We start from the raw sequence: 562346 nt of genomic DNA, 5'->3' as shown, positions 1-562346 counted from the left end.
TTGCAGAGTTGGGCAGCAGCTGACTAGTGGTTTTTAGTATCTACATTTTGGATCTCTGTCCCTAAGGTAGTCATTAGACAGCTGAGCTCATCTACAGCAGAGAGCAGGCAGCTGATTTGGCATCAAATGTGGAGCCATGCAGTCTAGCTGTGCTGTTTCTCGGCCTCAAACAGTATGCCAGCACAGTACACCACACCAGGTGAATTTACTGGCTGAGGCTGACCATAGCTCTGCACCTTGTCTCTGTGCAAAATTGTAGCATGTAGATAAGCTCCAAATTCCCATCTGTGTTGTACTTAAGTTCCCCTGCAAGTCTACAAGGGCTACTGAAGTTGTTTGTATCCTACAGGAGGAGGATCAGGTTCAAAAAAGGCATTTACTTATTAAGAACTTGTCATATGATACTACATATATCAGTTGCTACAGCTGATCTTTGTATTTTCTTTGAGTAGATGCTTGTGGGAAAGGAAGGATTAAAGAAGTAAAGCTGGTGAAGAACATCAGAATGTATTTCTAGATTCCAGTATCTATTTCTAGAGTCTTTTTCTCATCATCTACATCCTTCTATAAATGCTAAGAATTATTAAGAACACAGGCTTGAGAATGAAGTAATCTTTCCCTCTATTTAAAGTCTAGATTGTTGAGTGGAAATGAAATAGAAAACACAGCTAGCCATTCAGATCTGTCATTGCAGCTTCTGTGGTGAATTCTGTTGGGTGAACAGCTGACCAAAGTGCTTTGGAGAGTTGTTTTTTCCCTTTGCCCAGGTCTTGTGAAAGAGCAGAGTATAATTTGACCTCCTGTGGTGATATGCTGCCACATAAATTGTTACAGCACTCTGCTGGTATATTCCCCACTGCTAATAAAGTGCTAACAACATGCAAACAAAGCAGATTATATTGGTCACAAAGTCTTACCAGTTCACAATAATAAACACTTTAAAAGCGTGCAGACTAAGTAAGTACTGCTAGAGGTGTAGCTAAAAGACTAAGCATTCCACTATATGACAAAGAGGATTTTTTAAACACGTATAACATATGCTATATGAGAAATGGGGCTGTCATCATTTCTTTTCTGAAAAACGCAATTACATTGCTTCACATGTATATAGTCAGTAGGCAAAGCAGGAATATTTTGTGGCTGCGCAAGGTCTTAAAGGAGCCTGTGTGGCTGCAGACATTATAATGCAGGTGGTAACGTAATGATAGTTGTTTAGGGACAATCTAGCTCTGGAGATGCAATTTCTGGACTACTGCACAAGAAGGCTTTGGCAGCAAGGTAGTCCATGGAAGAGTAGGAACACGGCCAGGTCCTGCTGTTAAGAGCTGCTGGCATACATTTCTTGCAGGGAGTGAAGCTTCAGACCAAGAAGTGCCAATGAAGCTGTGAAGGGATACCCCATACCAGTGCTGCCCAGTCTGTGAGGCAGAGGGATTCCACACTCTTCACCTCTCCACCTAGCACCTCAGCACAAAGGAAAGTCTAAGGGGAATTGGCCTAGCAGTGAGGTTTTGGCTGTATACACTTCTGGAGGCAAAGCAGATGTCTATAATGGCTTGGCAAACTCAACAGCTCCTTAAAGCTCAGTAAATGTGTTTAGTTTATACAAATAAATCTTTCTTGAGAGATGGGGGAAAAAAAACTACAGGCTGGCCACATCTGGAGAGAGGAAAATGAAAGTCATGTTTCTTACATTCTGCCACCTCTTGCCTGTAGTTTCCAAGTGATCAATTCTCAGCTGGGCAGCTGCAGTCTCTCAACTCACAATGACCGTCATCACTCAGAATGGTGCAAAATAAAACGACCACTTGTCCTGCATTCACCTGAAACTTTTGGTTCACAGTTCTTCCAAATCATTCTTTCAGTGCTGTACTTTGCCCTTTGCCATGCTACCCCTGCCAGAAACAAAATGAAAACTAGCTGCTTTTACTTTTAATTGCCATTCCCCTTTCCCATTCATGAACTACTCGTTTCTGGTTTTTAGACTGCTTTATAATCTATTCCAGCAACATTGTAAAAAAAGAAGATAGGGTGACAGATTTTCCTCTGTGTGGAAATGACAGACTTATAACAAACACCTTTCCAGGACCAGGATCAGACACATGCCCACCTGAACCTCTGATAGGGGAGTAGCAACAGTCACAAGGTGAGAGAACACATTGAATGCTGAACCTTCAGTCCAGTTTGTCTGGCCAGGTTGTGGTACAGCAGTGTGAGTGACAAGGAAAGAATGGTAAAGATGGAGCAGTTAAAAGCATGATGCCATATCCAGCTCACAGGCAAAAGATTCACCACCCCTGCCTTAAGGATTATGCTTATTTTTTCCTACCTCCGGAAATTAAAAAACTTATCTCTTTCTTACAGTTTTGTGTCATCCCCCCCTCACTTTCATGATAATATCTTATAATGAATCTCTAAATTTTCAGATGCTACAAGGCATATAGTAATTTTGTATTGGGAAGATTTCTGATTGTAGCTTTCATTACTCTATTATTATTATTCAATCCTTTGTGTGCAAGCATCCTTATGTTCAGTAGAGCTTATTGCCCTGCCAATAGCTCTGCTTGTTTCTCAGTTACACATGCCAAAAGCTCCATCTTTCCATGCAAGCCCTTCAAAATTACATTGCTACTTCTGCACACAACTTGCATTGTGATTAAAGCAGCACCAGGGATTGCCCTAAGAATTTCACTCTTACAAGTCAGGTTGCCAAACAAAGTTTATTTTACAGTCATGAGCACCTCAAGAATCTAAACTATATTTCAATTTCCTGAGATTTACCTTCTGTTTCTAAGACTTTAGGATGCATTTCAGTTACATTTCCTATCTTCTCATATCCATGAGAACTAGGAATTTGCTTAAAGAAAGCAACCCGTGTGTCTGCCATAATCACATGATGCCAGGAATAGGGTGCTTATAAGATATGACTGCTTCCCACATGATTTTTGCCCAGTCCTTCTATGGATGGGAAGCTCTCAGCCCAACGGATGTTCATAGGACAATGTCCTTGCAGGGTGCTTTCCAAAATACTGGCACAGTTGCAGAAGGTTCAAAGAAGACAACTATACAGACAACCCTAAATAATATGTATCACAGGGAAAATCTAATCCCTTAGGAATAATTAAGAGAACAGGGCTGATTCTAAGACAGGAATGACCAGATGAATTAACACTGCACCACATATATCTGTATCATCTTGTACTGTGCAGTAGTATGTCCCTGTTAGCTGACTATTTTTTCCAGTATTTGTACTGTCTCTTTGCTTGTCTTCTTTTCTTTCACTACATGTCTACCAGACAGGAGCACATTTAATGCTTTCATTAGGTCAGCAAAACCAAAACCAAAACCAAACTGAAGACTGTCAGGAAGAATAAATATATCAGCCCCTGTCATTCCAATGCTACTGTACCTGGACTGTTGAAAGAACATATGCTGAACTAGTTTTCACTTCATTTTGTTTACATCAAACACAACCAATGCAAACTGGCTCTGCAGAATGCACAGCAAGGAGGATAAATTATCTAACATGCAAGAAGTGAGCACAAAAAAGCTCTCAGAAGTAGCTGCCTGTATATTCTCTCTGCCTGTGCTTTTATTAGAATCATAGCGAATATCCGCTAGGAAATATGTGGCTTGAAAAGTAATCAGTCTTCAGTCTAGTAGGGAGGATACAGAAAGAGGAAAGATATGACAAGTGGGTAAGAAAATAGTGTCACACTGATCAGGTGTGTGACCTTTATTTTCCCTGCCTCCTGTCCACTACCTATGCACTCATCTGAAATGTAATCCACCCATGACTGAGGGCTTACTCTGTGATCTTGCAGTTACTAATCAACCCGATTTAGATCTCTCTGGGCCTATCCAAAAAGCATGCGCTACTATCTGTCACAGTCCACAACAGCTATTCTCTATCTGTCCCACTCCATTCTAGTTGCACTGCAGCCAATACTCTCAGTTTTGTCTGTGTGAATTTGTTCATCTCGAGATAACAACGCCTTGATATCTAAGTTTTTCATTTTACCAGATTTCTGAGCTCTCTCTGAGCTTTTTCTTGCTTTATGAACAATTCCTGTCCATCTTTTTTTAGCTGATGTCAGCTTATAAACCAGAGCAAAGGAATATTCTATTTGAAGTAACAATTACAGAGGAAATGAGTGGAAAATGCATTTGAATTTTTTAATGGAGAAGCTAAAGAAGCAACAAAGTCAAAGCAATAAATAAGCAAATCTTTCCATAAACTTAACAATATGCCTGACTATGATAGCTGCATAAGAGAGTTAGATAAAACAAGACTATCCCAAGACCAAAAATAAAAGGTTAAAAACAGGGCAAAACAGAATCAAATTAATTCAATCTTGTTTGGCCTGATATGGAGCTCAAGGACAACTATGAACCTGTTAATGGCCTTTCTAATGGGGATTGGTGCTAAGCCTAAAGACATCATAACAGGAAACAGAGGCATTTATGCTTTCACAAAAACATCTTCTAGCTCTCCTTTTTCATTTTAATGTAAGTCAAATATGTACAAAAAATATTTTAAAACAAATTCATCTAAGCTACACCAAGTTACAAAGCAAAATGATACTTTTAATGTAATGTAATGATACTTGTAATGTAACATAAAAGCAAGATCTTTATTTGGATGTTCCTGGTTGACAAGATTCTTGAAATATTATCAACAAAAAGGAAGATTTTTGCCTGCAAGTTTGTCTACTGAAGAATAGCTGCAGTGACGCACAGTCATCTTGCAGTAATAGCAGCTATGACTGGTAGAAAAGCCTCCAGTATAAGGAATAATAAAATTCCAAGTTCCACAGATTCAGGAAAAGTGAAACTTCAGCTAATATACTGTTGTGAACACTTCATTGTTAGCCCATGCTTTTGACATGCAAAATAGCAGGACAAAATGTTTCATAAGTATATACAAGTATATACATAAGTATATATAAGTTTCATAAGAAATACATCATAAGATTCTGGAAAAAAATAGTACAGTAGCTGCAAAAGAGACTTTAAACTCAAAATTAGAGCAATTGTATTAGGGGAAGAGGAACTTTCTCTTCATGACAAGTCCCTTTTCTTAGTGAATTCACTAAAGGACTGTCTATGGGCTGTAGTATAAGTCTCTACTTAACACTTACAGTGGCTCAGCACGGTTATTTAATTACTCTCCTTCCACATTTCCTTTCCCTTCTGAATTAAATAATTTGCTATTTTTGGTGTTTCCAATTTCCAATGCAATTGTCAATAGTATAAATTATAAAGATCAGAATGAACCAGAAATAAATGTTCTTTAGACCCAGCAAGGAGTCACTGAGATGGATTCTTCTCAGCAAGGCCTGCTCCTGCATTCCTATTCCTTCTGCACACCCGCATTAAGTTTGCATGCACAAAGGATAACAAATGGGATCAAAGTCAGTTCTAGTAGCTCATAAGAGCCACTAGTCAGGAAAGCTGTGTAGTTCAGTCCTGAGAACTGAGTCCTGGATAAAGTTGTTATATCTAGACCACTTCTGTGGCATTTTTCTAGAAAATGCTGATTCCAGATCTCTTCACAAGGCACTGCACTAGCAAAAAGGACTTTTTCCAAGTTAGAACTTTCTCCACTTTATCTCACATTCCCACTGACATCATCTGTGGAACCAGACAACTTCTGACTTTGCTTATAAGGCAAAACACTGGTTAACTTCCATTCTGGTCCTATACCAAACAACTTCTAACTTTGCTGCTAGGCAGCAATAACAGATTTATTTCTCCTATTGCTTTAATCTCCACAGCCACATTTCACATCTGGGCAGTTCCTCAAATCAGCATGTCCTGTCCTGAAGGAAAGACCTCTATATTGATATACTGCACAAAGTACAATCACTCATGTTAGTGAACACAATTGAACCATAAAGCATAAAAGCTCCAATAACAATAACAAAGCTTTCATTGATTTCTTGATCCATTACAAAACAGAATCTCACTTGAGCTGAAGATCTCCCCCAACAAATCTCATAATGAAACAGTCAAGGATTTTGTTAGGTGACCCAACTGAGCTTAAGGTTGCAAACAGGACTGATCCCACATGGTCTGCAGAGGTTTGGAGAGCTTTAAACTGCTGCAAGGAGAGAGTACAATGAGGAGGATAGGACAATGAGAAGCTTGCTCCTCTGTTGCTAAGAGCACGCTGTATGGCTGTAACAATGTAACTGCCTATTTTGCAACTAGATAAAATTACAGAATAGAATGTTTATCCAGGAACATCATTTTAAACACCAGGGGTGAGCAAGGTGATGCCTTTGAAATATTCAATTGCTGATGACATTTCACACACAAACCCGTCTTTTAAAACACCATGCTATCAAGCTTGCAGACGGCTTGGGACCTATCTTACATGATATAAACAAGCTCTTTGGGTGAAGTCTTGTTCACTTTACTGGAGCTGGTTGGATTTCTGCCTCTAGGCATTTCCCCCCAGGCCTCCTGTCCTTGCTTACTCCTGGGGGATTCTTCTGGGCACATCTGTGCAGCAGTGCAGAAACATTCTGCTCTTTCTCATATACCACAGGAATACCAGTATAAACAAATACTACAGGCACACGGTTTGAAACCAGGTCATCACCCTTCCTCCTACAAAGCATGAACTTCTACAGGACTGAAAAATCCTTTTCTGAGGATTCAGTCTAATCAAGCCATACGAGTTGGCAGTACAAAGAGGACACCAGAGTAATGGTAGCAAGCCTATAACAAATTGTGTACAATTGCAGTCAGGATAGACATACAGTTTCTCTACAGTACACTGAAGAAGTGATGTGGTTGATTTTCCTCCATCCATAGTTTTAGCCTTGTCATCAGCCCAGATGCTGAAAATACACTGAATTTTGATGAAAGTTAACTCAAAACTATAGTTTTTGGTTATACTCAATCCAAGGTACATTCTTATATGATGGTTTAAAACAGGTATCTCAAAAGCCTAAAAGCCTGCAGTAGTTGGCCTAGTTTGTTTACTGACCCATTCCCTATCCTCAAAATCTTACTAAAGCAATATATTTTATAGCAATATTCAAAAGTGGTAGTTCAAAACAATGGCTTTGGGTCACACTATAATCACATGGAGAAAGGAAAAAGGTCTTTCTAGATGTCAAATCAAAAGAGCAGATATCAGAATGGCCACATGAGATCACCTAGGAACTATGTCTCATACAATGAGAAAAAAGTAGCTACTTATCTTCTTTTTCGCACTGGCCTTTTGATTGTGTACCTAGAGACCCAGAGCACAGAGCAGACAGTGCTACAGGCACAAAACTAGTTCTAGTATAATTTGGTACCCATAAATTACCATACTGTATCAATATCTTACAATACTGGCAAATATTCATCCTCCCAATCCATTTGTGATGTGGCTGATAGCAACTACTCCTCTTTTGTAAAAGATAAAGGTATTCAGGTAAGGCCATCAGGAATTACATGTCTAAGTAGCACTGAGAGCCTGTGCCTAAATGATTTTTTCAAAGTCATTCAGGATTGTCTACAGTAGAGCAAGGAACTGAATTAGGAGCATTACCTTCTAGTCCAATGCCTTAACCATAGTGCCCTTGAATGTCCAGATTATTTTACTCTTTTTATGAAAGACACACTAAATCAGAATGAAAAGCAGAAGCCAGTACCAGTAAGATAAACTGAAAGCTGACCATAATCCTATGCATGCACATAGCGTACACTCTATATTTGTTTTCTGGGATCACGAAAACTATGAGTAGCATCAGCTGGTATGCAAAGTACTTGAGATGAGAGTTCCTTAAACCATCAAGTATGGTGGAGAAATGTCAAGCAACACAGTTAATAAAAAGATTTTTGGTCTACATGATAAATCAGTGAAGAGCTTTGCCATGATCCCCAAGTACATATGTCAGTTCAGTGTTTGCCAGCAGGTTCAAAATTCCTGAATAGCCAATTGAAGTTGAAAAGTGCATGAGAGGAATAACTGTGAAATAATTAAAGAGGGCAACTGCGGTTAACTTGACTTTATGTCTCCCCATTTCCTAAATATCCAATTCTCCTTTCCAAAGGAAGCTAAGAATTATACTGCCTCACCAACAAGAAAACTGAAGTGCAAGGCACTGACACTAGCAAAGCAGAGCTAAAATCCAGTGATTTCTTCTTCATTAACTATTTTATGGTTGTTTATCATACACATTCACTCTCCTTGACTTTATAGCATTTTTCTCCATAGAGTCATTCAGGGGAACAATTTACATGCTTTGACATCATCTCATTTTAACTTCCCACATCCAACACAGGTTGGTTTGCCCAGAATATTTTCTACGACAAGCTGGTCCGTTATGTCTCAGGCGATCCCTAGAACAACAGCGACTGAGAGATTATGATTGCAAACACCAAAAAAATTTCTCTTCAGGCAGGGGAAAAAGGACAATATGAAGGTAAATGAAAAGCGATCCTTCACTCCCAAGCATATCAAATCCACAAAACACAAAAGCCGCTCTTATTCTTCAACAGCAATCAGAGACCATCAACTGCCTTTTAAATCAGTATCTCCAGGCTAGATTACAGTGAAGGACTGTAGAGCAGCATTTGACATTTACATGCTCTACACCAAATGCTGTTTTAAAATTTTAGCAAAGACTTTAATATTGCTTAGTGCTCCAGAAAGTAAGAGAAAGTTCCATCCATGCATTCTGCTCCACAATACTTTTGCTTTCTTTGTCAGCCTTAATTTCTCTCTCATATCAGACAACTTAACAGGGGTTTAACTGCATGTTTTAAAAGATGCATTGGGCCAATTTCATCCATTGTGTAAATTGACTGAGTCCCAACAAGTCTAACACTAGAGATAAACTGGGTCTATTCAAGGTAGAATAATAATTAGACAATATAGAAATTTATTATATTATAATTTGCATTTATTATATTTATTATATTTAATATTTTTAATTTATATAATAATATCATAATATAACATTATATTATTATATTTATTATTATAATGTATTCACATCATCATCAGTGGTCATTTTATCTCAATTTAAATTCTCATTAGACCTGCCCCTGCCTTTTCTTTGAATCTCCTTCTCATTGTGTCTCCTCTGTATTTGCCTGCACATACAATGGTAGACATCCTCTTCTGTGGTAGCTGGACTAGCCAAAAAATGCTACCGTTCTCATTGCTTAATACAATCCAACATCTTGTCTACTGGCATTAAAACTATGAAAGTGTCCAGTAATCCCCTTAAAGTAAAGTCATACAGGCTAGGTCACCTTTATCATCTGCTTAAAGTGGGTAGTATTTCACTCTTACTGTGCAACAAGTCATATCTGTGCAATGGAAATGAGGCCCTTTATCAAACTAAGCACTTTAGCCTCCCCATTGATCTTGATGCTATGAAAAGTTTTTGTGCCACACCCACCTGATTCATTTCTTTCCTTATCTCCCTATTTTAAGGCAGGCTGTTAATTTTGTTCATGGTTTGGGAATTCAGACAGGATATTCTCCAAGACTTCTATAATTCTCATCCATATACTGAGCACTTTATGCCTTATTATCTTAAAAAAAAATTAAAAAGAAACATAGGCAGACAAGCTTTCCTGCAAAGTCTGCTCAGCAGCAGAACATACATCACTGAAACAGTCCACAGAAAAATGTCTGGATGATACACCCAAGATAGAAGGTCTCGGCGTCACTACACCTCTGTGACATAAACTAACATGGCATAATACCAAAGAAGGTTTTGAGCTGAATTCTGAGGCAGCATTTGATCAGTGACAGCAAATGGTCTATAGTGGGCCTTTTTGTTGTTTTTATGTCTTCAGCAGGAAGGTTTGGTATGACTGAGTAAGAGATATAGTTTCTGACAGTATGATATTAGATTTTGCCTAAAGATTAATATTTTTCAATAGAACTGCAACTTCTTCAAATGGCATGTCCTTGAATAGAAGATTACAAGAGCTATACCTCCAGCAGATACATATAAGACAAGCTTAAATTCTGGTTTGTTAAATATTTTGGTTGAACACTTTCACAAGGAATTCCCCAGTGCTCCCAAATGTATCAAATGCTAGCACTTGCTGATGATTACATGGTTTGCAAAAAATCCTCACATAGTGTGGTCTATGGGACAATGGGACAAGCAGCCACTTTACAAAACATTTAACTTTCCAGTACTTTCTCTTTACTTGGTTAAGCATTAGAGCCTGAACTTCATAAAGAACACATACTTGATTTGTACCGTTCAAAAATATTGCTTTTAATACTCTACAAACAGCCATCTCCTTTTTTAATTTTTATATTAGAAAGCCAGATAATTATAATTCTCCATTTTTCCACAGTATGTTCTAGCAATGACTTTCTTAAAACAAGCCTTCCCAAGTGTCCTTAGTGGTGTACTTCTTGAGTGACCTGGGAGAAAAGCCATTTCCACATCAGAGTGGAATTAAACCTGAAACTAAACCATTTACGCTTAGCATCATGAAAAAGATTATACACCATCCAAATGAAAATTGAACACTAAGCATGGATATTTTATTATTTTGGCAGCCAGTCAGAAATGTCTTTATATGGCTACAAAAAAAGAACAGCGTAGTTTCTCAACAGATGTATTTATTTACATCCCTACCTATCTGAGAATGCTAAAATCAAGGTTCTGATTTCTACTCTGGACATTTGTGTTACTAATATATTTGGACAGATTTTGTCTGTACCAAATTCCATTGAATCAATACCACCCCTTCTTAAAGGATCTGAAATTCACAGAACTGATCAAGCACATCTTTGCTTACAATGTGAGGTTAGGAACAATACAACAAGAGGGTATGACAATACTGTATAAATAAAAACATGAATCCTACCAGCATAAAAATGTTACTTTCTGCAATAGGAGTCCTTGATTAGCATAACTTGGTTTCTACTTTTACAGTGTATTTCCAATGGATAATTCTACTAGTCATACTTCTGGAAGGCTTTGTTGTGGATTCTTAAATATAGGAACAGCCTCATTCAGATTTTTACCATGTGATTACAATAGATGTATATACGTGTTTAAAATTATATGTTTTCATTAATGTTCTATTGATTCAGGGCCTATGGGATGTCTGAATGAGGCCCTGAATCAGTTCAGTAACTAGAAAGATGATGTTTTGATGAGCAAGCATCATTGTAGACAGACAGTATTATTCTACCTACATGTAGAAATGGATGATGCCATGAATGCATAGAGAGAAGACTCTTCCCTGGTAAATGGTAGCAGAAACGATAGGTGCTACCTCAGATCAACCAGTCAAAAGCTAGCAATTTCAAAGGACAGTGAATCTCAACATTTTAATATTGTACATTGCCTTTCAACTTTTCTCTTTATCCACAGGGGAAGTAATTAAGTAATTTAATTAACAGAAACTGCTTAAAAGAACAATAAATTTCAGGATCCATTTAGTTTTGTTGGAATGTTGAATGGTAAACTGGTTTTCTATTATGTTCTGCTGTCAATGAAAAAAAAAGGACAGGAGAGAAAATGTGATGCTTCCTGGGAAAAGAGTCTGATTGACAACAGTTGAGTTGATAGTACTTACTTTTGTGGCAGTGATCAATTAATTTCATTGGTGCACACTCATCTGTGAATCACTCCATTGGCAAAGTTCATTTGTGTCCTAACTGTATGTAAATGCTTGGAATTATACGAGTCAAATATATGCTGATTGGCATTTACTTTCCTGCAGTCCTACGGGTAGACACTGTGGAAATCCCTCACTTCCTTAGATTTACATAAAATTTACTTTCAATAAATGTATCATCTCTTTTGCAAATACAAACAAAGCAGGAGAAGTAAAACAAACACTGGTGAAAACTGAAGAACTCATCATATAAAGTTTTTTAAAAGGAGAGGTCTTGATGAAGGTCTCAAAAAATATATATGCTGATCGAACTTAAGTGGATAGTTTACACAGTTTGAGAGGACAAACACTGGGCCTATGAGAGGAACTGCTCTTTCAAGTCCAGACAGAAGGTAGATGTTTTGCCAATAACAAGCATGTTTGTAATGGAATTAATTACATGCTGTTTCCTATTCTGAGTGCTCATAGTCAGTAAACCATTTAGAAGTTCCAGAATGATTGACCACAAAGCTCCAAATCAATTTCTCTGGCTTTCAATCATTTCTTTTCCAGTAATAACACAATCAGTTAAGGCAGTACTTCTGTAGCAACTTCACCTCAAGGATCTCACTTGGACTTAGCTGTTAATCATTAAAAATAACCGGATTGGATCCTCTGCTGCACCAATATACTTTTCAGTACAACCAAAAAGGAACTCTACTCTAGATTTAATTTAACCAATAACGGTCCCAGGAAACCAAGGTGGTGATTTCCAGAGCACAATATACTCTGGATACATATCCTTCAGCACCCACATAATCTTGCAAACAGAAAGGATCAGGTAAAAGTTCGTTATACCAGCTCTGGTCTGCTCAGGCTGGAGGACTGCTAATTTTGCTACACCACACTAATGTATTAGTCCACTAATTAGTCTCCTAATGTGGACTAATAATTGACTGTAACTTTGGCAGCATTTTCTGAACCATTTCTGATATTCTGAACAGTAGATTGATATTAGCAGATCTAACCAAGAGAGAGTCTGTCTAAGCAAACTGAATTACTCCTTGTCCACAAACATAAATGTAAATTAAAATTTGGAATCTTCCTATGCTGAAAATCCTAGTTTAACTTTCAGAATTTTGTATTATTTGCAGAGACCTCAGTAAACTGGAAATTTAATTTCTGGAGAAGCCAATCTTATATCTGTACTACTGGATTTTTCCTTTCATTATGAATCTTTCCTAATGAATACATGAAGATATTTTGATGAACTGTACTTCTTTAATTTTCTGACTTTGCAGGAATTCATTTTTCCTCAGCATGAGAATGAATGCCTAAATAGACAATGCTGATGTGGAAATTAAATCTACACATAGACTTGATTTATTCTTGACGTAAGCTTTTCTATCAACACAGTCTGGTAACAAAAGGATCAGGAGTTAGCAGGTTCTGACTTTTGTTTACTGTAAAGTTAATCTGGACAGATCCTAGAAAGAGCTCTACATGCCTTAACTTGATGGCTAAAACAAAGTATTTACTCATATTGCTAAAAATAAGTATGTGTGAAGATCTCTAAGGGCCCCAAGTTTAGAATAACTCTCCAGGACATAGATCATCACTGATAAGCTCTTTGTACAACACTTGATTAACAGCTGGACCCTGCCACTGACCAAATTATGGGGAAAACAAGAACTAAATAAACTAGAATCTATCTTCAAGCTGAGAAGATGGTCCTCAATTCATTGTTTAGTACTGTATACTTAGACATGAATCAAATTTGCCTACTCCCACCTATGCTGCAAGTACCCAAAGCATACTATGAAAATATGGGAAAGGTACGTGCAATTATCTCATGGGAGGAAATAACAAACTACTCCGTGTGTGGAGGCAAATATAACAGCTTACTACTAAAAACAAAGAAACTGTTTTCATGGAATTTTTTTCAGCACAATGGAAAATGGAGGCTTTGGTGTATTTTTCTACCTTTTCTCTGAAAAGGGAGGAAAAATAGATCCTGGAGAATGTTGAAAACACAACTAAATCAAAGCAGCTCTAATGAGTCTGCATTAAATATTCCTGCAAGTCTACACTCTGACACCCTTTGCTTTCCCTTGATTTTAATTGGAAGATGAAAATGGCATGTTATTTCAAGAGTAATTTCATAAAAATCTGCTAACATGATGTCTGTGTGCCTTTGGTTTCAATTTATGAGAAAAGAACTGATAAAGCATCTGCTCAGTATATGGTGTTTGTGGAGCCAAGCAAATCTTTCAAGTAAACTTGTGAATATAGTTGGAAAAAACAGATAGCCTTAGGGTCCCAGTTAAGGCTCATGTGCCCCAAAGCTTGTCTATTTCTTCTTATTCCATCAGTTATTCTAACAAAACATTTCATATTGCTCCATAAACCTTGTACCATTTCTATCCTCCGACCATCACAACTACAAACATATAACAGCTGCTTAGTTTGTATAACTACACTGGCACCTTCATGTTATAAGTATGTCTTGGAAATAAAAAAATAGATGGCAAGAGCTCAAAATAATGCTACAGCTGTTTAACAGTATATTCCTGAATGGAAAGGCTAATATAATCCCAACAACATACACATTTCAGTATTTTTGCAGAGCAGAAAGTGGTCCGTAGCACTAAGGATGACTGCGTTTAAATAAACACACTCTCTCCCTTAAGGAATATTCTCCTTTTAACTGATCCTACTGCTCAAACCCTGCTGGTTCATGACAGCCTGTTGCTATGGATTGGTAATGATGTCACATATTCTGCCTTGTGTCTGAACCAGAAAATAAATGTGAATGGTTTTCTTAATGACTAGTGAGTTGCTTAAAATTCCCTGGAAGGCCTGAAATGAATCAGGAGTAAGAATGAATAAGAAAACAAGATGCCGTATTGACTCTACCTGCACTATATATTTTATGTCAGTGAAGTGACCCAGTAAAACTCCAGTGCAAATGCTCTGCATTACCTTCAAAACGAGGCTGTGTTAGTGCAATTTACCTTGTTATCTGACAGATTTCAGTGGGCTGGAGATCAGCAGGTGGCTAATGTGCTGACAGCTGAACACGGCTACCTTGGAAGCTATATAAGTGTTTGTCCTTCCAAAGTTTTAATGCTTGTGACCCTCCCTCAGTCAAGATCCCTGATAAGGGATACTTTGTCAGGAAAAAGTTACTGAACAGGGTACAGCCAGTACTGCATCATGCAGCCATTGCCATGCTACTGTCTTCTCTCACACCGTCATTCAAATTAGGCTAGATCTCTTCCTTTCAGGTCAGGATCTGGAAGGCAAAGAACATGAGGAAATCTCTTTTAAATAAAGACAACAACAAAAATGGCATGAGAGCACCAGAACTGTTAATGTCCCTCCAGAGTTGGCTTCTGCTCCCCCTGCTCCTCAAGGCGAGCAATATTTAGCATAAGGAAGCTTTTGTCCTTCTGAAGTGAGAAAATCTGAGAGTTTCAAAACTGCCTAAGCTCTCTGGATACCCCACTCCCGATAGTTTTCTAACGGTTACCCCAAAGGCCTTTCTAAAAAGGCAGCCTTCTCAAGTGCTGCCCCACGCATACCTAGGAGCATAGGGCTTAGGCACCTCTCCCCCCGCTCGCCCCCAAAGACATACACAGACCTGGCGCGCGGGCGCTGAGGCGGCACCGCTGGGGCGCGCTGAGGCGGCACCGCTGGGGCGCGTTGAGGCGGCACCGCTGGGGCTGGTGGCGCGCGGGCGCTGAGGCGGCACCGCTGGGGCGCTGAGGCGGCACCGCTGGGGCTGGTGGCGCGCGGGCGCTGAGGCGGCACCGCTGGGGCGCGTTGAGGCGGGGCGCCTCTCCCGGGCGGAGCGGAGCGGGGCGGAGCGGGGCTGGGCTGGGCTGGGCTGGGCTGCCGGGGCAGCGGCCCCGCGAGCGCGGGCGGCAGGTGGCCGCGGGCGGCAGTATGAAGGTTAACTTAAGCGTCCTCTCCCTGTTCGTTGCCCTGGTGGGAGTTTCAAGCTTCATCTTCCTCGTGGTGGCCATCGGGACGGACTTTTGGTACATCATCGATGCCTCGAGACTGGAGACGTCCCGCAACGGCACGGACGCGCTGAGCTCGCACTCGGGACTCTGGCGGACCTGCCGGCGTGAGTTGCGCGGGGGCGGCGGGTCTCGCGCGGCCGCGGCAGCCGGGGTCAGCGCGCAGGGAGCCGCCCGCCCGCCCGGGCAGCGCTGCTGCTGCTGCTGCTGCTGCTGCTGCTGCTGCTGCTGCTGCTGCTGCTGCTGCTGCTGCTGCTTGGGGGACGCTTTTTTTCCTTTGCTGAAAACTAACGGCGAGCTGAAAACGAACTTCTAGTCTGCCTGGCTGTAGGAGGGTTCAACATTTGGTATGCTTTGTAGTAAATACTGAACAAACTAACTGCAGCAGGCAGTTACAATAATATTTTTTAGCTTCAATTGTTCAAAAAAACAATCCAGCCTCCTTTCTGACTTCTTTATCCATCAGCATTTTTTCCCAGTGGATGTCAGATTTCTAAATCTTATTGCTTGTCAAAGGAGACATGCGTACAGCAAATTTTCTGCTACTGTAAACTCATTTTCCATTAACTTTTAATTCAAACTAATTTAATAAACGTTAAACATTTAGAAGGAAAGAGATGTCTTTTTGTTTGACTGAAGAGGGAATTAAGTTAAGGGGCAAAATTTTTGTGTTAAACCAGTTACAAGTATAAGTAATATTCTATGCTATATATTATATAGTATGTAATTTTATATCTACAAGTAATATAATAATATAAAAATATTAATATAATGATATAATATAATGTGCATCAGACAGAGGCAAGAAAGACTTGCTTTCAGTGGAGGACAGGTGAAGGAGTAGGTTAAAGGAATGCTCCTGTTCCCTGTAACTTGGGCCCCATCGAAATCAGATGTTTCCCTGTTGACTTCAGTGGTTAGGGCTTTGCCCAATGGGAGCAGAAGTTGGCCAGTGCTGAGTACTGAAAATCCCCTTCTTTCCTTCCCTGTCTGCGAAGGACTGTTATTAAAGGAGATAATATTAAAGTAATTATTATATGTACATGCAAAAAAAAGAGGATATATTGCAATAAGTTATTTTAGCATTTTTTAATTGTTTTTTTTTTCTCCTGTATCAGTTAGGAGCAAATGTTACCCTTTGATAAACCCCTTCTGGCATGAGAGTATAAACATCACTGCTTCACACAGACAGCTTTTATGTGAGTAACTTTTATATTTTTTCTATACTTCCATCCATCTCTCCCTCCCTCCTTGGCCACTTTCAAGGTTCCATTTCTGATTCAGAGGGGGAGACTGTCTGAGATAGATAGTGTTTTAACTCTCTTTCTGTACAGTATCTGTCACTACGTGTGGTCTTTGTGTGTGATTACAGTTGAGATAATTTGATATCAAGTTCAGGCAATTTCTTCCACAGCATCCAGATGTTTTTGCCCAGTATGGCTCAGGAAAGTACATGATTGTTAAAAATACGGGCAAGAATGTTCAGAATTCCCCCAGAGAGTTTAATCCCTTAAATGCTTAAGCATATGCTTAAACTCATCTGTAAGGTAGCTAGGCATGTATTTATCTACCCTTTCAGTGGGATTCCTTGCCCTGAAAAAGTCTTATGTATTCAGGAAATTAAGAAAATAAATAAATAATTAAAAAATAGCATTCAAAGTCTTTGAAGAACATCAAGTTCAAAAAGATTATTTAAAGTATTTAACTGCATAGATTAGTATTCATTTCTTTTTCTTTAGATTCACTTGTGGCTATGTCAGAATCTTTTCAGAAAGTCTAAACCAAACATTTTCAAATATTATTACACTTCTAATAAAAGATGATTTAGCTCCTTCATTTCATACTTTGCTCATACAATAGCTTGTATTTGGGCATCTTTTTTTATTTGCCTCTCCTCTCTGATTCTAGTTGTTTTCCCCTTGCAGACAGAATATATGCTTTTGTCGTGTGCCTTAAAATGGTATTCTTTCCCTCAAAAACAGCTGTTTCTCCAAGCAAGCCTTTAGCATTTCTTTAGGCCTTTGGAGCAACATCTCAAGATATATCTAAAAATGCAGCAAACATGACAAAATAAGCCTTGGGACACTGATGCTAATATAGTTTTGTTGCAGCAGGAACTGGAACATGTTAGTAGGAATAAGATCCTAACAAGCAACTGAAACAGGAGTACAAACGTATTGACAGACTCAAGACTGCTGACACATTCTTTCTCTGTGCTTTCAAATTCAAAGGTGCAATTTCTTTAATCTTTCTTGCCTAAGACAGAGAGTTGTTGCTATTTGATGTTGCTGGAAATAGTGAGGATAAGTCAAAATGATTGTTTGCTGGATTGCTTAATCCTTTGAGGGTTCACAGTTAACATTTCATTGAACCTAACCAGCTATGAGTATCAACTATTATGTTAGGAATAGTCTAAATTTTGAGACAAAAGTATTAGCATTTGAAAAGCTGTGTTCATATCTGCAAAAGCTACATCTGTAATTTTTCTCAGGGAAGGAGATTTTAGATTACAACTCTTCAGCTAATGCTGAATTCTGCCAAAACATAATCAGAGACTACACAGAGCTCTTTTTGTTTCCAAGCCAGCACCATTGTAATAACAAAAGACAGCTCTTCAGTTGTCATGAAATGGTAAAGAAATAGTGACTGTGAATACAAACTCTATGAATACAAATCTCTTTCTTTCTCACATCAAATACTACTTCTAAGCTCCTGGGCAAAGACTTCAGGCCTGCAAAAACACTTGCATATTTTATTAGAAGCAGCGATAACCTGCCCCAAAATAACAAGATAAAAAGTCAGAGGTAGTTTCATTAAAAGAATCTATTAAATTTGGTTAAAATGCCCCACAGACTGAACTTTTGGGGCTTTTTTTGGATGTGCAGTTTCAGTTCAGTGAGGGTGCAGACCCACAGCAATAGCAGCTGAACATAGGAAATGTCTTGTTGGTACTTTTTACTTCTAGAAATTATAGATGATTTCTAAGTGTCATCTAGATTTGTCAAGTACAGAGATATTAACATCTGCTTCAGCCTTATACTTCTTTCTTAAGTAGTTTCTGACTATAATCACTGAATCATATTTGCACAGATCAGGGCAAACTTAGACCTTCATCTACCACACATTTTAACTAGAATTTTAGAGGACAATTCTGGGATCCTGAATTCCAGTGTAATTACAATCATTTCTTCATGTGTAGCCATCTGGGGCAAGCAAACCAATCGCACAGCTTTAATCAAAGTTACTTCAAAGAAGTATATTTCATGTGTGTGTGTGTGTACATGTGCGTGTGTGTATACATGTGCATGTGTGTGTGAGACACATTCACATGGAATTAATCTCATTCTGTCTCCTTGTATGTCCGTATTTCTCACTGTTTCATTGGCAGACTGAATTTTGGGAGTTCTGGCAACACCAAGTGTGTTTCTTGCCCGTTATTCCTAATATGAAGGTTTAGAAGGGCTGTCTCCTAATGCAGGCACTTAAGTCACACATCAGGAATCCCATCACTCATTTTTCAGTGTTCCAATACTCTTCTTGGCATGTCTTAGCTAGACAAAAGTGTCAAAAAGACAGGAGAAAATCTATACCTGAGTGCAAAGAGCTGGGTCTAAGTGGAAACAGAAGTGCTGGTCACTGCCAGAAGACAAACCCTTTATTAGAGAATGAAAAGCCTTCACGTTCCGTCCTTCCACATTTCCAATCTCTCTCCTGTTCATCCCCAGCAGTTTCCTTTTGGGCTTATTGTGTACTTCAAATAGAGCTCCTGACAAATTGGAAAAGTCAGGTGTACAAGTTAAAGTTCTGGGCCAGCAGCAGCATTACTCAGGCAATCGAGCTAAGTCTTGTTAACCTTGATAGTATGATGTATTTTCACATCACTAGAATACTCTTGAGCAATTTCTCAAATGGATTAGACACAAGCATGCCTTCTCCTGTACATTAGGCTTCCATTTCTTTTCCCTCCACTCTCTTCAGCTGAACACAGGATGTTCACACTACATGATGTATCACACTATAGAATACATTATGGGAGGATTATATGCAGTATTCTTTTAAAATATCAGCCGCTGTCTGAAGAAAGATGCCAGTAGACTACTACCACTAGCTTTTCTTCATTTAAAAAAATACTGTTTACTGGAGATGGAAATGGGGCAGAGAAAAATGTATAAGATTTTATGAACTACCATGAAAAGATGCGTTTCTCAATGGAAATCCCTCTAAGGACATAAAATGACCATTATTTCCTTTTTGTGCATCTGTTCTGTTAATTTAACATAGTGGCAGCCTGTCAGTTTCATGCAGAAACTAAAAAGCCAGTTGCATTTCTGGGCACTTCTTTACAAATGTGCTTTACCAACAGCAGCACGTTTTGCTTTGCTTTTCAGATCTGAAAGATCTGAAATATTCTTGTGTTTAGCAAAACAGCTTGAATCTATCTAATACTTTCCTTCTCCAAATGATGTTTTAACCCAGATAACTGATTTACCTAGCCACAGATGTTAGAGGGAAACCATTCAACCAAACCTGAAAAAAGTCAAACCTACTTCTGTTATCTTCTGGAGCAGCAGGGACAGTTCAGATACATAATAGAAGACAGTGGCATAAGTGTAAGCAGGCGAGATGTTCCCATTTTCTTTTGTACATCTGCTGTAGACTTTTTCCTCCAAGGAGCCTTAATTTCTCCACAGGCAGTGCAACATCTTCTACCATGCTAGTCAAAAATAGATTCAGCAGAGTCATCTGATCAAACACTCAACACACAGTTTCTGGATGTTGCTTCTACTTACGCTACTGCAAAAGGGACAGGATTAAAATGAAAGTGCCAATTTTCACAATTCAGACAGTGATTAGGGTATTTTGGTGACCATTAGGGTTAAAGATAATCCATTAAAAGTCACCTTTAAAACTGAAATCTGTCAGCAAAGGCACAGAATAGATCTTGTCCTACCATGTGTTCACCTGTGCCAGCTGAGGGAGGCAAGAGAAAATGTTTTCATGATGAGCCCATTCCAGCTCTTGCTAAATGGAAATAGAAAGATGTCATGATGACTTCAAAGGAAATGGCATCAGGAGTTCTAAGCAGCTTTGCCATTTTCCAGGACAAGAAAAAAAAACATTAAAAATCAGATCTAAAATGCAAAGGATCAGATACAGAGAGAAGTCCGTCCATGCATGGAAGGAATACTAGTATGGATTTAGTTAAAGACCACCAGTGTAATATGCCACAAAATGGACAATTTTGTAAATGTTTCTAATCTGAATCAGTTTGTACTCTGGACTTGGTTCAAGCACTTGCTTCTTGCAGGACCGACTAGTTGTTAGAAGAAAAAAAAGTAATGCCTCAGCTGGTTACTAATGTTCCCTTTCACAAAGGCTTCTATGAACTTGACTTTGGGAACTCAAGAGACCTGTTCCTATGTGTCTCAGTTATGGCTGGAGCGTGACCCCTGCCTGATAACATAAAAATCACTTCCACCTATGTTATTCTGTCTCCATTCTTAGCTGTGTTTAAGGTTATTTTTTGCAAAGCATCCTGGAATTTGTTAAGCTGCAGAGACTTTTTTTTGTAGCTTCCCCTCTTCCCTCCACACTTTTTGCCTAAAACCAAATGGCCACAAAGCTTTTTTCTTTTCTTTTGTCACATCAAAGGAACATTTGTAATCTGTTATTTGACCAATATGCAAGAGGCCTTTTTGATCCAAAGATGCAAAAACAGATGCAAAATTACAAAACAGATCGTTTCGTTTGGCTCTTATCTTTGTACCCCAAACTAGTCTGGGAGTCCATCTACACTGCCGAACTGGGGCCAGTGCTAAAAACAGTTACATGAAAGAAAATACTGTTATTTCTTAATGACTGCCTTAATCAGCTTGCTCCAAATACACAAAACAAGCTACATTAGGTACCTACAAGGCATGATTAAATCCCTGAAAATCCTGATTTTTTTTATTGTTGACATGAGCATCATGGCCAGTGGTTGATTTCCTGATACACATCACTTCTTAGCACCCTCATTTATTCCTGAGCCATCCAGTGATGATCAGTTAATGGCTGTGGTTTCCACTTACAAAGGACTGGAAGAAAATGTTTTTTCTTTTATGAAACCAAGACTGTGTGCTGCTGACCATGCATGACTGCTTAAATTATTCTCCTCACACTATTCTCTTTTCAACATCAATATACTTGGAACTGTAATGCTGCAGGGAGGTTAGTGCTTTCTGCAGGGAAACAGTCTTTGCAGTAGCAACAATTACCAACACCTCAGGTATTATAATGCAACAGCTGCTTCAGTTTCCTCCTCAACAAAATTAGTTTAACGCCACTGGTTTTTCTCACAGGATGCGGACCCTGTAACAATCACGAGCCAACTGTTTTAACTCCTCTCCTCGCTTTGTACAGGCCTGCTTCATTTTTAATGAGTGATATGTTTATACTCCTGCCCCTGTCCCAGAATGCCTTGTTCTCAGACTGCTGTTACTTTTGACCTGAGGAATTTACAGTTCCTCACAATTTCTCCTTTTGGTTTGAAGTTATCAGAAGTGAACAGCTAGAGCTGGAAGACCTGGCAAAAGCCAGTTCAGAGGCCAAGTGAAATGTACCCCAGATGATGTACATAGAAATTCTAGCTTAATTCATATGGTAAGTATATAAACAAACAGATTCGCTTTCTGAGCAACAGTGGAGTGATGCTCCAAAGAGGTTGCAGTGAGCATCTACCTCAGTGTTTATAGGAGATACTGTAGTACATACATACAGAAATCTGAGATAATTGTAGCATCACTGCAACTGAGCCCTAATGACTGACAACTTTTGGTGAATGTTCTCATTTGAAAATAGCATAATAGCAATAGAACAGGATCCATACTGCATTGCTGACGTGGATCATTCCACCTAGTATCAGAGGTTTCTATCAGTGCCCGCCTTTTCTGAGTCTAGCATCATTATATTTTTACTTTCTGCAATTTGACTTTCAGTTTAGCTCAGAGACTTGTGACTGGAGAAGAGTAGAAAACTGAAACATGTAACCTGAAGTCCAGAACTCAGCTAAGTATCTGGGGGCACCCCGATCCTGTGAGCTCTCCTTGGCTATCATCATTTCTCTACTGAGTGGGAGGCAATCCAGGCCTTTGCATCCCTGCGATTCTAGCTCAGAAACCTTGCATTTAGCCACAGACAGCTGTTGCTCACGGTTTCTCTGGGTTGTTTCCTTCCTTCCCAGCAGGTCAGGCTTTCTGAGTGCACTGTTTCTTCCTAGCCCTGCCAAGTCTTTCCAGAGCAGCCCCACTAGCTTTCACCTCCTGCCTGCATTCTGTTTGAGCTACAGGCTTTTGTGCAGCTCTTTGTGCAGCTCTTTGGCTGTTTAGTTACAGCTGGGAAAGATACACAGGTCCTTAATTAAGCTCTTCTGAGCTGCTTCCATTTGGATTACTTCTGATGAGGTGACTATTACAGATTTCTAGAGACTATTTCCTATAATAAGGTGTGCAAACAAATCTGAAGTTAGTTTAAAACAATGAAGCTACAGCATGTTCTTAACAGGAGATTAACAAGACTGCTAGATCTGCAGTTGATTAGTTTTGATAGCATCCAGTTTTCTAGTTCATTCCACAATTTTCTGTTACAAGCTACTTCTCATCAAGCAAGTACTATCTTGGATGGTGATTTAGAAATACCTACCAGATTCACAAAAGATCTAAATGCACACTACAGATGTCATTCCTATAGACAGTTGGTCAGAGCTCTAGTAAAACAGCCTTAGCTAGCTGATGTAAAACTTCATGAACTCAAATCAAGCAAAGTATTCTTTGCTACAAAAAAATGGAGCGTTTTTTAAATGTTTGTCAGCTTGTTTCAGTATTTTCAAAGATAAGCTCTATTAGCTCTTTTGGACTAGACTGACAGCAAAGTCAGGTATTATTCAGAAATAGATGTGGGAAACTGGAATTCTGTTTTATGAGAAAGTGCATATACCTTTCCTTGTGCAAAATGCTTGGTGTTTTTCAATACTAGATTTGTCATCAGAATGAAGACAGTTGTATGATATACATAAATACATACTTCAACCCAGCCTTAAAAAAAAAACAAAAATGTTTGACAGCAAAATTTATGTTTGGATTTCTCTCACAGTTGATTATTGAAGACAGAAGTACAGCAATGATATTTTAAGTCATGTCCTTCCATAAACTAATTCTGGCCTTCTAATCAAGGAGTGTAATGGCATAATATCATATGCCAGATGGCATGAATTCAGATTCCTGAGTGGTTTCCATGGCAGCGTTTTAGAATAAGTTTCCCAGGCAGTTGCAGATTGCACAGAAGAGGCACAAATAGGTATTAAGTATTGAACTAGAACAGTGAAAGTGGTAAAAGTGCTTTTTAACCAAATACAATATAATTAAATATTTCATGTCAAAAGACCTGTGGGGGACTCATGAGAAATATGATTTCAGCTGTATGTAGGAAAATCTGTCACAATGGCATTTGTGGGTTTTACCTGAGATATCCCTGAAATTTATTTTCAGTGGAGAGGGAACAAAAATCAGAGTCATTCTGACGTTGCATGCAACTGTCACAGATGTGACATAGATTGATGTAATCTGTGACACTGTCCACTGGAAATGCGAAGGCCTCTGTCACTCTGCTAACCCACCTGGAAACAGAAGAATAATCTGGTAGGGATTTGTGTTCCCCTTGGTACGAAGGAAAAGGTTACACTCAGAGCCTCATCTTCTTTACCTGCACTTGTCCTAGCTAAGGTGACAGTCCTAGGAGCATTAGCTGAAGTCAAGCCACAAAAAGGAAAGTCAAAGAAACAGCAACTGTTAGCGCTACTCTCCTGAGGTATAGTTTGTTAGCAGCAACTTTGCCTGACTAGTGAGGGACATCTAGGAAATCACAAAGCACAGGCCCAGCCGTGAGCTCGTTTATATGGTTGCCTCCCAGAAAAATCAGGTCTGAGGACAGAGGTGCACCATTCTTGCATTCTTACTCTTTTAATGTCAATTGTTGGACTTTATCCCCAAAAGGTCTGTTCACTTCCTACATGTAAGACCAAATCTAAGAGGATATCAAAATGGAAAGGGTTCAAAATCAGGCCTAATACTATTAGGAAGCACAAATGGGGCTGAAGAGCAGCTTGTTCTTGCCACTTCTGAAGAAAATGGGTACTAAATTGTGTGCCAAATCTCTGTTCTGTCACATCATGCCACATCATATCCCTGACAACCCCTTCTAACTATATAAAACTCCAGAACTAAGTTCCATGACTATCTCTCCTTTTGGTATTCAACTAAGATTTGCAAACAGTTGTGACATATTGGTTTATGCATAGTAAGCTGAAGATTGATTTGACTGTTAGTGTCTGAGAACTCCTAGCAGGCTGAATTTCTTAGCCAACAACAGGAGCCATGGCTAATTATGTTGAAGGAAAACTCAGAGAGTATCCTCAGACTTAGAAGCAAGGAGAGAAAGTGCTCCCTCTACTGCAGAATGCTGCATTCCTGCTTTCTGTGCATCTGCTGTCACTGACGGTGAAGTATGTGGGACTCATTTACTGTGAGAATATAGTCTTTTATAGGTTTTGTTAGCTCACTGGGAATATTTGAAAGGATTCCTCCACCATTAAGAAATACATATGTAAGCCCTTGACACACTACAAGGCCCTGCAAGACCACCAAGATGACTCTAATTGCAAAATTGTTTTAGAACTGAACCAAGATAAGTTGCATTTTTTTTATTAGCCTTAGAGCAGATTCCCTTTTAATTTACACCAGCCTTCTTCAACTCACTTCAGTGGATTTACAGTAGTACTGTACCAGTGAGGAATATGAGGAAGAAGTAAGTTACTTTCATGCATTAATTGCTTTCTCCAAGAAAGAGGAAAACTGAAGATCAATTTGCAGATTCTTCTTCTTTGTATAGAAAGTAACAGGGGAATAATCCTTACCTTTTTTAACAAGGTAATAATCAATCCTTACCTAATTAACAAAGTCAAGCTGGTGTTGCAGAGCAGTACTTAACAAATCACAGCTCCAAAGAAAGAGAGTAAATTAAACTAATTGATCCAAAAGAGCAAAGCACAGAGGCAGCACAAGTTGATCTACAGTTCTGTTACATCTTTATCATGATATTGAAGAGGATAAGCTAGATCCTTAGCTAGCGGAAGGTGGTGTACCTTCACTTCTCTGAGGAGTTATAGTAATTTAAAAAAATTGATCATCTGATCACACACAAACTCTGATCTCATAAATTACTCCTTTTTCTTGGGGACTAGCTAATGTTGTGTTGTTGTTCCTCTGTGAGATTAAATGAGAGGTTGGAGCCCAAAACTCCTCAGAAAATGGAATTTAAATTTTCCTTTCTCAGTAACTCTGCTCTTGATTCTGGTATGAAATAAATGGAAGCTGGAATTACTATATATTTTTTTCTTATTATTCTATGAAAGCATTGTGAATAGATGACTTTTGATTGCATGAGAGAGAACAGTGAGACAAAGACGGTTTATGATGGAAATAACAGCATGACAGAAAAAAATACATAGCAACCTACTGTTTGCACAGCTATTAAAATGTTACAGAGATCAATAAAGACGAATGTAAAACATTCAGCATGGGAGGAAGCAACCAGGATAAGTTAATGTACTTAGTGAAACTGCTATATAGAACAATAACAGACACAGATAGTCAGAGCTGGATGGGAAAATTTTCTTCTAATGTTAACCTGTTGTTCAGCTACAACAAAGGAAGAGGTCAGCAATTTGTTAACTCAATTCAGCAGAGAACACATGAGAGAAAAGAAATGGTTTAACCAAAGCATCTGCTGGATATCACCACCCAAACAGGACAGTGCCACTCACTGTGATACGTATTGTTCAGATAACCAGGGTTACATTACTTTTGATTAAGGTTGCCAATGGCTACCTGATACGCAATGCACCACCTGTTATCTAGTTAGGCTTAATATTTGAGAGCAATTTAATTGCTTAAACATGTCCATGTAGACATATCCTTTATCTTTCTGGTCTCTATTTGAAACGCTGTGATCCTGTGAGAGGCTCACTCTGTATGATACCTTTTTCTCCATATATTATTTGTTCTGCCTATTTAAACTGAAAACCCCAGAGATTGTCCACTCCTTATTTTGTGCAGCACCTGGCAGAATAAGACTGATCCTGATTAGGGGCTATGCATTCAATAGCGATACATCCAATGACACCATAACAAGATATTAACATTCTTCATTTTTCTTCAGACATGCACGGGACATTTGTCATCCTGATGCCCCTCAGCCTGATATTGATGATTCTTGGAGGAATGACTGGATTCATCAGTATTCTTGCCAGGGCCTACCTACTGCTTCTAATGACGGGGCTGCTTTTTCTTTTTGGAGGTACTATATCAAACTCCTGGCTTAATCATTTTAGATATTAAGAGATTACATCTGGGAAACATTACTTTGCCTTCTAGGGAAAAGAGCTAAGCAAGAGTCTGCTTTCAGAATAATGCCAGTGTTCATTCACTTGGTGCCTAACTCAGCTCCTAATGGGTTTCTGGAACAGAAAGCTACCACTTACAGCCAAGAAAGGCGAATGATCAGACACAGCCATATGCCTTTGTGGAGTTAGGCACACTTTGAACACAATGTGTTTGTTGTATCCATTAACACAAAAGCTTAAAAACCTTCTTAGTGCAATGCCCAACTCTTCACAGGCAGGGTTTTAAATCTGAAGTAATGGAGAAGTACCTTTGGAAGTAGTAAAACCTAGGGTTCAATAGCCTTGCACTGATCTTACAATTACTAAAATACATGAAATTTTTTCAAAGGCATTTGCATTGAGTTCCTGAAAAGGGTCTTGTTAGGGATTCTTGGGTTAGCTTTATTGTTAGGTTTGAACTAGAGTATTGTCCCCAAACTCTGTGGGGTCACAAAGGCCTTCAGCTCATTGCACCACCCCAGCACAGCCTACCACAGACAGCTTCAGGTCACAGCAGCAGGTTCTAGGACTTCAGTGATTTGTAAGAAGGCCAAACACTGTACAGGGAAGAAGTTGAAGATTACTTGACCACTGTGTTCAAGTGTAACACTGATTAAAGAGGTTTGTACTCTAATAAGAAGGTTGATTTTGGGAGTAAGTCATAGGAAGTTTTCTGATTTTTCACAAATGCCAGTTGCACAGGATGTTCTTTGACAAATATGATGAACTTTTATACATTTAATATAGGTTATGGGCCTCAGCCCATAATAGTCTAACAAGAATCCTGAACTCACTGCTCTGTAAAGTCACCCTAGGCATAAAACCCTTCCTCTTTTTCTGTCATTAGCTGGACTAAGAATAGCAGCACTGTTCACATGGAAGATGAGTGCAGTTACTGCACTCCACCCAAAATCCACTAAAATCCACCCACATGTTGCTATCTCAGCTACCTGTTACCTGCCAATTCCTGACCCTTCTGTCTTCATTTGATAGTGACACTGTTACCAGCCTTTTCATAACCAACCTTTTGCTGGGGATGGAAATTCCGTTTTGCTCTTATTTTTATTGTTCCTATTCAGATTAGTAAAATTAAATTTAATGTTTTGAAATTCTCACAAAAGAAAACCCCAAAGAGTTATTTTAGTTGAAGTGTAACATTTCATTTTGAAACAAGTGAAACACTTAAATTTGGGGGGGTTGTTATCATTTTTGCTGTAACTAAGAACTCTGTGTTTTAGAAAGCCATTTATGAATTAAAAATAAAAACGTTCCATCAAGATAGGATAACTGGACTTAAATCTGTCTCCGTTTTTCCCCCCAAATAGAGTTTCAGTACTGTTTCACAATGCAGCTTGAAATAGAAATTTTCTCCAACAGAAAATGGAGCCCTCAGTATTGGTCCTTATCACCTGATCATACAGTCCTGTTTCTAAGAAGAGAATGACAAGAGATTGCAGGAAGCTAATGTGCAGCTGTCTCAAAGTCTTGACTGACCTTTGCAGTCTGAAATGCTTTTACAAAGACCAACCATCCCCCATTATGCTTTTCCTTTGTGAGAAATATAAGTTCTGTTTCCTTAGTACATCAAAAAGCTATATTCACTAAAAAGGTGTATTTAGGCCATTTGGAAACTGATGTAAATAGGAAGTGAAAGATGAAAAGCTGTGAAGTATAGAGCATGATTATCCCGCCGAAGCGTGGAGTACCATGCCTTTCTAAGACCCTTGGGTTTGCAAAGAGGGAAGAGAAACACAGAGACAGGATTAGGAGTGGTGTTAGAATTTGTTCTGAAGATGCAACTAGTGCTGTTTCCCAGGACAGCATGGACAGACTGGAGGGTGGCCTTTGATGTGAGACCAGATCGTCCTCCTGCTTAAGCAGTATGGTCTGGCTGTTTCAGCTGCACTGAGGCTTGATACATGTAACAGATAAGCACAGTTCTATAGGATTTTCCAGTTCACGAAGTTTGGTATTGATTGGATAATGCTGTCCCAGCAGAAAAATATCTTATGGTGCAATTCCAGAAACTGAGTTTTGGGGTTTTTTTGGAAAATACCAGAATGGATATGTTTCACATTCCGGGACATTCTACTTCCCCATTTCCTAAATGTAGCCATATTTGAGAAGGATCACAGAACCCAACAAACCTTGCTGAAAACTTCAACAAAACAGTCATTTCCATTTCTGCTGGCAAAAAGTATAGAGAAGTGATGTTGGCCCCTTGCAGAGGTCTAGAATAAGACACAGGCATAATAGCATGGTTAAAATTGGGAATGTGAATATGGATTTTGACTCTTGGATGATCCAATACTTTTCTCTTCCCTCTACTTAAATTTGTCTTCCTGCCAAAAACACATATGCACCTTGACTTACACTTTGATTTAACATAAAGCCAGATCAGAGTCTTATCAGATAAAGCACTATCTTATCCTAAAAGTGTTCCAGTATCTCCTACTTTCCCTGGGCCATAGTCCTCTAACTCAGTGTTTTCCTATCTCCTCTTTCCTGCCCATGATCCAGTAGAGGTGTGGGTTAGTCCATATTCTTTGACTGCCGTAGATGCCAGGCCCAAGATCTAGCACCTACCTTTCTTAAATGTGCCATTCCCTGCGTTTGCCAGTTTCTGTACAGTCCTTTCATTCTGAAAACAACTGGCTTTTTGTTTGAGTGCCTTCAATAATTTATTTCTAATCTCCAGCTATGTCTTTGGATCAATTATTCACAAGTGCTGAACAGCCAGGACCTCACAACACTGGGTGGCACCTGACAGTAAGGACCAACGTGTTTACACTGAACACTCAAAACTTAGGATGCCCTAAATTAGAAACCAGCCTAAATTCAAGTCACTAGAACGTTTTTCTCCATGGGATTTCTCACATAAAAGTAGACAACTGTACATGGTGCACAGCAGTGAGAAATTAGGATGCATTATAATACAGTATTGAAAACAGATATGTACATGCATTAGATATCTGTAAAAGACATGACTAGATTTATAGGCTTACTGTTATACATTTTGAGTTAGTATTTAACAATTAGAACACATTAAATCAAATGAACAGAACTAACCCTCCGTTTACTTCCTTTCCTCTTACTTTCCCAGAAAAAAAGCCTCAACTAGATTTGAAAGGTAAACAGAGGCTAATCAGGAATCCTGCCTGGGTAGATACAAAGGAATAGCAAAGGAATGCTAAGAGGTGTCAGACTAAGTAGTTTTAATTTCTGCGGGGGATCCTAACTAGCTGAATGTGTTTTTCTTTCCCAGCTCTTGTTACACTTACTGGGATCAGCGTCTATATTGCATATTCAGCTGCTGCCTTCAAAGAAGCGGTTTGCCTCCTGAGGAGTAAGGATCTCTTGGTAGAAATCGACATCAGGTTTGGCTGGTCTTTGGCATTAGTGTGGATCTCCTTTGTTGCAGAAGTGCTCACTGGGGCTGTATTTCTTCTGGCAGCAAGAGTTGTGGGCCTGAAACGGCGACGTGAACAGGCATTGTGAACAACAGGTATCAGTGCAACAACAGAATTCTACAGAGCCTAAAAATGTGGATTACTTGGTCTGTCTGGTCCATAGGGATAATAAAGTGGTTAGGTTGTGACTGAGAGAGTCTTGCCAGCTGCCATAAACTCTTCTCCTCACATGTAGCTACAGAACACAAAGATTCTGATAAAGCTGTAAAACATTTCAAATATTCTTTCCCTTTGTGACTGTACAAGAAAGTACATTGCACTGTTAGTGTTTCCAAAATAATTTCAGCTGACAACTCGAGACATCTCCATTCATTGCTTAGAACAAGACAGATCTCTCGCTCTCTTCTCCTTTCTACTGTCCCAGCAAAGTGCCTCGGAGTACCTTGCAGGCCAGTCTGCACAGTCCAGTTAGCCTTTGGTTTCTTTTCTGAGTCTCCTAGTAAGTATCACAGTCATGTTGACAGCCTCTGTCCATCAGAGATACTCTGAAATTGTTAACTTTGTGGTAGACTGTGTGTCCTTCCTGCTGCCTTTGGAGGCCCATAGAGGTATATAATATATATACACTGGAACCCAAGGAGAGAGTGTTGCAGTAAATATCCTCAATTAATAATTCACACCTTAATGCAGTTTTGTTATACCAAATAAGATTGGAGGTAAAGATACAGAATAGGAAATACTTCAGAATATTTGAAGGAGAACTCTAGCCAGAATCCCCAGCACTAGGGCATGGCTAGGAAATCTAGTGAGGTGAGTATTAATTTTTACTCTGGTGTTACTCATTTTCCTTAATTGCGGGATCTTTCTTTTTGCTCATGTGTCTCCAGAGAGGTCCTCTCTTCTCCACCACAGTCACACTCTTTTTTGTGACAAGAAATGAGTCAGTTTCTAAAATGAGCTTTGGTGCTATGATAAAACGAAGGGGTATGAAGTCTAGATGCTGTGAATGTCTTGATATTAGTTATTCTGCAGACAGTAGTGACTATGGTCACTAGTGACTATGGTGAAGTTCTTCTGAAGTGCAGTGTAATGGTGAGTCTACTTCAAGAGAAAGCTACAGCTGCTTTTCAGATGTTTTAACTAACTACTGCAGCCAGTCCCAACCTATCAGATGTTCGGGTACAGGAAGCCCATACTTACCTCTTTCAACTTATTACTAGCTCCTTTTTCCATTATGTCATGCAGTAAACCTATGTGATAGATTTTCCATTTTTTACTTAGCAATTTTGATGATGCTTCCTTATCATGAAATCAATAACATGCTTTATGCTAGAATATGTTTAACTTGTGCTAAAAACAGCTGAGTGAAACTGGACATACAGGACACCTGAATTTCATCTTAAATGCGAAGAAATCTAGGGTTTTTTTATTAATTTTTTCTCTGGCTAATAGTGTTTAAGATAGTTTATTTCAGGTCCCACTGATGTTAATGAAGAAATTTTCTCCCAGCTGCTGTGGCCTGGGATGACCTGAAGGAATTAATAGCTCCACTACGTTTCTACTAGATCATGTATTTCTGGAGGGCTTCTGCATATTCCAGTTCAAGACTGTGTTTCAGGAGCCCAAATTCTGTTCTGAACTGTGTCAGCAAGGCACACTGCGCCACTGGGCCAGTCCCTCACTATTTCTACTGTAGTAGAAATGTTTTTCCTCCAGTAGTGCAAAAGGCATAATTTACCTAACTCTGTTAAATAGCAAAACAATTTTATCATTGTTTCTCGTGCTAAAAATTGCATGTTTACTCATAAGGAAGTATCTACTGAGCTCAGCTCTGATCTTAGTCCCAACGTACCAAGTGTTTTAGAAAAAATGGTGAGAGAGAGCTTCCGAGAGCTTCCAAGAGCTTGCAGTCTTTGCTGATATAAGGAAATACTATTACTACCGTGCTGTGAATGGAGACCTGAGGCAGAAAAGGATTGAACTGCCCAAGGTCATATAGAACCAGAGTTTCTGAATCCCAGTCTAAGGCTTTAGCTGGGGGACCTTTCTTGTCATGAGGATGAAGTTAGAAATTCTGAGGTTAGGTGACTGAGCGGTATAAGTTCTGTGAACAGCCAGCACAATTTGTACTTTTCAGTAGCTCTCACATTAATTTTCACATATTTTCCATGTTGCCTTACATTGGGACTGTACAGCTGAGTTGTTTTACAAGTTAAAGCATACCAAATCAGCTCTATCAGGAAAGCAGGAAAAAATCCTTTGTAGCCAAAATTCCATGTACTTAAGTCAATTATTTTACATGTCTTATGTAAAATGTAAATTCTGTGTTTTAGTTGCTGGTGAAGCTATTTAACATTATCAAACCATTTGTATGATATTACTCAGACATTACTGTAAGCTGTTATAGTAAGGTACCATTCGAGTTATTTTTTAATGTTTACTATAGATATTCTTTTACAGTGGTTTTGAATGGTGAAAAATTAAATAAAATGATACCTCAGAGCTGGAAATTATTTACAAAAGTATGGAAGATCTAAAATACCTATTTTTCTTTAACTTTTTTTCTGCAGATCTATTCTACAGTTAATGTGATGCTTTTGAAGTGCCTGTGTCACATGTGGTAGGTATTTATCAGATATGTATGCAACTGCAATAAAAAATACTCAGATGATCAGAAAGATTGCAAAGAACCAATGAATTTGTCATTGAATTAGAGTAATTCTCATTTCTATGGCTTTCCTAAATTTCTCATTCTGGCTTTCTGCAATATGTGGCACAACAGTAATAAAGAGTATTTCCTGCCCCTGTAGATTTGTATAACCCCTGAATTTCTCTTAAATTCCTTCAGAATACCAAAAAAAAAAAAAAAAAGATTGCTTGGAATAGTCAACTAAGTTTTAAACATTTTGAAGAGTTATGCTAGAAAGGGAAAACATTCTGGAAAGGACTTCATCTGATTTGATATAAGTGACCTTATCAATTTCTTAATCATACTGAAACTGATGGTTATTGAATACCCAGTTCTTTGCTGTATTTTCCCAAAAATGCATTAATGAGATGAGGAGACTGACTGCTCCCCATACCTTCTGGTGTATTATAAACTTACAGGTAACTGGCCACATTTAAAGTGAAGAAAAATAGACATTATTATATTGAGTAGAGCAGAGCAAAGTTGTTTGAACTGGTAGAGTGCGCAGAGATATTGGCCAATACTACTCACTAATTGAGAGGCTACTTACTTCAAGGGATGGCAGAGGAGGATAGGAGAGGTCAAAGGAATCCTTGGGGGCTAGAAAACTTCAGATGTACAAGACATTCAGAAGAGATACTGATGAATATAACACAGAGATAGGCAACCACAAGAAGTCAGTATGAGTCTGTGTTGCACCTGTGCTGACTCCTGTAGTGCAGCTTGGATGTCTCTGCACTCCATTCCCTGATGACCAAGGGAAGATTATTGGTTATAGCTCTATGCATTTGTTGATCACTGGTCCAAAGCCAATAGACCTGACTGATTGAAGCTGACGCTATGCAGACACATTTGATTCACAATTTCCTCCTTCCAAATAGCAAAGAATGGCAGGTTGGAGACAAATGGGACATGTTCTGTCCATGCCTTGCTGGTCAGCAGCCAGAATCTGCCTAGAACTGCTCCACTGAGATGATCGTAGCACAGGCATGCAGTGCCTGCCCACTTCCTCAGGCATGGGCTCACGTAGCCTTCCTACAGCTATGAAGAGAGCTTATTACTTTCTGTCAAAGTCGACTGAAGCTGTTAAGGAAAACTGGAATTTACCCATCAGATCCCAAAGACTTAGATTTTCCAAAGCTTTATTTGCACCTTGGGGATCTCTAGTAATCTTGGCCTCCAAATAACCTTGTTTTGCTTAGTTCTGCAAATGAAATCTGCTGGTCTTAACTGATTAAAACAGTGCAAATCTGAATCTGAAGAAATCTGAGCCTACTTCATAAATACAGATTTCCTTTCCTCTGGTTCAGTTTAAAAATTCCTTAGAGCAAACCAATTCATATTTAGCCAAGATATCTCAGTAAAAACACATCCCTTGGCCTCCTGACTATCATTTTCATCTTAACAGACTAAATTGTCCCAGCTCAGGACCGAAAAGATTAGACAGAATGCTCTGACTTTGTGCTACAGAATTGAACTGTCCCTAGAATCAGCATAACCATACTCAAGAGGGTCTTCTCTGTGCCTCAGTACTCCCAATTTGACTCAATGGACATGGTTGTCAGCCCAGCAACTGAAAGCACGCAGTGGTTCGGCCAAACATTTTTGGAGGCCAGAAAATGCTGCCTTGAAGGCCAGGTGCAACCTACAGGTTTCTACCCTAAGTAGGCCCTCAAACTTCTCTTTCCCTCTTTCTGCCAGTACTTTTAGCAGTCATGTTACTGTCACCTGCCACTGTTGGAAAGTATAGTGGTGGCAGATGCTACTATTAGCAGTGGCAGTCTCCACTGCTGGACTATATCCCACTTCGGTGAAGCATATGTATTGCTAGTAATCATAGTTTGAATGCCCTGACTATAGAGACTTTTTTTTTGTATTTTATTGGTTTGCACAGAAACAGCAGTCTCTGCTGACATCTTGTGGCAACACTGAGCAGTTGACTGTATTTGGAAAGAAACCATTTTTATACATAATATTTTCTGTATGGTTTGAAGAACAGAGACTACTATGCTCACTGGACCCTAGCTCTCATATTTTATAGTGCACAGAATCTCATCTAGCAACTGCTGAATGCAAGCCAGTAACTTGCTGCTTTAGGATACATCTCCCAGCATCTGTCTGTCTTAAATTGTCAGGTGATGGGATATTGTTAACCTTTCCTGTTTTTAAAAAGTATCACAAGACATTCTTAAAGTTTTTTACTTTATTCTTTAGCAATAGTTGCTACAGCCATTTTGCAGACAATTAAGTTTTTATTAGATCAAACAGTATGGGTTTTAGTCTACATTTCTGGCATAAACGTCAAAACGATCAAATTGAAATGCATCTGAGGCTTCAAATGGTGAGGGAAAAATAAATAGCTTTATATCTTAGCCTATTTCTTGAATATGACAGGCTGTCTAAGAATTGAACAACTGAGCTGAACAGACTTCAGGATTAGTCTAGAAAATGTGAGTGGAGTTCTGCAGGAAATAGCATGGTACTGTTTTCTATGGCTCTTTAGTTCTTTACCCTCTTGCAATAAAAAAGTTTTATTTTTTTCCAAAAAAGTCAGGAAGTTTTGCTCTCAGCTTGAGCTGAGCAACTTCAGTGAAGTTCACCAAGACTTCATTGAATTTTGAATGCAACAATGGTCAAAATAGAAGAGACCACCCCTAATGTCTTGCATTTACTAGAGTCAGTCTGCCTTTCTTGGGGGCTGTGGCAGCATTGTCCACTCCTGGTCTACTGATATACCTCTGCATAGTATGCTCAGACATGTCTGTCATGCTTCAAAGCCAAAATATTAGAGTAGAGCATCTCCTGTAGATATATATTCTTAGCTGTGGTGCAGGATCAGGTTGTTAGACTTGTGTGTTGCACAGACAGTATTTGGGGATACCCCCATTCCTGAACTACAGTCCTCAAACAGATGAACAGCAGTTGGTTAACAGTCCCCAGGTAAGTGGAATCAAGTATTAGAAGAAAAGGAAGAGGAATGCAATGTCATATCCCAAAGTAACTGAAGCAGTATTGACAGATTGAAATCCCTTGTGATGCATGACCTAGTTTCTCAGACTATCACCTAAAAGAAGCCAGGTTCCATTGCTATGAGAACAAGGCACTAAAGTTAATACTTGCAAAAATGTCAGAAAAGAAGGGATATGGGACTTTTTAATCTTGCAAGTTATCATCAGTTAATGAGCTATGGCTAACTAGCCAAGCTGTCACAATTGAATGTATGTATTCTTTCAAGTCATCTCCCATTGCTCTTGAGATTAAAAAGTTTATTCAGTGCACCACCTCTGCAGCCTGGTCCCATGCCCATGGTGGTTTAAACTAATGGATTTAACATTTCAACTGGAGCAGACCAGAGCTGATGAACAGTGAAGTGTTTAAAAGTGGCACCTCAGTCCTTGTAATAATCTTTTTATACCACTCATTTCAGAGCTAGCTGGAAGACTCCTTGGTTGGGGGTTGAGGGATGGCGGGTAGTTCCCTGAAGAGTTTTTGGCTGTTTATTTTACTGTTTTCATTTTTGCCAAGGACAAGGCAAACACTTGTCATGGACTTTCTCTGTGTAATGCTCCCTAGGTGTTAAAATGAATTTGTCTGCCAATGGCTGAACAGCATTTGCTAGTGGCTTTCGCTTCTGGACAACACATCTGGTTGCCGAAGGAGCTAACATATTTCTCCATCCAACCTAGCCTCCTCACATATTTATAAGCTAGTGTTGTCTGTAATGCCTGCAGCGTGCAGAGAGACTGAATGTGGAGGAGTCTTTTCCACAGCCTTTTGGAGTTGGCTGCATCAGCATTGTGAAAACCCTTTGGCATCATAAACCTGTTATTGTCACAGCTCCCATTTGCCTAGTATTAAACAGTGAAGCATTTAATTATGCAAAAAAACCCACATAAAGTAATTTTATAACTATCAGGCAAAAACCCATAGAAGCAACAAAATTTGTAGCACTTACAAAACCAAGTATTTCAAGTTCTGTTATGTTCCTTTCTCTTTGGAAACGCAATACATTACAGGTATGGCAACTTCTGTAGCCAGCAAACTTGGAAGCTGTATCTCCTTCCTGTTTGTGGCAAAATACCCATTCAGTATGACAGGACCTTGATTTGGTCCAAGGTAGTTCTGAGAAAATGGAAAAATTCTACATAGGAAGAAACAGAAAAGACCAGGTCTGTTTCATTCAGAGATGTTACAAATAAGAGACATGTTTAATGTAGTGAACAATATAAAAATATAAATAAGATATTTCTTTCTCAAAACTCAGGTATATGGCATTGTTTAATGAAACCAAAGGAAGAAAGAAATGACCACAGGATGCTTTCTCAGCCAACAGAAATCAAGGCATTCACAAGCCTCTCTTTTAGCTTCAATCTTCACCCACAGAATTACTTCATGCTCAGTTCCTCATTGTCTAAGCTTCTGCTGTAGTTTTTGCAAACACCTAAGTGACAGGACATGCTACTGTGAGTTGCATTTTGCTGAACAAGTGACAAAAAAAAATGCCCTACTTGAATCCTTCACCCTCCTGATCATATCCAAGGCATTGGTGTCAGCCTTGAGATACTCAGCACACAGTAGTAACAGGGTTTTGAACCAACTTTCACTGACTGTCCTGTAGGCATCACTGAAATAACAAATGCAGACAGGTAGAAGAGACAACATCGTCAGTGGCCCTGTCTTATAGGGAACTGTGCTGTTTGACTTGTGGCTTGCCACAGATGAAACTGTAAGTGGAAGTTGGTATTAATAATCCAGCTGAATACCAACAGCTTTGCGGAATGGGCTAATTAACAAAATGGCAGAATACAGTCTTTACTGTCTGACTGTAGTGCACGCTTCCTTGTCAAATTAGCATTCAGAGACACATGATTGTAAGTCTGTAGCAGGAGCCTTGCTGGGTTGGCTTCCTCTTGCAAGTAAGACCTGTTATTCCCCCACAGGGGGTCTCTGATTCACATCGCGATTAGCCATAAGGCACTTACATCAGCAATGTAAATGATAAAAAAGTCTGCTTCCTGTACATCTAACCAATATAAAAATCAAGCCCCTGCTCCCCCACCCTTCCTAGGCCCAGATGTGCCTCTCAGAGTTTGTCCTGGGCTCACCTTCCAGCTCTCCTGTTCACCAGAAACTCCTTTTACTCCTCCTTCTTGGCAATAACAGCAATGCAAAGGGACCCTCACAGTACAGCTCTGTCACCATAACAACTGGGATATCTGTCCTATATTTCAAACTGCCCTCTCTAACTCCAACGGCCTCTTCCTACACACAATCTAGAGCTCATCAATCCTACCCTGAGCAATCCCGCATTCTTTATTGAGGTAGTAACTCCCACATCCACTCTTTCTAAAGCTGCCTCTCTGCCATTTTATTTCTAAAAGCCTGATTAACTGTGTACTCACCCATTTGGGAAGAGGATTGAATTTGATACAGGTAAGCCTGCATCTTTTCAAAGACAGCTAACCCTGTGATTAACCCCATTGTCTTGGGTAAGCCTGTGAGAACGGATGCCTCGAGGAGTTCAGAAAGTAATCCCACAGAGGGCAAACTGATTGCATAACAAATCCCCCTGTAACTCCTAATTCCTTTGGAATTTAGACAGCATGACAAGCATTAAAATACTGAAGGCTCTCAGAAAGCAGCATGCCCCTCCAAAGTGACAAATGCATCCCCAAAATCCTATTTAGCCACAGATTAACTTTGTGACCTTGGGCTAACCGATATCCATGGCCATAGTTCACCTTCTCTGATGGGAATGTTCCTACTCAGTTGCCTCAAGTTGTATAAATGATTTTACTAAACCTCCCCAATGACGCATTTAGAGATTGAATCATTTTCATCAGATTTTCTTTCATTATGCTCAGAGGTTTCAGCTTGCCCTATCAGTTGCAACCCACACAAGCACTGCTAGTCAATACAAATATTTTCTGCTAACTTGGAAATCAGGTTACAATGTGGTTACCCTCTAAATAGCACTGTTGCATGAGAAAGGAGGATGCAGTGTAAATTAATGCTTGAGCTGGGTTTTGTAATGCATGTAATTATAACTTGGTATTTTACCAAACTCATTTATTAACCATTATCACTAGATGGCCACCCAACTAACTGATAGCCTTATGTATTAATGTAATTGTACTGTACAGTAACAGTCCGTGTGATACAGCATTTCCAGTTCTACACTGCTGTGCTTTACTTGAGTAGCCACTACATGTCACTGTTGTTCCATACAGAAAAGAGCACTCATTTATGTGAACAGGTAGAAGGCTCAAACAGTCTCTTTGCCTTTTCAGTTAGGGAAAGAAACTGTGCTACAGACCAAGGGATGGAGCTGACTGAAGTCAAGGGGAATTTTTCCCAGGACTGAATGGAGACCATACCTGTGCTCTTTTGCTTTTTCATTTACCTGTGCAGAAAGTCTTTTTCCATCTCTTTGTTTTAAAGATGTAAAAAGAGAGTGGTCCAGTCATTAGCCAGGGCCAAAGACATTAGTCTGGTGCAATTGCTTTCTCTTCCATAGGCCCTATATGACTTTGGACAAATCACGAAACCTCTTGGTGTTTAAGTTTTGCAGCAATGACACAGCACCCTGCCTCACTGGGGTACTGTGAGGATAGAAATTAAAGTTATAAGATGATCAGATATGATTGCAAAAGCAATGTATACCCACTAAGATTTGGGGCATTTCCTCCTTTTCAAGTGAAGGCGAAATTCTGGAGGATTATGTTGTAATTTTAGAAATAAAAAGCTTGAGAATTCGTCATGATTGTTAAGCCTTAAAAGGCAGCTGCAACCAGGGGTGTGAATGATGTTGTTCTAGAGGGCACAAAGTTCCTAAGAAAGCTTTATGATCATCTATGTCCAGTCACATAAGCCAACTAGCACTAAGCTCCTCCTTCCATTCCTTGCCATTAAAAACCCAGAAATATTCCCAGGAAGGGCAAAATCAAGCCAAAGTTCATCACATCTGACTTTTTTCAGGCTTTCAGTAACTGCCATGTTGTCTGAGTGCAACAAGTAGGCTTAATTCCTTTTTCAATAAAGTTTCATACAAAACAATTTGGAAGAGGAATGGAACTGCCAATAAAGACAATTCCTGTAGTGGGTACAAAGGAGAGGCTGAAGGATAAAATAGAAAAATAAAAAAAGAGATGATGTTGATGGGAAATCTGCCATTAAAAATAGAAGAGATATATAACCTTAACTGCAAATGGTTTAGCAAGTAGGATCTTTGATGACCCTCAACACACTCATATTCAAGGCTTAAAAGCAATTGTTCCCCCTTTGTGGGCTCCCATACTGCCCCAACCCGTCAGTGATAGCTCTGGCTACCAGAAGCAACTATTACAGCCCAAGGTGGCAACAAGAGTAAAGTAAGATGCTGCCACTGGCATATTAATTCCTCAAAAGGCTGGCAGTCCTTGTATCTGGGACAGTAGGGAGGAAACCACACTGCAACAGGAGGTGACACTGAGGTGCCATGTAGACATACTCAAGCCAGGTTTTTTACTCTGTCTAGCTTCAGTTTCAACAACAATGCTGAGGGATGAATTTTAGTGTGGACTCACCATATTCCTGTCAGGCTTCTGTGCCCCATGATGAATCCCATGCCATTGCATTTTTCCTGATATCATCCTGATTTGTCATGATTACAGTTACTTCACAAATACTTTCCCACTTCTCCTGTCTGCAGCATAGGTACAACTTGAGGAAAACATTCTTGTTTTCCTCCTTAGCGCCTTACTCAAGTTAACAAGAATCCGATGCCAACTTCCCTAGGCCCCTTTGAAAGGCTGATCCCTGGCATTTACCATACTGGGAATGCTTGCACAGGCACAGAAATATGTGCATCTCTCTGGCTGTGTGAAGAGGTAAGCCTCTGCATGCTGGATTTGAGTGCTGCTGTAGATCCCCTGTCATGGAAAGGTAGAAAATTCCCCAAAGAAATTATCCTGGAACCTCCAGCCATGATCTTAATCCTTTGAGATACCTAAAATCAGGCCAGCATTCTTCATGCAGCACAAGAACAAGAAGGTTTTGTTTTTGAAGTTACTAAACCAATGTTTATTTCATAAGCCCAGATCCACAAACATGAGAGGAGAAGAGATCTTACTGCCAGAGGGAAGGAAACCCTTTCCTGAAGCAAATGACTGGGCTGTAATGCTGCATCCTACTGAAACAGAGATGATTTATAAAAGAGAAAACATACACAGCCTGGTGATCAAAACAGTTGCCTCAAGATTGCCAAACTGAGTGAAGAAGTGAAGGGAAATAGAAGTGAATCAAAGTCTAGAATCCAGGACAGAGGACTGAGAATACCTGTCTGTTTTCAAACTTTGTGAGAAAATAACCTTTGCCTGCAACTCCTATTCTCCATTTTGTGCGTTGCTCCTGTGCTGCTAAGGGATGTGTAATTTCAGATGTCTAAGCCTCTACCTTAGGATAGTACGCATCAGTCAAGGTGATTCCTGCCACTGTACTGCCCTAAGTACACTTGACCTGCAGCTGTTTTCTTCCTTACAAGTAACAGATGAAAGAAATCTGCCAAAAGCAATGGGCCAGATTCTCTTCTCAACTAGAAGTCTTGGCAAAGAAAGTGGGGCCTTGGAGAGTCACAGCTGCTGTGTAATAGTGTCCTGGTGCCTGCTAGCTCTTGTGCCTAAGTGGTCATAAGTTGACTCCCCAGGTAGGGCTGAAGCAGAGCAGAGCTATGCTTTGCTTTGTCCGTTAGCTGGGCTCAGAGAATTATCGTCTAAACCAGTAATATCAGATCTTTACCAGACAAAAATTTTAACAAATATTTTGCTGGTGCAGTTTTTAGCAAGGCAGCTCTGAACAGATTCAAGTTTTTTGTATGACTAATGTGCTGCAGAATGACTGGAGCCAGGGAAGCTGAGTCTGGCTCTGACCTAATACCATAAATTGTTGTTGTCTGTTTAATTGCAAGATTTGCTTTTGTTTTGTTTGCTACATGAGCCCAAATGGAAGCTTGAGGACCTATTTGCAGACCCAGCTATCTAAAGCTCTTCAGCATACATGCTTGTAGGTCCAGCTTTGTATTATTTAGAGCTTTTGCTTGTTGTTTTAGGTTTAATGTGTTTGTTCTCTTGATGGCTCCGTCAATATACATTCTATTCTGAAAAAGTTAAATGTCAATATATAAAAAAAAGATAGGGCCAAAAATAACCATTCAGAGTTTGAAGATGGAAGGCAAATTGCAGGTTTGTCAATAGTGTGTTTGGAAGCATTTTAAGTAGTGAATCACTTGATGCTAGCTATTGTAAATATTGGTTTAAAAGTGCTATAAAATAGATGATGCACAGTTAAACCTTCCTCTGAATCCTGATCTATATATGCTGCCCCACTTAGTGTTTGATCCAAAGACCGCTGAAGGTAATAGAAGTCTTTACCAAGTCCTTAACAAGCACAATGTAGTTTCAGCATATGCACATAGTCTTGCAGTAGAAGTATGGTACATTTTCTTATAGTTTTTTTGAAATGAGGCATATGATACTCCAAAATGTGCCATTTTTGTTTAATGTAGTGACAGCAGAGAAAAATGGCGTAGAGTGACTATTCAAATAAGAGTATCACTCTACACCTTATCTGCACAACTATTGTTGACACAAGGTTTGACAATGAAAATGATATTCAGCTTCCATTACAAATCATAGTGTGGGACATGGTGACTCAGGTTTGAACTCTGGCCAGACCTGGACTGACTATTATTCCGAGTAGCAATCAGGTGAGGTTTGCTGGTTTTGCAGGGTCCTTCATTAAATTCTGGATTCAATCAGAGCAAAACGTATGAGCTGTGATGCCAAAACGGTGAACCTAAAAAACAATTAATGTAACTTCTGCACAGTCTAGCCCTCACATTGTGAAATTTGAAGGAGTTCATTATCACATTGGCCCTAGTCTCTACAAAATCTTTTCTTGTTTCATCTCCTCAGCAACATGTAATTGTCCCAATATCCTTAGATTAGATTAAGTCCTGTTACAGAACCAAAGGATTACTACGGAGAGCTAGCTTCCTCAAAAGGCTTAACATTGCTAGCACAGCCAAATTTTCCAAGGGTTTGTATGTTGGATGTCTGTCTAGCACTGTCCTAAGACTGGCTACTGTTTTTTATTTTTCTTTCCATGTAGATGCCTAAATGGGAGAAAAGGCTGTACAGATGGTGAGCACCTGAAAGTCTGGCTGAAGGAATTCCTAATGAATAGATGTGAATTCAAGCTCCACTAAGGTAAACCAGAGCTAATGACCTGAAACTAGCATAGGTAGGTTTGGAGAGCTTTGGATGAAAATCCATTCCTCAGTATTACAGAGACAATACTTAGTTCAGCCCAAACCTTATGATACCATGATTGTTGCCTGGAATATTAGTATGCCTGACCCCCACATGGAGAAATGAGTTACTGAGAAAGAAAATAAAACAGGAGAGACATTCATGTTCTTTTGCATGTGGTGTAGTTGTCTATTGTAGTACATCTGCATATTTGCCTTTGTCTTCCTGTTTTCCTGCCATCCTTTTCTCATGGAATAAAGTGAAAAGAGTTCTGCTGTGGGCAAGTCTGGAACCTGTCTGGTTCTTCACCCGTGGTTTCCATCACAAAGAAAATTGTGATTAAGGGTGACAGGGCCCTTAGGAGACTGGAAGGTGAGGTGGCAGCTGGAGAAGAAAATGACAGGCCTCTAGAATTATTTGTTCCCATAGAACAGGTGTCGGCAATCACAGATAAGGGAATGCCTGAAAGTTTCAGTGCTCCAGGCAGCACTGAGAGGGGAAGATGTATTTGCAAAAGGGCATGCTCACTCAGTTACAGAGTGCATGTGTTGTGCTAAGTGTCCTTAAATCCCTCTGGTAATGCAGCCGTCTGTAACAATAAATAGCAAATAACTATTGTCTCCTCTGGGACTACAGCTAGCTCCCAAACAGGAGTCATCCTGCTCTGTGTTGAGGTGTAAGAGACCATACATTTATTATGGGTTCTAGGGAAAGACACTTACACACACATAATTTAACCTGAAATCTTAGATTACTTGTATTTACACAGGCTTGTATAAAATCAATAATAACACTTAAAAAATCCCAAGCAATTTCCCCCTCCCAATTATTCCAGGTTTAAAAACACTTGATAAGTAAAATGTTATTATTTGTCTGACTTTCCACTGCACCTTCTGGCCCCTTGTTTCTGGGGACATTCTCATTTTAAACCTTCTCCAAAGTATAGATTCAATTAAAAATTGCTCTGTGTGCAATTTTTTTGATTGGTGGGAGTTTAAGAATATGGACAGATCAACTGAGAAGTGAAAAACCGAGGAGTTTATTTATGTACATACATTATCTTTTAAAGTTGAGTAGCAGTCTGCCTACTTCGTCTGTTTAAAAATATATATGCATATTTCTGGAAATAAGGATAACAGAACATCTAATAACAGCAAAGGGATCCATAAGCCAAGCTAAGACAGTGTCTTGAAAGTATTTTACAAACATGAACATAATATTCTTCATGACTCACCTTTAAGGTAGCTATCATTATGTCTGTTGTTCAGATGGGGAAAATGGCATCCAGGGAGACTGAGAAACTCAAATAAATAGCACAAGTTAACAGATTGGCTTGGATTAAAACCAAAAAATGACTAGTATATGACTTAGTTACTTCAGCTCACTGCCTGAAATTATCTGAATATGAACACACAACAAAAATCTAGAACTGAAATTCACCCCAAAATACACACAACAAGAACATCCCAAAGAAAGACACAAGTAATTCAGAAGCTATGAAAGAAGAACACTGCCCTTTTTTGAACAGATCATGAATCTCAAACTAGTCTCAAACCATAATAAAACGTTTAGGAACCCTCCAAAAGCTAACATTCTCCCCCATCAAAATACCCATTCCTAGTTATTTGCCTGTTTCTTTCATATGTAAATCAATATTTCTCTCCCATATCTAGGAACAGATTTCAGAAGTTTAGACACCTGCTACCTGCTTGCTTTCTCCCAAATAGGTGTTTAAACCCCCAAAGGTTTGCAGTGGTTCAAAGTCTGAATCAGAACATACTTATTTCCATGGTTTTGAAGCAGTATTTTAAAAAAGCAAAGCCTTTTAGATAATTCCTAGTAAAGAATATATTACTGATCACTAAGCTATGGTATACTATGAAAGGTTCAAAAGAAGTCTGTCATACACAGCAGGAGGTGCTGAGCTGAGTTAAAAGCTGAATTTTACAGTGGGTTTGGTAAAGGACAAAACTGTGCTTGTCTTCCTAGAAGCTGCTATAACCTTCTAAGGTTACACATGAGGCCTCAGACAAAGCCACTCATCTGCATCCTTCTCCAAAAGAATGGTTGTTTCCTCTTAGAGACTTGAGCTCTAAAATCACATAGAGTCCTAGATAACAGTCACAAACTCTGTGGAGTGGGATTTAGAACTGCTGGGCATTTCATCAATGTAATGTTTCAAATCTGCAATTCTAGAACAAGATTTAGCAGCTCATAGGTAGAAAAATCAAGGCCTACCTAATCCCTTTTCCCTTGCCTCTATAAAAGAAGTAAGAAATGGTTTCCTTCTAGCTAGAACTCTGGAGCACTGTCATGTTCATCTCACACAGCCACATAACCCGTAACTGTTTGCTCTCCATGGCACTCCAAAGAGGATATCCTTTCTACCAAGTCTGCCACCAGGACTGAATGTCCTACGTGGCAGCTTCACCTCATATGCAAGGGCTTCTGTCTGTAGTTGTACGGAAGCACTGAGCATTTTTTTCTTCATCATAACTTCTAATGGCTTGTGAACAGGCAGCATATCCACCTTGTGCCGAAAGCCAGTCACAGAATTGTTCCATTCCAGAGAGCATAGCCAAAAGCTCCTTTTCTATCCACCACCTTTTTGTATATGTCAAGGCACTTGTAGCAAATGCTCTGGGCTCCTGATCTCCTAGTCTTCTTCTGGACGTATCGTGTTGCATCTGTAACTGCTCAGCACTTCTAAATCAGCAGTAAGCTGCTGCATTGCCACTTTACTGCATTCATTAGTTCACCATTCACAGTAATGCTCTAAGAATGACTTACTGCATTCTGATGGTTTCATGTGGTGACCGTTTCTAATTTCAGCTTGTCCTCTAGCTCTTCACCTTCTTCGAAGAAATCTTGCTGTACTGGTAGAAAATATCCTAGTCTATATGATGCTTGATGCCCAAATTGACTTTCTCCTTCTTCACCCTGAAGAAATGCTTGTGCTCTACTAACATCAGTCAAGCTTACCTGTCCACGCTTTTTAGCAGTGAACAATGTTCCTATGTGTCTAGTACTCTAAACTGCCAACAATAATGTCTCTTCCTTTTCGTGGCTACTGACTGATAGCTGTGTTTATGCACTGGCCTTGGCATTGTTCTGTACCTTTCCGGCGTCTGGTTACATTCCTCCAGCCCAACACTGCTATTTATCCCTGCTGCTTGGATTTTCTAGAGCTGCAATTGAACTGGTCATTGGCTTATTGGCACAGCTGAAAATACGGCAGTGGAGTGGCTGACAGCCTTCTTCTGTAGTATGCATATGCTGAGAATCTTCAGATTTGCTAGTAACAGTATAGACATCCTCCTGTAACTAGAAGTTACCTCAGACATCTTACATTGCTGTTGGCTTCTTCCTGGCAGAGCTACAGCATGAAGTGGTTTCATTTCCCACACCATCATTGTTCTTGCCACCTTTCCATTTTGTGTTCAACAGCATACCTGCTAGAGCAGAAGCACCTGGTTCCAGCAAGTCTGTCCTCCCTAATTCTTGATCTGTTACTGTTTTGATCCTTCTCCTCATAAGACTGATATTGCTATTCAGAGGAATTTCTCTATTGCTAGATCTGGTACTCTTGGCCAGCCACCTTGTATGTTGAAATTATCAGCCCCAAATGACCCTGAAATTAACTTGGGAATGTTTGATGTCCCCAAAGTTAAGTCCACATGCCACAGTGCTCATGCATGTAATTTTACTATCTATTCATCCTTCTGCTTCTTGGTTTCTGCCAACCCCCTCTCTCCCACTGTAACCATCACCACCACGGTTAAAACCCTTTTTCATAACGATCCCTTTCTCTGCTGGCTCACAGCTTTCAATTAGTTTGAACAACTTTTCCACTATTTCAGGCAGAACTTCTGATATCAGCATCTTCCTTCTTGTCTCTGTAAATATTGGTTTATTTTACTTTTTCATCTTTAATTGCCATGTTCATTTCCATATGCAGATTCAATACTTCTTTCAACTGCTTTCGTGCTTGCACTCAGTTTTTGTCTGGAAGATCAGTGTTTCCTATGGTGGGGTCCCCCTGGTCTGGATCCACAGTCCACTTTTTCTCTCTTCAGACTTCTTGCTTCCTCTTAAGCTTGCTATCTCCTTCCTGTAGGTGACATTAGATGGCTCCTGTCAATTTTAGTTACATATACTGCATGCCAGGTAGTAACAGGAGAGGACCCCATATTTCTCAGAGCAAACTGTCTCTCTTTTAAGAAAACTATTTGCTCAAAGGTCACCAATGCACTCATATGTGCCAACAGACCAGCATTCTTATGATTCTTTCAGGCTCTTCCCTTCTGCTGTTTATTCTCCTTTCTTAAATTTCTTCACAGGTCCCTTCGCCTAGGTCTACTGAAAAAGCTTTTGAGCAGGACCGTGCTTTCTTGTAAGACTCAGGGAGCACCAGGAGGCAGAGAGAGGCCGCAGACTACACCCAGTTTTTTGTTTGTTTTTTTTTTGGACCACATAGGCAGTCGACTCAGTCTGATTCTTTTCAGGCTTCTGAAAACATCTCATTTACAAGGGGCGTGCTGAGAGGCTTAGCAGAGGTATTAGCACAGTCAGTTCCATTACAAGAACATGACATCTGTCTTTCCCTCCCAGGTCCTCCTTGTCTTTCTGCTGATCACTCTTAAATGCTGCAGAATCGCTTTCTATTTTCAGCTTTTTCCATTACTTTTGCACATGCATTCCACCTTTTGCCCTGTTCCCATCTCAGCCCCTTCTCAGTGGCATCTTCCTCCTCTCCCTTTCATTGTTACATCTCAGTGTTTATCTGATTGTTTTTAATTTGTCCTTATATCAGTTTTTTTAAATTCTCTCAGTGCTTTGTTTTTGGCACTTTTATTATTAATCAGGTTTTGAGCTACATAGGTCTTAAAAATCTTACAAAAGGGATTAAATTATATCCATACTATGATTAAACTGAGATGGAAAATAAATATTGTAATGTTTGAATGTAAATGGGTTGACAATGGTATTAAAGAGATCAACTGTATCTTAAAATACTTTAATCGGTGCCACAGTTCTGCATTAGGAGAGTAATCATGTAAAAAGATTCAGAGGTGTGTGTGTATACATATAAACACACATATATATATGTACAAACACACTCACAAATAAAATATATGAAGATGTAACTGAGTCAACTGTTAAACCAATATGTGCAAGACACTTTCCCATAGGTTAAAGTACATTAAAATATTCACACAAACAACTATGCACCTCTATATGCTGGCTGAAAGCTGCACTTCTATTATGTGGGTCTGTGTAAGCAAAGGGTCTGTTCTGTGCAAGACAGGAGACAAGCCTTGGTGAATTTTTTTTCTAGATATGCTCTTCAGAGTTATTTCCTTTAAAAATAGGGCAATTTGCAAGCTTTCAGAATGTCATAGCCTGTTTTAGAACCTTAACAGGCCTGAATTTCCGGTTAGCTGCAATTACTGGAAAAGGGACTGTATAAGCCAGGCAGGTTGCCTCAGAAAACCAACTCTGGTTCTTCTGTTCTCCGGCAGAGGCATATAATTCTTCACAGGAAGAATTAGATGTGCTAAGGCAAGTGCTCAAACCCTAACATCAGTGAAATAGGGAAAAACACAAGCGTTATTTAATGTCTCATTTTAATGAGCAAGAACTGTTTCTGTCCTTCAAAACACAGGGTCAACCACCCATTTTCCTTTCACTATGCACTGAACAGTTGTTTTATTATAGTCTGCAGGGAGGATATCTTACTATGTCCACAGTGAGTGGTCAGATGTTTGCAGTATTCATGTATCTAAGAAGTCAAGCAAGGTGTTTAGTTTAACACTTTATTCATTTTTATTTCTCTGTCTCTCACACATAGCTCTGAAAATCCCCATTTTCTTCTAATTCACCTTGTTTAAGATCAAAAACAAAGAGAAACATCCAATCTAACTTCGTAAGGCTTCCAAAGCATTCAGACCGTCAGCGTTCAGGGATTAAATGTGTCCAGAGAGCAATTCATTAGTCAGGTACAAAAAGTAAAAGGCAAAAGTAAACCCCACGGCTCATTGTTTACTTTGGCCAGATGCTGGTTTCCAGAATCAGTGCTGAGACATAACAAGTCAAGATTCTCCCATATTTTGCCTCAAAGAGCTTTTCCAAATATTTCCTGTTGATTTCCCCTTTTGCATAAGCAGTAATACAGTTGACTTGCCTAATGTCTATATTAATTTTGGTACATTTTTAATTAACAGATAGCTAATTAACGTAGTATAAGGTTATCTTGTTAAATGTTAATTGGATATGTAAACATTCTTTACAAGTTAATATTCGGAGGGAAAAAATGTAATATGCATTTGTTGCCTGTGCCATTCTGAATTAATTACATGACAGTCAGATTTATCCCTTCCCAACTTGAGAACCTTCAATAAGTACTCTTTTAAGAATCAATTGATACTTAATTAATATGTACTGGCTGTCCTATTTAATTTAAATTAGTTCTTTCAGCAAGTTACAGTGTTGCTGAAAGACACAGCACTCACTCCCCCTGTGACACAGAGCATTTTCTGCTGAGAGCACACGAGGGTGCTGTAAGAAAAGGCTCGGTGCCTTGGGCCCATATTTCATGACTGGGCACACAGCCTCCTCCTTTCTTCTTATGAAAAACAAAAACTACCCACACGGAAATCTTTATGAAAGTTGCATGTACTGTGCTGTATCTCATTCCAAGGGGCTTCATATTGCTCAGGGCTCTGTGATAGCTGCTACCTTGGTGGTGTTTATTACATTAGATGATGAGGTCAGTAACCTTCTCCCCCGATCAGGTAGGGAGCAAGGTCCACATTCCTTCACTCCCATTTTATGTTATCTTCATAACATCCACTGATGAGATACACGTAGATTTAGCTCATTGTTTCAGTGCATTGATATTCCTAGCTACAGAAGAACAGCATGATTGAGTCCCTGAGGGGCTGAATTCTGGAATGGATGCATGGCAACAATGTTCACGTATAATTTATTATGTGTATGAAATCCTTAACATCAGCAAAATGGTCGCAGAGTTTGCCTTTCCTTTCATCACACAATAAGGCTGTTAATGAATACGAAACATCTCTGCATGCTGCAGTTTAACACATTCCACACCCAAGCAATGACAATGGGGATCTGAACAGCTTTTCTGTCTGCCCAGCCACAGAATCTGTATTCTGTACATTTGCTGCAAACAATTGTGCTTTTAATTTCTGGAGGATTATTTCTCTGGCGAAAAGCGCTTTAGAAATGACAATTAAGTATCACCACGCTTGGGTGATATAAGTATTTCAGGCAGGTTAACTGAAACACAGAGGTGAAGCCTTTTGCCCAAAGCCACGATGTGATATAGTAGCAGCTCCCAAGAGTTCTGACTCTCAGTTTCTCCCTCAAAACAGAAGATACCATTTTCTTTCACAGGTAGCTGCACTAACTGGCCTCTCTCTGGCCAGGTGATCTGTCATGACAGGAAAAATAAAACCCCTTCAATTCAGGCTGGACCTTGTAAGTGAGGGACTCATCTGACTCCCTGAGGTCAATAAGAAGGACCTCTTTGACCCTTCCATGGTATCAGAATGACAAATGAAGAAAATTAAGAGCATGATTTTCATAGGTGCTTAGATCCTGGGCCTGCCACTACTTCAGGAGCAGTTTTGAGTGCTCAGCCTTTCTAAAACCACATCTGAAGGCTTGCCAAAGGTCATACAGGAAGCCTTTTGCAGAGCCATGGCAGTAGTAAATTTGCCCAATTGCCTTGTCTCTGAGATTGCTGGTGTTACTAAATTTTCCTCTAAGGAGGTTTGCCCCGTTTGTTGCAACTGAGAAAGCTGTTCTTTCAGCTTGAAGCAGCTGAAAGAATCTGAATACATTGTATTGTAATCACTAAATACCAGTTTTCTACTGGATATAAGCAGCACACCTATTTTTAGTTAAAAAGCTGCTGTTAGGTTACACAATATCTTTTATGGTTGAAGTAATGCAGCAAGCCAGCACAAACCAAACGGTACTTGACTGTTTGCAAATTGAACATCAACACAAACCGCAGGTGGTCACTCATCTCCAGACTTTCATGCAGATCATCATAATAATAGCTATAATGTAATACTAAATAAATAACACTCAGCAATCTATGTATTTTTTTCATGGGGGTTTTGAATACTGAAGATCCACTTTTACGATTCATGCTCAGACAATTATTACCTCCAGCTTTATTTTTATCTTCACTCTCTCCATTTTGTTATTGTTGAAAGTTACAGTATTGCCAATAATGTTCTAATTTTACCTACAATGGATTAATATCCCCACATCCCTGTAGCGAAGACCTAAAATAGACCTTGGATCAAATACTTACCTGGAGCTGTTGCTCCCTGCATCTCTATTGTACATGACTACTGTACCAAATTTTTTCTAGAGTGAATTTTTTAGAGTCATGAACCCTGAAAATAGGAACACATGACCCACTTTAAAACTTCTAGGAATCCTAACTAAAAATTTCTATAATAGGTATGTATGACAGCAGTACTCTTACTGCATTTCTGGTAGCTTTACTAAATATTATCTGATCTAGTCAGCCGATAAGAGTTTCACTATGTCCGTCACTCTAGGAGAAGAATGGAATATTCTCTCACTTTGGAGCAATTTACCACACTGTGTCTGTGAAGAATTCAAATTATCATGTAGCAATCAGGAATTTTGAACTATAAATCAAAGGTTAGGCTAAGAAAGTCTCTTGGAGTCCACAGTTGCTGAAAACTTGCAGATCTCCATCACTAATGGCCTATCTTTTTTATTATTATTTTTCTGTGTGTATTTAACCTACAGCTAAACTGCTATTCCTTCTCCCCACTAAAGAGCACCAGTGACTACCTGACTACTTGTAGAGGAAGGTGATAATCAAAACAGAGATGGCCCAGCCTGGCCCTGAATCAGGCTGAAAGCAGTTTTCATAGCTCTTACCATTAAGCACTTGATTATGTAAAATGTCTGCTGGTATATTTACTGTGGGGAGAGTTGCCTCTACAGTCATTTATTTTAACAGGACACTGGGAGCATATCAGTTACAGATCAGCAGACACTGGTCCTTATGTGACAGTTCCCATGTGCTTGTCAGGCTCCTGTCCTAGCTGATGTTGATATGCACTAACACAGCCCAGTACAGGAGGATCCAACAATGTAGCAGCATTAACTGCTTGGTTAAGTCCGCCCATGTGGTGAGGATGACACTGGTGCAGATGAAAGGTCTCAGATAAATGGCAGCTCAGATGTAGAAGGAATAAAAAAAGCTGATTAAAGGGAAATTCTAAAAGGATCTTCATGGGTCTTGGGAAACCAAACTACATGAAAATGAAACCAACAGAGGCTTTATCTCAACAAAATTTAGTTTTATGTGTACAGTAGCATTTATTTTGTGCATAAAAGCCCTCCCAGGGGTACTACAAAGCATACCCTAGAGTAATGCAACACATAATTATCACTATTAGAAAACAATGAAAGACAACATTAATGCTGAACATATAAAGCAGATACAAAATTTAATTTTTAATCATATTCAGTGCATTCCCATGAAATTTCAGATCCCTCAGCTCCAGCGGCAAGCAGCACGCAAATACAGCCTTACAAGGGTAACACAGTTGTTTTCTGCTGCTAGAAATAGGCTAGCACTTCACCTGAATATTCTGTTTGGCCCTGACAGTAATTCTAGTAGACCTATGACTATATATGAATTCATGTCAAATATTTTTTGCTAAATAAAAGAGAGAGAAAAGACTATGTTAAAGGGTTCCAATTTTGTTTTAATTGTTTGAAACTAAATTTTCCCAACACACTGAAAATTAGAAACAATGCAAAACAGGTTAATATGTGATTTCAGGTCTGCAGCCCTGAAGTAAGAACAATCTGAAATGAAGTGGTGCCAAGGTTCCAGAGAACACACGCGGGTCATATCCTCATGTGCCAGAACTGCTCTTTTACACCTGCCTGCTTGGCATCGTCAGCACTTGGCACCAATGAAAACTAGCCATTATAAAGCAGCAAAAGTATGAAAAAGATTTACCAACCTCTCTTGAAAGAAGATGCCACCTGATTTTGGATTACCAACAGGCCAGGTTGAAAAAGAAGCAGGCATTGTACTTTTACCTGTGTCATATACAGTGAGATTACAGAAACTGTTCTTAAAGAACTGCAATTCCCAGAATTGACAACCCCAAAGATCATACAAATACTTAAAGTGAAGCATTAAACAGGGTCTTGTCTGCTGAGTGGCATGTCTGTTAAACCTTCAAAAGCAACACAATCAACTACTGTCAGAAAATTCAGATTCATATTTTTTCAACATTTGTGGTCTCCAGTGTCAGCTGAGATATCCTTTTCTATGCTTGTCTCCTGAAATGATTAGTAGACCTTGGGAGACTGAAAGCTATTTTTGTGAGCATCTGCTTCTGATGTTGTAAAATGAATCCACTCTGCATTCCTGTGAAATCTGGTGACAAGTGGGATTTTAATCAAACATAGCTGGCATTTCATGGAGAAGGAAAAAAAGCAGGGACTTCCACAAAAAAAGCTGCAATTTTCAAAGGTGATTTAATCTCTGTGGCAGAGATGGATCCACGATACCCACATAAAACCCTTATTCGAGTTCAGTAGTTTGCTGCAGGTGGTGGGAGTTCTGTCACTTGCTCTGCGTTGTTGCATTTGGCCCCTGCCTCCAGAAGAGGATAACGTGGAGGTGGGTTAGCACAGGGATTGCTCTGGAGGTGTGCAAATGTCTGGGTATGCAAAGCTGAGGCAGCAGATTTGGTGAGGCTGACTCTGCTGACCCACCACCGCATAGTCAACAGGATCTCCACAGCACAGTGCCAGCGCAGGGACACTTCCAGAATTAAAGCAGACAGAGGGCTAGGCGTGAGCTAGGCCCAGGCAGGACCTGGCTGTCCGCACCAGAAGAGATGCAGCCCTTGTTTTGCAAGGGAGGCTCTGTGGCCACGTGAGTGCGTCACATCTGTGGCTGCCCGGCTGATGTTAATGAGAGAAGAGCCATGCTCCCTGTGCCTGCTTTACTGGCTGTGACAACACAGAAGGTCTTGAAGTGGGATTAAAGGCCCTTCCTACCCTTAATGTACATGAGAATGAAATGAGTTTCTTGAGAAAGACACTCTGATTTTGTGAAACTTTAAAGTTCAAACTCCCTCTTTCTTTGAGAATAACCCAGTTTGAGTATTATAATATTAATAAATGCATTAGATATATTTTAAAGTAAGCAAAGACTGAATGATAGTCATCCAAATTAATGAAGGGTATGAACTTAAAATTGATTATGTAAACCACAGTAAATCCTTGCGCAGATTTAATGATTTAAATTCAAATTTAATTTAGATTTAACTCAAATACTAACTTGAATTAAAGCCATTTTAATTCTGAATGAGAGTGCCCACAATGGACTTTAGTATGGGTTAACAAATTTGCTCTATGCAAAGATTTTCTTAAACAGCAGTATTTTTTCTTAATGCCATTAAATCAGTAGTAAATGGATTGAGTACTCCAGGCTCTGAAAGAAAGCCTGCATTTGCATGTAGAGGATGACTCACCAAAACACATAAACACCCCCAGCTATAAGCATAGGAGAAAACTCACTGATATTTTTTAGGCTAATTAAATGCCTCAATGTGGACCTAGCCTTGCACCATTCAAATCAAGGGAAATTCCCCTCTCTGATGTGAACAAGAGCAGGCTGGGGCCCTGAATCTTCCCCTATTGTCAGTATGCTTCCCCTTTTCCCTAAAAGCAGAGCTGAAAGGCAAGAAAGTTCCTAGGTTATTTATTCTCTTTTTTGGAGTCCACAAAAAAAAATGCTACCAAAGAAAACCTTGACTGGTGCAAAGGAGGCAGAAACTCCAGATTTTTCTCTGTTGCAAGAAGTTTCCTTATTTAAATCTCTTCATATTTTTTTCTAACAAACGTATCATACAGGCTTTTATTTTAATGACTTCAGGGAAAATCATTAGTGTATTTCAAATGAGTCCTCCACTGAGTGCAGACTGGTAGAGCAGTAAAAGGTACAAAAGAGCTGTATCTTTTGATCTTCTCTTGAATTTACTTTTTACGTTCCACTTCTCCTGTTGTAATTATCAATCTGAATTTAGTTCCAGTCTGTTCCATTTTGCAAAGGTAGTATATACTGGGCCGGATCTTGGCTAGATGAGTATAAGTTTGAAGGAATGTTGTGAAAGCTACTGTTGTTCAAGGACAGTTTAAAATTTCTTTTGTCGCCCTAGGAGTATGCATGTGCACGCACACACACACGTGCACACACACACACACACACACACACCCGTTTTGTAACACAGAAATTGGACAGTGCTCTGACCAACATCTCCTAGAAGATCTTCCTGAGGCAAGAAGAGGGTTTATTAGCTGTTCATCCTGCCTTTCTGCTAGGGACCACCAAGCCCAGGTGGGTGCTCCCTGCCTCTGTTCAAGCACCACGAAACTGGCATCCACCAGCTAAGTCTAATCAAAATCGGAATGGGAACAAGGGATGGAAAGGATCCATCACAAATTCACTCCTCCCAGGCAACCAGGGAAGTGACAGCTTCTCCTCTTTAATGGGAGGATTTTATTTCAGCAAGGACTCCAGATTCCGGGGCCAGAGCACAAGCTGGGTAGGGTGCTTTTGCAAACTGTCTAACCTGGGCAGGCTGGGTTTCCCTTTAAGAGAGCACAAGTATACTGTAGCTTAATGGTACGTGTTAAACAGGAACATCTGCTTATGAAGAGATAGATATGCTGAAACATTTACTGATGTTTTGCTTCCTCCCCTTGTGTCACCTGAAATCTATCATCTCCCTGTGGTATCCCAGTGCAGTCCTGCTTGCAAATCTAGGGAAGGAGGGCAGTGGTGCACAGCTTTTAGAAAATGATTAGTGATCTGTCAGGATAACGTCTAAACATGGGCACTGACTCAGATGTGTTACCTATAAATCTGTTCATCAGCAGCTGAGGAACATATGTGCCTCTTCTTCCTTAAACATAAAAACATTAATTACATTATATTGTACCACAGTAATGGGCAATGTGGTGACAGAAGCTTGCCAAAACTTTAATTTTAACCATAAATCTGGAGGGTCTGAAATGGCAATTCAAGCTGCTTTAAAAGATGAAGATAAAGCTGAAGTCGGCAAGTAGGAGCAGGAGTTGATGGAGGAGAAAGGCATGCAGAATTAGCACAGACTGGCCAGAACACTAGAGGCTAAGATCGTAAAACTACATTCTTCCCTGGGCAAGGGACGGGAGAGAACAAATCACAATTCAGTAACAGCTCCTCTTCCGGCTTCCTTCACTTGTCCTGGGGGGAAAAGGTTTCTAGTCTCCTACTATCGGGCCTGCTTTTGCTCCTGTATCCCCAAGCAGAAACTCCAGCCAGGTTTCTGCCAAGTCCTGCTTTTCTCTTCCCCTGTGTAACCATGTAATCACAGAGGGAATACTGAACGAGCAGCCCTTGGTGTTCTCCCCCAGCTGGATTTTCATTTTGAACAGAACCAACCAGGAGAAAAGCTGAGGCTCAGCATGTAACATGTGCTGTCCTGTGTACCTGGCTAAAGGCAACGAGAAGGGGCATCCAGATTATTTATAAACAGGAGCATGATGGATATGGGAGTCTGTGAGTACCATTAAATACGAAAGGCACCGGGAACTGGTTCTCCTGTTGTGTTGTATTGAACCATTGATTGTTCAAATGAGTTATCAGATGAAGCAGTCCTGCTGATTTGGGCAAGACAGACAAGGCAGCAGCTGTTTGGGCCCCGTACCCACTGCTTTTCTCTCATGTGCTCCTCCCAGAACTGGCCCAATCCTGCCTGGCTGTTACTCTGAACCAGCTGATGCCCCAGTCCTGAAATCAGTGTAAAGATGAACCCTTTGCCAGACTGAGCTCTCTGCTGCAATTGCCCCAATTTTGCCCCATTATGCCACAGGCAAAAGTGCAATAATTTCTCTTTCTGAAATTATGTAGATTCCCTCTGACCTCTCTGCCTCCATTTTAAGCATTTGCCTGCAGTGTTTCAGATCCATGTGGCCATGCTCTGGTGACAAATCTAAAACATTACAGCAGCCTGCATTAGACTGGGGGCCAGTTTTGGTACTAGGTCTTTAAAACCTTGTCTCTCCCGGTCACTAGTGTCTGCTCTTTAGGGAGAGGGTAGAGAATATCCTGGAGATGGGACTCTACTGAAGGGAAACCTACAACTTTCTGTTCTCATGTAGTTATTCCCTATTTTTCATCACTCTTCTCTTTACACCAAATTCTGCTCCACAAGAGGGATGAAGATGATGCCACTTGTCTGCATAAGAAAACAGGCACAATTAAAGCTGTTCAGAATAATGCCTCTTGTGGGCATGATTCCAAAAGGATATCTTCCCTTTGGAAAGGCAGCCATGGTTCAGAAGCTGTGTAGCCACTATTATGCTACAGTCCTGTTCCACTTTACTATACCTTTGCTGGTGAGTTTCCTTGGGTAAAAAGCCCTGAAGTAATTTACTTTTTCAGCAGTTTGCAAAAAGGAAGTCACTATTCCAAGTAGACCATCATGTGTTTTTAAAACAACACAGAAGTATAGACAGCTTATATTCTACTCACAGCCTGTTTCCCTGCTCTTGGCTCCAGGATATATCTCTTAAAGGTAGGGAAGTTTCTTCCATCTTCTGTAAGTAGTAACTCAGCCCTTTCCAAGCTGCTGCTTCCTTCTGACTTGAAAAACCTTTGAACTACAGACACACTGTGCTTGACTGAGCAGTGCTTTAATCCATCTTGGTCCAGCTTCAACTGGTAATGTTATAGAGGTCTTAAACAGGCAAAAAATGGAGTACAGCATACAAATAAGCCAGGCCTAAACTGCAGAAGTCCCAGATAAGGGCATATTTTTGTTTAGAAGTCCTGTAAGGTCCTTTGCTTGTTTGTTTGTTTGTTTTCCCAAAGCAGGAGCCAAAACATGGAAAATATTTCTCTTTGCCTCTTGGCTAAAGTACTTAACTGGCTGCCAAGTGTGTTAGCCTAAAGAAGAGCATACAACAGCAGAAGATAGCAACCCCTTTGGTACAAAGTACAGGGAGGGGTGCAGGGCAGAGTTTGCAGCTGGTGTGCAGGCTGTTTCTCCCCTGTCAGATCAACATTGGATGTATCTATCATGAAGCAGAACACAGAATATTCACTGTGCACTGGACAGCAATATTTCATTTCATGCATCATTAAGAACCTGCATTGATTCCAGCTAGTCATATAACCTCATGCTGCACTCACTTTAAAGCAACAGCAAAAAAAAAAAAAAAAGGCAGCCTTCTCTCTCCCTAGTCACCAGATAACTCTAAAACTCGGGTGCTTGAAGAAACAGGCTTTCTTAGCCTCATCTCTCTTGGGGACCAAAATGCCATATATAGCGCTGTATGACTTGGAAAATGGCAAAGACTCAGTGAGGGTCTTTGTTTTAGTGTAACAAAGCTAGGTTTGTTCTTTAGCACATATCCACTTCAAGGTGAAGCATTTGAAGGAGGTCTTATCTGCCCTGTCAGTGCTGGAGTCAGTTTGATTTGGAATAAAGCTCGGTTCAAATCACAATGAAAAGGGAGGAAAAAAATCACAAGAAAATAAACTGGCAGGATCACTAACATGGGTCTCTCCTACCAGCTGAGCTGGCTGTGAAACATGCTACTGAGCAGTGTACTTTGGTGCTCCTCTTTAGTACAATGCTGAGAACAACAGTAAGAAAACAGTATCAGCTTAAAAAGTAACATCTTTGTCCATATTTCAGTTTGAGGGAGTTCAGTGGGTTTAGCTCAATCTGCCACATATGTCCAGAGCTACATGTGGATTTCGGGTCTGGATCTGGTCTAGATCAAGAATAATCTGAAAATTCAGCGGTACTAAGGCTGGGTGGTCTCCTTCAAGGACGCTAACGTTTCCATGCTTGAGAAGGCAAAGTGCCCTTGTGCTAGATATGTGGCAAGGTTACAGAACGCCACCTCTCCTTCCAGTCTGCAGGAGAGCGGTTGGACCATGCACAGTGGGCTCCCGAACGTCTTGTCTGGGCTATGAAGGTGCTGTTGAGCCCATTATGAACTCAGCTGGTGGTGAAAAGGTGCCAAGCAGTGTGATCTGGGAAGATGGTTGGCCAAAAACAACTCTTATCATCTCTCATGAGGCAGCAATGTGCCCTTGTGGCCAAGAAGGCCAATGGTATCCTGGGGTGCATGAGGAAGAGTGTTGCCAGCAGGTGGAGGGAGGTGATTCTCCCCCTCTACTCAGCCCTGGTGAGGCCACATCTGGAGTACTGCGTCCAGTTCTGGGCTCCCCAGTACAAGAGGGATGTGGCACTACTGGAGCAAGTCCAGCGAAGGGCTACTGAGATGATTAGGGGACTGGAGCATCTCTCTTATGAGGAAAGGCTGAGAGAGCTGGGCCTGTTTAGCTTGGAGAAGAGAAGGCTGAGAGGAGATCTTATCAACGTGTACAAGTATCTGAAGGGAGGGTGTCGAGAGGATGGGACCAGACTCTTTTCAGTGGTGCCCAGTGACAGGACGCGAGGCAATGGGCACAAACTGAAACGCAGACACTTCCATCTGAACATGAGGAAAAACTTTTTCACTGTGAGGGTGACAGAGCACTGGAACAGGTTGCCCAGAGAGGTGGTGGAGTCTCCTTCTCTGGAGATATTCAAAACACACCTGGATGCAATCCTGTGCAACGTGCTCTAGGTGACCCTGCTTGAGCAGGGGGGTTGGACTAGATGATCTCCAGAGGTCCCTTCCAACCTCAGCCATTCTGTGATTCTGTGATTCTTTTCTATGCCGCTCACTCATTTCTCACCATGATCTTTGGCATGCTACTGAAATGTCTAGTTTAATTTTCCCAGAATCACATGCACCGATCATTCTCAAAGGGGATCTGCATATGTTAAACAGTTGAAGAAGTGAGCTCTGAAGACAAAAATTCTGTACGCACTTGCTAAATTCATGTTATCTAACAGGAATGTTACTGCTCGTTTACACGAGCAGTCCCTCCTCCTCAACTAAAGAAAAGAAATGGGGAAAAAAGATGAAAGTTTTGCCAGCATCATTACCAATCACTTTTACTCTGGCATCCATCTTCCCAACAACAATGCACTACAACAAATAGTATCGCTTTAATATACACTTTGCTGGTTGAATGAGACACAACATCTTCATAAGAAATGTGGCAAAGGCTGTCAGCAGTGCTTCCTCTCTGTGAATGGTCTGGTTTTCTTGTAAATGACATTGTCCAGGGTAGAATAAGAGTCTTGCATTCATTTCTGACCATAATTTCACAACAAAACTTGCCTTCTCCTTGTATTTTACTCTCTCATTGCTACTATTCAGCTTTTTTTTCCCCTCTGTCTTCAGGTCCCACAGCATCTGCTGGCAAATCAAACATGGGAAAATGTTGTTTTTGAGCTTAATAATATTTTCCAAGTCATTTATTTACCAAATGTTCTTGGTGGAAGTGTTTTGTTCTGTATGCTAACAGGTGGTGCACACTCAATCTGAATGTATGGGTAATCAAATCACAGCAATACACAAATCTCTCAGGGTTTTATGTTGAAGTTGGGCAAGTCCTCAAAAGTTCAGAGACTGTATATTTTGACTATCAGCCTCCTGGCCACTCCTGCTCCCAGACATGGGCATGGATTTTGCAATTACATTACTTTAACTGTTATGGCTTTTCTTTTCTGTGCCTGCTTTATTTATATTGAAGAGCCCAGAAGCCTCCAGAAACAGGTTTCTACACTGATAGAGGAGCAGCAAGAATGGGGAGTGACCCCCCATGAGGAGGAATAGCAAATGGTCTTAATATAAAACTTTAGCTAAAAATTAATCTAGGCTGGTTCTCCTCTCTTCTCCTCTTTCTTCAATAGATCCAAGCCTTTTCACTCTGTGCTGTCTCTTTGGAAAGCCAAGCATATTTTCACTGCTCATCAGATGTGTCTCACTCTTCAGAGGGCTTCTTTCCTGGTCTCCCATCTCAGTGGTTGCAGATCTCAAAGAGAACAGAATTAGCAACACAAATGTATAATTGCTGCTCTATCAGTTGCCTTTGGGTCAGACCACACCTCAATTTGAGATTAGTCATCTAATTTCTATAGGACAAATAAAATGAATACAGGAACAATTACAAACAGAATGCCTTTTTCCTTTGGAAAGCCACATCTTTCTTTCAGGGAATGATAACTTTTATCTGGTTTCATATTCTTAGGGCACCAGCAGAAATTTGGAGTTACCCATTATAACTTCTGTGACACCAAAACCTAATGGGACCTTTGCAATGTTTTACTGTTTATAAAACACACTAAAAATATTGTACATCCCTGTTATCAACCAAAAGAGAAATTCATTAAAATGGTATCAGACGGCACTGTCTAAAGTCACTCCATGACACTTCTAACTTCAGAACTGTATAAATTTGAACTGTAAGCTTAGACATGGAGGGTTTTTTTCTTCTATTCACCAAAGAACAGAAGCAGATGCAGATTATTTTTTGGATAAGACATCTCTCTTTTGGAATGATTTCACATGCTAACTTTGCTTGGGAACTGCTTCTGTTGGTCACCATGTGTTCAGCACATCTGCTTTGGCTTGTTGTTTTCTCTGAGACTGACAATATTGTGGCAAGACGTCAGAGTGAATTCAGGTGAAGAAAAAGGAAAAGGAAAATTAACATGAAAGAGATGCATTGCAAATCCAAATGAACCCTGAGAGACTTTCCATCCCTTGATCCTCTATGTGTATATTAGGGTGTGTGTAGAGGGGTTTGAAAGGGTGGGAGGAATTGACAGGCTTGAAGTAATATCTGGGCTTGTCTTGTCACAGTCAAAAACTCAGCTACAGCAGACATGCTGGGAGGACATTTCTGATTTCTAGCCCAGGGGAGAGGCTGCCTTCTAAAAGTTGGGAAAATCCTGCCAATGACTCATCAAGACTAGTTTCACTGTTCACTGCATAATGCACTCATTCATCAAACTGAAGGGGTTTCAATCAATATTGTCAAGCTAAAAAGTTATGTATTATATACACACGCACAAACAAACACTCACTAATGCATAACATATGTGATGGCCATCATCAAATAAATTACAGAGCTGGGTGCCGAACTGAATATACCAAAAATCACTGATCTCTACCCATCCTTTATTTGCACTGAGATTCCCAGATACAATTCAGTATTTTTCATCTGTTTCAAACAATCATCAATTGAACTGAAAAATAAAACAAAGAAATCAGGAACTTTTTTTTCTTCATATGATGGTTCCTTCAGCAAAATCATACTTCTGGGAGATGGCTAAGAAACAACGTTGAGTCCCACCATAGAGCAAGTCTGAAGTCTGAAGTCCAGCCAACAGAAGCCTAGTTTGGATAACACTGTGGTACTTTGTGTAAGATGGATCTATTTTTACAGAAAGCAAGGCTAGCTCTAACCCAGAAATCATTTCAGAAGGCGTCCAACAGTAGGCTTGGATATAACATTATTGCATCTTTATTTATGGAAATGTGGATACATGTGTGGATGAGTGGCGTGGCTGGGGAGATTCAGACACCCTGGATTCTGTTCCTAAATCAGTCTCTAACTTGATGTCTGCAAAGAGGGAACTGATGAGAATAATTATTGATTCTATTAACACTTCTTTCCTTTGGGCTATAGATAAAACTGATTGGAGAGAGAGAAAAAGAGACAAAATAAGGATTCTCTGTGGCCATTGACTCATTCGATAACATTTAAACAGCACGTGAAAATAATCTGATTTTTCAAAATACAGGCTGAAGTTATAGATCCCTGCCTTCTTTCCTAACCCCTCAGCAGTTCTGCTCCATAGCAACATGCCTAGGACTTGAGAGCCTGGAGACCTTGTTTTCCCCATTTGTGGCTCCTCAGACTCCTGCGGGCCAGGTCCTGAGGGCACTAATGACTGTAGTAGCCCTGAGCAGCTGCACCTGGGGCATCCACCCACCCCTTGGCCCATGGGCCTATAAGTCCCAGTTAAACCCTAGTCCTGGTCCTTAGTCCTGGCCTGAACTAAGCTGTAGGAGTTCCTGTCTCCAGGCAGGCCCCATGTCCTGCTGTTCTGGACTCCCTGGATGGACTTTGGATATGGCTCATCACTTTGTCTGTCTGGGACTGTTCATGGGTCCTGTTATCAGTGCTCTGCCTGCTGCATTCAGGTACTGTGGGACTGTGCCCTGTTGGTCACCCTTGACTCCTGGTTCAGCCACTTCAAGGAGTAGCCCTGTTCTTGCTGCTTCCTGACACAGGATTTGTGATTTGATACAGCCAGGTAGGCTGTTATTCAAGTTTTCATTCAAGAATTTTGAAGCTTGGGGTTTAAACTATGATTTGAATCAAGCTTTGGTATATTGCTGTTTGTCCTTCATGAAAAGGAATTGCTCCTCAGAGCTCTGCTTGAGTTATAGGGCCTGCCTCCCCTCTGTTGGAGGCTTGGAGCAGCTTACTGGGCAGGGCAACAGAACAAGCTAAGCATCTCTGTGCTGCAAGAGATCAGTGTCCACCCAACTACTGTTCTCTGAACTAATCAAGCATCAGGCAAACATGCTTCTAAATACCAGTGTGTCTTCCCTTTTAATTATCATGTAATGGTGAAAGAATGCAAGAGCTGGCCAGCTAAAAAGCAAACTCCTCTAACCTGATCCCAGCTGAGTTCTGGCCATACAACAACTCCCAAAGCTTTGAATGGGCCAGGAGCTCATTGCTGACCTCTCCCAGTGTCAGTCAGTAGCTCCTGCTGTGTGGACACGTGCCATGCAGTCATCTCCATGTGGTGCTGCTCTTCTGTTGCCTCTGCAGGAGAGCTCTCCTGCAGGAGAGCGGGCTAATGGCTGGCTCTTAAGTGAGGCTGCTGTTGATACAGACAAGGACTGCGTAGAGAATTTGCCTCTCAGGCTGAAATCTCGCTCACATGAAAAATTTTATATGGGGATCTCAAGGCATCTTATAAAATGTATGTATAAAAAGACATGAGAATTGGAGGAGTTTTTTTTAAAAGTGCCCAAAATAGAGCAATAAATCATGTAGTACAAATTGATTTGACGTGGGATGTGCACCCTGGTGCTCAGTCTAGAACAGCACTTATGTACAGACTTTAAATTTAAGCATATGACTAGGCTCACTGGAGTTAACATTAAGCCAGTGCATAGGAACTTTATTGGTTTTGGGCTGGGTGCACCAAGCATCCTTCAAGAAAAATACACTCCATTTGCCTATGGCCTTAGAATGAGTGAGGCAGGCTAATGTGTACTGCTTTGTAGTGTTTTCTATGGAGGATGCTGCTCTAATGTTAATATCTGCAGACTTCTAAATCGCTAATCCAGGCATCTGAACCTGTAGCAGTGAGAACCAGCATCACCAAAGGAGTGGCAGAGTATTACCATGTGCCATGTGAAATTAGAATCAGGCAGGGCACAATTTGATTGCGAACTGCCTTCAGTTATGGTCAACATAGAATGAACACTGTTTCAGTTGTGTAATTATTTTAACTGTTCTCATTAAATGTAGGGAAGAAGAGTCCCTCCCTCCTGCTGCTCTGACCTCACCTTCTGTTTTATTAATTCAGGCCTCCTTTTAGGAACAACTTCTCTCTCCTCCTACCCTATGGCTCTTCTGCCTTTTCAAAGCTTGTTGCCTGTCTCCATTCATTTTGTTTTTCTGCAGATCCTGACCCCTCTCTGTTTTCACCTTTGTGCTCTGCTTCTGCATGTGTCAGGCTCCTCTTGAATCCATGCATCCCTCCCCACCGGAGGGAAGCTGTGTGCCTGCTGCCCCAGGGTGAAGCAGGGCAAGCAACCCTCACCCCATCAAGGCTGGGGTCCCAAGGGTGACCAGCAGGGAGGGGGCAATCAGATGTAATCTTAGCACAGTTATAGCTCTATAATTAATGTATTAACTACTACATAAGTGAACAGCATGATCTGCTCTTCTCCTACTGCCTAGGCATGAAGCGGGCGCTTGTTGCTCTGTGTTGTAGCTTACCTCTGCGCGATGAACGTGGATGGATCCAGAGGCTGGATTCTGAGCTGTGGTGGCTGCACCGTGACAATTCCAAGCCCTCCTTCCAAGCCTGGGAAGAAGTCCATTACCTTTCTCTTTGTTAAATACAGGCCTCCCTTCATGAAGGGCTGTGTATTTCAGAGTCAGACTCTTGAGCGTTGTTAGCAACATTTCTCTGTGTCCTTCAATGCGTCCAGTATCAACAAAAGGAGACCATGCTGTATCTTATGAAGAATATCTTCCAGTCTTCCCTTAGCTCAAGACAATGATACAATAATTGTGTACCAAATACTGAGACAGTGTTTTCTAAATCATAACCTAAGCAAGCTGGTAGCTCTTTAGCTAAAATAGAGTGCATTACCACCTACAGGCTTTGGAAGTCAAACTTTCTGAAGCATCTGATTACTAAAAAGACTAATCCTAGCCTGCTTGTTCTATGTTTGAGACAGAGTCAGCAAATTTCCTGCTAAATGGATTGAGTGCTTGTAATGTCAAAACATTCATGCCAGGGACGGCCTTACTGTGACTGGAGTTCCCTCCTCAGAGAACTCTGAAGAGCTGTATCGGCTGGCACGGATGGGAGAAGCTTATTGCAGGTATAGGAACCCCTATGATGAACTTCAGAGCTAGGTGAGGTACTTTATATAGCCCTTGTCTTTGCCTCATGTGTCTTGTGCCTATTAATTCATCCCCGGGAGGTCTATTTTAATGTTTCAGGCACCTAAATTTTTCAAGCAGTTTTCACTTTAAACAAAACCAAAAAACTTAGACAACTGATTTTTTTTCTGGTGTCCAGAACTTGTAATTTCTTGCCTAAAATTCCTCATTCTTAAGAGAGAAGGCAGGATCCTGTATCTGACCAGTAGCAAAATTTTATGTTAAAAATGCAAGCATGGAAAAGGGAAGTCTGTTGTATTGGAGGAGAAGAAAAGTACCAGTTTCCTGTTGGGAATGAGCACTTGGTTTTAATCCCAGAAATGCCTGGAACAGTCTGTTTTTAAACCAGTTTATTTCTAGGTATTAGAAACCTTTAGATAACTTTTTTCTTTGAGCCTCACTCAGACGCAGATAATGAAATTATCTGGAAGAGGAATAGGAAAATACACTTAGGGAAGCATCAATGCCAAAAACATTGCTAAATGACAGTTTAAGTAGGGAGGTTGTTGGCAGATGCCTAACACCTGAAGAATTTTAAAGCTTTATTGTCATAGCATGGGTTTAACTTCCTCCTAGTACAACTCTACACATTAAAGTTTGAAACTGAGCAGTACTGTTTTCCTGTCTTTCGTTAAATGCTTAAGAAAACAAAAACACACGTTAAAATTAGTGATAGAGGCTTGGGCAAAATATTGAGAGCTTTACTGACTCAGTCAGATCACTCCTTGAGCATCAAGAAATTGGGCAGTGGACTGTTACCCCCCTGGGAAGAAAGACACCAGACAGCTTTCAATTCATTATTTTAGGATGTAGGCAAAACACAAACCGTCTCCCCTCAGAATGGCTGCGCTGCAGGCCAGAGCCTGTGAGAGCCATAAAGTGGTGATGATTTTCCAGTGATATCAGTGGAACTTTGTTGGCTTATAACAGCTGAGGATATGACCTACTTGCTTATTTTTTGCTTAAACCTTGGTGTGATAAAGTATTTTAGCGCATGATGGATTTTGGGTATCTGGGTAGTTCCAGAAAAATAATGAGATTGACTGCTTAGGTTAACTCTGAAGCATTTGAGTCTTCATCCAGTGAACACATAACACTTCTGACCAAACAAGCTGTGTATTTAATGCCTTTTCCTTTGAGCTGGAGAAAATAGTTTGCAATAGTTACCCTGTATCTATTACCTCAGTCTTTTGTATTTTTGTATCATTTCATGCATGAATCTTGTAAATACGTGTGAAAACCGAGTCAAGAAGAAATATTCATTCTACATAACATTGCACATGTATCGCAAGTTCACATAATGCAAATCTATTTATGACAAGCTTCCCAAGATGTGATTTTTCAAAGCTCTCTTGCCTCGCAATGTCATTCAACCTCTCCCTTCCTCGTAGCCAGGCCAATTACTAGGATATTTCAAAAGTTTCTGTCACAGCTCAAGCAGCTTCTGAAAACAAGTGGGGGAAAGAAAAATAGATGGAGGAAACCAGAAAAGCTACAGGGATATAGCTGGAGGGGGAAAAGGGAGGGAAAGTCAGTCTTCTACTTCCAAAGCAATTGTGGATATAGATTGCATGGAAGCCTTCTCATCAGCAGGGAGGCTGACAGGTCTATCAGGGGAGAGTTCATCTACTTCTATAATAGCAGTTATTTGAACAACTAGATATCAATATGGTTTCTAGGGGAGATACTGCTATTTATTGGGAAATAAGAGAGAAACATTGGTGAAAGTTTCCTTTCTGTTTCTACAGTAACTGCTGTAAGAACTGTCTACATGTTTACTCTAGCTGGAGTTCACATTTAGTGGTTTAAAACTGCACAGCTACCGAGCAAAAGCAGTCTATGAATGTCATGCAGGAAGCCCTGCTTTCTTTGCTTTGAACCTTTCAAAGCTTAAAGTGCTCATACTGAGGCCGTTAAGGTGATGAGTTAGCACTGGATGCAGAACAGTTCTGAATTTGCACCTGCCCCTGGCCAACAGAGGTGTTTGGGTTGGGGTCCAGGCCTGAAAGGGATTCTTGCAGTCCTTCCTGATCACAGGTTTTCTGTGAATAGCTGTGTGCTCAGAAGGCAGTGTTACAAGGCCAGGTAATACACAGTCCTGAAGTTCAGAAGCTTATTTGTGTGGAGAAAGCAGAAAAATTCTGGTAGCTTGTGGGGGGAAGAAGCTTGGATTTTTAGCTCAACTTCCTCAAGGAAGGGGCTGTATTTTATTCATCACATGTAAAAGGTTTCATTTGGAGTGACAAACACAAAGTTAAGACATTAATTCAAATCTATCACTTTTTTCTTAGGAGAAAAAAAAAAAAAAAGTCATATGCCAAAGCAAATCCCACTGCCAGGGTAAAAACTTCAGGAGCTATAGTCCCCCAGCAAAAAAGGCAGAGCATCATCACGAAGCTCAGCTGGACACCACACAGATATCTGCACACACCATTTTATCTAATGTAGTGAAAGTAAAAAGGAACTCTGTAACAAGAACATGGCCTCAGACTACTTAAAGTATTTTCATCTGGTGCTTCACAATGTTGCTATCCTAGTCTTTTTTTTTTTTTTTTTTTTTTTAATTAATGTCAGGTACACATTTATAAAGAGAACTAAGGGAGTTTATATTCGCTTCCCACACTCGTATGCTGGCTTCAGTCTTAGCTTTGGCACCTAGATCAAGGATTTTTCAGTGTATGGGGCTCAGTTTAACTTGCTGTGGCTGTGAAGCCTGTGAAGTGTCTCCACAGCAAGCAGCATGTTTCCCTTGAACTCAGAGTCCTGCTGCAAGGCCGGGACGCCCTCAGATTAGGGGCAGCGTGAGGCACTGGTGCTCTTACAGAAAAGTCTTTCTACAAGTACCGAGCACAGAAAAACAATGCACTGAGGATCTGGGCACTCAAAAACTAGGATCTGGTTAAGTAATGGTTAGAGAGATAATAAATACTACTGCACAGTGCATCGTTGCAGGCAGGAATACTTCTACTCTTTTAGCAAATAAACCTGCAATATCTTTACCTTAAATGAGCTACAAAGTTGCCTGCTGCTCCTCCACTGTTTACTTTGCGTTACCATTTTGTGCGCATGCTGCAGTATTTTGCTTCTTAAGAGGTGTCTGTGATAAGCTCATGAATAACAAATGAGGATTTATGTTTGTGGATTGTGAAATAATATTAATGTGACTATTACTTTTAATCTTGGTTTTGAATGATGTCTTGAGCTGCAGGTAATCCCAGACGGATATTATTAGGGGCTGGGTATTGGAAATGTCGTCTTTTGTCTTTGCTGCTATTAAGTGTGGAATTGAATGCAGAAAAGTGAAAAAAGCAGGACAAACACAGGCTCTCTGATTTAATGTCTTGTTTCATAGCATAAGAGCCCCACCAGGTGTATAATCTGAGAGGGAGGAAAGGGGAAAGAAGGATGAGAAAATCTGAACACTAGTTATGTGTTTTGAGAGAAATGATGAATGTCTCTCCACACTAAATCTTCAACTCCAATAACAAACACTGAAATAATTTAGCTATTTCCAAGAAATTTTCATCCATTTAAAAACCCATATCTTCCTTATGATTTGAAAATGAGCAAATTCATTTCCTTTCCTTTGCAGCTTCTGAGTACCAGAACTGGAAGCTGGACTGAATTTTGCAGCCCAATATTGGAAATAATATTAAAAAATATGAAGTTCTTGCAATTTTTTGGGGAACAGAATTGAACAAACCATCTCTTAAAATTTACCCTTTACCTAACTGTGACAATGTTATTTCTTTAAGAGGACGGATATCTGAAAACACTCTTCAGGACTGTAAATATGAGAGGAAAAAGATGATATCTGGGATGGTATCATGCTAATAAATTTCCTCATTACGTATTTGTAAGTAAGCAGAAAGTCTTGCCTCATCTGTAAATCTACTGTCCATTTAATGACATCAAACAAATATAGATCTTTATCTTTGCATATTGGTAATACTGCTATTAACTTCATCATTAGTACAATATTGTTGCATCATTGTTGGTGGAGCTGCCTGGATGAAAGAGGAAATTTGGGAGCGAAAGGAGAAATACCTGATAATTCTATTTTCATTCCTCATTCAATCAGCACTTCTACTGAACATCCTTCCAGACTATTGATCAAAACAACGCAAGCCAACCTGCAGGGGTGATTCAAGCTTCCTAACTCCAGGAATTGGCTCTAGGCTTTGTACCAGGCCACAAGCCACCTTCTGCAGGCAGTAGCGGTGCTGAGCGTGCGTTTGTGCATCTGCCCTGGGGAGCAAGGCTGCTTCCAGAGAAGAAGAGGGTGCAGGGTGGCTGCTGTGCCTATGCGTGGCCAGACGCAGGGCTTGGGAGAGCAAGCGGGAGGGTGCAGGCAGAGCAGGAGGTACCGGTGCACTTCAGGTACTCAGGACATCCAAACTCTCTCTTCCAGAGATGGCTGCTATCCCTCATCTTTGTCATAGCATCAGTCTGTGGGCAGGAGGAAGATGCTTAACTGTCAGGACAAGTTTCTCTGATTCAGTACTGGATCATCTTTGGGGGAAAAGCTGGTGGGCTGCAGGGAAGTTTCCTACAGGTTGGATCTGACTGCTGGGCCACCAAGCCACAGTGCATTGGTTTCAGCTTCCCAACAGATCTTGCATCACCTGCTTTTAAACCTGCTAATGACAAATTCAGAGAACTCCCAATATACATGCACAACTTCAGCTGTCAGGTCTTTGCACCTGTTGTATTGCAAAATCAGCCTAACATTGCTGAAAAGGAGAGCATGGACTCCTGCCTCCCCTTCCTGAGGTATCTTCCATGCCAAAATCTTCTAGGTGGCTCAGTTGAAAGCAATGCAGGTTTGCAAAAACTGAATGAAAAGCCTATAACACTTCAGAAGCTTGAAGTGTGGGGGAATTTGAATGTCATCCCTGTTGTAGACTAGGGACACATCAAAACTGAAGAAAGTTGTCGTGAAAGGCTGACTGGGAAGGGGCAGTGTCCATTTTTCAGGAGCAAGGTGGCTGTAGGTCTGCAGCGCTTCTGTACTGAAGACTCCGAAGCCAGTTAAGAATGATGGGTGCATAAGGGATATAAGATTAGGTCCCTTCACCCTTTCTAGTTTTGCTTTGGGAAACATTGTTTAAATTTCAGTGGGAGTTATTATTGTTAAAGATAAGACAGTCCTGTCCTTGAAAGCTGATAGACCTAATTATGAGAGGCTTATAGGGGTGGTTGAAAAGATCATCGTTGCTTCTTGAGTTAATCTTGATATATAATGTATGGCAAATATTGTCTTGTTGCTTTTAAAAAACAACAGTGAAGGGAAATTCCAGAGATAGGAAATGCAATCTTTCAAAGGATTAAGAGAGAACTAACATGAATCAGATCATTAGCTTTGTATTTTCTGTTCCACCTTCTGATGCCCATATTTCACTCATGAGGATGAGCTGGAATGACTCCAAAAACTAAGTGGAAATTAATTTCTCAAAGGCTGATCTGGAAGTTAAGATGCATTTCAAAATCACTTGCTGTACAGATCCCATCCATTTGCCCTGAAGAAAGAAAAATAATGCTTTATGTAGCAACACGAAGTACAAGTTATAATGAATATGGGTGAGCCACTACAGGAGGCTCAGTGGGGGAAGAGATAGTCTTCCAGCACTGCTGTGAAATGTTACATCAGCCATTTTGAGGACACATTTAACATGTTTAAAATAGATCCTTAAAACAGAGGGTTTTTTTTAAGGAAGTTGGGAGTAGTGTACAAGGAGGTTTGTACGCACTGATTTCACAGACTTTAAAGTATCAGAATTCTTTAGGAAGAGACCCGCTACATTATGAAAACCTATATTACAGAAAAATCAGGAAAAAGTCGAAGGCTTTATTTCACATTCAATGTTGTGTTCTCTAATATAGACTGAAGTTATTTTCAAAATGACTGAAACACTGATAAAATGTTGAAGCCCTTTCCTTCCACTAAAGCATAATTTTTATAATATATACATAATTTTTCTAAAATGTCAAACTTATGGAAAACGTAATTACTGATAGAACCATATTTTTTGACTGAAAACTTTTGCAGATCTTTTTTAGAATGAGTTGTAATATAAGGAATCTCAACTGCAAGCAGAAAGAGTAGTAATTCTTCATTATGAGCAGGATTCTCTTCTCCAGATACACAGCAGAATTACAGAAAAGTAGAGCTGTTAGAAGTGAGTTCAGATTCTAGGCCCAGCCCCAGCAATGTGTCTAATTTTGAGGCTGAGAAGTAAAAAGTAAAATACTGGTGCTTTGACTTGTGAATATGCTTAAGGTTTTTGCTGAGCTGTGGTATGAGATTAATGGTGATAAATATTGTAACAGTGATTAAAGCATGATTATATAAAAGAATCATTAATATTAGCTAATTAAGCTACTTTCATTCTTTTTAGCTATGCTTACGGATAGTTAAGAGGAATCATAGGGAAACTGATGCCTTCATTCTCAGAAGTCCTGAAAAATTCCCTTCTGCCACTATCTTCTGTGTGCACACCAATGACATTTGGCACCTCTGGACAAATTCACTGGGCAGTTGAGTGCAAACATAAGTCATTTGGTTTCATATCTAACCTGCAGATCATTTTAGATCTCTGATGTCATAGGGCAGGGAAGAAAGGATCAAATACTGCAAATAGAGTACAGATCATTTCATCCCTAGACTTTGTACCTGGAATCAAATGGCAAGTGAAAGCATGCCATGGAGTAAATAAAATACTGACTCTGCAAAAGCAAGTGTCAAAATTTGTGGAATTTAATAGCACTGGATGCTACCACTGACACTTCAGTGTGACAGGCTTGTGAGATGAGTTAGCAGGTGCCAGTCTAATTCAGAAAAACACCCACTAAATAAGAGCTAAAGACTGAATGGGATCCAAGAGTGACTTGTTCCTTCCTGCTCTGGCGAAACACCAGCAGGAGCAAGAAGGTAAGCTGGCAGAGCATTATGGAGAAATTCTTTGCATTAATGCAGAACTGAGGTTTCCAAAGCTGCTGATGAAACATCTTTCTTAGGGTTTAAATTTGTTTAAAACAGAAAATGCAGTACTTGTGGAAAAGCTTCCCTTTGTTCCAATCTTAAAATGTGCCTTTTCATCCTGTTGAACCGATTTGCACTGGCTTAAAGCAGTAATTGCTAATGATTCCTTTGGTTCAATGTTATCCTGGACAAATTATGGCAATTATCTAGATCACAAATACAGGTAACAGTCTCTGATACTTTCTTTAATTGTGCTTCAAGTTCAAATGCTTGATGTCTTTAATATGGTCTCTTCCATTAAAGGTTGTCCCAAACAAAGTCAAGTGACCTGAATGACAAGGGTTCATACTCCTAGACATGGTTCATCCTACTGCAGAGGAAGACTTTGTTATCTTTTGATTCACTAGATGGTAGCAGTGTACAAACTGGAGTTTTTTCATACAAATCAGGCTCATATTCAGAACCTTTCTTTATTTCCCGGTCCATCTTGTCTGAGTCTTATGCTGGGGTTTTGAGGGGAAAGAAGACAAAAGGTTTTAAACATCCTTCTGAAAAGATGCTGGTTTGTGCCATCCTCCAGATGTTTTCTTCTGACAGAAATCAGACTGCATCAGAAGAGTGCAGCTACTGATGGTCAGGGAATGATATCCGCCTCTAGGGCTGAGTTTAGACTCTTTCACTTAGTGAACATATACAAAAAGAAAGAGACATTACATCTCCATCAGTTTGTTTCCCTTCAACCATTTTCTTACTGACTTATTTGCCATGTATCAGGCAGCATGATTAAATTAATGTCTGTTTATGATAGTAGTTTGTCCTGCGGAAGGCACTGTGTTTAGCAAGGGACAATCTAGCTGATAACTGGCAAGAGGGCCTTGGGCTCCCAAATTCCTAATCTGGAGTAGGGTTGTTGCTGAGTGTAACCTGTTATTGTCAACAGATGTGCAAATAAACATGAGATGATCATTTGAAACATGATGCTGTTTCACATACTTTTGTCCTATGTAATACACTGCATGTGTTGCGTTTAACCTCCTGATCTACATTGCATGATTTGCTACATGAGCATTAATCAGTTCTGGGGAGACAGGAAGGGTAAATCCTAAAATATTGACAGAAACAAAAAACTGTTTCCAGAGAAGATGATATATATATAGCCTTTGGCATTCTATTTTTATCGCTAGCATACCCTAGGCTTTTGATGACCACAGCCAGCCCTGCGTGGTGCTCCTGGAGATCACCTTGGCCATATGTGCCTCTAAAAGTGCTGCTTCCTGCCAAAGTGCTTCTCGCTATCTCTCCAAAGTGGCTGTGTTCCTCTGGTTTCTAATCTACTATTCCTCATCTCTTCTCTCATTCCTGTTCCACCGTTTGGAATCATCCGATGTGTGCAGTTTATTGCTATTATCCCAGTGCTAGAGTTTAGCCAAAAATTAATTCCAGAGAAGACATAGTGCTGTTATTAAGCATCTCTAGTTTTGATATTCATCCCTATCAGCCGCACAGGTGTCTCCTCTCCAGGGTTGCCTATCCCTTACACTGTCTTAAGCAACCACAGTCAAGCAAGCTAATTGCCTTGGCTAGTGTAGCAACTTGAAATTAGCTCAGTCTATTTTTAAATATGCTGCACTCATAACTCTAATGTTCATTCCTAATATTAGTTCTGCTACAATGTTTGAAACATGAACTTTGGAAATTTGAAGCGGTCTGTCAGAGATTTTCAGCCTACAAATACCTGACGCTAAAAGAAGATACCATGTACTGACAGATAATGGCCAAAACCAGCAGAGACATAACTAATGTAACCCTCCAGTGAGTAGCTAGAACTGACTGTAGGTAGCCAATATCTGAACCTAGTGGGATGCAGATAAGATCCTTATCACTAACTAAAACCAATGTGCTCCCGACTGAATCAGACAAGGCTTACTTTGCAGAAGTTGCTCTATATAAAGCTTGCAGCAAACGTTATTTTCTAGTGGAACAATGAAATAAATCCAGGGGACGTTTGCAGGAGAGTTTTCAGAAATCCTTCAGGCAACAATTGTGGAAGAGTGACTGTAATATAAGTACAATTTTGCTTTGTGCAAAGCAGAATGAGATGGGTAGAATTAACATTGATTTGAGAAAGCACATTCAGTTTCCCTGAAAATATTTGAATATCTGAATGCTATTTTGCCAGTTTGAATGGCTGAGGGGAAGGAGTAAATACTGGTTCTTAGACTTTATTTTTGGTGGATTCAATTAAGTGAGATAATAAACTTTAAAATGCAGATCCACAGAAAGATCACAGTAAGTGGATATCAAACCTTAAGGGCTTGTCCACTTTCTAAGTTTTTGTATAATACCATGGATAATTTTCTACTATTTAAATAAATTCCTAAAATTCCTATTTAAATATATTTCCTAATCAGGGCTCCACAAATCATCCTAAAATATATGACAGAGATTATAAGAAAACCAGACAGTCAAGATCAGCTTTCCATTTTCTTTTGGTTCTCATTATTTCATAATTAGTAACAAAACCTTCAAGATAGGGGTCCTAAGCTAAAATTTCAGCAAGGAAATCAATCCTACCTAGAAAACAGGCTACTAAAAAATAGCAAATAAAATATAGCAGTCCATATTGCATGTACATCAGTGAGAGGTAAGCAAGGTATATGCTGATTCTGTGTCATCCTAATTCTGCAACTATCACTTAGGAATTAATGGAACATATAGCATGACTCTCTTGCAGCTGTATTCCTGCTGGCTGCTGCTGTGGTGATACATTGCAATAATATGCCAGTGATGATATTCCAGTAATAAATGATGGTAATATACCATCAGACCGTCATCACTCCAGTGATGTACTAGTGCAATACATCATCAGGCAATGGAGTTAAAGCATTAGTGGAAGAGACAAACTTCGATATACATACGCTGAACATGATGTACAACATAATACGCTGTATGCACTACATATGTCTGTATGGCAATAGCTATAGATGAAATGCATACTGCATATACAGATTTTTCTTACTCATCTGAATACTTAAAATCCAAAGGAAATATAAATGTTTAAACAGTATAATAGTAAATGTAAAGGTGCGTGCTGCAGATTTTATGCAATGTGTTTGGATGCATGCACTGGGACATACACAGACATCCTCATACTCAGTGCAGCTTCAGAGACACTGTTGCCTTTGCTAACAGCAAAATAAAGTAGGAAAATTTTTAATCTACACTTGTGTAGATTAGGATCCTATAAACTGTTTGGGGCAGAAGCCTTGTCTTGACACTGATAATTTTCCTGGGTATATGCTGTTGGCACATGTAAATAATATTTAGATACAGATTTTCATCTGAGAACACTAAAGGGCTTTACAAACATGGGAAAACAATCATCACATCCAACAGAGACAGGCAGAAACAAGGAAACATGCTCCACACTGCAGAAAGGCAGAGATGGAGCTGCTGTGGAATCAGACCTCCAGATTTTCACCATCCTGTTTTAACTGAGCATTGCAATGTGAGTTTGATTGCTTCTTTTAGTACTTACACATCAAAATAATATGCAGAGCCTTGGCATGCTGGATCAGGGTCAGCAGGTTTTTGATTTAATTTGCAACTGCTTCTCAGCTTGTTCCTAAGACAGTGATTACTGCCAAAGGGCTCTCAAACTATCTTTTTTTTAAGAACCAACTGACTCTTCTGCAATAATGGTGTGATACTAGACCTGATAAACATGCAGATGGACCAAGTAATTGGAGGAAAAAAAACTGAAGGTATTTCTCATGCCTTGTTCCTTATTTCTTTTATTTGGCAGCTCTCTTCACTGGAAACCTATACAAGTGTAAGGCATAACAGCAGTGACTCTTCCCTGAAATCTTCTCATATAAGATAATAGACATGTTTCCAGTGAAGCTTCCTGGAGCATCCTAGCTCCCTAAAAGTGATGTGAATTTGGGGAGTTGCGCTGAGCAGTTTACAAGTAGGTTTAAAATTAGGTGGAGATTTACCTTGGAAGCCAAAATGACAACACCAAGACAGCACAGTCAAAGGAGGAGGCTCTTTTTTAGTTAAAGTGCAGTTTCAGAGGGTCAGTTCTGATGACAATAGAAGAGAGAATGAAGCTATGCACTTTAAAGATTTTTGTTAGCCTCTCTGATGCTGAATTTCTCCAGTCAGCTATGTGATCAATAAATACGCTACTGATAGAAAGTGAGGGAAGGACTTAGAATCATTAAAGGTTAGTTGATTTGTCCCTATAGCTCATCTGCTCAGCAGCTGTTTACTACTTAAGAGTCACAGACTAAGACTGAGAAATTCAGCTGGGAAAGAAGTTTGATTTTTGTATGGCTGACTGAAATTTGTATCTCCTAATGTGGAAGAACATTAATTTCCAGGAGCTGGTGTGAGGAGCTTCTGCATGAGCAATCAAATTAATCACTTCTACTGTTCTTTGATGTAAAACAAGTGAGATATAGTTCTATCTAGGTGCAAATAAAAAAGCCCCAAGCCAAATAAACTGTTATTTACAAAGCTAGGAACACTGTAGTTTCACCAGGTTGCCTGTGACACCCAAAATGCTGCTGCTACTACAAATTTGGTTCACTGACAGAGATTTTACATCTTTTAGAACATTATAATTCAGCTTTTTAGGATACTTTTGAGAGAGTCAAGGCCACATGCTGTTGTAAAAAGCAGTTAGAAAAGCTAGTTAGGGAAAGTGAGGATCTCCAAGCGTAATGTGCATGTTGTAACCCAACAGAGAATCCAGAGCCACAGGGGCAAACTGCAATTCCTGCTGGGCTTGAAACATTTTGTCTGCTTTATTAACTTCCAGTAGCAATAGCGGAACCATAGCCTCAGTTAGAAAAAAAATATCCACCTTTAATATAAAAATTTGTTTTGTTGAAAACTATCATAACCATCATTAAATTGGTCCTCTCCTCAGTAAGCTTCACTGTTAACAACTTGAAATAGATATCTGGAATGTATATGATTTGGGTTGCTTCAGGTTCAAGCACTTTGGGTGCTACTATAGATATCTCTGTTCAGCAAAGATGTTCCTACTTCAGGTGTATTTTCCCTCTCCAGTTACTTACAAGGTAACTTGATCAGAATATTTCTCCTGTTAGACCTTTTAGCCCACCTATGGATTTTTTTATCATTTTAGTTTCATAGTTTTATTTCGTGTCATGTCTAGAGAAATGTTTTACTGAAGTCTAAATATATTTATTAAATGCTCTTCCTTCACCAGCCAGGCTTATAATCTCATTAGGAATATTAGTTACTCTGAGAAGATTTCTTTTCCATAAAGACTTTGACCAGCATTAACTATAGGATGCACCTCTAAGTCTCTGTTAATTGAATTAAATAGGATCTTTTCCACTGTCTTTCTCATATTGATGTCAGCCTGACAACTTCTGTTTTCTCAACCATCTTTCCTAAACCTTTTAAAGAACTAACAAGGAACTAGCGTTCTTTCAGCTTTTTGGACTTCTACCCTATCCACGGGTTACTGAAAGATCAACACTAGCTGCCAAGAAAGCTCCTCAGCCAGCTGCTTTAAAATTCCTCAGTGCAAATTACCCAGAACTTCTGATTTAAGTATGTCTAACCACAGTAGTTGTTGATTAATATCCTCTTTAGTTACAGTAGGAATAGAAAGTATATTACCTTGATCATATGACAAATGCATCATCTTCCCCCCAGTACAGAACAGATCTTTATTGAAGTCTCCTGCATTTCCATTGGGGAATAGAGCTATCGGTCTCTTTCTGGGTTCTTTCACTTCAGAAATGTTTTTCTAGAACTCCTTCCTTATTAATGCGTTGACCATACATTTTAGCTTTTCTTGTCAATTTTCTACAGTTCCTATTCTCTTTTACTATCAATCAATCAGCTTTGTCTTTCTCCTCCTTGTCTATAAGACTTACTTTTATGGCTTCATTGACTTCCTTCCTACCTCAGAGGTTTTCAATTTATTATGCTGAGGTTATTCTGTTTTGTTTCTACACAGATACAATCTTCTTATACTAAAATAACATTCTTAAACAGTTCTAACAAAGCTCTCATATTCTGCTTAATTTCATGACAGTTTTTGGCTTTACAAAGCCAACCTTCTTAAGGCATTGCTATATACTATACTGGTTCAGGCTTCAATTTGCTTACATATAGAAACATTAATTGAATTATTACCACCTGTCTGTCAGTACTCAAGCTAACCTGGTCCTTGATACAAGAATTTCCCTTTAGCCAAGAGCACTACAAAGACGAACAAAAATCACTCAAAACTGATGCGTTCACTCTCGACACTGAAGCCTTCCTTTTCAGTAAAGGATCCTCATCTTTCCCACAGGAAAGATCTGGCTGCTAAGTTCAACCAGGAAAAGTGCCAGCCTCACCAGAGGAGTTCTGCAGCTCCCTGGGGGACATGGCAGCTCACTCCAGCTGGGCCCAGGCACAAATCCCCCCTCCCTCCCTCCTTCCCCCAATGGCAGGGTTCCCGGGCAAACCTTGAAATGAGGACAGGCAGCTGCAAGATGTCCTCTGCCAAGGGGAAGAGCATTAACCCTCTTATCACACATCTGGTGGGTTCTGTAGGACCTGCGGAGGAATCATTCAGACCCTGTGGGCTCTGATCCAAAGCTGCCTGGCGTCAAGGGGACACCTTCCCCACTGATTCTGCGCTGGGTTGACTTCAGGCCTGTGATAACTCTGGAGATGAAAGATCAGAGCTTGGCTTCTTATCAGGTTGTGCTCTGCAGGTTTCTTTGGACACTTTTGCTTGGGCCCTACAGGCTGAGAAAACACGATGCTTTAAGTATTTGTGTATACATGAGCAGGTTTGGACTGCTCACTGTTTCAGCCAAGGAAGAGAAAGGGCTGATACTCCCCACTACTGCCTCTCTTCAAAGCCCAGTGTTATGCTTTGCAAACAGTACCCCTATTTAATTTGCTTCCCTGGACTAAAATGTCTGCACACTGTTTTCTCACTTGCATTTGTGTTTGAGTCTTTTCTCACAGACATTTTAATTGAAAATGGTTAACATGTAGTGGTTTCACTAAGTGGTTAGCAGAAACAATTAGGGCTGAGCTCAGTATCTGTTATGCAGCTTACAGGGGACCAAAACTGGCTCACATCTTGAAATCTGAATACGGAAAAAAACTTTTTCAGTAGCTTCTTCCCAGTGCAGCTCCTCTGCCCTTGAAAGTGCTTGGGTTTATGTGCACATCTTTACCAACAGTGTACACCAGCAAAATAGCCAGCAATGGCAAAGTGTCCTTGCAAGGAGAAGGCTCTGTAACTCTGCAGCAGGCTGTCGAGTCACGCAGTCTGCCACAAAGTCACCTTTCTGGGGTCGTATTGCCACCTCTTTCCTGGACCGTGCTGGGTTTATCGAAGAGGCGCTGTGGGATGGTGAGTTGTGACTCCAGCCCTCTCTGCAACTGCCTGCCAGCCACGTCGTGGCCCCGCTCGGCGAGTCCCTGCCATGCGGCGTGACCGTGGGTGTCACAGCTGGAACAGGCACCAGAGGAGAGGGCCTTTTCCTGCTCACTTCTCACAGGTGAAGTTTCCCCTCTCAAGTACAGTCTATGTCAAGCTATACATCCAAATATGACTGATGGCATGGTAGGTCAAACAAGTTACTGAAGTCCCTTTAGAGCTGCTCTTCCTGCTCTTCATCCAAAGCAGGAACAAAAAATTCTTTCCATTTTGAAGCTTTAGACTGTAAGCTTAAATTCTCTCTCTCTCTCTCTCTCTCTCTCTCTCTCTCTCAACCTTCAACATGCAGTGCTGTATTTTGTAAAGCCATGGCAAACAAAATATATTGAAGGTGTGCCAAATTCTTCCTCCTCAGTCCTGCTCCTCTCACTAGGCACCTATTACAGAGCTGGGAATATTCCCTCCTGATATCTAGGTTTTGATGATAGTTTGCTTTCATGATGGCAAGTGAGCCATAAAAGAAGAAAGAAAAGTTGCAGCAAATTAATAACTCTTCTCTGCTGAATATGTTATTTCTATTAAAATTTTAAAAGGGTTTGAAGTGACAGTAAAGTGTGGTCTTTTTTTAGAATGGTTTCCATAACACTACACAAGAGTTGCCAATAGCACTTATGCCTTTTCACACACACACAGAGCTATTTAGCTGACAACAGTGTTTAAGCCATTAAACAAGATAATATTGCAACTGTTATGCAATGGTAAAGCTCTCCCCTAAAAGAAGTATTTGGTGTTTTAAGCTGAAAGCTGACATTTGTTCCATATTCATTTATATTTTCTTTATTAGAAATGTATAATTTAATGTAATATTCAAGGCCCTTAGGATATACACTGTTACCTATAAAACATTCATGCACATTGAACACTTTTTTTGGTGCCAGTTCTTGGCTTTGTACATCTGCTATACAATGCTGAGTATTCTAACTAACAACATGCCTTAATTGAGTTTAGGTGTTTGAGTCATTTATTTAAATTTGGTAGTGTGAATAATTTATTTCAATTTACATTTTAATTATTTTACCCACTTTTTTGGGAGTAACCTCATTTTCTAGCTTCTGAAAAAATTATCGGCATATGTTTACTGCAGCGGCATTCACACTTACTAAATTCTCTGAGAAGTTTACTTCCAAACTGAGAAATACTAATGAATTATTCATATATCAGGCATTAGTGGGAATTAAATTAGGATGCCCAAACCTAAAAGAAACCTGACCTTCTAATACCCAACAGTCCCTAGAACTCCCTCAGGATCTTTCATCTGCCATGGCAGGTTGGATTAACCTCTGTTTAAGAATGACCAAATATGAATACTTCTGCAGTCAATGAGGGCTTCTATATAATTATTATCTGTAGTTGAACAGCATGTTGCCACATCATGTATGGCATGGACTTTCCTGTGGTGGGGTCTCTCTTTTCTGGGAGTGTTTCTAACCCAAAAGAAAAAAATGTTTTATGTTTTCTTAGTCTACTTTGTGCCAATGGACTAAGCCAGGCATTTCTTTTCCACATAATTAATAGAAAGTGAAGGGCTAAAATATGCATTTGATTTCCAACCTGTGCTCATTTTGTTTAGGGGCTTCACAAGTGAGGAAATAGAAACACAGACCATCTAGGAAAAGCATCTAATTTGTGATACACTCAAAAGGTGGCAAACATGCCCTGAGTGCAGCTGGAAGTGCACATGCTGCACAGTGTGATGAATTGGTAGTGTGTTTCCTGGGATAATCTCAAGGAAGTCCTAGCCCAAGGGATTTACGGCCTCAGAAGAGAATGGGGATTTTGGTGGGAAACCAGCAATAATTTGAAGTGTTATTTATTTATTTACTGATCAGCAAAAGCTAATTGCTCATTTTCTGAACAATGAAGTTCCTTTAAAGGTGGGTCTGAGAAACAGAGGTACCCCAAAATGGGGAAAAAAGTGCTAAATTAATTAAACTCTCAAAGTTTTAATCAGTTTTAGTGCTAAGCCAGTAGTGTTGACTGCACAGCCAAGGGGCTCGCTGAAGTACAAAAGTTTCATGGTCTTCTGCCCTTTCTGAGTTGCCCAGCTGCAAGGAGAGCACAGATGGTCTGCCTACCTAGAGCCAGTGTCGTTTCCTTACATGGGGTGGAAAACTCAGATGCTTTCAAAAAACAGAGTAACATCCATAGGAAAGCAGCTAACTTATTTACAGAATATTTAACGTTTTAAAGGATTCTGTTCGTATCTGACGTATAAGCCCTGAGCAGTTAATATCAGTGAGTTTACCCAGTTCTTGTGCCGTTTCCTGGGCATTAGTCACAAGCTTTGCTCCTGCCACTGCATGTGTCAGTAGCTTAACCCCCTTCACTGGACCTGCTCAGGTGCATACTCAGTTGCCTGACTGCAGTCCTCAGGGCTCATCAACTTAACCCCGAAGTGCTGCTGCTGTTTTAACAAGTGGTTCTCTGCCGCAGACAGCGCTAAATCGCAGTTGCTCATTCACAGCACAGTTTAGTAATTTGTTCACCAAAAGCATCTGTAACCGCTCTCGCCAGCTCTTTATGGGGTTACTTGTGCATTCAGCCTCAGGGTCTAGCTGAGTCTTAATGTTAAGACATACAGTATGATCTGATTTTAGAAGAGCTTAGTATCTAAGAAAATTATCTGAAGTCTGAATGCAGCTATTACAGAGCATCTCTCCCCATGACAGCTGCCTCTGCAGATTTCAAAATGTTACCAGGAGAAGCACTGGCCCCATTTTACAGATGCCTGTTAGTGACTGAGATGGCTAAAGTACTTTCACAAGCAAAAAAAGATGTGTTCAACAAAGGGCAATAAAACTGCTCAGCATTAAGTATGTAAAGATTTTTCTTTAGCAGTAAAGTCAATTTGTGACATTTTGCTATCAGTCTTGAATGCAGGCATGCCTAAACACATACACCTGTGTCTCTTTAGTCATCACTTGTTATTTTTTTATAGTCTTTTCTAAGTACCATGTAACTATAAGCAAAAATGTATGCATTATTTTCAGCATTAGCATCTTTGTTCCATGGATTTCTGTTTGTGTGTGCGTGTGTGTGTGTGTACATATATATATATATATATATATATATATATTATTCAGCACTTTCTTTTTTTATTCATGCATACCTTTTCACACATGCAAGTGCACCCTGAGATGTTATGATCTCCCTGGTCTATCAATCTATAGCTACATAAATGTTTCTTTAAGTAAATAAATTTCACCCCATTTTACTTTAAAATGTAATTTTTTTCAAATTCACTTTTACTGCTAAATATAGCACATAGCAACCTATCCATAAATGAACACCTTGAGAATGGAAAATGGTAAGCCAGAGATATTATTAGTAATAAAAAACCTTCATCCTTTAGCTGCAACAAACTCCATGCATATCTTTGTTTTGAATGTCAGTTGAGACCCTGTCCCAAGCAGGCCTCTTTTTCAGCTGTAGTAAAATACCTAACGGAGCAGAAGTTGGGTACAGGAGCGGTCCTCCGACAAGCAGCGATCCAGCGAGTTTTCGTGCGGTGCAGGGACAATCGTCCCAGTTGAAACCATGAACTGTGGCTTTCCAGGACTAAAAGTCCGCTCTGCAACATGAGCGACAGGAGCAGGCGCTGCTGCCGGGAGCTGCGTTTTGGGTGCTCCCCACCAACCAGCCGCAGAGGCAGCCGCCCCGAAGCTTCACAAAATTCTTTCTGAGGTTGGCAGGTTCTTTGCCTGAGAAAGGTTTGATCTGGCTTGTTATGGGGTGCAATGAAAGATCGGTTTGCTTTTCACTGCAGCAATTCCAGCAAAGGAACTGATGAGCTCGGCAGATGGCTAAATGCCTTGTTGAACCAGAGCCATATCAGATCCCCGCACATGGGGAAATAACTCGGAGAATGATGACGAAAAGCCCAAGGATGCAGACTTCTGAAAAGCGAAGTGGTAGATCTGCACGGCAAGCAGCAGAGCAGGGATGTAGTGAGTGGCATCACCCCACCAAGTGAGTGGTAGGGACCAGCCACCACTGCCAGTTCAGGATGCCGCACAGTCCTGTCCACGGTCCCCTTCACATGGCCTTGCCTCAAGCCTCGTGCTCCCTAACAGAGGCAACTCCTTACTCAGGCCTTACAAACCTCTATCCTAAATGCTGTGATCACAACAGATTTATCTTCGCAGTGGTGATGGGATGTAGCACGGAGCTACCCGTGAGCTGTGCCGAGTATACAATGTACAAAGCTGCCTGTCTTTCAGACTTGCTTGGATCCTAGCAGTAAGAGAATTAAAAATAATTTTTGGACAACATGATCTCTATTTTGAAGGTCACAAGCAGAAGACCTTCCTGAAAGCTAGATAAAATGTTCTCAGCTCACACTGATTAATTTCTATATGAAAAATTCCATTTTTGACCAAAGAGTGTAATAAAATGTATCACTAAAATCTTGAAAATGAGCATCAGTTGTTGAAAAAAAATCCCACAAATTTGAAATACCTTGCTTCCCATGATATATTAATTAAGTTTTTTTTTATATGATGGTCCAAATTCTTAGGCATTTGTTGGACAATTCTGAGACTAGTTCTTTGTCCTATTGCACTTGCTATCCAATATTGGATATACACAACTAATGAGCAAGTGGTAAGACTGGGAGAAAGGGAAGTTGCTGTGAAAACACGTGTTTGGCCTCGTTTGACTGTGAGGAGCTTTTCAAGTGCAGATTTATTCCAGATAGGGACTAATATGAGAGCCATCTTACCTGATGGCTCTGAACCTACCCCCATTTCTCTCCTTCTTTACATAGTGGAGATGCTGGGAGAAGGCTCACAACCCACTTTTTCTCTAAGCCTCCTCTGTTGGAAACAGGATATTAAATGCTCCGCAATAAAGCAGATTCTGCTTGTTGTTCAGTAACCTTGTAGCCTTCAGCCCTGTTCTAAAATCTTGCAGGAGCCGCGTTCCCAAGCAGGCATCAATGATTTGTGTCAGAGAGGAAGAAGGATATTAAAGATACACCAGAGGAAACAAGAAAAGAGAAGCTAACCTTGGAGTAGCCAAATGGATAGAGACCCACCAGTTCAACTCCTAGCCCTCGTTACTTGTTCCTTTCCATTGCTGAATTTAACCTTCTTTACATAATTCTTGCCAGCCCCTGCTCTGGCGCTGCAGGCTGGCTTTTTAACTTGATTAGTGGCTTTCATTCACTGTCTCTACTGGGAGGGGAGTTGAGGTTGGGGAGGGAGATAAGGCAGCTGGGGAAATAATGTTGCTTTTCCATCTGGGCTCCAGCAGGACTTTCTGGATAAAACATATCAATCATGGAAAAAGGTTTATCAGCACTGCAAGAGCTGAGGAAAGCATATGTTTTCTTCCCACCTTTGTTATTAGTCCACCCTCTCGCTTCAGGACTGTGTCCTCATTAGCAGCAGCCTCTTCGTAATGCCCAAGAGGAGCTCTGCCGCTGGCCGCCGTGGGGAAGGAGGTGTCGGGCAGGTGGCAGTGAGAGGCTGTGTGTGTGCTGAGCAGCCTGAAATGCCCCAAAAGCAGACCTGCTTTTGAGGTGCCTGACGCAGCTGCCTGGCAGGACGGGAGAGCAGAGGCGGAGGGAAGCGGGGTGGGGCCTGATAGCTGCTGCGGGCTGCTCCAGTTGCAGCACTGCAAGTGATGAAATGAGCACGTGTTGAGCTTCTTCTCTGGAGTACACAACTCATTGGTAAGCCTTCAGAGATTTTTAACTGTTCACAAATTCTGGGTGAGAAGAATAACCCCACTTTTCTGAATGCAGCAGATCATCAGGGTGAGAACAGGTTGGGCTAGAGGACGTTGCAGCCCTGATGCCTTACTGCAAAGAGAGCGAGAGAGGAACAACTGAGAGACTGCAAGTCCAACCTGGCAGAAGGAAAAGGTCCAAGCCCTCATAGCACACTGAGTGCTCACAGAGGATGGCAGTGACAACCTTGAGCTGTGACGCTTTCACACAGGCTCTAGGGGACTGTCATGGTGCAGGGGGGTAAAGGACAGAATCTGATCCCTGTTGCTGCAGTGTAAATCTAGAGTAGCCCATTTAACCCAAGCTATTCTTGTGTCACGCTGAAGAACGAATGGGAGCACATCAATCCTCCACGTGCAGTGGCCCTTCCTGCTCACCATTGGATCTGCTGCGATAAATCTTCCCGCACACCTGCACATGCAGAGCCGTTTGCCAGCCCCATTGCTGCTAAAGAGCCACCTGAGACCCCTCGTGTGACGGCTGCTTATTCTGCTGTTGGAAACAAAGAGCATGTTTCACCTTGCCTTTTAATTTTGATCTGGAATGACTACTCATTCTCATGTATCACTGTAAAATCGATCTGGAATGTGAAATTCACTCCAAGTAAATAATGAGCATCCAAATTAGTCCAAGTGTAATAGAAGAAGCATTAACTAATTCCAAACATTCGCATTCTCCTGGCCCTAGTGGAAGGCTGAGAGAGATGCTTAGTGCTTTTAAATCACTCCACTGTGCTCTCTTATTAAATGCCACAGTTTTCAGCCCCATATCGCATTATTACCATTGTTGTCCTTTAGGGGTTGATGTTAATGATGACTGCAAGAGCTTAATGAGTGTGTGTGTCTTGAATAAGCTCTTCATACACCTTATAAAATAATTACTCACATTTTATTGAAAACTCCACAGGGCCAAGCTCACAAAAGCAGTCAAGGGTGCCAATTTAATATGATACGGTACACTGCTTTACTCAAATAAGGCCTGATCCTACAGAAGTTCACCTTCATCACTACAAAGGACAGTAGAATCGCACCTACAGCCACTGAGCACGAGGCTGCCAAATAGTCTCAATCCTGAGATGCTGAGCAACAGCAATCGAATTTGAGGATCACAAAACATCCTCTTGGACTGGAAGTGATCTTGTATGGCAAGAGAAATAAATAGGATTTGAGTTCTAACAGCACAAAGACACCTGATGATCTCTGATGATAAGTAACTTGTCAATAGCTTGTTAAACATTCTTCAAATAGTGCTTAAAACTAGTAAGCGCCTTTTTCCTGTCTTGTTCCCATCCAGCACAGATCAAAACTGTTGACCTATTACAAAAGGAATGAAAGATATTCACAAGAGAATGACTTGTGGTGTCTTTTGGGATGCAATGTGGTTTCTGCCTTTCACAGCGCACAGCAGCAGCTTGTCCCTCTTGTATGGGCTATAGAAAGGTCTTAAACAGGTACGAATGACAAACAAAGCGCCTATTGGTGTGTGATGGGATCAGTTTCTCATCATGGGAGCATTTTGTGTTTCTGTGAGGAAAACGGGCGCATGATTCGCAGTAAGTGCTTGGCTTTTCATATAGTTGGTTGGAAAATTAAAATTTGGAAATTTGTTTCTCATCTTTAAGCAAAAAGCTTTCTCATCTATCACTGAGGAAATATTCTTTAAGTCTGAACAAAATAAAAGGAGGAAGTCCAAATGAAATGCTCCCATAACATGCTTCAACTGTTATGAAACATCATTTTCTGGATGAAATAAAAACCCTTGTGAAAATATTTTCAGCCAGTGCCAGTTTTTAATTATTATTATTTATATTGCAGAAATACTCAAGGATCTCATCATTTCAAAATATACCCTTCAACCGAACGTGTCTCTTTTAGTAATGGGCATATGAAAACTCCTTTCAAAACATTTACTGAACATGTGCAAGAAATATGCATCAGAATCCCCAGGGACCAATGTGTCAGCGAAGCTCTTTTTTGCCTTTTTCTCTGTGTCTCTCTCCCAAGTCAAAGCAGGAGTTTTGCAGTTACTGATGAGATCTGAGCTGCAGTAGACTGGACCAAACCAACCAAGGAAACCAGCAGAACCCAGATCCCAAACTCTTTTGTGGGAAAAATTCCAAATTTTGTGTTAGCACAAAGTCAATGTTAAAAATCATGGAAAGGATGGGGGAAAAAAGGAAGATGAAAGAAAGCCTGGGATACTTTTTTCTCTGCCTTATGGTTTCTGAGCCTTTATAGTACACCAGTGTCATGTTTTCCATTTTTTTTCTTTGCAACCGTGGAGGTTAAGAATATGTTTTTAAATAAGAGTTACATATTTGCTTGCTGAAATTAGACTTCCAAAACATCAAATATTGAGATAGTCCCAGTAAAAAAGAGACACTGGCAGTACTGCCCTCGCTCCATGAGAAGAGAGCTTTCACAGAGAGGAAGTTTGAGTCTGCAAAGGTCTCATTTTGATGGCATGGCAAGTGTGTCCAGCCACTAGCTTTTTCTATGGACTGGAGCTAACACATTTTTCTGTGGCAGAGCACACCAAAATGTCCTCTTCTTGATGCCAATAAGCAAAAGTTAACAGCTTTAGATGGACTTCCTACAAGAGACAAGGTGTGCAACCATGTGTGTGTGCAAGTACTTTTATCTGGTGACCAGTTTGTGGAGTGGCATATGTATGAATAATCAGCAATTTCCCATTATTTCTACTACATTTCCAGGCTCTCGTCCATGGCTACTCATACCCCCACCCAACCACAGCCTCTGGGCCCTCAGTTATGGAACAGCCCCCAAGCAATTGTTTAAGCACTTGGCAAAAGATCATGGTTGGATGAGGGGCAGGTGAGAGGAGGAACCTCCCAGAATGAGTCAGCATCAAGGAGAACAGAAATGGTCTCAGTCCACGGAGGAGGTGCTTTAGGAGGTTTCCATCCCTCTTCCTGCAGCATGTTATGGGACGTCCACAATCAACGCAAGCTCCTGCCCAGCCCTGGTGCTGCAGTTGTTGATCAGAGGAATCTGCTCCTGCTGAGAAAGAAATGTCTAGCAGGAACCGCAGCTTAGTTAGTTACATGTTTTTGCTCCAAGCAATTACTGGTTGTGCCTACAAAGTAAAATAAACAGCCCTAGTAGAGCAACTAGCAAGAAGTTAAGATGGTGAAGAAAATGCCTGCTGAGGAAAAAATGAGATGTTCAAGTAAAGTTAGGTGCACTCATCTCCCACGTTTCACCCTTACTACTCTAGTTTACAACAGGGAGACAAAACGAACCATGGGAGGGAAGGAAGATGGTGCTGAGGACGCCACCCCTCTGCACAAACGGCGGCTGCACCCACGGACATCTGTCACGGGCAGCCGCACTTGGACCACCAAGGTAGTGCTTGGCATGCCTGCAGCTCAAAGGTCTGAACGCTGACCTCTGACACCAACATCTCCTAGTGTGGTCACTGGCCTTGTGTGTATTCAAAGTCAGGGGCAGGGGTGACACTCAGGTGTCTGTCTACAGCTTCTAATCAGGAACCCTATGAGTTTACCTAGAAACCTTTCATTAGGCAGGTGCAGGGTAAATGCTCAGTGTAATCCAGTATAACACAATCATCATCACGTTTTGATTCCCCTGCCCATCACCTTCCGTTTTTAATCTTCAAAGACCCCTTGATGAAACAGCTGCTTAGACTTAATTAAACAACAGCATTATATAAACACGTTCTTTTGTTTTGCTAGCTGAACAGGGTATTTTTCTTCAAAAGCTTTTCTGCCAAAGCTGGCCTTGCTGCCCCTTGACTTGTCTTTACTCCAATTACCACTCCAGTTTAGCTGATTAATTTGTAGCCACTGGCAAACATGCACAGTTGGCAGGACATCATTCCATTTCAGTGACAAGCACTATAAAAAGATCATTATTTTCATTAGCATAAATAACTGCATGTTGATAGAACTCTAGTTTCTGAAAATAGGTTAAAGTCTTAACTGTCTTTATTCATTACCCAGATATAATTAGAAGTAAAATTATCACATAAGTGAACAATAAGCTATCAATGTATAATGCTTAACAATTGAATGTAGTCCAGTAACTGTCTAGAAAGATTTTTTTTTCTTACAATAAACCATTCAGTAAATGTCTGCATAGATGCACACTAATTTTTGACACAAACACATACATATTTGACGGTATATAAAAACATTGATTGGAAAAAGAATCACATAGTAAATAGAAAGGTGTTTTCTATTGCATTACTGGCTTTTTCGTAGGGCATAAGGATATTATTTTTCCAGTCACTGGCCCCGATTGAATGCTTTGAAAGCTTCTCTGCCCCCAGCTGAATTTTTTCTAGCCTTCTGGTGAAGAACATTTGTAACAGTTTTTCCCTCACAGGGTTTTAAGAGTTAATATTGCATAACATGGTCCTTTGGGACTAAAGGTTTGGTTTTCTCTTTCACTCTCTTTCCTCTGCCATGCTGACTCCACATTCTTGGTGGCAGGTTTGTATTAGCTCAGAAGTGCAACACCTGAGTCAAGCTGGGTTTGTGGCTGTAGCACTATCTGTAGTTGCAGAGCAATTTCCCCCAGTGGGACCCTGCTCTGTGATGATACCTCTTACATGCCAAGGCAATAACAGTGATAAAAGAAACCAGTCATAATAAAAAACAGTGTTTAAAAGGTAGATGATTCAGGAGATTTAAATCCTGATTTGTAGCTTAGCAGTTCTTCAGATGAAAAAAATATATCAATATCCAGGATGTGACCATGTAGATGTTTGTAACCCACCAACCTAAAGAGAAAGTCCGAAATGAGGTTTCTGCTTTCAGCTCTTATCAAGTGCTTGGCTCTGTTTCACTCATAAAACTTTGTTAAGTTTACATGTATAGATAGCTTCTGACGCTGCAGCAGAGCCCTGTTCCTGCAGCAATGAGGTTTAGGTTGTCTACAAAGAGCCTTGGAGCAATGTGAGCTTCAGACACTAAACTGCCTCTGTTCAGGCATCAGTGAAGAACAACCCTTGAAAGACACCGTTATCTTTTTTTACTTCATTGACTAGTCATAACAAGTTGTTGTGGTGAAATAAAGTTTTCCTTTATATTATTAATGAAAAAAAAAAAAGAAAAGAGAAATTGCTTCTGCACGATGGAAAAAAAGAGAGAAGCTGCCTTTACTTTTCTGCCATCAGGAAGCCTTGCCATTGCTTTGAAACCTTGCCCAGAACATTTTGGTGTCCAACTTGTATCTCCATTTATAAGCCAGAAGATGACTTTGAAATTTAGCTGTTTGTATAACAGAGACCAGCCCAGGGCAATAAACGTGAGAGCAAAGGATTGCCTCGGTATTGAACAGTCTCCAGGAAGGAAGGCGGAGGAGCGCAAGGTGGAAGTGGCTATGCGATCCGGACGCCAGCAAACCTCTGCCACCCACAGGCTGCGCCCGGGTCCCCGCGGCAGTGGCCGCAGCCACCCCGACTGCCGGCAGAGCCCGGCCGCTGCCCCGGGCTGCTGCGCTCCCGGGACTGGTGGGGACGTGCGACGAGCGCCGCCGGGCCCGTCGTTTGTCAGAGCTCAGCAACTCGGTAAAACAGAAATGCCTTGCGAAATGCTGCGTAATTTTGTCTGACATTTCACACCCAGGGCGGGCTGCGGGGAGAGGGGGGTGGAAGGTCTGACACCGCTGGCAGACGTCCTGTTTGCAAATGGGATGATATGATGGGATGATAAAAGGGCTTTTTCCTTCTGAAACCACTCTTTTGAGGCGCTTGCATCACAACAAATGATACAGCTCAACAAACTTAGAAAAATGCACTGAAACATGCTTTATTTTATCAAAAAAGAAAAAAAAAACGGATTTTTGCGGGGGTTTCTGGGACTTAGAACGAATGCCCCAAATTAAAGCACACAAGCAACAGAGCCCGTCTCTGCATGCCGCAAGTCCTGCGGCGGCAGCGCCTCAGCCGAAGCGCCAGGTGAGACAGCGGTGTCCTGGCTTCGCCTTCACTTTGTGCCGGTGGACAGGCTGCTAAAGAGGCAGCAGAAGTCCCTCCTCAGCCGTGAGCTGGGGCACCGCCGCCCTGTGTCCTGCAGCACGTGAGTGAGTCCAGCTGAGACCCAAGTCTGGGAAGAGCCTTTCGGCAGCAGTGATTTAGTAAGCCGCAATATTTACTGCTTATAGGAGGCACCAGAGCTGCAGCAATATTGTAGCTACCTACTGCAGGAGAGAAGAGGAGGTTTAAGGATTATTTGTAGTAGACAACAACCTGCAGAGAGGAGCAAAGAAAATTCATTCTATTTTTTTAATTACTGCAGAATGTCTTTGGGGGTCCCTGCAAATAAAAAACATTTTGGACCCACCTACCTGCTGCTGAACCAGGAAGCATGAACGGAACGAACAAATCAACAGAAGTCAGGCATTAAGGCAGAGTGAGAACTTGTCTATTCCATGAGTAGGGAAAACTGGAAAATTGGACATTTAAGATGCACGCTAAACTGTGGCATTTTAGAAATGGCTATTGTAGCTCCTGGGTTGCAGCATGCCAGGGCCTGGCTGCGTGGAAGCCCCAGCCCAGCACGGAAAAGGCCCTGGCAACCTTTAGGGGAGCGCTGCTTTTGCAATGGCAGCAGACTTGCGAATAACGGCTTGCCTGACCTTCGTGATGTAAAAAGGCTCTCTGTATGTTAGACTGAGAGTCGCCTTTGAGTTTTGGCAAACACTAAAATTCATTCAGCTGAAGGAGCAATGGTTTTATAATACCAATTAGCAAAGATTAGCAAAGATAGATAGAAAACATCATCCCACAGTCTCAGTGAATTCAACAACATTTGCTTGGAATAGAAGTTTAATAGAATAGAGAATTAATATGAATAATTTCTTATTAAACTCATTGACTAGTCAATATATCCTCAAAAGCACCTGTCCCAGTCAGAGACAAAAGTCAGTAGCTGCTTTGTTTTTCATCAGTCTAAGGCAAGGTACAATTGGGACTCTGTGGCAAGTGCTCAAACACAAGACAAACATATATGTTACATGAGCCCACACCTGAGATTTTTTTTTCCTTTAATGACTATTTCTGTTACATAATCACTATCATAATAATTACCATAGAAAGCACAATAAAAGCAGTTTTTTCTGCTCCCAGGATTCAGCACTGAGGAACTCATTCCAGTGTCCTATTCCCCTGCTGGGCAGAAAATGCTTGTGTTTGCATTTTCTTCAGCTGCTCCTATGTCAGCTGCCAACAGGGCTAAACCCATGATGGATCAGATTCGCTGCTGCAAGACAGCTCGCTTGGAGCAAAAGCTTCAAAATGCTTTAAGAGGCATCCATGCTACTCTTTAACTATTGCTCTACTGGCTGCCCTCCAACAGCCTTATCTGGCTAATAGAATATTGCAGAAACAAAGTTGTAGAGATAAAAACCAGTGTGCGTGGAGATGGTATTGTAAAAACACTGATTATGGAGAACATATTTTTTATGTAATGCAGGTGACCTGGAATATCTTTCATTCCTGTGTCCATTTCCCTATATGTAATACAGCAGATTTAAACACTTTTTTTAGTCCTTTGAGCATGGATTTCTGAGCTGAAGGATCACAATGAAGTTTTATAGCCCTTTCTTATGAAGTGTGGCATTATTTGATGTGCAAGAGCAACTGCATTAGTCAAGGGCTACGCTTGAATAGTTATCACTCTAAGCCCATGCCCTGGGAGCATTGTATTCAGTTCCCTCATTATTTCCAGCCCTGCAGGTTATACCAAGAGTTGCTATTAGTACATTACAATCATAAAATGAAGGTAGTCTCTTTCTATAAGGGTCAAATTTACTCCTAGAAGCTGGCAAACTTCATGTTGTTGCTCAGAAGGGCTGGCGATGCCCAGGCCCGTGCTTTTAAGCTGCCCAGTTGTTCTGCATGCAGCCTGGCGCTGCCTTCTTAGGGCCAAGACCTAGAAACCACTAAAACATTTGACGAGATCTAACACCACAGCATTCATCCAACCCAGCCACCAGCCCGAGCTCCCATGTCATTCACAAAACTCCAGGGTCTCTGAGGAGCGTTTGGGTCACAGTTATAGCATGTTGCTGTAAAAGAGCAGCATCTCAGGTACACTTGGCACCTGATTAAACTGAAGAACAGCAGTTTTGCAGTGGGTCGCATCCCCGGTTTGTTGAATTCAGTGTGCCTTCCAGGTAGTCTGGATCTTCACAGCACCCCTTTGGGTGTCACTGGGCAGACTGAAGATACTGGAAGAAGACAGAAAGAAAAGAGAAATAATCACGACTTCTTAACCTAAGACTATTATTGCTTGTTCTAGAGGTGAAGGCTCAGACGTCACATGGCGTGACCGCCAGCTGCGTGCGTCAGGCGGAGCGGGGAGACCAGAGGTAGCACCCACTCCTGTGATTTGCCCTGCCTCGAGGCGTTTCTTTAGCTGGAGGAAGGAGAGCCGTAGTGAAGGTGTCGGCACCCACATGTAACGGAGTCAAACTGCTCCTACTGCAGCCCGTGTAAGGGCCACCAACCTCCCAAGCCTGGCTGAAACACTGCTGCTCAACCGACGACCCCCCGGTAGCAAGAAGGTGGACAGACTGCTGCACGTCCTGCTGAAAAAGGCCCAGGTATGGAAGAAACAGCTGAAATAAATGGAAAAAAAAGAAATGTTTTGTCTCTCAGTTCCCTAAAGAAAGCTCTGTGGTAAGGATGAAGGTGCTTTGGCGATCCCAGAAGGAAGAGATGCAATGGCAAGACCACCTTTCCCACCCTGCTTGCCCTCCCCGCGCTCGCCGGGAGCCCTGGAGCCAGCAGCGCTCTCCACCGCTGCCCGAAAGCAGCCCCCACCCTGTGCAAGAAGAGGTTCCTGAGGGACTGGTGCGGAGAGCGGACAGGGTCACGGCACCATGCACACCCTGCTCCTGTCCAGAGTGGACAATTTTTAGTTATCAAAATACCCAGGCCACGCTAAAGTAATGGATATGCCTCTCACTGCAGCAAAAGGAACAAAGCACTGTAAATACAAAATATTTTCCAGGAGAAAAATTTCCTTGACCCCAATACTGTGGGCATAACAACAAACAAGATATACCTCCAGGGGACCTAAAAAATAATTAAATTTAAAAAAAACAAGGTCACCATCCTTGTCGGAGCCACGTGCTCGCCTGGCAGAGCTTTTTCGGCGCGCTGTAGCACACACACATTGCACTTCCACATGGTGTCTTCCATTCTTTAGGTATTTTTTGCAAAAGCAGTGAGATCACTTTTGTTAAATACATATTTAAGAGAGTGTCTCACATCTGATCAGCATTAATCACTGGAATGAAACCCATCATTGTAATGCTATAACGTATCTAGATGGTGGCGCTTTTGCTTCAGCGGCAGTGGGAAGAGCCATATTTGGATGTGTTAGTTTTCTATATTCAACAGTACTCTGAAGCCTCATTACTGTAGGTGGCACCTTTCCCTACAAATAATCCCTGTGCTTACCTTAATGACAACCGTAACCAACACTACGAACAGAGCAACATCAAGACTGCATCTCAGAGCGTTTCTTGATAATCTTAAATGATAGCAGTGGTTCAGCCATATATCAGAAAAGAATTTAATCAAATATTTGCTTCAATACTTTCTGAGGAAGGGCCAGCCCTCAAGAAAGCTCAGATCTGTGGCATGAATTCCTAAAAGGCAACAACAATCTGCTCCGACCCTGCCTTCCCCAACAAAACTCACAGAAGTGTATCAAAAAGAGACAAGACTCCAAAACACTCAACTGCACATACTTTTTTTTTCCGGAGGCAAAGAGTAAAAAAAAAAAAAAAGATAGGTGCTAGCCACATCATTACTTTAAGTAGTAATACTGTGGTGTGAGGCATAGTATAAGAACTTAAATAAAACATCAGGTTTACATAGTGTGCGTGTATATATATATTTATAGATTTCTATCTAAAATATATATACATGCTATGAACACGTCTAGTATACATAAAGACAATCAATGGAGATATATGCTCAGTTTTTGTTGTCATGTTTCGGATTTGGTAAAGGTTCATATTCAGGGCACAGTCACAACAATTTCAAAAGGTTAAGGAAAGGCTACTAATTTTTTGCACTCTCTGAGCTATTGTTAAATTGCCAAATAGGCCGATAGATATTATTTATGGCCTGCAGCCATCTATATCTCCTGCTGATGCGCTTGTAACTCTCTGTAATGCATACCGTTTATGTTGAGTGTATTTCTAACCTCTAGCAATCAAGTATTAACCCAAATAGCGTATGTGTGCATGGAACCTCGATGTAAACGCAGTCCTTTCCGTGCCGGCTGTAAAGCCTGGGCCCCGGGAAAGCTGTTCTGAGGAGCAGCATCCCCACGCTGGTGCCAGGAGCGCCGGCAGCAAGCAGCGAATGGAGCGTTTGCACCTCCAGCACGGCTGCGGCTGGACGAAGCGACGGTGGTGCCGGAGGAGCTCCGGCAGCGCGGGCAGAGGCGCAGCCCGCCGGCAGCGCCGCACACCGCCCCGCGCGCGGGCGGATGATGTACGAGCGCTCGCTCGCGCTCGCCAGGCAGCACTGGAGCACTAACTTGTTGCCATGGCAACCCTGAAAAAGAATTACAGCTTTAAAATTGACTGAATGGTAGCCCCATGAAAAAGTAAAGGGCAGACCATATCTTTCTAAAATATGATTTAGTACTAAGTCACCTGAACAGTATTAGCTAAAAGGATTTCAGCACTAGACTTGGGAAGTAAGTGACCCATTTGGGATATGGAGAGTTAGCTTTGCCTAATGGTGTGCTTAGATCTGGAGGGCCTAGCGGACACGCCGTAGAGTACAGCATAAAAGAAGGGGAAAAAACCTTTCCGCCTGAAATCTCTTATCAGAAAAACAAGAAATTATTGAGGTGAAGGGAAGGGGAATAGCCTAATAGATAACTGGCACTTTTGTAAAGAAACACAGTAACACAGATTCCGAGTGCCTAGTACTAGGGAAGAGAAAAGAAACGTGGTAGAAATCAACCCCTCCTTGGGGTGAATAAAGGAAAGCTTCTATATTTAGACTGAAAACATGTCCGGGTGTTAGACAAGGAGACTAGCATCTGCTTCTAGCATGATACGTTATTCTGCCCTACGAAAGCTACTCAAATCCAATCCTGAAGTCCCTGGACAGCATTTCAGGAAGTTTTTTGGCATGAAAATCTCCCACTAACTTCAGCAAGACTTGAGAAAAACTTGGAGGCTTTGGTCTATGCCAGCCTTTTAGGTGAAGTTCTTTGCTGTCTGGGGGCTGGAGAGAAGGGAGGAAATGTAATTTGTACATGCAAGGTGACAGTCTTTTAAATGCCAATACTTAAACAGGAAAAATCATATTTTTTATGGGAGACACATTTGGGAAAGCGGAAAACTAAATTTATTTGCAGACAACTGCAAACAAGCAAACAAAAAAACCCCCGCGACACCTGCAAAATGCCCTGTACATTAGTTAGTTAGAGACTTAGCACCACCCCACCTTTTGAAAAGTGTAGTCATGCCAGATGTAGAGGGGCAGATCTGTAGCTGTTATAAACGGACAGCAGGGTTAGGCACATGGACAGCTGAGGATCTGGACATGAAAAATCCATTGTCTTTTACATAAGTCAGTATTTTACCAAGAAATATGGCCAATACACTATTGGGGACAGCGTAATAGCATGCAAAATAGACTTCCACTGAGTGGCAGGGTCCCATCAGCTTCTGCTGGAATCTGCTGGTTACCCTGTGAGTTTTGCTGGAAGTCTGGTGCTCCTGCTCTCTTCCAACAGATCACAAAAAAAAGCTGTTGATAAAATCCCATTGAAAAGTCTTGTTTAAAAAACAAATGTAAGCAGTGACCTCAGTTTCCAGAAACAGCCACAAGAAGGTTTTATTTCTGTGTTTGGGTGAACAAGGGCTTCAATCTACTGGCAGGTTTTCTCCAGCAGAAGCCTGCACAGGTACTGTTTTCACAAAACCCACTACTTTTGAGTCTTAGCAAAACAGGTGTCCTGATTCTCAGGAATGATCAACGTTGTTAATCCCTTATGCTGGGTTTTTCAAAAGTATCTCAGATGAAAGCCTCAGTGAAAGAAAAATGCATTCTCAGGCACGCTGGCCATTGCTGTCGGTGGGCCTGAATGCTGGCAACGAGCAACAGGGAAGTCAGAGGCCGCCGCCAGGTCCCCTGTGTACAGGCTCCCTTTGCCCTCTTCTGGGAACACTCACTTAAAATATCACATTAAGGTATAGATAGAAACAAATCACAAGTGTGCTTAATAACGTATAAAATAGCTTAGTAAAATTGTCATGAAAATTTAAAACCTTGGGCAAAAAATCTACACCTCTGCCATTTATACTGATGACAATGATAATGAAAAAAATAATGATGTTTTAACTCACCCATCAAAAAAATTTATTCACCTTGAGAGAGTAGAACTATGCAAGGCTAGTAGAAAGATATACTTACCCTGAATTTATAAAAACTGCTCCTCAGATAAAGAAATACAGAATGATAAGTTGCCTCATTTACATTCATTCAGCCACCTTTAGCCATTTTTTTAGCCAAGTGGATGCAAATTCATTGAGGTCATTAGAGCTTATAAGAGAGAGAAGCCCTAAACCTGAGCCTGGCTTCGCTGTCCATATAGACTTGTCCATACATCTGAGGCAACGACAAGTCCTTGTGTGCCCCAGCTGTCAGAGAGGACCTACAGCACTGCAGGCAACTGCTAAGGCAGCCATCCGGTTACAGTGTCACTTAATGAGTCAGGACCACTTACTCTTTCTGCTTAAAGAAGAAAGTGAACAATTTTTCCTTACTTTGTTAGCTAGGTGGCAGATGAAAAAATAGAAATTAGGTTAAAAATTATTAAGCTGAAAAGACAATTCCAAGACGCCTGTTTCTAGCTGGTTGCTCTCCAGAGGATTTCCATATCCTGAACTAGAGCTTTGCCATCAGTGATGTCTAAAAACAAAACAGAAAAGAATTAAGTTGTTTACTCTTGAAACCAGAGGCCAAAAGACACAGAAGTCACAAAGGTAGGACAATAAGGGTTACAACAAGGAGATGATGCAATTTCACAGTGTAGATGCTTCCCTATCATCGGTATGGTTCCTTATCACATGAGAGCCCCAAGTTGGTTGGCTTTGGTCAGAGCAGTTGGTCAGAGCAGACATGATATTTAAAGCAGGACATAAAGAAGAAAGAATGGGTTCTTAAACATTAGTTTGAAGAAGGTCCTTCTTATTTATAGGGAAGTCACGAGACATTTGCAGTCAGAGCAGACAAATGGGCATTCACCCTTAGATATACTGAAGGCAGTGGCGCAATGAGAAGGACAGAGGGTGGTTTGATCTGTGAATGGCTTTGCTTTGTGGACAAGCCCACAGCAGGGAAATGAGGGTATATGAGAGAGAGAGAGAGAGAGAGAGAGAGAGAGAGAGAGAGAGAGAGGACACCTGTGTGGGTTGCTGTGGTGCAAGAAGTGTTCCTCCAAGGGTTTACACCACATCGTCCCCAGCTGGAGATAAATGAAAATTAAGCTGTTCTTACATGACACCGTTCAGCATTAGCCCACTGACCTCAGTAGGAGATCAAGAGTGTTTTAGTATAAATAGACATGCACATTTAGCATTAAGCCAGCATTGAGTCTAAATTCCAGCTTTTTGTCATGTGGGAAATGGTACGGCCAATGTGTGCAATCTGCCATTGTAAAGAGTCGAATCCCACCAACGAACTGCAACACGCAGAGCCCAGACCTGCTAAGTGACTATGATTGAATCTATTATAAATTAGTTTGGAAGTGTGGGGGATTTTAAGGCAGAAGAACTGAACAGAGCAGAGTTAATTGGGCCTGCCCTCTTAGCCCCATGCCCCGTTGTCCCAGCTAAGCAGCTCTCCCAGCAAAGGAAGAAGGCAATTTGGGGAAGAAAGCCAAAAAGTCTGACAGTAACTTAAGCGAAATAAAACAGCCAAATTCTCTGCTCCGTTGACTTCAATGGGGTTAGGTCTGCAGCGAGTTTGAACCAATTGCCACAACGAATGCAAATACAAGAATAAGCCTGATGTGCACAATCCCTGCTCGCCAGCCTGCACCCAGCCACGAAACTGCCCAGCACCTCCTGGCATCTACACCCATGACAGCCGGGGTTGCACCCTGGCCATGCAGGAGATTCCACTGAGATTTCACTTATTACAGATAATTTTTACTAATCTCAAGGAAGCCCTGGTGTGTGACAAGCACAGTAACGCTGAGCTCTCCTAGGTCGGCACAGCAGGAAAACATCAGGCATTTAGGGAATTTTACTATCAAGAAGAGAGGTGTGAATGGCCTCCCACGTCCCTCAGGACAGGAATTTGCGCAGCCCGAGGTGCTTTGCCTCACTGCACCCGAGCTACAGCTCCCGGGTATGAGCTGGCCAGCAGAGCTTTTAAAGCAGCTTACGGATGACAACGCAGGAAGCCAAGGTAAATTTGCGGGGTTGATGAGTGTGAAAGACCTCACGCCGTTAGAGACTAGTTGAGCACTCTTAGAAGCGATTCACTTGGGTGCAATAAGCACAGTTCCTCATTATAGCACACTTCAGAGTAAAACTTCACAATCCCTGGCAACTTCTGTATCTTAAAAGGCTGGATTTGGAAAGTTCCCACCGTTCAAACACCTTGTATATCCAGGAGACCGTCCTTGCTCGGCTGACTCATCCCAGGGGAGACCTTAGTGAGCCTGCACCCCGCTGCTCCTGGCTCTCGGAGGATGGCCAGCGACCCCCCCGGGCCCGCTGAGAGCCGGGCCAGCCCGCAGTGTCCTGGCCTGCAGAGACGCCCAACCGCGGCTCGCCTGGGCCTTGCGTTTGCTCGCTGGGCACCGATAACGGGAACCGGAGTGTTCCTGCCACGGGGGACTGGTGCCGTCTGATGCAGGCACGGCACTTAGGAGCCAAAATATCGATGGACGATGCTAGAATTCTTCATTTTTCAGCAGCAGTTCATCCTGCACTAATTAGTACAAATGCCGGGGGGGGGGGGGCAGAGTTTAAACACTACAGTGACAGATGCATTTTATAGAGTTTAATGATTCATTCTGAGGCACAATCATCTTTTCAAATCCTTACGAGGAGTCACTGTTCAAGGAAATATGTGTTTTCAGGGTTGTACTCATCCCAGACCTGATCCAAAAACCTTCCGAAGTTAATGGAAAGACTTAATTAGCTTTTGATGTGGGACGTAGTTGACATGTTAAAAAATAAATCCAATTACATCCCTAGTTACATAGATATTTATATGTGAATACAAATATGTGAGGCATATTGTAAGGTGGACATGATGTAGTTTTGAACACAGTCGCCTTCTCTAATAGTTAAGAGGCCTTGGTTAGTTTTCTACTTAGAGTAAAGCAAGATTTCCAAACACCAATTCACGATTTTGGCTGCCCTGTCCACCCTGCGAGACATCTCAGTAGCTGGTGAGCAGTGTTGAACACCCATCATCTCCTGCATGCTGGGATATTGCTAGTCTTCCTGTTGACTTTTCAAATTTTTGAAAATTTTAGCCATATTACTGCAATCTGGTAAGCTTTTTACCTCTGCTTTATATGAGGTTCTTGTAGATGCTAGCAAAACAGCTTTTAAGACAGAAAAACATCAGAATACAGCTGCTCTGTAGACTCTATCAATCAAACAGAGGTTTCAGAGCAGGATCTGCTTCTGTCCAGGCCAGGCATCGTCTCTTTCTTTGCCTTTACAGCACTCTGTAGGACTTTTGCATGAGATATAGATACTAAAAAGGCCGTGGTCCAGCTCGTTTGCACAAATCACAGCATAGGTGAAGTCTTACACGTTGGTGTCTCAAACACCGCTAGGCCTGTATATCAGAGCACTTAGAAAAGAAAAGAAAATGTAGCCAACTCTTTACTGTAAGTGACATCAATATAGTCTCTTTCATTTGATTCCTTATTAATAGCTGTGCTTAGATGGTGCCAGCCCCCAAATCCGCTTAGCGCAGCTTGCTCGCTCTGAGGACAGCAAGCGAGAGATGGACAGAAGGGGTAGCAAGGGCTGGAGATGGAGGGAATGGCGTGCCACCACCTAACTCTCCTCCCAATTCCCAGCAGCTGGCCAAGGACTGACGGGGCCGTTCCAGGCCAGCAACCATCCCCCCAAGCAAGCAGCCGTCCAAACGCCACCTCCAGAGCCTGTCGTGTTTCCCGGCAGCAGCTGGGCCTGGAACAACCTTTGGCAAACGCAATGCGGTGTGCGTACGCCGGTCTTCCCTCCAACCTCGTCTGCAGCGATAATTAATGAAGCTGACAAGCACCAGACGCTCTCTCGTTGCATCGCCTTTGAACGCTTTGCCACACGGAGGGTGCAGCGCTGCCTGAACACCTCGCACACCACCGTGGCGGATAGTTAGACAGATTTGTCACCATGAGCTAGCATGATTTTGCAGTAATCATTAATCTGCTCTCTAGTGTTTAATTGCTCTTCTCTGCCGCTGCGGAGAAAAGGAGCAGTTCATTAGGCAGGAGCCGTCGACGGGCAGCGTGTCTCCCTCTAACGCCGGTCGAGAGCCGCAGGTGTCAGGCCCTGAGCCCTCCCCGGCTGGCTGCAGGCGTCTGTGATGCACGGACGGGTTTACACCGCGGATCGGGCCAGCTCTGGGGTCCCCGCCGCGGCGTCCTCCCCGTCGCGCGGTGCAGCGGCGCTCCCACGGCCGTGGCGCAAGCGTGGTTATTGCAGTAACACCCACGTGTCTCCCTGAGGCTCTCGGGCGTTACTTTATCCCCCATAAACCATTTTGGTTTATGGCAAAAAACACAACGAGGGGCTGGTCAATGCACGTGGCTGCCAGCTCGCCTTCTTCCCGCTAAGGAGGTGAGGTACGCGCCTGCCAAAAGCGACGAGGCCATACACACAGATACGGCTCAGCCGTCAGACGGGAAGAACCAGCCGCTTCCCGGTGAGCGATGCGAGTACAGTGCTCCTGCCACAGAAGGAGCAGAGAAATGTAATATCTACATAACCGAGTTTTCTCTTCTCCGTGCTCCAAATGACACCTTTTGCTCAGAGGCCCCTAGGCACAAAGAATCAGGGTAGCTGAGATGATGTATAAAATAATATGTTTAGTTTTGGGGTAATAATATGTCTTTCAAATGAGAATGGCCCTATTGCTGCAAGCTGCAAAGAAGCAGGCAGTGCACTTTTTAAAGCCCAAATAGGCATTTTATGATGCAAAGGATAAATCTGTCAGTAAAGATACTCATAAGTCAAGTAAATACAGCTGTTCTGTTCTACGAAGAGCTAGATATTACCACTGTGGGGAAAATTCTGCCCTCTGTTAAAAGGGAGCAAAGAAAAGAGGGGAAAAAAAAAGAGGGAAAAGAGATGGGGAGGTTGCAGCGCCGAGCTGCGGCACGGCGCGGGGAGCATCGCCGCCCGCGCCACGAGCCCCACACGTGCCGGCCAGCCAGGACAGCAGCAGCAGCAGCAGCAGCAGCGTGCTGGTGAAAGCCGGCACCCTCACACCTGCACGGCACTGCCAGCTGGACGGGCGCTGCCGTACGCAGACATAAACAGGGCTGCGGGAAGCCTTTGGCTTGGAAAGGCAGCAAGGAAAGACAGATCCATACAGGCCTCATTTTATATGCTTTGTGCTTCGGAGAATAACAAACAAATGCTGCTCTTTTTTGAAGATACTGTTTTAGACTTCCAGATGCCAAATGGGACTGTTGCATTAGTATGGGTGAGAAATACAAGACACCCAAACTCACCTTGGAGGGGCCGAAGTGGTTGCTCCAAGTGGAGCGATGCACAGAAAGCTGCAGCGCGCCGTCCTGTTCAACACAAGCCTGCCGGATCGGCTACAGCGAAGCAGGATCAAAGGTCCCTGGCCTGCCGCTGACAGTGGTCGATACGAAACGCTGAGGGCAGCTGCAGGAAAAGGGCAGGTGCGGAGCAATCTTCTCCTTGCACACGACCCCCCTTCCAGGCAGCGAGCCTGACTGCAGCTCTCAGCAGCTCGGCCTTTCCTGAGCCAGCACTTGCCTCCAGACCACAGTAGTTAATATCCAGCAATAGCTCTGTCCTTTATAAATGTGCTTAAATTCCGTTTTGAACCCATTTACACACAGCAGCCTCGGGCCAGGCGTCCCACCGTCGAGCAGACGGGGCCAGGCAGCGTAGCAGAGAGCCGAGGTGCCGCTCGTCCCCTGGCCCCTGCCACGAGTCCCGCGAGCACGCGCTTCGCAGCAGCGTTCGCAGCTCTTCAGGGCCTAGCGCAGGCCGTTAGCTTTCAGCCGGGACGAGGAGTCCAGCAGCACTCCCGCTGCAGCCGGCGGGGCCGCGCCGCGAGGAGCAGCACAGCGACTTTTCCCCTTGTGGGCATCCGGCGCCGGCGGGGTGCCGCCGTACCACACGCTGCCTTCACAAGCCTAAATCTTGTGTGTTTGTGCGTGTGTGCAAATGCACGCACACACACGCGCGCGCGCACACACACACACTCAGTCTATTTCATTTTTACATATAAATGAAGACGCTTTGTCTAGAATTGATATCCAAGTGTTTGCTCGCTTTCTTTTGACTAGGTCAGAAATCCGTAGCTTCCTAAAAGATGCACCCAAGCAAAACCCGGGCAGTTTGCTGAAATCCTGAAACAAATGGTTGAAGGAGCAGCGTGGGGATTGTCTTGTCTTTGCTGTGCTTAATCTGCGTAACCTGTTCAAGGGTGCAGGGTTTTCATGACCTCCCACCCTCTTTTCCTTGCCCGCCTCTGGCCGTGGGAGCAGCCTTCCCGGCGGCACTCAGCAAAAATACCGGCCCTTCCACTGCTGCCAGGAGGCTTTCACTGGAAAGGCTACTTTCTCCAGCACACCATAAGGGATTTAAGTTGGATCGCAAACGAGTGATAAAGCATATCATTCCAATTACAGAAACAGGCTTATCCTGTAGATTTTCCCCCCATAAAGCAAGCTAGCGAGGGAGCAGCCCTCGCGAGAACGGCAGCAGCCGGGGTGCTCCTCTGCGGCCACCTGGCACCACTCACTGCTGATGCTTCCAGCACGCCCAGGCCTGTGGGCAGAAGCACCCACACTGCTCAGAGGGGTAACTAACTTCCTAGCAGACAGCTACCGTCGTGACTCTATTCAGCCAGACTGCACAAGAGTAGGGGGTGGTGGGAGCTGGTGCTGGGCTTGTAGAGAAGGTTCTCAAAATATGGTTTCAGCACGTGTTTATTCAGGATTAGTCCATCTGTAAGTATGTATTTCAATGCCACAAGGTTTGTTCCTCCAGAATAACTAAATGATAATAAAGAGAAGGCCAAAAAAGAGCTGTAGGGTCAAGTGAGCCTTGGACACCTGCTAGCCTATACTTTTTTGCGGTGCTGGTACTTCAGAAGAGAGTTGAGCACTGGCCAGCCTGCGGCAGGTGGGAGCGCGCTCAGTCCTCGCCCCTGGCCTGCGCTGCCAGCCGGCCTGGCCTGCGGACGCCTCCAGAGGGTGAGATGAGATAACGACAGCTCGCTTCCATCGGGAAGCCATTCAGCTCATGTGGTTTTGAATTGTGTCTGCAGCAAAGAAATTGCCTCGCAAAGCGGCTTTAAATGCAGGATGAGCAACAGCGGAGCTGGAAAAATAATGAAGCTATAACTGACCTACTGCAGCTTTTTCAGACATGCTCTTTTAGAGAGAAGCCCAGGCAATAAACTGTCATAATTTGGAACCGGAGGTATCTTCTTACAAATATTTACCAGTCGCAGTTCTTGCTAGCAAACAAATAATAGTTAAAATCTCCAATTTCATCTTCTTCATTTGCACCACAGTCTGTCTATTGAACAAATTCCTACTGGGTTGTAGTTCCTGTCTGTAGCTTCCACCCAAAGATAATCATTTGTGAAGAGCTTCAGAAAATTCAGGAGATCTGAGTTATGTGAGGGAAGGGAAAAATATGTTTTTCCCATCTGTTGTGATTGAAATGTTGTATTTGCGTATGTCAAAACCAGCTGTAGCTATAAAATTTTTAACTTAACTTGATTTATTGTCCTTATTGAGGAAAGAAAAGCAAAACACATCTCAAGATGATCAGTTCAGTGGCTTTTGAGTTAGGATATAAATGGTTAGGTCTGGCATATGTGCACTGCAATATTTTCTAGTGGGGTTTTCACAAAGATCTTGAATTAGAACATCTTCGCTTGCCTGTCATGCATGGATCCAGGAGTCCTAGCTGAGGATGACTCTATTAAAGGATACCCAGCATTAGTTTGCACTCAGAAATATTACTATTGCTTACTGTTGTTTATCCTTCCGTAGTGTTAAAATGCTCCACAATAATCTGGCTTCAAGTTGTGATGACATCTTTACTTGAGCAGCATCAGTAGCAGTCCAGGTGGCTTCAGTGGGACTCTTCACAGAGTCTGATGTTGCTCAAACTGATTCAAAATATCAGCGTGTGACGTAGTGAACACCCTGTCCCAAGCCCTTACAATGTTAAAAGTAGATACATGTAAGAATGTGGCAAACAGGACAGGGAACAGAGACAGATACAGAAAATGTGGGACACCTGAATGACACCAGTTCCTGTACAGCCACAGGAATCATTTAATTACTGCTAACTACTTTTCAAAACATATTTCAATACAGAGGCTTAAGAATATCCTGGCTTTCCACAGAAAGGAGCATATTTTGCTCTCAGATTTTTGTTTTGGTGCCTTGATTTTCAGTTCCATTTCCCCTTTCCTGTCTTCCCTTTTTCATCTTAGATGCAATAAAATAAACTCCCTTGGAACCTGTGTTCCTCCTCCCTTCTTCGTGTCCTGCCAAAGGAGTCGCCCTATGAGTGAGAGATGCTATCTTGCTCCTTTCTCCTTGGCACTACAGTGAGATAGGAAATAGAGCTATATCCTACTGCACAGCAGCGGAAATCTGGTCCTGCTGAAGTGACAGACAAATATCGCCATGCATTTTGATGGAGTAAGGCAATCACATGGAAAAGGCTGAGTCACTTCACTCATCTCTGTTTGCAGAGCACTTTCAGGTCCCTAGAGAGACTGGTTTATTAGTGCAACATATGCATTTGTTTATCTGTGTACTGAAAAGCTCATCTATTTTTCCCAGCTATACAGTTGATCTAATGAAAGATATAATCTCTAGCTACAACCCTTGTCCTACAGATCATTGAAACTACAGTAAGATACTAGTTTGTTATCAGTAGAAGTCAAAGGTGGACACAGAGATAAAGCTGAAAGGAGGGGTTAAAGAATTAGAGAGTCTGTCAGCAAGAAGGTTATACAACCAGAATCCCATCTTGCTTGAGAGATTTCAAAAAAGGAAGAAACCCATCAGGTAGCTGTTAAAGAAAATATTATGTTAATATTGAAATCAACGGCCCGATACTGATTTACAGACTTCAAGAATCTGTCCCATTTTTCCTTGTAGAGTGTTGGGTTTTGACACCCTTTGTCACCTTCTTGGCCCAAAGACTCCATTTGCGGATGATATCTTGCTTAGGATTGAGAGGCAATTGGGGTTTGATGAGAAAATTTGGCTGACCTCACTGAGGTGGTCGGGGACACTGGGCATGCAGGACTGGTCCTGGGACTGCAGTAACTGCGACTCTGTCTATCTGGCTTTCTGTTCCCCACCCCATGCTCTGCAGGTTTTGCTTTTGCTGGCAAAAGTTGTTTTCTCAGTGTCAAAAAATGAGCCAAAGTCTACAGTGTAAAATGATTTTTTTCACCTCTCTCACCTTTCCGTGGCAATTGGCAGGATCTGCAGGTTTCACATTACGTGTCAAGCTGCTTCCAGAGGCTCCAAACTCCCAGACTCTTAAAAATCAATGAGCTAGACACAGCGAGAGCTCAGGAATTTCTTGCTTCATCACGTACCATACAGCACATAAAGGTGTTTTAAAAGATACAAAACACACCTATACACAAAAACCTACCCAGAATTACTGCTTTTCTGTCTTCTGGAGGGCTCAGATTTTGGGAAACTCGGCAACTCGTCTTTCTGCATTAAGGCCAAATCTCATCAGCATAGTGGTTACCATCTAGAAACTACCTACAGAGAAGAGGCAGCTCTGAGAAGCAAACATGCCCCTAATCTTATAGCTGTCCACGACATTTAGGGTCTGTGACTTGTCTGGAAATGCAGGGGGTCTGATAGGGCGATGCCAGCAGGAAAGCTCAGGCACTGCTCTGAGCTGCAGTGAGCACCCCCGGCCCCGGAGCAGAGCCCTGGGGAGGATCACAGCAGCAGCGGTGCTGACGGGCACGTTCTCGCGGGGAAGTGAAGGAAGGGCAGCCGCAACACGCCGCAGAGCAGGGCTGAGCCTGTGTGTTATGGCCAACGAAAAAACCCAAAGCGTTTCAGGTTAACTCCAAACCTGAACCAGGTGAATATGCACATGCTGACTTTAGACTTACTGTGGTCCCAAACTACCATTTTTCTTTCAATTCCAGAATTTTTAGTAAAAGCGAAGGGGACTAGGATGCTACTCACAAAAGCAGGGAGGAGGAAAAGTTACTAATGCCACCATCGCTCCAGAGCACTAACGCCCACGAATTAGAGCATGCACCGAGGCCTGGGGAACACCAGGCTCAGAGCTGTGCTTTGCCTCCTTTAGGCACCCTTCCAATGGAAGGATTCCAGTTTTCTTCAACAGAGGTATGGGGAGCTTTGATGTAGGTCTCGTACACCAACCCAACAAAACCAGTGCTTGGTGGAGATTTCTCGAACAGCTCCTCAGGGCAGAGAGGGGTAGCTGACAGGCTCTCCCTCGCAAAACAGACAGTCGCCTTCTCCTCTTCACTTCATAGAAACCTTATGACTGCAGCTTGGAAAACTGAAACAAAGCTTTCAGCATGTCTCAGACAAAACAAACCAAACCAGAAAATACCTGTCTTCCACAAATTCTCCTTTTGTTTGTTTTCTGAATCCTACCAGAATTTGTGAATTGCCTGGGGTCTTAACTGAAGCTTCACTTTTTAGTGGAAAAAAAGTAAATGAGCCTGTTCAGCTGAGCCACAAGGAGCCCCAGATGTTGGGGGTGCTGGGGTGGAGGGGAGGGGGGTGGAGGCCTCCTGGGTGCCCTCCTGCTCTGTAACCAGCTAAAGAAGAAATCCAAGTTTTCCTATCTACCTCTCCCTTCTGATACCCTGGAAAGATCCAGGCTAATAAGCATGCAAGTGACTAAAAAAAAACCCCAGCAAGTGGGCAGGGAAGTGTTTATTCATTTGTCCAGAAAGAAAAACAGAGCTACCTACTCATACATTTCAAGAAAGGTCATTTTTCTTTGTTGGTGAAGTAATGATTCACCATTTATTTACATAAAGGAAGTAGTACCTTACAGTAAAAGGATGGAAACGAGGACTAATTTGAAAGCATCATTTTGCAAAAGACACCAGTAACATTTGTGACACATTCCAGTTTTTGACCATCTGGCAATGGTGAGGTCTGAACAAATGCATAAACCTTGGGAGACCCCACTGCTAGCAGGAACTGCTTTAGACTTCAAATTTTTAATGGAGTGAGATCTCAGATCAATGCCCCCCTAATAACGCAGGATGGATTTGGGCCAGGACGCGGTGCTGTTTATACTGGCTTTCTCTGAAAGGCCAGAAGTACAAATACAGAGACGAAATGTTTCTCTCCTAAATTGAAAAAGATCTATTAATAAATTACTGCGAGCCAAGAGGAAAATCCAGACCTCTCTAGAGACAAAGGAGTCGGCAGCTCCGAGGTCGTTAGCTTAAGCTCTGCGATTGCTAACCAAAGGGGCTCTTTTTCAAACCTGTCAGGGATTTCTTTCTAACAGTCCAGCTATTCAAAAAGTGTCTGTTCAGGTACCCCAAAAGTCAGAGTCGTGCGCAAAGGCCATAGGGAAGAGAGGCAATTCGGCAGCGAGTCCCAGCGTGATCCCAGCGTGCAGTGCCTACGGGAGGACGTGCGGCAGCAGACCAGCCCACTGGTCTGGGGTGAGCAGCCCCAGCTGAATTTCTAGCGCTGCCAGCGCTGGGGACGAGTCTAGTCTCTTGCCTGCCCCAGCTTCCCCACCGGCAAGCGGGAGCAGTGGTAGCGCCCTTGTGAAGCCTTTCCATTGCCTCCAACGTGCATCGCAAATGAAAAGTGCCTTCGAGGGAAAAGCAGCGCTATTTCGAGATGCAGCAACTGAGGCACCAAGCAGCTGAGCGACTTATCTGCAGCCACGCAGCGAGGCCGCGGCAGCTCCAGGAATAGCGCACGGGGCTCTCAGCTCGGCCAGCACAGATAATGTTTAATAAAGAGTTTAAAGCAACAAATAAGGGCACACTTCCACAGGCCTTACGCGGAGCAAGGGACCCCGTCGCGTCCTGCACAAGTAAATACAATCCAAACTGAATTACGGCTGCAGGCCTGGGACCACAAAAACTGCTTCAGATTAACAGCCTCAATTGAAATGTTTTAGAAGGAAAAACTAAAGTCAGAGCTGAGGATTAAGATTTGAAAGCAAATGCTGACATACTGAGGTCCTTGGAAATTTTGTCTGTGAGGAAATCTACTGTATAATTAAATTTGCAGTTTCCTTAGTGGGACCATCATCTACTTCTATGAACAAAAAGATAAATTTCTTAGATATTCTGTCATGGAGTCTTCTAATGTAACGAGGCTTGACAGCCTGAATAAGTAACTCCACAGCTTTTAAGAATAATCTCTTTGATAGAAGTGGTTCCCAGGGATGATAACCTTCCTGAAGACAACCGAGGAAGCTTCCAATGAGCAGAGAAGTGTGGTGTCATGAGCACAGAGCAACTGCAGCCGCGACCTTGTCCAGGCTCCTGGACAGATGTGTGATAATGACTGCCGGAATCGAGGGCTCAGAAGGAAACGCAAATCTACTGGTCGAAGCACCAGCTGAGAAGAGATTTGGGCCAAGCTGGAGGGGACGTGGAGTCAGAGCAGGCTCAGGTGAGATATGGGCCACCCAGGAGATTCAGGGAGCAGCTTTCCCACCCTCTTGCCTCTAGTACTGAACTTACCTTGGCACAGGTGCCTAAAGGAACCGTGCAGGAACGGGTCAGTTTTGTTAACTGCGTTTCTCTCACTTTGTCCAAACTCAGGTTTAAGGAGGCAGAGTTTTCTGCATCACAGTTTTTTTTCCCTCCAGTGCAGAATCAATCCTAACTTGGACTGCACTGAACTCTGGCTATGTGATGGCTGGCTACAGGCCAAACCACTCAACCCCGAATCAGAAATTCGCAGTACCGCAGCTGGGAACAGATTTTCTGCAGAACTGATACCCGGGGTCTCAACGGCCGTTCTGGCGCCAGGATCCAGCCGACATTAAAAGAAATCCAGCCTCAAATACAGTTTAAAATCTGGGCCTGAGCTCTTGCTGCATGCACGAAGCAGCCAAATCTTGAGAAAATGGTGCATGGGAACTAGGCTGCTTTGACTGTCTCTCTGGTTTCTTTAAACATCAGAAAGGGTGCTGTGTGTGTCATAAACACTTCCAAAGCCAGTTTTCCACTTTTGACATCTGCTTGGTAGATTACATGAAATAATTTTTTCTGCTATTAAGTTAATGTAACAAATTTTAGTTAAAATGGAATTCTTCTAGGAAAACAGATGAAGTTACCTAGGTGAACTACATGGCTGAATCCAAGGAGAAAATATTTTGTTTGTTACATCTGAATAGCATTTTTTGGCAATTTCCAGTGGCACATCTCCTTGGCAGGTGTCCCTCCACAAATCACGTACTTCAGAGTATGAAAAAATAAATAGGTTTGGTATGTTACCATGAGATTCCCTGGCAAATTTATTATGTGAGAGAGCTACTTCACCTGCCCTGGCAACAACCTACTGATAGAGCACAAAAGATCAGTTCACAGCTAGGTCCCTCAGGAACTCAAGAGAGACAAATGGTCTTCTGATCACTATGAAGCTGCTTAGGGATAGGGAAAAAAAATTGTCATCAAATTCCAGGGAGGCAGAGGTACACTGAACAGAATCTGAAACGTTTCTGTTGCCTCATCTGGCCAAAGGGTATGAAGGATTCAGATTTAACGCCCAGTCCAGCAAAACAATTCAGCGTGGAGATGAGCTTAAACATACAGGACAGGATCTGCAGGGCTGTGCAAAGGGCCCCACAGCACACAAAGAGGAAACTACATGATCCTTTCTACCTTCTGTTTCTAGCACAAGAAAAGGAAGTGTGGGCATAAAGCAGAAAGCAATGCATTTTAATGGCTACAAATAAACACTTGGTCACTCAACACCTAATTAGTCACTCAACACCTAATTAGTTCTTTGGGCCTTGGAGTAATAAGACAAGATGCAAGTCAAAACAGTGCAGTAGTTTGAAGAAAAATCACAATTTTATGGATACGGTATTCACAGTTGCATCAATGGTTTGCAAACCAGCGTACCTTGAAGTATCAAGATATTGTGCCGTTGATCCTACCTTCCAAATGACTGTTTGAGCAAAACCCTTTCTGTGTGTTTGGCTCTGGCTAGAGGCAGAAAGCAGTATTAGGACAGGTCAGATGAGCCGAAAACCTGCTTTTATACTCGTAGTAGGAACAAAATTGCAGTACATGACCTTAGCATGTAATGCACCACATGAGGTTTGGTCATGGCTAGCTAGTTGCAGTAACACTGTTTCTCTAACTTGATTTTGAGTCAGTACCATGACTCCCATTAAGGATCTTCATTGTAGTTAGGAATGACTAATCTCCTGTTTTTATACCACGAAAGTAAGCATGTACCATGGCACGCCAGATGTTAATGGCATTGTTGTATGGGAATATATGGGAGCATAACAGCACCTCCCTGGCTCCGCCAGCAGTTGGCATCCCATATGGTGGTGGCACACGCCCCACGCTGATGGATGCTCAGCAGATGTTCTTCAAGAGCTAAATAATGCAAACAGAGGCTGGGGTGATCAATATGCAGCCCTTATAGTTCATTCACTGTTCACAGCCAAAAAAACGCAGTGAGTGTTTGTGGGGGAGAAGCGGGGGGATATAAAAAAAAAGACCCAGTAAACCCTTCAGCATTTCAAAGTAGCAGTTACAGGCATTGCTGAAGAGAGAGAGTTACACTTTCTTACCAATCTTCTGCACCTTCATTAAAAACATGACTTCTGGAGAAACTTCTTATTTAAATGCAATGATTTCTTGGCCGAAACAAATCTAGATTTGTCTACCTTTACCTGGGTTTGTCCTCAGGATACCCCTCTATGTGTATGTGTATGGGGGTGGGAAACTTGTAGCATACTAGGTGTAACTGGATGGAGAAAAGAAAGCTTACCACCTCTTAAATAAAATTAGTTACTGATTTGTTTTACAGCGAAGGAGGAAAGCAAGACCACAATCCAATAAAAAGAAAAGACATATGTAAGTCACTAGGTCAGTATATGAAACCTGTAAAAAGTTTTCTTGATTTTTTCATAAAGCTGAAATTAGCTGAAAGTGTATCAGAGTAATATATAAAACAAGACAGCACAGCTGTCAAGACTGAATTCTCTGCTGATATATAGGATTATGCCTAATAGTTACGAGAATGATCTTTGGGAGGAACAAAGAGGGGAGGCCCCACCGTTTCTCTGAAGTATGTCTTTGCTACACAGTTTCTTGCTGAGAGCTTGCACCATGATCTGGAGTTATGTGATGGGCTCATGAGTAGCTAGCACCACTAGAGCATTTCACAAATTAAACACTGGGGCTCTGATGAATTCACCCACAAATGCGAATGTAAAAAAAACACAGTTTCGGCTCTGTACAGGGCAATGCTGGAGCCTAAATAGTGTGAGGAGTTGCTGGTGACTTTGGATGTGAAGAAACCAGGGCACAGCTGCTAGATGGCTAAGCAGAACTGCTGCCTCCCTTGCTAAAATCAATTTGGTATGGGTACAATTTGGGAAAAAGGCAAGGGTTTGTCACTTTCTATCAGAGCCACTGTGATCAGGTAGAAGATCTCCTCCACCTCCTGTCTAGTGCCAAAAACCAAACAGCATCTCGCAAGACCTAACGCCTACGCACCTTTGGGGGAGGGCAAGTTACCCTTTCTGCGGCACTGAACATGGGCTTGGAGGGCTGCTTCAGTCTTTGTCCTGCGATGTGGAGCTCTTTGCATGTGTGTAAATGACAGAATGGGAACAATTTTGTTGTCTAGAAATCCAAATTTCTAGTTAAAATTAGTGAAATAATCTATTAATGCATAAATTACCATTTGCAAATCTGTGCTTATGTGGGCCCACCAGTTCCAGAACCAATTTGGATGGCTGTTTCTATGACTTTGGCTATGTAATACACCTGGCCAAGTTAAGCCACATTAAGCATTAAAACCCTTACAGTTTTTGCTCTTTTTAACAAATATTAGCAACGCAGAGTAGATTTTTTAATTCCAAGTTTATGGGCTCTTTTTGTCTTATTCCAAATTTATTTTTTAAAGCAATTTTCTTGTTTAAAGCGTTTTCAAGTATAATCTGTTACTGAGAGCACTAACCACCTTGGATATTACATTCTAACTTTTAATTCCTTGCTGCTGCTTGCTGTATCAAAATGGAGGAGTATGGGGCAATGTTGGCAGCTCTTACACCTTTTCCTTCAAATGGACTGATACCTAATGCATTTTCTGTTAGATTGTTTTGTTTTCAGCTGTGTTCTTCTGAAAATTGCATTCCTTTCTCATCCCATGAATCATAAATTATGTCTTCTGTGTGGGTTTTAGTATTTGTTTCCATTTTTTTGTGACTCCCACATATAAAGGCATTTTGATGCATATTGTGCTAATGTTATGATTGCTGCTCACTGTACCATCTTTGTATCAGGTAACCTTATTGATCTGTTACTTCACCTTGACTACCAGCAGTTTTGCTGTGCCTGACCTGATTTCAAGCACTGAAGATGCTCTAAAATATTGATATGAGCAGAGAAGTTATTATTTTTCTTTAACCATAACAATAAAAATAAGTAAGTCTAGCATTATCCTAGGAAGATCCAGATTCTGGTAATTTTATGTAGCCTTCTGAGCAGTACAGAGGAACAGAGGAATTACATTCCCTCCAGCTGAAGATCCTGGTCTTGAGGGACCCAATATTTTCAAGGGAAAGAATAAGTACTATGCTAAGCTGCTTGCCTAGCACGACTGCGAAACATGGCCTTCTGACCAAAGACAACAGGTTTAACACAGGACTGCTTTTATACAGGAGGAGACCTCTAACTCCATATGCAGAATGACAGGCCCTTCTTTTCCAGCCTGCCATGAAAGACCTGCGTAGCCAGCTGCAAGGCATCCCGTTTATCAAGTACAAAAGGGTGAAGGATAGACGAGTCCTTTTCAGGAGTCATAGCTATGTATTTTAAACCTATGACTTAAGTTGAGACTGCTAAAGCGTCCACTTGCTCTTACAAATGCTGCATTGTGAAATGTCTTTGCGCTTCAGTTCTCTGTGTCTCAGTGCGTGACACCAGAGCGGTAAAGGAGTCCTCCCCTAGCCTGGAGCACAAAGGCCAGCTTTCATCCACGCTGCTGGAGCTGCTGTCATCAGGGCAATGGCACAGTGGTGACAGGAGGTGGATTTCAGCAGCAAATCTTGGTCTATACCAGTGTCCCCAAGACTGGAGCCAGTTTGCTAGATACAGCAGTTAAGAAACTAGTACAGCTCATGGCAAACAACAGGTACAAAGCTGAAGCATTTGAATTAAATTTCAATTTTTTTACTCTTTGGAGTAAAATATTGAAATTCCTTATAAGAGACATGACATGAAGAGAGACAGTAATTTGAGAGAATGGTTGAATATAACAAGATTTTGGAAATCTGAATCAAAGGATTAAAAAGGACATGAAAAAATATAATACCAACACGAACTAAGACATTCCTATGTTAGCTGATCAATAGCTTGAAAATGATGCAAAGACAACTGGCCATAGATCAGCAGTAGACTTTTCCCTTAAGCACCATGATAGAAATTTAATCACAGATACAGCACCTTTCAAGATACCAGTGCAAGCAATTTCTGGAAAGATATTTCTAATAAAGAGATGCTAGAATAAATATTGAAAATTGGAGAGGGAGGCAAGCACACTCTAGATGCAAGTTTAAATCCGAGAAAGTCCAAGCTGAGCTGGTTCCTGTTGCTGCATTATAGAGTAGAGGGGTTTAAGATAAGGGTACTTCTTTATGGGATGAGTGCCAGACTCAAAGAGATATACTATAAAAGAGTATATCTGATAAAAGGCATCACAGAGTCTGCACTCCAATACAGCTAGAATTGAAGCCTGTGAATAATGGAAATAATATACAGAAAAATAACTATAACAAACACAACAGATGAGAGCAGTAGAGATGCTGTTGCTGGAAGATCTGACAGTATTGGATGGATGCCAACCCCCCCTCTAAAATAATCTATAACAGGAAACCAAGCAGAATACAGGTAGCCCTGGAGAGGCCCTAACAAACTTATGTTCAACGAATTCAATTTCCCAGATGTTCCTTTGTAGTCCTCAAAAACCTTTAGGGCTCCCGGTCAGTAAAGAAGTTTGGAAAAGATTCAAACTTCAGCTCTGCAACGTCAGCATACTTTCCTATCTGTGCTAACCAAAGCACAGTGCTAACAAAAAAAGCAGTTCTGTAAAACAATGCCATGAAGTTCCACTTTCAGTCTCTCTGCACCATTTCCACATCAAGCACTTAATGCTCCCCCAAAACCTTCCTCTTACGAGCGTCCCTTACTGGTGCCAATGGGGATTTCTCCATTGTGGAAGAGCTGTTCGTATCCAACACAGGGGCCCCAGAACTTGAATTCATGTGAAAGGAACCAAAGCTGTCAAGTAAGAAATACTCCTAAGAAGGATGAAGGGGGACAAGGAATGGAGAATTAGCTAAAAGAAGCCCTCAATTCTGGAAAGAACGTAACCCCTGGACTTGCCTTTCCAGTTGTCTGACTCAAAGGGATGTAACATAGGTACCAAGGCCTGAGCGCTTGGTTTGGCTCATTTAAACCGAACTCAAAAGCAGAACTTGAAATCTCTGTGTTTGCTTGCTCAGGGCACAAACAAACGACGCCCAAACCTGCATGTTATCACCAATAATTAAAGTACAGCAGTACCTTGTCATGCCTGCGGCAAATCCCTTGACTGGGGATTTTCTTCCTCATTCACCAAACCTAATGCTCTCCTGGGTTGCACAGACAATTTCCACTCACTTTCCTGGCAGTGGTACACGTTTGTCATAGCCCCTGCTTCACAGCTGAGTATTAAGTCACGAGCATCCACAGCTAAAAACATGAGCTACTGCAATGGGAGCTGAAGAACCAAAACTGTCCTGTCTCACCCCACACCATGGGGGACAGAAGCATATAAGCAATATCACGTTTTGGCATTAAAGGACGAATAACCCTCAGGTCACAGATCCTGCAGGTCCACATGTTAGTGCACCGTCACACGAGCTTACATCTGTATAGCAAGAAACAAAAAATGAACCAGTTAGCAGTGATGTAGCATTTGCCTTATGAAAACACTAGCCCCAGCTACCTACAAAATATACTTTTTTGGCTAATAGCCAAATTGAATTATGGGTAAACTTAACGCGCTTTGAAAGAAATAAGGAATACTTAAACAGAGGCAGGAAAGAATAGCTACCTGAGAGAGGAAAAGCCCCCAAAGGATGCATAAAATGATGGAAATAAAAGTGTTGTAATGTTTGGGGACCTGAAGCAGGATCTCCTTCCCTTCCCACACACCCTGTTATTAAAATAACTGTGCAGTATAAGTCTTTCTAACAAATACAGGAATAGTCCTCTGGATGTTTTTATGGTCTTTTCTCATCTTAATCTATTTTTTCACCTCAGAGATGCAAAACAGACTGTTTACCAACATAGAGTTATCGCACGATTGCAGTACCTCATGAGCAAATCAATATAACATTTAAATGCATTTTCTTGCTTGTATTACACCTAGTTAAAAGGGCACTTTTGGAAGAGGTAAAAGTATATCTAGAAATAAATACAATGTAGACACAATCATCAGCAGGACAGGGAGGATAGAACATACCTACAGGAATAGGGCGGGTATCTGAAGATTGAGATTTATACGGGATCAGTTTTTCCCAACTCACCTTGACTATCTAAAATGGCAGAGGAATACATTCAGATAACAGACCAATGTTTCTTAGAATTCAAATTCTGCCTGCATTTGTGTCTTACCTAGAATTTCTACAAAAAAAGTGCAATTTCAGTTACATTGTAAGACTTCACGATCAGTAGTTTGTAAATGGAGACATGGCTGAGTCCGCTGTCCATCGAGTGCGTATGTGTGCTGATGTTTGTGGTGGAGGGTTTTCTAGGTAAGTTCCTCATCTTACGAAGACCCCAGCTTTTGCTAACCATCCTGCTGGAGCAAAGCAGAGTTAAACTGCACTAATTTTTGGATCTCCTACCCCACATAGCAAGTATTGGAAGCCAAGAGATAAGCATGGTTTGGAGGGCCAAGACTGCAATGAACAGACTTTCAACTGGCTTTGCAAGATGCACTGGTCAACTGGGGTTTAGTGTTAGTTTGGATTCCCCTCATTAAATTATATGTTCCAAACATAAAAGTACTGAAACGCCTATAAAAATGAGAGCACTTGCACAATGAAAAGCTTTGGAAATGGGTTGGCTCATCGGTGAAATGCGGCAGGCCCAAGGGCAGCAGAGGCACTCCTCCTGACGGAGGATGGCACTAGAGGTGCAGGGTGCACGGGCTCCCCAAAATTCACCTGCTCTAAAAAATCATTATTTCACATTAGCTGGGCAAATCAACATGCAAAACAGGACACAAACCAGCACCAAAAAACCCTTGCCTTTCTTCACTGAGTATCTCCATGCAGTCTAAAAAGTCCAGTAGTGGCTTTGTATGTGCTATAAATGCTGCAAGCAGCACACTAGCTGCCATGTTCTTAAAGAGCAAGCTGCTACAGCACACAGCCTGGTGCCTTCAGTTGATGTAAATCTGCTTAGCTTCATTGAGCCACAGTAATTTACACCCACCGAGGGATGGACCAAAGGCATATATTTAGGCTGCAGTGTATTTAAAAACAAGCACAGATCAATATTCCAACCAATATTCATTTCCACTCACTCCTTTTCAGCACAGAGGTCAAATGGATCCTTCCACATTTTTCTAAACTTCCAAACAGTGACCAAAGTCAAAAATTAAACCCCCTTTGAAGGAAGTGTAGCCAATGGAGAATGGACATGAGATGTCACCACAGAGAAACACCATTTCTGACTCACAGGTGACATTAAAGGCTATGACAGTGCATGATTTACCCCCTGAACTGCCTTATAGGAAATTTGGTATTTCACTAATGAAAGGCCAGTTGGGATGAATATAATAAATGTGCACTTCTGTATGCTGGCCCTGAACTAAACCAGACCAAACTCTGGCATTCAGGAAATCAGTAGGTTTCTCTTGTTATTTTTCATTTCAATGCACATGACTTCATTGAGCTTTGTATCAGCATTGTTCTCTGCCTGGTTATAAGTAAGAAATATCAGCAACTTCACAGGCAAAATTATCCTCATGAGATTTCAAACCTAAACATGCCAGCCCAAGACAAAGTTAAGATTTTAACGAAATTTCCAAGCTTGTTGACATTTTCAAACACAACATGACGAACCTAACCTTGGCAAGGAAAGTACCGCTCACTGGGAAGGGAACACACACCACCTACAACCAAGCCAACGCGCCAGACCCTGGGAGAACGTGTATCAACGATCTGTCTCACCAGCATGATGCAAAGAATTGTCTCATCAAAATGCCTTCCCTAGCAAACAGAAAAAGAGAAGAAAGAGCATGATGTGTTGGATGCTAGACATCAGGGGGTGGTTGCGGTGGTAATTCCTTGGAGCTATCCCAAAAGCATGAGCAATAATTTTAGGTCAGGCTATACTCCCAAATATGGACCATTTGTCTCTCAGGCTGATCTGAAATTAAGATCATGACCAGCGCACTCTGTTTTGCTGTACATCGGTCTGTTCCGCCGGTGCGTTTCAGAGGAGAGCCCGGCAGCACTCCTCAGAGCTCACAGCAATGAAAAAAGCCAGAGGGCTTTAAATTTTTAGGTTGGTGTTTTGAAAATACTGCTCTATGTATTAGGCTTCTCCTGTTTTAGAGGCCCTTTCCTGGAGATCCTTCCAACAGGAATATCATTTACATCAGCAAGGTTTTTTGACAGCTTTTCCCTTTTTTTTTTTACAGCCATGTTGCACTGAGCCATCAGTTTAGGCAGCCAGCTCTGCAATAAAACTGACAACAGGTTTATACTCCCGCTCCTCGTGGGAACAATAGGAATTTTAGAAAAGCAAGCAGGAGGGAAGGAACAGCAACGACATGTGCCTGTGATCCCTTCTGTCCCAATGTACTGATTCTACTGTTTTCATGGTGATTCTGATTCAAAATCTAACTTCTTTCTTAGATTTCATTAGATAGTTTATCCATCTGGGTTACCTTGCAGAGCCAGTATATTCTAAAACAGAGATATTTTGAAGTCAAAAGGACTTCAAAACTGCCAGGATTTTACCCTTGGGATCAAACTCTCTATTGCCTTGTTCTTTTTCCCAGCTGCAGACACCACTGTAAAACACCACTGCATCGGACCTCTTCCTGCCAGAGGGAATCTCCAAAAAAAGCATTGGACAGTTTAAAAAAAAAAAGGAGCCAAAACTAAAATCAGTTCAGTGTGGAAGAGATGATAATCCCAGCAGGATGAGCTCCATAAAACCTGGCCTGGCTCCTGGGCCTGAAGGCACCCAGTGAGAGCCCAGCTCCGGACTGGAGCTCCTGAGGGGCTGGAAGGGGGAGCAGCTCCCGCAGCAAAGGCCTCCCCTGGGCTGGCTGCACAAGGGGGCATTTCTGACCACATGAAAAGGTGGTCACCCCTCCCTCATCATGAGATATGCGATTGCAGCTCTCCTGAGCGTGCAATGACGCCCAGCTTTCCACACAACCCTACTTCATTCTCCAACTGATACTGCGGCATGAGCAGGGAGCACAACACCCAAGAGGCTACAAGAAGCCCCTGCAGCCCGGGAAGGTCTCACAGCCGTGCACGGGCGTTCGTGCCGTGCTGCCAGGAACCAGGCGCTTACAGCTCGCTAATTCACCAGTGCGCCGGCACGGGCCTGCTGCAGCCCAGGGCCGTGCTGCTAGATGGGAAATTCCCTCTTGATTTAGCGGATTTGGTCCCAACAGTTTGGAATAAAATTAAATGTAAAAAAAAAAAAAAAAAAAAAAAAAAAAGATTAATCTATCTTTACCAGCTAGTATTTGTCATCTCTAAACATTCATAGAGTTTGTGGGGGGAGTATATGTATATATGTTGATTTAGATAAAAATGCTATTTTATTAATAGGAACAATTTTCAGGTTTGGCAGGGTTTGAAAAAGCTTGTAATTTCTTACGTGATGCCATTTCTTCTAGTTGCAAACAAATATTATGCCCAGATGGTGGCGCCTACAAATCACAGATGGCTTCTCTATAATTATTAGGTAGTTCATTTCTGGCGGGTTATACATTGTGGGCTTTATGGTTTATTGCAGAGGAAAATAGAAGTCTCATTGTACTGCAACCCCTCAGTCACCAAAGCCCACAGCACTGCAACCCCTGCCTTTCTTTCACCAGAAACCATTGACTGTAGCATGGTGCTACGTTAAATTAGCTTTTACAGCTACCTTCCATTTGGGGAGAAAAAAATACCAGAATAAGATAAAAGAAAAGACAGTGGTTTTAGAGCAAAGATTCTGTGTCCCAAGAGAAATGCATAATTCAAGGTATTTGTAAATGTGTTTGTGATGGGCTGAAAAGCTGAACTGGAACAAAATAAATAAAACCAGGAGACTAGACCTGAGAATCCTAATCTTTGATGGAAATCAGATGGGCAGGTGTGGCTGGCTTTTGAGGGGACTGTAGGATTCGGATCAGCATACCTGGTCAGGGATAGGTTCACAAACAAAGCGAAGCGCTGAGTGTTTGGTGCAAGCCAGAGTGACTATCTTATATACAGTACAGATTATGTTCATTTGGGGGGGGGGAGAAAAAGGAATTAAAGCTATTGAGAAAATAGGAGTGTGTAAGGAGACAAGATTGATTAATTATAAGTGAACCTCAAATGTTTCAGAGACTTCAGGGTCTGCACACACCCTGAAAACCAAAAGCTTCAGACTTAGTGTCTGAAAATCAGTTCAGTAAAACACTTGAGGAGTTTGGATGCTTATTTGGGACCGGAGTTTTCAGAAATAGACTTCTGGCTAAAGAATATTGCTTCAGATAGATGGGGATACTGGAACTGCCAACATGCAACAGATTGTTGAGAAAATCCTGCTTTCTAACATGAAAATGTTTTATTTGAATACTGTGATCATTGCTAATAGAGGCTCAGGTTTAACATACCTTTTCTTCTAAATGTATGTGTTCAGATACCTAAATGTTAATTCTGACCTTTGTCTACTAAGTATGTCCTGTGTTCCTCACATATTTCAGTCACCTATAACAAATTACCCATTCCTTCCAATCCTCCTACGCTCATTGTCCTTCTAGAGATGCCCAGAAGAGGAAAGAAAAAACACTTTTAAAGCATGTTTGGGGACTGTCTGCAATTCACGCTCTTTCAGCTTCTCCCTTTAGTCTCCAGTAAAGGCAGGGCAGGGGAAGGGCAGAGCAAAACGGTGGGGACACCCAGCGCCCTGGGGGCAGCGGGGCCTCGCAGCGCTCCCGGGCAGAGCTCTCCTGTGCCGCTGGCGCCGCGCGGGTGGGCTGCGCGGCTCGCGGGAGCGTACAGGGAAATCTGCGGGTGCAGAGCTGACAGTGGCGCTGCCGTAAACAAGCTGAGGCACAGAGATAGATACGCAAAATCGCTTGCTGGTTTGGGTGCAATTCCCCATTTTTCTCGGTCTTTCCTTGCAGGAAAATAAAAACAGAAAATCAAAAAAGCTCCCAAAACTAAACTCCCTGAGCTTTATAGGCAGTGCGGATTTTTTAGCAGCTTTCAGGTTAGCCATGTGCTGGCACCCAAAAGTATCTCTTCTGCCGGGTCTGGTTCATATGAAAAAGGGCTCAGCTCGGTTGAGTCATCACGCTATCCCCAGAAACTCAAACCTCGCAAGCCTCCATGCAGAAACCTGGCAAAAAGTAACGTGCCTCCAGGGGATACTGCTGCCTTCCTTGCCCACATGCAAGTGCTCGGCCCGAGCTCTTCACCCAGGCAATTTTGCAGTTGGGACGGGAATGGAATGGGAAGAGGAAGCACTCTGGAAACCCCGCACATAATAAAACAGCACTATCCAGTAAATAAAACTCCTGGCAATAGGAGCGCTGCCTGCGCCAAGGCACCCCACCCGTCCCCACCACGCCGCGCGGGCCGTCACGCTGCTGCCGCGGCACCTGGTACGTGTGCTGCAACTCTGCAAGCACTTGCCTGTGAGTTACAGCTCCTGGGAGACCAGCTGACTGCAGGTCATGGGCGTAAAGCAAATCAAATCAGCCATTCCTGTCCCTAGGTGGTTTCAAGTCTGAAGGACCCCGTTTCTCTCCCAGCACTGACGGCATTTGCTCACTGCTGGAGCTTCACGCAGCTTGGAAGGCACAGAAAGTATTGGCCAGCTTCTCTAGTTGGGCTGCAAATAGTATCGGTGCTACCCATAAATTCAGTTCCAAAATTTTGGAGGATTTTCCCCAGATAGTGAAAAGCAAGTGTCTCAGGAATATTTGAAGATAACAGTTGATTTTAAGCAGCCATAAACAACTAAGAGAGACAGTTTAAAAAAGATCCGTTAGAAATGACAACAATAGGAATATTATTTCCAGCTATCCTGTATGACATCTAAGTAAGTATTACAGACTTTGGTTAAAGAAACCCCGAAACACACTTTTAGGCTAACAAACAAATCTATATATACACTCGCCTCTCCCGCAGAGAAGTCAATATATGGAGAGTGCAGGCAATGGTTGCCAGTCACTTTGGGTGGGACTCATGTTTGCTAACTTAGCACCTACAAACTGAGCATCTGGCACTAGAGGCCAGAGTGGCATCTCCCAACTGTTGGTTTTTTTTTCCAGTGCTCTTTTGAGTGCCCCAAGCATCATTGCTAAAGGTTTGAAAATAAAAACAAAATAACATAGTGAGTGTACAGTTTAAATCCACAATCCTATAAATGTACTAGTTTGAATTTCTTTTACTTACATAGATGATGGATCTATTAAAGAAGTTATTTTCTCCTCTTACATCTTGAGAATAGCTTGGTCCTGAAGTGGCATCTTTACTTATTTAAGCCTCTCTCTCTTTCCAGCTGAGCTTTGGGGAGATGTATTTTTAAAAGAAAGGATAAATTGCAATAGCTTATTTCAGTATCTAGAAAAATTATTCTTTGGGTGGAGAGAACTTTAAGATTAATTCTGCAAGACTAATTAACCAAAATGGCTTGAGAGATGGAATCAGAGATCTATTTGAAAGAGGATGATGAACATCCGAAAGCTGTGCCAGAGACTACTTTTCAGCAGCTCCATGTGGATCAAAATTTCCTCAGCACTCCAGAAGAAAGATTATCTGTTCGATCAGCAGAAGAAATGGAGAAGTCCTGCTTCTGATTGTTTGTGTCTCTTGGATGACTTTTTTTTTTTTTTTTTTTTTACTAAATCATACTAATTCATTAGGCTGGAGAGGATATGAGGAGATCATTTAGCCCATTCTTAACCAGAGCTCAAAAGATATTAGGACAATTACTGCGACTGTTCAAACCCTGGTCCCTTGTATCTGACTATCTATTTTCATGAAAGCATGCAGGAACTTAATTATGTCTTCATTTAAGGACCTCTAACCTTTGATAGATTGAGTTGCAGTCCGTTAATGGGATCAAAAATTACTAGAAGAGAGACACACATACAGACCAAGTCATTAAATAAACTTCCTATCTACGGAAAAGCAAGCTATAACATTTCTAGCATTTGTCAGAAGTGGCAAGAGATTTTCAAGAGGCCAGCTAAAATATATGTTGAAAGAACCTGATTTTCAGAGACACAGTTCTCAGTACTCTGTAATAGCTAGGCTTCTTTAAGTTTAGTTAGCTTGATCACCCAAAATCATTAGTTACTTTGAGGATAAGAATGGTACCTGGGGAGCTGACTATTTCTTTTAGTTAATGCATTCAAGCAGGAATTAACACCACTGCTGCCAGCAGTGCTGATGGCAATGCCCAAGTAAAGCAAGACTAGAAAATTCAGGTTTAAATAAAAATATCTGCAATCATAGAGGGGGATCCCTTTATTCTATTCTACGTATGCAGAAAAACAGCAATACTTGACTCTACAAGCCAGTCAAATATTGCCAGAAATCCCCTGAACTGCCTTGCAGCAAGCAAATATCTGAAATGCTGTTACTGGTCACAGGGCTGTGACATAGCTTAACATCTCTTGGGTGTCATATTATTGAAATTAAAATAGATGATATGAGTGAGATATTTAATTTTTCAAAAACACCAACGTTCTCAAAAATAATGAAACACACTTCAGGACATGCAAAGGTAAATAGAGACTCAAACACAGACAGCAGGGCTAGCAAAATGAAAACAGCTAACTCCCCAAACATGCTGAGACAGAATGCACATTTATTTATACACAGGTTGAGGCTCAAACAAGAGATTCAGACATTCCAGAATTTGTTATTTATTTGTGAACTGAGGGTTAACATATTCTTAAGAATGAAGAAAAAAGTCTCCAGCCCCCTCCAGGTTTTATCTGATCTACAGTAATCCTGCTCTTACCACTCACTGCATTCAAACAAGCCTCCAACATCCCCCACCCCAAGAAGTGAGCAACCCCCCAAACCAGCAGCCAGGGTCTGCATTTTGAAGTCTGACAACAAAACAGCTTCAGCGGCAATATGTAGCAAGAGAGAGCATGCAGAGGGCTAGTCACGTCCTCGGATAGCCTCAGCAAAGGGAAGCAGCTGGCCCTGCAGGGACATCCTCCACACACCTCTGCAGCAGGAGCACAGCAAGTCTGTTTGTTAGAAGGTTTCTTAGCTGGAAGAGCTCAGAGGGATGACAGAGGTATTTCTGCCCCACATGGTTCCTTGGGGGAAATGTGGGAATCCAGAAACTAAGAATAAAAGCATTAAGCAGGAAGGGAAAAAAAGGAAAATATATGTTGACTATACATTGCACAGGTAGAAGCTAAAAGTCTGCAGATGGTCTGTGATGAGCAGTGTGGAAAATCTCCCTGTCAGGGACACGCAAAGCTGGAACTGCATAAGATGATGCCCTTGAAATTACAGTGGTAGGAAAGTCTCATACTTACTTTTTCTAGCCTGTGCTCGTCCCAGTGAGGCTGCCACTCAGGCAAGGAGGATTTCAGTCTGCAAGAACAATTGAAATACTGATCTTACATCTGCGTGGTAAAAATGCTAAAGCTTCACAATTTCTCTCATTCAGAGAACTCTTATGATTAGCGGTAATGATGTGTGAGCCACAAAGTGCCTGGCTTGATATTCAGCTCTCAGGTTGAGCTTATAGAGGGGAGAACCACATTCCTACACATAGAACAACCCTCAAACACACACTAAAATTATTGCAAGGCATTAAAATTTGGGGATGAACAGAGGCATTTCTTCAAAATCCCCTTTCCAGGGCCAGCTGGGCTTTGGAAGGCCACCAAGAGAAAGGGGATTGCTCAGTCACGCTCATGAAGAACGCCTGCAGCCGAGGAAGCCCAAGCAGCAGGCTTGGCAGGCCCCGCGTGATGGGGAGCAGCCCTGGCCACCAACCAGTCCCACTGGAGGTGAAGCACCTCTACAAGGTGAAATGGCTGGCAGTGTTGGGGGAAACAGGAAGGGAACTAATTTAGTCTGCAGGAATGGGCTAACTCTTTGTGTGAGATATGTTTCTGTTTTGGTAAGAAAAGTTGCTCCTCAAGAACCCCACTCACTCCCTTTCCAGTACGGCTGCTTATCTTAACAGGGCTAGAGGCTGCGCTGTTTCCATTAGCCAGCAACGGGGGCAGGAGAGCCTGGTGATGCCAAGCCTCAGTGCAACTTCTACAGACATCCTTGTCTGAAAGCACCTCAGGTGCTCCTCACCCTCCTGCTCCTCCTCCTCCCTGAAGCTCAGCACTGCCAAAAGTCACTAAATGAGACAGAAGCCCCTTTGCAGCAGGAAGGGCACATACTGAGAAGGCTAGTCTTCATCTCCATGGCTAAACAAGCCAAATAAATGAAGCAGGCTAAACATAGAAGGGCAAAAGGAGATAATGAGAGCGTGGCCAGAGGTGACACTTCCCGGTCTGTGGCAGGGCACGGCTTTCTGACACCCACGCTGCCCAAAACTCATGGATGAAGAACTGCTCACGATGGAGGAGGAGCTGCTCTCCAGCCCTCCATCTGCGCCCCACTACCGCACTCAGGTGGCACTGGCGCGCCCAAAGAGGACGGCTCTGCTGGCACCGCCTGGCCTGAGCCCCCTCCATGTCTGTTCCACCATTCGGGCTCCTTAAACGCAAAGGAAAGGAAATGTGCTGTTCTCACGCATTTCTCTGAGTGTTCCTTCCTCGGCCCCATCAGCGCTCAGACACTGCAGCATGGATTTTGCTTTAGAGACCTGACAGCCCATGTCAGGCCTCTTTCTAATCTCGCTATTCCCCTTGAAAAGCAAATGCATTTCTTTCAAGACTGCAAAGAGCATTCATCACAGCCTTTTGGCTTTCACTGGCTGCAGATACTTTGAAAGACTAACTCCTGTTAATTAGAAAAAGAAGATAAACAAATTCAGACCTTGCAAGTGCAGGTCTTGCACTGACCTGTTCCAAAAGGGAAGGGAGTTTTGGAAGTAGTTTCCCAGACACGTTCCCAAACCATCACTTGAATTAAAACAGACCCCGTTTATTTTACATATCTTCTGAAAGCTCCTTTCCCAGTGAAAAGAAAGTAACATATTGATAACAGCATGCTCTGCCACAGGAGAGAATCGAGAATCACCCACACGTTGCCTTGAAAACAAACAACCCCCAAACAATTGATCAGTCACTGCTAGTATAGAGACAGTCTATTAAGGATAAAAATACAGGTGGAAAAAATTCATCAGGGATGTGCAAATACCTTTATTTAAATTCAAGCGAAGCAAAGCAAGCTTAGCTCTCTTAAACAGAAGCAATGGATTATGGATGCATTTTTTGAAAGTCTTGGCAAAGAGAGAATGCATTTCCAGGCGAGGAGAAGCAGAAAACAGAATGATTTCCCTGCCAAGGCTGAGATCTCTGAGACGACTTAACCTGACTGCCAGGAAAGTTCCCACCCTTTGCTCTACCTGTGCACACAGAGGACGTAACCTTCAAAGGGAAGACCACCACTTGGGCCTGATGTGCTGTGCATGACTCCATACTGTCCTAATCTGAAGCAGGCCTCGTCCTGAATGAAGAAAGAAAATAGGCAAACCTTTAAAATGAGAACTAAGAGAAATGCCAGTGGAGAGTGGCCACAGTATCTTTTGGTTTTGTAATTTTAATTTCCTTTTTTTCTTTGCTATGAATTTCCTGTTGTTTTTGCTATGGAATACAACACAATGGCTAATTTTAATTTAGTATGTCCACTCCTGACCTTCATTTTTACATGTCATTGCTTTGGGAATCTTCATAGCTTTCTCAATAGAAGCAAAAAAGTTCAAGTGGCAAAAACAGACCATGGCTGTAGACCTCTGCCACTCTCTGACATTTCTGTTTAAGAGGGAAAATACTACAAAATATTTTGAGGAATAACAAGAATACATTGGGTGTCACTCATTTTACTGCACATAGAGAGAAAGGGGGCACAAAGAAGCCTAATTTTGAAAATTCAGGGAAACAGCAATAACTAAAACCACTAAATATATTCCACTCTAAACCTAGGAAAATAAAGTAACTTCAGCATTTTGACTTTTCTTCTCCGTGCAGACACAGTTACACATGCAGGAAACTCTTTCCACAATAAGAGGAAATCATTTGACCTCAACTTCCTCCAGCTACATTTTCAAGAGAAGTTATTCTGTATTTTCAAAAATTCAGGCTAAACCTCTGGCCCTACCAAAGTCTGGGACCTGTAGTATACCTCCCAGCAGACTATTCAAAAGCTAGAGACACTCCAACTCATCACTCTCCTTTTAAAATTTAGATCACTGATCTCTCTCTACTGCTCTTGGTGAGAAAATTTTATAGGGTCATTTCCATTATAGCCATTACCCGGCTCCCTCATTCTCTGCATTTGTGTCTGAACAGTCATTCCCAGGTTTCACAGATAAGTAGTGGAATCTACATCCTAGGAATATCTCAATTTCCTGTCCCCATTCTGAGTTGAATGTTGTGTTGCTTTTAGCAAAAAATAGTTTGCTCAACCTTGCAAGTTGAATTCAACAGGCATTAATACTAACAGGCAAAATACCAGATAATAATTCTAGTGTTGGATTTCTAAAATAATTCTAAGGTGATTCTCTTCTTATTAAATCCATTCCATTGTTAAAATCTATATGAGAAAAATATTCCAAATAATCTAATTTATGTTACGCGATTCCTTTTCCATAGGGTCCTCTCATTGACAGATCAGTCTGCCTTAACCTGAAGTACATTGAAGACCTTCTTGGGTTACTTTACTTTTAGTGGTACAAAGTCTCCTGTACTGGCAACAACTACAAGATTTTTTTAGCCACTTTCAAAATTCTTACTTTTGAGGAACCATCTGGCATTGAGAATCTTAAAATTTAGTCTCTTAGGCAGATTTCCTGGAGAGAACAGTAGTCCGTTTAACCAATAAATTGTTTAGATAACCTGTAATTGCTAATGGTATCCAAATTGTATGAGATGATAGCCTTATTCAGTGGTTGAAGAATAGGGTTTCCATAAAACATCGTATGTACATATAGGGTCAAAATAACTTCCCTATGCATAATTTCAATGATTTAACCCTAAATTCTGCATAAGTGATTCCTCTGTGAACAATATGGTGGTCTCACATTGGAGATTGAGCTTGAAGCAGAGTTATTTCAAAAAATGCTATCCCATTTAAATCTCCACAGTGCAACACTTCAGCCTAAAGCTTAACAATCATCAGAAAGCAAAGCTATCTTTTTGTAATAGTCTTTCCCCCTGCCCCCACCACCTATTTCCTTTCTTATATTTGTTGTCCTAAAAGCACTGAAATTATTTCTTTCAGCCTTAAAAACGTCAGGTATTTTGTCTCTGGGCCTTTGCAGATTCAATTGCAGCTAGACTTACTGTGAGTGGTCATTCATTTCTGATTACAGTGTAGTATTTTTCCAAATGCTAACCTGATAAATACTCCTAATCTCTCAGATCTCTGCCTCTGTTTCTGTTGTTCCTGCCTGTAAGCCCCTGCAGTCAACAAGTGAAAGCTGTGACAGACAACAGAATGAAGACAGAAGGGTTGACTGCTCTGCTGGCATCGTGCTTTCTTTTTCCACTCCCACGTACACATTACTACCCTCTTTCTTTCTTATTGGCACTAATGCTGGCATGCAGCTCAGCTTGCTCAGTGAGGAGATCTATTTATTATGGTAAGGTTTGAAACTAGATCAAAGAGCTGATCTGGCTGATCACACTATCCTATGAGTTTCAGACTATATCATAGCCCTGTATGTAGAAATTATTGTAGTTACATAGCAGAGAGAACATTTTCAATGTTGAGGACAATAAGAAAGAGCTACCTTAAATTTCACTACTCAGAAAGCCATTGATAGAGTGGAGTGGGTTTTCTCGTATCCCTAAATTATTTGGAGTTGATTTTTTTCTGTTTTAAAGAACAGTAAATCAATATAAAACAGGACTATTGCTATAAATGGAACCAAGAGAAATTTATCACCTTGTATTCAATCAGGAAACGAAACCACACAGTCTGCCAATTTTTTATCCTTACTATTTTCAGTCCTAGAGGTTTTTTTCTCCAGCAGCATCAAAGTCATCCAACAATATATGGCATTTGCTGGTGAATGCTATACTTTAGTGTGGACAGATGATATATCTCCACTTTCCTTGCTTGAGCTCCATTCCATCTCCACCTCTGCAATATCAGAAACATGAAAATCCAAAAAGTTATTGCAGTAAAAAAATTAATAGAGGGAAAAAGCAGGTTATTCACTTCAACTGAGAGGGCAAGATCCCTGATGAGAAACCACAAGTCATCAATTTCTGGGATGATTTCCAAAAGCACAAATAGGTGCTAGGGCTCATAACCATGGAAAGTCAAAGCTAGATAACAGCTTGATTGCACCAATCAATTTAAACAGTGACAATCCCACTAAGCTGAATTACCATCCAGGTCTGTAGAAACTAGCAGCCTTTTTTACTCCCCAATATCTCCCCCATCATCTCTTCCTCAGATATTTAAATACTGTACAACCCATCAGTTTTATAGACACATAGATACACTACAGCCTCCCTGGTCTTGAAGACCATGCCATTCCTTCAGTGGGAATAAGAGAAGGTGCTGCAGGCAGTGCGGGCTGTCCGTTGTTACCTGGCTGTGTGAAGAGTGGCCAGCCTCAGGCAGGCATGCCACGAAAGCGGGGAAGGGGGACCGAGAAAAGGCGGTGGGAGGAATTCCTGAGCAAAGGCAGCCTCTGTACTGGGCCTGCTGTCAGCACACTGCAGGGGCAGAGAAGAAGAAAACCTGAAAAAAGAAAAATAGAACAATGTGCCTGAACCACATCATTTTATCTTGCATTTTTGCTTTAGGTCAGTCCCTTTGTTATGCTATTTTATTCTGCAGAAGTTAAAACTCTCCAGGTGTTTTTTTTTCTTTTTTCTTTTTTTTGAAATTCTAAATAAATAAAGAAAAAGAATGAGCTGAGTGAAATTCAGGATTTTTCTCTGGATATTTTCTGTATCTCATCATTCATTCCCTTTCCAATATGAAACTAAAGATCAAATTATTAAAAAAATACATAAGAAGTCATTTTCAGGAAAAGATTGGAAACCTTGTCACTGGGTATGTATTTATCAAAATATCCCACAGTCAGAATGTGTGTCTCTGGAAATCTCTGTGTCCTTCACGCTGAGTGAGCAGTCACAATATTGAGCTGCAGAATCCCACTCTCACTCACTCGCTCACTTCAAAGGAGTCTAGAGTTGAGGCCCTCCCAAATCAGCTAAAGAAGGATTTGAACAAAATAGTCGTATATTCTAGATGAATGCTGTAGCCACCAAATTATAATTATTTTGGAAGAGCTTTTTTCTGTCACAGACTATCGTGGACTGCTGAATTTCAGGGAAAGCTGGTGAGGTCAGTGTGCTTCAGCTGGTGACTGCCTGACCCAACACCGACATGCAACCCTGCCCAAGCAAGGCATCTACTCTGCACATCTTCCTTCTGCCTTTCACTCCGGAATAGATTGGATGGCTTTTGGGAAAGCTGGTTTCTGAGGGTCCCTTTTTTAATCACATTTTCCCTGAGTACTTTATTCATAACCTGCTCACTCGCTGTTTCACAAGATGGTAGACTACCTAGCAGTTATGCAAGGCAGTCTTTCATGTTGCAAGTCCTTTTAGCTTTTGAGAATTAAAAGGTTCTTCTTAGACTGCTACTGTATCCCTTGCATAGACACAGGCACTAGAGATCGCAAGAATATTTTTGCTGCTGTTTGCATGCGTACCTTAAAACCGACATATCTAAAAAAGGCACATCATTCAGTGCCTTTTGTCCTTGGCTCAGAGCTCTTTGGAGAAACTCCTATATCCATTGTTTGAAAGAAAACATTTTCTTCTTTTTTAATGGATGGGGAAAACAAACAAAAAACACCATAAAAAAGAATAAAAAGCCCTTGTTCCCCACCAAATCTGCCATGCCTGTGTAACAGTGAGGGTATACTTTGTTTTGGTTCAGACAAATTCCCTTCTGAAAGCTAGACTTCATACAAAGAAATTTCATTCAAATATGCAGTTAAATATTGCTCTCCTGAACAGAAGTGGCCACATAGAGCACGATGTCAACACATTCCTGCAAGATTTCTCCAAGAGTTCAGCAGAATAATTAGCTTTGGTACCGTTGCACAGTAGTTTTTATCTATCGGAGTTTTATCTCGCTTTCTCTCAGTGGTGAGTCTAAGAGAAATTCTGAACGTTTGCCTCATGGGTCTAATCATCTTACTGATGCTCAAAGCATTTAAATGTAATCTGCAGCCCCTTCACTCTTTGACATTCCAGTTCTTAAAAAAAGTCAGATATTTTGGCAGGTGCTTAGCTCAGACTTGTTCTTTAGGCTATAAGGCTTTTGCCTGTCTAATTAGCTGTGGCAAAAAGCTGAGAATGTTGACAATCAGGGGATGTGAGGTAATAAAAAATAGATTATTTACCAGCAGCAAATTAAGCCCTCTAAGAACCAGTGCGATGAGTTGTGCCCCTCTGACAATTCCCCGCAGCAGATAGATACTATTGTCTCCATCTGTCGATCTTGTGCACAGTGTACCTGACGGCATATTTCTAATCTATTTTCCCACGCAAAAGAATTGATTCTCCAAAGCCTCTGGAGACTAAAGAAAGTAACCTTTCTGGTGACAGCAAGCAAAATCTGCGTGCTTCCAAACATGATCTTCCCAGTTTCCTTTGGGACAGTGCAAATAATCGGCCAACCTCACCAACTGCTGTTCGCTACTGGAGATGCAGGGTAGTCGTGCCTTCTTGTTCGGACTGGCAAACGAAGACATGGAGGAAAGGTGACTATGAATAATGGATGAGGTCCAGCTCTTCAGCAACAAGCAGCTCCATTACTTGATATGCTGTCTGTTCTGCTTTGTGGCAGCTTTTGTCTGGCTCTGGCTGTGAAGAAGTCAACGCTGTCTGGAGGGCCAGGGGAACAAACAGAAGTCTAAACTTTAAGAAAAGAAAAGAAATGCCCATGTCAAAAAAGTTAGGAATGGAGGTGCACTGACATGACTTCTTGCCTAGGCACATGGTGAGCAGAGCAGAGAGGTATGCAGGTAGTACAGAAGTTTTTGGGGTAGGACTTTCCCCTTTTGTTACCAGTCTTGGACAAAGGCTAATAAAAACAATGGGTAAAAACCTGTGGCTCACCAGGGTAGTTACTTGCCCGTCCCTTAGCCAGTTTAACCCAGCTGACAATCTGCCTTGGCTTTACTTGTTTTTAAGACCACACTACTTTTCAAATTCCATGCCTAAAATTAATTTTAGGAGTGTAGTTTTGGAATGATTTTTGTTTTACTCAAAACAAAGATTCTTTCAGTGTATACCACCCTCTCATCCATATTTCTTTAGAAATGGATTTTTCCCACTTTCCTGTTGCTAACTTATTAGCACAAGCCATACAACAAACATCCAAGTTCTGTAAGCCAATGCAATAAAATCTGTTGATGCAGGAACAGCAGTAAAACTTCTCTGGGTTACAGTATTCAGGACTGTACTATTCCTTACTCCACAAAATGCTGTAAAGCCCGTCTTTGGAGGTAATGTTTGGTCACAGATTTCAGGTTACGTGCTACAAGGAATCCCAAAAGTGCAATGCTTTGTCCATGCTCTATTATTGTAAAAACATTGTTCTTTTTCTTAGAAAATTTGTTAATCAATACAGATAGAGGAAATGATGTTGTAAAGCTCATACACTTCATTTTCTACATGAATGAGAGATGAGAGGAGACCTTCCCTTTGGAGTTGTCCATTGAGACACCAGTGCTAATATAGCACCTCAGTAAAGGTTATATGTACATGGCTATTTTTCTAAGGAAAGACTGCAAATTGTGTAGCATTTTCATATATATGCCTCTCATAGTTTGGCTTGTCTGATCAACTTCACAAGCTAAATATTAAATCAAGGCTTATTGAGAAGATCACAAAGGAGTATTTGTTTTATAATAGTTGGTGATGTCTGAATGAGTTGAACAAACTAGCACAGATAAATTAAAACTTCTTTCAAGCAACTATGCTAAATTCCACCATAATTTCTTCCAAGATTTGAACTAAAAGTTATACATCTAAATCCTGACATAGATGGACAAGAAAGCAAATTGCAGTTTCTTCCATCCAGCTAAAAGGTTAAAAGTATCAGAAATTTCATGGGTGTGATTATTGCCAAGAGATCATCAGTCCAATTTTATAGATCAAAAAGAAACAAAAGTATTTTCTGTAACTCTGTTTTTTAAGCAGTACATAAGGAGCAGGTAAATATAATTTAGCTTAATATGCTTCAGAAAAGGATTAAACATTTCTGTGGATTAGAACATCTACAATAATGAATAAGAATGCTTAGAAAAAGTCTATGAGCAGACTATGGGCACAAAGCCCACGGAAATTAATGCAAGACTTTCTATGGACTTCTGTCCATAGCTTTGGATTGGGTGCTAATAATATCAGTTAAGAAGAAGCTTTCTCTATAGATCGGTTATCCACAATTTCCTGACAGTACAATTTGCTACACCTCAAACCACTTTGCCCTTTTTAGCAATGGAGTCAGTAGGAGAAAATCTTGATCTGATGAACTCTGAACAGAAAGAAACTAATTCCATTTAATAATAACTGGTATTTTGTAGGATATTTGCTGAAATAAATAATTTCACTGAATCCACTGCCTCGCTGGTGGTCACAGTTGATGGTATCTATCTTTTAAAAGCACACAGGACAAGTGAGCACACAAATCCTTACTTGCTTTTCAGCTTTTTCTTCCTAAAAATACGGGAAGAGAATGAAAAAGCTGAAACTTTCCACTAATACAGTTAATTTGAAAGGAACTTAAGGAGCTATCTGTGTTTCATAAGGCTTTTAAAACAGTTACTGACAATGAGTTCAGCTTTGACATCATGAAAGAAAAAAAAATTTAAAAAGGACTCTTAAGAGAAAGAAAGTATATTCCTGTATATCTCTTTCTCTCCCTGACATCCAAAACAATGTTACACAGCACTGAAGAAGTCACACATGCAAGCACATTAACTGTCAAGGTTTTTTTACCGATAAATAATTGAACATAGTTTTCAAGATGGGCCAAGGCCAGCAAATTTTTCCCTACCATTGCATTTGTTTGCTCTTCCATGCACTTAGACTATTAGTTCATGTGAAAAGTGATCAAACCTTGATCATGGAGTCCAAGATTTGGGCTGTGGAGCAAATTTGGAACTAAGGAAGAGAAAAAAAGAAGAAGAAAAAGGAAAGAAGTTTTATCATTTTTCTGGCTTCTTACACTGTGCATGCTCATCTGTTCCTAGCAATTTCTGAACCTGCTGACTAATCTGAACCATCTCTGGCAGAGCTGTGGCTATCAAATCAAGTTCTGATAGATCTGCAAATATAAGAAACTTCACTGAGGAAGGAAACCTTACTAAGGAGAAAACTACAGCATGACACACCATCGACTAGTCACGAAAGAATTCACATGGAAGGGGAAGGAGTAGACAGCGGGCAGAAAGGAGAGAGGCCAACCCTAAGTGCAATAAAAACTTGAGAAGGAGCTTATATCATCCTGGACTCCAGGGAATCCAACCAATGAGACATAAATCTATTGAAAAGCAGGCTTCATTAGTTACAATGCTCATGGAGCTGCATGTTTACAATTTGGGAGGAAATGGTCTGAAACTGAAATGTCAAAGCAAAAAAAAAATGATGGTTTAATGCAGGGTTTATAATGGGTTCATAATAAAAATACAGCTTCTCTTTAAAGCTCCTGGATATAATTATGGCCATCATGCATTCGTTGCAGTAGGTATTCACTAATCGAGACAGGCAAAACAACAAAAAAGGTATATTGTCTCAGAGGGCAGCAGAGGCAGCTGAGATTGCCCATGGGGGAGGGCTCACGACGCACACGCGGACCACCTGGGCTGGCTCTGAAGCAGCGCAGACCCCCCAGGAAATGTCTGGCGGGGGTCTGGGATGACATGGGCAGGGCTGGGCCCTTGACATGGGCAGGGGGCTCTGGAGCTCTTTGAGTCCAGCAAAAGGTAAACAGGAATAATATCACTCTCTCTTATCTCATTTAGGCCAATTTGAAACAGTTTTGCTTGTCTTAAACATGCTGACTGATCAATTCACTGGGTGCCTTTCCTATCTGCTTTATGAGAAACCGAGAGTGAGAAAAACAAGCTCCTGAAGAGTTATTTGTGATCCAACAGGATGGGAAAGTTGACTATTAAACTGCCACTTCTGCAAAACATTACCGGCCCAGGAGAACTGCCGGGTTACAGACTATGAGAGGGACTCGCGCACTGGGGGGGTTTTGGGTGGTGGTGCCCGAGAAGAGGTGCTCAGCCCTCCTGGCTTTGCACTACATGCCCCGATATCATTCCCGAGGACGGGGCAGCTGCCCTTTTTGTGGTGGTGTTATCCAGGTCATTTGCCAAGGGTGGGCTGTGCTGGCACAGTATCATCGACAGATGAGTCACTTCTGGTTTGTGACCTGTGGAAATAAAGATACTCTTTAAATCTAAGACAAAATCATTCAGACTAAAGTTTCAACTAGTCTCATGCACCCATAGCAGCAGCATTCATTAATATTAAAAGCTAAGGTATCTTAAAAAGGATTGGACACTTATGCAATGGACAAAGATATATGGAATTGGAATGGTAATGATTACACTAACAACCAAAACCAGAAAAGAGAACCAAACAACTCAGCTCATTTAGGATGCTGCAGACCTCAAGGTCTGCAGCACAAACAACTTCTAGCAAATGTAAAATGTTTTTCTGTGTACAGGCTTTTCCAAAATGATTTCTATAGAGCCTCTTTCAGCTGTTAGTATGGGCCAGGAACGCAGACATATTTCTGAACCAAGTAGGTCACTGATAAAATCTAGTAAGGTTATTCAGAGCTAAAAAAGAACCCGAGGTTCTTTTGCTTGTGGCCTTGGCGACTTAACGGAGCGACGTTTTGGAGTAGCATATTGCTCTCACTGGTCATCTCTCACAGATCTGCACATTGGCACCAAATTCCCCACGCAGCCAGCAGGTATGGTGAAGAGGGAAATTCCCTAAACTTCTTGGCTTTCTGGAGCTTGTATTGTACAGACAGAGTAGAAAGCAAGGCTCGCGTGGAAATATGTGCAATGCCTCATTTTTGCCTCTGTACTACAAGAGAGTGCAGAAAACATTGCTTTGAAAAGGCCCAAAGGAGTGATAGGCCTTTGGCTCTTTTCCTGCTTCCTAAGGCATGCAAACAGCTTGTAAGCACCTCCGCCTTGCTCTTGGCACGTTTAAAGGGGCTCCCTTGGTGCCACCCCACCGCCTCCCCAGGCACGCCGCACCAGAGCCCGTGCGCTCTGCTCTTTGGGACCGACCGGAGCTGGGCTCTGACGGTGACTTGCTGGGGGAGCCGAGATGAACCCGTCCTGTCTGCAGACCCAGCGGGGGCCGCACCTTCCCGGCCTTGCCCTGATGTGCCGTGCTTTGGCACATGGGCGTCACCAGGCGTCAGGCAGCAAGGAACACCGTGTGGCGCGCTGTGGCTTGCATTAGCATCCTATTTCAGGCAGGAAAGGATTAAGACAGACAGAAAAACAGCTGAAAATGGCAGTAACAAGAGTCATCAGCAGGAGATGAACTCGACACCCTAAATCTTGCGGATTTTTTTGTGTTCCCACGTGCTTTAATAAGGGAGAACACCTGAAGTCAGCCTCATATGGGGCTGGGAGGGTTTTAGAGCACTTGTGAGCAGCGCTGCTCGGGCAGTGAGATGCTACAAACAGCAGAGGCGAGGCGTAGCAGTCTCCTCTCCTTCCACTCCTTTTCTCTCTCTTTTGGGAAACATTAAGAGGCAGCACAAAGAATTTCTAAGCGACTGAAGCGAAGCACTGGTTACAGAACAACTAAGAAAAAAAACCCCAAACCTGAGAAGTACCACTCAGAAGGATTTTGAAAGAAAAATTCTTAATTTGAATGGAAAATGTCTCTAAATCCTTTAAGCTGCTTTGAAAATCTCAGCCTCCATGATACAGTTTACATTTAAGACAACAATGTTACTCTGAAAATAGAAGACAACCTTACCTAAAAGAAAGAGGGACAGAAAAAGCCACCGTTCTCCTACCGTTATTTTGTTTGTTTCTTTAAGCACAGAGTCAATTTATTTAAAGGGCAAACTGAAAATCCAAGTGTGTGCTGTAAGCCTGGGAGCCCCTTTGGACTAGCTGCATCAGACCCCGGACAGGACCCAGATAAGCACAGTAACAAAAGGACTGTTCTTTAGGAACAGAGCTGCTGGCAGAGCTTTAAGCAAGGCTAAAACGTGCGGCTGAGATAGTTTGAAGCACCTGCAGCTACACAGGAGGCTCTGGATTTGGAAGGAAACTTTATTGTTAGAAGCTTATGTCACTTCTTAAAACAATTTAAAGCAAAACTAAATACTGCAGCAGGGATTCAAATATTACCAAAAAAAAAAAAAAAGCACAGGTATTATTATTTATACAGATGCCTGCTCCACTGTGAACTACAGCTCTCATATATCATATACTATGTATGTATATATGTATGTATGTATATATATGTAGCATATACATACATATTTATATACGTGTGTGTGTGAGTGAGTGTGTGTATATCTCTGCATTTTAGACTCTGCTTATGTGAGTACCTAACCACCCTAGCAACAAAAACTCATCTTAATTTTGCAAGTTTCTCATTTAGGAATAAATTCATTAATCTTTGAACTGAAGGGGGGACAAAAAGAAAGGTAACCAAGTGTTATACAGAGTGCAATGTTGAGGACATATTTAAAAGTAATCACAAGTGTAAGAATAACCAGGGTGTTTAGTATTAGAAATATAAGTTCCTTAGAGAGGATAGAGAGCAGTACAAAGAGATAGTTAAGCTTCACTTGTGTTGGAGGATTTATTAGTTCTTGAAAAGAAAGATTTCAAAGAAACTAGTAATGAATGAGGGAGTAATTACATACCAAATTTGCAGAGAATAAACTAATTATAAAAATATGGTATGTTATAGGCCATCTGCCCCCCAAAAAAGAACTGAATTGTCAAATTACTGAGCTAGAGATGACACGTTATAATTATACTGTTACTATGCAAGATTTAATACAAAATCTAACAACATTTTGCAATAACACCCATTTCTCTTTCTTGTTTGAAAATGAGAGTCATTATACGCTATCATGAGATTTGACGTTGCTTGTCAGTATCCCAATGTGTCAGGATAACTGCATAACCCATCTTTTTGGAATGAGAAAAAAAGCAAGTGACAGGCCCAGTGGAGGCATATTCCTGCGCTAACTCAGGAAATAAGTGAATTTCACCACCGTTCTTAACAGAGTTGTATGCAAATCACACAGACAGAGCACAAAGCAATCACTTAATAATCCCAAACAAATTGTTTCATTTGGTGAAGAGGTGCACAGACATTAGCAGAACACATCAAACTGGCAGAGTGTTCCAAGTGATTTCCCTTTGCCTTTGGGTTTGCTTTTATTAATAAAATACAGAGATAAATCTTAGACTGTGTCTCCTTTCAAGCTGTCTGTTGTTAGAATCTTTCCTTTTAAACTGCTCACTTTAAATCCAGTTCAAAATCTAGCTGAGTACAAACTACTAAACCCTACCATCCTGGCTGATGGAGGCCCACATGGCAGTAAGGAGGTTCTGGATCTGGGCATTCACCTACAGGCGCGAGGAGAAAACAGCAGCGGTATGTCACAGCTAGGTATTAAACAATTCACACCAGTGAAGCCTTCATTTTATATTCAGCTAGTTTGGGCTGTTATTTACGAGTTTTCTTTTAGCTTTCATGATTCTTTATGAAGATCAGTGCAGTAATTTTATAGACTTCATTACAGCTGGTGTCTAAGATCATTCTATACCATAATTCAATTTTGCCCTACTCAGTGGTTTTTTCAGTATTTTAGTCTCAGGATGCTTTCCATTTCCTATCAGTAAGTGGGTTGAGTTTCCCTGCAAGACACACAGAGGATAAGCAAACAAACAGTAACAACTACTTATGTTAAAAAAGGCAAAAAATAATACGAAATCCAAAAATGGACGGTTTTCTCTTTTGGTTGCAAGTTCTCATGCCATGATTGTAGGCACTATCTTCACAGACTAAATGACAATTTGCTTTGAAGCTTTGTACAGCTTTCAATCTACCATCTTCTCAGAGTAGTCCTTCATGAGTCATTCCCATTTTCCCTGGACCTCGTAAAGCTCTAATTTTCAAGTGGGCAAGGGACCCTATCAAAGACAGCAGGACTCCTCATGTACTTAAAATAGAATTGCTTGCATGCTTTCCTACATCCAGACACATCACAGAAGGCATCTAAAGCCTGAAACCTGAAGAGAATCACAAAACAGATCATTCTTCTTGATCTAGCTTCAGCAGCCTGAATGTCCAGGTCCACAACCTCATTTGGGGCCAAATACCACTGGGAGCATGTTTTCTTTGGCTTCAGTAATCTTTGGATAAGAACCAACGAGCTATAGGCCAGTGCAAATAGACGAAAGGTGGTGATATTTTTAAGCAATATGGTTCAAAGCCTAATCTACATCCCAAGAGAGAATTTGCCTCATCATCTTTCTTTCTCTCTCCTCAGTGAGTAAAAACGGTCATTTCTCTTTCTATAACACAGCTGTAGCAACTGGAAAGGGGAAAAAACATATTAGGAAGAGTTTTAGGTGAAAGTTTCAGTTCCTGAAACACAAAAATACATGGAAAATCTTCATTCAAGCAAAAGGTCTTAACATATTAAAAAAACTCAAACCCAAAACAACAACAACAAAACCCAAGGGAAAAAACAGCTAGTGAAAGGCAGAACATTCAAAGCGTTTGGATTTTTGTCATTAAGCCCATCAGGCCTAAGACTTCCCTGTATGGTTACAGCTTCGTTCCAGAAGAGCCTAAATCTGGATTCGGTTCTCCAGAATCAATAACACTGAGCCAGTGGTGAGGAGAAAATAATCCTGTCCGTCAGTCACACGCAGGTGAAACTCAGAGATGGACACCTACGCCTTCATGTGCTTTCTTTCTGTTATTCTGGAGATCTCAAGCTTTGGAGATGAATTTGCTTCAATACATACAGTTAATGCATGTCAACATTAAAAGTGGTTCAGTGTCTGATTAAAAAGATTGTAGTTTAATAGAGAATTATGCATAGTTTTTGCAGGCCAGCACACTGTACTTTGCACAGCACTGACATGCATACAAAGTCAGTGAACAAGTTCATGTTGATGTCTTCATTGTATAATCTGTTCTTATTTGCAGCACCCCAAAATTAAACATTTAAGAGGCATTTAATAAAACTAAATGTTAGATGAAGCAAATGAAATAGAAGTTCTGAGGAATACATCAGTTTAGTATTAGGATTATTATAAACCAAGTTATATTTTCATCCATTTATTTTGGTTCAGAGGAAAATCCTACAGTACTCTAGTATTTAACTAAATCCTGAAACAATAGCTGTTTTTCCAGTACAGTGAAACAAATTGGTACAATGCCAGATGAATTTTCAATGGCATGAAGATGTGAAGCTGCCACTGTTTTCAAACATATACCAGTTTTCCAGAAGTTTGAGGCATTCAGACTGACTTTGCTCATTCAGCTCATCTCCCAGGTTGGAAACTAGACCACATCTGGACAGATAAAAAAAAATATGCTGTATATCCAGCCTACTAAATTAAATCCATACTCTAATTCTTCCTCACAAATAAAATATACGTAGCCCTGTACATGCCAATGCCCTAGCAAGCATTCTATTTAGTTAATGCTGCGGGTTTCTGAGAGCCATGCCATTGCTGTTAGATGTAATCAGCTAGTAGTTACTTTTTTAAACATCTGAAGTTGTCTACAGAACAGTATTTTTTGCCATCAGGTGAACAACCCTTTAAAATTAGTATCCAATAACACAGCTACATGTAGCTTTTTGGAGCTGATGTCAAGCCTAAACGTCCACTATTCTATCAAAGATTTTCCTTTGGCCTGCATCTTACCCTCAGCACGTTTTGCACATAGCACATCTCAAGTCTTCAATTTTGCACATGTGAATAGCAAACCAATCTCATTAACTGAGCACAGCCCTAGCTGAGATTAATTGAAAAGCAAACAAACAACCAGAAAAACCCTGAAGAGAGATTTTCCCCATCTCAGTATATTAGAAGAGGGATTACTGCTGACAGCAACTTGAGAGAAGAAAAAATAAAGGACAGTGAAGGGGTAAGTAGTTTGCAGCACTCAATCAGTATGCAGCATCAGACTCCCAATTTGCGAAAGCACTGCTGTAGGAGGCATTCCAGCATTGCTGAGAGCCACTTTGCTCCCAATGACTGTAGCTACTGCAGATGCAGGGTAACGACTTTTGCAGTTGTTGAAAGACATCCTCAAATGAAATCAGAGCAGGTTGAAACTTTGTTTTCCCCCTCGTTGTTTGGTAGGACAGGACACACATCAAGTGGAATCCACTTCTATGTGTTTTTGTTAGACAGGCAAACGCACGCCCTCGGCTGGGACACAGCTAGCCCAAATTATCTTTCTCTCACTTGGTGTGTAGAACAGTTTCCAGAGAAAAGCACAATAGCTTAAATTGTGTTGTTGGCTACATCTCTGAGCAGCCCCCTGCAAATCAGTCCACACGGCACCATGGCTCAGGCACAGCCCTTTCCTTCCTCCTTACTGCAGCCCCAGCAGCAGCAGTGCGATGCCCTCTCCTGCGGAGCTGCATTAGCCAGCACTTGGTGGGAAGCAGGCTCACATGGAGTTGGAGCTCTTGCCACTGCCGGTCCACCTGCTCTTGATCAAAAGAAGAGGTCACATGGCTGTATTTTTAAAACAAACTTAGTGCTACAAACAGGCCCTGGGAATGTTTTAATTTCCTTGCACAGGAATAGAGTAGATCCTGTTGACCTCTAGGAAGGAGCCAATAGCCACTATATTAACACAGTTGTTTAAAGTAATCTGCTTCTGAATTTCCATTAAGACAGTATAAAGTAAGCTTAAAGGATAGTCTCCCGACAAGTTTACTTGCTGCAGACTCAATTACAGACCTACTAAAAATGACCAAGTCTTGAAAGCACCTCAGCTGTAAAACAGCAGACGAAAGCATGCAATGAACACCACCCACTGCAGACAGATGCTGGGCATCAGTATGCTTTTAAGTTGATAAAATACAGGCAGAATATACACCCAGACCCTGTAGTCCATACCCTCCCCGCGCCGGCTGTATTGTGGCATGAACTGAACCCCAGGTCACTTGATTCCTCTCTGCGCCTTTCTGCCCCAGTGGGTTTAACAAGTGTGTGCTTCTGGTACCAATCCCAAGTGACTGCTACAGCATCCCTTCAACCTTGAAATGTCTGCTTAAAACGCTGCTCTTCCTCTAAGCAAAATCATTTTGATCAGACTCTGTCCTCTCTTTTCCTCATCTCTCCCTAAACTGAAATGTGAAACATTTAAAACAATAAAACCCACTGTACTGGAAAGTTGCACTGTTTATTTTCTGTACGCCGCATGCGAGTGTACAGCAGACCTTTAAGAATTCGAAATTCATTCTGACCTTCTTTGTCAGTTATTTACTTTGGGCCTTGAGGAAATGCTTAGCTTAAATGGCCTTTTTCCCTTTCAGAAATCTAATCTTCCAGAAAAATTCCACTGGACAGCAGGTTTTGTAATGGAATTACTGTAGTTAATTCCTATCACAGCAGTTCCTTAATGAAAGGCTGGAAGAAAGTCAACAGGTACTGTATTCTGAAAAAGGTGCTGTAAATACGGATGTCTTAGTTCAGAAGGGTGTGTCATCACCCCATCAAGATAATTAATGGTCTCTGGAGTCAGGCAATTAAATGTTGCAATAATAATCTATATGATATCTCCTTTTGTTTCCCAATTAAAACTTTTCAGGCTAATTAAAAACATGGTTGTGTCATGCAGTGTGGTGGTTTCCAACCAGTGCACTAAAATAATGGGTCTCAGTCAGAGAAGATAAACGCTTGAAAAAAAATTACCCGTTTAACACCATTTTATGTCAACGTTGATATATGAAGTTTCGCTTCACAGAGTGGTGGAAAACATCTTTTCTTTATGGTAACCCTGCAGTAGCTTTCATAAGAACTGAGAGCCTCTTTTCTTATTTCTTTTCAGGGAAACCTTTATCATTAAAGTCCTGTAACGAGGAGCCACGTGCTTGGGTTTCACAGAACAAATGAGCCCAAAGTTATGTCAATTATATGAAATAGGAGAAAAAGATTAATTAAAACTTTTCAGGCACCTCTTCAATATTTTTGCTGATGTGCTTGCTATCAGCAGAGTTCTGTCTTCCATCTGGCAGCTTTAACAATACAACACTTTTAGACTGTTCTTAAGGTAATTATGTCAAATATACTGAAAATGATGGGCGGCAATTGGTATTAGTTTCAGATTAATCTCTGCACATTCTGGCATTCCAGTTGTGCTTTCAGAGACTGAAGTGACTTTTTCAGAGACTGAAGTGGTGCTGGTCAATAAGATTTTCCATTTCTCGTTGGCTTTTCTGCCCTGCTAATTGGGATTACACAGGTACTCCGGTTCCCATTTAGTATTACAGCACAGATGGGGCAGAATTCCATGTACGCTCTTTAAACCATTTATGCACCCGCCTTTCTTTCTCTCTTGTGGAGGAATCAATGGGGCAGAATGGAGTATTATGCCCTGGTCTCTGGGATGGGCACAGAAGCATGGGACCCATTTCCACTGCCCTCACAGGGCTCTCGTGGCCCTTCCTGTCTTTAGGATCAAGTTCAGAATAATTGTTCTTAGACTTAATCTCCTCTTTGCCCACTGCAAAGCTTTGGGGCTTCAGTAGTCCTCAAGAAACATCACTGAAGTGCAGAGAAATCACATTACTCTACAGCTGTATGCTGGATGACTTCCATCTCCATTTCCACCCCTGGTCTTGCTATATAATTAGTGGTACCTAATTACTGTAAGGACCTTTGTATCTCTAACCAAATGAACGTGTGTAATTCTTTCTATTTTTCTATTTAAAAAAAAAAGGGGGAGGAGGGTTGCTATCACACATGTAAATAAGCTGCCAATTGCCAATAACCTGGCCAATTACTGGAAACGTGTCCTCATCTCTGCTGCGCTCCCAGCCTGTGGGAGCTTTGTCGCCGTTTAAAGATTTCTTACACCTAATTTCTGTCCACTCTGCAGTTTGTCCTCTGGCTCCCTAGCTATTGAGTGCATTCAAGAGTAGCACTGTGCTGCTGAAGCTGATAGCAAAAGTCCCCAGGTGCATCACTAGCAGGGTCAACCTCTGCTACTCTTCTCCCTGCAAAACTCCCCTCCTCACAGGCCTTCTTCTCATTTGTCAGGCTTCCTAAATTTTACCATCCTGAAAAGATGATATTCAATATATTTAGGAATTTTCATCAGTGCTGCTGCTAAGGAAAACAAAAATAACACCACATCTGGACAGTATTTTCCTATGTCAACTTTTCTAAGAAAATCAATTTTTGCCATGTGTTCAAATAATTTGCCATAGGCAAAACATCAATTTTCAAAGGAATACAAATTCAGACAAATGCATTTTTTCTTGCTTCAGAAATAAGATCTTGATAAAGGAGTCTGACTAGAATTACCCATATGATTCTTGGTTTGGGCTTTTGTGTGCGTGCATAGCACCAAGTTTCTGAGTCACACTGAATTAAATCAGGTTTTTGTTACTTAGATCAGTGATATGAAGCAAGATCAGTTATTACCAACTGCAGTGCAACGGGCAACTTCAGCCTATATTCCTTTTATCCCATTGCACAGCTCTAATACAATACATGTCTCTTGTAGAAAGAAGAAAATGAAAAATGGAGGACTTGGTAGAAGGCAGCTAGATGGATTCATTGGAAATGTCAGTCTTTTCTTTTAATTGATAACTGTAGTAGATTAAAGAGACAAACTTTACCTTTGGGTCTTTCAGACAGACCCATGTTCATATATAATTTTACTCCTGAATCTCTGAAGAAGAACCAGGTTCACTTCTAATATTTGACTCTGTATGAGGAAACGAAGTACAAATTTATTGACCTGATCAATTCTTTTTATTTCTATACGTGTTACTATTAAGTCTCAGTTCTGAATTCATTTTATTGTGTGAGAAGGCTAGCCTTCATTTAAAAGAGAAAAAAAGGCAGCTTTCTAGCTCGCAGCATTACAGATAAAAGATGCAAAACGGAATCCTGAATAATCAACTACAGGGATAAAAATACAATTTTAATGATCTCATAAATTTGGAAGTCTTAATTCTGTTTATTGACTGCTTTGGGTTAAGCAATGCAGTATTAATGAACAGTGTATCAAGTTCTAGATAAACTTTTAAGTCAAGAAGACTTTGTAAACCTACACAAAAACAACCGATACATTTGTGAAAAAGTGGAATGGGGACATTTGTACTGCTGTCTCCTTCCTGGAGGGACTCACATGTCTTACAACTAAATCGTGCTCTCTCTAAAAGCTATGTTCAGCTTGAAAAACTCATGGCCTGCTCACAGGCAGCTCATGAAAACAAAATTTGGTTAAATCGGAAAATAGTTGCTTGCTGCAAATATTTCACTCAGCTCTGACTGTGAGCTAATTATTACCAAGTCTGAACAAGAATCAAATCCCACAGAAATCAGGGGAAGTTTTTGTTAACCGGTGGGAATGGGGTTTGGTCAAATCCTAAATTTTGTTGTTATATAATGCACCTGACACATTGCCCAGTACCCACTTCGAAATGTAAGGTCTGCAAACAAAGGTACCATTGAAAATGAAGGTACTTTGCAACTAAACTGATAAGCTATACACCTGGTCCTCAAAAACACAAGTATCTAACTTCCTCAAAAGGAGAATTAAACAAAACTTTCTGAGAAAATAAAACATCCTTAACTACCTTTTCTAAAAGTCACACTGAAAACATGCGTAGGAAGGTTACTTGCAAGTATAGCATTTCTGAGTAAAAGGCCAGCCCTGGGGCAAAATTATCCTTCCAGCTCTGCTGGCTGGGACCCGAGAGGAAGGCTCTGTGCTGCTGATGTCCGCGGACTAGCGGGCATCACAACCTGCCCTTCGGCTCCACATGCAACACTCGGCCTCAGGTCTGCTTTTTCTTTTTTAAATTTAAATGGCAAACTGTCTCTGATTCATTGCCACTTCCCAGATTTCATATCCAAAGATGGCTTTATATTCCTCCTTCTAGCCAGAAAGCGATACACAGACAAGCTTGTCAGGTCCTCAGGAAGGAGATGTCACTGTGGAAATGGCACACAGCACACTTCACTAGGAAAAATCTCTTGTGCTGCTGATGACTAACTGATCCAAAGCTTCATAGATAGGGAGGTATGATCACGTTTATAAATAAAAAAGGGATCCCTAACCTACTGTATTCCCTGTTTATGCCTGTTTTTCTGAAACATTTATTATGTCTTGATTGCGAACTGTTGCCCATGATGTGTTTATGAAAACAGATTATCCTGGGGCTCCAGAACTGGTTCAGAGGATAAGGGACTGACCAAGTACCTCAGGTGGAGTCAATAGAGGGTTTGTTGATGTGGATAACTGGTTAAAATGGACTGAAGTGTAACCTTCAAGTAGGATTCATGAATTAAATCTGTCCATTCACCTAAATTTAGAGGTTGCTTTCAATACATTGATGAGATCTTTGGAAAGTCAAGGATTTCTTGCTTAATACGTAGGCAAATGAAACTGCCAGCTGTACTGATGTTACCAGCCCTGGATCAAGAGGAAAGTCTTGAAGGATAAACAAAGCGGGTTTGTCCACTGCAGTCATTATTTACACAAACTCAGGCATATCTTGCTGCAGATGTCAATTTAGTTCGTGTTTTGAAGGTCATTGCTGTAGCCTAAAAGATAGAGATTTACAATACGTTTAGAGAAAAGCCGAGAATTTGGATCAGAAGGTTACTCAGGGGAAACTCTCTTGCCTATATCCTCACTTCCAACTAATAATTCCTAGTGCTAATCAATCACTAAATTGAAAGCCTAGGAGTGATACTATTTGAAACTTTTGCTTCCTATGCAGTTCTGATTCTTACTACAGTTGTAAAAAAGAAGATAAGATAAAGTTTTCTATTTATGTAATACACCTTTCATCAAAGGATCTTTACTTGTTTATTACGGACACTGATTACCTCTGCTTACCATATTATCATGAACCAACTGACTTGCAGTAACCATAAATGTGCTCTTAAACCATAAAAAATGTGATGTAAAGTACAAAAGTTTTAACCTCTTTCACCACGTAAGCCAGCGAGGTTCACCTCATTTGTGAGGGCTAAGCATATATACACACAATTGATGATGGCACAGGTTATAATTCATTTAGTGGGTTCACCCCTTGTTTGAGTCCTTAAATTCATGCACTAATGGGTAAACAGAGGTATCAGAAAGAGATATGCACAATTCATCCAAAGTCTTATATAGCAGATCAGTCATAAAACTGGACATGGGGGGTGTCATGAGGTCAAGGCACTTCACTAGGAATAGTTTCACCTTCTGCTAGTCCCAGTTTGAGAAGCATTGGGATGGTTTGGTTTGGGAAGGAAGAACCGCAACCTACCTGCACACACAGCACACACCTGCAATTTTATGGTCAGCCACAGATTTTTAAAGCAATGAAATAATAAGGAGAGAGAACAGGACAAGTAATTTTGAACACGAGACTCTTCTGGGATTCAAAGCTGTAATTTTTTTATCTCCTTCCTAAAATGTTAATTCAAGTGTGCAACTAAGTAAGTGCCAAATAACTTGTAAAACTTTTGGTAACATCACATTGACAGAAAAGAAATATTGCAGAATGTGCTTCATTCCCTTTGATCTATGATTTATTGATGTACAGTATGAAATATTCATTAAAACAGACTGCTGTTTCTCATTGATTTGTCATGTTTTTAATTCATATTTTAACACATTAATAAAACTGACACTATTAATTATTTTTTGAAATACCAAATATATTTGAGATGTAAAACTGGCATGGGTTATGTTTGATATTAAAATAGCAGGAGGAATTAGTTCAAGCAAAATACGATCTACATGTGCTTGTAATGATGCTATATATTCTATAGCCCCAAACAACTCCCTGGTTCCCATCACTACTTTGAAACAACTTTAAATTAGAAATGTAATCTTCACTTAGAAGCAGTTGTAACATTAAGCTCATGCTGCTTTGGCATTTCATGCAAATACATATGTTCGTCAGTCTTTGCTTTGGATGTAACACATAAATATATTGGAGGGCACAGAAATGTGTTTTTCCTGAAATGATTCCTGATCGTCTTTGGCAGTGTTTCTTTTCTTAGCAGCAGTTTGGTTTTACAATCCACAAGGCGGTTCTGTTCTGCCACCCCATCTGCTGTGTACCAATAACTGGAAGACTTACTCATTTTTAAGGGCAATGTAGTCTGTCTTATAAAAGGCAGACTGATAATTACAGCTTGCAACTTAGAGGAGGGCATGTTGAAATGAGCCTGTGAAAAATGAAAGTTCATATATTGGTCAAGAAAACACGACTGAGGTACATTCATTCCTGTCATCCAAACATTTGGTCCTCAGAGCCGAACTGTAAAGTGTTGCTCAAAATCAAAATGACCAGCTTTCATGATTATATTATTAGACTTGTGGTATTTGAGATTTGTCTCTAGGTCCACCGGTTAATCTCCAAAGGCAAGCTCATTTGGATAATTCTACTTGTCAAGATATTATTTTTTGGGAACTGAAAGAGGGTTCATTCGTTTGTTTTAAACATTTACAATTTCAAATAAATAAATTACTTTAAATAGTACATGATATGAACACTCAGAAAACGGTTCTCGCTTTTCAGCAAAATTTTTAAGAGCCTACAGCTGTGGAGAAACGTTGGCAATTAGGACAGAGCCAGGCCACTCAAATGGCTCAGCAGCCAGCAAGCATAACCTACTCCCCCCACTTTATTATTGCTGGGCAAAATTACGTAATTAAAATAATTACAATCTTACGGGCTTCACTGGAGCCAGATTTGTGCATTTTCTGCAATGTGAGACCAGCAGAGCTGTGTACGACAGCAGCGAAGCAGCAACATGAGCGGCTGGACACACAGGGGGTTTAGTGCAGTCTCCCACCGCGGCAGGCCCTGCAATACGCCGTGTTTCTCGGTTCGCTGGCCTGGACCTAGCGGCCCAGTTTTACAGTGACACCGCGTCCCGGTGCTGCGGGTCCGAGCAACCCGCGCGGCCTGGGCGCAGCAGGGCCTCGGGGAGATTTCAGCCTCCTGCTGCACACGGGCAGCTCCTTTCGCCACACCTCTGCCGTCTAAGGGCAGGCGGAGAAGCATTAAATCTGTCCAGGCACAACACTAGAATCGGAGATCTGAATTTAAGCAACCTGAATTTTAAGGTAATGAATTTTTAAAAAAACACCCAAACTTATCAATTAACGAAAAACAACAAGGAGAGATTGTGTCAGTAATGAGGAAACTACCATAGCCCGTGCGCAAGATAGTGAAGAAAGATGCAGAGCTGAAGTCCAAAAGTTATCTTTTGCTTCATTAGAGAAACTACAAAATATTAGATTTAATCAAAACACAGAATTGACTCTAAATTCCTGAAAAAGTGAACCCTTAAACCTGAAGAGAGACCCACTAAGATAGCAGTTTACAGGGATGGGGAAGAAAAATAGCCTTCCCCAGGAGCTGGGGCCCACAGAGCAAGCTGTGGCCACTCAGGCGCCCTTTCCTATGTGCACCCACCTCTCCGGTCCGCCCATCTCTCCACTGCTGCTGGCACGATGCCCTGTGGAGGCAACTCCGAGGGATGACTAACCCTGCATGGCCTCAACTGCCGGCACGCCAGGTGGTTTCCTCTATTTTGACAGGCTCTTTTGGAAGAGACGCATCCAAAACAAATTAAGGAATTGGAAGCTCATCTAGATATCACTGCAAGATTTATAGCCAGGTCATTAGCATGTCTCTCGCACGGTGGAAAGGCAACAAATGGAAGAGCTTGCCTGGAGATTTGAGAAAGACTGAACCTGCGACATTGTGAGATACCTCCTACAGCAAGAGTTACAAATTCAGCTTTTGCCCTGGTCCCTGTGATCACAGGTCCCAACTTGGAGCTCTGGCAAACACTGGCTGTGGTGTGGGAAGGAGTGGTGGGTAGGTATCACGCTTCTTTAGCTTTGGCAGATAAAAGAAGTGATTTTGTCTTTTTGCACATATACATTATCTGCCAGTCTGAAATCCATGTGTGGAAGCTCAACTTTTCTTCTCCCCCTTCCCCCCCCTTTTTTGCTATTGATTTATTTTATGGTAAAACAGCATTTCAGCTGACCTTTACAACGGAGGAATCCATGGTTCAGCTGCTCCCAAATCCTTTGCCGTTACATAATTACGGAACGACACTTCAGCTCTGTTTAGCAACTGACCTCACGCAGAAGTTCTGCAAATATATTCTAGCTGCTTCTTTATTAACTGTCAGCAACTTCAGCTACTGCAGATTGAAAGCCACCAATAGGCCAAAGAATCATTAAGAGCTGACTGAAAATAAGAAAGACGCAGTACAGCAAAAGCCCAGGATCCTACACAGTGTCCAGTGGAGGAAGCCTGTCTGCTTCCTTACTTTGTGCTTCCCATGTCATGACTAACATTTCTGGGCCAACCTAGCAAAGGGAATGGCCAAACCTCACTTTCAACCATTTGACCATACAGAAAAGTTCCCAGTGACCTAGAATAAGCATTTCTTTCCTTGAGCTGTGATGCCATGTTTGCTTTAGTCCCAAAGCCTGCCAGCAACCAGAGAGAAATCAGAGCAATATCTCTCTGTGGCAAACCCTACTGCCGATTATCAGTGGCAGGAGCCAGCACAATCCATCTTAACACGCACGGTCACAGCACATGATGCAGGAGAAATCTGTTCTTAATGACTGCATTAAGGCCAAACCAAAAGAGGAGGAAAACCAGATACTGCATTATATTTTCTAGGCTTCAATTCAATTTCTATTCTGTCATGGAGAAGGCTTTAAATGGGAGTGAGATCAGATCCTAGAGTGGGACAGAGTGGATGGTGGGTGAATTATCCTGTCAATTATCATTTTATCTTCACTAGAACTGAAAAAAAATGTAACACAAGTCCCTCAAGCTGTGGGTAAAGTTTATCATTTGAAATGTCATTGCAAAAAGAAAACAGTCCCTATTCTAGTAAAACTGGTTTTGCAGCTATATGCACACAATTTGTGCAATGGTGCAGGGAAGGATACCTAAAGCTAGCCCTGAACGAGTTGCAGGAAACAACTGTGGCAAAAGCTAGGGGGAATAAGTTATAAGTGAGTTGTAAGTATGAAAAATAAATTTGTTCTTTAGTTATAGTTATGGTGTAGCTGGGTTTCAGGGCTGAGCCTGTGTGCACACTCAGTGCGCTAACTCCCAGGCTGGTCCAGGAAAGCCCAGCTCGTCTCAGCACAGATGAGCTACTGCCCTGGCTTCAGTCAGTGGGCCAGCTGGAAAGGAGGTGATTGACTGAGCCTTCACAACTAAATTTTTGATTGATTGTTACAGGGCTATTCAGGTGGGAATTTGGGCAGTTCTAGAGATTCCCACTGTGCCTTGTCCCATTTGAATGCTTAAATGTATTGGTTAATGCCTTGGGTGGAGAACCTGGCCCTTTCCTCCGGGGACTCCCGTGGTGATTCCTGCTGCAGAAGTGACCGGACTGTACTCAGATAAGACAGTCACAAATAGCCAGCAGAAACTGTTCCTGTGGAAATGGTCACGTAGGACAGTAATTTGTATGTAGTTAAGCTATTTAAGAGATGTTTTGTCTGTAGTTAAGATATATCAATAGCGATGAATTATACATGTGCTGGAGAGGCCACACGGGACTGCAGGCTGGCTGAGCGAGAAGCATTTAGCAGAAAGTAGTTTGGAGAATCCAACCTAAGCCAGCTGGAGATGCCTTTGCAAGGACACTTGCAAAACAGATCCCATCTCCAGCCAGGCAGCAGCCAACCACCCTTTTCCAGAGATTTGTTTCCTCATATGAGCATTACCTTAGGCAAAGTTCTTAATAATTTACTTTCCCTTTATACAAACACCCTCTGTGTGAGCGCCCGTGCAATACAATCTAACCACAAATGTGCAGTCCCTCCACCCGTGCTAATGCAACCTCCTGAAAGCACAGGACCGTATGATGCCACAGCTCTACTACTGTCAGTACCCAAATTACTGCTTATAAACTTGTTCAGATAGCACTGATGATTACCTTCTACCACCGTGTACGTAAGCATCCAACAGCACCTGTGTGTTGAGCACTGGACGTAGTCAGGGAGGGTACCTCTACTTCTGTCCCCACAAGAGTCACTGGGCTATTCACATTGGATGTGCCTCAGTTTCCCTCTCTATAGAGAGACTGACATTCAGTCCTTGGAATTTGTGGATGAAAAGGGTCATTTAGGAGATATACGTTATTATTACTCTTCTCTTCTGTTTTTGACAACCAATGGTGTTAGGTCAAAAGCAGAGCAAGTTTTCATTACTGAAACATGAATCCTTTCCTAATATGGTGGGCTGAGAGGTCTGGATGATTTTGTTGTCTGATATCGTTCCCCTTTATGATCTCATATTTTATGGTAGTTAATGCCATTGGGGGAAAACACGATTAGAGCAGAAAGCCTCTTCAAAGCAGCCATTGACTAGTGCATTCATCACACTTGCTGCAGAGCTGGATTTTTCCTCTCTACAAATATAATCCATCAGTGCAGGTAAAGAGTTAGTTGCAGAGAGAAGCACTTTATGTGAACTACTGTGCATCCTGTTTTTATCAGTGTGCTGGGAAGTGTAGTTAGAGTGGGATAAGTTATGTGGTGTGGGCTTAGGCATTAATGAATATGAGAAACTAAATTATTGAATTTTGCAATGCAAATTATTTTTTGAGCACAAATTCTTCATTTTTGAATGTTAAGGACTCATAAAAAATGTCAATGGTTTATGAATTAGGCCATTAGCATGCAATTTGTGATTCAAACAGTACCACAGCCCCACGTAATAAGTGACTGAATAAAGAGCAGCATTCTTCTCTGTGCTTGCAAAAGAGTTTGCCAGGAATTTTTGCAGGAGAATGAAGCGGGATGTCACACCAGGGACTCATTCATTCCCTCTGGAGATGCACTGTGGCAGGGTCCCATGTATATTCCTAAGTGTAGTGCCTGGAAATGTGATATTTTTAGCCCAGGCAATCATGGCAATGGGGCAACAGGCAGGGCATCTGTGCAAATCAGAGAGACATCAGGTGCTCCTGTTATCTTCTACCAGCTCGTGTGCACCTATGCACAGACACCAGTGCTACCCTGGCCTGACAGCAATAGCTATGCCTTTTGCTGGGACTACAAACAAGTTTGTCCTGTATTTGCCCTATGTTTTGCTTAATACGCTCCTGCTTTACAGGTGCAACAGACCTCTGCTTTGGCAACACCTTTTTGCATTCAGTGAAACTATTTTGTAGTCTTTCCTAATGAAGGTGTAGCTGCTGCTATAGGCTTGCTCAGGCACAGTGTTAATCCCCCCGAAGTCCTGTCAGACAGCTTATGCCATGGGAAGGGGCATCACACCTTGTACAGCTGCGGGGGAAGCTCCTGTATTGCAAAGGTGAGAAACCACACAAAAAAAATCCTAGAGAGGACATTTAGTGGTTTTGAACTATTGAAAAGTCTTTGTTAAGTGTCATTGCCAAATCATTGTCAAATTTATCTCTGCCCCTCCTTGAGCCTCTTTTGAAGTAGTTAGCGAAAGCTGATGAAACACCCCCCACACATAGAGGAAGGTATTTGGGAACAGACTCTTTTGAAAAATACTGCTTGGCCTGCAAAAACTGTAAAACTCACAGGATGCACCCAGCATCCAGTGCTACCCTGAACATCTGATCGCGATCCCTGTTCTCCACCACTGAACGTGGCTCACGTGATCAGAGCACCAGGACGACAGGGCCCACCAGCCCTCGCGCTGGGGAGAAGGAGAATCCTGGATAGAGAATGCTTTATCAACCCTTTTTTGCTAAAATGTCTTTCAAGTAGCATGAGTTTGGTACAGAGAGCAGGACCGCTGTAGTACATCATCAGACCGGTGCAGGTGCACCTACCGGAGCAGGGGACTCTGAGCACAGGCAGCTGAAACATTGAAATAGCGCTGGGGTCACCTGAACTGTTGCTGCCCCTCAGTCGAGGGCTTCCAGCAAGGCTGTTTTAGTGCGCAGCAAGGTCTCCGTTAAGCAGCACGAACTGCTAGCTGAGGAGGTTTAACTCCCCAATGCCGACATGACGAAAACCACCCAGATCCTGCTCACACAGTCCATTTGCATCTCACGCTTTCTTGCAGCTCGGCCTAAGCCTTGTGCCCCTGCAGCGCTGTGGCCCCTTCCCTTCCCATGTGCCTGCACTGCAGGCATGGCTGATGCCCCACCTGTGTGCGGCCATGGCATTGGGGGGAGGCCACCCAAGGGTGGGGACCCAGCAGACAGGCCACAGGGAGCTGCTGGTGTCTTACATGGACTCTCACATGCTGCAAAGCAAGATCTTGGAGGTGTTTGCACTGTGACTAATCACAGAGGCATGCTTGAAAGAGTCATGTTCTACCAATATTGTCTCAAATTTAGGTCAATAGTGTTTTTTAAATTAATAAATTGTGGGGGGAAAGGTTGCTTTTTGCAATAGAAGACAAAGCAGTAAAACCTAACCTATGGCCCTTATCATGATTAATTATGGTCAGCTAGTTGTGCTGATGCTCCCGTTGACCAGAGCACCTTTGATTCAATTCGGCTATGTGGACTTACATGACTGACTGGAGACACGACAGTTATTTTTAAATTATCCATGGTGCTTTGGATTTTAGTTTCATGACCGTGTTTACATAGCATGCTAATCACCCCTTAACATAGCATGCAAACATTTTATTTCTTATTGTAATATCACATAGTAATATAGAATATGGAACTAATGGCTTTTCTGTTTCACTGTGTTTACTTATCCTTGACCAGGAAGAAACTGGCACCTGCAGAACCTTACAGGATCTATGGTGTCTTCCTACCCCACTCCCAGTGGGCAGCTGTAGACCAAAATGAACCATACTGAAAACTCGTGCTTCATATACATAGCCTACATGAAAGAGGTTAACTAGGAGACTTGTATTTGCTAGGTCAGCTTTTAATTTATGGGAAAGGATATGCAATCTTAAAAAAAAGAAGAAGAAGAAAGAAAAATATCTCAGTCAATGTCTGTATATAAAACTGAAATCTGAAAAAATGGACCGAACAGTGCTAGTCCTGTCTTGGAAGGCTCACATATGAAAGTGTTGTTTAAGTGATTCTTCACTGAATATAGTGCAGGAACTCTTTTCCTCCAAAACCAAACATCCCAGCATCCTGGCCTTTCAAAACAGCTGTCACAAACTCTTTTGAGAAATGAATGATGGCTACCTTGTGTAATAAAATATTCAACTTCACAATAATGCTTTATAAAGAAGAAGGTTCATGAATTTTTAAAATTATTTTGTAAATCACTCTGAAAGCTGACAATGAAGGCTAACACTTTTGCTGACGTATAAATGCCAAGTTATCCTCATATTCAGCTTAACATTGGGATTTGCGGGAAACCTTTTCCCACTGATGTGTCAGAAACTCTATTCTTTACCTGATGAAAGCATCACCCCCACACTTGGAGTAGCAAGACATCCCCACGCATTACGAGCTGCTCAGATACTCAAGGGTACTTCTGTCATGATGAGATGATTTGGGGGTTATATGATAGGATGCGTCTGCCTATTAAAGAGAGCCGCAGGAAGCAGGTATAGCAAGGCCCACGAGCTGCTTTCTGGCAGATCTCCCAAACAGGAAACAGTTGGTTTGAAATGGAATTAATTTGCGGCTTCTCTTCTTAGAAAGAAAAGCTGATTGACTTAGTTTTTGGAAAAGAAAGAAGCAGACACTAAACTGCACATCAGACTAATCTCTGCAGAAGACTATAGCATATCCGAGAGCACGGCGAGAGACAATCAAGACTCAGTATAAGCTTTGTACCGCGCTGCGTCACTCCTACTCTGAACAAAGCCTTCTGCTCGGCATGGGGAAGTGTGTACACCCGCAGCTGACTTCAAGCCCTCTCACCTGTTCTGGCCAGGATTTCACTTAGTCAGGATTACACTAAATTTTCCATGGGAAGGGCAATGCTTTTCTCGCCCCCGTCTTCTGAACTAGCAGGGAAGCAGGTGTTGTTACTAGGCAGCACAGCGACGGCTGCTCAACAGCGCAGCAAGAGAGGAGGCCACACATATGATGAGGAAGGTGAGCAACAGCACCTGGAGGAGGGTAGGAAACATATTCACACATCATCAACTCAATATACATCAACGTTTTTTAAAAAATGTAGTTGCACCTGTAGAAGGAAAAAAAAAATCTATGCTAAATTGCAGGAAGTGATTGTCTGCAGAGGTCTTCTGCGCTTTGACTGCACTAGAAAACAAATCGGCTACATTTTTATTGCATCGTCCTAGGCAAGTGAGAACCCCTTCCTTCCCCATCACGCGTAGGAGTAAGCACAAGTGCGAATGAGTATATCATGCATTTCTCCCTCCCAAGGCTGGTGCGGGGACGGCTAACAGCCTACTGGTGCTCGCAGCACTACACATCCTGGGTTCAAACCCTGCTGGTGACCCAGATGGAGAAGTTGTTATACAACGTTCTTTAATTGGCAATTTTCTGCTCTGTTCTCTTCTGCATCTGTTATTTATGTATCACAGCTTTACTGCATGCTGCTAGACAACAAGGAAGTACAGCAGTGGTATCCCCTCATATTTAAAACATTTAGACAGACAAAACCCCCAAATTCACATAACAGAATGGTTCATTACACTCAAAGGAAATTTTGTTGCTTTATGAAACACTTTTCTGAGATGATAAAGTAAGCCCACATGGCTGCTGCACAACAACTACTGAGCAACAGAGGAAGAACAGAGAATAAACCAAACAGCACGACGCTTCAGCAAAGTTGCTGACCCAGTAGAGAAGCTTCAAATGCGTAGAGCTGCAACCACAGCACCGCCCCAGAGTTAAGTGCCGATGAGCTTGGTGTTATGCCAGCAAAATCATCAAGAAGCTGGATCTCTCCTTGTTATTAAATTGGGCAAGCAAACAAATGAAAGGAATCAAAGCAATAACTGAGGGCAGATAACCCCTGGGCTATCTGTAAGCAGTGGCTGACAGATGTGGATTACTGAAAAAGTAAAGAGCTTGCCACTTGTATGTAATAAAGCCACAGGGACTTCAGCAATACCCGTTTTGTTTTAAGGAAGAGCAAAGGCATATATTGTCAAAACCATAAAGCTTGCCACTGTGAACTGCTGTACTGTTACTGAAGCTATATAAAGACATCACAGGCTTACAGTTTTGAAAGGAGTGACAGCTATTACATGCTGAAACGTTTCAGTGAGGCACTGCATGAAGTAACTAAGGATCATGCAGGGAAGCATCATCTATTTGTTCCTTGACAAGAACACCTGGATGACCTCTCTGAACTGGTCAGTTGGACTTACTGGATTGGACATTTATCACTGCTGCTTTTTTTTTTTTTTTTTTTAAGCAAGCTCTAGGAAAGCAGTATTTTAGTTTCAAAAAGAACCCAGAGGTAGAAAAAAAATGGTGTCTTGCTTGTTTTCCATTCTTGTGCTGACCAGGTATAATTTGTCATCTGAGGATGCAAGCCGCCATTTGAACTAGAGCTTGTCCAAATTTTGGCACAAATACTAGTAGAGTTGTAAAAGCTCCACCTGTCACCATTTTCACTGCCTAGTCAGCTTACAACGTTAAGGAAGCGTTAAAGGTCTCTGAAGGGCTCCTGGCTTTGTTGCTGTTGTAATGGTCTCTAAGCCCTTCCCTGTCAAATTCAAATGTACACTCTACTCTTTTAAGTCTGAGGTATTTCTATCTTGTTTAACCCCCCATGTCAGTTTGTTACTGCTATTTTTCAGTCTGTGAAAAAATAAATGTGATGAGTATCGAATAGCAGCGTAACAGGTGACTTTTTTAGTGCAACACATACACAGTCATTTGATACACACACACAACAGACACAACACAGAGAACACCTAATGAAGAATATGCTCTTCTGTTCCCCCCATTAATCTATTCCTGCTAAGAAGTAGTGCAGTTCTAAAAGCTTCGCTGGAAAACAAGGGAAAATCATATTCTACAACCTGACACATCTTAGTCTTCCCATATGCCATGAACCAGCATTCTCTCTACCCCTTCCAAGTGTCACTGTTCGGCCGTCCACATCACAACCCACCGGTGCTACCACTGGGAACTCTCAAAAGGGCAGATTCCCAATGGTACGATGCATGGAACTTGATTCTAACCCTGAAAAATCCCAGGATGTTGGACTCAACATTTTCCTGCTGGTAGTATCAGATCTTCTGCTATTGTGATTTGCAGGACACATTAAACTGCAACATTAGAGTGTTTAACTCCAAAGTTTCTAACATTTCTTCTTACGTGATGTAAATGGTAACCCCACAGCTACATATAAAATCCTGGTGCATCACAGTGAAGAACATGGAAAAGATGTATTTAACTGTCTAGTTACTTCCAAAATATGTTTCTGTTATATTAGTGTACCCTATGTCCTAACGAATTTCTTTGCACTTATTTGGGATAATAATTCATAAGGAATTGCCATGCTGGGTCAGTCTGCCAAACCTGATATTGTGTCTTGGTTGGTGGCCTATAGTGGAAGTTCAGAGAAGGAGGCCAGCTAGGTCTCCCCCACGCATATCCCCTCTGTTGCCATAGTTAAGTAGTATCAGCATCCAACCATTCAAAATCCAGACCAATGCAACCTTTAAACCAAGCTGTAATGTTCTATAAATTATGGCAACATGCATTATTTCATATCATTCATATCTCATAAATCTTCCTATTTTTCCTGTACATCAGGACTAAATAAAAACAAGAGATGCCATTTTTACATTAGAAAATGATCTGGCAAACAGCAATTCCAGTTTAATAAAACTGAGCAGAACAGGTTCTGCTCTGCTTAATAAAAGAGGCTGAAGATTTAGAATTAAACTTCACTTACTAAAATAAAAGAATACTAACTAGAAATGGAAAAGTTGCTTTTGACAAAATAAAGAAATTAAATCATAAAATTTTTCCAACTTTGATGTATTTTTATGTTCCTTTGTTCTATTGTTTTCTGAAACCAAAGGGATCAGAATACTTTGAAAGAGGCTGTTTCGATATTAGCGACTAAGACATGAAAGATTTTTAGCTAAATGTGGTTACTAACCTGAGTAAAGATGAAGCTCTAAATGTTTCGAGGTTCACCGATTGCTATAGACTGAAATTCAGAGAAAGAGTACAAGAAAGATAAGAAAACAGCAATCCATGAAATCAGTCTAATGCTCAGAAATAAATGCCGCAACTACCTATAAAGAACCTCTGAAATGAATAAAATATCCGAACAGTGAAATAGGCAGTCCGAAAAACAAAATTTCTTTCATTTTTAAATAAATTTGCAGCAACTATTTCTAAAAATTGTCTCTTGGGGAAAGAGTGACTAAACCAGAAATATTGACATTAACTAACTTATCATAGATTATCAAATAAAATGAGTATTACAACCACTTTAATAGTCAAAAAGTCTCTTGTTTCCTCAAGTCATCATATGATAAATCTCAACCCACACATCAATTTGTTAGAAGGCAAGTCAGAAAAATAACGAAGACAAACAGCCATTAGTGGACAAGACAGTTTCATCAAACAAGATCTTACAAATAATATATTGTTGTTTGTCATCAAGACACTTTTAATACACTAGAGTCCTTTCCAAAAGCACCTATAATCAATTCCTTCTAATTTACAAACTCAGTAAGACCACGAGAGTAATAGCAATTTCATATTTTACACACCCACAGAGGTTACGACAATTGATTCAGTTCAGCAAAGTCCTGTAATGACTTTGATTGCACTTGAAAGATTTTTGCATTTGTTTTCTAGAGCTGTAAAAAAAGTAATTCAAACTCTGCCACATGGGCACAATTTGTAAAGGTTGTACATGAAAAGTATGGATTCAGTTCTCACAAAGATAGCTCTCATCTTATTATAACCCATCTGCAAGGCATGCTGGTCTCTGCACTAAAACACTTGCCTTCTCTTTGTTTGTACTTTATGGGATCTGAATAGATTTCAGAATTCTACAGCAAAAAGAGGTGGAGTGAAAAATGGTAACACTTAAAAATTCTTTAGAACAACTGGTTTTTAGTCAATTCTTTTCATGAATGCTAAAAGTAAGGACATGTAACCTATGCCCTTAGATTAACGAGCCACATAAAGATGAAAGCAATCAGACCCCTCCATACCTCACTGCAGGATTTTTGCCCATAAAACCAGAAGAATGGATACGTGGGCTGCCTTTCACTGACTGTTCACTAGCCAAATTTAACTGGCAATGTAACAGCAGCCCTACTATTTCTGCCCACAGAACAATATGCAATAGTGCCATTTACAAGTTCATCAGAAAAGTGATTTTTTGATGGCACTTCTTAAAATGGTTTAGTGATCTAAGTTATAGCTTCTAGTGGGTTACGGCCTGAGAACAGAGACACCAGAGGTTCTAGTCTGCAAGCGAAACAAAGAGCTGAATAGATCATGGGCGTTTTGACTGTTTTCTTAGCATTTCAGATGAGCCCTGCCAGATCCGAGCCGAGCAGACAAGAAGGCAGGAGCAGAGAAACTCCATCTGATTTGAGTGACAAAAGCTTGGGTCATCAGTACTTGTAATAAAAGAGAAGAAAGGAAAGAAAAAGGTACCCAGACAGCACATCATCATAATGTGGTAATTTGAGACTTTTACTAGTCCTTTTAACTTATGGGGGAATCTCCTGGATGCTGAGTCCTACTTTAGAAACACTTTCTGAGAGTTTCTCATCTGAGTTACAGCGAGAAAGATGAGTATATATATCACTGCAAACATGGGCCACTTGCACACCTGATGCTCCAAATAGGAAAAGCCTTCACAGGATCCTCTTGCCACAGAACAGAATATCTTTTTCTGAACCCAGGCTTCTGTGTGAGTTTAAGGGATGTGTTATAAGCTTTACTTCGGGGACAGAAGTGCTTATTTTTAATTCTGATGCTCGCCATGAGAACATTGGATGCACATTCGAGCAAGCTCTGCTTTGCGTGCAGCCTTCCTTTTGACGTGTACCATCTGCTCCCAGCCCACGAGGGAGATCGCCTTCCCCTGCAATGCCCTACACACATGCTAAGGAAAGGATAATTGAGAGTGCCTGAGTAGTTTTGTTGTATAATAAAAAGATACGTAGGTCCTATATACTCAGATAATGGAATTCACTGTTGGTGAACTAAAATCAAAGGAATCACACCCTGTAAACTGAGAAGTTCACCCGTAATTTCAAATGAAACTTAACTTTTTCATTCATACTTTGAGAGTTTTGGCCTATAGATTAAGACATTTGAGAACTCTGGGCCATTGAGAAGACACTCAGTAGCAGGAACTTGAAAATAGTAACAATAGTACTTTGCTAACACTCCCTGTCAGTCTTTCTTGCCTGTCTGAAAGGTCTTTCGGGTATGCAAAAGGTACCTATCTAGGGCCTATCTTGATACTGAGGGATGGTGCAGCACCTGCCACAGCAGAATGTGATCTCAGCAGAGGCTTCTTAGAGTTATCATATTAAAAATAAAAGCTACAAGAGAAACAATTAAATATTTATTTTCAGTAGCTCTAGATTTGTGCTTCAAAAGATAAAATTTTGGGCCCAGGGAACACAACAGCAAAACTGCCATTGTGTTCAGCAGATCCAGGATTTCAAGTACAGCGTTTTGGGGTTTAAAAGCTTGCCTGGTTAGACAGCTGATGAAGTGAGAAGCAGAGATTGCTATTTTCCTCCAGACCAAGGGAATCAGTGTCATGGAAGACATGGTAGTAGCAGAGAGATGGTGCTGGTAAGACAACACACTTGAACGGTTTTATGATTTATATTCTTCTCCTTATCTGTGACAATATCCATTCTCTGAAGATGAAACAGGAAACATACAGCAGCTGCATATATATTTATTTTCATTGAGTTCTAGCTTTCAGAACAGTGCCAAGATCCATGAAAATAATAACCTAAGGCAGCAAAAACAAAAAGATGCAGTTGCACTCAACCTGCAAGGTGTTCTCCTCGCAGATCTGTCAGAAAGCAAACCGAATCCTTTTGTCGAACAGTGAGTGCTCCTTTGCTACCAACTAATTGTGCATCTCTGGCTCAAGTGCAGGTTCCCCATTACACTTGTGGAACATGACGTGCTCTTCTGTAGCAGATATTTATTATTTGCTCTCCGACCTTATTGACATGACATTCATCTGTACGTTTTATATTTTATATAGTTTGCTAAGGAAAGGTGCTGAAAAAGGAAAATTGCCTGCCTAGAGTCTCTGGTGAAAGAGAGGATAAAGCATCATAGTAAATCTAACAAAAGTCAGGAATTGAATTTACAAGCATAATTTCTTCTGTCGGAGAAGAGAAGAGACAATACTTCCACTTTGAGGGCAGGGCTTCAGCACCCATGTTAGGCACTTTAACATACATGCGGCTAGGCTCTGAGAAATGAAGTCCCCATCATCATTAGTTCAAGACGTTGGCCCTATGGAGATGCATATGTACACTTCAAGCAATTTAAGGAAGGTGATGACACATCCATGTTAGAGTACAGTTGCAAAAATAATATTGTGCTTTTAATGTACAACTAGGGTGAGTATTGCAATAATTACAGCCTAGGATTAAATACTTGCAATGGACAAACCAAGTTTTACCAACTCAAGGTTAGTGAATAACACGTTGTAAAGGACATTCTCCACAAGAGTCTAGTGCTGTTCCTGGAGAAATGCATGCAGGATCCCCTTAGCACGACATGCAGGATCCAATCCCTAACCTGAACTGTCAGGGCTTCTATGAGCTTGGTTTGTAACTCAAGTAATTTACTCATTTTGTCAAGAACGCTATAAGCAATTGCATTAGTGGAAAATCTGCCTATGTGGCTCTCAGTACAGAATCAGGATCTAAAAATACAGGCAGAAAATATCAGAATTTTTCTTTCTTTTTTTGCCAAGCCACACGTGATATTCACAGGGCTACTTTAAATCTTTCTATCTGGGAAACTTTTAGAAATAGTATGATAAATGAAGAACTTTAGATATTTCATGAAGATCATGATATACTTACTGAGTTCCAAGTCTAGCTTTAGCTCCAAAGATATTGCAGTGGCTGGAAAGCGGTAAATGATTTTTTATTAGCCATAGACAAAAATCAAATTGTGCCTCAATCGCCATCAATCTTAGTAAGACTCTGATACAGTGATACTGTTTTATTGGCTAGACTAATGAACACTAGAGTCAGTTCCTTTGTCCTCAGTTGGTTACAAAAATTATTCACGTCCTGCTCTCAGTATTTCAAAGCTAATGGTCTGATTTCTGCCACCAGATTGATTCTTGAGAGAATTCCACTAACGTTTTCTTTCTTGTTCTTTCTTAACAGGTATTATTTTACATAGAACACAAATAAGAAAATTGCTCAAGTTCCACTATAACTGTATCATTAAGCCAACTTTTACTAATGCAAAGTATGCATCACTCCTCTTCTGGGCTTCTATCTTCTGGAACTCAGCTAGGGGCTGGGACGTACAAGGAAAGGTAACACTGAAGAGAGGTAAATTGCTATCCTCAGCCTTCTGGAATAAAACATAAACCACTGAAGGTGATCTAACCAAAGCTATTTTGCTTCATATTAAAGGAGGAGGTGCTAATACATCGTTAGTCACTCAAATTCATTGGAAGAGCAGTAGCTTAAAGCAAAGGAAATGGTATATTCTTGATTGCTGCAACTCAAGCTCTTGCAATTGTCTGACCTGGTCTTTACTTGAAGCTCATTTGTTATTTATAAAATAAAGCTCTTTCCACAAAAGCTCTGCTCATGGTTGCACATCTCAGACTGAAGGGAGACCCCCTCAGCTGATGGGTATTTTGCAATCAGAGTGTAACTGATGACATATTTCTTCTCCTGTGTGCTTCTGACCAAAAATACTGCTTCACAGAATACTTAAAATGACATCTCAGAATATAATATAGAATAAAATAATATGAAGAATTATACTCACCACTTCTTCCAGTCACAGATTTTATGTGACAATTAGTGTGCCAACAGATCACAACTTTCTCAGACTGTTTTTTGTATATGTTATTATTTGAGAAATCATTTCTGGAAAAGCATTAATGGTATGGGATTTTAACTCATTTGCAAGCAACAGTTTTGAACATTTAGATCAGAACTGTGAAATTTTGCAAAGATCATGCAGCAGAGACTTGTACGGAGCAGCGATTAGGAACAATGCTTATAGGATGCCGTCCAAACACAAGGATAACGGTGATAATTAACAATGCTTGTATGGTGCTTTCCAAACACAAGAAATGTATATTAAACATACAAGCCTAAATATATTCTCAAAAAATGAACCTAAGGAACTAACCTTTTCTCTCTTTTTATGCTTTTGGAGGATGACATTTAGTGCTCAGCTTCTTGCACAGAGAAAGTGAAGCATGAAAAAAATTCAAACTACCACCTAGACTGTTTTTTTTTTCCCTTAATTTTAGGGGTATCCTCCAATCTGCACAGACCCAGTGTAAAGATTACAGCTTTTGCCCATAGCTTAAAATAATTACCCAAAAGTACCTGGAAATGTTAGATTTGCTTCCAGTGGAGATTCTGATGGCCATTTCTTAATACCTGCTCATTTCATTATCTCTCTCCACACCAACTCAGCATGCTTCAAGGGTCCAAAACTAATGTTCTTTAACAATTTATTATGGAAGAATCTACGCATATATTCAATTACTCTCTGTAGAAAAGTACAGGTTTCCTTACTTTGGAAACTTCTTTACTTCCTCACAAAGCAACCCAATGCCTGCCTTTCCATCAGTACAAGAGCCTTTACAATGCAGCAAGTTAGTCACTGCAAATGTTTCGCAATGAAAGTACCTCTGGCCATCCACAGTATAAGGAAACACAGATTTATTTTTCTTTTTTAAACAATTTCATATTGCAGCAACAGTAACGTTTCTGAACATCTGGAGGAGGAACATTCACCTCAATTCAGAGGATATTAAGAATATCCTTATTACTGATCTCATTGGCATCATAGCAAAACTCGAATAAACTGGCTGAAGTATAGGCATTTTGGGCACTGTTACACAGATGGCAACAAAAACTGGTGGGGTGAGGGACTTTTTGCTTGTGATAAGTTCACAAGCGACTACAGATATTTGTACCGAAACTGTCTTGGGTTTGGTGCAATCAGTGACAGTAACATGCTCTGTTGAAATAGATGTGGTGAGTAGCAGTAGACACTTCAGGATGATGGAGTTCAATGAGAATTGGTCTAGAAAAGGAAAATAGGGCAGAAGGTTTTGTTGTTGTTTCATGGGAATCTGTGTGGATAAGGAAGTACGTGTTGCCGCATGAAATCCAGCTGGATTAATTTGCATGTTTTTAGCCTCTGTGTCTGCAGAGGGGTCCCTGTGCATGGCGAGAGGGGGCTGGTGGTGGACCCTGCGGCACCCATGTTCTTCTGCTCAGTTCAGAGCAAAGTGACAGCTGAGCACAGAAACTAGGGAGTGGCGCACAACAAAATTCCTGGCCCTGCATTGTTATTTCTAAGTGGCTTAGACATAGATTCACAACAAATAACCACCTCCTTCTTTGCAGTAATTTACATGCCAAATCCTTACCAGCATTTAAATCACTACTACTTCTAACTAACCATTTTTGCCTTGAGTTAATTATTGCAGGATAAATGGTACAAATGAGGGATTCATGGGGAAAGAGTAATTAGCAGTTCCATCTATCTCAATGAAAGAAAATATTATTACTAATTAATATCTGGACAGGGAAGCAGAAGGAGTTTTTAAAAATCTACAATAGAGATATCTACAGGGGCCACATTTGCTCTGAGTGTCTCTTTGACAGGTATCCATTTATTATTTTAACAAGCTGAGATCGTCTGCATCTTCAATCACGGGAGGTCAATCCTTCATTCCTGTCAAACCTTTGATAACTAAAGCGTCTGTATTAATAACTAAAAACTGAAAAGAACAGGCTAAGATAGCTATAGTAGGAGGTCACATTGCTTGAAATTGCCAAATGGCAGTCAGTTCGCTTCGCATGAAGGAAAGAGTTTATCACTGCCTACCGTGGTGGTAATTATTACAGATATGCATTGGCACAATTTGGCTACCTAGTGGACCTTTACCTCCAAGCAACCCTCTTTCCTACCACAGCAGCTTACTTGTATAGAGGAAGGTATAACCATATCTGTGAGAGGGAAGGGAGAGGGATTTTCAAATGTCCAAATAATACTTGACCCACTGTAAATACTTGGCATTTGTAAAATGATCACACGTCAAGACCAGATCAGACCTGAGACTATGAGCACCTGGGGAGCTTTGTGCACTGAGAGATCCCCTGCAGTGATCATCATACCCGTCACCCACACGATAACACCACCAGGCTGTTTGGATGCACACCCCAAAGAGAGCAGATCCTGGCCCCTTCCTTTCATACAATACAGGTAGAGCAGCTCACACATGCAGGGACTTCTCCTACTCATGTGAAACACGCTCTTGGTGGCAAAACTGGCCTAAGGAAAGTCTGCCCCGATCCTCTCTCACACTTCATTCAACCTTAAAATTAATTTAATTCTCCAACTGGACTTCCAGAGATTTTCCTAAACTCTGCAGCTTCTTTCTGCTGTTCCTATCTTTATCTTTACAAACAGCAGCAATTGCATTCTTTGTAACCATTTAATTAAAATATAAAAGCTGTTGGGTTTCCAGAACCCTCCCTCCATGGTTTCACTGTCAGTGTTGGGCGGGGGATAAATAAAGGTCATTAACACACATTAATCCATGGCACTGCTACAGGTGCTGAGGGACTGGAGAGACCCCATCATTGCTACTCTTCTAGACTGACAGGAGAACTGATGGAAGCATAACAGGCCTTCCAGCATCTAATTCTTACCAGCAGTTTCTAAGGATACAACATAAAAAATAATTTAATGTATGTAGGAAGAGGAGGAAAGCAGGTGTTTTATAAACTTAATTATAAAGTCCTCCAGGCTACTTGCTTTAACTGGCTAGAAATGTAGAGTCTAACAGTTGTGGAGGCTTCTTCACTGTCCCTGCGGTCACCAGTTGGACTTAGCTTAGTGGTGGCTACAGCTACAAAGGTAGTGTTAGCAGTAAGAAGAGTGCGATGAGACATACTGCTCAGTAACCGTACAGTACAGATACAAATGTAGTTAAAATTAGAAGTGAACTTGAGGAACCTCTAACATGTCCTGACAGATACAGTCGTAGGTTCTGTTCTTGACTTGTCTGCTGGGCAACCAAGTCATTTCTCAGTATGACTCAGTTTCCCCAGTTTGTAAACCGGGGGTAACAAGGTTGACCTCTTCTACAAGGCACTGTATGAGAACTGGCTATTTTCACTGTAGTCCTACAGAAAGAACTTACAGCACTACTGCATATTTTTTTTAAATGATATCTAAATGTGGTAAGTACAAATATATAGATACAGTCCTAATCCTGAATTAAGAAAGTGGCAATTCTGATATAGAGGAAAAGTTTATTTTTATGCATATATCAGCCTTATATTAGAAGAGAAGGATGAGTCTGGCTTCAAAGAGGGTGGACAACTTTGTACAATCACCCACATTTCAACTTGCAGATTTGGTCTGGAAATCTAAGAAGCCTTTCAGCGAGCATTTGAGAAATTTTCCTTTTTATTTGGATATACATGAGAGTTTTAATTAAAAAGTGAATTGCCCTTCAGTGAGGCTCTGGCTGTATTTTAACATGGCTAGCTCAAGCAAGGAATAGTGACTATTCTAGTGCAAAGGGAAGAATACAATTGAAAGAAAATGTCCTTGCTCATATGCTACTCAAAAGCATTTTGTCCTTCTCACATCTCTCACATTACCTCCTCTTCTCATTTCCACTCCTTTGCTTCACTCCATGGCAGCAAATAATGCTGAATACTGATGTAGCTGCATTCATTCATTTACAGATCGTGTGGTGAGTACCACACACAAGTGCTCAACTTTTCCAAATACAAATCAAGGCTGGTTACCTTAATTACTCATGGATTTCTAGGGTGCCCAGGTGAGATGGGCTTTCATTATCCCTGCCGAGTTTAAAAGTAGCAGCTAAATCTACATATTCTTTGAATGACTGCTCAATGCACAGTACTAGCACAGATGAATCCTTGTCAGAAATAATCAGTTTGCCTGAACAAGGAGTTTCAGGGGGTGACATTATTTTTAAGTCAGCAGATGAATAATAATCCAAGTGATTGCTTCAGGAGGAATACAATAAAAGAAAATTCAGTGACTTTTTCCCCCAATTTACTGTTTCTGGGAGTATCGTAAGAAAATTTAGACATGTTATCATAAAAAAATTTAGATATGTTATCTGTAAAAAGGAGACTGGCTTCTTTTTCAAGTAAATTGGTAGCACAGTATTAACAAAAAAAATCACCAAGCAAAATGGAAATGTTAGCAATGCAGCAATCCTTAAGTTTTATGAGAGTTAGATTATGACTAGGTACATAAAAATGAGAGGGAAATCTGCAATCGACAAGAGCTCCGTGCATAATTACTTTTCCTCTCTCACCAAATAGCTCCAGGTCGGAAGACTTCATTTAAACAGAAAGACAGTGATAAAAATGCTGACTTGCACTAAATGTGTGCAAACCAAGCAGATTTAACACTGCCAAAGAAAAAAAGAAAAATGTGAGACTGTAGGGGTGTTTTTCAGAAAAAATACTTCTCCGTAGGATCCTAGGATAATTTAGGTGAGCAGGGACCTCCAGAGGTCCCAAGTCCAACACCTGCTCAAAGCAAGTGCAGTGAGAGCCGGCCACTCATGCAGTGTCCAGGCTAGTCTGGACTATCTCCAAGGATGGAGACACTACAGCCTCTCTGGACCCCTCTGACCACCTTTGTGGAGAAAGGTTTTCCATCTATCTGCCTGGAATTTCCCGTGATCCAGCTTGTGCCTGTTGTGTCTCAACCCTCCAGTGTGCACCTCGGCAAGGAGCCTGGCCCCGGCTTCTCGCCACCCATCCGTCAGGCAGTAGCAGACAGCAGTAGGATGCCCCCCGACCCTTCTCTCCTCTGGGCTGAAGCAATCCAGCTCTTGGCCTCCCATGTGCTGCGTGCTGCAGACCCTGGCTGCTTACTTAATATTGCAGCTTACTTTAAAATAACTGCTGCTGTTAAAAAGGAAAGCAAGTTCATGACCATTCCAGCTTCAAATGACAGGCTCACCACTCCTTACATCCAATACTAGATTACCATCTCTACATCTGAGACCTCTGAAGAAAGGCACCTACTTTACAGGGCTGGAAGATACATTTTGAGACATTGTAAAATAAGATCTGAGGAACGTACTAAATTCATGAAAAAAAAAATTATTCTTTTTTTTTTTTCCAGACAGAAAGGAAAGAAATACTGCAATTTCCATTAGTCTAAACATAACATTATTTTAAGCTCCAAATTAGCAAAACTCTTAAGTACATATCTCAGAGTAAGCAAATATTTAAGTCCAGTCTGATTCAGCAAAGCTTTTAAGTATATATCTAAGTGTCATTGCCTTCAGAATGAAAGTTAAGTTTGTGCTGCTGTGCTATGCTAAATTTTGGCCTCACACTGTAGGAAAAGGATAATTTGGCTCATTATGTTTTGTGAATGACACAATGCCCCTGAACATTAAACTTGATACCTATTTGCATATATATGTGCAGCATTAGGTTTTACTCTCAGATAACTCTATAGAGATCAAAGTACACATGGATCCTTAGAGAATATCAGACAGCAATTACACTGCAAAATAAATTATAGGCAGTCTCCCCTTACATCCTACTCTGTCCAGCTGCACATTTGCTTCGGTTCTTCCACTGCCCTTGAACGTGTCTTGGTTTCATTTGTTGAACAAAATACTGTTAGATAAGAGTCTATGGAACAGCCACTTCACTCACAGCAATAAAATAGAGACCACTTTTAAAAAGCAAATTTTTTGGAAGCTGAAAGAGAAAAAAATATTTGTAGTTTATCATGGGTTATGCCCAAGTATTGCCAAAGCTCTTGTTAGGACTCTTCAATAACTTTCCACAGAAGACAAACATAGGTAGGGGAGTCTTCTGAACAGAGCATATATGCAGATTCCTGGACAGATTTGATGCTTTTCTACAGGTCCTGATTTCCAGAAGTGTTAATTTATCCTGAAACTCTCTGTATTACTGCTTAAAGCATTTCTATTACAGGTATGGCAGGAATAGGGTGCACATCTCCACTCTCACTCACAGAAAGTGCTTCTGACTAAAAGCGCAAGAAAGTCAAGTCTGAGTCATCCTGCTGCAATGCCTAATCGAGGAACACCTCGGCGCCAGCTATTTGCTGAACAGTTCTTGCACACCACACTGATGGGTGCTGACATGCCTTTTCTCTATCAACGTCAAACGCATATTTGTGACTTTAATGATAAATTACCATTATTGGCAACGTGATTATATCTGACTGCACTTTGGATGGAAATTTAACGACAGGCCTAAGAAGTAGATACCAGCTCCTTTCATCCATCTCTGTGAGGTGAAACTCAGCATTTAAAAACTCTGGGCTCAGCTGATCACAATTTTTAGCTGATTTTTCAAAGTGAATTGTTAGTCCATGAGAGTAAGCCCAGAAAAAAAACAAAGTTACTTTTTCCACTGAGTAAGATTGATGTGGACAGAAATGGCCCACTTCCCAGCCTCATATCTGGTACCAGCTCCAGGAAGAAAAGGCAATGGAGGCTGACAACAACAAAGTTCGCAATCCACCTGGCAAGGCAGTCAACAAAGCGCTGGTTTTCACAGCATTTTGAATACTTTCCTGTGCCCACTGAGCTCACCCCACACAGGTGCTGCAGAGGCCACCACAATGACGAGGTGGCAAAATAGCCCCAGTTCCCTCACTTACCCTTCCTGGGCATGAGCCCTGGGATGCTGAAACCCCAGCAGAGAAGTCAGGCAGACGGTATGGCCACCGCTGCTGGGGTCTGGGCTACCGGCTCGCAGCAGAGCGGTCACTGGCCCCGGCTTTCTCCTCTCGCAGGGGCAGCAGCAGCAGCCAACCAGCTCCCCAGGAAACAGTCGCCGAAGACCAACATCTTAATAAACTACATAATTTTTCACAACTGAGTATATGTATCGGAAATTTGGCCAAACTAGGTCACTGCTGATTTAAGGTTATTCCACTTATCAATGAAGCCCATGAAGGTGTCATCGGTGATGCTAATAGCCGTCTCAAACATCTAGTCTGGTACTCCTTAAAATGTCAAGTCCTACCCAAGAAAGTTTATCACCGGTATATTGCCTTCCAAACATTTGCAGTAACCTGTTGAAAATATTTCCAAATAGCCCTTAGAACTCCAGTTTTCATTGACGCATTAAAAACAAATAAAAATCCCCACAGAAACAAAGCAAACCCCGCTACAGTCTTCTGGTACTTGATACCAGCAGATGACCCTTACTGCTTTGCTTTTTTCTTGTTCTCCTCTACTTTCCCTTAAAATGCAAATTTGAAGTTGAGAACAGGAACGATTTTTTTTTCTGCTACTGTACGATGACTTGCCAAATGGGATGTTGGTGTTTGATTAGGGCTTTAAGCTACTGTAACACTAGGAACAAATGAGACTAAAATTACACAGTTCAATATTTTGCAGCATTTATAGTTTCTGAATTTGCAATAAAATTTAACCCGATATATGTCTAGATAGAGGCTCTGTGAACTTACTGCATCTAGAAATACCTGAAGGCTCATGTGATTTTCAACCCTTTACTATAGCTTTTTGAATTTCTCAAATTTGCACACACTGAGTTCTTTTTAAGGAGGAAATATCAAAAGATGAACAGGGGAGAGTGATTTATTATGAATAAATCTCAAAAGGTTCAGAACCTATACTCTACTGTACCTATACTATACTGCACAGGGTTTGAAAAGCTATATGAAACTGAAGCAAAATTCCTATTTTGTGAAGTGGAGTTTGAGGAACCACAGTAACCTTGCCCAAAATGAATTTGATTGCATCATTCCATGGAAGGCATATCCTAATTTGTACTTCTGCTCATGACTGAGACAGAAACATTAAGCAATAGTAGGAAAATGAAGAAAGTAAAACTTTGGATCCAAAACAAGATTTCAGTTTTCAGTAAAGGCTTTAGATAATATGAGAAATATTCATTTTTTAAATTTTATTCATATTTTCCCATCTATCCCTAAAAAAATAATTTTTCTTAATTTAAGAGAAAGAATAAAAAAGCTTTAGATTGAACTGTGTAATCAGTGAGCCAGACAATCCCAAACTGCTCAAGCGTATCGAACATCTGCCTGAAGAACTCTGTCGCAAATAGCAGGAGAGGGTTTCCATTACCGCACTCACAGAGTTGGGCTGGGAGAATCAGCATTAGAAAGTGTTATTCCCATTTAGCAATTATGCCTTGATTGTTGTTTATATGTTTGCTCTACTGTAACTTGCATGCCTTGGGGTGGCACTACTGCTAGAGAAAACAAAAGTAATTTAGTTTTAAAGGGAAAATGAAAGTTTTAAAGTAGTTTAATGTTTCAGTAAAACTGTAATGATTGGAGACAACTGGATTGAGTCGATAAAGAGTACTAATTTCAATAGTAACTCATGCCTTAATTCTCTTCACAGCAAACAGCCTCCCTCTCTCCTTTCTGGCACACAATATAAATACTCTTTACACCACAATCAATGGAATCTGGGAGAAAAAATACACTTTCATTTTTATTCCTCAGAGGCTTCATAAAGACCAAATTTCCACAAAACTCTTATTTACTCATATGTAAATGTCCTCGGTTTTGTAAGGAAGTATAATCCGCAGTATGTTGAATTACATACTTTTTCTCCCCCAGATTTACAATCCCTTTTCTCCACTGGTGTCTGAGATCTCACAACAGTCAGGACACGATGCCCTGTATTGATACCAATAATCACATTCAGAAGTCAATATCATCAAGACCCAACTCTGGAGAGACTAGTCAGGGCATCAAAGGACCAGGCAGAGGTGGTGCACATGCCATGGTGAGGGCTTCTCCCTGCAGCCCGCAGTAAATGTGGGCTAGTAAGAGCTTGGAAACAAGCGGCTGAGTGGGAACTTCCCAGGGGCTTCCCCCTTCCCGGCGTTTATGCCTCTCTGCAGCAAAGGCGACCACATGTGGCACAGGTGGGCACACCAGTGGCCGAGCCTGTGGAGTATCTGCCATTCCTCACCCTTTCTTTTTGGTCTAGATAGTGAGCGCTTACTCACTTCCACAACGTGTTACGGCAGTCAGCATTTGGCCCCAGAGAATATAGTGTGATTAATTCATCAAAAGACTTGACTTAAAATTCTCCTCCCCTCTCCCCAGCTTTTTATTCTCTCAGTTACATTTTCTCTTTGTTCCTTTTTGCAAACCCTAGTGTAAATGTTTTTTGAGTAATTAATGTGTCAAATACCAGACCTGAATTTTCATGGGCAATTAGTGGGCTGAGTAAAGCCAGCAAGATGCATTTCAATTTTAATAGTGAATTGTTGCTTGTTTGCTGTTTTGCAGAGCTCTATCTCGAAACATACAGAGCTTCAAATGCTTGTACACTTTTTATTTCTCTATTTCATATGCCAAAGCTCCCTCTCCTTCTCTATTTTTCACCACATACAAGATGCTGCTTGTAGCCATTACCATTTGCATATTGTCCTTCTGCCTCATCGATAATTGATCAGGTTAACATCTGCTTTCAGCTGGTGCCAGGAGAAATGTGTTTGTGTCTCCAGGACAGTGCAATTCCTCAGGCTCCCGCAGAATTGTGTTTCCCCCAAAGCTGCCCTAGCTGCGTAAGGCACAGAGGGGAACACGCAAGGTGCCTGTGCACATTGTGCTTCAGCGTGGGCACCTCCCTGAGGAGGCAGAGAAGAGGTTTTGAGAGCACGTAGCCGTTTACTTGCCTACTCACACCATTACACATAATGGCATAGCACTGAAAAGTGATAAGCTTGTAGCAGGCAATGCAAGAGCATTATAAGCATGGAGCTATCGAGTAGGACCCCCACATTCCTGACACATTCAGTGTAAGGAGAGAAGGTGAAGGCTTGAAGGTTGGCTAGACAGAAGAGCTAGTGTACAGCTTTACCAATGGGACATATATTTCCTATGAAATTTAGAAGTATGGAAACCAGTCATTTTGATATTACAGGACTATTAGAGTTTTATGCTCTCCAGTGTTGGCTGTCTGATTCAAAAAATACCTGGACTATCTGAATCTGTTCAGCTTAGAGGTAAGCAGTCAAAATGATTAGCGAGGCAAGCAGCTGATCCATTGTCAAGGACATGATATACTAGGTGCGACTGGCACAATCCATCACAAGTTGGATGCATCCTAACTATACACCACAAATTTGTAAATAACCCCCTTTTCAGTTGACAAGGAATAACACACGAGAGCGCTCCCTTGCTAGGCACCATTCTGTCTGAACAGACCACCCAGACACTTAAATCTACCAAGTGCATCTTTATCAGATGCCTAAGAAGGGTCAGAAAAAGATGACAGGTCGAACGAGGCAGCAGGACACAGAGGCATGCCATGGGCAGGGCAGCCTGACCTTCCCACCCGAAAGAGCTGCCTTCCTTGGGTACTGTGCTGTCCTATTTTCCTAACTATACATACCTTTGAAGGAAAATATTTTCTATTATTTAAAAGATAAGTATCATTGGAATCCACCACTTTAGGCACCTTCAGGTAAATTCCTATCGGGACCAAAATACAAATGATCACTGCAGCACAGAAATGAATGCAATATCCCATCAATGCCACTGGACCCAAAGTGCTTTCTCCTGGAGGTAGGTAGAGTGGTATACGGAGAGAGCATGGGAGGGATAAAAGCGCAGATCATGTTCTGGCCATCCGTAATAACAAATCTAGATTAAAAGCTCAGTGGCTGATTGAGAAAGTACAATAATTACTACCATTTTAAAGAGAGAGATAATTTGTCAACAGTAGGCATACAATAGCACGTGGGACGCCACAATTTCCAAGCGCAGTTAGTAGTTTCAGGCGACCAGCTTGAGACAAAATACAACCACTATCCTGCTCTGGAAAGCACTGAGCTCCCAGTGGTGCGAGTGAAGCCCTTCGGAGGCCCCCCTGCTCAGTCGGCCCCCGCTGCACACCACCACGCCTGGGTCCTCCTGGGTGCAGCATGGTATCACCGGACCCTTCGCTCACCTGGACGAGTTCTCTGCCATGTCAGGTACCCCACTACTGTGGCATTATAAAACTCTGGTGTTTTTACGTAAACACGCAAAGCAAGTTTACTTTGCCACGCTTCCCCTACCTCATGCAGGGCAGTACAGGTGTTCACAGAGATATTCACATTAAAAACCAGGAACTCTCTGGAAAGGAAAAAAGCCTTCTCCTCACTTTAGGTATATGATTCATATCCCTCTCCTTCCTTCCCAGCACCTATGCTGTAGGCAGTAGCACCTATAATAAGCTTAAGAGCAAACCAAACACATCGAGGAGGATCAAGCAGAGTTGCGGCAGTCCAACCCTGCCCCAGGCCCACAGGCAGGTCCCTGCTACAGCGCCAAGAAACACACAAAGAAAAATGAGTTGTCAAGAAGATGGTTCTGCTGAAGAGACTCCTCCTGGAGCCAGACATCTGGGTGCTTCAGACGCCAGCCTGAAACCATCAGGCAGCTGGCGGGGGGTGGGGGGCCGAGCAGGAGTAGGTGTCACATTGCCAGCGCAGCGAAGGGTGCGGATCGGCAGCAGCAACTGCGCGCTGCAACTGCATGCTGCCGGCTCGCAGCTACGAAAGTGCACTCGGCAGTGCATGGAGCAAAGCGCAAGCAGCTCACTTGCTCTGAAAGGCTTTCCAGCTGCTTTCTGCAGATCTACATTTCCTTTTAAAGCTGCAACTCTTGAGTGTTTACCCATCCTGAAACCAGGTCTCAGAGGTTTTTTTTTTTTTTTATTGCACAGGCTTGAGCTAAGATCATTTATCTGGAGAAAAGGAAAACACTAATTCAAATGATCATTGCTCTGGACAACTACAAAACCATGCCCTGAAATGGCATGCCTCCTCCCAAAGAGCTCCCCGTAGCACTGTATCTCTAATGCCCAGGTGGTCGGACATCTGACCTCTTGCTATCGGTGAAAGAGACACTGTCTGCAGATGAGAAATTGAAGCAGAAGAGACCAGCCTTGCAAAGACTATAACCTAAAGTATTAACCTAGGCTTACTTTCTATCTGAAATTCAGGTCAAGTCTTCAACCCCATGGGTCCTCCCATTTTCCACACTAGTCTGCCTTGGTGCATTTTTGATGCACTACATGAAGGTGCTTTTAAGGACAGGAGATTCCCAGACACCTGAGACAACAATCTGTGTGCACAAACTTTCTGCAGAGAAGTTTACAGAAATCGTCTTATAAAAACCATCTTTGTCATCTGCAGTATAAAACGTTAAAGAGCTCTTAACACTTGGATACATGTAATACTGTATATTAGAAACTTCTGATCATCGCATGATATCAGCAATGTATACCTCTGGTACAATACTGGTGTCCCAGTTTTAAACTCTCAAATCCAGTCCTTGAAAGAACCAGACAATAAAGGGAAAGTAGAACTTCAAAATATAAAACAAAACAAAACTGCACAGTACTTTCTGTTTACAAGGATCTGCATCTATGCAAGAGTTTAAATATCCTAATAACTGCAGCTTGAAGAACAAAGAAAAGCTATAGCAGGTGAAGAGTATCTTGGTTAATATTTCAACTTTAAGTGAAGTTTAAAATTCTTTGTACAGTGTCAGGGATAAGGATGCCATCCATCTTCAGTTTCAGCAATAAACCTGAATCTTCTCTCTTTTCAAGCCTTGTTCATCATATGCACCATCCTTAGCGCTTATGTTTTTCCTTAGTTTACTGATGCTCTTACTATATCCTTCTGCATGACAGATATGCTTTATTCCCCTAGTATTAAAATTGTATTCTGTGAAAGGGGGGGAAGTTGTGAAGTAAGACATTATTTACAGTTTCAGAATACTGGAATAACTTTAGTTATAAATCTGCAGCATTCATGAGTTCCCTGCCTAACCACAGGGATGCTTACAATCAGCAAAATAGCAAAGGCCAAGTTAACCCGGTCACTTGCGTGAGGGAAGACCGACAAGTGTACAACAGGGTGACCACTACTGCACATGAAATACGTGTTGAAGATGGATTAATGACAGTGGTTTAAAATGACTGTGGTTGTCTACCTCAACTTCATGCCCTACTAATAACCAGCAATATACATTTTCCAGAGTGTCTATCTGCATATCAAGTTTCTATTCAATATATGAACTACTGAAAACTATTGAAACTATTCGAAAGGAAGAGTGTCTACACAAAATAACTTTTGAGTCTAACATACACTAGCTATCTAGATGTTCTTCTAATTACTGCAAGAACAGATCTGAAGCCTTTAAAGTGACCCTTCAAGCCAACAAATTACCAATAGCTTCATTAAGACTAAGGATTACAGCATTTAGTCCTTAGCCAACATTTCCAATGAAATCAATGGGACGCTTCTTTTATTTGAATCTAGGACTAGCAGATCCTCTGATACTGTTGCTGAAGTCCACATTACAGAGGCTTTGAAATCTATTAAATTTGTCTACTGAAAAGGAATCAGTTACAACTGGTAGAGCTGGATGTTGAAACCACCAGTTTCTGTTCACAAGGCTATCAGCTGCTTTTTCCATTAACTTTGATTCATATGTTTTCATACCCTTTAAATTTCATTTTTGTTTGAACTCAGAGCTATCGTGCTTCTGTTCAGCTCGGGAACACCCCTAGTTACCAGCACTGGATTCTACCGAGAAAAACTCTCTGGAAATTTCAAAGGCATATTTGGAAAAACTATACCAAATGACAACCCACCAAAAACATTTTCTGTACCTACACAGAAACACAAAAGCATCAAGACTGAGATAAAAACAAAAGACTTAAATCACACTTAACCTTGACTTGCACCTTCTATTAAGGCTTAAACTTAAAACTGTGTGCTGTTAGCTTAGTTTTTGGTTTAAAAATGAGCTAGCAATGGCACTAGTAACCAAGCAACAGTAATTGCTTCTCTGAGATTAAACCACAACATGACATTAAAGCTCTGCTACTGAACTTCGTTACAAAGGTGCAAAATTTTTGCAGGCAGAGTTAATTATGGAGAAGGGCAATTTCAATTTAAGTTGCAAGTATTTCAGAGTTGTATGGAGGCAGGATACAATGAGGTCAAGAGTTCAGTCTAGCCGAGTTTTAAATCTAGAGGAGGATTATTGCAGCTTCCAATTTTAATTGATGCATCCAGCCTCTTGAAATAATTTTGACTAAATCAGAACAAATAACCTCTAAATAACTGCTATCCAATAGTATTATTGGACTCTATAGATTTTACTAGAAATGTAGTTGTGAGAGTTTCACATTTAAAGTTATGATACTAGCAAGAGTAAGGACTAGAAGGCATTGTGTATCTTATAACCAAACAAGAAAATTCAAGCTATTCTCTATTTTAAGACAACTAACATGGCCCTTTCTGTTTACAGATACAAAACAACTCTTCTGGGGCTAATAATCTAAGCTTGAAAGTACTATCCATCACTTTATTAAAGATTTCCATCTTTTCCCTTTACATATTTAGAAAGAGTCTCTCGATTTATTATATAACTAAATCTAGAAATAAAGCTACAGTCAGCTTTCTCATTTAATGGAGGAGTTCCAGACTTACACAAATCACGTGATTTTCAGGTATGAAGAACATGCAATGGAAAGAGGAGATCTTTAGGAGAAAGGTCATCTTTAATGTCAAAAGCGGCAAAAAGAAGGAAGTGAAGGAGAAAGGGGAAAGGGAGTACTGACTTCTGACAACCACTGAAGGCAAACTAGAACCCGGAAATAGCTAAAAGCTTGTGAAACTTGGCCCTGGATTTTAGCTCCCTACTTTGTAGCTGTCTTCCTCCTTGGGCTCTGGTAAGACTATTAGGTCTTTCCGTGCTTCCATTCCCCATCTGAAAAAGAAGAACAGCACTTCTCATTTCTCTCCCTTAGAGGACAGGGTGAAGATAAATCTACAGAAAACAGTGTTATTAAAAATCCTATGACATCCCAAGTTCCTGAGGCAAACAGCCTAGGTGGATAGATAAAGTTCAGAGGAGTCTGAGAAAGAAAGATGCCCCAGAAACAAAGTGGAGGTTGGTGGTTCCACCATTGACATAACTCTCACCTCCTAGGCACATGCACATTAATGACATGTTAGATGCCACACTCAACGCACAACAAAACAGGCTGGTGTGGCATTTGTCACACGTGGATCACAGCATTTTTGTCACTCGCACAGAAGTTGCATTAAGAAGTCAATGTTTGCCAACATACTGACCCAGTAGTCTGCAGTCGTTCCATATACTTAAAGCATGGCATTTCTGTGGTAACCATCAAATGTTCAAATGCTAATAGTGACTGTTCTCCAAATATTGCTCTTTAACTCCTTTCTCAAAGCCAAGTAGGAAATGGACTTTCCATTCAGTTTCCCAGCCCCCACTGGTTTTCAGGAAAGTTATCTTGTATTTTCTTTGCAGGGTCAATTATACAACAATTCTTATAACCTTTCGTCACCATACCAATTCCTTTTCGTGTCCATTTTTAACAAGGTGATAACCTCTTTGCTTCTGATGTATTAAAGGAGGGGGGAGGAGGCATGCTGCCTGATATTCGAGTGATAGTATATGATGAACAGATGAGACCTGTAAAACTTGCTTTGCCACAAGAGACAGAGTACTATGTCAGAAGTGAAGCAAGTGTCAAATATTCCCCAGCAGAATGTAGAAGATTATAGTGTTTAGCCTGGTCGAGATGAAAATCTGGAATACATATCCAATTCCTAGTTCCAGATCACACATATTAAGCCTTAAAATACTACTATCAGTGTTCCAGTATCACAGCTAATTTGAAGATCACTGTACTGAGAATTTGAGTGAGAAAGAAATGTGACCAGCGACACAAATATGCAGCTGAATGCACTATTACCCTGTGGCCCTGCAGGGAAGATGAAAGCAGCCCATCTCTCCAAGGGGTGTGAGGACTCACAGATGGTTGCTCTTCAGAGATGTAGACCTGCACCGAAATCTGGATGAATATGAATCCTTTGAAAAGTTGCCCCACGTTATGCTGCTACGCATAGATTCAAAAGAGCCCCTTACAGGCAGAATGTGAAAAGCTGCAGAGGCTGAACTTTTAACTTTTGCTTTCCTACAAAATGACCACAATCTTCTTACTGATATTAAACTATCAAATTTTAATACAGTTATCTTGCATGTTGCCTTTATTATCTGTCACATTAGGGTCATAGAGTTTTGCATTTGCTCTTCTTCCCAGATGTAAACTATTAAATTCTTATTTAAAGCCCAGACTGCACAAAAATCCCCATTGGCCTTAAGGCAGTCAGAAAAAAAAAAATCCTCTTAATTAGGGATAAGCAAACTAGTTCAAACTAAATATGAGCCAACCTAGACTTTGACCAAAGTTTGAAGGGAACTTCTTTATCATCAAAGAAAAGTCATTTCTGCCCAATCTCTCTCATTCTCTCTTCCTTTTAAATTTCAGAGCTCTCGCACACTTCTGTTTTTCATACTGTTTTTTTTATCTGACATACCGGGGACAGAACATCCATCTATTCTGTTCAGTAGTCTGTACAAAAAAAAAATTGCAATAGATGACTGGAGGCTTTCTGGTTTAACTTCCCTGGCTAGCAGTCACTGCCCACAGCATCACAGACATTTAAAATTCTTTAAAGTTACATTTACTCTGTACATTCTTGATATTTATCTAAATGTCCAACTCTGTGTAGAATCATGCTCCTGGCACTGGTGATACCCTGTTGCAATGGATTCCTCTGACTAACTGAGGGTAGTATGGAAACAATTTCCTTGTATATGTTCTGCTCTTGAGTATCACATCATGCACTGAGAAGCTGACAGACTTTGGACCTCAGCTTCCTTGGAACTGGATGTCTGCAACATCCTCACATATTTCTGGCCCCGTGGAAAAAATCCTGAAGATGCAGCATTTCAACAAAGGAACTAACAGGTACCCTGCAAAGCGTGCCAGGCCTTTTAGGAACAGGATGGTGGAGGTGATACTATTGGAAAAGGAGTACAAAATAAGTAATGTTAATAAACAAGGAAATGTCACACAGAGAGCAAAGGAAGAAAACAGATTTTATAGCATGACAATGCAAATAATGTTTGCTCTTTCTCTAATACAAGCCCTTAGCTCCTCTGTGGATTAACCTTTCAGAAACCCTTGCCAACTGTTCCTGCCACTACAGCACAATTCCAAATTTCAGGCTGCCAAAAAACTCTGATGCTGTTTTCAGGACACAGCAGTCAATCATGCTAAGGAACGAAAGATGAGAATGCAGATGAGAAAGATGAGAGAACGGAGATAGAAATGCTAACTTCAGAAGCAAACACCTAACTTCAGTTTTTATTAGAAAGAATCAAACATGTCTCAGAAAACTATGAGCAACTCTCACTTTGCCTTGTTGGTGGAAAGGGTCACTCTAACTTCATCAGGCTATTCAGCTAATGACACAAATGCATCACGGTAGTATTGTACGACTTGTGCTTTGAAGCAGTGCAACCAGCACAAAAATAAATGCAAGAGCTAGCACCCCACGCACAGGCTTCAGCTCCTGGAAGGACTGGGAGCCTCCACCTGAAAGAGCTGAGCACCAGTAAGTGCTCCAACAGGTCCATGCTTGCTGACTCTAAATCTCAACCATGTGATTACCTTTAAGTTAGTTAGCTATAATACTGCTAGAATTGTAGTTGCACCACAGTGAGGTCAATGTGAGCTGCAATTCCTGCTTGGGAGCTGGATAAATCCTCTAGGCTAAGCTTCTCATTGATGTCAGTAGAAATTTCCTGGAGTAAGTGCTGCAAGATCAATCTCATTATATTTTATAAATCTGCTAATCTTCCTTTGGATAACATGATTCTATAGATAAAGAGGGATTACAACCCAAACCTTTGTGTGTCTATGTCTAAATAAATACTTCATATTATCTACATTATGCATTATATATATACATATTATATGCACACATGTATATACTGGACTTTGGCTTCCTGTTCTTTATATAGAGAAAATCTGTGCACGCATATAAAAATATACACACAGGCCTATGTCTGAATCAACTTCATACTCCATAAACCATTTCCAGGCTGTTAGAACGTCCAGGTAATTTAATTTCTCTTAGGCAATGATGTTACTTTAAATGAAGGTAATTTCTTTCTGATATATAAATAAAACCTTTTCTTGTTTAAAATATACATGGGCTCTCCTTAGTTCCAATTCAAATCCCATTTTTATTTTGCTTGTTCCTCTAGGGGGAGAATGCATGAATGCTACTGTCATAAAAATTAATGGAAAGGAAAAAGGAAACAAACCAAACCTAAATCCAGCTTGGTCAGACTAATGACCTGGCTGATATTAAATGAAGCCAGAGGAGTAAACATGCAAAGGTGAGCAGCGCTGAGATGATACTCAAGCTCCCAAACCCATGGCACAAGGCTTTCACTACCGATTTGCTGCAGATCAGCTCCCAAAGCTGGGGAAGGGATGGTGCAAGGGCCGAAGCTCATGACAGCACAACCTCAGAGCCGGTGACATCAGCAGTTCTTGCCCCTTTCAGTATCTAACTTTTCTTCCTTGTAAAAAGGGGAAACTGCATATATTTACTTGCCTCTTGGAGGGATCACAGAGCTAATTTTATTAAAGCTCACAAAGCTCTTTAAACTTAGCAACAAACATTGCATGAAAATAACTATTAGCCATTATAATGAAATCATGGAAGTATGATAAAAGGAAGAGAGAGCAGAAGACTGAAAGACTTCTGTATTTGTAGATGTGCTCAGATCACTTGTTCTGACTATAAATTAGCACCCTATTCCACTCTGTGGAAAAAAGCCCACCAAGACAATTGGGATCTCTTGGACTGGGGATGTGAAAACTACGTCATGTATAACAAACATTTTTCCTAGAGCTTTCCATAGGTCGTATTCTCTTACTTGTACAGTTTTAACACGAGGACAATTCCATGAACTTCAAAGGAATTACTGTTCCTTTGGAGCCGGTACAGCAAATCATTTGCACATACAGCTAATCCCTGCAAACGCCTTCCTGTTGGCATCACCAGACGCTGAGCCACGCTTGAGCCAGCGGTCCTGCCTTTTACCAACCTGGCACAGCTCAGAGCAACTGATAACGTGTTTATGGAGAAACATGTGCTTAAGCATTCCGATTTACGTTAAGTTCAAATTTTGCAATCTAATAAGTAGAAGTAATCATATATCATATACCATGGGTGGAGGATGTAATAGCCTTCAAAGGTACACAGACTTCTTTGATTAACTACTTCAACCAAATTTGATCTCAGCCAGAGAAAATGTTTATATACATATTACGGTTTCTAAAGCCATGTTTGTTTTCTTTAAGGAGCTAGATAGGGTTCTTGGTAAACTCCCACTCCTATATGAGGTCTGATTGACATTATTGATTGCTGTTATCACATGTCAGTTCAGAATATACAAGAAATAAAAAGAACTTGCTATAACCAATAACAGCCAGATAACCCTCAAGGGTATATATTACAAGAATAGCTGCTTTAAAATTCTCCTAAGGTCAAGGAAATAGCAGTGATATTATGTAGCCTTCTTCATATGTTTCCCATTTTCTATGTCCTAACAGCAACGATTGCATCCATGGATGCAAGATTTCCCAGACATTTTAGCTTCACTGTGTTGTAACTATATGTTTTAGCATCTTCCTCCATTCCCTCCCTGTTGCTCTGGGAAGCTGTTAAGCACTGCAGACACACTTCTGCAACTGCTCTGCCTCATCTCCGGGATGCAAACGACTGCTTTGAATTCATTTAATTGATGAATGTACCATACAGAGAATAGCTGTGGCAGATATAACTTGATGCATTAGTAGTCAAGATGAGTAACCTTTTCATTCCAGTACGTAGCACTTATTGTTGCTGCCAGGCACCTCCGTGCTGATTTACCATCACTCAGCCTTGACAGGAGGGGGGGAGTCCTAGTCCTTGCTGATTTGGACCAGGAGTATAAGTGTGGACTTACAAACGTATTGATCCAAAACACTCACAGGCACAAAGGCAAGGGAGGGGGACAAAGTACCAATTCAAGTTACATTTCTTGCTAGGAAATAGGTTTTAAAGCTTAAAAGAAAACAAACAAAACCTCACAGTCTTATCAGAGACCACAGAGAAAAAAACAGTAACATGCTTTCTTACACACAGAACCCCCCAACGAGCTGCAGCTGCGATGGGAACAACTGCATCTTATTTTTAACATGGAAACCATCAGTGTAATTAGCACTTCCAGAATAAGAAAAGTTAGCCTTTATTCTCTGATGTTTATGCAGCAGGAGAGGATTTGCCAGCTAAAAAAATGAAAAGGAGAAAGGTATTTCTCAGCTGGAAAGCAGAAAAGGGGAGTGAAATCTTCTCACTGCCAAATGGCTGCTTTCGGACTGCAGCAGCTGAGTTTGCAGGATCTAGAAGCCCAACTCCAAGCTTGGGAAGCTTGGGAAGGAGCAATAAACGCAGGGAAACAAGCTCGCATTTGGAAGAGCTAAAACCTGATCACAATTCCACTGATTTCAAAGAGCAAGCTTCCACCTAGGCTGCTGGGAGTGGGGATTTCGATGGGCATTGTAATGCTGCCATTAGAAATGGTGCATTCATGTGATATTTGCTGATCCTTGTAATCATAAGATTCAAATATTCTTTCAGAAGCTTCAAGAATAATTTCAACATTTCAGTGGTTTAAGGGGCAGGTAGGAAACCCTCAGGGACATACTCAGTATCACCCCACTTTTTATGTAGCCACCTCTACTTTTTAAATGCTGATAAGCAAATTTCTACATCTAAATCTTAATCAGACATATCAAATTACCTTAAAAACTGTCTTCTGTGTAGACAAAAATACACTGTATTTTTTAAAAACACAAGATTTTTCTTAGCAAACCTAAGTACCTTTATTTCCCAGCTCTGAAATTGCAGAATTAAAGCATCTGAGATCTTCCATCCTAAGAAAGAACCAGTCTGATTGCCACTGCCCCAGGTCCTAGAATCACTTACAGTTGCCCGCAGTGCAATGGCTGGGTTTGAGCCTGTGCTGCCCTTCATCTTACAGTAACACTTATTCCTTTGCATGCTTACTATTCAGTAAGAAAGAAAAAGATTCAGACCCACTGCACATGGCTTTATATTGACCGACTCACAATAAAGCAGAAAAAGATCAAGCTCTTTAAAAAAGTCATTAACCCACACATGCAGTTTCATGACTACAGATCCTTTCGGTAGACACAGCAGCACGGTAACATACATGGCATTACTCCATCACTGAATACCCGGTGTAGCTACTGGGCACTGATGTCGTTTCTGCACCAAGGTCTGCAATCACGCTGCTAGCTTATCATCACACTTACAGAGAAGACAGTTTTACCTTACTTACACCTTCTATGTCCCTTCATTCCCACCCTCAGGGAGAGAAGAGAAGCAGAGGAAGGAGGAGAGGTTATACATGTGGCTTATGTGTATGCAAAGGCAACGAGAAAAAGCTTATATCAAATCTTTGCCTTCTATTAGTCAGATTTTCAAAATCCGCTCCTGATTTTATGACCCCTCTGATTATCCGTAGGCTACTACATCTCGCCAAGCAGGACCCCTTTCTGTCTAATTCGGTGTGGATTACTGAGCATTCCTTCTCATCTGCCTATACTTTTAAAGGTGCAAGTTACCCGCCACAATATGAGACCAATGGTAAAGTACAATTGTGAAGCAGCCAAAAAGAGAAAATAGTCATAGCTGGACAAATGGGCGTAAATTATAATAAAGAACAGAACTACTGGACATAGGGATAAGTATGACATTTTGGGAAGAGTCAACACAGCTTTTGCCATGCCTCTCAAAGCTACTGGAGTTCTTTGAAGACAACACCAAGCATGTGATGAGGAAGTTTGAGCTGATATAGTCTATTTGTATTCCCAAAAGTTAGCTGACAAGGTCCCTCACCGAAGACTTAAAGAACCTACGGTGTCCTGGGACCAAAGGCAATGATTCCTCACAGATCAAGAGTCAGTGAAAAGATAGGGGACAAAAGTGGGGCAGTTTCCGCAGTGGCAGGATGCCCCAGGGGACTCCCACAGGCAGCCAGGCTGCCCTGTGCCGTGCGGCGTGCTCCCAACAGCGAGGAGAGTGGACAAACAGCGAGCTGACAAAGCTTCCGCATGATACCAAGTTTTGTAGAGCAAAACATTTTTTCAATAAAGTCAAAAGCCAACTGTGAAGAGATGCAGAAAGCTCTCACGACACTGAAAGGCAAATGAATTTCAATAGTGATAAACATAAAGCAACATATATAGGAAAAAGCTCTAAATTTACATACACAGAAACAGGTTCTGAGCTGCTTATCACTGCAAAAGCAATCTTTAAGTGGTGAGAACAAGTTTTATGGGAGTGGCAGCCCAATGCTCAGCTACACCCTCAAAAGAATATAGTAGAAACAGAAAATTAACAGAGGATGTATCAAGCATTTTCAAAAGTACAGCTTCCTCACAAGGAACAGTTACACAGTCTAAGACTCAGACTAGCCTCTAAAAGAGGTGAATGGAAGAATATGTAAGCAGTCTGCAAAACCATAAGTAGCGCAGAGAAAGTGAGTAGCTAACGGTTGTTCGTTGCCTCTGCCACTACGAGAGGGAGGGGACAAAACAGCAGCGTAAGGCAAGCTTCAAAGAAGCAAGAGGAGGTACCTCGCCACAGAACGTATCTGGAAGCCACGGAGCCTTCTCACAGAAGAAGCTGTGATGCTAAAACTTTAAGTGGGTTCAAAAATGAGTTAGACAAATTTCGGAAAGAAAAAGCCAAGACAAATTATAAACACAAAGGAGAATGCTGAGCCACGGGTCCCTGGGAAAATCCTCTAGGATGTTTCCGCCTTTCGGCCAGCTCTTCCCTGGGATCTGGCACTGGCTGCTGCCAGGCGCTCGGCTTTCCGCCTGCTGCAAGGCTTGAGCACGGTTCTGGCCCAGCTTTGGTGGCGAGACCTTCATTTTACCAAGACCTTTTAAATGAGAGAAGAAGCTGAAGCTTTCTGGCAGCCTTTTGGTGTGCTGGTTACAGCACTCGGCACTGGAAGGGGGAACCAAATTCTCTGCTCGCTTACAGCACCGACATCAATGCAGTCTGTGTTTGCAACAGGAGCCTGAATCTGGTGGTCATTGCTTCCTCGAGAAATGTTTCAGACAATTTATTAGTTTTATTAGCAGGGAGATGTACAAAAACTGCACAGCTCGGCTTCTTAACTTTTGGAATGGTGCAGCTCTGTAACGCCGAGATCAGAACATAAACGGAACACTTAGCAGTTTAATTCACCATAAAGAAAGAACTTTACTTTCATGAAATCTTCTTATCGGAAATATTGTTTCTTCTTCATTTAGCAAAAATAACAATACCCCAAGGGGCATGCAGTGTTGTGAGCATATAAGCTTCAGACTTAAATAAATAATCCAAAACAAAAATAGTTCTTTAGGCTGATAGTTCAGCTCCACAATGGAGAGATGTTATTTCTAATACTAAATCTAAGACAAAATCTGGATGATAATTAAGTGGCTCTTAAGAGATCACATGAAAACAGACAATTGATATCCAGACAGTATCTGATTGGTCTTTACCCCATTTAGTTGTTTTTTCATTTTTCTTTCTGTGAAGTAATGCCTGTTTTCACTATTAGAAGGAAGACTGATCAAGAGAAAACAAGAATACAAACTTGTCTCTACTCTGATTTCATCTGTCATGGATTTTGCAACACATTAATTGATAAAGCAATAGTATCAGCATTATCCTAAGGTGCATCTTAGAGTCAAATCTCTCTTTTGCATGAGTGCATGGATACTAACAGAATCAATGGAAATTTGTGCATATAATCAAAATCAGAGTTTGATCTGGATCACTCTGTTCAATCATAATGGAAAACACTTCAAAATCATTTTACTAGAAAGTACCCTCCAAAAATGGATTTGGCATTATTTAAAGCTATATATTTCTATCTTTTCTCCCGCTGAATTATTGGATGCCTGAAAATTCAATGCTATGCCAGTGGGTATTTTTGGTATCAGAGCACTGCATTTTTGTTATTGACTAACAAACACTTTATTCTCTATATTAAAGTATTTCCTTTCAAAAGGCAAAGGAAGATCTTGTCTGGTGCCGTTATGAGCAAATTAAGAGTAATGGCAAATTCTTAGCTTCACATGCTTATAGAAACTCATTGTTCTCCTCCTGTGAGCTGTTTATTTTATAATAAACAAGGGCAGTCATTGGTATTCCAGCACTGTACAGTTGCCTACCTTCTTAACTTCCACAGCATACTTCTTAATTTATGAGAAGCCTTCTGATAATCCTTGAAGGCCAAAATTAATTGATGTCTGTTTTTCCAAACTCTTTTAGGGTCCAGATTCACAGCACTGTGATAAAGACTCCATGCCCTTCTTCTTGACTGAAATATATCTATATTAGTCTGCTGGTTGACACTTAAGTAAATCATTCATATACAAGGCTGAATATGCTAATTGTAGAATAATTTTAAGGCTCTTTCTCCTCTGCAAGATAATTATTGCAATGCATTTAAAAATAATTTAAAACAGTCTTTCACGTATAATCCCTCCCCACCTGCAAAATATTCTTTTAGAATAGCATAATGGCTTGCATGGATAAGGATGTGGGTTTTTAGCACAGGATAAACATAATTTAACATATTCCATCCCAAATAAATGCAATCTTAGCTCTAGCAAACTTCTGTGGAGCAGGATTTTATCTTTTGGGTCTTCTTGGTCTTTCTCTAAACCAAATATAATTCTTTTAAATCAGAAAGTCCAAAACATCATGCCCAAATGCCGTAAATCCCCTTAGAGTTGGATTTCCCCACCTGAAAGGAATTCTCGAAGAGCAAAGAATCTCGATAACAGGGGATCTTTTTTTAATATACTTCTTTCCAGCTTCTAGTCCCGTCACTAAAAATATTCCCATAGAAATCATAAGCATTTGGTAGAAGTTCAAGGAGTCTGTAAGCAGCTCCAACATGCAGAGGAAGATACACCAAACAAAGATCAATCCCAAGACTAAGAGACTTTATGAACAACATGAAGCCACACAAGGTTTGTTGCTACATTTTTGCCATAGTCAGAGCTTGGTCAGACCAGAATACAAGCGTTTATAGCATGGGAGCAGGATTATGCTCTAAGCTGTTATGTTTAGATCGGGAGGAGGGAGTAACGTAAACGGTTACACTAAAGAAACACCAAACGCAGCAGCTGAATGCTCTGTTCCCCCCAAACCCTCAGTGCTATAATACCCTTAGTGCTATAATAAATATTCTGAAGCGTATCTTTATAAAGACAACAACATTTTGGGTGATGAGGAATTATAATTAACAAAAGAATGAGAAAGAAATAAAAACAATTCTGACTAACACTGATTCTAGTCAAAAGCCATTTGTTGACAGTGGTGCTAAGCTTGTTATTACAGGGACATGGTCTTTTTAATTGGGTTTGAATTTCATCAGTGCTAGTAACAGATGCACACTCTGTAGACCTCTACTTTTAAAATCCCGAGGCATGTACACTACATGCCAACACAATCAGAGGAAGAGGTCCTATTCCCATTAAAGTTCACAATAAAATTTGTTGTGAGGCTAAGATTTCATTGTCCTGCTTTGCAGAGACTTAAATTTTTCTGTTTTCCAGCAAGTGAAAGGCTTAGTCATCTGTCATGACCACATTTCATTTTTATGGTTCTTTTCCCTGAATTTTGTTCTAAATGACCATGCTGATCACATTTGTTGTCCTTCAGTAGATTGAAATTAGTTTGTGATCAGGAGAAAATATGCTCCCAAGGAAATTTTAGGATGCAAAGTTAATGGAGTGTCCCAAAAGCCTCCAAGTGTCCTGTACAGTATCCATCAAGCAAACCCCAAAGGTTTTGTGCAGTTTTGCATCCAACACGATAAACAACTCCCTTGCCTCCCTCCATTCAGCTTCACAGTGCTAAAACTTTTGCTGATTCTGCGTACATTTTTCATCAGCTTTATGTTGTCTTTCCAAAGTTCTTCAATCATTATTTTCTCTTCTGTGCGAGGCAATACGAATATTCATCGCACTACGCACAAAAAGGCTTGGTACCTTTGAAGAAGCAGTCCTTCCTGACTGGCAGTGACAGGTATTAGAACGTCAGACTGGAGACACAGGCGGTTTGATCTTTGTCAACTTTGTTCTTTCCTTTGTAAGAGCCAGCACGGACGTGCGTCTCTCCATGGCACTCAGCAATCTTTCCGTATTCTTACTACTGCTACCACTTGCTTTTTGTTGGTGTTGTCTCCCACAATCTCTGTCCTGTCAGTAAGGTGACAGTAAGTTGATTAGGTTGGTTGTCACTCATTGAATTAACATCAAGTCTTGTTTTCATCTTGAAATTTTCTCTGTGCATTGTTTTCCTTTATATCAAGTCTTATTACAAATAACAACCACCTTCTGTAAACAGTTTTCTTTCTGTCTGCATTTGCATTGGATTAGTGCAGTGGAAAACTGACCTATGGCTTGGTTCCAAGACACTATCGTATTACAAGAAAACAATGACAATAACTGTATGGACAGCTGGAATCTGCTCTCTATATGTAGTGGTTTCATATTTGAGATGCACCATGTATTATTTTGGTCTGATTTATTTAAATATTTTCTAAGATGTTATAAGGCTGGAATTTTCAGAAGCAATCAGTTTGGCTTAACTACATTCCCATCAAACATTCCCATAAAATTCAACAGAGGTTATATCAGATATAAGACAGGAATTAACTGCTGAAAACATTGTTCACTGCGGTTATGCAAGAAGGAATTTCCCCAGTATTCAAAATTATCACAATTTCATTCTTATCAAGATGAGAATATGATGATCTATTAATTTTGTATCAAAACCCCCCCAGCATTTCCACCATATATCTTACTCCATTTTCTTATACTTGAGTCTCCAAATTCACTGAGTAAGACTATAGAAAGGGATGTCCTACATTTTTGGTCTTAGTAAATCTTCCGAGTTTTTTATGTGTCCTTCTAAGAATGCATATAGTACCTGTTACATGGCTTCATTTAAGCAAAGGTAGAAAGGAAATTATACGGGGTACAGAACTATGCTAAAACCTATGTCCAACACTGAACAGTATATTTGGTCATACACTATCATTTAGAAAAGACATGGCATCCCCTGCCAGTTCATTTTTTAAATTCTGGGTTATTAAACAGTGCATTCTCCCTTCCCTCTTCCTCCCCATCCCAGTAAACTCTTTTTGTTTGATTTCAATAGCATACCTACATTATCTGAAACATATCTATACATGGTAAGTACGTTTATTCTTTCCCTGTATACTTAGAATATTAAGTACCAAGCAAGTATAGCCCTCCATTGCACGTTGAAGACCATATGACTGATTTAAAATAGACTATTCACAGCTTTGAAGTTAAATACAGGCTGAAGATGTATACCAGGCCAAGGAGTGGAAACACAGGCTTGTGGAATATAGTGGGCGTTTCATCATCAGCTTCTACTTACTTCGCAACACTAGTCTGTTTTTGATAGCACAGTGGATGATTTTTGGATGGAAAGTGGTCTTTCCCCAGAATCAAAAATTTTTAATTGCAAAATTCTGATTTTGTCCCATATGCATGCGAGATTTCCTGTTAGAAAATCTAAAATGAAACCTTCTCTGCGTATTCTTTCCTGCTTCAGAGCTCTCTTTAAATGAGCCTTGGTCATGCCTGTCTGTAGGAGTAATCTATTTTGACTTCGTCTTTGATGCAGAAAAAAACATTTTAAATAAGCTATGAAGTTTCCTTAGCAAAAAGTCCATTAACCTGATCAGGCACTTCAAATTTACCTTCACGAAAAAAAATTAAGTTCAGGTAGCATTGTAAAAAGTTCTTCTCTTCTCTTTATATTTACGTGAGAATCAGTTAGTGCTAATGTTGTTTTATGCAAGCTGACTTTGGCTTTCACTTCTCTTGGAAACTGATGAAATAATCAAAACCCTGAAGATCTTCATAAGAATTTTTTGGCTACAGTCATGAAAATTTCCTACTCAGGATTAAAAACATACTAAGAACCCATTATTTAAAGTACTGACTTGATCTTTCAAAGGCCTTAATAAGGTTATCAAAGAGAAGACAATGCAGTAAAAGGATGATCAAACAGAAAAGTGATTAATTCCTATAGACATCAATATTCAGTGTATATTTGTAGGAAAGAGGACGAACAAAACCAAAAGTACAGTTGTAGCAGGGTATCTTAAGACCAGCAGTCCTGCACAAGGAGCAGGATGGGCAACATGAGAGGCCAGAACAAAACTGATCTTACAGTTTGATCCAGTCATCTTAAAACACTGGCTTTAAAGGTCTGATTTGGACCACTGCACTGAAACTCAAGGCCAAGCAGTTGGACTTTGTGTCCCACGGTGGCCACTCTTTATCCTGTAAAGTTTAAATACAGATTCCACATGCCTGGAATTAATTTGACTCTGAAGAGAGTCAGGAGAAAGTACATATTAATCATAAAGTTTTAAGTGTGCTGCCTATACAGGATCAGAAGCAATATGAGTACACAGGAGAGGAAGGCAGTCCTGAAAGAATGCATATATTTTTTGGCAGAAAATGTGGCACATAGATTTTCCTCTGATATTTCATGTCATTCTATTTATTGATGGGATACCTAGTCTCATGAGCAAGCACAAAATTTTAATCAACATACTGGACTCAATCTCACGACCACAGACTTCAGTGGAAATTGGATCAATCCCATTATCTGCCATATGACTCCACAGGGCTTCCATAGGGAGAACCTCATTTCCAGCTCCAGCCCGCAGGGCCCCTGAGGCTACATTTAAAGCAGTGAGCAATGTGAATACCAACAAGCCTAAAATAGCATTAAATATGTTTAAATAGGCCAAGATAATTTGGACAGCTACAAAAGCATAATCTGTACTGAAAGCCCACCAATATTTCCCACACATTTGTTACAGGAAATGAGCTATAAAACCCAGATGTGTTAAAAATATATTACATTTTCCAAGAGTGAAATGCCAGCCATGAGGAAGTCAATGGCAAAAAAAAAAATAAATAAAATAAATAAAATCCTACTGACTTATTCAGGGTGAAATCCTGGGCTCAATGGAACAACAATCTGGTTGGTTTCCATCCAAAAGATACTGCTCTGACAGAGGCCGAGTGAAACCTGGCCGACGCCGGTGGGCTCATAGCCGTCCCCCATTCTAGATGAGGGAGTCGGTCAAGCTCCGTTTTGCTTTGTAAAATGCCTGGAACAATGGGATTTACAGTGAAGACCTGGAAAATGCCTGCAGGCAGCTAAGCTGGGGTGGAAGGGGCACCTCCTGGAGAGCAAGGCTGGAGGCTGCCTGGCAGCCCTGTGTGCCGCTAGCAGCTAGACCAGCTGCCAGAAGTGGACAACAGGAAGCAGCCTGGTCTCCCAATAAACCAAAGGTCTGGCGGGGCAAAGTGCTGCCTGGAGAAAGGCTTGGAACTAGAAGTGGGGCCACGGTATTTATTCCGCAACGGATTCAGTAACTTAACAGGAACATATAAAAGAAACACTTTTCCCTCAGTAAGTCCAGAAAAAAAAGGAAAGATTGCTGACTGCTAAGTGTTAGAGCTGACAGAGAATGTATCTTGACAGATCATTAAATAAAAATGTGAAAAATGTTATGAACAAAGCCAAAATCTAGTGTTCTGTGTGACTTCCTAAACACTTAAGGATAGTGCCACAAGAATGTTATAGAAGCTTAAGATTCACTGTGAAATTTAGACTCTTTTGTAAGTTAAGTGCTTTTAATTATTTTACTTGTTTTTTGTAAGACTAAGCAGGCAAAAGAGTCAGAAAATTTAACTTTTGGGCCTATCTGAAACGCAGGCAGCAGTGAAATCTGGTCCACTGGAGGCTTCCTATCAGTTTGTCTCCGATCTCCTTGGGAGCAAAAGGGAACGACTGCTTTGGCAGCTCGCACCACGCTGGCAGCTAGATGCTCTCAGCAGTGCCTCCTCTCAATGCCTGGGACATCTGCCACAGCTACCACTACCACACAGGTGGAAAAGGCTGCAGTGACAATTCACCAGACATGGCCATGCCGAGGACACCAGGCAGGTCTTAGAAGGTGGGCTGCAGCACTGCGCTGGGTGTAGAAAGCCTTGCAGCCTCACGTACGGCCTCCAAAAGCCATGTGATGGGAAGGAGGCCATGCACAGCAGCTACTGCTCATTACTCCAGATAATGGCTAGAATTAACTGCAACATTTTTGTAATGCTCTTCAGGAGCCTCACTCAATCTACCAATCCCTAGAAATTAATGGTATGAACTTGCATTAAATCAGTCTGTCATTAGCCTGGCTTTCTTTATGGCAGCTCATTAGGAGGTATTTCCTGCAAGCAAGAAGCCAAAAGAACATCTACAGACACAAGTTAAAACGCGTTACGGTACATTAGCTGCCTTGCAGAACCTGCTTGTATCTCACAGCATGTGACAGTCACCCAAAAACAACACCCGGGGTGGGATGGGACCCACTGGGGCTATGGACTCAAGCTAGTTTGCTTGTGTAAAATACAGACGTAGCATTGTGGGAAAAGAGCTGGTGTGGGTTTGGCAAAAGCTGGGAACCTGCACTTGTTGAGATAATGTGGTTATTATTATATTTTTCAGTTTAATCTCTCCATTCTGACTATCAGTGGAAGGTTAGCTACGATGCTATGCTACACACCACAGAAACAGGGAAGGCAAGGGTGGTGCAACCCCTCTTTTGCTGCTTGCCAACTTGCTTCGTTTCAGGAAGCACTGAGAAAACAAATAGAGACTTACTAGGTTAAGAACAGTTTTGAAAATCTTGGCCTAAGTCTTCCTCCTCTGTGTAAAAAAATCCCATGGAATGCCACCCATGATCCTAATATTCAATCACTTCAATAGATGGGTTAATCATTTTTTTCAGAACACTGATATTATTCACATTTGAAGATTTAAAATCTGGGCAAAGAAAAGCTAAAAGCTGTCTGGGATTATGAAAAGGAGTCCACTGGAAAACAGAGGCTTTAAGATGCATTTCTCAAGCCTTAGCCACTGGCATATGCCTTCACTTTGCTCATACTCCTTTACGCTTATCTGTGTGGATTTTTCCAACATCTTCTGATTCTGTTGCTTTCTGTGAGAAGTCCTTAGAAGAAGTTGTTGCGACTGATGAATTTGTTAGTCTTTTCCTTCAGTTGTCATCGCAAATAAACTGTGTGAAAGCACTTTCCTGGAAAGTCACCAATTGCTACAGAAATTGAACTCTACCAGCTGAATGAAGATGCCTGTTGGCACTAGGTCTTCCAGGCAGTGCCTGAGACAGCGCCCGGCGATGGCATGCAGCGAGTTCAGTTCGGACCCTAGTGACATTGCAAACTGATCCACAGCAACTAAGGGCGTTAAACAATGAAAAAGAGGTGAGAACTCAACCAAATGGATGTAATTATAGTTACCAGTCCCTAAAAGCATGCATGTCATCAAAACCAAATCAAACCTTCCCCATTTCAAAGGCTAGATACTGCACGATATACTCTGCAATACTGCAGTAGGGCTTAAAACCACATGACCTCTGCAGGCACTACATTGTTTCCTATGGACATCCAGCTTCAATCAACTTGTCTGTTTAGCAGTTTTTGTAATCATCATTAGTGATTTCTTCAATAACAATCTTATACACTACAGATAGAGAAGGATGACCCCAGGGTGCTGATTAGATTTCCTTGAGTAGAGGTGATTACATACCCTGCCTTATCTATCACTACTAATTGTAACCAGGATTTGCTCAGCTTCAATTAACTCACTCGGTACTTCTGAACAGAATAACCTGGCCTCGTGTTTGCTGTTCCTTCTGATCTGTGCCTCAGCTGTCACAAGGACAAGGAAACCACCTGAAATAGGAGACACCCAGCAAGGATCTCCTCCCTCAAAGTGCAGATAAATGGGTGGGATGTGAGGCCAAATACACCTCAGTACTGCAGATAGATGGAGACATACCCAAGTAAATCCCTGCACCTGCGTGAAGTCCTGTTGATTTCGGTGGAGATCTGGCTAGCACTGATGGTTCGGCCTTGCTGAGAATTTGAGTATTAAAGATACCTTTAAAGATACAAGGGCTTTTATTCTTTGTAAGAAAGGCTGACCTGGAGAAACAGTCCCGTTTCTGCAGACAACCGCAGATTGCTTTGTGGAAGTGAAACCAGACAGTAACCCAGAAAGCCATCAAGCCTTCTGTAAGGAGCACGCAAAGGAAGCTAGACAGTTCCATCAGCCCTTAGTAACCAGCCTATACTACAACTAAATTTGTTAAGATTTTCTTTTAAGCCTTGTACTTTTATTATTTATTATACACAATGAAACTTCACTTATCCTAATGTCTTATCTGAAAAAAACACATTTGTTTGAAATGAGGTCCTGTCCCTTGACATATATTAACCGATGTGAAAAGCCCCCATTTATTCAAATGCCCATTTATCCATTTTAATACCGTTGGAATAAAGGAGGTCTCACAATATGTCAGACATTTTTTTGAACAAAACTCAAAGTTAATTAAACCAAACCCTACAATATTTATGATTTTTTCATAGCTCAATGTGGCTTAGAAAAGGTGATGTTAATATTGACATTAATTAACGTCAGTCTTAATGTACTATTACATTAATAGGCTGGCATATCTTTCAGCCTAAGGCAATGCACTATGCTGCTAAAGCTATTTATAACAAAAGTATTTTAAACAGCTTTGCCCCCCACCAAAAAAAAAAAAATCAATTTATACTAAATGTTGTTGCAGAATCAGATTCATCACCCTAGGGATTAAGAGAAAACGAAAGACCAATTTAATGACAGGATTTAGTTCATTATTTATTTTCTAGCATGTAAATTATAGATTGTCATGAATTTTTCATCCTTTTGGTGCCCACTACCTAATTCATGTGAAAAACATAAGTCTGTGTTACAAAGAGCGAGCTCCCTGGCTCTGTGTACGAGAAACATCTCCTCTGCCTTTTGACAGACGATAATCTGTCAAAATGAAAAATTAATGGAGGCTCCCTTAATTCATCATCTTCTGCCTCTCTTCTATTAATGGCTTTTTTTTTTTTTTTTTTTTTTTTACTTCTATAACTCTGCTCGCACTGAATAGAACTGGTGTGGGGGGTGAAGATAAACAGGTCAGCTGACTGCTTGAGCTTATGCGATGCACTATAATTCAGCTGATAGATGGATGACATGTGTTATTTATTAAATGCATTCAGGAATCCTGTGGTTTCCAACACAGACTATAAGTGTGCTGAGATAAAGCTCATACCACGTCTTCCTGCTCTCAGCTTGGCCATAAAGAAAATTACCCTGTATAAATGATCATAAAGAAGCTGCATGAACTACGTGTGTTGTGGTACATACAACTCAACTCATCCATGTAGCAACCAACAGAAAAGAATAATTAGCTTTGGTCTGATTATTAAATGCCCATATAAAAACACCCCCCCATTAACTTTGCAGAAATCTTTTATTTCACTGATAAAGACAAGTCCCAGAGCACAAAAAAGCATTTAAACAGTGCAGAAATGTGCCATTATAAATATATTTCATAATTTTCCTAATCACAAAAAATCTAAAAACTAAAAGCTGCACCAAAGGTTTTCTTCTTTTCACAAGCCATCCACTTTTGCATGATCTTACATACCTGATGCTTTACTATGGCTGTGACAAGATAAAGCCCAGGAAAACTATGCCTCATCAAAAATGGAGGATCTTGACAGTTGCACGATGTGATTGCTGAGGACAGAGGAGCAGTATGGAAATGGACCCGTCTACAAGTCAAATGAATATTTGCTAGGAATAGCAGTGGGGATTATAACAACAGAAAAGCATTTCCTTTTATAAAGGGCATGCAGTGCACATCTACACATGCTTTGAAAGAATCATTTTTTGCTATGGAAATCCCTACTCAAACATCCATTTTTAACACCGGAATAATACTGTGGCTGGCTCCAGAGCTATGTCACAGAAAAAACGTAGCCTAACTCTCTGTCAGGCTGAGTGGTAGTTAGAAGTAACTTCTGAACTAGTAACCCGCAGACTCCAGAAGGGATAAGCAGCCTATTGCATATTCATTTTAACCCGTAGCCAAGCAGGACCACTTTCATGCAGAACTTGCTATCTCTCACAGAGCGATATACATATTGTAAAGGAAGTCGTTTATCACACTAGTTAGAATATGATTACGACACCGAAGCCTGGCCCACGTCTCACTGAGGTTAATGCAAAGATACCCACTGAAGTCATGAGCAAGCCTTGACCCAGTTGCTGCAATTTGTTCAAACCTCGGAGCCTGCTGAATTTGTGTAGAGCCAGCTTGAAACCAGAAAGTTTTGGCCTAGAATGAAAGAGGCCAAACCGGCAGCCTCTGTTATCAAACCGTGTTTATGATAGCTGTAACCTGCATGCCTTACTTCCCCTGTGACCAGGAGAGAAAGAAAATGACACTATCAGTTGTTCAAAATTATTCTTTTCTTTGTAAAATGTCTTGGCTAATTATTTTGATCTTTGGAGGTCAGCTGTATATAACAATAAAAACAAACAAGCAAAAAGAAAATCATGAAACACTGGCAAAAACTGAAAAAAATCCTGACCATCCATAATGAAAACGGGAGCAATTCTTCACTACTGTACAGCTTTGCAAGTGAATTGATTGGCTCAGCAGATGAAAAAGGGGCTACAAAGCCAGACATCTTTACAAGAGTGGCCAGTCACTGGATTTGGAGCAAGAAATCTCTAGGACCAAAAGTCATTAACATCTGAAAGGTGTTCTCTAGCCAGCGTGAAATGAGCTGGTCGCCACTTATTTCTCACTGTTCGTGTTCACATCACAGAAACTACCACTTGATAAACACTGTTCCACTTCTGTCAGGCGCAAAACCCAGCCAACAACTATGAAGGCTGAAATACTGTAACATGCTAAAGCGAGCTCTCTCACAACGGGGCAAAGAGATGAAATCTTTATTGCTGCTCTTCGCTGTACTTGGCCTAGGAACCAAACACCTTTCTCCAAAATAGCTTACCTGCTAGTCACCTATAATTGCTATTATTTCTTAATAAAGCATTACCATACAGATAGGACTGTAGCCCTGCAGCACTACTACGTGGCTGTAAAAGCCTGGTGGTGGAGAAGACTGCAAGGGGGAGCAATCAAATCGTATTCCTATCTGCCATGGGCCATAAAAGAAGCCCCCAACACCTTCTCTCTTGATCAAGTATTAAATCCTTCAGATACCTAAAAATTATTATGCTGATATGGCTGTTAAGGTCAAGGTTTAAAGTATAATGTGGATCTTAGAAGGAATTCTAGTGATTGATGTAACACATCAGACACTTACCTTGAAAAAGGTATTATTCAGCTGCCTCCACTAGAAGATTAAAAGTAGGGGGAAAAGAAGTTGCAGAACTGGTTAAATGATGGGTGGTTGTTCTCAGTGGTCAATGTTGCAATGAAATTACTGTAAAAAATAGCTACTGATATTGAAACTTGCCTGCAACATCTTCTGATCTCTCTAATACATGTCCTCCAGGCAGCAGTTCTCTCCTCACCTCAGTAACCTTGTTACACCAGCTGGTTTCAAATATTAGCAATTTTCAAAATCATATCTGAAAGATGCTTTCTATCCACTCTGCATGTTTTCTGAAACTTTTCTGACAATGCAAGAGACTCTTTGTATTTGCTTAAAGCCCAAGTCACTTAAACACAAATTACTACTTTTCTTCTGAAATTTTGTCTCATTATTTCCAATGGTTTCATGAGGTTTGTGACCACCAAGTTTTTAAACTGCATTAAGAGGACAACAGCATTGACTAATGGGCAGGATTTGGCAGAAGAAACATAGCTATAGGAACACAGGACTAACCATACTTCATTAAAACATTAGCACACTATCAGCAATGGTCTGAGATTTTTCCATAAGCACTATGCAGTAATTTATATCAATATTAAAAACAGTAGCAGCAAAGCAGAAAGCCACTGCTCCAACGCTTTATGAAGAGAAAAACAGTCTCTCTCCTATATGTAACAACAATATTGCATATATTATATAAGCACATTCATCATCAAGCACATCACACAACACAGATGATAAAGATCCACAGTCTCAAAATGCAACAGTATTGGCGAGACCCTAGGGAGGTCCAGTTCTGAACACAATCATTTCCACAGTAAGGCAGAAATTACTCCACAAAGATTCTTAGTCTTTACCTCTTTTTTGTTTCCTAGTGTATGTACGTGTGCCTGTGTGTGCACCGAGCGCAAGCCAGGCAACCCACATGCACAAGCAGACGCAGTAGACAGCTGCCTGTCGGGTACAGGTGGAGGACCAATGTTGGACAGCCCGTGCCATCCCCGCGGTGGGTACAGCTCTGCTGTGACCCTGCTCTCAGCACCGCACCCAGAGAACCTCATTATCCCTTTCATCAGCCTCCTCTATCAAGTTAACTCCCACAGAAGCTGAGAGGACTGTAAAAATATCTGCTTTTTATTGCTTTGTATATGCCTAGACACCAACAATGGAAACACAAAAGCACAGGAAAAAGAAGGAAATTGGAACAACAGTCTTCTATTGATAAAAAAGACAAAAAATTCAGATTCAGTTGCACAACTGTAAATGACTAAAGAACAAGGTAACTGAAAATCAGGCCCCAGAACCATGTGTTTTTCAGCAGAAAATGCAGTTTTTTCAAATACTGACTGAACTTTGTAGGGATGAACCTGAAACTATGAGGGACACTGAAGACAGCAAGAACTTTGCTATCCGTAACACACCCAATTCAGAGTTTCATCAGTTCAGGTTTATGGTGCTCTAAGAGCATAGCATTGCCAGACAAGCTGCCCAAATAACACCACAAGAGCTGAAAAGTGAAGTGCTTGTTTGTTGCCAAGTTCAGTGCAGTTACCACCATCAACTTGCATGGAGACACCATCACAGCAAAGCAGACCTGAAAATTAATAGCTTAAGTTTCTCATTCATAATTAGGGTCCTCTGTACCACTTTTGCCATAATATGGCACGACTGAAGTTCTTACAACCCCTTGAGTTTGGTTCCATCTAGCTTTGTTCATACCCTCATACGTCTCCACTGAAGCTATCAGTGATTTACAGTTACATGAATTTGAGCAGGATTGGGCCTTCTCCAGAAGCAGTATATAATCATGTTATATCCACAAGGATATGTTTATGATTGAGATTAGCTTCATTAAAACAAAAACTCACAGAACTAAAAATATGAGGCACCTGATTTTGAAATAAATTACCTTCATGAAATTATGGTCTTTTCTTTGCACTGAAATGTTCACAGGAAATTAATGAGGTTGTCAGATGAATTCTATGAAGATTTATGTGCTGATTAGGTGACATGTCTTAAAACAAAATAAAATAATAAAGAACCTCTTCCGTTAAAAAAAGCAGCATACTTAATTTGAATTCAATCTTTTATCAGATTACTTCTGTTTAGTAGCAAATAGTTCCTTTGTTTAAAAACCCTTCACAAAGGCAAAGCCTCAGGAAAACATTTTGTAAAAGTATTCTGAAAGTCAAAGTCATTTTGACAGAAATCAAACCAGAAATAATTTCTCCCTGAAGGAATCCTGCTTTATTTTAATGATGTCTGGATTGTTTCCATTTAAATAGTGTAATGGGAATTTTTTTAAATTTCGATTCACATTGTCCATTTTAACAACGATCTTTTCTGTAAGCTTAGGAACTCATTTGTCATATACATTTTGTTCAAGTGGAGAAAACAAATATTAAAGGAAAACAATTTGACTAAAAACATCTTCCCTTCATTAAGGAGCTTTATGTTCTAATGTCTGAAAGTGAAAGTCTGCTTTAATGGCTGCTGGGAGCTGGGGATCTCTCTGTCAGACACTTACTGAGGCATTCTTTCTGGGTAATAGAGGCTATTTATGGGGCTTTTCATGACCTTTCTTCTTGGTACTGCCAACAGAGGAATACTGTAGGCATCTCTTTTGCATCCACATATCTGCTTGCTCACGGATTATTGTCTCTATTGTTTTCTTCATTTTGAAGAAAAATGTTGCATGTAATTAAAACAAGATAACAGCACAGTACTGTGTGTTCTATCACACATCTAACCAATCCCCACAGTCATTACATATACTAACGTACATTACACTGTGGAGACAAATATATTGAAATAAAACTCCTTGTTTTATCATCCAGTGCATTATGAATCCTGTCCCACATTCTGGAAGATACTTCTTCAATAAGAAAGGTACTTTTTGGCTTTTAATAGTACAAGACAGACCTTGTTTTAGAAGAAAAAAGAATCTGTAATTGTTTAACCAAATCCCACAGTCTTCCAAAGTTAAATTGAAAGCCTATTTACTTAAACTAATCCATTTAATTTTGCAATGTGAGAATCACATATACTTGCTTTGATTCAGAACTCAGTTCCAGCAATCCTTCTGCATAAGCTCATGATCCTGAAAGCACTTCCCATGCTTACTTTTAAACAGGGCCTCCTTGTGCAAGACAGATAAAGAACTGACAGACTGCTTATTTCAGGAATTTCTAACCAACAGCAGCAGCTGAACTCCAGAGAGTCACTTAGTGCAGCTATACAGAAGTATGCTCTAGCACCAGCTAGCAGACTCCCAAAGAGTCTTAGGTTCCTGCATTGGTAAAACCAGCCCCAGTCAGATCATCTTCTCTACAGCATTCTCACAATGATTTTCTTAAAAAAAAAAAAAAAAAAGTACAATGATTTGCAAAGTAATTGCATTTTTTTACAAGTTTAAGAAAAAAAATGGATATAGCATATCCCATTCCAACTACACTGATGTCATACTTGAAATGTAGAAAAGCTTATACATTACTATTCTCTCAAAATTACTACTAATATCCCTTCCTCCAGTGATGAATAAATCTGGACTGAAGTAATGAAGGTCTCACCTGGACCTGGATGCCTAAGGCCATGCAGTTCTTTGCTACAGAACTACAAACGAGTCAGGAGTTTACTGTGTGTCAGCAACAAACAGTTTGATTTGGAGGTGATGATTTTGCATAATAGCATAGCCAAGGGTTGAAAACTAAGGTTCTGAAGCAACAATAGTCAGTGTAATCTCCATTAAAGAAAAAAACAGTTAGCTAAGCTGCCATATAGTTGAGGAGCTCTTGGGATAATTGCTACTACATCCTACTGCCCAAGTTTCCCCTAAGGTTCCAATTTGATACAAATGTTGAGAGCTATATTAGATCCTAAAAAATAAATAATTCAGAAGGTCATTAAGGTTGTTCAATCCAGCATTCAAAAGTCTGGCGATACTAGGTAACTGGTTCCTTTTCAGTCCTGAGTCAGCCTGTTTGTGCACATATCCATAATGAAAGAGAGTCTTCGATTTCAGGGAGCAAATTATCATGAAATTCTATCAAGCGAGAAAGACTCCTCTACTTGGAGGCTCAGACCCCGGGTATGTAGCACAGCCTTCTACCACGGGCTGTGATGAGAGGTCTGGCAATAAGCAGCAGACTGTTATCATCACAGGGGATCAAGTGCTAAAGCAGGGAGGGTTTCACTGTCTCCTTGTTCTCTGGTGCAGTGCTTAATACCACAATTGTCTCTGCATTTGCTTCTTCCAGCTGCCAAGGTAAGTCTGGCTCAGTCCCTGCAGGTTAGTGATGCAGCATGCTCAACACAGACTCTTTCTGGGCTGAATCCAGAGCGCTTTTTGTTTTAAGTGAGTGTTGGAATAACCAGATGAGCCTGGCTAGGCTTGACACCATCGCAAGTACTCACCCACCTTCTCCTGTTCTGTCCTCACTAGACCCCTCTGTAAGTTGCTGCTAACAAACTTCTTTCAACTAAAGCTGTTACTGCAGCTTGCAGTGTGTTGGCCAGACAGGCCAAAGGTTTAACAGACAAATATAAACAGGCTGGCCATCTCGGAAGCCACTTCAAGTGATATATGCTGTTGTAAGGTATGACTCTCAGCTCTCAGTCACAGAGCAAACTCTAGCAGTCGAAACCAGACAGCAGGCACAGGCCATGCCCTAAGTCTCACCCAGCAGGGAAATGGCGAGTAAGCTGCAGCGCTCTCTCCCACCAAATTATTTGGAATAAAGTAAGAACAATTCTGACCCCATGGATAGCTACTAGATAGGCAGAACGCATATATGGGTTACAATGATTTTCTTTGGCTGTTCTTGCAAATTAAATAGGTTTGATAGAAGGCCTAAGAACTTGCACAGCCTCTTAAAGGACAAGGGCAGAAGCTACCTGTGGCTGGAGGACGAACCTAGTGGCACAGCTCCAACATGCATCTACTGAGCACGTTCTGTCCAAGACTTTTCAGAAACCATCTTGGATTTTCAAGTAGCTGTAGAAGACAAATCTCTGATGTTAGAGGAATCTCTCTGCCAATTTTAAAACAAAGAGTAAACAAAGCTTTCTAATTAAATCATTTTAATATTTTGTTTACTGTGAGGAAAAGCTAATCTCCTCCTTTCCCCCTCGCTCAGATTTTTGTGTTCTTGGATACACCTGAACTATTTTTCCTGAAAGTTCCCTAAAACATTTAGCCTGGAGCAAATATTTACATAAAAAGTTTTAGTTTGAATAATTAAAACCTGGCAAGTGAAAACACAGAATGTTGGACTACCTTAAAAATAAGCAATGCTACTAACTCCATCTGTAATAGACATTTGCATAACATTTTATGAAACCCTTTAGGACAGAAAAAGCTTGCACTTTCTGTGCTGACATACTAATAATTTTGTATATGGGAAAGCTACAAATCTTGTAAGCCAAAGACATTATTGATAAAAGCAAACAAGGACCAGAAAAGATCACAGCTTTATTTTGCAAACAACAATGTTCTTGCTGCACAAAACAAAAGTTACACATCAGTCTAAAAATATGGTGGCACTTTTTTTAAAAAAAAAGTTCATTAAAAACAAGTGTGAATGAAAAACTTACTTTAAGTAAACTTCTTTTTATTTGAGTGCTTACTAAATGTAGATGCGCAGTTTACAAAGACTTGATTTCTAAACAAATAATCCAATGTTACACGTATAACATATATCAGAATGTATGTGGATACATATGTGGATAGTTCTTAATATATCAGCAGAAGTTATGATAGATTGCCTCAACTTATTCATTAATAGATTCAAGTCACTGACTATTCGTTTATTAAAACAGGTAGGAATCAGTTATACGCCGTGTGGATATACATATTTTTTACTACTAGCTATCTGTAACTGTTTGGTGAATGAAATGAGTCAAGAAAAGAAAAAAAAAAGGGAAAACAAAGGAAACTGTAGAGGAAGATAGAATAAGGGACAGGGCTTATAACCCAGCCCTGTCCCCAGAATTACAGATTCTCTTTAAAGATGGGTTAGATAAATATCCTTCATGAAAAGCTTTAATGTCTCGTTGATCCTGCCTTAGGATAGAGGTAGCATTAGTCAATCCCCTTGAGGTTCCCTTTCATCAGAACTGTCTATAATACTATGTTTGTGAAATGCCAGGGATTATCTTGGCAGTAAGACTGTCTCCTGTTAGAACAAGACCTTAAAGAGATGAATTAATGACTATGACTAATTGGATAATATAGCAAAGACTAGGTCATGTTCTGTACTGAGGTCAAGCTCTGGTCCTGCTTGGGCTAAGCAAGTTAACGTACCATTGCATTGCAGCTAGCTCTTGGCTATATATATTGAAAAGTTGTAGCCAGCATGGTGTTTGGTAACTCAAGCCTCCAAAGGTCGTCATCTAACGCGATAAATGGCAGCAGCAAAGACAGGCCCTCAGCACTGCCTAGTGCGCAGAACGCTGCCCTGAGACAAGCACGGTAGATTCCTGCACTTCTGGGTTGGAAATACCAGCGAGCTGTTTGATGTGCTATGACAGTATGTGAGCCGGCCTTTCCCCTTCATCTCCCCTCTCCTCGTCTGTTCATCAACACCGCAGCCTCAGACTGCAGACAGGAAGGGGACCAACATCTCCACCAGCTGCCAGAGCCACGCAAGAAACAGCCACTCCAGCTGCCTTGCTGCCCTGTCACTGCCATACAAGCGTCCCGCCTTTCATCAGCTACGGCAACAGCTCGTCTTTGCTGTCACGCTCCAGATAAGGTGTGTGTCCTTAGCGGCGCTCTTCTGGTCTTACCCAGGCTCAGCGAGGGCAAAAGCCTGGCCACTAGCAGGCTGCTCACTGAGGCATCCCACCAGCCGCCGCAGAGGTGGGGGACCCATTCCTCTGCATCTGCCTGTCCCCACGGGTGGAAGCAGCATGCAAATGACTTCAGGGGCACATCTCTCATTCTATACTCATTCTTACAAAGTTTTAATGGAAGACCCCTCACCTTTACCCCTTCCCATCCCAACCCATCCATCCCCTCCTGCATTTTAGCCTAAGCAAAGCTTGGCCTCGAGCACTCTTGAGCAGTTCAAGCCCAGCACTGCCATCAGTATATTGCCCAGCTAGTCACAGCCAACACCAGGGCCCTTAACTCACCACCTCAAGGTCCTCCCCTAACACAAGGCAGTCTCATTGCAAAGATGCTTGTTAACGTTTGACAGACCTAGCATTATAGCAAATAGTTGTGGATGGACCTCAGGAGGTGCTAAAGTGTTCCTCTCTCACAAGGTAGGTCCTGCTAGCCTTGTAAACATTTAGGCAAGGACCCAAACAAAATAAACTTTGGCACTGTGCCATTATTTCATCATTTTTCAGAAAACAGGGTCTTGCTGAGGCTATTTCTTAAGGTCACCTGATTGCAGTCAGCCTTTTACTGCTTTAGTGAACTAATTTTAAATCAATTTAAAAATTAATTCCAAATGCATGGCCCATAATTAAAAAGAAACAGAGTTAATCCTTTGTGACAATCTGAGTCCAAAACTATGCTTCTGAATTATTCGGACAATCATTTAAGAAGAAAAGAAAAATCTCTCTTCCAACCCCGATTGCATCAATGCTTTAAAGAAATGTTTCTTCCTTAGGTCTCTGATTTCCCTGGTGGCAGTGATATAAACCTTGAACTTCTTAAATGTCACTTAATTTATATGATTTTTCTGTTTACCCTTTTAAAATGACAAGTTGTTCTGTAGTATTTATGTCTGTTTGAAAATTAGATATCATGGGCAATCCAGTGCTGCAGTGCATTTCTGTTAACTTAAGCTTAGTAAGCACTTACCATAAAAAGAGAAAATAAAAACATGCCTTGTCTTACTTTTTTCAGTCTTCACTTTTTGTTACAGTGTCCATCAATTTAAAAAATCTATTCATTTAACATTTTATGTGTTACTTCTTAACAATTTAAGAAATTTAAACTGATGGTTACTCTGCCTTTGGTTGGCAAATGAAGAAATTACTGCCCTACTTTTAACTACCCATTGCTGGCATGGGTTAATTAATTTCATTTCAGCACGCGGACCCCAGTGAACTCTCCTCAGGTGGCATCACCTTGCAGTGGCCAGTGGCTCCCCAGCATTATGGTCTTTGCAGAAGACCTTGTGACAGAAATGAAATTAAATTGACCTGTGTTGCATCTGGCCTCTGAATTAAGATGACAAGATTTGTAAGCATCCCATTGGACTGGAGAAGCATAATCTGACTCCCAAAATCATGGTGAACAAACTCTTTTTCACATAACAATTTTACAGTCTTTCCAAAAGTCCATTCCCATTAACATAGAAAGGGGAAGACAAGTTCATCATACCAAACAGACACTTTTGAATTACCTCTGTGTTTAAAAGCTATGTTTATAGCTTACTGGAGTTATTTTATACCAGTGAAAAAAATGTAACCCATAATCTCAAAATTAACCTATTTGGCCAAATATATATATTTTTTAATTGTAGGGAATGTCAAAATTCTAGTTGAGTCTGGGAAGATTTGTACCTTAATCAGGAAGAGAATTTGTTATGCTAAAATGTAAAAAGAACTTGTTAACCTTTCTTTCCTAAGGAAACAAGGCTTGTGTCATCATACTGTCTGTATGCCTCTAGTATCTTTTGAGCCTAAAACCCTTTTTAAACTAAATTTAATAGGATGCTGGAGGTTTCAGAAATGAATATTGCCAAAGGCTTGGCGAAGAAGGGACTGGCAGCCTGATGTTCCTTCCAGCCCAATTTATCCTATGGATTTTGAGCCTCTTCTGTCCATTCGCACACCTAAACCAGTTGCCTTGCTCCCTGAGATACTCTGTTGTCCCATTATATTTTAGTTGTAAACCCTTGGAAAAAGGGCTGCCTCTTCTTTTCTTGTTTATAGAATACCTTATAGGATCGTGGTTCAGGACCGGACTCCACGGTACTTTAGTAACAACAGAAAGGCCAAAAGCTGCCACTGCACCTAATGTAAACACATGGATGATGATGGTTAAAACTACTAGCAGATTCTGTAGTGGTGCAAGGACCTATAACCTGTGAGAACACGCAAACCTATAAAACTGTGAGCTAGAAGAAAACTGTTTGGAAAAGGTACACGTTCCTAAAAAGGAGCCAAAATCAGACTATCTCATATGTTGGACAAAAATACTAGGAGTAAACCTGGGATCAGAAAGCTCACGCGAGTACTTCTTTCCTTAGGTTGGTGATCGTTGCTGTGGGATGTTGGATGGAGAGAAAGTTGACTCTTCCCCTGCTCTCCCCCCAGCTTAAGGCTAAAACTCACAGAAATTCCCTCCCGTGCCAACCTCTTAATTCTACTTGATTACCTTCTACATTAATTTGATGATTTGCTCCTTTGAACCCATTGATCTGTTGATTCAGTTTTAATTGCAGCCTTGATTTGATCACTGTATTGCTCTGTTCTTAATTACCTCAGAGATACCACCTTAGATTGGCCCAGGTATACACTGGTTTAATTTTGTAGTTCTTTGCTTATCCTATGTTTTTAATCCTTAAGTAGGACGCCAACTAAAACACAGCTCACGAACAGAAAGACAAGGTATTTTTAAGCCACTGGTGAGCCATTCAAATGAGTACCCAAATCATTCTCATATTAATTCTGGAGACCATGAGAAGCCCTTTCAATTTCACTTTTAAAGAGAGGACCTAAAGGATCTGCCCAAGCCTCAGTAGCTTTGGGAATGTATATGTGAATTTGACTTCTATCTTGGTGTTCAGAAATGTAATCCCCATTTTAGGCAAAGATTTCTGAATTCCTTGAGCAGGAATCCCTAGGAAGAAAATAAGATTGCATTTTTATTTGCACTGAATTCTTACCTTTCCCTCACTTAACAGAAAATCAAAATTTCTGCTGAAAGAAAAGGAAGAAAAAGCAGATCAAGTTTGACAGGGGACATCTGTTGAAAGAGGATCTTCAAGGTCACATTTTTTTGCAGATGTATATGAAGATGCAAACCCCCCAAGGACTTATCAGGAGTCATAATTAACTTTTCATTGCCTCAAACCCCAGGGCAGAAAGAAATTGAACCAAGGGTAGAAAGAGAAAGGTCAGAGACAAAGCTTTGCATAAAATGTCACACATTACGCAGGAATGGCATGCCTACCTATTTGCCAATTCTGTGAAAAGGCATAAATGTTCGTCTTTCACCTGTTGAACACAACAGGAAGGAGGAAAAAATGGTGAAGAAATAAAGCAATAGGAATGAAGGGCCCTCTGAGAGACCAAGATGACATCCGGTATGCCTTTTTGCCTAAGAAATCTACAAAAGAGTAGTTAGCTCAAGGGTGAAATCTTAGAAGTTTGAGACCTAACAGACTTCCAGAAATGCTAAGCTATTTTGTGTAGGGCCAGGAGAAACCATTATAATTTTATGGCAAGAGCCACAATACTGTCCCTAATCCCTGCAGCGGCAGGAGTTCCAGGCAAAATACACCTCCCGTTGCACTTGTCTTTTTATGAATATGCCAGTGTCCCAGTTGACTGGAAAACCAGAGAAACTAGGCGGTCTGAAACAGTAAGCTAAAATGAACTTGTGTGTTCACATAGTGACAAATGGCATAAAACCTCATTTGATTGTCTGTTTCATTAAAGTTAACTCTGTGGCTTTGTCTCAGTGTTATAACTTGGTCTTCAGGGCTTTAGGCTAGTCTTCAAGAGGTCAGGCTGAGACCTAAGGTAGCAGCAGCTTACAGCACAGGCTTAACACAGGGTTTTTAAGCCACCTTCTGTCCTATCAACTTTTGCTGGTTCCAGGAGGTGCAGTGTTGCGGCAGGCAGCCCTCAGAGCTGCTGCAGCCCAGCAGCATCTACGTCCCTTTGCGCTGCAGCCCTGCAGTGGCACACTATGCCGTGTTAAGAGAGCTAATGCCTCCGCTTGCACCAGGACTGAGCCAGACTATCCCTGTTTGGAAGATGTTTGGGCCCGTCAATAAATGCAAAAGATACTCTGCACATTTTGTGTCAGGTCTGTCTCTCATCTCTGACTCTGTTTGCACCCGGGCTGGCATAATGGGGTCTCTAGGCACCGTATTACTAATAATAACTTCAAAGGACTTGTTCAAAGTTTAAGAGTTGAGCTTGAAAACAACTCCTAAACATGACACCTTTTAAAGATAGCAGTCAGTGGACTACAGAATATTGACAATTGCAGCACTCAGATAAGTAAACAAGTCTCTGTGGATTTGATAGCCCCATAAATATCCATTATTGCTCGCTGCCAGGCTGTGGGCCTGAAAATGAAAACAAGGAGAGAACGGTTCTTAATGGCTGATAGCAAAAATAATCGAGTCTTATCTAAATCAGACTTTATTGGCCTGGATGAATTATTTTTGGCCTCCTGTAATCAAAGCTGAAAATTCACCTGTCAGGCACAGTATGGTAAAACTCATTAGAACCTCACCATGTGCTGTTATGAAATTGCTCCATATGGCAGTGCATGATTGTTTATTTACTAGATTCAAATATAGGCGGGTTTCAGAAAAATAAAAAATAATTATTATTTTCAAATTCCTTTAAGGCACAAATGTATATGCTGAAGTTGTACACTTCTGCAATCGCAATATTTCCCTTGTACAAAGAATTTTGTCTTGTGCAGCAGTGAAGCTATTGATCAGGCAATTGACAATCCTCAAGTGTGAGCACTCATTAAGGCAAAGGTATATGAATCATTTTTTAATGACATCTCTTTGCTTTCAGCAGCTTAGCATGTGTCCTGGTTTCAATGGATGCACTGTAATTTAGGCAAGCTGTCTACAGACTTCAGCCATTACTCTTACCATATGTTTTCTTCAAAAATTACCATGCACTGGGGCCTGCTAGCTGCATTCATGTAGCAAGGTGCACTCTCTCTGCTGTATCAGCACGTTAGCATTACTTGAAAAAGCAGGAGTAATGTGCTTATTATAAAGAGAAGTTTCCAATTAGCAAGTTTAGTGCATGTGTGTTAACTTGGATTAAATACATTCCAATTATGGGCAGCTCATTATTAAAACTACAGCCAGCTGTTTGCCAGAAATGTGAGATCTGGTAAACAAGCCTCTCCCTATTTCCTTGCAAAAGATCTCAGGTTATTTCTTCTTCCCTTTGGTTCACACATAATAAGTACGAATACTGCAGGAAACTCCTCTGCCACCCCATTCCAAAGCAAAACAAGTGCTGGAGACAATGAGATGTGTTAGTTAAAAAATAAGGAAAATCAGGATTCAACAGAAGAGCATGAGGATTCATGCACGCTTTGGGAAACAGACTGCTGCCAACTTCCCTTGGTAAGGACGCTGGCTCAGAAAAAAAAAAGATACTGAAATAGGAAAGACTCCATCAAACTATTTCCATATATTTTACTAGCCCTGAGCCAGGTGCCTCTGATGTGCATGTCAGGGCTGTATTATGCTAACGTGGAGCGCCCCTCGTCGGCCCAAGGAACTGCTGGGCTTCCCAGCATGGGCCCAGGGGACAGAGACAGAGACATGCGTGTTGCTTAAACCTTAAACGTTAACAACTTCATTAAGTGGAAACAAGACCAAAGAACTGGAAAAAAAGGTGGAAGATACAAATTCTCTTTCCTCTGTTAAACCCGTAGTTTCACTGTATTACTTAAAGAATATCTATCTACTTAAAAAAAATGCAGCCCAGGTTCAACTATTTCAGAGGAAGTTAACTACTTAAGTAAGACCTATACCTTAGGTCCTATAAACATGTTCTGAAGTTTCAAAGTATGTCAGTTTTAGAATTAGGGCCAGTCAGCATATATTTTTTCAGGGCCTTATTTTAAGACTATATTTCTGAATGATGCTGTACCAAGAGGTCAGCAGGAGCATTTATTTTTGCACTCGGGTATTTGGTTACACGGATATCAGAGCAAAGGGATACAGCCTTCACGGAGCAACCGCCATCTGCAGGAAGACACTTGTCTGCTATGCCGGACTCCTGCTCTTGGATCAACCAGAGCAATAAAAAATTCCAGAGCCTCTTCCCAACCACCAATATGACCAAAACAGAAAAACCAAGAGTCATATCACTTTATGTTAAAAAAAAAAAAGAAGAAAAAGAAAAGAAAAAAAGAAGATGATGGTGGTTGCAAGGCTATCAACACACATGTGCGTATGCAGTAGTCCAAGGCAGCAACTAAGGGCTTCAGATAAAAAAGCTAACAAAACCAACAACAGACAGCAGTGCCCACTCTGATGTCTATGCTCACCTCAAGCTCAGCTAAACCCAAATTTCAGAATCTAGAAGGAGAATTTGTTTCTCAGATCTAGGCTTGCAAAAACAGCCCAACTGGGGCAGTACCAACCTAAACAGTCCTGAGAAGCCGCCACTGTTCTAATACTGCCTTTCAGGTCTGTGACATTTAATTACGTTTATACATTGACAAGACCTAACAAAAGAGGAGCAGCAGACGCAGTAAAACAGACAAAAAGAGCTTTAGCCCACGTCGCATTTTTCATTCAGGTGCTGGTTGAAGCCGCGCTGCCCCAAGGCCGCTTGCCGGCAGGGGCTGGGCGGAGGAGCAGCCGCCTGCCCAGGCGAGCGCGGGCAGCAGCGCGGTGTCAGGCTCCCACAGGGGCTGCCCGCGTGCAGCCGTCCTCGGCAGCGAGCCCTGCCTTGTACCTATCTCGCTATGCCCTTAAGCAAAAACACTTAGCAAAGCCCGCAGAAAAGAGGGTAAGGAAGGACCAAGAGGAAATACCACTCATAAAATTGTAATATTTGTAGGTTTATAAAGAAGGAGAAGAAATAGATGTATCAAATGTGGGCCAAATATAGACCACAGGAGGGTTACAGAAGAGGTAATCCCACTCTGGGCAGTCAGATGCTTTCACAGTGTCATTAGGAAGTTCTGTTTAGTAGACGAGGAGAGTTTAACGGCTCGAGGGATATGGCTATAAAGGTTTTTAGCATTGTTTGTGCATAATCTACGTATAACATTCAACCTGGGAATGAGATATGATGTAGAAAATTGCCTTTGCAGTCCTAGAAGCCAATAATTTAGCTCTGCGACCTTAATTTATAAGGGAAAAGGGATGGTAGCTGGAACATGAATTTGGATCACTGTCAGATTTAGGGATGAAAGTAATTAATGCTTCTGTGAAGCTCCCTTGATAGTTACTTTTGGATTCAAAATCTTTAAAGAAAAGTTTTAATTTAGGGGCAGAAGCTCATTATACTCTCAAAAGAATCCTGCTGTACTAAATCATTCTGCCTTCAATCCATACCCCTGCATCTCCTCCTATACATACCACTCATTCACTGATGCGGCTGCAAATTGTTTCCCACCTTAACTGCTGAACCTTCTGATTTGCTTCCACTTTGAACTGCATGAAATTCAGGCTCCTTGTCCTCTTATTCAAGGCCCTTACTATTAGCATGCACCATGGTGACCAAAGTCTTTCTTTTCACATTAGCTCCTCACTTTCTGCTACCCATCACCCCCACCTCCCTCATCTTCAAATTTTCTTACAATTTCTCCCAGGCGACTAGGAAAGCTTCCGCCCTACAACCCTCCTTGACTGGCCCAACCTTTATTAACCATATTTTCCCACCACAGCACCTCCAAGAAGTCGTGGAGTTGTTTAATGAGTTATTGAGGTGACAAGATTATCTGATTGCCACCTCTGAATTTCACCTCTCTACTTTCTCCTACTCCCCCTTCATCTCTTTGTCATTTTATCTGACATTTTTTAATCATGAATTGTATGTTGCTTCAGAGTGTACAACACAACCCGTATTTGGTGCTATTTTGATATATTAATAATAAAGGACAATGTGATTGTACACCTGGGGAAGCAATAGGACAGGATGTTATTGATTTTCAGGCTGTGCATTTATTTTTGTATTTTAACCTGTTCTTTGACATCCTGTGTGAGCAAGTCACATATGGTACCAACTAGGCAGAAGTTAATTTTTAATCCTCTCCCAGATTCCTGGATCCTTCAGCTCTGGAAATTCTTTAGCATCTTCATTTACATTTTGAGCTACAGTTCCTGGAATCAGCACAATATCTGCTACAGCCAATGAAAAGGTTCCCGTTAGCTACAACAGGCACTGAAACAGGTACTCGGACAACTAGAGCCATGAGTTTAGTAAAGGTTTCATCTATTTATTTTTTTCCCGTATACAAAATCACCTCTCATCTTTAGTTATTTACATTCTCCAGTGAAAGTACTTATGATATACAGCTGCAAACAAAACCCAAAGGTTTTGGAGCTGAAAAGCAAGCAACGGTGCTTTGCTACTTATGTTGGCAGGGGAGGTATTTTCAGATTCCCTAGTCAAACCGGTGACTGCTGTTCAAGGTACACACAGGGCTAACTGCGTCTTGAAAGCTTCCCAAAGGCCAGCACAAACACTGGGGTCTCATCCATGTTTTTAAGCCAAAAGGACTACTAATGTGAACAAAGTTAAGCACTGAGCAAGCCTTTCACAGGAATATGCCCCAATATTATAATCACACCCCTCAGAAGAACCATTGAAGGTCCCAGTTTTTCAGCCATTTTAGTAAGAATAAAGAAAAATCATATACATACTTCAGTTTTAGCTTAGTCTCTCTTTAACTGCCACTGAAAGCTCTTCTGAATGAGAAATAGCAGTCAATGTTTGCTGAAAAGGATGGCCACACCATTCTCACAGTTAGACCCTGGAGAACGTATTACTTCAAAAAAAGCCTTATCTTTAAGATTTGGGTTTTGATAAATGGCTCTCTTGGAGAAATGCCACTACACATTTGGTTCTTTCTCTTTTTTTTTTTTTTTTTTTGGAAAAGTAAGGATTTGTTCCCTGTTTTAATAGGCTGTTATAGCCTTTAACATACCATAAAATTAAATGCCTCCATCGGGGATCCATAACTTATCATAACAATAGTATTTCTAGCACTTGTTGGAACTAAAAGGAAAGTTAGAAGATGGTATAATAATGAGCGTAACATTTTAAAGGACTACAGAATTGTGACTATACATTACTGAGCTCCCATAGTTAACCTGTGAATTAAAAACATATAAAAGTGGTAATAGCCAAATCTCTATGGAAATGGTTTGCACTTGGTAAAATTATCACTTTGCTGGAATTAACCTGTGATCTGCTGGGAAGAGTAAAAGAAAATACTTTGAAGCATATTAATCTCATAACTGACCCTGCTCTGAGCAGGAGGTTGGACTAGACGACCTCCTGTGGTCTCTTCCAACCTCGATTATCCTATGATCCTTCTACTAGCTTCTGATAGGTGCCTGTAATGACAGTCTTATATGAAGTATGTACTAAGAATGGATCACTTTCTTCTTGCCTGCAGAACATTACAAAATCTCCAGTGCAAAATCAATTTAAAAATTGAGGGCCAATTCTGCAAGATGGTAATGGCCTTCTAGCAATGGGAACTGACAAGTGCACCCATCTCTCACTTTCAGGAGATGCAGATGGTGTGATCTGCAGAGAAGCTGAGCAGTCACAGTTCCCATTGGGACTCCTTTTCTTCCAGGAGAGGAGAGGTCTTCAATCAAGCAGTCAAGAACAAGGCCCTGATTCAGGAAAACATTTTTAAGCATACTCGTAGCTCTGTGTGCTCAGGTATCTTCTCCAAACCCAAAGCCTTGTTCAGCAGTCAATCCTTCAAGACTCCAATGAAGAAATGCTCAATGTGAGCCATTTTTTAACCTTTTAGCAAGCTAGTTTACTCTGAATCACACTGAATCCTCTTTATGTACAGTTATGCATTGCTCTTTAGTTTGCGAGTCCTTAAAGGAGGGTGTGTCATTTACCATCTTTATACAACTCTCTAGTTTCCTGCACTGTGGCCATTTCAAAATGCTTGTTGTTACTACCAGAGAAGTTTTACAATTCCTTGTGAAAGAGTTAGGAAAAGGCCTACCTCCTCAAAGAAAAATACAGACACGTTGCAAAAACCATTTCCACAACAACCAGAATTTGAGAGACAATAAAATTGCCAAGCTGTAAATTAAGGTAAGTCACTTGCAGGACTAAGATTACTCAAAAAAAGCAAAATCATGGAAAGTGCTTATTTATTAGTTAGACTATGACAGGGAGTAGAACTGTCACATAGAGCACTTCTGTCAGCCCTTAAGTATCCTGGAGGGAATGGGATTTATTTTGATACAAATCTCAGAATAAAAAGAATAATTGAGGGTAGCCACAAGAGAGGCCAAAAACGTTCCTAAAAAGTCTCCAGCAAATGTACTGCTACCACAGGGAAAGCCGAATGCTCGTTAATTAGTGCTGCTGAAGACCTTTCAAAACTGCTGGAAAGAAACATTCATTTTCTTGACCTAAACTACAAAGCTAGGTTCAAAGGAAACTTTGCGTAGTAGGGGAAATTGGGATTAGCATCAGTGACTTAATTTGTGCCCTAATGATTCATAGCAGCACTGGCCCAAGGAAAACTGTATTCTTGCTTGATCCTAGGTCTCTCTGCCCATCCGGACATTAGCGTGGCATTACTGGCATCCGTAGCCTACGGCAAGGTCTTTTATCTCCACTCACGGTGCTACTCCAGGTTAGCCCACATGGTTTCATAGGTATTACTTGTGCTACATGACCCAAATGAACACAAGTATCTGCTTATGGAGCTAGCAGAGTTTTTGGTGGCAGGAGACTGTGCTTTCCGATCCGGATTTAAATACAAACAACAACAACAAACCATGATGCTGCTGAAAAAACGTAAACCAATCGCAGGAACACTGAATGTGTGGACAACTTGGGACTACATCTCAAAGACAGGTTTGTTTAAGGTAACTGTACTCCTTCCACTGATGCCTGAACAAGAATGAACAGGGAAGATCAATCACATCTAAAATATTTGCGCAATCAATTCTGACTAAAATCTCGTCTTGGCATCACATTAGGGTAGCATTAGGAGACAGGGAAAACCACCACTTCTATTACATATAGCCCACCCATACAATTTAATACCTGAAGTTATCAGGCCGTTTAAGAAACTGCCCAACAGCAAGCAGAGCAGACAGGTGTCACCATAAAATGATAGCTAGTACTTGCCAGTATAAAGAACAAGTAACAAGTAGTAGCAAAATATTAACATACACAATGTTTAATTAAATGACAATATCATTTTCTTGTAGTCTTTCCCTAACTCTGCGTGAAGAGTACAGTGTTGACATGATAATTTTATAAACTTCCTTGACAGTTCATGTTAAACCATCTTCCATTAGCTTAGAATGATAATTGGCACTTATAAAGAAAATCAAATGTCTGAAAAATCCATTAAACATTCCAAATATCTGAGAAAACCTTATGCAATGGGTATTTTAAGTTATCTAAATCACTGTGTAAGCAGCTAAAGGACTGTTTTCTTTTTAAATTCAAAAAAAAGAGCCTTGACTTCATATTATATTTTTAATGCAAGGGAAGTGAAGAGGTGACTGTGAGACAGATTCAAATCTTTGCATCAACTGATATTGGTAACAATTTCAATGAAATAAATGAAGTTACAGTATTTGGCTTTAGATCTGCTCTCCACTCTTTTTCCTTCCTCCAGAAAACATAAAATGGAGAGAAAACCTTATTTCTGCAGACATTCCCTTAACAATCTGTCAAAACAGAATCCATTCCAAATCTTGTCAAAAAATCTTATTTGGAGATATTCAAGTGACATATTTTCACTGTATTGGCTATTTCTCCCCCACAGTCTAAGAATACAGACTGTGCAGAAAAGTGGCAAAATTGCCCCATCCAATGAACTACAGACTCCCTTTTCTTTAATGTACTTTGGCATTTAAATTCCCAGTGGCTGCTCTATCCAGACAGCCTAAGCTGCTTGAAAAAGCAAGCACATGCTTTAATTACAGCTTCTTAAAATTTATTATGTAAAGTTATTTACTAAACATCTGAGCAAAGGAAGTTTTTGAGGATGGACCAAGTACCTTGGCCTATCTCTCAAGCCAGGCTAGGCTCAAGAAAAAATAAGAAACTAACACAGAATAACACCTCCTTTGTCAAAAACAGCTCCTCTTTGGCCTTTCACTGCTGCAAGCAGACTTGAAAATTCTTGCAAACACTATTCTTTTTGCTAACCACACGGAAGCACAAAGAATCTTTTCTCAAAGCCAGCTAAGGGTAGACAGAAGGTGAGGAGACATCTCAGCATCAGAACTGCCAATTTAATTTAAACATAGCCTGATCACAGAAACATCTGGGGCTAGATCATCCTCTGATATGAACTGGCCTCCACTAGTGATGAACAGCTGACTTGTATCTATACTAGCTGAAGATGTGGCTTATTTTGACTTTATGCTACGCCACGTACTAGGAAGCACCCTCACTGTCTTCAAGCAGCCCTTCTGCCACAACAACACAGTTACATTCTGAACACAAAAATGGACAAGGGACAAAACAAAGTTGTCAACTGCCTGATATTCTTGATCACATTAGAATCGCTTACTGTAATAAAAAACAATGGTTCAACCACAGATATTCAAACTAGCAACAACCCCATCTACCTTTATGTGCAAATGAAATGACAGAACTTCATCTCTGTACAACTCTTACATGAGTGAATGTCTCAATTTTCCTTACTCTCAAATGATAAAAAGAATTAGCTAAATTAATTATCTAACCTGTAACGGAACATTTGATGAGGCTTACTCGCTTCATTTGATTGAAGTTGGATACTTGGTGTATCAAATAATTGAACAATAGATTAGAGATCATCTGCTGTCACTTACCCCCTCTACATCTCAAAAGCTTCATATTGTCGACTACATCGTTAGACCTTCAGCATAATTGACTTCAAAATGGTGTTCTGTCCTCTGAAAGCACACACACACACAAAAAAAGAATTACATTCCAAATGTAGTCATCTATTTGTCCAAACTGCTTAATTGATCTAATGAAGCAGAGGAATACATTAAATCCAGTGCTAAGGTATAATATACAGTATAGGCTTTTAAATAATCTTTTGAGATTATTTGAATAGACTATTGAAAATATAGGTGAAGGGAAAATTAACATGTTTGAGATGCATGACAAAACAATTCCAGTCATGTTTTACAAATATCTTTCCAATATTAATCCTCAAATCTTCTCACTGACAAAGAGGATGGAAGATTTGAAAAACATCTCACAGAACATATGCCCAACTTCCCAGATTTTTGAAAATTCTTCTTAAAAACCTTACTAGCCATGGCCCCAAGGTTTCTGAGCCAATAATGACAAGTTTTCAACAACATCCATAGAGTCTGGCTGTACTCTAGAGATCCATGAAAATCCTCAGGCATAACCGCCACGAGCAATACCAAGCACCCTGTGCCTAGCTCGTCCAGCATCCGTTTCATTGCAGGACTAGAGTATTCTCACAGGAAAAATCAGGGCAAAACAGCAGCTCCACAGAAGGTTGGTTAGACTTAGGGGGAAGCTTATATTTTATGCTGTTCTATGACATCTCTGTTGTAAAACCACAGAGTAGATTATTTCCGTATTTCATCTTTGACCTTATTGTTTAGCTTTAACTCTACGAATAATCCCATTTCATTGTTATAAGGTTGAATTTTTGAAGCTTTGTTATAAATTATATCTACAAATAATTTCTCAAGTTACTATCTACCAAGTTGCTTTTCACTATTATCTTCAGGATGGCCTGTCCTTAAACCCCCTCAATTCCTGTCTTATCACCTTTGTTATTAAAACACAAAGCCAAAACATTTATTAATGGCTTCTTGAGTTTGTACCCATTTTATGAATTATCCACAGAAATTCCTTAATTAAAACTGATAGCAATGTTTCCACAGATCAACAGAACCATTAAATTCTTGTTCTGGACACTATTTTTGCACAAACCTTTCTTTCCTTAGGGTGAATTCTCTGAACACCAAGGAGCCAAAGGAAAGGATGAAGGTAGGTCAGAAATATGGAATCTATTTCCCTGTCACCCTGTATAAAATTGAATCAAGTCCTGTGTGACTTGTCCAGATCCCACCAAAATCAATGCAAAGACTCCCATCGATCTGAAAGAGTCTGTGTGCCCAGCCTTTAACCTCTGTAGAGCAAAATCCAATCAGGTGCCTCATTAAAGACTTAGTTAATGCCTGTACAATGCTTTCTAAAAAGAAAGGAAATTAATGTTCTCAGTTTCCAAAATTCTCAACACCAACCTGCTGAATCTATTGCTGAGGAAGATCTCCTGAATCCATTACATTTTTAGCATTATAGAAAGCAATTAGTTTTTCAAACAAGAGAACTTATTCACTCAAGAGGGTTAACAAAAAGGTTCACCTCCTTTTGCCATCCTGCTAGGTGCTAACAGCTTTGCTGTAACCACCCAAGTGAAAACAGAGGGACTGGTATTCTTTGCAAAATGCTGCATGCTATCAAGGATGCAACGAGTTCTCTGTTTTCCTTTGACCCTGGTAATAAAGCTGCAGCTTCCTTGCTGTAGCCTGAAACAAAATAGCTGATTCTCAGGTGGAAAAATAATTAGTAACATGGGAGGTCGAATGAATTTTGAGATATTGAGGAAAATGTAGTTTGAACTGTCAGGTTTACTCGCCTACCCACAGGAACTACAAAGCAGCAAAGAAATAAAACTTACAGCTTTCATCAGCCTGTTCCCTCCGGCTGACTTTTTCCCCCAAATCTCTTGTTTCCCAATGGCTCCTATTAGGAACACAAACAGTGTGCCTCTCTGCTTAGCGACAAATGTCATTTTACTAGAGTTTTTTTTTTAATAGTATTAAATTATTATTATTTTTTTAATACCAGCATAGAAGGGCTATGCAACATGTTCAGTCAAACATGGTTAGCAGGAGCACTCGCACTGCATGGATTTTCAAAGGCAGCTGAAGGCATCGGTAGCTCAACTCTTGCCCGTGAGGCCAAAGAGAGCCTCTCTCTTCTGTGACACCCCACCTGCACAGAGCTACAGCGCCTGCCAGCAAGACCGGGGTAGATCTCTGTATGCACGTTCAGAACAATTGTGGACTAGCCCAGAGGACCTTTATAGGCTTCCGCACACTCTACCGTGACCAGATTCTGAAAAAATTATGGAGGGAAATGATTATTTACTATGCAATTAAAAAAAAAAAAAGCATCCAGCATCACTGGGTCTTCTGTTCATGACTTTTTCCTTTTCCTTCCTTTTTTTTTTTCTTTAAGTGCAAATGCTTAAAAATTACTCTGAAAATGCCTTCTCTTTCACTTAAATGTTTGTTGTGCCGCAAAACGCATAGAGAACAAATCTCTCCATATGCCAGCCGCAATAAATGCTGCATGCGCACAGCCACCCTGCCGTCAGGCTCTCCTCCAGACACCAGACCCGGCACCACCGGCAGTTTCAGCTCTTCCAGACCAGCCGTGCATTAAGCTCTCCGTTAAAGCACCACTTTCATGCGATGGAGAGACGCCGCTTTCTCCTGCACAGAGGGGCTGGCAAGAACAGCTCCAGCGGCAGCCGGGCGCAGCCTGTGCCTCGCCAGGCCGTGCCGGGGAGCCACGGGCGGCCAGCTGAAGCGGCCCCCGCGCCGGCCCCACGCCTACCGGCACTGCCCAGCGCGCTCGCGCCACGGGTTGTCTGCACCCGCCCTGGCAGCCCGAATCCTCCCCCTCCAGCAGCAGTGGCGCAGTGGCTCTCGCCCCTCTGGGCCCCGCTCTCCTCCCGCCCTCCCAGTTCAGCACCCCGCGCAGAGGAAACACAGTCCTCTGCTCTCCTTTATGGGCTGCCTCCCCCTCTCTTTCCAAATTTTCTTCTCCCCAATTGACTTGTGCTGTCAGCTATGATTTTAAGGCACCGCTTACATTAAGGGCATGCGCAGGGAAGCAGCAGAGACCCCCTGGGAGAAGCAGCAGGACTTATTTTGCAAAGACAGCAAGGCGCATTAGGTTGCTGGGTGAAAAAGGCTAACCTGCCACGCTGGCTGTACCCTAGGAAGGGGCAGAATTGCTGCGGGAGACACACTTTGCCCCGGCTGCAAGGCCGGGCACGCAGGGGAGAGGGGGGACAACAGGACAAGGCCCCGCTTTTCTCCAAGCCAAACTATTTGTTAATTGTCCTGTAACGATTCGCCCCTGACTTGCCATCTCAAGAGAATTTAAGTGCCCAAATCCCTTGTTAAGCAGTGAGAGTCAGAAGCCCCAATTTCATTGCGGATTTGCACGAGTGACTTGTAGCCGAGCCATAATCCTGCTTTGCTTTGCTACTGCCTGTTTTTCCTCTGGGCTCAAAGTGCCTCTGCCTGCAAATCCCACTCGAGCGGGAGCAACCAAGTCTCAGTGTTGCACCCAGCCCCTGCCAGAGGGGCCATGAAGGCCCTTAGCAGCACCCGCCCAAAAAAAGAGATAAGCACAGTATAGTCATACTAATCATTTCCTATTTCCTGTTAAAACAGATATAGAATAACAGGAGTTAGTATTTTGAGAACGTATTGCTCTTTGTGAGAATGATATTTAGCAAATTAATTCATAGGTTTGCTTTGCATTAAACACTAAAGTCAGCTACCTTCTTTAAGAAGAAAAACAAGTGAATTCAAATGCCACATGATAGAAAGAAAAGAGTGGGGTGATTTTGCTTGCCAGGATTTCATCTACGGAAGCCAAAGAAATTAAAAGTCCATGAAAAATTGTGCTAGGTATGGCCTTCCACTGAGAGACGCAGTTCTGAAGTCTGCACAAAAGAACAGTACAGAGGAAATAGCTAAAGCTGCAGAGGGGTCGATTACAAAATAGGGTGTCTGGCAACAAAGCGATCCAAAACTACAGAGAAACAGAAAACTACAGCAGAAAAACTGACTGGATGCAAGCAGACTTCCTCCTCCCTACCAGCCTCTGCAGAGTGACGAAATCCAAAGCAACAGGACCTACTGCGCAAAAGCCTACCGGGAGGATGAGAAGGAAGCTTGTCCTAGGGTGATAACAGATAGTCTTACTACCAGAACAATGTTGGGAAAGTAATTACAGAGAGATTCAGGTCTCAGCAGATAGCAAAATAGTTTTAACAGGGAATCACGAGGGGACTTCTAGGCACCATGATAAGCATCGATTCTTTTCAAGGCACCAGAAGAGGGAAGTGTCCATGACATTCCCTAATTACTTACCGCTACACTTAAAAAGAAGATCTGAAGAGGGCATGGAATGCATCAGGGCAAACCAGTAAGTTACTCAGAGTGCAAACTCCATACCATGCATGGAAGAAAACTGGGGGAACTACTTTTAAAGGCAAGTTTATTTGAAAGCTATTAAAACAGCCAATCACTACTAAATTGTGTAGTGGAGGAAATATGCCTTCAAGGGAGTGCAAACCAGAAGAGATTGACTTCTTCAAATTCAGCTGTGGTGGAGCAATCAAATACTCCAATGCCAGCTTTCCCCTCGGAGACAAGACAACCTGAGGCCACACGACCTCCACCTCTGATATGCACACGGAAAATTTAATGAGAGATTTGCTAAAGGAACTGACGTCTTGAAGTGACAAATTACAAGCTTCACTGACCTCTCTTGAAAGGGAAGTTTCAAACTTCTGTCAGCACAATTCAGCGACTGAGATAGGCACACACAAGGAAAGGAGAACTGACTCTATGCAGAAACACTTGCAATCACCGGTAAAAGCAGCTTAATTCCATGCTCTTGCTAGCCAAAAGTGCAATGGCAATGGAGGGACACAACAGGCAATGTAGGAACATCAAAACACAAGAGAGGCCCAATCCTTGGCTGGGTAATTGGTTTACTATCCCCAAAATCAACACTGCTCGCGAAGAGATGCTCTGTGGATTTAGTCATTGCGAGACTGGGTCAGAACCAGGAAGTTCACAAGTGTTTAGAATCAAAATAAATTAACTTAGATTAAAATCTTACAAGTTTTTGGAGCTTCCAAAAAGGATTACTCTGGATTTTGAGTACAGGGAAAAGCATTGGTATAGCACAAAAAAGCAAGCTTATCTTTAAAGGCTTGTATCTTTGTAATTGTCAAAATGATAACGGTAGGAGATTGTAGTATTACAAACAAGTTAGTTAATATTTCCAAATGCCAAAGATTTCACCCCAGATTTCCAACTCCATATCTCATGCAGTTAATAGGTTTCATGCTGATTATTAAACTGAACAATACAGAGTATCATGCTGTCGGCAAAAACAATTATCATTATTAAGATTATGTATTTGCTTCTAAAAAGGAAGAAACAGCTTTGGGCAACTGATCTATGCCTTCAGCACACTAATAATGTGAAAAGTGAAGTGATTCGTCCCATCAGTCCCTGTCCCACTTCCTATTCTAGCGGCATTAGAAGATTTCTGCTTATTAAAAACCTGTATAAATGGAGAAAACGTAACTTTTGAAAGCTCTCTTGCTAGATCAGACCCTAATATCTGAAACACTCTCAGAGCTATCTTTTTTAGCATCTTCAGAACATCAGGTAACAGAAAGTCAAAGCCAATGATTTTTGGGTGTCCTGCTTGAGATCCTCCGTGAGGCCCTGTTTTTCTAACTAAGATGAAGGCACATGTGCTTGAGACATGACATGAGAGTCAAGGCCCTCTAGAACACCATGTTGGGCACCAGAAAGCAGAGACACCTAAAGTCACAAGTAAAGCTTAAAAGTATAAGCATAATTCACAAAACTCACGACAATCTGTCAAAAAACAAAAACCAACAAACAAACAAAAACCTTGCAAATTGAGAATAAATCACTCCTCATAGAAAGCCTGAAATGTCAGGATTTGGCTACACTACCAACAAGTCTTCACTGAAATGTTACGTAATGTCACTTTTTATTGCCCAGTGTACATGACTGCGTACAATATTAGTGCTGCTGTTGCAGATGAGGAGACGAACTACTGCTGTTCCTAGCCTTTAAAAAAAAAATCAGTAATGTTATGAAATCCAGTTAAAAACATGACTATTTTAGTAGGAAAGGCAGAAAAAGCAGAACTTAGAAAATCAGGTTCCAAAGGGGAAAATGCCTAGAGAAGGAAGTCCTATACAGTGGTATCATAACAATAAACAAAGCTTGAAGAAAGAAAAACACATCCATAACTCAATGATTAAAAAAATTTCATGCTAAAAACAAAAATCTAGAGGAAAAGCAGAATACTGAAGTATTCTGAATCTTCTCCCAAACTGAGATCAACAGGGTTAATAATCAATATTCTTTAGGTGTGTTAAAGCTTCACCTTCTAGCTAAAAGAAATTCAGTGGTGGTGCCTATATTTATAAGTGGAATTTTGACAGCAGAGGAGATGCATCTTCATCAGCACTTTGTGTCTGCCTGCCCCCTCACTTCAGTTCTTATTGTCATTTTGCAATATATTAATGATCCAAATCATCAAATGATTCCAGTTAGGCTGAAAGAGGTTCTCTGAAGTAGGCAGCACTCCTTATAATGATAGATTGCAGAAATAGTGGCCTCTATGGAAAGCAAAACATCAGAAAAGTGGCTTAAAAATGGTAAAAGAGGAGGGGCTGAAGATCACAAGCAAGTGCTTTATTAGCAAGTATAGAACTTGCTATTCAAAAGTATGGAACTTGCTATTCAAAAGGGCAGCATGAATTTACATTCGCTTTTGCAAGGTCAGCCATGTGTTAAAGATAGACAATCCAACAACAGTTATTCAGGCTTAAATATCAGATTCTTAAGTGTAAGAAAAGATGATCAGGCAAGGGATAGGCTTACAGGATCTTAAGAGAGAACTCTTACTGAGTTTTTCCGCACATCAGAATAATATTTTGTATACAAGTTTAATTGCAACTCCAAAATATTAGCATGTAAATTTGCTCAACAGATTTCATAACTTTATTCCTGGCATTCTGGAAGGCAGAGGAAATTGCACAGATACTGAAGCGGTTTCTTTAGCATGGTCTGGACTTAAGCATCCACTTGTCTCTTTACTGTGTCGAATTGAGGCTGTCAATGGAAACGAGTCCTTCTGACCGGCAGGCTGTTGTCCACCAGACTCACAGGAACAATACATCCATGTCACCTGTGCATAGACTGAAGTACTGTGGTAGTACTTGGCTTCGCCTGGAAGATACCATTGCAATCTTGCAATTCTGACTAGTAAAGCTGCCAAAGAGCTGCACTGTGGTGTTTTGGAGCCTAACATGTAGCTAGAAATGGCAAATGCAGACTTCCAATGCACCTGACTCATCACAAGGCTACACACATACCACTGAAAGAAAAAAAAAGAAATTGCCAAAAGTATTAGACTATGGTGGCATTTATTGCTGTTCTGACCCAAACGCCCCACTAAGTGAGCAGAGAGGTTGTCATTCACCTCTTTGATGAGGTCCCTCCAGTTCACATGAGTGAGTAACTCATCTGGGTTTGGCACATCTCCAGTCTGAAACCTGCAGTGTTAAATGTAAATAGCTTCAGGCGCAGGTCAATTAAAACAAAAGTGCTTTTCTCTCCGTCTCTGCCAGTCTCCTTCCATTTTATCTGTTCAGACTGGCTGCAGAACTGACTGAATCTTATCCCTTTCAACTGCCCTGAAAAGCTCTCTAATTAGCTTTCTGCTACTCTGATTAGTAAATGTAACAGAGGGGCCATAATTATTTTTCCAGGTGCTCTATAAATTTTCTGACAATAAACTAGACTGATGAAATCCATGAATACACAGACAATCTGTGAAGTTTAATGCTTCCACTTGTTAGGCTATCCTAATAAGAAAAACGCCATTAATGCGGATAAGCCCCTTCAACTTTCCCCATTAATAGCTAGTCTTAATTCACAGGTGCCTTTTTAATCTCTGCTGAATTCCTCTAGAACCTAATGAATACATGTAATAATAATAGCAATTCAGAATTTAATCCTGATTCCAGTCTTTCTTAAATTAGACCTCAGTCATTAAGAGATTACAGGATAGTGAATGATAGTTAATCAATATGTTTAATTTGGCCCCATTATTTATTTGATACAGTTCCCCACATGGTGGCTATAAATCTTTTCCCCCCAGCTTGACCACCAGAAGCAATGATGAAATATTGAGTGAAAAAATATTAGATTTGATGACCCTTTTAAGTGCAAGTTAAACTATAATTAATCTCTCCACATGTGCACATACCTTTCAAACCAATACATATATGCATATATGTAATTCATACATAGCTAAATACTTCAGGTAAGATTTACTGTGCTTCATTTTTGTCTCTGTTAACTCTTAGCAATATCAGTCAAGGTTTCCCAGCACTTACTACAGCATTAGCCCTAAGCATCGGGAAATCACATTTCTTGGTGCCAAGGGTTTAAAAAGATTCTAATTCAGCTATTAAACTGGAAGCAGCACGTGCCAGCCCCACAGCACATTCACCCATTAATTCTATCCCCTGGAAAAAATGACTACCTCTTGCACCAGTCTGATAAAATGAGGAAACACACTGATTATGTCTGCGGAAGCTATTCTTGACCCAACCAACAGTGACAGTCATCAAACTGCAGTACCTAGAGCGCTGCAAGCTGTGTAGGCTAACCCAAGACATCATTAATTCTAAACACCAGAGCTTTCGTCCAGATACTGTAGTTCAGAGAAGCTTAAAAACAAATCCCTTTGGTGGGTTGAAATTCTGAATGCTGTTCACATTAACTTCACAGACAGTACTTGGAACTTATTCCTCCAGTTGGCCTGGACAAATGCTAGTATCAAAGTGCCAGTGTCCTTCACTGAATCGCTCAGAACTGGACCTATGGATCAATTAATAATGTTAGATGGCCAGAAATCAAACTGACTGAAAGATTAGCTCGTTTTTATTTTTATCACAATAGTTTGGAAGGAACAAAGGAGCTTTGACTGCAGCAGACTGGGTGATTGGTCCAGCCAGGATCTGAAAGTATATGCGTGTTCAATGCAGGAAAAGTTAAGAAAAATGATATTTAATGGGGAAAAACTAACATGGTATTAAAAGAGCCTTAATCCTGTGAAGACTCTGTAAAGTCTTTGGAGAGACTTCCAGTGTTCACAGTGAGTTTGAGATCTGGACTTCTGGGAAGTTACTACGTAAGTGCAAATCACGAAGAGTCTCATAGGGTTGCTACAACATAAGTTTATATTGTAGCTTAATGCAGGACTTGTGTCCTGAAAGAGCTTATGTACCTGATGCGGTTGTGTGCAGTAAGGATTGACTCTTAGCTGGGAGATGGTAGCTCACAACATTGCCATCTAGTTGCAAAGGACATCCAAATGCAGCATTTCCCTCCGGCTCTCTAAGCCCAGGAGGCCCATTCCCAACGTTATCTCTAGCAGGAGCAGATAGGAGGAGAACCAGTCCAGCCAGCAGCTTTCTTCTCCTTTCCTGTGTATCAAAGGGGTAGGGTTTTGGTTGTACCTTTATCACACAGTGGGTACCAAAGCCTTCCTTCAAGAAAAGAGGGCACCTCCACCTGATTCCTGAGGTTTTCATTTTCTCTTCATGCGAAAGGCAAGGATTCATTCTGACTATTTCCATTGTCGGGTCTGACCACAGATCCGAGACATTCAGAAAACTGGGGAACTCTGTGTGGCTTTTCCAGAAGCGAAGAGACTCTTGGAAAGGAGATGTGTTACCTTGTGGTGTGCTGCCCTATCAATTCTCCTTTGGGCCTCTTTTCTCTCCTGCAAAAAATAGGCATATATACATTGTATCACAGAGATGGGTAGCAAAACAGCATCTCAGAAACCATTCAGGTCATGGACAAAATATCACAGAAGCGCACTGTTCTCTTTGCCCCCAGTTTCTGTTTCTAAAGGTAGCTGCCCAACGTGGCAAAGGCTCAAAGGCCAAATCCTGCTTTGAGAAAGGCCACGAAATATTCACTAGTAATCTCACCTCCTCATCTCCCCGTTAGCCATAAGGAAGGTAACCGGATCTTCAGTAGAGCTCAGTAGGTTAGGTTTGGCAGACTATTTTGAAAAATTAACGATTAATAGATGCTAAACACCATTCAACTCCTGAGGCGAAATCCTGGCCCCAGGGCCTGCAGGGTACCTCACGAGTTTCATCCTTGACTTTTTATTTCAATAGCTTAACTCTTTCAAAAATCTGGCTAGCTGGTCTGGGAATAGAACCAAGGATTTAGTACAGAAACATCTCAGCCAAAGTCAGACAAATGCTCTGAAAAACTGCAACCAATGATTTATTTTGGGTGTGTTGCTTTCCAGTAACAAGTGTGTTAGTTTTGATAGTCTTGAAGTGCTGTTCACATTTATGACGATTTTTCAAAAAGGAAGAACTTGTGTTTCTTTAGCAATATAACTTAAAGCTGTGTTATTAGAATGCTTTCTGTGGACCTACTTGTCCAGAGCAGCGGATCAAAGCAATTTTTGCTTAGTCACTCTCCTTTTAAGAAATTTTACTAGTTAATAAATAACACTTAGCCTTGTTTCTGAGGTCCGTTCCTCAATAGTTACTATTCTCTTTCTGACTCAAAGACCAGCTGCAATGAAAACAATGCTTTCTCCTTCCTCTTAGCACTTAAAAAGGTTTATAGATCTCCAGCCTCCTACAACTCAGCAGAAAACTGCTTGCACTTGACAGTCTTCAGAAATCAGCATTGTTTCCAACCTCACTAAAACTGTCAGCCACACAAGGTCAGGAAATGAGGAGAGCTGGTGTCACCTGAATCATGTCTACCTCAGCTTAGACCTCTCTCCAAACCTCTGTCTCCCAGAGAAAGCTGGTACACCCAAAAGTAAGTCTTTCAAGTCTTTTAAAACTGTCGTAAACTAGCTTCTGGAAACTGCTTGGAGAACTACAAAGAACTCAAACCCTACAGAACTGTAAACTCATGAATGCTTCCTTACCATAGGTGTCACACTGTGATAGTATTAGTCAGGGGCTCATGAATACAGACACCTCTACAGTAGCTTCTAATGGATATTCTTTTCAAATACGATTCTACGAGAAGGACAGCAATAATGAATCCTTTTAAACTATCTAGACTCCAACTGCTAGTCATGCCATTTAAAATCACCATGGAAGTCTGCAAGACAGCTCAGAAGAAACAGTTTACTTTCTGAATACCTTGATATATTCTCATAAAAACAATGTCCAAAGGAGGAAAACAAATTCCATCACGTGCCTTTGAGAGAGAAACATTGTTTCTGTTCTGTTTTATTCCATTTCAAAAATCATAAAAGCTTTTCATGAGAGAATACAAGCAAAAGGCTTTTGGTGAACTAAAGTGACTTCCTCCCAAGTCTGCTAAGTAGTTGAGATGACCTCATGAATAATAATAATAGTTCCAAGACAATGACGCGGTCGTAATTGAACAGCCACTTGCTTACCACATACATTTGCACATAAGAAACTATAGAGAATTCAGTTATAGTTCATGTCCATAACATCAGAAACATGTATACATATACATGTACATACACACACATACTTACACACCCCCAGAGGCATCATTATTCACTGCAAACTCTAAGGTTACGCTCATCACCACTAAGTCTTCATATCTGCAGGTTATATTTGTAACATGGGGATATTGCTCTCCATTTCAGCTGGACGCAGTGGTGTTGGGAGTGCTCATTTGGTGTGAGTACACCTTACGGCTAATGTGCTAACAGTGAATATGTAACAAAGCAATGAGCTGGTTCAGCTGGTGTAAATCAGTGTGGCTCAACTAACCTTGGCTTGGCCTAAATGGTCTTTTGCAGACAAACGCAAGCTCGTCGGGCCCGAGCTGCACGTCAGCTGGCCACAGGCCAGCTTGGAACAGGAGCTATTTCGCTGTAAGAATGTGGTGCCAAGTCTGAGCTTACACACATGAGCTTTTTCTCAGCAAGGCCTACTGGGTTGGATTTAGTGTCATGCTAAGCAAGCTAATGCACAAAACTTGTTCCAAACATCTGGTCTGATCTGGCATCCCTGAAGTCTGCAAGACTTTGCTATTAATTTTACTTTTGCCAGATCAACTCTACATCAAGTGAAACCCTCCTTCCATTCAAGTCAATGGGAGTTTTGCGACCAATTTTCAGCTGCAACAGGATTTCAAAAAAATTTTTTTTCTTTGGTCAGGTATACTCCTCCCCTCCCTGCTGTAAAGCAGACCACTTCACAATATGGCATTCACCCTTTTGTTAATGATAACGTTAAAAAAATCAATAGCTCAATTAACAATCAGGAATGGAGCTTCCAGGCAACAAGCACCATGATCAATAACTTATGTTCAGTGAAATTAAAGGCACTTGTTAAGTCAAGTGTTAAAAGCTGCACACACTTAATATGGGAATATCAGTCAAGAACAGTTTGGCAGTTTAACTTGAGAAAATCGGTAAGTACAAAGTTCCCATACTATGTTCCACATCAATGAGCAACTAATGAAGCATAAATATTCACACAAATTCATTTCTGTAATAAATTCTCAAATCCCTCAATACACAGCAGTAATGCTGAGTTAACATAAGCATTCACTTTTGTTATGAGTTACACTTCTACAATATGAATCCAAAATGAAGGTGGCAAAACCAAATTCAATGCTTGTGCAAAGGTAGATCCCAGTGGTTTGAGCTAATGTCAGCACATAGTGGCCTCACTGCTATTAAAGACAAAATTTCTTACCAGCATAAAGGGACATGTTACGATCGCTTCCAACAGATTTCTCCGAGATCAACAAAACATCCTCAAATGAAACAGCATGCATTGATTTTATGTGATAGGCAAAAGCAAAGATTCACATAGTATAAGAAAAGAGACATGAAAATGTTTGCTTGGGTCCTTTGGAAGAGTTATAGACATATATTGCACTATCAAAATCAACAAACCTTTACAGACACAAATCTGACTTAGATATTGCGACCAGATATTGCTACTGCATTTTGTAAGATGGCAGTTAGAGGGAAGATTTTAAAGGCATAAAGGACAGCGAGATGCTCAGCTCTCACTGGAAGCCTGAGTAAATCAGATGTCTTATTCTCATTTATGCAATCCAAAATCTCCCACTTAGCTTTTATTCATCTGCTCTCAGTAGAGGTTTTCTTTGAGAAGAGAACATTTCAAGCAATGTCAAAACTGACTCCTACATCAAGCTTGTGACAAAATTCATCTCATGGTCAATAGCCTTGTTTTTAAAGCTCCGCTGATAAAAGAGATGATTTAGCAGCATACTTCTACTCAGGGAATAGCCAAATTGAAGGTTGCTCTTCTGATTATACCAAACTACCTCTTCACAACGCAAGGAATATTCACAGGACGATATATGCTTGTTCAAAACTTTAAAAAATGAATAAGAAACTAGAAATCTTTGCCTGCCTCATTTTCCATGTCAAGGACCCTATCTTACAGCAGCCTGCGATATATACCATACCCCTTTCCATATAGCACAGGAGTCTTGTGAGGTCTGAACTGCTTAAGAAATAACAGGAAAATGTGTGTGTGTGTGGGGGGGGGGGTTGGTGAGGATGGGATGGCAGGATGGTTGTATCCAGTTAATGAGCTGCCCCTTTTCTTTGCTGTATTATGATCATATCCTGAGCATTGCTGACTGCACTTTGATGGGTTCCTCATCAACGAAAATCAATCATCTGAAATTATGCAGACAGTATTTCATCTCCATCAAAAATCTTCTTCCTACAGAGCTCCATTAATCTCGTCATCATTGTTTAACTCAAAAGCAAACTTCTGTTGTAAAAGATATCAGACTTTGGTTTTACATTATAATTAAAGCTGTGCAGAGTTCACTTCAAGGAAGCGACTAAGGCTACAATAAGTATGTGGTTTTACGTGGTAATTCTCCTGTGCCCATTGCACCTTAGCAGCACATGGGAGAATGAACAACTGACACACTCGAATGGGGATAACCCTATCTGCTAATGCTCAGGACCTTAGCCTTTCACCTCGCTCACAAGGGAGCACGTCCGCAGCCCTCACGTCTCACCTGGCTGTCTCGAGGCAGCTAGAAGCCCCGTCCTGAACACTCCGAGCTTCTGCTACCACTGGCGCAGCAGGACGCGCATCCGCCGCAGGGGCGGGCTCAGGCAGAGGAGCGCAAAGCTGCTTCTCCGGAATTTGTGCTGTTGATTTGCCCAGAAAAAAGCATAGCTAGGGCGGGAGTAGAGACTGCGAGAGCAGCAGGGTACCTGTCTACAGCAGGAGCGAAAGCTCAGCCATGGGTTATTTTAGTCCAGCATAAATCCAAGGTGCTGCCTGGTGCCAGGGCAGGCTGCACTGTGGCCTCGTATCCCAGCTCCGCTCCCCAGTGCTGCTGTGGGCTCATACCTGCCGGAGAGCGAGCCCGACCTGACCCTCACGCACCTGATGACAAATTGCATTTCTCCTTCCAATTAGGGTGATTAAACTGGTTCCAGTCCCAGACAGACCTCACTGCTTGTTTTAATCATACACAGGTTGTCCGCTCATATCTCATTGCGACTTCCTTTCCTGCCTCCTCTGCTAACAGGGAAAAGGGCTGCAGCTGGAGATATTACCAGCCTCCCCTGTTTTCAGAAGCACATTATGATATGTGAGCTGCATTACTTACATCTTCCCAGTCTATATTTTTAAGACAAAGAGAAACTATCGTACAAACAAACAAAAATGCTAGAAAAGAAGTGAAACCTAACTCAGGCAGGTCTCTTTCCTAAATTACTGCACAGAACTTTTGACCATAGAGCAACCAAGAGAACACTGGACATTGATAAGTTGAATGGTGAGTTGTAGAGGCAGAAAAAAATGGTTTCAAGGACTGTTCTCATTTTGGGAAATGGAGAACTGCCTCAACTGAATCCTGGTTTAGTCTTGCAGGTTTGATTTAACCACAACAGCAGGACCTGAGACAAAAATTAGTTCAACCAAGTTCTATATCCAGAGTTATAGAGGAGGTCAGATCAGGATCACTGCAACAGTCCTTTACAAGCTTACAACTTCTTATGAATCTAAGACAGGGTTTTATAAGCCCTTTGCAGCAAATAGCAGAAAATGACTGTGTTAATCATCTACCACCATGATCAAGGAACTTAAAAGCGTGAACAAAAGTTAGGTCAGCCACAGGTTTGGGGTATCAAGGTAATGATAGAGCCTGACTTTCCTAACTTGGAATTATTGCTGCTTAACTTACAAATTCTGGGGAGACCGTGGTTCTCTTCTCTTCCTAGCTGTACAGCCCTAGACAGCACAAACCTTACTCAGAAGTTTTATTTATTAAAATTCATGTTTCTCCCATGTAATCTGAAGAAAGGCCAGCCAATGAAACCTGGGCAGTATCAAACCTTTCTGTGATCCTTCATATTTCCTGCTTTTCAAATAGCAAACAGAAGACAATTTCAAACCGTTTTGAAAACGACAGCTGCTTTTTGGGCTTGTCAACACAAGATGGCATATACTTTACACACATCTGACAAGCATGATGGATACTAGAAAGCAAGCAAGCTTTTTTGTATTATTACTTTCCATTATATTCCATTATATTTCCATTGTATTGTATATTCCATATATATTATATTATTATTTTCCATCTGAATATGAGGAAAAACTTCTTCACTGTGAGGGTGACCGAGCACTGGAACAGGTTGCCCAGAGAGGTTGTGGAGTCTCCTTCTCTGGAGATATTCAAAACCCACCTGGATGCAATCCTGTGCAACGTGCTCTTGGTGACCCTGCTTGAGCAGGGGGGTTGGACTAGATGATCTCCAGAGGTCCCTTCCAACCTCAGCGATTCTGTGATTCTTAGCTTAATGCTGCCCCCACGCAAAACAGTTTTATTGGTATTGTATTATTGGTTTTCTGGTTAGAAAATGGAAAAGCAGACTACAAAATACATTTGAAATGCAGGGAAGGCTCAGACTCAAACAGGCCCCTTTTTGGCGGAGCCTTTCTGTCGCCCCTTTGCAGAACGGTCACCAGCCGTTAGCATAACAACCTCCCTCCCATACCTTGCGAGTGAACAAACACCGTTCCTGGCAAACCCCTAATGTCACAGAAACAAATCAGGATGCCAGTGCAGGAAATTGGGACCCGTGTGCAGAAACCATAAATCCGCTCCATCCTGATTGAATGAGTTGTGCCCTGAAGGATTGCTGAGCGCCGAATGGCTTTTCCTGGTCGACCAGCTGATGCCATCTGCGGGAGGGGACAGAGTTATGCAGAGGGGCTGGAGGTCAGCCTGGCTGCAGTCCAGCAGGGAAAGCACTGCAAGCTCGCACTCTGGTCCAGACTTGCTGAGGAGAGAGTCCACTAATTGGACTCATGATCATGGGCTAGTATATTATTCAATCTGATACACTTCAAGTTTTTTTTTAAAACACTGAAGGTTGCAAATGTGCATAGGGAAGGAAGGGAGACCCCCGTGTCCTTTTGCTGCCAGTGTAAGCAGGACTGGAGCAAACAGTGAAGCCTACAGAAAGGGGATATGGAGATGCAGCTGTGAGTTAAAACAACAGGTATGTTGTTTACTGCAGAAGACATATTGTTTATTTTAAGCCACTGTTTTGGTAACTGATGGTTCACAGAATGACAAAACTGCTTAATAACAAAGCGCTTCTGGGATATCTCCTGAAATATTTAGTGAGGAATGCATGTAGAGTGCAGCTACCTGCTCTGGCATGGGTAGTCGGAACTGATCATTTATTTATCGAGAAAGAGGAGAGGGAAGAGCAATTTGGACCTTTAGAGGAAAATGAGACTTAGGCCCGAAAACCCTTGAATCACTTTCAAAAATAAAGCTTAAGTATCTATGTCACATAAGGCAAAGACAGATAAATGTGTGTAGCCCTGGCATTTTCAAGGTCCCTCTTCGGCTGCTGCCAAGTGCCCATGTAAGCACTCCCAGTCTCTTCCAGCGCAAAGTCAGGCACCTGGTTTTAAACCATCTTTTTCATGGCTCAGACTGACCCAGTCTGGCAATCTGTAGCAAACAGCAGGGGTTCTAACTTCTTAAACAAATGCAGCTGTTCCCAAATTGATTGCATAATAGTGTTAAGCTGAAAAATTGACCCTACATTCTTTCTTTGTGTGAACGGCAAATTTGGGGGTAAATTCCTCATGCCTTATGCAGCTTGCTTGAGCGATGCTGGACTATTTGGATTCTTCCACTTCCACAAAAAACATGGAAAAAGAATCCAGGAAATGTCCTTGTACGAGTTCAAGGAAGTTACCTCTTCCTCTGAAGCCTTACACAAATCTACAAGATTACCCTTGCCCGCTGGAGCGCACACACAGTCTTGCAGGGTTGAACATAATGCCCCGCGCGCTGAGCACACAAGGAGCCAGAGCTGTTCTGGAACAACTGCTCGCCCAGGGCACCACGCAGGAGGTGGTCCTGGTCTCAGGAAAAATCAGAGCCTGAGGCCAGTCAAGGTCAGCGTGGCTGGGCCCGGCCTTGCATGGGACGGCACCCCACACACTGCGCTGTTGCAGTGGCTCCCGGCAGCTTCCCACATGTCCTCAAACGCAGGTTTCAATGCTCAGCATAACGAAAGGAAAGAATGATGATAGGGGCGATTTCCAGTGTTAACTGGAACCTGGCAAGTTAGTGCTGTTTAAAATACTCTTAAAGGGGAGCACCTCTGGAAGGACCAAAAGCTCAACTTCTTTTCATTGTAGGCAACAAGATTTTTGCCCTTGAGTTAATTCAGAAAACAAAGTAGATTTTAGAAAAGCAAAAGGAATAACATTTGGCAAGGTATTCAAACTGTTGTGTAACAATTTGCACATATTTAATGGAGAGTGGAGCTGGTTGGGAAAACACCTGTGAAAGATCAGAAAAATTGAATCAAATTGATTCCCTGAAAGTGAGACACTTTGTGGGAGCAGCTGAACTTTCCGCAGTTCCACTGAAGTTCAGGAGAATTTCCTCCTCCCAGCTCGCTATCCCCATGCATGGCTAATGCACGTCTGCGGCTCCTGGACACTTGCTGTGCAGAATGCATTGGAACTGGGCACCCTATGGGCTCCAAGAAGTTGAATTTCTAAGCTCCCAGAGAGCCAGGTGCTCTTGAAGTTAGCTGCCTTGGAGACACAATTGATCTAGTAGTCAATCACTAGCCAGGCAGCATAAAGGACATCTCAGAGCCCTCAAACCTGCTCAAAGTAAATATCTTGGGGGGGGGGGGTGCTCCCCAGGATTTCTAGTCCCCCAGCCTGCTTATTAGAGAACAAAGTTTCTTGGACTCTGAGGCTGTCTGCGTGATGCTGCAGAGTAGGAAACCACAGGAGCCTGAACCTGCCTCCACACGCAAGAGGTTCATACCAGGGGAAGACCTGAATAAACAACAGTATTTAACACTCACATGACACTTTGCAAGCAATCTCTAGTTAACGCAGTATTTTTGCTGGTCTCTGCTTAGCAACACCAATTCATTCTTGTGTTGTGTGACAACACTGTGCTATCAGCATCTCCTGAAGACCTATTCAGCTGTACAAGTTCTTTTCCTAGGTTAAAAATTTTATTGCCATGGATCATCCAGCATTAACAGGATCAATTTACTCAACACAAGGCAATTCCTGGCCACGCTGGCAACATCTCTGTAATCAACGCAGTGCCTATTTTCACTCTTATCTCAGTGAGTATCTCTTCCATATATATGGCTACAGTGATGAAATGAAAATTTAGAAAGCAAAAGCCTATGTTTGAACAGGACAACGTGCAGAAGCATTTTCTTACACTGCCTCTGCCTTATCCACGGAAACGTAGGGCTTGTGAAGTACTTGCTGGAGCTGCAGCACTGCTCAGGTGGAGCAGGGATTAAAGCGCAATGGCGCTGAGCACTGAAGCATTTGAAAAGAAAAGATGCTGTTCCATACTTTAGCTGCTTTTGTGTTTTTACCCACTTCCCCACACTCCTCCTCCAACAAAGGATGTGGAAATTACTCCAGCAGGAGCACTTGCAAGTTTTTTCAACTATGCATTTCTAGTTATATTTTAGTATCAAAAACGCTGAATGCTGTGAATTGTTGTTTACTCTCATACATTTTTTACATGAAGTATATGCAATTTTCTTGTTTTGAAGAGTGGAATAGAAGAAAAGATTTGAAAGAATGAGTGTGCATGCAAGGGAGAAAGACAGCAGACAGAGAGAAGGGTCCTCAAGGCCAAAGGACTCTTCCACTCAGCAAACAGATTTTAATTGAAAAGCAGGCTTTTACACCAAGAATTTTTTGTCACTTTGACAGCATAAAGGGTTCTTATTATGAAGAAATGGACTCCTGAGAACAAATCCTACAAAGTGGGTCCTACTAATTGATGTAAAGATGTCTGAAAATCTCCAGCTTTACCCTTGGTACAGGAGTTTAAAATAAGGTCTCAAAGTACTGAGCTATGTCTTTTCTTCTTACCCCAGTATTCAAATCAAAGTGAAGGGGCAAAAATGCATGACAAGCACATAGATATCAAAGTACAAAAAATCCTGTGGGTTTTTGCGTGTCAGAACTTAAATCATAGCACAAAATTTTGATTTACCATGTTGCTGCTCTTTGACACTAGCACTTCGGCAATGCTCAGGAACCTCGAGTGATACGGAGAGCACGAAGGAAGACTGTCTCTGCTCCAGCCCCCTCCAGCTGCAGCTCTGGCCTTTCTCTTACCGGAGAGGCCCACAAGAGAGGCCTGCCTATAGCGATTTCTATACTTTCAGCAGTGCAACACAGAGTACAGTAAAATGACTAATATTTACTGTAAGGCTTTCAGAATAATTTCCTTTAAATATAATTATAAAAATGTCCAGGAAAAACAACTGACCATTTAACAAGTTTTAGGAAATTGCATTTTCCCAGTATTGGTCTTGCTGATTCTTTGTCTAAAACACCACACGTGTTCTACGAGGGCTTTTCTTCTCCCCCCTAATTCACTCATAGCTCAGAATAAATCTCCCTCCTTCCATTAGTTCCAGAACAGAACACACTGATACAGCAGTTTGTTTTGCATGCATTAAAAAACCCAAAAAGGTTGGATTAAAGGATTCTGCCATGACTTTTAGAAGAAAACACCTCATTCGCAAGCAAGTACCCAGCAAATCCAAACCACTTTTCTGCCTCAACTAACCTCAATTAGTTAGCGCTCAATTCTGATATAAATATATAATGAAGAGAGGATCTGGAAGGTTAAAGAACAGTCACCCCAACCTGCATACAGCCATGAATCTGCAGGAAATAAAAATCTCCTTCAGTATGGAAGTTACAACTTAAACCAACGAAATGGTGAATGTTACTTTGATCTTTTTCTGTCATGATCTAATTATTAAAATACAGGGTCTAATTCCCAGCTCAGTTACATTGACTCAGATCAGTAGTAGCACCATTTGTTTTAAAGGAAGACCTGAAATAGATACCGTGGCTCTTTTCAGGATCCAGGCGGTTTTTGTTGTAAGAGGTGCTGCGTATGTGCCTGCAACAGAGGCCGGAGCAAGGCACTGACTGCTCTTACACTACCGCTGTGGAAGAGATGCCAAGCGCTCCAGCAGCACCCGAGATCCCTCCGAAAGTGCAAAATGTAGAGGCACCCTTGGGTGAGCGATGCCTGAGCAAAGCAGTCCTGCAAGGAAGCAGGACAAATGATCCAGGCCCTCTCTCCGGCAAAACTCGGCTTTCTCACTGGTAATTCGGCGTGGGGCTGCCCCGCGCAGCCCAGGCACCCCGGCTCGCTCACGGGAAGGCCCGGCAGCTCGCCCGCAGTCTGGCACTCCCAGCGTAGCCAGGCCTCAGCTCTGGTGCCCCATTCTCATCGGTTTCAAAGAAAAAGAAGGTCCTGTCACCCAGGAGGCCTGACAGCAGCAGGATGCACGCTCAGCCGGCACGAAGGACACGCCGGTCCCAGCCTCAGAGGAGTCTCACTGGCATGGCAAAAGTTGCTCTAATCTGTACCGTCCTGATACTCAGTCTTTACAGTTTAAGTTGGAAAGTGCATAAGGAATGAGCAAAAAGAAGGAAAGATGGTTTTGCGCTTACAGCAGCTGAAGGCTGGCCTAGTAGCTAGATTTCCCCCTGCCCTTGCCTATGTGACGTGAGAGGAAGGCTTTGGAAACAACTTCTCTCAGTGGTCACTAATGACATGTTCTCCTTTTTAGGGTGGGAACTGAAGTCAGGGGGGGCTGCTGCCCTGAATATAAACACAATGCAACATATTCCCTGAAAAATAAGGCCCCACAGATCTCCACATGGGAGCTCAAAATTAGTTGTCAGTTCAGTTCTGGCCTGAGTCCAAAGTACCTTGGTTCACCCTGTGTCATGCTCGTGCCACCTATGCTAGTCAGCCTCTTTCCAGAGTGCATCAAACATGACACTAAAACTAGTTATTGATAATTTGTCTCATCTCCTGTCCAAGCCCCCTTTCTCCTGCAACCTCAGCAAGCGCTTGGGACGCTCCTGTAAGAAGATGAGAACTTTAAGGCATTAGATGTGGTAGCTCACCTTGACTCTCCAGTCCATTTTCAGTGTGCCTGATGCTAACTATATATCCTGGAATAGTTTTTTTTTTTATGCTTTCTTTTCCAGCCACAGTCTCTGCTATATACGTATTTTCTTTTCCCTAAAAAAAAGGTGTGTGGGTGAGGGGGCAGGGACAACCCATATGCCTGATCCCCCCCCCCTTTTTTTTTTAATAAAGATTCTAAGGCAGAGCTTTTGGATTTTAAAATAAACTTTTTTGTTAACTTTTTTTTAAGATAGGAGGAAACATTTCAATCACTTCACCTTTCTCTCCCTAAAACGTCTCCAGGTTATTTCTTCTACATAAGAGTTACATCAAAACTTTCCCTGAACCTCTCCAGAGTACTTTACTCAGAAGAGCAACTATCAGATCAAAAAGTACTTCTGCTTATTAGTTCAATCTCCTTCATTAGATTCCCTCTATCATCTGTTTTCCGCACAAACAGTGATAAAAAAAATCTGCTAAAATCCACTGACAGCTGCGGCTGTGATAGACTTTTCCTTAATCCGATTAGCTGCCGCCTCCCTGTTCGCACCAGTTTCTGTAAGCACTTACCATATTACACTACAATCTGCTGATTTCATCTGCACCAGCATCAGGCAGCATTCAAAGAAAGTCTGGCCTCATAATAACGGGCTCTGAGAGCCGGGAATCTCCACTACACACAGACACAGCACAAGCTGCTGTCTCTCAAAGTCTAAAAACCTGCCTGATTTAGGCATTCGGCTTCCAGACGATTAGCGCATTGCCACAAGCAGCCACCTTCAACTAGAATTACCCAAACTATTCTCTGCTCAAGGTTGTCTTTTCTTCAGCTCTCGCATTATGATGCTTAAATGTGCTGAGATGCTAAAAGAAAACTCATCTTTGCTCAGTCTACTGGCTCATACAAAAAAATAAAAATTGTCTCTTCAGTTGGGAGAAAAATAAAGCAACTTACATTTGAACACAAAAAGCTGATTCTCATCTGCTCAGCCCCTCAGTTGTGAACTCTTGCACTTGCTGCCACCCAGCAGCCAAAACAGAAGGACTACGGACTCCCCACGCTAGTAAGCCAGAAAGAAAATGCAGGTTTGAAATCCTCTATTACTTGCACTATGTCACAGCTGTTTTTGGCAGAGCGGGGAGAGGTCTTAAAATAATTGAAAAGAGGGCTAGAAGAGGCCTCGACTCTATGTAGACTCGATGACATTTCAAGAAAGAAGTCACAGTCTAAGTCTAGATAGAAATTGTAGTTTCAAGCAGCTCTTGCGAGAAATTCTGGTCTTCTGACCATAACAATTCCCCCTGGCCTTAGGCTAAGGATCACAAAGGTAGCCTCAAAAACAATGCTGCTTAATTTCTGTTCACTTCCTACCAAAATTGCAAACAATACTGTATTTCTTATTACTCAAAAGAGGGGAAAAATGGCAGAGCACCAAGTAACAGAGGAATTTTAGAAAGAGAGATGAAAATTAGGACTCATAACGCAGTATATAAAGGCTACCAGAAGCCAATTTAATGGTAAGCAAATGGGCAGCAGGCTCTCTCTGGGCAGAAGGCAATGTAGTCATTGGTCATGAGAGGCACAACGGCGGTTTTTCATCCTGTACGTTCCTCTGTCCTGTGAGCAAGTGATTCCCCCTAAATACCACGGAGCATGCACTCTCAGCAGCCCACGCAAAGATGTAAAAATGATTTTGCCAATGATTCTGAGATTACAGTATTTGCCTTTCATCTGATTAGGTAAAAAGCAAACTAACAAAAACTTGCTTCATCTTCAGATTCTTCAGTGAATTAAAAATTTAAAAACCCAGTGTGTTTGAGATTTATAAAAAACCTTTGACTTTGATAGTTCAGGTTTTAGAAATTTTTCAAAAATTGCCAAAGGAAAGGCTCCACTGAAGATGTTCTACGTTATTGAATTATGACACCTGTAACGATGTCAGGTAGCTAACTGTCACCATGATGTGTTGACTATAGGAATTACCATAGCACTTTGGAGCTGGACACCCAATCTGCCTGACACTTTAGGTATAGCAATATGAAGAAACTGGCTATTTAACATTTCAGCTGCAGAAGAAGAATAAGCAGTAGAGCAAGAAGATACAACAACTGCATCCAGAGGAACATTTAACTTTCACAGTTCCCTCCTTTTTCTACTTCTCCCTAAGGTGACCAGAGCTTGGAAGAGATTATAACCTCAGAATTCGGGGTCAAGTATTTTATACTATCAAAACAGGATAATTTAACATTGTCAGCATTTCCCTTGCTTTAATTTTTGCAGATGCAAAATTTCAGCACAATTGATAACAACCATTTTGCTTTTGATAGAAATGCAAACTCCAGCAGAAAATGGCTCTACCAAAGTTTTTCCAGCTAGTTCTTAGCTGTCAGTTTAAAAGTCTAGCAATAAATATAAGACAAGGCTGAAGTCTCTTGCCATTATAGATGGTAGTAGTAGGAAAATGTATATGATGTACAAATATAACTGGCTAAAAATCTTTTGGCCGGTGAAGAATAGTAATCAGATTTAGACTTGAGACCGAGAATTCAGAAAATAAAAAGATAAACAGATTTAAAAATTCTGTTATATGATCTATTGTTCTTTGAAGAAAACAGGAGTCTTCCTTTTAAGTTTGATTTCAGATCAAGACCTGAACGGTCACTAAAACAACACCAAATATACACTGGAGTCCCTGTGAAAGCAAAAAGTAGAAAAGTGGGTACATAACACCCATGGGAGCATGGAAAACAAATGAGAGAAACCCAGAAAAAAAATGTTGAGATAATTACAAAAAATATACACTAAAATGAAATGTTGCTCTGACAATGGAGTGTTTCAAAACCCTTTGTGATTTTTTTTTAATTCCATAAAACAAATTTTTATTTGAGAAATGAGATTCTCAGAATAATCCAAACAACTCTTTCACTGTAGCAATGATTATTATCCTATTTAAATAAAAGACCTGTGTTTCTGTAGTAATTATCATACCATATCCCTAATTAATTATTACTCAAAATATCTGTTAAAATTCTTGCCAGCCATTTAGAAACAGGCACAAATTATTCCCTTTGATCAGACTTGCATTGCTAAAGGCACATTAAAAATACAGAGCGAGTCTGGAAAAGCCTTGTGAAATCGTCCATAAAGCCAGAATTATGCTAACTACTGCAGCAGCCTTTACTCTGCATATTCAGAATTTGATGGCATACAAAGGGAATTGCTCTCTTTGGACAAGAGGTCAACCCACACCCCCAACATTAAGTTGTATACAGTATAATACAATCGCCTGCTAATTTGAATACATGAGGCAATCAAATAAGGACAAAAATCGCAAGACTTCTGTCAGCTTCAAATCACATTACAGTTAAACAGACAATACTAAATGCACAGATTCTGGAAGGCTGCGTACGACCTCTGGATGTTTAGCACACTGCCAAGTAGTTAATGAAGAGAAAAATCTGGCCAGAGAAAGTGATGCTAAGCCCCCAGTCTTATGAAAAACTCTGTGGATCTTTAATGCTCATGAACAGAATCTCATTTTTTTTAATGATTCCTGTGAAAGACCCATGACAGTGAAGATAGACTCTTTCACAATTCAAATTTGTGATGCTCCTGGATTCAGTCTTCAAATCTCTGATGCTTCTCTCACCAAGCCTTCCCTGGAGTTGCAATTTCTATGCCAGAGTCCTCATTTCTAAGAAAAATATGAGGATACTCTCTGTACATTTTCATTGGAGCTTTGAAACCAGTTTCAAAAGGCACTAAAAAGCCAGATGTAATAGGTACTCTTGTATAAGAGCTCACTACCATCAATTTATGACCAACACAACATCTTTTCTATGCAATTATTTTGCCCATTTCCAGATAGTCACAAATAAGATACTAAATATTTTCCACTACTCTTAAGTGAGCATAAGTAGATCAAATTCAGATATGATAGCTGCTAGGGATACAGTTATGCCAGACAGGAATTGTGTCTACCTGGGTCAAACTCGTTTCAGTTCAGAACTCAGAGAAAAAGCTCCAGCGCTGGAAATGCTTTCTTGGCTCTGAATGTCACAGCTCATGGAGGCACCCAATAAAATGTACTTTAAACCATGTATTATTCTAGCCATAGGAAAAAAAAGAAAAAGATTTTTTTTCTTCAACTGCTACAGGTCCTCCCAAACATCCTCTCAGTCTCTCACAGAACCATAGGTTAGACAACGTTTACTTGAAAAAACAAAACAAAGCCAGAACATATCTATAGGTCATCTGGAAGTGCTGCTTAATTAAGTAGATATTCCAGAATCTGTGGCTAGCTCCATACGCATACTCCATAGCATCTCTGCAATGGTCAGGTCACTATTTTAAACCAAGGAAGGATACCCACAAGATGTAAAGGCAAAACCTATTTTGTCTTAATAACCATCTGCTCAAAAAAGTGGTCGAGAACCTGAACTGCTAATGTAACTAAGCATGAATTTTAAAGGGAAGATTTTCCTCTGGCAACAGTTTCATTTCAATAGTGTTGTCATGAGATTTCTTTCGATATAGTCGTGCACATGATTCAATCTAGAAGCATATAGGACTGCTCTAAAAATAATTAAAAAAAAAAAGCACCCCAAATCAAACAGAAATCAAGGGGCTTTTCCCCCTGACATGCATGCATGATACTAATGGGAGTTTTGCACACCTCAAGAAAAGAATATAAAGTAATTCCTTGCCACAGGGAATTTGTTAGATTCACCGATGCTAAATTAGGCCATTGTGTATACATTTTAAAAACAGAGTCAGACCATAAAAACTCCTACATATTATTACTTGAGCATTCATTCCTCAGATTGTCTCTTTGCTGATATTAAAGTCTGAATGTTGTTCATCAGAGAGTGACTGATAATAAAGAAGTGATTGACAAACTTATTACTTTGGCTTTAAAAATAAGTTCTCCCAATTCAAAAGATTCCTCTCAAGTCCGCAGAGACGTGGCTTGTTCTTCCTAGCAGAAGGCTGTAATTGGAAAAAATATACACAGAGGAAAAAATAGACTTGATTTGTATTTAAGTTGTGTAAATAACTAGATTCATGGCTCTCACTTGAAGTATCTAAAACAGCTCAGAGAGGGCAGTAGGAGCTAGATGCAGGATCCACAGCTCGTGGCCAGGGTCTCCACTCACCACCAGGGTGGCAAGCTGGGTGAGCAGGATCACCCTGTGGCACTCCTGCGGAGCTGCTCTTATGGGTGAAGTCAAGCACATATGGTAGCACCCTGGGAAGCTGCTTGCAGTCCAGGCAATCCCCTGGGGTCCATAACCCCATGTGCTTCAATAATCTTCCAGGCAAAGGCCAGGATGTGATTACGTGGCCATTTAAACCTAGCATGAATCCAAGGTGCCGACAAAAATCCCACTCTTCCCTCCCCATCTCTCTCTACTGCCAGGAGAGAGGGAGCTGGGTCGGTCTCCTGGTCCCGTTCAGCAGGAGGCTGAGCAAACACTATGACGGCAGGAGGTGGTACCCCCCCAGGACAGTAGCATCACAGGCTCACGCCACGTAAACGGGGCTCTTGTACGATGCTTCAGGGCACTTCACACTAACCAAGTTGACTGAGCAGCTAGCTGCCACTGAAAGTGGTATCCTTGCTTCCCCAAAGCCTCCCTCGGTCACACTCCTGTCCTTGTGTGAGGACTGGTGATCATCTGACATAAGACCCTGCTTGCAGAAAGCTGTTCCCTACATTTGTAGGTACACTCCACTGCCTGTTTAGCTCCCTGGACCCCTTCCCAGCAAGGTCAGGCAAGCAACCACGCTGTTGCCAAGGGAGCAGCCAGAGCCGAGAGGAGCCGCATGAGCTGCAATGTCCAGCCGTGCCTTGTCCAGTAGCTACCAACTGCGGAGGTGTAAATAATCCTTCAGTGCCAACAGCCTAAACAAAGACTTCTTTCAGATTCATCAGGCTTTAAATAAAGTCAGACTTGCTCATTTTTCACTTTCCGTGAACATTTGTCTTAGGTACCGAAAGCAAACACACCTAGTTTCAAGCATATAGACTAAACTTCAGCAACTCCTTCTCTTAAGCCCAAGCCTCTGCTGCAACAAGGACAGTGAGATTTAACTAGCTGATGAAGAGCCCTGCTTGGCACAACCTGCAGCCTGAAGCAAGCACATAGGTGCTTTCAGAAGCACAGGCAAGCAAAGTCTTCTATAGCTGACTTTTGGATAATTTGCTGAAATTTGCCTCTTAATAATTGTAGACACTTGAAAGCAAAGACACGTGAAAACAAAACCTTATTATTAGGAGTTGTGCTATCAGGTGAGACCAGCTAGTTTCATGAGCTCGACTCTGTGTTTTCCTTCAAAATAACACAGCAAATAATCTCTCAAGTCTCTTCTGAACCTCCTATTTTCTTTTAATCCTGGGCCAAGTCAAAATGCCTCCATGAGCCCTGTGCTACTACCTTTCAATTTCTGTCCAGGCGGTTTACCATCAGACTGAAATCCTCAATCATGAACTTGCACACTGTTACTTGAAGCAGCTGCTTTTTTTCTAGTTGACCTTTTAAACTATCAAAGCTTGGTTTTTAGTCGAGGTCATCTTTTCTCCTCTTCCCCTACCCCTTCCTCTCCCTCGCCCAATACTCACATGCAAGTTTAAAAGCATGTTAAATATGTCCCACCCTCTTAGATCCATCTGTCTTTAAATACATAACAAAACATTTGCTGTTTAAGTCACCCATTGCCATTCTCAATCTATGTGTCCATTGAACTGCTTTTTTTTTTTTTAGTTCTGGATGCTAATTCACATCCTAGTACCAAGATGCAAGATAACAAAACGGTCTGCCATCTTTCTGCTTTTTGCTCAGGATTCTGGAGGAGTGTGGTCAATGTCTTTTGAATACTGCATTTCCATATGCACAAAATTAAAAAAGGACCTTACAGTTCCTAAGATTGCATGAATGTAAAAGCTATTCATAGGAAAGCAAGAGACTATACCAATACAGTGCTCTTTAGGACCCCAAAATTGTAACTCCATCTCGGCTAGCAACAGACTCCAGATTTTATTAATTTGAAGTCAGGCTACTGAAATGTTACAAAGCAGCTTTTTGTCACTACAGGTTATGGTGTAAACTGGATTTCTGACAATTTAACTACCATTGGATTGACCATGGGAAAAGATTTTATCTTTGAAGTGAAATTCAGCATAGATGAGTACTTTCCTTCAACACAGGTCAAACAAAAAATTACATCGTTCTGTAAGAAGTAGATCCCGTTTCCTGTCCGATTCAGAAAGAGACAACAACAGTGTTTTTCCTGAGTCCTTGCTCAAGCTCCAACTTTGCTTTAGAGAGTTACTCATGGTAAGAAAAAAATCCCCCACTATCTCGGAATTCAGGCACATAATCGAGAGATTTCCAGATAGTTCCATGACATTCGAAATAAATGGGAAAATATGCATATTGATCTCCTGTTTGGGCAGCATTAAGATTTATTTACTCTTGATGTTATAGTGACCTCTAGTTTGTCTCGGTCAATATGTACCTCTAGGGTTGATAAACTTTGATATCCACCTCCATGAGAGTCAATTTTCACTTTATAATATAGAAGCTTTCCCACGGGACAAACGTTAATATTGTCAAAGAGCTCGACTCGCTCACCCCTTTCTTTTCTTCTTAATGTGAAAAAGGACTGAGCTTATGAGTGGTTGGCAAAAACTGAAGAAATTATAGTGAATTCTAACACTCTAAGGAATGCACAAAATGTGCCATTAATCCTTATTGAAAAGGACACTGGATGAAATAATCATCTAGGTATGTGCATTAGAAAAGAGTCAGACTCTTTTTTACAGTACAACCACAAGCTCGTCCTTGTGGAGGATAACAAGCAATTAAAAATGCTAGATACACGTCTATTTTCATCTCTCTGCTTTTTTCCTGTGCTGCTCTCCTCAAAGGACATCACTGACTGGAATGGGATGATGTTTTCCTGGTATTAATGTTAACTTCTGTCTGATCATGAAGCTCTCGATAACTGCTTCAGAATGATTTACAGTTATCAGTGCATGCCAGGGAGCCTCTATAGAGAGAACTGCAGTCCAGAATGAAATCTGGGAAATTTCTCTCTTCGCCATCCACATTGGCTGCTTTATCCCTGGGGATACCTTGATCACTCTAGGCTGTGCTCGTGTCCTGAGGGGGGCAAAATAAAGTTTCCTCATAATATGACAGAAGCGCATAGCACTAAACAGACTCCAGTACAAGGGTTTTGAATGACTGTAGCAGTGGTTGCCATTAAAATGTCAGGTTTTTTCAATGTTTACTATAGAAATATTTGGAGATACGACAGTCACTTCTTATACTTCATCTACGGAGGTAGCAACTACTCTGTGATGATTTTTTTTTTTTTTTTTTACAGCAACTGCTATGTGTCTGTGTGTGCAATGAACTGGCACTAGGCCAGGTTCCCCAGCGTTAAAAAAAAAAAACTTTAAGTTGGAGAGAGCTGTCAGTGCAACTAAACGTTCTGATAAGCAGTTCCTCTGTCTTGTGAATCTTCTGGTGGGAAAAAGCCCCCTGCAACTGCAACAGCTGCTCCGTCCCAGAAAGGACCCACTACAGCAATGTGGACAAAGGGAAAAAAAGCGTTCTTGTGCCCAGCAGACCTTCGGCTGGCTGAAGAGCTCTGAAGCTATTAAGAGATGATTTACATTAAAATGGATCTAACTTATAATGGGAACTGGACCAGTGCCCAACACTGGAGTAAGAGGACATAGCGTAGTGAAAAGCTGCTCGTACCTGCACATCTCCCTGTTGGCATGTAAGCTGCTATCTTCATGTTTAAAAGCAAGTGCAAGATTTTTAATAAAATCTTCTTTGTAGACTAGAACCACTTCCAGTTCTGCTCCATCAGTCTACAAAACCATCTTCACGGCCTGGTCTGAAATTGCAGGTGCAACGCACCACACAGGTTTATCAAATACAGTTACGGATTATTTGGGTTGCTTTCAGATCTGTCTTTATAGGGAGTGTTAAACCAGATCATTTATTTCCCAGATAAATTAAAGTACTAACAGAGTTCCAAAAGGGTCTGTTTTAGTTGCAATCTTACTTTTCGTTTACATTAATAATATAGAGCAACAAACTCTTCAGTTTGTCTTCATGCTGATTCGGGCGTGTTGTATTCTGTGGGCACCTCCTGGTCGGCGGTGGTGAGGACAGACCATCAGAATTTTAACAAAATTCAGCGAGTGCGTTTAAGTATGTATTCTCTACATGTAATTAAAGCTACATTTATCTCTTTGAGAAGGAGTATTACCTGCCATATTGCTAATGACACCTCACCTAAGTTATAACAACTGTAAATAAGAGGGTGAAGTAAATCTCATTGCAAAACTACTTGGTTCCACGTAAAGCTTTTCGCTACACTTTAACAGTCATATTGATTCTTCGCAGCAACAACAAAAATAATCAAATGTGAACAGCAGTTTAACAGTAAGTGCCACTGCATGCAGCCGAAGCAAAGCCTTGCTCTTTAAAGCTGCCGTTGGTCAGACTCGGGCACAGTGGCACATTCTGGGCTTTCTAAACTCTTACTGTAAACTTGACCACTATCATCCCATTCGGCCCTCGCAAAACCCCTCCAAGAGCATGCTGGTGGTGCTGTCTGCATGCACCAGCTATACAGGGTTGCTGATATCATTATTGCTACTTTTTCATTGAAAAATAGGTGTTTTTAGGTGTTAAGACTGTAAGGCATTACACTAGGCTTTTTACATATAGGAATTTTACAGAAATGGAAGAACCTTCACATAATATATATAAAAAAAATCAGATTATACAGCATAATAAATTCTGAGAAGTACCTACTATTCCTGCTTTTCAATGGAGAAACTGGCATGCTTGCCTCTGAGTATAGATTTTAATTTTTTTGTTATTGTGGAAATCACCAGGTGATAACATTTTACAAACACAACTAAAAATTTTCCATGAAGAGGGGCTCATCTCTTAAACAGCCAGTTCCTCAAGAAGAGCTAATATCTGGTGATTTGGACTCTCCTTTGAGACATGCAAGACTGAAGTTCAAGGTTTTATACTAACACAGAGTGGGAACATTTGTAAATTATGACAATTTTCACAGGCTAAGAAACCATTTCCCGCCCAGTTCCACTTACACATTTTCTTTTTTGGCACAAGAACACAGGAGCCTGAAGAAACACTTGTACGGTTATTTTTTGTGATGTGTATTTCAGAGCACAAGCTGTGACATTAATCTAATGTATGTCTCTCTGCATTAACTTATCAGTAAATTCTTCCTGAAACATTGCTTTCTCAAAACCGAGGACTGGAGTTAGAATGTACCTAAAATGTCTGCATGGAATTTATTTCTGCTCTTATATGCCTGGGTGGGCAGAAGTCTAAATATTTACACTATTTGCCGTTTATTGTACTTAGAAACATCCCTAAGTTCTGCAGCTTGAATTTCTTCTAAAAAGTTAAGGCATTCCTACAAAAGTCTATAGGCATAACTAAAAAAAGGTATAGATTTCAGGTGCTGAATGCTCATAATAGTGGCAGAAGCATAAGAAAACGTGTAACCAGGGACAGTGTTTTCTCAGTGCCTTTGTAACAAAGGACTTGGAGGTGCTCAGAAATCCAGGAGCCGAGGAAGCCCCTGCCTGCCCACCTCCTTCCCTTGCAGGTCTGCTGCAGCCTCCTTTTACTCTTCTCCAGAGCAATCTTTAAGGATCCAATAAATCCAAACACTACTGAGAAGAGCCTCAAGCCACATGTTGAAGTCAGAGCTGCCCCAGGGAGGAGTGGGTGAGCAGAGGAAGGCAAAGGCTGCATGAAGCTTTTACATCCCCCATGCAGCATCTCGGTCAGAATGGAAAAAAACAGGAATCTGTACCAGAATCCCACAAAAAGCCCACATCTATGATTTTACTCACAGTATCCTTTAAATGAGATAATTAGCATGGAAAATATTAATCACAAAACCTTTAGAGAAGTCATCCACATCTTTGGAAAATGTTTTGCTTAGAAAGAAAGGCTTTCAAAAGACTGATGTTTTCCGGCAGGGTTTCTTGGAGCCTGGTGATTTTAAGCATAGGTGCGTACAAAGCGGTCTGTCCCACCTGCCCCGGCAGGCCAGGACGACACGAGCCTCTCCCAGCATCTGGTACCCCAGCAAGCAAATGGCACTGGGCTACGAAGCCGAAGATAATTCTCCCCTCACCCAACCCAGCAGACTCTTTCAGAGACTTTTTCTAAATCCCCAGGAGTGTATACTTGTTGAAACAATTCGGATAGAAAAATCGATAAGTAGACACACTCTGAAAATATGATCACGCTCTGGGAAGAGGCTGGAAAGTGTCGCTGTAGGAAAAGACTCCCACCAAGAGTAACTGTCCGTCCCTCCCCATTACGGGAAAATGAGCAGGAGGAAGAGTGGTAAGTGACTTGAGTAGGATGGATGGGCCAATGTAAAGAAACATTTTTCTTTAACTATAGCTGCTTAGAAAACTGGAACCCAATTTTGTTTTAGTTCATTGAAGTTAAAAGGAACTCACAGAAGAATCCGAGAAGAGAATTCTTTGTTCCCAAGTTTCAGGAACCAGCTCAGTCTAATAAATATGTTGGCACAGAACCATAGAAAGAAGATGAAGAAAATCCAATTAAAAGCTAATCAGGATTTATTTGTTATTTAATGTGTCCAAAAAACTAGCCTGTAGAGTCATAGATGAGGAAGTCCACCTTTAACAAGGTTTAATATGGTACTAACCTGTGGTCTACAGGGCTGAGAGAACAGGGCAAGCAGAGGTTACAGATGCCACAACGTGCATTGCAGAAAAAGCAGAAAGATTACAGCTTTTCTTTCAGTAAAGCACTTCGACGGGTGGCACCATGCAGCAGTAGCCATAGTAGCTCCAAATGCCTCAGAGCTGCTACATGCAGTTGTTTCCCGGCTAAAGACTCGAGCTAGGTGTTACGGGCTGGACTTTTTTCCAGCTGGAAGGGCATGGCACAGTGACGGGGTGGGAGATCTTTCTTTGGGCAAACTCCAGGGTCCCAGGAATTCAGGGAAAGAAATACAGCGGTCCCTAAGGCAGGGTCTGCGGTAAGCTCTGTCTGCCGCACAACCTTTAAGCAGCACAAGACTAATTTTTGTTAAGGAAACATAGCCAGAAGTCTGCTTTTATACTAGAGATCCAAATTTCGGATACCAGAAGATACAAAGATGACTTGAAGACACTAACTCTTTTTGGTTTTGTCTCCTAGATGTATAACACAGACCAGACAAACCCCAACAACCAGACTTAAACCCCTACATATTCTTTAGAGGTTTCTCCAGCAAATAATAAAAGAACGGAGCCCTCATTAGAAAACTAACTAACTAACAAGCCTCCAAACCTCCTTAGGAACAAATTTGACAGAAAAATACTGAGGTTTTATTTAGAGTCATGCCCAGTACAGCATGCTCAGTTAATGCTGGCATCATCTCTGCTGCTGAATTATAAACCTCTCAGAAACCAAGGCTATAATTACAGCTGGGTGACACTTGAACTTTCCATGGCAAAACATTTCACAGGACATAATTTCTGCATGAGGTTTCATGGTACATTGTAAAGCTTTGAACTTCTTCCATCAGCTTGGAATTTTGTGATCATCCTTTGCCAAGACTTAAATGAACTACCATTGGTAAGTAATGATAAAAATGAATTATATTCATTTTTGACAGTAGAATCAGTGAGATGGTTCACTCTATATTCTTGATAAGCAAAGGATAGAGAAAGTTGCCAGCAGTGTTATCTGCAATGTTTTGTTACAGTGAGCGATAGCTCCTGGTTTAGAAGAGAGGGCACTTCATATCTTCCTTTGCTTTCAATCATATCTTTGCATTAGTGATGACTGAACTTCAATACCACCTGGAGATGGTGCAGACGAGCACTTATAAGCTTGGATGGTTATCTGGAGCTTATCTGAACAACTTGTGTCAGCAAAATTGGGAAGGGAATTTCACAAGAACATTTTTTCTCATGAGACTTCTGGTTCTTCCTTTTCCTGATTAGGTACTGCAAGAGCTCGCCTACGGCAGCATTCAAGAACTGGTCTGCTGTCATGGTCCAGACAGAACATGAACCACATTGAATTATTTCATCTGTTTCCAAAGTGCCTTAGTGGATGTAACATTAGCACCCTCACAAGATGTTCTTAAAAATAAATAAATCCATTCATAATTTCTACAAAAATCAGAAACAGATAGGAAAACCCACAACTATAGTCAATTGATTCTGTCCTTTTTTCCCCCCTGTTATTTTGTTCCCCAGTTACACCATGAAATTAAGAAAAGGCAAATTTAGATCAGGTACAGGAAACAGCTGCTACGATTTAGAGCTATTAGACTGAAAAATAGGGGGAAATAAAAGCTTGCTTATTTGGGTCAGTTAAAATTAGACAAAACAAATCACCAGAAAATCGAATATGGAGAACAATTCAAACTGGCTGTAGGGCAAATAAGATGACCTGATGCAAGCATCCATTTCCAGCACCTCAGATCCCCTTGCACAATAAGGTAGCAGGGATGTGGAGAACTGAAAAATCAGACGCCCAGTGAAACCCGGTTTCCCTTCCGGTGGCATCGGCAGGTCTACTGATGGGCGCAGGATTCCTGGAGAGCGGATAGGGCCGACAGTGCCGCAGCTCCCGGCACCGCCACCCTGGCACCTCCGCTACCAAGGGGACCCTGGTGGCTGTTCTGACCCGTTTGGCCCCACTTGTAAAATCAACACAAACTAGAACTTGCTTCTGGCAAACAGTAGCAATAAAATGATTTTCTTAAACACTTTTAACATATTCTAGGGTCACCTAATATATTCAGAAATTAACCACCTTGCAGTACTTCCCTTCCATTTTTTTTCAGCTTTGTTGTGGGTTGGGTTTTTTGAGGAAACACATCAATTAACAGATATTGTCAAAGGCAGAATTTTTGCTTAACAGCTGTTCTTTCACTATAAAGACAGCAGCAGAATACATTATAGATAGAAAATACATCACTCACTATAAGTTGAATTTAGATAACAGGGACCAAAAAGAAGTTCCAAGAACGATCAACCCCTGATATTCATTTTGTAAAAGTTCTTTTCCCTCTACATTAATTTTTCTACTCTGAAATGTAAAATGTAGCTCAAAATATCCCATGTGGCATGTCAACTTCATTTACCCGCTGCATTTCTAATATGTTTTCTCCATACTCTTCTATCCCATCACAGCAATTGCTGTATGCCACAGCATGCTATCATGTTTTATGCAGAATTTCACAGTGAATTCAATGGTGACTAATGTCTAAAAAGAGCTGCCACAACATGGCCCTACCTTTTATTATAAAAGCATATAGTTCTAGTCCTTGAAGAGGAGTACTTCTCTAATTTCTATCCGTCATTTACTTGTGCAGGAGAAGGGTCCACAACAAAATCTCAACTCCAGATACCCATCAAACATTCAGATCCAGATCTGAATGAAGATCTAAGATTTATGGCAGCTACTTACTTTTAAACTGTTCAGAACTAATAATCTGCATTGAGTCTTATATCCACATTCACAGAGCTTGGACATACAGTGCAGCAACAGTTTGCCTAGCAGAAGTTCATTTAGTAAAGTTCACAACATGAAACAGTGTCTCTAGTATTTTGGGTGACAAATTTTACTTTAGTGTGAAAAGTCACATTACTCCCCTATGTAAAAACAGAAGCTGACAATCTGCTGCTCATCATTTAGTTGCTGCTTATATCTACATTCAGCTAAAAACTGAGCAATCATAATTAAACTCCGTTGACACTACCCATCCAATATAACATGCTGCAAACAATATATTCCCAGTTTATGCAAATATTAAAGTTATTAGGAGAACAAGTATTTTTACAATTTTTTAATCACATCCGTCAGGATTTGCAGCAGAGCTCTGCAATGCAATAAATAGGCAGGAATTGGGAACTGGCCATATTACCAGCTTTATAAACACTGTATGTTAGAAAAGTCTTTTAGAATGGGGTGGAGGTGGCAATGTCTTTTCCTTCACTGACTGCGGAGGGAAGACAAACACTTAGCTTAGTCTGGGATGAATCATACTCAATGATTCCAAACAGGAATTTGTCAAATTACATGCAACTTTGAATCTGTTTCCCAGTGCAAGAAGATACGGTTTTAATTGTACAAGTATTTTTAATTCTTATTGCACAAAATTATTGCTTCAGACAATGAATGTCAACTACTATTGTGCCATTGCCTAATTTTTCAGTCTTATTTTGTAATACTAGGAAGAAGCCTTAAAAAAAGGGAAGGTGACTATTTTTACTTTTATTTTTCATGCAGCATTATTTAAATAATGGCTAAAAGCTCAGTGCTACATGAATTCAAACATAATCTCAACATATTCATAAGCAATCACTCCTCATACTTAACTGAACACTGATTCTGTACTTTTCTATATAGAATTTCAGTCTGAGTGTCAGGTGGGGTTTCTTCCTTGAACCTCTTTCTCTCTTTCCCTTCAACAGTTTGTTTTGACCAAGCAGAAACAAGACCTCTCAATAAAGTCGATACTACATTAATTTCTCCATTTCTGTTTTTTTTTTTGTTGTGGGGGGAGGGGACAAAATTTATGGACTACTTATACTGATTCAGTATAAGTATTTTATTGCTTTCAGATTTGAGATGCAGCAGTTCTGCATGGTAAATAACAGCTCTTGAAATCATTCACTTTGTTGGCAGATAGATTGTATGGCTAGTTTGAATATCGTCTTTGTGTGATGAATCCATGAGGTCAGGAAAGGGCTGGGCTTCTGGACATCAGAGAGGGAAGGTGGTGACCATTACGTGTAACTAGTAAAAAGGAGGCACTCTCTGTTTTCCAAAAAAGTGGAATTAGATTAAGGGGGTAGAGTGCTGCCATTAGCATCTGAAGATGCTGCAGAAGACAGACATTGAGAAGGGGTAATCATGAAAGAATGAGTTAGAACATTATTCTAGGGGGAAGAAATTATCTTGTCAAATAGCTGGAAGACTGAAAAAGGCAGCATGAACACAGGGATTCACTTATAATTTGGGCTACAATCTGCCTGCTCCTTGTATTCACCAAAAAGTGAATTTACTGAACTTTTCTTATGCAGTCGGATCAGAAACAAAGAATTATTACCCTGTGAAACGTATTGACCTGCTCCACAATTGCTTTTCAGACTGGTTCAAAATGACCATCTAATGTTGAGAACCACATGGTACATATTGCATGCACTCACACATACAGATATACACATATATAGGTGACATACATTGTGCCTTGTTGTTACTTAATTGCATTTGTACCTGCTGTCTCCCCCTTGTGAAATCAAAGACTGAACTCCCAAGCAAGATCAGGTCTATCTGTCACATCAGTAATTACTACACACATTAAAAATTAACAATCTAATTTGAAGGTGTGGCTTATATCAGAAGCTTTGCCGGGTTAAAAGCAACACTTCCAGCTAGAAACATGGCTTATCTGTTGCTAAATCCACTGCCTCCCCATACCGCTAAAATGAGATCTTTCTCCCATCTGTAATATATCATCTGCAAAGTCCCTGACCCAATGATATACTCTTAGAATTGAAACTTTAGACTGATATTTTGCTTCAGATAATACAAAGCTTTCCATTCCCATCAGTAGAAACTCATGCCCTGTCAACAAAAAATTGACTGTTAATACACTCAAATAATTTAGTGGGGAGAAGAGGCAACTAACTGAATGGTTAAGATAGTAATGTGCCCAAAAAAGCAAAAAAGCCAATTGCAGCTTCCTAGAAATCTGCTGCATCCCCCTCTATAACAAGGAAAACCACCTGAGAGTTTGCAAAGAGGTAAGAAGGCAAATTTTTATCCAAATTACTAGAGAAGAAATAAACTTATACACTATTATTTTTCCTTGCATCTGAAATTTAGCAATGCATTCAGAGCTAACAAAAGGCATCAATCTTTTCTAAGAAATTTTACAGCTTTATGATCATGCCACTCACAAATCCATCTTATTTATCTCTAATTAATATTCCACAACCAAAACTGATATAATCATGACCTTAACGTTTTTTTTTAATCTCTTTGCCTTGAACATTTTTACTTTGCTACCTTAAAAATAGAGTCCTGGGATCAGATCAGAACATGGAATGAAAAAAAAGAGAAAAATTAAGTTCCTTATTTATGTTTATGTCAACATACCCTTAAATCTCTTATTTTACATACACGTAAAGCATGCATACACATGCATGCTTGCATATGCTCAGATACCTCAGATATATGCTTCCAGAGTAACCTTTCCACTTCTCAAAACATAGTAGACAAAATAAGATAGCACCAGGCTATGTTGCAGGTGGCTTGATTGAATCAGCTGCTAAAAGTCACAGCCAGTTCCCAAACTGTCTATTTAACACTGCCTGCAACAAGCACGGCTGTCCCACAGCGCCATGCCATCTGTGCCTGCTTAGCGCGGCTTTCCCTCCTCCTCCTCCTTCGAAGCGCAACGCCTCAAGCCTCGCTTTCCTGGCCCTCCTCCCAGCGGAGGTCCTTACCGCTGACGCAGCACACGGGGACAGAATAAAGGTACGTCACCCACATTACACCCAAATCCAGATTTCTTAATGAATGCATTTCTTCAGGCAATTGTTTTCCACAGTCTGTACTTAAACATACCATGAGTTTTGACTTTGGAGCTTGCACCACCCCAGCAGCATAAGCTTAACTTCTCGCCCGTGCAACATCAGGAAGGACATTGTAGCCGCCTTTGCCAGAGAACAGAAGCACGTGCTACCTTATGGTCTGTCTGCCTCTGCCTGTAAGAACTTTGGACTCATTGCCTGATTTCAACAGAATTTGATAGACATGTTAATGTTTCATGAACTCAGAAGTGTGAGGCAGCAGGGAGGAAAGCTGCCGTGCTTGCCCACGTGTTCTCCAGGAGGACTCCCCACGTGGACTCCTGTGCAGGTTCGGGCAGAGCTCACCGCAAAACACAAATCTGCCCAACCCAGAGACCCATAGGAAACAGGCTTCAGGGCACAGTGTGGCTGGAGGCTGTGGAGCACTGGAAAAGGAGTGGTCCCATAGCCTAGGTCTGGCCCCTGAAGTTCCCAGAGCACCTGATCTAGGAAATAGGATGGATCCATCTCTGGTTATAGTAAAGTCACTCCTGATTTAAACAGAGTTCGGGCACAGCTACTGCACCAAAAGTCAGGGCAGAGGGAAAGGGGTTAAAAGGATAAAGCTGGACTCTCATACTGAAAAAAACCAGTAGTCCACAGTGTATTTGCCTGCTGTCTATGGTAAGACTCATTCATTGATGCTATTTTTTTGTTTCAGACTGCAAAATTACATTGAAGGAAGTTCAAATGATATCATCATATTTTGCCGGTCTCATGATAGTCCCCACATGTGAAAAGAGAGTTGTAATTCACCATAGGTACTAAGAAAGCAGCACTTCTGACTTAATGTTGGGTTTTTCTTTCTTACATTTTCTTCATGTTTTCAGGAACAACAATCTTACCTTTAATAACTACCATCTATTAACACATAACTCAGTAGAATGAAAATCAACTTTCAATACACCAGAAACTTTGTAATTATACAGAACAAATGCTGAGGAAATGCAGAGCTGTCAATAAGGCTAAACAAAATACCCAACCACATGAAGGCTATCCTGTGCATACAGTAGGTCATTGCCATAACTCTACAATGATTCACATTCCTGCGTAATTTCAAATATTAAATTCAGGCAAGCCACATTCTGAAATAGTTAAGTAAATACTTGTGAGCAGGTTTCTTCACACTAAAATGAAATGTAAGGGGAAAGCCAAATGTTTAGAAGAGAGCTGAATATCCTAAAAATCTCATAAGTAAATTTGCCCATGAATTAAACTTTACTGGATTTTAGGAGTGGCAATTCGCAAGAGATCACTTATTGACCAAACACCACTTCTGTAACATCAACAGTGGACACTCATTACAGTCAATGGAAGCAGACTGGGATTAGTACTGAACATTCCTGGGTTCTCTGTATCTGGTTTATTATTTGGCTGTTTAAAAATAAAAACACCACTGTAGCATCAATTGTTCTAGAAAATATTGAGAATTTTGCTGGCAGTATAAATAAAACAAGGTTTGTTCTTAGGATAGTTGACTTAGTCATGAAAGGATTCAGTCCCCAGATGTGAAGGGGCAGAGAGATTAGTCTTGTTACACCCCTACTGTAAAACAGAGATCATATAAGATTCATATTTTCCTGTTTTCCATCTCCTGCGTCCATTTAGACTGTAAGTTTTCAAGATAATATTTATTTCTTTCTGCTGGTAAAAGGTCCCACATAAATGTTCTACTATTATAATAAACATCTTTTAAATGCTTAAAGTTGAAGAGGCATTAAAAAAGTGTAGCTGTACTAAATTGAATTTCTTAGGTTTCTAAAATTGTGCTGGACACCTTGTGAGAACAGCTTTTTCTAGGAGATAAGTCATTTTTACTTTTGGTCTTGAGTGAAATCTAGATGTTCCAGGCTTATAATCTCTGCAGGATCCCATGTGTTATTTATAACCTCTGGAGGAGTTCAAGTAGCATTAAAAAGTTAGAACAATTTTCACAAACCCAATTTCCACACTATCAAATCTCACAACTTACCCAAGCCCTTTGCAAATCTCTTTCTACATTTTTCTTGTTGGAAGAGCTAAGATTTATTGATGAGCCAATGACTTTGATTTGGGAAAACTTAAATAAAGGGACTAGGAAGTTAAAAGGAGGATCATCTCCCAGAGCCAAAAAAAGACACTAACTGAAGTTTCCATCTCTATAGCACAGTCTTGAAAAGTTAAGCCAGTGTTTCAGTTGACGTGGTGCCAGACAATAATGCCAAATGGACAAAAAGTGAAATGTAAGACAGAGTATAAAGCAGGAACAGAACTCACAGATCTGAAAGGTACCTTTAGTATAAACATAAAGGAAAATAGAGAAAAATAACCTACGTAGAGCAAAAAACTCAATGTACTTCACAGCAGGATATCCTGACTTGGCAGGATATCAAAAATACAAGTAGCAGCCATTCTGTGCACTGTCTTAACATAATCTGTGCTATTGTCAACTTTATCTTACTTAGATAACTACTAAGAGAATGCATTAAAGTCTGATGACATTTCCATGTAACTTCATGCACACTTGACTTAAACAATATGGTAGTTAAGTTACTGTTCTGTAATGCTATTTGCTGTATTTCAGGCCAAAAGGTCATACCTCTGCACTGCCTAGCTGAACCCACAAAGGCATTGGTTCCAGCTGAGACTTTTGTTACCTGAAGAAAGACAGAAGCATTTCTTACTGTGGAGGTCAACGTTTTGCTTCTGAGTTCCATTAAAAACAAGGTCTATGAAGAATGAGCCACAGAAAGAAGATTTTAAATCTAACTGAGCATAAAAAGGGTTGCCAGTTTTCAAGACTGAGCTGAATCACATGAAATTCAATGCCCAGTAAATATTATTTCTCTAAATAGGCTGCAGGAGAGGGTTCTAGGGATTTTGCTTCTTTAACCAAGCCAGTAGTTACCCAGAAAAGAACAGTATAGTTGCTATTTCTAATTTCACAGATTTAGAATTATTTAAATTATTAAAGCATCTTCCACATTGCCATCCAGAGGATACAAGGGAGGTTAAAAAACAAAATCCCCTTTGCAAAGATGAGTCCTGATTCTCTGCTACTCAGTTCTTGATTCTGGGATACTGGAAAGAAGCGTTTTAAAATCATTTTTATGTTCCCAGTTTGTCAGGCTTGTTTATGGAAAGCAAAGCAAAGTAGAAAAAGGAAATATTTGTAGATTGCAGAGCATCTTCTCTCAATGATTTATGAAAAAAAAAGAAGCAAAAAACAATACCCCCCCTGAAAATCAGGGGATTTCAATTCCACACAAACACTTTATCTCAGCGACTGTGCGTTGTGGAGCTTCTTAGTGGAAAGGGGCTTTTCAAGGTTTTACCATTTGCCTGGCAGGTGCTAGGATGCTACTGAGGACCTCAGCAGTTCTCAAAGATGCACGGTTCTTGTCAGCTCCACTATGCCGCTTACTAAATATCAGTCACCTAAGGACAAATCTGGAGAGTTTCGGTTTCATTACCGCTATTTGATGGTTTGCAGAAGTGAAGTTGATAAGAATTGTGCAAGTTTCTGTCCATGGGTATTAAGGCTTTAAAATCCCTTATTCCATGTCAGCCACCTTTGTGGCTTGCTGAGGATGGCCCCAGGCAGCGCAGGATGCACTAAATCCTTGTCAATAATCTGGGTCTTTTCTGGGAGCCTACAGGCAAACAGAGGCTGAATTCCCTTGGAACACAGCTTGAAGTCCACCAGGAAATTGTTGCAGTCATATCATTTGTCTGAGGGCACGTTTCGATTAATTGAGGAGTCTAAAATTCAAGATATTCTGATTTTGACTCACTTCCGCTTGTAACTCAATGCATCAGCTTGATAATATTAATATTTAATAAGCGATATGTTTATTCTGAGCAGAGCGAAAATGGGCAGTATTCTGAGTTTCTCAGACTACCGTCTATGGCAAATGTATCAGAACTCATCTTTTTGCTTATGGTTTAAGAATTGTATACTCTCTTCTCAGTACTCAGTATTTCACTTAGCGAAGGACAGCACTTTATAACTATTAAATGCACTGCCTTAGGGATGTGGTAACCAATTGACTTGACAAGTCTTTTAAAAAATGCTACAGTCAAACAGCAAGGCAGGATACATAGGATTTATCTGATAAGCTGAAAAGTCCCTAATGACCTCAAACACTTCAGGCAACACTGAATATAAAAGTCATTTTGATGAACCTGCAAATCACAGATAAATCAGGAGAGAATTATTGTGTCCAAATATTTTTAAAGGTATATATTTCCATTGTGTCTCATTCTTTTTCTCCCTCTACAATTCCCTTGACATGAAAATATATGAAAGCATTAAGTTAACTGATCACTTTGCCTCCCTCCCTCCTCCTCATGGCTTCAACATCAAAATGGCAGCCTTCACTCATTTTCTCTTTCCCTGCTTTACAGTATGAGAAGTTTTTGTGGGATAAATTTAATTTGTGAAGGGGTAGACAAAAATGATACTTTCCCACATGACCATTTCCATGCTAAGCTTGTTCTGAAGATAATTTTAGCTATATGCTATACACACAAGTGAGGGGGGTAAGCTACATCCTATGTTCAGGATCTATTGCAATTGGTGCCTGCCAATCTGCTATTCCAACAATATTCTGTAATTAATGTTGAGTGAGCAATAAAGAAAGACCCAAGAGAAAGGCAAATCTGCTTGTTTTCTTTTCATTATGGATGACTATGCAAGAGGAAACCAGGAATATTCTGACAGTGCAGCTAAGATCTGGAAACTGTACATCTGTTTCGATCATTTGGATCCCAGCATTCATAAAGATGAGCAGTTTATTATGCTCAGTGCCATTTGTCAATACATCTTGCCCTATTTGTCCCTGCTGAGATTATAGCTGCTACAGAGTTAACAGCTGGCGCTAGCATTGACAGCCCGGGGCCAATTTATGGAACTCAGCTGGTAAAATACTGACCACTTCTGACACAAAAGGATGTCGCTCTCCAAGCCATCCAACTCACTGCCCTTCTGCTGCCTCATTTCCTCCTTTTGGCAAGAGCTACCGCAGCGTGCACTGTTTGCCAGAGCTCTGAACTCCAGCAAACCAGCAACGCTCCCACCCCTTCCACTAGCTCCAGGCTTTTTGCCACTTACCCCCCAGTTTGGCTTCTGGCAGATGGTCTTCTGCATCTCAGCTGAGTTTTGTGCCCTGACTGCACCACACTAGCACTGAAACTGCCAACTTAAAATGCATGCAAAGGTATAGAAGTTAGTTTGATTGCTTGAGAGGGTGGGACGGTCAGGGAATAAATATGTTTATCTTTTTTTCTTAAGGAAAAAAGCAAGCTTAAAACTATCGGAAGGCTTCCTCCTCTGTTCCCTTCCCCTGAGTCAGGCATATTTTACAGGGCTTACTCCAAGCTTCACTTTGATTCTTTGCAATCTGTATGCCTCAGTCCTATGTTCAGCACCAGGGTACAGAACCCTTCCCATACGTGCAACCCCACCAAGCATGAGTGAGCCTTCGGATTAAGGGTGAAACAGCCCTCTGTCCTGTGTCTAGGGCCACAATGACGCATCTAGGGACATCTCGCTCCCCAATTTGACCGAGCACAGAGTGCTGCTGCACAGACTTACTGCCATGTGTTACAACTGGTGCCATGGAGTAGGGCACGCAGCTGAGCTGTAGCCAAGACAATATAGAGCTTGCATATAGAGCTTTACAGGTCTGAAGAGCATCAGCTTTTTAGTGTGGCACGTAGCCAACGTATCTATAGTTGTGTTTGCATTGGTCCTTCCTCCCTTCCCATGCTGCATAGTCGCACAGTTGCACCAAGCAGCCCCTTGCTATACCCCGCCATCCATGTTCTCTGGTTTGTGCTTCAACACTGAGCAATTTTACATCTCTAAAACACCATCTGTTTGCACACGAAACCAAACGAGATACACTCAATGTCCCTCACTAACACAGTTTGTAATACTTTTTGTCCTCTGCATTTCAACTGGAGCTCTGTGTGTGTGTGTATAAATTAATCCAATCTCGGGATTAGTCCAAGCCTGTAACTGCCCAGATTATCTCAGAGCTATTTCTTTTGGTGAAATCTTGGTCCAAGTGAAGTAAAACAGAACAATTTCAACGAATTGTACTAGAACTGGGATCTCACCCATGCTATTTTGTCAAGGATAAGAGTATCACAAATACTTGTGGACCCCACGTCTAGCACGATATTATTTCATCTCCCTTTGGGATGAAGGGCTACTTAAAATATCACTGTCAAGACAAAGAAGGGACAAAATGAAGTATAAAAATGGCTTCTGTTTAAATGGCCTGCATTGTCTACTACCATCAACAGTATCTCCTTAAAAGGGACAGACCTACCCAGCAACACTTGAGAAAAGGGAATCTCCACCTGTCACTAACACATCTAAAATCAAACGGAAAGGTGTTAAGATGCCTCTATAGCAATTACCAATATGTGCACCATTTGCTGCTTGTTGAGCATGTCCATCACATACAGCCATTTTCTCTAGTGCTAAATAACACGACTCTGCGTAAGGCAATGGAAAATCAGGTTGTTTCTGCATAGCGTGTTTCTGTTAGCCATCTTACTCCCAGGGAAGGAAAGTGTTCTTACAGGTTGATTGGACATAATGCCCTGCTTGTTCCTAGAAGATCAAATTTGTATAAAGAATTTGCAGCAGAATCATCCTTGTGAGAGCTTTGCATTGCAGCTTTTGGGAGGGTTTCACTAGCTCGCCTGTTCAATAAATAATCCCGTGGAGCCACAGCAGTGCTCACGAAAGCTTTACAAGTTGGCAACCAGTATGGAGTGCAATAGTTATGGATAGATTTTAGTGGCAGCAGATCTTGCCTGATAAGAAAAGATAAGCAGATAAGAAAATGTCATTTCACTGGGAAATATCTGTGTAAATTACAGAGTTTTAAGACATAAATTTCCCCAAAAGCTAGTTTCTAACGTGGTTGAATCTATCAAATGCTTCAAAGTGGTGGTACGTGCAAGTGAGTCCCCCTCACAAGAAAACACAAGTTGTATTTACAAATAAAAGGCAAATAATAGTTTGCAGAACTGTGTGGCACGCAGCCCACAGACACATCATTTATATGAATTGTTTAACTTCTGTCATTAGCTGAACATTGCATCACTAAAGAAGGAAAGACTGCTTTGCTCCAGTGAGGTATGTAACAAACTAGGAGATCTCACTACCATCCCAGGGAGGTAAAGCAAGATGAAGTTAGCCTAATTTGCCCCACTAATGATCTGACTCTCACCTGATGTCTCTGCAGAAGCTGAAAGAGTCTGGAGACAGCACAGAGGTAGCAGGAGTCTGGACTATGCTGTGACATGGATTATGTCTGTGACAATGCTGTTCTACTCCTATGGAAGATAATGACCCCACACAGGTGGCGATGGGGCTGCAGGCTCACATCTCCCCCACACTTCGTTATGCTGTTCAGGGTACACAGTCTGCACTGGAAGCAGCTGCACTGTGCAGCCACTGAAAGCTGAAAGAAAAAAATAGCAATACCAGACTAATAATCATCAGTCCAGACTCAAAGTTTCAAACCATGTCCAACAAATGTCCAAAAATTTGATAGATTCAGTGTTTAGGTCTCTAACTAAATGCTTATTTTGTACAGATACTGTTGCTGCAACTGAAATCCGTGAAACTTCTGAGAAGTCAGGCTTGTTTAAGCCTTAAAACAGACTTCCAAAAATGAACAATTCAGTTGCAAAGCAGATATGTTTGCAAATTGCAGACTAAATAGGGCAACCTTGCTTTGTAGGTGTCTCAGGAAGATCAGTCCAGCAGTGATAATTAGTTTAGTTTAATTCCACTAGCAATTGCCTTGTAAGGAAAATCAAATTGCTAATTGAAAGATGAAATTGGATATAGGCATCTGCAACCCCGTCTTTCTGAATGCCTTCTAAAGATGAGAAGGAAATAACGTATTAATCTCTTAGAAAACAAAAGATACCTTCATCAGTGTTCATTCCAATAGTCTCTACATGACACTATTGCTGCATACAAACAGACTGAACAAAGCTACTGATACAGAAGGACCAGATTCCGGCCTGTGAAGCAAATTCTAGCCTCAAGCCCAACAGTCTGGAATTTGGCTACTTTACACTTTTTTTTTTTTTTTTTTTACTGAAAAGGTGATAAACAATAAATGCTTGATAAATGGTTTTAATCTCAATATCTTCTAGCTTCTAAAGAAAAATATCAGCCTTCCTCACTATTGCTACTGATCTGTCCTCTTCATTTGGCTTATGAACCTCCAGCATAAAGTTTGTCAACGCAAATTTTTAGTGGCATGCAGCTGCACCGCAGGTAGCTACAGAAACAACAGGTAGAGTGCTTTTCATTGCAGTATTTCTGAAATTATTGTGATAAAAATATAGCAACATAAGAATTCAGGCCCAGAACCCATATAACCTTTTCCCTCATTAAGATTATTCACATGAACAGTCCTACAGACTGCGAGGAAATTGCCCCAGTAGTCAGCATTTGCGACTGTGATCATGTGTCCTTTGAAGGCACTGGCAAGGATCCCACCTCCCTGCATGGGATCGGTGGGCATTGGCCAAAGGACCACCAAACACACCCCTCACCGTTTTCTACTACAAGTGCTAAACAAGCCACTTCAATTCTGCCTTCTCTAGCAAACACTTAGCAGATATGTACATTTGAAGCATGACACTGTACATACAATTCTCCCGTTGGGAAGAGAGATCAAACCATTTGTGACAGATGGCAGTCGTGCTGCTTAATGTGATACTGGAAGACACTTAGTTACGCACACTTAAGATACAGTGACGGAAGCAACATATGGACCTAAATAGAATAGATGAGGCATTAAGCTTAAAGCTCTGAAGCTCTTCCTTTGAAATGGTCTTGTTTTACCACAGACATTTACTGAAGGCAGAAACATTGTTTGTACTGAGACTTATAAAAGGATTTGGTAATTTAGAAAAAAAACACCCAACCCTCTGACACATACTTTCAAGACGAAAGCATACAGCCAGCCTTCATGTTTTTCATGCTGCTCTATACTCCTGATATACCTCCTGAGCTACTTTTTAAATGTACGTACATCTTAAGGTCTAAGATCTAACATGAATAATAACTGAAATGATGCATAATTAAACATTTTGCACATCAATGTGTGATATTGATGTTTTAAATATTTCATGACTAAAATGTTCAGTTAGGTTTAAGCCAAGCTACTAAGTTATTTCCCCCTCACCTCCCCTGCCCTACATCAAGAGTATCAATATAGCTTTCACCAGAAGTTGAAAAGATTTCAAATTTACTTACTGGAAGGATGCTAAATAATTACTTCCACGCTAAAACGAGGCACATTCAAACAATAAAGGATAAGGAAAAGGCATCTCTTTCTACCAGAGCCTAATCCACAAAGGAGCGAGTTATGCATCCTCTTCTGTGCCCAATTTTCAGACAATATGAATTGTTGCAGTGCTAGTGATGGAGCCCTGGCTTTTCATTTCCAGCTCTAGGAGCTCAAGGTACCAGCCCTCAAAGTTCCTGGACCTACACCCACTGGGCCATAAAACATGGGGCCTTCTATAATGCCAGCATTTATTGGGATCCCTTTATGCATTCGGCTTAGTCATGTCGAGTTCAAGGCATCTCGGGTGTATAAATCAGTGGTTCAAGGTGTGCCCTCTCCATTGCTCCGCTGGCTGCTCCTAACTTGCCGGTGGAATTGCTCTTTAGGCTCATTGGGAAAGAGGGTTTTTTTTTTTAGTGTTGAGGATGCGAGGGTCTGTCTGTGCTGCTGACTCATGTCTGGAGGTTGTTACACTGACACCCTGTCAGAAGATGTACCACATGTGAAGAGGGGGAAAAAAGTCCAGTGACAGCAAAACTCTTCTTTAGGTTGCTTGACATTTTTAGTTCTACTCAATGAAACTTTTTAAAGAATTTCCTTCTGGCTTTTTTCTCTCCTCTCATGCTGCATTTTCCATTATCTTTAAACTTGTACTGTATTTTGAGGTATCACTGTGAAATGCCTTTTAAGCTATCATGTTTATTATACTTCAGGGTTTCCAGAGGACTTTTCCTCAGTTCACAGATAAAATGTTTCCCTTGTTTTTTTTTTCTTTCCCCAGTCTCCTCCTAAAAAAGTGCCAGCCCCATAAATATACACAAGAAATTCTCTTATTAACCTTCACAGTACAGTAAGATGTACAATACAGATACATCCATTACCTCTACTACACTATAGAAGACACTGAAGGCCAAACCACAGTATCACTTGCACCTCTACAACGCCCTTCGAAAGCAAATAGCATTAGGCAGACCTTTGCGAAGACGAAGTTATACCCTGGGGAGAGCTAACAAAGCAATGAAAACCTTGAAGAATGCTAACACCATAGTTTTGCAAATGCTTTTATTCAAGACTGGTATTCATACTCAAACTACTCATCCCAGGCTTTCAAAGAAGTTTGAAGGAGGCAGGTACCTAATTCCTTTTGACAATGGGATTCAGGAACCCAGTCCCTTGGTTGATGGTTTTACTTAACATGTCACCTAAAACACTCGCAGGTATAGTCCAATAAATGCAAACAGCATCACACTGCCACTCTTAGCGCTATTTAGGGAGATATGTTTATTCCAAAAGGATTAACTGCTCTGTGATCCATTGTCAAAGCCAGTATCATACACACCACATACTGTGCTGAGTACACTGTCAATTGGTGACCATAAATATCTGTTGTAATAAGGGAGATACAGTCAGGTTATACAGCTGGGATAGCGATAGAAGGGCACATTCGCTGAAAAAAATCAATTTTAATTAGGAAGACAATTATATTTTCTCCCAAAGGTTGCCAAGGTCTCAAGATTTATCTTTAAGGTGATGGAGAAGTAATCTTTTGCCATTCTATATCTACTGGGTAGCACTGAACTGTGGAAATATTTCAGGTCCAAGGGAAGACCATAAGGTCCCTCAAGGTCTTATAACCCAAGGCAATAAAAATCAGTGGCACATCATTAGCCTGTCCCCTGCAACAGCAGTTTATGATTATATCCTTTGACTCCTCCAAGCAGAGGTTTGTTCAGTTCATTCCTGAGCTATGTAGCAGTGGTTTGGTTTGCCCTGCTGACTTTGTTCCTATTTACAGCTGAGCTTTGTGCAAGTACATAACTGTAGCTTAGCCATCACCTCTCATTAAAATAAGGGCAAACTATAAAAACTCCCAAATGCAAAACAGCTGCCTTGCCACTGCAAGTTGCTTTGTTTGGGACTTTTATTAAGGAAATTTGTTCTAGTAGTTGAGAAAAGGAATTATCCAGGTCTTTCTGGAGCAGTACCTGGTTGCTGCCAAGCCTTTCAGTTTAAATGAGGAAAAGGATGCAGTAGAAACGGACAGTAGATACTTGCTTTTTGTAGGATTTTGCTGAATAAGGGAAAATGCTGCTCAACTTGTCTCTTTCCTGGAAAACAAGCCACAGTTTAGCTGTCCGATTTCCTTTCAGTGAGTGCTTTGTTAATTACAACACCAAAACACTAACTTCCTTCCTGATTTCTAAAGGTGCCAAACTTAAATGAAACGGTTGTGCTTACAGCGTCATCTGAGAACTCTCCTCCTCGTGTGGAGCACATCTGATTGATATATAAAGGTAAATCAGAACAATGCCAAAAACCTGCCTCTGGGTTCATAACACATCCTGAAGTGTAATTATGATTATTCAATAGTCAGTTAATAGAAAGGAATTGCTCTACTTTTCTTGCAGTCTAAGCCAAGTATTTTATTAGCCTGTTCAGTTCTAAAGGTGCATTTGTGGGTGACAATACACCAAAGTTTATCCAAGCAGAAAAATCATTAAATACTGTTCTTGCCTTTCTTGAGATATTGTGCTTGCATGTTATTTGTTTCAGTAAGTCAGGACCAAAACCTGCAGACTTTTCTGACGTGATTTCCTCTTTTACACCTTTCTGTCCTTGTCTTGGTTCTCATGTGGCCAAAACATCCAGGTGACAGCTGGGAAACCTGGGGTCGAGGTGACTGTGTAAAAAGTCAAGTTGTAATATAATTTAGAAGAGCAGGCTTAAGAGAACAGCAGGACAGGGAGAAGAAAATAGGAAAGCCTTTCCTTGTCTTAGGGGCAAATGGGGATTTCTGTTCCAATCCTCCCTCCCCAAATCTTTCTCCCTCTCATCGCCTCCTGATGATGGCACTGACTGTGCAAGAAATACTCTTTACTCAATGTCCTGAAAAAGCAGCCCACTCCCAAAAAACTTCCAAATCTAGCTCAAGGAACTAAATGCCCCTTCTGTAAAGCCTGAGACGGTCACTACAAGAGAAAAGTTGTGGAGAACCTGTGTGTCCTGGGGGGGAAGGGGCAGTTAGCAGAGATGATCCCTGTGACCTGTCTGAATGGAAGGCACAGTAGGTCACCCCAACACACAAGATTATAAACGTACTATTCATATTCTAACACCATATATGACTGTAGTCTATTTTAATCTTATTTAGGCTCATTGAATGCTATTAGATGTTGACCCTTGCATTTTCTCTACTGCCACTCTCTGCTTTCTCAGCAGTTGATTTCATCTTTGCACACCTCCAAGATCTCTCGCACTGTTTCCTGGACAAAATGTCAAATGCTGCTATAGCCTCATGCTTTTTCAAATCCTTCCCTCAACGCTTACCTTGGTCAGCTTAATGAGGTGGCCAGCAATTAGAAGTCAGTCTCATTCTTCTTTGTCCCTCTGGACTACTTGCAAGTAAAACCCTCTGTATGTAACTAATAAAGTTGTACCAATTACTTCAGGATCATCTGGTACAGTCTCATCCTAACTGTCCATCTCTTTCTTTGTGTCTGCACAGTATACTGCATTGCTGGTGCAAGATACCGCTGTACTGTGATGCTCACTTTGTGTAATGACGGGATGGATACAAATTCCAGACAAGCTATTGAAAAATCAAGACTGCCCATAGATTCATCAGACTGCTTTGGTGAGCACCACCACTTGTAATAAAACGCAAGCATTGGAATTTCCAAAGTACAACGGCAAAAAGATCTGTCAAACTGTTGCCAACATTCATATCTTCCTCTTCTCTCTGCAATGGATTTCTATTAGAGACTTCAAGCCTATTCTGCTCTGAAAACACCCCATTGATGTCAAGATGTCTTCAGCATATGAAGCAAGGGCAGAATACATAAGAGTGCCACGACGTAGCTTTAGAATTTTGCAGAGGTTTTCTACTTTTGGAGGTGTTAGAATTGCCAAAAAAAAAAAAAAGAGGAAAAAAAAAAGGCCCAGACCTGCAAGAACTTCCAAAGTGATCAACCTGCAATTTTTACACATCTTATTTTCTCTGGAAGAAATTTTATCGTATATTACCATGGTGACACTGCTGTGATCTTGTTTCAAATTGTAGTCAAATCTAAGAATGTTTCTGAGGATAAAAAAATACTCTTGTGGCTTTTTAACAACACAGCAATTCTAAGCAGTGCAGTGCATAATATTCTAGATGCTTATTTCCAAAAACCGTGAACACATTCTTGTCCAGCTGTCACAGACCTGATCCTAAAATGTGCAAAGCAGTAACATTTAAGGAGTGCTGAAAACCCCTAGCTTCCATCAGCACAACTATAGTGACCCAGCACTGTGATCTGTTTATCCAATGTAAAGGTCTAATCCTGAACAACATTACTGTGCTTTCTGCGAGGCCTTTGTCTAGTTTCAAACCTAACCGTCTTAAAACAAGCATAATCCAGCTGTTGGCGTAAGTGCATAGCTTGCTAATATTGGTTAAATATATACAAGGTACTAATATCAGCTGTCTAAATTTTAAGGAGGCCTACAAAATAAAGCTCAGGACTAAGATGGAGACTACCTGAGTTTGCGTCTGTCTATTTAGGTGATCTAGGACTGGCCATTTCATCCTCATGTGCGCGCGCTGAATTATACAGCTGCAAAATGGGCATAATGGCACTGACCTACCTTTGCAGAGTGCTGTAAAAGCCACAGAGGTGAACCACAGAGGGAACTCAAACTTCAGAGGGATTTTTAGACATTCATTTCAATTGTAAATGAGAAACGTGTTTATTCTTTTCTGTAAAACACTGGAACAAGCCTTTTTAAATAATGCTTTACCATTAGAAATGCTGGAAAGCTTTCTGATTAAAAGTGATTGCATTCGGGGATGTTTTTATTATGTGATTTCAACAAACAAACTTGAGAGTAAAATTCAATTTAATTTCAGGAAGCAAGGAGAGGGGGTAAATTTAATGGGAACATATTGTTCCATGCACGCACCATGCCAGCCCGCAGACCTTGAGCAAAGCCAGCCATTTGAGAGCAGCAGGGGAGAGAATAAGCGAGACCAAGGGAGGTAAAGAATGAGAAAAAGGGGGAGGAGAGCACAGGGAAAGAGCCAGATAACAGAGAAAAGTTGCTGTCAGATTTTTCCATGATGAGAGAGGGGAATTGAGCACTGGGAGAGAAAGAGATATGAGGGAGACTCTGAGCTGACTGTGTATGAAATAAAAAACAATACATTTAAGTTAGGCTACAGCAGAAGTCCGAGGCACTATCGAACTCTCACAAACTCAACAGAAAGATTCCCCTAATTTCTCTGGTGCCTTGCCTCAATCCGGCAAGACACGGAAGCCGGCCTTTGGCACCCTTTCCCCAGGGCTTGGTGATGGCGAGGGGCTGATGAACATGGAAAGGCTCTGTCTCATCCTTGCGCATCAACAGTGCCTGGAGAAGAGCGAGAGGAGCTCCCCCAAGCTGAACGGAGGCTGCTCCTGGCCTTGTAGGGCTCCCCTAGCCATGCCAGCACACAGGTGCTGCTCTCCGGCTGAGCACACGGGTCTAATCCCAGCTGACCAGCACCCCCAGGCAGGGGCGGCCGCAGGACAGGGCTCAGCACGCTCCCCCCGTAACTCTTTCCAGAGCAGCTTGGAAGACTTTGAGGCCCCCTTAGGGGAGACACCAGCCTGTAGAAAGAGCTTCATCACACTAGCTAATAATCTCAGCGCTGGCTTTGTCCTCCCGCCCATCAGCTCCTCTCTGCTACTGATTTTGTTACGGGACCAGACTGGAGCAAAGACTGTGGCACCGTATCTGAAAATACGCCATGCGTAGGTTTGGCTTTAACAACATTGCTAATGCGAATACACCGTGGAAAGGCTTCAGCTAACGATTCCTAACACTTAAAAGAAATAACTAGAATGCAGGATGTCCTGTCTGATATACGGACACAGAATGGGGACAAGATCTGCCGGGTATATACCAGCTGCACGCTCTTCCAGTAAATACCACTTAAGCTGATTTCCTAAGCATGAGAAAGGGCTCTGGGCTTCGTGAAGCACAGCTGTGCATCTACACAACTATGGCAGAGGTGGTTTGTAAGACAGTCAGGAGGCAGGACCCTTCACTTCAAATCTCAGCTCTCACAACATCTCAAGTATGGAGACTTGAGCAAATAACGTAAACCCAAGATATGCCACTATTCACACCACTCTATTATTCTGGTTGTCCAGATTAAAGAGTTATAGAGCTCTCTTCTTCTCAGATTTATTTTGGTAAAAAGCTTATAGTAAAATCTATCTTCTCTGCAGGATGGCAAAGATCAGTTAACTTTTGTCACAAAAGAAAGAGATCTATAAATAATATAATATTAACCCTTCAGACTCATGTTTATTTAACTAGCAGGGAATTTCAAACACTCTTAGATTCTTTCGGAAATCACTCCTTTAAATAAGAGCACTTCTTTCAAGGCAGAAGTCCCAGTTTTCTATTAACATGTTCTCAGTTACTGTGTGCTTGTCCTATGATGTACAATGATTTATGAACACAGATAGGATTAACTCTGACCTTGTGAAAACCAGCAACTTCCCTCTTCCTTTTCTCCTCACCTGAATAACTTACTGGACCCTTTAAACAAATTAAAGAAATAAGTAAAAGTGACTGGAAACATTGCTGGACTATTTAAGTAAGCTGCAGAGAACTACAATGGATAATTTATTCTTGTGAGAAACATAATGATCACCCAACAAGTTTGGTTAAGAAGGTGGTTTATCAGGCCACCTTGATATACTAGGGCAAAAAAATACACAGAACACCTACCGATGATGGATTGCAAGATTTATTAATACAGAAAAGGATTGAGATTTACTTTCAATAGTAGATTAAGGTGCTCCAATGCAGCCAAGACTAGTTCTTTTAAAACAACAGGAACTGAGTTTCCTCTAGATAAGGACTTAATTTTTATTGAAAATCTACCACCTTCAAACTGCTTGAAAGTTGAAGCACTATAAAACTGTCAAATAACACCACTATTAAAAGGTTTATTTGACAAATCTTCCACTGCTGGGATAACTTGTGTGTTTGCCTTCTCTCTCACATGAAATAAAATCATTCACTTATGCAAAATGCTGACAGGGATGGAAACAAATGGGGTTCTGAGCACTGGATGAAACACGCTATCCCCTTTCTGCAGCTTCATGGCAACTAGTTCTCCATAAATCATAAGGCACTCAGGCTGGAGGGTCTGCTCTCCTGCTTGTTGCACAATACTTTGGGAAATGTTTGGGATGGGCTCATAGGAAGCTCTATAGTGTTTGGGAGCAGCTGATAGTTTTTCAGAAGCAGCCTGCAGGTACAAAACATCTGCACAAAACTATTCAAGGGGAAGAAAAGCAACTGAACAATATCCAACAACCAAAAGCAGGATTTATTTTAACCTCCTTATAATCAAAAAGTGTTAGTAGCTCTGCTAGATGGCCTGAGAGTTAGCCTTTTATCTGTGACCAGTGACCCTTTGCCAGCACTTTTATGGATCCATAGATTTAAGGTCAACAAGGACCTTTATGATCATCTAGGCTGACCTCCAAATTAACATTAACGTGCATGAACCTTCTCTTCCGAGCATCGCCTTGGAGCAGTCTGGTATCAGTAGCTGATGGATGAATACCTAGCAACATACCTCCCATTTAAGAAGAATTGCCTTACAAGTGGGTAACAAGCAATTAAGAAGATTTATCAGCTTCAAGCAACCTTGAAATATACCCAAACTTCAGAAATCTCTGCCTCTGGAAATGTATGGGGAGGTTTCTTGTTGCTTCCCTTTTTAAATAAAGCCTGTAGACAAATACAGAATCTCTCAGATTCCTAACCAGCCCTCCAGGAAAACACCTGGATGTGCCTTATCAGGTAAGTAGGCCAATTCCTTGCTTTGGAGACCTCCCCAGACACCACATCTTCCAGCACCCACTTTGCCTCCTTTAGTGGCTGATTTTGTCATAGTTTGGAGTGCTGTCTTGGGACAGCCCCTATGGGATGTTGAAAATGCAGGTGATTCTTAAATAGATCTGTTCCTGCAGCTAAATTTGCCGCGGTATTTACACGAGCTGAGGCAGCAAGTGCGAAGGCCGCCCCACAGAGCTCCAAGAAGCCTCCAACCTCAGCAGACAAAGGCAGAGTGGGAGCAGGGGCAATAGCAGCAGTTTCTCAGATTGGGTTATATTTTAAATGGGACTACACAAAATCTTGAACTAGCTAGGTTTTGTTAAAGAAACTAAAATTAGCTTTTGTGCTGCCACTTAAAGACCATAAAAAAAACACTAAATACAGGATAGAAGGGGATGTGGGCTGAATCATGCCTGGCAAAGTCAGGTTTAAAGGCCAGCTGAGCAGCTGCAAGAGCACGAAAACCCCCAACACACCTTCTGTAATGAATTCTGTCAATCAGAGCAGAAAGACCTGTTTGAAGTTAACATTCCCTGAATATTTTCCCCATCTATTTTTAACTGTGAAATCTAGACCACTCCTTGGAGATCTGGAAAACCTCCTGCCTATCAAAAAACATTACTGAGCACAAGTAATAAAACAGTGGCAACAATAAAATTACATTTTCAGGACCCTGAGATAAACTAACAGCATCTCACAAACCTTTACCCTGTTCTACTATTACATCACTCGCACATTCATTTTTATTGTTTAATACATTGATCTTTAAGATTTATAATTGTTTACTTTCTTACCAAATCACACATCTTGTTTTCTTGCTTCTGTCCTTGTGACATGCTGCTCTGGTTGTGGCTGCACAGGACTAGCTTCAATGACTATCACTAGCTGGTAATCTATGTTTTATTTTTGCTCTGCACTGCATCTCTAAATAAGGACCATTTGAGTCTCTTTCCATTTGCTCTAGTCTGGGGGGTCCTACAGTTTTGATAATATAAATTACATTCCAGCCCAGAAGACACTTTGGGTTTTGATTTAGCAGGGAAATACATAGATGCTTGTAAATGCTGTCCATCCTTGGAAGCAAGGGAGCTTGTGCGAGAGAGCCGACAAAATTTTCAGCCCCATCAGAAGGGTTAATGCATGATTATGGGCAGCTGCAGACTCACACTTCTTGACCACGTTTCACCATAGAGCCTGCCTCCGTGCTGCTCTCCTTCCTGGCAAGCAGGGCGCCCTCGGACCGCACCGATGCAACGTCTGCTCCAGCAGCAGACTCGCTTACTCTGGACTCCGTGTAGTAACAGCAATTCCTTCTCTTGTAACATTAACAGCTTATTAAGGGGGGACGGGGGGGGGGGAACTTAGGGCATGGGCTGGCACTGATTTGCAAATGAGGCCAAAAAAGGCAGACCACCACTAGACTCAGAATTTAGAAGGTCCAGTACTAGTCCTAATAAAAAGGCATACAATCCTGATTTTTCACTACACTAACACTTTGAGGTGCCAGCTGAAATCAAGCCCCACAGAGCAGGTGTGCAGCGTGAAGAGCCTGCGTCTCAAATGATGCACAAGCTACAGCAGAAAAGACAGAGGGAAGGGAAAAACGGAGGTGAAAAGTGGTGAAACAGCTAGTCAAAGGCAAGGCCAATAAAAGGAGCACATCACAGCAGTCCTGAACTCCAGCACTACCTATGGGCCACCCTGCTTCTCAAATCATTGAGGAAGCTGATGAAATTAGTAGACTCAAAAAAACCACACCAAAACACTGAATTTATCAGCATAACATTCTCCAACTACAGGCAGCTTTTTGTTCACCTCACAGGAGAGAACATTTTGCCTCAATTGCTGTTAATCTTATGCCTCTTCTGGACTCTTTACAGCCTGTTTGCTTTTCTCATGAAGCAGAACTACATCCTCTTGCCTCCCCTATTCCCTTGCTACGCTTTCCCCTGGAGAATACTGGCAGCCCCTAAAATCTTACTTGTTTATTGCGACTTCCCTGTAGTTTCACCTTTCATTGCAAGCTTGAATAGACTTATTAGTTTTCCTATAAGTCAGCCAGCCTTGCCTGCAAAGCACCAAGAGCAGTGACACCTACCCAGCCGGTAATTCAAACTCTGGCGTGCTCAGGGGCGCTCATCTGGAGGGTGATTTTATTTCGTGCTTTTGGGTCTGTGCTTTTGGAATATATGTGTGTGTGAGAGAGGGAGAGAAAAAGAAGGAATGGGAAAGAAGGGAGGAAAAATACATTCAAACATTAAACTCATTTATTCTAACTGACCTTTTCACCCCAAAGCACCAGATGGAATAAACAACAGAGATGGAGAAAAACAACATGAAAGGGAGAAACACCGAATGTGCAACAGGACATTCTTTGCAGAAATTCTTACTGCAGCGACTGAATATTTCATACTCTCATTTATTCCAGGCTCATGAGCCCCCAAATACTGTAGCACTTTAAGTGCTTGCTTTTCTACTCTCTGTTGACATTAATTGAGCTCATCCAGAGGACTAACACTCTCCCTCCTCTTGCACGTGTGCCTGCACTGGGCAAGAGCTGGCAGAAAACCTCCTTTCCCACCGGCTGGGGAACCGGAGGACCTTGGCAGGGCACAGCTTTTGCCCCGGGGCAGGTGGCTGGGACCTTCCTCGTCGGGCTGCCTGATGGGGCTGCACAACTCTCTTCCGGGCAAGCGTAAGAAGCGGGGCTGGGAGCACCACCATGAGGTACTTGAACAATTTTGCCTCAGTACTGCAGTGTTTATTACCAGTCCGGTCAAGTCTGCACAGCATATAGATTTTCTCTGCCCGCACTCAGGGATGCGGTGGTAATAGGTGCTGGGGGAAGGAGACAAGGGAGTGTGAGAGTAGTGGCACTTGCGAGAAGTACAAACTTAGCACAATTTACTACGGTGCTTCATGATGACTTACTGAAAATTACTACTCAGATACAGTATCATGTAAAACATCTAATAGCTACAACAATTCTGGAATCCCCTCTGCCAGACTTTGTCAAATGCTGAATATCTTCAACTGGAAAAACAAGTAAGAGGATTTGCACGTAATCAGCACTGCCAAAAATCATGGACTACAGCAGCAGCTCAAATGCTGTAGCAAAAAGTTCAAATTCCATTTGAAAAGTTTGTTTCACAAATAGCATTACCACTGGTACCTCTAAAGCAGCGGAGCGAATATTGTTAAGCAAGCGCAAAATGGTGAGAATGTGTGGAACAATACAAATCCATCGTGGAAAGCTAAAGGAACTGAGCCTTTTCTGCTGGCTTGCATTCAGCATGGCATCTGAACACATTTGAAGACAAATCCCGCTTCTGTTTTAACCTGGCAATCCAGTGTGGTCCTTAGGCTATAAAAGGATCTGGCTCAGGATGGTGGCATAATCAGAAATTAACATGCAATTAATATTTTAGCACTAATAAATAACACAAAAGGCAGCTTGAGTAACAACTCTGAAATGGTAGCTTTGCACCTCCGTGGGCCTGACCAAATACATATGCCTGATCACGCCAAAAGTTATATTTACACTTCTGCTACATCACTGGGGAGGTGTCTGTCCCCCGTCCCAAGGCTGGACACACTTCCCGGCAATCAGAGGTTGGTATCTTCGTAGCAAAGGGAAAGATCTGAAGGCCGGTGGTGCAGGATTAAGCTTTAAGTAAGGAGAGTTTGTACAGCCATCTTTCTCATGTTACCATTCTCTCATGTAGAGTGACAAAGCGGGCTCTGACGTTGCAGAAAACACCATTTGGCACTCTGCGGCCTTTTCCATCCCGATTCCAGCACAACTGCACTGAACTGCGTTCTCTCATCCAGGCTTTGGTCCAGCAGAGAACACACAACCCCAAGTGCAAAGGAATAAGGAGCACACCCAATACCTCTTTTTGATTTAAAAACATAAAATGTCTAAAAATGTACTATCAACGTAAATATCCTATAAAGATTTCTTTCTGTGAGCAGATGCACAATGTCGCTATTTCCCTTTCTTTTTAGCTACTAAATAGTCAAATACTGTTTATCAGTAACTTGTCCTTCAGTACAAAAAGAAAGCACCACCTACATCGCAAACAGCTAACCACACCGAGTTGCAATTCTATGGCATAAGGTTGCCATTGAGAGCACACTTGAGTGCAAGGGGTTAAACAGTTACGCAGGCAGCAAGAGGAAATCAGTGCATTTACTGCTAGCGCAATGCAGCAAGAGAAGCTTGTGACTTTAGTGGGTGACTACCTAGGGTGTCCTCCTCTCCTCCGGAAGACCACCTAACAGGAAATTATATAAGGAAAACATGCTCCTGATTCAGAATGATTTTCTCTTGTAAATAACCTTACAAACTCTACCAGAAATGGACCACTGAACAGCTCAAATTTGTTTCTGCACAGTCAAAGAATCAGAGAGAGTCACCAAGAATTTCAAGTTTCTGTATTTTACACATTATTTTTTGCATCATTAAGAAAGCACTGAAAATATTGCATCTTTCCCCTAAATCCCACCCTTCTCCACCAGGCAGGATTTTATTCTACTGTTTCCCTGCCTATATTGTACAGGTATCTTTTCCCTAACAGCTGGATAATGAAGTGATTGAATGCCTTCCTACATTAGCCAACGCCTGTTTGGTTTTCGTGTTAACATTAACACTGGGAGCTCCACTGGAGAAAAGCACTGATGGTTGCCCACTTTTTAAGCACCATGTCATCTACACCTACTCTCAGCAGGCTGAACTGATGCAGTACTTGGAGTCCTAATGTCCCATCTCTGAGAGGGCTCCCACCATTGCTAGTACCAGTGGAACTGCCATGATGTTAACAAGGATGGGAATTTTGTGGGCAGACACCAAATTAGGCTAGTTAGATAAAGCTTTGCTGATGGAGTTTCACTCTTGGGTCATGCCTTTCTTGACTTTGCAAGAGAACACCAGCTGCTCAGGTTCAATGCTGCACATGAGGGTTTGGGATCAAGAACATTCCTGCTTTGCACTCGGACTTCTAAGCCATCAGCTTCTACCAAGGAACAAAGAAAATGAGTGTGACAGAGATGCTCATCAGGTCAGCAATATCATTGAGGAGAAGGATTTAACTTAGGCATTAATCAGCATATAATTGCTTACGTAGCTAGCCTTTCTTCACTATTAATGATTTCACATGATGATTTACCAAGGCACTGAGAGAAAGTCTGGATGGAGAAAGAAAAAGTACAGAAATATAGCCTGTAGTATTCCCTGCCAGAAAATGAATCTGCCCATGCAGGAGTGTCAATTTGATAATGAAAGATAAAATGTACGGCGAGCCCAAGAGGGTACTTTACATATTGCTATGAATAATGCTGCTGCTCTCTCTACCCATTACATTGGATGAGCTTCTTGCAGACCTAGACAGAAAAATATGGTGACTCTGGTTCATTCACAGAAATTGTTATTCAATCACAATGCCATTTCCAATGAGCAATTTCTTATCTAGACTTGTTCTGGTGAACAAAGTGAAATCAAATCAAACGCTAGGTGAAAATAAAAATCTGCAATATGCTGACAAGGTTTCCTTTTCTAACATTAACATCAGAACCCTGTTTTTTTTTTCATCCTAGCAATTGCTCTGTTGCTAGTTCAGATGAAAAGCTGAGGTTAGCTTAAACTTACCAGATCTGATGAAAGAGATTTCCCTTCTGAATAGGATATTTTGACCTGTTCGGAGACCATTTTAACTCAGAACAGTGGTTTTCAAGCTGTGGTCTCTTAGGTATCTGAGAATTATTTCCAAGCGATCCATAAAAGGAAACTAAGAAAGTCAAACCTACTTCCAAGTAGGTTTAATTTTCCTTACAGGAGTTTAGATCTCCGTGGGCAAAGTTTTTATGAACGATATACCAAAAATGTTTGAAAAACCTTGACCTAGGAAAACAGTGTACAGAACATGCTGTTAAATCTGTTGGTTACTTAACAGTGGGATAGAGAGTTTGGCATCCTTTGGGAGCCAGGCCTCTGAACTACCTATTAGCACCCTGAAACGCTGTGGAAAGTCTTAAAAATATATCGTTTAACAAAAGCAGGGAGAAAGAAAAAACATATTCAAAACACATGATTTGAAATAAGACAAAATTCTCACCCTGTGAAAACCTGCCCTCGCTTGAGGGGGCATTAGGACCACATTCGAAATAACAACGGGCAATGACAGCTCAAATTTTTCTATCACAAGCAGCATCGCACTCCCTTCCTCCCCTTTCCAAAAAGCAGAACAGGAGCAGCCATAACGATGCTGAAAAACTTTTTTAATGAGTGAAACAGAATTCAGTCAATTTTTAACTGTAAAAGACAACTGAAGAATCAAATGTAATGAGGATACTGACCAAAAACTCTACACTCCCATAATCCACATCAAACTTCAGTTTCATTTTGGAATAGAACACACAAGCTAGGATTAATTTTTTGCGATCAAGGCCTCAAAACCCCCCCCCACACACACACACACAAAACAAAAACAAAAAACCTCCAGACAAACCACCTACCACCCTAAACCTCCCTCACATTTTTGCCTCAAGTATGCTCACACAAGCATCTGTGTGGAAGTGTGCTACTGCTTTTTATAAAATTTTAATCTTTAACACTTTACCTAAACAGTGGATTGCAGAAATGAATCACCATCCCCAAGCTCCTTTGTTTGCAAACTTGCATTCTACACATTTCTGGATTAACAACCACAAAATTCTAAAGCAAATGGGGCAGAATTGTTTATAATGAACTAAGCTGTTGTAACATCCTCCTGTAGGTAGGCACAAGACACCGTAGGAATTAATGGATCCAAAAATTGTAAGCATGAGGCACTTGGTGTTTCATACCACCTCAATTATCCATGGTCCAGTTTCTAGCCAGTGGAGTGGTACAAATGGTATGTGGGTTATTTTCTCCAAAGCCAATTAGCTTTTCATTCCTAACAGTAGAATTATTCTAAGTACCCTCTGTTGTGTTTACTGAATTCAGTATGAAATCACTAATCAACATATTCAAGTTGGGACCGATAGACTTCATGCAGAAGAGCCTATAAAACTGCATCCTCTCATCCAGAGTCTCGCTACGGTGCCCTGGAGCACAGGCCAGCTGTACCCCACCTGCAACCCCGGGAACATCAGACTGACGTGTTCACAGGCACCCGACAGCATGGTTTCCCAGGTCAAAGACAGCTGACCAAAAAAGGCTGAGCTGAAAGATTCTCCACAGCTCTAGCGAGAAAGTCTCCAAGACCGAAATCTTTCTCTCAAACCTGTCATCACAGCAATGTAGTCTCAGCATAAACAAGTGGTGCTTTTGCATGTGGACTGAACTTCTTTTCACAGAAATCGAAGTGAAACAAATGGGGCCTCTTCTTCCATGCGTCTTGTACTTACATTGTTGAACACAAATAACACCACCCAAGCACAAGCACATAATGTTGGACTTCAAAAGTTGCCTGAACATCAACATTAAATATCACCTCAAGCTCTGCCTGCAGTTAATGCAAACTGCACATGCTCAGCACCTCCAAAATCCACACCGATGGGTGAAGGACACAGCTACATGGTTGTGTTTGGACGTTGTAACTGCCTCCCAGAGAGGTAAAGAAACTAATTGCTTAAGGCAACTGTTTGCCTGCTTTCCTAAGAGTCCAAGTGATAGTGGTTTCAGTTCTCACCATTTCCTTAGCCTGGGATTTACTCTGTCTAAGAAAATAGAGTTGTAGCCTGTGCAAAAGTTGGTACGGAGCCTTATTGCACTTCCACTGATAATGTGCAGCCCAGTTCAGCTGAAGTCAATGAAACTGGGCTCATAAATAAGAAGCACATGTGAACAGAGAAAGGTGCTGGGCTTAGGAGCATTTTTGGCAAGAGAGAGTTGGAGCATTTAGCTTTAGATAAGAAGTTATAGCACTGGAGTCCATCCCCTTCCCCCTCACCCCCCTCTCCCTGAGCTTCTTTAAGTATGGAAAAGACATGACATAGTGAATAAAAGCATCTGGCCAAGACATGGCCCCTGGTGGCCTTTTCCTCTGCAAGACTTTTGTCTCTGAGATATGGAGGAAATGGAGAGGGAGAGAAAAATGGCTATAAAACTGCTGACACTTCAGAGATGATATTTCCAACTTATGAAATACTAAAGCTCTTTTCTGCTAATACACTCTTCGGTGGTTAGCATTAGATCCACCTGGGACAATGGACAAAAAAGAATTAACATAGCTGCTTCTTATTCCATTCACACAATCTGTTTCCATTTTAAAAGCAATTTTGTAAATTTCTCACACTCCTTTTATTTAATCAATTGTGATGTAGAATATTAATTTCTAAATTGCATGAATCTTAAGTATTTGAATACCCCTGTGGTCCTAAACCCTCTACATCAGGCCTGTGCATTTATCTTTGTTAGCAGGTGACACAGTGCTTAAAGAGTACAGTTAAAGAGTAGAAAGATCACAGCTGCTGTCGTATTAATATTTAGAGAGCAGATTTAATAAATACCGTATCTCACTCTATGTTATTATCTGCATTAGTGCTATCAGGTTTTAAGGGAATTCAGAGGATGGTTTCTTATCCATCAGGTTGTCAGAAGCAGACAAGAGGAAAATCAAATGTTCATTTACTCACATCTGGTGTTCCACAGGGATCCATGTTTAGACCCCTACTGTGTTTATCTGTATAAATGGTTTCTATCTATCATCTAAATCAGAAGAGTTTATGTGTAGAGCAAACAACATCAGATAAATATCCTTATCCACTAACTCAGGATAAAAGTATAAACCAAATGTACACAGCACATTGTAATTCCTGCCATTACTGAGGTTATAAAACTCTCTTCCCTCTTTTTTCCACTTTTATTTTTGCTTGAGGTTCATAACTTGATTTGCAACCAATTATTACTTGCTCCTTTTCCTCATGTCTTTTATCTTTGCACTGATACAGAGCTTCTGTTTCTCTTATACCATATCAAGAAGCTGGAAAATCATTTTTAAAAAGTGTTATAAATAGGCAACGCTGAATATAACATGAAAGAAAAGCAGATGTACCTCTGGAAATGAAATATCCAAACTAAGAGATATATTGCGTCTTGTTTCAGGGAACTTGCTCGGGAGGACAGAGGTACCATGGCAGAAGCAGTAGTATTAAGCAGAGCTTCTTGCTAACGCTGCCATTATTATTTTCCCCTCTTTATCTCACCTTTTTACAACAGCAGCTTTCTTCCCCGAGGAGAAGTTGGTGGAATTTTATAGGGGAAGAAAGGAGCAGAGAGAGACCATAAGCAGATGGATCTTTGGTATCAACAGCCATTTTTGCTTATAGGGTTTTTACAAGAGTTACTTCAAATTGTTTTACCTTTATGCAAAGCTGGGTACTTAACACACAAATATTGAGAGCACGAACCCTGCAATTCACTCGCTGTCCGAGCGGTCACCTGGCGCTCTTGCTGCTTGCTGTCTCCCAGGCGGCTGCGCGAAGTGCGCCTAAGTGGTACGTCCGATCGCAATGAAACCTATGGGAAGGACACCTTCCTAGGTATCCTCCTGTTTCAACATACCTCCCTATAGCACAGCAAATCTCGCCCAGCATTACTGCGAAACCCAGCTCTATTAGCAGTGATTTGTACTTATCCTCTGTCCTCTGCTAGCTCTCTTTAACCAAGCTAAACAATATATGTAAAGCAGGAGTATCCAGCTGCTTCTTCTTCAAATAAAATATAATAAAATAAAATAAGTCACATTGCTCTTTCTCTCCGCCCTGTGATTTCTATACCCTTAGATACATGTGGCTCATTCCATGAGCTGCATTAACACAAGCACCCTGGATTTGGCAGTAACCAGCACAGCAGACACTAACCACCTGCCTAAATATAGGTTCCACCCTGACTGGATCAGATCAGTTAAAAGAATAAATTTACTATTCATTCTTTTCTGCAGTCCTGGCAACAACAGTCATACGTTTGCTTTAACTGTTAATTGTTAACAGTAGCACTATTTTGAATTTCTCATCTGCTTCAAACACAACTTATTTCTTAATCTCATCCAATAAAATACATGTACATATGTACATACCAAATACATAATAAGCAGTCTTAACTTTCCCTCAATCCTGCTTTAAAAAGTTTCAAGTAATTAAAAAGTGATAAATTTTAAGATACTTATAGGTAGATAAAAGCTCCACATCTGTCCATATTCTGCTCTGAATAATTCTGTGCAAGTCAGTAGCTCCTGAAAGCACTGGAGTTATTCTTGCTTTATCCAAAACTTACACAGGAAATCATTTGACCATCTATGGGTAAGGACCCTTCAAATCACGGCTGTCGCTAACATTTTGCTGCACATACTTCTGATTCCTATGCCATTGGAATGCATCTCAACATGAATAAACAAAATACAGAGAACCCGTGCTCTTTCGCACGCGTAGGCTGCGTAAAGAGGAAAGGATGTTAATGTGCCCTTCTCTCTGCGGAAAGGAAGAGAAGTTGGAGAAGAAAAAGTGTTCATCACAGCTGGAAGAGGTGTAAACGGATAACAAAAATGGCACGTTTAGAGCAGTAGCTACCACCTCTACCAAACTAAAAGGTGCAGACCCCAGGGAGCATGATGCAGAGGAAACAGCCCCTATCACAAACCTGTGCTATGGACCTGAAACACATTTCTGTGACTATGTCTATATAATATTTTGGAAGAAGACACAAGCTTATCTGCTTGTGCTCCAAGATAGCCTTAAGACATGAAAACATGCTTAACACAGCTTCTTGACCAGAATAATAAGCCAAACAAGGAAGTGATGTGCATCGGCATGGGCCTGCACGCCCACAGTTTTGCATGCACAGCTGTGGCAAATGAGTGTAGTTGTTTCCGAGTAAAAATACTAATTGTTTAATAACTAACATCAGAGGAGCAGCACGGGGCAGGCAGCCCTTCTCAGACACCGGGGGACTGCTTCATCGGCACCCAGCACGCCGCTCGCGCTGCGTGATCCTCCCCTACTGCCACAGGGTCCGCAGCTGGTTGCAATCTGCGTAACCAGCAGGAAGGAAAAGAAACCAAGCTAAGCTCCTGAAAGGACGAGAATAGGTGGAGGGACAGCACAGCCAGCTGCGCCCCAGGTTCCCCGGCTGGGCTTCTCGCTGCTCCAAGGGATGAGGCTTTAGGGAGGAACACTTTTGCTCTGCAACAGTCAGACAGAAGACTACAACAATGAAAATGGGCCTGAGCTTTCTCATTTACACCATGCCTCGCCCCAAACTTTCTGTGAAATGTTGTATTTTCCTTTCAAATTAATGGTATCAACAATTTCTAGGACACTGTAGCAACAGTTAAAATAAATATGCAAAAAGTACTAACTAATGGAAATGATCTGATGTTAAAAACTAAGTAGAATTACAGTTAACATTAAATTTAACATAAAACATTGCAATGGTGCTCCAAGAAGTTGATAAAGAATATATTGCAGTAAAAGCATGTACACATCTAGAATATTATTTAAAAGCAGAGCACAGTAATGACTGCATTCATAAATGAGTATAAATGGGTAGGTTTTTCACTATATATTTGTTTGAACCTTTGTTTAATGAGGTGTGGATCACCACTTGTAGTAAATTTTACTTATATTTGGAGTTGCCATTGCATTTCTAGGACCTTAGATGTCTTATTACTGTTTCTCATCTCACGAAAAACTATGCCAAATTTTACACTTTACTGCTTACACAAAAGGTATGGGATTAGTCCTGCAGCCTTACATATCAGGTACAATATCACTTTACACAAAACCTTTCAAGCAAACATTTCCAGTGTAAACAATCCAAATTCCCATTTCGTTCACACCTTTCCAAGTGCACTAAGGTCCGTCTGTTGGAGTATATGCAAAGTATACATTCTCAAGTCAATGGCAATTGCAGAAATGCAAGCCAAGGTCAGTATTCCCCCTGGCATTCTTGGAAAGTTAGGTGTTTGGGTCAGGCTATAAATAACAGTCAGGCAGAGTGCAGTGTGAACAATTTTGCCTAGGGTACAAATCAATTCCTCTAGGATTGCCCTTCCCAGACTAGACAGAAGAGGATTTAGGTATTTGCCACTTAATCAATACAGGGTGCACAAATTCTGTGCAGTGGGTGCCCGGGGAGAGCAAGCTGGAGCACCTGGGGAGCTGCCGCTGCAGTGTCCCAGGCCCCTCGCATCACCGGCAGCGACGGCTCGTCGGGAACCTCAGCCACAACGGAGCAAAGCGCCGTTGCATTTCTTATACCCTGATCCATGGGGATCTGCCGCTGAAAGCAATTCTGCCAACGCTGGGGAGGACCTGCAGGAGTTGGAAACGAGTTCAATACTGCTTCCCTGCAGACCCTACCTAAATGCGCAAAAGCAGAAACCAATACGAGGTGTCAAACCTAAGGGAAAAGACGCGCTGTGTTACAAAGGTGGTGTGCTGCTGCAGCACAGGGGACATCCCAGGGACATTTAATCCAGCCTTCTTTGAGGGTTTTTAAATAAAGTTTTCTTCAGAGGCACATCAAATCATACATCAAGGAGGCAAACTGGCTTTGCAGCCTTGCAGTAATCAAAAGAAAGACTTGATGGTGAGCATCATCTCTCATGCAGAGATAAATTGGTTTCTCTCCTGTTTTCATTACGCAGTACTGGAGCTATGTTCATTGAAGTTAATGGGAGTATTTCCATGGACTTTGGTGTGTAGTGGGTCATGTAATAAATTCCTCCATATGTTGTAGTCTGAGGGCCAGAGTAGCAGTTACTCATTTTAAGCACTATTTTAAGACTTGATGAATGGCTTAGGTCTTTTTCCCCCGTTTTCCAAGGACCAAAGGTAAAAACAAAGCTAAATACAAAACACTTCATGGCATCCTCTTTTTTTTATTTTGGTTGGTTGTGTTGTTGTTGGGGAAAAAATGAGTATTCAGTACAGCTGATAAATCATTGTGTCGCCTTATTCTTTTATTGATCTCAATAAAAATTGTATTTTGTTTCTTAACAAAAATTCACCAAGAAGGACATCACATCCAGGGATGTGTATAATGTAGGAAGCACTCATCATTTAACATTGTTATTTATGGGTGTAAGTATGGATTTTTGTAGAAAAGTCTTCAACTGTTTTAGTAAGGTGATGCATCATATTTTTAAAGATGTACTTGACTAAAAGGGAAGCTGTTTACCAGCTACACTAAGAAGCTATATCTTACAGTGACTTTTTATATAAAGAGATTATACAACCACTTTTTCTCAAGGAGTAAAGGTAAGGGAGTACAGTACCTGCAAACACTAAGTCTGTGCTGTCACTTCAGTTTAGTATATCACAGTCATTTAATTTTGTTTCAGATGATCACACTGGGAAATCTCAACAAAGAAAATAAAGGAGAAGTGATCATTACAGGAACACTACGCTTGCACATGAGGATCGGTTTGAAGCCATGCTCCCATGCAGCACTCTAGAAAAATATAACCTTGACAGTCTCCCAGGCTAGCATTTGCTTTCTGACCAACTCTGAGAATATAAAAGCCATGCTCAGGCAACAACCTAAACAAATGTCAGAAGCAAAATTTCCCATCTCCTGACTGGAGAAAAGTAACTGAGCACAGACTGCTCTCTTTAAGAGGTCGAAGGGGAGACTGGGAACCTTTTGCACAGCCAGATGCTAAGCTACAAAACACAGATACCGCAAGCTGGACCTGTAAGCATCTGACTTCGCTTCCTGCGTCTCGTATCTGAGAGAGACCTCGAAGTGAAGTTGCTTTTAAAGTCTTTATATTTTCCCCCCCCTCGAGAAGTTCCCGTAACAGTGCCAGTGAAGAAACTGAAGAACATTACCAGGCCAAACTGAACCAACACCTGCGTTTTGATCCACATACACTCATGCTCCTGCAAGGCAATAGGGGGATACGTATCTATAAATGTGTCGTAATTTGAGGGGCAGAGGGGAGGAGGAGGAAGAGGACACAAGGGCTTTCCACTGTCTCATTGATCTGGGGCAGGGAATTCATGAAGAGCTAGGGCATGAGGAGTCCTCATTCTCTTGAACAGAAAAAGTAGAACATAAGTAATGCGAAGAACTGGAAAGCTCTCTGCTGACTCCTTCAGAAGAAGGAAGAGGCTTTACCTGAAGCCTTACTAACATGCTGCTTTGTCTTCATCTATTGCTTTCACTTCTCCCTTTGCAACCTAACTGCATCAAAAGCAGAGTAATATATAAACTAGAACTGTGTCCAGGTTATGGTGGAATATATAGATACCAGTAGGATCAAACCCTGCTTAAACATGTCTGTTCTTTAGCTCCAATGTCAGTACTCACATAAGTAACTCGCATGGGATTTAGCAGATCATTTGGTACCATACGACCATTACAAAATATTGCAACTTTAAAACATTTTTATCTAATAAAACTAACAGAAAATACTGGTGAAATTGGAAATTCAACAAAAATCCTCAAGAAAATTTGTCTTTCCTACTCAAATTCTAGAACAGATGAGTTGCAACTGAGTCCAATTATTCTTCAACTCAGCTTTTTGAAGAATCCTCAGGCATTTTTACCTTTCTACATAGTCTAGTATAGTTTTAATGAAGGCCTGTTAAGGACTTCAGTGCACCATAACTCTGTTTGCAATCCTTGAGTTCTATAAAGTTAATATGTGCTTGTAATAATTGCTTAATAGTCATCTGTTTTCCCATTTTCACCATACAATAATGTTAAATGCGGGCCAGAATCTTTTCCATTTCATTTTATATAACCTATAGGACTGCATCCACAACTGGCTCCAAACCCTCAAAAGGAGTTTCCAGTGAAGTTCATCCAGACTATCTTCCTGCCAAGAAGGAAAGGCGAAACACAGAAAAAGCCTCTGCAGTCCCTCTTTACAGTGGAATTAAAAAAGCAGCATGTAAAAGTCCCCTGGACAGTTGGGCCTAAACTTCTGATCCATCAAATGCAAGTTTGAGCCCATACCAAACACTCCTTCTTTCTCCTGCTGAAGGAAATTGAGCAGCCAGATAAGCATTTCCTTAACATCAAAGATTCATTGCTAACAAAAGTATTATTGGAACCATCTCTCACGGGAGATTATTATACACAGCAATAACTCTACCTTTGATTATCTCCAGTTGTGGTATGTGCTGGTTTGGAAGGGTTTCAAATTCCAGTATCCTGAATGGGCCACAGCAACAGGCTCTCAGTCCACACCCTGACAGACCACTCCATATAGAGGATAAATGTTTTCATCCTAGTGTTAAAGTCACTAAACTATTTTTATAACACTGAGTCTTTGCAAAAAGAAAAGATTAACCTTAAGTTGCAGTAAGGACTATTTCATTTTTATCAGACTCTTGGAATTCTCCAGACACTCATCTAGATTTAGGGTATATTCAGTAAAGAGAATTAACACAATAGAGGTTCTTCATGTTTTTCATGTTCTACCATTCAATCTTCCCTGCTTCTTCATAGTCTAGGCACACACTTTTTAAGACTTTAGAGATAAAGAGAACAGAAAAAGCAAGTTTCACCACCGCCCACAATAAACCAGAAGGCACTTATTCCCTCCTCATTCCTATAAGGAGCGGAGCTGCAGAAACACTTTCTCTGTTCTTTATTTGTTTTTCAGGGTCAGAAATTTGAGGCGCATTGCTCAGGCTTCTTATATCATGGCTAGAGGTCAAATCTCATAATACATGACTTGTCACTATCTTTTAGCACAATTGATAGTAGTGTGCTGCTGACTCTTGCATTCCAGACCTAGAAGAAAATGTCCAGAGCAACTGAGGTTATATGATAGATTTTGTAAAATATCACCAAGTCTCAGGAAGAAAGATGGTTTTGGAGGCTAAGAAAAAGGGCTGCACATCAACATTACAAAATGCCAGAGTATAGATTAATGTTCAGGGCTGGTCATTAGCAGGAGTTACTCCCATCATCCACAAAATCTCTACCTAGTTTAGTAGGAACTCATATATGCATCAGAAGCATTCACAGGCAGATGTCCCCAACCCATATTCAAACAAAAGAGCTAAAAAATATAGTAAAGGAAAAAGGGTTTTCTAAAGTCAGTATAAAATGTCCAAGGGCAAATTCTGGCCCCACTGAAGTAAATAGAGAAACTCTATCAACTTCCACAGACCCACGACTTGGCACAAAGCAGGGGGGGGGGGGGGGGAGTGGCAGGTTTTAAAGAAAGGCACAGAATCAGTCTAATTTCTAAAACATAAAAAATAAGGAGCTGATATGATCTCTATTATTATGGAAAATCAGTTTCCAGCAACTTACAATTGATCTAGTCTCCATTAACACTATATACAAAAGTGTTTCCAGCAGGTCTTATGAAAAAGAAGGAAAACGTAATCAGCAGATGAGGCTACAATTAGAAGCAATGATTGGGGAGGGAATCCAAGCTTTAGTGTTAGGAAAAATGATAGCCATTATTTCTTAGTTTGAACTTAGTTTCAATTAGCTAATGATAATAAAATCTTCTAAGCTTCTGAAGGCTTACTAAGGACGTATAAATACCCAATAGCAGGTGTTCTTCCAGTAACTGCTCTATCTATTTCCCTAGCAAACAGTGATGTAAATAAATCAAATACACATACACATTTCAACAGGATTCTTTCCTCCTCTTGTTTTTTTCCAGTTCTGTTCTGGTACATCAGTAGGGGGGAACTGTAAAGAATCATCAGGTGAAGATGAAGGTGTACACACACACACGCTACTTTCTTCAAGAAAAAGAAGCATTTTACAAAAATATGAGCAAAATATTATGGGCACTACACATGAATAGGAAGGATCAGACTCTTCTTCCCTTTACTGCATTGTAATCCGGGATTATCTTCACTTGCATCAGGACAGTGCAATATGGGAAGGAAACAAGATCAGTCCGCCCACACTGAAAAGTCAGCAGAGAATATTCTTCAATGCACCCTGCTTAGATTCAAAACAAAATCTTTTGGCTATAAAGTCTTCTATAATATTTAGTTACAGATTAGTATTATCTTTCCCCTTTTCCATGTCCCTGAAAATTGAAAGAGAGAAAGCTAATTTTCATCACCACTTTCCTTTTATCATAATTCCCATTTAAGACAACTTTTCAAGAAATTACTTTTTTAGCCATCCATTATTTTTCCAGAACCCTAACTTTTCCTTACAGACTATGTTACCAAATGTTATCACAGATATATCATGTCTTACTAGCTTAGGTAGCTGAAAGTAAGGAGATTCGTACTTGACATACTGAGGTTTTCTTATATTTAGTAAGATTTTAAAAGATTCATGGACACAGAATAGAGACCAGTTTTCCATTATGTGTACAATAGGTGAGATTAAAAAGATGTCCAAAAAGTTCCTGCATTTATATTTGTTTTGAATAGGAAAAATATATACAGAATCCTTCTAAATTTTACAAAGAGCTGGATTGCAACTTTTCTCATCTGTTTTTAGTGCAGTTCGCAGCAATATAAATCTGAAATAAGAATGCTAGAAAATTTTGCATGGGCGTTTTAGTGTGGGTTCTGACTTCTTGGAGAAAATACCAACAGCTGAAGGATTAACTATCTACCCAAGGTCAGGTGATGATCGCGAGGCTGAGAATCATAAGACATAAGGAAGCACCATAGACTCTGGCAGTAGATGTTTGCACCATGCAGAGGCTATTGGAAGAGAGGTGTAAAATGCAGCATTTTACCAGAAAACCTGTGTGAAATAGGCCTGTGAATGTTGGATTTTCACTTTATGGAAACCTGAAAAGCAATTTGGGAAAGATCTAAAGTATAGTCTAGAGACATCTAAAGACAAGACAAGAGTTCCAGTGTCAGTATCCACGGAGTCCTCCATGCATACTGCTGAGATGGCCCCAAGTAATTAGGGAAAGACATGGGAGTAATTTTTCTGTAAGCACCGGACAGAGATGAAGCCCAGAACTGAGATATCAAATTGTTTATTATAGGCCACAGGTATCTGTGAGACGATGAGCACCTCTGCTTAGAACTGACCTTTCAGTTTCATTCAAAAGATTGCATAACAGCAATAATTATTGTTATCATCTACAAGAGTACATGAGTAGTTTGTAAGTCAAAATAAACTCGCAAAGGAAAGAATATCTGTCAGACCCTATTCAGTCAGTCGATGTACTCACAAAACACACCTTAACTTTAGGGCAGAAACTGTTATAAAAATATCAAGGTCTGGAATACATCTGTGATCCTACTTGTTTACAGTGAATGCCAACTAACACCATTTTCACAAAAATTATGAATTGTGAAACTTGAGCCTTAGGTACTTCTTTATGCTACAACAAAGATTTTGTTCCAAATTTAGCCCTTTATTATGGCCATCTAAAGTAAAAACCTTATATATCCAGAGCAAAGTTCTTGTGACTAGGCAATTAACAGGAAATACATATAATGCCTTTTTATAAGAACACAATTAAAGAGTAATCACACTTTTGTCGTGGCTGACAATTAGCAATCTTCCTCCCTCAGAGATGTAATATAGCTATGTCATTATCATTATCAAAATCTTAAGCCCACTAAGGGAGTATTAGATCTCTGCAGAAAAACAGGTTGGGAGAAATCCTGGCTCCACTGAAAACAACAGCAAAACTCCCATTTTCCCAGCTCTAATTAGCTATGGTTAAATTACAGTGAACATATAGTGCACTCAGCTAGAGCTGGTGAAGGAAAAAATGCAGATCTTAATATTCATGGATCCTTCCTGAGTAGTGACTCTAAGGCAAAAAATTCAGACTACTTTTTGAGGCAGCAAGCCTTTTCTTCCATGCTCTTCTCCAGGAAGAACACTGACTTCTCTTCAACCTCCAGTTACAAAGGATGGAGTCGCGATACTGCCACGAGCATGACTACACAACCAGGCAGCACATCACAAGTGCTTACATTATATCTTATCATCATATATATTTTTGGATCTCTAATATCATTGTGTTTTTATTTCTGTTAAGTAGTGTTAAAACAACAGGTGTTTTTATTGTTCTTTTGCTCTATTACATATTACTTTATTCTCAGTTAAATCATACAGGTTTCCCTGTTTCAATTTGTTCAGAAAGAGCTAGTGGAAACTGAAGAACATTCTACTCTGAAGTATATTGAAAAATACCCATGTCAATCTCGCCACTATTTCCTGCAGAAAGGTAACAAGGAAAGGAGAGAGAATTGCTTCCCAGCCACCACACAGCAGCAAGCGGCTGTATGGCAATGCCTCTTCTAAGAGTATAGCTTGCCACTGTCGCCTGTTCAGCTCAGTTAATGGTGTTGCAAGAAACATCACACAAATTAACCTCCTCACTTCCTGGCAAACGCAAAACTGGCACGTCACTTCTTACGTGTCGTGTGCAGCATTTCTGGCCAGATTCCTTAGACTTTGCCTCTAGATTGCTCGTGACAGAACAACTGGTAGAGGGTCAGGTTAATAATGCCATTTTAATGCAATGCAGACCATTGCTCTCTAGAAAGAGACAAATTCCTGCTTCTTTCATTTGGAGAAGTAGTACCTATTTATAGCAAGAACAATATAGTTCTGCCATAAAGCCTGACCATAAGAGATAAAGTTATTGCTATTATTTAGTTGATTAATAGAAGTCAGTAACCCCTCTCCTCCCCTACTCTCCAAATCTGGGTTTAGTACCTTATTGTGCAAGACTTGGTAGAGACATGAAATGTAACAGTCAAATACACCAACTCCCTAAACGCTCTCAAGTGACTCGCAGACATGACAAGAACACAGAGTTTTAAGGAAGGCAATGCAGAGAGCTCTCTTGTCATGAGAAGGAGAAATCCCAAAGATACTTATTTGACAATGCACTTTGCAGGATCTGGAATCACACTGCCAGAGACAGTCATTTAACTCATTCCCAGCTGAAATTCATGGTCATTCCCAAGGGGAAGATCATTGGATTAATGCAAAGACAGGTCAAAGCAGTGAACTTGGAAATGTTCTCTATGACACTGCTGTGAAGGATATGGAAAAGACAAAATCATAATTGTCAAGGCCAGAGTGACTGAGATTTGAGACGGAGTCTGGACAGTGTGCATACATGAATAGGACACCGAGCAGCTAAGTTTAAGCCATACCCAGGTTATGACGCCTTTAAGCAAAAAACTGGATGCAGCATTATTCAAATCATGTAGAATTGTGCAAAAACATATGGAGGGAGTTAAATGACGCAGAAAAGAGAAGCTCAACAGGATCTGTGAATGTCTAATCTGAAAAATATAGGGCTACAGGGAGTGCCAAGGCACGACAGCGTCATAAGCAGTGAAGTGAAGCTACCAGAAACGGTTGCAACTGTGGGATTTGATAGGAGCAGCAGTAAATTGGGCTAGATAAAAGAGCAGGGATGCATGGTACCATTTCCCAATATTAGTATCACCACTGGGGCTGACATGTAGCACAGTACCATTAAATGCTAAGACAAAGTACTGCTGCTGTTTTGTTGTACCCCTCTCTACAGAAGAGCCTTTCACTGCAGAGCCTCGTTTTACCTGTCCTTCACAAGTCAGCAAGTATACAGCAGCTCTTTTCTGCTCTATACTTTTGCCAGGGAAAGGGAAAAGCATCAGGCCGAGTAGACGGGAATAGTTCAGCTAACTACAGTCTTTCTCCTTTCCTATTGCTGGAGAGATGACGTTGTGCAAAGAGCACTGCTTCAGCCCTGGGGCACAGAAATAGAGTGTCAGAGTGGGACCACGTAACAATATCACAAATACCCTGATAATGCTGGCACTTAGCAGTTTCAGTATGCACACTTTCAGCAAAATTCCCAACAAGCAGAATTAGAACGCTAGCCTAGTGTTGGTATATTGCCCATCACTAGAAGAGAAACAGAGATGGTAGAGTTGGTGAGATATGCAGAGAAAAACATATTTACATTAAAGCAGTATTAACATGAAGCCATTAGTGGATAGGGAGGGAGCAGAAGGAAAGCTAGGAAAGTCTGTTATACCAAAGAACAGCATGGCAAGACTGGTGGGAGAAACTCCTGATTTTTTTCTCCTGTGCCATAGCTCTCTGCTAGTGAATTTTAAAGGATTAGATAAATGGATTTAAACAGATCACAGAATCACAGAATGGCTGAGGTTGGAAGGGACCTCTGGAGATCATCTAGTCCAACCCCCCTGCTCAAGCAGGGTCACCTAGAGCACATTGCACAGGATCGCGTCCAGGCAGGTTTTGAATAGCTCCAGAGAAGGAGACTCCACAACCTCTCTGGGCAACCTGTTCCAGTGCTCTGTCACCCTCACAGTGAAAAAGTTTTTCCTCATGTTCAGATGGAATTGTCTGTGTTTCAGTTTGTGCCCGTTGCCTCGCGTCCTGTCACTGGGCACCACTGAAAAGAGTCTGGTCCCATCCTCTCGACACCCTCCCTTCAGATACTTGTACACGTTGATAAGATCTCCTCTCAGCCTTCTCTTCTCCAGGCTGAACAGGCCCAGCTCTCTCAGCCTTTCCTCATAAGAGAGATGCTCCAGTCCCCTAATCGCCTTTGTAGCCCTTCGCTGGACTTGCTGCAGTAGTGCCACATCCCTCTTGTACTGGGGAGCCCAGAACTGGACGCAGATACAGTTAACTTTCCACATTCAAAACACATCAGGCTGGGACAGGGATATGGCTCATCTGTAACAGAGACTGCTGCTGCTCCTTGTGGCCTGTGAGAAAAGATGCTGTTCCCATCCCTTGTTTTTCTGATAGAAATACATGGTGAGAAGATTTGATTGTTCATGTCTCTGTTTTTAAATAAATCAGCTAGTTCACACAGCCCACTGTTTTTTCCAGCTGTAAGTCTAACACGTTCTGGTACAGGGAGAGAGATTTGGCTCAGCAGGCCCTTCCAAAGAGTCTGCCGCCTTCACTCTCCGTCTGGGATGGTGAAGATCTGGTCTCAAGAATCAGATTGCACATACAGCATCATATAAAACTGGAGGAATGCCACTTCGTGGCACTGTGCGCGCCCAGCCCTGAAACACTCTGTTCTGTGTTGTCCAAGCAGCTCTGGATGATTGCCAAAAGACAAGAGCAGCAAAGTCTGGAGAGAAGCCAAAAGACAAGAGGCAATTGACCTAGCACTTTTCTGTTCTTCCCTGGGAATTGCATAGCTACAACATGCCACAATTGCTTACAAATGTTCGGATTGTTTTCTCTACCTGTGCATTGTGTAAAGAGACTAATGTGCTTTGACCTGCAATTTGCAAGGGGGTTACAACTGCCGTGGGAGAAGCAAAACTTAGTGCCTAGGTTCAGAAGTGCTCAGGAGGAAGAAATGGAAACAACTGAATTTTATTGCTCCCTGCCACATAAGCGATACTCCTAAATCTTTGCTTGGACACAGACCCAACCAGGGCTAACAGTATCAGAAAAATCTTGGACTGATTTATGCACAGCGCTCTACAAAAGCTCAGAGCTACGCAGCCTGGTCACCGCTTCCAAACTTAACTGTGTTCGGGGGACATCTGAAGGCCAGGAGGTTTCCGCGAGCAGGCTCTTCTCGTGAACCCTGCCGCAAGGGGGCATGGAAAATGGGGATGCCCAAACCCCATGGTCTGAAAGCACATGCTGGGTGGCATAACAGTCACCTAGCGGTAGATATATGGTCAGCTCAAGCTGTCAGGAAAAAGAGTGCAGGGTGCAGCTCACCTGAGTTAACACTGACCCAGCAACCGCCAGCCTAAGCTGCCGATGCAGCACTCTCCCCAGCTATTTGCCTTCAGGGCCCTCCACTAATCTCACTCTCCCCTCCACTGCAGAAACATATGGGTACACCTTCATTGCCCTCTATCCTGTGACTGCGCTCCAGGAACTGCTCGGCTGGGAAGCTGCACTGGGAGACACCACCACCGGCTGAGGAAGAGCTCCATCACGCACCACGCTCAACGACAAGGCTGTCTCGCACACAGAGTTAACAGAGATCACCAGGCTTTCTCAAACCATTTGATTTTGTTGCCCTTTTATAAAATGCAAATTAAAAAAATTATGAAACAGTAGGCAATAAAACCTGAATTTTTAATACCAAGCAATCACTGAACCTTTGCATGTGAGTATGAAGGACTAAATAATCCCATTCTTTCTCACAGCACAGACCCAGGAGAATTTGTTTCTCTATATTGCTTTTATAACAGCTATCTATCTTAGTCTGGTCTTGTTGATATATTTTAAGGCTTTTAATTTGGAAGCTGTTATTTGCTCAGATGTTATCTTCAGCATATTAAGTACAGTAGGCTTTCATCAAGTCATATGCTGGGCATTTGAGCCGGGGCAGGATTTCTTGCTTAAACACCCATGTGCAATGGCAGAACAAATAAATAAAGAACACCTTCAAGGCTTCCAAGCACCAAGTAACAAAAATCACTCTCTAACCTTACAATAATGCTCTGCTTACAGTCCTCCCAAAATGCAAGTCATTTGCAGGATCCCAAATGATATTTGGTTGATGGATTGCTGGTGATTTCTACATCAGAGCACCTTGGAGCCCTAGTGCTAAACCCCTGACAGCGTTAGCATAAAAGATTTACATTTATGTTATGAGGGCCACACAAGAATAATAATTTTAAAATACATTGCCGTGGCTGCCGGTGCACCATGGGAAATCTAACAGCAGCAGGCAGCATGCCTGCGCTGTAATTACAAAATGGCAGCCCGGGAGAGGCTTTGGAGACAAGGAACTGGAGACTACAGCCATCTGCATGCCTTGGCGAATTGAAATTACAGTAATATATGAAGACATTACCTGAAAAGCCCAGCACCATTTAAATGATTTACTATTACGCCCCAGCAAGCTTTAATTTAAGGATAAAGTCATTCAGCAAGCTAATCTGATATAGGAGGCATTATTTCACACAGTTAAGTTAATTTACACTAGCTGATTGTTGTTGTTGCAGTTGGCATTATTATCTGCACAAACAGCCGATCGGCCCTGACAGAAGCAATATACTGTTTAATACAGCCTCTTAATTCAGCAGGCTAGCTATCTGTGATAAAGGTTTGTTTATAAGCAATAATGGGGAGGAAAGTCATTTTGAGGCTAAGCTGATAACACTGATGAGAACTTTTTTTTCTTTTCTTTAAAAGAAAACAAGCAGGAACTATCCACTCATTTGTCTGCCTGTCTAATAACAGTAATATCCTGACAGATTTCTCTTATGCTGGTTTTGCTTTCCCACCCTACCTACCAGGGAGATCTCTGGCACCGCTTTCTGCATACGTTTCCTTTGACAAACAACCAGCGCCATCACCGCAAGGCGAGAGCTCCTCTTCCCCAGTGGCACGCAGCCTTCAGGGAGGCTTCTGCAGCTAAACTCGCTGAGGCGACCTGGTTTAAAAAGCTTCTAAGATACAATAGAAAAGGCAAACTACACCTCACATGTTGCTTGCTTCGTTTTGGCTTTCCCCCCCAACAGCTCATGGCGAGCTGCACTGTGGCACTTGTAGCAGCCCGCGACAATTCCGCATGACGGGAAGACGCTGCTGGCAGGCGATGCCGGGTGAGGGGCCTGGCCTGCGAGGCACCTGCCTGCCCACACACAAAGTTGAGAACAACAGTTGTTGTAACCATGTTTAGGCATTAAGAATTGCAAAACTCTTCGCCAACAAACCTCAGCATTATTTTTCCAATAGAAAAGCAAGCTAAAAAGAAAAAGTCGTAATAGAGTTGCTTTCTATAGCTTTCTCTTTTTTTCCCTGGCTGGTGAAATCAGCTACTGACTTGCAGCTACCAGGTTGGTTGGGGGGATTCCTTAACTCCGCTCTCCTCCTACGCAAAACGATTTACAGTTCCAGGAACACGCTGCTGGAAACTGCCCCTCTTCCCCAAAACCAGCTGTTCAACACGAACATTCCTGTTCATAAAGTCAGAACGAGCACAATTCAGCTGCGACCGCAAAAGATTCTTGAACTTGCAAGCAGACTTCCTTCATCCTTTAACAGGAATATGCCAAAACAATTGGTTCAGGAAGAGTAAAAAGAAGAGGGTATGTGGAGACACCTGCATGAAAAGTATCTCAAGCCCAGATCCTCAGAAGTATTTAGGTGTCTCAGCTCCATTTAGATGTCAGAACCCCATTGACTTGCACAGGAGTCAGAATGCTAAATACGGCTGAAGGCCCAGGTCTTCAGATGTTTCTGGAAAGTATCTTTTCTGTGGTAGAACTTCAGCATGGGGTTAAACAGGCTAAAATAATACCAGTAAAAAAGCCAGTCTAGGGCCAGCTTTTCTGCTGGTCTAAACAGCACACCTCCAACAGACTGATCCTGGTGGGGAACTGGCAATTGGTACCTGCTGTGACTGGGCCTTAGAGGAGACCACAGAGCACTGCTGCACCAACAGCTTCCCAGAAGCTGTTCTGGCAGCTGTCTAGGAGGATGCTCACGGGTTGTTTGAGCTTCTTTGAGGCAAAACTTTTGGATCCAACAACTTACGATTATTGAGGTACTGCAAGATGACAAGTTCTTTCATCTGTTGTGCAACAGGCTGAGCCCAGTGCTGCGCAGCTTCTGTCAGGCTTCATCAGGCAAGCCTTACCCAAACGTGCCGGCAAGCACACTCCACCTGGCTCCATGCATGGCATGAGCATTACCCTTTCCAGAGAGCATATCTATCTCAGCATTCACTGGATCACATTATAAAAGCAGGCGGCGCTTGGCCGCATTGGCTCCCAAAGCTGGCACAGCAGCCCACCTACACGCACTGCGTAGAGGAGGAACGAGCGCATGGCTCAAGGACCAGCCTGTTTTCCAGGGTTTGGTTACAGCTGAACAGGAGAACCGAAGCTGTAGGATCACCTTCTGATGGTCGAGTCTTACATGCTCTGTGTTTTGCAGACTCCTTGAATAGCTTGTTGGTGCGTGATTTTCTTAAGAATGACATTATCTAACATCTCCTGGCAGAAGCTCACAAAGTCTGCACACATTTCAACCACTCAGTAATCATAGTGAGTTTTCATCAGAAATTGCTGAAAAGCAACATGAGAGCCCATAAAAGTAATATACAGCAAAGAAGTGTCTAAGGGAATTTTTGCTATTTTATGGTAATAACAGCATTTTAATGACATGCTTTTTGCCCTTTCCCCCTTTTTTTTCTTTTGGTATTCATTTGGTTTGTTCTTCATTCCTGATTTTTCCATCTTTGTTCACAAACCCATGTGAATGCTGCAAAATGATTGTGAATACCAAACGTTTAAACACATTCATTTAGAGGTAAATGTTACTTCTCCATATAGTCCATTTTAAATTATATTTTAAGGAGTGCATGTTAGTGCCTCAAACAGTGTAAAAAGAGAATTATACCTCAAGTAATTTATTTTTGATTCAAATGTCATACAGGCAGCTGAGTTTGTGTCAACCATTATAGCACCTTAACCAAGGGAGTTGCATTCGATTGCTTTGTATGCTTTCATTTGAGTAGCAGGGCTCTAATGTAGAACAGGCTTCACAAAAAAGGATTATGAGGCATAAGAGAGGGCGAGTACAAGATGCCTAGTTTTTGTTCTTTTTCTTCAAATAGCCCAAATACAGTCAGCCACACAGAAAATAGAGGAATACTGCAAATTAATTCGAAATGATTTGGATGGATTAGGCTTATGGTGTGATAACTGAATCAGGCAGTGTATAGGAATGTAAGGTAATGAGACTAAGAACCAAAACATAATCAGAGATTAAAGAATAAGAGGAAAGACTTTCACACTTCCACAGATCAGAAGATAGATTTGGGGTAAATTCAGGATAATATGCTAAGAAAAATGGTTGAAATTTTATAAATAAAAAGGATATCAAGCAATCTAGCAGAATACAGACTGAATGAATCATTCACAGTTGCTAGCTCACATAAATGTTTTCCTATTTACAAGACTCCTTCCAGGGGATATAATTTCTTCCTGTTGTAACTACTAATTTAAAATAGGGATTGCTTACATAAATCACTGAGAGTATGTAACAAAAAGTTGGCTCCAGCCTTGCGGAGTATTATACAGCTCCTTTCCAATTCCAGGTCTTGAATACATTATTCTATGCATTGGCTCTCATTATTCAGTATTAAGCAATTTTACTCCACTGTGATTGGTTATATAAGTCACTTAATATCATTATTCCCTCTACTAACTTGAATGTCACTACTTAGTCCATTAGGGATGAATTTCATCCTCATGAAGGATAAATCTGGTGGACCATTTTGGGGTTCTTGCACGTCTCATGCAATTTATATCTTATTTGGAATATTAAATTACAAATACAGAGGGAGTATGTGGAGGAACTATACATATACACACACAGAGCCAACTGGGAGTATTTATAATTTCATAACTTTTTGCTATGGTCAGTGAGTAGACTATTTTATTCCACCTAATAAATTTATTAACATTTATTAACTGGGGGAAAAATACTAATTGATTTTGCCTCCTGGTCACACACACCTCCTACCCATGTTTAACTGCCTAGTTAATTGATGAAAAATGTAATGTACAATTAGATAATGGAGCTGATGGTTGAATTCCTGTGTTTAGCAGGAACAGTCAACTCAGCCCTGCTCCCTTCCCTTCCTAACTGGAAACCCTCTGTTACAAGCCAAAGGCAACACACATTAAAAACAATCCCATTTCAAAACCAAGCTCATGGTCACTTCACAGGACAGGTATATTTCCAACAGAGATGCAAGAGAAAAGAATAGGGCAAGAATAATTTTGTTTAGTGCAGTTCAGGATTGGTTGCTGATTTGATTTTGAACTCATCTTTAACACAGAGAGGACCAAAAGGAAAAGGTAAGGGCACGTATTTGTTATTATTGTAACAGCTAATAACAGACACGTTTGAAGGAAGCAGGGTGGCTTTTGGAGTGGAGTGCTGGATTAGGACACAAAAAGACAGGTCTCAAAATTCATGTTTCCTTGAAAAATCTCTCTGGCAACAATAGTTTGTTGTAATGCCCAGAACATTACCTTCAGGAAAGAGGCTGAATATTGACTCTTTTTTTGTATTTTTTCTTCCCAAATTTTCAGTCTTTTATTGATAATTTTTTTTAAAATATTTGCACATCTTGTACTATCCATCCTTTTCCATTTTATGGTAGTTACTGAACTGTTGTAAAACTATTCTAAAAAAAAAAAATCAATAAGGAGGAAGCACTTAAAATTAAATGGTATATTACTGGAGTAAGACATTCCTAGTCATACACGAGTCCTGTTAAAATACTGCAAATTATGTGCATAAGTTTCTATACTTCATATAGGACATTTAGCTGTTCTGCTTTTATAAAAAGAAGGCGGAAAAAAAAATGAACATAGACACACAGCCTAAAGGTCCAAGCAGAATAGCAGACTAAACAAAAGGATATGAAAGGCCTATACTAATTTCAGAAAGTAGATATATGTTAGACTAAAATTAAGTATATGAAATGTCACACCAAAAAATTACAAAAACTAAGGCGGCATTCTTATTAAAAGAATATCAAACTCCGTCTCAGAGTGTTTTTGTTTTGTTTTTTTGCTTTTTGAGCAGGTGCAAAGGGCTCTAAAGGCCAGGACCAGAGTCATAGCTAAAACTAAGGCAGCCTGAATTAAGCGAAACAAGAACACAAAACAGCGCGAGGCTTTGCCGTGGCCTTGAAGCGGCGTTGGGAGCAGCGACGCGCAGCCCTGCTGGCACCCCAGCTCCCGCTGGCTGCCCCCGGCTTCGGACGGCCGAGCCGCAGGGGAAGCCCCGGGCGCGGGCCGGACCGTCCTCCTCCAGAGCTCCAGCTCCCTGCGGCGGCAGACAAACCCCGCAGAGCCGGCGCACGCGACGGAGTCCCACACTCCCCCAGGGTACGGCCACCTGCAGAGGTGTCCACTGCCCCACTAGCAGAACAGAAGACTAACGAATTCCTTAGATTTAAGCACGAGGACAAACTGGACTTTAATAAGTGAGGTTATTTCTGCAACCAAACACTACCTAAAGATTCCAGTTCAGCAGAGAAGACAGCCAGACCACAAAGCACCGAGACGGTTCAAGGCAGCGCGTCCGTACGAACGTGGTGCTCCGTCGATGAAAGCCGAGGGTCGGCACGTGCCTAACTGGGCTTCTGGACACACAGCTCAGCCCCTGGCTGCACGACTTCGGAAACCTCTGAAGTAGCAGCTTTTTTGGAGCTTTCTTAGGCAATCATCAGCCAGGGAGAATTTCTGCTACTGTCATTCCTGCCATGTGTCTGTAATATGTGTTTGCTATACACTATTCTGAAAAGATTTTAAGGTAGAATTTTGTGAAATAACTGAAAGTCATAAGCTTTCAGGTTAAATGCTTAAGAATTTCATTAATTTTTGTTTAGCTAAAATTTCACACATGCACAAAACCCCACCTCTGTGTATGGGTAAGGATGAGGCAGGGTTTCTAGCAAGAGGCAGTATTATTTATTAGATCAGCTGAAATAGCAAGGAAGGAACAAGGAAGTTGTCAAGCACACAAGAGAGCCACATCAGTTAGTCCAGTAAAAGATATTGCCTCTCCTGACAAACCTCATCTCACTTCTACTCTTAAACCCCTATGTTTAAAGGGCAGTACTGATACGCATAAAAGAGCATTGTTGCTTGGATGAATCAGAGAAGAGCCTTGCCAACAAAATGACTTAATCATTAAACAATGCAACACATTTAAAATTGTGTTCTGGTATTACATGTTCTTAAAGGCCTGTCCTACTGCATTACACCAATTAACAAATTTTAATATGCATCGACACCCTAAACCATGGCACCCTGGATGCACGACTCTGTTTTCCCATCATTTTTAATAGTGTAACCTCTCCAAATTAAATAAATATTTCCCGTTTATAAAGAACAGAATTAAACTGATATATTTCTTTGCCCAATATTCAATAAACATCGTTTGCCACTGCTCCTGCTACTGCCATAAACTTCAATTATTTAACACTTAATTTAACACACAGGTATAAACATTTGGATTAAATCATACATACATACACTGCATACACTCCTCTTCATACTCAGCTTTGTTGTCTTTCTGTATTCTAAACCACACGGATCAAATCTTCAGTCCTTCTCTTACATTTAACATGCAGCTCTGAAACTGCAGTTATACATCATATTCATTTGTTGAGGAGTGATATATAATCTGGACTGAAATTAAATAGTGTCATCTTATGTTTAGTATTTATTGATACAAATTTAACCTGCTCATATTTCAACCTCCAATCTTCCCCTGAATAATCTGTATTTAATTATGCATTCCACCTCTCTATTGACCTTTGAAAATATCCCTCATGACTACCAATCAAAAATGATATAAATTAGAAATTCTTTTGAATCCTTTTGCAGTATTTATCATTCCACTCCCCAAATTATTCAGTTGAGGCTCTTTAAATTCGTTTTCAAAAACTGCCCTCCTAATTCTAAAACTCAAAACCCCAAACCCCTTCAAGTTCCCCAAATGTTCATTTGATCATTAACACATTACTACCCATTTATCAAAGATAAGATATTTTAATACAGCAGGCAGTCCAGAGTTATTATTTAATGGCCAAAAATGAGGAACATTTGGGGCATACCATTCTATGAATTAAAACATATAATTCTATCAAGTGCCGAATTAGCCTGTTCTCTTACAACAGAAGAAACTATAGCTGTACTTTGTAGTATTATATTAGAACTTCACTTGAAACATCTATTATTTGAAAGAATCAACTTAAAAAGAAACACAGTAAATGGGCAAAATTGTAGCCACTCATAACCCTCACACCATGACCTGTTCTCGTCTCCATTGCTCTGTGTAGAGCTGTTCTAGACCTTCCCCCTTCTGTGATGGTTAGAAACCTTGGTCACTTTAAATATATACGATCTTGTACTAGTATTGCCATTTAATTTAAATTACTCTCATCCCAACTTGGCACTAACCTTTATGCTCATTGTATTCATAAAAGAATAATTATATTCCCATTCAGCTCTTGTTTGGATAAGCTAAATTAACTGAGCTTTGTGAGCCTCATCAACTAAAATAACTTCTCCATTCCTCTGGTCATCCTGTAGGCCTTGAAGATATTCTTTCATTTTATATTAATTTTTTCTGAATATAGGGTACAGGATGTTATGCAATATTTTGAATGTCTTCCTACCTACATCTTTGCAACGATCCTAGTACTTCTCCCTCTTTAGCTGACTTGCAACATTCTAGAAATGCATTATCTTATTTTCACATTTGCATTGTGCTAATGCTCACCGTCATCCTGGAGCTGAATGACACATCCTGATCTCTCTTTCCACCTCTGCCTTCAATTTACAAGTCTCCTAGTCAGCATTCTTACTCATTCACAAGCACCCAACTTAGCACTTCAGCAGTTTTAAGTTTCATCCTGCTCTAATTCTTCCAGAAAGAAACTTTGACATCCTCAGTAACAACAATACCTGCTGGCTATGTGGTAGCCCCAAATTTCCTAAGTATACACCTGTGAGGTTCTTATTTGAAGGTTAGTCCTTAAAAAATTAAACAACGCTTCTAAAACTCAAATCTAAGGAGCACCAGTAACTTTCCTCTGTTTTGACAACCTCTTTTGGTGCTATACTTCTCCTTAGAATTTCAGTTTATACATTAGCTTCCATTTTAGGTATCTTTAATTATCTCCCATGTATCATTCTTAAGCATTTTATTTTGATCTAGATATGAACTGGTGGACCTATCCTCCTGACTTAGCATGTCTGTTATTTCACCAGAGAAAGCGAGATCGGCCCAGCCTTATAAATCTATTTGATAAAACTTCATTGCCAGTGATGTTATGCTGCCTTGTCTGTATTCTCTTTGAATTTTAAAGAGGAGGAAACAGCCTGTGATTTTGTCTTAGCTTACCTAACTTATTTGGGCTCTGTTCAAAGCCCACTGATGGCACTGGCCATCTTTATTTTTGTGCATATATGCAAAAACGCACATATATGCACCTACATCCATTACAGCCCTAAACCTGAATAAAGATTTGACACTAGATTCTCATTGACTCCCACAGAGTCTCATGAACACCCATTTGGTTCGGCTGAGTACGGTTACTGGAACAAATCATGTTTTATGAAAGAGAGCCACTAATCTGACAACGTGATCAAACTTCCACCTTTCCTGTGGGACCTTCAGGGTGATGTCTTTCACTGCAGTTAAAATCTGCATATTACACCCCCAAGGTCCTCAGGAGCATAAGCTGCCTATGTCAGGTGAATGTACCTCATGCCTTCAGTAGCAGCAAGGAAGTTAATTAATATTGCTAATATACCTCATGTGCTATCCTTTTGCCTAATAATAAATACAGAAATCAGAAAAAAAGAATTGCGTAGTAGAAGTTATATGGGTAAAAGTTTCGATTAGGTTTACCTTCTGAGACAGTTTTATTAGATAGATTAAGTTTCTGTGCATCTCTCCAAAGACCACAGTAATAACCAGTGTCATGACTTTCAAATCCTTTGAACTGCAGAGGGGAATCAAACATGGTTGTCTATTTATCCCAGCTTTTACTCCTTAGAATTCTAAAAGCTTGCTTTGCTCATCTGTCAAAGGGATGGCATTAAGGGGATCACTGTTGACAAGTGATAGTACAAATTATGCAACACAAATGACATTTCACTACCTCTCCTCTGATCTGCAATTCCCACTCTCAATCATTCCCTATTCTATGAAAATATTAAACCACAGATCTAACTACAGAAAAAGCAAGAGTGTAGGCACCTCTCGGTATCTTGCTACTGAACAAGAATATGTTCTCAAAGCCCACACCTATAATTATGTTAGTGAAAGTGGGATCCATTTAAAGTTCCCTTGAGCCCCTGTGGGGATCTCCAGATATAAGCATATACATGTCATCACAGGATCAGGGCTAGATGTTTTTTTCTGCGTAAAAGGTTGTGAAAGGTTTTGCATTAAATTCAGTTGAAACCAACAGCCAAAATCATTAGGTTCTACTTAAAGAGGTTCCTCGTTATTCAAGGAGAAGCTGAAAAGACTATGCGCTCTTCCAACCTGTCCCTTGACAAAGCTTTTCCTCATATCGATACAACACTAAATCCTGATGAGTTCTTGTATAGTCTTAGATGGAGTGACTTTTCTTTTCTTTTTTTTTTTCTTTTTTTTCTTTTTTTTTTTTTTAAGTGCAGAGATCTGAAGAGGATCCTGAGAAATAAGGTTGCAACATTCAAACCACTCAGGTCACAACAATAGCAATGAAAACGCTCTACAAGAAGGGAAGTGTCAGGAGCATGTTTGCAGTGGTGATGTGGTGAGAAGAGAAACAATTCCAAAGGCTTCAACACAGCTACATCAACATGACATAAAACAATTTGCCTATCTCTGGCTGCACTGCGCTAGCTAAGAAAAAAAAGGGGGTGGAGGGAGGAGTTTCGAGCTTTAATGCTGTACTCTTGTTGCTGCAGTGAGACAATTTAGTCCTCAGACATGACACATCAGACTGATGGAAGGCTACAACAAACTAATTTTTGGACTCTGCCTCAGAAGAGGAAGATTGGAGGTCATTTTTATCTAGTGCTGGAGATTATTCCCTTCCGTGCATATGCTGATGTTCTTATAAACTGGAGTAATATAAATGATAAAATGCTTTTACTGAGACTCATCTGAAGAGATTTCACCAGCATCATTAACAATGCCACTGCCCAAGAAGCTTCAGTACACATACACCTTCCTCGCAATGGCTACTGAGGTTTACACGCGGAGTCAACAGCACAGGGGAGATCTGTTTTCAGTAGCTTCTGGTTTGGAATAAGGAAATGAAAATCAGGTGACTGAAAACATCGTGTGAAGATTTTCAGAGGTGTACAATTGACTCATTTTGGCAGCTGACCTCAAGACACAGTTAAAGCACAGAAATATCGAAATGAACAGGAGGGTTATAACATACATATGTGAAAGAGAAATGGGATTAGAAACAGAAGTTTTGCCACAAGGCTGCATTTAGACTGCAAAAGCAAAACAAAAGAACAAATAAAATTGTATTAATCTATTTTTGCCCAAAGCTTAAAAGAGCTCGTGTCAAAAATCACCCCTCTAAGCCACACTTGGCATTCCCAGGATATATTATATTAACTGCTTTTTATTAGCAATCTTATTACTGTTGATCTGCACAAGAATAGAAGCAGTTAACAAATGAGCAGAATTGGGCTGCAAAGAGTACAAACCATACAAATTGTTACAAATTATTTACTGGCTTAGTACAAATCTGCATATAGATTGAGGAAGTCAGTCAGGAAGCACCTTCAGGTATGCCTCAGAAGATACGATTATGAAGGTACCTGGAAGCCTTGTATGTGCACAGTGTCTACTACAAATGGAAGAAAACAGTTCAATTTGTCAAACATGCTTAGACATCTGTTTTTATTTGGGAATTATTGTGTGGCATGTCTTAGAAGAAAACAAAATGCAGACCTTGGCTTATCACTAAAGAGTAAGCCACTGGAGTTCTTTGTAAAGTAAGATTATACTGAGTTTAAGGATAAAAATCCCATATTCTAATATGATTTAGGACACAACTCCCTATGCAAGTTTTCCCAACCTTGATTACTTTTCACAGCAGATTTTCATTCCACTGAGTTAATCATCCAAGAATCAGTGAGATTACGAGGATAAAACAAAACTAGAGGGAACGACAAATGGGTTAAGCGCATTAGAACATAAAACCTGCAGTGTAAATCACAATTTAGCTGAATGCTACCCCTCTGAAAAACTGCAAATACAGTTTCTACGGAGGCTTTCTCACCTACTTATGTAAACGCACTGCTACTTGCAAGGAAAGAAAAAGTGGTTCTAGTTATTGTGTACTACATGGTCACTTCTTAAATGTTTCATTTTTTGTTTCTGCTTAAAAAGTTTTCAACAAAAAGAGAAATATATTTAAAGATAACTTTATATTTGAAGACATGGCTCTAATTTATGCTTTAATCAAAGTGAAGTGTGGGCACTAACATAACAAAACCAGAACCATGACTTCTGAAAATTAGATTGTTATTTAAAAAGGGAGATTTCTTTACAATCAAGCAAAAATTACTTAATTAAGATAGGCAGTGTTCTTTGGATATATAAAAGACAACAATCAGCCCAAAGACTTTTCATTTCTGCTACCCATTGTATGATCTACACAAAGCCACTCAACTCCTCTTAAAAGTTTGCATCTCTAATTGAGAAGACAGTATTTTTCAGTAAGATATCTTAAAATAAGTCCTAAGCTTCAACTGATCATTGAATCTTATTATTATTCATGGGAGTTTTACTGATAGTGTCACACCTAATGTAATCTCTAGCTATATTAATTAATGTAATTTTGGAGTGGTCTCCCCTCCTTGCTCCTCTCCTCTCTCCTCATCCTGTCCCTTGTGCCATTTTGTCATCATGGTCATCATGGATAAAACTGTCCTGTGGAATACAGTGTTTGACCAAACACACCTTACATCTCCTGGACTGCCTCTTAGCTGGAGTAGCTAGCCCATAAGGGAATTACTCGTTACCATAGCTGTCATTAAGGATTCTGAATCCTCTTCAAGTCCATAGTCTGTGAACTTAACAAAAGTCCAATAAACTCTAAAGGGACTTTAAGCTGTGATATGAGTATTTAATCCTTTGTTTCTTTTGGAATCTTTGCACAAAGTACGCAGGAGTTGAATTTTGATAAAATGAAAAGGTAAACTCTAAATACAAGGATGCTGCTCAGACTTTTATGGTTAAGGTTGCGTCAGCACTTTCAATATAAAATCAGTCTATGAGGGCTTATAACTCAGTCTTGAAAAGGTTTCTGTGGACTTAACTTAGCTAGCAAGGTGTCCAGCACATTCCAAAACCAATTTGTAACCCATCTTCCTACAGAAATTAGTCTTGTTCTAAGAAATGGCACACAGTCATGCTGCATTTGCACAAGAGCATGTCTAACCCAGCAACTTTGGAACCTATTGGCCAATTTCCACTAAATTAAACAAAAAGTGCAAAGAGAATTATTTTCCTACGTGATTTATGGACACAGGTTGCTAGGCAAAGAGGGCGCACACACGCAAACAGTGCAAAGCTGCAGTATGAAAGTCACTAGTTAGCAGATACTCCAGAATCCAGTGAAGCACACGTCTTCCTGGCACCACTGTTAATCTCAAGGCACACAGCTTCAGAAAACCATCACTCAGAGAACCATCTGTTTGTTTCTGACAAACTTGCTTGTATATAAAAACTAATATAATAGTGTATATATGGAAAAGAATATAATCATGTTTGGATCATCATATCAAACGTAGACTTGCTAGACCAGGTAGATAAGCTGGTAATGATAGTAAAGGTCTGAAATCGGCCCCCTCAAATTCCTGTCTTTTACTGACGAATTAGGATTTTGGCAAAGTTAAAAAAAAAAAAAAAAGCCACTTTTCATGAGAGAATTTTTTTTTTTTAAACCAGCGGCAATTATTGATATATGAAAGAAACCAAAATTAAAATGAGATGTCCCAAAAATATAACCTGTTACATAGGGGTAAGGGTCACACTTTTGCCCATGCTATCTGGGAGCTCTGAAACATAATACTGGAGTGTGAAAATAAGCTTTCTTTCCCTTTGGAACGCTAGTTGTTTACGTTTAGTCCATTTAGTCTGTTTAGTCCAGAGCGTGAAACTACTCAGTCATACGCATGGCACGTCCATAACAAAGGTAAATTACTTCCTGGCTGTGCTTTTCATCTCAGCCCAACTGCAAGGTCCCCAAAACCTTCTACTGAAACTCACTAAAATTAATTCCTTCCTAAACATATTTCCCATGAGGACTAACTGCAAATACAGTTTTGTAGGACTTTCAAGGTACTATAAATAGAGACGTCCAGCTTTATCGGCAGAAGAAACAGCAAATGAAGGTCTAGGCCTTTTTTTTTTTTTTTTCCTCTCCACATAGCTCTAGGGCTCTAAAAGTCTTCTTTTACTAGTGCACCTTTAAATAATACTACGTCACAGTTGCTTTATAATTCAGCCTTGTGTCATTTACTATTCTTGAGTTGTTTTGAACATGCAGTGAAATTTAAGAATATTGATAATTTCTGGAAAGATTTGTAATTGAACTATCTTTGAGGCCAAGTATAAAATAAAACAAGCTGGTGTAAAACTTTCACTACAAGTATTCTTAAGAGGAAAAAGGTAATTGGAGCATAACAACATGGGTTCAGGAGGAGGGAGGGGAAAGAGGAAGGGAAGCAGATTAACTTTAGCACAGTTTTATATCACATGTAATGAAGTGAAGTATCACCCTGGAACAGCTGGCCTAAAAATGTTAGACCATTAAATTCTTTCTTGTTTCATCCTGCACTCCTGTTGTTCTCTGGCTGTCCAACTATGTTAAATAAAATACTTGAAAGAAAAGAGTCTCGAGTGTTCAACAGCTGATTTTGCTCCCAGAGGTGCTGAACTGGCAAAAGTGAAAACATGTGAAGCAAATATAATTAGCCAGAAAGGGAAGATGGATTCCTAGAGCCAGGGCTCTCTAGAGCCAGAAAACAAGAAAGTAACAAATAGGATTAGAAGAATAAGGTGAGCATCAGCTAAGCTTAGAAAGACAAGGAAGATGGCCTGGAAAAGAAATATGCAACTTCCTAGTATGTGTCTAGTTTATGCAAATAAAATGATATACCCATCTATACAAGGCAATAATGCCTTTCTTCTGCTACTCGCCTTGAATAAGATGCCACATCCTTCAGAATTGGGTTCCTACAGGAATGAGGACAGGGTAACTGGTACTGCAGAGTCTTTGAAACCTGCCATAGCCCATCAGGTACCTTAATGCTAGGGATAGATCAGCTCCACTGCCATTCACCATATCATAATTTGAGGGGAATTCCCTAAAAACAAAACAAAACAAAAAACCCTCAAGTAAAAAAAACTAAAAACCACCACATTTTTTACTCCATTTCTTCCTAAGCTGATGGTTAATAACTGATTCACAGTCAGGTAAAAATAAATCTACCTGTGGAAATCTGACTGTGACAGAAAAATACAATGCCATTTCCTCCAAAATTTCCAAAGTGTTAGCTGGTGAGGGGAAGATGCTTTTATTCTTATGCCTCAGAAAGGGCAGAATGTGGCATCACCATGTTTGGAGGAGACTTTGCAAGCATGTCTCATGCAGCGAACACCAAGTCGTGTCCTCAGGTTCTGTCATGAGGGAAGATAACATGGCTCAAAATTGGTGAACCACAAGTACATTCTTTTCAAACCCTACCCTATTTATTGGAATTCCAAGAGAATTTGGCTCTGAGGCTGTTATTAAACACTAGTTATAAAGTGAGTTATAATTATGTGGCTATAGGAACTGACATAATCATGGAAACCATGTAATTTGGTTCAGCTATGGTTGAACTATGGGTTCAACACACCCAACGCAGCCAAGAGACCTGACCGAGGCCAGCGAGAGTATCCGGTGGCTGTGCTGGCACTCCCAAGCACAGCCTCTCTCTGCATGCAGATGCACGCGCTGCTTCCACTGCACTTCCAACCTTCGCTTGCTGTGTCTGAGCTTTTGGCTGCTACAGGTTAACGATGAGACATAGTCTGGTCATCATTTCCATGCTATTTAACACAAAGACATTGCAGTTTCTTTACTATCCTTAAGAAAAAAAAAACAAAAAACAAACATACACACCAAAGCAACACTGGCAGGTAGTAATACAATAGAACACATTAGTTCTGCATAAATAACGGACTTTGCTTCAGTTTTCCAAAATGGTAGTTTGCTGCAACTTCAACTCAAGTCAACAGAGATCATGCTCAAATAAACCAGAGCCTAGGCTTGCACTGAGTTAGAAATGTTCTTTGCATGACAGTGTGTGATACAATGAAGCAATTTCCTATAAGGGGTTGTTACTTCTCTGTAGCCTCTAGATGACCAATGTCCAGCGTTGTAATTGGCCAGCAGTGAAGCAGGGCTGGCACTAGGGGAAAGCGAGGGACAGAAAAGCCTAGCAAAGGATTTCTGCTTCTGTCAGACTTATTTAGAGAGTAATAGAGCAAATTTGGTGAAGGCTTATTAAACAAATACCTGTTTAATCATATGAAGATGCCTTACAATATGTTGTTTGTGCACAAAAACACAAACAAAATTCTACTATGAAAAACGAAAGTAAAGGCATGATTCTTTTTCAACTGCACTGCAAACTCCCAGTTTTTATGGGCAAGACCTACAGCAGAGCCTCATGGCTGACTGCAAAGACAATTTTACTGAAGGGATCAGTGGGACAGAACTTCATTTCCAGCCTACTACCTGTAAAAAATTGCTGACAGTCAACACACAGCATCTAACAAAACCAGATGGGAGAGAAAAAAAATGTACTACAACAATCTAATCTTTTTGACATTGTTACTGTAACACACAAAACAGTTCAGTTGAAAATTCTCTAAATATTTGTCAAGGGTGGAGAGGGTTTGGGGATTTTTGATGATGAAATTTTTCACATTATTAGTTCTAAATCGTATAAGAAACTATAACCCTTGCACTCTTCTTCCTCAGTAATCTTGTAGTAGTCTGTCTATTCTTTTTGCTTAAAGTTTAAGAAGTTTAATGAGCTGCAGCCTTGTCGGTTACATAACAAACACAACACATCTTCAGATACATGACATAACTGGTATGGGGATGGAAGATACTCCTCATAACTGTGCACTTTTCTGGCTTGATCAGACTTTCCCCAGCCCTAGTGTAAGCTTGGGTTTTTCAGACATCTCCTCCCAGTTCCACACTCACATTAATTTTCACAAAAACAACTACTTATTATTGACAATATTAAATCAGGCCTTTCCCGCTCCCTGCTCCCTCCATCAAAAGCAACCCCAGCTGCCCCCTGCAATCCAAAAACCAGCCCAAACCCAGACTAGGTTTAATCATTCATGAAAAATTTGTGATAGGGAACATCAGCATATCCCCTTCTGGCAGACAGTATTTACATTAAAAAAAAAAGCTTTAGGCATATTTTGTGAAGTATATTCCTACCAATAGTGCTGCACTTTCCCAATATCATCCAAAAACTCATCTGGGTGAAGCAATTTATTACTTTACACCCCACTTTTCACTGGATATGGATTAGAACCATTACACATTTCTATCGCAAAACACTGCTCATATAACATCATATTGTATTAGATCTCTTGTATCTTATTTATTGTACATGTCTACATTTTGTGATAATTAGATTGTATAATATCCCATGCAGGCTAATGTGAAAATGATTTCTGCTGAATAGAAATTACTTATTTTGATTCCTCAGGGGTTTGTTTTGTCAAAACTCATGTAGTATTTACCTAACTAATCATTGTTCAATTGTAGAGCATGAGAAGTGTAAAATTATCATAATAGAAGTGGAGAGAATGAAAAGAACAATGGAACTGACCTCGTTTGATTATTAATGGTGTTTCATCTAATTTACAAGGCCTAACCTTGTGTGATGCAAATGTAGAGCACAAATGTACCTTTTTATCTCATAGCCCCTAATTAAATATGCTATCTATCATACTATTTTTTCTCTAGTTAAGCAATAGGACACACAGAAATTGGCAATGAAAAGCCTCTTAGAATCATTTTTATAAAATACCATAAGCTTAGAAAGATTGAGCAAAAAGGTGAAGATGATTTAATATCATTTTACAACTTGGTATAGCTCTTTCTCCTCAGCTGAAAAAAGATTGAAGTTAAAAATTACAAGTGAAACCTCTCCAGAAATGCGGAAATACACTTAGAAGGGTTTTGTTTCTTTTCCTAAGATTTCACGGAGGTGCCAACGGACAGCAGAAAATGGCCCTGTCTTACCTCAGGTCAGGTACAGGGGCCACTCAGGCGGCACAGCAGAGGTGGCACTGCATTTTGTGTCTTAGAGAAAATGCACCACCCTTTTTAACGATTTACATAGTCAAAGAGCAAAAGACATTTCGGATATGAGAATACTGAATGAATGCCTCCCTTAGTACCTTCTGGTAACCCACATCATAGCACTAGTTCAATGTTATGACAAAGATGTTCAACAAATAATTTGTCTTAATCTGTGCAGAAGTAAAACAGACCAGAAACACAACCTGCTTCCTGTATAATTTACATACAAAAACACACAAATGGATTGGCTTTATAGATGTCAGATGAAAATACAGTTCACAAGATTGAATTATATGGAGCAGAGCAAGGAATCAGAGAGAGGTTTTGGTTCCTCCCTCTGCCGCAGATTTTGTAGCATTAGATCTCAGGTGTCTTTTATATTTTCTGTTTCTCAGGAAGTTTTCTAAAATAAAAATCTGCACTTGCACAACTGATGGATTTTGGCCTTCTGCTTGCTGAATTACCATGAGAACAGAGCAGCAGAGAAAGCTGAGCATTGTGCACAGGCTGGAGCCAGGCCAACAAGCTCAGTTTGGGTGGTTCCTGGAGCCTGATCAGCAGAAGAGAAACACATCTCAGCAAAACAATTAAGCAAAAATCAGAAGGCGATAAACGGGAATTTAGTATACTTAGATATTTTCTGTTGACATTTCTGGAGTTCCTAACACAACAGGGCATTGTTCTATGGCAGTAGGTCTAAGACACACTGTAATGTAAATAAATAAGGAATGTTTAAAACTGAATTCTATTCAAGGAAAATTGAATAGCCTAAAAGGTACCAAAATAAATTTAAGTTAAAAATACATATTTGCTAATATTATTGTGTCCATAGCCACCTGCTATCTCTGTTCTCCCCGACCCATTCTTTTTCCCCCCCTGCTCATAACCAGCTATTCTCTCAAACTGCAGGTCTGGGTTACCAGGAGTTTCACTGCCAAGATAGCTGTTCTCTGTAGTTTCTATACCAAGGGGAAGAAGGAAAAAACCCTAGTAACATATAACTGGCAATTTGTACTAATAATCAGCCGTGTGCATGAAGGTAATTGCAGATAAACTACTGCTTTATTCAGATATGACACCTGCCTTTCCCAGTGCACCTATGAAGAAAGGTATTCAGCAGAAATGTGAACACTTGTCATTGAGTTGCAAGGCTAGCTAAAAGCACTAATACCCACTGATGAGAATCAATTCTTAAATAGTTAACAGACTTCATCTCTGAGCCTGCTTTGACAAAAATGCAGCTCCAGAAAAGATGGTGCAAATGCCTAAAAGTCAGAAATTTTCTTAAGAATGATTTTGGTGACTCTAACCAACAAAATCTGCCTTATATGTACTCCAGAAAAAGCTGTGGGTAAGGACAATTTAGGCAGCCTAGTTCATGGCTGCAGCGGCTGAGAAGGCAGGCATACACGGCTGACACAGCGCAGCACCCCTCCCTGTAACGCCGCACGGCCCGCGGCACGAGCCAGCGCAGGGCAGGGGCACTAAGACACGCTCAGGTGCCAGCTTTTACCAAGCACTGCCACTTCAGATTGGTATTGATAAGCTGAAGTCATTTTAGGGTAACTATCATTACCAATACTGCTTTAATTAAGTTGGTGTAAAATATACCTCCCCAGTACCACGTCATTATTGCTTATTTGTATTATAGCATAGATTTCTGTGGCAATCTAAAAAGCGAGGGTGCTAGGTGGGCTTTCTGTGCACATCAAAATAAGCAGAGCACTCGAGAGCACGCCAGAGACGGGAGAGTACGAGGGAGTGCAGAACAACATGGAGATGTGACATACTGCATGGAAAGTACCAAACACCCGATAAACTATCACAACCACGCAGGAAAGAGAACAGCATTCAGTCAAGTGGAGTAGAGAACTCCCCTCAGAAGCAGTACTCCTTAAAATAAGATGTGCTATCCTACCAACAGGAAGAGAGGGCCATCAAGAGCAGGGTGTCTGAAAAAGCACCCCCCTTGCTTCCCTTGTTGCTCCCTGGCACTGGGGAGAGCTGCACTAGGGCACTTCCTGAGTGTTTTCCTCTCTGTAAGCAAGCATGGACAGACTTCTCCCTGGGGTGGAGCGTCTGAGATATTAAAAAATCCTGTAATATCAGCAGATCAGTACTTTGATAGTCAGCAAAACTAGATTTTACTTTTTTTGTTTTCTTGTCCGTCTCTGTTGGCCAGCATGCTCAGGCTTCTCTCTTCCTCTTCTGCAGGATTCTCCTATCCTGAAGTCTGATTTTTATCCAGATAGCTAAGAGCCTCACCCACCCTCTCTTTACAAATTCAGAGTAAAAGACTACTTGTATTTTCAGTGTCTCTGAGCATATCCTCCCCAGAGTTGAATCACCATGCTGGTTACTTTGCTCTGTACTGCCTGGGCATGCTCTCTTCTCCTGCACCTTCTCCTGCTTCTTAGTCTGCTTTGCACTGCCTCAGCCTGGTCGACTCCATTATTAACGCAAAAGTCCTCAGCCCACTTGTCATCTGCTCATTCATAAAGGTGTTTCTTTTCAGGAAAAAAAAAAAAAAGCACTGCTCTCTTCCTTTTTAAAGGGTCAACCTAATGTTAACCATACAAATCTACCAAAACTCATTCAGTCAAGGGAGAGCAAGGATAAAGATACATAAACTAAACAAAACAGCTCAGCAGGAGCTTGGCATCTCTTCTTCTGCTCCTGAAATAAGCCACCCACAAAAAAAATGCATGTAGATCTGCTTTCCTTTACCCATCAATTCACATACTCCATGATCCACAGTAGAGACAGTATTTCTTAAGGTCACGCAATATACCTTCATGTGACTTGGTGCTATGCACTAATTCTGATTGTCTTCTAGATGCTAGTACTCCGGGATGCTTTGGCCACTGAGTTTTGTTTTCCCTTTCCTCCACAAAAAAAACCATACAACAGGAACAGAGGAAGATCAGCAGAGCAAAAGGAAAATGATCAGAGACTCAGGAAAACTGTCTGTGAGGCAGAGCTTATAAAGGTATATACAATAGAAAGTGGCATAGGGAAGGTCATCTGAATATACCTACCTACCCTTTAGCATTAAAAAAGAGGAAAAAAAAAACAACAGCAACATAGGAGCAAAATATTGTTGTTTAATGAACAATCTTTCATTCATAGTGGGTCTGAACTGGTTCTAATGTTTTGAACAAAAGGATTTAAATAAAGTAAACCCAAGGCAGAAAATAAACTTAAGGAAACTTTTATTTCATTTTGGCAGGCTGTTTAACCACAATGATGCTCATGTTTAGAAAGGCCCTGTTTATAATTGTGCAACTTTATAACCAATAGCCTTTCAAACATGGGCATTTTAGAGCAATCTTTTGTGGTATTCTGGCTAGCTGTTAGCACTTCAGTTGCATTTTAAAGTTCAGATCAGCTTCTCTTTTTTATTTCAAGGTCTTTGCAAAAATGTCTGTACAACATGCTGCTGCTCAGTCACATTTATTTGTGCTTATTATCTTACCCTATTATTTTTGTAGCAAACACTGACAATTATGCATTTGCAGATGCAGTAGATCAAAATCCCCTGAACACTCTGGTGTTTGCTCTGGGCTTATTACTCCCTGATACTTTTGCTATCAGTAGAATTTGCTTGTTTACCATTGCTATCTGTATTTAGATCATTTATATAGATGAGAAACAGTGTGAAGTCGCACTGCTGACTCCTGGGAGGTCTCATTCGTTATCTTCTCCCAAACGATCAGCAGCTTCTTTTACTACTGTTTGCTATTTTAAGCCAGAGCGTCACTCACACCTGTGTTCTCACTTGTACTTCATATGGATCTGACTTTAAAAGAGATTAAGATATGCTAGCTCCAAATTCTGCAAGTGGGAAAAGGGTTTCCAGAGACAAGGTAAATGTTAAATTCTGGGCCAATGACAGAGAGAAGCATTTGGCTTTTGAAACTAGGATGCGCAGTGATTATACTTGCTTGCAAAGAAAAAAAATAAAAGTCAGCTTGGGAATTTTGCTGTGACAATGTCTCTTGCACACCTGCGCCATCCTCAGCAGACAGCAAAGCAGCGAGGGAAAGCAAGAGAGGAATTTCACTGGGAGCCCAGGGTACAGTTTTGGAAAAGTGGAAGAGTCACCTCTAAGGTTTCATAATTATTTTAGGGGGTGTCTTTGCTTCTCTTCAAAGCCAGTAGTTCTGTGAGCAGAAGAGTAAGTGAAGCAGGTTTCATACGGATTCCTCTTTTGTGGTGAGATTTTATTGGAATTTAATACAGTGTAAACTCTGAAACATTGATGGAAGTCTTGCTATAGGGGAAGAGGGGAGAAGGGGAACTAATTCTCAATCCTAGCAGCTATTTTCAAGATCTTAGTATTTTTAAACTGTTAATTACACAGAATCACAGAATGGTTGAGGTCAGAAGGGACCTCTGGAGATCATCCAGTCCAACCCCCCTGATCAAGCAGGGTCACCTAGAGCACATTGCACAGGATTGCATCCAGGCGGGTTTTGAATATCTCCAGAGAAGGAGACTCCACCACCTCTCTGGGCAACCTGTGCCAGTGCTCGGTCACCCTCACAGTGAAAAAGTTTTTCCTCATGTTCAGATGGAATTGTCTGTGTTTCAGTTTGTGCCCGTTGCCTCGCGTCCTGTCGCTCGGCACCACTGAAAAGAGTCTGGTCCCATCCTCTCGACACCCTCCCTTCAGATACTTGTACACGTTGATAAGATCTCCTCTCAGCCTTCTCTTCTCCAAGCTAAACAGGCCCAGCTCTCTCAGCCTTTCCTCATAAGAGAGATGCTCCAGTCCCCTAATCATCTTTGTAGCCCTTCGCTGCACTTGCTCCAGTAGTGCCACATCCCTCTTGGACTGGGGAGCCCAGAACTGGACGCAGTACTCCAGATGTGGCCTCACCAGGGCTGAGTAGAGGGGGAGAATCACCTCCCTCGACCTGCTGGCAACACTCTTCCTGATGCACCCCAGGAGACCATTGGCCTTCTTGGCCACAAGGGCACATTGCTGCCTCATGGTTAACCTGGTGTCCACCAGCACTCCCAGGTCCTTCTCCGCAGAGCTGCTTTCCAGCAGGTCAACCCCCAACCTGTACTGGTGACTGGGGTTATTCCTCCCCAGGTGCAGGACCCTGCACTTGCCTTTGTTGAACTTCATGAGGTTCCTCTCTGCCCACCTCTCCAGGTCTCTCTGAATGGCAGCACAGCCCTCTGGTGTATCCGCCACTCCTCCCAGTTTTGTATCTTTGGTGCTTTGCACCAAACCAAACAAGTGCAAACTTGCTGAGGGTGCACTCTGCCCCTTCATCCAGGTCATTGATGAAGAAGTTGAACAAGACTGGACCCAGGACTGACCCCTGGGGGACACCGCTAGCTACAGGCCTCCAACTAGACTGTGCCACTGATCACAACTCTCTGAGCTCTGCCATTCAGCCAGTTCTCAATCCACCTCACTGTCCACTCATCTAGCCCACACTTTCTGAGCTTACCTATGAGGATGTTATGGGAGACAGGGTCGAAAGCCTTGCTGAAGTCTAGGTAGACAACACCCACTGCTCTCCCCTCATCTGCCCAGCCAGTCATTCCATCATAGAACAAATTTGGCTGAAATTGTCCAGTGGACTCAGTATGGGTCTTATTCATAATATAGGCAAAACACATGATCGTGTAAGGTTTACTTCCTTAAGAAATAAGACTCCCTGAAATGAAGAATTAAGCAGTAATGCCAAAAAACACTATCAAAATCAAAGCTACTGTTCTGGTCACCAGTCAATACACCCCCTCAGAAAAGCCTAGGATTTTTTTCGAGCTGACCAGATTCACTTGCCTCAACCAAGAATATCCTACCCAGAGCTAATTTTAAAACCTCCAGTCAAAAACCCAAACATTTTATTCGGGAGCCAGGGCTCTTGTTATTTGATCCAGTTGTGTCCAATTCTCTCCATTAGTCAACTGGTTTCAAACTAGAACTTACCATCTTGGGTAGATCAGACTTGTATGAGTTATATTCATTTTGCCTTTAATCTAGGTAACTGCATTATCTTGACTATTATTTTCAAATTACAAACTACCCCTAATGTGGGTTTCATAGTGGATCAAGAAAGGGGAAATAGTAAGTGTCATTTATTTATTTATTTATTTTTATTTTTTATTTTTTTTCCAATTTGCAATTCCAGATCAACCCTATTTACCTTAGGCTCAGTATGGCCAAGTACAGGGGTTTTGTTTGTTTTGTTTTTTATCATGTTTACATGAAACTGTTCTCAATTTCCTACACTGGCTTTCCCTCTTCTACTAAATGTGATTCTACCCATTTTCAAAATATTAGAGATAAGAAAATCTCTGTGATTAGGCCCATCCTTATTTGTACTCTTCTCTGAAGTAGCTTCAGTGAAATTATGTGAGCTAGCTAAGAGCTGCACCTCTGTGACTGCTACAAGGCATTCAGGCATGGGGCTAACTGGCAAGCACACTACTCTCCCAAGCAGCTGGGATGAAGAAAGGAGATTTCTCACAATGTGTTTCATATTTTCAGTCACCCAAGGGCCTCTGCCAAGGAAGCAGATGCTGGTTTACATGGCCCTCTGCGGTGATTGTGAATAGAGTAAAACATCTACCTCTAAGTTGTAGCAAGTTAAATAGTGAAAAAATGGTATTTACAAAGTCTTTGCTTAAAATAAAGCTTTGATGTTCCACTTGGCCCTCATCTCAATGCAAATAAGTAATTCGCTTTTCCACACATATATATAACCTTGACCCAACCTCTCCCACAAGAACTCCTTCTACCATCCTGGGAAGCAAATTATAGATTAAAAGTTCCTTCTTATTTGTGGTGACTTTGTGGTACAGTATAAATCACATCACTAGAGTTACACTGAATTCCCTACATCAAAAATGTCATCTTTTCCCTTGCACAGCTTCTTTTTTCTCAGCTGCCATATTTTCACTATTTAGGCTTACCTCAGCCCCTTGTATTGTTATGGAGCAACAAAACACTGAGAAAATATCAGCTCTGTCTACAACATTCTTGTTCCCTTCTGCACCTTTGCTTATTTGTTGCTGAATACCAGCTCACAAGTCTCTTCTGCTACAGTGCTGGACTTTTTGAAAAGTATTTCAACAACCTAAACCTCGGGGATATTGTTCGCAAAACCCCAATAAGTAGATGATAACAGTTCTCAAGACATTTCTAAAGCATGCTATATAGAGTCTTAGAAGACTTAGTACCTCCTGCATACCACAAGCATTGTAAATACTGTAAAACACTGTATAATTGTTGGGATATGATGTTTAAAGGTCCCTGGTGCTTCTCGTAGATGCTTTCCAACCTTGCTCCTTTGTAGAGAGTATCCACTCAACTTTAAGCTGTTAACATTAGCATACACCCAGTCTCCTCTGACCTTTGTTTAAACAGTGTCTAATCTGTATAGGGTGGTCACACTGTGTGATGCGGGTCACCTTTACACTCCCGCACTCGAAGCCAAAAGTGGAATCTCACTCTTCTCAAATCATCAAATTATCATACGAAAATACAATAGGGTCTCCCTAAAAAGCAGCAATTGCCCTTGGGCTAAGGGTTGACAAATATCTAACAGTTGCTGGTGAAAGATAAATTGATAAACTCTGTCCAGAGAGGTGTATGTGTGCGGGTTTTTTTGTTTTGTTTTTTTAAACAAATTAATTCACAACATCTCAATTCTATAACAACGAGCTCTTAGTCAATACAAAGATACCTGAACTGGCATAAACTCTTCCCTGTGGGTAATGCAGACCAACACTGCGCTGCGTCCGTCCATTGGCAGGCTACAAAGCTTTCAGGCAGCATACAGCACCACACATGGAGAAAAGACTCTGCTCCAAAACTTCTTACATCAAGGGTGAACACTACAAGTGTACTTCAGTACTTTCTGCAGCATATCACCACTGACTTGAAGTCATTACTGAAAGCCATGCCACTACTATTGACTTTGCTATAACTCCATGTCTCAGCACTGGTAAAATGGCAGGCTGGATCGACAAATAGTAGCTAAAACGGGCTCGAGATTTCTGTATCTATTGGTCTCTGTTAATTGCATTTCTGCTTTATCACATTTGTTTCTAAACACTAGACAACACAGAGAATGCTGACAGGGCAAATAAGTTTTGTCCAGAAACCTTTAAGAATAAGGCTCCATGCTAGGTGCCGTGTTATATAGCCAGTCTCACTATGGGACTAGAAAAGCAAAGCAGTGTAACTCTTGGTGACGATCCTAAGTACGTAAGAAGGAGAGACAGCAAATGCCTCCAGGGACACACGGATATTCGAAGTTAACTAACACTTGAGAAGCCCAACACCCATGTTCCTCCCACTGCTAGAAGTGGCACTACGCTGACTCACGGCATATCGTTCAGTCGTCAGGGATTCATCTCACCTAATCTTAGATGCTCACAGAGTAGATGCTGACATCCGAGTTATTTATCTGGACCCGTTGTATAACCAGTGGAAGTCAGCTGACACTTCTAGAGTGTGGATCATCTTGTCCAAACCAGAACATCTAACGTTGGTCAGAAGAATCAGAGTCTAGAAGCAACAATTTTTTTCCATTTCCTACGAAGAATCCTAAATGAGAAGATGCCCTCAGGGGTTGTAAAGGCTTTTCAAATAACGAAGTAGAAAATGGAAACACAAGGTAGCAAGCTGACTTATGCCAAAAGCTAAATTAGACTGTTTTCCACATACCACACAGTACGGAAGGGCAAAATCCTAATGTCACCTCAGTTTGGCGTTCTGCAACTTTTTTGTGACACACAACCACACCAGCCCAGAACACACCCGTCACAGAGCAGAGAGTTGACAGAAAACATCCATCCCACGTCTTTCTCATTTTTTATACTCCTGCTCATGGATAACTGCAGTGACTATTCACGTGTAAAAGAGTATGAGAAAACTGCTCCCATAGATAATGAAGGCTGACTGCCAAGAATAGGGTCTGTGACTACTTTGAGGCCCATGCATGCTTCTGTTTCTTAGCATTCATATCAAATCTAAGAGTGTTTCACAAAACCACAGCTTCTCTCTTTGAGCAGCAATTCCAGGTTTGAATCTCCGGTGCCTTACATTATGTGTGGTTGTTCCTACCTGTGCTAATCACAGTGTCAGCTTAACTGTACAGCTGTATGTGAATATCCAAGCTGGCAGAGAACGCAGCCTGCCAGAGCCAAGGGGACTTTGAAATTGTATTTCAATATACATTGTCTCTTCTAAATTGGATCAAATTTGTTGCTACTGAAAAGTGCATCACTCCCTAACTACTCTGACACCTGAACAGACTATTCAATAAAGTCTGCTTAACGCAGAAAATCTAAGCTATGCTTTACATCATCAAGAGCATTCCTGAGTAGGCAGACGACCTGTTGTTTGGTCTGATCAGTTAAATAAGAAAATAAGGGGAAGGATGGTGTTGCTAATAGCCCAGTGCGCCCCAGTATCACAGTGGAATACTATATCCACAGAAAGTTCTGCTCTTCCCTCTCTCAAAAATCAGAGTGCACAGTTTCGGTGTAGAAAGGTGGGAGGTGAGGGAGGAGGGATTATTGGTGGACTTTTCTGTCTTTTGGAAGGCTTACATGTAATTATAGGGTTTTGTCAGACAAGCATTTTGCAAGTAGATATGGGAACAGGGTGCTACAAGAAAATCAGTGCTTTTGGTTCAACAGGCAATGCTGCCGCCTGGGCACTTTCAAGATGAAACGTTGCCATTATCCACTGGGACCCAAACAGACAGGGGTGCTAATGTAAGACTTTTGTCGCTCTTAGACCTGCCAACCATGTAGCAGTATAACGTGCATATGCAGGTCACACTACAAGATAGCAGTAATAATGGCATTTAGTGACATGGAGAGTTTTATAGCGCTTTATTTTAGAGAGGGAAAATTGACCATCCACTCTGTTCTCTATCAGGTTTCACCCAGATGTCCTCTTATGCCTACGAACTTTTTTAGTCCTCAGAAGACTAAATAGCATGGCACAGACAGAAAGACTAATAAGTCAGGGGACGCTATTTAGTTATGATTCACTACTTGAACTGTGCTGTTTTCATACTCTTGGCAAAAAAAAAAAAAAAAAAAAAAACCCAAAACACACAAAAAACTCCTCCCCAAAAACCAAAAAACTCACAAGAAAACACCCCCCCGCCCTCCCAAAATGCATTGGCCTAAATGAATGGGTTAGACCTAATTGCCCTTTCCTCATATTGGTGAAAAAGGAAAGGTACCACAGCTCAGCTGCTGTGCAATAAGCAGCACGGACCGGGGCATGTGAGGACCCAGGGAGCAGGTGAGCAGTAAGGGCAGATACTCCTTCCTGCCTGAGGCCACGTGGTGCTGGCAGCCTGCCTCCGTTCCCCAAACGGGATGATAACTCCACCCAGTTAGGACATTAATATCAGTGTGTTGGGCTCAGGTTTTCATTTGTTAAGGTTCAAGTTAAAGCTAAAGAGGACAAACTTTGCAGCAGGGCAACAACGCACAGCTACACCGTCCGTTTTTAGGCAGCCTTTCTGTGCTGCATACCCCTTTTACCTGCCAGCGCACCTGTCCTTGGTTGTATCCCCGGTGCTTCGGAAGGCCTTCTGCCCAGCACGGTCCTGCCCTGAGCACTGCAGCAGCCTGCACGGCAAACGCAGCCCTAACCAAGCCAGGGCACGGCCTTCGTCAGGGACTAGTTTTTGGCTTGCTCATCAGTTTCTTAAGAATCACATAGAGGCTAATGCTTAATCTCCCTTAATAAAGCTGTCAAAGGTAAACATTGCTTTCTTCTTAAGGACACTAGATGCACTCTGAGGGAGAGATATAGATGTAAATTAAATCAGCTCTTAAACCACTCCATCCTCCATGGAACAAATGTCCCCAAAGGGCTCTGACAATATGACTGGGGTTGGAGGGCAGGGTAAGAAGGGAAGAACAAAACAAAATCACCCCCCAAACCAAACACGTCTTCATTCCTAACCTCAGACAGGGAGGATACAGGATTCTCTGTATTGCTTCTAAGCAGTTTCCTATCCTATCTGGTATTTTGTCTCCAACCATGGCTGATTTTGATGTTTCAGAGGAAAGCAGAAAAACAAACAGAATATACATAGCCAAGTGCACACTGGAAAAAAATCCCTCTGTCATTTGTAAGAGACTAAGGTACAAGGAACTGAACGCAGAGAATCTCAGCCTGAGCCGCAATGGCCTGTAATTGAATAACACTTCACCAGTGAACAAGGACTTTAAAACACTCCCACTATTTTAATCAGATACAATTGCTTACACTCATGAAACACTAGTGTTATTACTTCACAGAATGCTAGACTGTCATAAACCTGCTCTACTTCAGCACGTTCCCCTTAAACCTGGATCAACTCTTTCGTCCTGTGATGATCTCTACACCTTCAGCTTTCAAGACTCACCTCTGAAGAAGTCAGCTGTCTCTCTGCTCTGCTCATTTACTGTGCCATGAAATTCTTTTGTGTGAATGCACAAATTGCATTTCCAATAATGGGCCCAACTGCATTCCAGGGCTGACAGACACATGCATATACAACACAGATAACACACCAGTTTCAGGGCTATCAGGAAGAGCGCACAGCAGTTTCTGCCTGTGCACATTAACATCCAAGTCATCTAAGCACTTCTTCTATGCCTCTGAGTCATCTCAATTGCTATGGATTACCATCTCTCCGGAGATTCAGGATGGCATTCCCATTATCCACTTAGCTACATGCTCTTACTATATCATTTACTTAACTTCAGCCAAGACTACCAGCTGCCATTACTTCTGTGTAATGAATACTGGAGTTGTTACACATCAACCTGCTATTCCTGCCTTTTCCAGAAGCCATGAATTCAGAAAGTTTTTCAGTGTTTAGGCTGTCTTACAAGCTCTAAGCTAAAATGGTGAAAAACTAAGATTTTTAAAAAATTGTTAACTGTAATTTCCATTTCCTGGTTATCACTAGGTAAACATTACTTCTTCAGTACTGATATGTCAAAAATTTTCCTCACAAAGCAACACTTGCTATGGCTATATATGGGATCGGGAGAACCAGGTAGGTTCTTCACACTCTAGTATTCTGTATAATTGGTCTGCTGAATGACAGGACTCTTAGTTTCCACAATTTTCCTCATCCATGTACTGCATTTGTCACTTAAAGGGTCTGACAAGGCTACAAAATGAGTTACAAAAGCAGTAGTTTGCATTCAAACAAAAGGTGAGTGCAACACCTACTTTTTTAACAAATTCTCTTTCATTAGAACCAGTCTGATCAAATTATTAAAATACTACATAAAGTTAAAGAACATGAGTATCAGTGCAAGGCATTCTGCATTCAGTTGTATACAGCCATTCCAGTTTCAAGACAAGCCTAATTTTAAAGTGCCCTACTAGCTGCCACTACAGTTCTCTGCTTTATGACATAATTCCCCGATTGGAGACCTTTCCTTAAAAGACAGAGTTAGTCACTATTTCAAAATTGTGTTCACATATGTTAATATTACCTTGACAAAAAAATTGACAAACTCTATTAAGTCTTCATCAGTTGTATTAGCAGATTTAGCATGGCCTAAGGAGCCGCTAAATAAGAGCCAAACCCTTCCAGGCACTGTTTAAAAAGGCAGAAGCACCACACCCTGAAGAACTTTTGATTTAAAGAGCCAAAAGGCACATACATAGGAGAAAGATATATAACACGCATGCTAGAGTGGACGAGATACTGATCATTCAACAACTGCTGGAGACAATGTCAGCTAGGATGGTACGAGCTAAATGGAAAAGAAATAACAGGGACAAGTTTGGTAGAGGCGTGGGAGGTGAGGGCATGGAAGGAATGGTACAGAGTTGAACTTGAGTGAAGATGCTGTAAGGAAGGGAGAAATAGTAGAAACACATAAGATGAGGTACAGACAAGACTGTACAAAGTTCTCAATATAAGTTAGGTATTTACTGATGTAGAGGAGGAATTTCCTCTTGGGCAAACTAGTAAATTAAATGACAACCAAGCCTCTGCACTTGACCAACCCTACAGAATTAGTTCTTTGTATATCAACACTTTATCAATACTGTCTTTAATCTCCAGAAGCTTCTTCCATCTCATGACAAATAATGAGGAACTAGCAAAGTCAACCCCTTTTTAAAATCAAGTAAGGTAGATCTACATTTTTGCTTTACCAAATGAAGTTATCAACAGCAAAGAGAGGAGTTAATTGCAGCACAGCAAATTCTGGGCTTAAGGTATTTGTTCTGAATTACATATTGTTGGACAAGTGAATTAGTTGGTTTAAGAGCTATGCAGAAAAGTAAATTACACTCTTCAAACACATTTCCTTTCAATTCTCTGAAACTTCCCATCTCCAATTTACCATCAGAGTCCATTTCTTTAGGGCGGGGGAAAAAGACAAAAATTTCAGCCAAATTCTGTATCAGTATTCCAGTACCAGTGAATAAGCCAGTAAACAGAAGAATTGGGGGAAGGGCCATTTAAGGAGAGTAAGCAAAATTTTTAGTCACTGTAATCAGTAAAGTTCTAGTAGCCATTAGTGACCTCAGTGAAAAAAAATCTCTGAATCCTCATTTTCACACACAGACTCAGCTAAGCACCTCTGAAATTCGAATACCACCAGCAGTCCTGCAGAGCAATGGTGCTGTAAAGACATACAGATTTGGAAAAAAAGATTTTGCTACGAAAGGAAAGTATTTTATAGCACCCTGGAATTCAACTTCCATGGAAGTTAGCCTTACAACCTGAAGGATGTCCTAATGCTGTGCATAATCTTGCTGAGAAAGAAAACAACATGATCATGGTTAGATCCAGGTCAAACTGTGCTAGTGTCACAGCAAGGTGACAGTGTACACGTTGATCCCACAAACACCTCAATAAGGAAGTATGAATTGCCAAACTAAGGACAACACTTTTTTCACCAAAATACTGCATACTAGCCTACAATCTGTTTTACGTCTTCAGTAAGGAGAAGATGCAATTCCCTCTTATCCTCCATGGCTCGCTTTGAAATCATAGGCACCGACATCAGCAAGAGTGCCAGTTGCTGAATACTTTTCAGGAGGAGATGGGGGGTGAAATGCTTGTGTGTGCATGTGCGTCTCTCTGTAGTATTACTATCCATTAAAACATCTGTCCCCCTTTTAAGTGAAGAAATATTTAGTTTCTCTGACTTATGACAGTCTTTACAAAGAGCAGTGCTATATTGATTCTTGCTTCAGTGTGTATACAAACTCATTTATAATGTTATGACCTGAACTGCAGAGCACAAATTTAAAATGACCTGTACATATTACTTGGTAACATTTGGATCGCAAGTTAAATACTCCCTGATTAAACATGAATGCTTTTCCCTGGGAGTACGAGATATCTTATCAGAAAAGCCTTCTTATCAAATTCACCATCCTGGAGGCAGACACATTCTCTCACAGTGCTGGGAGTTTATAATGATAAAATTAACAATGTTGTATTTCCCAATGAAGTCAGCAGTAGTGCACTGCATCCTACCATTAATCATTAGAGCCAGTTCTCATAACAGAGCCACTTGCTGGCCCTCAGGCACCTGCATCACTCCCCAAGCAATTCCAGTCCCCAGCAATAACTTATCGCAGAAGCCAGGGATCAAGATTAAAAACCCGGTGAATAATGGGAGACTCTGTGCACCTCTATTCCTCTGGTAGATACAAGCAAGCTAATAACCTCCTTAAAGGGGAAGCAAATCATTCCGTATTTTTTATTTTTATAGACAAGGCAGAAAAGACCTGTATCTATGTCCCAGTAAAATTCATTGTATTGTTTAAGTTACTTGTTTCTGCCCTGAGGAAGGCATCAGCATGCATAAAACATTCTGGGGGTCTCCTCCATATCACACTATTTCAAGTACACTATATTCTGCATTCTGATTATGATAAAAACTGCAGAGAATGGAAATTTTAATTTAAATTGAAAAATCAGAAACATTCACCAGTTTTGCAAAAGCATTTGGGCAAGCAGTATAATTGGAGGCCAGATTCCCAGCTGGTAAAAAATGGCTTGAATTCACACTCAGGCTATAGAGGTGATAAAATAGCCCTTGCAAATGCACTGCAGCCATGGCTTCTCCCCCTCTCTCCTTCCCAGTTGCAGAGCACAGTACTAAAATACTGAGTGTTCTGCTGCTGCTGCTGCAAATCAGCACAATTCTCCGGAAAAAATCTGCCTGCAACCTACAGAGCTCACTGCTTGCTAAACACATACGAGAAACAGGCAGGTCTGAAAATATAAAAGGGGTATGTTGTAGAAATCTTCAAGGACACCTAACTTAAATGTATCTGCTGGGAGAAAAAAAAAATCCATCCAAACAAATATATATATATACACACACACATACATATATATGTAAATAAGGAGAGAGACAGAAAGGTTTTTGTCTCATTCAGTTCAGCATCAAGCATTAGTCTGCTTTCCAGCCCATATCCAGATCTATCCCAGTTACTCCTGTTTTGACAGGACATGCACAACTTTTAAAATACTATTATCCTCTTTATCCTCAAATTAATCTGGAAAAAATCTACAGCCCTACAATAGATTAGAAAAGAAATAAAGCAAGATATCTGATCCAAGTGACTGAGACACAATATATCATGGTGGTCTTTAATGTTTTCAAGGATTTCATATCTCAAGGTTTCTTTTTTTTGAGGTTACTATAAAGGAGGTGCTTGAATACTGAATGAACAACATATTACTTAATATGATTAATGTAAATAATACTTGGCACAGATTTTGCATGAGGTGAGTGGAGACAGAATTTCAAATATGGTAGTGAAGACAACAATAATGGGAATTTACTGAAGATAAATGTAACTCTGCTGTGTTAAAAGTATCCAGTTTATATAGGCAGTTCTTTGCCATACCTGTATACGATGTCTGAGTCAATGGAAGCTTCAGTTAAGACACTGCATCAAACCAGTACAACATACAACACTATCTTTGATAAAAATGCATGAAGAAAACTAGAACTGAGTCATAGTTGGGCATAATACTACAAGGACTCAGAGGGGAAATCTGTCACTGTGGATCTAATTTGCTTTTTAGAGTATATGAAAAGTTAAGAATTATAGAGACTACAAATTAATTTATCTTGAAAAGTCAAAATATATGACCAAAGACTCTAATGGAGAGAAATGAATGGAAACCAACACGACCACAAAAATTTGTCAAAGAGTAGTCATTGAGCCTAGTCATAAACTGTAAGCGTCCTGCTATTTTCCCAATAGTTTTCATGAAATAGTTATTTCCAATAGACAAATCTCCAGAATTCTGCCCAATTATCACATCTTGACATTTGCAAAAAATAAGTTCATCATGGTTAGAAAATCTTGACATACACCAAAAACCTTCCAAACATATGCTCAAATGAGACAAAAGTTGTTGTTATCTATCACATTCATTTTTCTATAGACTTATATAGCTCAAGATCTTAATGATATAGAAATACATAGTAATGAATTTCCAGCCCCTACCTTAACCACTTAAATTTTGGATACTACAATACAATGAATACAACATTACAAAACACAATACTACAAGCATACATTAGTTTGGATGTATTTTTGAATAACACGTTATGCTGGAGTGTCAAATAGTTCAAGCTTAGCGCTATTACTGTGATTTCATGATGCAAGATAATTACTCATTACTAGAAACACAGAAAATGTTGGATTCATAACTGTTGTGATCAGTCCAGAAACCTGTATATCCTATTTTGTGTAGTTATTTCCATTTTGCATGCCCCAAAATCCTGGTCATATTCAATCTATAGACAGTTTTTCCCCCCAAAATCATATGATTCCATTGTTCATTTTCACATTCAGTCTGAGCCAAGGGTGGGGCAAACCAAGTTGAATTGACTAATATTGACAAATTATTTTTCCTGATAAACTCTGACAATAATTTGTTTTCCACAAAAGTTTAGTCCTTTCTGATTGGATCTTTATTTTCAATAAAAGAATTAAGCAGCACAGTTTTATACATCACGTTTCAGCAAAATATCTCTGGTAAGTGTATCTTGGGATCCTGCAATTCTTATTAATATTACAAAAGTCTATCGTAGAGGGGAGAATAGAGAATACAGCAAGTCACACAATTACTGGGATTTGAAAATATTATCCCCATGAATGTGCCGGTTGCTTTACAAATGTCAGAGCGGGTGTCAACTGAAGCCTTTAGAGATATGAGACCATTAGCAGCTTCTCCACATGCTCTTGAAGGAGAAAAGATCAATGAGAGACTGCTTCAAAAGCTGGGTACAGTTGATGTACTACTGATGGAACAGCAGAGGAGCAGAGGTATTTTGGTCATGTCTCAAGGAAAGAAAGCGACAATCTGATAAAAACGTTTCTGCAGGATTATACTTCAAGGAACACAGTCTGCAGGTGGATGAAGAAAGCAACATAACAGCTTTTACAAGCTTATGGGTTAGTTTGCAGGCAAAGGCTTTTATTTAATGAAAGGAATTGGTTTTCTAACCCTGCACCTAGGATCATAGAGGGTCATGAATCAAGTGTTACCTCTTGCCAAATAATCCATAAGGATGCAACCACATAGTGAAATCTATTTTCCACTCTCCAGAGGGTCCTTACCATGCAGAACACAAGTAACTTGGGCTTCAGAAAGTCTTGTACCATTCATTTTAATGTCTGTTCATTTCTCACCACTGTACAGGACCTCCGCTTATTCATCAGCTTGAAAAACTATCCTTTTGCTGTGACTTAACAAATAAATAATCAATAGACCTTTTCTAGTCCTGCTATCAATTCCTTATTAACAAACAAGAGAAGAAGCCATACTCTTCTCTGTGGCATGCAGTGAAAGGACAAGAGACAATGGGCACAAATTGAGATACAAGAAGTTCCATTTAAACATAAGAAAGAAAAATTTTACTCTATGAGTGGTTGAACACTGGAAAATTTTGCCCAGAGAGGCTGTGGAGTCTCCATCCCTGGAGACAGTCAAAACCCAACTGGGCATTGCCCTGAATAACTTACTCTAGTTGAACTTGCTGTGAGCAGTCGGATGATCTTGAGAGGTCCCTTCCAACCTTAACTATTCTGGGATTCTATGAAGAGATTGTTTATACAGGGTTGATAATGAATAACTCCCCCGGTCCAATGCCTCTGATGGCAAATTTGAAGGATAGCTGTAATTATAAGCTGTAAAAATACATGCTCTCTCTGCAAGTGGCAGTCAGCTTTCAACAGACGCTCCTCCCTGAGACATCAGAATGGGCTTGCACGTCTGCGAGCATAATTTCAAAGAGCTGTATTTGCAGTCTGTGTTGCGCAAGGTACTACAAACTCACAGAGATCAAAAGAATAGCCGTTTTCCACAGAAATTATACGTGCAAGACAGTGGGCAAGAAGAGAGACTGAGCCAGGACACAATAATGACCAGATTACGATACAGGGTTTGTTAAAAGGTTAACCAGATCTACAGTGAGGAAAAGATTCATGAAAGATCACTGTGGATGTTGTTACGGAGAAAAAGTTCTGTCTTCCTTGGTCATAGAATGGGCAAATCAGAGACTTTTAGAAGCAGAGCTGTTACAGAAATAAAGCTGATGTAAAGATATAGCGTGTCTGCTAGACCCAACTCAAGATTGGAAGAATGTAAGTTTTGATTTAGGAGAACAACTGAGAATTTGCTAAGGTCATTCCTTCTTCCAAAAGCATACAGCTAGATGTTTAACTTCAGGTACATACTCAGGTTTTATTTAACATATTGTTAATCATCTTCTCAGATAAAGGCTCTGAATCAGCACTTCAGAAAGCAACAAAAAAGCGCAAGCAACAGGAAGAAGTTCTCCTAGCAGAAATGGTCAGGGCTTCCAAAGCTGCTGTAGTTCAAAGGAGGAGAGGGGGAGGTGGGAAGGTACACACATGAAGTGATACGCAAGGCTGTGTTATGGAGGGAATGTGAGATTTGAAGTTGTACAACCCGCTGGGAAACCCCGATCCTGCCTACTCACTCTCAGAGGATACAACATCATCTTTTATATTTTCAATCCCATAGCTCTTAACTCAATACAATTTACTATTCTTTGTTCTATGAAAAAAAAAAAAAGTTGTTTTGCTAAGACCAGGTAGTGGAAGACTGCATATGTATGAATTCAAAGCTAAACTTAGAACTGTTACAATCCAATCTTTAGAAAAGTTGCCATGCTTGGGTTATTTTTTCTAAAAATAGGTCTGAACATTAAAAATTCTCTAGTATTCCTGTAGATGTGTTTATACAGCTTTAAATAAAACAACAATAAAGAAATGCTGAAGTAAAATAGGCTGAAATAAAGTAATACTTAATATTTGTGTTTCATTGCAACAAGTAACAAGCTGGAATTTTACTAGAATGGACTGATATATAAAAAAGAAAAACCCTATAAAAATGTAAACAAAGGTAATGAAAACAGAGGTTCAATCCTGAAAAAGCTTATGCACATGAGTATGTAAAAGAATCTAAAGTTATTCATGCTTCAGACTTCATGCACAAGTGTCAGGGTAAAATGCAAAAAATTGTTATCTCCTCCTACTGGAATTTACGGTTTTAGGATCTCCCTAAATTCCTGCTGATTACAATGAGGAGCTTGCAGTAGTAGATGAACAGTACATGATCATGACATGCAAATCCCATCTATTTTGTGTAGAGAATACACTGAACAGTTCTGAAGATATTTGCATCTTATATGCTCCCATCTTGTATTTATATGCAATCAGAACTAAAATACTTATAATTCAGTGGCTAAAAGACTACATTTCTTTACCTGTTACTTTAAAATTCTCAGCTGCTAATGCATTTCTTGAAATTGTGCCTAGAGTAAAAACTAAAGGAAGTAGAATGGAATAGGTCTATATATATATATATATAAGTATACTTAAAAAAAATAGTCCCTATACAATGTACGCAAACAAGCAGTTTCATCTGATGCTTCTGGAAACAGAAACAGTGGTGCCCAGCAACAGGACGCGAGGCAACGGGCACAAACTGAAACACAGACAATTCCATCTGAACAGGAGGAAATACTTCTTCACTGTGAGGGTGACAGAGCACTGGAACAGGTTGCCCAGAGAGGTGGTGGAGTCTCCTTCTCTGGAGATATTCAAAACACGCCTGGACGCAATCCTGTGCAACGTGCTCTAGGTGACCGTGCTTGAGCAGGGGGTTGGACTGGATGATCTCCAGAGGTCCCGTCCAACCTCAACTATTCTGTGATTCTGTGAGACATTAAAACAGTAATAATAATGATATTTTACAGGAGAAAAATCATTGCATTCCTGGTACTGACTCTAGTTTATATTTAAACTTACTATTACAAGAGGATACAAGATCCAAATCACATTTATTTGGTATCTTTATAAGGGAAGAAATACTGTAATAGTCACTACTATTGTATGGTACAATCTAGTTATTTGATAAACTTCTAAGTTAAATGCACTTTGTGAAACATCTGTATAAAAATTTGAAATCAGAGTCCAACAGCTTTTGCATTTACCACCTGTAACCAACCTTGAGAGTTGGTAGCCTGTGTTGCAAATTTGAAAACAAATCAGTTCTGTAGACTTCTGTGGATTTTATCAGGGCTGGAGATGTGCTATGAAGGGGAAGAAGAGAGTAAGATTTTATAGCCACACTGGAGCTCCCAAATCTTTTGACAGAGTACATGCTGGCTGCACAGCAGCGATGCTGGAAGAGGGAAATCATGGCCCCTTTAGCTCCTGGACCTTACTGAATATAAAAATTAAAATCCTAACTACCTACTGTAGATTTAAATTGAAAATGGACTTTACAAATCAAAATTACAACTGTGCCGAAATCATTCAACCAATGATCCATGATAAAAGAATGCATTTAACAGGAACTCAGACTGTTGAACACAAGGAAGAGTCAGTTTGCAAAGGACCTCTACGTGTGACTGATTCTTATGAAAGAAAAACCACAGAAGTCAAAGGAACGCAACTACTTGTTAGACTTCAGTAAAATTCTATCTATTCCAGTCTAAATGCTCTAGTACAAAACAGCATTCAACCCTTTCCTCTTTCAGGTATGTTAGCTTTATGCAAACATTCTCTTCAACACAGAATGAGATATGATGGTGGTAGAAGAGTCATGAAGACTCAGACATGTTGAGTTAAGGTGATTCACCACATTACCACGCGTAAACTCAGTATCAGTTTCTGTGTGCCTATTTCAGTCTTAGTTGCAAGGTAAGGTGACATTGTTGAAACTTTTTCTTAATGGCTTCCAACATGTAAGCTAAATCGCTGTATCTTGTAAAGGGAATAAGCTTAGATCCAATGAGCAGTTGTGTCTGTTCAGCAGATGGATAACAACTGATTAAGCATTGGTGACTTCTCTTCTGCAAAATCAGAACCCCAGCTAGACAGATTATGCTGATAGCACATTCCAGTATGGTGCTGTTGAAATTAGTGGAGGTCACACGTATGAGACTGAAGGGCTGATCTAGCACCCCATGTTTAAGTAGGCTAACAATTTTATGCACCTTAATCTTCCACAGTTTGGAAAAGTGGAAATATGCCTCCATTGATCTGATTTCACCAACTTGCAAAGGTCTGATCTTTAAAAACGTAGATCTTTTTAGCAAAGCATTATAAAATTTAATAACAACGATAAAACATACCAGTACCAGAATTTACGGAAGCAAGGAAACAGAAATGAGAGTTTACTGAATGCCCACAAACCCAATGGCTGATGGAAAGCCATTATAAAAGAAAGGTATAACATTAACTATTGCTTATTACTTTTTGTAGCTAAGTATCTGTGTTTTAATGCAAAATTTTCAAGAGCAAAGCATATTTCAGAGCTGAACCAATTTAGAACATCAATTCAAACTCCATGCTTTCCAAAGTATTATCCCTATGAATCTACCCTGGAGTATATTATTTTTGTTTTCTCTTCTGAGCAGCAAACTTCGACACACCTGGCTTATGGAAAAATAAACAGCTTGTTTATGGTGTCTATGTGCATTCATTCACAATCCCTTTGTCTCCTTGTAAACACCGTAATAAAACAATTCTTACTTAATAGTTCACCATTACAACATCAGTAGCCAACCAGAATGTTGAAAAAACATGATTTTCTTGTACCCAGTCATCTATAAATTGAAACCAGGATTTTCTTGTACCCAGTCATCTATAAATTTTAGTCCATTCAATTATCGAATAAATAAATGTGGGGGTTTTGTTGTTGTTTTTTTTTCCCCTCCATGGCCTGGGTGCTTTAGAAGTCCCTCATATCATTTCTCCCTAACAAACGAAATACCTTCTCAGACAATCAGGTAACTCTAGATTTTAATAACCTGGAAATAACTGAAAGCAAACTGATGTCAAATTAAACCTCTGTACTGAGGAATTTAGCAGACTATTTATTGCAATTGATATTCTAATTTTTAGATAAAAAGTGACTTCAAACTTTCTTCTTTAATGTGGAGCCAAAATGGAACACTCAGAATGATACCTTATATGTAAAATGTGGAAAGGTGCAGAAAAGCCAAGAAGTTTTAGAGAGTCAGGAGATTCAGTTAAAGTTAGAATTAAATTGCTAACTTCTGTAGATATGCAATGGCAAATTGAGAAATGCAATCTTAATTCTGCCAACTGGTGGTACACTGAAAAAAAAATGAGAAACTAAGAACTTCATAGGACAATTCAGCTTGCAAGGGACCCCAGGAGATCGCTAGCCCAACCTCCTGCCTCAGGGTAGGGTCAGCACTGAGATCAGACCTGATTGCCCAGAGCTTCATCCCGTCCCCGAGAACATCCAAGGACAGAGACTGTACAACCTCTCTGGGCAACCTGTTCTGCTGCTTCATTGTCCTCAGGTGAAAAAGTTTTCCCTATATCCAGTCTGAACCTCTAGTTTCATCTTGCGTCTGTTGTTTCTCATTCTGCCGTACACTGCTGTGAGGAACTTGGCTCCGTCTCTTTACTAACCTCCTCGTAAGTACTAGACAGTGAGGGAGCTGCTGTTTAGGTCCCCCTGAAGCTTCCTCCTCTCTCCAGGCTGAACAAGCCCTATTCCCTCAGCCTCTTCTCACAGGGCACATACTCCAGCTCTGGCCATGTTGAGAGCCCTTTGCTGAACTCCTTCAGTTTATCAATGCCTTTCCTGTGTTGGAGAACTTAAAATTGGATGCAACATTGCAAATGTGGCCTAATGAGTGCTGTGCAGAGGGGGATAATCACTTCCTTTGATCTACTGGCTACGTTGCCACTAATGCAGCCCATTTTGCTGCCAAAGCACCCTGCTGGCTCATGTCCAGTTTGCTGTCTGCCAAGATCTCCAGATCCTTTTCAGCAGAACTGCTCTCCAGGCTGCCTTGTTACAAGGTTCCTTCCTTCCCAGGTGCAGGACTTCACGTTTCTCCTTGATGAATTTCATGAGGTTCCTGACAGCCCATTCCTCCAGCCTATCCTGTTCCCTATGGATGGCAGCCATGCCCTCACACTATTGACTGATCCCCCTGCTTTGGTGTCATCTGTAAATATGATGAGAATGCACTCCATCACCTGCTTCTGGTCTCTGATAAAGATGTTAAACAGGACAGGTTCCCACAAAGACCCTGTAGTGCTCCACTTGTTACCGGCCTCCAGGTAGAGAACAATCCATTAATCATTATCATGACCACGATTATACAACCAGTTTTTTTTATTCATCTGGTTGTCCACCCATCCACACTGTAATGTCCTTACTTGGATACAAGATTATTGTGGGAGACAGTGTCAAAAGCCACACTAAAGTCAAGACAAAAGATATCACTGATCTCCCCCATCCATACATCCAGTCATCACAAAAAGCAATCAGGTTGGCCAGGCATAATTTACTCTTGATACTCCATGTGACCATTCCCAGTCATCATCATCTCCTTCATGTGTACCAAGACAACTCATTCTATGATCTTTCCAAGGACCAAAGTGAGGCTGACCTGCCTGTAGTTCCCCAGATTATACTGTTGACTATTTTGAAGATGGCTGATACTAAGCAATTCTGAAAAAAATTACAGTACTTGTATTCTGAATATAAACTATTTTGTCTCAATCATCCATTGCAAATATTCACCTCCTTCTCTCAACATACACACATAGATGTAATCCACTGTTTTTATCTCAAATGGCTTTAAGCTTTCTGTTTCAACAGAAGTGCTCTGTGTACCTATGACTTTCTCATGAGAAACTATCACAAAAGCCCTTAAAACTTGAACTTTCTGATTTTTTTTTAATAAATTGCCAATTTGATCATTTGCATTTCCATTTTTTACTAGCAGTGTAAACACTTACAGGAAAATAATGATGAAAATTAAATGTGACATTTTAAATTATTTCTTTATGGGAAAGGAAACTGTATATTTAAACTTCTCCAATGTACACAACATGTGACAGGCCTGTTGCCTAAAAATGCCTAATATTATGTGTCAGTAATACTTTCCAAGATGTATTGATAAACCATCCTAGTCTAGAGTATACTTATTCCTTCTAAATATTGCAGAAACCTACATGCAAGTGCACTGTGTTGATTGTAAATGTACTCATCTGATCATTTTTGAAGCAGATTATCATAGATCACAGAAGCACTTCTGGAAAGGACCTTCTGAGGTCATTTAATCCAGGCTTCCACACTCTGTCAGTAGGAGACTGATCTAGTCAGGTTCTGATCATTTTCATTAAACAGATTAGACCCTATATTAACAAATATAAAAACCATACAAGTCTTCTGCTTTATCTCAAGATGGTATAGATCCTTAATGTTTATCAGATCACCTCTATTCTGCTTATTCATAGCTTTTCAGAGGCATCAAATACTAACTCACTAGTCCTTCAGAAAAGGACTGCAGGGGGGAAGGAGATGAATAAAAATGGTTACAAAGGGAACCCCTTGACACACAAAGGTCAGCAAGCAGGAGTTAGCTTGACACAATTCTTAAAACCATGTCTACATATACATATATCTAATGGATTATCCCTCATAATTTTAGATTGTGCTAGAAACCTAAATAACAGGAATTTTGATTAGTATGTTAATTATTATACAAGCATTTGACCAAAAAATCATATTCCAGGAAGGCAGGTTAAATCAAGATGTTAGTAAAGAGAGCACCTAAGGTACTGGGGTAAACGTTCTTTCTGAGTATTTCTTATTTGAGTATAGCTTTAACAGTATGTTACATCCTGTATTTCATGGATAATTCTTCATATCATTATTGTGGTGGGCATCTAGAATACCTTTTGGTATCTACAAGGAATTAACTTAATTCCAGTGACCAAAACCACACCCATTTTTGTCAATAGTACTTGCACAAAGTTTTACTCCTTCTACAGCAATGCCGACTCTGGACGCGGCAGGGTGCACTGCGCAGCCACTCCTCAGAAGAGGACTCCAACCCAGGACAAACGAAGCCCTCGCACCACATTGATATGACAAAACCTACTACTGCCACTCTTCAGTGATTTTCTCTGCTTGCTTCTCCACAGCTGGCAAAAATAAAGTTTCTGTTTCCAGCTCACACTGAAGCAGCCTGCTGCCTCAAAGATCGAATTTTAACTCCTCACACAGAAAAATACATGATCAAAAGAACAAGGAAGGGCCCAAACTGCAGATTCATCCCCCAAACTCTCATACAAAAGCCTCTCACACTTCTCAATTTTGCAAGATAACTATCTGCAAGGTACCCCACAGCCAAGGTGACAGAGAAGCTTAATCGACGCTAACAGTGTAATTCTCTGAAGAATTAGAATATTCTTAAAGAATAATGGCCCCTGGAGGATACATAAATGCTTCAGTAAAACCACCTCAGACTTTCAAGTCAAGCATGACCACGCAGCACTCTGTTGCGATCACAATCTTTCTATTATGCCTAATGGAATATAAAGCCTACTTTTTTGATTAGACAGTTATTTCTGTAGTCCTGGGAGGTGATCAGAGGCCACATTTCCAAGAGGATACAGGATGCAAGTGCAATGGATAAACTATGCTGGGTTCAGCACTATCTATCACAGGCTGCATTCAGCCAACATTAGTACAGATGTTTGTTCCATTTCTGTTAATAACATAGCCACCATCTACTGTTCTACTAGCTCCACCCTGTGAAGAGGAGGCCTAGGCTACTGGCTGAAAAACGGCTCTTTTTTGGCTTTTGAGAGAGATTACTTGGGGAAATAAATTTGCTCTAAGTTAGTGAGGTCCATTTCTTTCAGGGCAGAGTCAAAGAGCTCTTCACCCACCCAGTGTGGCAGAGCTTGCTCTGCCTCCTTCTCAGAACTTGCAAGATTTTCTATAACATGAACTTGGATTCTAGTCACTGTAATTTTCCACAACTTATTAAATGTCATTCTGCCAGACTGTGGTATCTGCTGACTGTTGTATGCCCGTTTAATTACATAAGCTTTTAAAATCCTGTATCACACTAAGTAAAATACAAGACTGTGCTTATACAGCCATAATTAATGGCTCATGACAGACTCGTAAGTAAAATGAGATGAAATTTGGCCGCTACAGACCCTACATCCAGGGGAGGCTCATCACATTCCCAAGACCTTTTAGAGGACTGCATAGGGCGCACGTGATCTGAGGCAGGGGAATTGGTACAGTTCTGCATGATTTAGATCCTCTGCTCACTTATATGAAAAAAATCATACATCATGTCTAAATTCCAGCTCCAAAAACAGTCTTGAAATTGCTTGCTGTCTATACACAGTATCTAAGCAGGTAAGTAGATACATCAGCATTGATCATTAACACTTATGTTCAAAAGACAACAGTAAATTCAGACTTTAAAGTACTGCCCCAAAATGTGTTAGGGTAGTAATCAGCCTGCAAACCATAAGAGCTACAGAACCACAACAGCAGCGGTTCAGCTGTGACTGCGCAACAATGTGCTTTTATGCCTCTAACATCATATCTTTATCGTTTTGGACAACTTAATGATTATTATTTTGCTTAGCAGTATGGTGAGCTTTAGTGAGTCTTTGAGACAATAACCTCCCTGAGCACCTCACGCTAAGTGTTAAATTCAAAGGGCCTAGAAAGGATAGCATCTGCTTCAGCTTTGATTTTCATCTTGCAAGGTTTCTTCCACTATGCACAAAGGTTGCAGTTATATTTACATTTCATTTTTACCAGTGCCAATATCAAAACAATTAAGATACATTTCAAGATATCACAGGGGAAGACTTCAAGAGGATCCCTTTTTTCTTTATAGCAGTTCTGCAAACCCAGTACAAACTACTAGGCTTACTTAGGTACCAAATTACTTGAAATTGCCTGATGCATCATGACATATACATCATCTTTATTTGTTCTGAATCAACCACAGAATTAAAAAAACAAATTCCATATCATCTGAGAAAGAACTTTTACAGAGAACTGTAAAGATCCCTATAGGAACTGTGCAAAATTAAAAAGCTTTCCAAGGATCCTGTGTCAACAAGGGAGAACAATTCTTAAAGATGATGGTTTCTAAAGAAGAAGAAAAAAAATACTGCACTGCAGTTTGAATTTGAGTGTGTTGGCAGGACACAAGGAGCTAGCCTGAGCCTGGCCCTAGATGGACATTACATATGACAAACACTTCCATTAATGTGGCCTGCTGCTCTATCAACAGTATTTGTAGGGAGATGATGAATTTACCTGAATTTCCACAGCATCTGAGATTTTTCTGATTTGCAATCTTGCTTTTGGTCTGAGGAAAAAGCTCACTGGTAACATCTGCATACCTTTAAAAAAAGGTGAGGAGGGGGCTCTTTATGGCTCACTCTCACATGATCAAACCTAATTTCCTTCTCAATTTGCTGAGCCACTATCTCCGGTAATTGCAATTGGAGCGTCAAAACTGTTGGCATCTTGAAATAATGGGATGCTACCCAGTATCAATCTCATTTCACATTTCTGACAGAAAGCATGATTTCTCCTTGTCTGTCCCATTTGCAGTAACAAACTGCATGATTTCCATTTTCACTAATAATTTCGACACACACAGTTGGCTGACCAACATTTCAGATCAATTCCTTTATTCTTATATTGACATAAATGTTCTCTTTTATTTGAAAAGGCACTTAAGGTCTCCAACACTTTCATTTTATATTTAGAGCAAAGAAAAGAATGGAGTTTACTTCCTTAACCTGGATCAACATAGAAAATAACTCCTGAAAGCTAATGGGATCATCTTCTGTTTCATAAAATGCACGTGATAGCATAGTTGAAAACAGCACATTATTTTGTTTTACTAATAACTAGTATTAAACAATAACTGCCTCTCATAACTGAGAAATCCTACTACATGTCTAAATATCTCATATTTCTATTCTGCATACTTAAAATGAAAAAATCATTTCAATCCTTCCATACATTACCTCAGACATCCATTTTGGAGATACTTTCCTATTGCCCATGTATAAAAAAAAATTGGTATTGTCTTTGAAAATATGCCAAAAAATTTTGGCCTTTTCCATTTAAACCTCCATGTTTTAAAAGGGTATGCTTCACATTTCAAATGAGTAGGAAATGCTAGGTCATATCAATCAATGCAACATTTGGAAAACAATATTCTTTAAAGGGGGCTATGACTGATTCTTCCAACAAGAACACTTCAGAGAAAGACCAGAGCTTTAAATTCCAAGCCACTAGAAGTATTTTATGCTCACATATGCATCAAATATTGGAGCTTTTTTTAACATTTAACTATGTATTTGTTTTCCCTGATTAACAACAGATATTCTGTAACCTAAAGAAAGCAGCAGACTAATACATGCAAGTTTTAACACAAATGAAATTTGAGATTCCTCTTCATCCATTTTTTGTACAAAATAAGGGCAAAGCCAACATTAATTAAGAATACAATTCCCCATTTTACCTTGTATACAGAGCAATCAGATATTCATATTTTGTAGCAATTTCTATTTTGATTAAGAAAATTTCACTTTTAAGATATGGACATAAAATTGTTTATAATTGGGGGGGGGGAAAAGAGAGCTTGAATGACCTATGAGATTCCTTCAGTAGCAAGATGACTGTCTCAGAAAGGAATCCATTTCTACTGCATCATGCTATTCCTCTCCATCACTATAGCCGTCACACTATCATGCTAAAATTGGCTTCTACAAGATTTACAGACTCCAGTCTCCCACTCCTTACCAAGCCAAAAATGTTTGTGAGAATTAGAACCACGTAACCAGGTTGCTACTATGACTCGGATGACCTTGCGTGCTCTTCTTGCAGATGTCATGGCTACTGTAGCATGCAACACAGCAAGAGCTGAGAAAAATTCAGACCCTGCTGCACTCTTTGAATAGTCATGTAGTAGCTTATAGACCAGAGTTCAACCTGACAGATCTTTCAAGTGGAAAATCCTCACCAATGTTAAAAGAAGTTGTATGTATCCCCAGGTTATAAAACACAGTAAGTACAGAATACATCAGTACTATCCATTTTAATGAGTATATAAATCCAGCATGAGTAAAGTTTGGCACCAGTTTTCTTCCTCTCATCACAAAAACCCTACTATCTCATCACAAAAACCCAACTAAGCAGGGACTGCCAAGCAAATTTTCATTACGTAAAATAAACAAAATGATCTTACCCCAATTACCAGGTTTCAGAGAGTTCTGAGACTCACATACAGCCACTGTTTTCCATTTCCTGTTTGACCAGCAAGTCTCCACAGTATAAGATCCACTACCTCTACTGAACGCAGCTGGAACACTTTTTCCCTTTTTCACATCATACAGGTTGAATCCACGAGAAACATGGTACAGCACTGCCAGGGAGAAGAGCTGTACAAAGGCATCTTGCATGAACTGTCCCTGAAGAGTCACTACACAAGTTCAAGATCTTCCTTGGTCCTTACTAGGGTAAGAGAAGCTGGCCCATACTGCACTATCAGTTACATCCAACCTAGTAACAAATTAATACAGAGGTAGACAAAAGCGGACAACTTCAGCATCTATATTCTGGACACTATCAATGTATAATTAAGGGCAATGAGCACAGAATCATGGAATAATTTAGGTTGGAAGGGACCTCCAGAGGTCATCCAGTCTGACTCACTACTTAAAACAAGGTCAATTAGAATAGCTTGCTCAGGACCTTGTCCAGTTGGGTTTTGATCATCTCCAACAATGGAGACTCCACAACCACTCTGGGCCCCTCCTACAGTATTTAACTACTGTCCTGCAGAATTTTTTTCCTTATATCTAATTGCAATTTCCCTTGATGTAATATGTGACCATTGCCATGGTCCTTTTGCTGTATGGCTCCAAGAAAAGCCTGCTCTACCTTCTCTGTAACCTTCAAGTAGGCAGTTGTAGACAGCAGTAAGATTACCCCGAGCCTTCTCTTCTCTGGGCTGAACAAACCCAGCTCTCAGCCTCTCCTTTTATGTTGTGTGCTGCAGCCCCCGACCATCTTAGCAGACTGGACTCGCTCCAGTTCATCCATGTCTCTCTTGCACTGGGGACCCAAAACCAGACCTAGCACTCCAGATGCGGTCTCAGTGCTGAACAGAGAGGAAGGACCACTTCTCTCAACCTGCTGGCTGCACTCATGCTAACATAGCCTAGCATGTGGTTGGCCTTAGCAATATCTACTGTAACTTGGTTTCAGGGCTGGGAAAATGATAATATTTTATATGTCAAGCTCCTCCCTTGATTCAAGGGGATATTAACAAAAGCCAGGTTTGACTGGAGCTTGCCCCATCTCTTCAGCTTAATAACACTCACAATAATTTTTGGGGGGCACTGGAGACTGGGGAATACTATTGTGTTCCTCAGGTCAGAGACTCTCGTATAAACAAACAAAAAAGTTCAGGTACACAATCAGCTGCAGTACACTTCTGATTTGATCCATTTTCCCTCTTGTATACTATACTAGCGAATATATTACTGTAAGCAGAAGAACATTCTGAAAACAGGCCTTCCCATTGTTTCAAACTCTGTGCCTCTGACAGGACACCACCACTATGGAGGTGCAGGACACCACTATGGTCCTGTAGACTGGGCTACGTGATGATGAAGGTTCACTTCTCCTAAAAGTATGATTGATTCAACCAGTCAGTACTGGAGGGAAAAAAAAAAGGTGAAAAGATGACTGGCAACATTCCCAGAGCACAGTGCTTTCACTGCATGTGTAGAGCAGCAGGATGAAATTATAGTGGAGACACTAGAATCAGACACAAAAGATCTGCATAAGCTCAAGTCTCATCTCTACTTCAGACACAGCGAGCTTAGGGGAAATCTTCTATTTCTCTGTGCTCAGTTCCCCATCTGTAGAATTAAAATAACAATACCTCTTTTTTGCCTGATTTTTGTCTTGTGTATTTCAATTATAAAATTCACAGTCTTGAAATTTATCCTACTCTGTGGTTTTACAATGCCTACCACAATAGTATCAGAATATACTATTAGAATACTACTACTACATTATTATTAGAATAATAACCACTCAAGGCAAACAACGCAAAGAAGGGAATTAGGCCTGCACTGCCAGAGATTCTGCAGAGTTTTAAATAGGCATTACAATCTGCTGGCTATTGTGTTAATTGGATAGTACGCTTATGTTACCTTTGACAAATTTTTGCTGAAAGAAACATTTTTTTCTATATATCTACAGCCACTTATGTCATCTACAGTTCCACATGGCAAATTTATGTGTGTAAACCAGATAGCAAAATAAAACTGCTAACCTTGAAGTCCTCTTTGCACAATGTGTTTTTACTCTTAACTTCCAGGAGTAGGACACAATTAGGAAAGCAAATACCACCATTTACCTGCTACTGTCCTGTTACAGTACAACTAGATATTTGAAATATTTCTTTTTGGTGAGAATTTATATCTAATCTGTAGAATATTTAGAAGTGTATCTTTGCTGGAGATGATTCTCTTTTTGATCACTGATCTTTTAAATAATCTTGAAAAACATCTTCTTAAGTTCTATTTACCTTTTTAATTAGAGAAGGGGAGAACTCTACCAGAAAGGTGTAAAAATCAAATGTCCAAAGCAGACGTGCAATAACAACAACACATAATTAAGTAATACTAACATCTGATCTCAGGAATAGGACCAATAGAAAGCCATGAAACCTCTAGAATAGACTCAAAGTTTGGTCATATTTCATCATGCTCATCCCCAATAACCTTGCAAATACATCCCAGCACAGAACTGGCCTACCTGCTAAATGATCTGTGCCTTTGGAGCAAGATTGAGGGTATCTGGAGTTCTGTAGCCACAGCAGCATCAGAGACCTTCTCTGTGATTTTGAACAATCCACGTGATGTTTCTGTTCCTCAGTTTCCTCATCTATAAAATAAACACAGAAAGACTTCCTCAGCTGATGTGGTTAAACTAGTACAATTCAGTAGGAGAGTGCAGGAGCAATAAACACACAAAGACAGCATACAGATAAGGTGCTGATGATCCTATTTGTTTGGGTTTACCACTGGGGAGATAAATAACAGAAGAGCTTGTCTAACTCAGTCTATACAGCTAGCTTTCAGAACAGTTGATATTGTTTGCAAACCCAATATTGTCTTACCATTTATAAACCTATACAGAACTAGATCTGTATCCTTTAAAGTGAACCTGATCATTTGTTTTTTTGTTTTTTCACCTAAAGAATTTTTCCCCCCCACTGCAGAGGAAGATGACTTACTAAGGACAGCATACCTCACAACAGAATTAATCTTAGAGCACCCGCAGTTCATCAAAATATCATCTTGCATCTTCAAACTCATTCACAGCGAAGGCTGATTTCAGGGGACAAAAACTATCATACAGAATTAGGGGAAAACATTCTAGGGAGCTTTGAGAGTAAAAATTCCTTAACATCCAGTGGTGTGCCAAGTGCATCTGTTGCTGTTGGAGCTTCTTCATTGTTTGAGCACAACACGCTATGCTGGAAATGCAGTTTTAGTATGTCTATATAAAATAAAAGTTTAAATTATGCAAACATGCAACTATTAAATGATGAATAACCCTAACTTTATGATTGATCAGCAACTACCAGAAAAATATGTTTCAAAGAGGTCTGTCTACTACTGGCCTAAAAGGATTACTGAACTGTTCATCAGGTGCTGGATAGAGAGGTCAATGGACTTAGAGCCAACATGCCTGATGAGATGATTATGCCTTCATAGTGTCTTTGTCTTGAACCTCACTGAATGGTTGGGACACAAATTGTACTGTAAAACACTGAAATGTTCTCTTCTGCTTTCCCTTCTTTCTTGCATGACAGCACCATCTGTTTATAAATACATCACTGGAATGACAGTGCTCTGATGATGTACTAATATAATACATCATCAAAGTGCCATCAGTGATGATCTAATGATATATTAGAATGTTGTTTATCAAAACTCTGTTGCTTTGATGATACATAGGCGCAATACATCACTGGAATGTCTTGCACCAGTGGCACTATGCTGATACAGACCTTGTGGGGAAAAAATGGGTCCTGTTAGAACTCGGCAAGAGAATGAAACGCAGGCGGACAGAAAAGGACAATGAAGGAAATAGATGCTTAAATGAAATATATTGATAGGGAGCTTCAAGGGAGGAGAAAGGGACAGAGGCTTCAGAAAACTGAATTTCTGGTGACAGTGAAGAGAGGATTCATGAGCTAGAGAAAGAAATGTGATCACATTATGAACAGAAAAAAGCAAAAAGCAGTATCAAAAAGGACCCAGTTAGAATGTAATATCTGTTTCACACACCTAAATTTCCCCATTCTCTTCCATTCTTCTCTCTTATTTCTAGAAGTAGGCCCAGAAAAACAAAGTGGTTTTAGTTTATGAAGCAGAATAACAATAACCTACCAAGAAAGTCCCACCTGCTTCACAAAGGTAGACAGCTAATGTTTTGGGAGAGCTTGCTTAAAAGTTTGTGCTTCTTTTCCCCCTCCAGCTGGTCATGTGTTTCTGAGTGCTATGCATTTCTTTGTTCACATGGGGCAGGGGTATTACACCAGAGTTTTGGATTCAGCAAAGTCAAACTGAGACCATGTATTTTCTGTGATATCAGACAGAGTACATGCGGTACTGTAGCACTGAACCAATGTATTAATACTGTCTGGAATAATCAAAGAGAGTCAATATAGTATTCTTCCTTAAACGCTGCAGACTGTCCTGTTATTTTTGTTGAGTGATAGCTGAAGCAAACTGATGTTCAAGATTTCGACAGTACATTGCCATTCTTTATGTTCCATTTGAGTTCACAGAAAATAGGTTGTGGATATGCCAGTCTATCTATTTACAGAAGAGATAGAGAGTAAGCAATAGCAGCACTGGGCTTTCTTGCTTTCATCTTCACCAGTGTGCCTCAATCCTGATCTTAAGGGATGCTTCAAGAGGAAGTAGGACAAAAATACTTTTGCACTAATTTGGATCTTGAACACTGTGGTAAGCATTACTTCAGGGGAATTAAAATGATAAAGTAATATTTGGAGCGGCAAATATGAATTGAAGTAAATCTGCTGACAAATATAGTAATTCCCCCCCATACCCCCAAAATAGACAACCACGTGATAAAGACATTAGACTAGGGTTCAGACAACCTACAGCTCCCAGCTTTGCTTCACATTCCTGCCATGACTTTGAGCGAGTAAGTTGATCTCTATGCTTTCCCCTGGCCCCCATGTGATAATGCTTTTTCTCCCATTCCTCTGTGTTCCTTCTGCATTCTGGGCAAGCACTACATTAATACAAATTTATGTGGCTTTTAGCACAACAAGGCTCCAGTTTCCACAATATTCCACCACTGGATATAAATGGATTATCGCAGAATAACTGCTTTTGGATTCTATCAATCAGTCAATGCAAATCAGTTTTGTTTTTCCTAAATGAGTGAAGGAGTTCTGTTTGCTTTGAAAAGGCTTTCTTAAAAGACAACCAAAATCAGAAGCTCTTTAATGCTTTCTGAGAAAAAAGGGAGACTGAAGCTTGAAGACTAACAGCTGTTCCAGCTGAGAAGCTCCCACACCTTTGCACTTAAACAATGCAAGATTTCTTGGGTTTTTGTTTTTTGTTGTTTTTTTTTTTAAACACAAAGGGCATTTTTCTTGCAGACAGGCAGAAGGCTGCTGAGTTTGTTTTGTTGGCATGAAGCAGGTCTCATAAATTTTCAAGAGCCATCATGGTAACACGCTCATTTTATTTCTTTTGACCTCATTGTTATTCATTTCAGAGGCTCTTTACAGACTCACAAAGAATTTTTCAAACAATGGGAAAAAAAAGTCTTCGTCAGTGACCTACGGCAGAAAAATGACCAAGAAACAGCAACTCAGCAGCCCCTCTCAGCAAATCAAGCCACATCACACAAGTGCCGACACTCAGCATCATAGAAGGCAGGGCGACTGCTGCCCAAGAACCAGCAGCCGTTTGCTCTCCAGGCCTGGGGTCCTGCAGAGCTAGACATGAAAGCCAGTGAGCATTTCTTACCAAACAGAACTACTTGGGTTATTTTAAGTTTTCTACTGAATTATGCTCATATTTGTGTACAAATATACACAATCCTTATGTACACAAATCCCATACAATGTTATATTTTCAGTATATGTCTAGGAATAGAGTATATATATTAAAAATATGAAAAGCCAGTCTAAATTTTGAAAGTGATTTAGCTACCTCATTGTCTCTGCTTTTCACTATTTCCGGTCTAGAGATTACCAGACTCGTAAGCCATCAAGGAGCATACTAACAGTACACAACTATTGGAAATAAGTTTGGTAAATATACCAAAACTCTCTTATTTTCCAGAGCAAACAACCTTTTATCACATTAACAGAAGTAAAGAATATCTGCAACAGATCTTGTCATTTTCTCTTCATAAGTTCTCTTGCAAAAGAGCCTTTCCTGAATTTGTCATTCAAAATTACCTTCCTTCAGCAAATTATTCTCTCTCCATAGACTGTTACAAAGTGCAAGTAAATTATACAATCTTCTCTGTAATTTATTTGAATAGAATATACCATTTAGCATGTGCATATTTGAAGTTCCTTGTGTGACAGCAAGGTACAGAGATCATGCAATCACGCAAAAGAAGAGCAAAAAATGTCATGTCTTATGTATCCAACATACATTTTGCAACTGAGTACACAATGCTAACTTACTCCCAGGTTGTTCTGTATCAGTAACAATTTATTGCTTCAGGCTCAAATTTCCAACAGTGAGTGCTTTTAGGCACTTAAGAACCTGATTTCCAAAGGCAAAGTCAGTTCCTTCCGCAACATGGGACTTCACAATTTTGACACCCAGCACGGAATGCTGTTTAAGAAAACTTAGGCCTGGTTGCTCACAGAAAGTGAGCATGAAGAGATCTTGAACTTAAGTGAGCTGAAGTGCAAGTACATACACTCATCTATGTAAATCCAGTTAAGAAAATACTTACCACATTTTAACTAAATCTACTTCCAACAGACACACGTGTCACTGACAAAACAACCCATAATGCTCAATATACTAGGGAGAGCTAGTAACTTCTATTAAACCAGCTGATTTAATTGGAGAAAGCAGACAAACTTTGAAGTTCTGAGTCCCTTCATTAAATTTGAAGTTTATCGCACAGCTGTCATTTCAAATGCAAATTCTAGTACTGTACAGGTTGTAGGGTTTTACTATCTCACTTGTAATACTGTAAGTTATCTGGACATCCCGGTACTACCAGAGTTTGAAGGCGGAAAGAGTTTTGGATTTTTTTTTTTCCTGATGCCCACCAGAAATTTTCAGAAGACAGACAGTTCCCATTTGTTTCTGTTTGCACTTAGAACTGACACTTGCAGACTTTGGGGCCGTCACAATTCATATGAATACACTCCTGTGATTGCCGACCCTAAAGAAGTCTTTAAATGTCACGCTGGCTAGAATTGCAGAGAACTGTCATGCCTTTATTGTAACAGCAGAAAAAGAACAAGTGCCTGGCTGGAATGATTTATGTGTGATCTGTTGGAGGCCACTGAGCAGCTCTAAGCTAAACTGCAAGATAAAGAACTAAGCCAGGTACAATAATAGTCTTGTTAGGACTCACAGGTTTCTTGCACAAAGATTTTCACCTAGGGCCACTACTAAGATGAAGAGAATGACCACTTTTCACAGAGGAAGTAGGTGTTGCTTGGTTTCACTTCTTGGCTCTTTGACAGAGCATTTGATTTAACAGATGTCTTGAAGACATGGATTCCAGCAAGATATACAGTTTTGAAGGTTGAAGGGGAACTACCAGTTACTGCAACTTGCCTGGAGAAAATATTGGTTGCCCAAAGAAATGGCACACTGCTTTTTCCTGTCTACTGTAACATGATCAGTATGTTTGTCTTTCAAGGGCTGAAACAGAAGTAGAATATTAGCATAGTGAATGGTATTTCAAGAAATATGAAAGGATTCTGCATTCAAATGGCAGTATAGTCCAGAAGTGAAGACCTCGCAGTTTTACAACACATTTTACTCCCATCAGAGGTGAAATAGATTCTCAGTTATTCCACCTAGGCCTTAAGAAGGTTTTTTCTATCATGCTATGGCTAACTAGAAATTCTCAACCTCCTGCAGCCTAAACATTTCAGTACATTGACTATGATCAGAAACGTGTGAAGTTTTTAATTTTAGTGCTCCCTCTGGATAGTCTGAGCTTTAGCAAGGCAGGCCCATGCTACTACACTCTTAAGCCCATGAAAAATTCAATATTATAGCTATAAAGCGTGCAAGCAGTACACAGGGAGGCCCTGATACTGGGCTCTACTGAAGAGATACTGTCGGGCAAGCAAGCACTGGTAGGGGGATGACCGGCCACTGCATTCCCGAAGGCAGGGGCCAAGCCAACTGTGCGGCACAACAGGTGAAACTACAGCAGTGCCAGCAAGGATTTCTGCAAGAGTAAAAATCCGCTTACTATTGTAAAGCGCAAATGCCGATTGTTCTGAAGTAGCCCAAATCCTTGGGAGAGTCAGAACCATGATGTTGTGAAAAGATTCCTGGAATGCCAGTGGCTGCCGTTTCTTAAAATAATGCAATAACCAATGCTCCAGTAGCTGGAGATAGCCAGTCACTAAGCTAGATCGTGCTTAAAGTGCCTGACTTTGTTGCTGTCTTCAAAGAGACCATAAGTTAAAGAAGGAATGAGGTTTTAATTAAATGAAAGGAAAATGGCAAGTTGAAGGCAACACTTGTACAACAGATTAGCAAACTATATTTTTTTTCTTTCAGAAAAATCCAGAGGCATACGACAACTTCACTTACAACCAAAGCAATGATTTACTACCTCATTTCATTTTTAATTTAATGGCTCTGTTCATTCATAAAATAGAAATACTACATGGTGAAACATGGACTGAAATTTAAACACCTCATTAGAGTTACATATTATTTTGTCTACTAAATATATTGCTTTGTCAATGAAACATGGTGGTTTATATGAGTTCTCTACCAGTCTGTTGCTTTACAGTTATTTGTTTCTACCTTCCGTGTTTGCTTTTGCTGGGCAGTTTTCTGATCTACATGTACATAATTTGATTTTTGTGAAACACGCTCAAAGATATTATAATGATTTGTAAGATATTTGTAGTGATTTCACTTTACAAAAAAGTCAAAATGTAATTAATCATAACAAAAAGAGACCAAATGCAATCTTACAAGTCTTCCCCACAAAAAGTTTTTCCAAAACAGGTATGATCCAGAAAAACACTCTAGTTTTCATGTTTCAGTTTTGTTTGGAGAAAAAAAAAGTGATTGACAAAAATATTTGATCAATATTTGTCATTTCTCACGAGCTGCACGTGGAATTCATTATAACAGACTACCATGGTAATTAAGTGGATGTATCTAATCCATAAACATACTATAAACAAAATGAATTTTTGGGTTTCTAACCCTCTGAAGACAGAAGTGACATGATTAAAGCAAATCTGAATCTAACGAGTGCAGAAAACATGTTGACTTCTATCAAATTAGCCTTTTTGTATTCAAACTACTCTTTCTTGACATTTCACAGAAACTTCCTATTTAACCCAAATGTCTGGCTGAGTTAGAAAGATGGTGCCAACCTGGAATGTTACATACAGGACAAACATGATGAAATGTGTCACTAATCCTCCATTAAATAATAAACAAGCTTTTTAATAACTCTGCTAAATAATCACCTGTTTTACATAGCTCTGTGCACTAGCAAAGGCATTAGAGTGGTGGGGAGAAGCAGAAAGTCTCACAGGATTAGTTCATTACACCTCAGCTAAAGCTCCTTTTGCAGAAAAAGGAAATGGGATAAATCAGCAGCAGCCATTCAGGTGTTGCCCTCCTGTTTAACAAAGTAAAGTTCAGGAATTCACCGAGACTTTAATGCAGCTCTGCCAAGTTACCCCAGTTGACTGTCTAGCCTTATTTCCTCAGATAACACAAGCTATCATCATACAGTTTATTTTCTTTGCAAACTGCATTTGCAAAGGGGGCAAGAGAAGCAAACTTGCCATCTTGTTAGCACATATGTTGGGAGAGTGTGCAACACAAATAAGGTAAGATGAAGGGCTTTTGTGACAGAGAGGACAGACTAAGTTTTAACCAGCAGAATATTGGCCAGTGTCCCACCATTCCCTGTCCTCATCAAAAATAAATAAATAAAACAAAAATACCCCACACACACAAAGAAAAGAAGAAAAAATAAAAGAAAACAATAAATGGAACAAAAAACCTAGGAGTAGACTTTATTTTTCCAGGATTTATATTGATACCATGTTAGTCCAAAACTACAGTAAATGAATCAGTTGAAATAGCTGGTTAAAAGCAGACAAAAGTTCATCCGTCTCAGTCATAACAGAAAATGAACCAGAGGGCCCGTTTCCCATTCCCGCCTTCCTGCCCTGCGTTGCTGTGCTCCCTCAGACAGGTCTCTCCGCATTCCCGAGACCCTGGTCTCCTGCGGCACTGGTTTCTCAGACCAGGCACTGGGCTGCGTCTCGTCCAGCAGGTTCACAAGCGTGAGCCAGCCTCAGTGACAGGAGCTGCATCTCTCTATCACTGTTCTTTCCTTGTCCTCTACCCACATGCCTGTCCTGCTCTTATAGCAAAGGGCTTCAAGAATAACAAGAGCTTGAACCTGCCCCATCAGCAAAAAAGACAGTTAATATACATTATCATGCTAACTAGAGCATGGCCCCACTACCCCCATAAAGAGAGGGGTAACTGAAAAGGAATCCTTGATATCTTTGAAAATAGCATGTTGAATATATTTCCAAAGCTCAGTTTTCCCTTCATTAATGAAAATTTGTTAAGAATTTCAACAGTTTTTTTCTAGGTCACGAGAAGCTTAAGTATCTGAAGACAAAAGCCCAAAGTATGTTTAGCTAGTTTGCACCGCGCAACAGCAAGGTCAGGTTAAATTTCATTCATTAGGTCCATTTATTCTACTGAAAAATAACATGACAAGATTCTATTTGCAACTATAATAAAAGCAATAATAATGCTGGCAAGTTCCTCTTGTTTCACGTTTCATAAATTGGAATCTTTGTTAGCCAATCAGAAGAAGATTACATTCTATTTTGAGCCTTTTTCATAAAAGCAATACAATTAAGCTGGTAAATCAATAAGTGAGAGATGATCAACTTCTTTTCTTTTTAATACAGAAACCAATGTAAACTGATATTACTGGCATATGCTAAGGAACAATAATTTTTGGTACATAAAAATCAACATAAATCCAAAGCATCCAAGTGCTCTGCAAATTAATCCATATATTTATGTAGAATGAGTAATTTTCACTAAAAATATACTTAACAGAAACCAATACAGCTCTCTGACATAACAGTATATTATACCTGTAAATCAATGTACTTTCTATACTGTATAATCTAATAACATCAAACAATGAGATTTTTATGCAAACTCACATATTTCACCCTTAATATGACCTATTACAAACAAACATTGATCTACTAGAACAATACTGGGTACTAATATTCATAGCACTAACTGTGCATTTAAAGTTTTCTTTACAGAAAAAGAAGTTCAGCCTGCACAGCATGTACATAAGCCCTATTAAACCTGGAAATTTTACTGAAGTCTTGCCCATTATTTTGGGATTCAGAGATCCTTTCAGTCAGCCTTCTTCTGAACCTCTTTGCTAATTCACTTCCCAAACTAGTGGAAATGTTACAGTTAGAAAGATACTATAGCTAAAGTCATAGCATAAATAAATAAAAAAATAGCAAATGCTCATTTCTCAGATAAAAAAACCCTAAGCCTAGAACAAACCTCAAAATGCTGATCCAACAATACACTTCAGTGACCAGCATAGCAGCAAAATAGACACAAGAGCTACAGGAGTATGAAAGCCAAACTTTTCTCTCAAAGGCTACAGGCATATTCATCAGAAGTGAAAGCAGATCCCATTCCTCCATCTTCCCTGCTCCTGCTTTAGCTCCATCTACTTCAACATGTAACTTCAAAAGTATAGAGTAAACTAACTGAAAAGGGAGCAACAGGGAACACGCTTGGCACTCTACAATCTATTCCCTTTACAAAAAGGCTCCCTTCTCTCACAGAAGTAGCCTTAATGAGTTTGAATAGCTGCAGCAGTCAGCAGGATCTTCACGTGACAGACACACCTGATGACATTTCTGTACCGTGTGGCACTAATTTGTAACATAATGCATATTTACAGGCAGAAGTGCATCTGCATCATCTTGTCTACAGTCTTAGACATTCAAGGCTACAGGACTCCTACATCTGTCTCTATGTTTCAGTTACCCTCCTGGCTATCTGCCCATGACAGGCTTTCAAAGAAAGGGGTATTTTGCCTTTTACTAAACAAAAAAGTGCTAGAATGACAGCTGAGAAATTGAGCTCTGAGTTCAAGAGTGCTCTGTGAGACACTCCAAACTAGGTATCCAAGGACAGCCCGAGAATATCCACTGGACGGGAATTAAAATACAAGTGATACTTTTACACGCACAAAACAGACAAGGCTGACATCTTTTTCCCATCAAAACTCCCTCCTATTAACAACATACCTCAAAATTTCTTGACATCTATATTTTCCCCATTAAAATTTTACCAGAAGTATTAGCAAAATACTTACATTATTCATTTACCAATAAATGTATTCTGATTCAATAAAAAATTCATCAAAAACATCTGATACTTCATTAACACTTACTCAAAGTACCTTCCAAGGGGGAGTAGCTATAAATATCCCCATTTATAAATGAGCAAAACAGAGCATGGAGAACAGAAGTAACTTTCTCAAGATCATCAACAAGCAAATATTATTTTCCTGCCTCCACCAAATCTGCCTCTAAAACAGTTTTCAGAGGCTTCAGGGCAACACCAAAAAATTGAAAAGGGTTCTGCTTCAAAACCTACCAAACAAAAATCCCTTGAAACATCAGGCATTGCCCAAGACTGTTATTTCAGGCCAGCCTCAGAGCACAGAGAAGGTCCAGCCGAGCCCAGTACCCAGCATGCAGCAGCCTCAGGTGCCTTTTAACCAGGTGGCATGGTTTGGGCTAACAAGACCATGCTCCAATCTTCCCCAGATTGGTCTAATTAGAGCATCCTACCAATGCCTGCACTGGCCCCAGTCCACAGCTGGGGCCAACATCATCAGGTCTGTCAGGTCTGCACCTGATGGCCTCCAAAGGGGTTCTTCTGCAGCTGGGCTAAGAGGCCATTAGTCACTCAGGGCAAGTTGCCCTTCGAGGCCTTGGGTTTAGGCACATGCAAGTCCTGGGCAGAGACAAAGAAGCATGGAGACATGCACTTAAGCAACCACTGCCACCCTAAGTTCTCAACAATTCTCGCAATTTGGGGACTGCTCCTCTTTAAGTCTGGGATCAGCCTTATTGTTTTCTGAACCAATTTGCAGATTTCATCTTTTTGCTCTTGATTTATGATTTCAAAATTGCTAACCTAAGTAATAAAGCAGTGTAATAATAATAAAGGAGTTATTCTTGCCAGAGCAAACACCTAAGCCTAATTATTGATATTAGCTTTCAGTGGCATCAAAGTGAAATTCTGAATTCCAGCAGCAATCTAGTGTGCGACTGTGTGTGGTGGGGACAATTTATCATGGAAGAAGGAAAAATGGTACATGCTGTCACATCATGTATCATATAAGTATCAAAATTGCTATGGAAACTGTGCACTTTTTATAGAGTAGGCACATAAAATTCACATAATATGTCAGAGAATAAGTTACTACTGTCCTGAGGCTGTAATAAGATCTACACCCTTATTAGTGAAAAGATTTGACAGATTTTGTTTATAATGAATACTTGTAACCAATGAGTTTGAGTCAAAGTCACCCTATTTGACCCACCACTTGCTTTTAGCTTTCCATCCCCTTTAGATCCAGTGAGAGAGGGGAGTAATATAATTAAAAATGGTTATTAGAGGGTCTCGTAGTCACTTGTGATATGACATCAAAAGTGACTATACCTAGGAACCTCATTAAAAATTATTAGGGGTAAATACCTTCTTAGCCTTTCACTTTTTTCTTGTGTTATACAGTTCTATTGTTAGCATTTATCTATTTTATTTACAATTTGTTGGAAGATACAAAGTAGATTAAAATTCAATTTGATATGAGAGCAAATAGAAAAATCAAAAGCACTTTGCTGTACTTATTTCCTGTGAATAGCCCAAACGCGGCAGTGCTTTGCCACCCTTTTCTGTGTGTGACATGTTTCTCACTGATTGACAGCAGCTCTGATGGGTTAGGCTGGAGAAAAATGAGCTTGTTTAGGAGAGCAGAAGATAGCACAATTAGGTTTTGCAGTCCAGTGATGTAGTAACTGGTAAAAGAAAGCAAAGTGGAGAAAATTGGTTGTACATGCAACACCCTTGGGTGCAAGGGTACATTTATCACCTTGTTTTATATGACACAGTGGATGAATGTTGATGAAGATTGTCAGCATCAATGTCAGTGAAAGCAATTCAGCAAATAAAAGAGTTTGTATTAAAAGACTCTCCACCAGGCAGAAATTCATATGATTACTTTATAAATAAACAGCCAACAGCACCGGGAAAAGCAGGTAACTGTTGATTAAAGATCTTTTTTTGACTTTGTTCTAAATGGTGGGCTTACACTGACAGAAGAAAGAGCGCCTGTGGCAAGCATACAGCAATCAGACAAACTGAAACCTTTTATAATAAAGGAGGCATTAATAAAACCAGCGTAAAATGAATGTACTACTAGCAACAATCTGAGTATAATCTCAGAAGTGTGCAGTGGAAAGAGGAGGACTGCAGTGTATGTAAAAACATTACACATTACACTGTTTTACAGTACTCCTTTACTATTAAACCACACCATGTCAACTAACAAAAGTCTGAGTTTATATACAACACCTTCATCTTAAATGGGAAACAACAACTGGAAACTAGAATTGCTGAAAACAATACTAACTCCTGCAAATAACCCTCCATTTTCTATTTAAAAAAGCAACTGTCACAAAAATCCAGAATGTAGCACAGAATAAGGGTTGCTTGACAGTACCTCCAAAAATCCTCAGCAGAAAATACTATGCAAAACTCAAGTGTTTGAAGATAACTGGAAAGCAAAGGTAGATCCACCCAACACCAACTGTGCTCGGCGAGCAGGGCTCCGTTACACAGATTCGCCTTTTCCCTGGACTGAACAGCAACTCCAGGGAGGCATCTTCTGTGCTCTGCACGCACCCCACGGGGACTAGACTGCATATAAACCCCTTCACATTCCTGCCTGTGACAGTGTGAAACACTGTGTCGTTACCTCTTCATTAAAACCACAAGCTACAGTCACCTTCCTCCTTCCTTCTGGCAGCCTCTACGCCACGAAGGGACTTGTGCCTTTTGGCTGAAAGGACCTCCACAACATGGCCGTGAAGTGAAACAGGCAAGACCTGTTTCTTCAGATGTTATACAGTGATTACAAAAAGGGCTAATCTCTCCCCAAAACAGTCAGGCTCCCCTGGACTGCTTCCTGCCATGCCATGCCTTGGCAGAAGTGTTTCGGTTGACCCCTCCACCGTTCAGCACCAGCACATCTGACACGGCATCAGTAGAGGTTCTTATAGGCTCCTCAAGATCTAGGGAGAGAGGGAGGCAAGTGTGTGTGTGTGTGTGTGTGTGTGTGTGCGCGCGCGTGTGTGTGCGTGCGTGTGCACGCATGTGCAAATATCCACATTCCTTATTTTCAGAACTGAACTTTTCTCAATTCTGTATCTGCAGACTTGAAGGAACAATGACTGAGGAAGTATAACTCTGCATTAATGACGACAGATTGATTCGTTTTGACCATGTAATAACTTAAAGTTTCATTGGGTGAGGTTATCTGTTCCTATACAAGCAAAAAAACCCACATAGATTCACTTTTTAATAAAACTTTTGCTATTAAAATCTGAAACCTCATCATATTTTTCATTAGCTATAGAAAAACAAACTTTTAAAAAAATGTTTCACTGAAAGTTCATTTTAAGGATTTAAATTTTTATGAATGTCATACTTGCATGTATCTGCATCCTCTATTAAATGCACAGCATTCACTTTTCAACATATTTAAAGGAATTTAATGAGTTTAATAAACTTAAAGGGATGTTATGTCTGTTCACTCTGTAAAGATTGTTTATTTCAGGAAATAAACCATTTTGAAATGAGTAATATGACTTTTAGAGTTATGACTATCTCATTCAATTAGTTTCTGTAATTATTGTCATTCCGCACAGTATATGCAGTACTGAAGGAGAAAATACATTTTCAGAAATTACAGTGTAGGTGTACAACTGTTATTGTTAATGAGCCATAAACTTTAGTCTCCTGCTCTGTAAATTCATGCAGGTGTAATGTAATTTGGTAAAATAAGTTGACAGTTACAGTTGGACAAATAACATTGTATTTTAATATTTGCTATGAGATTGTTATTCCCTAATGTATTTTGTAGAATTTATTTTTCTCTATATTTTAGAACATCATCATAACTTTTAAAAAATATGTTGCAATAGACTCAAGCAAGATCAGAATAATACTGAGTTCTCCCTGCTCAGGTACACGTTACCCGAACTATAGACAGGGAAATTATAGGACATTTCCACTTTTACCTAGTTTATCCTTCCTAAATTTCAGAGAGATACTAAAGAACAAATTGAACATAATCCTAGACCTTCACAAGTCATGCACTTAGACTTTGTCCATGCTAGCAAGTAGTGTAGACAAATAGGAACATATCTACGGAGTAAAACAGTTGGTACTGAGGTCCAGAAACCCATGCTGTGTGCCATTCAGGTGCGTGTGTGTGTGTGTATAAAACTTAAAACCAGCTTTAGTCTAATGTCATGCACAATATTCATCCTTGCCAGATTCTGGATGGGGAAAGTCTTACAAAGGAAGAAGTGAAAATTGATTGCAAGTACCATCTCCTGCACTCTGCCTGTAAAATAGGTAAATAGCAATAAAGAGTGTTCTCTATACAGCAAAAGTTTGGAAGTGTCTGGCAGCTCCGGAAGCTGGCACTGAGCAGCTAGACTGGCTGTGCTGTGACGAACGGGTGCCTGCTGCACTGCCAATAGGTGTTGTTCTGTTAGGCACGGATCGTGACAGAGCATTCATCACCTGACAATGACAAGAACCAGACTGCTGTCGTATCGCTCAGAGGAAAACTTTGATCACTAGTTTCTCTGCTTCAAATTCAGGAAATAACTGTTGACAGTTTAAAATTAGTAAAGAGCAACAGCCATGTTCTTTATTTTGATATCCGAATTCAAGTTACATTTTTCACGGAAGTCCCTAGTGTTTGTGTATAGCCTACCTGAGGCTTAAATTCAAAAAGACAATTTTCACTGCATCTTTCACCATGTGAATATTACAACAGCAAGAAATATCATTAGTAATGTAATCGCCATACCCTGTCCACATGCAGGTTCCTCTGAAGAGCCCCCTCCCTGCTTCTCACAATCAGTTTTTCCTCATCATAAGTACTTTTTGCTTGTTTTTCTCTCCTCAGGCTGTGCCAAGCCAGAATAAAGGCCATCCTCCTCCAACAGGTGAAATGCACTTCACGCATATTCTACACTATCTGAAGAAATGATGGCACACTAAGGCCAAACTAAATGATGGTAGGACAGGCAAACTAAGATTTTCAAAAGTAACCACGTGATTTAGAATGACTTATCTTTTGTGCTCATGATTTAGTCACTCCCTGAAGTAGACACAACTTCTGAGGATGGATATTCAGCTTTCCTTGCTAATCAAACATGCAAAAACCGGGATACCAAAAAACCCCCCCAAACTCTGTCACTTTTGAAAAGCTTAACCATAATGTGCATATTTATATGTGACCTTCACTTAATATGTGACTTCATTTATTTTCGATATTTCCTGGCATTTTACACAGATTGAGTGTTACGAGGGTCTTAAAAGTTACCTGACTAATTGGGATAAGGCAAAGGTACTACCAGTTTCAAACAGTCTCAGAAGTAGTTTTGCATGGCTGAATTTTCTGTGTTTTCTCAGGATTTCAAAACCTTAGAGTTTGGGCTTTGTCTAAATTGAATGACTGACAGAGTACAGATTAAATTTCTAGGCTTTTAGAATTTATTAAAATAGAGAATGTAGGATGGAATGTTTTTACCTTTATCATAGTCTAGAAAGATTATTCCATTAAAATGAATATCTTGCTCCAGATGTTATGCAGTTTCCAAATGATAACTTTTTAAATGTACCCATTACTGTCTTTAGGGCAACTGATGAGTGGTTCACTAGTTCATCTGGAAGGACAAAACTGTAACTTCAGACATTGTGTCTAAAGCAAAAAGGATCTGGCTTTTTCTAATTTTATTCAAGACTACAATGCCAAGCAGGAAGGTGTTTTTAAGCATATGGGTGGTGACAGAGTGGGAGGGAGTAAGACAGGTATTTCTTGTATGATTTTGAAGCTACTTTGGTATCATCAGAGAAAAAAAAAAAATCAAACCTATGCTTCTCAACCTCTTTGGTTATTCATAACAGAGGTGATAAAAGTGCATTTGATTTAGAATTCATTTAGAATTATACAATTACAACTTGCTAAAGCCTCATATTGATTTCCATTCTATCCATATCTAGCAGAGACTACTCAGTTTATTTGCATACCTAGGAGACCTGCACTCTAGTTATCTTGTAGATATGACCTCTTTTCTGTTTTCCACCCCACAAAACCTGTTGCTAGAGTATTTAGTGTTGGTAACCCTACAGATACAGTTCAGAAATATAGTACCTAACTTCTGTTACATTATGCAGTGGAACAAGATGGATACTTTAAATGAATCATCCATATAAATACCTTGTCCAATGGAAGCCCAACTATTTCGGAGATGTTTAGTCAGTTGCCATTAGAAAGTTCAATATCAAATCAGAAATAGCATAAAAGAACACAAGAGATCATTCCAAGAAAAGGAGATACCAGAGAGAACTCCAGCAAATCACCTCTAATGATTTTAAAAACTATTAATAAAGTAAAAGCTGAATATATAATTGCAGAGCTAGCTGACAGAGAAGCAGTAATGCAAGCAGCACACTGTTCTCAGTTGTTTTTTCCTACTTGCATGCCAGGTGTGCCTATTCAAAATAACCAAATCCAGACTAGCACAGAAGCCACACCGTTAGTATTACGGCTTTTCCAGTTACGTTCCAAACCTAACAAGCGTGCAGTAAGTGCACAGCCAACAGCTTCCAGGCTCCAAACTAGCCTAGATTATCCTGCCCCAGCAATATCATTGTTTCCACTGAGAGTTCCTTATTGGCTTGCCTGGAGTATAATTTGAATACATTCTGGCCAAGTTTCCTTTAGAATTTCTACCACATTTTTTCCAAGATCTATTTACACTGAGTTTTGCTTTCCTGGAAAGTAATTGCTACGCCATAAGCTGCACAAAAATTATATATCAACCCTCTCCTAGCTTTAAAAAAAAAAAAAAAAAAAGGAGAAGCAAACTATTCAACATTGTCTTGGTGCTTATGAAACGCATGCACTCTGTCTTCAAGTCCTTCCATATTTTCTTACTGCAAGTTATCAGAGATAACAAATGACACATTTAGAGGATGATTGAACACTCTACAAATGTTAACAACGGAGCAGCCTACAGTTGCTCAGCACAGCTGGTATTGTAATTGTGATACATTGGGAAGCTTCTTTGTATTCTGTGGCCCTCGTGCTTTCACAGGAGGACTGCAGCCAGCAAACGCTGTCGCACCAGACCCTGCCATGGAGCAAGGTGGACAAACGCCTCCTTTCAGGGTTTATTTCCCCTGTGACATGACCACAAGACCACTGAGCAAGACAGCTCTCTCCTGCCCTCCAACTAATCATAATGCAGTAACTTCTAGAAGACCTAAACAAGGGTTGGGACTCACTGATAGTGCACAAAGACCAAACGAAGACCTATTGCCTGTCGGTCTCTCTTACTTCCCCTCCTCCTCGCCACTTTCCACTAACAGAACACAAAGGCCATGAGGCAAATGAATTTTGCCCAGTTAAAGCAGTAGGAGGCACCAAGAAAAGTTTGTTCAACCTCTCAGAAGAGCAGTCAGTTGGGATCTTACCTAGAAACACTCTTCCACTCCTTCCCTCCCTTTCTTTTCAGATAGCTCACAAACAAATGAAATTGCTCGTGGCACTGGCAGGTGTAACATCTGTCCCTGCTTTCCGTGCATCCTATCTGAAGGGCCACCCCAGGCCTGAGGAGGTAAAGCATGACCCAGCAGGCAAGAAAGCAGGAGGAGAGGGCTTTGGGATCCTCATTTACACTGGTCTTGTAACCCCGAACATGCTACACACCGTGGAGGAAGGAAGGATGGCAGATGTTCCTCCACTCCACAGGCTGAAGTGGAAGCTTTTGAGTGGCTGTGCTACGCCCCGGGGGCAAAGACATTTCTCCAAGCCTCTTCCCTGCCTTGCTCTCACACTCCACTCTAGGAAAATGCAAGTAGCAGTGAAAAGTAAGCTTCTGCATCTCGGCAGAAGGCGGAGAAACAAGTGCTTGCTATACAGTACCTATGTCATATTCGTAGTGAAAATTCCCAATTCCTCCTTTGTCCATCCATTATAACTCAGTAAACGGTTTAACTCAAAATGCACCAGTACTGCTTTTCAGTGTACAGTTGCTGTTTTTTTGGAATACAAATATGAAACACCACAATTTGGATTAAACAGAGGAAAAATATGAGTTCTCTGAATTGTCACAAATCTTGATATGTTACTATTTTTGTTATTCACTGAAGAGTTTTCAGTCATCCATTATGGCAGTAGACAAACTGTGCCCTGAGGGCAGTTAATTAATATAAGCTAATGGATCACATTCTGTGTGCCTGAAGTACTGAGCTCCTAAAAACAAATTCCATTTCATCAAACAAAGCTTATTTATGAGAAGTGCTTTCCCATAAGATCATGCCCACCCAGTCTCTACCATGTTATGCTTTATTTCTTCTCCTATCATGTGAAATCTCTTACAAGTTTTGCACTAAGTTTTTACTGCACATTCATACAAATAATCAATATAGCATGTTAAATACTAGTGCCTCAACAAATTCAAGCTCTTTTTAGCTAAAGCTCCATTTATGTGCAAATATACGCACAAAGCAATTTTGTAGTATCTGGCAACCTAGATTTAAGTAAATAAATAGGCCTCATTTATGTGTAAGTGAGAGTGAAAATGCACTTGAGTCCTACTTCAGATACAGCTGAAGCAGTGGCTTGTGCGAGAGTTAAGCGTAAGCCTAGGTATACTTGCAGAGCAGAGACAAGGGCTCCTTTAGATTTTTGTGCCTGCCCAGGGAGTTCCAGGCAGCAGCATGCCAATACACAGAATTATCAGCACATCAAAGGCATTATATTTATCAAACCCTGCCACAGCACATTTACTAGCTGTATGATGGATGTTGTTGTAGCAAGCAAGAAACACTTTGATGTACGTGGCCTTCTTTGATTAATGAGGGCTCTTGCTGAGAAGCTGCATATGGAGTAAATTACTCTTTTCAAAAATGGCTGATTTGCACTATTGTACTAATTATGTCACTAGCTCAGAGTCGGTTCCAAATTCAGTCACCCAAAATAAAGAAATGGAAATACTCATGTACAGTTCATGCTCTTGTCATATACACACACACCAGCTTGAACTCCTAAGTAAATTAACTTATATAGTTTGTTTCTCCCTGCAAAGAAAGCACTGAGAAATATTTCCTTTCTCCACTTCTAGCCCCTAATCTGCTCCTCTGAAAAAAACACAAACTTCTACTGACTTCTATTGTATTTTTAAGAAAAATTTAAGGGACTATGGAAGCATTTTAATCCTTCACCAAAAAAAAAAAAAAACCCAAACACAGTAGGAGGAACCACAATGCACAAAGTGCACTTAAAAGCATTTTCTAGATTAATTCTTACCAGCTAGTGAAATACTGCAAAACTAAACTTATTCCATTAGCCTCAGTTCTTTAAGCATTACTATGTTGGCATGTGGTGCCTTAAGCAATTTATCCACTTAGCTGTAAAAAAAAAAAAAAAGAGCATTTACATTGTGTTACTTTCTTAAAGTTTTGAACAGTAAATATTTTATCATGCTAATTAAGCATGGTTTGTAGACTCCATTTTTTTATTACAGATGGCTGCACCAATACTTTACCTAGGCTGGCACAGATTAAACTAATTTTTAACATCAGACAAATGAGCAAGACAAAAGAGAAAAAAAAAAGTGTGCATGTGTGTTGGGTGAGATTCCACTGATAAGGAAATGATTTAAGTGCAGCTTCTCTTAGAAAGTTCAGGTCTGATACAACTTTGGTTTCATAATTCAAAGCTTTTTTACAACACTTTTCTATGGTTGCATGACAGCATACTCATTCCACTAAAGAGAAAAAGCAGTAACCCACATTAACCTATGGCATAGATAAGAATATATCACAAGATATCATGTCATGTCACATATCAGGCTAAAGTTTAAAAAGCCTTCTCAAATTCAAATATGAAACATTCTGGTGAGTGAACTCTTAATGTCGATTAAAAAAAGATGTTTGCATCTCAGCAAACCTGTGGTTTCACCTTTCTGTAGCACCTAGGAGCTTTCTAAGGACTCTGGTTAGATGACTTTAGTTAGACGGCTTCTAAGGACTCTAGTTAGAGATTGGAATGATAGTTGAGAAGCACAAAGTCTTTAACCAGAAGCAGGTTCCTGTAGAAAGTCGGGTATTTAAGAAATGCCAGATCACAACTGTACTGTGCACAAAATGTGTGCATGCATTCTGAGAAAATTTAGAAGTCAAACACATCCCTATTTTTCTCTAGAGACTTCCAGTGAATTGCTGCAGGGAAGAGAAAGAAAGCCAACTTCTGTGAAAGATACATTTTCCATATCGACAACATCATCATTTTCAATTTTTTCCACATAAGCCTGTCTTTGAAAGAAAGTTCTCCACATATACAAAACACTACTAAGCGTCCTGAAAACATAATCCAGAACTGCTGCACTAGCAATGAAATATCCAAAGTTGGATGTTTCCAAACCGCTAGAAGGTAGCCAGTTACAACTTCGAAAGCTGTTCTCAGAAGACATTTCTCTTGCCACAGAATAAGCTGGAAAAGATTTTTTCCAAAGCAGTATTGGATTTTATAGTAATATCCACAAGGGAAAATTATGAGAGGAAGGATTTGAGGAAGAAGGACATTCAGATCTTTGACAGGTCTCCCTGGACATGCTTTTAAAAGGTTAAGAGCTCGCTCTGGGAAATTGGCACTCAGAGTGAAATATAGTGCTGTCACTGGACAGCCCAAAAGAGGTTCCTTGAACTTGCTCAGAATTTCTGTAAAATGTCACATATCTGTACCAAAATAGCTCTAGGCTTATTTACAAACCTACAAACGGGTGGAGCCATGCAACACGTCACACAGAACAGTCTGCCTAGGATTCCTGGCTGAGCAGCAAACTGCAGAAACCTAGCTGGTACTATTAACACAGAAGAACAACAGTAAAAACAATGACTTACTTATTCAGCAAAATTATTCTTGGCTCTCGTTTTGATGCAGCTTCACTATCTGCCTCTTCCTACTGAATCTGTTTAGCATTAGAACACATTATTTTTGAAATGGATTAAAACCATTAGCAGTTAAATAATACATATAGGATGCAGTTTGTGTTATCCACCAATGTAAAACAAAAAGCTAAGTTTGAACAAGCTGAAATCCTTCAAACTTCATTGGAACTGAGGACATCCTGAAGTTTGCAGGATCTCTCCTCCATGTTTGAGTATACCTCCCCAGAACAGCTGAAACAGCGCAAGCTCCTACTTCTAGCAGAGCTCACCACAGAGTCTGTCTGTTCCACGTTCTCTGAGACCTGGACTAATTAAGGACAGCCATATTCTACAGTGGTTTTAGGCCTGGTTTAGCAGAACATTTGAAATGCTTAGAAGTTTGGTTTAAATCCAGTAAGTGGGCTAAAAATAAGACAGGTACTCTCAGTCTGCCAGTATTATAATACTCTCGCTTCTAGTCAGTCATATAGAAAATTTCTGTATCAGCTGTGCAAGCTACCAAACAAAAGCAAATTAAAACGTTATGTCAAAATCTTGCTTAAATTTCAAAAGAAGATGAGAGTGATTCTCATTTTCCGTAACTGATATTGTCATGCCCAATTTTCTTCAAATCCTCTCAGCCTTAGAGACTATGGGTAAAGCAGACTATGTTGTCTGTTGCAGATGACAATTTTTTCCAAGAATTTTCCATATAATAAGACTTTTTGGAATTCTGCCAATGTCAAAGTTCAGTATTTCATCTGGTTCTAATTCCTAAGCCAAAAATGACTGCCCATGAAAACTTTCCAACTGTTTTACATAATAAAACTACATGGCACCAATCCTTTTGTTGTTTCCCAAGAATTTCTACAATTAATTGATTTCCTGCCTTTGGTAATACAGTAGTAAATTAGGTAAGCAAGGCAAAACTGGAAATACTACAGAGGTACGTTCTCAGAATACTGTATTACCTCTGTAGAGAAATACCTTATTTCCATCTTATTTTCACATTAAATACAATTTTAAAATAAAATAAATGAAACCACGAAGAACACAAGTTATGTTAGAAGACTGCTACAGCTTGCTCTAAGCCCACAAAACCAAGGAAATATAAAATGCAAAAGACAAAAGGATCCAATGTTGACCTCAAACCAGTTGTAAACTGCTGGAACTGCTTACTTATTCCAAAACTACTCATTTGGCTTCAGGGCATATTAAGTAAGTCTTTGATGATGAAATTGGTACTGTACAACTGGAGAATAGCAAATTTAGAATTTAAAAAGCAGAAAAAAATAAAAGCAAGTTCGGTAACTGTGAGCTGGTAAGTCTAACAATAGCATGCAAGAGCCTAGAGCAAGTTTTGAAGGGAGAAATGTTAAAGACAACGGTTAGAGGATGCTCTCCAAATATACTGGGACAAGAAAGTCGTAAATGCTGAGAAGGAAAAAATCATAATCTGAAGATAGTTATAAGCAAAATGACAAGTAGGTATAAATCAACTATCAGTAAATTTAGGCCAGGGATTAGAAGAGGGGTTTTCCCACAAGCATGGCAAGGTTCTAAAACAGCTTCTCAATAAAAAAGCTGTGGTGAAAATCTAATTACTCTTAAGATAGTGCACTCTACTGAAGAATGAGTCTAGGGTCACATTGGCTAAAACAGCAGAGGATCAGACTCAGGAACTCAGGAGGCATCTTTCAGTCCCATGTTCCAGATTACTGTCTGTAATTTAGCTCAGGCACAAAGTGGTTGTTGCTGTGGCTGCCTACCTGGGCAGCTAAGAATACAATTCCAAATCTCAAAAGGAATGTAATTATTTTTGAGAACAGAGTGGTATTTTGTAGTTGTCATATATATTTGCACTGAGTAGCAAATACGACATGTGGCATAGATGTTAACGTTACAGTAAGATGGAGTGATTAGCAACCAGTCAGTATTTATAGGCATCTGGTATGAAGAAAGAAGAAGAGAAGGTAGGTACTAACAGACATGAGGTGGGAAAACAAGCATCCCATTCAATAGTCCTTTGACATCTCAGATCTAAACTGCTGAGGTGGGGAGGCGGAGGATGACAGTCTTACATTCAGAGAGGAGATACATGACTGGAGATACAAAAAAAAATAAATGCACCAGTATAAGTCCCAGCATCTAACCATGAAAGGAGTCTAAACACTGCTTATTTCCCCCAGACCCTCCAAAGAAACTGTTCCTACTGTAACTGCAGATTTGGAATGAAGAAGGCAGGCAGGCAGCCCACCAGCTAAAAGCAGGATCAAGTGCAAGGCTGTCCTTGGCGTTCGCATACTGACAATAAGGGTGCTCAGGCAGGGCAGAGTATTGGAAATGCAACCACCTGGTTTAACTATGAATAGAAAACAGAAATTATCTGACATTGACCATGACAAATGAATTAGCAAAAGGCTGAAACCCTGACTAATTAAGCTCCTTTCCAAATGTTCCCTTCTTCCATCACATTCTTGTGTCTGCAGAGTCTTGGCAGTGACATGCATCCCCCATGCCGTTCGATGTGCTATCATGAGAGGTGTAAGGGGGCTCCTGCTTCAGCTCCTGAGACTCAGCCCAGCAAAGACCTGGGCTTCCTTCCAGTACCACAAGGAAGTTAATAAGGCCATTTACAGTTTACAAACTACTTCCACTTGCATTGACCATTGTAAGCCTCAAGCAAAGCTGTCATGAATCTTTTGTAGGGGAAACCTTAAGGGCTTTTGTTAAGGCTTGCTGTCAGAAAGCTGCTTGAAATGAATTCAAATCACTAGGCTCCCTTACTGAAGGTCAAACACAACATTTGCAGCTGGAATTGCCAACACAATAGCAGCACGAGGGGAAAAATAAAGATCCATCTGAGAGGAAGACACTTTCTGCTTTGTTAGTGTTTTTACCCACAGCTGGGGGAGAGGAAAGAGGGGGAGCAAAACGGCAGGCACAGCTGCAGGAGGGGGCAAGCAAAGCTGCCAGACTGCCTGTCAGAAAGCTGACACTGTGAAACCCTTCACCTACAAATCTGCAGTTAGTCCAAATGTCTGAATTCACTTTAAAAGCTGAGGGGAAATCAGCCCGTGCCAATATTGCAGGCGGAAGTGAGTCTGCACATCCCGCCATGCTTTCCAAGCCCTGCAAGAGGCAAGCTGTTGCCCAGCAAAGGAAATGGAAACCCCCCCGTCTGGGAGGGCAATGGGGAGCCCAGACGGCTCCTGGCAGGCACTAGCTGGGCACCTCTGTGAGCATGAAATGAAATTCCTGCATCTCTCCCATTTGCCAGGAGCTCTCCTGCCCACAGCACGCAGCCGTGGACGTCCTGTACCTCGCAGAGGTTTCTGGACAAGGCGAGAGTTTGTCCTCGGCCCAATGCTCTGTCGTATGACGTGAATGCTGGCACTTGTGGCCAAACTCAAGGTGACTGCCTAGCATCTTCCCTCTTGGCCTACCCTGTGCATCCGCTCCTTTGACGTGACACCCTGGCTCTGAAGCGACTTTCAAAACGTTTCAGCCCACTTGTCATGTCATGTCTTGTCATCATTCACTCATCCCGTGCCTGGGAGAGACAGGTGCTGCTGGGGGTCCGTCACCAGCCCCAGCTGAGGCAGGCAATGCACGGGCTTCTTGCTAGAAAAGATACACAATCTTAAACATTTGCCTGAATTTATATTAACAAATAAGATTCTCATTCACAGTGACCCCAGCTCCAAATCCTACTGAAAATCAGATGTGTCCGAAGAGTAGCAGAAAGCCCAATATTTGTATGCGCTGGAGCATGCTGACTCAGCACGCGGCTAATACACCCACCCGCACAAGTGAACAAGAATAATAAGACTGGCTCTCTGGACCAGAATCAATCTATTAACCAATATGATCTGGAGATCTCGGGTCCTCTCTTATATTTTCTGGAAATTGTATTGTGTCTTGTTGAAAGCAAAATGCTCGCGGTATGAGCAGCTCAGGATCACATCAGCTTTTTCCATATTTTATTGGTGCATGATAAGAAAAAGAATGACTCAGACTAAAAATATTAAAATAAAACCAGACACTAGCTCACAGGAAAAAAGTAGACACAATTGATCATAGCCGAAAATAAGAAGAAATGCATTTTGGCAGAAAATTTTCTGGTATTGGAAAAAAAAACCCAGAAACTTGTTAGATTATATTAAAAAGAGACAAGGAAAAGTAATATGGGCATTAGCAGTTATATTGAAGATTCCATGTGTTACAGAGAAATTACAGGGTAATAAATTAAATGTATACACATGAAAGGCTGAAAGTTAACTTTGCCAGCTCATAAAGTACTGTGTACTTCAGCAGACAAACCCACACAAATGAACCAGGGTATGTTGCTGGCTACACCGCACAACAAGCAGCTTTCTGCTCAGAATACAACGTTTAAAGTGGCTGGCAAGGAGACAGAAAGCAGAGACCTAATGAAGAGTTAGTCTCTAAAGGCCAAAGGTTGAGTTTCAAACTTTAAAAGCCTATAACAAAATTCCTAAACAGTCACGCATGAATGATAACAGCTTCTTCTTTTACAGTTAACAGTGCCAGTTGATCATCATCCTGAGCATAACCATTTAGGATACTAAGAGTAACAGCAGGGGCCACAAAGAACACCCAAAGCAAACATTTTTGATTGTTTGGAGCTTTTTGCGGAAGCACTGTAGCCTTTTAATACAAGATCACTGCTTTGAAAATGCTCACCACCTCCAACTAAATCTCTCCTGCCTGTCCACGAACCTCCCAGAACTACATTCCTAAGAAAAAATTTATTAGCCCTGATGATAAATAGCTTTTTTTTAAAAGGGCTTAACCCCATGTGATGTATTCTGGGATGCTGGACGTTTCAGGTAATGTGCATAATCCCCCTTACACATTTGAAAAGTGCCCATCATTATTAGCAGTATTATAATACCAGTAATAAAACATTAAAGGTAAGATTAAGATCTCATTTTTCCATAATGGTATAAAAGTCCCTGTGGTTGTACTTTTTCTTTTATTTTTTTCAGTTTATACCACTACATGCATTCCCTTAAAACACTGCCCTACAAGTCCTTCTTTTTGATAGGAAGGAAGAATCCAAAACATGGCCTTGATCCATGAGTGGGCTGAATTACAGAAACAAACAAACAAAAGGAGGGACGGGGGATTGGATCTCCACGGAAAGCAAGTCAAATGGGAATTTTGAAGGATTAGCACTCAGCCAGATGGAAGAGGAGGCCTACCTCATTCCCAAGACAGCGTGCATACATGTAGCTTCAAAGAGTTGTTCCCAATATACCACAGCACTAACAATATCAGAATTAGTTATCATTATTCCTGGGAATAAAAAGGGTTGATTCGATGCTACTAGGAGAAAAACCTAGAATTTTGAAGAAAAAAATAAGGCTGTTTGAAGCTGGCAGCCAATTCACTGGCCAACAGTCATTAGCTTTTATTATTGATACTCAGTGACTGCACCATTACCCATGAAAATATTTAATTTTTTATTTTCTCCTCATAGTTCCTGTCTGATATCTTCATGTATGAAACCTAAAACCTAGGAAAGAACCTTTATTTTACTTGTAAAAATAGTCACAGGTTGCCTTGAAGCAGGGAGTATTCATGTAGCGCTGCATTTGTTTTCTTTTAATAGGAATCAGAGCCTAAATATCACATTTGGCTATGTTGCCCTTTTGCAAATAAACCCTGAAGGAATATGAGGAACAGATACTGTAGTTAAGGGCTCTACAATGCCTGCAGTAACACCAATCTATGCATCCTACTGAACTGTGCCATTTAGCAAAGGGCAGATGGAGGGATGGGCAAAAAAAAAAAAAAAAAAAGCTACATCCAAACTTAGTTAATTTACAATACAACTGGCTATCTTCTATTTCTTGCTGCATTATTTTTAGCAGCCTTCTAGCCATCATGTGGACTCTGTCAGCTTAGTTGTTCAACTCAATTTTTAAATCTCATGAATAAAATAGAAATCATGTTCAAGGAATATTTTATGAAATGAAAAGTAGATTTTATCTATTAAATTCTGCCTTTGTAATTCTTTTCACCTCACGAGTGGCCTGGAGCTTGAAAGCATATCTGCCTGTCTCACCAGACTCAGTGCTCTTCAGAATATCTGCTATAGTTTCTTACTGCTAAGCGCGTGGTTAGTCCCACCAGGTACTATGCATTCTAGGAAGCATTATGGGCCTGACTCTGACACCTTTATTTTTGAGAGCACATTATTCTATAATTCTCTCTCCTGAAGAAAATGAGACTATCAATAAACCAGAAAGAACAACCTATCTACAAAGAGTCAGATTAGATGATGTGAACAGCAGCCCACCTTAAGCCAAGTGCTAAGGTGTTGCCCTACTCATAAAAAACAGTATTTCTTTAACTTTAGATGGAAAAAGATTTATAAGAAAAGCAAAACCTGACCTGTGGGGCAGACAAAGGAAAATTTCATTCTTGGTTTCTTCTTCTCATAAAACCTAACACTCACATTTTATAATGAAGGAAATACTTTAAAAGTTTCTGAGAAAATAAAACAGTAACTACTTAAATAAAAAACGATTTTAACACAATCAAATATATAACCCTGGGTTTAGAATTAGACTCTGAAACCAGGAGCCTCATACTTGCCTCTGTGGTGACACACATATGCTCTGCCCAACCTCTGCAACAGTGATTCTCTTAATCAAACCACTGCCATTAAAAGCCACCTAAGTCCAGCTGTTAAGCCTGACATTTGAGATTGCACGTCCCACTGAGCTCTGTTTTATTTATGTACCCAGTAACGTGAAATCTAGAAGAATTTTACTTTGGTGTATCATTTTCCTCTTTTGGAATTCTGCATAACCCCAGCATCTTTTGTGGCATTGATTCTGACTTACACTGAACTTTCATTTTCAGAAAAAATATAACTGGCATATGGTACCTGCCCATCACACCCCTTGGAGCTTCAGCTGATCTCAGCTGCACACAGTACCATTCCCTGCAATGACACAACTCTGGTCTTAAACTTGTGTAAATTAGGTCAACCAGATCCTTTAATATACCCCTAATTAATCCTACCTCTCTAATCTAATGCAGGAAATTAAAATGCCTAGTCCAAACCCTCAGAGGACAACAGGCTCCTAGCTGTGTAGTCCTTGTCTCCATAAACATTGCGGAGTGAAGGGATGTCATTAGCTCCCTTTTGCAGAAGGAAAACAATACTGATTCCCAGAGCTGTGCTCAACCACTGCAAAGGAGCATGTTCCTGGTCCTATAGGTTAAAGTGACTATTATGGGGGGCAAACAACCCACGTGTATGTCGTCCTGTAAGAAGTCCTTCTATTTCCCAGGAGAAAGGCAATTTTTCAGGATGTTTTTTGCATTGTTTTCTCAGATTGTACATGGGTCAGCATAGTGAAAATAAAATGATTACTTTATATGTAATCGTACGTTTTTTCCCAACTAAAACCTGTCTTCTGTTTTAGTAGGTCTCGCATGTCTCTTCAACTGTCAGTTCTGATAAGCGTACAGCTGTTCTGAGGACATTGTACTACTGTACCTGCCTCCATCAGACTTGGCTCTGCTGTTTTTTCTCTTCCTTTGCACGAGTTACCTTAGGCACCAGGGGAGTTCCCTCACAGAATTTATTGTAGCGATCTTAATTAAATTAATATTCCTGAGTGCAAGGCTACTGGGATCTGAGGCTGGTATGAGGTTCATCGACTTTCACTTAGAGGGTAAAGTTTCCAGTTTTCACTCTCACGAGGCAATATGAAAAATTTATGACAGAAGCAGGAGAACTCTTGCTAGAGGCAATGACATCCCTGTGCAATTAAAACACTTTCAAGTTTCTTTTATTCCTCCCTTCTCCTTCCACTCATCTTCGAAAACAATATACAGAGCAACTTTATTCTGCACTGTACATTTTTAACTTAAAGATCTGTAAGCAGTTGACAAATTATAACCTGATCATAAAAAACTTCTTACAGTTTGAAATGTAGCATATTGTACAAGGTTATGGCCAGATGGTAAGGAGCTTTTTTCTTTTCATTTTTTATGACAACCAGTTCTAAAGCTTTCAAGCAGCAGCAGAAATTCCCTCCACAGAAAGGAATGAACAGAGACACTACTTTGCACTCGTAGAAGATCGCAGCAATTTTATGGAACCCCTTAATGGGCAGTAGCGGGAAAGGGCAAGGCTGAGTATGAAGGCTCCTGAGATTTATTTATGCTCTGTAGTTCTGGAGGGAGATGACTCCTGGCACAGCTCTTGGAGACAGGCTGCAGTATTTAACCACACCATGCAGTGTCATCCTGCTGTAGTTGGTGCACAAACAATACCACTTTTAAAGAACTAAACACCTAAAGCAACATAGAGACCCCAAGTCTCTCTCTCCTGCCCCATGCTCTCAGATGAGCTGCAGGGTCCTCGGAGTGGTGTGCTTTTGATTCTGAGCAGCTCTGGGAAAACTTCTTTATCCTTTCTCATTCTGAAGGGTTGTATAAGTGAGAGCTTCAGCACACAAGTCAGTCTCTTTTTGAGAGACTAATGCTCAACAATTGCTGTAGCTGCAAACTGTGGGGACTGAAGAAATAATACATACTTAATAACCAATGTAATGCAATGGTCCTTTCTTACCTCACCAGAGCACGTAATCTTTTGCAAAGTGCATTGCAGAGCACACTGCAGTAACCAGAGCTAACTGAATAACTTGGAAACAGTGGAGACTATTATCTTTCAAGACCGCATATAATTCCCCTTAACAGCATGTACCCTGAGAGAAGAACTTACCTTAATATCCCATGCTAAATTCTGAGCATGCTAACCTTTGTTATCTCTGGATACTCAACACTGCTGCAGTGCAGCAGACTTCAAAGAAAATATTATTTATTTTTCCTGCAATCAGTAAATAACGAAGAAGGAAAGATGTAGTTTCTCAAACTCACTTCAGAATTCAGATCTGAGTGGGCTAAGGAATCTAAACATTACAGAGACCCAACAGCAGAGCTGAGAACCAGAGTTGTATCTTGTGAAATGCTCTCTTGCTCGTTCTTATCATACTGGCAGTAATACAAAGAGGTCTTGAATTACTGTTGTAGAGTGTTCCACATGGTGAAAGATTATGAGTTTAAATTCAGTTTCATCCTAAGTAAATCTATTGACTTGTCTTTGAAAAGTTAAAAAAAAAAAAAAAAGCTCTTTTATCCTCATATTCATTTTGTTTGTCTCTGCCCTGCCCTGCCCTACTCCTCTCCTCCCTCTCCCCACAAATACAGTCTCCTTTTTGGCAACGTTTCAGACTTTTGATACTGCACGGTTATCTCCTGAGAGATCTGAAAGAGAAAACAGCCAAAATCCCCACCCAGAGTCACAAGCCCCCTGGACCTGTCCTGTGACACAGCAAAACCGCCCTGTCCCCCAAAGGCAGCTGAGCAACAGAAAGGCTCTGCTTTGCAGCGTAGGAGAGCGACGACACACCGCACATACTCAAACCTGCACTGGCGTGCTCAGGCCATTGCTCTCTTCTCCTGCTCTAACAGGTCAGCAAGTCAGCTCCTGAGGCGCTGTTAACAACGGCTCTAACTCCCCTTTAAGTGCCTTTGACTGTTATGGTAAAAACAGTTTGTGCACCTCCTAAAATCAGACAGCAAAGCATCTTTGGTATTTACTGGGATACCAGTGCTATGAAGACAACGTGTTGTTTATCACACTTAACAGAAATGTCTCCGTGTTCCCTTTTGCTGCTGCAGTTGACAGGCACCCATCTGCTATCTCACCATACATTCTGGCCATTTGCTCTTCTAGCAATGGCCTTTTAATATTTTCCATACAACATAAGCCCCTTTCTCATTCCAGATGGTAGTCTTAAGGCTCAACCACTCTGTAAATGACAAACAACAACAACAACCAGAACTTGCCTATCTCAGAGGCACTTTCTCAGGGCTTATGTTCACAATGTGTATGAGAGAGAGGAGCTCACTGCTAGTGCTAATGGCTATCACTTCCTACGGTGGTAAGAAGTTCCTCCTTCAAGAAGTATTCCTCCCGAACTTCCATTGCTGTATTGACTGATACACTACTTTGGTCGTGTATCACTCTTTCAGGTGTTGTACAGGACTCTAAGAAAGGACAGTAGCTATTAAATGAAGCATTTAAGAGGACTTAGAGATAACCACTCAAGCCAGAACTAGAAGAGAACAAGCTGTAACTGCTTGCCTATAGGGGTGTCTGGTAAAAGACCGTTGGCTGGTCTCCAGGATGGGGCCCAAGAACACACAGGGACTGGACTCCCTCCTAAGTGCTTGGGGTTTCTGAGTCAGTGCTTGAGGCAGGAGGAAGATGGCCTCGAACAGGCATCACAGCTTCTGGACGAGAGAGAAGGGAGCAAAGCTTTTTGGATGCAACTCTAACAGCTGAACCAGAGTGAATCACTGCCCAACCACCAAATTTGTGGAAAAAGAAGAGAGGAAGCAAGATATTAGCATAGCACCAAGCTCCAAGTCTAACTGATCACTCACTATTTTCTCATATCATGTAAAATGATTGTGTAACTCAGAGTTTTAGTTTAAACAAATTAAAAAAAAATGCTTGCTATATTGATCTAATCATATATGGCTTACGTATTAAACTGCTGTGTGCATAACAGTACTAAATTTTCAATTCATTCAAAAGCCTGGACAACATGCAGTTTTGAAAATCTGTAAAGGGAAAATATGTTAAACAGATAAAGAAAAGACAGGGAGAAAGGGACTGCATTTATGACCATTTAGTGTTACCAGCAAGCTGAAATGTCAGTTCACTGGACAAGAAAGAGAAGACTGGGACATTCCTTTTCAAATGCACCGAAGTATTAAACTCACCATCTAAAATAACCTTGAATCAGTTCTAACCATCCTATCAAGAGACCTCTACAATAAAGACACACAAAGATAAGCAAACAGAGACATCAGATCAAAGCTGAATTTGGAAGGAAAGGATAATCAATGGATAAAGAAACTAATTAGGGTACGGATGGAGATGACAACATAAAGAACCAAAAAACAGGAGCACTTTTGCTATCTTCAAAACATCCTTGCTAATACCTCATGCTTCTGTGCAGTGGGAGCTGTTTTGCTTATCTCAAATTTAGGAAGATTTTGTCTATTTTTTTGCATAAAGTAGAATTTATATAATAAACTGAATATTATGACATCATCTTCTCCTGTCTTGTAAAGATAAAGATAGGTTCTTAAATCAAACACACACACACTCTCTTCTATAAATACCCACAGCTGGAGGTTATCATCCCCACAGCTTGAGGCAGTCCAGCCTACCACCTTCAGTAACTGGGTAAATTAAAAACCAGAAAAAAACAAAATCCCTGGATACCACAAGCTCTGCATTAACTTCAGCATAACCCACACACGGAAAGCACAGACATTTTGAATTATTTCACCTGCTTTCAAAGTGAATGTGAACTTAGGTCCCAAATAAGGAAAATCTGAGGTTAGGGCACCAGACTGGGATTCGAAAGACCTGGAATCACATATTTCTTTTTGTGGTCTGACAAATCATTCAACTTCACCAGGCCTCAGTGTTTCTATGTAAATGAAGATACTATCTTACACCATGAGGGATTTGTGAGGATAACTGCTTGAAAGTGCACAAGCATCTCAGATAACACTGTAACAAGGACCTACACCAATAAATACAAAAAGGATTAATTAGCAAAACCTGAAACAAATACGTTCACTTTTTCTGACATCCTTGCCCCAGTCAGTGGACAGACTAACTTCGACAGCTGCTGCAGCCTAGTTAACGCAGGTAGGAATTTGGGGCACCAAGGGCAATTGATACTGCATTATACATTTCACCAGTTTAGCCTCACTGAAGAAATCTATATTCCCCATCGGTGCGGTGTTTTGCTAACACAGCAAAAGACAAATGGTAACCACCAGCTGTAATAAGTGTAGTGAAGGATGAAGGAATTCATGAAGTTCAGGATAGTTTCCCAAAGGTCAGAAGCTCACATCACCAAAACAACTCTGGGGGAGAGCTGGGACTTCACTTTGAGAGTAAATACCAGTCCAAATGGAAAAATCCTGTGTGAGAGAGTGTTTTATAATTGGTGTCGTGGAAAAAAAAAAAAACACTTATTAAGGCTGAAGAAATAGACAGGATGATGGAGGTCATAAAAGGCATCTTGTGCTGTAACTGACCTTGAAACCCTCTTTTTCTTGCAGCCTGATTAAGGGAAAAATATTTAGTTAGATACTCTCTGTGTCCTCCACATGGATAAGCACAAGAAATAAAAAATAAAAATAAAAAAGGAGAAGGAGAAGAGCAAAAAAAAAATCAATACAAGCCGTCTTCAGTTTAAGCAGAATGTTACAGTGGATAGGTTTATGAAACCTCTAGTAGGGAAGAGCACAATTGCTCCCACAACAGCAGAAGTTGCAAAATTTTAGTGAAGTATTACTTTCTTAGGTGTCATATAACAAAAAGAAAATGCAGTAAGAGTCCTTACTATCCAAGGACAGTACTTGGATTAGAGTATAAAAATCACTAACCTGGAATAAACTCATCTGTTCTAACATAGTGGTTGTGACAGTAGTCACTACTATATGCTAAACAAGAAAATACAAAAACTATCACATAGATAGGAACAAGAATAAATAAGGATAACAGGAAGTTTTTCATCCTATTCCCCATAGCAAAATGATTTATGGTCTGAAAGAGTTTATATCCCTTCCACCCAGTTTGGTTCAATCGTATGGATTTAATAGACATGTTCATTTTCTTGACAAACAGCCAACCAGCTTAATGAGTACTGTTAAATTCCTGTCCTCACCGATATCTTGTAGCAATGAGTTCCACGGGATAATTCCAGCTTGCATGAAAGCACATGCAGCTCTTGACTCCCATACCTCTTCCCTCTCTTCTTGATACAGATACATACATATTCTCACAGAAACAGCTGCGTGATCCTGTCTGACAAAAATGAGACAGGCATCAAGATACAGAAATAGGGGGTAGGGAAAGTAAGCAGATGGTCTTGCTTTACTATGCAGGTGCTGTTCAGCAATTTTTCCCACCAGTGAAGCTGCTGTATTTTGCACAATGTTTTCCCAATTCACTAGACAATCAGGAACAGAACAACACGAATGCTCTGTTCTGCTACGATGTGCTGAGACAGCAGGTTATCGTTGGTGACTCTGAAGCTTGCTGACATCTGACATGAATTCCTGGCATGCTGACTTTTTAAAAATCGATGGGGACAGACCTCAGAGTAACAGAAATAGCTGTGAAGTTTAACACTGCTGAAACTGTTCAAGCTTGATTGGCTGGCAAACATGGAAGGTCACAGAGAGGAGCACTAGATCCTCATCAGTAGGAACAGAAGCAGATTATTATAGCAAAAAATCACTCTGAAGTTTCATAGCTTACTGTTCCTGTGAAATAGCCGAGATCAGGAGATGCATAATGTGCAGCAGACCTCTTCTTTATTAATCGAACCTTAAGCTAAGGATGAAAAATGTATATTGGCACAGAGAAAGGCTCAATGGAGTGTTATAAAGCCATTGCTTGACCTCCATTTTTGATAATTTTGGAGCACCTCCTGAAAACTTTCGTTAAAGGAAACACTTTAGTCATAGGAAGATTATTTGTGCTGATTAGATTTCACTCTTTTTTGAGTGGAAGTGGGGAGGGAACTGTTAAGCTCCATGATGAAAGCACCTATAAATTCAGATTTTACTGAAAACATGGATGTAAACCTGGTTGCTAGGCTTGCTATAAAGCCTTGTGACAGAGAAATTAGTAATAGGAGTGTTGCTTCAAACTAGACCAAATTACACAATGAAAAGTGCAAAACACCCTCCTAGTACAATTCATTAAGCACAATTTCTCATTCATTCTGATTACTTATCCATCTTAAAGAGGCCCACAGAGCGAAATGTTGATGAGTCAAAGGAAATTTAAAGAGAGGTCAGCAAAGCTGTTGTTTGAAAAACTTTGAGAACATACCAAAAATGGCATTGTAACTTTCAAAATACAGATGGGAATAAATTATACCAATATAACAAAATATAAAACTCTTACGTAATTACAAAAAGTGGCTAAGAGCGTGCCTATTAAACGAACAATTGCAGCTGCATAGAATAATAGTACCTTCCATCCATCCTTTAAAAGCTTTAATGAGATACACTTGGCATACAACTGTGATTTACTTCTAGGTGACATACCCTAAGTGTCTGAAAACCTGCACCTGAACTATGAGAGTGATTAGCATCCTGAGGTCCCCTCACTGATGAGGGCTTCTGGGGTGGCTTTGGCTGTAGGGCTCTTTGGGCTATGAATCTGTATTGGTGCAACCTCATGACAATATTCTCCTTTTGATTATGCAAAAATATGCATTACTGAAAAAGATGAGACATTTGGACAGAGGCAAAGCAGGTAGTTGCCTAATACAGAGTCAGGCTCTCTCTCCCACATGTACTGCCCAGTACTGTAACCAAAGGTCAGATCCAGATGTGCAGCACAGCCAGCTGTTACGGATGGTGGCAGCAGCAGTTGCTGTTACAGTTACAGCACTCTTCCACCAGCAGCACAGCTGCCAGCCCCTCAGGCCAGGCTCTCTAGGGCCCTGTAGAGCTCTGTGTCCTGGCCTTACACCTTTCTTCCTCTCAAGGCAGGCATAAACCAGACTGGGCACTGATCCCGCTCAGTTGTCATTCAGAAAACAGCAGAAAGGTGAATAAAGGCTATTGCAGAGGGCTCTTTTGCTGGAACGTGAGGGGGGACTGTATGCAGCTGTGAAGAGAGCGAGGGCTGGCAAGGGAGAAGGATGGCTGCAGGGAAAGGCATCTAGTTGTGGAGGGGGAGGGATGCAAGGCCTGAGATAAAGATAGACATTTAATACTCTGGCAGACTGGGGAGGCAGAATGATCCTAGGGAGGAAAAATGTGGGCAAAAAGCGCCGAGAAATAAACCTACACATAGTCCCCTAATGCAACTCACTGACACTGCATCTTTCAAAAAATCAACCAAGAGCAGCTGACACTTTCTAGCCCACATCTGTCTCCCCTTCTACCCTAAAGCCTCTTCAGACTCTGCTCCTGCCCCTCTCATCAGCAATTCCTAGCTCCCTGCTCAAAACCCTGCAATCTCTTCAGCCTTCAGTCAACTCATTCCCCTGAAAAGCCAGTGATCTCCCCCAGTCTTGATGCCATCTCTGAAAGCCATTCACCACCAGAAGATCCTGTGCTGCCACCCCAAAAATGAAGGCAAATTGGCTCATTTTTGTCTTCACTTGTGAGGCAAAATTCAGTTTTGCCTGCATAGCAGAGAAGATTGGATTCAGCCACTGGATGTTCCAAGTAAGAGCGGGATAATCAATAAGGAAATTACGAATTGCTCTACCTTCTCTCATAAAACATCCATGTGCCAGTGGCATGGCCAGACACAAAATAATGTCACTACGCCACACAGGTTTACATATTTGCTGAGGTAACTGGAAAACAGATAGCAGAAACAATAGCAACGCAGGAGTGGGGTTTTCATGCTTTTTCATCAGCATTTTTCAGTAAGCCCTTGCTCTTACAGATTAAATAATGGCATCATGCTTTAGCACGCAAGTAATATAATAATCATATTAATACATTTTACTGAAACTGAGTAAAGGGACATTGTCAAGTGCTTTTATATGGTTTCTAATGTAGGCATTTCACTCTCCATTGGTTGTATAATAACCTCTCAGCAGTTTGAAAATAACATCTCTTTCTCTACCAGTTCTCTCTTACAGTAGTTGGTAAAAACAGTTTCCACTGTTTTTACAGAACACAAGCCAAGACAGTAATGGACTTCTGAATTCAGCAGCAGTCAAAAGGTGCATCAGCGATACCAACCAAGGTCACAAACTGTTAGCTCATGTTCCTTAAACTGCTGCCTCTACATTCACACATGCATGCAGATATATACTAACAATATCCACTTCTCTTTTCCTCTCCCTCAGCATTTTCATTTTTATGAAAGAAATATTTTCGCACACAAAGCATATTGTGCCACATCCATAAGCCAAATTCTTTGTTGATTTCTGGTAGCAAAGCACACGATTACCCTATTTTATGAGGCTGGTACGAGCTCAGAACATCATAACCCAGCTCTTCCTCATGTAGGAGTAGCCAAGAAGAACAACAGAACATCCAAGAGCTGCGTCCTTAGCAGTTTTCTACCTCTTCTTTCATAAGAACAGACCTTTTGCAAAATGACTTGGACTCATTTTGCCTCCCTTTAAAGCTGGGGACTTCCACACTAAATCTCACGCGCTCTCTCCTCTGTTTCACTGCTTCTTCCATCTCCTGAAGGGCCTCAGTCTTCAGGAGGCAAACTGTATGGGAACATACTACTGCACTTTCCTAACATATATCAGGAAATAGGTCACTATATACATCCAAAAGAGAGAATGGAGTGAATTTACTGATCTCTTTGCAAAGTTAGCCACCTTACTATGCAAGGTCAAGGAGAGAAATATGGTGCTCAATCTTAGATCATATTTAAAGCATAATGCCTGTAAACTCCTTGCCATGTAACACTGTGCATAACAACAATGAAATATCTGTACAATACAACTGCCAAGTACATCTGCAGTGGCTATTTGACTCTCCTAGCAAATTCCCTTCATCCATTCTGTGTATTTTCTATTGTAATAGCTGATTACTGGAGATACAATGTGGCAAAACTACCTTACCTAAAATTATTCCTAGCAGGGAAATGCCTCATTTATTTACTCTTAGAGAATTTATTTTCTTATGGTCATTATTTTCTTTAGTACTATTAAGCCAAAGCTTGCTAAAGGGAAAGTAGCATTATCACATAAAAGCAGAAAGATAATTCTCAACTTTGATGATAGGTCTTTGAGTGATTGTCACCAAACTAAAAGAAAAGCAACTTTCCCCTTTAAAGTATAACAATTTAATTCTCAAATACGTCCATTCTGTCTAGGTTTGCACAAAATAAATCCTGTTGCAGTACACCTCTTAGTCATCTACATTCTGAACTTATTCGTGCACGTCTGCCTGCGCTGTGGGAGGAAAGCTTTCTGCAGATTCTAAAATTACAGGTTTCAAAAGGCTGGAAATCTTCAGTGCACACAATAATAATTTTCAAGTGACCACTCAGCAATAACCACTTTGCAAGACATACATGCATGAGTGTCTTAATTCAGTGTTTACTTTCAGACTTACATTATCAGATTTCAGAAGGTTCTAGTTACAGTACATCAAGGTTATGCAATCAGTCCTCGTTACAAAAAATTAATCCAAAGCAAATCTGACTGAATAATCACAATAATAATAATCATCATCATGGTATATTGCCTGGCGACAGGCCAGAAGACATGATATCCTAGGCAATATCTTCCTATCTATTCATAGAAGGACCAGTCTGCCTTCTTGAATAATAAATGCAATACATTCACTGCAACATTCGTGGAAAGTGAACATGTCCTGCATCTCCAGTGTCCTTGGCAAATCCTCTTGATTCCTACTTGGCCAGTTTTTACAATTGAATCCCTAGTGCCAGACACTTCAACTAATCAGAGGATTACCTCCTAGCATGGTTATTTCTGGAAATCAGAACAATTCACTGCCCAAAATATCAAGCTCCTCTCACAGATAATACGCCTTCTACTAAAACAAAAAGAGATATTTATGGCAGACTTGTCATCCAAACATAGCACAAAGGAATATTATAAACATTATTCAAAAACAAAATCAATATTAGGAGGACAAAAGCACATAATATAACTGTCCTTTTCTCATTCCTGCTTTGGTAAGACAGTGTATGCCATGCATAATACAGGCTTTTGGGCCTGTACTGTTGACAGCATTTAAGAATACGCAAACCCTAGGAAACCAAGATTTGAAATTCTGGGGAACCCACCAGATGTCTTAATGTGAGAGAAAGAATGTGAATACAAATATCATAATTTGGGGCTTTATTTCAAGTTGAAAGTTTAGAAACAATTGAATTGTTCTGTTTCTCCATTCAGTTCTATCTAAGCTTCTGAGAAATAACTAAAAAGAACCTTATCAATTCCCCTGAATTCAAGAGTAGTGAATGCTGAATGCACTTTTTACTGTCAATAGTGATTTATAATACTTGGGCAATGAACAGACCCAGTGAAGATTTGGAGTGAAGCAAGAACAAATCCACTTATAAGATAAAGATCTGTATCCACCAGAAAATGTGTGAAATGGTGACAATGTTTCTCAGCGAAGGATAATGAATTTGAAAGTGAGAGAACTGCAGCAGCAGTCACAAGCCCAGAGAAACACTCATGGCTCTGTCCCTGGGTAGCCTCAGAACCTTTCCTGGTAATTTTGTAAAATGCACATTTGCAAAACACACAATATCCCTAGCCTTGCCAAAGTTGCAAATCATAAAATCCTCAGATCAGCTCCTAAGAAGATTTTCCAAATATGGCCACAAGTTTTGGGATAGGTGGTGCGCTAAGGGTACCTCCAGAGATGCTGTATAGTGCCCAAGATCACCAGGGAAAGCTAACGTGCCTCAAACAGGACATCATGAACATCCAAGATATCGCTTGAGGCCTTCCCAGTTCCCAAAGCCTTTTGCAATCAGTTCAACAAGATGGCTTAACGATATGCGGTCTTCACTTCCACTTGGCTTTAAGTTCTTCACAGCACATTACAGACACAGTTCTCTTAATCTCATAATTGAGAATTTAATTGGTATCTCTCCAGACCAACAGTAACTTCAGCAAGTCCTCTCTGCAACTTTCTAAACAGATTTAAAAGAACCTAGACCAGAAAGGCTTAAAATGAATAACTGAGTTCAGGGAAAATAACCCTTCTAGCAGTACTAAACCTGAACAACAAAGCAAAATTAAACCTGTTCCAGATATCTATTCTTTAGAACTTTATTTGCCTATTGTATTGAAATACATCAGGTTTTCTTTGAGTTGGTTACCTAATAATCTTTCCACTATTACCTCGTTGAAATGGGTTATGAATGCATCTTCACAGGCCAGGTCCTTTCAACAGAATACTCTGTTCAAAGGACAGCCACACAGCAACTCACGGCACAGAATGAGACCCTTTATTTTAAAGTTTCAGAGAGAGAAGGCTCTACATTTTGATTTAATAGTTGTTAATTGCAGAGGGCATTGTGAGAAATTGAGTAGCTGTTTAACAATTATGAACGTATTCACTTTAATATGTAACGAAATTAAGTTACCCAGAAAACAATCACTGAAGCGGATGGAGCACAACGGCCCATCTCAGCATCCATGACTGAGGGGTTACAGTGCACCCACCACCTCAGCCAGCCAGCGTCCCGCCACCCACAGAGACTCTGGCCCCAGCGGAGGGTGGGATCAGAGCCAGAAACTCAGCTCCTGCTCGCTGTTTTCCACAGGCTGCCTGTAGCACTGGGCAATCACTACCCGCAGTTCAGGTCCCCATCTTTCATACAGGGATAATGTAGCAAAGAGAACCGGGGAGTTCAATTACTGTAGAAACGCGAGAACAGAAGCATCTTTAATACACAGGGCAACCTCTGACCTCAGAAAGCCAGGGACCTGCTGTCCACCAGCACTGGATATCACAGTAAGAGAAACCACTCTCTAAAAGAAAATAAGAAAGGATTGTCCTTTACTAGCCTCTTTGATTTCATCACCTGTCATAGGATCAAGTGGTCCTTTCAAAATTTGTGAGAAGTGAAACATTATGGCCCCACAATAGTAGACAGGAATAATGACCCCCCCCCCTTTTTTTTGGCAAGATAAGCTGGATACAAGCAGAAAAAATATCTCATTTGTAAAATGCAAAACTAATTCTGAGGACAGAGCTACTACAGGTAAAAAGTATTTGTCTCTGCTGATTTGTTAGGCTTGTGACATTGACTCGTTCTCTTTGAAGCTGGCTTTAGGTATTAAAAACATCAAATGTCAGCCTGCTATCTCTCCAGAACTCTAATTCAGCTACTGACTCAGAAAAGAAAATATCCTGATTATGTAGTTACCATTAGTTTCTATTAAGAGTCTCAACTGGAAGGAACAAAGACTGAGAATTAAAGCAATGATAATATTAGGTTTTGCTTTGTGATTTTTGACTTATAAGCACTATGATTTTCATGAGAATGTTCAGGGGTATGGAAGAGCAACCTTTTTTTCAGTCCGTCTAATGCTATATCTAGCTATCTATATACAATTGTAATGTGAATTATGTGAAAATGTTACTAAAGCTGGTGTTATAGAGTCAGCCTTCATCAGGATATTTGTAAAATGCAATGACATTCCTTTACAGAATGGTTAAGATTTATTCATTTCTATTATTGCACAGAAACCATGCTTGTGGATCAGGACCCTGCGGTGCCAAGCACAGAACAAAAACCAGTCACCACCCCACTACCCAAAAGACAAGCTACATTCATCTTGGACTTATTTGTGCTGAAGTACATATTTAAAATACTTGGAACTGAATATTTGGAACTGCATGTGCATACAGCAAAAATAAGATAAATGCAGTCAGAAAAACCAATGGAGGAAGCTGAGACCACAGATGAAGACCTGGTTTTGAGAATATGAGAGATTTTTTAGACAAACCACCTTCTGGAAAGGTGCTTGTCTCTTGCTGTAGTCAAGACATAAATCTCTATACAGTCCTCTTCAGTAAACAGGTTACATAACACCCTGTATCTTTCTCCTTCTAATAAAAAGACCACATATTTTATCTTAACAATAATAGTGAGACCACAAATTTTACCTTAAAACTGAGGACAGAAGAGGTAAAGAAAAAATATTTATCTGTTGATTGGAATACATTTCTATGAAGCCTGTTTCTCTCTCTTGCCCTCTCTTCTCCTATCAGACCAATAGAAAGCTCAGTTGTTACCCATCCTGTTCTCCTTCCCCCGTAAAAGAAAATTGTTTTTAAATTGAAAGCTCAAATGTTTCAATTCCCCAAATCAAATGTTTATTTCAGGATAATGCCATCTTCACCCAAGTGTTTAAAGGATTTTGTTTCATATCAGAACAAAATCACACTTCCTGAATCTCGAGAGTTGCCGTAAAATACAACTGTTGTCTTCCAAGAAGCTCTCTTACATTTTATATATACACATATAAATACATATGGTGGAAAAAGAAAGACTGCAATCCAAAAGGGACTAATATCATTCCCAAAGTATATGTTTTCAATTGTAGACTTTGGGGGAGGAAGGGGAGAGGGTCTTTGTAGTCAATGGTGGTTACATTTTGGAAGGCAAAGAAAAAAGTTAATGAAGTACGCCTCTTCTGAGCAGCTGGTCTCTGCAAGTGCAATGCAGGGTGACCCTACTTTATTAACATTTTGCAGATTTAAAGGCATATCATAAGACTACACACTCGCATTAGAAAGATACTTCTTAAAATCATATGATTCACCTGATAAATCTCCAAGCCTTTTACAGCACTGGAATTCAGTTGTCTTAATGAGGACCAGTAATTGTAGATTCAAAGACTGCCCAAACCAGTCAGCAGGAGATAATATGTAATATGTAACCACAGGAAAAGCAAACTGGAAAAGGAAAGACCACTGGCTTTCATAAATCATTTTTTGACAGGAAGGTTATTTATCATGGGAAATAAGCTTAATCAATAATAGAGTGAAACAACCTTAATAAAAAAAGGGAATCAAGCTCTGTTCTGTTAAAGCGTTATAATTAATGTGGGTAGGGGGAGAGGCAGAAAGAATTGTTACAGAGAAGTGTTATTATCCTGACAAATGGATTCTGGATTGTTTCTAAAAGTTCATTTACATCTAGCAGCTTTGAATGAGGAAGCACCAAGAATCGCATTTTGTTTTCTAAGAAGTAATGAGAAGTTTGGAGGAAGGTGACCGATGAAGGAAGAATTTTTCATGTGACCAAGATTCCAAAACAAAAGAAATAGCAGCAACTAAAGGAAGTTCACAGAGGATTTTGTCATAATTTTATGAGGAGGACACACAGTTACAGCACCCCCAGAAACACATTCATAGGGAGAAAGAAAGTGTGTAAAGGTAAGGATGGTGAAAATGGGGAAGGAAAAACAAACAACAAATATGCTGGACTGACTCTGCTTCTGTATTTTAGTTAAAAAATCCATATTTCATGAAAATCACTTTATGCCTAACCATAAAGATAGTTTTCTGCAAGAAACCCACTTCAGAGAGTATGACTGTTCATTCTGTTAGTAAAAATGTGAAATTTTGCTTACTTAAATCATGACTTCCTACATCTGCCCCATTCTTTCCTAGTTGTTAGTAAAAATTATCCAGGGAATAATGTTGCTGGATATCCCAAATATAATGGGATTTTCAAGCTTAGTCTCAAATTCAGCAGTCTAGATTAAAAGTCGCTTTCCTCGTATTTCCCATCTGCGGATGAGAATTTGAGGATTTCTGGTGAGATGCTAGAAAGCCTCCGAGCAACGGGCAGTGAAGTGCCCGCACCCACCAAGAGGGAGGGGAACTAGTTCCGGCCCCCAGCCAGCCTTAGGAGCACAAGGCAGCGTTCCTCTGCCCTGCCAGGGCACAACTTTCTGCCTTGCCACTTCTCACACCTCTGACTCCACCAGTTGCTCTCTTCGGGCTGAAAGGTAACTGGATCCTGCTCCTTCTCCTACCCAATGCGAGCTGGATGCTGGCCCCTCAGCTGGGCATGTGGAGCATTCAGGAGCTCTCCTGAAAGTGCCAGCCAACTGCTAGGCCCTCCATTTGGGAAACAAGGGATGAGACTCGCGTTTGCTGCCTTCATTTAAAATCTAAAATACAGCTACACTGTGCAACCCTGGATGCTGTGTCTCTCTCTTGCCTGGAAAGCAATTCACTTTACAAATGGTAACTCTGACTACCAGACTCCTCGAGGAGAGACCAATCTCTCAGAGAAAAAGACAGTTTCATTCTCGAAGCAGCAAGTACTCCCAAGGGCTCCGAGAGGAGCTCTGCAGCAGACACACCAGAGCCGCTTGTCATTGCCACCAGTCAGAAACACTCATATTTGGGTCATATCTTTAGTAGGAACGTGGAAGTATCCTGCCACTGAAATTCTGTATTATTAAATGGGATTTCAAACTATCACTGTTAATTCATACTTACTGTTGTTTTTAAAAGCAGTTATGGGTCAGAAATGAATGGCAATGAGCCATCTTATAAGTAGCATCTCTAGCTAAGACCTCTGAATTTCAGAATACTGGCTATTTCTCCAAGCCTCTCCTTTCCAGAAGACACTTTACTGCCACTCCCAAAGTCTTTCTGAGCTCCACTCAGTATTCAACTGAGTACTCGCACACAATCGACAGACAAGCCACAAGTCAGAGAAAGCAGAGTGGCAAAATAATTCTTATCCAGGAGATCATTTGAAAGCCTCTTAAAGTGCTCCTAGACAATCTGTGATGGGGGGGGGGGAAGATTATTAGATATCTTACCTGTTACAAATTATTCAGCACCTCAAAGTTCTGGAAAGTCAATTGGTTTTGGAAAGCAGTTGTTGAAAAGAACAGAGTTTTTGATGCTTTACTGTGAAATTCTTAATTTTCCATTTTATCTCAAGATCAAAAAAAATGTTTTCAGATAACTTTTTATACAAGCCATACCAGACATTAATCTCAGCTTTTATTCTGCCTGATCTTACTGTGATTATACTGGCAATGCTCCTGTTGACTTCAGAGTCTCGCAGAATTAGTTATTTTTCCACTCCAGACTTAGATGAACACACTGTCCTGAAATCTGTAGAGTAACATAGACATAAGTGGCAGGAAATTTGTATAAATATTAGGTTTTCAGAGTGTAGCACCTTAGGCCAAATTCTTCTTCATGTTCCCTTGGGAATAGTTTCAATAACCTAATGTATAAAACAACCCCAGAATTCAGCCGGTTCTTATTTCTTCATCCAGCATTGTTACCTAGCCTTAGCTTCTTGCTTGAAATTAAATGATAAGCATTTCTTCTTTTATATTCTGCTTTTGCGCACAACATCTATGATGTAAAGTTGGGCTACTGTTAATTTAATTACATGGTAGGATGGAGAACACAGCATCCAATGTTATTGATAGCCAGTAGCAGCACCTGCTGGTACCCTCATATATTCCCCCTGGAGAATGTACCACTTTAATCATGCATACTGCAGCAGTGCAAATGTGCTTTCCACTCTTTCATAGCATTGTATTTAGATACTTTCTATTAATCTCTTTTAGAAATGCATGGAGTGTGCTTCGTATTATAAATGTGTGAGAGTCAGAGAAATGGAACCCAGTTCTATATTAGTGTGTACTTTCTTGCAGAAGTCATTACAGTTGCGAAAGAAGAATCTTTAATCTGCTGGGAAAAGACATGGCAATAGTGATTGACCATTTCTGTTCCTGGCTTGCCAGCAATAAAACATTTATTCATAATACATGTTTAGTGCTGCAGGTGGCATTGTTACAGTTCAAAGAACCCTACTCAGCATATACTGTGTTCAGCACTTCATCTTCCTGAAAATGAATCTTGAAAACTTCTTGAATTATATATCTCCTCCTGCTTTTCAGTGGATCCATAATTTTTTTCAGAAGATGAATTGCGGACAGCAGCACTGATGAGAATTAAACTAGCAAGGTTCACGTTAAGAACATAGTCAGTAAATCAAAAACTGAAAGTAATGTCTGAGATTCAAAATCATAGACTGACTATATCCTGAGATGTTAGGTATGATGGAGTCTGGTAATGAAGTCATGAGTTTAAACATCAGCCTGTCAGAGACACCCACATGCAAAAGTAGCATAAACCTGCCCTCCTCCTAAGAACAATGAAATCATCCTTATTACGTAAAGGGAGGAGAAGAAAGCCTCAGACAACTAATTCTGAAAGGAAGAGTCTATCCACATCAAAACCAAGAAAGCTAATTTCTTCAAACGCTGAAAAACAAAGCCAATAACCACAATACCTTTATAAACTTACCAGTCCATATTCACCAAATGTGCTCAATTATTGTAGCAACTGAAAGAAAACTCTGTAGGTGTAGAAAAGCATATTCTTAACAAAGAAATTCACCTAAAAACGTAATAAAACCTCCCACTCCAAACCCATCATATTCACCTTTAGGAGCAATCACATTGATCTTGTTTAACTAAAATCATTCACTAGTAATATACAGATCAGACATCAATTTATCGTGTGAACATTTTACTAATGTCTTCTGTTTTCCTAGTGAATGACCCTGCCAAAACCATTTGCATACCAGTCCTATCAGCTGTCGATGTGAAGCAGATATTCTGCTCTAGCAGTGGTATCTTTATCACATCTGCAGGATAATGAAGACCTCCAAAAAAGGTAGAAAAGAAGATTCATATCCTTTACACTTCATATTTCTGCCTTATATTACATGTACTTGCCTTTCCTTGCGTCCCAAACATTTCTGCTTCTCCACTGATAAATAATTTGCTGAGGATGAACGCATTTGGAGGCAAATATTTAGCATGATTGGTGGCGATTTAGCTGTGTGACTATGTTAAAGTTAATGGGAGTCGTGTGGCTAAATCTCTGTGCATGCATGGACTCTTTACCCCTTTGCAGTGCTTTCGGCTTTCAGGAATGTCAAACTCTAGTAAATTGATGGGCTGTAGTCTCATCTCAGTGCGCCCAGATCTCTGTGTACGGGATTTATGTGCAGAAACCTACTGTGGCAAGATAAAACAGTATTCTTAGTTTATAGAGATAACCATGTTAAATCATGAAATGCTTAATATTAGAAAACTCGCAGCTCTATACAGGAAGTAATTTTGCTCTTTTGAAATCAGATCTTTGAATTTGCACATGAATTTAGTGCTTGTGGAAAGTAGCAGACTGCCTGCTCTAAACACCATTTCTCATTTAGCTACAGAACAGGTACAGCACGAATGGAAGAACCATTACTGCCTTCCACACAGTTCACCAAAACATCTAAGTGTTGACCAGGAAAAAAGGTTAATTCAAAATCTGTGCCAATTAAATCTTCATATCATTACTGAAGTTTCCCAAAGCAATGGTGAATTCTGTGGCATGTCAAGCAGGGGCTAAGTCAGATCCAATAACTTACTACTGGTCTGGTACATACTTCCAAAAGAAGAATTTAACAGAGCAGAGCCTCAGTCGATAAATCAGTTCCTCTGAAGCTAATGTAGCTGCACTGATTCACACCCACTGAAGACTTGGACCCTAGTATCACAAATATGACAGAAAGTTTCACTTGCTAATGTAAACATGTATTAATGGTTTATCACACAAATGCATTCAGTAAAATGCACGAATCGGTATTGCTTTTCTAGTAATAGAGGAAAAGTAGGAATAGGTTTGCTTTTTTTCATTCTATCATTTAAAATTTGCTTTTCTTCAATGCCTCTACATTCTCTGCCAGAGCAAAGACTGAACTTTTAAAAATCCCAACAACATACATACTTCTCTCACACAGTAACGCTGCAAAGTGTACCATTCCCTTTTAAAACACCCTTTTCCCTGGTGCTCCTCTCCTGATGTAAGACTAGAAATTGAACAACTGCTCCTATGACTGTAGACGGCAAATTTAAAACACCCTTAATTGGATGCTGAAAAAACTAAGCGTGCTGCACAATGGCTGAAACACAAGACTTATGGTTGTTTACTGTAACACTAAGACAGTCCCATTAACAAGAATGATGGGAAACTGCATCCTAGCATTATTCTTAGCAAAAGACTTGACAAATATGTTTTGTAAATGAAGGAGCTACAACAGAGAAAACATATAATACACTTTTCCCCCTTTTTTCCCAGTGAAATGGTTGCATGTTTAATGCTTTATACATTATTCAAGGCTCCATTTTCCAGGGTTCATCAATACTCCAGTTCACAGCAGCTAGAAGCTTGTAACAACTGACAAATGTAGACAAAACATGCTGCTTAACCCAAGAACAGTGGGTCAGAGAACAAACAGGAAAATTTATTGTCTCCACTATATTACTGTTGGAATGGAGAAGTAAATGAATACCATACGTTATAGCTTATCACTTACAGTATGAGTGTATCATGAACAGCCCAGCATGTCCTACTTAAATAATACTGATGGATAACACGCAGGCAGCTTTTGTTCATTGCTGAGGTTTTGTCTTGTCTACACATTGTTTATACTTACTTAGGGTGAGAGGAAGAGACAAAAGGATAGCAAGAGTCACAGGAGGGGCTCACACAATCCCCTTCCTCCACGTATCCATAATGAATCTAGGCAGTGCCTACCCTGGAAGTTATTGCAAGGAAATAAAAAAGTCATCTTAGGATAAAAAGTGGTTTCCACGATATATTTTTAGGCTAGACGTTATATTATTTCCCAGTTGTACTTGTAAGCAGCACTGCAGAGGACAAAGGAAAAAAAGGGGGTGTAGGAATAGCAACCATGGTTTTATTGCCTCTGCCTGCTGGAGAACTGTATGGAGATTAGCAATAATTTTTATATTCAGCGCAGTACCTCTGAAGGTGACTCAGGAACTTGTGTGAACTAGAATTCTAACAGAGCATAAGCAAACCCCAAACCTGTGGTGCTGCTTCTCTACTTCTTTCAGTATACTGTATAACCAGACCATTACACTTATGCAAAGGAGGCCCAAATGCACCTTTCGATTGCAGCGGTGTGACATTAACATCTTCAGCAGGTTTTCTCCGGTTTCTAGTGCCAGGAGATCAGATCGCCTCAGGATCTCATCCCACACTGTCATCACACTATTTCAGACTTTATGCTGGTGCTCTGTGAATGGCAAACATGTAGGAAAGGGCACCACATTCCTCAAACTGTAATTCAGAGCTATTTTACATTCACCCTGCAAAGGTGTACCACAAAACTGTAAAGTGGTGGAGAATCAAGCCCCATAATCAAGCCCATAAAGGAAGCAACAGAACAATTTTTTTTTTAATTATTATTAAGCTTTTTGCTATTCAATAGAAAACAGTACGAGAGATGATAATTTTCCCCCAATAATTGAAGGCATGTGTGATTGAAGAGTCAAATTTATTATTTTGGGTAATTTAATTAAGTCACAAATGTTAACTGCAGGACTTAATTTGGTCTGACATCTTTAAAAGTAGGTTTTTACCAACAGAAAGAGGATATTCCATCCCAACATGAATTAAAGAGTGCTTGTCGACTCACAGAAGTGTATTATTTTAATTAAGATTTTGCAGCCACCACTTATTAATTTAAAACTGACCTATACATCAGTAAGGGAATCTAAACTAACAAGTCAGGTTTGAATAGATCTGAGCTCCTTACACAAATCACAGTCATTTTAATAAAGTAGCTCAATATTCCAATCTATCATGATTTTGTGATGTACAGCAAGCCTCCAATGAAAAGCATTTCAAGACAGAACTCAGCATCAGAAAGGAATAAAGATAGGATATAAGTTCAAAATGCTGCCCAGGTGTCCAATTCTCAGTGGTCCAAATCTCAAAGTAGTCAAGACAGCCATACTTGGGACAATTCCCTGGGTAAAATAGCTGTGAGATGTTCATTTACCAATGTTAGAAAGTGGTCTATCAGAAGGGAGACAGAATATACAGATCTCTGTGAAAAAGCCCATCAATGCTTTGGCTAGGTATAGTAAGTCAGACGACTGAGATGTCAGGAAGGTAAGTTATGGCAATGCTAATAGAAAAGCAGAAGAGCAGAGCCTAATATATTTTACAAAATACCACATGGTGATGATTTCTATGCATGCATAAATCAGTTCATTTAATACACACTACTCATTGTTGGTAGAATAATGCTTGGTATAAATGAAGGATACAGGTGTTTACTGAGGCACAAGTAAAACAACAGTCCTTGGAGCTTCCTTACCTAGTAACAGCTTTTCTTTCCCACTGCCACTTCTCAGCTCCCATTTTCTGCCCAGCATCCCAGGGATGTCTGGTTCCTTAAGGCTGCTAGTTGCTTATGCAGACCTTCTGAGACACAGTAAACTCAGTCAACAGTCAACTCAGCATCATAGGAGTTTACTTTTGTTTTCCTTTCCAAAATGGGAACTGAATTAGCAGGTCTGGCCAATACAGCTCCAAGGAATTACATGATGAAACCAAGGCTATTAGAGGACCAACTTGTATAGCCACTATTTAGAAACATCCTCAACTCTCCTAGGTTTTCCATCTGAGCATGCTTACAGAGACAAGCTGTGGGTCACTAGCAGACATTTACTGCATAGCTTCAAATTCCTGCTTTTAACTACTTAATATTATCAGAAAGACTTTTTTTTTTCCCCCCAAAAAAAGGGAAGGGGAAGAAACCAGACTTTTGATTCTGCATTAAATACAGCCTTATATGCTGTAACGTAACTCAGACTGGAGCCCTGGCATCTTTCTGCATTGGATTTATCCTGGATACTTTTAATCCATTCCCACTGTCGCCCCATAGCACATTCCTTCCTTCTTCTAGAACTCCGTAATTACGAAGGACTGGACAAGGTGTGTTTGGAGATGGTAGCACATCCTGGGACAAGAAAGCCAGATTACACGTGCTCCTAACAGGACTGTGCTACAGAAAACAATAAATCAGAGAAGGTTCTACTTCGAGAACTGAATCTGCAAGACATGGTGCCAAGGGAAACTGCTACTAGAATGCCAAACACCTGCTGCCTCAAATCCAGGGATACTCTGCAAATCCTACCATTAAAACCAAGCAATTCCAGCACCACAACCAGTTGCTGATATTAAATAAGATATAGAAAAATAAAAATGAGAGAGAGAGAGAGAATTGCTGTGCAGGACTTCAATGCAATCTGGAAACATATTCCTATTACAGTATAAGAAAAGCAAAAGCCTGAAAATTTCTGGGTTTTGTCACCTACACAAAGTTGAAAATTACTTAAAAGAAAGTTTGACACTGAAAAAAGAAGCCTTACCTGTGACATACAGGGGAAAAAATGCCCAAGCCTGACATAGCTGGGCCTCTGCTGGACAATGTCACGTGAAAGTTCTTCTAATACCTTGGTTTATCTCTCCCGAAGAACTCATTCTACTCTGCTGTAACTTTATTATCAAGAACTACCAAAATCCTCTCTCAACCTCAGACAGCACACTGCTTGCCTAACCCTAACCCTTAACTTGTTTTGAACAGGGCTGTTACTCAGCCCATCAGCTCCCAGCCTGTACCACCCATGGGCTTTTTTGGAGGAAACCAAATGTGAATCACCTGATGGCAGTGTAAGACCTGAAAGGTCTGCACGCATATATTTTCAGCAGGTATTACGCAACGTTCATTTTTTCCTGTGACTTGCAGACAGTATGTCTCAGTGCATCTTATTATTCGCCATCTAACCCAACAATAAGAACAGCGAAGTAGCAACTTTGAAATAAGCCAATATCAATATGATTGAAAGAACTGGCAAGCTTTACCGTGATCCAGGCACATTCCCTTCTGTCCTTGGTGACATTCTGGTGCTGTCTCTAGCCTCTGCAATTTCATTTGCCTCACACTCTGAAACTTTTACTGTGAAATAACCTTGAACTGTAGTTGTCACAGTTCCCTAGGCAAATTACTACATCTTCTTTAGATTCCTTTATCCTACGCAATTTAACAATTTTGGTTCATTGTCTGGGTTCATTTAGAGCTTCAAGTACAAAACAGAAAACAACAGAAATATGCAAATAATGCAATAATTTTTTTAAAGATATTCTATAAGGAACATAACTACAGGAGGAAAAAAGGAAAGAAAATAATTGCTAGTGACATAAAAAAATGACAATGCTACATGTAAAAGAATGTTAAGGGTATCACTTTGCTTTATACAATAATTTCTGGTCATTAACACCATCACCAATCAGAAAACATGACTACTGCACAGGGTTAAACACATAACTGAGAATCAGAAATATCTGCAACACATTCCCTTCCAACAAGGAAAGCACCAGAAGACTGAAGGTGCAGTGAAGTTCTGCTTTACTGAAATTCCTTTCTAAAAGAAAGTTATTTGATAAGGTGTTGAACTCTATTCTAAATGGCGTTTGTGATAGACAAGAACCATGTCTTTGTCCACTAGATATTCAAACCAGAGACAGAACAAATCCTTTCACTGTATCACACACAGCTGGATGAAGGAAATCTCAAAGAATTTTTATTAAAAAGAATCACTGTCTGAATAACAGGGAAAGGGAAAAACAGAATAGATACTTCCCAGCCATGACCAAAGCTATTGCCAAGCTCCTATAGAACTGCAACCTTTTATTTAGCAAGGGCTAAAGCCAGACAATGGATATTGGGGAAAAATAGTCCTTAAAAAGAAACTGCATGTTGGCTGAAAAAGAGAGAAGGATTCAGGAAAACACTGCTGTGGAGATACTTAATAAAACACTTATTTCGTATTAATTGCTATATCACCCTGCTGGTTTAAAATAAAGCTATTTATCTTTTTTTGTTCTTACTAATTTGTTTACCATGATGTAAGTTTGAGATGGTTCAGAAGTGGGGAAAAAAAACAGTTGTCTGGAAGTTATGATATATGTTTGTTTGTTTCACTTTTGTACTACACATAAGTGTGGCTTTATTGATGCTTATAAACAGAGGTGAATCTATTCCTTACCATAATACTTACTACTGCAAGGGAAAACAGCAGAGCTCTCATACCAACAACTGTAGTGCTTTTTAAGTCTACCTAGTCCAAACTGTAAATTAAAGGGATGCTGGGAATAAAGTTTAAACCATTAACCTTTGCTTCACAGAATACTCTACCAAGGTAACAACTGGGATCCATGTTAGTTTTCCCCCACACACATATACTTGCATACGTGTGTGTGTGTGTGTGTATAATATATATACACATACATAAACAGAAGTGTCACTTATTGTTTAAAAAAGCAACAATAAAACCCCTAAACCTCCTTCTCTAGATGTTCCTAAAAGATCCAAAAGCCCACCAGAAGGCATGGTTTGCCTCTGCTCCCTCTAAGTCTCAAATGCAAGAAATCTGTGAACTAATGTTCTTGCAGTCCCTCAAAAATGCTCCTATCTTCCTGCAGCTTGTTTCCTCATTTACCTATTTTCTAAATCTGAAATCTTAATCAAATCTTCAAGTACCTAAGGCCTGGATCCTACAAAGACATAACATACGTTATTAACCTGCAATGAGCTGGTATACATGCTGATGTTAAGCCAAACACCTAAAACATTGCCATGCCACTTTCCCTGAATGCCAGACACACGCTAACTGAAGAACTATGAACTGCCTTGGGTTAATCTTCAAGTTCAAAAAAAAGAGAGGAGGGTGGCATACAACAGCATTTTATTTTTCAAAAAAGACACACATTCTCCTGTGTCTTCAAATCAGAAGAAAGAATTCTTTAGAAACCCAAATTTACTGAGTTTAGTTGTGCTGTAGGCACCTCTTCAAACAGCGCTGGTTGGATGGGTGCAATATTAACATATTGCAGCCGCCTGCCTTTGTTGCCATGACAAACTTTAGGTCCTTTGCTGTCTTCAGTCCTTGCACAGAGCTCGGCTGAAGTCAGTAAGAGATCTGCTTTGGATCAGTGGCACTATATGGCACTCTATAAACCGAGGTCTGCAGGTTGAAAAATACTTGTTAACCTTTCGGTCATGAAACTCTGCCAGTTTGATATCTGAAACTAATTTTTCTGAAACCTAATTATATCTTTCACACAGCTCCAGATGACATGTTATGCAGTGATAGAAATAAATATATCCTACCTTGTTGTCTGCATGTTAGAGAGAACACAGTCCTTTAGCTGTACGTACACACTGGTTGGCATTAAGTGAGTAAATTTTAAAGGTACTTTAGGAACCTGACCCTAACCGACTTTTCTGGCCCGGAAGCAGCGCCCTTCATTTTTTGAATACTCTGTGTGCATGTGCATGCACACGTGTGGTCGTGGAGTTTGGCATACTGGGTCCAGATTTCAGTTACAATGGGGTAAATGAAAAGGTAACTCCATGAAACTATTATACAATTTGCATTGCTCTATTTGGAATTACTTTGAACAACTGTTCCTGGAAATATTCAGTACAAAATAGTTTGGATCAAATATCAAAAGATCCCATCAAAACAAAGGAAAGCTTATGTTGGGTAGTGTTATTTAGAAAACAAAACAGAACTAATTATGGGCTTAGCATTGTGTGTACATGCAAACTACATAAGCTGTTTACCTTTATTAAAAAAAAATGCTATCCCCATTTCCCTATTCTGCAAATGAAACATTTATTTTCCAAATTAATCTTCTGAGAAGAGAAGGAAAGGGGCAGAATAGAGGGATTATTGGTCTGAGAGCTCCACTGAAGTGTCTCTATATGAAGGAACAAGCTGATGAATATTTCATTAGGAGAAAATACTGTAAAAAAATGAAATTGAATCCTCAAAAAGAAAAACAAAATCACAAGATAAACTCCTTACACTAGAAGTTAAAATTCTCCACTTGCTTTTGATGGCTGCTGTTTTTATTATTAAAGGTTTTGCTGAGTGTCTGCATTTTGATGTTAACATATGAAAACACGTTGACTGGCACAGAAAAACAAACTCATAAATTTCAACTTTAAGTATCTGTTTTAATGTATTATTGTACTTTATTGGCAATATTCCACCAGCAAATGTCTTTTTATTATTGTATCCCTTCTTTGCAATAAAGAGGAATGCTGTTCCCTGGCTCTTACTTTGGGAAATATGAAATCATTGTTTCTTGCTAGCTGTGGGCAAGAAATAGTTTTCAAGCCATGCTGAAGTTACAAAAGTGTGTTCAGAAAAAAATATGTAGCAAGAAATATGTTTGTACCTTTCATAAATTCTCAATACATAGATACAGCAAGATAATTTCCAAGCATAAACAGAGCCAGCAAGGAAAATATATTATCTCAAATCGGGTATCGTTCCACTGTATGACAAAAGATGGAATATTTAATAGCATAAAACAAGTAGACTTCAATCTAGTGTGGTATGACACTTGTATTATAAAGAGGAACTTAAACATCATACATAAATATTCTAACATCTTTGGCTAAATCCTTTATCCCCAACTGAAGTAAAACGCCCATTGACTTCAGAGAAATCTCTGCCTGGCTACAGAGGTATTGTTGAATTAATTCAGAACTTTAAGGCATCTGAGTAGTTGGAAGACAAGTAAAAAGGAGACTCAAGAGGCATTTATCCCAAACTCCATTAATAGGAAACAGCTATGAATACTGTGAGCTATGTAAGAGAAAGGAACACACAAAGCCATAGATGCAGACCCAAATTCTCACGCCAGCAATACATTCAGCAGCTAATCTTACAGCATATAGGAGGAGCTCTGCCAATTGACAGGTGTGACACCTTATGCCCTTCCTTTAATTTTTGTATCTTTTCTCCAGTTACTAAAGCACAACAGAACCTTATCTTTCATCAGGGGAAACATAATTACACAAAAAAGCTCTTAAGAGAAATTTTATACTGCTGGGTAATGCCATCATTACCACAAATTAGTGAACTTGCTTTCACAGGACAAAATCTACTGTCATATTCTTAAGTATGCATCAGTTCCCCCAAGGCCAACATGCCCAGACACACTGCTTTACCTCTGCCATGTCTGACTCAGAACCTGCTGCTTTTCTTTCCTCCATGTGAATCAGATGGTTACCAAAACCAGCTTTTTAAGCAAAGAAAGGCTCTGTCTTCTGGCATAAAAAAAATCACCCTTTAAGGACAGAAATAATTCCAGTACCACCTGGGGAGCAAGGTCTTTGCTGGAGGGGTGCAGTCCTACACAGACACTCAGTTTGCATATAGGAGCTTAAACCTAGACATTTTCCTTGGAAGCTGAACAATACAACATCAGTCTGCAGTCCATCAGTTAGCAATCCTACCTTTACAGTTACTCAGTAAACAGAGGGTTGAAAAACAACTATTTCATATGATTCTTTGTACTGCTCTTGCTGAATCTTACTTATGATTAGCTAGCACAGTTGATTAAAGAATGGCCCACTGTATTAACATTTAATACACAGGTTTAAGTTAAAACCCTAGAATCACTTATAGACAATACTTGCAGCATTTTTAGGGCAATCTCTTAACATGTTGTGGTTCTTCGTATGCAGCACTTGGTATAAATATTTTAATTAAAACCAAGGATAAAAGGCAATGAATTATTGACATATTGACAGTTGATTGTACAAGTAGACACTGTCCTGCTCTAAACAACAATTGATGGTTTCAGTCTAGTTCCCAGCGGATATGGGTCAATTGTGCTGTAAAAATCTTTGACACTAATTGGTGATCCTCCAGGTTAGCCTTTTGGCAGTGACCTATGGGGAAATTTGTTGTGCTTTTGCTTATGTTATACTTGCTCTGTGGGCAAAAAGAGCTACAGTTTGAAGGCTTGTGAATCTAACATCTTTCATGAGCACCAAGCTCAATGAAAACTAAAGAGATCTCCTGACACTGAAATGAGGTCTGAAATAATAGAAACAGAATCTTCTAAATCTGAGAATATCAAGCAAATGCTGAGCCAGTTTTGTTTAATTTGTATTTATTGATTCTACTCATTTCAGAACCTAATTCTGTAATTTCAGAGGAATACAGAAACAATCATCAATTTTCTAAAGCACATATTTAAATGTTTGTAACGTTTGTTTCATTTTTTTATGTTCTCTGTAAACTAAATACCATGTTGTAATAACAAGTATTTTTACAAAGTCAGATGAATTCAAAAGACAGCATTTGGGAGCTCCTGTAATGGTCATTTTTATCTAGTTTACACAAGTAGCTTCTCTGGGTTCCCAGTCATCTGGGATTTGTAACAAGCATTGTGACAGGACTGCAGGACATATGATGCATGACAACTCGCTAAAATGATAATGATGGTGTTGTCTCAGGCAGTAGATAAAGAGAAATCTAAAATTTTTGTTTGTTGCAACCCCCGCCATGCATTGCAGCTGGAACAGAATACTGCTAGGACTTATGCTGTATGTTCCGCTCTACTTGCCCTTTTCCATACAGGACAAGCAGTATGCACAGGCAATTCCTACCAGCCTACGATCCTGAGAAAACAGTAACTTCTAGTTTATGAGCTATCTCCTCTCCCCACTCCAACATCTCAAAAACACAGAGGGTAGCAATTAATATAGCCACACAGTGTTTTTATGCATCTCCTTTTCTTGCTGGCATAGTAAGGAATATATCTCTCAGCCTGTGTAAGCATTATGGATTTTTTATTATCAAGGAATAAAAAAGCCCTTGTTGTTTAACTGGAAAAAATGGTATTCTTCTATTTGTATTCAATGTGAACATCAGTTTTATTGCTCAGAGCCATCATGACTTTTTTGCATGCCAGCCTGGAATAAAAAATTAATTATAGTAGTACCATGCAAACACAGAAGAAAAGAGCATGGTCCTTGTCCCAAAAAATCCACAACGTAAATAAATGAACATAATGAAGCATAAATAATCAACTATTGATCAAAAGCAGTTCTAAATTATATCTTCAGTGGAAATATATAGTAATGAACACATTGGGGGTACCACTAGAAAATTTACATTTCTACTAAATGTAAGCATAAGAGTCTTACTAAATTTGCTTGGAACTACACCACTGATTCTGTTTCAAACTTCAGCGTGTAATTTTAGCTTTTCAACTATAGCTTTCAAGGACTGGATAACAGGAGTCAAATCAAAAAGATCAATATACGGGGTCAGCATGAAAGAGGTCTGAATTCCACATGCAGATCCACCAGGAGAGCTTCCAACACTGCTATACCTGCTGCCATGTCAAATGATACCACAACATCACCTGGAGGTAGATTCCATCTCCCACCATATTTGTTTCCCACTTCTCTCAGGAGTTCATTAAAAAGCAGGTTCTGCCAACACCTCTTGCAAGTTGTTCTGCCTAACAGAACAACTTCTGTCTAATCCCAGATCCCAAAGAGATCTGTCTTTCTGCAGTAGCACCCAGCCCACCCTTTCATTTTATTCTTTAAATGCACGTAAAGTAGCAAAGCACTAATATTCGCATTTCATTCCCAATGCACGTTTGAGAAATTGGGACACAGGTGAAATGACATGGCTAACCTTCTAATAAGTTTTTGTGTTTCCTTGTTTGGGAGGGGTTGTTTGTTTATTTGGTAAACTGGAATTGAAAAAATCAGACTTGCAAAACTCGCAGCCCTGATTTCTGAAGCATTCTTCTTTTCTCAGTGGAAGATCACATCAGTCAATAACACCACAACCAAGCCATCAGAATTTCTGCTTCCCAGTCTCTTCCAGTTACTCCCCTCACTCTCATCAATCTCAAAAGTTATCAGATCTACTTATGTGTCTTTAAGTCTTGCTCTAGCTGTCACCCAGACAATTATAGGAGAATGACTATCACTTGCAGTTCCTGCTCTCTTACGAGAATTTGTCTCCCCTGAATGCCATTGTCAGGAAGAACAGTGGCATGCTTTGATTTTTTTTTTTTTTTTTTTTAAACAACTACGAGCCCAATGCTCTGAGAAACAACCAAGAGGAAGATTTGGAATACAACAGAAGGAGCCCAAGTTCCATTCACAGGTGCAATTTAAGCGTGCACGCTTCAGCATCTCAGCCTTCTAGCTTTCAGTCTAAGCAATTTTTGCAAAGGAAATTAATATGTACATGATACAGTTGTGCAAAGAACTTCACCTACGAAATTCTCTAGACTAAGCCCTGATTTTAGGAATCTTTTTTCAGTCAACTGAAGTTATTTATTAGAAATTATTAATTTAATTTTAGTTTCTTCATAAACCACTTGAAGCATTAGCATTTCAAGCTCGCTACACAGTTGTTTTTTTTTTTAATTCAGTTTTCCCAGGTTCAATCCTGATGACTTCAGGTCAATCATCTTATTCACTGCCATTCGTATTCCCATTATTTCCAACACCCACTGAACAGTCACCACAGTATATGAGAACCATGAACACGTCTTTTTGGCACACTGCTGAACAGAAGCCTCAAGAGCAATCTTGCCGGACACAGTCACAGTCTTAAGGCTGCAGGTCAAGTTCATCAATATCCCTATATCAACTGATCCAACACAGATGCACACAGCAAGAACACTTCACCCTAAGATACAGTTGGTAGGAAGCTGATAACACTCCTCCACCTTACTGCTGATAAAAATGGTAAAAGATACTTGCTGCCAACAGCCAAGGCCCTAGATTGACCAAAGACAGCTGGGATTCTCTCTCCTTTGTAGAAAGAGCTGTGTCCTTTGAAAGTGAACATCCTGGATCCATCTTCTAATAAAAGATGGTAGATAGATAGATAAGCTGCAAACTGACAAACTATATAGCTTCATTCCAGTCAGCATCAAGAAACAAGCTGCTGCTCACTAAATAGCAACTAGATTTCTTTCAGATGTGTGCTTATAGGGTGTTCACATGGCCAGCACACATTGCGTACTTTCAAGCTCAGACTTTGCCTAGCAGTGCCTGCAATGGCACTTTTTTTTCGTTTTTCCTACAGCTTCCATTTCCTCTCAAATGTAAAAGGTCAGATGTGCCAGATGTCAGAAACAAGTGGGTGGAAGGTGGTCTGCAATACGTTCTTCATGCGAACAATAAATCTCAAAGATCACCAATTACTGTTAGTAATTTTCTTCTCCTCTTTTAGTGATTTTCCATATCAATCTCAAAAGCAGGAATTAGTTCAATAGGAAGCTGATACAAGAAACCTGGTCAAATAGCAATCAAAGCATGAGTCTGCTGAATGCAGCATCTGATTTGGGGACTCTAAATATGTCTTGTGAACATAGGAATAGCCTGAAAAAAGAAAAAAAAAATGAATTCATGTATTTCATGAATGCTGTTTATGCTCTGCAGAATATGATCTAATAATTGCAGGGAATCCACTCTGGCCACCTCGTCATGCCTCTCAAGGCATCCATTTGGAAATGTGGTGCTGTTTAACAGTAGCTGCTGCATTTCCAATGTAGGAGGGGATTTAGCCTTAACTGCTTGCAGCTGCATGCAGGCTAGCTTACCCGGCATCTGCTTCACTGGCGTTAGTGGGGCAAAACTCCTGGCAAACCTCTTTTGTCCACAAAGCAAAAATCCTGTCCTTCTTGCCTAGAACTTTATATTGTCCATACGTGAGGGATGAATGCACAGTGACCTGTCTGCTTGGAAAAAAGGTTAACAGAAGTTTGTTTAATTCTGTCAGTCAAAGATAAAGAGCGTCACCTTAAGCAGACAGGGTTCAAAGGAATTTGGATTAGATAAACCCATTTCCCTCCTTTATGCCCTTGGTAGAAAGGAGAAAGGTGAGGTCATGCGAACACATTAATGCATAGATAGGTGAAACACCAAGCAAACCTGTATTTGTTTTCCAAAGACCCAAATTTGCAGGTGGACAATTGCTCAAAAGACAAATTCAACTTATTCACTGAAAACTTTTACTTTCATTAAGATTATTTTAATAATAAGGATTGAAGAGGCAAAAATCTAAAACCTGAACAAAACACAAGTTGCTTCTTTCCTGATCCGGCATGTTCCATTGACAAATAGATAAACAATATTTTTAATGCAACTTTGGGTATAGTTAGATTCCATGTTTATCTTCTTCAATATTTTGTTTGTAACAGACAGATGAATGGGATGACTTTACTTGATTCATTGGCACTACTAACACACAGACTTCTTTAACAGCAATCATAAATGGTTTCAAGATATGAAACAAGTGTTCCAGCATGGTCCATTGAGCAGAATGGAGAACAATGCCTTCCCCAGTGCCACTGCACATGATATATTTAATGATTGCTACCGTACATTCCGATCAAAAGTGGTTTTAGTCATGTTCTACATGGAATTCCATCTTGTTTATACACTCTGAAAAAGCTGCATAGACAGTAGTAGCTTGCTTTTCTGGATTCAGAACTCTGCACTGTTCAGAAAAGCCCCTTTTATAGACCAAATCTTCCTGGCCACTTACACTTCCTTGTGTTATTATCATATACTTATACAAATATATTAAAGTACAATAATTAAGCATTAGAAAATGTTAATTGTTGGCTAGGAAAGAAGATTCAGTTTGTAAAAATTTAAGTTTGCTATAGCTATAAATACATTATACACCCACTTCACTCATGGCTGTTCATTAAAGCCACAATACACTATTGTCATTCTCAACACCCTGAAACATATTTCAGCAAGCAACATTTAGAGCTGGTATAGAAAATTGAACTTAGATATATCAGAACATTTCAAAATTTTATTTTTATTCTTTCAGAGATAAAAACTGATATTTTGAAAGCTCCCAGAAAACAATTTTAATATTTTGATTCAGTTGAAAAGAGTTGTATTTGACTATGTGATAACATATTTTGAAGAAAATAATCAATTTGAAAAATATTAAATAGAATATTTCAAGATTTTATCAAACTGATATATATCTAAATTTATAATATCCTATTGAAATTTTAAATTTCAGAAGCATTTTGCAACTAGAACATGTGAACATATACATTTATTTTTTACTGCACAGCTTCTAACAGGAATCTTAACACATTTGGAGCTAGCTGCTGTTAATCCACATATCTCCACTGAATTCAATAGACCTAGTTTGACCAATCCTAGCTGAAGATCTAATCTTGTAAAATAGAGGGGGGTAAATGAAAGTTCTCCAAAATACTGTATTGCACCTACTATGTAATTCATTAATTGGGCTTTTTGAGTAGCTGTCCACTCAGTGGAGAACAAATAGCTTATTGTTGTCATGAGACAACACAGATGATCAAGGCAATCAGTTTAATTTATTCATAATTAAATTAACACATTTCCCCAAAGCAACAAAGGGTCATGAACAAACTCCTTGAAACTGTTAGCTAAACTCTCACGTCAGGCGGTCATGTTTCAGTACACTCTCTTTTGCAAATCATTTGTTGAAGCCCAGTTTTTAGAGAGATTCCCTTGCAATTCTTAGATGAGATAGTTTTATAGGTGAAAGAAGTGAAAACATCATTTAATCTATTTACTGGGAAAGATCTTTGATTGTAGATTCAGTGAGAAATATTAACACAAACAAGGACTATCTTAAGCAAATATCAATGTAAGTTGATTTGTGGAGATAAAGTGTCCTGACATCACGAAGTTTTCTTTGAGCAACATATTAGATGCTTTTTTTCTTTCCTAATACTTTATTTGTTGATCAAAGAAACAAAATCAAATTAAAATACAAGTGAGGGACATTTTAAATATAATCTACCTCCACTTAGAAATGTGATTATGATTTCTCAATTATAGGAAACAGTCTTCAGGTCCATAATTAGCTGTTAAATGTGTTTCTCATATTTTCTACAACACAAAATAGTTTCCAGTGATTATAAGTGTTTAAGAACCAACATTTGTAGTAAAGATTAGTTAATACTTTTATAATAGATGACCTCCCATGGCATTATTTATTTTGTTTGACTTGTAAAGAATACCAGTTACTGACAAAGAATGAGAAGACAACTTGAGATCATTTTATTTCAGCAAGAAATTCAGTAGGTATTTGAAAACAGACCCACAGGAAACAATGTGGCATAAACCAGTCGCACAGTGACCAAGAACAATTGATCTACGGGCAGTCTCTGTGCAGATCATCTCCTGGCACCCTGTCCCTAAAGCTTGTCAAGTCTTATCTGCTTGTACTTCCTCCAGGCTCAAAGCACAGCCACTGAGAACACACTTCAGGGCCTCTCCCTCCACTATTTGCATGGCCCTGGACTGTACTCGCAGGGAGAAGTCCAGGGTAGTAAGAATTAAGTGTAAAACAACATCCAGTCAAATTAGACACCAAAGTATAAATACGACTGTAATCAGCCTTGCCACCGTTCCACACAAGATGCCTGTCTGTCTTGTGTAGGACAGGTAGAGATGGTAAAAGTAGGTGCAACACTCAAATCTCTCACAAAAAAAAAAAGCCAAGGATCATGTGGATTCCGACTGTAGTATCTTTGCCAGAGTTGTGTGTGCAATACAGTATATAGGTCACAGTGTTCTTCTTTTAAAAACAGCAAGGTAACGATCCAGTTCATGTTCACACCTCTGAGCAGCCATTTTGCAGACTATTTCATGAATTTTAGACAAAGCTTCTTTACTCCGAGTTAAGCAGATCGTTTATTTCTGAATGATGGTTTCTGTTCACAGATTATGTACTGTAACCTTAATTGGGCAGTCTGAGAAAGGTAGTTGATATCCTCAGGATTTCTCTAACCTTTATTTTAGCACACTCCAGGAGAGTAACACAGTAATCAATTAAAGCATGCTGATGGCACATGAGGAGCCCTAAATCTCCTATTGACAGCTCATCAGGGAAGTCAGCATCTTTTTTGTCATTTTCCATTTAAATTATTCCTTTTTACAAAGTAATCTCAAAGACTCTAAAAATATTTGTTCACTGTCCAATGATCCTGAAACGGTGTTTACAGAATTTTATATCTTTTTATGCATCTCATATATATATTTTAATCTTCTTTGGTTTGGGATTTTTGGTTTTGTTGATTTCAAAGACATGCAGGTTCATCTCCCGAGAAGAAAATTATTTCACAAAATATAAAGATGAGTAGTCCTCTTAGTTTTCAGTTTTGTTATTATGTTTTTGTACTTTATTCTCCATGTTCAGGGAGCAGACAGAAAATAATTCAGTTCTTTAAAAGAATTTCATTTCAGAGGACATGACCTATAGCAGTAATTCATACACAGATAAACGGCATGAATTCAGACACCAATCCATTTCCGAAACCTAATTCATTATATATAAGCTTTATAAATTGCTAGATAATACCTATGAAACTAGTTAAACATTACCTTTTCTACAAATATCATGTGAATTCCTCTTGATCAATGTTAAGTTATAGCAAATGTCAAACAAATTCCTTTAAAAAGTAAAAAACTCAGCAAAATGTAAATGATCCAAAAACACCAGCAAGGCACATTAACACAAGAAAAATAGCTGTGAAAATTCTTTTCAGATGTAGAACAGCATCGTATGTATGACAGACTTTCCCCTATCAGGCAACCTCATCACTGCATATCAGAAAAACTTGGAAATAAGAAACACTGTTTTATTAGATATTTATTACAATTAAAAAGTACTGTATGGAGAAGGAAAAGAAAGATTATGTCTTTTATTAGCTAAGACACTTTCCATGCAGCTGTAGTGCTGTGACATTTGCAACAAAGCATAAGAACACAATAAATGTGATATACTGGGAGAGCTTTCTGGCATACCTTTTCTATCCTTGAACTCTAAACAAGGACTCCTCCTCCCTCCCTGCCATTACAGACACCCTCTAAGTATGAAAATATAGTAATTTGAGATGGATTTAAACTGTTGTACTCAACAAATTGTTATTCTTTGGAGCAGCTGCACCTGTTTAGAAGTGAGAAATATGAACTATCAATCTACAGCATTCACTGAGCTGTATGTAAAGGTCACTTAGTTCCAGCTGTAAATGCAAACATTCTACATGGTGCCTCGATTTCATTTTCACCACTGAAAGTATCACTTCAGGCAGATAAGTAGATTTAAGTAAGAAAGGGCAGAAACTATTACAAACACAAGAGTTAGTACAGTAAGTGCTCTTACTTCCATGCAGTTAGGAAAGAAAATAATAAATTCAAACAAATGGTGAATCCTTATTGCCTGTCCGATTGTGTCTAATGCAAGAAGCAAACAAAATTGTTTTGTTAACTCAAAATGGCATCATCTTACTCAAAATAGCTTCTCCATGTTCGGCTTTTTATGTAGAGGGGCTCTAGGAGAATAAGGTCTTGAACTCAATACACGCAATAACAATGCATGAAAAAATTAAGGTATAGATTTGTACTTTGCATACTACCATGGAAAGGAAAAGATACATTACGACTGAAAAATCTTTTCTTTCCTAATAAGGGAAGGAGTTCAGACCCAGATATATCCTCATGCCTCCTGCAAGTTTTTAGCACATTTGTAGGTGCTAGTCAAAACAACAGATGAAAAAAATCCAGCCCGAGTTTCAGACTGCAGGTGGATTTGAAAGGCTAAGAAATAAAAATCCACACAGCTACTAAAGAAATTATATTCTGATATAGAACCCAAGAATTCATATTGGGGGTCACACAGCTGACACCTGTTGTTATATGTCAGGGTGACAGATGCTGAAACAGCAGCAGTGCTGAGCCGGTTGGAGCCATTCTAGTCATGGGCTGGTGAATCCTACAGAAGATGCCATATACTCAGTGCTAAGTCAGGCTAGAAGCTCGATCATTTCAGTGCCAATGAACAAAAGGAGGTGCAGTGTTTCCCTGGACACATAAAGATGTCAAGCAATTGTAAGAGAAGAAAAAAACATACGGGAGGAACTGCCAGGCTCAGGCAGAAACTTTAGGAAAAGGTTATGGTGTTTTGATGGCTGCTCTTTGAAATACCTCTAAGGACAAACCCCAGTGAGGAAGGGATTATGCTTGTCCCCTCTGCTGCATGCATTCTGTTCAGGTAAATTTAGAAGCACGCTCCATTTTAAGCATAAACATTCACCAACCTGTTTGCTAATTAGTATAACAAACAATACCAGCAAAAATAATGAGGCAGACCTTGCAAATATTTTTTGCTTTATCAGCTACAATTTTGTGTTCTTCCTTCGAGCATCAGTATGCTTCAGCCTTCAAACCCATTTCTGTTTTGTAGAGGTTCCAGTAAGAAGAGATGGTTGTTAAAAAATTTAGGTTGGAGACTGGGAATTCAAGTAATCCCACTCTAAAGAGCAACTATTTTCTTCTCCACTCTAACATCTGCACGTGTCAAAACCACAAAATACTATTTTAAGAACAAAGATACGCCTTAAACCCAAATGATAATTTCTTAGGAAAGTGATTTCTTCCTGAGGACTAAGAATATTAAGGGTTTAGAAATCTGAACCCAACACAGTATAGGTATCTCAGTCATTTGAAATATTCCATATCTAGGAATTAGTATTAAGCAAGATGTTGATGTCTTCAGAAATGACTTTTCTATTTCTTTACAGTTCCTGAACAATAACCTACTAGGCAGCACTATTTTGATGATCAGTTCAAAACTAAGATAATAAAGTTCCAACAACAACAGCACAGACTTCTCTCCAACTTTCCCCCTCTTTTCTGCACATTTAAGAATGACACTTTGTAACCACCTAAGGCCAAATTGTTAGCCTTAACACAGTCCATTAGCCAAATACAGTACACTAAGGAAGACCAAAAAAAAAAAAAAAAAAAAGTTAAGCCACCAAAGTAGTTTTAATTTTCTGAGGGTCAGACATCCTTACAAATCAGTTCTCATCACACCGTCACTGAATGAATTTAGACAGATTTGCGCACAAACGCACAACCTTGCAGGAGTATTAATAGAAAACTCAGCTTTACGAGCTGCCTCCAGGAATCCAAAACAAGTGAAATATTTGACTAAGAAGAATTGATCTTGTCAACATTGTTTGATCAATGACTTAATGGGAAAATTGGAACTATACTTCAGGAGGCTTTAGAATCTGATTACTAGTGAGAAAGGACTTTTATTTATATATAAAATGTATATATTTTTACAAGAATGAATCTTGGAAGCTTCTCTCATTATCCATTCCACAGCTAATTCTCCCTCTAAAAGATGATGCAAGAGAAATCGGCAATATAGTTTATTTACTGTCATATTTACTGTCCAACCGAAAAGATAAAAAGGCTACACAGAGATGCCGGGCTGGGTTTTTTTCCCCTTTCCTTAAATGCCTTCTCTGATGATCAACCCCTTTATTTTGCTGTATTTGTGTTATGTTAAATTTTTCTATTTCTATGAGGAGATCACAAATACCTGTATTAAATTTAAAGGAATATTTTCTACTTGTCAGCTATCTTTTGTGTTATGTGAACAACAGACGCAGCATATAATATAGACAAGCTGATATTTTCATCAGCAATTTTAGTGACCTTTACATCCTAAACATATAGATTTATCTCTGCATAAAGGCAGATGCAACATCACGCATTCTGCGCATGCAGATGTATGTTTCAAGTTAAGTTCAAGGGGCAGGGGGGAGAAATAAGGTCTATCAAACTTACCTGCTGTGACTTCTGGAAGTCAACAATTCTCTTATTTTTTTAATTGTCACAAACCAAGATTTTAAAAATAATGTCGGCACTAACTGTTCAGAAAAACTCTATGTTCACCAGAGACATTTTCATTTTCATGTCTTAAGGATCCAGTAGCCTCCAAAAAAACCTCCTGAAATTGGGGTGTGAGAAGGGTACCCCAACCAACACACAGGTCTGATCCATTTTAGGTCTCACAAATCAATAAGAGAAGCAACTCTAAAAGGTGGGTGGACTGTGGCCTATTCTGCTCCAGACTATCTTGCCAGTCAACCCAATTACCGAATATTTCAGGGCAATAGTTCCTAGCTTTTGTCTAGAGATTCAAACCACTTTCTGTGCTCCTGATTTTGCTTCCCCAGAGATCAGAGTTCAGTGCTATTCTCAGAGGTGAGTCTGATTTTAAGGAGATACCACATCCATTTCTAATTAATTATAATAAGGTTACTGGCATAGGCTGCATGCAAGGAAAAAAAAAATCACAAACACAAATGCATACAGAACAGAATATCTTGCTATAAACTTCAGAATGGTAAGTACATGAGCTAAGGAAGATACTGTTAACCTCATTCAGAGATTTTTAAGTTTCAGCCTTATTAGAAGCATAGAAAGATCAAAGAGGAAATCATTTGACATCCCTGAGGCTTACCAAGCTGAGGGTTTTTTTGGTTGGTTGGGGGGGAGGGTTGCTTTTTGGGGGGCTGTTTGTTTGTTTGTTTAAGTCCAAAGCTACAAATTACATCTGTTTCCATAAAACTGGACAGGTGTGTTAAACTCAATCCCAACTCAATCTTAAAACTGTAAGGAACCCCAAGATTTGGTGAATTGAACAAGATGCAATCTCATTAGATAAAAGATTACTTCCAGTGTGTTTGGGTGTTTGCATCTTACATGGATATAAACACTTGCAATAGGACCTCACAGGAATACAGAGTAATTTGACAATACCTGAGCTCTTCATGTTTCCTCACATTGTGGGAGAACAGGAAGTCTAATTGTTATGGTACTGAAGGAGGATGGATTTCAACTTCTTGTTCCAACACTGCAAAATTCTGTGCACAAAAAAAGCAAAGAAAGAGAAAGGATCATTATAATAAAAGTTACATTTGAAAATTTGCTCAGAATACATGTGAGGAGAACATCTGTTATTGGCAGAGAAGTTGAAAGTTTACTGCTTTCAATGAGTGTGTTGAACTATAGCTAAAACAACAGCTAGGGTAAATCACAAAGTATCTAGTAAAATTACAGTTAAAAACCATTTCAACTCTTTTGAGACAGTGAAAGTCTCAAAGAGCAGAGATGTTAATATCAGTTTCGCTGTATAATGAAGACAGTAGCCCATCCTAAAAATTAAGATACAATTTACCTTTATAAAAATACCATCTAACCATCATTCTATAAAAACAACACATTTTACAAAAAAATTAAGGCCAAAGGCAGATTTCCTGAATTACTGTGAAATATTTTATTATGTTCAAACTCTTAAAAAAACCACATTATTGCTTAAAAAAGGATCATATTTTCAAACTATGGTTCTTACTATTACTCTAGTTATATTAAATTACCTTAAAAATGCTCAAAGCCAAAGTCACAAGATTTGGCACTGTATCCACATTTTTTCTGTTCACTTTCTTTTACAGATTTTTCACCAGCGCAGTCTTTTCATGGTGTCACCTTGCTTTACGGCAATGATTTCACATAAAGATGAGGTCACTGCAGTGAAGCACGTGTGTTGACAAAAAATGTGCCAGGAAATGTGGTATTTATTGTAAACTTAAAACTTAAGGCCCAAATAAAAGCTTCCTTTGACTAGAAAGACCAAATCAAACACAATTTTGGTATGCAGCTTCATGACTGACTTGAGTCACAATCCACGACTGTTGAACAGTTCTGTCTTTCTGGAGATATGGAACAGAGATAAGAAAAACCTGGAGATTATAGAGTATCAATAAGCTGAACTAACTTTATTGCTTCTGATGGGAAACTCTCCCAGGATTTTACAGAAGCTTAATATCTATGACCAACGCAATCTTCATGGCACAACACAAAACATGACAGTATTGGAAGATTTTCCAGAGCACAACTCCTCCATGAGTTCTCAGGGAAGTAATTAAGTAGCTAAACTTTGTTGCTCTTGATGAAATAGTCCCACAAGGACACTCTGATGACCAGCAAATAGGAAGAAACATGTCCTGATTCTTTCCCCATTTTCCCTGGTATATTTGTAGTGCCTTTAACTGCTTCTGATGTACAAAAAGGTAAAAGCAGTAATCAGATTGACATTTACCGACTGTGGCTAGCTCACTGCATGCCTCAAATAAATTTACATTTCTCTGTACTTTTGACTAATGAGGACATATGAAAAACTTTTACTCTGGGCAACATCATTCACACCAGCCTTCCTGGATTGTTACGTCTATCTGCACTTCTTAGTTAATGACTCTATCCGTTACCATTATAGGTAATATACTTAGTTTGAAAAAGATAAATCAGTTTCAATGATCCTATACAGTCAGGATGTGAGGTCTGCAAATACAGAACTACCTACATTTATGCCACTGCAGTAAAGACAATCAGTACCAACATCAGTCCACAAACTTCATTTTAAATCTGTAAAACATAACAGTGTTCCAGAATTTTCTATTTCTACTTCAAAATACCTTATTTAGCTGGCTCTATGTCACATCTCTTGATGAAAACACACAAAATATCACTATGTTCTTTAATGTCAGGGATTTATGTTTTACTTTAAAAACATTACCTACAATTATTTACACAGCACTATCTGGCAAAAACAAGATGTTATCTGTGAAGCATACATTGTATGACATAAAAATCCATTAACGCAATTTTTCAGGGAACACTTCAAATATACTGTTCCCAAGGTAAACTTCTTTGCTATAACATAAATATTAATTCATGAAAGCTTCTAAGCAATAATTTACTACCTTGGCTTGTTAAACAGTTGCGCAGTGGTTCTAGCTGAAGCATGTTTAATTCCAAGCCTACAAGATAACATTCGCAAGAAACTTTCTCTCCTTAACTCTTTCTGAAGATAAGCTTGCCAGAGTCCTACTATTCAGCTGGACTGAAAGAAAGGTAACATGAAAAAAGAAATATGTGGGCACAGATATTAACAAGATGCTAACTAAAATCTACACACACTCTTTGGGGTTCTGAGCCTCTAAAGTCCTACTGAGTAACCTCTAAGTTGCTTATCTATTATGACCAGGAAAAGGGTGGTCAAAAATTTTTTGGTGAAACTTCTTAATCTTTGATGGAAAGCATTTTTCCAGCTGAGCAGATATCTTCAAGAAATCTCTTCTTTGGAAAGCTATGATCCATCAAAACTGAATATTTTAACAAATAAATGATTTCAATTTTTTTCTGAAAAAGTTCAGTTGATAAAACCCCGAAATGTTTAACATTACCATTTCCCATATTTCCCTGAAGGGGAGGTGGAGGTTGTGTCTAGCTCTAGTTCTGAGTAGACTTCTGTGGAAACAACTCAAAACATTTGTTCAATGTTAACAAATTCTTAGGTTTCATTAAAAAAAAAAATCAACATAGTGCTTAACTGTACAGAGATAGAAATTAAGCATGGGCTTGACCAAATGAAAACCTAAAATCTGGGTGAATGTTAATACAAACTATAGTCAAATAAATGGAAAGACAAATGCATACAAGTGTTAAATAATCAGTATCTTGATCAAATCTAGTTTTAAGACTTTTGGATCAACAGACACTCAAAATAACTTATGTATCATGATTACCTGGAGCAAAGCCTCTATTAAATCCCCCAGACTACACCTAGGTCTACATACATACATACAGATGTAGGTTTATGCTGTTTCTCAAGTGCATGGTTAGTCCCAGAGACTTAAGGGAGTTTAATGCCAATCAGTATAAAAGAAAAGATATTCTCCTCCATGGCACTACCACTTTCAACAATTCAAAAGCAGGGGTTTATTTGTACCCTGGCATAATTCTGTACTGGAGCTTGCCGTAAATTCTTGCTGCTGGAACAAAGACAAGGGACCATCTACCTCAGCAAACACTGTGTACAGGGATGCAACCTCCCTTTTCCCTACATAAATTAGGGCATGAGAAGGGCATAGACATGCTTCAGTCAATACAAACTGAGGAGCAACCACAGGATAGTTCAGCTGCCATACTTACTACCCCTTCTCACATTCTTTGGGTGGGGACATACTATGAAAACAGCCTTTTAATCCCTCTTTCCACTCTTTCACACCCCAGCACCCATCCGCAAGCCGCTGGGACATATTCTCCAAGGTTCTGGCCACTGAAAAGCATCAAACCTGGAAAACAACTCACCTCAACAATCTTTCACAACAGCATTGCTAATTGTAGCGCTTCCACTGAAAGTCTTATTCATTTTTTGGTGGTGTTTTGGAAAGTGGGTGGGGAGGGAAGGGACATAAGCAAGTGCATGTTAAGAAGCAGGAAAGCAAACAGAGATCATTATCATTTTCAATGCTCTGGAATTTAACCCATGACTTCTGAACTGCTGAAGCATAGCAACAGGGCCATTTTGCTGGAGGAGGGAGAAAAGAAGATAGCAAATTTTTACTAGCACTGCCTGATGTGGTATCAGCACAGACTAGCAGGTAGTGTGTGGACCACCTCTCTGGGAACACAGCTACCCCACTAGGATAACAGCACCATCTTCTCCTTGACCTCACTGTCCAACTTCTTTCCTGAAATATCTCAGGGGTATCTGCAAGTAGGTAACACTGCATTTTGTTTAGCAAAAGAAGAAAACAGCATTCATATAGATGTCTATTCTAGATTAGTGCAATAAATAAGAATAAAAGCTTGTTCCTTTTTTTCCTGATCTGCAGGAAGCTGAACTGATAGAATACATTCACTGAGTTTCTCTGCAGCAATCATAACATGAACAAATGCACCAGTTCTTTGAAACTGCAATCACCTTTGATGACGGAAGCAGTAAATAACAGAATTCCCAGTGTTCTAATTAACATGAGAAATGTTTGCAGTTCTTCTGATATGCTATTGCAACGTGACTAGCAAAATCAGGAGAGGAAGACAGAACAGCTGAATATTCTGACAGTTTAATAGGAATTTATTAGGAGAAAGTACTGCTGCATCATCCAGAGAATTCATCATAGACTGAAAATCCAGAAGTGTCCTACTTCTAAGTGTATTCAAAGAGTCACTTCATTTCTTTATTCCTTTTGTCCCTGCAGATAAGAGTAATACTTACAGGATGTACCATAAACACTGGTTAATCAGTATATTTGTCTATCAACTCTAAAGCGCTATGAGCATACAAATAATAACACTATTTGTGCAGCCAATGGTCCTTTGTCATCTCATCAGGTAAGTACTAAAACAACATCTTAGCATACATGTGCTGCTAGAGGAAGACTAAAGACTGACCAATGTGAGTGACTAAAATTTCCACAAGAATTCTAGATCATCTATTTAAGACTGTAGCCTTATAGAGGTAGGGAAATTTTTACCTTGAGGCTAAGTCACACACATTTTTTTGTAGTTATAAGATTACTGGAAGTAACAAACTTAGTAAAAAATAAAAAAATAAAAAATGAATAAATCTACATACATGATGTATATGTGCACCCATTAGGGATGCGCTCACAGCTGAAAATGGCTAACAAAGTAGTTAGCCACCACACTTGCACTCTCTTCCTCACCACTTCACTTGTAGCTCCTGGCCAAAGCTGAAGCATCCTGAATCTCGGGCACATCCACATTCAAACCGTAAAGGACAACTTGCTTGGCTGCTCAGCCCAATGCTCCTATGGAGTACTTGCAGCTCTGGTGGGAACAGACCAGCCCTCTCCAGCAGCTATTCTCTGTAGTTTCAGCCTAAGTCTCAGCTCTGCTCTCTACTCCTAATCTCCTTTCTCAGCTGTTTCTGAATCAAAATAGCAAGGAATGACAGCCTTGAATAAGCCCTTGTCACTGTGGAGACACCCATGGAAAGCACCTCCTTCTTCTCCACAACCAAACAACACATATGAATATCCAGTACTGCAGGAGTACAGCAGCCCTTGCTGAAAGTAGCCTGTTTACTGTGCATCCAAACATTTACAGACAACATGAGGACTTTTGTCCAGAAATCACAGGAAAACAAACATGTTTCTCTATATTCCTGCCATCCGCATTGTAGGTTTGCATGGGAAGGGGGATGATGCACTACGAAAGCTCTCATATCTAATCCTGCCTCCCAGCCCATCACCCCTTGTTCCCGACTGTCTGGCTCGGGATGGAAACCCCAAGCTTCTTCTGCCAGGCTAATTTCAAACCCAGCACTTGAACCCTTTTGCTGCATCATGCCCAAGCAACCGCTCCTCCTCCAGAGCTGTGATACCACCCTTCCTCCCATAACACATTCTCTGACCTTCTCCATCTCTGCAGCTCTCTCTGCTGCCACTTGTCCCCAGACTAGCAAAGGTCCAAGGAATAACAGTGAGATTCACTGTCCGAAAGGCAGGGTGCACACGCTGGCTGAGACGCAGCCTTCTCTTCTCAAAGGGCAGCCAAGCTGCACCTGGCCGTGCAGGGGCTGCCACACTGCGGGCGGGTGGCACGCGGGACAGCCACCTGGCCACGGAGCCCGCAGCACCTCGTGGCATGGCAGCTTTGCAGCCTGCAGGCACCCAGCAGCCGCAGAAACAGCCTCACAGTTGGCTCAGCCTCAGACCTGCTGTAACAATTGTCAGTATATGGAATCAGCAGAACTCTGCTGAGCCAAGGCCAGAAGAAGATTTGGATGGTTGTTTTGGGTTTATTTTTGAATTTTTAACCAGTACCCTGCTATTCTGCAAACTCTGAGTGTTCAAAGTTATTCAGACAATTCACTGTATCTTTGAAGTTCAGATTTTCATCCACAACTGTTCAATAACATATGCAGAAACAAAACATTAAAATGCTGCAAGAAAAAACTATCTCAGATGAACAGAAATAATATTTTGATTTTCAAAAATTTTTAATTCTGATGTTATGCTGTTAACACTGTGGATCAGATAGAATCCATGCAGTATTGCCTCTTTGTCCTCTTGTCACTGCATGACTATCTTAACTGAACAAGGCATTTCACTCGGAATAAATTTTAAAACCTTACTACAGTTTACAAGTAAGAGGGACCACAGTAAGAGGGATGTAACTGAAGCAGGAGGAGAAACCTTCAGATCTTTAGGATGTTGAACCTAGACTCCAAAACCAATTAAGTGCCAGAGGTCAGGCCACAACGCAGTTTAGATTCTTCCATGTCTGCAAGGCCTTCCACAAACACTAAAATCATGAAACAAAAATAAAACCCTTCTCTTCTGTTCTTAAGATCTGCCTTGATACTCATCCCATCTGCCTGATTTTTTTTTTTCTTTTTTTGGAAGGGGAGGCGTTGCGGGGAAGACTTCCCTTTTCATAAATTGAGCACAGTAACCTTTCCCACAGAAAGAACTGAGAGCGAAGCACAATTTTAGTCTTTGAAGAATATTAGGGAATAACAATCCAAACAGGATCATTCGACAATTGCCCACTCAAGCTCAAACACATTAGAGACCAATGCATTCTGTTAATTTTGTTAACAGCTAGAACTGCAGGATACAAACTTCACAATATTGAGCCACTGGCATTAATGTGATAAAAGATTTAAGGGCTAGCATGATGGAAAGAGAGAAAGCAAAGCTTTTAAACCTCTGTTAATGGATAAAAGAAAATAATCTTCAACATTCTAGTTGGCTTTGCTTTATTATATTAATTATAAAAGATGAGATTTTAACTTGAGATCTCTGATGATATAAATAAAAGCTAACTTCTCAAAACATTTCCAGGAAAATAATTCTAAGAGAGAAGAAAATAAAATACCATAAGTTTGACTGTACTTCTGTAATTAGGTACAAGTTTACTGTCCCATTGTTTTAGCAATTGATTTGCTATGAGGATTGAATGCCAAGATAACTTCTAATAAAATGGCTTATGATATTTAAAAATAATAAAAAAACTTTTTTCTGGATTATTTAAATATTCCCACATTTCTTTTAATTTCATTAAGATTATAAACATAACTTGCAGCCAAATTGCAACTATAGCTCTTTCAGTTACCACAGAGTCTGTAGGATCACTGTTGCCACATCACTTCTATTACAATTTTAAAGTGTTATCATTTCTTCACATAGTATTTACTTCAAATTTTCTCCTTTTGTTATCTTTTGGCACACACACAGAATCTCGCATGCCATTAAAATAAATGGAGCTAGGAAGTTCAGCCACTGAAGTCACTTCCATCAAGCATCAGTGGGGGCAAGATGTCACCCAGTATGCTTGTAAAGTGAGTTTCTGAACAGGAATGAACTTATGCAAATTAAGTTAGATGTGTATTTAAACATCTTGCTGAAGAGGGGCTATTAAACAGGAAAGGAAGAAGGAAACAGTACAGTAAGCTTTCAAAATTATAGTCCATTGAGGTCCCTCATCTTAATATTACACATAAAAGTATATGAAACAGTAAAAGACAGCAAAAAATATAGTTTAGCCCACCTACAGAAACATCTCAGAAGAAACATGTATTATATTCAAACAAATGCTTTGACACAGACAAGAGAAACAGGGATTGACTGACAGATGCATAAGGGACCCCTTTGCACATCAGTCTTGCTCCCAGGTTGCCAAAGCCCCTGTGCCCACAGCTGACGAGTGATGCAGGCCAGGAGGCTGCCTCACCGACTGACCTGCACAGTGAGGAGAGAGCAACGCCAAGCCAAGCCAAAGAGATGAGAACCCATCTCAACTGCCCACAGCCTGGGAGCCCCTGGGCACGAATGGCTGCAGAAGCAACCCTAGAGCCAGTGTTAAGGGAAGGGATTTTGTCTGGCTATCCCAAGCCCCTTGAGTTACTGAGGAAATGCTATTTTGAGGAGGAACTACCACATCTCTGGAGAGGAATCTCTCTATATTTTCTGTTCACTGAGAGTAGCAGAGAGCATCTAAGTAGTTATCTCAAAAAAATCAAAAACATCTGTGGCTGTGGCCTCCACCCTTCAGTATTTCAGCTCAAAAGTCCTTCTGTAGCATGAATATAAGTAATTTTATGCAGCAGTTAAAACATAAGTTCCTGCTACGTTAGGCCATCTTTACTGTAGGAAAACAGGTCATGGTTACAAGTACAGTCACTAACAGATTTTAACTTTTTCTTGAATACATAATGGTATCAGACATTCAAGGTTAAGTTTGCAAGTCACTGTCCAGGTTCAGAAGCTTATTGTTGATGACCATTATCATGTTTCAAACTGTTTACAATTGTGTGCAAGGATGGGATGTTCAAAGGAACATATAGGAATGTTCCTTTAAGTTTAGGCAAGCTCACTTAGTTAAAACTTGTGCATTAAATAAAAGCTATCTTACAAGTACAAAAACAGGCTTATTATCTGTAACATTATTTTTCCTAGTTAGAAAGGTAAGGTGTTCTGCTTTTCCTAGTTCCCCAAGCTTGCCTTGCTACATTCTGCACCTTATTGCTACATAATGTTCTCCTAACAGGAAATGTTCTGATCACTTAAAGGCTTTGAACTTAGTACACTTTCTTCCCTCTTTAGTTACAAATAAAAACATACCACAATGGCAGCTGTTAAAGGAGGTGCCAGGTACATAAATCAAACAGACAGAGCCTTGAGGGGAGAAGGCCTCAAATGATAAATAATTACCAGTTCTACAGAGCTTGATTACTGCAGAGGTAATGTCTGATTAAAACAAGATCAGCATTAAGGCACAGACCTGAGTGCGTGCACGCGCACACACACACAGAAGCTTCAGTGTCTGAACTGAGTCACAGTGCTGGGCTTCTGGGCTCCACACTTCGGTGCAGATCCAGGGAGAGGGGAATGAATGTCAAAGCCTGCAAAAGCTGGCCGTGCAAAGGAGGTGAGGTGAAAAGCAGCAAATGGCTCTCTTGACGCATACCATGAAGTCAGATACGGAGGCACAGAAAGGGGAAAGCAGGAGACAAGAACCTACAAGACTTAGAAGTCTTGTAGCACAACCTTTCCTTTACAAAGAAGGAACAAAGATACTTAAAGCTTAAATTCCAGGCACCAGCCCAAGCCTGTGCTTCAGACAAGATTCATGCGGAATCCAGACTGGTTGCAAGACCCCGTTGTCGAGCCGGCTCCAAAAGAGAAGGCAAAAGCACACCCACGGGAGCACTGGACAACTGGCCAGAATGAGAGCTTGGTGTCTGGCCCCAGCACTGAAAACGGTTCCCCGTATAGTTCTGGAAAACCCTTGATGTCAGGGACTCACTGTAGTCATCTGCAGACTGGGTGTTTCAAAACCCTGCATAGCTCTGGAAAGAAGTTTAAGTTTCCAGGCTTCCATTATTTCATACACATTTTCATACTATCTTTATTGCCCCAGTACCCAAACTCTCTCCAACGCACTAGTAGGCCTAACATCAAACACCATTGTGGTTCAGTCTCTGTTGGAATAAACTCTTTTAATTTGCTTTTCTGCAGCATGACAGTTACCAGTTATTTTGTAGTCCTTTCCTGCTCTTTTTTATTCCCTTTACCTTTTAAAGAAATAACTTCACAATAAATATTGATATAGTTTAAAAAAATGTTTTCTCCTACATGATTTAAGGGGAACACATTTTCTAATAAGTCCTTCAGCATTTCAGACTTCTGCCACTGATAATGTATTATAATTGCTTAGAGTTAAATTAGACAGCTTCTTTTCAAATGCAGCATTTTAATACACTGTCAGGAGCTTAATACTTTAGTTTTTAAGGAATGATTCTGAAGCACCAGACTTCAGTACTGAACCAATAAAGTAAAATTATGACACTATGAATATTTTTATTCAGGCAGAGCTCTGAATAACCCAAATGTGTCTGAGGACAACAAATATTCAGCTAAAAGCATGAATGGAATTGCTGATCTAAAAAATAAAGAGATTACAGATACCAGAATCCAGAAATGGTACCCTAAAAAACTCTGGATACTAAATACACAATGTGATTTTCAAAAATGATTAATACTAAAGCAGTTAATCAGAAGTTGCTCTGTGCTCAATGGTTGGTTGGTTGTTTGTTTGACTTCAGACCACTTATTTAGATTCTCTAACCCCATCTTCAGGCATTATGATCTTGACCAAAATTCCAGGGAAAGGTGGGGAGAGGGAGCTGATAAAACTAGAGATATCAATTCACAGAAGGATACATACTTAACCTAAAGAAACAGCACTGCAGAGAAGTGGACCATCAGTGGATCATGAACTTGATTTCAAAGAGTAGAAAAAAAATGGTGCATAGATTCTCATGAAGGTGGTGCCATAGTAGTAGCAGAAAGAGAGGATCACATCTTGTAAACTTGAGGAAACTTGCACAACCATCCCCCAAGACTGCAGATAAATTTGAACTATGCCAAGGCAACGAGTGATTAAAGCTCAGGACCATATTTCAGCCACAAAAATGAGGAAAAAAATACCCCAAATTAGTGGGTTCTGGAAGGGCTCAGGATTTGCCAACAGCCTAGAGAGAAACAATGGATTGCTACAATGACTAGAACCATACTGAAGAATCTGATACCCAAAAGGTATAGAGCTCAACTTGCTGCCATGCAAGACAACATGATACTGCAGGAGGAAAAGAAAGATGCTAACAAAAGACAAAGAAATATTTAATGACTCAATTTACTTCTACAGTCTGAAATTTTCACCACATCTGTTCACAGAGCTCCCTAGCTTCAAGAGATCCAGTATCAAATTTATCAGGGAAAGATACTAACAGGGCCTGGTTATTGTGCAGATACCCAATCTCTGTCACGCACTGAAATATTGGATGAATCTCTCTTACTACATCCATGACCAACACCAATCCAGGGACATTACAGAAATCCCAGCAGCCATTTTTGCATTAGGTTGTAGATGTAGACTTTTTTTACTGGTGTCTTTATAGATATTTGAGTATCTGACATAAAATACTCCACTACAAAAGGGAAAGCTAATAAGAAGCTATAATGCAGCACAGCAGGAGCAATGATCAGGCAAACGGGGAGAATTATGAAAGATATATAAATATATTTGCTTTTTAACTCTGAAAGGTTACAGCACATACATGCACATGATGTGTAATTCTCCCTTTTGCAGCACTGACTGCAACATTTACTGATCTGTATTACTACTACACACATTTTAGGAAAGATGAACTAAATTCATACCTATTACAGATAAAGCATAGTCTGCATGACAAAAATCCAGAGACCTGTCATACATTTTGATATTCTTTTATTAATGCTGGACTGGCAGAGTTCTTACTTTAAAGGAAAGGGTTCCAGTGAAGATGCTTCCTGTGCTGCTCTGCCTGGAGTCTCAGCAGAATGGAAAGCTTTATGAACCACATAACAGTTTTATGACAGACGCCTACAGGAATATACACACATGCATAGTCAAAGGGGATTTAGAGCAAAATGGCCTTATGGCATCCTATACCACCCAAATTCTGAGGGGATTTAAATACTAATATTGTGCTACAAAACAGAGGAAAAAAATTCCCCAGAATTAGCCAATACATTTCTAAAAAACAAGATTAAGCATCTTTGTAAAGCTCAACCTGCTTTGTCAATACTCTTCCACGGGAGAAAAAAAATGCCCAGTGTTGATATAATACAGGTGTGCAGTAATTTAGATCTGCACAGTACAGAATCCCAGGAACACCATGTTCTGTGGAACGGACCTTCCAACCCCTGCTTCCAGCTTGCTCCCTTATGCTGGAATTTACAAAGGAAATGTCATGGGATTGCCAATGCTAGCTCCACTTTACTACGGTATGCAGAGAAATTTCCCTCCAGCTCCTCCACACATTTTTATCCCAAATGCCTCCAGACTGTCTTGCACAGAAGAAGGTGGCAGGATGAAACTTTTGCTGTGCTATAAGGAACCAAACAGCTGCAACAGCACAATACAACAAAGCAGCGGCACAGCAAAAAAAGAGCACAAGAAGCACCAAATTCTCTAGAAGTACAAAAAGTCTAAATTCTTCCAGAGTCAATGGAGTTACACCCAAAGCTAATTTGGTCAACACCAGCATTCTGAAGTTAAACAGTAATTCCTGCTACATTTTTACTCAAAAGGAAACCCAAAGCAAGTGCAATCTGTGTTAAGTAAAATGAATGTATTAATTTACAGCACAACTAAACTGAGTAGCCACATTATCCTGAAGGCAGCCTGCCGACTCACAAAGAGTTGGAAGTAAATAAATCACATATGACTGTGATAAATGATCAGTGCAGGATGTGTCAGAGTGCAGGCCTGATCAGCCACCAGGCTGTAATGCACTGAACTACCATGGGAGGTTTGGGGGCCAGCAAATATGAAAGAGCCTCTTGTTAGAGTCAAGAAGAACTGGGCAAATGCTTTGCAACGAATTAGTACAGAAGTAGATTTTAGCCCATTTCACACTTATATATGATCTAAAAGCAGTTTTTTTCTAATGTGCTCACTGGTAATTTCCTATTCTCTTTCACCAGAATTGTAAATTCCAGAAATTTTTCATAGGTCACCTGTTAACAGTATGTCATAAATGGTTTAACTCAAGACACATCATTTATTTTATCCTCAAAGTCCCAATGCTTCATGCCAGTGTTAACAAAAAATTCACTTTCAATCCAAAATAACACACCATTAAGATAGACTATATTTTGGAAAGAGCTATTTACTAAGGGAATGGATCCCACCCACCACTTTTATATTCCCAACCTCAATAATTTCTGTATGTTGTGCTTTGGATCTTTGTCACATGTTGTATATCCTTGACAGGTGCAGAGACATATGACTTGCAATTCCATGCTTGAGGGTATGTGCAGAAGAAAAACTTTTTTTTTTTTATTAAAAAGAGATTAATAAGAAAAGCTGTCAAAGCAGAAAAAACATATCATCAATATAAACACTGAAGAAAATGAAACAGGTGACATTTCACAAAATTCACATAAACATCAATAATGAAAGGGGATTATGAAATGTATTTACATAAGCCAGCCACAGGACAGATTAGCCCAAGTGCAGATCTACCACAATTGGGCTGGGGCAGCACCCCTATTCTCAGGGCTATGCGCAATTGCACTGTTCATCCACTGCTAGTGCTTACTACAGATTTTGGTCTATTCTGCAGGTTCAGGTGTGCTGTAGTGCCAAGTGGTGTGCTGCCATGCATCAGAGCACTTGACGCAGGAGAGAAATGTGATTCAGAAAGAGTCACGGGGGTACGAGTTTCTGGTGGCTAGGCTCCACAGTCCCCAATGTAAGAGTCACCAATGCCTAACACTAGGCTGAGACTAATGCCATGGACCCTGACAGCACAGGTGATAACTCTAGTAGCAGACCTCAACCGACATTTGCAGTCTCTTAGTCCCACTTCTCCTGTAAGTCTACTAGTTCTCCTTCCCAGCACTCTAACCTTAACTGTGAGCTGAGACTAATGTCACTGAACAGTATCCCTAAGACTGAGGGATAAATCTAATAGCCGCCCTCCATTGACCTTGGCAAACTCAACCCCATTCTTCTTATACAGCTCCCCCTTCTCATTCTCTGAACCCTAAGCATTGGTCGAGACTAATGCCATTGGACACCCCAATCCCAGAGACGGAGGCCGGCACAGCCTATAATTGCACTATAAGGCCACATTTCACTGTGACGGCCTCTCCCCAGCCCATGGGGTTTGCACTGCTCCTTTTCAGAACCCTGATTCTACTCTCACAGTAACATCATGGGACGCTGTGATCTCCCAGGCTAAGGACTGCTCGGAGGATAACTCCAGCAGTAACCCTCACTTGATTATCCAAAACACCTCTGAGGCCCACTCAGAAACCATAGGACTCCCATGTTCTCTTCTCTGAACCCTAAACCTAACCACAGGCTGAGATCAAAGCCACAGGACACTCTAATCCTCTCAGTGAAGGAACGCACAGGCAGCAATTCTAACAGCTGCCTGCAACCGCTTGTCGGACACATTCTTCCTGCATGACTCTTGAACACTGAATTCCACTCTAGGCTGAGGCTAAAGCCCTGAGACTCCCCAATGCCTGAGCTAATTGTTTCAAGCAGCGGTCCAGTAGCACTCCTTGCCTTACTTCAGCAACCTCCTCTGTTCCCTGCTCTTGCTGTGTACGTGGGGTATAGAGACCTTGCCCCCAAGCACAGCCTGAACCCCAGGCCAGCAGCTCAGCCTGCTTAATCAGTGCTGAGTGCACAGTGCCACTAGCAGGTGTCAGATTACCTCCGTAGTCCCTCTGAGCCCCACCATTACTGTGTGTCCTGGATCTGTATTTTTCAGCACCTTGACTTCACTGGCTCCTGTCATTTTTCTGACCTGGTGGGGATCTCAAAAGGGAGTCTCTAAGTCCTTCTTCTACACCTTCCAGTCCTTCCCCTTCATGATGCTGCCCAGGTTTCTGGCCCATACGCCATGGCTGCCTGCCTCTGCCATCCCTGCTGAGTGCAAGAGACAAGTAATTCAGACATTACTGATGTGACCCTCAATAAATTTCTGATGGGGTGCACCCCCATCTCCCCCTGGAAGCCCCAACTCTTGTTTAGTATTTAAATAGATCCATAACAACCTAACCTCAAGATAACAGTTGAATGATGTGGTGTTTTTATTTCTCGTGATGCCAAAATACTCAGTCTGGTAAATCCCACTTTCAATCAACCTTTTTCAGACAAAGGACCACAAACAGATCCATAGATCTGTCAAGGTGTCTTGTTGATTAATAATGCTTTAGACTAAATTGTCTTTACAGTTTATCAAACTTATTATCATTCGACTGTAAATTTCTACCTTCACTTTGAAATTATTGGCAAAATGAGAAAGTTAGAGCCATAAAATTAATTAAAATCTTAATTACATGGATTCTTCTTTGCATTCTGCAATTAGATAAAGTAGTAAGTTATCATAATTCCCTTTAAAAAGTAAGAGGAAAAGGGAGAGAGTTACCTAGCAAATGATGAGAAAAGATAAAGGTTTTGATTTTTATGTTAGATATGTGGGCACACAGAGCTGTATATCTTGTAGAATCAGCTAATGTGAACTCATTACCAATTTGACAAGACATGATATAAAACAAAGGTATGAATCCATTTGTCTTAGATGCTATCACTGATACCGAGCTTAGTTTATATTCCACGTATTCCCAAAGTTCAAAATTATTTAGACACCTTGGGTACTGAAATGCATGAAACGTATCAGAGAAAACAACAAGCCCAAACCTTTCCATCTAAGTTAATACGAAACAGTTTTATCCTTTTGGGACCCGAGCAGACAGTCAAAACCCATCAGAATATTTTTTCTAGTATTTCTCACCTGGACAAAAAATTGGAAATGCTAGAACAAATAGTTTTACCATCTCTTGTAGCAAACTGAAAGTCTCACTACTTTTGATGCTAGCTAAAACTATCATTTCCAGATGCTGGTGATAACTCAAGAACCTCAGTTTCATTATTAGAAACAGAAAAGTTTAAGCTGTCATATGGAGTACAGATACATGATAACATGATCTATGGCTCAAAAAACATGAGAAAAATCATTATTTAAAATAAATTTGTGACTTTGATGAAGAATATTAATATTAAATAGATATTAAATACCTCTTAAGAGCCCTGGATTGAATCCTCAAATGCAGTACCCAATACTCAACAAGTAGCAACAAAACACTTAACAATAATAGACTAACAGCAGCTGTTAGGAAATGCGGAGGTAGAACGGAGAGGAGGTAGGACCAGAGGCATCACCAGAGTTCTGGGTCCCTGCAGTAGCAGGGGATTTATTAGGCAAAGTTTTCAGCTGATGTTAAGTAGTGGACTACATTATCCAGCTTGCATTACCCCCTTTTCTGCAGAAATAAAGGAAAAAAGCCCAACAGGTATGGCTACTCTGACCTAGGGTAAAATATATGTGTGACTCCACATCCAGGGACTACTTCAAGCTATAGCTCACGATCAAGACACAGCATACAGTTCTCAATATATTTGAATAGCATAAAGAATAGCACACTACATCATATACTAGATCTACAGTTTTTAGCTATGGCCAGTGTTCAGAGTTTCAGAATTAGATGGAGGAAGAGGAAAAAAAAAAAATCAACACAGAAACCACATAATGTATCAAGAAGTGAAGCAGTTTGTTACTGGTTTATTCAAGTGTGTGCTGCAAAACCTCAAACACAGACTTATAACTGCAGGGTAGCAAAACAGTATTTTAGTTTTATTAAACCCCAAATGGTGACATCAACACACTGAATGCCTAAGGAGTCACACCCCACACCCAATTTTCTCCTTCTAGAAAACATCCATTTTGTGTCATGTAATTCTTTCTCTATACTTGCCAATATGATGGCAAGCTGAAACATCATTGCATTTTGCCAGGATGATGGCAAGCTGAAATGCTGTTTGCATGTCAAGTTTTTCTGTTGTATCAAATTGACAAGGGAAAAAAAAAAGGAAAATAAAAATGAGTGATGAAACAAATTAAAATGAGCAATCTACTGGCAATTAATTAACAAAATATGTTCAGAATTATTGCAATCTGAGCAACATACAGTACACAAAAAGGCAAATCTCCATGACAGAAGGAAAGCCCTTAATTCATAGCACCAAACACCTCCTAACAACTCATCCAGTTCTGAACCTTTTCAGGTTCACAGGCCACTAGCTAATATTCAGCTAAGAGGCTTTAGAAATGCAGATTAATGCTTCATGCTCTAGGGAACAAGCTCATCACCAACTGTATTGAGAAGCTCTTCCCCCACCTCCAGGGAATAGAATTACATAATCAGTTAAGTACATTATGGTTTCTTAGCTCTTTCTAAGGTCTTAGTACAAAAAACTAGCAATAACTGTTACTGGGGTAGGTTGACCAATGTTCTTTGCTACAGTGCCAATTACTCAGCAGTATGATACCAAAATAAATATATTATTAGCATTCCAGCCACGCCACTCTTATTCCGTTTAATTCCATCCATTAAAAATTAGCACCTATTTTCTATATGTGCTCCCTGACAATTGTCAAATCATGATGAAACAGACCACGCTTGCAATCACACACCCCAGTGCTTGCCAAAACAACCAACAAAACCAATAGCAAAAGCATATTTTGGGACTGCTACCAGCCCCTTCCCTTTGTCATATAGGGATGGAAGACAACAACAAAAAACCCAACAACAACAACAAAGGTTCTAAAACTACATTCATTATTACAGTCATATCTTATGGGAGATACACCTATTGCAGCCAATTCTTGTTGCAACTTAAAGTGAACGTGCAGCCATGTGATGAGAGATATAATGAGATTTTTAAGAGTGCTGCATCTAAGTGTTTGACAAAAAAGGATTCAGCTGGGGTACAATGAACTGTTATTTATTTCCATTTGAGTTTAGCAAAGGTTGTCCTACACAACTGTGAAACAATTTTACACTTTTTAAATGTATTAGCTTTGAACTGAAACAGTAAACAAACTATTTATTTGGATTTTTTTTTTTTTTTAGTGTCTCAAAATGGATTAACAAGGGTGTGCAGTGAGTTTACCACCACAGAGAACAATTTTTTGATGGCAGACTAATGGGATTGCAAAGGGTTATTCTGCTGGAGAGGAAATTTTCAGGTGCTTTCTCTCTAATGAAGGTTTTTTTGTTCCTCACTTACAAAGTGCTTTTTTGTCTTTCCTTTTCACTTTTTTTTTTTTTTTTTTTTAAACAAGTCAGGGAAAGGTGGATTGCCTTGGAGAATCATGTTGTCATTGGATTAAATTAAACCTTAAAAGATCAAAGCTTTCAAAATCATGCTGAGTTCAAACTGGGATCTTTGGAAGACTTGGGAAGGAAAAACACTGATCTTTATGATTCGTCTGCAAACATGTTGCTCTTCAACTGCTGGAAATATGCAGGAGTATACCAAATGAAAAAACAATCTTCAGGGACAGTAGAGGAGCTTTTAGAGAAACCAATCTTTCCTGAGAATGGGTGAAATTCAACTCTCTCCTGACAGTCTGCAGGTGTTGTGGTCTCGTCCTGGCCATGTAGGCTGTTCATTTAATTCTTTAATAGCTCAATGGTTGTGCTATAAATTTTATCCCATGTGACCTTCTAAATCACCCTCCACCCCCAAAAAAAGATTGCTATAAATGAAGGAATATTATAATAAATTTCAAAAATTCCACAGCACTGAAGAAAAACTGTTATTAATCCAAATACCTGTTGTCGTCAGGTACTCAAAAGCTCTAGTGAGTAAAATGGACTTTTAATGCTTCTCAGGTGCTAAAATTATTTTTATGAAGCTTGATATTGTCTATCTATACCTACCTTCTGCCCTAGTAGTATAAGCATCTCTTAACCATTTCTGACTAAACACAAAGGTCAGGTGTACTTTTGATCAGGTTGTAATTAAAACACTTTGACAAGATCAAACTGGGCTAGTTTTAAAATAAGTGACTATGTATTACTACATGAAAGATTTAGTTGTGTAAGAACACAAGTTGCCTGTCTGGAAAGATGAAACAATAAAGTTCAAAACAAATCATTTTTATCATCATCATACCTGGAAAGCCATGCCCCAAAACTAATGAGGAATATATTCTGGGACAGATATGGGAGATGGAGAAGCTTTTCATGCCCACCACTTTCAGACTTCCTTATCAGACCCTGCACACAGCATCTATTGTATTAAAGTGCTTCTTGACCTGACGGACTATGTATTGTATATCTGCCAGCAGCCAGACCACAGCTTATACTGTTGAACTGCTAATCACACATCAAATGAGGTCTCTCTAGGCTGCCAGCCCTTCTTATCTCACTTCCACCTATCATATTTCTGATAACCAGTGCAGAGTACCGCATGTAAAGACACCATCACAGCAAGCCCCTTTTGCAGTATAGCTTTTACTGGCCTTCAAAAACCCTGCAACTACACTTCTGAGTACCAACTAACATACCAGCAGGTTAAATATCTAACAGCATATGGATCTGTCTGCGGCAGCTCAGTCTTACGCTGGCCGTGAACCGCTCTGGTAGGCTACATGTTGCGACAGTTGGCATGGGCTGGGCCTGCCCGTTAATATATGAAATTTAATTAACCCTGGGAGTCAGGGAGTCCCTTCGCTGCAAGGACGGAGGAGTACGGTCAGCAGAAACACCCGCCAGTCCCCCCAGAGCTGGCGGTGCAGCATCTCAGAGCACCCGGCGGCCGTTAGCGCTGAGGGAATTCGAACGGGCCAATCAGAAGCGAGAATTCCGGCCCCAGCCCCGTAACCGAGGGCATCCCGAGGCGCCGGGCGAGGGGCAGAGCCCGCGGCCGCCGCCCGCCTCAGGGCTGGGCACCGCGGCAGCGGCCCCGCACAGCCGGCCCCGCTCCCCTCCCCGCCTGCCTCGCGGGCGGGTTGCGCAGCCTGTGAACTTGTGAACTACATCTGCGATTAAAGCGTTTTGGGGTCCACATCCCTTTTGTCTCCACCCTGCTGTTTGATGTTAAACGGTGACAGCAGTGTAGCCTATTCCTTCCACACAGCACCCTTAAGCGGAAAGGTGATCTGCTTCTGTCCTTTTAGTTTCAGCTTAATTAATTTTGGCGTGCCAGAAAGGCATTCTGCTCCGTCTGCCCGTGGGGGTTCACAACACGGAGAACCCCCCCTTGCCTCGGCCGCTCCCTGTCCATCCACCTCCCACCGCAACGCCCGCAGCCCGAGGCCCACCAGGGGTCCTGGGCCAAGTCAGCGTTGAACCACTCACAGACACCATTTACTTTCCTTTGTCCTGTCTGGTTTTAGGCGCCTCGGGACAAGGGCCTATTCCGCCGTTCCTCCTCTCAAACACGTGCGGCTTCTCTACCGCTGAGGCACCATGTCATGCCCCAGGACACGGGGGCAGGTCAGCACAACAGCGGAGGCAATTGTAAGGATCACGTGCTTATTTTTTCCACAGCACCATTTGGGGTTGTTTATTCTCCTTTCACGGCTGTGTCAGAGGAGAACACTGACACGGTGTTAGAAAGCTAGTCTTCCCTGCAGTAAGAGGTGATTTCACCTACAGCAATTTCCTCCATGCTTGACAGGCTAAGTAGAACCACTATGTCCATTTTAAGGCAGTAGCTGTGATGATTAAACCTTCCTTATGAAGTTCATTGCCTCTCAGCAAGGTACCAAGATACCATCTGTCATATGCTTTTTCAACTTGCAAACTGATAGGAAATCCAAACAGGGAAAAAAAACAAAACCCCCTATCATTTATTCATACTTTGAATGGTAAACTACAACTGTTATACTTCAACAGCAGGCAAGAAACTATGAGGACAACTCTGATCACAATCGCTGCTATACACACAACCTCCTATATTTTCTCAAAACAGCTGCAAGAAAATTGGCAGGAAGACTGCTGTAAATTTAAAGTCACTAGATCTAGGTAAGGGCAAGAGACCTACCTTTCCAAACAACAGAACAGCAAACGATCACATTTCAATATTGTAAAGCAGCACAAAAAGCATCAAGTCAAATTTAAATCTACTCCTCCTCATCACATCTGTAAGCTTTGGGGTTACTTTCCCCTTATGCTCCTAAAGAATTAGCTTAATCGAGGAAAGTTTGCTACCATTATTTATTTAAAGAAAAAAACAGAGAAAATTATGTGTCTGTTATTTAAATATTCACACTGGAAAACAAATTCCAAGAGTAATGGTATTTAGGGAAAAGATGTGCAAGGTGAAATGCATTCATTAAAGTCTCAACTCTTGATTTTCTAGTACTCACAATCAACTTAAACCATTTACAAATAATTATTTAGACTTTTAAGACAACAGAAGTCAATCTGATGATTTGTACTGGAAGAAAAAAAAGATTATGTTCATCAAATTATTTCAGCAATATCCTCAGTGCATGTACATTATCATGAAATTCAATAAAGTGAATTACTACATTTTTACAACCGTGAAGCATATGTCCTAAAAGGAATTCAGAGTTCTAGCAACATCAAAAAATTAAAAGTATATACTGTATTTTAAGGAGCAATTCACTTACCTATACTAAGAATAGGTCAGCAGTCACAGAACCATTCTAGTTCACATAGACATAAAAAGTATTATTGACCTGATTTTACCACAATTTAATTCAAAATTAGTATATCACATTGTATTTGTTTTATTTTTAGAATGTTTTCATGTCACTTTAAGAACAGCATTTTAATGCAATGTCCTCCACAAGCAAAATGGAAATACACATTATTTATAACAGAATATAGGGGGGAAGAAACAACAAGATCAGCTCAGTATTTCTGAGACTTAAACAGCTATGTTTTTTGCATCCAAAAGCATCAAAATTGTGTTACATTTTATTACAATGAATCCACAATGAGGCCAACCAAATGATAAATTCTACTATCATTCATGCATGAATGCTACCACAAAGCAGGATGAGAAATTATTTGACATACAAAATACAATAGATGGAGCATATAAAAAGAGAAAAAGGCAAGCTTAAGTCTGGGATTTTCCCACAGCCCACCTGAACCAGGGTGCAGGTAGTAAGACAAAAAGAAAGAAACAAAACACAACCTAGAAGCTGCTAAGAAATGCAGAGCACATTCACTTTGTATTTTCACGTGGAAGCACGATTGGAAGGGAAACAGTTTACACTCCCACATGTTGATTTTTCAAACTGAAAAAGTAAATGAGAATAATTCTCTTCATTCTGCTTTTCAAGGAAGATTTGCTTTGTTTCAAAACATACACCTCATTCACAATTTCCATCAAAAGCCTGAAGTATCCAACAGATGACATTTTCCTTCCCCCATGTTTTACAAAATGGACTGATTGCAATAAAAAGTGTAAGTCTCCTCAGTTGTAGTACTGCCTTCAAATACGGGTAACTAACATTTCTAGAAGTATTGTCAAATCCAAATCACAAATAAAATTCATGCTGTATTTGACCCAAACCAAAGCTACCAGCGTCTGAATTCCCCGAGAAGCTTTCACTGATATTAAGAATAGTGTTACTTGAAATACTTGCACTGCACTTCAGCAACTCCCTTTGGGACAAATGCAACTAAGCCTTTAAACACATGCATAGTACGTTTTACTTGAACATGAACATCTCCCCCAATGGATCAACTCTTCAGCAGCCTTAAAATTAAATATGGGCTTAAAGTGTTTTCTGAATTCGGCCCTCTCTCCTTTCTTTATTAAAATGGGACAGTGGCTATAAGCCAGCAGAAACTCTGGTGATAAAGTAGAAGACATAAAGTTGGTGAGAGATGTGATAAAATTCACTTCTATACATGAGGAAATGACTTCCATAACTCATTCCAGGTTTTACTTCTTGTAAATAGCATAGCACTGTGAAAAAGCATACTCCGTATCATTTCTAGATGCACACTACACTGATTGCTTCCTAGTTCTAATTTTACAAGGGAGTGAGCATTCTGAAGGCTTTTTCACTTTTGTTTCATTATCTTCACCAGATTTTTTACTTGGATTAAAAGAAAAAATACAGAAAAGAAAAAAAACAGTAAAAAAAAAAAAGCAAACTTCAGAAGCAAGATAGATCTACTGAAGAGGCAAAATTGATATTGCTCAGTGGGCTGGATGGATGATCTACCTTTCAACTTGCTTTTGCTGGAGGCAAGAAATGGTGACAGTATGGTATAGGAATAGCCAAGGTGCACAGCAGCCAGATTCCCTCGACTTCTATAAAAAGCCCAACAGGATAAATTTTGTGAAGGTCTTAAACTATCAATTATCTTTACATAGCTCTTGCAATATTGACTGCCAAGATATAAAATCTGGAGGAAGTTCTGCTGGCCTAGTACACATTCTCCATTTTACTGTATCATGTAGCTGTCAAAGACACATCTATCCAAGTCTTTGAACACATAGCGATGAACAGATTTTTATGGGATGCACAAAATCCCAAGGCCACAGTGACTTTGGGCTAGTTGAGGGTCATCACTTATGTGTCATTCCATTGTACTAGGCACAGCTAAAAGCAAAGAGAAAAAACAGACTCCCACCTTAAGGAATTAAGTCTTCTGTGACAATAAGGCATAGAAGATGACTTGAGCAAATTTATTTTTGCTACAAAAGAAATTAGGGGCCTCATCACATTGAAAAGTAAATCGAGGTCCTGCGAAAAAAAAAGTTTTTTAAAAAAAGGTGCATTTCCAGAAGAGTTAACCTCCTGATGAGTGCATTTTGTTGAACAATATGGATACACAGGCTATTACACCCAAAACCGTACTATAATATAATTTCAGTCTTAGCCATTTGTTAGGTATACAAAATTTATACTTCTTGTGTTGATAGATAAGAAAGGTGAGCAAATCAGACACCACATAACACATTATGGTTTTAAATTAGATATTTCAATCAAACAATTAACCCTGAACAATTAACTCTTCAACATCACCATTTATTGTTACTCTGTAGAAATTCTTTCAGTATATAAGACTATCCCATACAGATTCAAAGGGTTAGAAGAGTTTGGTGTGCATATAGCTTTACAGAGAAAATATGAAATTGTGGTGAGCTACAAAAATTCTCAAGTGTTCTCAGAGGAGCTTGTCACACCCGAGTTTGAAGATTGCCCCCAGAGGACCCCTCCAATGTTCTGGCAGAGGGCAAGTACAAGAGAGGTCCTGTGTAAGTGGTGCAGGCACATCAAACCAGCAGTGTAATGCACAATATTGTGGAACAAACCTCCATTACTTGTTGTTACGGCTATCTATTATACCACAAATCAGAGAACAATTCAAAATTATTAGGGTTCAAAGATGGCTTAAAATTATTGAAATCCTCTGCTAGCCTGCATGCGAATTCTGCTTTCTACTTTAGAGCTAGCCCTTAAACAGCTAGCAGTGTCTGAACAACAGGGAGGGACAGAAATTACAAGCTAGAACGCTCGGACTAGCATCTACCATCTTTTTCTATAACTGCACTTCAGTGTTCACAAACCTATTTGGATAAGGTCCTGGGCAACTTGACCATTTTTAACAGGACTGGATTTACAATAAATCAGGTATAGATATGTCACCAATTTAATATTACTGCAGGACTATAGATAGAAAGCACTTTTTTTTGTTCTTTTTTTTCTTTTTAAAGACTGTAATCAATGTACAGAGTTAGTGTTGTTAAGAGACCAAAACACATCCAGGCAATTTCTAGACATTTATGCAAACCAAATCTTTTGCATTTGTGAACTATATCAATACTAATAAGAATTACCATACTTTTTTAACATCAAAATTCACTATACGTTATTTAAAGAGAGGTATTTCCATCAAACCCCAACTTCCTCCCTTCCCGCAGGCACTATTACTAAACTACAAAAAAAAAAAAAAAAAAAAAAAAAAAAAAGAGAAATGATGAGACAGAATATTCACCTTCAGAACTTAATCATCTGCATGAAGAGTTTTCTATTTTCAGGCTTTTACCCAATGGAATGTAGTGACTTGAATTCAAGAAAAATTTGTTTTACTGATTTTTTTTTTTTTTTACGCTTCATTAGAACACTTTCCTTCTCCCTATCTTGTCCTGATTTCAGACATGAGAGGCTGTTCTTTCATTCAGCAGAACTCTGATATATCTGTTGAGTTCAACATACTCTTTTCTCATCTTCCCTGGGAAGACAAATAAATACCTGTTCCAGGAAGAAAAGTATTTAGTCTCGAACCTAGTATGCTTCAACATAAGAAGTAATTACTTTAATGGGCTTGATTCAGAAGGGTACTAACCCTTGGCAGTCTTCTGGAGTCATTTGGAGTTTAAAATGGTTGTATCATATATACTCCTGTAGCTTTGCTCATCATGGTCTGTATTTATGAAGAAGAATGAAATAACAGTCTATGCCCTTGGCAAGCGAAGTAAAAAGAAGAAGAAAAAAAAAAGGAACAGTAAAATTTGGTGAATACAATGCAAAGGAAAGTCTTGCTAACTACAAATGCTAATCCCAATGAGAAATAGGCCCCACTATAGTTTTCCTAGCAGAAATCTGAACTATCATAACAGTGTGCTCTCTCATGAAAAATGCTTTTCTTTCCTACTAGAAATCTTAGTACATGACATTCTTGACCATTTAATTCTCTTTGTAGCCCTTTGTAGCCTTGCCCTAACATCCCCCCGCTGGGGTTTAGCTGCCTGTGTTTCAAGGATACAAGGTTCAGCTCTAATACAGCCCAGCTTCACAACACTGGCTCAGATTTTTGAGAAAGGGCTGTGACAAAAGCGTGCAGAACAATAAGAAAGGTAAAATTACAAGCAGAGGTTGGATCATTGGTAGCTTAAGGATTCAAGAGGAAAAACACCAGCATGGAAAGGTATAAACTCCTAAAGGGAAAAAAAGACAGGGAGGCTGGTTGAGTAATCAGATCAAGTTGTCAGTGCTACCATTTTGATGCACCTGGTAGGAGACAGCAACTCAGCCACACCGAGGGTCCATCACAGGAGCTGTGGAGGCCAAGCTCTCCCCTCCTGACTGATGCCTGCCTGGACAGCACGCACTCCTCAGGAGCCTTGGTGGGGCTGGAGATCATACTTGTACTTAGCTTGTTAAGTCCTAGCTGTCTTCTGTGTGTGCAAGGCAATAAATAATTGCTTTCAACTTTTTAGTTGGATATATCACGCTTGCAGAATCTCTTTGTGCCTGGCTAAAGATGCCCAAATAAACTGACTCCTCCAAAAAAAAGAGTGGTAACAGCCACTAATTCTTTTTCAGTTACCACTTGTTGGGAAATTCTCAAGTAGAAAGTTGCTTCATAGATGGACAGCAAAACTATTCTTTGATAGCCAAATTTTATCTTGAAAACAAACGGACCTACTCTGTACTCACTCCCAATGAACAATCCCTTGCCAAATAGCTAAAGTCATGGCCGAATTGACTGACTGCAGCTGTGTAAAAAGATTACAGATAAGGTGAAAATTATGAGAGGAGAGAGAGAGAATGAGATTCTGTTGTATGTTGTATTATTAAGGGTTCTGGGGAAATAATTTCTGCACTGATCTCTAGCCTAGCACGGCCTTTCAGGCAATGACACTGCAGAGACAAACCTAACTTCAACTCCAGACCAAAACACAGCTGGCAACACAACAGCACTTGCTGCTACCCACACCTACCACACGCCAAGCCAGTTACAAGCAAGAGGAGAGAATCTTCTTCATGGATGCACAATGAATTACCAACAGCATACACAATGAAAATAGAAAACAGTAATAGAAAACAGTAATTAATGAAAATTCAGAGTATAACTACTGGCATGGTTGAAACTCCACTGGTTTTAATGCAAGTTTTTGAGTATGCAAATGTCTCGTAATCACCCTTGGGGTATGTGTGCACGTGAAAGAACACACCCATTATTGCAATTTCATCGCGGTTTTAAAGAATTTTGTTACATATTGTTCGATGTATATTGGATTCTCTTATCTCTCTAGTCGGCTACGAGAGAGTGATAATGTTATTATCATCTAGATTAAAGTTACTAAAAATGTGTTCCTAAACACTATTTTTTCATGCCATCCATGAAAATGAGAGTAATGGAATTAAACTACGTAAGAAGAATTGGTTACGTCAAACCTTTGCCATATTTCCAAGGACTGATAGCAGATGAAAGTCTCTATAAAATGAACCTATTCTATACAAACTTGTGCTTTAAAAACATCTTTTTAGTCTTGTCCTTTATATTTCATTACATTCTGTATCAGTTCTGACAAGAATTTGATCTCAACATTTTATTTTTTAAATTAATGATCCTGATATCATTTGACACTCTCTTTTCTATTTGTCTTAAAAAATGCTTTCAACATCTGGTGGAGCCAGTTGTGGCTGCCAGAGCTTTTTTAATTCAACCATAAAAGCAGGTGCTAAGGAAGTGAATCGACAACTGTTAATTTTCAGTTCTTGCTCTTGATTTCTGTATTCCTAAATTGTTTTGAAATGAATGTCAGTGCAGCTCAGAGGATTAAAAAGGCTCTAGCTACCTCACCTGCAGATGTTCGAAGTAACTTTCTATTAAAATACAAACTGAATAAAGTTTGATTCTGAAAGTGTTTGCTTGGACTCAAACTATTACTTCTCAGACGACACTGCGCTGCTTCACCTGCTCAGATCCCCAGCACCGGCTGGAGAAAGCACATGTAGCATGCGCAACTAAAATATCACATTTGTCATATGATGTTGCATTAATAATATAAATAATACACAGCTACTGGTGTAAACTGTGGTGAAGTGGTATCTTCCTCCTTCTATCCCATTCAATTTCTTTCTCTTTTCTTTTCTCAGTCTACCATCCTGATATTCCCCTTCCCATCCTCTCCCCAAAAGAGGAGCTGAGGTGAGCTACTGGTTCTCTAGAATGGGGAATAACTTTCAGAACTGGTCCTCATATCCAGGCTTGGCTCTCTATCGAAGTAAAGAACCAGAATTAATAGCTGCTTTAATAATGTCTCTTGCAGTTAAAACTTGACCTGCCAGTTTGTTATCTGTACAGCCTTCTCAGTTACAGAAAAGGACTGGCCTAAATAATTAGATAAGAGACTGCCAAGTAATGATAACGCATAATGATTTTTCTATTTAAATTATAAGGCCAGTGAATAAGGGAAGTGTTTGTGACTTCTCTTTAAATCCCAGCAGGCAATGAATGAAACCCTCAGCTTGTATCTACTGGATACAATGGAGTCAGAGAAATTGCTTTCCTGACAGTAAATATCTGCATTGCCTTGTAGTTCTACTGAGTTCTGTATTGATTTTTCATCATCTCTCATCTGTACTTTAAACAGTCTGAATTTGAGTCAATTTACATACTCCCTAATACAGCCCAGATATGCATTATTTCATGAAAAACATAAGAGAAAGAATGCCAATCTTCTATCCTTCTCTATCATTCCCATCTATTCCTCAACTATTTTACTCTCCACAAGTATGCTATATATAATCTAAATTTTATTAAATCTATAAATATTCATATTAGCAGACGCCTGAGGGTTTTAACTTTGTTTTGTGTGCATGTGTGTCTGTGTGCGCATATGTTCTTCTTTTCTTTTACAGAAGTACATTAAGGCAAGCTACAATTATGGAAAAGATCGGTTTTGTTCTAAAGCAATAAAAATAATGAACCTTTGAACTGTGACCAACAAGCAGATACTTTTTCAGGCTCATAGGACATTCCAAAATTTTAAGTACCTCAAAAAGATCAGATTTTTAGCTCAACTCAAACAAACCGCTACCATGTATATCCACCCTTTCATTACTCTCCTATTCTAATACTATTGTCCAAATATAGAGTCCAGTCCTGAAAGTTCTCAGATCCTAACAGAGCTGGTGCCTTCAGGCCTATGAGTCTGCAACACGAAAAGGGGAATCAGTGCCAAACGTGGCTTAACTATACTTACAGAGGACTGTATGCAAACCGGCTTTCAAAGACATAGTAAAGTGGTTTAAATGTCAGCACAGACTACAAGAACCAACCACCGAGAACGCACAAAAGACCACTCTACCCACATCAAAACTGTTAGCTACCTAGGCAAAGTAGCTAATGATCTTCCATAAATAAAGCAAAATCCTGTCACAGACTTCTGAAGGTCTGTCTGTATCTTCTCATAACACGTGATTACGCATCCTCACCTTTGCTTTGGGACTGCAGCACTTGTCTTGCCTTTCAAGTTTCCTAAGTATTGAGTCAGATAGGCAGCAGTGTCTCTGGATGATCGCAAGATACCTGAAACAAATCCCAGGACACTAGTTCTCAATAACCTGAGGCTCTCGGAGCCTCATTAACATGTTAATGACAAATCTGGAGCAGCAGAGTGAAACTTATCTGGCTGCAATACCTGTCACCCCATCAATCACCAGCGCGGACTCCACTGACCAGGCCGCCTACGTGAATTTGTCCTCTTTCCTCATTGCATCCTTCTGTAAACCTCAAAGCTGCACACTGAGAGAAGTACCACCACTCTGTGTCAGGCACTCTGGCATCTCCTTCTAGACCCCCCAACCAAGTGTGAAGTCCCTTTGTACAAGAACACAGTGCAGTCAAGCTTCCAAGACTTGAGGCACATCCAGATGAGGGGCTGTATACGGCAATTTGCCTTTCATTACCAGAATCATTAGGTTCCTAGATTTTTCCAGAGATCTCTTAGGTTTTGGATGGGCAACACACATCTCTCAAGAGGACCAGCTGGAGCAGTCTCCATGTAGGCTCAAGGCTAAACAAGCCTTTGTACAGTGACAGATACCCTAAGGTCTGAAGGCTGGTACTGACAGATATACAGTTAAAGAAGAGAGTGCATCACCTATGGCAAGGTGCAATGGGAACATATTCTGATTACCATCCCAGTACATCTATTTGACCGCCTGTAACAACATCTTCTGATTGCTATCGTGTCTTTTCAGCCACACAACAAAGCCACAACTTACCCTTTCCGTGTAATTTTGCCACCTGAGTGATAAGACATTGGCATCCTGAGAAGTTCTTGTTATTACTGTATGGAAAGAACGAACATGCCAAGGACACAAAAGAGGCTGCATCCCTTCTCGCATCCCTCTTGTTCCCCCAATTTCTTATTGCCCAAATGACAATTTGTGAAGCATGGCGACACACTCTGGCAAAGCTTTTTAACCTCCATGCTGGTAAGATATTTTTTGTTTTCTTTTTATGATTAATAATTAAATGCTTTTACTAACATGATGAAGCCCAAAATATATGCCAGCTTGGATAATTAACAGACTCATACAAGAAACCTGTAGTATCATGCCTACGCTCTTTTTGGAAGCAAACTAGAGTTTCGTATCTGAACGCTTGATGCAAAATTCAGCCAAAATCCATCTAAAACAGCACAGTGTTTACAACATTAAGATTGGAGTGTAACTTTTTTAAAGAGCCTGAAAAACTGGTAAATGTGCCATAAAGCACACTTTAATAAAGAAAACTATTACTTTCACGTCTTCTTTTTTGCTGATACTTCAAAATACTCAGAAACTAATAACCAGCTTTGGACCATAAGGTAGATTCACAGATAATTCAATGAAAAATGCTGTTAATCCAAAAGAAAGCTTGACAGTTCTGTAGATCTGGCATTCATTATTAGTTTATTAATATTTGATTAATCTCATAGCAGGAAATGATCATTAGTGCAGGACCATATGTCTAAAACAGTGCAGGCAAATTCCATTTCTGTAACATGAGCTGGTTTTTTGCAATCAAAAAAAGCTAGGAAACTTTTACTTATGGCAGAATTTTTATGGAGTATATGCTCTAATCTCTTAGCAGAAGAAGAAAAACTAAACTTGGAATCTGTGAGATAAGTTTTAACATTCACTAGCACATGACAGCTATGCAATTTTGGCAGCAATTATAGGACTCATTTTGACTTTTAAAAAGACTAATTCAGTTCCCTGTTTTCTAGTTATCAATATGATAATCCACATGAAATGCAACAATATGTTATTATATTACTGCTATGTTATTCATTGGGCAGGTCCTTCCCGAGAAGTCCAGTGCAGACCCTTGCTGCACTGCCTGGTTCACCATCAGAGAAGTATCAACACTACACTATCAACATCTACCATGGACAGAAACGCCACAGATGTGAGAAGATGAATTCACCACAAGGACCTTACAGAGTCCAGCTTCACCACTTCACCCTCCTGCCTTAGGGAGCTATATGGGTTCTCAGACACACCATGGACGCCCAGCAGAGCCACCGGGCCCAGGGTACTAAGGGAAATCCAGCAGACCCAGGCTCTACTCATGACTCAGCCACTGATCTGAGTAAAACATCTTTATCAAGGTATCTTGAGGTGAAGGAGGGGTGTGTATGAGCCTGTCTCTTCTAACCTTCCCCATTACTTAAACCGAAGGGGATTGTGTCTCACAACATATTTTGTACCATACGGTACCTTCGCGATTTGGTCTTCCACACACACAATAAGTGGCCGCCAAACCCTCCTTGTCTTTTTCAGGATCTTCTTGATTTTGTGTTCCATGTGACTAAATTTTGTATTTAGCTACAAGACAGATCTTAAAACAGTCCATTTCGGTATTCAGAGATTTGCAGAACTTTAAAAAACTGCTGCCATCTCATGCCAAAAGCAGCAGTGGCCCACCAGCAGTACGATTGCTTGGCCTGCCAACAACCCACTTATCTCAAATGTGGCGATTCTGTGTTACCTTGGGAAGGAACTAGATGGTGCTAAAACACCCTTACTTTATAGTTTGCAATAAAAATGGGTTTATTTTTCTTGGTCAGTGCTTTCTGTCACCAAAAAAAACCACCAAACAAATAAAAAACAGCAGTATAGTACACTAGCTCATTTCTAAGTACACTTTTGCTTGAAAAAGAGAGAGAGTACCATTACAAATAAAAGGGACAAAAAAAATGTAATCATATAAAGTAAGTCACTATGCTTCCCTCCCACCCTCCTCCTGAACTAACAAAGCACCACCCTTCACTCCCTTGTTTTCCTATATACTATGTAAGATTAAAAACTGAAATTCCAAGAGAAGGAATAGCTTGTGACTTCAACTAGCCCCGAACACAGAATGTCATATTATGAAATTTGAAGCTTTCATGGGATTTGCAGCCAAATTTTCTAGGTCCAGGACTTCCACATAAGCCTTATTTAAGTACCTGATTTTGAGATATTTAGCTGCCCAGAGGTGAAGTTCTACAGGCCTTTTTGGTACTTGCAAATCACTAACAGTAACACAGCAAATATAGCAGAAACCATGGGAAAAACTAATACCTAACTTATACAACCAGCTAAATGTTTATTACAATGTTTTATTACAAAGGCTTGTATTCCCTTTACAAAGCATTTCACAGGGGGCACTGCAGGGGAAGAAAAAGATTAAAAACCAAAAATACCATAGACTATTAATTAAAAAAAAAAATCAAATTGGCAACAAATTAATGCTGTGCCTGAAACTATCAACACAAGAAGTTATATCAGCATCTGTTATAGCAGCAGGGTTTAGATGAAAAAGGAAAAAAAAGGGGAGTATATGACAGAAGAAAAAAGCTTCTCTCTAAAGCGCTGCCTTTCCAGTTTATTACAAAGGGTACAAAGGGCAAGGCCAACCCTTTAGGAGAGCTTTCCAAAGCTGTCTTGGAAATTACACATTTGCACATTCATAGATTTTTAAGGCTGACAGACACCATCATGACCATCAAGACCATAACTTCCCGTGCAACAAGCCGCCATACATGCTCCAGACTGATACATCCCACAAGCCTTTCAGGAGTCTTGGAAATTCGTCAGTCTTCCCTTCACATCTAGTGTCACAGAACTACTTCTCTACATCCCTCAATAAAATCTGATAAATATAATCATAAATACATGAGCCAGCTCTGCTGCCCATATCACCCTACCCATACCCCCCCGAGTTTCTAGTATCTTGTTCAACGTTCTGCTTCAGAACCCAGGTCCCTTGTGCCTTAAATTACTTTCAGGGGCTCCTGAAAAAAAAAAAATCAGACATTTACCTTGCCCTTTCCCTTGGGTTTCCTCCCTCCTGACTCTTCTATACTCTTCTCTCAAATTCTTCTTCCAGGAAAGCTGTAGATTACTTCAAAAAGTAATCTAATCTATTCTCTGATTACAAGTTCAAATCACTATATCCATGTTGTATCTGTTCTTAAAAAGTCCTCAATTTAGAAGAGTTCCACAACCTCCATATATCTCTAGGCTTACTCCAATAGTCAACATATACCTTCCTAGATACAATTTTTAAGCCCATCTCTGCTTGTTTTATATGAAGATTGCTACGCCTTCTTTTCCAAATCTCTGATCCTCTTTATTGCTCTGTAACCTCTCTACAGTAAGCTGGTTCTTCTCGATCGAGCCAATAAAGTCTGGTGGAGTTCACAGCATGCATAAGCTCTCTTTAATACTAGACCCACTAGTGGCGCATTATGTTGATCTTTTACCATTTTAAGTTATTAAAAGACTGTGCCACAAAAATCAAACTCATAAATAGCTCTACACCAACGATAGCAGAGTTTTTTTCCAATGACATTCATAATTTCTTCAAAAACTCATCACATGAGTTTGACATGATCCATTTTTCATAAAGCTGCGCCAACCTGTATTACCTTCTTTAATGCCACATTTATCAGGCCTTCTGTAATTCATACCATTACTAACTTTGGGATCAATGTTAAAAAGAACAACGTGTAGCTTTACAGACCACAATCTGGCTATCATGGCTGTAAAGTCTTGGTACAGCGCATCGGTCTTTAAGTTAAGACTTCCAGGAACAGGCAATTCTGATTCTGCAGTGTCATCACTGCAACCGAAGAAAGGGAAACCAGCGACGGGCCAGATCACGGTCTGGAACACCCGAGGCAAGGAGGGTACAGCAGCGGGGAGATGGTTTCACACATCCTGAACTCCTTGAGCGCTCATCCAGACAAGGTTCTGCTGGAAAGAACCACATGACAAACAATGACCTCTGAATTAATTTCTTTGTGTGATGCCTGTAACAGCATCTCATAAATCCTTCAATGAGCAATTTCTTTTGCTTTGCTAATCATGGGCAGTTTCTGATTAAATTTTGGTATAGATTTTCATATATTTGAATAAAATTCTAGCTTTCTCCTTGCAGGAACAGAATTAAAGCTCTGGCTGAAGCTGCCTCTGGCATTCACAGCAATTTCCTAACATGCAGAGGCAAACTTTCCAAGAAAGGTGCCATGTTGAACTGTTTTTTATGATTTTGTCAATGAGGGTGACTATATGCTCCATGGATTTCTTCCATCACCACCTAGTCTTCCTTTTCATGCAGCAATAAAAAAAAGAAGTTCATAAAGCTGGACATGCGAGAAGCTCTTTCCATCACTTTAGCAATCTACAATTCAATTTGAAATAAGAATTCCTTGTGAGCTGTGTTTCTTATTTTTTCCCTGGATACTGTACTCTAAGATACAGCACTAAATTACACTGATTCATTATTCCTATTAAAACTAACAATAACCTCAAATTGCTTAGCAAACCAAACAATTGCAAACAGTAAATTTAAACAGTAAAACAGGGAGCACATTGGGTAAAATGTTATTTCCCTGAACAAGGAAAGCTTTCGGCAAAGTGCTTAACTTGAATACAACAAAAGGCAATTTAATTTAGTAATACGGCTGGATGAAAAATGGAGACCTCAGGTTTAATAAGAAGGGGGAAAAAGACAAGCATATATCATCCAAAAGGATAATTATGAGAAACTATTTTGTATGATCCAGCTAAATCAAAGCTTTTAATGCTTTCTTACTCCTGTCAAAGGAGGGAGATTTAGTGCTTTAAAAATGGGGATTTTGCAGACTCCACTGCCAAGAAAAAATGATTTGTCCCTTGATAAATTACTATTGGGCTTTCTACTTGAAAAAAAATACACTTACATTGAAATAAATGCCAAGGAATGGCTAGAGAATTTATATTATTCACTCGTATCTGTCACTGGATTGGTTGAAAAGTGACACTATTAAAAATGTCTTCTTGCTTTAGACATAATGGCACAAAGGGGCCATGCAAGCCTTTCGTGAATGGGAAGGATATGTATACAAAAATAATACTAAGCAAATCCTGATTTCCCTCCACCTTCCTGACATACTAGGCTTTAAATATATATACATATACATTTTTAGAAGCTGCCAATTCCAAAGAAAACTCCTTCCCAATGGGAGGGAGAGGGTCCATTCATTTTCCCAAGGATTTTCAAGGCTTCTTAAACAAATCTTAGAATTTTTTTCCCCCTCTTCTGGAGGGGGAAAAAACCCAAAAAACAAAGAACCACCGATGAGTACCTAGAATATTAGCTTGAGAGCTGAGCTGCAGAAGAGCAATTTTACCCCAAGAGCCCAAGCAAAGGAACCCTCTCTAAAGGGTCTTGCCTGTGCTTTTTGGCTGGAGAGGGTCACTTCATTTTCTCTCTCCCCAGCTCTAAAACAAGGACCTGCATGGATCACTGAGGGGCAGAAGAACTAGATGGCCGTGCATGCAGGGAAGAGCAAGTAGCAGGCGGCGTGGGGCTGCCCTGGCAGGCGGCAGCTTGCCCTGGGTTTGCTCAGGGACTGGAGGGACAGCGCTACCCCGGCCCCAAGCCCCCCAGCGTCGGCAGGCGATGCCACTGGCAGACCCACGAGTTGCTGCGAAGAAGCCCGTATGCCCTGCAGTGTGCTTTGACAGGGCCAAAGCCACCCAAGCTCTCAGCTGTCGAGCTTCAACCTACTTGAAAGCGACGGTCCCAGCCGCCTGGAGGCTGCCCTTCTTTCTGCAGCCAAACCAAAGGCAGGATTCACGGCGTACAGATGGACGCAAACAAACAAGCAAACCATTAATAAATACCATTGGAACGCCAATGGGACGTGTGCATGCTTAATAGATCCACACAGGTTTGCAGGACCGGGATATTGGATTTATTTAGTACTTGCACTCTATTCTGATTAGTGCTTAATTTGCACACAGTTTTCATCAGGGTCTGACAGGACATAAGAAATTTTTCAACCCATTTCTGAGGTTGAGTTTACCTGGGTGTATTTTTTTCATTCTGCTCCATCAAAAGGATTTCTTTTCTTTTTGATTAATTGTAATGTCAAGTTTCTAACACCATATAAGAGATCTTTTTCTTATGTTATCACTGATTGATAAGACATTTTACCATCTCCTGAGAGCGGTATCAGCTATGAATTTTCATAGAAAACCAGCAAAATGTTTTTTGGGCCCTGAACCTTTTATGCCTACTATTCTAATTAATATCAATGAGAAGGTCCAAAATGCACAATAACAATCCAAAAGCAAGGATAAGAGCTTTTCTGTAGATGCAAAAGATTATTTTTATTTGCATTCATTTAACATATGAAATGCAGCACATAAACTAGTTGGAAAGAAATAAACCAGAGATGAGTTTGAAATAAATGCACTATTTTTTCAGGTAGCAGATTACATAGTCTACAAAATCTTTCTAACAGAAACAAACTTCTTTTTTCTCCACTTACAGGAACCTACCATCATGGGATCCAATTCATGAGGTGGGCATTGAGAAGCTGCCAGAATACCAAAACAACAGCAAAAAGGAAATTCTCACGTTAAAGATAGATTATAAAATTTCCATCTGAAAAAGGGAATCAATGTCTCTAAAAAACCATCACTCCAAAAACCAGTAGTTCTAAAGCACGTGCGCGCGCACACACAGAAATCCTTCCCTCCCTCCATGCAGCCTTGGAGGAAAATAATAAATTAGCTGAAGTCAGGGGAATTTCTGCAATAATTTCAGAACCATATGGCTTATAGAGTCTTAAAGTCCCTGATGTTTAACACCATGTGAGCAATGCCACCAAATCTGACCTCTAGATCTTTAAACCTATTTTACATAGTTGTAAAACATTACATGATTATGCCAGGTACTAGGCACTGGAAGTGTTGTTTTTACTCTTTCTTCCACCAAAAAAAAAAGCAAAACAGAAAATTTAATTGGAAAGTTGCTATTTGCTCCAGCGGTTGTCTCACTTTTAAATGCTACAGGAAACAATGAAGTGTATGTGTTCCGCAGTTCAGAAAACACAGCACTTGTTAAAGTCTAGTGAGCTGCAAATAGCATCCAAGCCTCTCTTGGTAAAAACATCAGTAAAATTCACAGAAAATATGAATTATTGCCATTGTGATGTCTCAATTTTTTATATGGATTATGCTAACAAAACCAGAAAATACCACAATTTCAATCTATATCTTGTGACAATGGCTTCTCATACAATTCATAATTACATCATCTACAGCCATTTATCTTAAATCAATAATCCCACGGCCCTTCTAAAACCGGCATTTTGCAAATACACTACAGAAGCTACTTGAAGCAGTAATTTATTTTTCATATAACATCTTTATGTTATCCTTTGGCATGTAGGCTTAAGTGGATTGTTTATCTCTGGAAAAAAAAGGAAGCTAGGAGACAGTTTGTTAGAAACAAATTTCTTCCTAGAAAATTCAGTTCTAATCAGTAATTAGCATGCAAATACTAATATTACATGGAGAAACAAAGAATACATAGGGATTATAGCTGAATAATCCTACCAGAGTTTTTTCTAATACATTGTTTTCACGTTCCCAAATCTTTGAAGAATTAAAGAATGAGGCAACTCATTGTTTTTCCTATCTTTTGTCAGTGTTCACTCACAATAGCTGTTTCTTAGAGCTACTTCCAAAGAAACATCCATCGCTACTAGAGCCAACAACTCCTTTCAACCTAGCTGCAACGGTTTTGATAGGAGGCAGTTTAACGGGACACATCGTAATGGGATGCAATTGTTGGAAGCTGATGAGGAAAAAAAACAACAATTTTTACTTGTTAGGATAATTAACCTCCAGAAACATCATCAGAGGATGAGGTAGGCTTCTTATCCTCAGTGTCTTTAACAAAGATAGAAGAGCAGAGAATACGGCCCAAATGACGAGGGGAAGCCAGGCTCCCCTTGGCCGGCGCCGACGAGCAGGAGGCTGCTCTGCGCGGCACCCCGAGCCGGCGCTTCTGCGGCTCCATCGGGCGTACGTGCGCAGCCCAGAGAGGCTCGGGGACAGCTTCGATCCACGCATCATTAAAACAAATCAGCTGATGACCGTACACTCGATTTAGTGATCTCTGTTGGAATTTATGGGGCTGCAGGACGTTTTCAGTTCAAAGACATTTAATCTTCAAATCTCTTCCCCTTCAATCTTAAAGTGCTATGTCTGCTGACAGTCAGGACAAAGGATAAATCCACAAAATCAAAATGGTTTTCTAAAGCTATCTTTGCCAAAGGAGTTAAGAACAGAGGACACCGTCAGAGTCTCTCCCTTACATTCGAAGATCAATTCTGTGGGCCAGATCCTCAGCCAGCATAAATCAGTGTACCCTCAGTCAGAGAAAATTAACACGATTTTAGGCTACCTGCAGAACTAGCCCTACACTCTCTGATGCGAGTTCCCCGATTTTGTCAGTCATTCGTGTCTACAAAGGCTCTTCATGAAAAGTAGCCAATAAACTAACAAAATGTACCTCCTCATATGTTTAATTAAAAAAAAAAAATCTTTAAAAATGCTAAAGATCTAGCCTGATACACATGCAAAAAAGTAATCAACTAAAGCAGGCCAGAGCGATAATTTTACATGAAATGGTAAGCTTTCCAACATTCTAGCATCTAACATTCACAGGGCTACCATTTACCTTATTTTTAAAAATTATAGCACTGTAAATTTTTCTGGACTGTTTATACAACATGCAAAAAAGGCAGTATATGCATGAAATAGCCATTTTGAATTTCCTCATTTCTATACCCATTAGCTGAAAGTATACAGCCAATTCTCAACCTTGTATTTTAGGTCATAAATCTGCTCCCTCTGTTCCTTGGGCAAATTAAAAGCTATATATCTTTTGTCAAAGTCTTTCTGACACAGAGCTCCTACCTTCACAGCCTAAGGCTAGCTGTGTGTCTAGGAAAATTATATACAATAGGCAGTGACAGCCAGGGAGTCTAGCATTTAGGCACTAGTCAACATATTTTTATACATGTAAAAATCATTCTGCCTTATAACTTGAGCACAATTTATACATATTTAAAAAGATTACAGGAGTATAAAATAAGAAAGTGCTTTGGAAAGAATAGGAAGGTGGTCCAAATTTGATATCTTAGCAATCTTTAAAACTATGCTGCATTAAGCACATGCATTAACCTTTGCATTACACTAATACAGATTATGCTATCAGAACCATAACCTATTTTCTTGTGCATTAACAGTTGCCATGCTTCAGTTTCTGATGAATATGTGGGCACCACTTTTGATTTCAGCTGAATGTGCAAACAGTGCATGTGCTTTAATTAAATGCATACAAAATTATGTTGTTTGGGAATGCCAGCTTTGTCATGTATCACAGCAATGGCTTGTCTAGTTATATCGGAGTTTTATGGCCTTGAAATGAGGCATTGCAAAATGGCAATATTTAAGACGTCCCACGTGAATTGCTACATTGTGGAAAATTTTCTAAGCAATGGGCTCCTGCACATCTTTTGAAAGCTGCAAGAAGCTTGGATAGAAGTAATTTTAGCTTTCTGACTTATAGAAATATTTCTAAAAAATTGAGGTTTTTCTCTAATTATTTGCTCAACAACTACGCGTCACCCAAGGCTGTAGCTTTTGACAGGATATGCTTCTTGTTCCCCTTCCATTGCAAGCAACCCTTGTTTTATACTTTTATCTGAAGCGCTACTTGCCCTCCTTAGACCTCACAGGCTTATAGCTGCCATTTTCACTATGTCATCTCTCTTGCACTGTGATCAGAGGTGTTCATCTTTTTCCTTTCCTAAGTGATATTGTTGTCATATAATTTACTTTCTCGGTTATTTTGACTGGAAAAGCTGGAAGGCTTGTCTTCGTTACATTTAACACATGGCCATGATCTGAATAGAGCTTGTGGATTTGTTCTGCAGTTTCCATTTATCACCCATTTTGAGATAAATACACAGTAGCGCTGCTATCTAAAAATACCTCTTGTTCCTATTTTTGAAAGCATGGCTTCTATTCCTTAGAAGAGTGACTTACTTTCTAACCGTCATCTTCTGTCCTCTCTCAGCAGTTTTAGGATGCTTTTATGGGTCACTCAGTTTTCCCTTCTCAGCGCTGATGACTGTAGCCGAATTTGAGGATGTGATGCTGCCGTCACCTCAATTAAAGCAGCACTACAAGAAGGAAAGTCATATCACATTAGGAAAAAAAAAAAGTTATTCCTAGAATAAAAGGTGACGGAAAAAAAGTGTTGGACCTAGTAGCAGACAGTTTTGTAGCAGGACATGGTCAGAGGACAGGAAGGCAACCTCAGCCTCCTCTGGCTTTCCAGGGCAGTTAAGCACACGCCCAGACCTTGCCAGTCTTAAATGACTTGCAGTCTCTTATTGGGCATTTCACACCAATTCAATTTCAAATCCCCAAGTCTGATTTAATTAGAAAGGCAGCACAATCAAGGAAAGCAACCAGGCATCTAAAACTGCTACACTGGGTAACTGAAGGAGATGGTGTTTATGGGGCTCTCAGAACATATAAATCCCAAGCACTGCTAGCACTTTTAAACTGAAGGCATCTTCCCCAATGAATTAAATACCACACTTTTAATAACACAAGTCTCAAATAAATGAGGCTGCAGTGGGCCTGATCCACAGCTGTCACAGCTGTAACAAAGTCATCACCACACCTGCAGGGACGTGCGCGCTTCTGCCAAAACTTGCATTAGCAAAGCAGTTCTTAAACAAATGGGTCCAAAAAACCCACGTAGCGCCAAGAATTTGCACTGAAATCCATCATTTATTTCTGAGCACCTCTGGATCAAGAAAGTTATTTTATACTTACTTTATATGTATACAGTTTATCATATTTTATATTATTTTATACTATTTTGATGGCATATGGCATCTCATGCTATACTGGTAGCATTTGACACATTTCTTATAGAAGCAGCATTTTATAATAAATACATTTCTGTTTGCATTGCTTAGTAACCTGACATTGCTAACAAGCCTTCAGTACCTGTTAGTGTAACAGTCTTGTGATTTTGCTCATCTGACACTTACTTTCTGTCTTCAGTAAACTTACGGAAATAAGTAGGAACATTTAAGTAGTAAAGTATTATTCAGTGTGAGAAGGACTGTCAGATAATGATCCCAAGCAAACAGAAACTGTTCTCTCTTTAAGCTGCTTGAAATGGAAAACACCACAACACCAGCATATCTGCTTGCATTGTTATTTTAAATTATATACACACAGCATCTTAATAGAAGAAATTATATGCTCCATAGCTGACGCATTTCACAGTTAGAAATAGATTTTAAAACTGTTTTCAACTAACAAATTGCCATTCTTACTCTTGCCCTCCATACACACACACACTCCTTAAAAGCACAAGAAAGGAGACTACAAAATTTGATTTACTATAACCCATTGCTTACAGAATTTGCAATAGATTTTTTTTTAATCACTCCATGGAGAGAGAGAGAGAGACTTTTTTTTCCCCCCTCAACTCTCTGTTAAATTGCAGCTAGAGGTCACAAGGATGAAGATTGGAAGCTACACTAAATGCACAGAAGACATTTATCCATTTAACTGCATTAAAAAAGCCCCAAACATTTGTGCTTCTAAATAGCTTCCCAATTTGTAAATTACATTTCTTTTTTCTAAAAGATTGCAATCTACGCTCACACACAAAACACTGTGTGCCTGCAGTATAAACTTGCTAACTTTAAAATCTCCAAAGTAGACAGACTGTCAGATACTCTAGCATAAAATACCATTGCAGCAGTTATCACTGTGGAATCATTTCAGCTAAAGAATATTGGAATAAGGCTCAATAAATTTTAGAATTAATATAGGATACTGGATAGGTTGCAAAGGGAATTGAACATTTCCCTCGAACAGTGAGGTCAAGCAGCTGTGGATTCTTGCAATTGCAGAACTTCTTAGTTATTGCGGTTTAGCAGCTCCAAACGCTAGCGGCAGGCCACTGGGGGAAACAGAAACCAAACGTGACGACAGCCATCCTGGGGCTTATGGCAGCCTCAACCGGAGGCATCAAGAATTGAAATTCCCAGACTTGGAAGCTAAAAACATTAGCGTAATCAGCTACAACTCCTCCACTAAGTGGACATGCAGTATTTCACGATCCTTAGAGGAATGGGACATTCTTCTTCCTCTGCCAAGAAGGGAGAGTTTTCTTGCACGTTTATTCTTTACAGTTTTGTTACTAACTCCCTAGTGCCCTCCTCCTTTTTCCATCTAAAAGAAAACTTTTTCCATAAACCTGGAAAGCACACTCCTTGCAACCTCCCTAGGATGGCGATGAAACTGAAAGCTTCTCTTTTCAGAAAATTAATATTTAAAGGTAAAACAAGAAGCATAAGGGACATGGCTAAAAATCCAGGGCTGTTTGCTCATTTGTTTACTTGACAGCAGGGTTTTCAGCAATACAACAGGTTTTTTTTTTTTTTTATAGAAATTGTGCACTTTCCTTGAATTTAGAAAGAACTGTCAGAAATAAATCTCAAATACTTAGATATAGAAAAACAGCAGTGGTGTCTCTCAGGAATTATAACCATTTTATATTTCATGCCAATGTCAGCTAAACATTTTCTTCTATGAATTTAACCCACAAAATGGAGAAGCACTACAATGAAACTCTCCTGTGACACAGAAGCATCCCTCCCCCAGATATTTTGGGGTATCGTGAGACTTATAACCTGACCAAGGAGCCTGTTCCATACACAGAATATCAGTATGAAGCAAATAGAACCAGGATATTTAATACTTTTGACATTATGCTAAAAACTGTAGTTTTACAAAATGTAATTGGCTGGTAGTTCAGATTAAAGATTTCCAGAAGGGGACAGGATTTCAGCCAACACTACTACAGACAACGTGTCTCCTGCAGTATCTTACAGGCAATCAGCACCGATGGGAATCATCTCGCAGGAGCTGGAGCACACGAGAGCAGGGACCAAGCGCTAGGACCAACATGCATATCAAATTCAGTTCTTATGTGGATTAAACACAAAAGAGATGGTCTTTCATCAAAGAAGCTGGAAATGGGAGTCAAGAGATTCTATAATCTCAATCCTGAAGGTGAAAAAAAGCAAGGAACACAAGAAAAAAGAGCTTCACCCGTGACAACACAGGCAACCTGCAGTAGAGACAAAAGTCAAGTACAGAGATCACCAGTCCTCATCTCACAATCCACCTCTACTACTGTCTTGCTTTGCAGTTGCATAAAAATAGCCCCTTTTGTATTGTCTTAATTTTTACCAGCAGTTACTTATGTTATTTAAATTTTAAGATGCTTTATAATGGTAACCTAAAAGGTGCTACTTTCATTTTAAATATATTCTATTTTTGAATATTATTCATTCGTAAATAGTCAAAATGAGCCATTTTAGCAAATTAGGGCTACAAGCATTTTGTACATAATGTGCAAAAACAGTTTCTCTGAATCCCATGCTATTGTCAGTTAAGAAAAGGCTAATTATTCTCTTTCCCCCAGTCTGGGTTTTCTCCTCCTTCCTTATTTTAACCAGCAAGGAATGGACTCAAAGCAGGAGAATCAGACCCTCACACAGTCAACAAGGAATGACAATTTATACTTCATTAAGTACTGCAAAATTAATAGAGTACAACTAAAATGAGACACAGAAATTGTCTTAAGCTAAGCACAGCAGATTCTTAAGATATGTTTTTGTCTTCCTTGCAGCTGAAAATGAAAAGGCATTTAAATAGTTGTGGTAAATTAGGGTGATTAATTAATATCATTAATGAAGTCATTCACCCCCGCCAATGGAATTCACTGTAAATGCTTACAGGTGCTAGCAAGTAGTCTCAACAGAAGAATTTGCAGATTTTTCCCAAAACTAAGTCTGATCAAAAATTTTTTGACATTATATTTGTCCTGTGGAAAAATATCTATTTATTTTATATCTTTGCACATACAATAAACAGCAGGTTGGGCTTTATCTTCAGAAAGCAAGTGATTATACTTAAGCAAAATGATCTTGGAAGACAGATTTGCATCATGCTTTCATATGGCAAAGACCATTGTATTTTCATCAATGACATTAGTAAGACTGGTGATGGCTCTCCTGCTGTAAAAACACAACCTGTGGGACATCTTGCTGGTGAATGTTGCACCAACCTTCTTGCTCAACGAGTCCACAAGAGCTTAAAGTTAACACTTGTGAGCATAACAGACAGCCAAGCCTAAGTGCAAGCAAACTGGTTACATCTAACTATAAATAAGGGTAAACAGAAACATTTAGTCCTCACAAAGTGCTGTATTTTCAACCAAGCTCACAAGTTTGCCTCTGGAGGCATTTCACTGCATGCTTATAATCACACATCAGGAAAAGAGTCATTGCGTGCCAAAGCAAAATTAGACTAGCTGAAACAACTCTTTGGGTAAGAACATGGGAATGCTGTACTATCTGGTAGCAACCACTTACCTGAAGAGCCCAACACGATCAAGTATCATTAATATTTTTGTTCACGTTTAATAGCCATCAGTATGCCTCAACCCAAGAGCAGCTCTTTGCTTGGCTAAAAATTTGCTAGCCACTGACTAAATCAGTCCGAATCTATCATGCAGTTGTATTAAAAAGAAGAGCTTCATTAAAACAGCATTAATCCTTGCTTCTGTATGATTCAAAGATTAATTCAGACTGGAATACTGAATACCTACAATTAATCAGCAAAGAAAATACAGATTTAGGTTCGATAACATTAGAGATAATCCCGCACTATTTCCAGCTGAACTCTGATGGATACTACCCACGACTCTTGTTACTCGTACTTACAGTTAAGACAATATAATGTAATGGATTATAAGATGATGATTTCCTGTGAAAGATTTGCATAAAAATACTGTAGAATGAATGAAATGATGCACTTGCATCATCATTCTTGTTACTTTGAACTAAACAGGAAATGGAGACAGAAAACCTGGCTCCCCTCATTCCCAGACTGGGGAGCTCAGCTTCGCTCTGCAAGTTTCTCTCCTTCTTGCAGAAGTCTAGAAGAGAAGCCTAGAAAAGGCAATTAGTTTAGGGAGCAATTATCTTCCCTGAATGTCTTTACAGGAGAGAGCTGTGAGACAAGGCTTAGAGAAATCCGACTTTGATAAAGGTCAGTGACATATAACCTATTTTGGCAATTATTTGTCAAATATACGAATGATTTAAAATACATTTAAGCAACTCGGCAAGTGTGAGGTGTTTTAGGCAAGTAGCTCACTTATCCTTCTAGGATAGCTCTGAATTTAACAGTGGTAACACAGATACCAAATTAGGGGGGAGCAATACGCCCTCCAGCCCGAGTTGAAGGGGCAATGACACAGGTGCGACCTGTATGCCATTTTGGCTGTTCTGCAGGCAGTCACCCCGAACTCCACTCTTCGTTCTTCTCTAGCCCCAACACAGCCGCAACACAGGCGTGTCCACGACCCATCTGTAGGCAAAGAGGGCCAACTCGTCGCCTGCACCACGGCGGCGGGCGAGCTTTCAGAAGGAGTTGTGTATTACACTGAACAGCCCACTATCAAGCATCCTTATTTTGCTCTGTGTTGAATCACAATTTTTGTCCCTGGGGATTCTCCCTTCTAGATCTCATGTAAAGATATGGGCTGTTTGGGGTCAGATTTGAAATGCTTGACCCACCTGCTGTTCAGAAGCTAGGCAGGCTCCATTCCCCCCACTGGCTCCGCCGTTGTCTGATTTTATCTCTGCCCGCGGTGGAGGCTGATTGAACATCAGGAGGGAGCGAGAGCATTCTATAAAACTGCAGGCGGAAAAGAGTTGCCAATTATTTTTCTTCTTGTGACTTTTAGGATACACAGATTCCTTTTGGCAGTTCCCCTTTTGTGCCTATAAAATAAGTTTAATGGGTGAATTTTCTTTAAGATAATCAGAGGCTGTATAATTTATGCATCTGAATAGCATTGTAGCCAGATGTAATTTTGCTTGAAGTTTCAGCATTACAGTTAGTAATGACTCTGCTGGCTGTGTTTTGTAGAATTTGCAATTTATTTAACAGTTGACTGAGCACTGACCCCATATAATATCACCATAATCAAAGTGTGGTAAAAATTAAAAATTAAAAACTAAAAAGAAATCTGTGCCTTCTGGGAAACACACAGACTTCAAGTGGACAGGGTATAGAAACAATTTCTGAAGAAATCAGGTAAGTAACATGGTCTTTAAAGTTTATAGTACAGACAAACTATCTAATCAAAGATTTATCTGAATTAAGGTTTGAAACTCTCTCTCAGTAATAGCTATGGCTTGAGGCATTTGTTTTTCAGCCTTTGCTGTCATTCAGCTCCAGTCCCTTTCCTTGATTTGCAAGAGAGTTGATAATTCTCTGATCAGACAAGAGAAATATCACAGGGTATTTCTGTACTTCCAAAGAGCATGGGGACCTTGGGGGGAAAAAGTTAAATTTCAATTACCATCTATTTCTGTCACTGCTTCACAAAGAGTAATAGAGCAATGCCAAATAGGAAAACATGTCTTTCTAAAGCACACTGTGACATAAGAATAAAGATTTGCCTTTGCTTTTCAGTGAGCAGCTCATCCCCTGCCACCTGCCCGGGCTCCGTCGGGAACACCCTCCTCGCCGGCCTTGGTCAGGCGGCTCCACTTTTCCCCAGATGCCGTCCTGCTCCTCAACACCCTTCATTGCTCCGTCCAGCTGCTTTCACGTTCCGCTTGCCTCTTCCAGTAGGTATCACACCAGACCATCAGTCTGGCACCCTTTGGGTCAATACTTAATTTTGCCCTGCTTATTACAAAGTTGGCAGTTAATCCACCTTTTTAGGCCACCCACTGAGTGATGTTTAATATATTGTATCCTTCATTAACATTTCCTTCTCATGCATTATAGATGATTAATGATGATAGAGAAATACAGTGTCATCAGCATAAAACAATGATTTATGGTGATAGAGAAAACAGTGTCATCAGCACAAAAATATAAAGTTATTTGAAGAACTAATGTTAACATGAGGAGCAGATCCAGAATCTGCTGCGAGTTCAGTTTACCTCTATTGCATTCATGTATGTGCCTGCTTTGGCCTGCTGAAATAACAGGATGACTGGGACTTACAAATTTTTGTGCCCCTGACAGGTATGATAAAACCCATCTGAGACACTGCACTGCGACAACAGCATTACAAAATACACAGTGAAGATGGCTTTCTGTTGAACTCCTTTATACTATTAATGAATCCTAGAGTATATTCTTTAGACAATTTAGATCAGAGGCCATTCCTACATACAACTCATGGCAAACTTCGCTACAGTTTATGTGCCATGTGGGATACAAAGAGCCATGAAAGATTTCCTTTCAAAGTACTCAAAAGGCTGAAATGATTTCTCAGCTGGTTGCCATTTACACTACTAATCCAATTGGAGCAAGAGTGTTTCTAACTAAGTTAAAAAACAGCAACACAATTTTAGACAATTTCTTGAGACAGCAACTCAGCATTTTAAAAAAAATGTAGAAATCCATGAAAAAGTTTTGCATCGTTGCTCACTGTCACAGTACACTTGATGCAGTGTGGAACATGCTATCAGGACTACAAAGCCTTGACACATATGCAACCTCCAGTAGTTTCTCAGATTACTGCAGAGTTTTTCCAAAGGGACAGTGGAGGGGACCAAAAATGAAGCAAAAAAACCAACAACAAAAAAAAAACCCTTATTAATTTGCTAGTCATTAAAAAAATGGGCATTTGACTCTCTTACGATACCCTGAAACAGCAAAGGGCTACAAAGCACAACTGTTTTAACTGTAGGCCACATAAGAAAACCAAATGCGCACACACACTTGAGACAACACCAGATTCATAGAAAAATCTCCACAAATCTTTGTGCTGTTCTCTAGGCACAAGTCACTCCTTCATAATAAAAAATAAAATAAATAAAAAATAAAAATAAAACCACACACTCATGATAGCTCATCATTTAGAGCTAGATCTTGGTATGAAGGCCCCTTCTTCTCTCCCAGTAGAGAGTTCTGAAGATCAAATTATTCAGTGATTTACAGAAGATTTCAGCCAATCAAAACATTCTTCTGGGTTTGCAGCAGAAGAATTTCTAGCAGGTTTAGTCAGTCTTCACGCAATAGTCCACTTTAAAACAATCTAAATAACGGATAAAAACTATTCTAATGTAATGTCATGTGTTCATCATGAAGCAACAATGGCAATAGCTGGGCAACAAATATTATCCTGAAATTTTCAGCATTAGAATCTGAAAGTTTGGCAGTTCAGTGACTGAGGAACATCCTTTTCCAGAAAGCAATGTGTTGGGAGAATTGCCATCCCTCAAAACGCTCAACAGCAGCTCAGGGCATTCAAGGTTATTTCAAATCCTCTAGCACTTTTTCTGTAGTTTGCTCAATGGCAAAATGAAACGTTTCATTTCTGACCACTGTGTAACATAAAATCCAAAATATTTGCTAAGCACCACCAGTTAAGGTTCAGGACTTGCATGCCCTTTGCTCAGGAAGGTCAGGTTCAGTCCAGACATGAAAGTTCAAATTACTGCTAGATTTTAGCAGGCTCATTTGAAACATCCTTGAGCTTACCCTGTTAATCTCTGGTGCTGTCCATGCTCCTGGATTTTTCTTTTTCAGAAAGTAACTTTTCCCTCCCATCCCCTGCATCTACTCAGACATGAATCCTACAACCAGAAATGCTTGGTCCTGTTTGGTGGGGGAGGAAACAAGGACAATTCCCATCGGCTCTCGTTCACAGAGCAGAAGTGGGCTCCTCATCCTGACACCTGCAGTCTCGGACCTGTTCCCAAGGCGTGAAGCAGGAGAGCAATTTCTGCCTCAGTCTTGGCCCCCTCTAAACACCCCATGCCAGAGCCAGCTACGTTCACTGCACACTCCTGCCTCTGTTACAGTGGCTTACTTCAGATATTTCTGTAGAGGAACAATACTAATGCTTACACTACACAAAGAGCTTGCCACCTTTTCCATCGATTTTATTGGAGAGGAGCAAATTCAGGAGGAGGCTTGAACCCAGAGGCACAGAGCTAACTGAGCAGATTTTCAGCACTGCACAGGAATCACTGGAACCATAACAGCATAAACCAGCTAAGGGTCTGGTCCGTATGCTTCACAAGATACTGCTGCATAGCCATGTTCCGTAACTCAATGTGTTGAGACTTAAATAACATATGCACGGTATCCAGTGCACTGATGTTCTGCATGGTGGAGAAGCACAGCTAATGATATATGATGGCATCCTCCAGTTCAATACAGAACTGCTCAGCTGTACAGCTTTTTTGCACAGGCAATTCATAATTGGAGCTTCACTTTTAGCCACAATAAACAAACATCTTTTATTTCTCAGTCACAATGCAGTAGTGTTTATACACTCCCTAGAAAATGTCACCATGCCACTCTAATAGTTTTGGGGGGGCAGACCTACAGGTACCTGACCTACGCTTTAGATTTGGTGGGGGGATATGGGGAAGATGATCTACTCTTATTTTCATTCTATACTCATATTCGCTGCTGTTATGTGATCAAGTACTCCAGTAGTCAGAGTAGAGTACTTACCTACCTGATAACATTGTTCCTAATTATTTGCTGTTCCTTCCCATTAATTTTCAAACTTGAGTATCTTGACTTCAACACTACTAAAAGAGTCATTTAGAGAAATAAGAGGAAAGAATGGTTCCAGTGCTGATTCATGCTGTCCTCTTCCATAAATCTCTCTCCAACTTTAAACACCTCCATTTACAGCTACAATATATTTGACCTTTATGCTGTTTCTAAGGCTCTCTCAACAATCAGTGGCAGACTGACTAGTGTGCGATTTTGCCCCTGTATATTCTGAGTGTCTAGATACAACAGTCACTTCAAGGGGAGTGATAAATCTGAAACAAGTTCTCCCCTCTTATAAAGTGAAAGCATCATGATTATGTCTTCAGAATTAACAGTGCACATTTAAAGCTACAGGCTAGAGATGCAGTACATTTTGCTCAGGCAAAAGCATTTAAAATGGGGGAGGAAGGCGTCCTTCTCCCCACTTTGCTCAGGTACTAACCCTTGGTTTCAATCAGCCTCTCTTAAAACAGGGAGAAGGAGTTGAATTCAAAGCAACGACTATCAGACTAGCAAGAAGCACACATATCAGCTCCCCATGTGACAACACACTTCTCAATAATGCCAGCAAACACTTTTTAATCGAAGAAAAACCTTTCTCCTAGATGTTTTACATATGTGGGTTTGCAACTCGCATAGGTACATACACATGGAGCATGTGATTCACTAGAGCGACACACACTTCAAAATTGTCTCCTCAGTTGAAGTAGAAGCCAGGATCTTTCTATCAAGGTGAAGAAATGCTCCTTGAATAGACTAGGTGAGTTTAAGACAACCATCAATTACATGAAGGGAAGGGTAGGAGGAAACGCCAAGTATTTTCTATAAACTTGTATTTGAATATTTGGAGCAACTTCGTTTGACTGTGTTCATACCAATGTATTTAAAAACTAGACTATTAATGAGAACAGAGGATTTTAAATGAATAATGGAAAACGCATACACACAAAATCATTAATTCACTCCAAGAATACACGATTGCATGGCATATACTGACTCAGTCAGGGAAAAAGCAACACATCGGGTTGCTTAAGCATACAACAAAATGAACCAAGTTTACAGACCGTGAACTGATTTGTAGAAATCACCTTGTAAATTGCTTTGAACAACAAATTAAGCTCCCTTCTCTGCCCCACTGTTGCATGGATTGTCTGGGGTGATCCAATGTTTTTAACTATTGCTTTCTAAGTTGAGTTAAAATATACTGCCCTGAAAATACTGCTTTTACAGGTGAAGTGGAAAGGAACAAGACTAGAGGCTGAATCTACTTATTTCTTATTCAGCTGGGAAAGGCAGAATTGTTTTACTCTGCCTATCACACTTGCTGACTGTTTTTCCTTTTCAACTCTGAAAGCAGTTGGTGTAATAGCAATTCAATGCCTGTTCCTCAAACTAAGCAGAGACTTGCTTAGGCTTGGATAAATGCCCAAAACATACTCCAACTATTTCAGATCTACTGAGCCTCTGAAAAGGAGCTACATGTATCTTTTCAGAATTTCGGTCCTTTTATTTTGGTCTCAGATGAAAGCACACAAAACTAAACAAGGAGAAAGAGGGAGGAAAGTGATCTGAACTTCCACAGAGATAAAGAACAGCTCATTTAGAAGTAGGCTGGAGTTCTGGATGAATGACCCTGTTAACTTTTGCCTTATTTCTACAACTCTTCCCGAAATATCGTCAACTATGGGTAACCAAAGGTCTTATTTTTATCAAATTAAAGGGCATTATGATGAAATGCAGGAGCTACATATGTTAAATGAAGCAGAGGTACATGCAAAATAGTGTAATTTTTGCACTGAAAGACAAAGGCAACATAGATCTATTTGAAGTACCAGCACAGTCAATTTGCCCTTTAAAATATGACATTTATTTACTTACTCCTTTGCAAAATCTTCATTAATGAATGGCTTGATTTGGGGGCTTCTGGCTCATTTTAGATCTTAAAAAAATATTTCAAGTATTAGCTACATAAAAGATGACAATGGAAGCAGTTTCACATCAAAAGAAGGCTTTCCACCTTAAGTTCTGCTTTGAATGCCGTAAAATTTAAGCAATAAAAACATAGTTCAAAGATGTTTTCGTAAGAAATATAGTACCATAATAGCTAGTGTTCTAAAAAATACTAAAAAATTTTTTTTATTTTTCTTTCTCAGAGAAGGAAAGCTCATTAAAGCTGTTCAGCAGAGAATCTGGCTATCCCCATTGCTAACCTCTATGTGAATGCAATGCAAATGTCATGTGAGTCAGCAGCATGCCGGTAAGTATAGCAGTATATCATGATCACAAGTGATCACTCCAATATCAATCATGCTTCAAATGTGAAGAAAAAATACCTTGTTCTCATTAAAAAACATGAGCTTGTTTTCAGACAAAATCCCCCCTCAATGCCTTAAAATGGTTTTATATGAGACCTGGATTGCTGTTCAGGTTAGCAGGCATGCCCCATTTTGCAAAACATAGAGAAGCCTTTGCACTGTGATTACTTACATTTAAAGATGGTTGAACAGCAAAAGAGAACAGGCTTCCAGGACTATTCACTCATTGTTAATGTTCATTCATACTTAATAAAAGTTCAGTTCATTCCTGTACATCTTTCAGGTTCTCTTTTTACAAAATATTACAATGGTCATGTTTCCTTCTTTTAAATTATCTACTCCTATGCAAGAGGCTAATAAAATCCCTGCTGATCATTTACATACCTCTACAATAGTGCTCAAGCGGAGGAGAGGCCTTTCTCCCCAGGATACCTGTTCAAGCACTTGTGATGGGAATGAAATAAAATGCTCTCTGCTATAGCACAGGTTGGGATTAAAAAACCTCTTTTAATAACCTCCTCCTCTTGAAGCAATTAAAGCGAGCCAAGGATAGGTTCCACTGCATCTTTTTCAAGAAGTAGCAACTCATGCAAAATTTGAACAGTCCTTTACGACACTACAGACCAGCAAAAGCAGTAAGTCACGTTATGCGCTTCATGCAGTGCCTAAAAAGCACAGGAGGGAGTCAAGAATTTGAAAATTCTGGCGAGACACTGCCGAACAAGTGCAGCTGTGTTGTGCGCGGCCACTACACACTAGACCCCATTTGATTATGCCGAGGCAGTTTGCTTACACTGCCTCGGGTTATGTTTATACCATGAAATAAGACAGGACCAGGGGATGCGGCTGAGCGCTGGCTGGTGACAGTCCAGCCCACTTGCACGTTAGCTCACTCTCGTTTTGGGCAGCTTGAGCCTGGCTCCAGCACGAGCCCAAGGCAGTGGGCTGGGAGCCAGCTGAGCCACCCGGCCCTCTTCTTGCTAGCAGCAAAGGGCACTGGCTCGCTGTTGTAAAAACTGATGCTGGAGAAAAGCCCACAAGACCACATACCATCACCTTTTTCTTGTAAGACACCATATACTCTCCATCCCCCTCCTTTCCTTCAGCAACGGCTGGGCCGAGGCAGCTTTCCCAGGAGGGCCGGGGCATCGGGCAACATGACCGCAAGACCGCATTCGCCTCCACAGCCAAAAAACAAGCTGTCGTAACTCAAGTATCCTCAAGTGGTTTGTCTGGGCTCAGCAAACTCTGTAGGAGGTGCAGAGATGCCAGCAACCAGCTCGGGCCCAGCAAGCACCGCAAGCTCCCTGTGCCGCACTTCGCAGCGAGGGTTTTGGAGTCACTGCTAGCACAGGGGTCCTGGTGGCACCTGCCCTTCCCTGCTCGGTCGCGCTCTCACGGCGTGCTCTTTCGCACCAGCTCACATATGGTCTGGACTGGCAGCGCTAGTTGCTCTATACAGAGCGCTCCATACCTTCAACTCAAATAGATAATCAAGAATTGTTCTAGCTTGGTCCATAAGAGAACTTCGTATGAAACAGTCATCAACCAGGCAAGTGGTGGTGGGAGGGGGGAACCCACCATATACCCATATAACGTTTTCTACATTCCTAAGAGTTGGCAGATTCAAAGATAACACAGTCCTCTGGCTGGCATTCCAGAAGCCAAATTTTAAGAGAATGTATATTCCGAAGGAGGCATTTCTTAACTTTACTGATCACGAACCTCTCCAAAGAGCAACCACAGTGACTGCAGCGAGGCAATGCAACCTCTGACCCAGGAGGACAGAACTGTGGGCACCGCGCAAGCCACCAGGTGGGAGCCAGGCAGAGAGGCTTGCCAGCAGAGTGACAGGAAATCCCAACGGCATTATGGATTTGGTTGGTTTTGAGAGCTAGGTCATTAAAAATGCAGGTGGTTAGAAGGATTTAAATATAAAAAGAGGAAGAAATGAAACGCAATAGAAAGCAAGAGCAATGAAAGACACTGGAAAGAAGCAAGAAAAAGTAAATATAGAAGTTCACAATCACACAAAAAGAGAAACAGGGACAGAAAAAGGATTTCAGAAAAGAATAGAGAAATCTCTCTATTTATTTTAGTTTGAAGCTAATGGAAGAAAAAAGTCCTAAAGGCATTGCAATAGTTTAATTTTTATAGCTGGTCTGGCTGACATTTTCTTTTGAACACCAGATTAAATAACACAACTCAGCTAACAGCATCTTTGCTATAAATGCTACGGGGCTAAAGACCAGATTAGCAGCAATATTTAAAGGCTTTTTCACTATGCAAATAAATGCTAGTAAATATTATCAACATATACGTACTCTGAGCAAGACGAAAATACAACATTTCTTGACTGCTCAAGTCTGTTTTTCAACTTCATAATCCTGATGCCAACACCTGAGATACATCAGCCTGAGGTTTACATACAAGATGACAATTTCAAAGTTTTCTTAAAAGAGAGAAATAGAAAACAGTAAATATATATAGCTAAGCATTCATAATTCCCATTATTACTTGTACTAGAGCAGCATTTAGTTTTCTCACCACTGTCAGGATCCCGTAACAGGAAACGTGAACAGGCTGACATGACCGTTAGGGTACTAGATACTTCGTTAACTGAAGCTCCCATTCTCAAAAGCAACAGATTAATGAAAATAACAGTTCTCTTTGTTCAGATTAGACTGCAGGCCTCAAAGGTATGAAATAAAACTTGAAAGTATAACTTGAGAAAAATCTCAAAAGCTCAAAGACCATCAAATCTTCACAAGGAAACATCAAATACTCAAAACATAGATGTGTATTTTAACCTTGATACGTTTATGCCATTTTTATGTTATGACTTTAAATGTCATTATTTTGAACCTTTGAAGTTTGTACTAACATCATAAACATACAGAGAGAAAGAAATAACTGTTGATTCAAAAAAAATTAAAATCTTAATTAACGAGGGGCCAGCGGAGATGGAGAGGAACCAGGCACGGGAGAAGCCGTGCTTTCGGGAACACCAAGGGAGACGCCGCAGCAGCGCCTCGGTGCGCACGCCTCCGCGGCACGGCCAGGACCAGCAGCGGCGCGTCCTCGACCACACGTGGCCGACGGGGCCTGGGCACAGCAAAGCCCTGAAGAAGTTGACGGACCTCCCGCTGGCCGGACAGCTCTATACAGAGCTGTTCTAGCAAAAGGCACCTACGTTTTATTACCCTTTCTGAGTCCAGACAAGTTTTATATTTGAACAGCTCTAATATCTGATATGTCTGACTTAAAGGATGGAATTGTAATAAAGTTAGAAGCGTACAAAATTGCAGAATGGACGATTTAAACTGAAGCTCTCGACATTAACATCCAGGTTTTGAGCATTCAGAAGTGAGCTATGAAACACCAGAAAAATACATTTAACTTGAGGCCTTTGGCAAATGTCAACCAGGGGAAATGTGACTTAGATTATTAGAGAGAGTCAAAGAATATAATCCACAGTAGATCACTTCAGCCCTGGCTAATTACTAAAGGCACCAGTTCATTACACCGCTGTAACTGTATCTAATTCAGTTTGCTCTGCAGTTCATCTATTATGTCTTTTTTATGTGTTACTGTACTGGCTGCTGCAGTGCACAATCTGCTCTAAAGGTGCTTTTCAACCCTTGCGGTTTCCACTAAGCAAGTCCAGGAACTGTAATTGAGGTTTGCTCAATTTTAAGCTCAGTACTGGTCACCAGAAACAAAAAAATTAACCTTTTTCCCCCCCTCTAAAGGTATGAAAATAAAAGCTTGTGTTTAAAAATCAGGCCCACGGTTAAAGTCGCTTTCTATAATATGGCCTAAGCAACTGGAGCTGGTTAATAGGAAACCTTGGTCAGGTGCAAACTGAAATGCAGAAGAACAAGGCTACTCACCGCCTGACCAGACCACCCCGAAGACGTACTTGGTTATAGAGAGGCACCGAGCGGCGCCGGGGGGAGCAGCCCTCGGCCTGGCGCAGCGCTACCGCTCAGGCCGCGCCGCGCCGACCGCAACACGGAGAACCTCCTGCACCGGCTCCCTGCTGCCGCTGCGGCCACGCACGGCTCGCCGCCCCACGCAGCAGCTAAGGATGCTCCCGGCACTCCATAAGCAGCAGCAAAACACTCACCGGCACGAACAAATATTTAAAATCCTGAGGTATGAAGTGGCGCCTCATGAAAACCCATAACGTGTCAGAGAATATTTGCACTTCATATCTGATTTCCCAGTAGTTAATAATAATGAAAAACAAGTTTTTAAGTGACTATAACAAATTTCTTTTACTCAGTATATGCCATTCTTGTCTCTTTTATGGCTTGGAATGACAGCAACGTAATGGATATTAAAACTGACATAGTCCCATATTTTAAGTAGTTGGGTCTACTCATATTTTTTGTTTAATAGGCTTCTCAAAAGTCGCTTACAGCTGACTGGTATTAGTTTTAATCGAGTTTTATATAAGTATTAGAAAGAAAACTGACAAACTGGTTTGCAGTAATTTCCTGTACAATGAATCAGAAAATGTAGCATCTTTGAAGACATAAGAAACTTGCTCCTGGATAAATTAAAAATGACTAAAAGGCATAGGAAACTGTCGGGGTGCTCAATAGGCAAACATGATCTGTAAGTGGAATAGACCTCATTTGCTCCTGTTGGTATAGGGGATGGACAGTTCAAGTACCTCTAGCATGGATGAATGAGACAATCAAGCCACTTAAACCCTCCCTTGCAATATAAAATAAATAAAATAAAATAAATAAAATAAAATAAATAAAATAAAATAAATAAAAATCAAGCACCATCAGTATTGGTGTCAAACTGAGCTTGCTTAAAAGGAGCAGTCACTGATGGAAATTCACCTAAAACTTTTACCTGCAGCTCACATTTTGGTCCATCTCTACTTTATTTTAGTTTTCAGCAGTAAACTACTAAAAATTGCATTTCCTAAATTCACTGGGAGAACCATACCCTAGAAGTTTTTGAAAAGTCCAGTGATGGAGCAAATTCTAAGAACTTCAGTGCAGGAAACGTGGACAGAGGCTACTGCACCATTCTGCCCAAGAGAGACACCGCGCACGTTTTGGAGACACGCGAGCGCTGTGCCTCTGCCCTGGCTGTGCCCTACAGGAAAAGGCGACGTAGACAAGGCAGGTTGTTAGCCAGCACCGCTGTCATCACACCAGCTGCAAACATGCCCACACCTCTTAATGCTTTTTTTCCAATGTTCTGAATTGACAGCAGCAGTCAGAGTCTGCAGTATGCATGAGCCCCAAATGAATCTTCCCTCCAAAGGCAGCTCTGTTTTCTTGGTTTGATTTCAGAAGAAGGAACTGCTGAGACACCTTCCCGAAGGGATGGCACGTGTCTGCTTACAGGATCTGGTCTAGGAGGTCCCGACGGCTCCCTGGGTCTCTCTGCACTCACAAGCTGTGCCCACCGTCTCTTGCCTAGGGATGAGTCGAGACAGCATTTTTTACACGCAGAGCAAGCTTTAACTTGGGCAGCAAAGGCTTTAACAGGTTGCCCAGGGTGATTGCAAGCCCTAAGTATTTAGGCAGCTGAGGAGCCTACTAGTGTGTTTTCCCTGTTCTTTAACCTATTTCAACTGAAAGAGGGCTAGTTCAGGTGTGTCCACTCACCCTTCAATTGCTCCTTTACTCAACACAGCACAAACATATCGCTACCCTTATACAGCGGCAAATACTTCAGCTCTTCTTGTGCCTCAGAGCTGCTTAATCCAAAGAAGAGATATAAAAGTGAGAACCCAGCTGTATCACAGAGAGCAATCCAGCAGGATCCTGGGTGTTATCACCTCCTCCCTCACTAGAGCTCACTTTCAAGTCTGTGATCTCTTTTCCTCCTTTTAAGCCCCAAACCTTCACACCAGAGGAGATAAGGAACCAAGGCACATAAAGAAAAGCATTTTATAGCCTTGCTGCAGACCTGCCTGCACTGCTGGGAAGCCACAGCAAGCGCTCCCACCCGTGGCTGGGAGCCGAGCTCAGGCGTGGGCAGCACTGACCCCCTTCCCTGCCCCTGCACAGCTGGGTGCTATCAGCACCCCGATCTGCCCCACAGCTGGGGGCAATTATCAGCACAGCCCTGCCCCACGGCTGGGGGCATGCCCCCCAGCACAACGCCTCAGGCTTCCTTCTTCTCTCCCCCCCTCAGTGTAAAAGTCTCCAGTCTTCACCGATTTCTGCACTGGGATGAAGACCCTGGACAGGATGTCCTCAGCTGAAGCCTGGAAAAGAGCTATACAGCTCCGGTTGCAACCCTCTGCACTCAGGCTGTGTTTGGCAGAAAGCCCAATATTAATTACAAAATATAAGGAACAAACGTGCTTACCTACATTAATATGAGATACTTGCTTACTACATAATACAAGAATAATGAGGGCTTAATCACACGTTGATGTTTGCTTTCCCGTTCACCTTCAACAAGTTTTCCATGGATGAAGTGAGTCTGTTAGTAATTCACGGAGGTATTGATTGCTGTATATTAAATCAAGCAGAATCATTTGTCCTCCAGGTCCTCCCTTCAACACAAATAGGCAAAGCTCTACTTTCTAAAGACAAAACAGTGCACATGATGAAATAAAGACTCTTTCTTAAGGCAAGATACAGAAGACACAGTGACAGCTGAGGGCTGTGTTGCAAATCAGAAAAAAGTTCAAACACAGTTATTTTCATCAGACAGCTATTTTGCCTGTAAGAAATGTAATCTCGGTGCTGCAATCTCGGTTCAGATATCAGGCATTAAGGAAAGTAATTCATTTATTGGAGTAATTTCTGCTAAAATATTAAGAGGTCTATCCATCATGATGTAACATAAAATATCCATTTCACAGCATTCAGAGAAAAAAAAAAATTGCTTTGTAAATGTATCCAAAAAAGTCAGCAACAAAACTTCAAGGTAGCTCTACTCTGGCAAGGGAATTTAAAAAATTAGAAACAGGAGACTAAAATCATTTTTAAGGAATGTTTTACAGTACAACAACATCAGCAATGCTTGGTGACTGAGGATTCATTAACGTGATGGTGAAAGCTTTGGCAGTGTGAGATTTACAGGAATACAGAAATGCTTTGAATCTTCAAGCAGAATGTTGTTTTACACAGTTAATAAGGCCACCAACAGACCTAACCATAAATTATGTTTAAGGCATGTAAAGTTCGGTTTAAAGCATGTATTCTTCTGGTTTGAACCCTACGGTGAAGAGAAGTGACTTCTTTTGCCATCCCCTTTTGTTTCATCGTTTGTTTTTTTCTAGGTACGTATACCAAAATGTTTATCCTGCCTTTTTTCACCATACTACAGTTGCAATCTGCTCCCATCGGTCTTCCCTAAAACTGAACTATTCTGCCCCTACAATTATTGTGATAACAAAAACTGATTTTCAGATTCATTTCTGAATTAGAAGCCTTGAAAAATTTTACTTCGGGAAAAAAATACATCATTCAATTCAAATAACAATTGCTTTGTCTTCATGTTTTTGTGTGTTTTATTGTCCTGTTTCATCTATTTATTTCTACTTTTGAAAAATTGGTAATATTTCCTTTTAAAATGGCAAACCCTAATAGTTGCTTTCATCAACATTCCTCCCCTCTTTCAAACCTACCATACTCACCACAATCCTGCAGAACAGTTTTAGTGAGATGACAGCTGCATTTTTGACTGAATCAGTTATTGTCGTTACTCTTTGTCGACGCTACCGGACTTCTGCTTGGTACAGATCTGCCGGTACTGAGGAAGCTGCTTAAGAAGCAGAGGGCGTGGGAATGGGCCGAAAAGCCGACGTCTTCTAAAACACCGAGGAATGGCCCCCCTCCCATTTTGAAAACTATCCTCATTTTACGTATGATACCTATTTTCACACACATTTTTCTCATCTCCTTGAGCTGCAGCACAGCTTCCTTGTGTGTTACAGGGCAATAAGGAAAAGGCATTTGGAAAGCATTAAGCCTTGGAAAATGACTGCAATTACAGGTCAGAATTAGACGCCTCCTGCACGCAGGTTGCCCTGGAGCCTGCTGTACCTGAATTTGGCACAGGTTTTGACTGATGTCGCCTCACATTAATATCAGTGTTACTTAACCCTGAAAGAGTGCCAGAGTTGGAAATGGAGCTGACACAACTAGGTTTTAATGGTCTCCAGCAACAATGTTTACTGCTCCAAGGTAAAAGGTGAAGAAAATATGTTGTCCTTCCATATACCATTTTAGCAGATCCAGGTAAAAAGCCTTTTGACACATGGCCCCTTACAAAGAAATTGAATAAAAGTGCAATCTGCCGGAGATATGTTACCACACACTCCTCCTCGCAAAGGGTATTTTTGTTCCTTTTCTTCCCTGATTCATGTGCTTGAGTGAACGGTATTTCTCTCGCTGCAGCAAATTTTTACCAGAGCTGTAAAACCGGGAAAGCCGGTGGCATTTACTTGGCAACGTAGCCCTTGTTCACGAGCCCAATTGCAACTAGGACACTCGTGATGAAAACCATACAAACACCTCCCGACCACCTCTCCTCCCTCTCCCCGTGCCTCAGACTGGCGCCGCCGCAGCCAGCGACGGGCAAGCAGCTGCTCAAAGCACGAACCTCGCCGAGCCGGCGAGAACGCAAACACGGCTGCCGCGCACGGCGTTAACCAAGCGGGGAGGGGAGAACCGGGGGGAAGAGGCAGCGAAGCAAGCCGCAGTCGTGGCGCGGGACCTTCGGGGGTCTCGGCCCCGCGTTACGAGCAAGGCTCCTGCGGGGCCTCGCGGGCATCCGCGTACGCGGATCGACGGTACCATAAGGACCGAGTCCAAGGAGAGGAAGATGGAGCAGCTCTGAATTAGCGTCCCCCAAGACACAAAAACCTTTCCCCTAAGAGTATTTGTTTTCCTTCAGGTATCAGAAAGACAGAAAGCAGAGAGAGAAACAAGTGAGGTGGGAAAAGAGGGAATTATGAAATCAAATTCACACCAAAGAAACTGCGCCGTCACAAATAATTCAACATTTCACGCTGCGACTCTCTCCCCATTACCTTTTACATAGCAAGCTTGAAGTTAGTCAAGTCGGTGAGCTGGGAAAAACTTTTTAAATGCAAAATGAAGAAAGCTTGTTCAACACATGACTTGCCTGGTATCACCCAATCTCTAGACATTCCTATTTTTAGCTGCAAAATAATTTGTATACCAGACATCTCTTCCCTCTTCAGCTGAGTTTTCTAATTACAGATACATGCCAGGAGACAATATTTGAATTTGGTTTAATTTATAAATTACCTTGAAGCAGGTTTGTCCCTAGTGAATTTAAAACATTATCTAAAATTTCATGTTTTATCCACAGCTGTCAAGTAAGCAATTTCCCTGCCTTGCAATATATATAATGCAAAGTGCTAACCCTGAAGAGAGGGGGGGGGAAATTAATCAAAAGCTCTATCCTCAAGAAGAAAGAAACCTGGTGATACTCCCTTCTGTCCCACAAAATTATGATGGATTACTGATCCAGAAATGTGTCTTGTATTGAGGGAGCAGGATGGCAGCACCGATCTATCCATTCTGTAATCGGGGCGTCGCTGCGTGTGGCGCTGCACAACGCACAGCGAAAAGCAGCTCCTCTCCGGGAAAGCTCAGTCTCCACGCGGACGACAGCAGCGACGGGCGGGAGAAGAGGAACTTTATTATCTCGGACTTGCAGCGACAGCCCGAGCACGGCACATCCCGGTGACGCGCTCATCCTGGTGACCGATGCCAGCACATCCAGGCTGTCTGAGCCCAGGCAATGGACCTTTTTTCTCTCCTCCTTCTCTCCACATCCCTGAAACAGTCTCTAGTTTTCCCTTTTCTTCTTTTATTTTAAACCAAACTGGCCCTTTCCTTTAGCGGGCCGGTTGATAACACCGTGGCAATGGCCAGGAGCTGCTTTGCCCCAGACTTTGCACGCTGCGTTGACTGCGAGCACCCTGCGGAGCCTGGCCCAGGCGTCCTGCTCCGCTGCTCCGTTGGTTAATCCCACTGGCAATAATTCGTGCCAGAAGGGAGAGACCTGCTACAAAGCCCCAAAGCAATCAGTGCAAAAATTACACCAGAGCAGCTTCCAGAGCCTGACTCTAGCTCCACGTGCGGCGGCGCTACGTCAGCATCAGGGGTGACACAAGCGATTTCCGGGCTGACCAGGAGTCAGGCAGGCTGGCTCACCACTGGAGAAGCCAGGAGAGCTTGGGGTTTAATGGAACCTCGGAAAAGTAATTTAGTGTTTCTTTTCGGGTGCATGAAATGTTTTCCCCTAATGTAAATTAACTTTTCAGTAGAAAAGTACTCTCGTTTTAATTAACGAAATTTTTATAATATGCAGTATTTTAAATATTTCATTTTAAAATAATTCTATGAATAATCATGATCCTGTGATTGTTTGCAAACCTGACAATCTCAAAACCCTTAAAAAGATTTTTAAGAGCAGATTTATCACCCCACTTTAATAGTATGAGAAATGGAGGCGTGGTGGTAACAAAGTCCGACAAAGTAAATCAGAGGCAGAACTGACTTAATATCAAAATCTCCTGATTCCTCCTGCAAACATTACTCCATGTTACCAACATTATCGACTGCTTTTTATATGCAGTTGCACCACCAACTCTCAGTTATATTTATAAAGTAACTCTATTTCAATTTTATAAACCTAAAATGAATAAACTTTTCTGTTATTTTAAAATTAGTGAGATACTTTCTATTTCCGGGAAGTAGAAGGCAAATCCATTGTCTTCTGCCTAAGAAATCCTTGCGCCCCCCCTCAATTTGGTCCCATTTTGGTGTAAACACACCCTTGCACAAAGTTGATGGCTTAGCTCGAGGCCGAAGCGTGCCCAGCTCAAGGCCACGGCTCACCGCAGGCCGCAGGATCCGCCACGGCACAGCAGCCGCAAACAGCAGGAATTTCCCGAGACACTTCACTGCTCTTGAAACAGCGGCAAAGTAACTCGAAGCACAGCTGAACAGGAGTTCCCAACACCCTCTCCCGCCATGATGTGCATACTTCAGAACTGTTAATAAGCATGTCAGTCAGAAAAGCAAAATGTGTCTATTACGGAGGAAAAAATTCTTTATCATTTCATAACACCGCTTATCATCCACTGCCGATCCATCACCTTGATAGCTGTCTAGCTCCTCAAGCGCCTAGGAAAACCCAGCCCACGGCAGACTTCGGGAGGAAATCCCTCCAAGCTACAGTCAGCTCTGAACCTAAAGGCCGTTCCAACACGTGAGGGATTTTTTATATTATTTCATACTCTAAAGCTTTGGGCACCACCCGGTTCAGAGGGCATCTCATAATTCCTGCTTTTTACATGAAAGGCACACTAGTGTTGTCCAGTCCCTGCTGTGCCGTACTGGAGGTGAGGCACCTACCGCCGTTCAGAAACACACGCCAAGAAGGGGAGCGAAGCCGGGTCGGCCGCCTTTAGCAGCCGCGTCCCGCGGCACCTGCCTCCGCGAGGCGCTCGGGCCCCGCGCTCCCCCTGCCTGCGCGCCTGCCTCCCGCACGGGCGCCCGGCGAGCGCGGGGCTCGGGCTGCGGCAGGGGCAACGCTTCTCGGGCCCGCTCCTGTTTCGGTTTAGCCGCACTAATCACAATCTGCACAAAGCACAGAAGAATAAGCAGGTCTTCTGCTGGGATAAAGACCCCAAATGTTGGACATTTATACAAGCCATATGAAACCGACTGTTTTTCCTTAAAAAAAAAAAAAAAAAAACACTCAAAGATGAGGGTAATGGACTTGATGGAGTAGAACTGTTCAAAAATGCAATACTCGGTGTTTCTTTTGTAAAACGCTCATGTACAGTGCTTTAAAGGGTTCGACAAGGACTTGATGCACTTCAAGGGCTAGAAAACCTCTTGGCTACAAATTCTCCCTGTTAGAGACGGATTGCTTGCACAGCAGCTAGCTGATGCACAGAGGAATGGACGAAGGGCTGTTCATAAGTTTATAATTTAAGAACTGTTGTACTAAAATATAACCGTTGCATACAAACTCGTCGTGGATTATGCAAAATATACAAATAACCTGCAAGGATCCTAGTCACCAGTGCCCAGTTGCACTGCAGGCAAAGGAAATTCTCATATATTCCAATTCCAGTCTGACTGACCTTAAAAACGTGCTATTGAGACAAGTACCTCAGGGACCAGGAGCATTCCCCAAAATACATGCTTTCTTAGTAGACAAAATGGATATTATTTATAGTGAATTAGGGAAAAAAAACGAGGGAAAGGGGAAATAAATCATATATTCTGAATTTAACCAGGTTAAGAGCTACTGAAGATACCCTGGGACAAGAGAGAAGAGAGAGCCTTTGCTCTTGGCACTGAAAGACAGATGAAATGGCTCTCACCAACCCCGGCACCCGCTGCTGCCGAGGAGCCTCTTCTGCCACCGTGACTCCCCACTGCCGAGCGCACGGACGGCTCTTGGCTGTCCCCTGTCCCCGCACCCCTGCAGCCTGCCCCTGTCCCCCACATCCCTGCAGCCTGTCCCCTGTCCCCCGTACCCGCCCCACACACCTCTGCCACCCAGGACGAGGGTGGTAGCTGTCAGAGCTGGCCTTGTTCTGGCAGCGCTTTTCCACAGTTCGCTGGCCTCTGCATCCATATCGCATTTAGACTATGCCCCAACCAGCTGTGTTTGCCCTATTTTCTGCGTGTGTTGCTTGGCTAAAATAAAAACAGCAACTCCTCTTACACAGTTTCAAATACCAGCTGAATCATAACTATATGAATCTTGCATGAGAGAGCAGCCATAACTGCAGGGAAATGGAAGAGGGCAATGATGCATTGCATGAAAATAACCCCAACCGTTCCTTTCTGACTTGAACAGATTTGAAAAAGTGGCTGCACTCTCCCCTCTTTTCCCAGTCCTCTAAAAAAATAAAGAGAACAACGCAAGAGCACACCTCTCAGGCTTCAAACAGTATAAAATCCATGAGAGTAGCCATAGTGGCAATGAACGCTGCTGTTCTCTGTACAACCATGCAAAGTTTTTGTTTTTCTCTACTTCAAAGGCAAACGCAATACACTGATACAGAAAAGAAATGACTGTAATGTCCCCCACAAACATTGGTGGCAGGGGAAGATCTAGAAAATAAGTGACCTGTTTGCTCTTCGGTATTCTCTCATTACTCCAGTGTCTAAACTTTTTTTTTAAATTAGTACTTTAATTAAATAAAAATTCCTAGTGCATAGTTTTACACCGCTGCTTCTGGATGTGAGAGCTGATGCTTCAATATGTTAGGCCCATAAATGCAAATTGAAGCAATCACACAAACATGGGAGCTGAGCGAAAATAGAGCTGAAAGGTTTTTAATCCAAACAAACTCAGTCACTCGATTCAAGTTCTTGAGTAATTTGCCCTTTGTGATGTTTTGGGGAAATCTACTGATATACAGCATATAAATTCTCTTTTCTTTTGGGTACCATCTCTCTCTCTCTCTCTCTCTCTCTCTCTGTACTTGCAGTACAGTGGAAATATATCCAAGCTCCCCGTAGCCTTGCCGGCTGTCCTCAAGCTAACTTCATTTTGGGAGCAATAGAGGCAGATTAGCACAGGGCTCTGCCCAAGCTATTTTTGCTTGCTTCACAGCAGCCTCCTAAGTGTGCTGGGGACAAGTTTCCCCAGCGGTGTGGCACGCTTTCCGCCACAGCCAGGGAAGCTGCCACTTCGACTTCCAACTTTTAGTGATAGGCAAAACGCACCTGGTGCCTGGCAGTGTACCTGTACCACACAAGCGACTATTCCGTGTGCATGCATATGCCATGAACCACCGATAATTCAAGCTAAAAGGAGCCTTTCTACCGATATCCCTCCATCAGCCTTTGATAAAGCCACGTGTCTTAAGTAACTGCTCTTGCAATTTCTCTCCCGAGACTCTTGGAGGCGATTCACCTCCCACAGGCTAAGAGCAGCTCCTGGTGAGGAGTACATCTTGCCGCTCAGAAACACTCAACCTGTAGGACAAAATTCATTAAATTCTTCCAAGTAATCTTTCAGTGCAAGGTGTCATTAATTCTAATATATACTGTATATATTTTATATATACACATATATAATTGTATATATTATTATATATACAAAAGCTCAGTACCTATTACACAAAGTGATAGGATCCTAAATCACTTAAAGAGTCTGGAGGTGAAACCGTCATTTTTTTTTCCCCTTAAAGCAGCACATGAAAAAATAACTACAGGCTTGTAATATCGAAGGGCAGGTTTTGCAAGAACACAAATGTAAGGTAAGGTAACTCTTAAGATAGAGACAGCTCAGATCAACTAGGGAAAATGATTAAAAGAAGTTGTAAACAAATCAGCCACGTGCCCACGAGATCCCTGGAGGGCCAGTGCTTTTCTTAAGCCTCGCTCTCAGCCTGGTGCCTTCCGCAGCCTCCCCAGTTAAAACAAACTCCTTTCCCCTGCCGAGGGAATCGCCTCCGCCGCCAGTCGCAGGCTCAGCCGCGCCGGGCCGGCAGGTCGCCAGGCGCCGCGGGAGCCCGCGGTTCTGCCTCTCCCTGCCCCGGGCTCCCCCGAAATCCCCCCGCCGCCGCCGCCGCTGCCGGCCAAGCGGCCTCGGCCCCTTCGGGGAAAGTGCCGTTTCCACCTCCTCCCACGTCGGGGCTGGCATCGCCTCCCCGCCGCCCGGCCGCGTGCCTTTTCACAAAAACCCCAGTTTCAGCCCTCTGACTGGCCGCGGACGAGACTAAAGAACCATGTTTCTCGCGATGTGTTTGATGCTTCCAGCGTACGTTGTGGGCAGAACCGTGACGTGCAAGAGCAGAATTTAGGAAACAAATGGAGACTGAGAAAGGAAATACAGCTGAGAAAAAAATTAATTCTCAGCAAGCTCAAGTTTAGATGAAAGAAATCCAGTTTTTTTCAGGGCTATCAAGTTGCAATAAGAATAATTTCAAACTCAGAACTGCAGGTATTTAATTAGAGAAAGTACAAAGACCCAAATATCAGCGGCCCATTTCAACACAGAAAATAAGACGATATTTCTTAGACAGTCTGAACAGAGATCCCGGATATGTACACCGATAATACCAGGTGCACACTGGCATGGAAATAACACCGATGTTCCACAGATCTTTGCTCTACATTCGGACCAAAGCAGGGTCTTCTGTTGCCGTGTGTAGGACATAAAGCTACCAGCTGTCAGAAGGAGGTTAGTAGGGACCATTTGCTAAAATTGAAGTTTTTTCTACATCAACAAACCCAGGGAAGATACACCAAAGACCTAAAGGAGTAGTTACACAGGTTTCTGAACCAGTGATGTTCACCTGTTCTTTTTTTTTTTTTTAAGTAAAATCTTGAAAGACTGGGGAAATTCTCAAAGATTCAAGGATTATCAAGGTATTCCCACCCCCACACCCTCCAAAAAAAAGTTTTTTTTTTTTTTTTTTTAAGTTAACCTGAGGGACTATAGGCTGCTTACCTCCCAGGGTGGCAGTAGAGAAAGCACTAAAGTTGCTCATCTGGGACACTACCAGCAATGACTATGAAGCCACTCAGAGTGTTTTCACAAATCTATCACCACGTTTGTCTCTTTATTTAAGACAGTTTGTGCCAGTTGGGGAGAGAGCTATGTTGATACCATATACTTTGCCTTTTAACCTGACTTTTGATTAAGAACCTCCACTGCATGAAGCAACGCGACACCAGACCGGTTCACTGACTTGAAAATGTCGTTTTTCATAAGGAGAAACGGGCACAGCGGTCCCTCCCCGGCCTTCGGTCAAAGAGAGCTCGGCCCCACATCATTCCACGTTTCTGTCAGTAGTAAGACTATGTTATAAATTGTTTGCTGGCAAAGTTTGCTGTTGCCACAAATCTTTGCAGAGCGGTAAATACAAAGGCAAGTTGCTATTACAGGGAAATCTGAATTGTTGTAATCTACAAAATGCATTTTAATAGAGCCAAATGCAACATAATATATCTAGGAACAAAGTGTAAACTAAATCCACAGGCTGGAAAAGCTTGTCTTGGAAAGCAGTGACACAAGATTTGAAGGTCACCACATCAAAAGTTTTGCAATTTTGGTGACAAATAGTTTCTTTGCTGAAAAATGCGCTTAGCAAAGTGTAGTTTAAGGCGGAAAAATTGTTAAGCAACTCAGGTAGAACTTGAAAGATCATCCTTAGGTGAAAATTCAGATTTTCACTCTGCAGAGTATCGCTTTTCTGAAGGTTAATCATGAAATACATGCAGGTCACGTATATTGTGATACAGTTAGCAGTACGTATGTGCTAGACTGAATATGCTTTAGAGATTGCAGCTGGCCTTCCACGAGCTGGGGGTTGAAGTGCCCTGCACTTTTTTTTTCCCCATAACTAGACTTAGTAAGAAAGTCCATTTTCTGAGGTGCTTTGGCAACGAGATTGAGCAGTTCTCGTAGACCCTCTCTTGTAACTTTGAAAGCAATTTGGTGGGCATTCACCTTTTTTAGTGCCCTTAAATGGTCTGTTCATTCACATCTGAGTTCCCTCACATCACCCTTATAACGCCCCCCAGAATTAATTGAGTGCAAGATTCACTGTCACACTCGCTGCCCCTTACAAAGAGGCACTGCTTCCTCCCCACTTCACAGCGCTGGCAAGCCAGCAGTTATTAGTGTTTGATGATCTTTTGTTTCAAGACTTCAAGCTCTTGTACTTTGAAATTGAAATGCCTTAGCCTGCAAGGGACCTGGGCTCTGACAGCCGACTTTGTGAACCTTCCTACGCTGCAGCAGCAAAGAAAGGAAATCTATCAGCTCGGCCTCTTACAGTAATCGCATTTGTTGAAAAAGAAAAAAGAGATGAAGAAAAAAAGAGGAAAAAGAAAAAAAAGAAAGAAAATAGCAGCACTGGCAATGTCTACTGAAACTACTGTCTTGACATGGTTTTTCTTTTTCTCCTCCATTAGTTGAATTAAACCTTATCTATTTACACATTACTCTTGAACTGCTCTGCTCAAGCACGGCTTTGTCTTTCTCAGGTTCAGCAATTCCAGATGTCGCAAAGATTAGAGACGCAAATGTATTTTACCAGCTGCATTCCCATATTCCCATCAAATGTTATTTTCAGAGTAAAAAATAGCTGGCATTTTTCTGCTTTCTCTTCTTCGCACTTTCTCTGCTCAGAACAGGCTGTCCTAATCCACTCCCCTCAGGGGAAAAAAATGGAACAACATGGTAAGAAAAAGTAAATGTTCTTCATGTGATGAAATGCTGTACCACCAGAGATCATTTTCTTCCAGTTTCAAAATTCATCTACCTCTCTCCAAGGGTGGCAGACCGTAAGAGCAGGTATTATGGACACCAAACACTTTTTAACAGAGTCACATTCTCAGCTCTGGACACGGGGGTCCCCACTGAACCACAAGCCTAGATGCAGCAGCACTGCTTTAGCAATCCTAACTGTACCCAGGTGAAAACTAAAGGTGGTTGCATTTCCGTGGGTCCTGATGACAAACAGGGGCATATTTCTGTGGTCACATAGCACCTGATCAGCAGCAGCACTGATGATTTTTCTCCTTCACTAGAGATCCTGAATTGCCTCCAAGATGCATACTGCCTCAGAAAAGACCGCATCCAGGTCCATCAGGAGTGAACAAACCTCCCTTCATACAGCAGAATAAAAGAGTGACAAGTAAATCACAATTGTACAGCTAGAGGAAACAACAGCTCAAGACAAGACATAAAATAACATAAGCCATGAGAGTCTATAGTGGTTTTTTTCCCTAAAGCTCTTAGCAGTAATTTAACTCTTTAAGCATTGACAGCAAAGATAAAAGTTGTATTAATTTCTAGCTCAACCATTACTGATCTCTTTTGAAAATATTACCTTAATTAAATAAATAAATATATATATATGTGTGTGCGTGTGCATGTGTGTGTATAAGGTTAGTGTTAATAGTTACTCAACAAGGCATTTGGGAGATTTAGGATCTCATGGAAGAGGCAGGTTTCACTTTCACAGAAGCTGTTATGAGTCTTCAGACTAGTGAGGTTAAGATACGAATAAAGAGCCATCTTGGAATACAAAGAAAAAGCTGGGAAGTCCAGAAATTCAAAGAATCAAGGCACAGTAAACACAAAAGGAGAAGATGTTAGTAGAGGATCAAAGAAAACAAATACAGAGAATGATTTAAAAAAAGAAAGCACCAAATGATAGCTTTGGCTTCTTCAGTTCTGAGCAAGTCAAAAGCAAATTTGGTCCAAGAAAAAAATTACTATACAAATAAAATAATTTAATTCTAAAACACTGGGGGTGGAGGGGGGGGAGGAGCTGGTATTTTATAGACAGTCCAAACTCTAAGAACTTTCTATACATAAAATAAGACAGGCTTTATATAAACCACAGATTTTGATGACTAACCCAATCTCAATCATCCTCTTCCATTCACAGTATCTCCAAAAACAGTTGCTTTTTGGAAGAGAGACAGGAAAAATGCAATCCTTATCTAAGTCTAAAGCTTTTCTGGACAGCCTTCTTAGGGCACGGAGCATGGTAAGTGAGATCTGACACGCTGACGGCAAATTGCGGTGCTGTAGGCTGTAGGCTGGGAACAAGACCGATGCGACGATTGCTTTCAATATGAGTAAGGAGCCCGGCCCCAGAAGCTGCCAGTATACACACAGATTGTGAAATACTGGTAGTTTTCCCTTTTGAAAAAGAGCATCATTTCTCTTTTGGGAAAAGAGCATCTTCGGTTTGGGTTGGTCTGAGCACAGTGAAAACTAACCTTAACCCCGGTTAGTTCCTGTCACTCCCGGTTCTCCCACTTAGAGAATTCAACAAGGTGAATACTGTCAAGTAACAGACGAGAGCGAATACAGATAGAGAAACTTCTGTTAGGCTGGGCTCGAGGCCCATCTGTTTCAGGGAGACAGCTCTTACTGCCCTCAGCACTAAACACTTCAGGAGAAGGAGCAAGAAATCTGCACTAGGCAGATAGCAGATAATCCCCCCGCAGAACAGATCTCTGCTAAATTCTCAATACAACTGGCGAAAACACCTGAACTGTGGAGTTTAAACATGGCAGGGTCAAATCAAACTGTTTTCAAGAAGCTCATAGGTTGGAAATAAATCAAAATTATTTACAGAATAAAATATATGAAAATTAAAAAACATTTAATGAGATTGGTTGTGGGGGTCAATACATTTCTTCACTGGCTGGTCCACAAAATCTGCTGCTGAATTCTTTGTTGCAACAAAACCAGGGTACAAAAGATGACTGGAATTTCTTTCCTTTAGTGTTAATATTTCTAGGTGCACTATATTAAGTCTAAACATATCAAAGTTGGTTGAAACATTAAAACTATATTCTCAGCCACCGTAACTCCAGTGTTGCATGTCAAGCACAGAAGTCCAACTGGCCAACTCATTCAAAAGCAAAAAGATTTCTTCCTCTCACTGAGATGCAATCAAAATCCAGCAAGACAACTAATTGTAACTTAATCTTGTCAACTCTGCGTGCAAAAACAATTTTAGGTATGATTGGCAAATGAGCAGAGGGAATAACAACAAGGTATTTCTATGACCCTATGGGATTTAAAACTGATTCAGTGGCTTTAAATAAAGTAGCAGGGCTACATTTGCTATATCAAATAATGTTGGACTAATAAGGACATCTGGAAACAGCTGCTATCAAACAACATTTGATTTGTGTTTCCTTCATGATTGCAATGCACAGCTAACACAGGCGCACTGTTCCTTGCAGGGTAGATGCCAAGTGCTGAACACTTAAAGGGAAGTTGGGAAGACATAGTTATGGATAAAACTGGCAAAAGCATCTATGCACAAATAATAACACTGATTCACGGCCATCACATTATTTAACAAGAGGCAGTTTTACCCTTATTAGCATAGTAAGAATCACATTTAACTCTATCTTTTCACATTAGACCTGATAAAAATAAACCTATTAGAAGTAAAAAACAAACAAACAAAAAAACAAAAAAAGGCATTACACTGGCTTCCAAAAAGAAGTGAAGCACATGTAAAAACAAGGTTCTTTGTGTCACTTAACTGCATTTGGATAAAAATGGGGATTGAAGTCACCATTTAAATCTAGTGCCAAGCATTACTTGGTACCTACAGGAAGCTTACCTAGAGTAGAACAAAGATTTGTGGGATTCAAGGCCTGTTTCAGGTATTATGCCTTGTCCTTAGCATTTAATTAGATTTCTAAGACCAATAAATGGGACTACAATGGATGAACTTAAGCCATCTTAAATACATATATATATATATATATACACACACACTCATACATACATATATATGTGTATGCATATGCATAGATATATACAAATACAAATATATATATATATAAAAACATATAAAATCCAGCCTTAGCGCACCATACAGTTAACATCAGTAAACTGACCTCTCCTCTTTCAGGAAATAGCATAGAGCACATATAACTATTTTATGTACAAGCAGCATGGTCTCAGGTAATAAACATGCCAGGATTACTGCCATTCAGCAAGCAGAGGGGGGCCAAGAGTGAGAGTGCACCAAATAAAGGCAGATGAAACTACCTGTGAAACTTCTCTTTCCACTTCATCTAGTAGAACGGGGTCAGACCAGGTATACGTTATCTTCCACACACGGATCTGGCACCCATTGCTGTTACTATTATAACCTCATGAATTCCTAAGAGGCTGAGTTGGGAATCATTTTTCAGTTGAACGTTTTGCTTTTGTTATGAAACTTTCTGTGTTCTTGTGATGATTCTTTCCAAGTGTTTGACAACAAAACCTGGGGCTTTAGGGGAAAGTGGAAGAATCAAAAAACACCAATCTGTTTCCAATGAAAGGTTTCGAGTTTTCCTTTCAAAAGGATAATTCACACAATCCTACACAAAAATCTACAGCTTATGCCTTGAATTCCATTCTCCAAGCACTCTACACCCAGGCAGGATAGTCTCCCTCAGGGAGACCCTATAGCAGGGGCAAGCTTAAGGAAGGTCAAACAGACACAAAAAGAAAAAATATGAGTGTCTCAGGGGCATACTGAGCAGAAATGGTGCCCAAAGGCAAGTACAAAGGATGCCCATTTTCCCAGGCACTGCTCTAATCCTCGGACCACGCTTCCTCTCCCAACTCAGTAACAGACAGACCATATCACTGAGCCTCTCCCTCCAGTGCATCAGCTCAAATGTTTCAGAAGACCTCATACACACCGTATCCATTGCTGTTTGTTTCTAGTCCTTACATGTGGAAGACTGATCATTCGGTTGTCTGGAATCTGCTGTCTAGAATTTAATTTTTGAGCTATCTACAACAATGTCAACCACAAGGTCACTTGGCTAGTACTTGGATACCCAATTACTACAGCAAGGAACTCATTATGCTGCTTTGGCCAATCATAGCTATATTACCAATACTTGCAAAGACCTGTACTGCTGCATCCCACCCCAAAACCAGTTTTATTAGCAGAAGCAGTATAACTGGTTCACCTGCATCGCTATCAGGGTTTTGCCAACACAGACAAGTACGTGTCACACACAGGGAATGGAGCAAATGTGGCAGAAGTCTAGAGGGTGGCAGAAGACTGTGTTTGTTACAGTCTTACGACATTAAGATTAAAGTGAAGTTTTCTTTGCTGAGTCAGGGGACTATTCATCATTTCTACAAGCACAAACACATACTCCCACACGATGTACACAAATCAGTGAGTCAAAAATTGTCTCAGCAAAAGCAGCAACCACTCTTACGGCTTGCGGGGTTTGCTGTGTTCAAACCTCTCAGCAAACACTTTGTGTTCTTGATAAAAAAAAGTGATAAACAGCAGCTGCTCTTTATCTACTTCTTAATGCTCATCCTCTATCAAAGATGAATCGGTACGGAAATACCTGCAGAGCAGTAGGGACCTTGGTGTTTTTCCAGACCCTGCGTGGATTCAGTGCAGTTTCTCTAGACTTTGACTCCCTGTTCTCCTGCCTATTACGCAAGTATTGGCACCGTCCAGGGCACAGCATGCCCCGAGGCACACTCCTGAGCAGGGGGCTGGACAACTGGTGCCGTCCAGACAAGTATTAAAAGGAGTGACAACTTCCTTCTCTCTCTAACGAAAATAGAAATTTAATTGCTGAACCATCTACAGCACTGCCAACCCTTTTTACTTTATAACACATATTAGAGCATATCTGTTATGTTTTCTCCCTCTCTAAATTTGCCCTTCCTCTTCTATTTTGCCTACTCTGATCTCACTTCTGTATTTTTTTCCCCTCCCCAAATCCAGTTTGAGATGGAAAGCTACAGAGGATCGTAGAGGCAGTTATACCTACCAGTGCCATTTTGTCACTGCTCTCATAAAAGCAGCATAAACTATGTGTTTCAGAGGGGTTAGCCCCCAACCCAAATAATCACAGACTGCACTTAACAACCGCACAGTTCCCACACAGGTTGGGCCCGTATAGCTCTACCTGTCACCACACACCTAAAGAAAGTCCTTCTTTACGCAGGGGGGAAACCGAGACCTGGGTAAGCAGCTCTGCCACAGAGCAAGGCGGCGGCACGTACAGGGCTGATCTACCCTTGGCCTCGCTGGGGACGGGCAGCGGGCTTCAGAGCACGAATCGGGCACCAGATCCCGGCTGTGGTGCTGCTCAAATAGAGAGGAAGAGGCTGCGGGAAGGGGAAGGCTCCTGCAGGCAACCCCAGGTCACGTGGAAGGCCTGGAAAGGCGTCCCCCGTGCCACCCGAAACGCGCACGCAGAGGTGCCGCGGGAAGGGTAAAAAAGGCCCTTGTGGGAAGCGGTGTGAGAAGAGACGGGATCCGTGCCAGAATGTGAACACGAGGAAATACTTTTTCACTATGAGGGTGACCGAGCACTGGAACAGGTTGCCCAGAGAGGTGGTGGAGTCTCCTTCTCTGGAGATATTCAAAACCCGCCTGGATGCGATCCTGTGCCACGTGCTCTAGGTGACCCTGCTTGATCAGGGGGGTTGGACTAGATGATCTCCAGAGGTCCCTTCCAACCTCAACCACTCTGCGATTCTGTGAGAGCAGGGCAGGGGAGGCCGGGCCGGGCTGCGGGGCCGCGGGAGCTTCACGTGCTCCATGCGCTCTGCCGCTTCACCACGACCAAAGAGCTTCGAAAGGGGATGAACCTACTTCAGCCCCTCACTGCTTTGCTGCAGTCTGAACCAGCTCAAGCAACTGCAAGATTAAACACTGCACTATCGAGCACGGATTCAAAAGCCAGAGGTTTCATTGCACAAATCTGTTAATCATAAGCGGGAAAGGCAGCTGTGTAACAACTACATTCCTCCCCGCTTCTCGAAGAGCTGACTGACACCTCCGCGGAGCCCGCACCTCAGAGCCTTCTGCTCACGGCACAGCATCATCAAAAAAGTAATATGAACAGAAATCAGCTGGGCTAATAATAGAGCTGGACTTTATTCAATGCCAATAAAGAAATCTAAGAAGAAATGGATAAACTTTAAAAGCAACTAAATCTAAGACAAGCAATTTAGCATGCTTTGTTGGTCCTATATTGAATTTTATAATCTGAGGTTTATCCCCTTTCCTCACAAAATGAAAAATAGGTGCCTGTTAATAGCCTAAAATTGCACAAGTTTCATTGCCAAGAAGTACCGCTCTGTTCCCTGACAAATTCGCTATTAGTGTTTACAAGATCCTATCTTCTCCCGCACACAGAGAATCACATCGCCAGCCAGGAGCTCACGCTTGTTTTCCAGCAGCACTAGGCTCCCACGGACCAGGTAATCCCGTTGGCAGCGAGCAAAACTGCAGAGCATACTGAGAACCATTCTGCATGGTATTTTTACCTGATCTCTCCCAGCATCAAAACTAGGTCAGCCGACAGAGGAAGAAGGCAAATCCACAGGCAAAAAGAGAAGCCGTGACCCGTAACTTACAATTAGTTCAAGTGGCACTTGAAAGGCAATTCATTTACCTTCAGTTTTAACTTTAGATCATTTAGGGATGTTAAAAGAGACCAGAGTGTATACTGAGTCTCATGTCAAAATTCAACAGCTGCTTAAAATGATTTAAAAATGAAAAAAACAAAAAACCCACGCAACCAGTGCTTCTCTGTTAGGAGAGCAGACAAGCATTTCTAGAGCGCAATCTTTCAGAAGATTACTTTCCCCCACAGGCCCAGTCTCGTGCGAGCAGTGCCCACTGCGGCAGGGGTGCGTTCAAGCCTGCCGGCATCGCCAACCCCCCCGCCAGCCCTGCGGGGTCCGAGCCTCCTCCCGCCGTCCTCCAAGACGGATTAAAGGCATGAGCAGGGGCAGCTTCGCTTGACAACTTTCCTCTCCCTGTACCTCTCCTTCCGCCACCTCCCCAGACATTTGTACTAAAAAGCTCTGATATCAACATATCTGAGGCAACTGAGTTATAGATCAGATGTATTTCCTCCTCTAAGCATGGCTCAATTATCTCCCTTTCATCTCCGTGCACTGGCGTTCAGCTCACGAGTGCAAGCGGAGGCGAGCATTTTGCCCACCTGAACAGCCCCGGCCTTGGGGACCTGCCGGCGCTGCTCACGGTGGCCGTCGCTGGAGACACCAGAGGAACGAGCCAAGCCTGCAAAGGAAGCAGCGGTTCATAATCAGGCGTGAAAAGTTCAGCCTTCGTTGGCAAGACACATCAATGAAGGAATTTAAAAGATTTAATAGTTTTCAGTACATGCAGGTGTATTTTACGTTATCTGAATTCACCTTTGCAAAGAGGGGCACCATAACTGTACAGCTTAAAGACACAACCGTGATCAAACCTCAACACCAGTGAACACAGCAGCTATGGCTTAATTAAAATGTAATGGAAAATGTGGGCCTCGGGCTAAACAGAGGAACCTTTTATCATTCCAAATAAAAAGAATTTTAGGAGTTAAAACAATGTAAGGTAGAGCTTTTGAGGTTATTGTTTTAGATATAGCAGATGACAAAGAAATGCAACATCAGCCCCAGACAAATGGTGAGAGAAGAGGAAGAAAGCTGCACCAGAAGAGCTCTTTTCCCATGAAAAAACAATCAGACCAAAAGATAAAGATAGTTTTGAGTGAAGTGTTGCATAAAAAGGTTTAGGGGAACAGTCTTTCATCTGTCCTTTGCAAGTAAAAAGACTGCACTCAAAAGAGTTGACTCCATCACCAAATTTTTCCCCCAAATTAAGCAACCTGTAAAACCCCAGAATTTTTGTTACAGGGCTAATGATAAAGAAAACAAGAGAGGTGCCAGAGTAAAACAACAACAAAGGGGGCAACTCAAACATTCAAAGCTTGAGAAGACAAATATTGACACCATACACGGACACAGATGAATTAACATGAGATTATATGATTTTTTTGCTGCCTTATATATGATTCTAACCCCTTTGTCCATACATTGGTGTTTGTAGCCTTGACTGTACACACCGGGTCTGTTAACATTAACTCTTTACACTATATATTAATATTAACTTCAACAGAACAATCATCTCCACAGATGTAATATCTTGGCAATAAAGATGGCAATTCAGAGTCCTGGAGCCCTGATGACTTCATTACCTTATGTGTTAAGTTTAGGACTGGTATAATTCTTCGCAGGATTGGGCTCCAATATTAAAATCTCTTCAGGAAAGAGACAGTTTCTTCCTGTATTTTTATACCAGAGCCTCAGTCTTTATTGCAGCTTTTATGAGAAACTATAATTCAAAACCCAACTTCCCTAGATTTGCTGCATTTTTTTTCCTTCTTTCCCCTTTGCATTTCACTTCACGTGCCCTGCACAATCTACAGCTAATATGAAAGACTGTATTCTCCAAAATAAAGCAAAACAAACGCACACCCTTGTCTGCAGTGGATACTCTTTCTGCCTGTGAAACCACTGATCCAACGATATTTTTTCTCGTCCATCCCTCCAGATTTATTCTTGCAAAAAAATAGATAACCTGGCAGAAGAGTTATCACCTTGTCTCCTTGTGGAAATGCATTGCCTCCAGAGCCACAACTCAAACTGCAAATTTCAAGGCCAGCAGTGGAATATCTGTGAAACTAAGTAGGAGTATTTCTTCTAATGATGGAAAAAAAAAAACACAACAAAAAACATTACGTATTTCTTGCTGAAATGTGTTTTTCTCTACTAATGTTGTTCCGAAGGAAATTGGAGTCCACGCTGTTCATGCTTGCATAATGAAATACATCAGAAAACACTTACTCTTTACTATTATTCATCTACATGATTGACATCTTGCATGATTCTTTGATCCTTTCAGATCAACGTTTTAGCAATCAGCAGCGTGCTGTGTGTCCAACGTTGGTTCCAAGCTGAAACATCTAAGCCAAAATGAACGGAAAATGCTGTGCCTCCCATGTAGCTCCATACATCTGTTATGCTGCAAAGGCCAAGGCTGCTGGAGTCAGTTATGTCAACAAATTGGCTAAATCCTCTTTTAGACTTTGGGGAAGGAACAAGTAAATTCATTTATAGTATAGATATGGCTACAAATATTTTAGAGATGACACCTTTTTGAAATATTTAGTTGCCTAAAAATGCAGGTATGTTCTAGAAACATTTTCAAAAGCTCCTTTAAAATTCTAGTTTGGACTGCTAAAAATGAGCTAGCTCACACAGTCAGAGAAAAGCTGCTCTAAAATTTTCAAGAGAACTGTTGTTCTAGGAAAGAAATTCACATGCAAGTCAACAGAAACAAAGCACATTTGTGGCAAATTCAATTTTTTTTCATCCAGTTATAAAGAGAAAAATGGTATGATTTGATTTGTAAAACCAAACAAAATGACTATCATATAATGAAGGTATTTGCTTTTCAAAATTAGTTTAAAAAATTCAAATATAAAAATAAGGTGTTTCAGGTCTGGTCAAACAGGGTTTTGTGATGGTCAGTCTGTGAATTAAAGATTGAACTGGTCACAAAGCCAATCCACTGACTGCAAGCAAAAAGGCTAGAAAGCTCATCTGTTGCTTCTGTGTTTCAGAAAAAAGGCCTAAAGATAGAGCTGAGCTTGAGATCCAGAGAAGCAGCAAAGTGAGATCTTTCAGGGTCTACAGTTAACCCCAGTGACAAACTGGGGTGCCTGAAGAAGGCAACTTCCTGATGATTTTTTCCTTCTGTGATGAGAAAAAAAGAAAGAGTGTGTACTGCCTGTGGAAAGAAACTTCATTTTATCTTGTTACTAGAAATCTCATTTTGGAGATGACTTCAGAAGGCAAAGAGCAGGAATGGGTATCACTATCTGACTATATTTCTCATTGCTATTCAGAACAAAATCCTGCAAATTTGACTTCTTTGGAGACCAGGAATAGGATCTGGGAGGCCCGGAGTCAGGACGTCAGGCTTTGTTGGACCACTGCCTGGCTTCTGAGGTTGAACCCTAGGAATTTCTACAAAAAAGAACAGATTTGGAGAAATTGTCAAAATAGAAAGGAAAAAAGAAAAAGAAAACCACTTTGATGGAATTTTTCTGACCAGCTCTATGTTGCCCTGCAACTGATTTTATCCCTGTGTGCTGTTCAGCTTCCAGATGGTTCCTAAATGTGTTGGAATTGCAACTGCATCGTGGCAGACCGAAGACTGCCATGGAATATAACCAAAATATTTGCCATCTCATTTCTAGCACAACATATATAAGCACTTTTCCAGGCAGAAGTAATTCAAAACTTGGGAACCCATAATCTTTTCAAAGACAGAAAATGTTCCTGTCACACACCACTATGGGGTAAAAAACAAACAATCAAAACCAAACACCCCCGCAAGCTGTGTAGGCTTTCCTAGATGAAAATATGTAATTCACACAAGTGGCATAATTGTACCTGATATGTAACCACAGGAAATAACTACTTTACCATGTTCATCCATTCAGAAAGGAGAAAATGGAAGTCACTCGAGCTAATCTGTTTTAGACTTGCACAGACCGCCTTCTAGCACGGTGGATCTGTTTTTTTTACTGCCAACTGTGAACGCTGCTAAACTATCACCTTGAAAGCTGTTTTTAATTTGGACGCATGGAGCCTAGGCACACTATCACAAATGAAAAATGCCCTTCTTGCACGTTTGCAGTACTCCTCACACTGCGTTCAGCTTTCAGATGGCTGAAGATATTCTGCTTCCGACGGGAGAAGCACTTACGTTTCTTAGAAAGGAACTCACAGGGGAATGTGAAATACTGGATGGTTTAGTTAAAGTCGATTAGGTTCTCCTGTTCATCCTGAAAAATAACACCCAAATAATGGGGAAACTCAAACAGATGTTCCACACAGCAAAACAGGCAGAGAAGTACATTAAAAACAAATATGTGCTGTGGAATTTTTAAGCAATTGAGAATCCAGGTAAATATTTTAAGGAATTAAAGTATATAAACATGATTTAATGTTTGGTTTGGTTTATTTGGATTTGGAGTAATAACGAGACTTCTACTGCACCAGAATTATTTATAATAAAATCACAAGGTGTTTAAAGACACAGGTTCTGAGAGAGAGAAAATCATTCTCAGTTGTATGTTATACACCTGCAAGTAGTTTCACCCAGCAGCAATGGGGCTGCTGGTGGAGTAAGGTGCTCCCCATCTCCGGTGGCAACCTTGGGTGAACAGGAAACAGGGCAAGCGGAGCGGGGCTGCCTCCTGGGGCTTCATTTGCATGGCTCGCTGCCACATGCACAGAGCCACCCTTCACTACGGCTGTCGTGAAAGACATTAAAGCTGTTCAGCACTCAACAAACACACCAAGAAATCATTCCACGTTCTCCTGAAAAGTCATGGCTCATCTAAGCTACTGTTAAGATACAGGGAACAACAGAGACCATCTGCTTTGGTGGTCAGCTCGCTACATGCAGTGTGCTGCCCCGTGTTAGCAGGGAGGGATAACGGTGCCTGGCTACTCAGAGATGAAACCCTGGCTCTACTGACAACACTGGTCCAAGGATCTACCTGGAAACCACCTCCTGCCAACAACCTTAACCCTTCCAAATCTCTCCAGCTTGTCTAGGCAAACGTCGCTCAAATTATATTCCAACAGAATACCATGTTCCTTCAGGATCCAAGCATTTGCTGAAGCTGACCCAATTTACCTTAAATTCCATATAGAAAAAACACAGACATTTTGAAAAACTCAAAATCCGCTTGTTTTGACCTGATGGAAGGAAATATTTCGACTTCACATTTTGAAATGATTTTGTCTTAAAAGGTGTTACACAATCAACCTTAAAAGTCAAAATTAAAATTTTTACATTCAGTATTAAATGATCCTTGGGAGAAAAGGAGGAGGATTGCAGGGAATGGAAGTTTCTTTCCTTTTTTTTTTTAAACAGAAATTCAAATTTTTGCTTCATTTTGATACAGAATTCAGCCAATTTTGAAATCTGAATATCTTCCCCCTATGGAACTTTCTTCACCATCGAGCGCTGCTCGGGAAGAGCACTTCACAGTGCTTCACATGCGGTATCTTGCTAGAGAACCCAGGAATTAAATGCGACTGGTTTTGGTGTTTCATAATCATCTAAACAATCAATGAACCATCGTTTTTGATGTTGGCACATCTTTGCAAAGATTACAGCTGCTTTTGCACCAGAGCAATGCTACCTACAAACTGCACAAGTTGTTGAAGCCATTTTTGCAACTCAGACGTAGTTGTCAGGAGCGCATCGATCCTGGCCCTTGGTCTGCAGCAAACCTTGCCAGCAGTTGTAGCTTTCTCCCCAAATTTCATACAGTCAAAGCCAGAAATCACTGAGGACCGCCGCCAGGAACTCAGTCAGCATCAGCATGCAGCTGTAGCTTGCCAACAGTTTTTATTCTTTTTTATTGCAATTTTAAAAGGGAAATTTATAATCCAATATTTTTTAAACCAGGATTTATTTTTATTTTTTAAACAGTCTCATGAATCCAGTATTTTTTAATTTGGCATCTAAGAAACCATCTATTTTAGAATAATGGGGTGAAATTATGCAACACAGTGATAGAAGATATAACGTGAAAAACTGCTGATAATCTGTTCACCTTTACAAACACTAAACCCTTATTGACAAAGGGAGGGAAAAAAAACTAGAATTACTTTTGCTACTTGGATTTAGACTTTGCTTCACAAAAGGTCCCATTTCTAATGTCTGGTTTCTCTACCAATTCTTATAGAAAGCAAAAATTGACAGATTTAGTCCCTAGAGGCAATAAAAAACACACAGCCATAATTTGTCAGGGGAGAAGGAGCTCCAGTTCTGAGAGACCACAGGAAAGACTGAATGTTTTATAGCGTTATGGCCCAAATCTTGGGGGCTAGTCAATGCTTAACACAAAAATCAGAAAACACAAAAGCTTAAGACAGAAGCTCTTTTAAAGATCATCGATACTATTTTTCTTATATGGCAAAATATAAGAGCAGTTGAGGCGTTATAAATGCCTCTTACTGTGGTTGATTAGTGTAGCAAAAACAAATAAACAGTCACTCTCCCAAAAGACCCCACTGAGGTTTTTTCAATGGCCAGAATATCAATGACTTCCAAACTTCCATTGGAGAAGTGCTTTCTTTTTTTCAGAAATATAACTATTGTGCAGAAAATTAACTTTCGCAAAAGCAGTTAAAGAAAGCATAATTTGAGTTTGTTTCTGTGGTACTATGACTTATAATAAAGTCAATAAGGAACGGTTAGGTCTTGAAATGGGAAGGGCCGTTTATGGCTTAACAGCCACATACTTCTTTAATAATGATAAACCTGGGCTGACTAAAATAACTCCTTTACACACAGGAAGAACAAAGTCAGAAAAGCAATTAAGGAAAAAATTAACCTTTGCATTATGTACATACAGGACAAGTGAGAAAAACAAGCCACTAAATCCCAGATGGTTAGAAACAGTGATATGACTATACTGCCGATCATTTGCAACACTAATAAAAAAGGATCATTTGGGCAATAGCTATGTCAATTTATTGAAAGACTTAAGACAAGCAAAGAATGTTGTTTATCTATTTTTGGACTGCAGAGTTGCCCATTTGAAATGCCGTCTGAAAAATGTTCCCTTGCAGTTGTTCACAGCTAACACATCATCCAAACTCTAATCAGCAGATCATGGCATCACTGAAACTTTAAACTTAAAGCAACAGGGAAGGCAACTGCAGCATTTAATAACATGCAGCAGCAGATCAACCTCCCTCCCTTAAGAAACCCCCCTTTTTTTTTCTGGCAGGCCCTTGAGAGGTTGTTTAATACAGGCTTCAGTGCATTTATCACTTTGAAGAGGATTTCACTTTTAATTTTCTACCTCTAGAGGTGCAGCTTTTTAAAGCTGTGGATGTTCTTGCTTAGCTATCTGCTCTGCTACATATTTCATATAGAAATTCTGACTTTGCTGCAGCTTCAAACCCTTTAAATTCTATGAAACTCGAGTGCTAATTCATACTTCCTGAGCTGAAAGCAAAGCTGTGCTGCGCAGACAGTGATGCAGAGCCCTCAGAGTCCGGATGCCCATGGTCTCTGCTAACCGATGCACACCAGAAGGTGACCATTTTCCTCGTCTGCGGAGAGAACAAGCCCATGTCAGCGTGTGCGTGCGCACCAAGCAACAGCCATCAGCGATGAACCACCCCGTGTACAAGACAGCCACGTCCCTCACCAACCGCTTCCTACCCAGCAGCAGGGAAATTTCCATCTTTCCTTTCTACTCCTGTTTTTCCCAGAGCAACAGCAAAGCACATGGCAGCACTTGAAGTTGATCTCCCTCAGATTGTGGAGCAACCACCTGACGGACAGTTACGAACAAAAGCTGCCAGTGTTTACATTAACATATTTTACTTGGCAATTTGGCTGCCTCAGGACCACTCAATTAGTTATCGTGTATCACAAAAATAATTATCTGCAATTTTATTTCCATAACCACCCAATCAATGCCCATTACTCTCAAGTCTGAATTCAGATGATGTCATCATGAATTAAGAGGATTCCAGAAGCTGGTCAAACAACCGTAATATAATTCAGATTGGAGGGGACTCCAAGGAACTCCTGTGATCCAATCTCCTGCTCAAAGCAGGGCTAATTGCAGTGTTGGATCATGTTGCTCAGCTTTGCTCCAGTTAAGTTTTGAACATCTCCAAGCATGGAAATAATCCACTGTAAGTTTAGTGACAACCCTAATGAAGTAAAAAATTGTGCATTAACAACAGAGAGATTTTGATTAGAACTTATAGCTTGGATGGAAGGTCTTTTCTAGTTGGTAACATTTGCTAAAAGACCTGAATCTATCCCAGGTGTCTATATTGCCCTTTAAGTGATTTATTGTATGTTTTGAAGTTTTGCAGCCTTGAGGTCTACTGTGTTGAAGTAGTACACAAAAGGTGAAAAGGAAGATTTCATTCTCTGTCTTGAGCTTCCAAAGTGTGTCTACTTGTAATAATCTTATTCTGACAATTTTTCTCTATTTAGCCATTTAAAATATTACAGATGCGCTACTATTGTTTGTATTATAGAGATCTCTCTTTCTTTTGCAACTAATCGTAAATCTGATAGGAGCTGGTTTCTATTACAACCTCTTTTCATGGTGATCTTTCTTTGCAGAACAATTTTGCAGCCAAAGATACACAAAACGTATGCCATGCACACAACTCTGTTTTCCAGAAAATGGAAGAACGTTCTATTGAAGCTGCATAGAAATGATCCTATTATATGTGAACGGTTTAGAGCACAGTGGCTTCCTAACAATTAGAGCTTTATGGGTTTCATTCACAGCTTCTATAAAAAATCTCAATAGACTCTATTTGCCCCCCTCCTTCTCTCACAGAAAGTTTGAAAACACATCAGTAAAGGTCCTTTATGGCATCTAATTTATTCTCTTGAAATTACCTGCAGTTCCTTAGTAAAAGAGACATTTTTAAATGAATCATCTCTCTGCCAGTTACAACCTCTCTCATCATGTGCTGGCTCTGCAAGAGTACCAACGTGACAACTTCTCCTAGTCAGAAAGAAAAGCAATTCATTTTTTCTTAAGGTAGCTGGATTTTGTTTCTAAATTCGCTAGTCAGTCTTGTGAAAGATCTGCAGAATTCAGGTGGAAGAAACGCTTTGGTTTACAGTCCTGTGCAAAATACCTTTGAAGACCACAGAAGCGTGGAAATAGGGAGATGGTGGTGATCTCCCTCCCATAAAGTAGCTAATTACATGATCATCTTGAACTCTCTGAAGTCAATTACTGTAATTACCGCAAGCTATTGTGTTGTCATATTTCATTTGGAACAAAATGGTAGCATGTGAGGAAACTGCCAAATATGGCCTTGCCAACTTTGTTCGCTTTATAGAAACGTGTTTAAAATGAAAGCTGCTCTCAACCCCATGAAGTGCTCCTGAACTCAGGAAGCAGCCACTTGCTGCAACACTCCCTGTTAATATAAACTTCTGTAAAATGTAATAGGATTAAATAGACTGAGCAGGCTCCACGGCAGTGTTTAAAGCGCCCAAGGCAGCCAGTGCTGTCCAGGCGGCCGCGCAGGACTCCGTCACCTTCCTCGCCCACCCCAGCGCACTGAGGGACAGCCCTTCGCAGGAGGATGCTGTATCGCCTGCTTTCTGTGCACATGCTGGACAGAGCACGGAAACCTGGAGATACTCAGCCATCATTTGGGGTAATGGATGATCCCCAGAACAAAAAACTGCATCTGGATCGAAACTTTTCAATCTCCGGAAAGTTTTCAGGATTTTGCTCGAGTTAAATTGTAGATTGAATAACAAAAACGTTGTAATACAAGGTTAACCTTAACTTCATCCTGATGGAACTATTTATCTGTCACGCGAAGATAGGTATATTCTCTGTGGACGGCTTTCTTTAAGGGCATATACACAAGCTATTTCCTCAGTACAGTGAGGATGTCTAAATAAATCTCTTACAGCCAAGTAATAGGAAATATTTCAGCTTCAGATGACTACACCCAACTATTTCCCAACCTTCAGGAAAGCCAGTGAATATCTAAAAGTATTAGCACTTCTAAAAGAGCAAAACAGAGACAAATTTACAAACCGCAATGGTAACGACCTCTAAATTAGTTCTCAGTTCCGACTTCATGAAATGCAAAGTCTTCTTACTGCACAAAATGTGCCATACTGTATTGCGAGGCTGCATTTTGCCTCCTCAAACAGGACACAGACAGTGATAGAGGCAGTAATTTCCCCAATAATTAATTAAGCAATTTAAGGTGACATAACTATTTAAGCTTCTCTCCTGTAACTTCACGTAACCCATGAAAGGCTAAGCAGGTTCTCTAAGGACTAATACTGAAACAGATACTCGGCTGTGAGCCACACAGAGATGTATGAGTTGCATTTTGTTTTCAATACAACCGTGGTCACTAGAAATTTGCTGGGTATATACACATGGGGCGTAGCAAAAATTCTTTGGAAAACTGTTGCAAAGAGCACCCATAATGCCCCATCAAGCCTTTTAGGCACCAGCCCTTGTTCAGGAGTAACACGGCACCTCTGCTTTTGAGGAAAATAGAGTAACAGCGAGTAACGGTGCTTCGGAGCGGCACGCTCTCTGCTAAGGGCCAGCCTTGCACCGGGAGCGATTCCCCCGCAGCGAAATGCCAGGCTGGCGTCACAGGAGCCAGCGCGGAGGAACAGGAGGAGGAAGAGGAGGAGGGCCAAGCCCTCTCGTGCCACAGTTCACTCCTCAGCCCCTTCCGAGGCTGCGAGTAGCCGCCATGTCCAAGAGCAACGGCAAGGCGGGAGGCAGCGGGGCGCTACCCAGGACCAAAGGACATCGGGGTGTAAGGAATTATAGAGAAACGTACCTCAAAGCTGTTAGAGGATTTTTCTTCTGTTGGCTTCAAGCAATTCAAGACTGCATGCTTCATGTCTAAAAAGATAACATAAAATATTAACAAAAACATAAAACACAACCACTGCAAATTAACAAATGCTGGCTGTAATCTCAAATGGGGTTTCATAGCAATACTATATCCTTGCCTTGATTTAGCTGTAAATAGGCAATGCCCCATACATTAAACTAGAACTTTTACCATAAAGGCTTCACTGTGGCACTGTTTTTCTTAGTAGGAAGCATTACTACTTTTCTCAGAAAACGCAGGAAGTTAGATACTCTTTGCACACCTTTTTATGCCATTCCCTGAAGAGACGGGTAGTGGAAGAGCTACTTTTGCTGGTGTTTTTGTCCTTTTTCGTATCAATTTGTTTTGAGATTAACTCTGACTCCGCTGTTCAAGAATGATTATGAACAGATAAGGAGCAGCAATGCAACAGTTTCATACCATTTTGAGAGAGAAAATATATAGTTTTCATTCCAAAATGTTAAATGCATTCCATGTTCTCACAGTGCCCATTTAATAGTTTAGGGACTGTGTATGTGTTTCCCTTAGAAGAGAAAGGCAGAACGCACTTCACCACTTTTTTTCTCCTCCTGGATCTAATTATTCTCTAATTTAAATGCAAAGGCCAATCCAGGTTGCTCTTGAGACACTGTGGGACTCTATTAGGATCTTATACATTATGACTTTTTATGATAACAATTATATGATAAAGAGCATCTGGAGTCTAACACAATATTAACACTATTTCTTAAAGGTGAAACCCAATTCCCCCCCAATATAAAATTCAACTTCTTTATGCTTACACAGTCTAGCTTAAGGGAAGAGCATATTTTCTTCCACATTTTCTTCCAAGTACTTGATATCCTTTATGAAAAACAGAGGGAATCAGCCCAGTGCAGGGGCAATAAGAATAGTTCTAGCATCTATTAGGAAGGATGTGCTGAACCTTCAGGCTGTCTGGAGTCCAGTCCATATTGTTCCATTATCTACTAAATGTAAATGATCTGCTATTTTGCTTACGCAGTTCAGAAAATGACCAGAACAACCCCAGACAAACAGTATGTTCACTGCCATACTTGGTGTTACATGCATTACAATATTACGCCCCTTCATAAGATCTCCAGGCTAAAATGCAAGACATCATCTACGATTTTATTGATTCGCAAAATGAACAGGTAACACATGTCATTCTCTGTGCAACTCCTCTAGCTGTACTCATGTTGGCATTATGGAAACTAAACTCATCCTCTAATTCAAGGCAATAATTAGACAGAACATACCAAATGAAGGCGGGTACCTTCCTGAAAAAGAGTGAAAAGGAAAAAAAATCGTAAAATTCAAATTCTAAGAAATTATTCCAAACCAACAAGTAGAATTCACTGAACTGACCAAAATAACAAGACTATTATAATATATGTCTGGTTCTAAGCTTCACGTAAGGCAATGATCACAATCCAGTAATTTTTATTTTCACAAATCAGCTTCCCTAGAGCCTCTAAAAATTACTCTAGAAATTGTCCTTTGTAGTTCACTAACATTTCTTGGGCTTTCACTCTCCTTCACTATATTACAACTCAATGGAAAAAGGTTCTGCTAGATTAGGAACAATTTGGCTTAATTTTTTTTTTTGATAAGTAGAAAACACTTAGTAGAATGACAATAATATATTTATGATCTCCTTCTACACACACTAATAGTTTACACGTACAGAAACAAAACATTAGAAGCAGACAATAAGAGGCAAAACCAGGGATTTTGATCTGTGATGTTTAAAGTCCAAAAGGTTCATTGATGTATGCAGAATTTGCTTCTTTCCATAAATCTCTCATATATTATACCATTGTATGGGTATCTGTGTACATGCCCAATTTACAGAGACTAACACTCATAGGAATGTTAAGATTCGATTGCGGAACATCCCCTATAAATCTCAAAAACAGTTTGCAACGCAATTTTTACTTTGGACAGTCAAAGGGCTAACTCCATTCTTCACCCTTTTTTCATCCATAGTAAGAACTTTTTGTTAACTCTCTTTGATGAAATATTAAGTATGTATATGAAGGAAAAGACCAGGAGTACAAAACTGCTTTACGAAACTTTCTCTAATGATTAGATGATACAACTTCAATCATGTTGCTATACTACCCCACTATTGCAGCAGCGCTATATCTCTAAGAACAGCAGCAGGCTAAACGAGCAACAAAGCCACCTTGCATTTTTATATATGCTGAGCTCCTTGCTCCATGTTTCATACGCGGCCTTTTTGCTTCACCAATGACCTGATAACTTTCAGAACTATAAAGTACGTGTTATATCACCATAAACTTATCCTAAGCAAAAAGATGCCACTAATTACTGACTGAATACAATGTCCATACATGAAAGTAATGTGAAGTATTTTTCAGCTTTATTGTAACGGAGATGAGCTTAGTAGCCCACAGGCTATATTATGAGAAGACAGACACTTTCCAATCTGAGATATATTTTCAAACTATAATTAACGGACATGTAAATGCCTCATTATTTCCACACAGGCTTGCAGAAGAGACATTTTAACTGCACATTTTTAACCAAATAAGAACTATTAAGTATCAAACTGAAGCACAATATCAAGAAACTTGTGTCTTTGAATTGAAAAAGCTGCTTTGCACCATTTTTGGCAGAGCATCCCTAAAAAAATTAACGCTTATGCAAGCCTCCCCCAACAAAAAAACTGATGAGTTAAGCACTTACTACCATGAAGAACATAAAATGATAATTTCCTAAACTCTGGTGCACAGTGCATTTTCTAATTCTCTTAGTGTATGACTAGCCAATGCACATGCTCTCAGAGGCTGGTTCCATGTTTTCAGCTGTTCTGTGGCATGAATAGAGAGAATAATATCCATTTTGAGTACTTTTCTAATGTTACTTTTCGAGGCAGCTCGTACACCTACTGAGGAACTATACGTAACCGAGGATGAGCCAGACAAGTGATCTGTTAGGAAAGCTTTCACAGGAAAGGCGAGATAGCACATGAGACAGTGGACTATAAAAGATTATTAAAAAAATAGTAAAATTCTGTACTAAAAAACTGGTATAATTTGACTCAGATCAGCAGAATGAATGTCATCAGTTTCTAGGTCTAAATTATTTACTCAGCTTAGAGTATTTTCATAGTCTATGGCAGTGATAGGAAAAAAGATTAAGTATCCTGACAATGTCTGACCATCATTTAGATGCAGTCATTCTTTGGAGAAATTAATATAGCCTCAAGACAAACAGGAGTGCTCTAATTTAATTACAGGTATTCTTTTCTTTCCAAAGGCAGAGCGAGCAGTTAAATGTGACTATATCAAAGCTGATGTCAAAAGTTGCATTGCTACTTAAAAAAACAAAACAAAACAAGCAATGGAATAGTTCTCTGGGGAGAGGAAAAAAGGCACCTTTTTTATACCTTTCCACTCCAATTCTTCATGCCATTAGATGACAAAACTGAGATAAAAATGTTTCGGGAACTAGTTTTAACATTTAAGTAAATTGAAGTCTCAGGGTTATACGCAGACTAAGGACCAGCATTATTTGTTTTATTTTCAGTTAAATCACTTTCCTGATAGGATTTCATGACACTCTGGAAACTTGTTTTTTTCATTCCTGCTTTAAATGTGCCTGGCTTATTTCATTAGGAAATGTAAATAAAACAACTCATTCAATTTTTGTAAAAGGAAGACACTGGAAAAAATAACTGTTCAATGATACATATCAGAAACTATAGTGGGGAGACATTTAAACCAGGTATTGCTTTTGTATTGAATTTACTGTTTGGATGGAACTAAGATGGAACTACTACACATGCAAGCCCTCCATCACACGTCCAGCCACATTTACATTGTACTATTAGAAAAGCGATCAGTCTTTAGGAAAATAAACCGGCCCATTGATCTCAATATGACCATCATAATCCAATATGTGATCAAGGAGTTATTACTGTATTGCCGCCTATAACTATAGACAATCTTCCTCCCTGTAGTGTCCAATAACTGGCTGAAGCTATGGGATAGCATTCCTACTCCTAGGTAATACCAAGAAGTCAGTCCAGACTAACGAAACATCTGAAATAGGCAAAACTGATCTAGTTAGTATAACCAATGTTTTTATTCCTTAACTTTTGTATTGGTTGTGATTTAATTTAATGTTTGCTCTTCACACTTACAGGACTTTGCTCTTCCACAAAACAAAACAGTCCTTACGTTTGTGTGTGGTTTTGGGGCAGAGGGGAAGTGAAGAAGCAAATAAGTCAGGTATGTCATTCAGGATTCAAACTCTCTAGGGCAAAGCATCTGCAACTCCTTATATGATCTGATGATATTCTCAGACTGAAAAGCTCAGAGAAGCTAGGACAGGCTTCTACCTGAAAAGCTTGTTACTTTGAACTCTCTGTTCTCTAACAGTTTGCCCATTACTGCCCAATCAAGCATACAATAAACTATGGCCTTTCCAATTGGAGAATCAATTGTCAATGCTTTTGAATAACTTTAAGGAGCTGTTTTGGGGCCTTCACACTTCAGCCCTGCCCCTTGAAGCAAGAACCACAGACTCTTCTGAACCTCATCACAACGCTAAGAGAAGTCAAGAAAATTACAGTGTATTACCCATCACTGAAAAGTACAGTAATATGTGGAGCCTCTGGCAAGGGACTCTCAGAGCCAAGTATATCCTTCAGGGAATCAAGGAAATCTGAATTATAATATGATGCATGATTGACTGGGGACTGCCAATCAAAATGATGACATTATCTGCCAGTCAAGGTAAGATGCAGTTAAAAGAGAAATCTTCCTCCAATTAAATGCCATGTCCATTAGGAGTGGGACTGGTGATATGCTTAATCTTCTCAGGGCCCTATACAAGGCAACCTCCAGGTTGTTCCGCTTCTGACAGTTTTGCAAGTGCATATGGTTTATGTACAGACTTTAAGGTCATAAAGAGGCCACTAGGAAGATGTAGGCTTCATGCCCAACTACACTGAGGGGCTAAATCTCAGTCCATGTTTAAGCAGCAATTATACTGCATGGAAGTTAGAGCCAAAAGGATTTCTTCATTTTTCCAAGTCACCAGTGGATTTCACAGGAGCAAAACAGAGAAGCACAAGACAATCCATCTCCGGTTTCTCCGACTCCACAGCCCCTCATAGCTCACAGCACTCTGGGAAAAGGATAATAAACTCTGAGACAAGATTCATAGCTGTTAAGGCCAGAATGGACCATTAGATCATCTAGTCTGACTTTTCATAAGCCAGGCCAAATACTCTTTTCCAGTTACTCACGTACTGGAGCTTAAAAACTTGTGTTTGATTAAAACATGCTATCTAGAAGATTCCAAGAGCAAAAGAGTTACTAGCTATATCACTGACCTGCTTGAATGGTTAACAGTGGTTAAAAACAGCTAACATTTATGATTTATTTCTAGTTAGAATCTTTATACTTTTAATGTAGACTCTAATTTCAGTGTGACTGCAAAATCAGATTCAGCAGGCTTACTGTGCAGAACAAGCTATATGCCCATGAAACCAGCAGTCACTTCTTAGTGACTTGTTAGAGTTTGACAGCTAAACTATCCAAACGGCTCACAGCCTTGAGCATGTTCCAGTACATCCCAGCTCCTCAGCGCACATTTGAATAAGTTAAGAACATTTTTCACATGGCAAATTTCAGAAACTGAGCATTACTTCCACAATGGCTTCTCCTTTCTCCTATGGGCCACTATGGCAGTGATGTTACGTGTCTCCTCTCTTCCAAACAGAGGTCTTTTTGAAAAGAAGAAGGTGCTGAGAGAGGTAGCAAGTCACATATCTGTGAAGCATACTTCAGGAGACAGCTGAGATATAGGGGAAAAAATGACAAGGGTTTGGACTTGGATGTGGAACCAAATGCAGAGAAGAACGTATGGGAAAGAAGAGCTGTTCAAAGGCAAGGCACATGTCAAAATATGTAACAGTTTGGGAAAGAAAACCCATAGCCATTAAAGCTCCTAGGAAAAACCAGATGTGCAGAATGCATTTCTGAAACTGGAATTCTGTTAGGACCATGGATTAATGTCACTACTGGAAAGCTGAATGTCTTTTAACATGTGGCTAAAAGTGCCAGTGGGATGAAGCAGACATGGGCAGTGATAATACAACCCGTAGTATTTTCATTTCTGACTACTTGTGGTTACAACAGTATATGGCAAATTTTCCTATAGAAAATAACTTTAACCTACCAGCATAGCTCATATACTCAAAACAGGCTTCTGCTTATAGGGACCACAAAGTTGACAAAGATTTAAGCAATACTTAAGCTGTGGCGGGTTTGCATAGCTATTGAAGGCCACTTCATTACTCAGAGCAGTTCCTACTGCCCTATAATACTATCAGAACTACTGTACCTTTCAATCATGCTGACCAGGTCATTGCTTGAACTCTTCTCATTTTAGACCATAAAATAGAAGGCAATTTTTGTGTATTGAGAGAATTTTCTTCTTTGTATGCCGCTTATTCAATTTAAAAATAAATGAAAACCAGGTTGGAGTAGCTTCATGTAGTCCTTCATTTTCTGGTTGGGTAGCTATTTTCATGGTTAAGTCTTTTATTTCAGATTAGCACACAGAAGCTAGCTATTATGCAGTCTCTGCATTACTACAGCTGGGGAACAATTTTTTTTTTAATACGTTCAGAGAAAGTCCGAAACATAAGAGACTGTTGTACGTTTTCTAGCAAGATGCCACAAAAGGATGAAGATGTACCATTTGCCTCCTTTTAATTCAAATAATAGGAAAAAAAGCTTAAGAAATAGCAACCATCTAAAGAGAATCCTTGTACATAACTGTTTTGAATAGGGTCCCATATACACCACACTCAGATCTTTAGACATAACAGATGAAGAAAGGTGTGACATGTAACAGCTAAGTATCAGACATCCTGAGTACTTCCAGTTGTCATGTCTGAAAAGTAATCTGTGTGCATGATCTTCCTTCCTTCAGTGAAACTAACGGCTGGTACACCTGGTGGAATAACAGCTATACACGTTTCCTTCACAGAAAGAATAGTCGGCCCAGCTCTCCCACATCGGAACAGCTGCTCCTCAACTGTCTCTAACTGAGAACACGAACTTGCACTGGGAACTAATAAAAAAAGATCTGTTGTTACAGCCACAGAACTTTCCTACAGAAGTCTCAAACCCAAGAAATCCAGTGGTTACTCCAGGTACCAAACAAGCACAAGTACCTCTCTTCTGACTTCTCCAAGCTGGGCAGGCAGCACCAGATCATTTGGGAGTGCAAAATTAAAAAGGACAGCAGACAACTTGCCCAGAAGGCCCTGGAAAGGTGTTGCTCACCTGGTGAAGAGCAAGATATGTGTAGAAAGATGAGGAAGAACAACTGTCAGAAGGGGAAAAATAGTTGTTTGACAAAGGAGATGGAAGAAGAATCATCCAAGACACTTGAACCAATTTCTCAGGGTTAACATACTGTATCTGGGAAACAAAGATTTATGTGTATTTTGGAATAGATGGATAATCCGCATTATAGACTCACAGAAACCTAGGGATCCCCTGAGGTCCAGCAAACATACTCTTACCACTTTCCCCAACATTTTTTTTACCTTACAGGCCTCTAGTGATGGAGAGTTCCTGACCTGGCAACCTGATTCAGTGCTTCATTATCCTCAACATTAAGTGGTCTTTCCTAATACATAGGCTGAAACTTTCTTGCAAAAGTGTATTTCTCATCTGCCATTCAAGCAGAAAACGGGCTATTCCTTTCTCTGCAGTAGCTTGGTATGTGTTTGAACATTGTCCTTATGTCCGCTTCATTCTCAGCAGTCTTTTCTGCTCACACAGAGGAAGGTCCAAAAGCAAGCCACGCTCCTCCTCCCTCTGCTCCTCCTGCTGCCTGACCGTACAAGGCAGCAGCACTTCCCAGTGGCTCCGGGCAAACGCAGGAACACAGCCGGAGGGGAGCGGGAGCTGCCGTGCCCAGAAGGTGCCTGCGCTCAGGCACCATCAATATCAGGAAAGACTCAAATGGTGTAGTTCGTCATTACCTAACAGCACCTTGTATTGCCTCTGTTTCGACAGCAGAAATTTTTCAAGCCACCCCTCAGTTAAAATATTCCCAGAGCTCACAGGAATTACTGGAGAAATTCTCCGAATGAATGCCAGTACTACTGGATTATTCCTTCTTCAGATTTGAAAAATATTCAAAAAACTTATGGCCCTCAAAAGCAAAGCTTGTTTTTGTCTTTTTGTATTCAGCATCTAAAATTTTCACAAAATGCAGCATTTACTTTCCACTTTTCATGCTTATCTACTCTTTCACTTAAGATTTTATTTCACTTTCATTTTCTGTCAAGATGGACTTTAAAACGTGGTCTGAGCTAAAATTTAATATGCACAATAAAATTTAGTATGTAGCTGAACAAAAAGTCGCTGCACCAAAAATGGTCCAGTCCAGCAGTTTTCCAAATGATGTAGGAGAAAAATAATGGGGCAGAGTAGCAGAAGCCTGACCCTATTCCCGTAAGACTGTAAGATTTATCACCTACATAAGCAGAATGCTACAGAAAAGAGATCTATTGACCACAGCAATAACTCACAGCCCAGTAAAGCTAGCTGAGATGCTAGTCTGGTATTTGCTGATAGTACCTTTATTATGAGGTACTCACAATCATTTTAAATAGCTTTGCTCAACAAACTACTGTTTTTAATATTATGCACCACCTACTCTTTTTTTAGACCAATCACTTATTTACAGTACTGTTATTGGGGGTTGGAGGGCTGGGAAGGGTTTATAGTACTCAGGATTTACTATTTCAGTCCAAAACTGTGCTGTGCTGCTTCACTTCTTGGGGATTCGGGGAGGGGGAGCTAGGGGCACATGCTATCCACTAGTACAATAAAAATATTACTTAAACCAAAGTACATCTGCATGATAACTCCTATTTGAATAGACTATTTCCTGGGAAAATGGAAAATAAAAAATATCAGAAAACCAGTAGTAGTTCAAATACAGGGACCGAATTTTCTCCGCTCGTGGCAGATGCAGGGAGATGCTCAGCCCTGGCGCAGAGCAGCTCCCGGGGGCTCGGACGCGCAGGCTGCCAGCTCGGCTCCCCACGGCTGGCACGGCGGGCACCGTCCCTCCCCGCGAGCTCCGCAGCCCTGCCCGAGGCCTGGCCGTGCGCCCGGCACGACGCTATAGCTACTTCAGCCCGCCAAGATGGCCCAAAATACTCACCATGGACCGAAGAAATAGCCCTAGCATTTATTCCCTTCCCTGCTTTCACAACGGACATGCCTCCCTTATTCTTTCAGGATTTAAAACAAAGTGTAATGATTTTTGGAAGTCACAAGCATTCCTAATTTGTAGTAAAACATCTGCTTATGATGCTTTAAATCTATTTAAAAAAAATTTGTTAAGGTGACTAGCATCAACCTCAAATAATTCTCAAGAAAAGAGCTGAAGCTTTATCCAAAAGGATTCCTGGAGCTGCCAGCTGCATGAAAACAGCTATAAACAAATCTTATCACAGAAAAAGCACAAATAAAATAATAGGAAATGTCGACAGTTCAGCTCAGCCCAGCGATCCCAGGTCAGTTGTCACCCAGCTACCTGCACCCACAGCACGCCTCCCAACAGAAAGCACTATTTTTTTTTTACCCATAAAATCTCCTCTTTCCCTCTAATTGTATTTTCTTGAGGAGAAAAAACGGTATCTTGTTACTCTGCAGCATCTCCAGTGGTCAAACGGCAACTGGTCCCCCTCCGCATCCCACCGGGGAGCAGGAGAGCTGCTGCTGGTGCTGGCATCGGCAGACCGTTACCTTACGGCGGGGGGACTCAGGGAAGCGGAGCCAGGTAACGTTAACAACTGAAGGACATTCTTAAGATGAACTACTGGACTACTACCGAGAAAAGGAATTAGAAAGGTTTCTGCCTTCTACACACCTTTCTTACTATTGCTTAGACAAACTCTACCACCACCATGCATTTTCTGACCACTAACAATCTCCAATCTCATATACTACCTTAAAGTTCAATAAAACCTGTGTCCTGAAATGTAAGACAATGTAGCTAAATTTGTCCACTGAAATTCTTTCCAGAAAGCACTGCACGCACAAGCTGAATATACGCTTATGAATATATCACCAACCTTTAGGGTTTTTTCCTCTGTATACCTTCCCATAAACTCAGCACCTTTTGCTAGCAGCCATTTAAATTTAAAGAGAAAAGAGGCATTAAAACTAAAATGATTTTGTTTGTCCATGTGAAGCTTTATTTTCATAGCTCTTCTAAAACAAAGAACAGCACAAAGGTGCTGTGAAATATGAAAAGCTGACTATCAAAGGGAGACTACTTTCAAAATTCATTGAGAAAAAGAAACACATTTCCACATCTATGGTGCAGCCCAGTCCCACACATTCTAAACTGCTCTCATCAGTTGTGTATAGTTACCTTCACCAAATAAAAATAACCCCCATTAAGGAACGAAGCCCAACTGCTATTGTCTGAAGCTGCAAACACAACTCATGGATGTGAAAAGATCAATGCTCAGTAAGGGTGATGTGCAGCTGAATGACATTCGAGGTCTACTCTTTCTGTAACGTTTGAGACCAAAATTTCTTTCAAAGTTCATAATTCATATGCAAAACCCAGCAGCACAATCGTTGTTTATAAAATTCTAATTGCCTCGGGTAAAATCAAGTTATGTAATTAGAACAAAGAAAAACTCTACCACACACAGTACATCTGTTGCCACGTGCATAAATTCTGTGTGATTTGCTAAAGTAATTTATCCACACACAGCACACAACCAAACTGGCCAATACCTAGTGCTGAGCAGAAAGGAAATTTAAGGAAAAGCACATCATTTATCATTACAGACAGCTCAGCAATATTGTGAACAGGGAGCACAATTTCCGTGCAGGGGGAAGAGGATGAATGAAGACTGGAAACGCTTGCCGGGCTCAGCGCCTGCTCTAGCAGCAGCCTGACATCAGGATCTCAAGGGCTACTTCCTCCGAGAAGAGAGGAGCACGCAAAGCCGCCTCTTAACCAGTCAACCCTGTCCCAACTCATACTGCGGTTCAATGAATTGCCGGGTTCTGATGGAAAAACTTGCTGTCAGAAATTTTTTGACCACCCTTTCATAACTTGCAGTAGAATTTAACGTGAAGAATAAGCAAACTCACCGCTCTATGGCAGCCTTACATTAAGGCTGAAATCTTACAGAACCGACTGTCCCAAAAGCACATTTTCATACGCTACATGTAAACTCTCCCCCTTCCTCTCCACACTTAGAGGAGTTTCTGAAAGGGTTTCAATGCAGTTATTCAGTACAAAAGACATTCTTCTGGATTCTTCAACACTGTTCAGTTCTACAGACTACAAGATGCTAGAGAAAGGCAAGGCAGTATCTTTATCCACAGATCAAGTTTAGATGAGAAAACATACCGACATATCAGTATCAACCTATTCTCCAGAATCTCATCTTTCGTTTACAGTTAAGAAGGATTTTAACTCCTAGAGTCACAAAATAAACCCTAAATCCAAGAACAGGCTAGAACAGTGCCTTTGTGAGGTTCCAGGATCTCGGGAGCTTAGACACAGAAAACATTCTGTTGTTCTTGAGTGCAGAACTGGCCAAGGCAATTAATCTGTTCTTCAGGAGTTCATAGTCATGAGAGATCCATATTATACTGTAACTATTCAGTGACAATACAGCAGTTGAAGGCAAGTAATATAAGCTTTGACAAGGAACGTCTTTAAGATGTCACTCATTGACAGCACAGAAAATTTACAAAGGAAGCATGGGGGATAATTGCCTTCTGGTTCTGGAGACAGCAGCAGGACGCGTGGTACAGGGCTTGGGCTGCATGCCGGAGCTGACGGTCACCGCTCCACCTCCCAGGGACTTGTGTGGCCTAAGCCTCAGCCAGCAGAAGGAGTCCACTGAACTGCACACAGAAAGGCAAGGAGGACATGATGCAGCTCCAGGTTGAAGACATGATAGCAGCTGCCGAAAGGAAATTTTACTGGAGGCAGATTTTAAACAAGTTTGGGAGATGTCTATATTTTCAGCAGCTATTTCAACTAAACTGCCTCCAGCACAGTCTTGGATCAAAGCACAATTGCAAGCTGCCGAACACAAGGCCCAATTAGTCTGTTCCTCCTGCATATTAAAGTTTGTAAGTTAGCACAGACCCTTCCGATTCCACTCTCATTTTGGAGATGGCATGGCTACCCTTACTTAGATAGCATGACTTCTTTCTAAAACAAGATACTTCCACCTTTCCAGGCTGTGGACTAAAGAAAAACCTGCAATGATTTTAGCTGCTTGGGATACAGCAAAGCATTTCTTCTCTCCCCCTGCATGGATGTGAAAGGTAGTGTATTTAGTTCTTAATTTCTGGGAGCTCCTTGGTTTCAGTTTCTGAGTCACAGTCATTTTTCTGCTCCAGAGCTAAAGCCCTAATTCAGAAAAGTCAGCTGGCTGCCCAAGAAGAACTCAGTTATTAAAATACATGTCTCCTTTTCAGTCATGCTGGAAGACTAAAACAACTACACAGGAAATATTTTAGGCATCATGAATTACTCAAAACCTGCAGGACCGCTCTCAAAAATGCAGTACAAATTAAGGAACAAAGGAAAACTAGAGTGAGAAAAGAAACAACCGGACTCTATAGATATACCAACAGAGGAAAAACAAGGGACATAGAATTAACTAAATGCTTCAATAATCGATAAAGCAAATGGGCAAAGGCTGGGCACGGCCCTTGCTGTCTGTGAGCCAGGAATCACACCAGACATTACTGAAGGACTAATGCAAGACGACATTCATTCCCATCGCGGTTATCCCTGACATTCCAGAAGGGCTAAACGAGCCAAGATGGCATTAGTAAAGGAAGTGCTGGAAGCCACTCTGCTTTGCACAGACAGAGTAAATCAAGTGGGGTAATAACGTAGAAAACGCCCTCACAACAGTGTGTGCTTATACACTGAGAATCACCCAGCTTAGTGAGCTGACAAAGATCACAGGTGGAGGAAAACGTGTTAACAATGAATTACAAAATATTTGGTATATTCCTTTAGCAAACCGTTTATGAGCTATGATTTTCTTAGAAGGTGCACATTGTTCATAAACATTTGCTACGTAAATTAGATGACAGAAGTTCAAACTATATACTATTTGTGAACTGCGACCTTTGAACGCAGGTCGGTTCTTTTCCTCTCCAGCAGGTAGCACATGACACATGTCCTATGGGGACTGATTTGTGACCAGCAAACAGAGCAATTTGATACAGACAAGTAAGAGCAATCAATGGCAATCAATAAAGGACGGCAAAAGATACAACACGACTTTCGCTAGCAAGGATTATTTGTGATGAAATTTACACGTGTCAAGCAATATATAACTAACTTCAAATAAATATTGCCTAGAAGGGCCCAAACGTTAAGAAGTAAGGTTTGAATTTTTGTCTTTTTTTAAACTGCCTGAGCAACTTGAGCAAAAACATTTCAATTTTCTGTCCTCAAAAGTAGGTAAAATGAACTGACAGTCTTTGTACTCATTTTTCAGAGTGGTAAATAAACAATTACTACATCTATTTAACAACAGCGATCACTGAAAGTTAAGACCTGCCTCCATCTCCGTAAAAGTGCACATGCAGGTGTTCAGTTTCTGCTTCCCTTTACAGATGCCATCAACCTGCAGCAAGTGAAATGGGAGGCTATTAGATACCTCTGATGAGGCAGCTAAACTAGTCTTTATGTGTTTCCTCCCCACAACATGGGAAGTTCCATTTTTAAAATCAGAAAGATGCCTTTCTACTGAAAATCTTTTTCCCTTAGTGAAGAACAAGAACATTTTATGGGGATCCATCTGACCTGTGAGAGGCAAGCCAGACAATCTGATACAGAAAAAAATATATATTTTTTTATCACACTTTTATTCCTTTTCCGATGGGATGTTTATAAAACCTGTTAATCCAGATTGTGCATGGTTTAAACAAAAGTGAAGAAAAAATTAAGCTCAAAACACTACTGCTGACAAATAGCAAATAACTGTCTCTGATTGAAAGGGTTTGAAGTTTAACATGATACGAGTGGTGGGGGGAGGAAAAGTGTACAAGAAAAATAAGAATACAGAAAGTGTATTTTGTTTTTCTGTGACTTTCATACAGTCAGAGACCAGCCTAGGTTTGCCTGAAACAGGACACAAGTTTTCACACCACCGTCAGTTTGTTAAAGAACACATTGAAAGGTTCAAACTGAAATAACACCTGAAACTAGATAACTTGACACTGTGTCTGGACTGTCTTTTAAATAGCTTGCACAGTTCTAGTTAGGACTCTTTTGGACAGATTTTCTGTGCGATAAGTAACTAAATGACATGTTTTTTTAAAACAGGAGGCATTGGCCATTTTCCGTTTCCACTGCAGCCCTGTTAAATCCCTTGGAATTGGGGTGAAACCGACCCAGATTGCATTCGCAATGTCTGTCACTAGCTGTACTTCAGTTACTCAACACACAAAACATGGTAATGCTCATAAGCTAAGTTGGAAAACTGTCAGAGAACAATAATTTTAATCAAAACGAGGTGGGGAGGAATGGCAAATACATTCAGTGTCTTCACTTCTCCTCTCTGCTCTCCTGCTAACTTCCACACGGTCTGTAACATGATTTGGGCTCCTCAGATCAAAGTCATAACATAAAGTAAAATAACAAAATTTTTAATCCTTCTCTGTTTTGCAGGGGGGGAAGGTGTTTGTGAAACGTAAGTATGTGAAAAGCATAAGCCTTCTTTTTTTATAGCTGTTGCAGCAAGCAGAAAGCAGAATTGTCTAGCTGGCTGAACTGCAGACAACCTAACAAATAAATTATAGTTGGCTGATGGTAAACCACGTGCCAGAAACCCTCATTTTCATCAGTTGCTGCTTCTCCTCAACACTACAACTTACCTTCCAGATCAGCTGTGCTGATCCAGTTGTCTCTATGGAGGTGTTTCCGAACGGATCTGTGAAGCGATCCAGCTGTGGTATTTAAGAACACGTAGCCCTCCCGTGGCCCCGGCCACAGACACGCACACACACGTGTGCGTGCACATCCCTCTTTTCAACGAAAAGGATCTTTTTACGGAGCGGGTCTAGCGCCTGGACGCCCCGGACAACCGTCCCCACGGCCGAGCCTGCAGGTGCGCGCAGTCGTGGCGAGCCCGAGAGGGCTTCCCGCGCCCAGGCAGCTCTCCCGTCGAAGGACTCACCCGGAGGAGCTGCAGCCCCAGGCCCCGGCGCCGGCGCCTGCTGCGGGCCGGCCTCTCCCAGGAGCGGCCCGGCAAAGCGCCCTGCCCGCCACCCCCGGGACACTTCCCTCGCTTGTCACCTGCGAACCAGCGCAGCACGCGGCCTCGCGCCCGGGGCCACGGCGACCTGCACCGCGCTGCCCCTCGGCCCCGCTGCCGGGGCACCCGCTCCGCGCTCCGAGGAGAGAGCCGAGCCGGGGCCGGGCAGCCCGGGGCACGGCGGGGAGCCAGCCCCGTCTCAGACAATCCTCAGACGCTGACAGTCTTACAGCAAAATTAATTACTGCTCTGTACAGCCTGACTGACAAATCCCGAGGCCTTTTGACAGTGACCTGTCAAAATTCAATTGAACGTGGATATAGTAAGGCGTACTGAAACTTGGCTCGCACTGTAAGTATCGTCAAACACCAACTGTGAAAAGAAAAGAAAAGAAAAGAAAAGAAAAGAAAAGAAAAGAAAAGAAAAGAAAAGAAAAAGAGCACCTCTCCTTTTTTCAGGTGGAGGGAAAAAAAAGAAAGAACAGTCTATTGAATTCCACTCAAAAAAAAATTTTGGTCAGACAAGTCAATTAGCTATTCTAGTGCAGGATACACAGCTCTAATCTAATGAACATTCGAAATGTAGAGAGCAAAGTTAAATTATTTCTACATAACCTACAGATGTTGTAGGCAGTCTAAAGCATATGTATTCAGTTTAGTCATTTTATGAAATGCATAGCCATACACCAGCTCATCTAGGAATTTTATTTTTTATTTATAACTTTTTAGCCCCAGCGTATTTGAGCACAGGCTCATTCTTTTCGTTGGCTAATTGTAACCGGGGATGCAGATATTCCTTTGTTCTTTACAAGCTTGCAAGAAACAAACACAGGAAGCTATTCTGCAGGGGGGGCACTCAGACTCTCAGCAAGAACAGCTTCTGCAAAATCATGTTGTCTAAAAGCTAGGAAATAAAAGAGGGACAGTAGTTTTAACATATTTTCAGAACAGATTTCTTCTATAAATTTGGATTGCTGCAGTTATCTGATCCAAACTTTTGGCAGATTTTTAGCAGACCAGATGTCCACAATAAAATGTTATTTAATGTATCTGTGAACAGTTTCCAATAGGCAAATATCTCAGTTTCTGCAAACGTCTGATGGACAAGTGCCAAAATGATTGCTGTTAACTTCAATATAGTAGAACAAGTGGCTATAGAGAGTCTTCGTTCTGGGATAAATGCACCATTTAAAATATTTTTTATTCATTTTATAATACCGCATAAGGAATATGTTTGTTTATAGCAAATAGTCTGGAAATACAATAAAGTTACAATACACTTAGGACTAAAGTCAACAATTTTCAGCTTTGGAAAGAAGGAGGGGAAAAAAAACACAAATTATCAAAGAATGCTTAGCAGTTGTTTTCCACATAAATTGCATGAGATAATCCCGCACGGCTACTGGAGCTCCAAGCACGCTTGTAATTCACGTCGCTCGGTCTTCATTTTGCTTTCTAGGATCCTGACACTGCCCTGCACAGTAACTCCAGCCAGGAGTTACAGGCGCACAGGCGACTGGCTGGACAACAAACTTTTCTGAGATAAGAGAAAGTGTCTGGGTGCATTTTAGCCCCCAAACAGAGTACGCCTCAGCATTAGGAAAGCTAGTTAGATTGGAAATAATTTCCTCCAAATCATCAACAATAACCACGTCCTTCCCCAAACCCAGGACTTGGCACCGAGGGTAAGAGGCTACAAGGCAGCTGGAAAACAGCTCCGCTGGAGGACCAGCTTTGCAGATCCATCGCTCTCCCGGAGGTAGATGCTTATGATTTTGGTTCAGGTCTCAAATGCAATTCCTCATAATGTCTGCCAGTGACTTTTACATTAATCACAATATTTATGTAGTAATATATCCCTACCAGAAAGCACAGCAACAGCCTCCCATTCACTGCTTAACACATCAAATATTTTCTGTACCTTTTCATGTTAGGTATTTTCTCATTTTCCTAAATAGTTGAAAAGCTTCACCCAGTTGACAGGTCTTTTCAATTTGTTGTAATTTGATTTTTAAAGAACCAGCTTGCTGACATACTAAATTGTCTCCAGATTATCTTGTTAATCTTATAAGAACATTAGCAAAATCAGTTATGTATGTTATTTACTACTGTAAATCAGTAGTATGTTCTAATTTATGAGAGAGCTCCTTTCTCTCTGACTCCAAAGGAAACATAATTGACCCTGACACAGTTACGTGCTCCAGTGGGAAGACAGTCTGTCATGTTCAATCATTTTTTGATCAAATCCAAAATGGCAAGTTAATTGTTTAATTAAGGGAACAAGGCCCTTAGAAACTTCGAAGTTCTACATAATTTTATAACGGGCCTACATAAATAAAATGAACAACGTCTGATTGAATGGGGAGGAATTTCATAGGCAAAACCAGTGCTAAATATATGTGATATTAACCAAAAGCGATCAATGCCTAATCGCTCTTCAGCGGTTGAGCACAACGAAATGAGTTGAGCTCAAGTAGCCTGAAACTTATGTGAAGGTTGGCTCATCTGAACACAGCTGTACCTCATTTTGGTTGTACCATCTTTAAGGCAAAGAATGGAGCACAAAAAGAAAATTCTCCCTCACCTCTTGAGGTAATTTCCCAGCAATTTGCGGGAAGCTGTGCGCTACTGCCACTACAGCCTTTACGGTGCCTTTCACAGCACAGAGGATTTTAGACATCAGAATTGCTGCTGCCTATATCAAGAGGCCACTTTTCACTACCAATAAAGTTCACTTTTATAAAACAAAACTATACTTTTGTTACTCTGAAATAGATACTTGAACATGCACTGATGTATTTACCTCTGAATGTGCAGTCACATGTGATAAATCCCATTATTTATAAAGCAATGTGAAACACACTGATTATTTTTAAGATGTTATGTGTACAGTGTACCTGCACTTCTCATTAATGGAATTTCTTGCAGCACTATGTATTCTGGATAGTCTTAAAAAAACTTCTACTGTCTCCCAAAACTCTGCCACAAAAATTATTTCTTTCTTTACCTTAAACTGTCATGATTTGAATCAAGGTAAAATAAAGTTCAAAATTAATTTTGGAGCAATGAAAGAAATAGATTTTAACCTCAACATAGGTAAAAACATCTGTATCATTCTGGCAGCATTTCGCATTTCAAGTTGCTAATGATACTTAACGTCTTGCAGCAAAAGCAAATAGGTTAAAGCTTGTTTTCCACTGAGATTTAAGCTACTGTGCTTTATCCAATGCTTGCTTACGGCTACAAGTACATAAATATTGCCGGTGAAATTCAGGTCAGTGGATGGGTATTAAGTTGCAAGAATTCCTTAAAACTCCTAATTGTTAAAAGTTATCTGAGAAGGCCCATATGTTGTATTAATGAATTAGAGGTGACAAGTCAGCCATGGAAGTTTTTATGCTGGGGTCTTATTTTTTGTTTTAAATACACTTAAGCCATGTCTACATCCAAAATCCCTTTGAACTATAGGTAATTATTTGTTTTGTACTGGAAATTCTGGGAGTTGCAGATCACAGAGCTTCCGACCAACTCCAGAGTGTCTGGGGAGGAGGACAGGGCTTGCTCCTTGTTTAGGAGCATAGTTACTTAGAAAAAAAGAGAAAGTCACATACAGCACCTAATTATAAACCCCAGAGAGTAAGAGGAGGGCAATACTCAGCTCAGATACAACATACTGAGAAGACAGAAGGCTTTTTATTTCCTTTTAATATAAATTGGACTGCCAGACTCACTCAAGAGCCTCAGAATTGTAAATCAGGCCCTCTAAACATTCATATTTATATTTTGAAGTGATGAGACTTCCAAAACAATAAACAGTAGGTCCTTTTAATTCTGATTTTTACTTTCTTTCAGTTGCTAGTGATGTACGTTTTCCAACTTCTCCTGTGATCATGTGTGAAACTTTCCAAACTTTTAACCAAATAACTTGGCTCCATGAAGATGGCACTTGAAAAATACATGAAATATTTTGAAATTCACTCCCTTTTCCTCATGCCACACCACTCCTAAAAGTACACAAATAAAATTCCCCTAATATATTGCCAGCCTAGGTGAGGACCTATGGCAAGAACGCTGCCTGAGCGTGTTCTTGTACCGACAATAGCTCACACAGGAGAAGAGAAAAAAAAAACAAATAATCCTGCCTGGATTCAACAGTGCTTAATCAAAATCTGACTTTTTCCCCTACCAATTAAGAGATTTGCAGAAGGCAGAAGAGAGGAAAAGGTAATAAGGCTAAAAGCAATGAAGGAACTGGAGGGTCATATCAATAAAGACACATTTTTATAACAGTTGTCTTTGCAGAGAGAAGCACAAAGAATATCCTTTCTCTGAGCACACTGAAGAGCCAGGCTAAATCTCTGATTAGACAAAGATTTTCTTTAAACTTTCATAGGAATGAGAAGGTCTCCACTAATGAGAGTTTAAGGGAATTTCTTAAATCTAAAGTGAAGGATATCAGGAGTAGAACATAACCTAAGGGTTTTCCTGTACATGTTCGCTAATATTACAGAGAGCTTTCACAAACCCTCTGAAGATCCTGTTTCCCGCAGGAAGAAAAAGAAGCAGGGCAGACAAGACTTTGGGGAGCTGAAAAGGAAAGAATATTGCTATAAACAGCTACATACAGAGTATGCCGTCAGAGAAGCGGGAGTCTTCGACCGCCAAAGCCCTGTCATCGTGCTATCGAGGAGGCAAGAGGAAATGAAAAAAGCAGAAGAAAAATGTCCTCTCCTCCCTGCTTCATAAGACAAACTGTCCTATCACCCCAAACCAGCACAACCTCAACAGCAATATGACACTGTAAGTGGGAAAATAACTAAACTCACAGATACTGCTGGTGAGCGTGCAACACAAGACCTTCACAGATGGGAACTGAACCCAGGTCTTTCTGTGACCAGGGGCCAAGATTAGGCCCAGGGTACAGCTCGGGGAGTAAAAGGGGATTTTGCACCATTCCAGCCATGCCAGCCAGCTTCTTCCATCCAGCCTGCAAGGATGAGCAGGAGCCCGATACAGCACCATCACACCGATACAGCAAAGGAGCCATCTGACATCGCTCCCAGAGAAGTGTGCCATTGGCATGAGAAAACTAAAACCAAAAAACGTTTAAAAGGGATATATGTGCGTGCATGTGTGTGCGTGTGCACATAAATTAAATGCAATCCACTTGCACTGTGCTGCCCCTCTGCATGAGCAGGGATAGGCAGCTGCTCCTCCCGCATTTCCACCACTACAGTGGCAATTCCACCTTTCCCCCTGGGATTTGTCAAAACGCACAAAACTTTTTAAGCTGCACCTTCTTCATCTTAGTCTGAAAAAAGAAAAAAAAACAAACCCCAAAAGTCCCACCAACTATGCCAAAATTCCCCTGACTTTATTGTGTTCAATGGAAGCACTGTTTTCTAAATAGTATATTTGCTATAAAGCCCAGATTGACTTAGAGGGGGAGATTTAACCTTTGTATAAACGGAGAGCAGTCAAGGGCAATAACAGCTCGTGTCAGGTAAGAGAGGCTTATCGATGCTGACAGGGAGAGCAACGCAGAAATCAGACCACTTGCTCCCGAGCAGAAGGCGTCAGGCGCGGAGACCTTTGTAAAGAAAGCCCTTCTCTGCTGCTGTTTCGTTACCGAAAGCGCCTTCGTGTCGGATGATCCACCAGGGAAGAGCGTCGCCTCTCCAAATCCCAGGCCAGCCTGCGCCAGCGAGCCCCGACCGCCCGGGAGCAACCCGGGGTGCAGCGCACGGAGGACGGACGGACCATGGATGGGGAGAACAGCAGCACAGAGTCGCCACAGAGGTGCCACCTGGCATTAAGAGAAACCAGAGACCCAGGCACGTACAGGGCTACCAGAACTAAGGCACGTGAAAGACTTAAAAAGATGCTGTGGCCGGTTGGCCCCAAAAGCATCATGAATTGTCCAGAAAGAAACACGCTGAAGTTTAGTGAGGAAGGTTTAAACTCAGAAGAAAGATGACCAGAGGGCTATAACCGGAACAGAACAGAAGGAACAGATGGGAAATTGCGTGGGAGGGTGCGCGCGAAGGGGAGAGGAGGGTGAAAGAGTTTGGGTATTGGAGAGAGTAAATAAATAAATAAATAAATAAAAATCAACAAATGCTTAAACATTTCCTGAGAGAAATCCTGGGGCAAAATCAAGGAGGATGGGTGTTTAGGAATCATAGTGAAGTGGTCCCGAAGAGGCACCGAGAGCACGAGGAGCAGCCGGGCTCCCGGCAGAAACGCGCGGCACTGGCACTGGCACCCCCGGGAGCCTCCGGCCGGGCCGCGAGCGGCGACACGCAGCTGATGCCAGCGCGGGGGGCTCCCCGAAGCCCCGGGCTGCGCTGACACTCTGCATTTACGTAGCCTGAACTGAAACAGCTTTTTGCTGTTATCTAGTATTAAATCACGCCGTGCTTGTTTTGGAGATATCGCTACGTGTAAGGGGCACAGAACCATCTTTCATCCTCTTGTCTCACCTTCATTTCTTCCACAACAGAAGCTTGCTTTCATGAAGATTTGATGTAAAATATTCAAAAGAGATTTTATAGCTTCATAGGGATAAAGAAAAAGAAACCAAACCCTAAGTCTGATGCTTTCACCTGACACACGAAATATTTGCCCCTCACGGTCAGCTGTGTCCCTCCTGCAGCCTGCCGAGCCGCGGGAGCCGACGTCCCGGCGATACGCAGCCTCCGTCACGGAAGGCCGGCCGCAGGTCGATACAGGGACGCTCGCCGACCCGCCACCGCGAGGACCTGCACGGGGCACCCCCAGACGCGGCAGGAAGGGCCCCGCTCTCCTCGCTGCCATCCCCGCGCGCGGGCACGCAGAAGACTGCAGAACGCTTCCAGGCTGAGTCTAGGCAGGCAGCTCCTCCACAGGTGAAATTCTTCTATTTTCAAATCAACATCATTATCTAAAAACTCCCAATTGCTGCCACAAGGCAAAAGATTAATTAATTAACTGTGTCTGTTATATTTTTTCCCAACACCTCTGCGAATGGGGAACACTGAACTGGTAACCTATCCTTCATCACTCCAAAATTCAGCAAGCGAGAAGCTTTCACAGCACAGTATGTCAGCGATGAACCCAAGGTTAACTTTGAAAATAATCCCCCGTGTCCAATGTTTCCCTTTTTGCCTGTATTTTACACTGCTAATGTCTCTTTTGTTAAAGTCTTAGACATAGTTTAGATGTGAAATTTAGAGAAACAAATCAAACAAAAACTTAGTACTAGGTCTCCTCAGCATCTGCTAAACAGCTATAATGATTCTGAATAATATTTAATGTGTTTTCTGCTTCTTTTCAACAAGAATTTCATTTTCTTGTTGCAAAATGTAGGAATAAAATCTTGTTCAGTTTTCTAATAGCAGCACAAGTTTCCTAGCTTAAAAAAAAAGAAAAAAGAAAAACATATAAAATACTTCAAATAATAGTAGTAGCTAGGGGGACTGCATTTATGGATTGTTTGTTATTATGTTATGTGAATTGCAGGAAGCGACTCAAGTGAATATTTGTACTTGTGGAATCTTATTTGCTTTGTATATAGTGGCTCTCGTAATGTGGGCATTTGTGCAGTCTTTGTATTTTACATGGCTTCCCAAGAGAAGAGCAGTAGTGAAACCAATAAAGCAGGCAATAAACCCATATTAATAATGTATGCAGAGCCGTAGATGTCTATTTATATGACACAGTATTAAAGTGTAAATGCATTGCTTCTTTTTTTTAGATGAATGTGAATGACCAAAACAATGCTCTTTGTTTTTTTCCAAAGACAACCACATCTTTATAATGCTACATGTTAAGGAACCCTTAAAATGCTTTTGAATACATTAAAAACAAAGCCCAAAATTTGTTACGGCTCTGTATGTAATTATAAGGTTGGTAAGAAAAAATGACAAAAAGTTATATAGGTACATATAAGTACATAAAGTATATCTAATATTCATGTGCTTAACACAGACAGAACATACTAATACAGCGATAAAAAAGGATTTGTCCAAATATGCTGATATTTGCAAAATTCACTTCAATCCAACGATGTTTGTAACAACAGCTTGAGGGTTTATTAATTCTTTTTATTATTTCCTATCTAAGTGGTGATGGTGGCTCTGAACAGCAAAGAATATAGACCACCACTTCTTCATTTGAAACTGCGGCACAGACACAAGTGTTGCGTGCATCTTAGCCAAAGACTGTTTTAGGGTTTTGGTGATAAGCATTACAAAGCTCATTTCTAGCCTCTCATTCACATAATCTGATCACTGGTTGGAGTGCTTTTAGATCATTGAGGTGGATTAAGCGCAACACATTATGTTCATATTTTACCTACCAAGACATTATGCAACTTGCAACTAAATAGGAGTGAGGTAGCGGGGCCACCGTCAGGGGAGACTTGGAATCTCCCTTCAGGATTTACAGTTTTATCTTGCTGAAAGCATCTTTGGCGTACATATTTGGCTAAGTGGTAGGAACAGAACTTCATTATTAATGGCAAGAATAAGTATTTTAATTGTAAAGCATTAGTTATCATTGTTTCTATTTATTATTAAAACTAAGGAGATGCCATATCTTTAAGCAAGCTTTTGATGCCCAAAATTTTTGGACTCAAAGACAGACAAAAGTAGAACAAGCAAAGTTCTCTTCCTTTCCTCTGCAGTGACAAGGCTACAAAACAGTGCCCTCCACTGCTGAGGTCTGGTGCATTTTAAGGGAGATGAGAAGTATTTCTGCTTGATCAAGTGCTTAATAGGGTGACATGATCTAAATTTCACTTTTTATCGTTTTTATGCCATCAAGCTGTATTCTTTATGCAAATGACAACTATGGACAACAAATCAGGAGTGTAAAAAAAAAATCAAATGAAACTGATTTTATGACTACAGTTACCCACACGCTTACCTGCTCTGCTGAATTTCCAGAGTTGCTCTGACACTACTCTGTATTCAGTCAGCTTGAAGTAGGTAGGTGCCAAAATCAAAACCAACGTACCACGCCATCAGAGTGCAACGCTAAGAACTAGTTTTTCATTATGACTACTGTAAACTAGTATTTTCCCAGTCATTTCAAATATATTCTAAATATGCACTGGGGACACTGTGGGGAAAAAAAAAAAAAAAAAGAAAAGGTTTCTACCATCTTGACTCATGCCCTAGCGTACAACCCCTTTTTTATTCCACGCAGGAAGACATGAATCAGCTCTGTCCACAGTTCAAATTGCAAAGACCTCAGCTGGCTCTGACCCAAAAGGAGGACATGTGCATTTTTGCTGCCCAGTGCTTGGGATGGGCTTTGAATTGTACTAAAACTCAAGATGGAAACCAAACTTTTGCACTGGAGCTGCTTTACATCTTCATAGTCTCCCAAGCCAAACATGGTCAACTTGTCCTCTCTCTCATCTCTCCTATCAATGTCTCCATTCTCCTTTTCACTTCTCCTCATCTCATCTCTTTTCATTTTGTAGATTATCTAAGGCAAGGAATGAGCATTCATCTCTACAAGACAGTGTTATGCCTGTTCTGAATCATGTAAATTATGACCATATATATAGGGTTATCTCAGTGTTACATGAGCACTTTCTTTTGCGATAGACAGAATAGTTTTACTAAGAAAGACTATCAGGTGTGATATAAAGCCATCTAATTTCACTGGCAAAATATGAATTTGATAAATAATGTGAATTTTTTTGCAAACAGATTATTAACATTTGTTGGTTATTCTAACAACAATACTCAAAAGTTGGAACTGCTGTATTCAAACTATGCTCCATCATTTTAGCCTGTAATGAAGATTTCACCCCCCCATCTTTGCTGTGAAGCACAAGAGATGACCTCTTCCCCGACTCCCTCCCCCTGATTGCTATGCAGTATATATATTTTTGAGAGGGTAGAAGCTTTGCCTGCTATTGTCAGACAAAAGAACTGGGGAACATGCGCATACAAAGGAAATACAGGAATTCAAAGTGACTGTGATTTAAAATATATTCTGGAGAAAAAGAAAAATCTGACTTGGTCTTTGGGAATGACAGAGTGTGATTTTCTTATTTTTGCAGAAAGAGCTACACACATCAAGGGAGAGCAATACCCACCTGAGAATTTTTGTGTGGATATATCTTTGAAGAAGGTGCTTCCGGCATACATTCTATAATTACCAGGGGACAGACAGGGAGTCTTTCACAGGAGGAGGAAAGAAAGAGTTAGAAAAAAATCAAGCAGTTTGGAGAATAGAAACAAATCAAAACAACAGCAGCAAAACAGACAGACAAAAGAACCTGTCTAATTTTTTTAAAAAAAGTTTCTATCTATGCAATTCTCATTTGCAGGACTGCTGAAAATGTTTGCACCTCTCTGCAGTGAAAGATGGACCTCTGAAGAGTGAAAGGTTCACATTAGATGAAGAAACAAGTTTTCATTCTCTCTAGGGCTCAACACTCTGACACAACAGTGAGGCTGGGTAACTGCTCAGTCCTACAAACACCAGAATACTTTGATTTAACAAAAAAACTATGCTTAGAAAAAGCACTAAAAGCAACACTGGGTTTGACAATACTAGGATTAAATCACGTGCTGATAGGTATAAGTGAATTGGGATCCAAGCTAGGAAGAAAAATGCCTAGCTAGCTCACTTGTCCTGATTGAGATGACTGAATCAGAATCTCATGACTTGCATTAATATAGAAGAGAATAAATAACTGTAAATAGGTGATGGCTACATGAGGAGATGTATTAAAAACTTGAAATAAATCTCCAAATAAATATAAAAGAAACTGCAACAGAAAAGTAAAACCTAAGCTGTCAGATTTTACTAACAGCAAATAGGGTAAGAAATCAAACAAGACCCCGAGGCTTCTCCCGGCTCTCTACTGCTCTTTGGACAAATCACATCATTTCTCTTGGCTTTCGCTTCCCTCCTAACCTTTGTCAGTCTTGACTAGTTGGCCTGTAAAGATCTTCAGGCTAGGGCTCGCTTCTTATGATGCCATACCAAGCACAACCTCTATTGGGTCTTCTGGGCAGCCCGGTACAAAAAGCTTAATACCCACAGTATCACTGAAAACTGATGAACGACTGCATTAGATGCATCTTGCTCACTAAGAGTGCAAGAAAGCCTATAAAGGCCCAGTCCAAAGCCCAGGGCAGGGTCCAACTGACCCCTCTATCGCCAAAGATAATTGCCCAGGAAAAGGCATAAACGCAGGGCACACATATAGCAGTATTTCTGTAAACGCTCTCCCCGATACAGCTTTGTGGCTCATTGATGCCTCAGATGTCTTGGTTTTGACATTACGCTGCCAGCTAAGCGTCTCAGGGAAGGAGTGTTTCCTGCAGGAATTCAAGCTGCTGCTGAGGGCAGCAAGGCAACTATGGAAAACCTCTAATGTTGCAGTGATGCAGGCAGCCGCAGAGCTTACTTCCTGGGGAAATTACACAATGAGCAAAAAGACTGAAAAAGGTACAAAGTGGATATGCTCTTACCCATGGGGAGAAGTTTCTCTCATAATCTGGGAGCTGATACGGAATTGCTACCAAAACTCCCAAACTTTTGAGAGGATCCTACTTGCCTCTTTTCTGCCAGGAGCTCCATGGCAGTGCTGGAGACTTCCTGGTAACCTAGACTTGCACAAAAACTGTTTTTTTGTTACTTTATATCTTCCCTATAATCTTTTCATTCTGAATAAATAGGATTTTGCTTTATGAAAGCTGGTTAACCTTGTGCTGAACTAAAAATCAGACTTGCAGTTAATTACCAGGATCTGCAATCTAAAGCCCTGCAATCTAAACATTTTATATAGAGAAAATTGAGGCACAAAGAAATTACTTAGGCCAAAACAGCAAATCTAATCAGAGTTTGGCAGAGTTCAAAACAACATTAAATCTCTTATTGTAATTGCAAAACATATTCCAGCAAAAACTGATCATCAAACAGCAAAAGGAAATAGCAAAGGTATTAAGAACTACATATACAGTACAGCATTTTGGGTGCTATATTTTAAATCTTTATCAAGCCATTAACATACCTAGCAATAGACTCCCAATTACTTTTTTTTTTTTTTAAGTCAAATATACGTTAGATATAGAGAAAACAACTCTTATTCCCCTTAGAAAGGGGGACATAAAATCATCTGAGAAATGTGCACAATATGTCTTGCTTGAATAACAAAAGCACTGCTATCACGAAGTGCATTGCTAAACACTCTGCAAATGGAACTCCTGTTCTCTCAAATCATCAAAAAAACATGCCGTTCTACTCTGTACTTCCTTAATTTCTTTTTGTGTATTGACTGCCTTGTCATGGCCAATAAAATAATGGCCAAACTCTAAGCTGGCTGCTTTCATATGAACATATAAGAAGTTTGTGCAGATGCCTTCTCAATCATTTTCTCAATTTGCAGGAACAAACATTTACGTGCATATGTAAAGTTGGCACCCATTTTCATAAGCCTATGCCAGCGTACACAGCTGATCTGGATATGTTGCACTGTTTCTTCACCTGGAGCCACTGCAAAATTACCTAGAAAACACTGCAAATCCTCTCAGATGTTGTCACAAAAGTAGTGCGACCCTCTTACCACCGTCTCCTGAGAGCCCGCATGCAAGCTGAAAAGGATGCGCAAATGGCTTGTAGAAAACGTCAGAATTTACTGGGAAAAGACCCTCAACACTTAAAATGCTCATAACGCATCAGTGTTACCTGCTTTTACTGGGCTTTGGTTCTGCAAGGCATTAAGGATGACACACGCACTCTTTCTTAGGAAGCTACCCAGTCCTCTAGCATTATTTCACTCTCAAAAAATGAGTCCCAAAAATATATTCAGAATTATACTGCCAGGCGTAGTGATTCTTAACTTACATTCCTGCCGCTCCGACTCCTCCCCTGCTTGAAGTATCCTGAAAAGTCCGTTTTCACCCATGGTAACAGCACCGGTGCGAGCTCTTCGGCCTCGTGCCTATGGGAGAGGAGGTACCAGGTAGTTAGCCAAAACTTGCAAGGCTGGAGGAACAAACCCTCCAGAGCCCATATCTCTACAGGAACTGCTCACTGAAACCAATCTGAAATTCCCCTTGATTAAGCATTGAGCCCTTTACAGAGTAATGAGGGAGGAACATGGCCAGCTGCGGATGAACTGTCAGCCCCATCGCCCCGCGCAAGGGGATCTGCCGAGGTGCCCCCCGCAACCAACAGCCCCATTGAAAAAAGACAAAAAGAGATCCTCCCAAACCAGCAAAAATGAACGAGAGAAAACCTGCTTCTCTGAAAAATGTTTGTGCCAGATAGTAATCGCTAGTTCTGCCAACAGAAACAATTTTGTACCAGGCTACTGGGACATTTGAGAACTGTTGTCAAAAACTGCTTATATCCCTAAGAGAAAAAATTGATAACTGACTATAGTACAGTTTTGTATTTTTATGAACTCCTGGGACAAATAATAAATAGGACAATGTGACTCTGAAAGCATCTTTTAGCTTGGAATCTTCTGCTAGTTTGTCAGTTTGTACAGACAAATAAATGCAGACCCCAGAGTAAAGACTGTTATTCCCAGAGAGGCTAAGGGGAGTAGGACTGCCGGCATAGCCAAAAGTCATCGAGAGCCAGTACATGAAACACTCAAGATAGTTAACAAAAACCCCTCATCCTGTAGTGGTGCAAAAGCCCTTATTCTTTGTCATTTTTCCTTGTTTTTTTTTTGTTTTTTTTTAAGTGAAGTTTATCTTTTCAACATGTTTTTGGAGACATGGAGTTTACTCTTGAGAAAACTAAACACATAAAAACCCAAACACACATTAAATCAGAACATCTCTTTCTGACAGACCAACCAAAGGTTTGAAAGGAAATCTGCGCAGGCCCTAGCCCCGCGGTTGCCCTTTTCCCGCCCTCGCCCGGGGAACGCTCTCGGCCTCAGGGAGCTCCCTGCTCCTGCGGCCCCATCCCACCTCCCAGCAACTTCCCCACCGCTGAACGAGACACAGGACCAACAGGGAACTTGCACCCTCCTGCAGCAGCAAGTGGTACCAGGCCCGAGACCTCCGGCACCCAAAATGAACCTGGCTACCTATATTCCGGCAGATGAATCCCACCGGCAGACTCCCTCCCCAGGGGGTTTCTCTTCGTCCTCCAGCAGCCTCCCCAGCTGGGTCTCCTCCCTCCCCTCCCGCCTCCCCGAGCCGCAACACAGCAACCCCCAGCCCAGGCAGGCTTGCAGCCGCCCCAGCCCGCCTGGCCACACTCTTTTAGGAGAATACACAGTACAACAGGATTTATTTTAAAGAGCACCAAAAAACCCGCAATAGTCCTATTGCCCCTCACGCATCCTGTCACTTAGACTTTGCATTTTACATCTCTGGGATCTACCAAATCAACGGAGCGCACAAAGAACAAACCAGAGAACATTAAAAACTAAGCACAGACATTCCTCCAAGACACAGATCAAGGTGGGAGAAAAATTGCTATGATTCTTATTGTTGAGAGCCTGACACAATTGTGAGCTTTCCTGGAGAAATTCAAACCTGCAATAAATATGCCTCTTTCTTTACAACGTGTCAAGTTTTCCTGCTGCGCTATTTTTAAGACATTTGTAGATGACAACAACAACAACAAAGGAATAATATATAAATTCATATATTCTACATACAGCATACCAGAAATCTTAAACTACCTAATGGCACTTTTGGCATATACAAATCATGAAATATTGCTTAGCTATTCCTTTCCCAAAAGCTTTAAAATAATTCAGCTCAAATAATATTCTTTCAGGTTAGTCCTGCTGTAGATCCCCAAAAATAAAATTTAAACATCAGTTGGTGACTTGATTCAAGGGAAAAAAAAGAGAAATATGCAGTAAGGTGAAGAACTTGGCATTTATCCATTTATTAGAAATGACCCATTTAGGGTTCACTTGTGATGGAGTGGGCATTTGGCTTTACAACACGCTAGATCCAAAACCAGACAGTATCTGTCTCTTCACTGTGGACCCGATGCTGTCAACAATTTATGGCAACAGCAGAACTGAAGTAATGTCCTCCTTTTGGGACCACCTTACCGAAGAGGTCCATTATCCTAATAATAAATAATAATAATAATAATAATAATAATAATAATGTTGCTAATGGCAGCCTGGGTATCCAGCCACTTTCCTCTGGAGAGACAGCTGAGGACTGGACGATGGAAAGCATTTCAGCTCCCATGCCATCTTACCTCTGGCCAATGGCTTTGACGACCACTAGAAAACCTACACCTACAGCCTGATTCTGGAATGGGTCTGAAGATCATCTCTTGAGAAGCAACAGTACAAGATTTCCTGAAAAACAAACCCTGTCCATCCTCAGAAAGACAGCTCCAAAATATTAGATCACTTTAAGCCACAGTGCTAACGACTTTCCAACTATGCATATACATAGTAATTACAAAATGCAGAAAACTGGAGAGGATTGATGTCAGCTGACAGCATTTTTTCCAAATCTATTTATTATTTCTTTGTCTTTTAATGAAAGACAGGAGTCTGCATCTCTGTGGTCAGAAATCTTGTCTGCTTGACTCTGTTTTTAACCAGACATGTCCCAGTCCTGGAGAGGGGAGTCAGCTTTGAAATGGGTACAGCTGGGCAGGAATAGGTCAGCACTATGAAATCAGTAGGGAAGAGCTGTAGCAATGGCAGGTGACAGGAGCAAGCAGTAGGAGCCTATAGCTGAGGGATTAATCAGTCTTCAGAAGCAGATTATGCCTCTCTTACCCAGTGCAAAAGGACTACTGCAGCTTCCCTACAGTGCCCCCTTCCCAGTTTGGCTTGCCCCCTTCTACTCTGGTTGGTACCTCACTCAACTAAACCATAAGCACCCCCAAATATTATTTACAGATCAATAATTGGTTAGACTGGCAATGACCTACAGTTGTCACCATCTGCCCACTGTTGGCTTGCAAGAAGTGAATTGGTCTGTTTGCAGCATGGAGCAGGCCAGGTGTCATTATGGCAAAAACTTCACGAAAAATCTCAGCAGCACAACTGCTACTAAATGATACCGCAGATGTCTGCAGAGAGGCCCCGGCTGTGACTGCACTGGGAGCAAAGAGCGCGGCACCAGGCAGCGATGTGCGCAGAACCGCTCCGGCTGGGTGGGTAGGAGCTGAAGAAATCCTGTCTCCAGGGCTTGAGCTCCTGACCTCTATGTCAGAACAGAAGTCATTTAAAAAGCATCAAAGACAACATTCTTCCTTAAAATGGCATAATGCAAGATATGAATTTTGCCATGCTTTGAAAGGGGTTGCGAAATCACCACCTTCATGAGCCTTGTGCTATCTAATGCAATTTAGCCTATTCTTCCCTCCACTGAGCTATCAATGACATCTTACGCAACAATCATATAAAAGAGGATGACAGAATCTGCAATTTTGAACATGAGGCAAAAACATGGTTTTTTTGGAACAGCTTAATCATTTTCTCCCTCCAGTTTCCCAGCCTTTTCCGTTTCTGCTCCCCTCAGCAACTTTGCAGCAGAAGGGGATGCTGATCTGCACAACCTTATAGAATTAGCTACCTGCCCAACCACAAACATAAGCTCTGCTCTCTCTGCAGAGTGATCAAAGATGCTTTCTTTTTCATCAAAACCAAACATGTTAACTAAACCACCATGACAAACTCTGTACTATTACAGTCAAATTTAAATGGCTGTTCAGTGATGCACAACAACCTCTTGATATCTTCTTTTAAATTCTAGCCTGCTTTGTCTCACTAACACAACCAGTTACAATTATATTTTTCATTCTTTCTACATCCCCACCAACCACCCGTGGTCAGAGACCATGTTTTTCATCCAATCAGGTCATACTCTGTACCTGCCCATGTGGAGATGACCTGAAGTAAATGGATAACACAACCCACCTGCTACCTGACTCTTGTGCAGAATAAGCTATAGGGGAGTTTCTAAGAGCTTAAATATGTTGGCAATTGGGAGCTGCCTTTGGAAGCACATAGAAATAAAATATAAGTGAGAATCATTTTGTGGTCTGATTTTAGTCATTACCGGCCTAGATTTTCTGACTCTTAGCACTTCAACTGCCTTTAAAATTTCTCAGTACTTCTCAGTCAGGATCAAATTTACTAACATTACAGAAACTAGCCCGTAATTTAGACCAATGGTGCTCTTCTACCAGCAGAAGTCCAACACTGTATTAGCCAGCTTGATCTGAAGTACAGAAAAGCAGAAAAATGACAAATCCATCTCCAGCATAGCATCTCTCTACACTGTGGCTATCTGACAATATTAGGTGATACTAGTTAGTATTACTCAGCTTTCTAGAGATCTTCTACCTCTATCTACACAGCCATGGTTTCAGCCTCTTCTCCTGCTGCAGATAATGTCGGTCAACAAATTGCTCACTCTATACCTAATCCTCCACAGAGATGGTAACAGAGGTACTAACTTCCCTAGGACAGGAATTCACAAGGCTCATTTCGGAGCAGAAGAATCACCACCACATGAAGCCATGACACTCAAGAGATGCACCTCCACCACAAGTCATGTTTCCTGGAGAGAAAACCTCATAACATAGAGTAGGTGTAGCCCGTCTCATTATTGTTTGTTCACTTCTCCATATGCACCTGCCTCAAACATTGAGAGCTTAGTTTTCGCGTTGTAACTGCACAAGGAATGGAAATTCCAGTGCAATCCCATTTCCCTTTCATGCAGTCCTGTGGCACTATTGTCAGGAGAGGTTTTGTTCTCCTCCATAGCACAGGGAGCAAAAACAATGTCAAAAGACATTGCAGCTCTGATCACTCACTGCCCGCTGTGCCTCAGGGCAGTGCAACATTCAGCCCCTTCAGCACTAATCCGGCTTTCCAATATTTCATTATTTAATTGCAGTTAGCAATTTTCTCTAAAGGATAAGAAGCAAAGTAAGAAATCCTTCAAACCCCTTCGTTCTACCCCCCAAAAAATCTTCGAATAAACAATAAAGCTCCAACACACTATCTTTTGGAATACAGTTCTATTCACTAGCGAGTTAACCTGAAGTATTTTGCCAAGGCTGTGACATATGTCAACTGCAAACATTAGTACTGTGGCATATAACTAATTTATGGCTTTTACAGAGCATTTTCAGCTCTGATCACGCTCCTCTCAGACTATTTAAATATACTTTAAAAAACAAAGAGCCCTGTAACACATATTCCCTAATGCACGTTTGCAAGCAAACCATCTATGGTTGTCTCAAATCCAGCATGACTCACATTACAGAGCAAAAAGAGTAAGATGATTAAATAGACTGGCTCACCCAGCGTGTTTTTACACATCAATAAATAACCTCAACGCAGCAGAAATAGGAGATGTGGCTTTCTGTTTGGAGTTAATTCAAACACCGGCTCTTCCTCAGACCTTCCACACTATGTAAACTAGAGCTGGGTGAATAATTCATTATGAATTATTCATTCAATTAATTTAATTTCTTCTGCTCACTAATTAACTATCTTGACTTTTTTGAATGTTTTCATTATCTGAAAATTATTTACTCAACAGTTTCTATGAATAACTCCCTGCCTCTAGATTGTTCACAAGCAGATTACTGCAAGAAATCAAAATTGTAAATTCAAGCTGTGCTGAATAGTTTTAATTAGACACACAGGTCACATGGCATTTTTCCGGTTCCTTACTGGATGCATTAAAGAAAAAAAAACAAAAACTAGATATCTCCTGCAAACATACCCATTCCAAGACTGAAATTTGTTCGCCACAAAAATTCTCTAATAAATTAATTTTATAGCATAGACTGAATTTATCTTAATCATTGAAAAAACAGTAAACTAAGCATGTTTGATTAGCAAAATAAAGCACAACTTTTGTGTCTCTATTTCTTTAACCACTTCAGCTTCCCCCAGGAGTCTTGGTCCTCTGCTCACCTCTAACTTCCAGGGCAACTCCCTGCCCTGATGCTACATAAGGGAAGAATGGCCCAGTACCACCATCAGGAATAAATGCAAGAAGGTCTCTGAGGGCATGGAGTCTCCTTTAGCATCCATCCCCAGTGAAAGCTGTTGCCTGACTAGCTTAGCAGTTAACAAGGAATCTCTTATAGAGGGTCTGTGGCTTTTTTTCTACTTTCCAGCTACAAAGTAGTTGTCAGAGACAGAGGAAACGGAGATATTTGTGATGATAAATAAAAAGACCGGGTGGAGCAAGCGTTGTCTTTTGATTCAGACTTTACACCTCAGCATTCAGAAACCTTGGCTGGGTTCACTGCTCCCTCGCAGTGGTGCCCAGGCAGGCCGTCCCTCTGTCCATCTGTGCCACAGGTCCCCAGCTGCGCCCGAGGGACACGAGCCAGCCCTACCGCACTCACGTGCTGGGGGGTCACAAGCACCAGAGGGAATGATGCAACGGGGCAGCTTTAGACAAGCAAACAGAAAAAGACCAACCACGTACCAATGAGCCTGGCCGGGGAATCATCTACACACACAGCTGTACGTATACATGCAAAATATCTAAAAAGCTCCCTAGCTTTAGCTTTGCAAAGTAAGTTTTCCTTCCATTATCCCAGAATAAAAAAAAAAATCCAGTAGAGAACCTGGACATCTCTGCCTTCTTCCTACAGCTGTTGCTGCTTGTAAATGGGAAACATTCACATCTATTCCCTTTAGGGTGAGAGAAAAGGGAGAAGTTAAGATGACAAATAGCAGTCCATCAGTGTGTAAAGTATTTCAGAGGGAAACATGGAGCTGCTGACAACTATCTACTGTTTCTCAGAGGAGATGGCAGCAGCCCGTCTCATACGGGATGGAGGAGTGAGAAGCAGCTATGACTGCTGTAACCATTACTTGCTACGACCTGAGGGAACAGAGGTGCTGCCATCATTTAAAGGTAGCTGGCAATTCGCTTGCCAATTTACAGCCAGGAATTATATCTGCTTCCCACCCACCTGAGGTGGAGGGACTGCACTGGGACCATCTCATCAGACAGGAACCATCTGAACTGAGCTCCTGAAACATGTGCAACGCGAGTCATCTGGTGGAAGTAAAGCTATAGATTTTAAATTGAGGTGATGGTTAACCAAATATATATTTTTATGAGAAACATGCCAGGTTTGAATGTATTTACCCACAAGAAGAAATCTTTAACTCACCTCTGTGCAGATGATAAATTATTTTGATTTAGGTCCCAAAGCATCAGTTTGACCTTGTCCTTCAACACATTAAAGAACACATACTCTATAACTGAAGGCAATATGTAACAGAAGGCTATACGTAGGCTTTGCCAAGCAGAACTGTCAAGGTATGTTGCAAATGAAATTCTCTTTAAAACATTCTAAGATCGTATGTTACAGATGTATAAAATAAGGTTTCTGTTAAAAAAAATTTCAACCTTGTATCCTCGATGTAATGTAAAGTATTCTCAGCCAATTAATTTTAATTAAAATTAGTATCCCACAGTATTTTCATTCATGCAACAATCTTTCCATAATACGGCATGGACCCGTATTGATTAGGCTACCTAGGGATTTTCTTAAATATTTACATCTGAATTTTAATTCTGCTCACACAAACAATCTTACTCATTTCTTGACTACTGGAATTCCTCTTATTAAGTCTCCAGCATACGTGTTGCAGCAAGCAGATGAAACTCTTGGTGACAGTATGCATAATGAAGAGACTCCATTCCTTACAGAGAAGGCTAATTAATCATTAGGTGAGTGCTAGTAAATTTTCTGAATCACCAAGTTTGTGACAGACACGCTGTTAAGCCAGCAAAATGCCCACAGATGTTACTTGCCCATCAGAGGGGAACGTATTCTCTCGAGGACTCCAAGCATCTTGTCACACTTTATTTATTTATTTTTGAACGAAACGAAAAATTAGCAAGCCCATGTAATGATTAATGTATATGTGCAAGTAAATAATAATAACATGAAGCCTACTAATAATTAAAACCAGTGCTGGATTTTAAGACGCTGAAGTGGGAATGTGAATCGCTTTGCAGAGGCTCTGAGATGGTAGGGCTAACAGATCTACCACGCTGCCTCCCCAACAGTTAAAGCATAACTTAATGCAGAGAAAAAAAACTTCAATTTTCCCGGCAGGCTGCTCAGGTTTGCTCTGCTCTCTGCCCTCATCTTGAGCACTTCACCCGGGCGGTCTCACAGCCGGTTTGTCCATCACGGCTGTCCTCTCCAGCAGGCCACGTCCACCTCCTCCACAAGCCCGGAGGCAGAACCAGGCCGCACCAAAGGGCCTTCACAATACCTCAGACGCTCGCGTCCGGCCTTTGCAGGATACAGCACAGGGACAACGTACTGCTCGGTTGCAGCCGAGACCCACATTTTTCACAGAATCACAGAATGGCTGAGGTTGGAAGGGACCTCTGGAGATCATCTAGTCCAACCCCCCTGATCAAGCAGGGTCACCTAGAGCACATTGCACAGGATTGCATCCAGGCGGGTTTTGACTATCTCCAGAGAAGGAGACTCCACAACCTCTCTGGGCAACCTGTTCCAGTGCTCTGTCACCCTCACAGTGAAAAAGTTTTTCCTCATGTTCAGATGGAAGTGTCTGTGTTTCAGTTTGTGCCCGTTGCCTCGCGTCCTGTCACTGGGCACCACTGAAAAGAGTCTGGTCCCATCCTCTCGACACCCTCCCTTCAGATACTTGTACACGTTGATAAGATCTCCTCTCGGCCTTCTCTTCTCCAGGCTAAACAGGCCCAGCTCTCTCAGCCTTTCCTCCTAAGAGAGATGCTCCAGTCCCCTAATCATCTTTGTAGCCCTTCGCTGCACTTGCTCCAGTGGTGCCACATCCCTCTTGTACTGGGGAGCCCAGAACTGGACGCAGTACTCCAGATGGGGCCTCACCAGAGCTGAGTAGAGGGGGAGAATCACCTCCCTCGACCTGCTGGCAACACTCTTCCTGATGCACCCCAGGATACCATTGGCCTTCTTGGCCACAAGGGCACATTGCTGCCTCATGCTTAACTTGGTGTCCACCAGCACTCCCAGGTCCTTCTCGGCAGAGCTGCTTTCCAGCAGGTCAACCCCCAGCCTGTACTGGTGCATGGGGTTATTCCTCCCCAGGTGCAGGACCCTGCACTTGCCTTTCTTGAACTTCATGAGGTTCCTCTCCGCCCACCTCTCCAGCCTGTCCAGGTCTCTCTGAATGGCAGCACAGCCCTCTGGCATATCCGCCACTCCTCCCAGTTTGGTGTCGTCAGCAAACTTGCTGAGGGTGCACTCTGTGCCTTCATCCAGGTCATTGATGAAGAAGTTGAACAAGACTGGACCCAGGACTGACCCCTGGGGCACACCGCTAGCTACAGGCCTCCAGCTAGACTCTGCGTCGCTGATCACAACTCTCTGAGCTCTGCCATTCAGCCAGTTCTCAATCCACCTCACTGTCCACTCATCTAGCCCACACTTCCTGAGCTTACCTATGAGGATGTTATGGGAGACAGTGTCGAAAGCCTTGCTGAAGTCAAGGTAGACAACATCCACTGCTCTCCCCTCATCTACCCAGCCAATCATTCCATCACAGAAGGCTATCAGATTGGTTAGGCATGATTTCCCCTTGGTGAAGCCATGCTGACTACTCCTGATCACCTTCTTTTTGTTTAAATTCTCATTCTCCTTCACAGATTTTATAAGGCTGAGCTCAGAAAAACAATACTGAGGACTTTTCAGTCATTTCTGCAGTGACAGGGGCCCCTCTCGGGCGCACAGCCCAGGCAGGTCCGCAGCCAGGGAGCCTGGCCGGAGCCACCTTCCCGACTAAACACCCATCTCCTCCAACAACCTTCAACTTTGCTTTTTACTTTTTTTTTTTTTTTTGGTCTCCCATTATAAAATATACTAGAATATATAAAAACTATTGCTGCTTTTATTCCCCCCTGCCTCAGGTATTAATTACATTATAGCTCATTAGCTGAGCTCATTTAAGAGCACAGTGCAGGCAGGAAACAAATAACAGGCTAGGTACAGTTATTACATTAATTTAATTAGCTGTTTCGTGCTTTTATCAAGCAGGTGAGCTCCGCGGGTCGTGCAGCAGGTTTCACACGGGGGGTCCCGGTGCGGGATGCCCCGCGGGAGCCAGCAGCCCCGCCGTGCGGCCCGAGGGAAGGAGGCACCCCAAAAACGTGGAAGAACGCCGAAAACGCGCGCGGATCTCTCTGCAAAGGCACCCGAGAGAGCTGGAGCCCAGCTCGGGGGCCGGACTGCCCTCCCGCCGCCGTGCGGTGCATCGCGTCGGGCCGGGCAGCTCTCGGCCTCCGCTCCGCTGGCGCTGGTCGCACGTGTTTACACCCAAACTCCAGGCCGAAAGACGCACTGCGTCTACGTGGAACAGCAGCAAGGTTTTGAGCGAAAAGAATCTTTTTCGCTTTGTCTTCATTTTGAGCACGGTTTTCGCTTCAAAATTAAAGTACCTGTGACTGTTTTGAAGTTTAACGTTTCCGTTGACATTACAGAGACTCCCCCCCAAACTTCGTCTTGCTGGAATCTCCGGTCACGTACCGGCAGCTTCAGGACCACGCAGCTCCCCCGTGCTGGCAAACACCGCGAGGACACCCGCGCGCTCGCGCAGCCGCACAGGGTGCCAGCGCTATAAATCACCCAGACAAGCAAGAGGCACAAAACACACGCTTCTCCAGTCAACTGGAGCAAACAGGCTCGGGGCTGGGGAGGACGGGAGAGCTAACAGGCAGCAGCGAGGAAGCCGCGGCCGGCTGCAGCAGTGCCGCGGAGCTGGTTAACGTCGGTGGAATTTGCACAGGCAACAAACCCTCAACCTCCACGCCCCGCTGCCTGACGTTCCCCTTCCTTGAAAACTGGCAGCGAGAGCGGCGGAGCCTAAATTTAACCCCTGGGGAATATGCCACATGCCACCCGTGTTCTCGGCATGTTCAGCCTCAGCCTCTGAAAGCTCGTCCACCCGCGCGCCACCTCGGTAAGCGAGCAGCCCAGCAGCAAGGAGCTCCTGTTGCCTGGCGGCTTCCCTTGTCAGAGCCCCGCTCGCCGGGGAACTCGCTCTTTAATAACGATCGTCTTTGACCCCGAGGATGACACTAATGAGCGCCGGGAAATGCCAAAAAATTTAACAGTCTTCACTGATTTTTAAAGAAACAACACCTGTTTAAAGAGGCTGCTGCATCAATAGGTTTTTGGAACAAGTTAGGCTAAGCTGTCTCATTAGATTCCTATTGAATTCTCACATCCAAAGCACGTGCATTTAAACAGACACCTGAAATCCTGAAAGCCAAATTAAAGACTTCTTATGCAAGCACTCCTTCTGTAAGCTCAGTATTTAAGAGAAGAGTATGTGAGAAAAATTGCTAAATAAAAAATTGCAACTCAAGGATTATTCACTGAAAGACTTTCTGACTAACGTGTGCTAGAATTTCTCACATTTGCTAAACGTCCCTGTAGTCTGCCCATGCTATGTCATTAGCATTGCTAAAAATTGAACTGGACCATTTCAGTCCAAAAATAATGAATCTTTGACTTACTCATTCTCCTTTATTGATCATTCAGTCAAATGTCTCTCTTCTGGCATTAATACCAACACTCAAGTCACAAGGAAAGTTATAAATATAATTGATATTGTGCTTTATAGGTTTATTTTTCCATATAAGCTTTCTATCTTTCCCAAATATAGGGTAAAGCTACTGATACAATCTGCACAGGAACTGACAGCATTGCTATGCAGATGCTAATTTTTATATTTGAAAAGAAATACATCTTTCCACACAACCTGCCTATAGGTATTAAAATCAGTTTAAAGCTCAATGTCTTGGAACAGGACAGCTTCCCCTCACTCTCATCCTGATGCAAAACTAAGAATAACTTCAAGTGACTTCAAATTCAAGTACCCATACCTGTAAACCTCAGAACTGAAAATGCTTCAAAGTATAGATATCATTACAGAGCCACAAGGGTGGTAAAGTCCAGTGGTATCACTTCCCCTTCCCAAAGTCCCCACGAAACCTGCTGTAAGGAGGGAAACATATGAACAAGTGTCTTCTCCTCCTCCAAACATAATCAAGAAAATAAGTGCATAAAGCACACATACATTGGACAAAGAGACCAGCTTCATGGTGACTCTCCTGTGCACTCCCTTTGCTCCCTGTACTCGTCTCTCCATCTTCCACAATTTCTTTCTCTGACGCCTCAATGCCCCCTTACCTTATGGGTGTAAGGGTGAGATGACAATCCGAGGCTGCAAGGTATTTGCACGGGTCTGAAACGGAGACTATACATGCCCAACGAAACCAGGTAACTCTACCGCTTCATAGGTTATTCTTAACTTCTTCCGTATTGTACTCAAGCACATTAGCAACAAATCATGCATTCTGCAAACATCCCAAGGCCGGGAGAAAATGATCTTGAGACAGAGATTGTCCTGATTCTTTACTTGCACACCTTCATTTGTGGGAACAGTCAGCTATATCCTCCCTTCATATTAGAATGAAACTAATTAAACAGGTTATAATTTAGAACAAAAGAGTAGAAATAACAGGTAACATAAAGCCACACTTAATGAGGAAGTGTTACTTGAGAATAAATGGATACATGCATATAAAAAAGGGAGCAATTTAACAGATTTAAAACTCTTTCATATATCCCTAGTCACTTCAACAAAAGAATGTGCTGGTTTTGTTGGGAATCCAGCTCTCCTGAAGGTCAGGTAAGAGTCCAAATTACTCCATCTGTTTATAGGTACTGGCTAGCAAAGTACAAAAAGAAACTCTATCTGGGAATAGCTGGATAAATGTTCCTCGCATCTTGCCACCAACCTGAGATGCACTGCTCAAATTACTTAAACATTCAAGTAACTTTACACAGGAAAAAGGAACTATCGATATGTGTTACAGAACTGTTGTCTAACTGCTTTCTGGATCTGAATCCTGCCCTCTCACCTCTGTAAGATGGGGGCTATCAGCATGTTTAGCACAACAACATCCTGATTCCTCTCTCTCTATCATAGGCATAACATAAAGCATAAAAATACTCGTATCCAAATCAGTGTGCTCACCTGCATACACACACGCATGCACTCATGGGCTTGTGAAGGCTGTATGCACTTTGCCCACTATTGCAGTGAATAAGTGAATGAGGTTGGGGTATGGGAAACCAGGGCAGAGAAGTAATTCAGATGAAATAAAAGCAATGGCTAGAGAGAACAGCCATCAGTCCAAATTATTAGCTTCAGAAAACACTCTTATCTCACCCACCGGAATAGCTGCTAGAAAAGGAGTGGTGTTAACAATTTCAAGAGCTTGGTGTGCAGTCACTGGCAGATATTAAACATGGGACATGCTAAGTGGCCAAAGGTTTCAGGGCAATCATTTTCTTGTTCTGTCTTTGGTTACTGAGGGTTGTTTTTCTACTTATTTTTTCTTTCTATCGTTTAATTCAAAGATAAACATCAAGCAGAGTCTGAATTGTACATGATTAAAATGAATCTCTAAATTCTACAGACCCAAATTCCTCTTGGTACCACTTTATTTTTAAGGGATGTCCAACAATGATTTACTGGGAGATGAATAATGCATTTATATCACATACTACTAGTAGCAAAAATAATCTATAAATGTTTAATAAATATGCTTTAATGCTTTTGGTGAGCATGTTATAAATAAGTAACAATAGATTTACTATGAAATATTTATATGCATTTTGGTTATTGTTATGCTTTAACTGCTCAAGGAGCCATTCCTAACAGAGTGAATGGAGTTATCAAGGTTATAGATATGTTCTGTAAGCCATTTATAATGCAATGTGCAACACAAATGCATTTGCAGAAGTTTTTGACAAAATGCAAGTGTCTAACAAATCACTCATACTAAACTACATGCAGATATAAATGATACGTAGTCATTGGATAAGCCATTTACAGTGAGATGTGAAACTCTGTTGTAAATGTATTGTAAAGCATTTGTATGTCACTGTGTACTAACCATAGGGCACTTGCAAATACAGAGGTAGCTCTTGACAAACCTCTCACAGGACATACTACTAAGGCTGTGTTTTAGCCATCATATCCCAGATAATCTGGAGGCTCAAGAGCACAGATGACTTCCAGAGAGCCATCAGGTCAAAAAGCAGCTTGCGATTTCTTCCCATAGAGCCCGAGGCCAAGAGCCCGAGGCCAAGTGCCGGCCCTGCCCAGGCGCGCTACGGAGGCGCTCGGCCCCGCTCGCAGCGAAGCCCTGACCCACCGGCACGACTTCGCAGTGCTGCAGGAGCAGCGCCACCCTTACATTTTCAGCCAGTGCCACCTCATTTAGAGTGGCAGAAGCTTAAGAAGAAGCCACCTATCACTGTCACAGAAATACCAAACCAGTAGTCAATAATGTGGCAAATATTTTAAGGAAAAACACCTCAATGTTAAACTATACACATCCATGCTGGTACCAAGAGCAGCCACTGTACCCAGTTCTGACCTGGGCATGATTAAATTGCATCCCCTTGGCCTTTGCAATCTCAGCGTCCTACTGGCACCACTTTATTTAAAGAGACATCCATGAATGATTCAAACAGACATTAATACTGCATTTGTATCACAGACTACTATCATACACTTAGGCTTCGGATTTCACAGCATCCGTATTCGCGATGGGGAGCACGTGTGGTTGTTACGGCCTTTCCGAGCTGCTCTGCTTTATACTCAAACCATCCTCAGCACTTCCACAGCTCCTATAAAACACACTGATCACTTATCTCCTATAAAGCATCGCTGATCTCTAGCAACTGGGCATCCACTACTTTTACCATCGATGACTCAAATGCCCTGCGCAGCAATCTTGTTTTCATGATAAAGAATCACAGTGGTTTCCTTCACATGGCAAAAAAGCAGTAGAAATAGTCGGAAAGGTTTAAAACTTGTTTTAAGTAATACCATTAATGGTGGAAGGGTTCAAATTTCCCTTAGGCAGCCACTCACCCAGGGCTTAACAATATGGGATTTGGCTTGAAAAACTGCAACAATATCAGAAAAACGAGTTGCGTACAGGAAAACTTTATGTTCATTCCTGCATTTCAGTTAATCAGCCATAACACAGAACTACTGCAGTCTCATGAAACGGGCACATAGACACAACAGAACTAAAAAATAAATGAAAAATTTCTTTCAGTCCCTCCCAAAGATTATAAATTGGATGCCATGAAAGGGAAGAGGACACCAACATGAGATAAATTAGAAAAATCACTTGTTCAAAATATGGGATTATAATTACATTAAATTTCTAAGGAAATGCATACAATTTTTAATTCAAAAATTTCCACTGACGTTAGGAGCAATCATATAGCAACTATAACGGAAATTTAATTGCTCCAGTATTTTGTATGTAGTTCTACAGTGCTGATTCATTCCTGAGTCAATATGAGGTTTGCTCATATTGCATCGTATAGCAGGAGTATGTCAGGCATATATGAGAACTGTTAGATTTTGCTTCATTTTTACCTTTCAAACAGCAAAATAAATAAGACCTGAAATATGAAAATAACCTTCATTCTATCTTTAGCCACTTGCGAAGGTAAATTCTTATCTCAACATTATCCACATCCTCAGCTTTATAGCAATTCTAAAATGTTAGAGGGAAATACTTTCTAATAATGATACATTAATGAACAATAAATTACAGAGGAAATACTACTGAAGTCCTTAGAACATCCACATTAATACTAAATGAGTTCATCATTATTAATATAATATAAATATAAAAAAGAATTATCAATAATTAGGCTATGATTTTATATTGTTAAACACCAGAGATTATATTTTATTTTAAATGAACTTAATAGACGTTGAAAAAGTCACCCACCCTACTGTGCAGGACTTCACGGCCAGAGCAGCAATCCGTACGAAGAACAGGTACTTCAAACGGACGAGTCCTGCCATGCGTGCCTCACGCCGCGATTAGCTCACCACTCCCAGGGGAACGTTGTTTGCATAAGGATTATAAAATTAGATCTAACACGGCCATGAATTCCAGAAAAAAGAAGTAATAATCTGCACTTCTACAGCACTTTTTCTTTTGCGAGCATAAAGCATTTTAGAAGCAGAATACTTAAATGAGAACCATTGATATGAAGCACCTCCCAGTGCTTCTTTGCCTCACATCCACACTAGTGCAAGCAGCAGCTTTTTGCCTGGAGTCCAGTGTCCCATGTTTTCAGATTTTAGACTTGGACAGTGCAGGAGAAGGATGTGGCCTTTTCCCAGCCAAACCTATTCTGATGAGGCAATCTTAGACTTCTTTTCCTTTTCTTCTCTCTCAGCTCTTAAGCTTCCCCAATGAGAAATCTCAGATTCAGCTCCTAAAAAACTGCTCTTGCTGATACTGCTTTTCCTGCTGCTTCACCACAAAAATTAAGTGAAAGAAAAAAAAAAAAAGGTGGAATAAAAAAGATAGGGTCTGCTACTTTTCTAGCAGCTGAGGAATAGTGGTGTAAAGGAATCAATCCCACTTCTGTGTTAAAGTAGAAAAAAGGCGGCTCAACATGTGTAACGACTGTATTTCATGTAGCAGAATCTTATTGGGGATTTTAAGGGGTTTAGGATGTTTAGACTTTAAATAAATAAACATATAAAATTCCTGTGGTGGAAGTGGGTGAAGGGACCTACAAAGATTCTCTTATTAGTCTTCTGTCCTCTCATTATTTAAGGAAGGGCCTTTTGAGCAAAGATGAATTTGCACAGCCATCATCAATAAACACTTTGGAAACAGCGCTTCATAACTTTATGTTATCATATGTTTATGTGGTCAGAGATTCAAAAAAAAAAAGAAAAGAAAAGAAAAGAAAATTTGTGCACAGCAAGTGACAAACTGCAAACTCATGAGCATCTATGCAAATCCAGTCAATAAGGCTCCAAATAGCTCACTCACTGCCAAAGACGCATACAAAACTGAAGCTCTCCTTACCACGGTATTGCATTTCCCTTGTCCTTGTCCCTCTCCCTCCAGCCTCTCCAGCTCGGCAGTCCCCTCCAGCTCACCAGCACAGCTGCTCCTCCCACCCATCGGGGACTGGTTCACCCCCGCAAACCCTGAGAAGAAACCTCCTCACTTTCTGTATCGCTACAGGGCCGGACACATTTCTGGCTGGGTTATCCCTCTATTCAGAGAGGGGCAACACACAAGGCAGAGCCAGCACGAGGGAGGCAGCGTCAGCACGCAGCCGGCAGGATGGGAGCACCAAACCCCTTTCCAACAGCGCCAACCTCTTGGTCCAAGTCCAGCTGCTCACATGAAACATCACCCTGAATGTTAACTCGTAGTTCTTAGAGACAGTCAGTGATGATGAGATTTGCTTTGTCCTTTAAGGGCACGGAGCCTCCACATTCACTACTACAAACCCTGCTGAAGTAATAAAAAATGAACTGCAGGCATTGCTTCAGATTTAGTCTGGATTGCTTCAGATTTAGTTCTTAAATAAATGAATATAAATACAAATATATATAGTCTATGTACTGGTATAGATCATAATCCATATATATATATATAAAAATAAAATCTCCTTGAGAAAAAGGAAAAAATCGGGTAGTCAGAATTCATAAATTTAGAATAAAATCAGATCCCCCCCCCCACTGGGAGTCCCCTGTGGAAGGAACAGCTCTGTACAAGAAACTCCACTGTGCTGCAAACAGGCAGGGGTGGCTGCCTGCAGCTTGCTTCTCACGTCTCCTTGGAATATATACCTAAAGCTACAAGAAGGGTGTGAGTGGGGAATCAGTTAGAGGCTACAAGTAGTCCATACTGAAGAGAAGTAACATACAGCCAGGTCCAACTTTCCCCTTCCCGTGCCAGTGGCGCTACCCTGTGATGCACATGTGATGCTCAGACGGGTCTCAGGTAGGACAACCCTTTCAGTGAGACCTAGCCCTGCCTCCTACATGTGCTTCACAGAAAGGGTAACATCAGATGGGAACATGTTGTCACGCTGCGGCCAGCAAGAGCAAAGACCGTTGCAGTGTTGCAGGGGAAAGAAACAATGAGAGATGTTTAGAAAGAAGGACATGGAGATACCTCAACCTTAATGAAGATTTGTATTTTCATGCAACTATCTCATGGTCACGCTCCACAATATTAACTATCAAGAAGGCCTGTAATCAGAGCAAACGAAAACTTCACTGGAAACTGGGATATCCTGACACATAGAGATTTGCCTTTCATAAATTCTTGAAAGTGCAGTGACAAGAGTTCATTTAATGCATAGAAAGCATTGAAACTGCTGTTTTCTTGTGTTACTGATATTGCTTTCATTGAGAAATGGCTTTTCCTTTCCTCTTGTTGGAAATTATGCAGTGAGCCTCCTGTCTGCTCAGATGCATTCACTGCAGTTGAAGAGGTACTCCAAGTTTCTGAGGCTGTATATTCAATTAATGTAATATGTCACAACACTTTGAAAATGCAAGTTTCTTAGGAAAAGAGACATTACCATGAAAGAAGGAATTTAAAATACATGTAGAACACATTTTCTTGGAAAACTACTTGATTCAAATTGTTAGAAGACAAAAACCCATAAAGGTCTCTTTTATGCCTTCCTTCTTAATCTTCAGCCAAAGTTTCAGGACCATAAACTGGCATCAATGGAAACTGAATCTCAGGAATGAAAGGAATGTATGCCCTTTAATGGACGAAGTTTTTACACTTAAAAGGAAGGAGAGAGAGACAGGGAGCAGTTCTATGCTCTGCAGTCATTCAGCATAAAATTACTTACTTATTATTCATAACTATCTTTAAATGCTTTATTGAAGCATAATGCAAAAAAAAGTACCTGTCCATACTTAAAAAACAAAATTTCATCTATGCAACCTACATCTTGGTTTGAGCTTCAACGTCTATTAAATGACTCCATTGTCTCCCCTTTTTTGACATTGCTAGCTCAGTGCATCAGCTTTCCTTGGGTGCAACATGGACAATGACATAAAAAAAGTCACAGCAATTCTCAACTGTACTGCTTAAAAAGGAAAGCCAGAGACAGGGTGCTAACCCACAGTGAAAGGAAGTCTGAGGTGCAGCAGGACTCGCTTTGGGTATTCGGTGTCCTAGGACTCACCCTGGGACCTCCAGATTGTATTTTTTCCTTAAGACTCACTGGTAGCATTGGTTTTCCCTGAACCTAAAAGCTTCATGCAAAGCTCAATAAACGTTCTGATTTCACACTGAAAACACTCAAGTTATCCCTCTCCCCCTCTGCTCAGGATATACAGATTCTGCTGTCTCAGATATTTTTTGGAGGAGGGAAATGGAGACTGCGACTTCTTATCACAGCCTCCCTCAGATTTTGTGCTTCTCCAAATCCTGCCGTATTAACAAGCACTCAGTACTACCTGGGGCTATTCCCAGGGGAGCAGCCAGCTTGTCTCTGCACAAAAAAGGAGTTTTTGAGGAGTGGGCAACTCTTCTCAATTTGGCTGAGGAACAAGAAAACAGAGGAAAGATCTGCTAGTGCCTAGATCCAGCCCAGCATGCATTCAGATCAACTACATCAAAACTTTAAGCATGCAACTGTTAAGTACTTATTAACAATTTGCAAATCTTAAGTACTTTTTCAAAAGTAAAGAGAAATACCTTAGTGAAGAAAAAACAGTCGTTTCAATTAGCAAACTATTTTGTTTGCTAACCACTGCGAGTCTCTCGGTATGAGGAACTCTCCTCCGCTTTACTTTTAACGTCAGGTTCCTGCAAATCCGCTCGGATAGAAAGCGCAAGCGCAGCGCCCTCCCTCTCCGCTCTGTCGCGCGGCGCTCAGTCCCGCGTCCCCAGCAGATGCCCCCTGCCGCCAGGCTCTTCCCAAGCACCCCGGAAGGGGCACCCCTTCCCCACCACCCCTCCCGCGCCTCCCCAGCCCTGCCCCGACACAGCCCGAGCCTGTCACCTCCCTCGGAGGTTCGGCGGGCAAGGCCAGGGCCAACAGGTCGATACCGTCCCTCTCGGCCGCTGCTATCACGGCAGCCAGCGGGCAAGAGGGAACCACCGTGCTTGAAAACCACCGCTTCATAACCACCTCGGAATAAAAAACATCCCCAAAGGCCGTTTCCTATTGTTTAGCACCAACCCAGGGTACGGGGCTGGAGAACACTAGTTGGACTTTTCATTGCGTTAGCATATTTTCCCTGTTGGTTGGAAGTTTATTCTTTTGGCACTTACTCCGGTGGAATGTAATCATTTAACTGTGATTTATGGTATAGCTGGATGCAGCTGGCTTAGCGCAAGGTGCACACACAGTAGTACTTTAATAGTTCTTTTCCATTAACAGGTATGTTTTTCAGTTGGCTTCACCGCGATTGGAAGAGTTGATAAATGTAACATATAAAACACTGTGGGTAAATGTCTTCGGGCTAAGAGTAAGCCTACTGCTTGCCTCTCAGAAGGTAAGATAACTATATGCCTCTAGTAAATAACCTTCCAGGTGATAGCTATGACTAAAAATCTGATGGGGAGGAGGAAAGAGTGTTTACAGTAGCAAACTTAAAAGGAGTATCTATATTCAAAAGCAGATCTAGGGAAAAAAACTCCCTTTCCTTGTATTGCTGTTTTCTCTCATATGTTACCTTTCCAAATATCGACACTGATGCTAAATGACATTAATAATTGCTAAGTTGTATTAAATTGTATATCAATCAAATTAATAATGCCTACAATACTTGAGGCATTTAGGTTCTTAAAAATCACTAGCATCTGCTCCTATTAAAAATGACAGATGATTAGCAAATCCAAACTTTTGGTGAAAAACGTTAGCTAACAAGGTGAAATTAAAATTTACATCTTGTTCCAACATAATGAAGATAATTAAAAAGAGTGATAAAACCCTTTGATTAACCCTCATCCCATTTTGCACAGCACTTTATTATGCAAATTAAACACTGAACATTGTAAACTTAGCACCAGCAAAGATTCCAATATAAATATATTCTAATTTAAAAATTAAGACAATATAAAAACATTTCATTGGATCTCTGACTATGCCCTTTGTCACTACCGAATTAAAGCAGAACTGAGGGCACATGTCACAGTGAGATAACTTATGCCTTGAATTGATGCAGGATTAGAGTTTGCTCCTGTTTCCTTCTTGTATCAGGCATCATATTATTCCCACAATGATTTTGGTGAATTGTTTAATTAGCTTCCCAGTATAATCAAGCAGTGCTCTGCCATGAGAAATGCTCAGACCCTGCAGATGCGTGTGAACTGCTGCATGCTTGGTTGCTGCGTTTTGTTTCAGGGCTTTTTGTTCAGTTGTGCTATTATTTCTCCAGTGGTAAAGGTGTCATAAAAACATGCATTTTAAGCTCTGCCAGGTACAACAATGTCAAACAGCACTATACAGCTCTGAGCATTTACAGTCTTTGTTCAGAGCCCCCAGGTTCCCCAGGAGCCCCTCCTTCGGCCTCTGCGGCTGCTCCACGAAGGCCATCGCTGAAGAAAAAAGCCCGTCAGCAGCACCGAGCTTTAGGGTATCTTCTCCTTTTGTCCATCACTTTGTTTTGCAGGGACAATTCACCAGTTCCTGCTTGCAGCTTTTCAAGAGGGTACCTCTGCATTTCTGGCATAGGACTAGGAAAGCTAACAAGTATTCAAAAAAGAAACTTCTCTAAATTCACGATATCCACCTTGCAGAGAAAACTATCACCGTGTGGGGACACAGCCGAGGTGGTTTGCAGGCTGTCGTCTATCTCTCAAATCCCAGCTGCTGCTCCGAAATACCGTATACAATGCTCTCCACCAAATCTACACTAAGTCATTGACCAAACTACTTGTCTGGTCCCCCCACCCCCCTGCCCAAATTAGAGTAGCTAACCTAATGAAAAATGATTTTTTTTTCTTTTTGTCGCTTACGAGGGTCTGAACATAAAGCTCTTATCACCAAGCCACAGCTGTAGGAGGAATCCTTTAATCACAGCCTTCCTCCTTGAAGAAGAATATAGATTTATGACCAGACTTTGGTTACTGAGCGAGAAAGAAATATTGCCAGCAGCCACCATACTACTTCCCATAGGCTGTAAACAGCTTTAATCTGCTTTAGCTGTCGTTTTGAAGTCGAGAGACATTAGAGTACAATGTAATTATGTAGTTGTGGGCAGAAGCACAGTTTATTTCTTAAAACTAAAGTGGCAGAGGTAAATTCTCTGGCTGGGTCCAAACAAACAAATCCCCCCTCGGCTCACGGCTGCAGCTCCCTGCTCCCGCTCGCGCCCCAGCCTGGCACGAGGGGAAAGGGGACACTTTCCTGGCTAAAGCAGAAAGCAAATGGAAATGCCCCACCGCCAACCAACCCGCCCAGCACAGCAGTGACACGCTCAGCCCTGCACTCCTCGGGGCACCAGTGAGCGGAGCCTAGCACAAGGCTTCGTTTCTCTTCCGATCCCCCTGAACTACCTGCTCAAATGCAATCTATGTCCATCATTACATGCAGAGTTTTAGAACAAGTTGATTAATTAGCACCTGGTTTCACTTCTATTTCTAACTTCACATAGACACACACAAAAAGAACATCTAGCTTCTTCCCCATCTCCAGCAAGAAGGAGACATATCTTCTGCAATTTCCACGAGGAAAGACCCACAAGCGCACCTCTAGACCATGCGAGCTCCAGGTACAGCATTGATGTTCGTCTAGAATACAGAAAGCTGCTCATGTTGTAAGCATTATGTTATAGAGTTATTCTTCATTTGCCCTAATATTTTAGTTTTGCATACAAAGTGCAATTTCTTCAATAGAAAATAAGAGAAAAACTGATTCTGTACCACGACACCTTGATTGTTGGCCAGTTTGGTACCCATTTCTCAAATCTTTTGTGACCTTTAGTTCAGTCCTGTACTTGAGAAATCTTTACAGTCATTTTCTACACATACACACAACTAGAATATACTCAAAAGATGCACATATTGGCCCCACTTCAGCAAAGCATATCCATAAGTGCTTAAATCTAACTTAATTTACCATTCCACCGAAGCACATCATTAGTCTTACCAGAATCAATACATTTATAAAACTGTAATAAGCATACAGATATATTTCCTCACCTTATTTATTTATTTTCTAATTGAACATAATGAAATTACATGGACTACTAGCAGTAAAAAGATGTTTGCGTCTTGGTCTGAGATTTAGAGGAAGAAAATACTAAATCAAACCTTCCTCCTTATATGACATAATACTGCTACCTTTGTATTTGAGTTAAGGCAACAAAGTGCAGATAAATTGCAGTCTTTCTGGCTTTATATTGTTCTACGCTGCATATTGCACTTTAAAATTCATAGACTGAGGGATCTACTTGCCATCAGATATATGCTATTACCTTTTCAAAGAGCTACTGTAACTATTATGCAGGACCTTGCAGCCTTTCTGGATTTTCATACCAATAATCTCCTGCTGATTGTCTGAGTTTGTCCATGTCCCGGATTCTATCAGAAAGTCATTAAAAAGTCTGAACCTGTTGTGTGCTGAGGGCCGTCAGTTCAACTGGATTTAGGAGGTGCATAGGCAAGATGTCATGAATCAAGACCACCGTGACCTTGAGAAAATACATTTGTTCATTCATTAATTAACAACAACAAAAAAAAGGCAAAACAGTTTATTGGATGAATTAAAAGGACTGCGATGTGCTACAGCACTGGGAGCAGTAATCATCAGTTCTGTCTGAAAAGGGAATAAACAGTCCTGGAGGGCTTTTTGCAGCATTATTTTGACTCTGTATTCTAGTCAGGCATCAGTCTCCATGGAATCCAAACAGTTATCCAAGCAAATTATTCCTGCTGAGTGCAAGACTTCTCCTAGCAAGTACTTAGGATCTTGGTGCTGTGGGCCTATCTGTAAGATCTACAGGCCTGAACTACTAATTTCAAAAGCTACAGAACGTACATCCATGCTAAATATAATAAAGACAAAATACAGTGGCTTATACAATTCACGATCCCCTCCTACTACCACCCTATAGCTCCCTCCATTCTTTCTTCAAGTGAGGACACAAAAAGGACAGGCAATTTTAGTGTTACTTCTGAGCTTTAAAAAGTTTGCAGAGCAAAGAAAACTGAGGAAAATTATAGTACAGGGTCAAAATGAAACCACAAAGCTTCAAAGGTTGAGCTGGTCTTTCAACTAAATCCAAACATTTTCAATTAATAGTTTTTATGATCAGTTGTTGTGATAATTAAATGAGAATAGAGAGTTTTATTGTACAAAATGTTCAGGACAATCAGTGTGTGCAAATTTCTCCACACTCTTCTCCATCAGCATTCACCAGTCATTCCAGACATAAAAATGAACAGTTAACCACAATCCTGTACAAAACAGCACCATGGTCATTTAAAAAAAAAAAAAATCACATAGCATGGAGGCAATTCTATAATTTCTATAGAAACAGACTGGGATGTTCATTCAGGATTGGCATCTTCTAGTGGAAGATATCAAGATGGAGGTAACCATCAAGAATATCTTTATAGGATTAATGTGGTATGTGGGGTCACACTGATACTTTTCTGGAGTGAGCTCTACTATTAATAAAACTGCTTGGAAAGTGATTCTTTTAATGACAGGCAGATATATATTGTATGACCTGAGTTCTTTGTAAATGCCATTTTATTGTCAAATTGCTGAGAGAGAAATTTGATATGATTAATGTTCTTTCTTCCTCCTTTTCCCCCCACACTGATCAAACAGAAAGAGGCTAATCCAGTTGCCTACAGTGACAAGATTAACAATGAAAGGAATGAAAGAGAAGGGTGATTTCTGCAAAATTCAGTCCTCATGCCTTTAAAAAAAAAATACTCATTTTGCACAATAAACAGTTAAGGGATATGAATCAGAGGGCTGGAAGTGACCTCAAGAGATCAGTTAGATCTGTTCCCTTGCTTTCAGGCAGAAAAATCGTACTTACGGCTTCCTGATTGATGCATGCCTATCAGAGGTTCTTACAGACCGGCAGGGGCTCTGCAGCCTCCCCAGCCACTCTGCTCCAGCATTTCATGATCAAGAACAGGTTTTTCCTAACATCTCACCTAAATTTGCTTTTCCATAATTAGAATTTCTTCTTATCCCATCCGCTATCAACCTGGAGAAGATGTGGGCAGTTTCACCATTAGTTTAAGCTTACCCAAGACGATATTTCTGCCAAAAGGTGTGATCCCAGCCTGACTCTGGCTGCACATCCTTGTTGCTTCCCTGACGATGGCTCCAGTGATTGGGCACTTGGCAGGCTGAGCTGCTGATCTAACTGAAAACAAAACCAGAAAAGAATTGGGTAGTTTTGAGTCAGACCAATGGCTGCAAGTAGCAGTTTAGGGGCAATGGTAGGTGGAAACTGCTCTTGCTGGGGCCGCTTCCAAGAGAACCATCTCTAGAACACCAGACCAAGATCCTTTCCCACTGAATTTCCACCTAGTCAGGTTTTCTACCCTGTGTTCAGGCATTTGATTACTCCCATGTAAGCCTAGTATTTTGCTCTTCTTTCTGTTGAACACCATCCTGTAACAACAGGACCATATATCTAATCATCAGACTCACTCTCCTGAAATCCAGCATACAGTTTTCTTCCAGCTTGGTAAGATCTGCAGGTTTAATAAGCCTATTCTCTATCACATCCTCCTGATCATGATTTAAAAAAAAAATTAAATAGCTTCAATATTAGACATGGATAAAATGGTGGGCTGGCTAATGCTTCTGTAATTGAGGACAGCTAATATGCATGTTAATAAAAATGAACAGAATACATTTGATGCATCACTCAATTAGAAATTAGCCCTCACTCCCACCTCATCAGCTGAAGTATCAGAATGACTGAAAAACAACTTCAGCAAACACTGTGGTCATATGCAATAATGAGCCTGGATTCTCTAGAGAATTAACATCGTTATTTCCTCTTTCAAGCTACCCATGACGGATCTTCAGAGATGCATAAAGTACAGCAACTGGTCCATTTAACTTAGTGCAGGCTCAACAATTAGAAGCCAGGGAGAAAGGAGGCTGCCTTTCAGGGGGAATAAAAACAAGAAGTGCTTGACTGAAGTGCCTTGCTGTTGCTTACGGTCAAAAGAAATTCAGACAGATTTCAGCCAGTTGAATGAATATTACTGTTTGCATTTAGTGCTAATCTTTAAACTGTAACAACTCCTGGAATTTGCTGACACAAGATGTTATTGAGGTCAACAGCTTCAGCAGACCTAGGAAAGTCTTCTGCATATTAACAGCAGCAAAGTCTTCTAGAGTTTCTATAGGGAAGATGTAAATACCAGAGCAATGTTTGGACGAGGTTCCTGAAGCCATAAGCTTGTTTCTAACAAAAAAGGGCTGTTAGGAGTTTTTATTGTGTCTACACGAGGTTCTCTTGTGAAGCTGGTCACTGAGCAAACAGAACTTTTACTTCCATTCTGTTGGAAACTAAAGGGTTCTCCAATGAGATTTGTTTGAGTTTTCGCATTGTAAGAAGGTTCTTGACACAGAATCAGGGCGAGAGAGACCTGATCCAAACCAGCCCTTAATCGTACAGGGCACCGCGGAACAGCGACGTTAGGAATGCAGATTTCCCACTTCCCATCCAACGCCCTTCACTTTGGGGATTGGTAGATACGCCATCCCTCCCTGCCTCCCACAACCAATATCTGCTCTTTTCCACCTACTTCATAAACTAGAATTATTGTTTCTCATATAAGCCTTGAGAAATGGGACAGTAAATTAGATAGACTACTGGCTAATCTGTTAAGATGATTCTTGTATTCCTAGCGGAGGCCAGTTCGTGGAAAGTCACACTCATGAAGTTAAATTCATTCCCTGTGGAGGGAACCAATATAGGGCTTTTGCGCCACTTCTAAGCCCTACAGCTGTTGTGCTGCATAGATATATAGTTAACCCATTCACAGCAGTGAACAGGATTTTCTTCAGTCACTAAATAGAATGTAGAGCAGGTTTAAAAAAGAAAAGAAAGAAAAATACTCTGCTTGTTTCACCTACAAAGTTGGTCTGGTAGGATTTTTACCATATTTTCTATTAATAGGAGTTTTAAAAAAGAAAGTTAGACGTATATATTGCTGCTTACAGGAATATGGTACTACCTCTCATTGCTTCCTCATTTTCCTTTCTCTGCTTCACAGAGTGCATGTCAAACACTTCTGTTTCTCCAATATGAGCGAATTGTTAAAATACAGCAGTTCATTTTAAGCACCAGAAAAAAAAATTTTATGGTTAGGGCATTACGTGCTAACATAACATTCAACAATTAAGATTACTTGCATCCAAATTTCACTGCTAGTTAATGGCATTTAAAATAATACTGATAACAAATGACACAGAATGTCTTCCCAGAAGTCTAATTCTGATTAATAAAATTGTTTCATATAGTGGATTGAATAATGATACAATATATAATGGGAATAATACATCCCATTGGTTGATGATTTTCTGCATGTTCTCCACTAGAGTTGGAGACTTATGCAGATATCTCAAAAATGTAAACATTCTCATTTAAAATGGTAAATAGGTATAAACAATGTCTAAAACCAGTTCCTTTTTTCCTTGTAGTTCTAAGAATAAAAAGCAAAAAAACCCCTAAAACAGTCTCCATACTCAACGAGTTTTTTATATTTACAACCAATTTTTGATAGGTTCCAGACCAAAAATACCCCAAGGCCGCCCCAGTCTCATGACCACAGTCCCACGAGGAGTCCTCCTAACTCTTGCGAGCACAAGGAAGGGGCAGCCAAAAGATGCTCTGGCTCAGGGGCACACAAAAAGGAAAGGAAGCCATCAACAAGAGCTTGGGTCGTGGCTAATTCAGACATTTTCCCTTGGCTCTGAGTGCCCTCAAAAGCAAGCATGCAGCTCATTTGCATGTGCTAGAAGGTGAGCACTTGTTGATGACTCTCAAGAGCAGTAGAGGGTTGGTGAAGCCCAAGCACTAAACTGCTCTTTTTATTACTCATGAAACTTTCAAATCCTGGGAAATCTATGGAGTAAGGCAGATATATTCCTCCAACAGGTTATTTTTTGCTGCTCTTCATTCCTTCCTCAGTCAACTCTTTAGAAGCACAGAGTAGAGGTTATAGCTCCTTTGCAGATGCCGGTGATTCAGATCATGACACACATAGCAAATGCTCTCTGGCTCCCCTTTCCTACTGCCTCAGTTGTCACTCAATACGCAAGACAGGACCGCGCGCAGGCGCATTGCCTCCATTTTGCAGGCGTTAGGATCATCAATAAAAGAAGTCATAGCCACAGCACAGATTCCCTTGACTCACAACAGGAGGGAATGCTACATCTGAAAGCAAGTGCTGTCATTTCAAATGTCACTCAGCATGTCACCAAATGTCACCTTCCTAGATTTTCTCTGTAATGACAGTTTAAAGCTATGTGTGATGTTTGCTGAACCCCCTGGTAGATCATCTATTATGTTCCACTTCAAGAGCAGATGCTAGACCTTCCTGACAACCGGCAAGTGATTGCCCTGTACTTACAACAATACAAAATGAAAAGAAAAGCGTAACACCTCCTTACACAGATCCACGCACACACATGCACCCTCATACACACACACTCTGCAAGCCTTTGCTTTTCAAAAACAATTTCCAAATGGAGTCTAATCCACACATGCATTTAAAGATCAAATCA

General features: G+C 40.7%; 1 protein-coding gene and 2 long non-coding RNA genes across 5 annotated transcripts; 1 reads left to right on the top strand and 2 right to left on the bottom strand.

Annotated features, from left to right (window-relative positions):
* The first annotated feature begins 15534 nt into the window (after nucleotides 1–15534).
* Nucleotides 15535–32186, top strand: TMEM114 (transmembrane protein 114). Its single transcript, XM_067306337.1, has 5 exons — nucleotides 15535–15718; nucleotides 16730–16810; nucleotides 26865–27002; nucleotides 30353–30592; nucleotides 31972–32186. The coding sequence occupies exons 1-4, from the start codon at nucleotides 15535–15537 to the stop codon at nucleotides 30583–30585; spliced, it is 636 nt and encodes a 211-aa protein (XP_067162438.1). The 3' UTR covers nucleotides 30586–30592; nucleotides 31972–32186.
* Nucleotides 32187–92179: 59993 nt separating this feature from the next.
* On the bottom strand, nucleotides 92180–137719 carry LOC136993481 (uncharacterized). 3 transcript variants are annotated; one of them, XR_010885797.1, is made up of 7 exons: nucleotides 137503–137719; nucleotides 133981–134215; nucleotides 131865–132017; nucleotides 131211–131408; nucleotides 128671–128771; nucleotides 126671–126728; nucleotides 92180–94607 (listed from the first exon to the last, which is right to left on the bottom strand). It is a non-coding gene; the product is annotated as an uncharacterized lncRNA (long non-coding RNA). The 3 variants fall into 3 exon arrangements; XR_010885795.1 differs by lacking the exon at nucleotides 137503–137719 and having other exon boundaries at nucleotides 133981–134633; XR_010885796.1 differs by lacking the exons at nucleotides 92180–94607; nucleotides 137503–137719 and adding an exon at nucleotides 125983–126472 and having other exon boundaries at nucleotides 133981–134633.
* Nucleotides 137720–221798: 84079 nt separating this feature from the next.
* LOC136993482 (uncharacterized) lies at nucleotides 221799–458776 on the bottom strand. The gene is made up of 4 exons (XR_010885798.1): nucleotides 458713–458776; nucleotides 419085–419188; nucleotides 351279–351407; nucleotides 221799–221880 (listed from the first exon to the last, which is right to left on the bottom strand). It is a non-coding gene; the product is annotated as an uncharacterized lncRNA (long non-coding RNA).
* Between the last annotated feature and the right edge of the window lie 103570 nt (nucleotides 458777–562346).

Source organism: Apteryx mantelli, chromosome 16 (assembly GCF_036417845.1).
Source record: "Apteryx mantelli isolate bAptMan1 chromosome 16, bAptMan1.hap1, whole genome shotgun sequence".
Classification (NCBI taxonomy): Eukaryota; Metazoa; Chordata; class Aves; order Apterygiformes; family Apterygidae; genus Apteryx; species Apteryx mantelli.
Note: the sequence above shows the minus strand (reverse complement) of the source record. Positions and strands in the feature narration are given on the sequence as shown.

Bases quoted from the DNA above. Each gene is read 5' to 3' on its own strand.
- TMEM114 (XM_067306337.1), top strand. From the start codon at position 15,535: ATGAAGGTTAACTTAAGCGTCCTCTCCCTGTTCGTTGCCCTGGTGGGA. The intron at 16,811-26,864 runs GTGAGTAACTTT...ATTTTTCTTCAG, and splicing joins TTCACACAGACAGCTTTTAT to ACATGCACGGGACATTTGTC. The intron at 27,003-30,352 runs GTACTATATCAA...TTTCTTTCCCAG, and splicing joins GCTGCTTTTTCTTTTTGGAG to CTCTTGTTACACTTACTGGG.